Source organism: Apodemus sylvaticus, chromosome 6, assembly GCF_947179515.1.
Source record: "Apodemus sylvaticus chromosome 6, mApoSyl1.1, whole genome shotgun sequence".
NCBI classification, from domain to species: Eukaryota; Metazoa; Chordata; class Mammalia; order Rodentia; family Muridae; genus Apodemus; species Apodemus sylvaticus.
The window spans coordinates 20,162,429-20,694,267 of NC_067477.1; the positions used below are offsets into that span (position 1 = coordinate 20,162,429).

A 531,839-nucleotide genomic window follows, 5' to 3' on the forward strand; every position below is an offset into this window, starting at 1 on the left:
CAAAGAGACTGCCAGGACTTGGGTGACAAAGCAAAGTGTGAATCTAGAGAGGAAGACAGAGAGGAAGGACAACTCCAAGGCCATGCTGGTCACACAGAAAACTGTACTTACTCACTGTATGTAGGACCCTGGCTTCAGTATTGGTCAACAGACATCTCCCACAAGCTACAAGCAGCAGCTTGACGCATCCCATGAGATACACACTGGGGAAAGCAAGACAACTTGGGTAGAGGGAAGAGCAGTGGGAACCACTACAGCCCCCTAGTGACCGCGGCTGCGCACTCACTCATCGCCATTGGAAAGGTTGTCTTTAAAGGGGATTAAAGTCATTATTTAAAAAAGAAAAGAAAAAAAAAAGAAAAATGCACAGTGAATTTTATTTATGTATTTAAAAAGAATTATACCAAGAATCTAACATGTAAAAATTAAATATTTGCAGTTAAATATATGAAAATATAAAGCACTCTAAGTTATTAAAAAAGAAATCTTTTTATTTTTATCCCTAAATACAATTAGTTTTCCTGATTATAACCCATAATCAGTGTCACCTAAAATATAGAAAGGTCTGTACAGAGGTTAACAACCCCCGAATCTCTTTTTCTCTCTTTCTCTATACATATCTAGGGCAATTGAACTCAGAAAAGGTCGAGCTTAATTTACCAAGTTACTGTCTGCATTTAGAGATTTATGGAAATAGGGGAGAGTCAGACATCAGAGAAATAAATTAAAAGATGAAAATCTTTCCATGAGGAAACCATCTTGTGCACTGTTCCCAGCAGTCTTAGTGTTGTTCTTTCTGCAGAGCCCAGCTCTGGACAATGGCAGGCACTCACGGGAACAGGGGCTCAGTTCACTTGCCATACGGTTGGTCATGGTGCATTTCTGGTGAGTAAGTCAGCAGCACAATCATGACCCAGAGGTGAAGCAAAGCCTAGAGGGAGAACAAAACAATCATGCGTCGGCCAATAAATAAGTCTTTATGTGCGGACTGTACAGGAGGACAGGGACCATGCCTTGTCTTCATACCCATCTGGGGCAGACTCGGGAACACGGCGGGGGCTCAGTATGTGTTTACTGGCTGAATAATGGAGAAACGTGTGGCTCAGTGAGCTCAGAAACTGAGCTGCACACTGCAGACCTCTCAGCTGAGAGGAGAGACTGAACACCAAATGTTCATGACTCGCATGTATCTGCAGAAATGACCTAGCGGGTGACTATGCAAAGAGGGCTTGGCTAGCACTGCTAGACAGACACACATCAGCTGGCAAGACCTTGTAGAACAGTTAATGGCTAGTGTTGTGAGGGACAGTTTAGCCAGCTTTGTCAATGGAGAGATGGGAAAGTACACTTGACAGGAACAACATGTCAGTGATAGATGTGAATTGGTGACACATTTATGGCTTCCTCAGGGCAGTATGAATGCCATGAAGCCCTATTGGTTGGGGTGTGTAAACTCTGCAGGACCAACACACAGCATTCAACTGGCACCACTGCCTGTGGTGGTTTGAATATGCCTGGCCCAGGGAGTGGCACTATTAGGAATTGTGGCTCTATTGGAGTGGGTGTGGCCTTGTTGAACGACTCGTGTCTGAGGGCACGGGCTTTAAGATCTTCGTCTTAGCTGCCTGGAAGCCAGCCTTCCCCTAGCAGCCTTCAGATGAAGATGTAGAACTCTCAGCTCCTCCTGCCCCATGCCTGCCTGGATGCTGCCATTCCTTGATGATAATGGACTGACCCTCTTAGCCTGTAAGCCAGCCCCAGTTAAATGTTGTCCTCCTAAGAGCTGCCTTGGTCATGGTGTTTGTTCACAGCAAACAGTCCCTATGGGGTACACCCTAAATCCTTTCTGATATCCTCTTTTTCTTCCTTCCCACTCATCCTCCTTTCTTAAATCTTTTTATTTAGAGGAATAATTCTTCCCTCTAGTGGAACACATAGAAATTTCTATTAAAAGTAGGTTTCTATTTCCTAAGAAAATAGCCGTAACTCAGCTAACCTCTTAAAGACATCCCCACTCAGCAGAATGGACTTTCAGGCACAGCACACATAAACCAACATCACAAACTACTGCAACTGATTCTGCAACTAAAAACACAGAAGAAAATGCACTGGCCTTAAGATCCTTCTAGAAAAATAAAGTAAAACACATGAAAATAATCAAAGCAACTTTATAGCATTAAGATAAAAATTAAACCAGCTGTTCTAACTGTATTTTTGTCATTAGACAGGTTTAAAAATGGAAGTGACTGTTAACCTACATTACAGCTAATTTTATTGGCAGGAAAACTCTGAGCACTTATTTTCTCAACATAATAAATGCTAACTTGTAAAGTATTTTAAGAAAAGCTTAATGGTCAAAAATGAGCTGTATTCTCTTTCAAAGTTGATTGATAAAATACGAGTAAGATTAGCAGCTAAAACAACAGACGGAAATCAAGTGTGGTATTACTTCTTCATTACTCACCATATAGATAATTACAAACACTCGTGCTATGGGATATCTTCGGAGAAAAATTCCCAGGCGAATACTGTGCAAATGATGAGAGAAAGGGTATTATACTTAAGGCAAATCTTTTTGAGCTAATAGCCAATGTTTTTAAAACCTCACTCACACTATTTGTGTGACTACCACCAAAAAAATGACTCACCTGATCACTTAAAATGTGATGACACAGGAAGGCCACAGCGAACAAAATACTTCTATCATTATTTGGAGTCAGCAATTAAGACTTCAGCACAAGCATTTACTTGGAAATGGTTAATCTAGAAGTTTCTGCACAGACACACTTTTCCAGAGGACTAAGCCATAGGAACTGAAGCAAGGCCAGGTGTGGTACACATCTTTAATCCCCACACGGGCAGGTGGTATGAGGCTAGCCTGGACTATACAGTGGATTCTAGGCCAGAGTTACAAAGCTGTCTCAAAAGAAGACAAAACAAACAAACAAGACAGAAGAGGAAGGAAGGAAGGATGGACGGACAGAAGGATGGAAGGACAGATGGAAGGAAGGGGATAAGGAGCTCAGGCAGACATGAGTGACTGTGACAGAGCAGTGTGATGTACGTCCTCACATCCTCACTGCTCACAGCTCTTTGCAGGCTTTTCCTTATCAAGGTATGTGTGTGTGCGCATGCGTGCGTGCGTGTGTACGTGCTTGCGTGCTCAAGTGTGTGCGTGTGTGTACAAACACATCTTTTCCTTCTTACTACTGCTAACATTTACACTGCAGTTCCTACAGGTGCTAGATGGAATACATGCACTTCAGACAGTGACTTAAGTCCTGTGGCTTCAGGAACTTTTTCTCTCTTTTTTTTAGTTTTTTGGTTTGTTTGTTTGTTTTTTGGGTTTGGTTTTTTCGAGACAGGGTTTCTCTGTATGGCCCTGGCTGTCCTGGAACTCACTCTGTAGACCAGGCTGGCCTCGAACTCAGAAATCCACCTGCCTCTGCCTCCCAGAGTTCTGGGATTACAGGCGTGCGCCACCACAGCCCGGCAAGTAACAACTTTAACAGTGCTTAGCCACTGGCAGACTGCCTAAAGTAACTTCACAGAGTCTGGGAGTATGGAAAAGGAATAAGGGAACTGCCACTTTACTACCTCTGCCCAATGGGCTCAGGGTGACTATTCCAACTGGAAGACATTAGTTAGGGCCCATCACTCCCGCTGAGTGGCACTGCTTACCTAAACTGGTCAATGGAGCTGGCAGCTTTGCGAACCTTCCCATACATTCCTGCCAGATTAGTTTCTGTGTCATTAAAAAGAACAGGAACATTTCGCAGGCGTGTCCCTATTTAAATAAGAGAGCAGATTAATATAGTAACACTAAAATTGACTTTCTAAGAAAACTAGAGTTGAAAATGTATCAGATTATATGAAGAAGAATTTAAGACTGTTTCTAAGCACTACCCCCAATGTCAAAGAAACCATAACACAGATCAACCAAACAAAATGCTTCAATGTCCACAAGATCCTAGTAGACAATAGGAACTTTACACCCTTTGGTGCTGAGAGTCAACATCCCTGGGCTTTGGCTCTGAGAGGGGTGTGGCTTCTGCACCGCTGAGGATGTGGCTGCTAGGTGGGACTGCTTGCTCACTCTCCTTTCCCCTGCTCCATTAGGACAGCGGCTCATGTACCTGAACTATGTCTCTTTCTCTTCCTGGAAAACTCCCTCTCAGTGTTTTCCCATCCTAGTACATAACAACTCCACCCTTGCACCCACTCAGACCAAATCTTTCACTCTTCTTTTAAGCTTTATATGCAATCTGTCAGTAAGTTCTGCCAGCTCACTTTTTAAGTAAATTCTCACATCCCTCCATGCCCCACTAATCCCATTCTGAGCAAAACTACCATCCCTTACATGGATTAACGCAAAGGCACCCTGGCCGCTCTGCCTCTACTCTTAGCCCCTCTGAGATTTCTGGGTTTTTGTTTGTTTGTGGTACTTGGGGGAAAACCCAGGTAGGTCACTTATATGTTAGCAAATGCTGCACCACTGAACCACATTACCGGACCAAGTCTAAGTCACCCAGAGACACCCCACCACAGTGCAACCAGATCCCTACCTACCTAGTCAACATCCTCATGCAGGCCCTCAGCTACCCCGAGCTCTCTGAACCCATGGCGCACTCCTCTCAGCCTCGCATCCAGGGACACAGTTCCCTCATGGCTTGCCAGCTGCGTTTTAGACTAGCTAAACACTGTTCTTCCAGACCTCCTCAAGGGCACTTTCTTATCATACTCTCTGGAACTTTGATAATCTGTCTCTTTTCAACTGGATTTTCCATTGGCCACCCTATTCAAATTACAACTAATTCTCAAATCTGGCCTTCTCTCTTTAAATTTTTTATTTTTAAATTAATGTTAAAGTCAAAGACCTGAGAGATTTGCTCCATGGCTTTATATAGGCTTTATGAGGTTCTAAAGTTAAAAACTCTGACATATTGATATGGTACTGACATACTCTTTGAATATGCATCTTAATAATCTATAGACTTTGCTATCATAATTAAAGCACATGGACAAGCATGCCAATTAAGAAAGACTTCAATACTGAAAGTCATTTACTAAGGGATCATGAAAACACATTAACTGACCTGAAATTTCTATGCTCCCGAATTCCTGCTTTGTCTGTTTTGTCAAGTATCTTATTATTCCAACGTGCTCCCCAATCTCAGGCCCTCTTTGTCCAAGTCTAACCTCATGAGATATTACTCCAGTACACATATTTCTGATGATTTTACTAATGGCACAGGACTCAGGTCTTACATTGGGAGAAGAATCACTAAAGAAAGTTTCTTTTCAATAAAAACAGTCTTTCTGTAAAATTTCAAGATCATAATTTTTGGCACCATGTCCTTTCTAGTGTTACCTTCACCATTGTCAACTCCAGACATGTTAATGGAAGACCCGCTGCTGGGCCCCGTGGAGGCAGAGTGCATCTGCTGCTCGAGGCGCTCCAGCTGGAAGACCAGCGAGTTCTTTTCTGTGCTGAGGCTCTCCAGCATGGTCTGCTTCTGGATGAGTGTTTCCGTTAGCTGATGGAGTCGGCTTTCGAGCTCCGACTGGCTGCTGTTGCTTAAGGTTTTGTTGGTAAGCTGAAGGGTAAGTAGTCACTAAATCAGTACATAGGCTCTAAGCTGGAGGGTACAGAACGGAAGTGAAATGGGGCCTCGAGTCTCTATAATGATTTTCTCACTGGCTAGACGTGATTCTTAAACCAAATCAGCAAGTGGAGAATGTAATAGAAGGGGATATCTCCTGAAAGTCATATAATACACTTTATATACAACTATTACTATTATTGTGTATTAACTTCTTTGCTGTTGCTGTTATGAAATGGTCTTCTTTTGTAGCTTTAAACTCACTACATAGCTCAGACTAGCCAATTTATGACTCTCCTGCCTCAGCTTCCTGAGTGCAGATGTTACAGGTAAGTCCCCATCAAATTTTGCTTCTGTTCTGGTTTTGTATCATGACTACATGTGACTATGAAGGTACACTGTAAACTGTATTTTTTTTTTTTAATTTAATTTATGTAAGTACACTGTTGCTGTCATCAGACACACCAGAAGAGGGCATCTGATCCTATTACAGATGGTTGTGAGCCACCATATGGTTGCTGGGAATTGAACTTAAGACCTCTGGAAGAACAGTCAATGCTCTTAACCAGAGTCATCTCTCCAGCCCCTGTACACTATATTCTTACTACAGTGACATGGTCAAGTTTACAGGCCACAGTTCAAATTTCTTTCTTTCTTTCTTTTTTTTTTTTTTTTTTTTTTGTTTTGTTTTTCGAGACAGGGTTTCTCTGTGTAGCCCTGGCTGGCCTCAAACTTGGAAATTTACCTGCCTCTGCCTCCCAAGTGCTGGGATTAAAGGCATGTGCCACCACCACCTGGCCCACAGTTGAACAGTATGGCACTGTGGAGTGCAGCCCCATGAGAGGCCGTGCAGCCCCATGAGAGGCCGTGCTCTACGATCCCCTAGCCATGTGACTCAGACAGAACAGAACAGAACATGCCCGTCGTCACACACAACCCGATTTCCATTCTAGCACCAGAGTTGGCTTTTCTGTTCCTGAGTTTCCTGTGAGAATGAACTTTCCTAGAAGAATAATACATTACTCTATAGATGTTTTTTTTTATTTTATTTTATAGTTTCATGTTTATGAGTGTTCTGTCTGCATGTATATCTGTACAACCATTCATGTCTAATGCTCATGGAGGCCAGAAGAGCGTTCTCTGGAACTGGAGTTACAAATAACTGTGAGCCACCATGTGGGTACTGGGAATCAAGCATCCTAGGTCTTCTGGATGAACATCCAGTGCTCTTAATTACTGAACTATCTCTCCAGCTCCTGTATATATCAGTTCACAACTGGTTTATTCATTCACCTCTAGGGACACCTGTTTTATTTCCAGTTTAGACTGTTCATGAATAAATGCAAAACTCAAAGTGTTTTTGTGGGATACACCTAGAGTCACAGGGAAAATGGACAATAACCTCACCAGAAACAACCTGCTGCCTGCAAGAAGCAGTGGTGCAGGACTGTAAGCCTAGAACTTGGAGGCCAAGGCAGAAGGATTACAGTACATTCAAGGTCACTCAGGACTAAATAGCAAGACCTTGTTTCAAAAACAAACAAACAAACAAACAAAATACAATTTAAAAAAAATGGAGAGCCAGTTTCCCCAGTGCTGTGCAGTAGCCCACAGCACAGGTTTCTTCTCAGCCCAAAGCCGAGCCACTGTCTTGGGAGTGGAGTGGGACTAGTCCTGATGACCCTGTGACCCCGGGCACCTACTCACACGTTCAGCCCACTAACAACAATGGTGTAGCAGCTTCCTGTCAACAGGAATTCTAACACTGGTTGTTTGCTTTCCAGAGCTGGCCATGTCTAACATGTCTGAGGCAGCACAGGAGGGCAGAGGAGGGGTTGGGAGCCTCCTCTTCAGTCTGCGGCTGTCCTCCTTTCACGTCTGCCTGCCTTTTGGTAAGCAGAAATTTAAATTTTGATGAATTCAGTTCATAGTTTTTTCTATGACTAGGCTTTTTGTGTCTCCTCTAAGAAATTTTTCTTCTAAACTGCATAAAGGGGATCTGATACTTTCTTTCTAGTCCTTATAAGTTTAAGCCTAGCCTCATCAAGAACAATCTTTAAGGCTGGTCATGGTAATACATACATTTAATCCCAGTATGCAAGAGGCAGAGGTAGGTAGATCTTTGTGAGTTTGAGGCCAACCTGGTCTACACTATGAGTTCCATACCAGCTAGGACTGGAAAATGAGACACTGTCTCAAATAAAATAAAAATAAAATAAAATAAAATAAAATAGACTTTACAAAAAAGACAATGATTTTTTTACTGTCCCATACGATAGTCTTGAAAGAATGAAAACCATATATAGGCGCCATTAATTTATATTTTAAGAAACAGAAGTGTAGTGACTTTATAGCTGTCCTATTAATTGATATTGTGAAGATCAATCAGTATATTTTTGAGAGGAAAAAGAAATCATGAATGTGATAATCAGCATGAACACACTAGGGTGAGAAGCTGTGACGTTTTGGAGATAAATCTAACCTCCCATGAAATGGTTACAAGACACTTCTACAAAAGGAAGCCATAGTGTATACAGATGAAGATTCAGGAGGTGCGAGATGAGACATCTAGAGCAGTCCCAAACCTCACAATGAATTGTGAAGGATACCGAAAGCGAAGGCCCTACTGAAGCAACTCAGGTCGCCCACTTTGCCCATCCCTACCTGATTCCTCAGTTTTTGAATTTCTTCCTCTCGATCTTTAATCCTGCTTTGTAGTGTGTTCTTTGTTCTATGCAGATCTTCCTCCATGTAATGGAATTCCTAGAGAGGAGTGAACAAATCAATCTGAGTGTGCTCCATGACATCTCCACTGCCCAAACCCACAAGACTCAGTTCATGTCACAATCACACTGTATGGATGTGCATGGGTCTGACGGAAAGTCAGTACTTCAGCATGATGCTGTAAGCATTGCTACTAGGATAAATCACTAGAAAATACAAAGTATTCTTACCTTACAGCAATGAGGAAGAATGGGACATCATTTGTAAATGTAAGATTTATTATAGAATAGTATTATTACTTATAACAACAAACTGAAGAAATTTGGTATTTATAATAAAGATTGTGCTGTTAGTAATATAATGTTCATAAATGATTTTTTAAAATATAAAGGGCTCAGTGGGTACAAGGCTGATAGTCAGGTAAAGAGTTACCAGAAGGGTTTCTTCCATGTTCTAGGTCTGTACAAATTCAAGGCTGAAATTGCTCAAAATGGTACATATTAATCCTAAAATTAAATACTGCATCTGGAGTCTCTGATAAGTAAGTAACCTACAGCAACAGTCAGCTCATGTTCCTCTACTTCATAATTTTAAAAATGGCATTTGAGAGAGGTTACAGGAAAACATCTCCCATAATAAATGAATATTATCCTCTATCAATCACATTAAACTGCTGCCCTTTGATATATAGCAGCTCCCTGAATTAACTGCAATGCAATTCTGAAAGGACAGCTAATCTTATAATTACATTAACTAAAGCAACCTGAGATACACATGCCTTGAAGCTCTCTGCTTGGTTTTTCTCTTAACACTTACAAAATAAATGTTAAAAACAATTTCCACAATAAATCCAAATGAAAAACTTATTTAAAGAATTTAAATACACTTGAAAAGATAAAGAGAATTTAAAAATACATAAAATTAGAAATGTTATGAGTGATATAGTAAGAATCACAAGAATAATTTTTTATAAATTGAATGGTACCGACTTTTTACCTTTATGAAATAAGATAGCAAGTGCTAACAACAGCAGTTTGTTATTACTATGCCACTTTACATGATTACAGTCAGGAGATATCATTATTAGGTGTAGAATCTTACTCTGAGAATGTGGCTACAATGTGTTCAATATAAACTGCTTCAATATAAAAATGAATGGATATACTACAATATACTGATGTAATAAACTAATTTGGCTTGGGGAACTAATAGAAAGCAGCTAATATGGCGCCAACAGAGTTCCTAGCAGGGAAAGTAGATGTAGTGAGCACAGTTTTGTGTTTTTTACACACCCTGACAGACAGATGGAGACAATTCTGGGCTCTGGGTTGATGACACTGGTCTTTATTCTTTACTCATGTTATAGTATTGGGCAGTTATAACACCATTCTGTGCCCAATTTTCCATCTGTTAATACAACAACACAAATCACAAGCTAGAGGGATGGGTTACAGTTAACAACATTTTATGCAAAATTATGAGGACTAGAGTTCAGCTCCCAGCATCCATTTAATAAGGCAGATGTCCTGTAGCCCCAACCCTGAGTGGATGAGGGCAGAGACAGGAGAATCACAGGGGTTTGCTGGTTCTAGCTAAGCTGAGACCAGAGCTACACCTCTAGGAAAAGATGCTGTTTCAAAGGAATAAGTAGAAAGTGACAGAGGGCCAGGAAGTGGTGGCACAAACCTTTAATCCCAGCACTCAGGAGGCAGAGGCAAGTGGATCTCTGAATTCCAGGCCAGCCTGATCTACAGAGTGAGTTCCAGGACAGCCGGGGCTACACAGAGAAACCCTGTTTCAAAATGGCCTAAAAAAAAAGGAAAAGAAAAGAAAACTGGAGGCTGGTGAGACGGCTCAGCAGTTAAAAGCATTGGCTGTTCTTCCAGAGGTCCTGAGTTCAATTTCTAGCAACCACATGGTGGCCCACGGCCACTCTAGGGGGATCTGATGCTCTCTTCTGGCATGTAGGTAGGTGTACATGTAGCAGAGCACTCATATATGAAAATAAATATATATTTTTTAAAAAGTGATAGAGATGAACACCTGATCTCTAGCATGTGAACATGCACAGGCAGCTGCAGCTATAGACGTATACTCGTACACAAGCCTCACAAATAAATAAACCTTAGAAAGCAAACTAACAAACAAATTCTAGCACTTGGGAAACAGGCCACAGCTGCCAGGTGTGAGTTTGAAGCCACCCTGTACCACAGAGTTCCAAGAAAGCCAGTACTACACAGAGAGATCCTATCTTAAAAAACAAACAAGAGGGTGCATGCCTTTAATCCACACCCCCTCCCAAAAAAGTGAGAGAGAGAAAAGGCTCAGGTGGTAAAGGCACTTTCATCAAGCCTGACAACCTGAGTTCAAAACCCAGAACCCATGTAAATACCGAAGGAGAGAACCAATAGCACAAAGTTGTCCTTTGACTTCTACAAGCAAGCAGTGGCATATGTGTGGTAGCATGCATGTGCCTATACTCAAATATCATGCACACAAAGAATAATGATAAACAATAAAAAACAAGCAAATAAACAAAACCTCAAACCAGAGAGGGTGGGATAGAAAGGCAGGAGGAACCCGCAAGCTCCCAGCTAACACTAATTCTCTGAGCCCAAGTTACAGGTTTTCTTGTGAGGTGCCCTCTCCTTACCTGTTTCATCCGGTCTAGTTCTGTCTCCAGCTCTTGCTTGGATGCCCTCTGCTTAGCTACCTGGTCTTGCAGATCTTGTAATTGTTCTCTTGCTGATTCAGCTTCACTGACCTGCTGAGCCTCCATGTCCTAAGAGCCACACATGTGAAAACAAAAAACAAAGGGTTCTGTTCAACAGGTACTGAACCACCATCACATCCTGTGGACTGGGCTCAGCAGTTCCCAGAGGGTAAGGGATCACAGGAATTAAATCAGGTACTTTTACTATGTAATTTGGTTAGCAGTGAGTGAATGACAAGGATGCCCCTGCTGCCTAGCCCACAAATGGCCTAGCCTTATGATTGAGCAGTAGTTGGCTAGGCAATTCATGCTTCTATTGAAAAGTTAACACTTTCAAAGAACAATACCAAAAGTGACTTCACTATAGTAGTTTTGTTGCTATAGGCTGTAAATAGTGTGCGTACCACCCATTAGCACACAGAGAGAATATCTATGCTGACATTACCAAGGTTAGCATGTGAGCTGGGTTTTTTTGTTGTTTTGTTTTGTTTTTTGACACGGGGTTTCTCTGTGTGGTCCTGGCTGTCTTGGAACTCACTCTGTAGACCAGGCTGGCCTCGAACTCAGAAATCCACCTGCCTCTGTCTCCCAAGTGCTGAAATCACAGGCATGCACCACCATGCCTGGCCTCTTACCATATTTCTTAATCACACTTTTTCAAACTCACAAGCAAGCTAGAAGTAGTAGTGCATGCCTTTAATCCCAGCACTTGGTAAGGCAGAAGCAGATGGATCTGTGAGTTCAAGGCCAGCCTGGTCTAAAGATCAAGTTCCAGGACAGTTAAGACTACACAAGAGAAACCCTGTCTTGAGAAAGGAAAATAAACAAACAAATCTTCCAAGTACAAAGACTAGAGCTCCAGGTTCCTGCATTTCTCCACACAGGTTAACCACCAGCTCATGCAGCAGCGGGAGAGATGAGAGCCGACGTTTTCTGCATCTCATCCTTTGAAGCACTGGCTTTATTCATTTTGCATCTCTTCAAACACTTGAACTGAGACCACAACACAATCCTCCAAACTCACACACTTTTGTAGACTCAAAGGGAAAAAACACAATTATTTCTCCCAGCTTTGGAGTTCACAGGGTAGCAAATTAATCTTTGCCACCAGCTCAGCGTCAGACGGAACCCACAGTGGCTAAGAGCTGAGCTCTAGTCCTTGCTCTAGCACTTCATCAGCTTTTTTTCTTCTCTGTGCCTAAATTTCTTTAAAGATTAGAAGAGAATTAACACCTCCCTCTCAGGGCTACAATGGAGGAAATGTGAGGACAGGTGTCTTGTGTGTGGCATTAAGTGCACAGGAAATTTAACATAATGATTACTAGCAACTTTCTAACATTTGCTATGTAAACCTATTTTTAGTTAAAAGATTACTATGATGCTGTCTCTGGATGAGGAAGGGCATGCCTGCCACCGTGTGTGAGTGAGAGGACAATGCGAAGCCAGCGCTTTCCTTCCACCCTCACTTAGGCTCTGGGGATTGAGCTCTGCGCGTCAAGCTTGCACAGCCAGTGCCTTTATCTGCGGAGCCGGCTCCCAGGTCTGCTAATAGCTTCTTTACTTAACTAGATGTAATGCTTTTCACAGATCTAATACAGATTTTCTAAACTTCTTCAGCAGGGGCAAGAAAAATAGGTCAATGTTATTCATGATGCTGGGATGAAATATTACAAGTTCTTCTTATGTTGTTTACCCAAAAAGGGTTGAACAGATAATGAGTAAATTTAGCATCTATACAATTTCTAATTTGACATGACTAAATTCTTTGGAATTCATATATATTTACAAAATTTAAATGATTCTACTTAGAAGGAAAAAGACTAGAAGGTTCATTACCCTGCATTTATCTATCACCAGAGACTCTACCTTATGACATCTGTGTCAAAGATCCCCTATATTTATGTGGAATAAATGGCCCAACTTATTGTTTTGTGCTAGGGGAACTGGACTAAAGGCTCCCAAATGCTAGGCAAGCAAGCTATTACTGAGTCACATCCCCAGATTGTTACTTTTAGATTAAACACAGCACTTATACACAAACTACAATTATACGACTATGCATAAAACTGTAATTAGTATCTGGACCCATGCTAATACAAGGAAACATTTCAGTTTTATAGAGAACCCCAACTAATTTACTTTTAAGTAGCAGAATTCAAGATCTAAACATTTAAAGATCTATGTCAGTTTCCTGGTGCAACTTGAGGCTTAAGTACACAGCAGCACACGGTTCACACCTCACATATATTTGTGACCCCTTGGAATTAGAGTCAGTCAACAGACAAGAAACCTACTCCTGTAGATATATTTCTACATGATAATTAACATTACAGTAGAATGAAACACACTGTTAGAATAATGCCATCTCCTCCTAAGATACAGAATCATAACCTGATTACAAACTGATGATATAGCTGGAGGAAGTGATTGTCTGGGATGCTAAACAATGGATGTTACCTGTAACTCAGATCTCAGCTGATGTATCTGGCCCATCAGCTTCTGGATCTCCTCCTTCTGCATCTCCTTCTCATGCCGAAGTTCTTCAAGTTCCATGCTGCTAGCAGTACTGCTGTCTAGGCCTTCAAAACTCGAGCCTTCCTTTAAGCTGTTGATCAGTTTTTCTTTAGACTGTTGTGAAACAGTATAATTAAGCAAAGATAATATCAGCTCATTTTTTTAAATTTATTTATTATACCTGTTTAAGTATTTTGCCTATAAGCATGTCTGTGTACCATATGAAGGCCTGGTTACCACAGAGGTCAGAAGAGGGCATCAAATCCTCTAGAAGTAGTACAGATGGTTGTAAGCTACCAGGTGGGTGGGCACTGGGAACTAAAGCCTCTCTAAGAGCGACCTGTGCTCTTAGCTTCTGAACCATCCATCTATTCAGAGCCTTGCTTATACTTTATTTATTTACTTGTACATTTTATTTATTTATTTATTTATTTATTTATTTATTTATTTATTATGCCAGAGACTGGGCCCAGGGCCACACACATGCTAAGCACACTTCTCCACTGAGCATTATTCCCAGCTAGCTTACATAGTGTCATCTCACCATATGGAAACAAAGCCCTAGACATTTACCCACAGAGGGAATACATTGCTTATTGAAACTGTAGGGATAAAAATGCAAGAGATCCCTGGATCTTAGTTCCCATGAACATGTTATAGTTGCAAATGTTTCATAAGATTTCCCTCTAATTTTTGCTTCTTATTCTTTTTCCAATAATACTCCAAGTTGGCACTTGGCACTTCACTAAGAGCTCTGTGAGATAAACATAACATTCCTCGCTAGAAAGCACCCTTTGCTTCACAAACTAAACAGGAAATTAGTAGCGCCAGCAGAAGAAAGCAATAAACTCATGCAAGGGGGGAATTGGTCAGATTATTCAGAGTTCTAAGCTGGATAGGAGGCCTCACCTGAAAGCATGTCCAGTGACACTGAAATAGAGCATATGTAAACATACTGAGAAAACACAGGAGCATGATGGTGTATGGGAAAGCACTATGGGAGGCAGCACAGGGAGTTCCTGTGGGTGATGCCAGGCTAAATTTTATTTATTTTTGTTTTGCTTGAGATGGAGTCTTGCACTGTAGTCCTAGTTGGCCTTGAACTGGTTGAAATCCTTCTGCTTCAGCGTCCTAAGTGCTAAAATAACAGGCAGGTGCCAACTTATCTGGATGCCAAATTATTTCATTTGACTTGGTAGGGTAAATCAAATTACCAGACAGTGAGCAGGGAAGTGCTGTGACAAAGAGCATTTCAGGAGGGTTGATCAGGCAGTGTGGCGTAGCAAGAGTACAAATTATGATCCATGAGCCTATCTGGCCAGTTTCTGTACAGCTCAAAAGCTAAACATGTTTTTTCACATTTTAAATGGATTATAATACGTAAAACCAAAAAAATATACCATGGCCACCATTTAGCCCATAGATTAATATATAATACTTACTATGATGGTCCTTTACAGATATCTGTGAGTCCCTGACATGAAGGATGAGCACAAAGAAGAGATCACTAGATCCCTTATGAAGATGTTAGATGATCTTATCAAGATCAACGTATAAAGTTCCCATTCTCAACTAGTAAGAATTAAATCTTTCATCTATAGAATTTTAGCTATTTCTCTTTCAAAAATATTTTTCCTTTCCTTTTTTTTTTTGTTAAGATTTATTGTTATATCTAAGAACACTGTAGCTGTCTTCAGACACACCAGAAGAGGGCGTGAGATTTCATTACAGATTGTTGTGAGCTACCATGTGGTTGCTGAAATTTGAATTCAGAACCTCTGGAAGAGCAGTCAGTGTTCTTAACCGCTGAGCCATCTCTCCAGCCCTTCCCCCCCCCCACCCCCCCTTTTAAGTTTTTCCGAGACAGGGTTCCTCTGTAGCCCTGGCTGTCTTGGAACTCACTCTTTAGACCAGGCTGGCCTGGAGTTCAGAAATCCACTTGCCTCTGCCTCCCAAGTGCTGGGATTACAGGCGTGCGCCACCACCGCCCAGCTTTTCCTTTTCTTTTTAAAGATGTATTTATTTTTATGTATATGAGTACACTGTAGCTGCCTTCAGACACACAGAAGAGGGCATCAGATCACATTAGAGATGGTTGTGAACCACCATGTTGTTGCTGGGAATTGAACTGGAAACCTCTAGAACAGCAGTCAGTGCTCTTAACAGCTAAGTCATCTCTCCAGCCCATGAATTTTTCCTTTTTTAAGAGGCAGAATAGGCATTTCCATTTCTTCAGACTTTAAGTTTTTCAAATTTGCTACACTGAACATCACTGTTTATAACTGCCTCCCACTTCAATCATAAGACCCTCAAATCTGCATCTAGCTATGGCCTGGTTACATTGCCAGTTAAGCTGTTACTACCATTAGGTCTTCACCTCCCCCTTTTGAGAATCGCAGGGATTCCATATAACAAATCCAAGAATTCTATTCAGGCCTCATGAAGTCACAGAAGCTGTTTAACTCTGTCCCCTAGCACAGCTTATTCCTGGTTCTCCAAATACTGGCCATTCTTTTTGGGGAATTTTCTTTGCCCAGTTTGTAAATGCTGATGTTTAAAATTAGGTAATTAGCCATAGGCTTTCTCCTCTCAAGCTACATACTATTCATGATTAATTTCACTTACACTCTTGACACCATCTCCCATGGCTAATGCCATACCTCTCTGCTGAGCTTCAGGCTTGAATTTCTAATTACCTTCCTGACATTCACTTCAATGTCACACCAATTTCTCAACCTTATCATAATTTGTCATAACCCTTCAGCCCTAACATGTTGTCATTCCTATTTGTCCCTTTCAGAGAACAAGAAATAACATCCTTACATACAAGCAGAAATCCAGAGTCATCCCAGATTCCTTTCTCTCTGATTACGTCTTCAATGTAAATTTCTCAAATAGTCTATCTTTTACCTATTAGCTACTCCCACTAGCCATCTTCACTTCACGAACCTCCAAACACCTGTTAGCATGCACCTGCCTCTGATCTCACCATCTCACCTGTCCTGCATTACGTTTCTTGAGTACCAGATACTGTTTTGGGATGCAACAATGAGGAAGATAATGTCCAGCTCTAGCCTAACTTCTTCACTGCTGCTACACATCTTAACTTCAAATCTCATACTGCTACTCAATTTCTTTAAAACCTCTCTCCCCAGCCTACAGGATAAAACCTGCATGGACCTCCATAATCTGATTGCAGCCCATCACTTCGTTTTTTTCTCTATCATCTAATCTCTAATACATTGTGCCCCAGCAATGAGCACTAGTTCCCCAGGCATACCATGTTCTCTCAGGACCCCTGCCTCTGGCACAGCTTCTTATCTGAAATCTCTACCCTTGTGTGAGTCTTTGTACCTATCCTTCAAGCTGTTCTTTATAGTGTCAGCTAGTGCAGTGAACCCTGGCATCTCTGAGCACTTAAAGGTTTTTTTGTCTTCCCCAAGTCCCATTGTATTGCATCAATGACTTTACCCTGGCAATTATTTTGATTTTTAAAATTCTGATAAACTAAATGTGCCCTTAAATCAAAAGAAAAGAAGACAACTAAAGTTTTGTAAATGCCTACATAGGTTCATACTTTACTATTATTTGACAGTAATATTTACCAGGGCAAAACCATGAGGAAGCTGGCTTTGGAGCTGAAACTCCCAATACCTAAGCAGCAAGAACCAGGGCTTGGGAGGCGAGTAGGCACACGCTTGAAGTCTCCTGAGGTGACAGACTGAGCAGATGTCAGTATGAGGTAGGAAAGAGGATTTAGGACAGGATCTAAACACGTTTAGTCTTTGGAGCCTGGGAAGAGAACCCAGAGAGCTGGTGACAATGACAGGAGGATAAAATAGGAGCCAAGGTGTGTGTGGCACTGAAGACAGGTTCTCCAAGATGGAGGGAGAATAACAGAGCCAGCTGTGTTTTCAAAGTCAAAATGTATGCAGACAACATTAACACATGACACCAAATATAAATGCAGGCCATTCCAGACCTTTTTGACAAGATAATTTTAGAAAAGTGATAGATGGAAATTATATGATAGAACAAGGGAACGAGTACTTAATAAATGAAGACAGCATAGCTCCAAGCCTTCTGATACATCTGTGACTGAGACAAACGGGACAGTTCAATGAAGGGGGGCTACAACAAAGCAAAACAAAACAAAAGCAAAAGAACAACTTATTTTTTTCTCCTCTGGGAGGGGTCCAATCTAGTCCTCATTCTTCCACTAGTGACCACCACATGCTTTTGTGAGCTAAGACACAGTAGCAGTAGACACAAACACAAGAACAAAGAAACAACTCAAACTGAAGCAAGCAGACAGACTCCATGCAGACAGACAGACTAACCTAACTACAAATGGAAGCACATGTTTTCTCTCTGATGAAATGTTGAGTACTACATTGGTGACTACAGTTTTTATAAGAACCACCAAAGGAGCATAATATAGCTGCCTAGCAACAGCAGCAGCATCAGAGATGAAGTCTTTACCAAGCAAGCAGTGTAAGATTGAGAATTCCTACCCTTTTCATCAGAGTTCAGTGTGTGGCAGGGCAGTGCAGCCAACACATGCCCCAGTGTATAGAGGGCTGGCATCGCCCAGTGAGGCATCATCTGAGTGTGCACTGGTGCTTACCTGGAGTATCCGTGTAGCTTTTTGCTTGTAGTCAACTAACTCTTGCTTAGCAGATTCCACGCTTGATCTGTGTAGCTTGACTTGCTGCTGGAGTTCATCAACCTTCTTCTTCTCCTCAGAGTACTTTCTTTCTGCCAGAGTAACTGCTTCTGCCAAATTCTGACGTTCCACTTCCATTTTGTTAAGGCGTGCAGCAAACTCACTCTGTGGTAAATTTTATATTATACAAATTCTATCATTTAGCTTGGAATATACTTGTAAACATGAATTCAGAAATCTTAAGGGAATTTACTAGCTCTGACTAAAAATGAGAAGGAAAAAATAGAAAAATATAAAGTTGTGGCTCCCGAGCACAGCAATACATTAAAGTCAACTTGGAGTATGTTCAAGGTACTAAATGGTCTTTTCTAGGCTTAGTGAACTGTAATTTCCAGTTCTATTTTCTAAAAAAAGACAGGTGAGCCAGGTACAGAGCTGCACACCTAACTTTAGTACTTCGGAGGTTGAGGTAGAATGGTTGCCACAATGTGAAGCAGCCCTCAGCAGGTTAGTGAGGACTACATTTTATTTTATTTTAATTTATTTTTGAGGCAGTATCTCTTGCTGAACCTGGAGCTCACCATGGCCAGAGAGCTCCAGGAATCTGCCTGTCTCCCTGCTGACCCAGAGTTGAGGTCACACATCTGTGCTACCATGTCGACCTTTTCACATGAAGCCCAACTCAAGTCCTCACATGAGCATAGCATAGGGCTTGCTAAAGGATCTCCCAGACTCCACATCATTATCTTTTTATGGCCTTAATAGGATTTCCTTGTATGGACATACCACAATCTGTTTATCCCAGCAGCAAATGCCATTTGTATTTCTAGCTTTCCCAGAATATGAATATTGTTCTATACATAATCAACAAAATTTTATGTGAACATACATTTTTAAATCTCTGGGACAGATACCTAAAGTAGAACTGTTAGACTATATGAGAATTCTATGTCTCTGTGTAGCTTCTTGAAGAACTGCTTCTTGAAAAACTAAGTTTTTTCTTAGAAAACTAAGTTTTTTTAGAACAACGTAGGTAATATGACTCTTGTTCATTTGTAAATTTTAAGGGATCTAAGTACAGACCAAATATCCCTGAAGAAAGTTTCGATATCTGAGTGTCTAGGTTGCAATGTGCCATAAATGTACAGCACACAATGTTTTAAAGACTCAGAAGACAGAAGAGAATGTAAAATATCTTATTTGTATTTTTAAATATGAATTACATGTTGAAACATAGGTTGTTTGCTCCTTATCAAAAATTCCCCAGGACCAGAAAAAAGTACCTCAGATTTTTTTTTTAGAATGTTTATAGAAAATAAAATAAGAATTTGCAACCTTGGCTATTCATTGGTTTTACCCTTGAGTCTTTTTTTTTTAATTGTTTTTTTCGAGGGTTTTTCTGTATACCCCTGGCTGTCCCGGAACTCACTCTGTAGACCAGGCTGGACTCGAAATCAGAAATCCATCTGCCTCTGCCTCCCAAGTACTGGGATTAAAGGCGTGCACCACCACAGCCCGGCTGCTCTTGGGTCTTATAAAAAATAAATGTATTAAACTGGGCATGCCCTAGACCCAGCACTAGGAGGCAGAGCAAGTAGATCTCCAAGTCTAAGGCCAGCCTGGTCTACAGAGTGAGTTCCAGGACTGCAAAGGCTATATGGTGAGACCCTGTCTCAGAAACAATATAAAAACAAAACCAAAGCAGCCTGCAAAAACTAACACCGTCTTTGGATTCAGACAGGTAACTCTCAAGACTAAACTACACATAAAGACAGCTTTAAAAGTAGAGCTGTAAACCAGGTGTGGTGGCACACACCTTTAGTTTCAGCAAAGACAGGCCGATCTCTAAGTTTGAGGCCAGCCTGGTCCACAGAGCAAGTTCCAGAATAGCCGGGGCTACACAAAGAATCCCTGTGTCTCTAAAGACAAAAAAACAAGAAAAAAAGAAACCCCCCAAAACCAATTTTCTATTGAAATAAATGAATCAGGTTAAACTAGAACTAGATAAGATTAAATAAGTAAAAATAAATAAGATGCCACAAACTACCACTTAGTGAAATAGCAATGATTGTTACATCTAAATTGACAGATGCATAGTTCTGATAAATATTAACCATTTTAATTTTCTTTCAAATAAAAATAATTTAGCAAGGATTAAGATATTTTTTTCAAATATCCAGGTGTCTGTTTGACAAAATAAATAGTAAAATTCTGCTGATGGTTTTTGAGGTGCTATGAAGTGCAGAGGCCTCCCTCCCTCCCTCCCTCCCTCCCTCCCTCCCTCCCTCCCTCCCTCCCTCCCTCCCTCCCTCTGTACTGAGAGAACACACACAGTATCCCCCCTCTAACCTGCATTTGTTTGTAGCTCTCTTGCTCTCTCTTTAGAGTGGCATCCGCTTCATGCAACCTCTCTTGAAGAGTCTGCAGAGCTTGATTCTGTAGGCTACTACCTTCATTGTGATCCTGCATTATTCTAAAAACACAAAATAAAATTGCATCACATGAAAGAATGTATTTCCACAGGGAGCAAGCAATCAAGCCCCACAATTCTTAGAGCATCTATTAATCAGTCAAAGATGGTCTAAGACATTCTTTTTTTTTTAAAAAAGATTTATTTATTATATGTAAGTACACTGTAGCTGTCTTCAGACACACCAGAAGAGGAAGTCAGATCTCATTACAGATGGTTGTGAGCTACTATGTGGTTGCTGGGATTTGAACTCAGGACCTTCGGAAGAGCAATCGGTGCTCTTAACCGCTGAGCCATCTCACCAGCCCTGGTCTAAGACATTCTTAACAGAATATTTTTAGGCCACATACCATATATAAAATAATAGATGGCACTATGCTTTTCAAATACTCTTTTAAGTTTAGAATTTGCTAATCATGTATCTCAAGGGTCAAAAAAAAGTGAATCCATTTTAATCATTCATATTTCCAACTTTATAAGACTCTTTCCTCTTGTAAATTTCTAAAAAGATGATTCTTCATAAATTGGAAAACACTACAATTTACCATGCTCACCCATTCCAGTTTGCCTTTTCAATATTAGCAGAATTACCTACCGTGACTTTTCACTCTGTAAGGCTTCCAGTGCTTCTGTGCGGGAACTCAGGACCTGGTCAGCCTCCTGCAGTCGCACTTTGAGGACAGCTAGCTGGGAATCCTTTGCAGCCACTGCTTCAGTGAGGTCATCTACTTGAGCTCGTAGTTCCCGAGTTATTCGATCACTCTTTGAATTGTCAACATTCCATTTTTCAACTCTTACTCTTGCCTTATTTAATTCTATAAAAAATAAAATTTCTTAAGTCAAGCAAAACAAGACATCTTTTCATGGTATACATAGTGATATATTTAGTCTGCCACCAAAAAGTTTTTTAAGATTTGAAACAAATTTCACAGGGTTTCAGGAAATATTCTATTTCATATCTACATTCTCTAGCCAGTTTTTAATCACCCTATTATCCTCTCTGGCCATGTTTCATGCCTAAATAAAACTTTCTATCGTTCAATTGCACTGTTCCCACTGGCCCCACTGGAACCAGGATAAACATTTCCTATCCCTTTCCTCTCTCCTCAGACACACAAACTCATACCTTCTCTGTCAATACCACACCAAGACCCAAAGTTATTTTTTAAAAGATTTATTTATTTAACTGTGTATGGTAGTTTGTCTGCATGCATGTTTATTTACCACACACATGTGACATGGCCCTGGAGGTCAGAAAAGGGCATCAGATCCCCTAGAACTAGAGTCATAGATTGTTTCTGACCCACCATGTGGGTGTTGAGAACAGAACTGATCTTCTCTTACCTACTGAGCCATGTCTCTAGTCCCAACTTTTTTTTTTAAATTAATCATTTCTGAAGAATTAGAGGATTTTCTACTTACAGATTATGTCACTACACATTTCTGGAAGGCATTATTCACACTAGTTTTCATGTTCATTTATGGTCCCTGGAGTGGCGACACTGTGATCATGCCTACTAGTGTCTAATACTTTACACAGCTTAACTTTGGTTCATAGTTCTCCTTTAAAGTTCAGAATAGGGCTGGAGAGATGGCTCAGTGGTTAAGAGCACTGACTGCTCTTCCAGAGGTCCTCAGTTCAATTCTCAGTAACAACATGGTAACTTACAATCAACTGTAATGAGATCCGATGCCCTCTTCTGCTGTGTCTAAAGATAGCTACAGTGTACTCATATATAATATAAATAAATAAATAAATCTTTAAAGTTCAGAATAAATAAATCAAATAATCAGAGGATTATTAATATACGGTTTCTACTGATTCTTAAATATGCGAATCCAGTACCTGTCAGGTTGAAACAGAAAGACAAGAGTGCATTGAGTTTGAGGTCAGCATAGGCTACAGGGTTATACTCTATTCTCCATTATTTTATTTTGTTTTGTTTTATTTTATTTTTTTAATTTAGTGGTTTCTTAAGAATCTAAACTAGTCAGGATTCTATTTTATGCTCGTAGAAGAACTGGTTCTCTTTCTAAATTTAGACCCTATATTTCCATGGAAATAACATTTCACAAGCCCCATTAAGGTCCTACCTTCTTGAGTTTCTTTGGATCTCTGAAGTAATGAGGCCATTTCCTGATTTAAAGACTGGACTTCATTCCTGAGCAACTGATTCTCCAGGCGGAGATTAGACAGCTCATGCGACCTGCTACCATCACTAGGTGCTGAGCTGTGCTCCATGCTGGTAGCATTTGATGCTGTGCTTTCCTCTGAGGAGTCCTTGTGAACTTCAGGCACAGAATCAGAACTGTTTCCTTCTATAAAACAAGAACAGACTTGCATACAATAACATAGTCACTATGCAAGCAATAGTCATGTGCTTCTGGAAGGCTGCTATAGTTTGGAATCCAGAAAAATTCTACTAATTCTCAACAAATTTGAGAATTATATGAAATATATTCTCTAATGAAAATATATTCTCACAAGTGGAGTCTACAGACCTACAAAAATCCTCAAATCTAGACACACTAGAAGAAAGAGGTCAGAATATAAAACACTTTTGGGAAGAAGACAGAGTATTTTTTCCCCCGAGATAGGGTTTTTCTGTGTAACAGCCCTGGATACTTGGAACTCACTTTGTAGACCAGGCTAACCTCGAACTCACAGAGATTCACCTGTCTCTGGATGCCAGAGATTTAAACTCTTGAGTTTTCTTATTTCCAGAAAGAAAGTTGGGTTGAAGTATCAGCAATGAAAACATTAAGAATGGCCGGGCAGTGGTGGCGCACACCTGTAATCCAGCACTTGGGAGGCAGAGGCAGGCGGATTTCTGAGTTCGAGGCCAGCCTGGTCTACAGAGTGAGTTTCAGGACAGCCAGGGCTACACAGAGAAACCCTGTCTCGAAAAACCAAAAAAAGAAAAAGAAAAAAAAAGAAAACACAAAGAAGGCACAACAGAACAGGTGTGGGTTCAAGCCAAGAAGACAGGGAACAGCAGTTTGTTACACCCAAGCTGAATCTAAAATGCCTTGCGAAAAGATGCTACAGGAGTTCCATTCTATCTTGTTTTTAACTAAGTGTGGTGCAAATTCACATTTACCTTATTTTATTTTTATTTTAATGTATATACATATTTTGTCTATATGTATGTCTGTGCATTTCATAAGTAACCTGTGCCAATGGAAGCCAGAAGAGACTTGATCCCTGCAAACAGTTGTGAGCTGCCTTGTGGGTATTGTGAACAAAACCTAGGTTCTCTGTAAGGGAAGCCAGTGCTCTTAACCACTGAGCTATTTCTTTAGCTCCACAATTAACTTATTTTTTAAATTATATGGGCAGAAGAGGACTTTCCACAAGGTTGGATAAGCAAGTAATAACATGGTGCCTGAGGGTCTTTGGTAATCAAGTAAATGCAAACTAAAAACACAAGAAGCCAGGTGTGGTGTTACACTATAATCCCACCTCTTAGGAGGCTGAAGCAGAAGCATCACCATGAGACTGATGTTAACCTGGTCTACCTTGTGAGTTCAAGGCCAGCCTGGGATAAAATATTTCTCAAAACTAGTATCACAATGAGATCCAGGCCAATACTAGTAATCCTAGCACTACAATTACAAGTGCTACAATTACAAGAACTAGAACAATTACAAGTTCTAGATCTTGTCTCTAAATACCAATAAATAAATAAAGACTTTCCCCCCAAAAAAGTCAAGGTCCTCAAGATAAGAGGTTCAGCCTCAAGATAGAGGCTCTTGTTGCCAAGCCTTACAACCTGAGTTAAAGTTCCAGAACCCACATGGCAGAAGGAGAGAACTCCCTCAAACTGTCCTTTGATTTCCCTACATGCCTCTGTGACACATGTGTACCCACACACCTCCAGAAAATATACATATATATTTTAAAATACTGACATCTTCATTAGATCAAATAAACAAAAGAGGTTTATCTAATCACAATGTTATAAAGTTAAAAAAATCATAAAAGTAGGAAAATCTTTTATTTGTAATTAAGAGAAAAATTTAAAAGTCAAAGAAAAATCATAAATTTAGAATGTATTTACGATTTATCACATAATTTTTAGAAATCTATATGTTATCTAATAAATATGCTTCTAAAAGAAAGACTATAGGGTAGCATATAAATAAAAATTATATTAAGATTTCAATTCTTCTTTGAGGTCAAAGAGACTAATTTTTTTTTCTTTTTTGTTTTGTTTTGTTTGGTTTCCAAGACAGAGTTTCTCTGTGTAGCCCTGGTTATCCTGGAACTCATTCTATAGACCAGGCTAGCCTTGAAACAATACTCTAAGACAGTATTGACTAGTGGTAGACAGTGTGTTGTCCTTGTTTACACCACACACTGGCAAAGATCCTTCTCTTATACCCACAGGGGGAGATCCTGTAACAGGGGATGAAGAACACTATTCAAACATTTTAACTAAGCACATTCAAACATGGCACATCCAATCTACTTAATTATGAAAGAAACAGGCTGATTAACTACCAGGACTTTGGCTCCCAGAATTTTCTTCCACAGCGTTGGTTACACTGGTGTTGACAGAACTGACACCTGATGACTGAGAACTTGGAAAGACAGGAGCTCTGCCCTTCTCTTTCTTGATTTCCACTCTCCCAGTGGGTTGTTTTTGGGAACTGTTAAGAAAATCAAATAGCAGCTCATCATCAGGCTCTGATTTTTTCCTTCGAACAAACTGGGATGAAGGCCTAGGGACAGATGCATGCTCAGTGGGATGGGAGACATCCCCGGCTGTCCTGGATCCGACCTTCACGTTTGCAGTGCCAGCTATGATCGTGGCTTTCTGATGTCGGATGTTATCAGCAGCTGAGGAAATATAGTTAGCTTTCTGTCCAGTCTGGTAAGTTGACTCTGTGTTTTGTTGCTGAAGTTCAGGATAGTCAATATTTTTGCTATAAAAGATGTTGCTGGTATTCTCCTTTCTGAGAGCTGTTGCAGCCCCCTGATCCACTCGGTTTAAAAGATCTTCGGCCCTTCCAGCAAGATCAGCAAACCAAGACATGATGGTAGCAAAGTAATCTTACTGATGGACCTGTAATAAATAAATAAATAAATAAATAAATATGGACATGATCTGATCACTGTCTTCTGGAGAGAGTCCTGGGTTAAAATCCTAACCTGAGTCATACTAGCCAGACAATCTTGAACAAATTACTACTAGAAGCGGAGAAGCCTTATCCTGGAATGGAAAACAGTAAGCATGCTCCCTTACAAAATGTTTTTGTAAGTATTTCTGTGATGGGTCTGTGCTGTGTAGCCCAAACTCCTGTGAACAAATCAACTTCCTATCTGAACTTTCCAAGTGCTTGTGGCTACAGGGACTCTTCACCACATGTAACTCAGAACAGTTTTCAGATCAAATAACGGGGGAAACACTTTTTTTGAGAAGCTTGGCATACAGAAAACCCCTCTACGATAGCTTCCACTATCATTACAACTACTACTATTTTCCTTATTATTTCAACAAAGGGCAAATCTTAACATAGCAAAAACATGTTACAAACTATGCTGTATTCCCCAAAATTCACATACTGAACTCCAAACCCAAAGACCTAAGAATGTTACTTAATAGAAACAGGGTCTTTAAAGATAAAACGTAAATTAAACTGGTATCTATTATTAGAAGAGGTTTAAATTAAACTGAGGTCTAGTATTATAAAGAGAGACCATGTAAAAACAAGAGAAAAGACAGCTATCTGTAAAGCAAAAGAAAATTTCAGAAAGCAGTCTTCAGACAGTTGAAGTGGTAAAAGTCCTAGCTCTGAAGCTCGACAATCTGAATTCACACTACAGAACCTATTGAGGACTGAGGCAGAAGCCTGAAGGAAGCTGTCCTCTGGTCACACATATGCCTACATTCACAAGTGCACACACAACTAGTAAGTAAAATAAAAATACAAACAAGTCAACCTAACCAGTACCTTCATCGTGGACTTAGAACTGTGAGAAAAATCAGTTTCTACTGTTAACCCCTCTGGTCTATGATATTTTTTCATGGGTGGCACAACAAACTCAGACAGGATTCAAATAGAAAAAAAAAAAAAGCTTGGCAAAATTCCAGCACAACCAAATAAAAATCCTCTGAAATTAGTTTCAAAGGGCTGAACTTGGAAAAAAATAAAACAGAAAAACAAAACAAAAAACCTCCCACATGATTATCACAAAAGTTATTCCTGTTAAAGTGAAGCACTCCGGCTAGGTGGTAGTAGGTAGTACACACCTTTATTCCCAGCACTTGGGAGGCAAAGCCGGGGCTACACAGTAAGTTTTCAGGACAGCCAGAGATAACAGAGGAAAACAGTAACAAACAAAACTAAAAGTGAAGCACTCCCGTGATTTATGTATGCAGCATATATAGCTCTAAAGTAAATTTTCAGTAATTTAAATACTTAGTACCTACCATGTGCATGGTGAGCTGAGTTCAATTTATTCTGTAAGAAAATGACTGCATAAATTATCTATTCAATCAACATATGCGAACACCTTCCAGGTGCCACATAAGTCAAGACAATGAAATAAAATTAGCCTTCAAGGTGTAGAATAAATTACAAAGTCAACAATGTTGGTTGAATGTGGTCAGCATTCCTTTGGCTTGGAACTGTTTTGTAGCTAACTCTTGGGTTTCTTCACTAAATTGGTATTAGAGTTGTCTTTCCTTCCCATCTATGCTAGGACTTTTTATTCTGTGTGCATGCCCTTCTTTTGCCTTACACTGCTTCAGGTTGTTGTAACTGTTATTTTAAAACATCTGTCTCTCCCTGCTGGGGAAAGAGGAGTGGGTGAATAAACACAATGTCCAGTTTGCTCACTAATGAATTCCGAATCTAGCCCACACAGGCACTCCTAGAAACACTACTGAAGCAATTCATCCTTATGTGTCAAGTGTTGTGCAAACAGTATCACTAAAACCATTCTCGGCTACATTATATGGCAAATTGCATGTCTTTTAGAAACAAACATGGATATGGTTTAGAAAGACCCCAGAACTTAGATGGCACTACAGACACTGGAATCTCAGTCGACCTAGCTGTAAACCCACCCTTTAACCTCTTCCTCCCCGCTTCTAACCTCGTCGGGAGTTAACTGTTTAAACACTCTTTAGGAAACCCATTAGGTGTATATTCAGTTTATGAGAAATCAAATGAAAACGGAATGTAACATGCATTCTGACTTGTAAAACTCCACACAAGCGCAATGTAAAAATTGGTGATGAGCGAGAGAAAATTAGCTCTCCGAATAAAAAACCTAGAGACAATGTCTTGCCTCTCATCGGAAAGTTAACGGGGCTTTAAAATACATCCTTCACATGGATTGTAGACACTGAGCTGGGGTCTGAGCTCTTGTCGAAGTGACTGACACATCCAAGAGGGGACTTCCCGTGGTGCAAGCCACCGGGAAGGTCAGATGTCACACGCAGGCGGGGTCAGGGGTCAGCGGCCAGGCCCGGCGGTGTGACCACGGGTCCCCGGCAGGCGGGAACACACCGCACTGCGCCCCCAGAGCAGAGTCGGAGAGGAGAGCTCGCCAGCCTCGGTGTCCGGAGCCTACGGGGCTGTGGCGTCCCCTTCCTCGGCCCTGAGCGAAGACGAGCACGACAGCGCTCGGGGAAGGCGGAGACCCGGTCCCGCAGGCCAAGCCGTCCCGCCCGCGGCCTGATCGCGCCTCACCTGAGGAAGCCGAGCGGCAACGCCCGCCACGGCCTCGTCGCCCGCCCGGGCCGCCACAGCAGCCGGCTGCTCCCGGACCTGCCGGCTAGCTCTTCCGGGAGACGTGGAAGGGCGACGAGGACCTCAAAACAGAGTGGCCGCCCAGCTGCCTGAGTGGCGGGGAGCTGAGCGCCGCCGGCCGCCTAGCAGGTCACTCAGGCGGCGGCGCCGGCGGCCGGCCGCGGGGCCCTAGCGCCTGGCCACGCCCCGCTTCCGTCGGCCGTCGAACCGGGTGCCGCGCCAGCGTGCGTATGACGTAACACCACCGGCACGCGGCCTCCACAACATCGCGGGGCACGCCCACAACGGGGGCGTGACCCCGTGAACGACAGGGGCGGGTCCAACCTAAACTGGGCGGGGCATGAGCCGGTTTAGGCCTCTGAACTCCTCCTCCCTTTCAAAAGTTTAACACGTAAGGATTTCGAGGCAGAAAATGGAACTAAAAAATCCCTGGGCCTGTGGGATGGTTCAGTAAACAGAGTAAACAGAATAAATAGCCAAGGCTCTTCCTTCTTGTAGAGCCAGAGTCGGCTGTCTGCAGAGCAGCCTGCTGACTTTGTAATGGTTACCCTGCCTCAGCGCGCCACAGAACCTCCGCTTGTCTGGACAAGATGGCAACCCTTAAGGAAAAGTTCATTGCTCCTGTCTCAGAAGAGGGGGCTGCCATCCCGAACAACAAGATCACAGTGGTAGGCGTTGGACAAGTGGGTGTGTCATGTGCTATCAGCATTCCGGGAAAGTCTCTAGCTGATGAACTTGCCCTGGTGATGCCTTAAAGACACGCTCAAAGGAGAAATGATGGATCTGCAGCTTGGGAGCTTATTTCTCCAGACTCCGAAAATTGTGGCCGATTAAGATTACTCCGCGACAGTCAGTTCTAAGATTGTGGTGGTGACGGCTGGAGTCCGCCCGCAGGAGGGGGAGAGGGGGGAGTCAACCTGGTGCAGAGAAACGTCCATGTCTTCAAGTTCATTATTCCTCAGATCGTCAAGTACAGCCCTGACTGCACCATCATCGTGGTTTCCAGCCCAGTGGTTATTCTTATTTTGTCACCTGGAAACTGAGCGGGTTACCTAAGCACCGCGGGATTGGAAGCGGATGCAAGCTGGATTCTGCTCCACTTCGCTACCTCGTGGCTGAGAAGCTTGGAATTCATCGCAGCAGCTGCCACGAATGGATCCAGGGCGAGCATGGCGACTCCAGTGTGGTTATGTTGAGCAGGGTGAATGTGGCAAGAGTCTCCCACCAGGAACTGAATCCAGAAGTGGGAACAGACCGTGACAGAACTGGAAGGAGGTGCATAAGATGGTGGTGGACAGTGCCTATGACTTAAGTCATCAAGCTACGCCAGCTGGGCCATCCGCTAAAGCGTGGCTGACCTCATCGAGTCCATGCTGAAAACCCTCTCTCGGTTTCAACCCATGTCTCCAATGGTGAAGGGAATGTACGGCACTGAGTACATTTTTTTTTTTACCTCAGTCTCCCATCATCCTTAATGCTCGGGGGCTGACCAGCGTCATCGACTAGAAGCTGAAGGACAATGAGGTCACTCAGCTCAGGAAAAGTGCGGACACCCTGTAGGACATCCAGAAAGACCTCAAAGAACTGTGACTGCTGGGCTCTAGGCTGTTGAAATACAAACCTCCAACGTGACTGTGAACCTTTAGTCTTCAGCCTTGCATGTAGGTCACAGTTTGCTTCTTCCCTGACATGTGATATGAGCTCACAGATCAAGGCCTGGGCTTGTTTGATGTTTGCACGAGGAGCTCCTGAACAAATAAAGTTAGCATTTGCAGCATTAAAATAAATAAATAAATAAACAAATAAATAAATAAATAAAAATAAATATATAGCCAGAACCAACGCCCTGAGTTCTGAGTTCATTCACAAAGCACACGCACAAAACTCTCTCTCTCTCTCTCTCTCTCTCTCTCTCTCTCTCTTTCTCTCTCTCTCTAATTAAGAATACAATTTAAAGGGATGGGGTGAAGAACTCAGGAGGGAGAACCAGTAAGGAGGGCAACATTTGGAATGTAAATACATAAAATAATATAAGAAAAATAAACAATACAATTTTAAAAAGAAAACCTGCCCCCTGATTTTATGGAGCTTGCTTTCACGTGACAGAGTAGATTTTGCCGAAACTAATGAACAAACAATAGTTCAGAGTCTTTTTGTTTTGTTTTTTTTGAGACAGAGTTTCTCTGTGTAGCCCTGGCTGTCCTGGAACTCTCTCTGTAGACCAGGCTGGCCTCCAACTTAGAAATCTGCCTGCCTCTGCCTCCCAGAGTGCTGGGATTAAAGGCGTGTGCCACCACCACCTGGCTTTTCAGAGCCTTTTGTAAACCAAGAAAAACAGGGAGAAGTATCCAGAGGCAGGAAAATAAATCTGGCTGTGAGGGTTCCTTGTAGAAAAGATAACTTGAACTGAGTCTACTATTCAATAGTACTATAGCTATATTTTGCATACAGTTCACAGACTCTTTGAAATGGGTTTTTAAAAATAAAATCTAGCCGAGAAACCCTGTCTCGAAAAACCAAAAGATAAAATAAAATAAATAAAAAATAAAAATAAAATTTGTGTTTGATAATTCACTGAATGCTATATCTACTGGGTGGACAGGACCATTGCTAATTTTTCTCTAATGAAAAGCTTATGATACATTATCAAGTAAGTACAGTTGTGCATTGAGGAAACTAAAACTCAGAAATTTTAAATAATTTTTCCAATATTATCTGCCCTTAAAAGGAAGGTCAAAGTCGGGCAGTGGTGGCGCACGCCTGTAATCCTAGCACTTAGGAAGCAGAGGCAGGCAGATTTCTGAGTTCAAGGCCAGCCTGGTCTACAGAGTGAGTTCCAGAACAGCCAGGACTACACAGAAAAACCCTGTCTTGAATAAAAACCAAAAAACCAAAAAAAAAAAAAAAAAAAAAAAAAGGTCTATCTCACCCCAAAGTTTATGCCCCTAGACTCAATGTTTTATTGTCTCCACATTAAATATTGGGAATAATTACAAACCATTTTCTTCCTGTTAAGTCAGATTTAATCCAGTCCAGTAATGAGAATAACTCACCGCAGAAGCAGAAAATCACCATTGCTGTCATCTTAGAGGCCTTGTTAAGTGGGGAATGGTTTCTGGGTTCTGAGTGGCTCCATTCTCAACCGCCTTAAGGAGTGGTTTGCCCTCTTTGTGTGGTAACTGGTACTGCAGTTCTCAACTAATAAATAAGTTGTTCTTCCTGTTAAGTGGTTGCTAGGTGACTGCCACATATCCCAAGATGGAGATATCCTTCCCGGCTCCACTGATGACAATTCGATCATATGACCCACCCTTTGATGATGGAATGTAGACAGGCCCAAACGTAAAAGCCTAAACTTTCAGAGTCAGGCAATGCTGTGTTTCCTCCGGCTCTTTCTCTTCATGAGAGAGCAGCTCCCAGCTAGGGTTGTTCTGCTAGACTGAGTTCTGGAAGGAAAAACAAAGCATTTACTAGTCCACAGCTAACATGTGGTCAATTAGAAATGGATCTTTACAGTGATGGGCTAGTGAGATTTAAGATTGGCTTTACCACAGCCTTACTAATGAAACCTAACACATTGCCCCATTTTACAGATAAAGCACAAAACTCAGTAAGGTGCAGTTACTCAGCCATGTTTCTTTTCTCTTGGTGTGAAGAGATACTATGATTGTCTTAGTTATGGTTTTACTGCTGTGAACAGACACCATGACAAAGGCAATTCTTATAAGGATAACATTTAATTGGGGATGATGTACAGGTTCAGAGGTTCAGTCTATCATCACCAAGGTGGGGCATGTGAACATCTAGGCAGGCATGGTGCAGGAGGAGCTGAGAGGTCTACATCTTCACCTAAAGGTGGCTAGCAGAGTACTGGCTTCCAGGTAGCTACAACAAGGGTCTTATAGTCCACACCCACAGTGACACACCTACTCCAACAAGGCCACACCTACTCCAACAGGGCCATACCTTCTAATAGTGTCAGTCCCTGGGCCGAGCATATACGAACCATAACAATGACTAAGGCAAGTTATAAATTAAAACATTTACTTTGGGGATTCACCGTTCCAGAGGGTAGGAGTCTATGACCATCATAGACATGCATGGCAGACAGCATGGAGACAGGCAGGCAGGCAAAACATCAACAAGGCCACGCCCCATAATCTTTCTCAAACAATTCCACCTAACAAGGACCAAGCATTCAAAAAATATAAGCCTATGGGGACCACTCTTATTCAAACCACCACACCATGTCACACTGAAATGTAAGCCTAAGTTAGCATGACCAATGTAAGAAGTTGAGACAGAAATCTTCCTCACCAAAAGTATTGGCAGTGGACAGGCTGCCAAAAAATATGTCGAGGACTGGGGCTGTCGCTCAGTTGATAGTGTGCTGGAATAATAGGTATGAAACTCTGAGTTTGATCGACAACACTGCATAAATTGGGCCTGATGGCGCATGCTTATAATCCTAACACTTGGGAGATTGAGGAAGGAGGATCAGAAATTCAGTCATGCTCAGCTACCAGGTAAATTCAAGGCCAGCCTGGGATACATGAGACTGTGACCTGTCAGCTGACACAAACCCTTTCCTCCCAAGTTGCCCTTTGGTCATGGTGTTTTCCACAGCAACAGAACCCCCCAAATAGATACAGTTCAAGAAGCATTGAGCTAAAATAACATGTGTAATGGAAACCTTAAAAGGAGAGAGTGATGGAGAGGAAAATATTCTCAAAAAATAATAGTTCTAAGCTCCCCAAATTTGATGAAAACAATCTATATATTCAAGGAACTCAGTCATCTCCAAAGAAAATAAACACAGAATCCCACCTGTGTACATAAAAGATGGAGAAAAAAATCATAAAGGCGAGGCTGGAGAAATTGCTGAGTGATTAAGAGCATTGGTTGTTCTTCCAAAAGACCCAGGTTCAATTCCCAGCACCCATGTGACAGCTTATAACCTTAACTCCGGGGCTCGGGGCATCTGATGCTTTCTTCTGGGCACCAGAAACACCCAGCTTGTGTTGTAGGGACGTACATGCTGGCAAACTTAATTGTAAAAAAGAAAATATTAAAGGTAAGAGAGGAAAGTGACTTGTCGCCTAGGGGAGAGGAAAGGCAGTGCTGACTTCTGGTCAGACACGGTGGAGGACAGCAGTGGAATGATGTATGTGATCACTGGAGGGCAGGAAGATATAGTGCAATAATTTGATTTCTAGAGGTGATGGTGGCTCATGCCACTAATTCCAGCACTTGGGAGGCAGAGGCAGGCAGATTTCTAAGTTAGAGGCCAGCCTGGTCTACAGAGTGAGTTCCAGGACAGCCAGGCCTACACAGAGAAACCCTGTCCCGGAAAAAAAGAAAAAAGAAAACAACAACAACCACAACAAATTTTTTAAAAAAAAGTTGTCCTCTGACCTCTCCCTGGATGCAAGAATATGCATGTGATCTCTCTCTCTCTCTCTCTCTCTCTCTCTCTCTCTCTCTCTCTCTCTCTCTCTCTCTCATACACACACACACACACGTTGTCTAACAATCCTGTCTCTTAAGAAATGTTGGATCCCACTGAGCAATGGTGGCATGTGCCTTTAATCCTAGCTCTTGAAAGGCAAATGCAGATGAATATGAATTCGAGGCCAGTCTTGAACTAGTCTTGAACTACTACTAGAGTGAGTTTCAGGACAGCCAAGGCTACACAGAGAAACTCGGTGTCAGTTGTGCCCCCCTTTTGGTCCACTTTCTCTTCTCTTTGTCTTCCCCTCTCTGTCTCCCTCCTCCTACCCCACTCTTTATTCTTCTTTGACATAAAAATATGCTGAGATGGGCTGGCACTGTGACTTGGTGGGTAAAGATGTTTGTTGTCAAGCCAGGACATTCATACTAGGCAGAGAAGCAGCTTTTGAAAGGTGTCCTCACACCTCCACACACACACTGCCCAGCACACTCATACATCCACACACATCAACACACAATGAAGCAAAATATGTAAATCAAAAAATTCTGAGCTGGGCAGTGGTGGCGCATGCCTTTAATTCCAGCACTTGGGAGGCAGAGGCAGGCAGATTTCTGAGTTTGAGGCCAGCCTGGTCTACGGAGTGAGTTCCAGGGCAGCCAGGGCTACACAAAGAAACCCTGTCTCAACACCTCCCCCCCCCAAAATTCTGAAGATATTGATAAGAGTGTAGGGAAGCAGACCTTTGTACATTCTATTGACAGAAATGTAAACATCTCTACATAGGGGAATGGATAAATGTGAATCAACATTAAAATGCACAAATCCTTGTTGAATTTCATACCCAGCAAGAAAAAGAAACTATTTATTTATTTATTTATTTATTTATTTATTTATTTATTTAAAACCATATGGCTTCTACAAAAACAAACAAATAAACAGACAAAACCAAAGGGACCATCTCTATGTGGTCTTTAGGCTAACAAAATACCTTTATCAAGGTTAAGGCAAAATCAGAAATAATTAAAAAAAACAAACTCCAAAAGAATTATAACTCTGACTTTTAAAAACATAGATTTTTTATTTATTTAATGCGCATATGTGTGTAACTGAAAGTATACGTCTGTGTACCATATGTGTGTAGGTGCCCACAGAGGCCAGAAGAGGGTTCTGGGTCCACTGGAACTAACTAGAGTTAAGGATGCTTGTGAGCCTTTTGATGTGGTTTTGATGTTGGTCCTCTGGGTTAGGTCTTAGGTAGTCTACATATCTAGAAGTGAGCTCAGAATAGACTATATAGAGATTTCTGGGCGTTAGATAGAACCAGCATGTCTCAGGAACTTGTGAAACCGGTTCCCATCTGCCAGAAAGGAATCTTTTCCCTTATCTCTAGCTACCTGTGGTGCCTATCAGCCCACACTGGTCCCCAGGCTCCCTCGGTGTCACTAGTACCGTGGTGTCACTAGATACAGCTCCAAGTCCTTGGGAGCATCCTGCCCTTCCTCCCCACCCCAACACCTCATCCTCCCTGTAATCCCTGTGATTGATTTGTTCACGGTTCTCTATTTCTGTTCCCACTCTTGCTATTCTCATTCTCTCTCTCTCTCTCTCTCTCTCTCTCTCTCTCTCTCTCTCTCTCCCTTCCCTCCCCACGTTATGCACTCCCACTCTCTCTGACCCCATCTTTCGCTAACTCACTTTGGTCACTCTTCCCTCCTGCTCTCTCACCTGCTTTCTTAGCTCTGCCCATGTCCAATCTGCTTTCTTTTCTCTCTGCTCTAGACTCTTTCAGATGCCTCTGGATATTTTCTCTCTTAATCACCATAAGACCCACCAACAAGGGAGCAGTCGTGTGTTCAGTTTCTTTACTGCACCGCCTCACATACACTGCAGGAACAGCAAGTGCTCCTTGCCCACTGAACCATCTCTCCTACCCCAAAGTTGAACTTTTAAAAATTAAGGGTTAAATAATTGATCTTGGGTCATGGTCTCACTGTATGTTCCTGCTATGCAGACCAAGTCGGCTTTGAATTCACAAAGGATGGATGACCTGCCTTAACAAGAGCTCTTACTAAAGGCAAAAATAGGATAAATGAAAGAAAAGTCAACTCTCAGGAGAAACTCTTGATGGTGTGTGCATCTGAGGTGCCACGTGTGCCAGTCAGTTATTGAAAACAGGAACCGCCTGAGAGTCTAGGAGTTCCACACACTCCCTGGTAGGCAGACAAATGGAGAAAGGGGACATGACCAGAAAATAAAGGTGGAAATCTCCAAGATGACCAGTTTCTTCCTCAACATCAAGACTTGAGGCAAAGCCTGGCAACTGTTGTCTCCACTTGCAGGCCCCCCACTGATGGACAGTCTCAATGAGTTCAAGGCTAGACCAGGACATATCACACCACAGTTCTGGGCCAATCAACGAACTTTTTTTCAAACTGACCGACCCTAAATTGAGGGGGAAACTCTATAAAGGCTTAGTTAAGAGCACTGACTGCTCTTCCAGAGGTCCTGAGTTCAATTCCCAGCAACCATACGGTGTAATGGGGATCCAATGTCCTTTTCTGGTATGTCTAAAGACAACGACAGTGGACCCACATACATGAAATAAATAAATAAATCTAAAAAAGAAAAAAGCCCCTAGAATAGGGTGGACTTTTCAGCTCCGAAGCTCCTCTGCTTTGCCAAGGGTCTTTTTCTCTGTGTTTCTTTTGCGTGTGTCTGTTTCCTTACCGCCAATAAACATCATTTATTTAAATATTCATTTATTCTGTATAATATTTTTGGGTTCAGGATAGAAGCTGAGAAAACTCACCAGAAGCTTAACAATTAAAATCTTATTTTCTGCACGGGCAATGAAGCAGCCAGTTGAGGATCTGAACCAAATCCCCAAAGGGGGGTTGTGCCACGTTTTTAATGGGATGGGAAAGCAAAGCCAGGGTGATGGGATGGGCAGTTGCTTGATCAATCATATTTCAACACAAGGGGTTAACGAAGGACGTAATCCTTGATTACGTGACTGGGCCTTATCGGGGACACTTGATTTCAGGGTCCTCGAGTCTGCTTTTGGAGTCACATCCCCTCTGGGACTCTGACCCAGAATCTAGAGTGATAACGGAACAAGGCGTGGCCAAGCACCTCGTAATCAACTGACCCAGGAGACCCGGAATTCAGAAGGCTAAGGGAACAAACGAATGGGCGAACTGACCTAATCAATTAAGATGTGCGTGTGTATTGGTTTAGGTAACAGAATAACAGCGTCTTCCTTCCCTCTTTACATCCTTTACTGGTTAACAGACAAACAGGAAACTTTTGAGGAAGCGGGGGAGGAGTTGGTTTGTGGGGCCTGAGAACATGAACTCAGCTTTGGTCCTGCCAGCAAGATGGAACTTGTTCCTGAGATGGCTGAACTCAGGAAACTGACTCCTAACAAAACGAATGTTCTGTCTTTACACACCAGAAGAGGGCATCAGATCCCATTACAGATGGTTGTGAGCCACCACGTGGTTGCTGGGAATTGAACTCAGGGCCTCTGGAAGAGCAATCAGTGCTTATAATAGCTGAGCCTTTTCTCAAGCCCCATAAATACCTTTCTTAACCTCTGATTCTGTCTGTAGTGTGTGAGATTTCTCTCCTGCAACCTGTTGTGTTTTCTCTGTTTTTTAATGTTTTAACTGATCAAGACCCCTAGAGTATATCAAGTCCTTCCAACAAGAATCGACTAATGTCCTAAATAAGCACTTAAAAGAGAAAACACCCAATCTGTCAAAAGCATGTAAGAAAGTATGTAAAATTATTAGTCATCAGTGATGTGAAAATCAAAAATTCCAGGAAAAACAAATTCCAGGTAGCACCCTCCAGGTCACTAGAGTAACAACAAAAAGCAGGAATACCAAGTCCTGCGGAAGTAGAACTACCACAGGTCTGCTCTGTGACTCCACAGCAGTCAAAGGGAGAGCTTGTCCTCAGCCCATCTCTCTGAATCCCCACAGCCCTCATTACATCCTCCTCCTCCACTCTGCCCCTGGGGCTCTCCGGTTATTCTATTACTCTCACTATTAGAGTCCTGTGCGTTTACAGTTTGGTTCTATAATTCCACTTCCTTGTTCCATCTGATGTCAAAAATTTAAAATTGAGAGAGCTGGGGAGGTGGAACAGTTAAATGCACTTTCTGCTCTTCCAGAAGACCAGAGTTCAGTCCCCAGCACCCTCATTGGGCAACTCACAGCTACCTATCATTCCAGCTCCAGGGGATCTGATATATTCTTCTAGCCTCTGTGGTAACACACACACACACACACACACACACACACGCGCGCGCGCGCACGCACACGCACACACGTACACATGCACATTTATACACACAAAAATAAAAATGTTTTTTTAAAAATGAAATTGATTTCTTTGTGCATTTTTAGCTTCTAGCAGCAGAGGGCGCTTGGTACTTAAAAAAAAATCTGTGCCTTCTTCCATCTGGATTGCCAGGTAAAATAAGCATTGCTCTAGTCTCTTGTTCACAGACCACAGAGTGTATGACTACAAAAGACATTTTTGTTTTCTGTCCGGTATGGACCTATTTCCAGATGTTACAGGTAAATCTGCTGTTTCTCTGGAAGCTAAACCACCCTGAGAGATGATGAGTGCTTCTGCCACCGAGTCCTTGAGGAAAACTCTTAGACCTGCTCTGGTATTGTTTGTAGCTCTGATTTGTATGCTGGAAATATAATATCCAGTGCAACAATGTTGAGAGTTGGGTGGAACCTTTAAGAAATCATTAGGTATAGAGGTCTGTAATCATCGCGCCTGGAAAACTGAAGCAGGGGGGTCAGGAATTCAAGAACAGCCTGGGCTAGGAGAGACCCTATCTCAAAACAAAAATAAGTAATTAGGTCATCAGGGCAGAAGTTGTGTGTGTGTGTGTGTCTGTGTGTGTGTGTGTATGTGTGTGTGTGTTTATGGTAGGAACAGGCTAGCTATTGCTGGAGTTGATTTCTTAGAAAAATATGTTTGGCCCTTGTGATGGCCATTCTTGGTTGTCAACTTGACTATATCTGGAATGAATTACAATCCAGAAACGTAGAGCGCACCTGTGACCTGGATCTTGAAGCAGGAAGACACAAGCTTTTGGTCCAGGTCTTAAGGTGAGATGACTTGTGGTCTTAATCCAGATCAATGCAGACCTTTAATCCAGATCTTGAGGTTCACCTTTAATCTGACCATACCTTCTGCTGGAGGCCTACATAAGGACAATGGAAGAAGCCGGGCAGTGGTGGCGCATGCCTTTAAGCCCAGCACTTGGGAGACAGAAGCAGGCTGATTTCTGAGTTTAAGGCCAGCCTGGTCTACAGAGTGAGTTCCAGGACAGCTGGAGTTACACAGATAAACCCTGTCTCGAAAAACCTAAAAAAAGAAAAAGAAAGAAGGACAGTGGACGAAGGAAGGGTTCCATCATCCTTCGCCTGCTTGCACACACTTTGCCAGCACATCTGTTGGAACCTATGTCTTCAGGATTCCAGCTTATACAGAAGACCGGCCGAGGCACCCGGCCTCGTGGGACTGAGCAGCTACTAGATTCTTAGACTTTCCATTCACAGTTGCCCTTCGTTGAGTTAGTTGGACTGCAGACTGTAAGCGATTCCTATAATTTCATTTTATGTGTACAGATTCATTCTATACGTTCTGTGACTCTAGAGAACCCTAATATAGCTCTCTCCTCTTGAACAAATTTTTAGACTTCTGCCTGATCTCCTCATTCACATTCCTCAAGCCTCTTTTGTGACACTTACTTCTTGATCAAAGCTGTCACCTTGCTTGTCTCTCCCAACCACTTAGACTTTGAACTCTGGCAGCCAGGGAGCATGCCTTCAATCCCAGCACTTGGAAGGCAGAGGCTGGCAGAGATCTACAGAGCGAGTCCCAGGATGCCCAGGGCACAAAAAAAAAAAGAAAGAAAGAAAGAAAAAGAAAAGAAAAGAAAAGAAAGAAAGAAAGAAAGAGAAAAAGAGAAAAAGAAAAAAGAAAAATGGGGGGAGAAAAGAAAGGAAGAAAATTAAAATACCTCTGTTAGTCAGTTTTTCAATTCTATAATATATATCTGAGATTGTCTACTTATAAAGACAAAAACTTTGGGCTGGAGAGATGACTCAGTGGTGAAGAGCTCTGCCAGAGGTCCTGAGTTCAATTCCCAGCAACCACATGGTGGCTCACAACCATCTGTAATGGGATCTGACTCCCTCTTCTGGTGTGTCTGAGGAAAGCGACAGTGTACTCATATACATTTTTTTTAATTTATTGATATATTTATTTACATTTCAAATGATTTCCCCTTTTCTGAACCCCCACTCCCCGAAAGTCCCATCAGTCCCCTTCCCTCCCCCTGTCCTCCCACGCACCCCTTCCCACTTCCCTGTTCTGATTTTGCTCTATACTGCTTCACTGAGTCTTTCCAGAACAAGGGGCCACTCCTCCTTTCTTCTTGTACCTCATTTGATGTGTGGATTATGTTTTGGGTATTCCAGTTTTCTAGGTTAATATCCACTTATTAGTGAGTGCATACTCTTGTTGAGGCTACTTCAGGTTTAGGTGGAATTTGATCTCCTTAATGGAGAATCCCATGGAAAATTACCAAACTCTGTTCTAGGAAGCCAGGGTCAACATGGCTCAACTAACTTCCCTTAGCTCCTGTTAAGCTGCCTGCTTATGCAGAAGCTCCTCCAGCATCTCTTAGCTTCCTTTAAACTGCTTTCACTGAGAAGCGTCCTGCAGCTGCCAGAAGAGATGCCTGGGCATGTTGTTGCCTTCAAAACCACGGGTTCTGACACTCAGGGTTATAATAAGGCCCGGAATGCCTGAGTGCGGTCCTAGCTGGAATAAAGACTTTCAGTTGGCTATAGATTGTATCTGGCAGGTCATTCTGTAACACTAACATCATTTCAAAGGGCAGAAGCTCACAATACACATTATATTTAGGTTCCTCAAGAACAGTTCCTGGGCTGGAGAGATGGTTCGGTGGTTAAGAGCACTGTCTGCTCTTCCAGGGGTCCTGAGTTCAAATCCCAGCAACCACATCTCACACCCATCTGCAATGGGATTCAATGCTCTCTTTGTTGTATATGAAGACATATACATATGTTGTATCCATATACATAAATACATCAAAAGAAAAAGAAAAAAGAACAGTTCCTCAGTATGAAAATCTGAGAACTGAAAAGATCAGTTCGGTCCAAGGGGAGATGGCTTGGTGGGTAAAGTGTCTGATGTACAAGCGGGAGGCTCAAAAATCAATACCTCAGAAGCCACATAAAAAGCTGTGTGTGGTGATATATTCCTGTACTCAGAGTGGGGAGACAGAGACAGAAGGAGCCCTAGAGCTCAACGGCCAGCCAGTCTAGACAAATCAGCAAGTTCCAGACTCGGGGAGAGACCTAAAAATAAATAAGGTGGAAAGATGGATTGACGAAGACAATGTCTGTCTCTGGCCTCCAACAAGTACACACTCATATGCACACCCACATGTAAGAAAAGGCGGGCTGTCTTCCCTGCCCCTCCGGAGTGGTGGAGCATCTGCTCTTTGGTCTAGATCTTCCTGGTTTACCACAGGATGTGGGAGGTGTATGTGGGGGGAACAACTACACGTGGAAAGGAAGCTTCGTTCCAAAGCAGTGAGTTCTGAGTCCGACAAGACTCTCATTGTTGGTGTTTGTCTCCACTCTGGGACAAGGAACTGACCTGGCCTCCAGGGTCTCCCAGCATCCTTCAGTCTCTAGCTGGCATACCCTGCTTCCAATCCTGAACTTTCCAGCCCAGGGACTGGTCCGCCCTTCCCTCAGAGGCTCTTCCCTATATAATCCAGATATTTTGGTCTCCCCCTCTCTCCTTCTCTCTTCCCTCTCAGAATGCACATCCTTTCTCTCTGAGTTATTACTCTCTGTCAGAAACAGCCTGGCTTTACTAATGAAGGTTTTCTTAGATTTGTTTGTTTGTTTGCCTAGGGAACTGTGGAAATTCAAAGAGTTATGTATTTTTTAAATCATGAATGCATCTGAAAGTCTGTATGTGGGGGTACCCACAGCAGCGTTGCTGAATTCAATCTCCTTGGAACTGGAGTCAAAGACAGTTGTGAGCCACCTGATGTGGGTGCTAGGACTTGAACATGATATTAAGCGCTGGCCATCTCTCCAACCCCTGCCCATCTCTCCAACCCCTGCCCTCCCCAAAGGTTTCATTTCACGGCATCCTACTCCTTCTGAGGTATGAAGAAGACAGGAAAAATGAAGAGAAAATGTGAGAAGGGAAAAGCACCCTCAAAGAATCTAGCAGAGAGAAACTTTAGCAGGACTGATAAAAATCAAAGCAGCCTACAGAGACAGCGTTTAACTTCCCTGCCGAAGACGTCTCAGGCACGGATGTTGAAAACATCAAGCTGTGTTTGTGCAGGGCCTAGTGTGAGGTGAATATGCGTTAGCTTAGAATTCAGCTTTTCAGCTCTCACCAGCCCATCCTTAGGTGCTGAAGGATATACAAAGGAAATCTGTTGAGATAAGAGTCCTAGCTTGTACTTTTGTAATTAATTTCTACACTTTAATTAATCCTTGAACATTGTTGCAAATTACTTTAGGGACAATGCAACTTTTCAAAACACAGACGTGTGTGTGTGTGTGTGTGTGTGTGTGTGTGTGCGCGCAGATGTGAAGACACCCAAAGGTTTCCTCTCTCCCCTGCCAGAGCAGAAGTGGATTCTTATCTCAACTTAATCGACTCTGTTCTCTTTTTTTAGTTGTTGTTTTGTTTTGTATTTTTCAAGACAGGGTTTCTCTGTGTAACCCAGACTGTCCTGGAACTTGATCCGTAGACCAGGCTGACCTCAAACTCAGAGATCCACTTGCTTCTGCCTCCTAGTGCTGGTATAAAAAGTGTGTGCCACTACCACCCAGCTAACTCTGTACTCTTTCACTCTGACTTGCGTTGAAATTCTCTTTTTCTACTGAGGCAAGACTTCAGGCATCCCAGGGCAGTCTTCAGTTGATTCTGTAACCAAAGATGGCTTTGAACTCCTCCACTTCTCAAGCTGAGATAACTGGTCTACCTCACCACCCCTGACTCTATGTGCTGCAGAGTATTGGATCCTGGGTCTCACGTATGCCAGGGGAATGCTCAACTAAGTTCTAGTCCCTAAAAGTCTTTCCTGTGTCCTTAGTCAAGGATACTGCTATACCTGGCCATCCCGGAGTGGGAATTCCTTGGGCTACTACAGGCATTGCTGAGGTGTGTCCTCGACTGCTGCAGATTCAATCAGCTCGCGTCTTCAGCTAGAGCCAGGACACTGCCAATGAGAGTGCCAAATGAACAGTGACTCCTTAAGGACAAACAGGTCCCTAAAACTGGTCTTCTAGGAGCTGCACTTGGCCTATTATCCCACAGAAAGCTGTCCCTGTGACCAACAAGGAAGTCATACTGTCTTTTACGGCCACTGTGGGAATCAGAAACCAATGCTACTTTCTTCTGCTGATTTCACAGACTGCCTCCCGCTCTGCAAGGCAGGAGAACACACTGGAGCATGAACATCAGGAGGTAAAGATCATCAGGGACCGTTCTGAGGGCACAGTACCACATATAAAGAGAAAATAATGTTAGTAGCTTGCTAGAACACTCTGCACGGAGGAGAGTCGGTGGAGACACAGAGCCACCCTGCCAGTTCTGTGTGACAAGGGTCTGGCTCAATGGGGCTCTGCCACACTCGCCAGTGTGACAGATGGGTATGTAGTGGGAGAAGTCAGAGAATGGAGATTTAATCAGCATAACCACTTTGGGGAGAGGAAAAGAGGTCCCCTGACCACCCACTTCCACAGCCAGAGGTACTGATAGATACTTTACGTTTAGAGGGAAAATAGTCCCTGTGGCGGGACTTGTGTAATTAAGCATTAAGTCCTTATCTCAGTTCTGGAGTACTTTGTATAGTCATTGCTTGAAGGGAGTAATCCAGTTACTTTAAAGTAGCTACTTTTCAGGCCTTCCCCCACCCCCAGCGCAGGGAGGGTCCTCAGAGGCATAGATAATAATTGCTCCTTCCCTGTTAGGTTTGCAGATGCTTAGGGTGCATTTTCACTCAATCCTCACTCCAGTGTAACTGGAGGAGAGAGTGACTCAGCAGGAAGGGCGTAGGGAGTCAGAAGAGCCCAAGAAAGGCAAAGTGGAATCAGTTAAACCAGGGACTAGAGCACTGGTTCTCAACCTGTGGGTCGCGCATGACCCCCATGGGGAGGGTCACATATGGGATATCCTGCATACCAGATATTCACATTGCAATTCATGATGGCAGCAAAATTACAGTTATAAAGTAGCAGGGGGGTGGGGTGGGGGAGGAGTCACCACAGCATGGGGAACTGTATTAAAGGGTCAGAAAGGCTGAGAACCATTGGACTACATCTTCCATCACTTCCAATACTCCACACTGCTTGCGTTACGTGCTAGATGTTAAGTCTCAAACCCTGAGTCACACGGCTGAGGTGCCCAGTTAACATATCAGATCGAGCCATGTTCCAATGTAGAAGCAGTTTCATATATATATGAACAGAACAGAACAAAGAAAGTCATGAATCAAGATAAGTTCAAAATAGGTTGGTGGGTATATCACAGAGGCCAGTATGAGATGGAAGTAGCTGTCCTATATACTAGAGAGACAGGTACAAGATGGGGTAGCTGTTCTATAGGCTTAAGATGCTATCTAATGACATTCTTAGCTCTTGGGTCAGTGGAAGCTAGTGTTCTTCTAAATTAATAGCTTCTAAGAGCAATTCTTACCATTATTATCATCATTGTCATGAAGTATTAGTTCAGATACAGAGCAACGCTTGGCCTGGCTGTTCCGGAAGCTAAAACTAGCTGCAGATAAAGTAATTAGCCTCTGAATTTACAAAATTCATATCTCTCCATAGTGCTGAAATTTCAATTTGCAGACATAAAAACTCCTACCAGGAGTTTTTGTTCACAGCCAGACACAGCTTCTTTTCAGGAATTTTTATTCCCAAACATCTGGCCTCCGCCCACACATAACACGAATGTCATACACATAATAATTTAGCAGACAAAAAGTAGCAGGAGGATATACATGGCCTAAATACATATAAACCAGGCAGTGATGTCCCATGCCTTTAATCTCAGCACTTGGGAGGCAGAGGCAGGCAGATCTAGATTGAAGCCAGGCTGGTCTACAGAGTGAGTTCCAGGACAGTCAGGGCTACAACCCTGTCTTGATATACAATAAGACATATATTAAAAGAATTGACAGTGGCTAGAGAGCTGGCTCAGAGGTTATGAGCATTAACCTTCTTCCAAAGGTCCTGAGTTCAATTCCCAGCAACCACATGGTGCCTCATAGTCATCTGTAATGAGATTTGGTGCCCTCTTCTGATATGTCTAAAGACAGCTACAGTGCACCTATATAAATACAATAAATACATCTTTGAAAAAAGAATTAACAAATAGTATTTAAATTGTATAGCTATACAAATGCACATTAGGAGCATAAAATTTATAGAAAAATAAATAGTAAGTTATGATAGTAATTATTTTCAGGTGCAGAAAGCAGGGATAAAGGGTTGTAGATATGATAAGTATATCCTTTTATCTTGAGACGGGGTCTTATTATGTAGCTCTGGCTGGTCTGGAATTCGCTAAGTAGACCTGTAGACCAGGCTATCCTTGAGCTCACAGAGATCTCTCTGTCTCCAGAGTGCTGGTATTAAAGATATGTGCCACCACATCTGCCAACTATATAACAACTTTTCTCTCTGATGTGTTCAACTGATTTTATCTTGTGCTATTCCCATTAAAGTGGTGTAAAAACCAAGGTCAAAATATCACACTGGTTATTGTGAACTGCTAGGAATTTCTCTAATATTTGGATTAAAAAAGGAATTGAAAGCATTATTTCTAAGTTGTCCCACATAAATTTGGTCACATGAGTTCAATGAGTCACAACAAACTCCTCTCGGGGACTCTGTACTTGTTCTGTGTTTGTTCCAACAGAGCACATATGCCAGGATGTAACGGGAAACCCGGAAACAGCAGCTGTAACCTTGTGATTAGTGTGTGTGTGTGAAACCATAAAGAGGCGGGTGACCAGCAGACATAGCAGTGAATTAGAGTGACCTGTAGCACCATTACAAAATAGGGGGAAATTGTCAGATTATTCTTAAGGGTTGGAAACAAACAGGATACAGTCTTATGACTCAATAAAACTGATGGTGGCTATATGGATGTGTGTTGTTATATAGCCTTTTTAATTCTCTCTCTCTCTCTCTCTCTCTCTCTCTCTCTCTGTGTGTGTGTGTGTGTGTGTGTGACATACATGCACACTCTCCTGAGTACAAGACAGTTTTATCTCACTAGATACAATGTAAAGTCATCCAAGAGGAGGGAACCTCAATTAAGGATGTATCTCCATAAGATAAGCTGTAGGTAAGCATGCAAGATGTTTTCTTAATTAGTAATTGACTCAGGAGGACCCAGACCCTTGTGGATGGTGCCATCCCTGTCTGGTGGTCCTGAGCTCTATAGAAAAGCAAGCTGAGCAAGCCATGGGGAGCAAGCCAGTAAGCAGTACTCCTCCATGGCCTCTGCATCAGCTCCTAGCTCCAGGTTCTTGCCCTGTGTGAGTTCCTGTCCTGACTTCCTATAATGATGAACAGATACAAAAGTGTAAGCCAAAGAAACCCTATCTTCCCAACTTGATTTTTGGTCATGGTGTTTCATCTTAGCAATAGAACCCTGAGACTCGTGTGTGTGTGTGTGTGTGTGTGTGTGTGTGTATCTCTGTGTGTGTGTGTGTCTGTATCTGTGTGTGTCTGTATCTGTGTGTGTCTGTGTATGTCTGTGTGTCTGTGTATGTATGTGTATGTCTGTGTGTGTATGTGTATGTCTGTGTGTCTGTGTGTGTATGTGTATGTCTGTGTGTGTATGTGTATATCTGTGTGTGTGTGTCTGTGTGTGTGTATGTGTATGTCTGTGTGTGTCTGTGTGTCTGTATCTGTGTGTGTCTGTGTGTCTGTGTGTGTATGTGTATGTCTGTGTGTGTGTGTCTGTATATATGTACACATGGAGGCTGGAGGGCAGTCTCAGTGTCCACCTCAGGAATGCCATCCTGCCAGCCTCCTCCTTTGAGGTAAGGCTTCTCATTTGTCTGGAGGAGATCACCAACACAGCTAGACAGACTGGCCAGGGCCCCAGGATTCCATCAGTGTCCCTCCTTAGAGCTGGTCATGTCAACCCCAGACATGTCCAGAGTTTTCATGAGAGTTCTAGATATCAAACTTAGGTCTCTATGCTTGCAAAGTCTACATGCGTTCATGTGTGGACAGAGGCCAGAAATGGAGAAAGAAATATTTACTTTGGCTCATGATGTCAGAGGGTTTTAGTCCACAGTCACTTGGTTCTGTGTTTTTAGGGCAAAAGACCACTCATGGGCGCCAAGAAGTGGTGGGCAGAGACGAGAAAAGAGAAGAGATATAAGGACTAGAGGAGAAGAGATTCTGTGGTCTTATTTTGAAACATTTCACAATAACAAAATGATTTCTTAAAAACAAAAACACAAAAAAACACAAAAAACCAAAACAAAACAAAAAAACAAAACCCTACTCACACTGTTGTACCTGAAGTCTCAGGCAATGTAATGAAAGAAGAAAATGTTTTAAATTGAAGCAAACGATCTTGGTATTGTCATATTATCTGAAAGAAGATCTTTTAGAGACTTTAAGTAAGGGCCTTTTTTTTTTTTTTAAAGCAACAGGAGCAGTTGCTCTGAAGCTGGATTACATTAAAGATAAAGGGGCTCCAGGCTTGACTGACAGAAGGGAAGGAGGGGGGGACCCCGTGGATGTTTGTTACCGTAAAGTATCCTTTCAGGGCACATTGAATCTGCCTACACAGGCTGTTTAATTTTCTTGTTGATTCAGGTCTCACTCACACAAACCCAGGGCTGCTTCTGAGTCTTTTGCTGAGCACAGTACCCTGCAGGATAACTTCTGCTTCCTGTTTTGAGTTTTTATTTCCTCAGTAGTGATCTGCCTCTTAAACAAATGCTTGTGTTTGAGAACGAAGAAGAAAGAGGAACTCAGCGCCCCCGTTAACTATTTTTATTTTTGAGCTAACGCTATCATTTGTGTGTTTGACTGACTACCACAAGCCGGGCTTACTGCTTGTCCGTGGCAGCTGGCTGGGTAAGTCAGGGTTCCAGTGTACCAACAGAAAGCAATCAGGGACTTCACCAGCCCTCTTCCTGCTCATTGAGGGGCTGCAAATAGATGTATAGTAAGAGATCATATTGGCAGTAGCTCTTTGGTTTACTAAAAATCTAAATTTAATAAAAGAAGTTCGATTTTGGAGAAGGAAGCCTAAGAAAAGGGAGCCTGCTGATAACAGGAACTCTTTCAACAAGTCAGGGTGTGTCAGCTCAGATTCAGGCCAGCCTCTCAGCCTGTCTCTCTATCTCCTATCCTGAGATATCTTGGCTGTGAACCAGCTGTTCTCTCGGCCTTTGCTGCTTGAGCCCGGGTAACCTTCAAGGCCTCAATTCATGTGTTGGGGGAAAAAATCAAGGTCCTGGGCTATTTATGGACGAAGGTATCCCAGCTGTAAAATTATACAACTAAAAGTCAGAAAGGGAGTTTTGGACTGGGAATGAGGCTCTGCCGATAGACCTTTTCTTGCCTGCACTCTTAACTAAGTGTGGAGGCACATGCCTGTCATCCCAGGACCTGAGAGGAAGAACAGGAGGGCCAGAAGCTCAAGGCCATTTCTTTTTTGGCTATATAGTAAATCTGAGTCCAGTTTAGGCTACAACAAAACAGTCCAGGGCCAGGGGGTTAGTTGTTCTAGAAAAGTTGCCAGTCATTGAATCAAGAGGGCTCTTGAGGTCAGCTCCTCATTTGACGTTCAGCCAGCACTTGCTAAGGGCTCGTGGTGCTTTGCAGAACTGAATGAAAGCGCATCTCGGGAACCTCACTGCGGTCTAAGCAGTGATTCTGAGCCAGACATAGTTTCGGGAAGCAGAAAAATCTGTCCAGGAAGACAGCAGAGCAATCCTATGTGGGTCTGGTCTTCAAACGGTTCAGCTCAAGCTTCAGAGGGTACAGTGGAAGAACCCACACATTTGAATCTGCTGATGGAAGGGAGGTGACTTGTAAAACCTGAAGTGGATCGAACCACGTGAGATAGGACTGGAATGAATGCTGGCACACCCCACCCCCACACGCCCCAACACTGTTCTAGGCTTCGTTCAATAGGCATGAAAACATTTAATCCTCGCAACAGAGGGAGAGGGAGGTGTTATCATTAGCCCCATTTCTCAGCCAGGAAAGCTGAGGCACAGGAAGATAATCAACACTTTCGTGATTGGCAACAATAAGCTGAAGACCTGGACTTAATCCTATTCCTGAAGGATTGCGTAGCCTAACTAACTTCCCTATGTGGGTCTGGTATGAGATCCAGAGTTAGTTTTCTGTGGCTGTTGGGATATAGATTTGGGTGCCAAACACAAAGAAAGATGAAAGCAAGGAGAACTGAGTTCAATCCCCAGCACCCATGTAAAAGGCTAGGTTTGATGAGGTGTGTTCAGAGTCTCAGCTTTGGGGAGGTGAAGGGGGTGACTATCTGTTGGCCAGCCAAGGTAGTTCCAGATTCAGTGAAAGACTCTGTCTTAAAAAATAAAATGGTAGCCAGGCGGTGGTGGCACACGCCTATAATCCCAGCACTCTGGGAGGCAGAGGCAGGCAGATTTCTGAGTTCGAGGCTAGCCTGGTCTACAGAGTGAGTTCCAGGACAGCCACAGCTATACTGAGAAACCCTGTCTTGAAAAAACCAAATCCAAAAAAACCAAATAAAATAAAATAAAATAAAATAAAGTAAAGTAAAATAAAATAAAATAAAATAAAATAAAATAAAATAAAATAAAATAAAATGGTGAAACCTGACAGAGGTGGTGCACGCCTTTGATCCCAGGATTTGGGAGGCAGAGACAGGTAGATCTCTGTGAGTTCAAGGTCAGTTTGGTCTACAGAGCGAATTTCAGGCTAGCCAGGGCAACACAAAGAAACCCTGTCTTGGAAACAAAACAAAACAAAGCAATAAATAAGATGGAAAACAATTAATGAAGACACCCATGGCCAGCTTCTGGTCTCCTCCACATGCAAGAGCACATTGGTGCACACATACTAGAGTACAAGATGCATATACATGAACATGTATACAGACTCATGCTCACATAAAAGAAGACACAAGCAAAGAAAGCATCTGTCTCTGTGGTGTGGGGAAAGGACTGTGATTGAGTTTGAACCCACAGGGGTTTCCGAGGAGCTGATGCTATTTTACTTTTGAGCCACGTTGTGAATAGGTGGGGTGACCATGCATGCTGCTGGACATATGTAGTTTACATGGGTTTAGACAGAGGATCTCCAGTACTGGCTGAACTTGAACTCAGAATCCTTCATCCTCAGCTGACAATAGAGGCATACATCACCACGCTCCAGCGACTTGCTGATGTTTAAATCACAGCTCTCATCTTAAAGAGCGTAGGAGATAGCTCTTCCTGGAGCCATTTTGAATGACCATGGTCTGGGAACATAGATTTTAGATTTCCCTAAATTCACCTTCCAAGTAGAAGCAGTTTCACAGGGTTTTTACAGTTTAACAGAAAAAGAAAACCACAAATCAAGGCAAGTTTTAATACATTGGTGTGTACATCGGAGAGATAGCTAGGAGGAAATGGAGAGAGATATTCTGTAGGCCTAAGATGGAGTCTGATGTCAGGTTTAGGTCTTGGATCAGCAGAAGCTGGTATTCTGCTAAGTTAATAGCTTCTGAGAGCTATTACTACTACTACTACTACTACTACTACTACTACTACAAGGCATGACTATTCCAGAAGCTAAAACTGACCCAAGATAAAGTAATTAGCCTCTGAACCTGCAGAATCCCAATCTCTCTACTGTGCTGAAATTCCAGTTGGTCCATCAGTCTCTGCAGACACAGACTCCTTCCCAAAATTCCAGTTGGTCCATCAATCTCTGCAGACACAGACTCCTTCCAGGAGTTTTCGTTCACAGCCAGACACTGCTTCTTTTCAGGAATTTTCATTCCCATAACAATCATACCTTATACTTTCTTCTGTGTTTTTTTTTATATTCCACAACACATATTAACACACAAACAAACCTTGGGAATTTGGTGTCATGGGTCTGGTTTCGGCTCTCACAGTCATGGCAGTACCCTGAGCTCCACAGAGACAGCACCTGGGCAAGCGAGAGCCGGATGGACACTGGGCGACTCTGTGCCTTGCCAGGGAAATCAACTAAACACCGGCAAAGGAGATCCTAAGAAGCTGAGAGGCAAAATGTCCTCATATGAATTCTTTGTGCAAACCTGCTGGGAGGAGCACAAGAAGATGCTTCTGTCAACTTCTCAGAGTTCTCCAAGAAGTGCTCAGAGAGGTGGAAGACCATGTCTGCTAAAGAAAAGGGGAAATTTGAAGATATGGCAAAGGCTGACAAAACTCGTTATGAAAGAGAAGTGAAAACCTACATCCCCCTCAAAGGGGAGACCAAACAGAAGTTCAAGGACCCCTGTGCACCCAAGGGGCCTCCTTCGCCTGCTTCTCCTTCTGTTCTGAGCACTGCCCCAAAATCAAAGGCAAGCTACCTGGTTTATCCATTGGTGATGTTGCAAAGAAACTGGGAGAGACATGGAACAACGCTGCAGCGGCTGACAAGAGCCCTATGAGAGGAAGGCTGCCGAGCTGAAGGGGAAGGGTGAGAAGGACACTGCTGCCTGCAGAGCTAAAGGAAAACCTGGTGCAGCGAAAGATGGGGTGGTCATGGCTGAGAAGAGCAAGAAAAAGAAGGAAGAGGAAGAGGAGGAAGAGGAGGAAGAGAGGATGAAGAAGAAGATGATGATGAATAAGTTGGTTCTAGCGCAGTTTTTTCTTGTTTATAAAGCATTTAACCCCCCTATACACAACTCACTCCTTTTTTTTTTCCCCCAAGACAGGGTTTCTCTGTGTAGCCCTGGCTGTCCTGGAACTCACTCTGTAGACCAGGCTGGCCTCGAACTCAGAAATCCACCTGCCTTTGCCTCCCAAGTGCTGGGATTAAAGGTGTGCGCCACCACCACCCGGCAACTCACTCCTTTTAAAGAAAAAAATTGAAATGTAAGGCTGCGTAAGATTTGTTTTTAAACTGGACAGTGTCTTTTTTTTTTGTATAGTTAATACACTATTGAATGTGTCTTTAGATAGCACTGTCACGGTGGTATTTTCAATAGCCACTAACCTTGCCTGGTACAGTCTGGGGGTTGTAAATTGGCATGGAAATTTAAAGTAGATTCTTGTTGGTGCACAACACAAATTAGTTATAGATGGGGACAGTAGTTTGTTTTTTTTTTTCTTTTGGTTTTCTTTTGGGGTTTTATTTTTTTCATCTTCAGTTGTCTCTGATGCAGCTTATATGAAGATAATTGTTCTGTTAACTGAATACCACTCTGTAATTGCAAAATAAAAATTGTGGCTGCCTTGCTGACATTCAGAATTCTTCTAAGTAAACACAATTTTTTTTATTTAAAAAAAAATGCCTCTCAAGAAGAAGAAAACATTCAAGGATGAGGCCCAGGCAGGGTGAACTTGGTGCATTTGGATTTCAGTTAAGAAGCCAACTTGGCTGGGATAGGTGGAAGCCGACAGACAGAAAGTGGTGAGAGAAAGCCAGGAAGGTAGGTCACAGGGGCCACAGGAAGCCCGTGGCCTGGGCAGGTAAATGATTTGTAAAATTTGGATACTGCAAAATGTGGATGGCTCCTCAGATAAAGATGCCTGCAATCTAGGCTGGTGACCTGATTTAGGTCCCGAGGACCCACAGGGTAAAGGAGAGAACTAATCCCTTAGAGTTGTCCCCTGATGGTCACATACTTGGCGTAGCACCTACACACATAGAAATAAGTAAACGTAACTAAGACTTTTTAAAAGTGTGACTCTGAGGTAGAATGTCTGTCTAGCACGCACAAGGCCTTAGTGACACAAATGTTAACAAATAAACAAACACTGTGGCCGCTGCGTTGGATTTGAAGATGGCAGTGAGGTTTGCTTATGAAAGGCTATCAGGGACGAATGAAAGAAAAACAGGACAATTATTAAGCAGCTCAGATGAGTCTCCACCTCCCACTAATGTTAAAAAGTTAGTTTCTGTTTCCAGCTGGTAGATAAGCAAGTCTTGTAGGCAAATATTGGGACCAGGATTCAAACACAGATGATTCTAGGATGGGGACCCAATGCCGGGTGGTGGTGGCGCATGCCTGTAATCCCAGCACTTGGGAGGCAGAGGCAGGCGGGTTTCTGAGTTCGAGGCCAGCCTGGTCTACAGAGTGAGTTCCAGGACAGCCACGGCTACACAGAGAAACCCTGTCTCGGAAAAACCAAAAAAAAAAAAAAAAAAAAAAAAAAAAAAAAAAAATGGGGACCCAATTTTGGTTGCTCAGGTGACAAGATTTCCTCATTCTCTTTCTTACTGACTTCCTCCTCCTCCTCTTTATAATTTTTGAGACAAGGTCTCTCTATAGCCCTGTCCTAGAACTCACAGTGTAGACCATGCTAACCTAAGAGAGATCTGCCAGCCTCTGCCTCCTGAGTGCTGGGATTAAAGGTGTGTTCTACTACATCTGGCTTTGACTTTAACATTTAAAGTAAGTTGTTTTGCTAACCTGCAAAATGGAGTTAGAATCCACAATAGCTACTGGATCACATTCATGGAAAGCACTCTTTGGTCACAGTTTGGGATCTTCCTCGGAAGCTTTGGAAAGAGCCACCTCTAAATTCCCTTCGGGTGTTGACTGAATGGGTTGTAGGGCTGATGTGCCCGTTTCCACGTCAGTGGTGTTAGGGGATTCTCCTAGCTCCTTCACCAGCAAGGCGACAACAGCAAACCTCTCTGCCACCAGCCACTAAAATCTCTCCTCCTTTCAGGTGGTCACTGTCCTGCTGACCCCCCCTTGGCCACGGAACACAATCGCAGCAGCCTGGCTCATTATTGTTCCGTGGTTCTCACCCAAGTAAGAGCTATTGGAGGGCCCCAGAATACAGCCTAGCACTGAGGTAAGGAAATGCTTAATCACTGACAGAGAGCTCAGCAAACCACCCACCTTTCTGGTGTTACCACTGACACCTAACACCTGGATTATAGGCATAGGAAGCTATGCCTGTCTGTTTAATTCAATTAATATATTTTTTACTAAGCATCTATTATGTGATAATGGTTACTATTTCAGGTCTGAGGGTTTAGAAAATAAATATTGGGCCTTAGCTATCAAGCAATTTAAAGTTTGGCTATTAGCCAGAAAACTAACAAATTTATTCTCCCTGTCTATTTTCCCTCCCTCTCTCCCTCCCTCTTTCCTTTCTTCTGTCTTTCCTTCCTTCCTGTGCTGGGGATCAAAGTCAGAGCTTCACTCAAGGCAAGGACTTTTCCAGCTTTCTATATCTCCAGTCCCTCCCTCCCTTCTTTTTATATTTTTTTTAAAGTTATTTTTAAAGACAGGACCTTGTTCTAGGTTGTTCTATAACTCAACCCAGGTTGTTTCTCAAACATGTAATACTTTGCCTCATTCCTAGAGCTGGCATTACAGATATTTGCCACCAATTTAGATGCTCAGATCGTAGAACCGGGTAGGAGTCTTGATCAAGAAGAAGGGCTTCTAGGTTGTTTTAAGTCAACTGGCTCAAAACAGGTGCTCTGAGGAGGGTTCCCCTCATGACCATAGAAAACAGCTGCATGACTGGAAGGGGAAGGACATTTTGGGAACTAACTGCTGCAGACACAAAAGCTGGAGCTGAGCCAGCTGTGAAAGGCAGGAAGTGAGGTCACAAGAAGAGCCTGGGGTCAGAGGTAGTAGGGCGTTTCCCGGGAGGGATGTGACTGGGTTTGTATTGGGAATTACGACATGAAGTTTTTTTTGTTTTTTGTTTTTTGTTTTTTTGTTTTTTGGGTTTTTTGTTTTGTTTTGTTTTGTTTTTTTGTTTTTTTTGTTTTTCTTGGGTTTTTTTTTTTTTGTTGTTTTTTGTTTTTTGTTTTTTGTTTTTTTTTGGGGGGGGGGTTGAGACAGGGTTTCTCTGTATAGCCCTGGCTGGCCTGGAACTCACTCTGTACACCTGGCTGGCCTGGAACTCAGAAATTGGCCTGCCTCTGCCTCCCAAGTGCTGGGATTATAGGCGTGTGTCACCACCGCCTGGCCTTGACATGAAGTTTTGACGGTAGCAGAAGTGTGTGGTGTTACCAGCGTCAGTAGCACACATTTAAAATTGGTATAACAGGGAGGGCGTCTGGAGAGACGGCATAGCAGTTAAGAGAGCTTGCTGCTCTTCCAATAGGAGCTGAGTTCAGTTCCCAGCACCCAGGTAGGGCAGCTCACAACTCTTTCTATGAGGTTCAATGCCCTCCTCTGGCTTCCTTGGACACCTTCACACACATACATACACATATTTTTAAATCTAAGTGGAAAAAAATGGGGGGGGCGGGTAAATGGAAATTTTTTATGTTATATATAGTCAGCACAGTTTTAAAAAATAACAAGGAAGGGTAAGTAGTACGTGATCATAATAGTGATAATGGGAATTGGGAGCAAGAGGAGAAAATACAGGGGCTGGAGAGATAGCACAGTGGTTAGGAGCACTGACTTTTCTTCCAAAGGACCCAGGTTCGATTCCCAGTACCCATATGACAGCTCACAACTGTCTCTGACTCCAGTTCCAGTGGATCCAGCACCCTTATACCCACATACATGCAGACAAAACACCAGTGCACATTAAACAAAAATAAATAAAATTAGACCCATGCCCCTAATCTGCATAGTGAGTTTCTAGGACAGCCAGAGCTGCACGGTGAGACCCTGTCACAAAAAATAAAAATAAATAAAAACAGGAGAAGACACTACTGAGTTTCCAGAGTCCCCTTGGGTGTTGGCCAGGCTTAGTTTCCAGATGGCTCTCTCGATGGTTCAAAATGTGTTCACTTTGAGAGTGTTTTTTGAGTTTCACATTTACAATTATGTGCGTTTTCTCTTTCTTTTTTCTTCTTTCCTTTTTTGAGACGGGGTTTCTCTGTGTAGCCCTGGCTGTCCTGGAACTCACTCTGTAGATCAGACTGGACTCGAACTCTGAGATCTATCTGCCTCTGCCTCCCAAGAGCTGGGCTTAAAGGTGTCACAGCCAGCATGATTTATTATTATTATTATTATTAAAATGTGTGTGTGTGAGAGACACACACACACACACAGAGAGAGAGAGAGAGAGAGAGAGAGAAAGAGAGAGAGAGAGAGAGAGTAGATTCTAGCTAAGTTCAGTTAGCATCTGTATGCACATGGGTGTAGTGTTGCTTGGGCAACCTATCAAGGGCTCTAACCCTGAGGGAAACTGACTTAGAGACTAGCAGACTAGTCAAGAAAACAGGTTTATCTTGGCCTGTGGTTTGGCTTCTGACGAAAGCCTTGTGCTATCTTGGGGCACAGGGGAAGGGCAGAAGAGCTCATGTGGTAGAGATGAAGCAAGAGAGAGCTGAGGAATTCTTGTGCTGGCTCTGCTCTCAGGATCACTAACCTCCTCCCACAAGACTCAGCTCATTCCTACAGTAAGAGCATATATTCCCGTATGGCAGGTGCTATGGCCTACACAACTCTCAAAGGCCCCATAGCTCTCACAGTATTGAATTGAGAATTACGGTGCAGCACAGGAGATGCAAGGGACATATTCCAACTACAGCAGTCACCTTGTGTGTGGTGGGGAGAATTGACTTCTGGGGTCTTGAGGGCTCAGGCTAGTGCTTAATTCTATCATGCACTTGATAATTAGTTCACACAGTGCTGGAATGTGCCCTAAGGTTTTTCCATTACACATTGTCAGTCTCTGTTTGTGCTTCTAAAGCAGAAGGCCACTGTTCTTTATAAACTACAGAATATTTTTTTGAAAAATTCAAAGTTATATTTATTCAGTGTATGCATCTGTGCACTATAGCAAGCTGTCAGTTGTGGCGGTCAGGGGACAACTTGTGGGAATTTGTATTCTATTTTACCTTGTGGGTCCTGGGTTTTAACTCAGATCATCATGAGCATCATCGTTAGCAGCAGGTATCTTTACTGCAGAACTGGCCTTAAACATATATTTTTTTTTGTTATTATAAAAAAATTGAAGTTTCTCTGGTTGACAGTGGTTGAAACTAGAAAGTCCAAAAGCCCTGAGCCGAAATCTGATGAGGGCTTTGTACTGTGCCACAATGGGACTAAAAATGCCACAGAGTGGGGTGTGGGGTGGAGGGGTGTGGGGTGGAGGGGGGTGGGGATGGGGAGCTGAGTATAAACTCATGCTTTCTTCAGAAGCCCACTCCCCTGCTAACCAACCCACGGCTGTACTGATGAGAGTTCTGAACTCTTCTTAAAGATGCTATGTCTCAATGCTGTCCCAAAGAAGTTAAAGAGCAGTACTGCAGCTGGCTTCGCTATGCCACAAATGCAGAACTGGAGTTCAGTGATTGTCTGAGGTTGCACAGCAGGAAGTACTAAAGCTAAAATTGAGACCCATGCAGTCTGGAACCTGAGTCCACAACTTCCAGTGCTAGGTCAGACAGAATGCGTGGCTAATTGCACGCACAAAAGCATATAGTCAGTCCTCTCTTTGAATTGGTGGGTCTAAACAGGGTGGTGGTGGTGGTGGTGGTAGTGGTGGGGTGTTCCTCTCCCAGACAGTTTTTGGTAGCATATGTAGACATTTTTTTCATTGGTTTGTCATAACTTTCGGGAGGGGCGCTAGCTACACCAGGTGGTTAGAGCCCAGGCAAAGCATCCTCTAGAGCACAGGACAGCTTTCCCTAAAACAAAGAATCGCATGCCCCAAACGTCTATGGTGCCGAGGAAGAGAAACTGATCTCAGTCTAACCCATAGCTTTCATACTTTGCCCAACTCCTGCTGCTGTATCTTTTTGTTGTTTTTTAAATATTCTTTTTTTTAAAAAATTGTCTTTATTTATTTATTTATGTGAGTAAACTGTAGCTGTCTTCAGACACTCCAGAAGAGGGCAGCAGATCTTATTACAGATGGTTGTGAGCCACCATGTGGTTGCTGGGAACTCAGGACCTCTGGAAGAACACAGTGCTCTTAACCACTGAACCATCTCTCCAGCCCCCTTGTTGTTTGTTTTTTGAGACAGGGTCTTTTTATGTACTCTGGACTGTTGTGGAATTCGCTGTGTAGTAGTAGGCTGGCCTTGAACTCTTTAGAGATCTGCTCGCTTCTGGTTCTGTATAATCTCAATCTCTTACTCAATAAAAAAACTTATTCTGAACGGCCCTCTGTGCTGGTTCTTCTGGTGAGTCACGAGGCTGCCACACTCTGACATCACATCTTCACATTTGACCTCACTAACCTCTAACCCTGAGAAGGTAGCTGGAGCCATAGCAGGACTTTTCTGGCAGGAGTTCTACTGGGATGGACCCTATGTTCTGCAGGGAGCCTGGTGCCAGCCTGCTTCTGGGGACTGTGTTGGTACGTGCTTGAGCCAGTCGTGTTTTCCATTGGCTCAACACGTATCATGGCTGCCATATCATGAGCAGACACTAGAGTGAAGACAGTTGCCAAGGTCTCCCATTCCTCTTCCCTCTCTCCCTCCTTCCTTCCATCCCTCCCTCCTTTTCCTTTTTTCCTTTCCTTCCCTTATTTCTTTATTTTTTGAGACAGGGTTTCATTATGTAGCCCAGGCTGGCCTTGAACTCAAGGCAATCCCCCTGCCTCAGTCTCACAGGCATTGGGATTTACAGGTGTATTGTTTTTCTCATTAGAATTTTTAAGTTATGGGGTGGGCAGAGGTGATGCACTCCTTTAATTCCACCCAGCACTCTGGAGGTAGAGGATGCGGAATCTCTGAGTTCAAGGCCAGTCTAGTCTACAGAGAAAGTTCCAGAACATCCAGGTCTACACAGGGAGACGCTGTCTCAGAAAAGAAGAAACGGAAAAAAAAAAAAAGAGTGTTACACCCACTGCCCAAGGGATCACTGAACCTTATATTTATGGGACACTTAGCTGCTGTCAAGTGTGAGGAAACCTGAGAAGAAGAGCTAGTTCAGGACTTGAAGCTTGTAGAGGGTGTGGGGTTGAAATCTGAATCCAGATAACTTGAAAGCCAAACTCCTCTGTGTTCCCAGGCCTGGGGTCAGATCTCTCTGATATCACCTTGCAGGTCTCCTGGGCTCCTTGGTCATCACCCTGGCAACCCCCAGCTGCTTCTCCTATTGGGTATCCACTTATAGTGTGTTCTCTTCTGGTCTACTCAACTCAACTATTGCTGAGGGAGGGCCAAGGGGCTGTCCCAGACCCTTCGTCTGAACATATCAAGCCACAGGCCACAATTTCCCTTTCATTATTAAGGCCTAACTGTCAAAGCTCACCATTTATTCTGGGTGAAATAGGGAGTGGTTAAGGATACACTTCTTTATCTTCGACTGGACAGTGAACGCCCAAGGGGAAGAAGTAAAATAGTATTTATCTCAATACCTGGCTACATGTGCCACTTAAAGGGGCCTGGTAAATACGTTCAGTAAGTCGATGAATGTGCTTCAAATACTCATGGTGGAAGACCTAAAGGCATGTTTCGTCATAGGGTCTTGACTTGAAGCCCAAGGTCACCTCAAGCTGTGACCTTAGGTCATGAGGCTGTATGTTTAGGTAAACATATGGCAAATGTTTCCTTCCAAGTATCCGTTGTTATCTTCATTTTGCTGCCCTTACAGTCTCTCACAACTAATCAACTCTCCTTGTCTGCAAAAATGGCCAGAGATAATACTAAGCTGGCAGATGTGGCTGTGATCTTATTAACCGAGATAGGGAGCGGGCCTGCTGTGGGTTGCCAGGCCTAAGACTTGGTTCGGGGGAGGGGGAATGATTCAGGGATGGGGGAAAATAGCTCAAAGTGTGACAAACTAGTGTGACCATTAGGGAGAAAGACACAGCTGGTCTCCTGGATTCACTGGCCAGCAGTCTGGCTTGATTAGTAAGCCCCAGGCCAAATGAAATACCCTGTTTTACAAAACATGGTGGATCTGGGCGCATTGAAGCTTGTCTTTAATCCCAGTACTACAGAGGGAGAGGCACGAGAATCTCTCTGAGTTTAAGGGCTGGCTGGTCTATATATTGTGTTTCAGGATAGCCAGGGCTACATAGAGACCCTGTTAAAAAACAAACAAACAAACAAACCAAAGCACACAGAGACAAGACCAAGGGGGATGGCTCCTGAGGTTACTGTACAGATGGCTGTGGTTGCTGGGAATTGAACTCAGGACCCCAGCTTGCTCCAGCCCCTCTCGCTCAGGCCCGAAGATTTATTTATTATTATATGTAAGTACACTGTAGCTGTCTTCAGACACACCAGAAGAGGGCGTCAGATGAGTTACAGATGAGTTACAGATGAGTTGTGAACCACCATGTGATTGCTGAGGTTTGAACTCAGGACCTTTGAAAGAACAATCAGTGTTCTTAACTGCTGAGCCATCTCTCCAGCCCTGGGCCTCTACATTCATATGCATACATATATATGTATAAGCACTCACAGGTACATGAGTATACACACACGCACACACACACACACACACACACACACAGAGAGAGAGAGAGAGAGAGAGAGAGAGAGAGAGAGAGAGAGAGAGAGAGAGAGAGAGAGACCAAAGTAAAAGCCCCAGAAGCCGGGCAGTAGTGGCACACGCCTGTAATCCCAGCACTCTGGGAGGTAGAGGCAGGCGGATTTCTGAGTTCGAGGCCAGCCTGGTCTACAGAGTGAGTTCCAGAACAACCAGGGCTATACAGAGAAACCCTGTCTCGAAAAAAACCAAATCCAAAAAACAAAAAACAAAAAAACAAAAAGCCCCGGAAGTTGGCCCTGTTTTGGGTGCTGGTATAGTCATGAACTCTGTCACGACATCTCCATCCAGTTCAATTCACTGAGCACCAGCTTAGGGCTCTTGCATATAGAGTATTTTATTTCCAATCCAGCTCACTGTGACACCCAACACTTAACTTAGGGCATGACAGGACATTAGGATGTTAGGATTCAGGAACCCGACTGCTAAATTTCTCTTCCGCCACTGAAAGTGTTTTTGGAGCCTGAAAAAAATTAAGCTCCTTGATTTTTGTCAGATGTCCTGTCTGCAAAGTTGGGGTGGCCATCTGTCTCTGGAGGTTGGGGGTGGGGTGGGTGTTGTGATCATAGGCCAAGGCAGACCAACAAAATACAAACAGTCCTTTGTTGTGGACTACGGGGCAGTATCAGTCAGTCCAGTGTGCTGACAAGTCTGGAGACCAGTTAGTTTGCACGACTTCTCACTCACTGTCCCTAGAGTCCCCAGGCATCTACGTGCTCAAGCACAGCTCATTGAGAAGTCGTAGCCCCAACCTCTGAACCACAGACCTTAGAGCTCCGCCCACAGGACCCTGAAGCCCCGCCCACACACGCTCGGATTCGTTGTCTTTCTGGCTCGCCGGCCTCAGTCTCAGCTTTTATTGGTGTCCTTATACGCCACACTCCGAGGCCGCACCAATTAGGCTGCGCAGGTAGCCCGGGCTCCGGGCTCCCGGATCCGTGTAGCCGCAGCTCAATCACAGCCGGGCAGACTCTAGAGGTGGCTGCTTTGAGGCTGCGCGACGCCCGGAATTCCCACGGTTCCGCAGTCACCGCGGCGATCACCCGCGCAGGTAATCGGGGACCCCGGGAGGACTCGCGCCCCACGAGAGGTGATTTACCGGTTTTTGGCTAGACTTTCCATCCCTCGACCTTTTCTGGGTAATATTTCCCTTCTGAAAGCTCCCATCCGGAGACTTGTTTGTGTCGCGAGTGTGCTTTGCTGGAACGGCGGGTTGCCCTGGAGGGCGAAACTGAGGCAGGAGGAGTCGGTTCACTGAGGTTTCACAGCCAGGCAGCTCCTGGCAGAGTCCCAGGCTTGGTTGTTGATGTTTTTAACTTGGAACATTAAACCCGTAGCGAGGGGCGATTCCCGATCTGAACAAAAATACCCCGACAGGAATACCCTAAATATTCCTGAGACGAGCTAGTGGGTGTCAGGGAGGCTCACATCCTTCTTGAAAGTGAGAGCTGGCCTTTGTGGTCCCTGGCCCCTTAGGGTTAGGATTATTTTGTGCTAAGTACTGTAGACACCTAAGGGCTGGAAGAAGGAATGCGTGTGTCAACGTGCTCCATTTTATAGATGAAAATGAGTGGTCAGGATTTGAGACTTGCCCTGTGGTCTGTAGCTGTATGCCCTGTGGAATATTCTTTACTCTGGATCAGCAAACCAAATATTTATTGGGCTGTAGTAAGGTAAGCTTTTGTTTGCTTTGAGACAGCCTCCTCAAACTTACCATGTAGCCCAGGTTGGTTTTGAATTCAGTGACCCTCCTGCCTCAGCTTTCTTAAGGCTGGGATTACAGGATTGGGCCACCATCCTGTGTTCTTTGCTAAGATCTTTGAGACGGATTTATTTTGTTGGGGGTAGAGATAGTCCTTTGTGTCCAGAGACAACGCCCAATCCTCACTGGGGAGGAACTAGGATTTGGTGTGGAGGGGAGAGGGGTGAAGTTGGAGCGATGGAGATGGGGCAGTGGCTGTCGGGGGTCGGAGGAGGGGTGTGCATTACCAGGAGAACAGCAAGGAGGACTTGTGGACAGTGCTTTGACCCTGGAGTTGTGGAGCCCGTTTGGAGTAAAGGAGTACACGTGTGGAGTGAATTGATGCAGGAGGATCGTCACGTGTATCTCAAATGCCCTTTCGTGGTGTGGGGAATTTAGATGTTGTCCTGAATTCCCAGTGAGCTGTCTTTAGTGTAGATTTCTCTTTACCTTACAGGGTTTGTAGGGTGGAAAGTGTCAGAGGAGGCCACTCTGAAGACCAGAAGGGACCACAGTAATCCCCAGGGGAGTTACAGCAGTGGTAGGAAAAAGGAGAAGATGCCAGACCAGTTAAGGAAGTAGACTGCACCGTGCCCAGGATGTTGTTTATTGATGGGGATGCATTCTTGGACATGTGTGTCAGTAGGTGCTGTTGCCGTGTCTATGCTGTGTGTGTGTGTGTGTGTGTGTGTGTGTGGGTGGGTGCTTTCACAGGAGCCTGGATGGGGTAGGGCACTCACTGTGGAGCTGCTAGGTGTGATCAGAGATGGTACAGTGTGCAGGAGAAGAGTGAGGCTGCGGCCTGCAGAGCGTTTTCTATTTATAGTAACTGGGAGGACTCTCTGGAGCCACGGACAGACCAGTGCCGGGTCGTGTCCTCTGCATAATTATGAGGCTGGCAGCACGGTGGCTTGTTGTCCCCAGCATTGCCAGGGACACGTGAGTAAAGCATGAGGTGACAGCATTGTGGCAGTCCCAGTGGTGATGGGACATTCTGGCTCTTGCTTTTCTGGGCCCACCATTGTGTATGTGACGTGGATGCTGTTAACCCAGAAAACCCAAACAAAACAAAACGGAACACGTATGTCACATCTCATAGGGTTGAAGTGAAAACCCTGCTTCTGGAATTTTCCTGTGACTCTTGGAGAAATGCTCATTGTTGTTCCTGTTATTGTTATTGTTATACTTATTTTTTTGAGACAGGGTCTCTACATAATCCTGGTTTCCCTGGAACTCACTATATAGACCAGGCTTGACTCAATTCTCAGATAGGCTTGTCTCTGCTTCCCGAGTACTGGGATTAAAGGTGTGCACCACATCAGGCCCTGTCGCTATTTTCTATGAGGTAGGTTTTTGCTCTGTAGCCCAGACTGACCTTGAATTTGCAGTGATTCTCCTTCCACCTCTAGAATGCTGGGAGTTTAGATTGTGCCAGAAACGCTTGGCTCCAGCGTTATGATTTTTTTCTGAATTGTTTTATTATTTGTGTGTGTGCCCCTGTGTAAGCGTGTGTGCATACACACCCTATTGCACGAGTTCCATGGCCCATGTGTGGAGATGAGAGGACAGACAGCTGGCTCCAGGGTAGCCAGTTCTCAAGAAGTTGAATGCTTTCCCGTTTCCTTCTGTCATTGGGTGGATGTGCTGAGATCGCAGATGCTGATTCAGTTTTTTCACTTGGCTTCTGGGAATCAGCTCATCAGACTTTTCTAGGCTAGTTCCTTTAACCTTTCCTGGATCATCTCCGTGGCTCTCCAGTGTTATTTTTTAAACCGCAGGAAGTTGCTTAATGGACCAAAGTTCGAATCTCAGTTTATGATGAAGTTGTCACGAGCTCTGAGGGTGTTGAAAACAGAGTGGTTTAATGAACATGTGATGCGGGTCACTGATTTTTTTTAACCCCCTCCAAAAAAAAAAAAAAAAAACTCAGAAATTTAAGTATCCTTCAGATTTGGGAATGTAAAGTTTAATGCTGTCAGATGAAAAGATAGAAGAAAATGGCATTACTACTTGCCTTAGACCAGTGGTTCTCAACCTGTGGGTGTCAGTCCCTTTGGGGGTTGCATATCAGATATCCTACATATTAGATATTTACATTACAACTCATAACAATAGCAAGATTCCAGTTATGAAGTAGTGAGGAAGTAATTTTATGGTCTGGGATCATCACGACATGGGGGACTGTATCAAAGTGCCGTCGCATTAGGAAAGCTGAAAGCCACCGCCTTAGAACAAAGTAGCCATTTGCAAAAGAGTGAATTAAAAGACCCAGTGTCCTAGCACTGGAGAGACTGAGAGTCTGTGAGTTCGAGGCCAGCTTGGTCTACATAGATTTTTCAGGACACTTGGGGCTAAGTAGAGAGAGCCTGTGTCAAAAAGCCAAACACCCTCTCCCACCATGCCGGTCTTGGGACTACTGTAGATATTTGTGTATAAAGAGGTTTGTTGTAGTGTTACTGACATTGCTTATAGAGGTTACTTATACTAGTACAGCCTGGCAGTGGTGGTGCACGCCTTTAATCACAGCACTTGGGAGGCAGAGGCAGGTGGATTTCTGAGTTCGAGGCCAGCCTGGTCTACAGAGTGAGTTCCAGGACAGCCAGGGCTACACAGAGAAACCCTGTTTCGAAAAAAACCAAAAAACCCACAAAAACCAACCAACCAACCAACCAAAAAAACCCTTAGAAACAGCCTACCACTCTTAGAGGAAGACAGTGTCTATTGGATGTCTATAGATCCATTTAAGAGTATAATAAATTATTTGGAAATAAATGCTAATTTGGAATAATGTATCGTGGGTGGCTAAGACTGGGACTGCCAGGCGGAGATTCCATCTGTAATGTTTTGTGGGTGTTATGGAGGATGAAGATCTAATAATGTTACAAGATATTAACAGCTGATAGTTTAGGTAATCGTGAAGGTGAACGGGACAGAGTAGTTATGTTTACATCTTCTTGTTTTTTAAGACAGGGTTTCCCTGTGTAAACCCTGCCTGTCCTGGAACACACTCTGTAGATCAGGCTGGCCTCAAACTTACAGAGATCCCCCTGCCTCTGCCTTTCAGGTGCTGGGACTAAAGGCGTGAACCACTATCACCTGGCTCTTTTTTTTTTTTTTTTTAAAAGATAGAGTCTCACTATGACCTGGAACTCCCTATATAGACTGGGCTGGTCTTTATAACTCATAGATTGGCCTGCCTGCCTCCAGAATGCTAGGACTAAAGGTGTCCACCACCACACAGGCCTTAAATTTCTTGAAGATTAAAAAAAAAAAAAATACAGTAACTTCAGTACCAACCTGGTGACTCATCCCTTTAATCCCAGCACTCTGGAGGCAGGCAGGCTAATCTCTGATTTTGAGGCCAGCCTGGTCTACATTGTGAGTTCCAGGATAGCTGCAGCTATGGCTATGTTGACAGGTGTAAAATCAAACAAAATCAAAATCCAACAAGAGCCTATCGTCAAGGCTGGGTGTGGTGGCACACACCTTTAGTTTCAGAAAGAGGCAGGTGGGTATTTTTGAGTTCAGGCCAGTGAGGGTTTTATTTTAAATAAAAGAAAGTCTAGCTTCAGAATTAACATAGTCATTTTTAGAAAAAGACAACAGGCTGTAATGGAATCAAGTTTCAAAAAATAATAACCTTGGTTTAAAATAAATCACATTTGAAATAGGCATCAAAAATACAAGTATTGAGAAGCCGTCAACCTTCTACTAGACATTGTGTCCTTAGACACCCGAGGCCTCCTACCAACAGCTTTGATTCTGTTTGTTTAGGAATATGTTAGATGCGTGTAGTTTCTGTGATGGTAGAAGGTTCTGTTTTTTTAAAGGTGAAGTTATCACTGTATACATCTTTTTGTTTTGTTTTTTGTTTTTTGTTTTTTTTTTTGGATTTGGTTTTTTCGAGACAGAGTTTCTCTATATAGCTCTGGGTGTCCTGGAACTCATTCTGTAGACCAGGCTGGCCTCGAATTCAGAAATCTGCCTGCCTCTGCCTCCCAGAGTGCTGGGATTTCAGGCATGCGCCACTACCGCCCGGCTGGTTTTTTTTTTTTTTTTTTTTTTTTTTTTTTTTTTGAGACAGGGTTTCCCTGTAGCCCTGGTTGTCCTGGAACTCACTCTGTAGACCAGGCTGGCCTGGAACTCAGAAATCCGCCTGCCTCTGCTTCCCAAATGCTGGGATTACAGGCGTGTGCCACCACTGCCCCATCACTGTATACATCTTAAAAAGAAGCATGTGCTAAGAGTTTTGCTTAACTTACTGATAAAACTTGTTGGTATTACAGCTAGTTCAAAGAGTACTCCAAAGTACTGTATGTTCATGTCTGTAGACTGGAAATATTGGAGTGTGAAATGTGGGTCGGGGTGGATTGGGGGCCAAGGAAAGTCTGTGTGGTTTGTATATGCTTGGTCCAGGGAGTGGCCTTAGGAAGTGTAGCCTTTTGGAGCAGGTGTGTCACTGTGGGCGTGTCTGGAAGCCAGTGTTCTAGCAGCCTTCAGATGAAGATGTAGAACTATCATCTCCTCTTGCACCATGCCAGCCTGGTCGATACCATGCTCCCACCTTGCTGCTAATGGACTGAACCTGTAAGCCAGCTGCAAGTAAAGGTTATCCTAATAAGCTGCTGTCTGTTCACAGCAGGAAAACCCTAAGACACCACCACCCTTTGTTAGAATCATTTGCATGTCTACACGAGTTATTTGCATATCTCTTATCCACAGGAAATAGGTAGACAGTCATTTTGATGGAATCTTAATGAGGTGGCCCTAGAAAGGTTATGCAGTCTGTACTCTAGATCTGGCTCGTGGCCAGTCTCCTAGTTTCCTGGTTGAGGAAATTGATAAGCTCTTCCGGTGTAAGCGGGTATCATTTGAGATAGGATCTAGTTACCTTAGTCTTCAGTAGGGAAGCCAAAAGACATGAGACTGAGAACATCATACTATAGTCCTGCTAGAAAGGGAGCGGTGGCCACTGTATCGCAGAGGGGCCTGTTTTAGAGACAGATGAAGGCTCTGGATGAAGCTCAGACAATGGAGCCTAGCACTTGTGAGACCCTTGGTTTAATCCCTAGCACCCCAAATCATGTGGCACACTGTAACTCCAGTACTTGGGAGGTGGAGGCAGGAGGTTCTGGAATTTCTTTTGCTTGCACTCAGGGAGGGGGACAGTGGGGAGGGGGATTCAAGATAGGGCTTCTCTGTGTAGCCTTGATTGTCCTTGGTCACTCTGTAGACCAAGCAGACCTGGAACTCAGAGGTACATGTGCGTCTTGCCTCTGCCTCTGGATTGCTGGCTAAGCTACATAGTTTGAGGCCAGTGTTAGTATTCTGTCTAAGCTCCACCCCATAATTGCCTGGCAACAGCCAGGTATGCCCCGCCCCATAGACCTGGCTCACTATAAAAGGGGCTGCTGGCCCCTCCTCTCTCTCTCATCACTCTCGCCTCTTGGCACTCTCACCTCTCTGCCCCTCTTGGGCTCTCTCCCCTCCCCCCTCTCTCCATGTGGTCATGGCCGGCCTCCACTCCTCTCTCTCTCTCTCTCTCTGCCTTTCTCTGTCTCCACTACCCCATTAACTCCCATCCTCTGCCCTGAATAAACTTTACTCAATACCATGCCTGTGTGTGTGTGTGTGTGTGTGTGGTCCCTCAGGAGGAAGGGATGCGTAGGCATGGGCTGTGCCACACTCTCTAAACCCCTTTCTCTCTTTTTATGACCCTCATCAGCCAGCCTGGGCTACCTGAGACTGTCTCAAAAATACAACAGAATACAATAAAACAAAACAGAAAGCTAACACAGCAAAAGAAACTTGGATTAAGGAAAGAGCTCTAGCGGGCCAGAAGTAGTTATGCACACCTAGAATCCTGGTAGGTTTGGAGCATGTGTATTGTGAGTTCCTGGTCAGTTTTTGCTATATCATGAGACCCTGTGTCAACAGAGCAGCAAGACATGGGGACAGTCCATGCCACCTCTTTGTCCCTCTGACACGTTGTCAGCCCTTTATAGGATGCCTTGACTTTAACCTCCAGAGCACAGAGTATGATGAAGTCTTGCCTGTTTGGAAAGTTCTTCAATGATGTTGTCATCTCACTAACTAGCTTTTTTTTTTTTTTTTTTTTGGTTTTTTTGGATTTGGTTTTTTTTCCGAGAGAGGATTTCTCTGTGTAGCCCTGGCTGTCCTGGAACTCACTTTGTAGACCAGGCTGGCCTCAAACTCAGAAATCTGCCTGCCTCTGCCTCCCAGAGTGTTGGGACTAAAGGCGTGCGCACTGACTAGCTTCTTGGTCTGGTTTTGGCTTGCTGCACCTGAGCCAGCCGTAGCGGACATGAGAGGTCACACCTGTGGTGATGGCGGTGCCATACCTGGCTTTGATGGCTGAATGACTTAGATGGCCCCATGACCTTGCCTCTTTTACTTATATGTTCGTGATAGTTTAGAATGATCCCTTTGTCCCAGTGTCCCTGGTTGAATTAAGCCCATTTGATGATCATTTTTTTCTTGATGTGGAGTGAAGTTCTTACCTTGACTTTCTGGCCTAGCCCTGTAGATGAACAGTGTCAAGGGGGCAATGGCAAAGGTTAGGACGAACTTTTGGCAATTGGGAAGTTCATGAGGTTTGTCATGTGATTTACAGGGAGTGTGGTTAAAGGTCTCCATGATGGGGCCACAGAAGAGCCCCCACTCGTACAAGGTCATAGGTGTCCTGGGGGAAACGGCTGAAGATCTACTCTGTGTTTGGACCCCAAGCTGGAATTGTTGTCAGTGTCTGGTCATGGTCCAGGATTCCCCAGGAGTGATATAGGTGGTGTAGTGTGACAGGCAAAGCCCTCTCAGCCAGATTCGTGTCACTGATGTTTCTCCCCTTCTCCCAGTCTTGGTTTCCTTCCTGTCTGAAAGGAGCCATGTGTGTTCACATGGGTTGTCTGTAAACTCATCCGCCGTGAGGAAGAGTGAGTAGAGGGATCATGGCGGATCTGTCTTCTACTCCTGCCTAGCAGTACTGTGACATGTATGTGAGAGGAAGGGACGGTAAACCAGATGTTGTGAGCACAGCCAAGGGCCGGGTTTGTGTGGCTGCTGCAGTGCTGGCTAATCGAGGCAGTGGATAACTGAGGTGGCTGGACTGGCTGTGTCTGTTTTGCTCCTCATAGTCAGGTTAGACATTGTTTCCACCATAGTCATCTGGGTATCCTTGGGACTGCTTCCAAGGTTTCCCTTGGATACCAGATAGGATGCTCAAGTCCTTTAAGGGAAATGGCCTCATTTGCATAGATCCTAGGCTGACCCTCCTGTAACTTTTAACTCCCAGTTGGATGACTTGAATGCCTAGAACTTACAGGTGCTAAGTTCCTTGTCATCTTGTTGTGTTCCGGAGGTAGTGCCAAGAGAAAAAAAAAAGGCTATGACACATTCAGCATAGATGCAACCCCCATGTGCATGCATGTGTGCACACATGTTCATGTGAATGCAGGTGCCTGTGTGGAGGTCACGAGGCAACTTCTGGTTGTCCATCCTTCCAATTTGATTAAGACAGAGTCTTTATGGCTCACTGCTGAATAGGCCTAGCTATCTACCCATGAGCTTCTGCAGGTTTTCCTGTTTCTCCCCTCACTGTAGGAGTGCAGGGATTATGGGGGAGCACTACCACACCCCACTTTGACATGGGTTCTGCTGATTCAAACTCTGGTCTTTATGCATGTGTGGCAAGAGATTGACCAGGAGCTGCCTCCCCAACCCCTGAAGTGTTTTTTGATCCAGGCTTGGTAAAATCTGTGGATCTGGAAACTTTGCACATTGAAAGTCACGTGTTTTTATTTTCTTTCTTTCTCTCCTAAATATGAGGAGACAGATGACATATCAATGCCACCTAAGGGATGAGTCACTCAAAATGTCACTCTATCCAAACTCTGCAGAGACTGATGTGTAAACCAGGAACCAGTTTGTTGTTAATGGGAGATTATTACAGCTATTCAGGCTGCCCTTGGGACCAGGAGCTCATTCTATTTCCTAAGGGCAAGGGCAGTAATCTGACCCACAGGTCAAACTTGCTACCTGTTGTTGTTTGATTGTTTTTAATAGATAAAGTTTTATGCTAACAGCCATATTCATTTATTTCCATATTGTCTATGGCTGCTTTCATGAATCATTGGTGGGGTCGAATGTTGGAGATGGCCTGGCCTGCTAAGTCAATAATATTTTCTGTTTGGCCTTTATAGAAAAACATTGCTGGCCGGATCTTGGGGAATTCTTTCAGGCAGCTGAATGAGTACGGGGTGAACTCTGCTGGTGGGCATGTGCACCTCCTGGTAGGGCCTGTGGAGAGCTCTGGGAACATTTGTTTCTGCTCTTGCTTGCCCTCTGTCTGAATATATCTCATGGGTCCCTAATCAGGCCTTCGGGACTGTGGAGGAGGCTCCTGGGTGCATATTAACAGATCAGCAGGTGCTGGCATTGAAACCACCTCAGCAGCTCACGAACCTCATCTGTTACATATTATACTGACCCACACCGTGGTGACTGACAGCAGTTCTGGGAGCATTTACTCCTGTATGACCATTGCAGTAAAACAAAAGAAATAGCAATTCATGTGGGGTATGGTGATCAGTAGTGTAATCTCAGCACTCCGGATATTAAAGTATGAGGCAGGGTCGGGGTGGGGAGAGGAAGAAGAGGAGGAGGGGGGGAGGAGGAGGACGCGGAGGAGGAGGAGGAGGAGGAGGAGGAAGAAGCAGAAGAAAAAGAAGAAGAGGAAGAGGAAGAAGAAGAAGAAGAAGAAGAAGAAGAAGAAGAAGAAGAAGAAGAAGAAGAAGAAGAAGGAGGAACTTTAATTTGTGCTGACTGAGGATTTGGTTCTTGAGTTTGAGACATTTGCAGTGGCCAAACATCTCGTCCCAAGTGCCAGGATGCTGGGCTTAGGGCCAAGGAGGATGGGAGCCCATGGGGCTTATGCTGACATCTCTGCATCCAAGTGCGGTCTGAGGCTGGCAGCCTCTGTGTACCCAGGACTGCTTTAGAGATGCAGTCTCTACCTAAAGACATGCCCTTGTGAGCGGATGCATGATGTGTCCTCACTAGAGACACCAGCTTAGGTGGCCTGGCTTCTTTCCCTTCTCTCTCTCATTGGACGGTTAGGCCAGAGGATGGGGTTCTTCATCTTAGAGACAGACCATGCCCTAGCTGCTGCTTGTTTTCATGAGAGCAGAAGCCAGGCAGAACCAGCCCTACAGGCTCCTTCCTGCTGAGTCCTCTGCACTTCTTATCACAGGGTCACAGGCCTGGGTGCGTCATTTCAGAACACCAGAGTCAGGACACAGGGAGAGGCTAATGTCACAACATATGGTTGCTAGCATATGGCCTTATTACTACCTTGTGTGGTAAAAAGGGTTTTCAAGTTTGGCATTAGCAGGTTTGTTGGCACATGCCTGTAGTCTCAGGTACTCTGGAAGCTGAGGTGGGAAGATTGCTTGCCAGTTGTTGGAGACAAACCTGGAAAACACATCAAGACATTTGTCACAAAGCAATACAAAACAAGTTTTGACATTAAAGTACAATATAGGTTGGATACTTCCTTAAGCATAAGGTCTTGAGATGTGGAACTATGGAACAGAAACTAATAGGCCGGGAGTCCAGAAAACACAGGGACAAGGATAAGTCTCCAGAAACAGTGCATCTGTCACTTCATACTTTCCTCTACCCTTCCTCCCTTCCTTATTTTCTTTCTTTTTCTTTCTTTTCTTTTTTTTTTTTAAAGATTTATTTATTTTATGTATATGAGTACACTGTTGCTCTCCTCAGATATACCAGAAGAGGGTGTCAGATCCCATTACAGATGGTTGTGAACCACCATGTGGTTGCTGAGAATTGAACTCAGGACCTCTACTACCTCAGTGGTAGTGGGGACCATAGAAGAACAGTCAGTGCTCTTAACCACTGAGCCATCTCTCCAGCCCCCCCCCTTTTTTTTTTTTGTTAAATTTTTAATTTTTTGGTTTTTTGCGACAGGGTTTCTCTGTATAGCCCTGACTGTCCTGGAACTCACTCTGTAGACCAGGCTGGCCTCAAACTCAGAAATCCGCCTGCCTCTGCCTCCCAAGTGCTGGGGTTAAAGGTGTATGCCACCACTGCCTGGCCAAGCCTCTCTTTTTAAAAGATGAAACATTTATTTATTTATTTATTTATTTATTTATTTATTTATTTATTTAGGGTTCTTGAGACAGGGTTTCTCTGTGTAGCCTTGGCTGACCTGGAACTTGATACATAGACTGGGCTGGCCTTGAACTCATAGAGATCAGCCTGCCTCTGCTTCCCGGATGCTGGGATTAAGGGTGTGCACCACTGCTGCTCTGCAAGATATTTACTTTTATTATTAGGTGTGTGTGTGTGTGTGTGTGTGTGTGTGTAGGTGTCTGTGGAGCTGGGACATCCTCCCCGCCTCAGCTGGATGGAATTAAGGGCAGTTGTGAGCTACCCAACGTGGATGCTGGGAACTGGGTGCAGGTCCTCTGTAATAAGCAGTACCTACTCTTAACCTTACCCATTTGTGAAAGTGTTTGCTCCACCTGGTACACGGACACATGTGCTTGTTAAGTGCCAGACAAGGAATTAAAAGTTTGATTAGAGCTTATCCAGGTGGCTCACACTGAGGCATAAATTGTCATCTCTACCGGTGACCCAGAAACACGGCTCTCACTTCAGGGGGAATATGAGTTTATTCTGGAGCCAAATGTGAATGACCATGGCCTAGGGAACACAAACACCTATGCTGAAGTGGTTGCATGTGGTTTTCATTAGGAACAAAACCAGAAAAACGTCATAAATCAAAGGATTTTTCCTTTGTAGTGGAAGAGGGGACCACAGACTGCACAGAGGGCATCGCATCGCAGCTATAGGGTTCAGATGCTGACTGATGACTCCCTTGGCTTTTGGATTGGTGGACTCTAGTAGTCTGCTAAGGGCTACGTTGTAAGGTTTGGATAGTCCCAAGGATGTCCAATTAGACATGGCAAAGAACAATGAGTGACTTTCAAAGGGGTAAAAATATCTTAAGGTATTTGGCTCTAGTCTGCAACATTTTAACTCCATAATCTTGAAGCCCAATCTTTCCGCTGTGTAGAATCTTTAACTCATGTCTCCCTCCCCCAAACCCCTTTCTCTCTCCTTCCTTCCCCCTTTCCCTCTCCTTCCCTCCCCCCTTATCTCTCCTTCCCTCCCCCCCTTCCCTCTCCTTCCCTCCCCCCTTTCCCTCTCCTTCCTTCCCCCTTTCTCTCTCCTTCCCTCCCTCCTCTCCCTGTGCTCCTTCTTGGGAACTTGAGTTCACACTCTTGTTCGTGTACTGAATATTTATACTTTAAAAGTAATCTGCATTGGAGCTGTTGAGATAGCTCCGTGAGCAGAGATGCTACTGCTAAGCCAGTCGTCTTGAGTTTAAAGTGGCAGGGAAGAGCCAAGTCCCTAAAGCTGCCCTCTGCATGGCAGTATATACCTTACTGCCCATGAATAACTTTAAAAAAATGGAAATACAGGCTAGGGAGATGGTTCAGTGGCTAAGAGCACTGGCTGCTCTTTTAGAGATTCTGAGTTCAATTCCCAGCACCCACATGGCAGCTCACAACCATCTGTAATAGGACCAGATGCCCATCTGCATGCAGGCATACTTGTAGGCAGAGAACACATACAAAATAAATAAGTTTAAAAAAATAAAAGAAATGTAAATATATTTTATAGTAATAAGTATTTATTGTAATAAAAAGGGACAGTTTAGGAGATTGACCTGTTCCATCTACTACCCAACAGAAAGCTCCTGTTATATTTATATGTCTGCTTTGTACATTTTTCCACAAACAACTAGGAATGTGTGTTTTTGCACCAACAGTTCAGGGAGTGGTGGGATGCCATCTGCATTCTGAGTTGTGGTAGGAACTTGGAAAGTTCTAAGTGCTTTCTGGGTATTGGTTGGTAGTGAACACATCTGGCTCTTGTAGGTACGTTTAGGAATAGGAACAGAACTGCCCGTCCCCAGCAGTGACCAAAGGTCCTAGAGGATTTTTTTTTAAATTTATCTTAGTTGTTACCCTCAGCACATTCCTCTGGGCCAAGCGGCCAGTCCTCCTGACACCAGGTGATGCGATGTTATCTCCGGAAGTTCTTGACCCTTTTTAAACTGCCTGTGCTTTTCTCTTCAGTCTTCTGTAGTGGACACTGGGGTGCAGAATGATCTGGAAGGTGTCTGTGCTTCTCAGCCTGGTGCTGGGTGCTGGTGTTGTTGCCGTCGGCGTGGACGATCCTGAGGATGGTGGCAAGCACTGGGTGGTGATTGTGGCGGGCTCCAATGGCTGGTATAACTACCGACACCAGGTAAGAAACCCACCTACAGAATGGCGTGGCCGTTTTGGAAGATGGTTTTGCTTTAGTCTAATGTGGGATTTCCGTACCTTACTGCAATGGTGGTCTTTAGAACCAGGCACTAATCCCTTTTTGGGGTCTGCACCGTATCCAAAGTGGTTGCAGCGTCACTTGCCTGCCGGTCACAACTCAAGACTCAAAATGCATTTTGATATCATCGCACATCTTGGGGGCTCAAGATTACTAGCTGAGAGCCCTTGGACTAGCACCTTCATGTTATAGACAGGACACCGAGGGCTGGAGAGAGGAGGTGACTTAACAGAGGTCATATGGTGAGAGGCAAGCAGGGCTGAAGCTCTGGGGAAGGCACTCCTGACCCCTCTGCCCTCCACACCTCTGTCCTCCACATTACCTCATCCCTCCAGGTGTTTCCTGCAAATCAGCTTGTGGAAGTGAGAGAGAATGGTGGTTGACAAGACAGCCTCCTGCTGGGAGGAAGGGGTCGCCTTGGGGAAGCAGCAGTTCTGGGGAAGGTGAAATAGCAAGTCTTGCAACCCAAAGATCCTACCCCAAGGTGTGGACCCCAAAAAGAATGAAAACATGCCTGTGTAAGATCTCTGTGCTGTGAGTAAGATCAGCCTTACTCACATTATCCAGCATGTAGAAGGAAACATGATTTGGCCACTGAAAGGATGGAGTAATTACACTTGCTTCAATATGAACAAACCGTAAGCACGTGCTAAGAAACAAGCCACAAAGACCAAACAGTTAATAATAAATCCACTAAATGGCACTTCAGATTAGGAAAATCTACAGGGAAGCAGGACCTGGGCAGAGGAGAGTCTGGGGAGTTAACTGCTCATGGAATTAGATCCGCAGGTAGTGCGAATGTTCTAGAATTAGAAATTGGTCATGGTTGCACAGCACACTGTATTTAAAAGGCTAACATCCATGAGAGTGATAAGACTGTCATTTAAAAAGTTGATTTAGTGGGACATGGTGGCACACACTTTGAGTCCCAGCACTTGGAGGCAGAGGCAGACAGATTGCTTGAGTTTGAAGCCAGCCTGGTCTATAGAACAGAGCTAGTTAAAAGGTTAATTTTTCATGCTAGGTATATAGATTGTTACAGGATCATATTGCAGACTCTCCCCCAGAGCCTTCAGAGCCTTTAATCCTCACCGTTGGGCTGTGTGGAGCTGGACCTGTTCTTAATCCTTCTTTATCCCCAGTATTTGGATGGAGGTCTGAGGAAGCCAGCGGTTTGCCCAGTGTGGCGGAGTTGTGTAGGCAGCACGAGGAGGGCGTGGGATAGGATCCAGACCTAGCCAGCTGGCTTGAGAGCCACCCAGTCCAGTAAGAGCTGTATGAGTCATGGAAAAATTTCTAGCGGACACATTTGAAAAAGCTCAGACTATGTGGGAGGGGCCTCGGAGATAGTCTGTTCAGTTAAAGGCCTGCTGTGCGCGAGGACCTGAGTTCAACACCTAGAAAGACACCAAGGAATAATGTCATAAGCTTGAATCCCAGTTCTTTGTAAGGAACATGGAAATAGCTGGATTCCTGGACACACTGGGCAGCTAGCCTGGTCTGTCTGATAACCTCCTGGCTAGTGAGAACATGTCTTTGGGCCAGACGGGAGAGGTGGGTCAGTGGTTAACAGTACTTGCTGTTCTTCTGGAGGACCTGGGTTTGGGTCTCTGCTTCCACATCAAGCAGCTCATAGCTTCCTGTCACTCCAGCTCCAGGGGATCCCATGTTCATCCTGGACTTGGGAAATGTGCATATACACACGCAGGCATGCATATACACAAATCGGAATAAAGTGAATAGCACCTGTCTTAGCCACTGCTCAGTTGCTGGGAAGAGACAGGATCAAAGCAACTCTTTAAAAAGAAAGCATTTCATTGGGATTAGTTCATTATTGTGTCAGGTAGCTTGGTCGAGAGATGTTGGGCCCAGTGTGGGCTTTTGAAACCTGAGAGCTCACCCCTAGTGACATACCTCCAAGAAGGCCATAGCTCCTAATCTGTGTCCAAGTAGGTCACCGACTGGGGACCAGACTTGCAAATACATGAGACAGGGTTTCTCTGTGTAGCTCTGGCTGGCTGTCCTAGAACTCACTTTGTAGACCAGGCTGGCCTCTAACTCAGAAGTCTGCCTGCCTCTGCCTCCCAAGTGCTGGGATTAAAGGCATGTGCCACCACTGCAGGCTAATGGGGGCCATTCTTATTCAAACCTTCATAGCACCCAAGGAACAACACCCCAGACTATTCTTTTGCCTCCACATTCACACACACACACACACACACACACACACACACACTCCCCTATACACAATATAAATATACACACACTTATACACAATAGAAATACATCCCCATACACAATGTAAACACACACATACACTATCAACAATATAAATATATACCTATTTGCAAATATATAAACAGAAAAATATATAGGAAATTAATTTTGACATCTTATTTAAACCGGATGTACAAATGAATATCAATTCATCATGTAATTAATGTTAAAATTATCATTGAGACAGCCTGTATCCTTTAATAAAAAGTTTCATTACATTTATTTATGTATGCATGAATGTGTGTATATGTGTGGGCACAAGCCTCTTGTGGCACGTGTGTGGAGGTCAGAGGATAAACTTGCAGGTATTGATTCCCACAATCGACCATGTGGGTCCCAGGGATCAAACTCAGGTTGTCAGACTGGGTAGCAAGTGTCTTTATCAGTAGAGCCATCTTGCTGGCCTCTATATCCTTTTTTTTGATACTAAGTCATTGAAATCCAGTACGTGAGTCCCAGGGTGTGTCAGTTTAGATTATCCATGGTACCTGTGTTTGGCTGCTGAACAACCAGTGGCCAGCTGTTGGGAGGTTGGCACAGATGGAGCTCTGTCCAACCCTAACCCCAACCCCCAACCCTAACCCCAACCCCAACCCTAACCCCAACCCCAAACCCAACCTGAGTGTCGGTGTGCTTGGTTTCCGTGTCATCAAGGGTTGGCTTAGGTAAAGTTCTGACTCATCTCAAATGGCCTCTGTGTGCTGGCCAGAAAGGAAATTTGGCCTGATTAAGAGCTGTTATCATGGCTGATTGCTTTTCCTTTGAGTGAAAAGATAAGTTAAGCATAAACCACAGGCAGCAAGGATGCAGGCTCAGCAGCCACTTGGTTTGTATTCAACCAACTTAAGAAAATAAGTCGGCTAAACATTACCTGGAGGCTAAATCATTCAAGAATTCTCCTCTGATCCTGTGCAGGTTTTAACTGGATCTTCTTATAGAGGCACGAGGTTCCTCAGGATTGATACATCAGGCTGGCCTCAAACTCACAGAGATCCTCCTGCCTCTGCTAGGACTAAAGGTGTGCAGACCACCATGTCTGGCATCTCCTCAGTGTTTTGTTTTGTTTTTTTAAGATGTATTTATTATTATATGTAAGTACACTGTAGCTGTTTTCAGACACCCCAGAAGAGGGTTGCAGATGGTTACTGGGATTTGAACTCAGGAGCTTTGGAAGAGCAGTCAGTGCTCTTCACTGCTGAGCCATCTCTCCAGCGCCTTCCTCAGTGTTTTAAATAGCAAGTGTGGAGAGTCCTAGGTTGGCCAGTTAAACTCAGGCCATTTGTCTCAAACCTGTGTTTTCAATTTTGAGGTCCTATTTCCTGATAAGTACTGGCTGTCACGAAATGGTTACCGTAGCTCCAGGCTTTTAGGGTCAGGGGCATGCAAACAATGAGGAAAGGACCACCAAAGTCAGAAATATACCAAAAGCAATTTTATTCATGGTTTTCTTCTATTCTAAAAATCTCTGGTTGACACAGCTAGCTTTCTGCTTGACACAGCTTTCTCTCTTCTAGTAAAAATTCTAAAAGCTCGCTGGATAGCTGATAGGTCTTCTGACCAAGTCAAAAATCCTGTTAGAAAAATTCTGAAAGTAATTCTTGGGTTTTCCAATCAAAATCAGAAAGCCAGAAAAATAAAAATTCATAAAGATCTGTGGTCGCTCTTCAGAAAGCTTTCTTTGGATAGGTGCTAGACAACATTCTGAAACAGCTGCTCAGCTCTCTAATTCTTGGGATTTCAGAAATCCTGTCAGAAAAAAATTCTAAAAGAGCTGAGTTGGTTCTTTGTGGATTTTCTTGAAGAGCTGTGTTTGTTCTCCAGAGATCTCCAGACAGCTCAGCTGTTGCTGGGGAAAAGAGAGAGAGAGAGAGAGAGAGAGAGAGAGAGAGAGAACCGCCACCACTTTCTGTTAGCTCATCTTGTGCAGAACAAAGCCCAGTTTTTAATTTACATATCAATTCAGTTATTCCAGGTTCCCTCTGGACCATCGTGGTTAAACATTCCATGGCTCTAGTCTCTTGACTCTTAGGAAGACACAGCAAACGATAAGATAGCTGGTTGGGCCCCACTGTCTTTCTGCATGCCCTTGTATCTGCCTGTCTTTGTATCTTCCTGACAAGCTGGTTCATAGTGCAGTTGCCTCTGCCCCTTTAGATCTTTGAAGCTCCTTATACAATTCATATTGCATCCTTATATTTTTGCATAGTTGAGAAGTTATATATTTTGGAACTCATGTTTTCAGAGTTCTTTTCCACAGCCTTGAGCGCCGTCCTGAAGGCCCCAGCATTCACCGTTTTGCTGAGACACTAGCCACCCCTTTGCCTCCTGGACTCCTGCTGTGTCTGATTATCATGGAGTCATTAATGTTAACAGGGAGGACATTTCTCCGTGGACCGAGAAAATATGTACATTATTGTACAAACAAGCCATCTCTCCTGGAGGCCTGAGCTGTCCCAAGGCAGGAGCCACGTTATTCTGTCCCTACCAAGGCCATGCTGGACTCAGTCCTATCTCAACCTTTATGGGGCTCATGCAGGCCAGAAGTTTTAGGGCGAGTGAAGAGAATGTAAGGCTTGAGGACATGCAGTTAGGTGGGGGCAGCAGACCGATGCCAGGAATTACTCTGGGCCCTTCACAGGTGTCACATCCAGACAAAAATTCTGTAGAGGAAAGAGAGGCTATTTGCCTGTCTTTTTCTCTCTCTTTCTCGAGTGTGAGCCTTTTCCTGGGAGTCAGTGGGGGGCCTTCGCATCACATGCTTAGGTTAACAGCAGTTCCTGGAGAGGGAAGGAATTTCTAGGTCTGACTCAGAGAAGCTCCCAGCAGATTATGCAAGTGTGTCTGTCACATGATTCAGAGAGACTGGGATGGGCGTGGTGGGGAGAGTGTGAGTGAGCACACTGTGAGCTGTGATAGGGGCAAAGCCTCCGTTTCTTCATGTTGACTGAACCAGGCAACTGAAATTTGACGGAGGCCATTGTGGTAATGCACGCCTTTAATCCCAGTGCTTGAGAGGCAGAGGCAGAGGCAGGTGGATTATGAGTTTGAGGTTAGCCCAGTCTACATAGTGATTTCCAGGTTAGCTGGAGTTACATAGTGAGACTGTAATAAACAGATTGTGTGTGTGTGTGTGTGTATGCATGCATGCATGCATGCATGCGCACACGCACAGCTCACTTGGATAGATACAGAGTCTCTTTATATAGCCCTGACTGTCTTGGAACTCACTGTGGACCAGGCTGGTCTCAAAGTCATAGAGATCCACCTGCCTCTGCTTCCCGGTGCTGGGATTAAAGGTGTGTGCCACCATACTGGACTACGAGTTTTCTGATAGAAGAGTTGAGTTGGCTCCTATCTACTAATGGGAGTGGGACATCCCAACCCTGGGAACTCCTGTTTACCCTCTCCCTATTCTCACACACTGGGCTCCACCACTGCAGTCTGCCTCAAGGCAAGTCAGCAAAGTTTTCCAGGAAGGGCTAGGAGTCCTTGCACATTTGGAGTCCAGGAAGGCAAAATGGAAGCCGGTTGGGACAGCAGCCAGGCTGCAGGGAGTTGCGGAGGTGGAGGCGGCAGGATGCGGGTGCAGCAGACAGTGTGGGCTGGACAGTCTGCCCTTTAGACATTTAGGCCAGTGTCTTTGAAGTTAGTCATTTTCAAAGGTGCAAAGGTTGACTGCTTGGGCTTGAAACAAAATATCCTTTGAAGAGAACATGCCAGAGAGGGAGGACTGGGGAGTGCTGGGTGGGACTGGGATGCTGGCCCAACAGTGATGAAGGTGGGCGTGTTTGGGGGTAGCTGGACGGTCCGTAGGGTCCTAGGTCTTGCTCAGAACCTCTGGTGTGGTTGCCGTTCCCTACTTAATCTGCAGTGTAGGGGGAACAAATGACACCAGCTCCCTTTAAACCTCAGCCTCTCCCTTTGGATTTGAGCCAGACACTGCAGAACCCTAGCTCAGCGTCTCCCCAATACTGTGCTTGGGTGGAGAGAGGTTGGGGGTGCAGGATGCGGGTCAGGAGGGGAGTGGCTCATGCACCTGTGAGGGATGCATTCCCGGCTGGAAAGCCTTTCCCTGTTACTAAACACAGCGCAGCAGCTGTCTTTGGCCTTCTGTATAAGCTCCCTGTCGCTGATGCTTACAGCTGGTGGTGGTGGGGGATGTCCACTGTACGTGAGACATTGTCGGGGAGAGGTGCCAGTATCCGGTCACAGGATTCCCCAGTGAGCCTGGCCCACTCCCAGCGCCAGCTTTGAGATCAGCTGAGTCACAGCAGTCTCTGCTCTCTGCAGAGGCTGTGGCCTGCGTGGAGGTGGTCATGCCTAACCCAGCATCACCTCCTGTGGCCTTGCTGAGGGGAAGACATCTGTTGTGCTGTTTCTACGTCCTCTGAGCTCCTTGAATGCCACTGTACTTCATATTAACTCAGTGCAGAGCCCTCTGAAGTGACGAATGTATGTGGAGGCATCTGAGTACTTCTGAGGACCCCACACAGAGCTCCCCGATTCACTTGGCAATGACAGAGTATAGGGGTGGGGGCATGGGGCACGGGGCAGGAGGCCTGGGTTTAAACCCTTGTGGAGTGAGCACCTCTGCAGGGTGGTCCTGAGGACCTGAGGCAGCTCTGCTGTGCACCAACACAGAATATATCATCTCTGTGTCTCTCTCTCTTTTTTTTTAAATTTAATTGTATTTTAAAAATTTATTTATTTATTTATTTATTTATTTATTTATTTATTATTTGTAAGCACACTGTAAGTATTGTAAGTACACAGACACCTTTTCTTCTCTCTGTGACCCTACATGCTCGGCCCCACCCGCTCTAGCCCCCAAGATTTATTTACTTATATGTTAAGTACCCTGTAGCTGTCTTCAGACAACCCAGAAGAGGGCATCAGATCTCAGTAAGGATGGTTGTGAGCCACCATGTGGTTACTGGGATTTGAACTCAGAACCTTTGGAAGAGCAGTCAGGGCTCTTAACTATCTATCTATCCAGCCCCCATCTCTGTGCCTCTTAAAGCCTCTACCTTGACCAACACATTATTTCTGTGCTATCCTATCCCATTTCAGACTCACAACTCTGGGTGTTTTAGTAATTTATGAAGTGTGCAAGCCTTCCCAGGAGCCAGCACCAGAACACCATCACCCCGTGTGTCCCGAGTGGTCCCCCTAATGTAGCTCTGAGCAACCGCCAGTCTCCATCCTGTCTCTTGCATAACTTACCCTTTCTGATCCTTCATAAAAGACAGCCCAGGCTGGCCTGGACTCACCAGCTGAAGAGAACCTTCAACTTCTGATCTTCTCGCCTCTACCTCCCTATTGCTGGGGTTACGGGTGTGCACCGCACAGTCCGGTTTTACACAATGCTAGGAATTGGTATAGGGGGTGGCGTTCTCATAGGGTCTAGGCATTAGAAACTTGGGGAGGTATTATTCACGTACCACAGTTGACCTTGGATGGTTCTCATTGTTTTACAGAGATGAGGATTTAAGCACTGTCACAGTTCACACGCATATGGCTGTGTTCCACACCAGCATGAGTTGGTTAAGGGCAGACTTTATAATGTGACTCTGGTTCCCTAAGATTGATTGCTTAGGCATGATAGCTGCCTTAGTTTATGGAAATACTGGACAGAATTTCTGAACAGTGCGATTCTCAGATCCTGCATGACTGTCTAGGTGCTGACTGATGACAGTTCTGTTTAGTTTCTGTTTAGGTTTTTAGCCCTTCGTGATCTCTTCAGGTCTCAGCAGACTTGGTGGTCTCTCTCTGCCCTTGCATGAGGACTATGGAGATCTGTAGTCAGAGGGCTTGTCTCTCTGTCCCTGAGCTGTTCTCTCCCCAACTGGGAGATGAGTGAGGGTCGTGACCTTTGACACTTGAGGACAGAAGACTGATGAGATCAGGTGCCCAGCGAGCAGAGCAGGGCAAACTGAAGGTGGCCGCGCTTGGTTTCACACTTAGCTGTTCTTTTATCTGGCAGCTCCTGTGTGCTGGGCCCACACTTTGCATACAGTCGCAGTAGATGGATGCTGAACAAGTATTTGTCAGTCACACAGATCCATCAGAACACAGACCCATCAGAACACAGACCCATCAGAACACAGGTCCATCAGAACACAGGTTCATCAGAACACAGGTTCATCAGAACACAGGTCCATCAGAACAAAGGTCCATCAGAACACAGGCCCATCAGAACACAGGCCCATCAGAACACAGGCCCATCAGAACACAGGTCCATCAGAACACAGGTCCATCAGAACACAGGTCCATCAGAACACAGGTCCATCAGAACACAGGTCCATCAGAACACAGACCCATCAGAACACAGACCCATCAGAATACAGGTCCATCAGAACACAGGTCCATCAGAACACAGGCCCATCAGAACACAGGCCCATCAGAACACAGGTCCATCAGAACACAGGCCCATCAGAACACAGGCCCATCAGAACACAGGTCCATCAGAACACAGGTCCATCAGAACACAGACCCATCAGAACACAGACCCATCAGAACACAGACCCATCAGAACACAGGTCCATCTGAACACAGGTCCATCAGAACACAGGTCCATCAGAACACAGACCTATCAGAACACAGGTCCATCAGAACACAGGTCTATCAGAACACAGGCCCATCAGAACACAGGCCCATCAGAACACAGGTCCATCAGAACACAGGCCCATCAGAACACAGGTCCATCAGAACACAGGTCCATCAGAACACAGACCCATCAGAACACAGGCCCATCAGAACACAGACCCATCAGAACACAGGTCCATCAGAACACAGACCCATCAGAACACAGACCCATCAGAACACGGGTCCATCAGAACACAGACCCATCAGAACGAGCATCTGCAGGCAAAAGCCTGGCATGCTGGGCACTTTATTATTTTCTTAGTCACCTCATGTGCTGTCTGGGGTGCCCTGTGCAGTGGCTGCATATAGACATGATGTCAGTGCTGGCCACACACGTCTCTCTGTATTCTTGGAATGACACTGTTAGCAGAAATTTAGGCAGCGTGTTCCCCCCTGACCTAAACGGATGCTCTGCAGAGTGTGGTGTGCGTCATCCGAAACAAGGAATATGTGGTCCAAGAATTGCAGCAGGGATACTTTCTGGTCCCCTTGATTGCCTTCTTTTGTTTCAGATTATTACAATGGTCTTTTTTTGTAATTTTTTTTTTATATATAGATAGGATCACATGTTGCCTAGCCTGGTTTCAAACTCAGTATGTGGCTAAGGATGACTCTGAGCTCCTTCCCTGCCTTTACCTCCCCAAATCTGGAGACAAATGCAAGGAAGCCCCGCCACACCCAGTGGTGCAGTGGTATGCTTGAACGCCACTGTTAGCATGCCAGACAAGCACTCTACCAAAGTACATTTGAAATACATTTCTAGTAATAACAATAATTTTAGTATTATTAACAAATAACATCATAATATATGAAATATAAAAATTATTCCTAACTATTATCATCATCAAAACAGCATGTGTCTCATTCTTTTTTTTTTTAAAAGATTTATTAATTTATTATAAATAAGTACACTGTCACTCTCTTCAGACACACCAGAAGAGGGCATCAGATCTCATTACGGATGGTTGTGAACCACCATGTGGCTGCTGGGAATTGAACTCAGGACCTCTGGAAGAGCAGTTAGTGCTCTTAACTGCTGAGCCATCTCTCCAGCCCCCACATTTCTTATTCTAATTCCTGAATTATGTTTTATTTTAATTTTTTGAGATAGTTTTAGGAACCCAGGCTGACTTTAAACTTGCTGTGTAGTGCAGCTTGGTCTCGAACACCTTCCTCCTGCGTATACATAGGTCCAGAAAGCTGAGGTTCACAGGAATGTATCACAAAACTTGCTCCTGGGTTGGACTTCACTTCCGTGTCTGCACAGTGACTGTCAGTGAGAAATCAGAAGCTGTGAATCCGCAGCTTCATCCTTTTGGGGCAGTTCTGTTTGAGACCTGACTTGGTGCTTTTATACTTTTGTGTGCTCTGAAATAGGAAAACAAATTGTTTAGGACTTTGAAGGGCTCTTGTTAAACTTACAGGTGTAAGTGTGTGTGTATGTGTGTGTGTGTGTGTGTGTATACACATGAGCCTATGTGTATGCACACCTGTGCCTGAGTGTTTACACACATGTGCTTCATAGCACTACCTTATTATCAGGTAAGTAATAAAAACTAATATTTTAAAAGGGGGAATGATTGAATCCCAGCGAGTCTTCTGTAAGATAGATTGTGCCCCCAAATGGGCCTCCTCCTGGTGAGATCTAAAAGCTGATGAAACCCTTTCTTCTAGGCAGACGCATGCCACGCCTACCAGATCATCCATCGGAACGGAATTCCTGATGAGCAGATCATAGTGATGATGTATGACGACATCGCCAACTCTGAGGAGTAAGTGGGGAGCGCTTTGAACATGGCCGGGAGTCCGAATTTAAAACACTGCCATACTGAGGTTTACCATGCTGCCCTAGGGCAGTGGGCCACTTTGGGAACAGGAGTGGCCCCTGGTGAAAAGCCACAGGGTTGTCATGTGTTGAGCGTGTCTTAGGGTACCCTGGGTGGAATGGCAGGAAGGGAGATGAGCCGGGTGGGGTACTCTGAGAGCCTGGAAGCAGGGCCTTCCTGCTGTGCAGTGCTGCACCCTGGAGTTGGGAGCCTGTCGGAACCCCTGAGCAGAGGTGCCTGCCTGTAGAAGGTTCTAGACTGCCAGGACCACCTGCTGTGTTCCTTTCTGGCTTGTGTTTAATGTTACATATGATTCTCTGGCACACTCTCCCAAGTTCTCCGGAACCCAGAGTGATGGGTGTGGCTCTAAACCAAGAAATTCCTGGCTTCCCAGCTCTTCCAAGAGGAACCCGCCCTGTAGTGAGATCGCACCTGGGCGCTCACAGAGCAGAGTCCCTCCTAGATACAGGTGATGCCTGAGCCTTGGCTTCAGTTTTGCTTCATGTCCTGCTCTCTCTCTCTCTCTCTTTTAGTTTTTTCGAGACAGGATTTCTCTGTGTAGCCCTGGCTGTCCTGGAACTCACTCTGTAGACCAGGCTGGCCTCAACTCCACCTGCCTCCACCTCCCAAGTGCTGGGATCAAAGGCGTGCTGGGATTAAACCGCCACCACCGCCCAGTGTCCTCCAGTGTCCTGCTGTTTCTTGAGAACAGCGTTTACATTCCTGGTCTTGCCCCAAGATTCTCTGGTTCCTTAGGAGGTGGCAGGACACCTCCCCTTTGGTTCCTCTCCTGGATTTTAAGATCTCCATTCCTCTCAGATCCCACCTGGGACACTTGGGGTCCAGTTGGTTCCTGAGATCCCCAGCTGCCCAGACCATGTGCATTGGTGCCTAGCTAAGCGACAGGATGTGTCTTTAAAGAGCAGAGCTGCAATTTGTTCATATGATGTTGAGATTGGAAGGGAGACACATTTTTTGTGTTACTTTGTCTTTTTAACTTTCAGAAATCCTACTCCAGGTGTTGTGATCAACCGACCTAATGGCACAGATGTGTACGAGGGAGTCCTGAAGGATTACACCGGAGAGGTGAGGGTGTTCCCACCTGAAGCCAGCAGCTTTTGTTGATATAGCCCCACCCCTTATTTATGCTTGAGAAACAGATGGGGAGAGATTTTCTCAGGGACATGGGGCTGGGGCTGCAACCAGGGCTTTGCATGGTCTAGTCATGTATTCTACCACAGAGCCGTATCCTCAGCCTTAGTTTTTAGTTTTGATTTTTGAGATATAAAGTCTTTTTTCTTTTTTTGGGGGGTGGGGTAACAAACTAGCCTTAAATTACTGGACTCATGCAATCTTGCCTCTTCACCAGCAAGGGGATCGTGCTACTGTTTCTTTTGTTTGTTTCTTTGTTTTGTTTTGTTTTTTTCCGAAACAGGGTTTCTCTGCGTAGCCCTGGCTGTCCTGAAATTCACTCTCTAGACTAGTCTGGCCTTGAACTTAGAAATCTGCCTGCCTCTACCTCCCAAGTGCTGGGATTAAAGGTGTTACTGTTTCTAATTCCGTTAGAGCTTCAGAAGCAAACAGAAAAAAACAGGGAAAGTGTTCAAAACCTGTGAAGTGTTATAGTTTACTTATGCGGAGACTCTAGTCTTCACCTTATGTATGAAGCATGAAAATATATTTCCTTCAGTGACAACCTGTGCTTTTTCAGCCCACACCTAGCACAAAGTATATCAGGATTTTCCTGAAGATAAGTTTTGAAAAACTGATTAATATTCTAATACATTCCTCCCAAAATGGTTAATTTCCTCACAGTTTATGGATACTGTGCAAATGGACATTTATGGTCTTTTTAATATCTTTTTCTTAACTTCCTAAGGATATCTCAGGAGGCAAAGAAACACTGACCCAAAGCTCAACATTTCTTTGAGTTTTGTTTCACTTTATGTCTCTTAAATTCAAGTGGGAATTTAATATATATACAATGAAACATAATTTTTTTTCTGTATAGAGCTATAGCAGGTGTTCTCAACCAGTGGGTCACCAGCCCACAGGAGTCTCATATCAGATATCCTACATATCAGATACTTTTACTACCATTCATAATAGTAGCAAAATTACAACTGTGAAGTAATTTTATGGTTGGGGGGTCATCACAGCATGAGGAACTCTTAAGTGTCGCAGCATTAGGAAGGCTGAGAACCACTAGTCTATGGGGACATGTTTAAAGCCTAGGTGGTAAATTGGGGTGATTTTTCCTCTTCCTATTTATTTGCATTGCTTTTGACGATTGAGTGTCCTTGGAACTCAGGCTTTGAGGTAGCAGGCTGGAGGCAAACCGAGGCCCTAACCCTTTGCTCTCTCCCTGAGGAAGTCTTTTCTTCCCATGCTGGTAGAATCTTTGGGGGGGGTGTCCCCTCATTCCATAGCGAGGGAGACAGAATGGAAGGCTTGCTGAGTTGCCGCCCACCCCAGACAAGAGGGGACTTTCACAGTTCACAGGCTCGGTGTCCTGTGAACTGTGAACATCAGCTCAGCCTTGGATGGGAGAGTTTGCTTTTGAGGTGGAAACTGCCCTGGGCCTGTCGCCTTCTTTGTAAGGTCAGCTCCAAGGTAACAACTGCCTCTGGCTTTGACTCCCGATTTCTCATAGGATGTGACTCCGGAGAATTTCCTCGCCGTGCTGAGAGGCGATGCAGAGGCTGTGAAGGGCAAGGGGTCCGGAAAAGTCTTGAAGAGGTACCCTGTGCTTCGTGGGTCTGTGGCCTCACACAGAGAATTTAAACAGACGTTGCTCTTTGCTCCTGACATTAGAGTGGGCAGCTTTGTCCTGACCTGGGACAGGTCTCACAGGGCCGGTGCTGTGGCTTGTCTGTTTCTGTGCCACATATGCCTGTGAGCCAGGGTCCCTCGTGAGTTCCTGGGTGTCCCACTAAGCTACCTTCCTAGGCCTCTTTCCCCACTGTCTGCCTGCCTCTTCCTAGTACACCCCCCAGTATTTATTTATAATCAAATGTTACCACGCCCAACCTCCTCACCGAGCTCAGTATTTCTTTAGGTAACACTTTTATGAGGTGTTAGAGCCCCCAGTACGTGCGTGTTCCCGTTTCTGTGGTTTTGGGTCTCACAATAGTCCTGGTTGGCTTGGAACTTCCCATATAGATCAGGCTGGCCTCAGACTCAAGAGATCCACCTGCCTCTGCTTCCCAAATATTGGGATTAAAGATGTGAGCTACCACGCCTTGCTCAAATTTTTTAACTTTTTGATGAAGGCCTTTCTTCAGTGATGTGGACTGGGAATCAGGAGTGGGACGCTGTGACGTCTCTGGCTCACCCGCTTCTGTCCTCTCTTGACAGCGGTCCCCGCGATCATGTGTTTGTTTACTTCACCGACCATGGAGCTACTGGACTCCTGGCATTTCCTAATGATGATGTGAGTTCTGCTTACCGTCTCGTTTGTAGGTTTGTGTTGTCACCATTGCTGTTTGATGCTGGAGGCTGAGTGCAGCAGGGCCTGTGTATGTTAGCCAAGTGCTGTGCCACTTGCTGTGGACACAGCAAGTTTTCCTAACATTAAAAATTGATTTTACATTCATATTTTGTGCTCGTGTGTACATTTCACATGTGCTGCGTCCCATGTGTGGAGGTCTGGGGGCAATTTTCGGGAGTTGGTTTTCCTCCTCCATCCTGCTGGTCCCGGGGATTGAACTCAAGTCCGCAGGCTTTGGCAACAAGCTCTTTTACCTGCTGAGCCATCTCATTGCCCCTTTCTTAATCTTTTAAAGATAAACAAAAAGGACAGTTTTATTTATCTTTAAAATTTAAAGGAAAATAGAAAACAAGGCCTGTGTGTTGAGATTAAACCTATCCTGTGTTTCCTGATGCTTCTGTAGGGTTGGTATCAGCGCTGTGGTAAAGTGGGGGACAGGGTTGCAGCTGTTTCTCCCTATGCCACAGTGTCAGCCAGAGTACACAGGATGCACAGACAGTCCACCAAAGTCTCTGGATGCCCAGGACACAGCTGTGCATGGAAGCGTCTTCTCTTGTTTTTCAATGGGTGGATGGAGTGGCCAAGATGGCATCTAGATTTTACTGCTCACTGGGAAAAGGACTCTATAAGGTGTTGGCAGTTTCTCTTGGATGCTGGTCTGTCTGAATGTCCACATTCTTACCTTTCAGCTTCATGTCAAGGACCTGAATAAGACTATTCGCTACATGTATGAACACAAAATGTACCAGAAGGTAACATCAGTTCCTGAGCCTCTGGGGGGAGGGAGGAGCCTAGGCTGCAGGGGTGAAGACCACACCCACATTGCTGGCCCTTGCACAGGCTGCTGGGCTTTCTGGATAGCGTTCCCCCTGGTCAGCATTGACCAGTGGTGTCCCAGGATTCACTGTTTACCTCTTAAGAGAGCTTGTCACAGCAGTGTGGGCCTCACCCCCAGCTTGGATCCTGAAGGTGTTGGGAGGGGCTGTGAATCAGCTGCTACGGGTACAGGGAGCACTTGCGAGGACTGCTGTCCCAGAATCTTCCCGAGTTTGGGATAATTGGGAAAGAACATCCACTACCTTATTCTGTGCGCTTTGGCATTCTCCTCTCTTTACCCTCGGAGGCAACTGTATAGGGCAGGTGGGGTATATGTGATGTCAGTGCAGAGAGATGGCTGCCTTGGGGCGTGGCTCTCTGGAGCGGCTCTCTATCAGACACCAGAACCAGTCTCTGCAGCACTGTACTACTTGAGTCTTCTGTGGGTTCTGCTAACTTAGATCCTTTTATTCCATAAGTGAAGGAACAGGATTACTTCTTGTCAAATGACTTCTACGGCCTTTGGCCATAGCCTCTGAACAGCAACAGCGACTCCCCAAATCCAGTGCAGGATAGTGGGCAGGGATGGAAGGCATGACAGCCCAGGGGCAGGCAGGGGCAGAGGGCTGAAAGCTCCCCTGTCCTGGATGCTTTGCAGATGGTGTTCTACATTGAAGCCTGCGAGTCCGGCTCCATGATGAACCATCTGCCCGATGACATCAATGGTAGGTATTGAACCGTCTGAGGTTGGTTGTCACGGGATACTGCCCTTTTGAGACCAAGTGCTACACCTGCGCAGGGCCACTGAGGGCTGCTTGATAGGCGGGTGGAGTCTGTGACCAGGTCTGGCTTCTATTCCACAAGTATTTATGAGGAATAAAGACCCTGTGGGGGCCTGGAGACCTGGCTTAGTGGAGCCAAGCCGCTCTTGTAGAAGACCTGGGTTTGGTTCCCGAGTGCTACATGGAGGCACATAACCTCCTGTAACTCCAGTTTCAGGGCAACCGATGTCCTCTTCCAGGGTTCAAGGGACACAGAAAGGCAAACACTCATACACAATAAAAATAAAAATAAAAAAGCAACGATAATCCCCTACTCTCCCCCCTCAAAAAACCCCAACCAACCCAACAGTGTATCAAGGAGAGCCTATATGAAAGTTTTACAATGGCTGCCCAAACTGAACCAGCTCTGTTCAGGTGTCAGCACCCACTCTCTCTGATCTCAGGCAGGTAGGTGGCCTGGGTCTTGAACCTGAGCATAATGACAGAGCCTGCACAATATGCAGATACTGTAAAGGTCCCTGGGTGGTTCTCAGCAGACAGACTCTCATGCTGTTCAGGCTGATTTCCACCTTGCTATGTAACTGAGGATGCGTCTGAGCTCTGATTTCCCCTCTGCCTCCTGAGTGCAGGGATTACAGGCATGCACAACCACCACCACCACCACCACCACCACCACCACCACCACCACCACGCTCGAGTTTACCTGTTCTGCAGGCCTCGCTCCCAGCTGCTTGTCAGTCGGTCTGCTGTACTCCTGGCCTCCATCTCAAGTGTTTTGCAAATAAATGTTAACGTCTCCCTAGAAACCAACTTGGGCCAATGTTCTTCACGTTTCCACATTTGCCAGGGGTTGTCTGTGTTCTAAGCAAGCACACAGGCACGTGAGTGTTTGCTCACAGCGGCAACAGGAGCTCCTTACGTGTCAGTTTCCTTCCATGTTTGAGAGAGTTACTGGTCTTTTTTTTTTTAAAGAATTATTTATTCATTTTATGTATATGAGTACACTGCAGCTGTCTTCAGACACACCAGAAGAGGGCATCGGATCCCATTACAGATGGTTGTGAGCCAACGTGTGGTTGCTGGGATTTGAACTCAGGACCTCTGGAAGAGCAGTCAGTGCCCTTAACCCCTGAGCCATCTCTCTAGCCTGGAGTTATTGTTCCTTTTTTCACTTACTCATTTACATCCCACTCACTGCTTCCAGGTTGGTCACCCCCTCCCACAATCCTTCCCCCTGAGTTATTGTTCGTGTTGTTTTGTTTGAGACAGGGTTTCTCTGTATAGCCCTGGCTATCCTGGAACTCACTCTGTTCTTAATGGACAAGGCCATACTCTCTCTGTACTGAGTGCAGTAGCAGTTTTGATGTCACCAGGGGAAAAGGAGGGACCCCAGTCTCAAGAGTAGTCCAAAGCCAGGAGCAAAACATGACTGACTCAAAGAGACCTTTAATCCTCTGTAGTTTATGCAACTACTGCGGCCAACCCCAAGGAGTCATCTTATGCCTGCTACTATGACGAGGAGAGGAGCACTTACCTGGGTGACTGGTACAGCGTCAACTGGATGGAAGACTCTGATGTGGTAAGGCCCTTGTCAGGGCCAGCCAACCCTCAGGCTCTGACCCTCCAAAGAAAGACCTTTGCCAGGGTTAGCCTGCTACGGTGTAGCTCTCAGGCTCTGGTCCTCTAAGGGCATCCCTGTTTCTTTTCTTGCAGGAGGATCTGACCAAAGAGACACTTCACAAGCAGTACCACCTGGTCAAGTCCCACACCAACACCAGCCACGTCATGCAGTATGGGAATAAAGTGAGTGGAGCCTCTCTCTCTTACTCCTCAGGCCTGAAACCCCAGGCAGACTCATTCAAAACTTTGTTTCTTGATGAAGAGAAATGGGATTCCAGTGGGGGATGGTCTCCGATCGGCTCTGCCTCATAATGGACAGCCACTCTGTCCCAGGGTCTCAGGCTTAAGAACTAGACCTACTAGGCTTGCACTTTCAGATCTGGATATTAGGGTGAGCTCTCTGAACCCCTGTTTTTCCTCACTTGTCAGAACCCACACATGCAAAGTAGACAGGTGCACCAGAGAAGGGTGTGTGGGGGAAGCACTGAGCAAGGGCTGGTCGCACAGCAAGAGGCTGTGGAGGCCGAAAGCATACATTCTGTTTTAAAGACTGTCCACTGAACCCTGCCCCGTGCCTTCTCCAGGGATCTGTCTCGTGCCAAATTGCAGGTCATTAGTTTTCCTCATTGGCTAGAAGTTGTTCCAGCATGGTCAGATAGTGGTTCTGAGGCCTTGCTCCCTGGCTTTGTAAACTTGAGCTTTTGGTGGGAAGGTGCTGGGATACGCAACTCAGCTGAAAACCCTGCAAAGGGAACTAACAATCTGCCATTTCCCAGGCCTAAGAACTTGCCAGCTGAGATCTGTTCTTCCGTGCAAGCTCAGGCATTCTAGGAGAAAACCGAGATCAGAAAGCCCGGCTCTCTTTAACACATCCTGCAGATCATGGCCTGAGTGCCTCTGAGCCCGTCAACCCTGTCAGCAGTGCGATAGCCACAGCATGTCCGTAGGTTGTTTTGACATGGGCGTAGGAGAGAACAGGGCATGGTGAAAACCAGACAGGTGACTTAGGGATGTCCCGCTCTACCGTGTGGCTGTCTTTAGCTTCCTGTTCTTAGTACAGGTGCTGATCTATTTCTAGTCTGTCTGCCTGTCTCTGTCTCTCTGTTTCTTTGTCTCTCTGTGTGTGAGTTACGGTTCTTTTTGGAACTTGCTATTTTTATATTTGATTTTTGGTCTTAATTTCAGAGTTTTGCACTGATGTTGCTTGCTCTGAGAACAAGAACTCATAACTCATTTCTTTCCCTGTGGGTTGGGTCTGTCTTGACCTGTGCAAGCAGACACAGCCTGGCACCTGCATGCATCTTGTTAGAGCCAGAGGTTGTGTGTCAGCCTGGTCTGTGGCCCTAGCTCTGCCAATCTCATGGGACCCAGATTTCACAGGCAGCCTGGACAGATGCTTGAAACCTGCTTCCTGCTGGTCCTTGGGGACGGACAGGGGAGCAGGGCTGTGCACATCCAGGGTTGTCAAAGTTAAAACAAACTGCCTGTGGATCTGCAAGTGGGTTTTGCTTGTGAAGGAGCTCTTTGCTGCAAAGCACGCTGGGTAATTTTGAAGTTCTTCAATGGTGGATTTCAGTCACACGTGTGTCATCTTGCCTACTGCCTCAGTTGATCACATGTTTTCAGGTGACTGGGGCCCTTCAGAGTGTTGAAAGCTAGGCGGGGAACCATGACTCTCCCACGGAGGGCCTGACACACTCGGTTTTCTCAGCAAACCTGTTGAATCTGTATTCTCTCTCCCCTCTTCAGTCCATCTCTACCATGAAGGTGATGCAGTTTCAGGGAATGAAGCACAGAGCCAGTTCCCCCATCTCTCTGCCTCCAGTCACACGCCTGGACCTCACCCCCAGCCCTGAGGTGCCCCTGACCATCCTGAAAAGGAAGCTGCTGAGAACCAACGACCTGAAGGAGTCCCAGAGTCTCGTTGGGCAGATCCAGCAGCTTCTGGATGTAAGTAGTGGCCAAAGGGACTCTTACCAGAGGCCAGGCCATTCTAGATTAAATGCGCGCGCGTGTGCGTGTGTGTGTGTGTGTGTGTGTGTGTGTGTGTGTGTGTGTGTGTGTCCGTCCGTCTGTCCGTCCGTCCTGGTATAAAAACACATACAGAAAGGAGTATAGCCTCTGTGCTCTTGGAAATGAGAGCAAAGAACAGTCTTTGCTCTTCCTCCTAACGTTGACCTCTTTAACTTTGACCTCTTTAACTTTGACCTCTTTAACTTTGACCTCTTTAACTTTGACCTCGTTAGCAGCAGGAAGGAAAGGCTTAGAGGCCTGGCTTCCTGGAATCCTGCTGAGAAGCTCTGGCCTGCGGGTGGTCCCTTTAAGGCACCCTATCTCTCTGCTTCTTGACTTACTAGTCACCTGTCAATCTTTTTTTTTTTTTCCTTCAGTGTACAAAAAGTCATTCCCTTGTCTCAAGCCAGGTTGTGGTGGCGCACGCCTTTAATCTCAGGAACTGGGAGACAGGCAGGTAGATCTCTTGAGTTTGAGGCCAGCCTGGTTTACAGAGTTCCATGACTGCCAAAGCTATACAAAAAAACAAACAAACAAAAAACCCCAGCAAAGCAAAACAACAAAAAACCATTCTGTTGATTGAGCGTCCCAGCCTGAAGCTCTTCCTGAAGGTGCTGTCTCGGTGCCTCACAGTCGGTGAGCTTGGCAGGAGGGCCCTCCTGGACATAGCCATATGCTCATTCATCTGTGCCAACAAAGCCAGTCTGTGGTCATGCTTGTCCCCAGTCAACACGGGATGCTGAGGGATACCTGGAGATTAAGAGAGAGAGAGAGAGAGAGAGAGAGAGAGAGAGAGAGAGAGAGAGAGAACTCGTTTGATTAATTTTACTTTTCCAAGTAGAATCCCGTGTGCCTCAGGCTGCCCTCTCCAGCTTGCTGCTTAGCTGAGGATGACCTTGAACTTCTGATCCTCCTTCCTCCGCTTTCTGAGTGCTGGTGCTCCATGGTCCCCAGAGTATGTGGTTCTTAGGATTAGGAATTGAACCCAGGGTTTCATGTGCTCCAACTGTGCCTTGTCCCTAGCCCCTGTGAATGTGTTTTAAATGCTTATCTATTATTATTATTACTATTATTATTACTACTACTACTACTATTATTATTATTATTACTATTATTATTTTGAAACTTGTCACCCCAGAATGTTGACAGCTTGAGTGGCCAGGATGTTTTTAACTGGTATCAAACACAGTTAAAAACTGCCCTTTTTCTTTATAACCTTTGACCTCTTGAGTCCCGTTATTTATTGTTCCGAGGGAGGTTTTGTCTGTGACGGGTTTTTGTGTCTGTTGATAGTGTCTTAAGAGTTAAAATGATGATTCAGGCACTCTGTTCAATGCCTTCAATCCCAGCACTTGGGAGGTGGCGGGGGGATCAGGAGTTCTTAGCCACCATATTGAATTAGAGGTCAACCTGGGTTACGTGAGACCTTATCTCAAAACAAATAACAGTGCTATGAAAGGGCCTTCTGTCTTTATCCTTTATTTTTGCGTAGTCACAGAAACCAAACCAGAGTTTCCTTGTATTGGCCTCTAAGTCATTGTGTATATTGTAGAATTTCTCTGGTTTCTGCTGGAACTCTGAAAACTATCTCTAAGCCTACACGCTTCCTGGATTCAACAATTTCCCATTAACTGTTGTATTGTTACATTTTTATGTAAAATAATTACTAAAAAAAAATCAAGATTTAAAAAAATTTGAACTCATTTAGAAATAACCATAAGAAACTCATTTCGTGCCCCTGTATATTTTTTGAAAAAAATAACCATTTTCAAAAACAAGAGTAGTTTTTTGTGCAGAATAGCATTGCTTCACATTCATAAACTTCTGTGCCCAGTGTGAGAGGGGACAGCCAGACACTGTGCTGCTGTCTACTCTGTGGCTCTGGGGTTTTCGCTGAAACGTCGGGAAACCCCGGGAAGCCCTGACGAGGCCCTCAGGGCTCTAGGAACCCTGTGATTTGGGGACCACGTGGCTCTATCAGGCAGTTGGTGGCACTCTAGGAACCCTGTGTTTTTGGGACCACGTGACTCTATCAGGCAGTTGGTGGCAGTGTGAGCAGTTCAGCCATGCAGGAGATGAACACGGTTGGTCAGAGACTTCGTGGAGAAGTGACGTCTGGGTTCATCAGTGTCTTCTTTATGTTGGTGTTTTATCATCTGGGAGGAACACAAGGCCCCTGTGTTCTCTGTGCAACTCTGGTTTTGTGAGCAGGCAGAGGTGGCCGGTTGCACACAGGGACAGACAGGATAGCGGTGTCCTGAGGCAGGTTTCAGTCAGGCACAGGCTATCCTCCAGGTGTCATGTGTCAGTTTTTGGTGGTGGTCAGGGATCTAGAAGGTCGGACCTTTCCAGTGTCACAGAAACCAAACACATACTCTCCATTTTCTTGAATGCATTTACTAAGCTGTTTTAATTCACTGTGGGTTGAAGGTTATATCAAGATGGTTCTTTGAATATGCATCTTTCTGTAGAGCCCAGAGAGAGTACACTAAGCCAGAATCATTTTGAAATGTTGTCTTTTATTCCTAGGCCAGGCACGTCATTGAGAAGTCTGTGCACAAGATTGTTGCCCTGCTGGCCGGATTTGGGGAAACTGCTGAGAGACATCTGTCAGAGAGAGCTATGCTCACAGCACATGACTGCTACCAGGAGGCTGTGACCCACTTCCGCACACACTGCTTTAACTGGCACTCTGTCACGGTGAGCCCAACCAGGGTCCTCAGTTCTCCCACCTCCGAGATTGTAGTGCTAAAGTCAGGTGCACTGGCTCGTACCGAAACATTCTATCTGGACCAAGGGAAGCTGGATGCTGACTTCGTGGTCATGTGTCTGGCCAACCAGAGTCATAGGTGACAACTCCCATTACTGTTGGCTTTGAAGGGTGCTTGCTTCTCTTGAGGATGTGGCCCCCACACCCTCGCCTCATCCTCACATCTCCAAACATTGACTTTTCTCTACCTCCTCATGTCTTCTGACCATTCCCCAAGATTTATTGTTGGAGCACACCCTAGTCCGTTGAGAAGGAGGAAGAATGATGTTTCGGCCAGTCGTAGAGTCAGTCAGCTAGCTGGTCCCTAAAACGTCCTGTGGTTACAACGGGATGCTTGAGTCCTCCTGGAGGAAGGTGGGCAGACTGTGGCCCGTAGACCGAACCCTGGCAGAGCCTGCCTTCGCACCATTGTCGTCGATTGGCATTTGTATGTCGTTCTTCCCTCCTCAGCTGGGTTCCCAGGACCAGCTGAGGCGGGACAGTGTTCAGCAGCCCCGTCAGCCCTGAGGCTGTGTGCAACTGTTTGTCTCTCCCGGGGAGAGCGTGTAAATACCCACAGGTTGCCAAAAGAAGATGGCAGACCCGTGACCTAAGCAGACCTAGAACTCCTGGCTGAAATGGCTTTATTTCTCTGACTGCAGAAGCCAGGCAAGCTGACTGCATGGTGAGATGCTCACGTGCGGTTCTTCTGTTTTCTTGCAGTACGAGTATGCCTTGCGACACTTGTATGTGCTGGTCAACCTCTGTGAGAAGCCATATCCGATTGACAGGTAATGTCGCCCCTTGGCACTGGGAAGACAACGTCATGAAAGCGCAGGGCTGGGGGAGGGACGGGAGGGACGGGAGGGGTGGGAGGGGCAGGAGGGCCGGGAGGGGCGCATACCACTGGCCTGAGTGGACTATAGTTCCACCACCCATTTTTTCCCCTGAGGCCACTCATCAGTGCAATCGGAGGGCCTGGGTTCCCAGTGGTGATGGGTAGGGACTTTGTCCTCCATGACTTCTACCCAGCTTTGGGACGATGTCCTGCTTTCTTCAGGCTTGGCTTAACTCATCTGTTCAACTTCCTGTTTCCTACAGGATAAAGATGGCCATGGACAAAGTGTGCCTTAGTCACTACTGAACACTCTTCCCAATGCTTCTCAAAGAGTGAGCACAGTCCACTGGAATGTGAACCAACCTGAGACTGAAAGGGTGGAGCCAGAGGCGGCGCCTAAGCCCCGCCCCCAGGAATAGCACCTAAGCCCCGCCTCCAGGAATGCCGCCGGCCCACCAAGGCTTGCTTTCTGAAGACACCTGCTTACTAAGAAGCGGGCTTGGGTGGGTAAAGCTCTCTGGAGGAAGGAACTTTTGCTTCTTAGGAGTCTTTTGTTTTTTGGTTTGTTTTGTTGTCCATTAGCTTTCAAGAGCAAATTCATTGGCTTCTATAGCCAGGGAAGGAATCGTGTGAGAAATTTGAAGCTGAAACCTCTTGCCATCTTCACAGTGATTTTACCGAAGAGGGCGGAAAGCAAGCCCCTACGGGAGAATTATTTTTACAATATATAATTTTTGATTGCTTTTATATTTTATTCTGTAATAATGGATGTCTTAAAAAAAATTAAGTGAAGTGAGACATTTGTTTCTGGACTCTGGCTTTGTGGTTTGTGTTTTACCCTCGTGGTGGGCTGGCCCCTGTCACCTCCCTGTTCTCCACTGCTCCACGCTCTGTGAGCTCGAAGCACACACACACCCCCATCCCCCCATCCCCGTTCCTCTTGCCCTGGAATGCCTGATTGATTAGTTCTTCACCCCATCAGTTTCAGGGGCCTTTTCTTCCGCCCCCTCATCGTCCTACCTGTTCCGGTTGGAATGTGAAATGCCCCCTACAGGCTTGGATGCCAGTGTTTGGTCCCTAGCTTCCCGAACCTAAGCACTGGTTTGGGAAGTTGTGGAAACTCTAGGACGTGGGCCCGAGCGAGAGGAAGTGGGTCCCCACGGATGTACTTTGGAGGTCACGCTTGATCCCTAGACCCCTCCCACTGCTCCGATTTCTTGCCACTGAGAGGGGTAGAACCTTCTCTGCCCTGTCCTACATTCAGTTCTGCCCAAGCAACTATGCACTGAATTCTCAGGCTGTGAAGCAGGGTATTAGTAAGTCCTCCCTCACTAAGCTTTTTCACCGTGTTGAGACAGCCCGTCTAACCCAGAAACGCCGTCAGGAGCAGCTGTCCCCGACCCTCTGTGGCCATGCTTCTCATGGTCAGGTGCAAGGCAGGGAGGGGACGCCCCTCTGTTTCTCTGATACAGTATACACTCAAGGTGTGGTGATGGCGTTTAGAGACGTGAAATCAGTGCTCTATATCCATGCAGGGGACACTGTACACAGCAGGAAAAAGGAGTGGAGTGTCTGCATAGGGCATCAAACCGTGTATTGCATAGCTTTATGTGACATGTGCAGAATAGGCAGATCCACACAGGGAGACACTGGTGACTAAGGACACGAGTGGGAGTGGGAGCGGCAGGGGGTAAGCCTGCTTCCTCAGCCCCCATCTCTTACAGGATCTCACTGTGCTGCAAGGCTGTTTCTGCAGGCAGGTCGCAGCAGCTAGGATGCAACATTCTCACTAGAACTCCGGAATCCTCCTGTCTCAGCTTCCCAGATAGCCAGGACACAGATGAGCCCCTTCAGGCCCGGTTCGCTTTGCTTCCGGGATGCTGGAGAGTTCGGAAGCTGAGGATTGTGACTGCTCAGTATGCCAGGCAGCATGCCAGGGAGCCCCGGACCGAGTGGGTTTGACTTGTGTGGAGCAGGTTTGCTTTTGGAGATTTGTTTGGAAAACAAAGATGATTTATAGCCGGGCAGTGGTGGTGCACGCCTTTAATCCCAGCACTTGGGAGGCAGAGGCAGGCGGATTTCTGAGTTCAAGGCCAGCCTGGTCTACAGAGTGAGTTCCAGGATAGCCGGGGCTACACAGAGAAACCCTGTCTCGAAAAACAAAACAAAACAAAACCAAAACAAAAAAAACCCCAACCAAACAAAAGATGATCCATATAACCTAGAAATATTTTTAAAAGTGAAAGATAAGCCATAGATATATAAAATATGGAGATACATCTGTTTTACCACGACTATTTTTTCCCTAGGTAAGATTCTTTTTTTTTTTTTTTTTTTAAGATTTTTTTTTATTGTACACTGTCGCTGTCTTCAGACACTCCAGGAGAGGGCATCAGATCTCATTATGGATGGTTGTGAGCCACCATGTGGTTGCTGGGATTTGAACTCAGGACCTGGGGAACAGCATTCAGTGCTCTTAACTGCTGAGCCATCTCTCCAGCCCATGACTATGTTATATACAGACCTATAATGGAAAGGTAAAGTTTACACACACACACACACACACACACACACACACACACACAAACCTGGAACCATCAACAATAAAGAGACAGGTAAACAAAGTAAGACTGTTTCATCCCAGCTGCCGAGACCTGCCTGCAGAAACAGCCGTCCTTTGCTATCAGTCTCCAGTTGACTTCATGGCCTATTGAGGAGTCATTTCTTATACATTTCACCCCTTTCACCAAATATAACACATAGAACCTAGGCTCGCTCAGTGGTTGAGAGCGCTGGGTGTTCTAGAGGACCCAGGGTCAATTCCCAAGCACCTACATGGTGGCTCACAACTGTGTTTAACTCCAGTTCCAGGGGAGAACCGATGCTCTTGTCTGGCCTCCATAGGCCCCAGGCACACATTTGGTGGAGAGACATACATCCAGGCAAAACAGTCATACACATAAAACATTAAAAAAAACAAACCCAAATTCCTAAGCCTATGTTATACCATTAGTGACAAGGCCAACAGCGGGCTATTACTAGTTATATATTTTGAGGGTGTCACATGCTATATTCTGTGGAGGTAGGGCAATGGCGCAGTGGTTAGGAACTCAAACTGCCCTTGCAGAGAGGACCCAAGTTGGGATCCTCACTCTTGAACCCTGTAGCTTCAGCTCCAGAGGCTTCTCACGCCCTCTTCTGGTATCCGAAGGTACTGCATGTACCTATTCCGACCCCAATGCACAGGAACATAATTAAAAGTAAAATAAGTTATGGAATTCCATGCAGATTTTCAACCATGCCCAGGAGGTTAGGTTATATGTTTTAACCAGGAGAATTAAGTGGCATGTGAGTGGTGTAGTTCTGACCACTGATGTGGCTGAGGCAGGAGGATTGCTGAGTCTAGGAGTTCAGAGGTAGCTGGGGCAGCATAGCAAAGCCGTGTCTTAAAGCTGTGGAGGGAGAGTTATAGCTAGATGGTGTTGGCATGGGCAGGGAGAAAGGCAGCATTAGGGCTGACACTCCAGCCCGCTTAGTCACGCAGCCCCGGGCTCCATCACCCTATAAACCAGCCCTGATGGTGCACACCTGTAATCCCAGCAGCCCTAGAAGGTTCTAGATCAGCGGTTTTCAATGAGGTGGTGAGTGACCCTTCTCCAGGGGTTGCCTAAGACCATTGCAAAACAGCTTGTGAACATTATGATCATAACAGCAGCAAAATTACAGTTCTGAAGTAGCAATGAAAATAATTTTATGGTTGGGGGGTCACCACAACATGAATGAAAGGGTCGTGGCATTGGGAAGGTTAGAATCACCGTTCTGTATACTCAAGGCTGTCCTTGGCCACATAATGAGCGTGAGAGCTTACTCGTGGGAACCTGTCTCAAAAAAAAAAAAAGGCATTAATTAAACCTGATAGGTCGGACCCGCCGTCTTGTACATGACTAACACTGGGAGTCAAGGAAGACTTGCTGCAGGTGGGCTTTGAAGGATGCATATAAGGGCTAACCAGGAGAAGGTTAAGAGGATTGGAATTCCCAAGAACAAAGGGTAGGAGGGATGGTTCTAGAAATCATCTAGAGCCTGGAGTGCTGGGGTCCAAGGATGGTGGAGAATCAACAGGTCCCGGAGTGGTGAGCAGTCCCCTTCAGAGGAGTTAGCTTTTGCAAAAGGGCTTTTATTACGCACCCCCCCCCCCATCCCCATAGTGCATCTTGTCAACACTGATGACCTGTGGTGTTTCCATCCCACAACAGGTCTTTCAATGACCCTCCCACCCTCCCAATCTCAAGGCATTGGTTGAACTTGTCCGTGTTTCCCTGGAGCTGGCTTGACCGCTTCCAGTGGGGCTCGGGAGCCCTGGCCGACTAGGCACACTGGTAGCTGAAGGCAGGTTCTGAGGCAGGGGTGTGGTGCAGGGCTGTCTCTTCAAAACAATACTCTTAGATCTTGGGTTGTGGTGGAACATCTCAGCTCCATCCCGAGGCTCAAGGAGCAGTTGCGGCCAGGAATCCCTTCATTAGCCAGTCCTGGGGAACGTGAGCTCTTCTCAGGAAGACTAAAGATGGGGGGTAGGAGGTGGGACAGGACCAGGGGAAGGCAGAAGGAATAGCCAGCTGCCGCAAACAAAGCCTCTTCCACCTGAGCCTGGGTTTCCCTTACTGTCCAATGAGGAGCATGGTGCCGCAGGCTATGACTCTGCCTGATTGGCTTAGGCATGCCCGGTGGGCGTGACACCAGTGTGACTGACACAGGCACCTTTGTAGCGGGAATCTGTGGTCAAGGGGAGCGGCTAATGAGAGCCCAGTCCCAGTCCCTCTATCCTGCTCTCAGGAGATCCTGACACCACATCTCCGCGGTGGGTCATCTTATAGGAAGTTGGGCTCCCGCACCACTATATAGGGCTGATCTGAGGCATCCTTGCCACTGTCCTGGGGCCGGTACACAAAGTGGAAGTCTCGCTTGGGCTCGCTCCGGAGCAGATAGCCCTTGATGCGGTGCGGCAGAGCCTCGTCGGCCAGCTGGAAGCAGCGCCCATCCACCAGCACGAAGAGCCGGTAGTCTTGGGGCTGTGCCACCTCAAACTTCTCAGCGCACTGTGCACACAGTGCCTGGGCTGCTGTGTCTGCCCGTGACGCCAGTGTCCGTGACTGCTGCTCGGGCTCCAGGTAGGACACACAGATGAAGTCCTGCAGGCAAGATGGAGGCGGTTTGAGGTTACCAGGCTTGACCAATAGCATTCTGGTCACCCTCACCCCAACATTGGGAGTGGACAGGAGCCTGGGATATGTAGAATGTCTTATTCCTCCCATACCATTGGGTTCTAGCACCTGCCTGGTGGCACTTCTATGCCCACCCAAGACCTGCAGAGCTAGGCGGATTGACAGGTATACCTTGGATTCCTCTGTGGGAGACCCACTGCTCACCCCGAGGATAGTATGGCTGGTGGGCTAAAGCAGCCAAACATAGAACACGGGTGGTACCTGTACAGTTTGTAGCCCCAGACACTATAGCCCCCAGCATCACCTGCACAGAGGAACGGGAGGCCCGGGCCTTGTTGAGCGTGCGCCTGCGTTCCCAGCGGTGGATGGAGTCCTGCACCTCCACGCTCAGCTGTCTGGTCACTGTGATCTTGTCATAGTTTTTAATGTGCTCCAGGGCTCCATAGGTGGTGGTCAGATAGTAGGAACCTGTGGGGTCAAGGACAAAGGGTGAAAGATACGCTCTGGATCCACCACACCTGGAGGGAGCTGGTCTCTAAGTGTGTGGCCCCGCCCATTGCTTCCAACATGCCCCTCCCTCCATAGCCACCAGGGGGCGCGCACGCTCTACAACCTGCTTCAACTTCACTCAACTGCAATGGACTAGGGCTTCAGCAGTTGGCACTTTATAGAACAGCAGAGCTCACATCTTTCCTTAGGCCCCTTCAAGAAGAAATCATGTGGAATATTCCATACATAATATATGACTATATATGACTATTTTTAATATAATTATAAAGTAGAAATGTTTTTATTTTTAGATAGGGTCTCAATACTTAGCCTTGGCCTGAAATTCATAATAAAGATCAGGCCAGCCTTGAACTCATAAGAGATCCACCAGCCTCTGTCTTCTGAATGCTGGGTATGGTTGGTTTTACCACACCCGGGTAAGGATATTTATTCAATGTGGCTGAATTGGGAAGAGGAAACGAAACCCAGCAATTCCTACAAGTCTGTCATCCAAACTAGGTATTCTTTTTTGTTGTTGTTGTTTTTTTTGAGACAGGGTTTCTTTGTGTAGCTCCAGCTGTCCTGGAACTCACTCTGTAGACCAGGCTGGCCTTGAACTCAGAAATTTGCCTGCCTCTGCCTCCCAAGTGCTGGGATTAAAGGCATGTGCCACCACCACCCGGCTAAATTCGGTATTCTTAAAATGATGTCTGAAACTAAGTTTGAAATTTAAAATGAGATTTTTAAGTGTTTTAAAATATATAGGATAGGTAAGAAGCCGAGATCTGGGGATGCCTGGGGGCGTGTGGAGAAGGCGCTGGGAGCCCCTCCCTTTCACTTTGGTATACACGTGCTTTAACACGTAGAGCTCCAGGATTGTATTACCTATTATAAAAACAAATGTCAAAGATGCTCAGGAAATTTTAGTTATCGCATGAAGTTTTAAGGATTTGAAACAGCAAAAATATTTGGCACTTCTCAGCCACGACAGCAGCAGCCTTGGGAGGCTGAGGCAAGCAGACCTCTGGGAGTGAGGGCGATGACAGCTTGTCCTACAAAGCAGATTCAAGGGCAGCCTGAGCCACGGAGCGAAAGCCTGTCCATTTAAAAATAATGTAGTACACTTAACATTTTATTTTGTGTGCACACGTGTATGTGTATTTCTGGATACACTCAATTGCAGCAGTCAGTTTCCCCTTCCACCACAAGAGTCCCAGGAATTGAACTGAGGTCCCCAGACTTGGTGGCAACTGCCTGCCTTTACCCGAAAAAATATTGGCTCACTTAATTTTTTTTTTTTTTTTTTTTTTTTTGAGACAGGGTTTCTCTGTGTAGCCCTGGCTGTCCTGGAACTCACTCTGTAGACCAGGCTGTCCTCGAACTCAGAAATCTGCCTGCCTCTGCCTCCCAAGTGCTGAGATTAATGGCATGCGCCACCACTGCCCGGCTTAAAAATAATCTTAACTTGTAATGTTTCCTTGAGTAATTGAGGTTTTACGGTACTTTGAGCTACACAAGCCATGGGATTTTAAGTCCACTTGCCATGATGTTTATCTGGCTGTTGACTTGTTAGGAGTTTAGAACCTTGCTGAGATCTTTCTCTTTATTTAATTTTTTTGGGGTAGCTTTTTATTTTAAATTAATTTGTTTTATGCGTGTGAGTATGCTGTCGCTGACACACCAGAAGAGAACATCAGATCTCGTTACAGATGGTTGGGAGCCACCCCGTGGTTGCTGGGAATTGAACTCAGGACTTGTGGACGAGCAGCCAGCGCTTTAACCGCTGAGCCATCTCTGCAGCCAGAGTTCCTTCACGTTAAAGCAGTGGTTCTCAACCTCCTAACGCTGCGATTCTTTACCACAGTGCCTCGTGTTGTGCCGGATCCCCACTTCTTCATAACTGTAATTTTATGCTATGAATCATAATATAAATATGTAGGATATCTTAACCTACCCCAAATCACGACCCACAGGCTGCTTTAAAGGGAAGAAACTGAATCCCAGAAGAGGGTGACATGTCCAGGATTACACAGTGCTGCCCCCTGATTTAGCATCCCGCTTTCTTCTGGTCCCTAGCTTTCCTGACAGCCCCCTAGACGGCTTTTCCTGGCTATTAAGGCCAGACTAATAGTTTTGGACATGAGGCTGATTCTGCCAGTGACCCACCCGACACATCTTCCCACCCTAACTATGGGAGATCCACTGGTATCTGAAGTGGCCCTGGCTGAAAGCGCTGGCTCCCAGCCTTAAGCGTGCCTGAGCAGGCACAGCCCTGAGTCCTGCCTCTGTGGCTGGGAGAGCCGGGCAAGGTGAGGGATGCTCTGAGGCCTGGACATGAATGAGCATGGAGAAAAGTCACTTGCTTTTCCATGTCATGTGTGTAAGGGGTGGGGCTTAGTCATGCTTGGGTCATGCAACTATATGAGCTCAGACAATAAATATGTCTGGGGGATTCTGGTCCCCTCTGGGGCAGTAGGGAGGAACTCCAAGCCCTGTTGGGGCTCTCCTAGCCCTTCAAGTCCTATATATCCCATATGGCCTGCCTTGCCCTCTTTGATGGAGACCATGTAGTACCCGCTATGAGCACTAGGTGGCGGGTGATACCGCTGAGCTTTGCAGACACTTCCCAGCCAGTATGTGGTGGATTGCTTGGCAAATCCATTGTGAGATTAGCTGGGCACAGGCTAGGGAGGGCACAGGACTTTCATGGACACTGTCTCAGGGTGGATGTCACCCTTTCAGCAGCGCTGGCTAGAGATCCTTTGGTCTCTGGGTGCTCCCATGGGCATGGTGAAACCCAAGAGGAAGCCTTGAGGAGACAGAGGTCGTAAATGTGAGAGTGAGGTGTTTGTCGATTCTCACGAGACTCCCAGGCTTTCCCGTGTGGCATGGATGGCTCAATGAGTGCACGGGTTGGTGGATGGAGACGAGACGTGGGGGATGGACAGACAGACGGCAGAGTATGTATGGATGAGCTGATGAGTTGGTAGTTAATGGCTGGACAGACTGGTGAGCAGACGGATAGGCTGGCGAATGGAGGTCGAATGGACAGATGGGCAGGTACGTAATGAACTGGTGGATAGCTGGGTAGACAGGTAGATGGACTGACGTAGGTGTGGATGGGTGGATGGATGGATAGATGGAAAGGTGGGGCGATGGGGGAGTAGGTAGGTAGATGAATGGATAGGTGGATGATGGGTAGATGGACAGACAGATGCATGGGTAGACATGTGGATGGACAGGTGATGTACAAGTAGATGGATGGTGGGTGGAAGGGTGGATGGATGTGCTGATGGAATGAAAAAGCTTGCTTCTTCTGAATCCCAGGACTTCTCCGGGGAACAGGCTGCTCTGACTTCAGGTAACATGTAACCAAAGAGGAAAAAGACGCAGCTCCAGGTGCCACCGCCACAGCTCAGAGCTATGGACAACAGCAAAGTTCTCTGCTTTCCCTGCTCCCCTGAGCTGAGCAGACCTCGATGAAGCACTCACGTCAGGTGTGCCACCCCCAGAGGTGGCAGATGCAAACTCATGCAAAGGGGGGCAGCCATTCTCGAGTACCACAAATCCCAAAGGGGACGCTTGTGCCTGGGAGGCTGGGTCCATTCTTCGATGGTGGAAGCCCACAGGACACGTCATGGTCCCTTAGAGCCCAGGGCTTCTGTATCTCAAGCGATTCTTCGTGGAGGGGTGGCTGAGGCCCTAGCCCGAGGAAGTGGTGGGTGGAGGGACAGGGAAGGGAAACTGAGGTAGGCCGCAGCCAATCACACCCTTCCTTCATTCAACCGGGGAGCACAGAGTCCTCAACGCCTCAGTGACTTCTTTCTGTGGACACAAGTCCTGCCAGGGCTGAGTCCCAGGGGCCACCTTATCTAAGAACAGATCTCTACTTACCACACTCCATGGAGACAACATCTGCCATTTTTACATCACTTGCTAAACCACTAACTTCTGCTGTGCCTCTAGGAAGAACGCCATTCCCCACCCTGCAACCCCCCTGCCTTTGTTTTTTAAGTTTAATTAATCTATTTAGTTTTACTGGTTTGTTTTTGAGTCAGGGCCTCACTATCAGCCTCGGCTGGCCTAGGACTTAACTGTGTGGAACAGGTTGGTCTCGAACTCACAGAGATCTGTTGGCTCCTGCTCACCCTTCAGTGCTCAGCCGAGACATCACCTCCTCCAGAAGCCCTCCCTGACTGCACTGTCAGGATAGCATGCTCCCAGTCTCTTTGAATTCCCTACCATCCCAGTTTAGTCACTTTTCTTTGCAACCTGACTGTCTTCCTGGTCAATGAGCTATTTGGGCAGGGCCTGTGTGCATGTCCCTAGGCTTCAACCTTAGTCTGGCCTACCTAAGAAGCCCTTGCCAGGCCACCTGGCCGGGGTTGCTGGGAGACGGTGGTGGGTGTGGGGCGGTGGCACACTCACCCTCTCCTAACTGCAGGGCGGGGTCCATGAGCTCCATCATGTACTCCACATCGAGGAGCATCTCCGTGAGGTTGCTGCGGGCCAGGACGTACATGAGCACGGGCAGGAAGTCGTCGGCCCCGTAGGGCTTCCCTGCAAGGAGAAGAGGATGAGGGCTGTGAGTGCTAGGCGCCCACGAGCCTCTCAGGGGTGACCCGAGGTTACGCTGGAGAGTGAGGTTCTGCAGGATTCAACAGTGAGGACCCTAGACTCCTAGGGTGGCTCAGTATGGGGAGACAAGAAGGAACTGAGAAAGAGCAATGGGCTGGGGTGACAAAATTCTGGTTCCTCACCCTTTCCTGGTTCTTCCCCTGAGGGTACCCTGGGCTGTTTGCTGGGTCATCTAATTCTGATCACACTTAGTTCACGGGCCAACAGCTGCTTCAAGGGCATCTGCAGGGAAAACTGAGATCCAACTCTGTGTCCAGGATTCACCTCTGCCCCTGAGATCCACCTTTGCCCCTGGGATCTACTTCTGCCCCTGAGATCCATCACTGCCTCTGAGATCCACTCCTGCCCAAGATCTACTACTGTGCCTGAGATCTACCACTGCTTGAGAAGAATACCACTGTCCTTGCAATCCATTCCTGCCTGCAAGATCTTTCACTGCCCAAGATCAATCTTGGCCCAGAGTCTACCATTGTGCCTGAGATCCACCACTGTCAGTGGTCTAACCTGAGCCCCCATGTGTATATGCCGTTGACTGTTAGGAGAGGTGCTTCACAACAGATTTTCCAAGTGAAAGTCAGAAACAGAAACTGACCTGCAGTGCTGGCCAGTTTCCATGATGTAACCATTTCCACAGTGACCAAGTTCTAACTGCACACCTGAACATGGACTTGGGAGGAGATGTGTAACCAGCTCCCCTGAAGTGGCATGAGCTACCTCCTCTAGCACACTGACAGCCTTACATATAACAAGCTCAACCTCAACATGGTCTGGTCAAGGCTCAGAGCTGCAAGGCCTGTGCTCAGAGTTCTGGGCTGATCACTGGTGGGGCCAGATCTATGTCTTTCCCCCATACTGGCTTATGAACCAGTGCCAGCTTTGAGCACAGTTGGAACACATCCTCGCTGACTCTTCCAGATGTACAACAGGCAGCACTGCCTGGGGAGAGGAGTACAGCTTTGAAAAGCTTCTCCTGTGACCTGAACACCTGGCTCGCCCTGCCAGGGTCAGCTTGTGTTTCCTCGTTTTTGGCTTCTGTTTCTCCCAGTTCCGTCTGTTCACCAACTGCAGGCACACAGTGCCAAGAACTGGCAGAGATCTTCTGTGCATTTTATGGGCTGGGGAACTTTGGAAAGAGTGAACTCTTTTTCTTCCCCAGAGTCAGGGTTTCTCTGTATAGTCCTGGCTGTCCTGGAACTCATTATGTAGACTAGGCTGGCCTCAAAACTTAGAGAGATCCACCTGTCTCTCTCTCCTGAGTTCTGGGATTAAAGATACATGCCACCACTGCCCAGCTGTGAGGGAATTCTTATTCAGAGAGAAATGGGCCCAAGAGTGCTCCTCTGGGGCCTGGACACTGGAATAGGAAATCAGGAAGGCCCTAGCTAGATTATTCTGGCTCTGCATGATCAGGCTATGATAAGACTCAGTTTCCTCAACTTACCACTGGGAGAAAATTATCAACTCAAGTCTGTTATCAGGACTGATGTGTGTCAAATGAGTGGCAAACTTAAAAGCAGAGTCGATTGGGAGGCATTATCTCAGCAGGTAGCTTAACGCAGCAGGTAGAGAATGTTCAGGGTCGGAAGACACACCTCGGAGGTAGACGCATCGGTTCATGGATCAGGCCCTAAACTGTCTACGTGAACGGAGCAGAGGATCTGTGTGTTCAGTCCCCTCTCTGCTCTCGGCCCTGGGTGCGAGGCTTCAGGCTGCTGTCTGACCTGATGTTATTGCCCTGAAACAATGGATGGTAACTTGGAGTTGTAAGCTGAAGTAAACCTTCCCTCCTCTCCTGGTCTAGACCAGCAAATGCCCGGACACTGAGGTCTCGCCCCACTCTAAATGTCTTCCTAGCCCATGGCGGCATCAGATGGTAGGTCCGTGTTTCTGCTCTACATGGCAATGCCCAGGACATTTGGAAGCTGCGTAAGCATGAAAATTCTCAGTAATAAACACGGGCTATAAGAAAGCAAGCTGAGCAAGCCAGGGGAAACAAGCCAGTGAGAAACATCCTTCCATGGCCTCTGCATCAGCTCCTGCTTCCTGACCTGCTTGAGTTCCAGTCCTGACTTCCTTTGGTGATGAACAGCAATGTGGAAGTGTAAGCTGAATAAACCCTTTCCTCCCCAACTTGCTTCCTGGTCATGTTTGTACAGGAGTAGAAACCCTGACTAAGACAACAGTTGACTTTAGTCATCAGAATTCAGTTTAGCATAGATCTTTTAAAAACCCTCTCTCTGGGGGCTGGAGTGATAGCTCAGTGGTTAAGAGCACTGACTGCTCTTCTAAAGGTCCTGAGTTCAAATCCCAGCAACCACATGGTGGCTCACAACCATCCGTAATGAGATCTGATGCCCTCTTCTGATGCATCTGAAGACAGATACAGTGTACTTATATATAATAAGTAAATCTTTTTTTTTTTTTAAAGGAACCCTCGCTCTGTCTCCTCCACAGGCAGGCAATGCCATAGGTCACCATCAGGGCCCTCCTCCCATCCAATTCTCCAGCCACTGTCCCTGCCTGAACCACCACTGGCTTCTCAGGTCACACGGCCTCTGTGAGAAATAGATGATGAGGGAAGTTGGTCTTTATTACCAAGCTGTTGGCTCTACAGCCAGCCTTCTAGGTTTATGAATCGAGCCCTCAGTGCAAGCAGGCTGCACATTCTGGCACAGTTACAGGCATGGAGGGCAGTCCCAAGGCCTTTCTGTGTCTTCTGCATTTATATTGGTTGGTTGGTTATTTATTTATGTATTTATGTATTTATGTATGTATGTATGTATGTATGTATGTAGGTTTTTTTCTGAGACAGGGTTTCTCTGTGTAGCTCTGGCTGTCCTGGAACTCACTCTGTAGACCAGGCTGGCCTCGAACTTAGAAATCCGTCTGCCTCTGCCTCCCAAGTGCTGGGATTATAGGCGTGTGCCACCACCGCCCGGCTTATTGATGTGTTATTATATTGGTCATTACCTAGGTTCCGCCTCGTCTTTTCTTCCTCTCTGAGGGGGCTTAGATCCATTTTTCCCAGTAAAGGAATCCTTCAGGCATCCCTTGCCTAGCTCTGGATGTTCCAAAGGTGGGAATGACTTCTCGGCCAGATATATGGAAATATGAATGGAGGAGCCTAACCACTCTTGCCAAGTTCTCTTTAACTTCCCAGCCTCCCTGACCCAGGACCCTCAAATCTGCGCTCAATTGCTCTCCCCAGACCTGGTGCCTGCTCTGCATGGTGGACTGGCGCAGTGAGTGTGGCACAGGTTTGGCACAATGTGGCTTTAGGGTTGTATTTTGGCTGGTGTGACCTCTTAGGAAAGGATGGTGTGATCAGTTACGTTTGCTCCTGTGACTTCAAGTGTAGCCCCTTTCCTACCATCTCAGCGGGTCCCACCGACACCCAGGCTGTTGTATTCTCCTTCACATGAGCCACATAGTCTGTGTGTGAGCTTCTCTCTCCTGTGCAGTGAGGACCGGAGAGGAGGTATGGTGGTCTTCTTGTTCAGAGGGGAGGCTTGGAGGCCTAGAATGGGTAGAGGTCTAGGTGCGCTAAGGCCTAATTTGCCTAAAGTCTAAGGTTCTTCAAGCCTAGGAAGCCAGAGGTCTATGGAGCCCGAGGTCTAGGAGCAGTGTTGGGCAGGTGTGGCTTGGTTCAGCTGAACGCGCTCAAGGTTGTTGGCTCAACACTGGCTGCAGCTGTGCCTTGCTGAAGGGTTCCCAATGGCTCCCGTGCCTTCAGTGCAGGGATGCTGGTGTGTGCTTCAGGCCCGAGGCTGCAGCCAGATAGCATGAGATGCCGGGAACATGGAATGGAGTGGTGGTAGGTTAGAGAATGGGGAAGCTTTCTTTTCAAGACACTAGTCTTGAAACCACTAGTGTCAAGTCTGAAGCAAAGCTGAGTCGCTTGAGATGCAGCAGAGAATGTATCATCCAGGGGCTAAGGAGATGCTCGGCAGTTAACTGCTCTTCCAAATGAGCTGGGTTCAATTCCCAGCACCCGCACACCAGGTCACAACTGTCTGCAATTCAAGGGATCCAACAGCCTCATACAGACATACATGCAGGCAAAACACCAATGTACATAAAATAAAAGTAAATTAAAAAACACAGAATGTATCACCCCCATGTAACGGTAATAGTTGTTATCTGTCAACTCGATAAGACAATCACCTGGGAAATGGACCTCTGGGCATGCCGATCGCAGGAATTGATTACATTAACTGAGGAAATTCATCTTAACTTGAGTGAGTCCTGGGCTGTAAACCTGGCAGAAAGTGAGCTGAACACTAGGTAGCATTTATTGCTCTTTTTTGACCTTGGAATGCAATATGACCAGCTGCTTTAAGCGCCTGCTACTTGGATGTCCCAGCCGAGATGGGCTGGACCTTGAACTCTAAGCCTAAACGACTCCATTTTCTCTTACATTGCTTTAGTAAGAATATTTGATCAAAGCAATGAGAAAGTAACTAAGTCAGCAACTAAGAGGAAAGCGTGCTGAACTCGAGATAAGAAACTGTAGCCTAGGTGGCAAAGATGGGGGCAGGAAGGAAACCTGCTTCTCCCAGGTGTCAGCCTCAGGGCTGGAGAGACGGCTCAGCAGTTACGAGTGCACACTGCTTTTGCAGGGGAACCTAGTTTGATTCTCAGCGTTCACATCAGGCAGCTCATGACTGTCTGTAACTGTAGCTCCAGGAGGCCCAATGTCACTGGTCTCTGAGGGCACCTGCCCTTACAGGCACATACTCGGCACACAGATACAGGCACACACATAATTAAAAGAATAAAAGTAGATATTAAAAAAAATCAGCGTAGTCAAAGAAAAGAAAGGCCCTTGAAACATAACATATGAACAGAAGCTAAACACAGTGATGACTGTTAGATGTGGAATTCCTAAGCCTTTCAGCATCCTCAAGGACCTTTATAGATCAGTGATGACCAGTGATTCAGTCAGAGATGCTTACACAGGGACACATCCACAGCCATCATGAGAGAGCTCTGCAGCCTGGCACTCCCAGGGTCTACAGTATAGACTCAGGACAGCACTGCCTGGAAAAGACCCAGATATAGATCCTGTGTGATTTAGGGGGAAGTGTGTGTGTTCTGGGGGGTAGGGGAAGGCACTTGACAATTGCTGAGATAAGTTAACTCACAGGGTACCCAGGAGTCCTTGTTTCAATGAACCATTTACACTTAAAGGTTTCAAGTTTGGAATCAGTTTTAAACAACAGGTTAAAAAAAAAAAAGGTGCTGGGCTGGGGAGATGGCTCAGTCGGCCAAGTGACTGCTGTACAAGTTTGAAAATCTGAGTTCTGATTCCCAGAGAGAGAGAGAGAGAGAGAGAGAGAGAGTCGTTTTAAATACAATCCCATGTAGAACCCTATCCTTGAAACTGGCCTGGTGGGGCGGTTGGAGGTGAGGCCGGCCTGAGGTACAGATGCCCCATAGAGCCCCGCTTGGAATCTACACTGTGGTTCTGAGACAGGAGAATGGAGTGAGGAAGGAGGGCTCAGAGGCATCAAGATTGACATATCAAGAAGCCAATGGCTGAGGAAGGATGGAAGCCCCTCTCACGTGGGCTACAAGTAATAAATGGAATCCTAAAGGAGAAAACCCCAGTGACCTTCAAGTGCTGCGGAAGGTGGTGCTAGGTAAGTGACCCACCAAAGCCCGGGACGCTCAGAGCCCAAGGCCTGCAGCCTCAGACCTGTCCTAGCTCTCTGGTCTAGTCCCAATCTTGGGATCTCGTCGGTGTCCTTTCCTTAATAAACTGTCTCTATTTCCATTACCACCTGCATGTCCTGGTTCAATGCTTTGTTCCAGTGCATAAGGCCCTGAAGTCTCAGTGGCTGTTCTCTGGACTCCGATCCACGCCCATGATAGTACAACTTCCTCATTCTCAGGAACATGGTGGGTAGACAGTGACCTCTGTACCCCACCATCAGAACACAATGACTTGAGAACTCACAAAGCATGAGAATGGGGAAAGGGATGCTGGCCGTTAGGAAGCCTCACAGTTCCTGGCTAAACCATAGCTTTTAAGGGTCTATCTAGGGATGGGCAGTGGTGGCGCACGCCTTTAATCCCAGCACTTGCGAGGCAGAGGCAGGTGAAGTTCTGAGCTTGAGGCCAGCCTGGTCTACAGAGTGAGTTCCAGGACAGCCAGGGCTACACAGAGAAACCCTGTCTCCAAAAACAAAAAAACAAAACAAAACAAACAAACAAACAAACAAACAAACAAAAGGTCTGTCTAACCCAGGTACAGCACCCACAGGGTGCCCACATGGAAGCCCATAGGTTTATCATCTAAATTAGGGCCTAGAAGTGGGAGTTCAAACACAGCATGGCGTGTGTGGGTGATCACACACTTCCTCCCAAACGCTCTGGGTGGGGTAACGGAAGATGGAGTTACAGCCACTGGGCTTCCACTCCAGGGCTCAGCCTTGGTCAAAGGGAACTCACTGCCTCCCAAGAAGATGCCCCCTGGCTTCTGGTCCCATCCCAGGCCTTGGCCTGAGACTCTGGCCTGGGCTGCCTGGTGTGTCAGGTCTTCTTGGCTCTGTTCTTCCATTCCTACTGGAGAACTGGCTCCCTGTTCCCCGCCTCCACCAGACCTCATAATACTGTTTTCTTCATTCAGACCTTCTTGGAGATGGCCAGTCTCCCCCAGTCCCTGCTGTCCCGGCAAGCTTTCAGTAGCTGAATTCATGGTTAAGAATGTTCACAGTGTCTGGATGTCCCTTCCTGTGCCTGGCTTATATTTCATGGTCTTAAGAAAACGAGGACTTGGAGAATGACATAGCCCTGTTTCTATCTCAGTCAGCAGAGTCCTTGGCCTTGACTTTCCCCTGAGCCCCGCAAGGCCTGTGAGATTTCATCTTACAGTTAGAAACAGCCAGGGGTCAGGCACACAGTTAGCCAATATGGGCATCTGGTGATACGCTAATCACAGTTCACCAGAGCCCTATAGAGTGCACCTATTTACCCAGGGGGAAACTGAGTCAGGTGCCTCCATTACCTAGACAGCCAGGCAACTGGGCACATCCAAGCTCAGATAGACATTTGGGTCTGGTTTTTCATGTCCTCCCCTTTCTGACTTGACCAAATTGCACTGCTTCCCCCACACACCCATGCGGGACGCCCCAGGCCTGCCACCCTTGCTTCCGTTCTAGAAGAGACAGCGTGCCACGTTCCTGGCTTGTTTCCATCAGCAGTGAGGGGGCTCTGGCCTTCAGGGTCTCACTGGGGTTGTCAGGCATTCTGGGTGCCCTCCCTGGGCCCTAGGCCTCTGGAGCTGGCTGTGCTGCCAGACATATGTGAGAATAAGGCTTTGAGTTCTGGGGGCTGCCCACAGTGGCCGCCTTCCTCCACTGGGCACTTTTAGGTAGGAATCGCTTGCACTTATAGCCTGGCCCTGTGTCCTGGCCTTCAGACTGCACAAGATTCCTGGCCCCCAAAAGACAAGTTCTTCCTGACATGGCACTTCTCTGTGACACCATAGCCACCACACAGCCTTATCCCCATGTGGTTTCTGCCCCTCAAGAACTCAATTCATTTTCTCAGTTGCAAGACATGTATTGGTCCTACACAAAAGAAGGGCCTCCGCCCTGGAGCTGCAGCCTCCAGGCCCACGTGGAATGCCAGCTAGGATGTAGGAACCTTGTTCCATGCCCCAGTGCCATGCCAAACAACTCTTTTCTGTTACCAGAGGGCCAGCAGGGCTGCTCATCCGTAAGCAACTTTGAGAGGATGAGGACCCTCTCCTCAGCCATCCCCAGGTTTTGAACCTGCTGGTGCCGGGCACTGGGGTCAAATGCCACAGCTTGTTCCTAATATCTGCAAGTCCCTAAGTGTGACTCTGACTTACTAGAATCTTGGCTTCTCTCCCATAAAGAAGCTGGGCCCTGAGAGATAAGTGACTTGCTCCAGGTCTTACAAGTGGTAAGGAACAGACTAGACATCACAAGGTCACAGCAGTGGCACTCTTTCATGTGCCATGGCTGCCACATACAATTACACACGTGGCCGCCTGCACCAGGGCATCCTGCTGAACAGCTGGGCGCAGGATGAACTCCGGTTAGCGTTTATTCCCTGTAGAGCATGGGCTCCTCTGCTCTGTGGAGCGCTGTGGTAAAGTGGCTACAAATGGGCCCTGTGATTCCACTACCTCCCTTCTTTCCTTCCTCCCTGCATCCTCTGCAATGTGACTTTTTCCATCCAAAGGGGACATGTGCTTTATCCCTTGAATTTGGGTTTATCTTGTGACAAGACAGGCCAATGCAGGGTGGCAGTCTGTCACGATGTCAGGCCTCAGCAGGCTTTGCTCACTACCCTGGACTGCAGCGGGTTACAGACTTAAGCCAGGGACAACATATTGGAGGATGTTATGGCCCGAGGTCCACTGGATAGCCTACATCTAGATACCCACCAACAATGGGCCTGGTCATCTTCCCTCAGCCGCTTCTGTTAACTTTGGTGAGTACACACTGGTTTCTCCTCTGTGGTCCAGTGAGCTACTATCAACACTGTCGGAGTCGGACCTGTCCCTTCCAAGTTTACACATGCTAAAGCCAAGATTATTGGCTAAAAAGGTGACTCTTTTGGAAGTGGGGGTCATCGCAGATGTGGTTGGCTGAGATGAAATCCCCCTGGAGTAGGCTAACACTGATTCACTGTGGCCTGTGGCCTCATAAGAGGGAAATGTAGACACAGAGAGCACACAGGTGATTGCTGAGTGGAGACTGCTGGGTTTTCAGACTCAGGGGTGAGGCTGGATCAGATCCTACCCAGTGCCTGGAAAGAGCACAGCCCTGCCCTGCTTTGATTATGGATTCCCACCGTCCACCATCGAGGCTCTGTGGTTCTGTGTTTGAGTCACCAGGCTTCAGCACTCCCTGCAAACTCACCTTTTAGGGTACCTTTTCCTAATGCGCATGGGCACAGGCATGGCTAGTTCCTGCCTGTCTTGAAGGCACTGGAGGCACCTCGCCCAGGTCACTCTGTGGTGTGCCCAGCAATGCCTCCACTCTCACTCTGCCTTAGTTCTGTGGGGAAGCCAAGCCTGCTTACCTGGGTTGCCAAGAGCCATGGAGTCGTAGATGAGCTTGCAGGTCTTTAGCAAGATGGAGATTTTCTTCCCCGGGGAGTAGGCCTTGTGCATGCTGGACAGCTTCTGCAGGATCTTCTCCATGACAGCCACCTCAGGCACACTGGTGGTCACGCCCAGGTCGGTGGTGGTGGTGGCCAGGATCACCAGCTGGTTCTCCTTGAGCTGCTGCAGTGAGCCATCCCGGCTGTGGATCTCCAGCAGGCTGGAGTTGATGGCCTCCTTCAGGGGCTTTAGTACGCACTTGTACAAGGCTGACTCCACAATGGCCTCTGTGGGGTCGAGAGCGTACAAGTGAGAGGAGAGCTACAGGAGCCCTCCCACCCCGCCCTGCTGCCTGGCACGTCCCTGGTTTCTACTTAGCTCTGACATGCAAACCACTCTGCAGACGCACTGGCACCAGAACCTCTGATATTTACTATCTCTCCAATGCAGTGTTCATCCCAGGGCTGGGAACAGAGCCTGCCTGTGAGCGCACATTTCAGAAGGCACAAGACATACTGAGATTATGCAGTGTGCAGTCTGGGCAGCTGTGTCCTAAGGGTAGAATTAATCTTAATGTCTGTTGCACTTCTCAAATCCACGCGGTTTGCTTGCGTCATCACCGATACATACATTCCTTGCCTGCACTGCTCCTTCAGCCCTCCAGGTCTGCCTTTGCCCCTGGAATTTTGCATTTCCTGCTCCCCTTGCTGCACAGCTATCTACACAGCTTGCCCTTGGCTATCCAGCTATTACCGGAGTCAAATCACAGTCCTGCTCAAATTGTGGGATGGGAGTTAAGGAGCGTGGCTATCATGATAGCTCTATAACAGGGATGCTAGGATGCCCCTCTAACAATAGACAAGTTAGGCTCTGGTGGGGCCTGTGGAGACTGAGCAAGGCTTTGACTCATGGCTGCTGCTCTGGGTGACAGGTGGGAACATTCTCTGGAATGGCCCCATCCCTTGACTATTGGCCCTTCCAAGAGGAAGCCTGAAGTCCTGTCTCTCCAGGAGGGAGGCTGGACAGCTTGTCTTGTGCCTCCTTCTGCCCCTTCACCAGGAGAGCACAAACTGCCTGTTTACCCAACTTTGTGGAGGATCTGTCCTGGCAGCTGGCCACCCAGGGACAGCTGTCATCCCACTGTTTCTGACAAGTCTAATTCAGACTTCCTTTGCTTTGCCCAGGATCGCCTATACTGGTGATAGTTCCTATCCAGTGTCAGCCTCATCGGATCTAGAAACCCTTTGGAGCCGATCTGTGGGTGTGTCTTGAAAGGGAATTTCAAGATTAGGTCAATGCAGGTGGAAGACCCACCCCAAATGAGGGCAGCGCGATTCCATCCTGGCCTTGGGTCCTAGAATGAACAAGGAGAGAGGAGCTGAGCACCAGGTTTATCTCTGCTTCCTGACTGAATGCAGTTGCCTCCCGCTCCTGCAGCCCTGCCTCCCGCTCCTGCAGCTCTACCTTCCCCCCTCACAGCCACTGTATCCTCAAACTTGAAACAAAATAACCCCTTTTTGTTTCCTTCAAGCTGCTTTTGTTAGATATTTTTTTACAGCAGCAGACTGGTAACTAATACATCAACTGACCCTGCCCAGAGCCGTTACTGGATAGCTTTGGATCACCATCCTTCTTCATAACTCTCCTCATGCCCTCTGGGATCCATCCTCCTCAGCCTGAGGTTCACAGCCTGGCCCAAGAGACCACATCCTCCTCCTGCCTCAGCTCCCACCTCTCTGCCTGTCTCTGTGGCATCACCTCTGCCTGGAAGACCCCTCCTCTCTCCCAACTTGTGCTTAGGCTGTGGGTCTTCCCCTCCTCTGTTCCGGCACACATGGCTGACCGTAGCCTCTTCTGGGCTGCGGTGAGAGGTCCATGCCCTTCCAGGTTCTTCTACGCCCGCTCACAACCTCCTCTTCTGCATACTGCCTGAGATCTTCCCTGGGCACTATCTACTTCAGTCCCATGGCTGCTTGTGTGTTGTTGGGTTCCACATATCTATCTTCAGCCCTTGTTCTCCCCAGACTGTAGCCTCAGCAGCTTCTACCCATCCCCTCCCGGATGTCCAGTTAGGTAGGAGGCCATCTTTCTGACATAGAACTCCTGGGCTTCTCCTCATTTGGGCCTTCGGGATTGTAATTATAGCCTCCCAGGAAGAAGGCTTTATATGGCTCTTAGCCATTCAGAGCCATCTGAGGCCAGCTACGTCTTCGCTCACTTCCATACGCTAGATCTGTGCCCAGTGTTTCGTTGTGCTGCCTCCAGCCTAACCTGCCTGTCTCCAGTGCATCTTGTCATGACTGTAGCTCCGTTTGCCTCTAATCTCTCTGCTCGTACTCAGCTCAAGGACCAGAGCAGTGCTGGGTACACGTGAGGCCCTGGCATTCCTGCCTTGAGCCTGCCACAGTCTGGTCCCTTGCAGAAATGCTAAATCTCAGAGGTTGTGATGCTGTGACCTACCTCTCCCCAGGTCTCCAAACCCCACTTCCTGCCTACTTTACACTTATGTCATCTTTCCTTTATGGCTTCCTGGCTTTCTCACAGATTACCTGTCATTTGTCCGAATAAGAGCTTCCTGAGGGCAGGAGGGGCACGTGATTAGCTAGCTTGCTGCCATGTTTTTTCCCCAGTACAACAGGTGGGGGTATAGTGCTCTACCGACTACTTATATAACTCATTTCCTCCCCAGAGAAGCTCTGTAGGGCAAAGCTTGGGTCTCTGGGACATAGTAACTGTTAGTGGAAAAAGTCAGAGGTTTGTGTGGGTGGCCTTCGCATGCACCACCCGGAGTATCCTGCCCAGGTGAGCCCTCTGGCCCTGGTGGGATGCAAACATAGCTATAGCCTTCTGAAGAGGCAACTGCCAACCTTAAACCTCAACACACCACCCACCACCTTACTACTGGACCATAATGCAGTGGGTGGCCTGGCAACTGTCTCGGTTCTCAGGTGCCATCCATCCATCCAAGCTCATTTCTCCCAGGGAATGCAATACTTGACACTTTTTCCCTAGGACCTCCCACTATGAGCCATCAGCCTGTAGTGTCTCAAAGCATCCTTTTTGAGTCCAGAACTGATGCTCTTGATTACTGGGAGGAGGAGGGGGAGGGGGTGGGGGTGGGGAAGGGGAGAAGGAGGTGGGGGGAGGGAAGGAGGGGAGAGGGGAAGGGGAGAGGGGAAGGGATAGGAGAGGAGGGGAGGGGGGAGGGGAGGGGTGAGGGTGAGGGTGAGATAGGGAGTAGGGGAGTGGGAGAGAGGGAAGAAAGGGAGAAGGGGAGGGGGAGGAGGAGGAAGAGGAGGAGGAGGAGGAGGAGGAAGAGGAGGAGGAGGAGGAGGAGGAGGAGGAAGAGGAGGAGGAGGAGGAGGAAGAGGAGGAGGAGGAGGAAGAGGAGGAGGAGGAGGAGGAGGAGGAGGAGGAGGAGGAGGAGGAGGAGGAGGAGGAGGAGGAGGAGGAGGAGGAGAGGCTCAGGACCACAAGGAGGCAGTCCCTGGAAGGATAGTAATGTTTATAAGGTAATTCCTAAACCTCTTAATATGTTTTGTTTTGCTAGACAGGGTAGCCCAGGCTGACCTCCAACTTACTATGTAGCTGAGAATGGCCTTGATCCTCCTGCCTCCACTTTTCAAGTGCTGGGACTACAGGCAGATGCTATGAAGCCCAGCTATAGTGCTGTGGTCTGCCTGAGTCTTTTCATTGTTTAGACAGACTTGTAGGCGTTTGCAGGGAAAAATAACACCTGTCATCAAGGAGGTCTGAGGCTGGTAGGGGAGAGGAGGGCTGGTGGGCTGTTTGCCAGGAGTCAGGAGAGTTGGCTCCCAAGAAGTGGTGCCTGAGAGAGGGATTTGGGCCCAGAAGATTTGCTGGGATAGTCGGGGAGGAAGAAGAAAGAGGACCTGAGGTAAAGGGGCTCAGAGGCTGTTCTGTGTCCAGGGGCGCCTGACTGTATTTATGCACCGCTCTCCCTCCCGCCCTCCCGGCTGGGCTGCCACTGACCGAGTTCCTCCTCCGTGTGCAGGGCAGGTTCCACCAGGGCTTTGAGTTCGGTGCTCTGTAGCAGGTAGCTCTTGAGCTGGGTCATCATGGTGCGGATCTCCTGAAGCATCTCGGTGCTGGATGTCTGGCGGGCCATCATCTCCAGGCTGTACACCTTGTAGTCCTGCACTAGGCTGCCAAAGTAGGAGCCCTTGTCCTGCGCCAGCTCCACCACCTTCTTATACAGCTTGCGGTCGCTGGAGAGGAAGGCGTGGAAGACGCTGGCGAAGCTGACGAAGCTGAGGCGGTGGCGGGCCTTGTCCAGGATCATGGAGGGCTTCTTCTTCACGTTGGGGCTGCTGAACTCCAGCTCCTCCTCTGCACTGCTGGTTGAGTAGGAGTCCTGGTCAGCGGCTGAGGCAGGCACCCCGAGGCTGTCTGAGAGTGAGGCCTGGGAACCCTTGAACTCTGAAGAGCTCTGGGGACAGGCGCTGGTCTGGACCTGGAGGTGCTGCATTCCAGCTTGCCGGGTAGGACTCAAGCCTTCCCAAGGTGCACCAGGCGCAGGTTTCTCAGAGGATGCCTCCGGTATGGGGCTCTCCAAGGGACTGAGAAGGGCTGAGGCCAGTTGCCGGGAGACCCGCTTCTTCCTTGGGGGTGGTACTGGGGGTTGTTTGACCTTCCCAGGAGACACTGGTATGCTGTCAGCATGGCTGGCTTTGGTCTCTGTGTCCTGGCCTTGCTCCGTGATCCTTGGAGGTCTGTCCCCAAGGCTACTTACGGTACTCTGGGGACGAAGGTTGAGTGAGACTGTCCTAGAAATGCCTGAGTGGTCCTTGTCTGTTGAAGTCCCCACATTCTGGCTTTCCAGAGATACCCTCTCAGAAATGCGCCTCCTGGGAGGAGCTGCTGGAAGAGCCTTCTTCAGGGGTACCGGAGGGGGAGGGGCTTGGTGCAAGGGGCTGGGAGTTGTCCCAGGCTTCATCTCTTCCTCTCCTAAGGGGCCCAGGCTTACAGCTGGACGTGGGAGACTCTCGCAGGCTGTCATGGGTGGTTGGTTTGAGTGGCCAGGGGGTCCCGGTGCATGGGGTGCAAGGTGAGAGGTGGGCGTTAGGGGGGAGTTGGGCAAAGGACCAGCAGGCGGTACAGGAGGCGCAGGAGGCCGGGCAGGGCCAGTAGGAGGAACAGTGGGTACCGGGGGTGGAGGTGGGGGACGACGTGGGGACCCCTTGGAGGTGGGTGAGGTAGCATCCGGGGTGGCAGGTGCTGGGCGTGGAGGGTAGCTGCCAGTAGTAGGCAGTGGAGGTGGATCAGCCGGTAGGATGCAGTCCTCGATGAAAATAGGATTCACAAACCACAGGCGATCATTTCCCACCGAGAGCTCGATTTCACAGGAACAATTTGTATGATGGGTTGTTGGCCGGAGACTGGAGGCTGCAGGGGTGCCAGGGGCTGGGCTTCTGAGTTGCTCTGCAGGGCCTCTTGAAGAGTTCAGCGAGGAGTCCCAGAAACCTGAGGAAAACAGCGCAGAGACAGTTAGCCCTGCTTCTCCTTCTAGCAGTGGGGGAGGGGGCCTTGCCTTTGCGTAAGGTTGTTTTCCCATCTTGGGCTCTTAAACTTCTCCCACCACTTCCTGCTGGGAGGGGAAGTCCCCTGTGCACCCGCCAGATGAGGGTGGAGTAGACCTGGGGGCTGGGGGGGAGAACGTGAGAGGCCCGGCCTCAGTTCTGTGCCCATGCCTTGGAGAATACCTGTGATAGAGATTATAACGCTGGGGTTTCTGCAGCTATTCAGCTGGCTACCCCAGGAAGACTGGTCTTGGTTTAGCTGTCTCCCCAATGGGTGTCTCAACGGTAACATCACAGGGTGCTGGGAGGGAACCCTACAATAAAAGGGGGAGGGACTAGAATTTACTATGGCCACTGCAGCTGGCACACACAGGAAAAGGGAACCAGAGAGTTCAGGGTGGTGGAACTGAACCTGTATCTGCCCACCGCAGGCTGCTGTGACTTGGGAGGGTCTTGACACTGAGGGGCTAGGTCAGTGGACAGGTTAAGGAGACAGCTCCTACCTTCAAGCAAGCCCTGCCCTGCTGGGTATTTATCAACTAGTTCTCATAGCCTTATCTGTGATGGACACCATCAGGCAAGGCCTGACTTGAGAGATCTTGGCCTCTGGGTACCATATCCCAGCAAACTCAGGGACGCTCATGGCCTCTCAGAAGATACAGGGCTATGTGACTTCTAGAGAAAAGGCCGCTCTGAGCTCATGAGAATGGCTCCACATGGAGAGAAACACTGGGCTCAGGTCCTGCTGGGTGTGACCATTTAAGGGAAGGATGGACAAGAGCCAGGCTGGGGTGGACTCCTGGAAGAATGGTGGGCACACCTTTTTTCCCATGGCTCCTCAGGAAGACCCGTATGCAAAGTAGCAAGCGCCAAGTGTAACACCAGGAGCGAACAGTCAGAGTTTATGCGGTAGAGCAGCCATGGGCTGCAGCTGTACTGGAACTGTCTAGATGACCTCTGCTCACGGGTCTTGTCCCCACTTTACAGATGAAAGCAAGTGACTCAGGGAAAAACGTATTCATCTGAGGTCACAGGGCTCTGGGGGTTGAACAGGTCAGAGTAGCCCCTCACTGCACCACAGGCTCCTTCGGAGGAACTTGCCTCACTTCCTGCTTTGGTTGCTTTGCCTGCCTGCCTCCAATGAGCTGGTGGCTCTTACCCCATGTTGTAAGAACACAGCAAGCCCCTCTGTTTTTTTCTTTGTGGTACTGGGGATTGAACCCAGGGCCTCCCACATGCTAGGCAAATGCTCTACCATGGAGATATCACTCCCTTTTAAAAGAAGTTTTCAAAATTTGAGGCAGGGTCTCACTAAGTTGCCCAGACTGTCCTTAATACATTTCATCTTCCTCAGCTTCCAGAGCTGCTGGGATTACAGACCTGTACCATCAGGCATGGCTACCACAGGCTCTTGATGAACTTAAAGATGTCGCAGGATGGCAGGGACATGCAGAGCCAAGTGTGAGCCAGTTCTAATGATGGCATGCTCAATGACATGGGTCTTGGCCACCTTGGTGGCCTGAGGTTATATGCCCATTAATGTGAGCAGGGTACAAACCCAGGCTAGAAAGCAAACTGTGCCCTATTCAACTGTGAGTGCCTCTTATAGAAGGGAGCATGGTAGTCTCCATGGAGACCTTCTCTAGACAGACTCTGCTGCACCTGACAGCCAGTCCAGGAGACCCAGTCATCACAATTTCAAGATGGTGACCTTTCATGTGTCTTTTTAACAATATGCAAACATAGCTATAGGGTAAGACGGATCAGAATAGGTTTTCCCACAGCCTGAGGGCCGCTCTTCATGAGGCTGTGACTTTGCCCTCCAAGATATCATCTGACTCCTGAGTACCAACTCTTTGTGTCCCTACACACAGATGGGTTTACTGTGTAGAATAAACATCGGGAACACTGTACTCAAGTCTATGCAAGTCCAGTATGATCCAGTACCCTTGAAGTCTTCCCAGTCAGGAGCTTTGGGCAGCTGGGATTACGGTCCTGATGGTGAACCATTCGGTGTCCCCAGTGGGCTGAGCTCAGCTCCTTCTGTGCTCACTTCACGTCCCTTATGTCATGTGGTTGATGGACAAGGTCACGGGGTAGCAGACATCCAGAATTTCCCATCAGTGCCTGAGCATGATCTCCCATCATTGCTTGCCCAGACCACTCAAGGCCTATGAGATCTGCTCCCACATATCTTTTCTGGAATTATCTACTGAGCCTTCATCTGCCATTCACTTCTTGGGCACGGCATATGCTGTCCTATCCTTGGGTCTTGGCTGATGCTGTTCTCTCTTAGAATTCTTTTCCTCCCTACCCGCTAGGTTCTTACTCATCTTCAAAGACTAGAAGGTCATGTCTGCAGTAAATTTCCCGATATGTGCAGGATACCTGTGTCTCATAGTCCTACCATGTATTCCAACTGCAAGGACCACCACGGCGGGTGGGGGTGGGGCGCTGCCATTCTGTGCTTCTGTCTGAGTGCTCCACCACACTCTGGGCTTTACAAGGCAGCACTGATGCTTCTTCCATTTGAGCATCTCTGGGATGAAGGGTCAGGTGCATGAGTACCCAACTCTAGTGAGTGAACCAGCTTAGTCAGAGTGGTCCCCTCTAGGAGAAGGAACACACACAAGGCTAGCAGGCTAGGTGGGGGCATCTGAAGGACGGGTGTATGAGGAGATGAGACACTGAGAGGAGGAGGGGAAACGAAGGTAGAAATCTCCCGATGGGGAAGGACTGGCAGCCAGCTCACCACAGATCTGGACCTGGTCCCTAGCCAGCAGAGAATAGAACACAGCTCCACATTTGATAGCATCTCACAAGTACAGAACAGGCAGTGGGGCTCAGGATATTACCTGCCTGCCCCCAGGACAGGAATGGTGGATTCACAGGGCACAGGCTTCTAAGGCAATGCTACCTCCAGGGGAGGGCGATGCTGGGCACTGGAGAGGCCACATCTCAGGGCCAGGGGCTGTGTAAGGGAAGCACTGAGGCAGTTCAGAGCTTTACGCTCAACAAACAAAAAATAAGGAAGTTAGAAAGTTTCTTTGCAGCTTGCAGAGAGCCAAGGCTGGAGAGGCAGAACATTTGTGCCGTGCAGTCCCAGCAGTTGGCAGAGCTGTGGCCACCACGGCCTGGTGGCACCATGCCAAACCTTGGCTCAGCTGCCCAAGTTCCAGTAAAGAAGGGCCTGTCCCTTTGCCTGAGGGAGCTATTTTGCTGGTGCCAAGGCTTTCTGAACCTGGACAGTGGGTACCTCTTGCCAGCTTCTATCCCTGCAATGCCTGGAGAAGCCGGAATGTGCCAGGCGCTGGACTGTGGTGCCTGAGGACAAAGGAACAATTCAGGAACCATGGAAATGGTTGGAAAACTGAGGAATACAGAGTTTTGTAGCATCCGAAGGTGGGTTGTTGGACTTTCATTCAAAGTCAAGTGTTTTGTTTGGTGTGTATGTGGGCACACACAGGTACATGTGTGTGCCCGTGGATCTGGAGGACAGCCTTGAGTTTTGTCCCCTGGGCACCATCTACGTTGCAGTTTGAGACTGTTTCTCATTGGTTTGAAACTCACCGAATGGCTAGTTTGGCTGGCCGGGAGCCTACCTGTTTCTATCTCCTCAGTGGTGGGATTACAAGCACAGGCCACCATGCCTGACTTTTTAATGAGGATTTTCTGGGTCCAATCAGATCCTCACGCTTGCACGGCAAGCACATTATCAACTGAACTATCTCCCCAGTCCCCCCAATCTCAAGAGGCAACAAATCTCAAGAATTAACTAACTGGGAAATATTCTCATTGTGTGTAATAAAGGAAAAAAAAAAACCAAAGTACATGCAAACCTGGGAGAACTACACAGACGCACGGCTTCCCTATCTCTAAGTATCTACATGCCTCAGGCATGTTTGAGAGGCCCTGCACAGACATCATCTTCCCTTTATGCACTTAGAATCAGATGCACATATCTCAGTGCTGGATTCAACTCTATATTAGCTTTGTGGACCCTGCTAGCTAAGGCTCCCGGGCTCAGGACAACAGCCTTTATACCCTGCACTGCTGAATGGTGGCGTTTCCAAATCCAAGCTTGGCTATTCTTGTGTAGACTCATGAACAAACACTCAAGAGCCATCCCACAGTGCAAGAGAATAGCTCTGCTCTGGTGACATCATCCCTGTCCAAACAGCAGGGTTCAGTGTACTCATTAAAGCCAAACCAAAACCAAGTATGATAGAATACAATCACTGACACAGAACAAGGAAATATATCTCAAAAAACTAAGAATAATTGTGAGGCCACTGGGTGCACTGAAAAACCTATCTACCATCGATGACATGCTTCTCGACTCTAGGGATGAGAAAAACAACCGAAAGTCACACATATGTTCACACGACAGCAGCGAAAGGCAAAATGCAGAACTGTATTTTTACGGCAGTGGCGGGATTGTGCATGGTTTTCCAGCCCTGGCTTTTTCTGGTCTTGTCAGTTAAAAAGAAACCCACACCATGCTGGGACTTCATAAAAAGAGAAAGATGCCATGAAAAGAAGTCTTCGGAAGGTACAGTGCAGAAGGTGGGCTTGCTGCTCTCCCTCCTCAACATCAAATCCAGCCCCCACTCCCTTGACAACAGGACGCCATGTTATTTTCCACTGGACCTGGAGCAAGGGGAGGAGGGAGCTAAAGAGCAGGAAGCAGCGAACAAGGCTGAAAGGACCAGAGGGCACAGAAGTCCCACTTAGAGAGCCCAGGTGTGAATCCAGCTCCGATCACATCCACTTATGGGAAACCAGATAGTCTATCCCCCTCTACCATCTTAACCAGAACATCATTCACATAATTCACCATTTAAAAAATTCCCTGGTGGCTTAAATATATCCATAGCTGCACAGCTGTCATTGTCATAGATTTTAGGGCATTTTAAAGTTACCTCCTTACCTACCCCCAAGGCAATTCATGCCTGTTCTCCACCCAGTGTCAATGGTTTGAATGTGACCTATCCTTTACAGGTTCATGGGTTTGAACACTTGGGGCCAGCTGGTGACCGCAGTCTGGTTGTTGAGGTGCTTTTAGGAGCTGGACCCTTGGAGGAAGTGGGCCATGGTGGGTGAACCTAGAGTTTTATAGCTTGGTCCTGTTTCTGGCCCTTTCTTATCTCCTAGTGGAGATGTGGAAGATGTCCTAATTACACATTCTCCTTGCCATAAACTCTTGCCATGATAGATTGTGTGCTCTTAAACCGTGAGCACAAGCAGGCTTCCCCCTTAAGCTGCTTCTGTTCAGTATTTTATCACAGGAATAAGAGGAATAAAAGTGATTGGTGCAACTGCTAACCCGCTTTCTGTGTCTGTGGATTTACCTCCTCTGAGTGCATCTACAATGGAGTCTCACATGTGCTGCTGCGAGGCTGGCTTTTTTCACTAAACATGTCTCCATACATGTGGTACCATGAGACCCAGTGTTTCATTTCTGCTTATAGTTGACTTCCACGGCTTCATTTATCAAATGGATTTCTTCTTCTCTTCCTCTTCCTCCTCCTCCTCTTGGTATCAAAAATGGAATGATGAACTTGTATCCTATCATGCTTTTAAGTCTCCTGGAAACATTGACTGGAGCAAGGGAACACTTGGCCTCAAGACCTCCCCAGAGCTGGCTAGTAATTATTGCAATTCTCCTTTTGAGAAACAATGGCAGGGTGGGGGTGGGGCTAGAGGCCTAGCTTGGTGGCTCTGAGCAGCTTGCAGAACACAGAAGACTTCAGGGCAGGGCAGGGCAGGGCAGAGCAGAGCAGAGCAGGCAGTTTGTTGTGTGAAGCCGGATGGCCCTCCCCTTCACTTCTCAGAATTCTCCATGCAAGTTTGAGTAGGTTTCAACACTCTGCTGTAACAGGTGTATCCAGTCCTTGACTGCGTGAATCTGGGGACAACTCGGAATGCAGCCCAACACAAAATCATCAAGTTACTTAAAACTTTTTGAGATTTGTTTTTTTCTTTTTGTAATTTGATCGAATGGTCCTTATGGGTTAACTTCGTCCCAGACATCCTCTTGTTGCAATGTCAGAATGTTGGACATGCCTGGGAGAAGAGTCACTCAATGTGCTTAGCACAGTGCCTTAGGTGCCCGGGCCCTTGGCAGATGTCCTCTGCAGTTATCATCAAAGCACAGAAAGGCTGGCAAGGATGTGGCTTGCATGTGCCAGGGCCAGATGTCTGGTGGTTTCAGGTCTTCATCTGCTCAGGAGATGGACTGGAAAGCCAACCTTGCCTTGGCTCTGGGGAAAAGACAATCTGTTGAGCTGGCTCTGTCTTCAGAACCCTGGGGGGTGGGGGGAGATACCTCATCAGATCAGAACCTTCCATGTGGTTCCTCGGATGAAGCATACTTGGTTTTTAAACGTCCCATTATCAAAGAAGTCATTGCCAACAGGCCAGTCTGGGCCATCCTTGGCTTCCCGTGTGGTGGCTTTCATCTCCAGCTCACTCCATGCTTGAGGTCACACTCTCTTGAGAGCGGGGCCATTCCGTTCCAGCCAGGAATTCAGTTCTAGCAGAATGGTTTGTTTCCATTCATCAAGGCTGTTCCTGCAGGAGGAATCTACAAGGAGCTTTGGATATGTGCCCCAGGGACTCTTGCCTGAGTCCCAGAACAGGGCCAGTGAGAATAGTGATGTTCAGTGCTTGCTGCCAGTTACTTGGTAGACCAGTATTGCAGGGTCTGTTAAATTAAGGGGCCGTGTGGACTAGATATGGATTCTCCTCTCACACTGCTGTCCCCAGACTCCTCTGGGAGGAGGACAGTAGCCTGGCCTGAGAGCTGGTACATGTGTGTCTTCTCTGGTCTGAGGTCTGTTCCTTGGCTTCCTCTGTGATCTGGCTTTTCAGTCTTGGCTAATTTTCCTCTGTTTAGGCAACATTGGTGTCTATTATGCCCAGCATTTCTGGTGCTGTGATCAGTTGCAGACAGTGCCTTGTGAGCAGCTGTACCTTAATAAAGATGCTTTGTCTACAGACATGTCCTGGCTCTGGATGCTGAAGTCCTGGGCCTCTGCCCTGCCACTGGCCAGAGGCTGTTGAAGCATCTTCGGTAAACAAACTACTCAGTATACCATGGAGAAGTAGGAAAATTCCTGTCCCCGACACATACTGGCTTAGAGTCTCAGCAGCTATCAGCTTTGAGATCTTGCCTTCCTCAGAGCCAGCAATGATGAGGGTCAGCATTGGCCAAGCCTCAGTAGGAAGAACCCAGAAAGTCTGGGTTTCTAATACTGTTATATAAAAGAATGGAAGTTGGGGATGCTCCCCCCCACCAGCCCCACTCTTAGAGATGGTTGGTTGGGCAAAGAGATAGCCAAAGGCATGAAGGCACACTCCAGTTTCCCATCACATCTGTCCTGGATAGTTTTATATCAAAATGAAACAGGCTAGAGAGGGAGGAGGAGAGGAACCTTAATTGAGAAAATGCCTCTATAAGATGGGGCTGTAAGGCAAGCCTGTAGGGCATTTTCTTAATTAGTGATTCATGTGGGAGGATCCATACCATTGTGGGCGGAGCCCACCTTTTGGCTGGCTGGCTGAGCAAACCAGGGGGAGCAAGCCAGTAAGCAGCACTCCTCCATGGCCTCTGCAGCAACTCTGCCTCCAGGTTCCCACCCTGTTTGAGTTCCTGTCCTGACTTCCTTTGATGTAGTGAGGATGACGGGTAATCTACATAAACCCCCTCCTCCCAAGTTGCTTTTGGTCATGGTATCTCATCACAGCAACAATAACCCTGATTAAGACAGCATCCACAATGTTTTTCCTTTTGATGAGAACTGTGACCGGGCCAGGACTGGAACAAAAGAAGCAGGGATAACATTGGCCAGCCCTCGGAAATGCCTTGGTGTTGGCCATGTTTTTCCCAAGGTTGCCTCTAAAATGATCATTTTGGTGATGGTCCCTGGCTCCTCCATCTAGAAGCCTGAGGATCTTCCTACTCAGTGGCTCAGCGTGTCTGGGCCAGAGGGGTGTTAGGTTCCCAAACTAGGGTTCAGGATCCAGTTTGGTATCACCCAAAGGTGTCTCTGCAAAGACTATTGGTACGATGGTTGGTTTTGATGTCAACTTGCCACAAGTTATGATCACCTGAGTAGGGAGCCTCACCTCAGGGATGTCCTTATTGTCTTAATTGGCATGGAAAGATCCACCCCCAATTGTGGGTGGTGCCTTCTGTTAGCAGCCCAGATGAAACTGGGCATGGTGGGAGGAAGATGACTCAGCTTCTGCCTGCCTGGCCTTCCCTTGAGCACTGTTGTGGTTACAGATTCCTGTGCAGCTAAGATAACCAGGGTTTCCAGGATTCCATTGTTGAGAGGATCGGGGACTCTCAGCAGGACCCCGGGAGGTCTTTGGTGCCAGACAGGGATTGATGAAGCAGCCAGTCATGTGGGTGAGCAACTATTGGGCTCTTGGCCTCTCCAATGTGAGACGGCCACTGTAGGACCACGCAGACTGCCCCAAGGCACTGGGCCTCCAAACCCAAGAAACACGCAGGGTCTTAGCCTCTCATGTGTGAGATCATTGTTACTATTTCAGTGTAAGTGATGGACAGTTCATTCTATTGGTTCCTGTGGTGGTGTGAACAGGAATGACCCCCATCTGCTCATGGATTAGGGGGCGTGGTCTTGTTGGAGGAGAATTGTGTCACTGGAGGTGGGCTTTGAGGTTTCAGATGCTCAAGACAGGCCCAGTGTCTCTCTACCTGCTGCCTGTGGATTTGGATGTAGAACTCCCAGCTCCGCTCCAGCACCATATCTTGCCTGCATGGTGTCATGCTTCTTTCTATGGATAACAGACTAAAAACCTCTAAAAACTATAAGCCAGACCCAATCAAGTGGTAAATGCTTTCCTTTATAAGAGTTGCCATTGTCATGATGTCTCTTCACAGCAATAGGACACTAAGACGGTTCTTTTCTTCTAGAGAACACTGATTAATACAACGGGGACATCCCAGTACCCCTTTGCCTCAATACCCACCTACTCTCTGGTTCTATAGAGAGGACTTACCCAGGCCCAGGTTGGAGATGGTCTCAAGTTCGAGGAAGCTGCTAGCTTCGAGGATGGCCTGGGGCAGCCGAAGAGTGAAGGGCAGTAAGTCTCTGTGAAGACAGGATGGTCACAGGTCAGGCACTAGAGAGGCCAGAGTCCTCCTCCCCAAGCATGTCCAGACCTGTGGCTCACATCCTGTGACTGCTAGGGTTTCCATGTAACCTGGACATTTCCCTGGGGCCAAAGGATAGGGTTGCAGTTGAGGGAGCTGCCGGTTCCAGATCTCATGCCGGCTTCAGGGGCCTGGGAAGAACCCCGGGCACAGAGAAGACCCCTTGCTTCCTTGCCAGGCCCATACATACTTCCTTTAAGCATATTTAGTGACCTCTGACCCTTGCACTCCACATGGAGGCAGCAAGCATGGAGGGGTGTCCTGGTGAGCATTTAGCTGGCTATCGCCATCTGCTAGCTGCAGGGAAACTGTTGAGGGCACCTTCCAGAGATCTCTAGCCACCATGCAGATAGAGGGAAACAGACTAAGAGGGGAAAAGAGTTTTTCTCAGGCTATGGGTAGGTGGTGACGGGTCCTGGTCCTCCAGCCTCTAGCCAAGAGCCGCCTCCCCAGTCAGGAGAGCTGGTCTTGATTTTATGTTTATTCTGGCATTCAGGGCCTACCCACCATCTTCCAGCCATTCCTCTCTCCTCTTTTCTCATCTCTCTCCTGTAAGCCTGTCTCCCCTCCATAAAGGCAGAAATTGACCAGAGGACCAAGAGGGCACAGCACAGCAGAGCTCAAGAACAGGTGGTTACCAAGATTATCAACCTGCTCCACTACTGGCCCCCCAGCGCCCTGCCCACTTCCCTCCTAAGCCAATCATAAGCAAAGAAAACGTATCCATCCACCTGTTATCCACTAGGAGCCTCCTCTGTTGGCCTGGAGAGCTATCTCCCTCCACCCAGGGCTATCTCAGCCTCCCTGTCTCTCTCTCCTTTCCTTGTAACTCTAGGTTAAGGGTGTCCAGATCCCGGGAGGGGTAATGTCTCAAGTCTTGGAAACCCTGTGGTGTGCAGTCAATACCGCGGTGACCTGCTAATGCCTAGCCCTGCCCCCTGCCCTCTAGGAATATCTTTCATGGGGGAAGAAAGCACTTTGAGGGGTGGCTGTGGCACATTTGGGGGTCTTCTGTAAGGTCTGGGATGGCCTCTGGCTTTCTCTGTTAGACAGGGTGGCACTACACCATCTTCAGTCATTATCATGTGACTGACCTGTGAACCTGGGACCTTCTGACGTCACCTGCCCATCCAGCTACATGAGTCTGACTCTGCCCCATTCAGGATAGCTCCTTGGGTTCCTTCTCCCATCTTAGGACCTTTCATCTCACCGCCTTTACCCAAATGTACAGTTTCAAAGGTTGGCAACATTCATCTCCTATTACCTCAGTTTACCTGCTGACTCTGTTGGCGTGGCTTTGGATGGTTCCTGTTCCCTGAAAAGTACCTATCACAGTGACCAGCTGAGGCCACTCAGTTCTCTCACCCTGTGAGTAATCTAACGCTGTCACCTCACCGACTTCCTTACGATGCTGAGGTGGGCCTAGCCGCAAACCCCAACACACAGGAGGTAGCCTGGGCCCTGCTCCACCTCTCTAGCAAGCTTTGCAAAGGTTTTCACCACTCGCCCTGCCTCAATACACTCACCGCTCTGTATGGAATGCTCCCTGGTCCTAGACATCTGTCCCCTCTGATTGTATCTGCTTAGATCACACCTTCCCTTCAAAGCCATACCACAAGCCTCCCTTCCTTCCCAGTTCCCCACCATTTCTCGGGAGAGGGGAGGACACTCCTTCCATCCAGGAAGGTGTGCAGGATTGTGGAGCTGATTGAGCAATGTCATATAACATCATTATTACAGCGCAGCAACCACCAGAGAGAGAGGCAAGCATTCCAGCTTTACAGCCAATAACGGCGGTTCAGAGAGGCAGAGAGAAATACCCAAGGCCACTCAGCTAAGAAAATATCTTTACCTGGGTTCACACATCCTTTGCTATTTAATTTGCTTCTGGTTTCCTACCTGGTCCTCATAACTCGCCTGAGATAAGGACACTGATGTTTTCACTTTTTAAATGTTAGACTTTAGATGACTGGTGAGATAGCTCCGCAGGTAAAATGCTTGCAGCCAAGGATGATGAATTAGATCCCTGGTACCGCAGGGCAGTGGTGGCACATGCCTTTAATCCCAGCACTTGGGAGGCAGAGGCAGGTGGATTTCTGAGTTCGAGGCCAGCCTGGTCTACAGAGTGAGTTCCAGGACAGCCAGGGCTACACAGAGAAACCGTGTATGTGTGTGTGTGTTGGGGGGGGGGGAACAAATAGATCCCTGGGACCCATATGGTAGAAGGAGAGGGTTGAATCCTACAAACTGTCCTCCGAGCTCCATACTTGCATCATGGTATGTGCACCCAGGTAAACAGGCAAATAAATGTAATAAAGATGTTAGACTTTGAGGTTAGGGGTAGAGCCTGAGCTAAGGGTGGGAATGAAACTTAGAATTGTGCATGTGGTAGGTACATGATCTGCCACTGAGTTACATTTTAGCCCTAGGGTCTGTTGTTGTTGTTGTTTTATTGCAAGAGATTTGGGGGGTGGGGGTAGCAACAGGCTGCCTTAGAACAAGGACTAGAGAGGACCTGTGATGGTGGGGAACTTTAAAGGGTATGCGTGTCATATTTGGCAGTTGGTGATGACATGCTGCCCCTGCTGAGTGGATGGGGGTGAGCTGGGGGGTGGGGCACTTGGCTCCTAACATTCTTCCTTTGTTTTGGAGGTGGTGGTGGCTGGGATTGGGATGTAAAGTTAAGTAATTAATTAATCAATTAATGGACAAAAGAAACAAAAACATATTTGTTGTGGCAGATAAAGCAAGAGTTTTAAAATAAAATTTCCTGTCCTTCCAGGAAAAATGACTTCTTCCCTCTTCTGTGCCTCCAAGAACTGCCTGGGGAGATCACGTGTTCTCGTCTTTGGATGGACATCTTCCCTGGTTGCTTTTTTCTTTCATTCTACCATACAGCTTGTGTTTTCCTGGGTTCTGGCTTAGCATTCTCCACAGACTCACCTTCAAATGCGCTCAAGGAAGTAGGTCCTTTCCTTAGACCCGTTTCTGAATTAAGCAACTGAGGCTTAGACACCAACTTATAAATGCCAGTGTATAAACCTAAATGCAGATTGGGTCTAAGGTCAGTGTCTTAGTCAGGGTTTCTATTCCTGCACAAACATTATGACCAAGAAGCAAGTTGGGGAGGAAAGGGTTTATTCAGCTTACACTTCCACGTTGCAGTTCATCATTAAAGGAAGTCAGGACTGGAACTCAAGCAGGTCAGGAAGCAGGAGCTGATGCAGAGGCCATGGAGGGATGTTTCTTACTGTCTTGCTTCCCCTGGCTTGCTCAGCCTGCTCTCTTATAGAACCCAAGAACACCAGCCCAAAGGTGGAACCACCCACAAGGGGCCCTCATCACTTGATCACTAATTGAGAAAATGCTCCTCAGCTGGATCTCATGGAGGCACTTCCCCAACTGAAACTCCTTTCTCTGTGATAACTCCAGCCTGTGTCAAGTTGACACACGAAACTAGCCAGTACAGTCAGATTCTTTTAGTAAAAAACAAAGATAAAAACTATTTGTGTACTGCCATTGGCTCCATCAACACTTTTAGTTCCTGGTGAGTCTGCCCTTGCCTGGTTTTTCTTTTGGGTAGATTCCTAGTAAGCACGTCAGGGCACAGGATAGAAGACAGGATAAATATGACAGTGTTTGCTACACTGTCTCCTTGCCCCAAGCTTGCTTATACCCATTCACACACCCACAGAGATGGGCCCAGCTTATATCACTTTTTGTCCTTCCAATCTTAGTACAACAGCTAAGCATCCCACTTTAGTGAACTTAGTGGTAGCCTCTGTCAGTGACAATGACATGCAAATTGTCCAGTTTGTGGTTTAGTAACTAAAGAGCCTTAGCACACTGTGAAGGTGGGGGAATGCAGACAGTCAAAAACAGGCTTAGTCACACCCCACCCAAGCTCAAAGACCCTGGGCCTTGGGGTAACACCGGGAAAGCCCACAGATGGGGTGCTAGGGCAGTGGGCATCTGTCTGTGCACCTCCAACAACCAAAACCCAAAGGGGCACTGGACACTTTTGAGGGACTCTACCATGTTTTCAGTGTCTGTCTGTATTCTTTGAACTTCCACCATCAGAACTTCTGGGAAGAGGCTAAAAAGGCAGGATCCAGGCCCAAGGGTTAACAGCATTGGGCCCAGGAGAACCCACAGTAGTGTGTGAGCATGTGTTGTGTAAGGAATTGACTCACAGCCTTAAGAAATTATGCAAGTGCCCTACTAAAGAACAACATCCCACAGCTACAGAATATGCATTTCTAAACAGCTTTCAAGTAGATCTTAATGAACACAGATTTGGGGGGAGTGTCTTGTGGGTGGGATTCCTAGCTCCCCCTAAAAAACAAAGGCTGTCAAACAAAGGGGTGCCAAGGGCTGTAAATCCCAGACAGAGAATTTTAAGGTGGGATCTTCAGAGTGGATGCTCTAACAACTGTCCCTCACTTTGAAGGGCCAGCTTACATACCTCTGCGTACTTATACAGCTCTCCGGAGGAGGCCTTATTTATAACAGCCAGAAGCTGGAAAGAACCCAGATGTCCTTTAACAGGGGAATGGATACAGAAAATATGGTATAGTTACATAATTGAGTACTATTCAGCTATTAAGAACGATGAATTCGTGAAATTCTTAGGCAAATGGATGGAACTAGAAAATACCATCCTGAGTGAGGTAACCTAATCACAAAAGAACATACTTGGTGTGCACTCACTGATAAGTAGATATTAGCCAGAAACTCAGAATACCCAAGATACAATTCATAGGCCAGATAAAGCTCAAGAAGAGGGAAGACCAAAGTATGGTCTTTGGTCCTTCTTAGAAGGGGGAACAAGATACCCACAGGAGGAGATGCAGAGACTGAAGGAAAGAGCATACAGAGACTGCCCCACCTGGGGATCCTTCCCATATACAGTCACCAAATTCAGACACTATTGTGCTTGCTGATAGAAGCCTTATATAGCTGTCTCCTGAGAGGCTTTGCCAGTGTCTGACAAATACAGAGGTGGATGCTCACAGCCAACCATTGGACTGAGCACAAAGTCTCCAGTTGGAGGAGCTAGAGAAAGGACTGAAGGAGCTGAAGGGGTTTGCAACCCATAGGAAGAACAACAATATGAACCAACCAAACCCCCCAGAGCTCCCAAGGACTAAACCACCAACCAAAGAGCACATGGAGAGATCCATGGCTCCAGCTGCATATGCAGCAGAGGATGGCCTTGCGGGACATCGAAGGGAGGAGAGGCCCTTGGTCCTCACAAGGCTCGATGCTCCTGTGTAGGGGAATGCCAGGACAGGGAAGCAGGAGTGGGTAGGTTGGTGAGCAGGGGAGGGAGGATGGGATGGGGGTTTTCTGAGGGGAAACCAGGAAAGGATATAACATTTGAAATGTAAATAAAGAAAATAACTAAAAAAGAAAACACAAAGCAACACACACACAACAGCAACAGAAGACTTACTCCACCTGCATGGGACACATTCTGGGAGGATTTGCCGCAGCTTACTTTCTTGCATATGAAGTCACTAATTGATTTTCTATTCCCCTATGAGGGGTTTTCTAATGCCACCATCTGGTTCTCTAATTCTCAGGACACCAAGCATTTAACTGTTCAGTTTGGTCGCAATGCTAGTTACCTGGAATTGGAGTCAGCCTCTGTAGACGTCGGGGCTCAGTGACTCCCATGGGCTTCCCTACTTCCAATGCCAGTCACAAGAGCCAGGCCAGCAGCACTTGGAGCCACTGACTTAGAGCAGAGCTTGCCTCACTGTGGTGATAACAATCTTCAGAGGTGGGAGTGACCGGTGAGCCACTCCCTGAGGAGGCGGGTAGCTTAGCCCCCGTGTGGGGCCACATGTGAGGGAGGACAGGCCCACACAGCCCTTTGCTTCCTCATTTGGGTAATGGCTTTCACTTGAGGGCACCAACCCCACAAAAACACCAGGTTGGGGGCTGGAGAGATGGCTCAGCTTGTAAGAGCACCGACTGCTCTTCCAAAGGTCATGAGTTCAAGTCCCAGCATCCACATGGTGGCTCACAACCATCCGTAAAGAGATCTGACACCTTCTTCTGGCGTCTGAAGACAGCTACAGTGTACTTACATATAATAAATAAAAAATATTAAAAAAAAAACAAAAAAACACCAGGTTGTGTTGAGGATCAGACCCCATGAAGCTAGTAGGAGTCTTAGCGAAGCCCCACATCATGGATATGTTCAAGAAGCAATGCGACTTAGTATCCTTCCACCCAGGAGGGCAGCCCCAGCGTCTCCCATCTCTGCAGCCATATCTCCTTCCTTCAGTGGCTGCCCCTCCCTTTTGGGTGGCCTCTCTTTATGACTCCAGATAACTTCAGTAGCTCTTGGCTATTCTTTGCTCTTCTCTCCCTTCAACCCCACTTCCTGCTGCCACCATGTTACTTTGTCTGGGGCTGTCTAACCATGGGTGGCAGCATGGCCCATAGCAGCTGTGAGAGGAAGTCCCCGCATCTCCAGCCATAGCTTTGCCTTGTCCTCTCCACAGAGCCACTCCTGAAGCTAGCTGGGGCTTTCTAATGATTGGGCCTTTGCCTACCCTGCTTCCTCTGCCTGGAACTTTCTCCCTACCCTCCCTGGCAGGCCTCCCACATCTTCATAAGGAGGGCCTCCAAGCTATATAAACATAGGGGACAGACTGAAGGGAAGAAACGTGAGCCATTTCCACGACAGGCCTGAGACAATGCCAGGGTTCGAATCTGGCTTCAGGACTTGACTGTGCCACTTGATGTCAGTCACACCCTGGTCTCAGTTTTCTCATTGCTAACATCACTAAGAACACATACAAGGGTTATGAGTACTCTGTACTGACTACTCTGTGAAGGCCCAATAATAAATCTTCAGGACAGCCCTGGGTACAGGCACTATCAGCTTCGTGCCGTGTGGCCATGACAGAGGTTAGAAAGAAGTGAGTCCGGAGCATACAGACACCCAGGCAGCTGGAGCTCCCCCAGCTCTGCACATTCGTTACTGGGCCTGTGGGCACTGTCAGAACTAGAAAGCTTTTACAGGAACTGGGGGCCTCTGAAGAGGTGGCTGTTTCTGAAGGCTGGCACCTGTGATCTCCACACACTGGACCCTCACAAGTATCTGAGAGGGACCTCCTGATTTATCAGGCATTAGTGGTGAGAAGGTTGAGATCCTGCTCTGGTCAGGTCTTAATTCTGAGAATGTCTCCATGAGCAGCCACCAGCTCACAGGGACCTGCTCAGCTGCCCAATGGGAAGCACTCTTCATGGTGGAGAAGAACAGTGGGTGTGGGTTTAGTGTGGTGATGGGTACACAGGTCTAACAAAAAGTCTAGAATGGACAAGCACTCATCAGCATATTCCCTGGAGCATCTGAGAATTTAAAAGTGGCAGACTCTCATACCTAAGTATTATTGATTAATGTTTCTGACAGGAGGCTAGGGTGCCAGGAGAGGTCATGTGATTGACTGGGAGTCACATAGCTGCAAGGTGATTGGCCTCAGGCCTTGTTGCCTGATACACCCTCCTCAGAACACAGGCCTGTCTCTGTCTTATGATCTCCTTCGGAGAGCCCTGGAGTTTGAAGACAAGAAAACAGCTACCAGCTTTGCTAGGGTGTGGAGAAACAGCAGCCAGGGGAGGAAGGGCTGGGAAGTGATGGGGGTAAGCTTAGTGACTGTGGTTCCCGATCTCTCTGGACACCAATGCCCAGAAAACTCTCCTACAGTCCAAGTGGCAGCGATGGAATGAGAGAGCCCATGGGGTCCCAGGCATGGTATGCTCTTCCTTCATGGGCATTAACTCACCCTTCCTCCAGCACCAAGGCATTTGATATGAGGACTCCCTTTTGAGGCTCTGAGACTGAGGCTCTGAGGTGTTAAATATTTAGCTTAATATCTAGACTCACCATCCATCCATCTATCCATCCATCCATCCATCCATCCATCTATCCATCCATCCATCCATCCATCCATTCATCCTTCTATCCATCCATCCATCCTTCTATCCATCCATCCACCCTTCTATTCATCCATGCATCTATGCATCCATCTATCCATGCATGCATCCATCCTTCTACCCATGCATACATGCATGCATCATCCATGTATGCCTCCACCTACCCATCCATCCACCCATCCATCCATCCATCCATCCATCCATCATGCATGCATCCATCCTTCTCTTGATTCATTCATTGTAGCCCACATTTGCCAAATACAGGACAGAGCTCCTCCAACTAAGATGAACTCGAAAGGGCCCATCTTCCCACAGTCTGGTGTGTTGTAAAGCACGAAGGTCTCTGGGGCCTCTGCAGTTCTTTCCTATGACTCTAGCTGGCCAAGCTGATGCACAGAATTACTGTAGGGTGCACTGGTGGTGCAGCTTTTTCTAATTTGAACATCACTCTTCAGATTACCAGTCTCCACTTCCTCATCTGTGTAATGGAGGAGAACAGGAATAATCCTTTTGTGGGGATGCTGGCAAGGTTTTAAAAGATAATTTGGAGGGAGCAGGAGAGATGGCTCCATGGTACAAACACTTGCTGCCCTTATGCAGGACTTACAGAGTTTGGTTCCCAGTACTTACATGGTGGCTCACATCTGTCTACTCTAGTTGCAGGGGCTCTGATGCTGTTTTCTGACCTTTTGGGGCACTGCATGTACAAGGTGCACATACATACATACATGCAGGCAAACATTAAGACACATACAAAAAAATCTTTAAAAGGTCACAGTGAGTGGGTAGTGGTGATGCACGCCTTTAATCCCAGCACTTAGAACACAGAGGTTTATGTGAATTCAAGGTCAGCCTGGTCTATAGAGCAAGTTCCAGGACAGCCAGGGCTACACAGAGAAACCCTGTCTCAAACAAATGAACAAAAATGTAATGGGTATAAAATCACTCACTGAATGCTGGAGAGAGCCTTCCCCAGGCAGTGGCAGATTTGAGAATCAGCTGTAACTAATAGTGTTGCTCTGCTGGTCTGGAGGGCGGGGAGGGGTATTATGAGTGGAACATGTGTTTCAGTGGGGGTAGCCTGGGCTCAAGAACTGCAACACATGTTACCAAATATCCAATCAGCCCTCATTCAGGCCCTGCAGTTTCAGCTGTTGGTTTATGGCACCAAATGTATTTTTAAATTCTTGCTGATCGGAAACCAGTTCTAAGCGAGTGGAGCAGAACTTTTGGTGGTCTTCCCGTCTGAAGAGTCCCAGGGCCCACCGAGGGGCATCAGGCCTTCTTGCTGTCCCTAGAGGAAGCTACTTCTGTAGTCCCTGGCACAAGTTGGTCTGTAGGGTTCCAAGCTGACCCTGGTGCTGGTAATGGAAAGATTGGCGGGGAGCCCGAGGGACAGATGCCCGGCAGAGACGTCCTTACCAGAAGAGAAGAGGAAACATCAGAGCTGATCTGTCTTCTTGTGGTTACCAGAGCAAAGACAAGGGACTGTCCCCTCTCACTGCATCTCCCCCCCCCCTTTACTCTCTCCTCTCCCATGCCACAAAGTTGCATAGATGTCTGTCCGAACCAGATGGGTGCACTGTAACCAACAGGCTTCTATTAAGACAAGAGGGGAATCCTCTCCCACAGCCTCCTCTAGGGCCAGGCTACTCACCTACTGACACAGTAGAATGCAATCAGTCTGAAGATGTCCTCAAACACAAGAACTGAGCCTTCCAGGTACAATACTGGGGAGAGACAAGAAAGGCCCTAGTAAGTATCCTCTGATGACAAAGGGGAGGGCTGGCTGCTCTCCTACATGTGGAAGGTGGTACATGCTGGCGGCCATGTTCTCTGTTGGTCCAGGCACCTCCCCCAGGACCCCGCTCTGTATCAGCTGACAACCGTAGTGAGAAATGGAGCTCACGGTGTCGATGTGCCCAGAGATCAGGGGTTACCATTGCTGTGGCTGAGATCAACTAACACACATTTGCATATTCATCATTTTTAGTGAACAAGATTCTGAAAGGAGAATGACAGATTTATAGCCAGTTGCTAATGACAGGCTCAGTAGGCACAGGCTCCCATGATGCCTAAATCAGGCCCACAACCACATGTCTACCATTTTTTGCTCCCTGAACTCAGGAGTCTACACTGGGCTTCCCTGGGCCTCAGTGTGCTGAAGAAACATGCGGACTGAGTTGTTCTTGTATCTTTTCCATGAAATGGGAGCAAAAGATGGTCCAACTCAGCTTCCAAGCCTAGTGTTGACCCCAGAACTGATAACCTGGCTCCACACCCACCCCTTTGCCACTCAGTTCCTTAGTTTCTCCCACTCTCCAAGGGAACAGCCCTTTCAACCTAAAGATAGAGTCGTCTTGGTGATACCAGCCCGCTACCTAGTTTGCAAAACCTAGGCCAGTTTTGCACAGGTCTGGAGGTTGGGGAAGAAGGGCAGAGAGAGACACAAATCAATGTACATACATATACCAACTGCTTCCTCTTCCCCTGTAACCTAAGCACTGTTCTCAACAGTTCAGGACACCTTAAGACATTGATATTTATCTATTTATGACAAGTAGGTTATGGCTTCTGGTTTGGTTAGATATAAATATTTATAAAGAGATTTTCAAAAAAAAAAATCCTGCTCCTGATATTTCCACCCTTTGGGAATGTCTCTGTGGCTCCTTCTGGTAGTCTTGAGGCTTTCTTGTCTATCTTCTTCTTATTTCTAAAATAATGCTCATGGGCCTTCTCCCTAGAGATCAAAAAGGGTGACCTGAACCTGACAGAGCCTGTCTGGGGCACCCTGAGCCACAACCTTCTAGAGTTGTAGAACATGGAAGTCAGGATGAGAGAAGCCATTTGTGTCAGGCCTGTATCTGGTACTGCACCTGCCTGGGGGACTGTATGTGTGTCTGGGCATTAAATCACTGTGGGGAGAGCATGTCTCCATGAGCTGGTTGCATATAGCCTGTCTGGGCCTCAGTTTCTATAACTGTGAACCAGGGTTACAAGTGTACCTGTTTTTCCGGACTGAACTGTGGCCCCCACAAAGATGCATTAAAGTCCTGATGCTTAGGACATGGCAAACATTTGGAAATCTTTGCCCTGTTTGGTGTCCTTTCTCTAAGAGGGCTTTGTGAGTTGACAGAACACCAAAGCACAGAGAAGGAGGGACCACGTGAAGACAGAGGTGGAGCCTGGAGCTGGGAGACCAGGGACACACGTGGGTCTGAGGCCTCAGAAATAACCGACCCCACCCGCACTTTCGTTTAAGGTGTCTGGCCTGGGGCCATAAGAGAGCAAGTTTCTGTTACTGAAAGTCATCCAGTTTGAATCCTTTGTTGCCACAGGAAGGAAAGAACATATTACCTTTTAAGCATGAAATAAAGCAATTCCTGAGAGCTGCTTCTAATAGCACAGGGCACTTTAAGATAACGGCAATTGCTCCTAATGGCAGTTTTAGCAGGTAAGACAACCAGAGAGGCCATTGGTAGTGGGAGGATTCCATGGCTCCACATGGTTGCACGGAAGCCATATGCTGAGGGGTGGGGGGAACCCTTCTCCCTCAGTTCTATCATGCACTCATTCCTGCTCCTGTCTCTGCCCTTCCAGCCTGCAGGGCTCTCAGCCCCCTATCCACCCTCGACTCCTAGCTTTGTTTCCTCATTCTCATCCCTGCCTCTGCAGGGCCACACAGAGCTATGAAAGGCTTGGCCAGTACCAGAGGCTGGGGACCAGCAGGGATCAGGAGCATCTTGCTTTCCTGCCCATGTGTCCAGCACACAAGTGGGTCAGGCACATAGCCAGGGTCCACAGAGAACAGGGTAGAATGGGCCTTCTGGTGTGGTAACGGTGAGCATACCCTGTCTGAGAGAGGATGAGTGGTTGCTTCAGATGGTGTGTGTGAGCTGGGATGGGGGGAGGTGGTAGAGTTCGTGAGGTTGGAATGAGGGGTTCTGTGCTAAACCATAAATGGCCCATTTAGCAGAGTTCAGCGGCACTGTGCATGTTTACACTGTTGAGTAACATGAGGTTTCCTCTAGATGTGGTGAAACAGTCTCAAATGGTAGTGACAATTGCCCAACTCTGAACACAGTAACGCCACTGAATTATATGTTTTAAATGGGCCAACCATACGAGACCCAAACACAGTGAATAAACATGTCCGAATAAAGTTTAAATAAGGCTGTTACTTAAAACAGATGAGGAAGGTTCACTAGAGTGGACTTGGCCTTCCTGTATTGTTTTGCTGAGATTTTTATAGTAAGAATGACTTTTTTTTTAGTTAAACATATTTTATTTTTATATGTATGGGTTCTTTGCTTGCAAGTATGTCTGTGCACCACATGCATGCCTGGTGTCCATGGAAACCAGGAGGGGGCATTAGATCCCTGAAACTAGATGTATAGACAGTTGTGAGCTGCCAGGTGGGTGCTGAGATCTGAACCTGGGTCCTCTGGAAGAGCAGCCAGTGCTCTTCACCAGTGAGCCATCTCTCCAGCCCTAAGTATGGCTTCCAGAAGCAGGAGTTGGCAGAGATTTTTCCTAAAGTAGTTTATCTGGTATCTCCTCAGAGTCTGCCCAAAGCTGACAATTGTCCAGACCCCAGCACTGCCAAGAAGCCATGACACCTTTAACCTCACATGGCCTTTACATGGCCTTGGGGACACCCAGCACCCACTTCTGCACTTGGCAATATTCTGTGGCACAGAGCCTGCCAGCCTGTCCCTCCTTAGCAAGACCCTAGAGCAGCCGGTCATGCTGGATGTCACAGCTGGATGTCACAGCTGGATGTCACAGCTGGATGTCACAGCTGGATGCTCCTCAGGGAGAGCCTTAGTACAGAATATCCCAGAGGTCCCACCTCACGGGGTGATATCCTAGAGCCAGCCAGCAGGAGCCAGTCTGTACTGAGGTGGTCTCAGGTGACAGCAATCAGACTCTGCTTCTTAGAAGGAGGGTGTTTACCTTTTCACTCTCCACCAAGGCTGGATGACGGGGGTTGGGGGTAGAGATGCACCAGTCCAGATCCTGGTTTTTACAGTAACAACATTAGAATGGAACACCATTATTGGTTCCATTCCAGGGCAACTTAATAGTTATTATGCCTTCCGAGTGCATGCCCAGCTAAAAATAGAGGGAAAAAAATTTAAATTAATAACCCACTTAAAAATAGGCAAAAGAGCCGGGCGGTGGTGGTTCATGCCTGTAATCCCAGCACCTGGGAGGCAGAGGCAGGCAGATTTCTGAGTTCAAGGCTAGCATGCTCTACAGAGTGAGTTCCAGGACAGCCAGGACTATACAGAGAAACCCTGTCTCAAAAAACCAAAAACCAAAAACCAAAAAAAAAAAAAAAAAAAAGCAAAAGAGCCAGGTGGTAATGGCTTATGTCTTTAATTCCAGCACTCAGGAGGCAGAGGCAGGTGGATCTCTGAATTCAAGGACATCCCGGTGTATAGACTATAGAGTGAGTTCCAGGACAGCTAGGACTACTCAGAGAAACCCTGTCTTTAAAAAATAAAAAATAAGCAAAGTATCTGAGTAGACATTTTTGTAAATATATATATTTAATATTTTTAAATTATTAATAATATATTAAATAATTATTTAACTATATATATGTACATATATATATATATGTACATATATATTACATTCACAGTCTATAAGCACACAGAAGAATGCTTGGCCTCACTGGTCTTTAGGGAAATGCAAATCAAAACTACAGGATACAGTTTGTGCTCTCTGGGAAGGCTGTTGTCAAAAAGTCAGACAGCAAGCGTTAACAAGGACAGGCAGAAACTGGAAATCGTTTGGCAGTTTCTTTTTCTTTCTTTCTTTCTTTTTAGATTTTATTTATTTTATGTATATGAGTACACTGTAGCTCTCTTCAGACACACTAGAAGAGGGCATCAGATCCCATTACAGATGGTTGTTAGCCCCCATGTGGTTGCTGAGAATTGAACTCAGGACCTCTGGAAGATCAGTCAGTGTTCTTAACTGCTGAGCCATCTCTCCATCCTGGGTAGTTTCTTAAGACTCTAGAATTACCAAAAGTGCATGAACATGTCCATGCATGCAAGCCTGTATACAAAGGTGTTCACAGTAATCTCTTTAAGCCATGGTTGGAGGTACTATAGACAAGAAAACAGGCATATGCAGTCTCTGCCTTTTGTAGGACATGTGTTTACAGAGTGACAAAGTGGAATTGTCCTTTTAAAAAATATGTAATAGGGCCAGGCGGTGGTGGCGCATGCCTGTAATCCCAGCACTCTGGGAGGCAGAGGCAGGCAGATTTCTGAGTTCGAGGCCAGCTTGGTCTACAGAGTTGAGTTCCAGGACAGCCAGGGCTATACAGAGAAACCCTGTCTCGAAAAAACCAAATTCAAAAATCCAATATATATATATATGTATGTAATAGCTATAGCTATTTATTTAAATACCTATATATACATATGTATATGTAATAGCTATAGATATTTATTTAAATATCTATAGGCACAGTTATTGATATATAGAGGCAGGCAGATCTGAGTCTGAGGCTAGCCTAGTCTATATAGTGAATTCCAAGACAGCCAGAGACACACAGAGAAACCACGTATCCAAAAAATATTTTCCCTTTATTTTTAATGTGTATGGGTTTTTCTGCTCACACGTATGTCTATGGACCATGAGCATGTAATACCTGTGGAGGTCAGATGAGGGCATCAGATCTCCCGGGACTGTAGTTACAGAGTTGTGTGCTGCTATGAGGATACCAGATTCGAACTTGGGTCCTTGGAAGAGCAGGCAGTACTTAACTACTGAGCTATCTCTCTACCCCAATGAATGGGTTATTCATTGTTGATGTTGAGTTTTAAGAGTAAAGTCTAGACACAAGCCTTTTGTCAGACTCATGCCTTGTAGACATGCACTCCAAATCTAACTTACCTTCCCAAAGATTTAAGAAGGGACAGAGGAAGAATGCTGTCTGCCCACAAACTTAGAGACACACAACAGCATTGCACAGGCATACCCCAGTCCAGTGTGTCTAAAGGACTTCCACTAACAGTCAGTTCCTCTGCCCCTGAAACAGTTTATGTGGAGGATCCCTTCACTGTCAACCTGACAGGATTTAGAGTCACCTAGGAGAAACACCTCTGAGTATTTTTGTGGGAGGATTTCCAGACAGGCTTATCTGAGCTACGCAGACCAATCTCAGCCGTGAGCGGAACCATCCCATCGGCTGGGGACCCAATTTGGACACAAAGAGAGTTGGGCTGTGCTTTGGGGTTCTCATTGCTTCCCCAGTGCAGATACTCTGGGGGACCAGTCAACTCCTGCTCCTGACATGCCTTCCCAACATGCCCTACGCATACACTACGAGCCAGAATAAACCCTTCCTTTCTTTCCTGAGCAGCGCTTTTGTCAGAATCTTGTCATAGTGATGAGAAAAGTAACTGAGGCAGTTAATCCGCTGTGGGACTTGAACGGGCCCCATTCTCACCTATGCCACAGTCTTCTCTGCTGTCTTATTCACTTCCATAGATGGTGGAGACCTTAGCTGCAATCATGCCTGGACTCAATCACTACAAATTCCCAGTGGTGGGCAAGTGTACTCAACACAGGAAATATGTCCTTAATGCTGTGCTCTTTGAGGAAACACAGAATGGCTACTGATAAGGGCCTGATTTGAGTTCAGTAGTGAGTGAAGGGGGGGGGCGGCAGCTGGGAGCCTGACCCCAGGCTTTGGTGACTTTATATAAAAACATCAAGTAGGGATACAGCTTGCCAAGGATTACTGGGTGTGGTGGACATTTACTTAGGAAGTGGAAACTCAACCTTCCACATTTAGATAGCTCTGCTAATCCTAGAGATATTACTTTTTTTGGCGCGTGCGCATGCTTGTGCACACGCACACGCACACGCAGACACAGACACACACACACACACACACACACTCACACACACACACACACACACACACACACACACACACACACACACACACACGTATATGGTTTCAAGACAGGGTTTCTCTGTATAGCCCTGGTTGGAGATCTCATGCTCAATGTGCTGTTAACAATAGCTCTTACTAAAACGTTCAGTGATACCCACATAAGGGGTTTGGTCAGAGTCACTCCCTAGTCTGGACTGTAGAAACAAAGGGTATAGGTGAGGAAATTGACAGGAAACCTCACAGGAGGGCCACAGGGACCTTTCCTTCTCATGGCAAGGGGATCTATCTGGAACTTCCTGTAGGTAAACACTGATGTAGCTGTCTGCTTGTTCTCTATGGATGATTGAAAGTCTAGTTGGGTTAATTTGGTTTAATGAATCTGCCTTAACTCGTATGTATCCAGGGCTCTCGGTGCACACTGTGAACAATCGATGGCTCAGATCTGACTGACCCGGGAGGAAAGTGTTGGGAAGGGGGTCAGGAAATCTGGATGCCATGCCCCGAGGAGAGGCCACGGGCCGACTTCTTAGGCACGGAGAAGAAAAAGACCCCATGACACCTGGCTGGGGACACCTGGCCGGGGAGAACTTTGGCCCAGGATATCTCCTTACCAATGTTCTTAATGCGACACCATAGAGCTAATCTCTGAGTTCCCTTGTCACCCAGAGAGGGTTGGGACATCTACTCCTGGTAGATTATGACACCCCTATCCCAAAAGGACACTGCTTCACTGGCACAGTCCTTGTCAGGAAATGGCAAACCCCACGGACAGCAAGTGAAGGTGACAAGAGGCTGGAGACTAGGGAGAGAGTAAAGTCTGCAGGGCTCTCCACAGTGAAGGGAAACACCCCATATTTCAGGGACCATCCCAGCCACAGTGTCCCCCATGGACATCAAGGAGTGGGCTCAGGCTGGAGAGATGGCTCAGCGGTTAAGAGCACTGACTGCTCTTCTAAAGGTCCTGAGTTCAAATCTTAGCAACCACATCGTGGCTCACAACCATCTGTAATGAGATCTGATGCCCTCTTCTGGTGTGTCTGAAGACAGCTACAGCGTACTTATACATAATAAATAAATAAATAAATAAATAAATAAATAAATAAATAAATAAAACTTAAAAAAAAAGAAAAGAAAAAGAAAAAAAGGAGTGGTCTCCTTCCCTATTTTGAGGAGCACAGTTGTCCTTTGTATGTGTGTGTGTGTGTGTGTGTGAGAGGTGTGTTTGTGTGTCTGTGTGTGTGGCTGCCACAGAGGAGGGACTACCTGTTTCTCTCTGCACACCCAGCTGAAGCACAATTTTGTAAAACTCACAAAAGCTGCTTCCAATTCTCAGAGATGGCAGGGTGTGTGCATGTGTGTGTGTGTGTGTGTGTGTGTGAGTGGGTAAGGGAGGAGAATAACAATAACTCTGAGTCCTGGGGCCCCAGAGTATGAGACCTCCCTTGCCACTGAGCCTGCTGTGATACAGTTTTATCTCACTTGAGAGCCTGTGTCCTGCTGAAAGGAGTTCTTCCTGACCAGAGCTGCCAGCCTCACAGAAGCAGGATAAGGGAGGGACTAACCACCCCCAGCTCCACCCAGAGAAGCTCCTACATCCTCTAGGGAAGGTCTGCACCTAGGCTGGGAAAGCTAGTTCCTACCATAGGTGAAGGCTACATAGCACCAGCCAGTCGGGGCCTCTAGGCAGACTGAGGCTCACTTTCAGAGTGCAGGGGAGGTGTTGTGAGAGCCCGAGGCATGCTGCTGAGGCCGAAAGGTGGTGAAAGAGCACCCAGAGAACCTGGGTGTGGAGAGGTGACAGGGAGCGAGGCTCCAGCACCTGGGAAAGGGGGCTGTTCAAAATGTACCAGAGAGACTGCCCTCTCTGCCTCGCTCGTAAGGATAATCTGGGGCTGCCTCTCCCTCTAGAGTCTGGCTGATCCTGGAGCCTCCTTCACCGTGCTCCTGCCAATCAGTCCAAGCCTCACCTCACAGCCCATCTCTGCAGCTCCTTGGCTTGGATTGGATCATCTTCCTCAGCCCCAAATTCTCCACCGAGCAGCACCCCAACAGGATGCTGAGTGCTGTTGGGACAGAATGAGCCTTGCCTGCCCTGGGGCACTGTAGCTGGAACCAAAGAGGAGAGGTACATGGAGACCCAGACAGAGCTCTAAACAAGGCCCCTTCCCAATGCCTCAGTCATTGCTAAAGCCTGGAAACCAGGAAGGCTCCGTAGCTGGCCCGGGGGTGTGGTCAGGTCATGACAGTGCCACTAGCAAGCTCATTAGGCCCTTTCTCAGGAGCAGTGGCCTGGAGCAGAGGGGACAGGAAGGATGTACCAGAGCTCCCACTGGAAATCAGTCACTGATTCCTGCCTGGTGCCAGCACAGAGCCTCTCTCCTTCAGCCTAGCCTCCTCCCTTGTGGTGAGGCGGCACCTGGGGAAGGTCTTCCTGGGAAGAGTGCTATCCCCTCCCTGGGTCAGGCACTGCTCACATCTAGTTCTCTAGGATAGGATGTCATCACATAGGTGCCAAAGGCCCAACTAGCATGGGCACGAGCCTCATTTCTTTCTGTGGTCCCCACTGTAGGATCCTTTGGGGGTTCTTATTACATGCTCCTCCCAGGCCCGCATTTGTGAGAGCGCATTTCTGAACCCCACAGGGGCAGTTGCGCTGATCTCATACCGTTCTAGTTTAAATAAAAGGCTCCTGTTTTTGGAAGCTGTTCCTTCCTATTGAGCAAGTTCAAACAAGAAGCTTCAAGAATCTGAAAAGGAACAGGGGAGAAACTGTCACGACGTAGACGGGACTTCATCTGGGAACTATTTATAGGCTCGGATGCTAAAACAGAAGGGGGCACTGGACAGATTTTGCAAATTGCCACCTATCAGGGAAGACTAAATAAAGAGTAAGACATGGAAGGTCTTCTGGGAGAAGGCAGGTGGGAGTGTGGAGGTGCTGAGGGAACTGTGGACATGGGGAAACCACCCCTCTCCCTGCTATGCTGAACCAGTCAGCCAAAGGAGGCTTGTGGCTGCCCACAACATGAAAAGAAGGGAGAGTGGGGAGGCAGGCAACCCAGGCACCACCCCGATAGGGAGGTGAGTGTTACGGAGGGCATGACGGGCTCACCACGAAGAGTCAGAGAACACCGCTTCAACTTCAGGACTTTACAAGTACGTGCAAGAACTGCATCTTAACATACTGAGACATCACCCAGTAGACATGTTGTTCTTTCCCATGCTAAGTATGAAAGACTTTGCACTTGTACATCATCTCGGTGCAACTCAGACACTGGATAAAGTCATGCCTTTCATCTGGGAGCAAACTGGTTCTCCCATATATGGTTGGCCATATATGTAGATACTTCTTGTTGTCACGCCTTAGGAGATGGCGCTACTGGCACCTACTGGTCAGAGGTCAGGAATGCTAACAACATCGTGCCCTGCCTGGATGGTCTTACAAAGCAAGGCGAGGACCTGCTAAGGCCTGTGTGCACCTTGAAGCACTTAGCAGGAGTCTAGGGATGCTTTGGATGGCAGCTCCTAGTCTGCTGGTGGCACAGAGTGGGCTCCCAATACCAAGGCGTGGAACTGAGCTCCCCCCGGAGGGTTTGGATTCCTATGTTCTAAACTAGCAGTGCAGAAACAGTGAGCCGTGGCATGAGTTATGAATTAAGTACCTGGGGCCAGTCTTAGGCAACAGGTACTTGGCTTTCTGTGAGACTACGGAGCCAGGTTCATAAACATCAACTTTCCTCTTAGCTGCCTTTGTCATCCTGGGGAGACTGAGCCTTGGCCCAGTCAGGAGTTTGCAGCTTTGGAGAACAACAAGGCTACTGGGGGTCTGGGCAGGGGGTGGGGTTTTCCCTTGTCCAATTATGGATCAGTTTACATGCATCTCTTCCATGTCTACTTAGGCACAGGTTTTGAGTCAGGGATATCAATGCTAGAGCAGAGCCCTGCCCTCCCCATAACACTGCAGGCATGGGCTGGAGCTCCTAACTCACCCCTATTGTTTGCTAAGCACCTCCTACATATCAGGTAGCATGGTTAGCCATGCCCCTTGCTGTGTTCTTTCCCATAGTTCCTTTCCTTTCTGCAGGCCAGCTCTCTTAAATATCTCCGGGACATGTTCCTTCTCCTTAGACCCCCCCCCCCCAATGCTGTCCCCAACATTTGTTGTAGACTACCCACTGGTCTTCAACCTCCGGGCCTCTCTTGTATTCCAGCCTTCACCCTCTCCATCCCCACTCTTAAAGACATGCAACTTGTCTATTAAAGATATATCAGATGATGTCCCAACCTACATGTCCTTCATTGGGTTCTGGAGGCCTTTGGACAAAGGCCGAGTCTCACTCAAAGGCTGGTGTGTAAGCTCTGGGGTCTCTGCTTAGCCCTCCCTTCCACACTCCCACACTGCGCCTGGCCAGAGCTTCCCTGCACACACTCCACACCTGGCACTCTGCATGAGCTGTCCTGCCACTTAACAGACACCTCCTCTCTCACCACATAGGACATTTCTCTCTGTCCGGCAGGACACCCCACATTCCATACCCACCCATCCATCACGAGTGTTGGGGGCAGTTCTTCTGAGGGCAAATCCTGACACTGTCTAGTTGTCTATGCATACCTTGAGAGAGCCCAGTGTACTTAAACTGAATAAACAAATAAGCCAAGGTATGTAAATCTCTAAACTCGGCAAGTGAGTCGCTCTTCTTGGAATGAAGTTTTCTGAGAGCAGAAGGGATCTGTTCTTCTTCCTCCTCCTTTTGAGACAGGGTCTCATTTTGTAGCCCAGGCTGTCCTCAAACTCACGATCTTCCTATCTTTGATCCCTCCACCAGTCCCCACAAATGCTGGGATAATAGGTATGCAACATTATATGGAGCTCAGAAGCATTTTTGTTGCTTTATAAATTATTTTTATATCCAGGTGGAGGTGGAGGTGCACACCTTGAGTCCCAGCACTCAGGAGGCAGCAGCAGGTGGATCTGTGAGTTTTAGACCAGCTTGGTCTACAGACTGAGTTTCAGGACAGCTAGAGCCACATAGTGCAATCCTTTCTTGAACCTCTTCATCTCAAAAATTATGTGTATTTATATGCAGGGGAGGGGGCAAGGGGCGGGACATGTGACAACAGTGTCCACTAGGAGTGGAGGACAGCGCATGGAAGTTGTTTTTCTTCTCTACCACGTGAGTGGGTCCTAGAGATAAACTCAGTTGTCAGATTTGGTAATGGGTATTTTTGCCTGCTGAACCATCTCACTGGCCCAAGAATAGACCCATGGAGTAGTAAGAGCAGGCACGGAGAGCCAGACTACTGTGGTTTAAATCTTGGCTTTGCCTTTCACTAATGTGTGACTCTGACTAGCCTTGGTCTCTGAAAAACAGGGGCTATGATTCTTGTCATCTCCTTCTGTGTAACAAAAGACAGGACTGAGTGACTTGAAAATAACAACTGTAGCTCATGGTTTATGGGTCAAAACCAGGCAGTGCTCAGCTGGGTGGCTCTTCTGTTCCTAGGGGAAATGGCCTTTCACTTGGGCCCTGGTCTGGTCTGCAGGATCTAGGATGCTTCCCCGCAAATCTTTGTTAGGGAGAATTAAGAGGCCACATTCAGCCAGGCCCTTCTCCCTTCTATCATCTTCAGGCTTTTCTTTCCAGGATGGAGGCAAGCTCTTAAAGATTAAAAAGAAGCTGCCAGTTCTCTGAAAACCTAGGAGGAACTGGCTAGACTCATTTCTGCTTATTCTGTTGACCACAGAAGTCACAGGCTGAGGTAAATTCAAGAGAAGGGCAATAGACTCCACCCCAGGAAGGAAGAAGTGTCGGAAAAATGTACCTAAATCTGCCACACTGTGGTGCTATATCCCAAAGCTGATATGCAGATTAAATTAGCAAAGCAAATGTAATCCTAGCACCTGGGAGGCTAAGGCAGGAGGATGATGTGTTTGAGGTCAGGCTGAACCTGTGGAGAGATCTTGTATCAAAACTAGAAAAGGAATATTTCATACCAAATGCTTAATAAATGGCTGCTATCATATGGCATTCTGTCATTTCTCCCATCGCACTTAGCCTCAGCACCCAGCCACATCTCACTAAGGTACTTTTTGTGCCATAATTCAGAGGAACAAGAGACATATGGACGATTTAGGCTAGAAGTGGGAGATTCTCACAGCAACCCATGAGCCACATTCTGAAAACCCGGGATCCTGTTGGAGCCCCGAGACTCTGGTAGGAGGCCTAGAGTCCTCAGAGGTCGCAACACAAACCTAATGCACCCTTCTCTAAGGGTCTCCCCTAAATCCTGCTATAGGAGGTCCCATAGGTCAATGAAAAGGAATTCCTGTGCATCTATATAGTATGTGACCTTTGAACTTCAAAGCTAAGTCTGTCTGTTGGCTTTTTCTTTCATGGCCCTGCCATTAATATTTCTCAAAGAAAAGCAAGTGAGATCTCCATGGCACACCTCCAGGGGATGACAGGCTGTGGTCCTCAGGATGCTGAAGCCGGGGAGGAGCACCTCAGATGTCTATGTGGAAGTTCCTCAAGACTCCAAATGCTAGCCATGGGTAGCTGAGTCACATCATCTGTCTGATTTCTCCAAGAAATTATGATCTTATCATAGTGTGCTCATTCCAACTCAACCCCCTCCTCAGACACACACACACACACACAGACACACACACACATACACACACACACACACACACACACAAAATCATGCTTTAGTTTGCAAGATGCTCACATACATGTGAAGGCCCAAGGCTCACATCCTGAGTTTTCAGATGGGAAATGGGTGCAGCAGGGGGATGGCCATAATCGGCTCGCTAGGGACAACCATCCTGTATATAACACTTTCTGGTTTTATGGTATACTTAATCCCTAGCTGGGAAGAGGCACAGGCAAGTAACTCTCTCTAGTGGTTCTGACTGGTTCTAGCACTACCAGGGCCTTAGCCTAAAGGCAAGACTGCCTGTGCTCAGCCTTCAGAGGCAGGGCCATCTGGAACTCCCATCTCCATTGCCCTCCTCACTGAGGCCACGTAGCCCTGACCTGCTTCCTTTCTGCCTGCCTCTGGTTCTTTGTCTGGAACAGAAGGAGGAAACAATGACCCGACTGTGCAGGTATTAATGACTGGACTATCGACTTCTCTATTTCCCTCTCTGCCATCTTGCTCTGCCCCTTGCAGAGTCTGTTGAATGAGGGATACAGAGATATGACTAGAAACAACTGGGTTCAGGGGAAAGAGGCATACAACTCCGACGTGGCTGAATCCCAGGTAGCATCCTTGGGCACCATTACTTCAGTTGCAAAGAGAAGATCCTAACACCTACATCAGAGGTGTGAAGACAGAAGGCTGGAGGTCCAAAAGGCATGTAGTAAGTCCCAAATAATTGTGGCTAAAGGCTTACTATTTCAGGGTGCAGTGATGGGGGTTCAGTTTCATCTGGAGGCTTCAACCTTTGTTGGCACTTAGTATCGTCTAAGACAGGGAACTACCTAAAAGGAACATTCCAGAAGGGGAAATTCCTTTAGGGCAAATCCCCTAAATGTTGACAATGTGAAAACCAAGACAGAAGCAATAAATGTAATAAAGGCTGGGTCAGCTGTGCTACAAAGAGCAAGGAAAACCAGTCATGGATCCTGACAAATTAGGGGAGACAGGGACAAAGAGTCACAGAAGCCCATTTTTTTTTTTTTTTTTTTTTTTTTTTTTTTGTGGAACATCCCTGAATTTCTTGCCTCTGAAGTGGTGAGACAGGAATACCAATATGACTTCCCCCAAAGGCAGCTAGGCTGTCTGGACACAGCGGCATCTGTTTTCTAGGTTGTGGTGAGGATTTCTGGTCTAGGTATGTAGGACATGTTCAGTTGGGGAAAGGCATGGGGCCTTATCTTTCCAGAGCACTTTGAGCTATCCCTTGCCAGGGGAAGGCAAGAGTCCCCTCTCCCAGGAGGCCCAGTAGCACTCAGTGCCTTACATAAGGATACACAGCAAGTTCCTGAGGACGCTATGCGGACCCACTTCACCGATACCACTGAGTCCAGTGGGTACTCAGGGCTTTGTCCAAGCTCACAATGGCTCCACTGCTGCTCTTTCTTCTTAGGCCTGAGAACTCCCAGAGCAGAAGCACACCTGGGAAGTGAGCTAGAGGTATGCAGAGTGGTAATCAACTTCCCCAGAGCTAAGGTTACTGAGAATCTCTCCCTAGATGTCCTGGGTATCAGGTGTTCCGCTCCGCGTGAGCCGAGCCTCCACACGGTTGTACCGAGAACTACGATATACAACTACGTTGTCTACTTTTGTCTAATCTTGTCCTCATCCACTCAAGTACCCTAGTGTCTCTTAGAAGCAGACTCTGATCTAGCTTTACACCTGTTCCCGCTCTGGGGCCTTTGACTATAACAGTGGCTCTCAACCTTCCTAATACTGCGACCCTTTAATATGATTCCTCATATGGTGACCCCCCCAACCATAAAATTATTTTTGTTGCTATTTCATATCTGTAATTTTGCTACTGTTATGAATTGTAATGCAAAATATCTGTGTTTTCTTTTACTTTCTTTTTTTTAAAAAAGATTTGTTTATTTTATGTATAGGAGTATACTGTTGCTGTCTTTAGACATATCAGAAGAAGGCATTGGATCCCATTACAGATGGTTGTAAGCCACCATGTGGTTGCTGGGAATTGAACTCAGGACCTCTGGAAGAGCAGTCAGGGCTCTTAACCACTGAGCCATCTCTCCAAGCCCAGTATCTGTGTTTTCTAATGGTCTCAGGTGACGCCTGTGAAATGACCCCTAGGTTGAGAATCCCCGGTCTAGAGTATACTAGCATCCCTGCAAAGGCCCTTCTTACCCTTTCACTAGATCAACCAGGCGGTGGTGGCACACACCTTTAATCCCAGCACTTGGGAAGCAAAGGCAGGTGGATTTCTGAGTTTTAGGTCAGCCTGGTCTACAGAGTGAGTTCCAGGACAGCCAGGGCTATACAGAGAAACCCTGTCTCAAAACAAAACAAAACAAAACAAAAAACAAAAACCCTTTGACTAGATCACAAGAGCCCCAATCACACTATTCTGTAATTGCCTGTTCTGCCTTCTCCGTCAGATTGGAAGACAAGCCCATGTAACTATCATGCAAGAACTAATAAATGCTAAGTCCTTATATTCTACGGGAACACGCACAGTGGTGTTTAGGCCACTGTTACCTGCAGGTCTTAGATAAGTTCACACACATTTCTTGTCTGTTTTTCCTACAGCTCCTTTGGAGGTATAACAGGCCCCTGCCCGGTTGATGGGAATGAGGGTTGCAGGTCACACGATCTCTTTTAGTTCCCAGAGCTAGTTAAGTAGGAGCACCAAATAGGAAATCTGATAATCTAATCTATGCATTCGATGCTATATATTTCTCCTAGGCACTGCCTGCTATAGTCTACAGATTTTGATAAGTTTGGATTTTCATTTAAAGTATTTAAAATTTTTCCATGAGGTTTTTTTGCTTTGACTTGGCACTATGGGAGATATGTTGTTTAATCTACCACTGTCTTTTTCTGTTCGTTGATTCCCACTTTGATTCCATGTGCTCTGGGTTCTATTTTCCATACTCTGTTAATGTACATCTTATGACCTGGAGTGGTGAATGCCTCCCATGAATGGTAGAGGTGTGTGCATATTGCTTCTGCGATGAAGTGGTCCATGGATCAAGTTGGTCTGTTACATCCAGTTGATAGGCTCTGTTGAGCTTAACTGTGTCCTTACTGACTTTCTGCCTGCAGCATTCATGCAGGTCTGATAAAGGGGGGGGGGGAGTTTCTAACCCTGAAGTGTGCATGAACTGAGCCCCAGAGACAGGCCTGTCTCTGCCTCCCCAGTATACAGGCACATGGACTCCACATGGCTCTATGTCGTGCCTGAGGACTGGGGGGATTGGACCCAAGGCTTTATGCATCCTAAGCACTTGGTCAACGTAGCCACATTCCCATCCCTTAATTATCTTATCCGATTTAATGTGTGGTGTTGGGATGAAATGCAGGCCTTATAGATGTTATGCAAGTGATCTACCACTAAACTTAGTCCTCAGATCCTTACTGAAGGGATACTCACCTGCTAGAGCATGTGACTATGGCCCTTCCCCCCATTCCCTCTGCCATGCTAACTAACAAACAAAAACAAAAGAACAACAAGAACAGACAAACCAAAAAAAAAAAAAAAAATACATTTCTAAGGCCACCAAGGTCTATTTCCCTATTTCCTTATTTGGCCACTTCTTTCTCCTGAGGCAGGCTACTAAGGTCCAGCCATCAAAGTATTAAAATCCAGCAATCAAAAGCCCCCTTTGGCGCACCTAATTAACATGCCCAATTAAAGTTAAACATCTCATCCTAATACAGGTTTTCCCTTTTTCCCTTTATAAACTGCCATTTGCCTATGGACCACAAATGTCTCCTCTCTATCCAAAAATCAGTCCTTTGTGACCCGGGACAAATAACCCTGCCCCCTCTCCCTTGTTCCCTTCCTCTTCCTCATCCTCTGTCTCCTGTCTTTGTCTCTTATTCCCTGCCCTTTAGTCTCTGGGGCAAATCAATCTCCTTTGTGTTGAGAACTTGGTCTTGGGACCTCCAAGGTTCCCTTACAGTTACAAGGATTCAGGCAGAGTTCAGCTCACTGGTCCTTCCACCTCCTGTCACGGAGAGCACAGCCCTCGGCTCCTCCACACCCCCAGGATGGAACAAAGCAGTCCTCAGCCGATGATGTAGCCTGCCCGTGACTTAATATTGGCCTTCCTAGCTCCTAAAACTGTGAGAAATGAATGTCTCTTTTTAAGGCTATATCCAGTTCCAGTTAATTGTTATTTTGTCATGGCAGCACAGATAGAATGAGACTCATGCGGAACCAAGATTGTCCATGCCTGAGATGGGAAGCCAAGAGACCCTAGGCTAGGGCTTGGCCCCAACATCCCCTGGAACTGTCTTCACAAGAAGGGTTAGTGAGCAGACACCTCTGACCTAGAAACAGCTGAGTCAAGTTGCTGTCCCTTAGATGGGTTTTCTGAAGCTGCAAAGTCCCTGAAGGCAGGCACTCAGGCACATGCAGAACAGGAACACTCACAGGCAGAAAGGAGTACTCCCTCTAGGCAGATCAGGAGCACCCCCAGGCAGACCAGGACCACTCCCCACATGCAGACCAGGAGCACCCCAGGCAGACAGGAGTACTACCCCTAGGTAGATCAGTAGCACCCACATACAGACCAGGACCACTCCCCACATGCAGACCAGGAGCACCTCCCAGGCAGATCAGAACCACACTCCCCACATGTAGACCAAGAGCACTCCCCCTAGGCAGACCAGGAGCACCCACATGCAGACCACAAGCACTCCCCGCTCCCCACAGGCCAGGAGCCCTCTCCATATGCAGACCAGGAGCACTCCCCACACACAGACCCACTGTGACACTAACCCATTTTCCCCATCATTTTCCTCTCACCACCAAGAACCTGTGTTCTCTGTCTTTCTATGTCTCTGTCAAGATCTCTCAAGTCCAGTTCTTTCAGAACCAGACAAACTCCTCCAGATCCCATGTTCGTGCTCACTGGAGAGGCATTGCTGCCCCAGACATCTCATGAGGCACTCCTGACTCCTGTCAAGAGGACATCTGACTCCTCTTGAGTGCTCTTCTTCTCAGGTCTCAGGAGTCTGCCTTCTAGGGTGCTCCCATGTCAACTCAGAGTGCTCTCCTTCTCATGGCCATCTTGTCTTCCAGTTCCAACTCCTAGGGAGTCATCAAGCTTCTGTTTTTGAGGGTTTTCTACAATCCCTCTCTCCTCTCCTCTTGTGGCTGGTCACTGTCCCTGCTGGCTGCCGTGCAGCCCAGGGGTCCTAAAGCATCAATCTCATCAGGCTACTTCCTGTTCAAAGCCTCTAAAACCAAATCCTTAACGGTGTGGTGTGCTCGCACAGCTGCTGCTGACCCAGCCGAATCCCACCCTCGCAGTCTTGATGTTGCCGCCTCTTCGGTTACCACCAGAGCATGGCTCAGCCTTGGCCCCATGTGCTTCCTTGTTTCTGAGCTTTGACATAGAAGACTGTGGCTTCAGCTTCTCGAACCTGTTCCCCAAATGTTCTTCCTCATAACTGTTTCTCAACTTCCCAGGCTTACACTGTAGGGCTCAGGACAGTGGCCACAGTGCCCTTGCTCAGCACTGGGGTCCCGTCTTAACCCTCTTATGGTTTCCCTCAGAACCCACTTAGCAGATACTTAGTTGGGGATACAGTTTTTCACATGCTTAGCAGAACAGAGCTAAGAAAGCTCATAATAAAATAAGATGGTGGGAAAGGAAGGGTAAGGCAGTAGCATGCAAGACTGTGATGAGAGAGAAAGAGAGAGAGAGAGAGACAGACAGACAGATAGACAGACAGACACAGAGATACAGACAAAGGGGGGGGGGTTAGGCATGTAATCACAGCACCCAGGAGGCAGAAGTTCAAGAATTTGAGGCTAGCCTTGGCTTCAAAAATGCAAAGGAAAGACAGGAACATTAAAGGGTAGAAAGTGATGGAGACGTAGATCATGTTTGTAATTCCAACACTTGGGAAGCTTGTGTGAGATCTCAAAAACAAGTGGAGAAGGTGGAAGAAGAGGAAGAAGAGAGAGGAAAAAGAGAAAGAGGAGGAGAAAGAAGAGGAGGAGGAAAAGAAAAAGGAGGAGGAAGAGAAAGAAGAGGAGGAAGAGAAAGAGGAGGAGGAGGTGGTGGTGGAGGCAAAATTAGCTTCCCAAGGTTCTTAGAGCTAAGTTGACCTCCCTGCCTCATCCTGACCCAACCCCAGGTCTGGAAGCTCAAAGCTGGAATGATGCAGGCAGAAAGACGTGACTGGTGGCCAGTTTAGCCCAAGATCCTATGGCCACTAAGCAGCCTGGGACACATCTGTTTTTAGACCAGTCCTCAGGACAGACCGTACAGGAAATGAGGGGTTGTGAGGTGTGAGCTACATGTTGCTAATTATAACTGCCACTGTGCAATGAGTACTTGCTACAAGCGGGGCTGTGACTTCTTCCCAGAAGTGTCTACATTTAGATACAAAGATGCAGAGTCCTTCCCTGCTGATATCTTCTTTCACGGATCTGCCAGCAGCTGTGCTGGGGAGACAACCTCAATTCACAGATGAGGAAACCATAGTACAAGCACTTCAGATGTCTTACCTGACCTCACAAGAATAAAAACCTAGAACCCACAGTCATTCTTTGCAAAACTCATGTTCTAGGACAAAAAATTAAAATGAAGGGGTTTGCACTGACAAGCCTGCAGGACCTCCCCCAAAGCAATCACCCTGCCTATAAAGGAGTCTCTATATCAGCTCCTCCTTTATAGATAACACCTGTTCACGGACTTGAACCATCTCTATTCAAAAACAGATCAGATTTCATTCTAGGTTTTTGGTTGGTGTCAAGAGTTTCGAGAGAAGTCACACTCAAGTATAAGAGAAGTCAAAGGCCTTCTGGCCACTCGGCCATGTCCATATGCATCTCTACTGCCCAGGAGGACTCACCCAAGATCCCTTCCCTTTGCATACAGAGGTGATGATCCCCCACACCAATCAGCATGAGAATTTGCCACAGTTGCCTAGGAGATGGACTGTTCTCCAGATGCTGATGTGTTCAACTTGACCTAAACCCACCCACACCCCTGAGAGTAAAGATTTACTCAGAATTGGTGGGCAGACCCTTCTAAAGCCAGGGTTAGCGGGCCAGAGGCTATGGGGGGCAGTAGTTGGACTGTGGCTTAGGCCTTGAGTACTGCATTAGCCCACTTCCTCAGGGCTGTTCTGCTAGAGACAGCCCCACAGAGTTTTTCTTCTTCCTTTATTCAGCAAGCACTAGGAAACTGCCACCCCACGGATATATTTATTATCTCTGACACCACCTCTGTGCCTATTACTAAAAACAGGTTCAGGTGAACGTTACCTGGAAATTTGAAATCTGAAATGCTCCAAATTCCAAGACTTTTTTGGCCCACCAATATTATGCCACGAGTGAAAACTTCTACACCTGATGTCAACTGACAAGTTAAAAGGCGGGTGCCTTGACAAGATTATATATGTATATGTATGTGTATGTGTATGTGTATGTATATGTATCTGTTTATGTAGTATATGATGCATAGGATGTATATGCATATATGTATATATGTATGTATAAAATCTCTTCCAGGCTATGTGCATACAGTATGCATGAAACATAACCAAGTTTCCTTGTTAGGCTTAAGTCTCATCCCCAAGACAAGGCTACACATGTGCAAAAATATTTCAAAATCCAGGGAGAGTCTGCAACACTCCTGGTCTCCAGCATTCAGGATAAGGGATGCTCCTGTTATAGTGTCCTCTCGGGTAGGATGTTCATATCAGCCACCAAGGGGCAGCATTGCCGCCCAGAAATTGGCACGGCTCCACTTACCCTTTCATTTTGTGCCTTCAACAGGCACATTCCAGCTATAAATCCTCTTGTAATCTCTGGAGTCACTTTCCCTTCCTGCTGGCCACAGGTATGAGGGGAGATGATTCTTCCCATCCCACGGGGCTCCAGCCTGGCCCTGTGGCCTGTTTTGGTCAGTGAATTGTGGAGAAAGCAGTAATTGCCATTTCTGAGTGGGACCTTCTAGAGTCATTATGGAACTCTGCTCTTTCTCATGTTTCAGTTGGGTAGAGCGCTGCAGCAACAATGAAGAGATTCAGTGAGAACACGTTCATGTTGCTATGTATTTGAGTGTTTTAATCAGATGTATCCTATAGGACATCCATGCTACTTTGTGTGTGTGTACACAACTAAAGGTACAGGGCAGGCTGTTACTACTACAAGTATGGCTTAGCTGACAGAATCAAGATTTTTCAAAGAGAAATCTTTGTAAGAAATCAGGGAAAGAAGCTGGATAGTGGTGGTGCACACCTTTAATCCCAGCATTCAGGAAGCGGACGCAGGCAGATGTCTGGTCTCAAGGACAGCCTGGTCTACAGAATGAATTCCAGGATGGTCAGGGGAACACAGAAAAATGCTGTCTGGAAAAAAAATAAAAGGAAAGAAAAAAAAAAAGAAACCAGGGAGGGGATTTTAAGTGCTCCAGAGTATAGCTGTGGTCAAAGCAAGACTCACTTTTGGGACACCCCCTGGTTTCCTCCCTCAACTCTACGTGGGGAAACCCAGAAAGCTTCAGTTCTAGGCCTGGGCCCTTCCATTACCCACTTCTCCTTCAGGGCACCACACTGAAGTTAGCCTGACCACAGAGTCTCGCATCACACCCTACACGATCTGGACAACTAATTCCTTCCAGGACTCTCTAAGGAAAGGTACCATCATTATCCCCACCTCACAGGCAGGGAGACAGGGAGTGTGTCACCCAGTCACACACATGGCAAGAGGCAGAGGTGAGAGAAACCAAGCTTTGACATCAAAGGCCCAGGATTAAAAGAGAGGGAGGAGCATGGAACCTAGAGTTGCTGAGGCAGAGGAACAGCCCAGCTAATGGCCTTGCTCTGGCAGCAGACCTCGAGAGAAAGAGCTTTGGGAACAGCAGAGTAATATAAAAAGAGAACAAAGTGAAATACACAAATGGTGGCCACCTCTGTGTGTGTGGCAAACGTGTAGGCATAAGGATCAAAGATCCCGATTGTACAAATGACGTTGGTTGGCATTTTGATTATCTTCAGAGCAAAGCTGAATACTGGACTTGAAGCCTGAAAATGCAGGGAATGGCTGTGGGTAGAACCAAGACCCTGAGATATTAGTGCTCCCATTTCTGAATAGTCTGCTGTAACCACCTTGGCAGAAATGAAGATTTTCTCAGGAGACACTTGTGTCCCTTCTTTGGGCTATCGCACAATTGAAGTAGTGAATTGTCAGCTAGGAGAGGGCTGGGACCCTGGGGCCATGTAGAGGAGGATTTATTTCCTGGAAAGAGAGTTCACAGATTTCTGATAACTTGTCAAACAATCTTGCAGGACACACTGGGATCCAGACAATAATATGTCAGCGTTGGGCAGGGCCCTGCCTCTGCCAGGACTGCTTAGCTAAGCATGCCTCTCACCTTCCACTTAAACCTAAACCTCAGGTCAGCATCCTGAAGATGGACTTGTGGAGGATGGTCGCTGGATCCCTTGATTTGTTCGTCTTCCCACACTCCTTTCTCATCTTTTCATCCCTACACATCTGCTCCATTTGCCTATTGAGGACAGGTGGCCACGCCCAGCTTGTAGGGGCTGCCAGGGCCCAGGCTCTGACATTCACAGCTCTGGTAACATCCATCCGTCTTAACAAAACCTCACTCAGCTAAACTTTCACAGTTCCTGGACCTTCTCAGAAGCCCTGCACACACCGCCTGTTTTAGCAACGACCCCTCTAAGTGTGGCAGGAACCTCCTGCCCACCTGTCTGATCAACATGTAGACCCTATCAGGCTTTTCTTGTTTCCCATCCCCTGGAAGAAGGGCCAATCTGCCCACCTTCAGCCGGCACCGCGTTAGATCATTCATCCACTGGCCCCACCTTGCTCTAAATTCCCATCTTTGCAAGTTGAGTTGGGGTTGGGCCAGTTCTGTACTTGAGAGCCCATTGGCTGTAATGTTTCTGAACTGAATCTGGTTTAACCCAGCTAACCACCATCCCACTCTTACTTGCCTTCATAAGGCTCTGAATAGGAAATGGGACAGGAAATCAAATTCCCGCCCTGCTTTCCAAGGGCTGGGCTGTATTTAAGGTGCAGAGGCCTAGATGTGATGCCCCAAAGACAGCAGCAAGCCAGCAGAAAAGGCACACAGGACAAAAGAGCAGAACAGAATTCCAGACAGCTGCAGGGCCAACTCCAGTCTTGCCTCTCACCTCTAAAAACCCTCAGGCATCCTGCCTTGATCCTGTACTTTCTCCACAGGGCCCTGGCATGCCCCCATCTGAACACTTTTCCAATCCTAGAGCTAAAACTTGCTTGCTCAAGGCACGTGAGTCCCTAAATGTACAGAGGGAACTAACGTGTGGCAGCCTAGGCCTGAAGTCATGACATTCAGAGGCAGGGAGATCCTGAAATCCCAACCCAGCAGTTTGTAGCCTACTGGTCAACCTTCTCTTGGGGTCACAAACACATCCAGGATCATGTGGCCCCAGAGACACTGTGAAGGTCACATTCCCCTGGCCATATGAAAAATGACCCAGGTTCTTGAGGAACAGGAGACAACCCAAACAACCCCACCCCTTCTGAGTCATCAAAGGACACAATGTACTTCAGTGGTGTGGAAAAACCACAACACTCCCATCCTCTTTGAGAACCCCACCCCACCCCCACTCCACAGCCTTTTCCCAGCTCCATGTCTCTACTCTCATACTGGGGCAACTCCCAGATTTCCTCAAAATCCTTCTGCTTGGGGCTGTAGAGATGACTCAGTGGTGGAGAGCACTGGCTGCTCTTCCAGAGAACTAGGGCTCAATTCCCAGCACCCCCCATGGCAGCTCAGACCTGTATGTAAGTCCAGTTCCAGGGCTTCTGATGCCCTCACACAGACACATGTAGGCAAGACACCCAATGCACATAAAAACAACTTATATATTAAAAAAATCCAACGGCTCTGCTTCCCTGAGAACATAGTTAACTATATTTCAGCATCCCCTACAGTTAGGTTTGGTCATGTGACAGAGTTCTAGCTAATGAAATATGGGTACAGGAGACACCTAGACTCTTTTCCCAGTACACACAGTTACCTCGGAACCAACCCTAAAATACGGAGGTCACGTGCTGAAGCTAGCAGAGCAGTAGGGGGCCGAAGGGAGGCATATCTTGCCTGTGTTTGGAAATTAGCTTCCTGCTGCTTTAAGTCATGTCTTGGTAGTGTGGCAGTTAGCTGACTTCCATGTAGCACATCCCCTGTGACATAAAAACCTCTCCACTCTGTCTACGTCTCTTACTTGATACCCTAAGAGGCAGGTGCTGTGTGTTCCTGCCACAGAGTGCAGCACCTGTATTGCATTCTCTGTGTAGCCCTGGCACTCAGTCTGTAGACCAGGCTGGCCTTGAACTCAGAGATCTGCCTGCCTCCTGAGCACTGGTATCACAGGCATTCGCCACCACTGCCTGGCTTGGGGCACACTCGTTTTGTTCATGTGGTTTGAGTTGCTAGAAAGACCCTCTACCAGCAGGATGGGGCCCTGCCCAACTTTGCTTTTGGAAAATATCAGCCTTTTACTGGGCTAACCCAAGCACCTTCACACATTCAGAACGTAGCCCCAAAGCTTCCTCCTCTCAGACACCCTCACAGGAGATAGTCTTAGATATTCTTCCTGGTTTAAGGAGGATTGGGACCTGCCACAGCTGACAGGCATCTCCTGACAATAGCAGCTGTCATACCACAGAGCAAGTGATGCCTATTGGCTCTAGCATAGGCCCCAACTGAGACACCCCCGAGGCCAGGACCTCCTCCTTATTCATCTATGTAGGTTCCCGGTATCTTGAAAAGCAGGCACCCATTACTGTCGTTCTGCTGTTGACCGAAGATGATGAGTTTCAGGGAACACCCTGGAATTGTTTCTACAGGCCTCAGCTCCTGCCTGGAATAGCCTATGGATTCTTGTCACAGGCTTCTTAGATTACAAAACCTAACACATGAACACATGGCCTTTGAAGGAAGGCAGAAGCTGGTTCAAAACAAGGAAGCCTAGATCAGAAGAGGTCTGAACTCCACAATGTCTTTAATAGTACAAAGCCACCATGGAATCCAGGCATGGTGGTTTGTACCTGTCATAGGGGCAGTGGAAAAGCTGAGGTAGGAAGACCATGAGTTCGAGGCCAGCCTGGATTAAAGGCCCCCAAACAGGTTCCCCACAAGCCCAGGTCTGTTCTGGTAGCCCCGTGGACACCCAGGAGTTTTGCCTTTGGAAGTGCTTGCCCATGTGACCCTAACAAAGGCTCTGGGATAGAGAGAGGACAGTGACTGTTAGTTTCATTTGATGGAAGAGAAAGTTGAATTTCAGAGAGACTACTCAACACATTGCAAATTGTGGCTTGAGAATGTAGCAATACTGGAACCCAGGACCAAACATCGCATCCCCCCCCCCTTTCTCTGTCGTCCTTTGTGCTCAGCAAGTGAGAGAGCTTGATGGTGGCTACCAGAGAGCAAAGCCCACAAGCTGAGCAGAGAAAGTTCTGAAACAGGCCCTTTCTAATTAGACACTTTGTGACCTGACACTGTGTAGCTGGCTGGGCAGACCTTCAAGTTGCATGAAATCTTCCTGCTGCTGTCTCCTAGGGGACAGAGCTGCCAGTATGTCTGCCAATTTTTATTTTTGAATGATCAGCTAAGTTTTTGTTTTTTTTTTTTAAAAACTTGGTCAAGTTCTAGTCCATGTAATGTGGTCACAGGAGTCACACCAACATTAGTATCCTCCCAAACTCTTGCCTAACCCAAACTGTTACCTTAGAGCCAACCCTGAAAATGACTTTCCCTACTCTAGTTTTACACACGGAGACAGAATGTAGGGTCTGTGGCTCACAGGTTCTGCTGCTGTGTCTTGGAGGGGGGAGGTGATGTGAGAACTTACTAGACTTTTCTTCTTTGATGGGGTACTCCAGCACCTCAGCTGAGCTGTCCTTCAGGGAAGGGAAGTGGACACACAGCACCAGTTGCTTCAGGCTGCTGTCCCGGCACACCAGGAACATCTGAAATGGCAGAAGCAGGGGCTTTGTGAATCGGAGGCTTTGGTGGAGGCCAGAGGGCGGCAGCAGGGTGGAAATCATCAGAGGGTATCTGAAGCAAACATGCAGGGGAGGCGGTCATCTATCCCTGAGAAAAGTGAACCTGACCCATAACCAAACTGGAGATCCTCAAGTCTCCATTTCTCATTTGCACTAAGCCCACACACGGCTGATGCGTGGTGACTCGGTGGGATTCTATGAGGGTGGTCTGGGATCCAGGCTCAGAAAGACCCAAGAGTTGGGAGTTGGTTGAGTGTCAATTCATGCTCTAACACCCATCTCCTTTGGGGGAGGGTTCAGAAGAAGGTGGGGAGTGTCTGTTGAAAACAATTATAGACATCGGGAAATTGATAACTTTTTTTTTCCATTTGCCAAAATAAAAGTAGCTAACATTGTTTGGCCCTTGTGGTACTGTGGTACGGCCTCGTGTGTGCTAAGCAAGGTGCTTCCACTATGCGCCAGCCCTCCTTCCACTTTCTTTATTCTGAAACAAGGTCTTGTTGAGTTGCCTAGGCTGTACCACTTCTGATGATGGAGTGGCTCTACTCCACGTGGTCCCCAGAGGCGTGGACCCCTGGGGTGCAACTGCATGGAGAGGCCTCTCCTTGTTTATTTGTTTGTTTTTAAAGATTTATTTATTTATTATATGTAAGTACACTGTAGCTGTCTTCAGACACCAGAAGAAGGCATCAGATTTCTTTATGGATGACTGTGAGCTACCATGTGGGTGCTGGGATTTGAACTCATGACCTTCGGAAGAGCAGTCCATGCTCTTACCAGCTGAGCCATCTTCCAGCCCCCAGGCCTCTCCTTTGTTCAACTGCTGTTTTATAATGAATGTCCTTTTCAGGCTCAGCGGCCGTCCCAGGCTCTCCCTTCCTTCCCAGATGACACTTTCTGAAATGTTCCTGACTTTCTTGAACATTCTGTCAAGGGAATGAAAGTGCTTGGTCAGTGTCCCCGTTCCCTCCCTCCTGACACTGTCCCTGGACTCTGTCTGCTGGGCTCAGGTCCCAAACAGCTCAGCTAGAAATCCCCAAACTAGGAGTGTGGCCAAGCTGTTGAGGGCTGGCTGGGGCAAAGGGATACCAGGACATCCCCAGTGAGTACATGAGTGTGGGAGGCTCTGGAGAAGACCTCTTCTTGGTTCCAAATTCTGCTGCCACAACTACTGGTTATTAATCCCACTATGACATTGCCAGGTCATCTCAGGCACGAATGTAGTGTCATTAATAAAACACACAGTGAGATCACTATTCCTGGCCCACAGTAGCTATGAATGCAGTGTTACAATAAACACACAGTGAGCTCACTGCTCCTGGTTGATGGCGGCTGGTATAGACTGTCTCCAGACCGTCTCCCCAGTTGGCCTCAAGCCTGAACTTGCAATTTCTCATACTAAATCTACAAGGGGTGTGGTAATGAGGAAACCCAGGAGAGCCAGGTACTGCTTAAGACAGAACAGGAGGTGCTAGGGATGGGTTTGAACTTAGGCCCTTGGACTCTAGATCCCGGGCATGATCTTCCCTGTCTCACCAAGCTCTTGAAGGTTGCTTTGCTGTGAACATGCATGGCCCGTGTGAGAGTTAGCTGAGGTGGGAAATGGGAGATCAGTCTCTCTCTTCCCCTGGGCAGGGTGGAGAGAACGTGAGAACAAGAAGCAGAAGTGGGGAGAAGAGGAGTCGCTGGTCTATCTCCTTGCTTCTAGATACTTCCATTAGACCTGACTCCCTGCCTAGAAACAATGGCTGAACTTGAACTGTTCCAAGGATGTCTCTCAAATACGTAGCGACATTGTTTCCTCGACAAGTTCAAGGTCGGCTTGCTTCTTTGCGCACAGATCCGTGGGAACCAGCGGGACTGGAGGAAATGTGTGTAAATGAATGTAGGAGTGGGTGTGCTGTAATGTGAAATACAGCTGGTCTTTGTTTCCAATTCTTAGGACAGAGCTTCAAAACCCTGGGAATTTCCTGAGGCAGGGGCATCTGTCATTTGTAAAAATGTTTCCAGACCAGGCATGGTGTTATGCTAACAGGAGTCTCTTAGGGCCTTAGTTTCAGAGGAGGGCTGAAAAGGGATTTCAGGCCAGCAGTGCCCTGACCTAGGGGAGGTGAGCAGGGTTGGGATGGGCACCCTTACACAGCCTGATAGTTCATTCGTGCCTAGGCAACAAGACCTCAGTAAAATGACACTGGCTAGATATGGTAGCACATGTCGGAATTCTAGCGTTTCTGTCCTCCTACGTGTCTGCGAACTAGAAAAGTGGCAGGATTTGCAGGGGGTTCCTGGGCAGGAAAACCAGACAGCCTCGATTCCAAGCTGCAGACCTCAGGCCTTGACTCTGAGTGGAGAGAGGCTGGGGAAAGCAACCTGGAAAGCAGATGACAGAAGCAGGCGCTGGGGCCTCTGATCCCTCCTGGACGGTCAGCAGGACCACTGACCCCGGAGCCAGTCACCCTCCTGGCCACACTACCAAGGTGCCATGTCCCTGAGGGGTTGCTCTGATTAAAGAGGCCACTAGCAGACCTCCATGGTCCGAGTCCTCACTAACCTGACCTGACATCTGGGTCAGCAATCTTGGCTTCTCTGTCTCTTTTGTCCTCTCTCCCAATACAATCCACTAGGAAGCCCACCCCTCCACCCCGCCCCAAAGCAGAATGGCCTTCCCCCAACAGTGTTAGCCACTGAGCTGTGTGCCACACTGGGGTCTAACTTCTGTGAACAGCTAGGATTCCTCCATCTGAACTCTGACCTAGACAGCAGGGACAGCCCCTGGGTCAAGTCAGGATGGCGGTATCCTCGTAAATTCCAATGCAGAGCTCCTCTGGGTTGTCAGGGAGGCCACTTGCCCTCTCTGAGTGGCTTTGTAGGGAGGGAGACAAGATGAAGGATCCCAGCTGTCTTTTTAGAAAATGCTCTTCTATCTGCAGCATCTTGGGGGCCTTCACAGCTCCCCACTGCAAGAAGGTTACATGAGAGTTCATTTGTGATAATTAAGGCAATCGCTAAGGCTGGTATGGAGGGAGGACTCAGGACCCTTGCCTGTATGCGGTATTTTTGTTGTTTTGTGTTTTGATGCAGTGTCTTCCTAGGTAGTCCAAGCTGGACTGAAACATGCTACGGTGCCAAGCATCACACTGAACAGGAGTGATTTCTCCTGTTTCGGCTTCCTGAGTATTGTGATTGCAGGCATGCACAGCCACGGATCATACCCTTTCCATGGTGTCTGTTTTGGTTGTCTGAGAGAGGGTATCATTGCATATAGCCCTGATGGTCTTGAACTCACAGAGATTCACCCTCCTCATATCTGCTTCCCAAGTGCTGTGATAGGACAGGATGGGTTTTGAACAGGCCAACATTTTCATCAATAGGTGAGATGGAAAAAAAAAGACTCAGGTAGAGTTACACAGCCACAGCAATCCCTCAAACTAATAAATAAAACCCAGAATCTACATGCACTCTAAATGACTGTGCCTTTACCCTTCATCTTGGACCTATATAAGTAGAACTGTTTGTAGTTGAAAGAATTTCCCATGAGGACTACAGGGATGCATCTAGTTTGGCAAAGGCCAGATCTACAGGACTAGGTAGACAACCTAGTGGCCATCCTGGGCTCACATAGTCGTGGTAATTCATTTGTAGCTCAAACTCCTCTCACCTGGGGCTCCCTCCCCACCAGAGCTGGGAGTGTACACAGACCAGCAGAGACCTGGAAATGGGCTGAAGGACACATTGCCCAAGATTCATGTATGAGCTGTGGGGGAACTGCAGCTCACAACTTCTCTGACTTACAACCTGGCCATGGTGAGGTCTAGGCAGCATTTCTCAAGGCTTGCCAATCTCACACAGAATGTCCACACTCGTGGCCCAGCAGGTCTGGGGATGTGGTTAGATGGAAGAATCCTAACTTCTTAAGACAAGCCAAAGGAATAAGTGTTTGGACTGGGGGCTGAGATACACTTAGTTTTTAGGCCTCTGAAGGCAGCCAGTGGTGGAACTGAGCAAGGCGCCATACCTGGAAGCTAAACTCAGGCCAAGTGTTAGTTCCCCTTGCAAGGCTGTTTCCAAAATGGACACAGGGTGTGTCCCTGTTCTACAGGGCTGGCACATGGATGAGAGAGGGGAAATAGGGCTTCCCTGTGTTACCAAAGAACAATTTACTTGAATGAAATTAGCATCCTTGTGATCTACTGAACCATTGTCTGCCAGTCCATCTGACAACATGCACACCCCAGCATTCTCTTAAGCTAAATTCTCACTACCAAAGATAAATGCACAAGAGGCTTCTCTCATTGAAGACTGTCTTTTAAGGGCTAGTGAGATAGCTGAGCAGGGAAAAGCACTTGCCACCAAACCTGACAACCTGAATTCCCGATGACCAAAACCCACACTGTGGAAGGAAAGAACCAATTCCTACAAGTTGTCCTCTGATCTCTACACTCCCACCATGGCCAAGTGTGCCCTCTCCCATTAATAGATAATTAAAAAAAAAAACCAACAACTGTCTTTCAAGCTGGAAGTGATGACAGTTCAACAGCAACAGATCCAGGTCACACATGGACCTTGGCTTCTAGGAGAGTTCCTTAATCAAAGGAAGCAGAAGTCTCTGGAGACACAGGATGTCACCGGTCCTGGGCTGAGGGCAGAGAGTATACAAGATAACAGTATCTTCTATGGCCAGAAAACAAGAAAGTGATTTAAACAGAAAGCGGACAATGACACCTATATTCACAACTGTGGGATGCTGGGGTCAAAGAGATGCAAGAGTCACGTCCTTGTTTGTTTTCCATTGATGCGACAAACATCAATGAGCAAAAGTAGCCTGGGGCAGTAAGAGTTAACTTCATCTTAACTCACAGTCTGTTATTGAGGAAAGTCATGACAGGAAGTTGAGGCAGGTCCTGGACACAGGAACGGAAGCAGGGATCAAAGAGTAACACTGTTTACAAGTTTGCTCTACTTACTTCCTTAACCAACCCAGGATCACCTGTCTAGAGGTGACATCACCCCCACTGAGCTAGGCCCTTCCATTGTAATCCATAATTAAGAAAATGCACCATTGAGTTGCCTGCAGGCCAATCTGATGTAGCCACTCTTTCGATTGAGGTTCCCTCTTCCCAGACGACCCTTGATTGTGTCAAATTGACAAAACCTAACCATCACAAGCCACTTGAGAGACTTCTGTGGACAACTTTGCACAAATGTTGCAAATTAGGAGCTAGGGAGATATCTTGCTGGATAAAGTACTTGCCCTACAAGCATTAGGACCTGAGTTTGATTCCCAGAACCCATGCAAAAGGCCCAGTGTGGTGGCACATACTGTGGTCCCAGTACGGAGGAGGCTGAGACAGGTGGAGGATCCCTGAGGGCTCACTGGACAGCAAGCCTAACTGCCTTACTGAACCTTAGGTTCTATAAGACCTTGTCTCAATAATGAAGGAAAGAAGGAAGGAGGGAGGTTGACCTTTGGCCTCCACAGCTGGGATACAAACACAAGCTTGCAAGTTAGTTTGCGCCCAAGGTATATAAGTAATCTCATGATTACATATTGTTGTGGTTAAGTAAACAGACAAGAGACCAAATCTTAGGCAGAATCCCAATGCTATCTAGAGTCCTATCATCTAGGAGGCAGGGTATAACGCTCCTGCTTACAGCAAAGTGACTTTCTTCCCAAAGAGTCGTAGGAGAAGAGAAAGGGGGCAAGAATGAGGCCGAGGAGAGAAATACCACAAACTGGCAGCACCAAGCAAAGCCAGCACCACCTGGACAAGGTACATGGCTATTTGGTACCTATTTGTGGGACCAATAGGAAATGTCCCCTACAGATTCACGTGTTGAAGACTGAAGCCAAATTCCCTGACTTAGAGCTAATTCAGAAGCTCTGGAAACATCAGGAAGTGTGGCTTGGCTAAAGGAAGTAGATCAGTTGGGGGCAGGTCCTTATACATCCCTTGCCTCTTCCTGTCTGGCTTTGCTCCATCACTTCCTGTCTACCAGGAGGTGATGGACCTTGCTTTGTCACTTCCTGTCCACCATGACATGCTAGACTTTGCTTATCATTGGCTCTCTGCCACAGTTCAGCTGCACTTCAGGTCCATAGCAACGTTGTCAACCAAAGACGAACTGAGATCTCTCAAACCATGAGCCCACATAAATCCATCATGGTTTGAATTGTTTCTCTCAGGAATTCATTACAGCAGCAAAAACAGTGTGACAAAGGACCTTTGAATGATGGTCAGTTACTGGCTTTGCCTCTGTTCTGGAGAGGTCTTGGTGCAGACAGAGGACATCAGGTATAACCAAGTGCAGGCTTTAGTTGACACGAATGGACCAGGACTGGTTGTTGGTTAGCTGCTGTCAGCAGGGAAGCTTGCATGCGGGTGCACACAGGGCATGCTCTGTTCTCAGGGCACAGGGTACTCCTTGTTCTATGCCTGCAACTTTTCCATAACTCTAAAGCCATTCTAACTAAAGTAACAAATCAGCCTGAGTGCAGAGAAATAAAGGCAAATTTCTGATTGCCCTGTTGCTGAATACATATGTTTTTTTTTTCCTTTTAAAAAGGGGACCACAGTGTTCCCAACTCATTATCAGAGAAGAGGCTGCTAGGAAGAAGGCAGGTTCTGGGGAAGGAAGTGGATGTGGCCAAGGTCACACAGACACTGGGGACAAGTGAGCTGGCTCCAGGCAAGACAAAGGCTGCCTCTCACACTGCTGCAGGAGGTGAATCCAGATCTCTAGGCTGTGTCTTACAACACAGGGACCACCCATGATGTTTGTTTCTTTCAAAATAATGACATCACTGCACTGGTTCTATGGGAACCATTCTGTGTGGCAAAGGGCTTTCCTAGCATCTTTGAAGATCACCACAATGGGCATTTTTTCCCCCTTTTCAATGGAATGGAGTCTCACACTGCGGTCCAAGCTGGCCTAAATCCACTGAGCTATATCACCAGCTCCATTCTTCCTAGCTGTGTGATTTGAGGCAAAAGAGTCAACATCTCTGTACCTCAACTTCCTCATCTGGAAAGTGGGGTGCTGACTCTGCCTACAAGGATCAAATAATATCAGCAAGGAGCCATCTTAGCCTGTGTAAGTATGTCATGGGATGTTGTTGACTCAACAATGGTAAACTAGCCTAGTGATCACATCTTAGGACATATCCCTGTCCTTAGCTAAGACACCCGAATCTTGATACGATCTGCTCATATCCTCCTCTCTTTGCTAAACCACCCCAGGATCATTTGTTCTAAGCCAGCCTGGTGTTGTGTAAATGGGATTATGCTGCACCATTTAGGGTCTGCACTGTTCAGTGCAGATGCAACTGCCCCGCCCCCCACATTTTCCATCCATGGTTAATGTGCAGGTGCAATATGGGGATATGAGGGTGACGGTATTTGTTTCTTTCTTGTTCCTCCTTTGTTGGTGTCTCTACTCTGCCCAGTAGGCCTGGACATGGGTCTGCCACTCACTAGGCTCACAACCGGAGGCAGGTGACACCCCTACCACCATCCCTCCTACCCCCAACCCCATCTCTGCTCAGCACCTGGCCTTCCCTAGACTCCTAGACTCCAGCCTGGCTTCTTGCAGCCATCACTGTATCCCTTTACCCCAGGGCTGTTCTGGCAGGTGACTGTTCTCACAGAACAGGCAGAGAGAAAAGGTTGTAACATGAACCATGTAACCTTCATAATTGTAACAGGCTGATGAACAGCACAAAATCCCCAGACCTTCAGATGACAGAGCCCCGGGGGTGCCCCGCACACTGCCGTCCAGGGGATTCAGTTAGTGTGTATAACCTCTGCCAATCTCTTTCTCTTGCTGCTGCTTGTGAGGACTCTCCATAGGTCACTAGAGACCCTAAAAGACCGGCCCTGACAAAATCTGGACTCAGGCTTCTTCATGGCTTGTGAGATGGGACAATGATGCCTTTGACATCTGGACAGCACAGGGTTGGTGCTCACAAACATCAAACAGAACCCCAGGAGCCAGGAGATGTCAAGGATTTGTGTTTTTTGAAGAAAGGATGATAGAGGGACCAGTGTGCTTTCTAAGCACAGCACATACACTACCACAGAGCCCCACTCTAGCCACAGAAACACTTCTAACAAGGCCACACAACTTCTACTGCCCCAGTTTGCAGTGTGACCCCCATCAGTATTCTACCAAGGGCAAAAAGGATGGATCAACTCAGTCTAGACCACCCATCCTCACACACTCAGGACACAGGCTTCCTGATGGCCAGCTGTGGTGGTTTGACTGACAAATGCCTACCCTCCCAAACACACACACACACACACACACACACACACACACACACACACACACCAGGCATTCGAATACTTGGTCTCCAGTTGATGGCACTGTTTGGGGAGGTTTAGGAGGTGTGGCCTTGCTGGAGGAAGTATGTCACTGGGTGGGCTCTTACCTACTTCTAGTTTGCTCTTTCTGCAGCTGTGTTTGTGGGTCAAGATATAACTCTCAGTTTCCTACTCCAGTAGCCATGCTGGCCACTTCTCCATGATGGACTCTTATTCCTCTGGAATCATAAACCCAGAGAAACTCTTTCTTTGTAAGATGCCTTACTCAAAGTGTTTGTCACAGCAATAGAAAAGCAACTAGTAAATCAATCATCGGCCACCAGCTTGCTCCAGGATTTGCTTTGCTTTGAGCTGCCTGCCTCTAAAATGGAGGAGGGAAGGTACAGGGTACTCAGGGTGGAAACCTTTAGTGAAAGGAAGACATCGCAAGTTTTATGTGGGTCACAGCATCTGTGGTCTCCCCGCTTCCTGCTGTGCACTCCTGTGGGAAAGAGGCATGTATGGACACACAGACTGACCCAGGTATAGACTAGGATGGGCTGGGTGGGCTCAGGGATTTATCACCGTCCCAGCCCTGCATGCTCTATGGCAGAGTGGCCGGGACATTGACCCCCTGCCTTCCAGTCACCCCAGTTTTCAGGTGCGAATGACAGCTCCGTGGATCTTATTTATTTTGTGGTCAGAGTCTGTGCCCCAAGTCCTATATTGAAGATGATTCCCAGGAGATACATAAGTGCCACAAGTCACACCCAGATGAGGACATCTAGGAAGCAAGAGTTCCCAATGTTAGACAGACACTGAGAGAGAGCGTCTCAGAGCATTTAGACTGCCCAGGTTCAAATCCCAGCTCTGCCGCTTGCTCTCTGACTCCTGGGAAGTAGCAACAACTGGTGTAGGTAGTTAGGAGATCATGGCTCATTCCTGAGCAGACAGTGGGAGAGAGCCTCGGACACACTGTACCCTTGGGGATTATGGCGGCTAGCATGTGGGAGGCTGTGTGAACACGAGAAGGATACAACATTGGCCTCTGTCAAGATGATTGTGGAAGCACAGTGGGTGCTGGGGTGGAGGGGAAACGTGGAGAGAAGCTGCTAATGGGGACAGGGCTGTCTTTTGGGGGTGACAAGAATGCCTTAGAACCAGATGGAGGCAGTAGCAGCATAGAACCCGGAGAACACTAAATGCCTGTGGTACACTTTAAATGTCTCTTTTTATGTGATGTGATGCATATTTTGCTTTAACTTTTTTTTTTAAAATGCCTTCTGGGAAGTGAGTTGGCCTGGAGTAGGTGGAAAAAGCCTTTAGAAGACATTTTGCTTCTGACAATTTTGTTCATTTCTGTCCAGTTTGTTTTTTAAAAGATAATGAATGCATAGATGGATCGCTTTTATAATTAAAACAAATTACATGCTGTTTTCAAAAGGGAGTAGCATTTGAGAAAATATGTATGGGGGTGACAGGAGCATAGGAGATGCTGTGACTCATTCCTCCAACTGTCATCTGGCACCTCTGTCTGTCTGTCTATCCAGCCACCACCTTATCTGTTCATACTCAACCTCCCATCTTCTATCTATCCATCCTCTATCTATCCTCTAGTTATTACCATCCATCATCTATCCATCTATCATCTGTCTGTCTGTCCATCTATATCATCCATTCATCATCCATCCATCCATTCATCATCCATCTGCCAACCATCTATCATCCATTGGTCCATCTAGTATCCATTCATCATCTGTCCATCCATCTGCTTTTTTATCATCCATCCATCCATCCATCCACCCACCCACTACTGCTCATTCTCTCCTCCCATGTACTAGGACCAGCACTTGGAGAGATTTTTAAAGTTCCTCTTTCAAAGAGGCAAAAATGAGCCCCAGAAACAGTGTCATTTGCCCACCTCAAAGCTTCCAGGACGTCTGTGGATGAACCACATGGCCTCTTATCTTTGTCCATAAACAAGGGGCAGGTAGATCATGTGTCCTGACACTTTTGTCCTTGATCAGTGGCCTAGCTCCCAAAGTCAGAGAAAGCCAATACAATCCTATATCTCTGGTACCGAAATGCCTCAGGAGACCCTGCCAGCACACCCTGCCCCCCACTGCTCATTGTGTCACAGGAACAGATCAAAGCAAAGAGAAGAAAGAAAGCAGCTGTTTGCATGAACGCACTTCTGTGGGGAGCATCCCGAGCCCCTCACAGCTGTACCTGCCTCCCTGGGGTGCACAGAACTGACTTACCCCAGCCATTTCCAGCTGCAGGATCTTGGCAGCCTCTGCCTGACCTAACCCTAGCTGCAGCCACACAGGGCAGGTCTTCACCAGCTTCTCCAGGACACTGATGCCCCGGCGTGGGATGCAGTTCCTCAGGGTGGTTGGCAAACCAAGCCTCATGCCGTCTTTCTCCTCATCTTCCTCTCCCTCTCCTTTGCCAGCATCTGGAATAGGACTGAGAATAGGACATAGAATCAAATGGTCAGCCCATCCTGAGTGTGATGGTTTGTATATGCTCGGCCGAGGGAGTGGCACTATTAGAAGGTGTGGCCCTGTTAGAGTGGGTGTGTCACTGTAGGTGTGGGCTTTAAGACCCTCATCCTAGCTTCCTGGAAGCCAGTCTTCTGCTAGCAGCCTTCAGATGAAGATGTAGAACTCTCAGCTCCTTCTGCCCCATGCCTGCCTGGATGCTGCCATGGTCCTGCCTTGATGATAATGGACTGAACCTCTGAACCTGTAAGCCAGCCCCAATTAAATGTTGCTCTTATAAGAGTTGCACTGGTCATGGTGTCTGAACACAGCAGTAAACCTCTAAGACACTGCAGCTGGCTTTGGGAGGACGGACAATAAGTGTAGAGTGAAGGGACCCTGTTTGCTCATTTAGCATCTGTGTGGCCAGGGCCGTCTTGGGGAATGATATCATTCCCGAGAGGAGTCTCCACATAAGACATTTATCGTTATAACAAGTAAGACATACCTAGAATGGCCAGCTACGGGACAAGAAGAGACTAAGTATAACAGGAGTAGAGTGGACAGAGTGGCTAAATTTCAGTCCCAGTGGACTGAAGGAAGCATGGCAGCATCTGAGAGGATACCCATGTAATTACCTCCATGAGTGACAGAGAAAGACCTGCACCATCTAATGTGATGTGCCTCAGGTTGGTCACTGGGTTCTTAAAATTAGCCGGTCCTGGGCTGGAGAGCTGGCTCAGCTATTAAAGGTTAGGCTCCTGACCAAGAATATAAGAATAACTGGGCCTTATTGAAAATATGGCCTGGAGAGCATTTTTAGGCTCAGGTGACAGCAGTATGTAAAATGGTCAAGAAAGAAACAGAAGGGAACCCCACAAACCATTCAGGAATTTTCATTTCAAAGAGAGAAGACAGGAGGGCAGAGTAGGTCGGACAATGGAGCTGCCAGGGGGGCCTGAAAGACCCAGGAGGAACCCATTACACTGCGACTTCGGACTGAAAACTTGCAGGTATCTGGGAGAGAGATGTGTTCAGGCAGGACGGCCCTGGGCTTACAGGTTGAGTGTAGAAGGAGGTGACGTTACAGGCAGGCAGGGGATTCCCGTGTCAGGAGTCACTGGGGGCATTGGCTAAGGCCCAGCACCTAGTGAAGGAGCCTCTGACATCCTGTTCTCTGAACCAGACCTTGGGCTTCCTGTGGGATCTTTGCCAATCTCCAGAGGCTGAGCCTCTCCCTCTCCCTCACAATCCTCCCTGCACCATGAGTTGCAGGCTGCTGCTCTCGGCTGACCAAGTGGAAACTGTTTCAGACTCTAGCTTGAGTCATGGGACCTAACAGTGTGCATGCCTACTCTAAAGCCATCATGGCTCCCACTTCCTAAGAGTTCAGGCTAGAGCCCTCATGTTCAAGACATTTTCATCCTGAGAGGAACCCCCCACTGCCAAAGTCCATCACCCCCACAGAACCCACATCTGTCTGTAGTCTCTCTTGAGTTCCTTGTCTGCCTATAGTTCCCATGGGGCTCTTTCTTACCCAAAGCTCACTTCAGCTAACAGGCCAAGGGATGAAAGAGAGGAGATGGAGAAGTCAAAACAGCTGCCCAAACCTGGGGTGACAACTCCGTAGGTATAGTATTTGCTGTGCAAGCGTGAGGATCTGAGTTTGATACCCAGAATTTACGTAAGAAAGCTGGGCGTGGCAGCACATACTTGCAGGCCCAGCACTGAGGAGGTAGAGACAGATGGATGTCTGGGGCTTGCCGGCCAGGCAGCCTCCTTGGGGAGTTTTAGACCTTGTGTTTTAGCTAGAGTTACTAATGTTGTGAACAGACGCCACGGCCATGGCAACTCTTATAAAGGAAGGCATTTAACTGGGGCGGGCTTACAGGTTCAGAGGTTCAGTTCATTGTCTTCATGGCGGGGAGCATGGCAGCGTGCAGGCAGACATGGGGCTGGAGAAGGAGCTGAGAGTTCTCCATCCGAACATGCAGGCAGGAGGCAGAGAAAAAGACACTGGGCCTGGCTCTAGCTTTTGAAACCTCAAAGCTTACCCACAATGCTCGGTTCCTCCAACAAGGCCGTACTTCCTAATTCTTAGTGGTGCCTCTCCCTTATGACTAAGCACTCAAATCTACGAGACTATTGGGGGGGGGAAGGGGGCATTCCTATTCAAACCACCACACCCAGTCTCAAAAAACAAGGTGGAAGGTGCCTGAAGAATAGCACAAGACTTCATCTTCTGCCCTCCACACACATGCACCTATTCAAGAGCACACGGTCACACACATACCTCTGCCTGTCAATCTGGGGAGAAATACCGGCAAAATGCATACTTCATGAGTGACAGGCAAGTCCCTTAAAAAAGGTAAGTCAAAAGATCTGAAAAGATTCTCCAAAGGCAACACACACAGGCCAAGAAGCAGGTGAAAGGCTCTGAAAAACCCTTTGGTCATTAGGGACATGCAAATTAAAACCACAAAGTGCCACCAGGGTGTCATCACCACTGGAATTGACTGAAATTAGGACTGCCCCTGGCTCTCAGATTTGCTAGTATAAATGTAAACTGGCACAACCACTTTGGAACATGACAGGGCAGGTTGTCGTAACCTAAGCACACGGGTTCCGTGGCAGGTGCCGCTACTTGGTAAGTTTCCTAAAGGAACGAAAGCCTGTCCAACAAAAGATAGGCCAGAAGACGGTCACAGCAGCTTAACTTATGATAACTCAGAGCTGGTCCAGGTACCCAAGGATAGGAGGAAGATGAAGAGGAGGCTGGGCTCTCTATCCAAGGCAAGCGCTAGCAATAAGGAGATCTACTGACAAATGACCACATGGATGAATCACAAAATCCCACGCTGACTCAAAGCCAGGGGCAAAGGAAACAGTTCCCAGAATCAGTGTGAAGTTTGAATGGTGTCTACTTACATATGCATGTCTGCTTACTTTGCTTATGTATCCATTTTATACTAAAGCAGTAATGAACAGTAATCTAATACTGCACTCTGTAGTTAGCAACCCTCATGCTAACATATTCAGGGAGGTCTAGAATTTTCTCTGGAAGGCACAAAGCTAAAGTGAACTTAGGATGGATTAAGGCATGTAGTCATGCGAACGAAGAAGACTAAGGGTAAATGGTGGCTATGACTGTCCACTGCAAAGGCCTCTCTCTACTTCCTCTGCGTGCTTAACAGTTCATTTCATTTTTTAGGAAACCGTGTAAGATAAAGATCCTCGCATCCCACGTGGCCTGTTCAGATAAAGCCTACTTGCCTGGATCTGAATACAGGCTGTGTGACTTCAGGCTACGTCACCTCTCTGGGCTTCAGTTTAATTACCTTTAAAAAAAAAAAGTCTTTCTTTCATAGGAATACTGTGCCAATCTGACACAGTGACTGTTGAGGATTTAGTACCCTGCCTATCTGTAACTCAGCAGAGCTACCTATTGTGTAAGAACGTACCCCTCAGCTCTCTTCCTGCTACAATCCCCACCCCACTATATAGACTTAATATGAGGACTCTGCACAGCTGATTGCAGTGGATGGCACTCACATCTGTGATTCTATCTTGCATCCGAGACACCTGGTCTCAGTGGCAACCTGTGAGAGCAAGAACAAAGGAGATGTGTAGCTGGACGTGAACAGAGTTGCCAGGGGAATCCAATTTTCTTGACCATGTAACAAACCACAAGGAGGAGGATTTTCATCCCCAAGCTCAGCTGGTGGATGAATAGGCAAGACCAGCATGGTGCACATGCCTGGCGATGACACCACTGTGGACCAACCCAACACAGGCTCTGAAAATGCTTTCCAACTCAACATGAGCTCTAAAGATGCTTTCCAGGAAAGTCAGCTCAGTGAGGTCCCTCAAGGTCCATTTGGAGAGTAAACTGGACAGAGGCTGGCTCTGAGCCCTTAGGGTTGGGCGTTTTTGGCCTAGAGAACTGTGTATGAGGTCACAGCCCTTGTCTCCAGGCAAGATATAGAAGGCAGAGGAGCCAAGGCCTCAGGGAGATGTGGATTTTGTACTATGTGAGAAGAGGACAGAGATTGAGGGACAAAGCTTCCTGGCATCTGCCTGCCAAGACCAAGCTAAAGAGAGAGGCAGGCAACTCAGAGTAACTGAGCTCTCAACGTCCACAGGAAATAGGCAGGAGGTGTGATCTCCGAGTTGCCGCACGCTGAGCTGGCCCGCTCTGAGCCTTGCCTGTGGCCGTAAGGCCTGCTGTCAGTGATGGTCCCTGAACCCTCTTGGCTCTGTGCCTGTCATCTGTTGGCAGAGCAAAGACTCTGACGCCCACGCCCTCCCTCCTGACAGCAGATGCTGAGAGTGCTGTACCCTGAAATCTTCGATCATAGATAAAGAAGCAAGCAGGCGTGACACGTGACGGAGACAGGCCGTCGCGAACGGAGTTGATTGACAGCATAAAAGATCTAGGCCAGGGGTTATGGAGGAGCTCTGCCACAAAGAGAAGTCCTCCAAGACAGATATCCTTCAGTGCATGGCGCAAGCGTCAGCTCTGGTGGCCCCCAGTCTTCCCCTCTCACAGCTGTCTAGGGACACTGTTGCCTCCATGTGTCTGTGGTCAGCTGCCCAAGACGTCCACAGTGTCCCTCAGCACCAGCTTCCCTGGGATGTTCTGAGCAGCTCTGCAAGGAAGGAGGGAGTTGCCTCCATGGACAGTGAGGAAGGTCTGGGAGCTGTCTCAGGCCTGATGAACCTCGGTGGGAAGAAGACAGAAATGCTGTTGGGGGTCAGAGCAGTCAGGTGGCAGAATGGGGCGCTGGCTGCTGGCTGCCACCCACCAGGGAGAGTGCAGAAGTTTCCTGGCCCAGAGCCAGAGGCTTTGGCTGCTTGGTGAGCTCCTAGGAGCTTTACTGGGAGAACCGAGACCGCTTGTGTAGATCTGGACACAACCTGGAGGGTTCGAGAGATGGGAAAGCCACGCCCCCTCAGCCCGTCCTCATGACCCTGGCATGGCCCAGACCCTCTGCACAAGGCTCCAAGGGAGCAGAGAAGGCAGGAAGAGCTTCACAGGGTGATGGGAGGCCTGCCACTCTCACATCTGCTGCACCAGGCTGAACTGTGTCTCACAAAAGAGTCTAACTCTCAACCCCAATAGCCATGTATGAGACATGAAGAAAGAGACTTTGGGGGCCTTGCAAGTTAAGGGTCCCAAGATGAGACACCCTGGGGTCAGGCTCTGGAGTCTGTATTTCTAACTACTGTACTAAAAGGTTTCCCAAAACTGGGTCAATGAAATGGCTCAGTGGGTCAAAGGACTTGCTGCTAAGCTTGAGAATTGTCTTTGACCCTTGGGACCCATATGATGGAAGGAAAGAACTGGCTCTTACAACTTGTCCTCTGACTTCCACAGATGCATCCTGTTACATAAACCCCCACACACAATAAACAATTAAATGATTAATGCAATAAAAAGGGTCTTTTTTTTAAAAGTTAAAACCTTTAACTTTAGAAAAAGGTGCTTTTTTAAAGTTCCACATTTGCATCCTTGTAGTAGCTGGCAAAGAAAATTCAATAATCTTTTTTCTCCCTAGTCTTATTTGGGAACACACACACACACACACACACACACGGAATAATTTCTAGTTGGCCATGTAAGTCATCATTATAGACAGTTCTGAGATGTTCACGGAGTGGGGTGGAAGGGTTTGGCTCAAATCATTAAACTGATTACACATTGCTTTTATGATGAAAACTATCTTAAACCAACAGTAGTCCCGTCTGTCCCACTGAGCTGGTAAAGCCTGGCCTGTGAGAACAGTTCAGCTAGGTCTCACTAGGTCTCACGATGGTGGTCATGTGTGCTTCTCCCAGGGATACCCAGACTTTGTCACTTGCTAGCATATCCCACCAGATCCACCTCATTCCTCATGCCACCATGTCTCACTTACTGTGGAGCCAAACAGGCAACAGCAGAAGCTAAGAAGTCTGTTTCTCAGGCCCCCAAGGCTAGGCAAGCCCTTGGGAGATGGGCCCTGAGAATGGCGGTGGAGTCCACTCACATGACAATCTGCCAGATCTGAGAGGCGAGACGATATCACTCCTGCTCCACAGCATCTCCTCAGCTGGAGACAGTGACAAAGGCCACTGCTGCTGCAGCATGCATCGTGGAGGTGGGGGGTGGGGTAGGGGAGAGAGAGAGCTGCTGTCTTAGGGTTTGCCTTGCTGTGAACAAACACCACCGCTAAGGGAACTCTTCTAAGGACAGCATTTAACTGGGGCTGGCTTACAGGTTCAGAGGTTCAGTCCATTATCATCAAGGTGGGAGTATGGCAGCGTCCAGACAGGCATGGTGCAGGAGCTGAGAGTTCTACATCTTCATCTGAAGGCCTCTAGGAGTAGACTGCCTTCCGGGCAGTTAGGAGGCGGTTCTTAAAGTCCATGCCCACAATGACACACTTCCTCCAGCAAGGCCACACCTCCTAATAGTGTCCCTCCCTTGGGCCAAGCATATTCAAACCACCAACCACAGCAGCTTCCAGGGCAGGACGCTGACTGTAGGTAACATGCTTTTTGTGTGAGCAGGACGACCCGAGTTCAGATCCCCTGCACACATGCGTGAGAGCCCGTGCCTGTTCCCTGGGGTTGGAGCAAGAGGAATAGGTGCAGTCCTTGGAGCCAGCTGGTCAGGCCATCTACCCACAACGACAAGCTCCAGGTCCAGTGAGAGATCTCATCTCAAAAAATAAGGAATGATGGGGGAAGACATCCAGCATCAAGCTCTGGCCTCCGTATGAGCATACATGGATGCACACATGAACACACACACATCACCCACACACATGTACCATGTGAACACACACAGACACACACCCCTCTCCCTGCCGAGTGCTCATAATAAAAAAAAAAAAAAAGACAGATAAGCTTTTGGGCAGACAGCTCTCAGCTGTCACGGCTGTTACAAGGCGCTGACATCAGCCATTGTAGAAAATCTCAAAATCCTAACACTGACTTGGTATTCACTACTTATTCATCCCAGGGCCGAGGTGAAAGGGACAGAAGTCCTCAGCTCTGAGAATCAGTCACTGAGGACCAGAAGGGAAACAAAGCAAAACAAAACCCAACCAACCAATCAAACAAACCAAACCACAAGGCCTGAAACTTTCTGTTCTACTGAGTCAGGGAGAAAGAAGAAGGGAGGAGGAGGGAGACACGGAGACATAGTGTTCACGTTGATGAGAGAGGAGCGGCCACAAGGATTCTTTGTTCTGTTCTCACAGCTACCCCGGGAGTCTGGAATGGAGCCCAAAGAGAAAGTCCTAAAATCAAACAAACAAAACCACCAGAATATGGCGAGCAATACACACACGGCATCTATGCTGGCTCCTGAGGCACTCAGGACAGCTGTGCATCTGTTCTGTGGACACAGCTCGCCAGTGTGGACGCGGGTGCTCCCTGGGTGCACCCTGGCAGAGGTAAGAGAACCTTCGACCAGACTTCCAAGACTTAATGAAAAAGAAAGACCCGAGGCCAATGTGCAGCATAACGGGATGTCACAAGCTGGATTGTAGCTACACAAGGCATTGCTGAGTTTCCTGGAGGTTTCTCTGGCCTTGGAATAGTTTTCATTTTTAAATGACGTTTATTTATTTATTGTGTCCGGGTGTGGAGGGGGACCCCATGTGCCACAACAGTGTGGAGGTCAGAGGACAACCTGTGGGAGTCCAACTGGTTCTCTCCATTTACCACGTGGGTCCTAGGCTGTCAGGCTTGGCAGCAAGCGCTTTACCTGCTGAGCTATCTCACCAGCCCGGCGCTCAGAACATTTGAAAAAAACAGAGAGCTCAATATGCTTTCACCCTCAATCTGAGGAGTTGGGGAAGGTAGTCTGAGGAGACCAAGCTGGTTCCTTCTGCCAATGCAACCTCTTCACCCCATCTGGGGCCGGGAGCTCACTACCTCCCCGGGCAGCTCAATCTCAGCAGCAATTCGCCGACACGTGACATCTGTGCTTTGCATTCTCAGAGCTTTGAAGTTAGGTCAGAAGCCTGCACATCCATATTAAGAAGGAGTCCGAGTCCATCCTTCAGGCAGACTTGGGGCCCAGGGTACTTTTAGGGAGCAGCTATCTCAAGGACATCATGGCAGAAGCCCTAAGAAGGCCATTAGGAAATGTTCCTCTCTCCTGTTCCTCTCCTGTGCCGCTATAGAACTTGGGGCAAAGCACAGGAGCTGATAGTGAAGGCCATCATACCCGAAAGCCTGGACTTAGGGTGCCCGCAGCAGCAAAGGCAGGCTGCAGTCCCAGGAAGGGATAGAGACTCATCCCGGGGCCACCCTACCCTGTGAGCCTCATGTCCTTGGTAAAACAGGGAGACCATACCATCTACCTTAGTGGTGAGGCAATAGCTATAGCAGGCAACACAGTCGAGTGCTCAGGCCAGAGCAAATGGAAACTTAAAAGTGATGGCGGCCTCAGACCAGTCTCGGGACAGAGGCAAGGCTGAAGTGACAATAGACAGAGCTGGGAAGTAAGTTCTGCTAGAACAGAGAGGGTGGGGCTAGGACTGCAGAGATGGCTCAGTTGATAAAGTGCTCGCTGAGCTGAGGACTGAGCTGGGGATGCCAATGTGCAGAGATAATCCCAGTGCCGAGGAGGAGGCGGAGATGGGATCAGAGTTTGCTGGCCAGCCACTTTTTACCAGTTGGTGAGGTCTAGGACTCATCAAGAGACTCTTGCTTTTTCTGTCCTTTGCAATGGCTGTGGTTGACAAACCCTTTCCCCTAAAAGCCCTCCTCAACTCTGTAATGACAGGATGTCGACCTCCCTCCCAGAGAGCGCGTGCCACCCAGACAGAGCAGTCCCTACAGCCTGCAGCACTCACAGGAACATCTGCCGGGCTATTTCTTCCAGACAGACACTGAGCGGAATGCTGGCACACACCACCTCTAGAAATATGCTGAGCAAGCAGTCGCTTTATAAATAGTTCTTAAAGAGTCTAACACAATGGTTTCTAAGACTTTCATAGGCGCACAGCCATCACCACGAGTCTTGGAACAGTTTGGCCACCAGTCAGTCCCCATCCCCCAGTCCCCCAGTCCTACTCATCTGCTTTCTTTCTTCACTGACTCGCCTCTTCCCTGCATTTCCTGTAAGCGGACCTGGGCACTGTTTAGTTTCTTTCACCCAGCATAACATTCTCCAGGTTCACCTGCATTACTTTGCTGACTAGTAGAGTCTCTCAGGGCTTCTCTATCAACCTCTTGTTTCTTATTGACAGATGGCATTGCTTTAAATAGACAGACTGTATTCTACCTATCCAGTCAGTAGATGGGGGTGGGGTGGGGAGGGGAGACACCTGCCTCTACAGAGTGAGTTCCAGGACAGCCAGGGTTACACAAACAAAACAAAACAAAACAAAACAAGTTCTACAGTAGTAAGCATCAGTTTTCTATAGAGCATCAAGAGTTGGAGACATCGTAGCAAATTAGCTTGTCTGAGGGCAGAGTTACATTGTAGAAATGATAGGAGTCAAGGACTCATGAGCCGAGTGGTTCATTACAGATGCTGTTATTGGCACAACGGGCGTGGCACGGAGTCTGACTGTGGACCAGGCACCTTACCTCTCCTCTCTTCAGAAAAAGCTTCTTCAGGAAAAGGAGAGGGTTGGGCTCAACCCCACATGGCTGGTAGGTTAAATTTCCCCACATGAAACCCAGCTGTTGACAGTACTCAGACTAATATTAAGTTGAGGGCACTGGAGCAAGAATGTGGAGATCAGCTAGTGGGGTGCTCCACATGGGAGAACAGCTGTGCTTACTGCTCCATACAACTGGGCCTCTCTCAGGCCAAGGACTCAGGGTCCTCCCAGCCCTTCAAATTCCATGTCTCTGCGACTTAGCTGAGCCTTGGCTGTGGACTTCTGAAGGCTTCTCTTTCTAGAGGAGCTGGCCTTGCCTCAGAAGACAGCCCAGAAGAGGCAGGAGGCCAGGCCAACTTCATCTCTTCTGCTAGACCCTTCCCAGTGAGCGTGCACAACGCAGCCCCAGCTGCTGTCTCTTTCCTGGTCTGGCCCAGGCTGCAGGGCAGCAGGAGCTAAATCAGAGCTCCGGGGCCTGTGGGATGGAGAACTGGCTGGATTTAAACCCTCACCAATGTTCCACAGACACCTGCAGCCCATACCTAGGGTAGAATGACTGACTGTTCACGGTCCAGGCCAGTACCCACAGGCACTTGTGGCTTCTAGGATAGGATCAGAGCCCTTGTTTCATGGTTTTCTCTCCGCCCCCCAACACTGAAAGCCTTGCATGGTAAGGTAGGCCCTGCACAGTTTTGCCCAGCACTGGCCAGTTCTGCAGGCTGCCCACAGCCTCTTAGAGGGGAAGTCAGCTCAAGCAGGTCTTCCGGTCCCCGGAAATAATGAGAGCAGACCAGGTCACCTCAGGTCATACGTCACAGCCCACATCAAGGGGTCTGGCAAGTCAGAAGCTGTCCCGCTTTCCGTGTCTGCCTGCAGAGGCCTTTGTCTCTCCTAAGTGAGCCACAGCCCAATTCCCAGCCCTACTTTACTGAGTGTACCAAGGGTTCCAGCGTTCCCTCTGGACCCACACTCATGTCCACACAGGCCCCACAAGGCCATGGGGGCACTGGCTTCAGTGTTAAAGCTCTTCTGATGGCAGCCCCCACTATAGTAGGCCAGCCCCAAGCTTGGTTTGTCAGATGCTCTAACCTGTCCACAGCGGCACACCCTCGGTCGGACACCATTCTAGGTTGCTACCTCCTTCTGTCCTAGACACCTCACCAGACACCCACTCACCAGACACCCATCTCATGACTTGAGTCTTTGTATCTTCCTCTAGAATAACTTCTGGATCACAGGTTCTAGCCCTTCCTGCTCATGTCTGACCTGACCAAGCCCACCCTACTGTCTCGCCTATTCCCTGAGTCTTGGATGGGACTGTCTACTCCCTTGGGATCTCAGTGATTATGCCAATTCTTGACCATTAGTATGAAGTATGTTTGCTTTCTACTGCAGTGAGAAAACACTGACCAAAACTAACTTGGGGGAGGAAATGATTTATCTGATTTACAGGTCTGGATCATAGCCCATCATTGAGTGAAGTCAAGGCAGGAACTAAAACCAAGAGGAGAGGCAGGAACCATGGAGGAAGGCTGCTTACTGGCTCCCTTTCTCTGGCTTGCTTAACCTGCTTTCTTATACACCCCAGAACCACCTGCCTAGGGTTGGCACCGCCCACAGTAGGCTAGAGCTAGAGCCTCCCCCATTAATCGCTGATCAACGAAATGCTACATGGACTTGTCTTCAGGCCAATCTGATGGAGGTTGTGCTGGTTTGAATGAGAATGGCCTCCACAGGCTCATATAGTTGAATGCTTGGTCTCCGGCTGGTGGCACCATTTGGGAAGGATTAGGAGGTGTAGCCTTGTTGGAGGAGGTGCATCTCTGGTAGGCTGTGAGGTTTCAAAAGCCCATGCGATTGCCAATTAGCTCTTTTTCTCTGCCTACAATTTGGGAATAAGACATAAGCTCTCAGCTGCTGCTCCAGTGTCACTCGCCTGCCTGCCTGCCTGCCTGCCTGCTGCTATGCTCCATGCCATAATGGTCGCTGACTTCACCCCTGGAACTGAAAGCTCCAATAAACTCTGTCTTCTATAAGTTGCTTTGGTCATGATGTTTTGTCATGGCAGTAGAAAAGCAACTAAGAAGTATTCTCTCAATTGAGGTTCCTAGATGACCATAGCTTGTATCAAATTGACAAAACAAAGCAAAACAACAACAACAACAACAACAAAACCCTAACTAGCACAGGGTGTGAACTTGAAAACCAGGCAGCCTGCAGAAGGAGTCCCAGCTGGGTGGTCTTTACAAGTGACTGCTCCTGACTTTGAGGTAGGAGCCTGAGTTCTTTATTTACTGGTTTTAAGAGCTTAAGACGGCGCTTCACTGGAAGCACTGCTCAATAATGGGTATTACCCATCCACCCGTCCATCCATGAATTGATCTGTGCATCCATCCATCCATCCATCCATCCATCCATCCATCCATCCGTCCATCCATGAATTGATCTGTGCATCCATCCATCCATCCATCCATCCGTCCATCCATGAATTGATCTGTGCATCCATCCATTCAATTTATCTATCCATCCATCCATCTGTGCATCCATCCATCCATTCATCAATTCATCCATCCATCTGTCCATCCATGCATTGATCTGTGCACCATCCGTCCACCCACCCACCCACCCACCCATCTGTCCATCCATGCATTGATCTGTGCATCCATCCATCCATCCATTCATCAATTCATCCATCCATCCATCCGTCCGTCCGTCCGTCCATCCATCCCTCCCTCCCTCCATCCATCTGTCTATCCATCATTCAGTTTGTCCATCCATCTATACTGACTCAGCTCTGCTGTGGACATGCCCATTCTAGGCTGATCACAACACTACAGAAATAAATGTTACAACTGACAGGCTGTAGAGATGGCTCAGTTACTAAAGTACACACTGCTCTTGCAAAGAATCTGAGTTGTGTTCCAAGCATCCACACTGAGTGGCTCACAACCAGTTGTCACTCCAGTTTCAGGGAACCTGACACCTCTTTTAGACTTTATGCACCAGCACTCACATGTGTCACACACACACACACACACACACACAACTAAAACTAAAATATAAATCTTTAAAACAAAGAGCAGCAGCTGGCATCCTGTGCCCACCCAAAGAGTCACCCAGAAACATCACCCGGTGTGGAGACGGGATGAGGAAGGCAGGATTCTGGGATGCATGTGCTGGTCAGGACTGAAGGTAAAACCTCAAAGGCCCCATGGCAGAGACAAGTTTGTGCACATGTGCCACACGCCCATGTCAGGATGATCTCACCTGTGCAGGGACAAGGAGGAGGGTGGTGGGGAGAAGGAGGATCTCCCATGGCACCCTGCTGTCCTTTCTGATTGTGAATCACGTGACTACACTGTCCGCTGAGGAGGTAACTGGAAAGGTGGCTGGAAATTCCTGGAAAGCCAAGTTCTCCTTAAGAGGATTCCCGTGTGCAGCTGAGCACACGTCCCCGCAGTCCCGTTCACAGAGCCTGGCCCTCTCTGGGCTAAGTGTATCTATGGTGGGCCATCCAGAATGCAAATCTGACTCCTGTGGCAGGACTCACAGGTGCAGAAAATGGGACAAAGGGAATGGTGCGGGTGTCCCAGCCCCACCTGCGTGGCTCCCCCATCTAGGTCCAGCACGGAACAGAGGTAGAGAAGAAAAACCAGAATGAGGTGCAAAAGACACATCGGCGTCAGAGGCAACTGGCAATATTCATCCATACTTGACCTACAGAGCAACTTTAGATGCTGAACCTAATATAAACACTGAAATAATATACAGCCATTAAAAAGGTCTGCGTTTAGCAGGCAGGAACATGAGGCGGTACAGCTTCCATGAAGGGTAACCGGTTAACGTAGGACACAGTTGCATGGGCAAAGTAACTCATGGGACAACCGGTACTCTCTAGGGTCACCGGGACATTGTCTGTACAGGAGAAATGCCTGGGAACAACCCACATGCCCACTGATAAGAGGGAAGATGGAGGGCAAAGGATGTAACTGAAGAACAAGCACAAAGAGGCGGCCGTGTGCTGCTGAGGGAGGGACGACTGGAGTGGCTGAGGACTAAAAGACAGAACGGTGTGTGTCCTGGGTCCCTTGGCTGGACAGAGTGGTGGTGGTGTTGAATATGGAGGGGAGGAGGGAGAGGAGGGAGGAGGAAGGGAGGAAGGAGAGGAGGAGGTAGAGGAGGTAGAGAAGGAGGGGAGGAGGGAGAGGAGGAGAGGGGAAGAGGAGGAGGGGAGGAGGGAGAGGAGGGAGAGGAGGAGGAGAGGAGGATGGGGAGGGAAAGACTGAAAATCTGACTAGTATATGTAGAACTAGCGGTGAAGACAGGACCCCCTCCCCCCAAGATACGAGAGGAAAGTCCAACCCTGGCTCTGCACAGGGAAGGCACTAGGCACCACGGGCTTCTTCAGATCAAGATCCAGAGATTTCTGTCTCCTTCATACTTTTCCTGTACAGACTGTACTCTTTGGGGGGCAGGGGAGGTGCAAGACAGGGTTTCTCTGTGTATCCTTGTATGTCCTGGAACTTGCTCTGTGGGCCAGGCTGGCCTTGAACTCACAGAGATCCTACTGCCTCTGCCTCCCAAGTGCTGGGGTTAAAGGCATGTACCACCACTGCTCTGCCCCAGAGTGCATTACTTTTTTTTTTTTTAAAGGTTGTTTAAAATTTTGTTCTAGTTTTAAAAAATGATTTATTTTTATTTTATACACATCGGTGTTTTTCCTGCTCATATGTGTGTGTGAGGCTGTCAGATCCCCTGGAACTGGAATTACAGATAGTTGTGAGCTGCCATGAGGGGGCTAGGAACTGAACCTGGGTTCTGTGGGAGAAAAGTCAGTGCTCTTAACTGCTGAGTCATCTCTGGCTTCCTGCACTAGAGTTCATATAAGGAACTGGGTACAGTGCTGCATGCTTACGATACAGAGATGGTGAGATGAGAGACGGAGACGGGCTCTCTGGAGCGCACTAGGCTTACTTAGCATATGTGGTGAAATTTCAGGACAACAAGAGGCCCTGTTTCAAACCCAAAGCAGGAGGCTCCTGAGCCCAAAGCTGTTCTCAGATCTCCACATACAGGGCACACATATGTGATATCTGTATGTACACACACACACACATACACACACACACCATACCCCACCACATACATACACACAAACACACGGGAACACACATACCATGCACACATAAGCACAGACACAAAAGTGAAGGAACACACCTTTCAGACTTTCTTGCTGTTTGCCTGTCTGGGTCTTGTGTGAAAAGGGACAGAGTTGAGGGTAGGGCCCACTCAAAAACCTAGCTTAGTGCCTGGGGTCACTTTGGACACCCCGAGAGAGCCAGGAGGCAGACTGGACCAGTGTTCCCCACTCTTGAGGCCCCTTGCCTTCTCTGTGCTTCAGTATCACAGAGTGGCTCTGAAGGGTCTCCCTAAAACCCACAAATGAAAGGCCCAGTGTAATGGAGTTCAGAGGCGAGGTCTTCGAGAGGTGAGGTCTTCGAGAGGTGATGGACTGGTCATGAGGGCTCCGCCCTTATCAGTTCAGTCATTCACTGAACTGATGGGTCATGGTCCTATGAGCTTGGGTGGCAGTGGGGTGGGGAGGGGTAGGTGCTTTATTTCACAAGTGAGTTCTATCCCTGCTATCCAGACACCATGAGGCAAGCAACTCTCGTCCCTGCCACAGTGCTCAGCCCTGACACACAGACCCCAAAGCATCAGAGCCCGGTGACCCGTGATGGGGAACCTGAAACCATGAGCCAAAACAAACCCTTTTTCCTTTGAGCTGCTTCTCTTAGTTATTTTATCTGAGCAACAGAAAACCTCAGATAAAGTAACAGTCAGATCTCTTCTCTGGAGTTAAAAAAGTAGAATAAATCCATATATCCGTCGGGTCAGAAGCCTATCAGACAGGACTGTGGAATTGTATAAATGCAGAAATGCTTTCTCCTGGATATTATGAAGGTGACTGTTGAGGTTTGGTCTGTTGCTATATCCTGCAATGCTAATCTGACCCCCAAGGTCTGGGTGCCCCCAGGGAGGAGGAGGTCATCACATACACCAAGTGATGCTATGTAACCTTGTTCCTCAACTTAAAACTATTGGTTGAATAGTGCTGCCTACGGCCTGTGGCTGGGCAGAAGAGAGGCAGGCGAGTTTCGGTTCCCTGGGCTTGGGGTGTAAGGCAGGACCACAGAGAGGAAGAGAGAAGGTGGAGGAAGAAGACCCCATGGGGTGTGCAAGTCATGTAAACATGGCCATGAAGGCTGGCCAGTTGGAGCAAGGGTGGCCCAGGCAGAACATGGCAAATGACAACCTGGGGTTATTGACAGGGAAGTGACCAAAGAGCAACAGAAGGTTGACAGCTGCCCAGCTCCAGTGCTGTCAAGGCTTCTTATAAATGTGTGTCTTTTATCTGGGAACGGAATCAAAGGCCGGGTAGAGACTCCCAATCCACATTAAATAGTTATTTGCCAGAACGTGAGATTGGTCGATTCATTCCAAACTTTAGTGAGTGGCTGCTGGTTGGTTTTCCTAGTTTGTAGTCTATCCTGGAATCCCATGTGACATCGGCAAGCTGGAAGACTACAGCACCCAGTGCAGTTCCGCCACCCGTGTGTGCCAACTGAGTGCTTAGATTGTGGCCAGTGCGGCCACAGGGTCATCTTCGTTAACTGCATCGAACATGTAGAATAGCTATATGAGGCCAGGGGCTGTGCCATGGGGTGGAGCAGACCTAGACTTCTCTATCATTTGCCTTTTTGTGGTATTCATTCACTTGTGTTTCTTGTGTTTTGTTTGTAACCAAAAGGGGACTGACAGGGAGAATCACATTCTTACTGTACATCACTTGCCTAAGCACAGGGAAAGCCCATCAGCCCATCAGAGAAATGTCACCTCCACAGCCTGCTGTCGCAACCAATGGTTTTTCTCCCAGGGACTGCAGCATGGGGCAGGCTGAAGGCCAGGCCTCAGCTTTAGCAGGTTGCCCCTAGCTGCCCCAGGGTTCCTCCACCCCCAGCTAGGTGCCCTCACCCCCAGTTAGGTGCCCTCCCTCCCCCACCCCCCAGCTAAGTGCCCTCCCCCATCCCCCAGCTAAGTGCCCTCCCCCACCCCCAGCTAGGTGCCCTCCCTCCCCCAACCCCCAGCTAGGTGCCCTCCCTTCCCCACCCCCCAGCTAGGTGCCCTCCCTCCCCCAACCCCCAGCTAGGTGCCCTCCCTTCCCCACCCCCCAGCTAGGTGCCCTCCCTCCCCCACCCCCCAGCTAAGTGCCCTCCCCCACCCCCAGCTAGGTGCCCTCCCTCCCCCACCCCCCAAGCTAGGTGGCCTCCCTCACCCCCAGTTAGGTGCCCTCCCCCACCACCAGCTAGGTGCCCTCCCTCCCCCAACCCCCAGCTAGGTGGCCTCCCTCACCCCCAGTTAGGTGCCCTCCCCCACCACCAGCAAGGTGCCCTCCCTCCCCCAACCCCTAGCTAGGTGCCCTCCCTCCCCCAACCCCCAGCTAGGTGCCCTCCCTTCCCCACCCCCCAGCTAGGTGCCCTCCCACACCCCCCAGCTAGGTGCCCTCCCACACCCCCAGCTAGGTGCTCCCTTTTGTTTCTGCCTCTTTCTTTTCCCAGGGATAGAGAGAGCTCTTAAGAAAACAGGAACAAGGGCAGGGTTTCCACCCAGGCAGGCCATTCTGCTTCTGATCCTGTAAGACGCTCACTTGGGGTTCTCATCATCTGGAATTGAGGTGGAAATTAAGGCGGTATAATACACAATGCCTCCCTTCCCCCTTACACCCACAAGAGTTCAGGGACACAACTCAGCACAGAAGGGGACAGAGATCGGGCACCTGCCTGCAGTGTACCGAGGAACACCAGGACCAGAGCAAAGGAAAGGGAACAATCTTCTTGTCTAGCCTCTGCTACTGACTTGCTCTGTTCCTCCCCATCCCTCTACGAGTTTCCTCAGCAGTAAAACAAGAAAAAGGCACCACGCCCCCACCTACTTCAGCGGGCTATGGGGGACGCACGGGCGTCTGTGGCTGGGAAGGAAGTGTGCTTTGACAAAGGAGCTCCCAGCTCTGAGCGGAAAGGTGACTCAGAACCCAGCGCTGGCTTCCAGCAGCTGCTCCTCTTTGGGTCACTGCCGGGCTTGAGAGAGTGCAGACAGAATACACAGGCCTGACCCCCATTTTGTACAAACCACCAGAGCATCACCTCTCCCCAGTGTCTGTGATATCGAGTCACCTGGTACTCTCCCAAGCAGCAGCTGTGGCCACATTTCCTCTGTTGAGTGTGGAGTATGTCATGTGTGTGCCTCAGGCTGAGTATTCTCCTGCTGGTTCTAAGGGAGCCACTTCCCCCAGCTGCTACACAGTGCTGCTTGCCCAAAACCCACCACTCAGTGACTCCCTGTCAATATCTGCCCAGTTGCCCCATCACATGTGACAGGTGGACAGATGTGACTGTCAAGTGGGAGGCTGGAAGATGCTGAAAACGCAGTCACAGACCCATGTCTGTGTGCTCCCAAATGCCCACGAGTCTTACCCGATGGGATGGAGTTAGGAGATGGGGCCCCTAGGAAGGATTATACCATGAAGGAGGAGGAAGTCTCATTGGTGGATTGTTTTCTCCTCATAAGAGAGGCCCAGAACATGCCACGGCTCTTTTCCATGTAAGGACAGAGGCAGGAGAGCCTTCTGACAAACAGAAAATGGCTTCACTGACACTGAACCTCTTGGCACTTCCATTTGGGATTTCTCAGCTTCCAAGACTGTGAGAGGCAAACCACTGTTGTTTATAAGCTGCTCTCTCTGGCGGTTTGTCATAGCAGCAGGAGCTGGCAAGATCCTGGCTGGTGAACTTGAGGCTGGGTGAGGTACTGAGGTGGGGGAGAGTGAGAACCGTAGGAAGAGACTTGGGGCGTCTGCTCCAGACACCCATTTTATGTGCCTCTGTAATTCCAAGGACAGTGTAGCCTGAGGGTATCAAAGGAGTGACTGGCAAATAGAGGCCTGACATCCTTTGTGTGCCTTCCAGAGAGTCACCCTGCAGTGGGGCTAGGACAACAGGAAGGCCCAGATGGTAGTCCAGCTGGGACCCAAGGCATTCCTGGATCTAGGGAAGCATCAGGGGTGGGCCCAGTGTTGGCACAAGGATACTGAATTCAGGAGACTTGTGGATAAGCAGAGGCTCTGGCTGGGATGGAACTCAATTCTGGTCCCCAGCTCTATGGTATTGGTCTCCTCACCTGCGAATAGGCACCGGACCTCCAGCCTTTGAGGGTGGACTTGGAGGTGGACAGGGAGAACTCTTGACCTTCACCAGAAGTAGATCCTGGGGTTATCAGGACGCAAGCGGGGGTTATCAGGGCATGCTTCTGTCTTACTAACACACAAATATCCACACCCCCAAGAATTCTATCAGAGCCACAGAACCAAAGCCGCTGACTACAGATGTCCTCAGAAACTGGCCTTCCTAAGCCCCAGAATTCAGTGGAGGAGAGGGAAGCCCCAGGCCCCAGGCAGGGCCTAAGGGACAGTGTGTGCTTTTCCATGCAGACCATAGATAAAGCAGGCACTCCTCAGCCTGGAGGCCTAAGAGGGAGGGAGCTGACAGGCATATGCCCAGGGCTAGATCCTCCTAGCTCCAGTGAATACTGAGAGCTAATAGTGAACCCCGTTCTCAGGGACTTAGCATTGACTATCTGCTTTGAGTGAATACACACCCTTCATTCATTATTACTGAAGCTTGCAGCACCCACAGACCTTTCCAGGATACATCATGGTTACCTAGTACTTAGGAACACGTCACTTTAGTGCTATTGGGGTCATTTGGTGGTGGACCACCATCACCACCACCAACAACAACAAAAGCACAAAGGTGCAGAACACACCTGATATGAAGAATGCTCTGACAAGGCTATGTCTGCAGTATAGGGTAGAGAGGCCAACTGCCCTCCTGTCAGAGGACTGATAGCTCTTGACAGGCACTTGGGGACTTGACAGGATGTAGGGAGCTGCGAGCATGGATTTAGGGGTTACATATGAATTTAAGCCAGGAGACAGATTTTCAAACAGAAGCCATGAAGTGTAAGGAAATTTCCCTGTGACCCGATACCAATTATTGGCCATTGTGAGCCTGCACAGAACCCTGAGGAGACCAAGGCCTCTCGTCTCCACACAGAGCCTGGACTGGCAACCTGCTCACTCAGCTCCCTGAGGAGAGAGAGGGAACACTGGGGAGGCAGCTGTAGGAACCTCTCCCAGCCTCCAAACTTGGGGTACCCCCAAGAAGCACATACCCAGGCTTCCTCCCCATTCTAATCACAAATGGCGGAGGCCATGAGCCTTGTGAAATGCTACTGTTTGAGGGCTGTGAGGCTACCCACCACTTGCTTCATTTGGTGCTTACTTAGAACAAGTAGCCTCCGCATCCCCACTCTGCATTTACAGAGGAAGCAGAAACCAAAGAGAAGCAGCAGCCACCCCGAGGATTCAAAGCAAGCCAAAGTGGACTGTAGGCAGAAACTACACACCAGTTTGTATAAGACACAGCAACGCTAATAACCGGGTTACGCCCGAAGGCTGAGTGACAGGGTCAGGAGAGTGAGCTTCAGGAAAACCGTGTCATAGAATGAATACCTACTTTCAACTGTTTTTCAGCACCGTTCAAACACACATTAGCTCACAAAATCTAACAACTCCCCAGGTTAGGAACAGTTATGGGTTTACTTGTACAATGAGGAAACTGAGGCAGAGCTGGCAAAGCGGGTCCTACCATGCCCTGCTTCTCTGATTACCGTGCACTGGCCTCACTGAGAACATGCGGAGCGAGCCATATGCTGTTCCTGGGCAGGAGGCAGAAGGGTGCAGCATCCTGCCCACCGGAAGGTGTGCACAGACGGTTCCTGTCAGAACCCATGCACTTCCCTCCTGGAGACACCCGCAGCAACCCCACGGTACCACATCTCCTCTACCAAGATCTGGTTCAGATCCTGAGCCTTGTCTGGCCCAGACTCCTATAGTTAGCTCCCACAGCCAGGTACAGCCGTGTTGGTTTCACTATGGAAATCTGGACACAGACATCTGAGGTGCCTGCACTTGTGATCACCCAAACTGGAAGCAACCGGTTGTGCTATGAGGGCCTAGATTCGTGAACCAGCATACCAGCACAATGGGGTCCGGAGTGAAAACAGGAAATGCCCACTGAGCCCCGCAGCAGCCCAGAGGGCCTCAAATTCATCAAGCAGCAGCCTGGCTTACAGAGGGCACACTGGGTCCATTCATAGGACCCTAGACCAAGGAAAACTGGAGGGCATAGGAGTGCGAGGTTACAGGCCTGGGTAGGACCAGCAGAGCTGGTTCTCTCACTCCTGGGGTCCAGTGCCCTCCAAGGCCTGGGATGCAAGCTCCTCCCCAGCCCTGGCTACCGTCCCTCAGTGCAAGTTTCCTCTGGGCCGAGTAGTTTGTGCCCCACACATCCTGATTAGTGTCTTCTTTGGTTGGGTCCCTAACACTGGCAGAGTGCCTCTGTGAAAAGTAAAGCAAGGTGTTCTTTGCCTCTCCCCAGAAGCAGGCCAAGCCCACCCTGCCTCCCACACAGCGGTCCCTTTGCTTTGAACAAAATGAAATTTCCTCCCCCTCCCCCACTGCTGCTCCCTCAGCCTTGCGAGGCTGAGCAGTGAACCTGCACAGTGCTAAGTAACAAGTCTTGAGAAGGCTTGACACGTCCCAGAGCACAAGGCTTTGCAGTCAGATGGCAAGCCAGAATAAATAGCCAGAAGCTTTCAGTGAAATCTAAAACTCACTCCCCTGTAATCTAGTCCTGGAGGGAGAGGTCTCTCCTCTCCTCTCACCCTTTCTACCTTCTGCCTCCTCTGAGAACAAGGACTTGAACATAAAACTGTTTTGTGGGATAGAATTTGTAGTAGAAAAGAAGGAATCGCAATGATTTAAACAAAATAAATATGTGTTCCTCTCTCATATGAGGAGACTCACAGAACTCTGGGTAACTAATCTAGACCGAGAATGGTGCTTTATGTTTTGAGACTCTAACCATATTGTTATCCCATCCTTTATGGCTTCAACATTTCTGTTTACCTCAGAATCCAAGATGGCTGCCCTAGCTCCAGCCAATGCATTTCAGTCACAGGAAACCCAGATCCTTTCCTTGCAAGGACATCTTTGAGCAAATGTCACTCTCTACTTACACCCTTAATCAAATGACTATATCTACTAGCAAGAAAATTAGGAACCAGTTGGCCTAAAAGTTATACACACCGAAAAAGCAGAGCTCTGCTGCAGTCTCACCTCAAATTCAGATCCTTGGAGAGAGATGAAGAACTACTCTCAAGGAAGTTCGTCTACACCTTGGACCTGCACACATGTTCAGAGGTTTCAATCAACACATAAAAGACTTGGGATAAGATCTAGCAGTCAACACAGAAAATGGCCATAACACAAGCTAGCAAGCCGGCTCAGTGGGTGTGGGCACCTGGCAGCGGGCTTGATGACCTGCCTCCCATTTCCAGGACCCACGTGGAGGGAAGAATGGACTCCAGAAGTTATCCTGGTCCCCACCCGTGCACCACGGCACATACACAAAAATGTGATCTTAAAAGAACGTTACATCATATGGTGCCATGAAGGTGAGCAGGCAACACATGTCCCTAGCACATGTAGAAACACAGAAGCAGGAAGTAACCCTTCATGCAAAAAAGAGGAACACAAGTCACCACATACATACAGAGTAAAATTATACAAGAACATACTTGGTCTGGGTGTGGACTCAGAGAGACAAATATTTGAGGCTTTCAATTTCATTATTCTTGTCTGTGCTTGAATTTTTAAAGTATATAATAAAAAACTGTTGAAAACCAATAGTACCCACATGTGTAATAGTATGTATATCTGTGCACGAGAATACACACATGTGCACATGCACACAGAGTTCCCGATGGTTTCACAGCTCAAGGGCTGAGAACTTGGTCTCTGGTTGCCGTGACAACACTGTGGGAGCTGGGGTTGCCACCCTATTAGCTGTGTGGGAGGAAGAAGGAAATATGGCAGACAGGTTCAGCTGCACCATCTTGCCCAGCACTGCTGAGCCACTGAGTGGAGGAACAAACCTGAGGTATGTATCATCATGGGAAATATAAGCCAAAGTCTTCTACAGAAAGCCATGTGGAATCCCTTCCATGCTTTCACATATAACACCTTCTCCTGCCCTCACACCAGACTGCAGGGTTCCACACGTGTGACCTGTTTGTACCAAGTCTTCTACTTCCCATTCAAGCCAACTCCTAATTGAATTCCTTTCTCTGAATTCCTAATGCCAGCAGTTAATACACAATTGCCCCTCAAGCCTCAACTTCAGTGCTGTTGCTGCCAGACTGTCCCTGCTCATCGGTCAATGTTAGTACCACCTCAGCGCCTTGTCTACAGTGCCTTGTATGTACTTCAGCTGTGTACATGCCTCTTGTGTTCCTTAGTGGGTAAATTGGAAATGTCTAGATGTCTAATTGTTCAGTGACTAGCTAGATGGATAGAGATAAGCTGAAGGATGAATGGAAAGATAAACAGATGAACACATGGATGGACAGATGGATGGAGGGATGGATGAATGGATGGATGGACAGATGAACTGATGAGTGGATGGTGGGTGAAGAGGTGAATGGATGGATGAATGGACAGACAGATGAATGAATGTAGAGATGGATGGATGAACAGACAGACAGATGAACTGATGAGTGGATGATGGGTGAAGAGGTGAATGGATGGATGAATGGACAGACAGATGAATGAATGTAGAGAGGGTGTATAGATGGACTGACTTCTGGATCGATGCTGTCTGAATGAACAAGTGGAGGGCAGACAGCTGGCAGGTCGCTGGTTGGTGGTAGGAGGAGGATGGGTGGATGATGGATAGATTGACAGATGGTAGACAGATGAACAGCTGGCTGGATGGCTGCATGGGTTTGCAGATGGATGAGTGGACAGGTAGCAGGTAGCTGGCTGGCTGTGGGAGAATGGGTTGATGTGTGAACAGAAAGGTATGTGCTGACTGAAGAATGCCAGAATATGTTTTAGAAGGAGACTGTGCCCAACATGTAGAGCAGGAAGATGATGTATAACCGACAGTGTCATCAGAAGCCATCCTTAGCCACCCTTCTTTAAACTTAGCATCCTAGACACATCCACATGGCCAGCTTCTGACCCTGGCTGAGAGGGAGGAAACCAGACATTAGTGTGGGAAAAGAACTGGGTAAAGCCTGTCTTGACAACTGACCCATTAGCCTGAGACCATCAAACTGAATACAGCCAGGCTTACTCTTTTGTCAGTCTCCGAGCCCCGGGGAGCCTATGGAGGAGGACTTCCCAATACCTGTGGTCTCACCCCTTCTGGGCCATCCCACTCCACTTCCTCAGTAGGCCTTTCAGAAACTAGGCTCCTTCTATAGGCTCTAACTAGCACTCCCACTCGGCCCCCCTCACTAGTGTACACAACTGAAGTTTCATCTCTTACTAGGACATAACAAGGCCTTTGTTTGAAGATCTCAGAGTTATCAATAACAAGAAGCCAGCTTCCCTGTGGGGAATTGTCCAATAGGAGAGCCCCTCTAAGGCCCCCACATCTCTCCACCCCTCCCTCTGTCTCATAGACTCTTTCCTTTCCAGACCAGAACTAGAGGTCTTTCAGTCTTCCTGGTCTTGACTAGGAAGATGCAGCCTTGCCCCGGAGCCTGGGGCCAATGCTTTATAGGATGTAGCCTGAGCTCACTGTAGCTACCTCAGGTAAAGACAAGCCCTGACCACAACCACTCCAGAGAAAGGCCACTTTGTCTGAAAGGAACTAAGATTCTGTCTTAGGCTGGCACATTCTTTTAAATGTACTGACAGTGAGGACATGCCAGAAGTTGGAGAGATAGCACGAGGGGCTCTATGACCACTGGCATTGTCCCCCCTCTGGTGCAAGCCCTTGACAGCCTTGATCCAGGGGAGAGGAGGAGAGAGGAATTGCACCTGAAGTGGTATTTCCAGATTCTTCTGTGAAAAGCTAAGGCTGACAGTCTGACAGAGTCTAGAAAGGCCTTCTTTATGCATTGTTGCTATCTGAAGAAAGATTCTTCTGGCCTCTCCTTCAAGGGCACTATCACGCTGAATAGAGATGGAGGACACAGAGTCACTTCCTGGCTTCCTATCCAGGGGCTAATTGACACTCAGAACGCCTGGGCATGTGGTGAAGAGGCCTCACCCTGACAGGGAACCAGAGAACCCTTCCCAGGCAGGGCCTCCTCAGACTTCCATCTTTCCATCCTGGCAAAGGTTGATGTCAGAGGACACATGTAGACAACTGAAGGTTGTTGGGACCTCCTTACTATCTTTATTCACTTGGAAGTCACTCAGACTTGTTTGATGCTATCCCCATCAAAGAAGCCCTCCCACTCTCCATCAGTCACCAAGTCCCACTAGGAAACTTGTGGCTTTATCCACAGGGGCTCTCAAACTCAGCTCTTTTGCAAGGCCAGTTTTATCAAATAAACCCACAGGATGAGAAAGCATTGCCTCCCAGCTGTTTGGACAAAGAGGTGACCCAGAAGCCTCCTTTCTGTGTCTGTCTTTGTTTCCTAGGAAAGTAAATAGTATATCCTAGACTATTCTTTGAACTACCTTTCTAGCCATTGGCAGGGAGAAGCACTCACTGCTCGCTATGTGGTGTACCCTAGTTTTATTGCAGGATCCATTCCTACTGCCTATGGCCCAGCACTGGAGGAAATTACTGGCTGTCCCTGGAACAGCAGCTAAGAGATGAGAGTTTATTTGGGGACCAGTGCCACAGAGAATTGCTTCCTAGGAAACCAGTCCCCAAACTTAAGAGGGATAGGATGGCCCTTAGCTCTCCAGTGATCTATTACATGCCCATCCCTAAACAGCCTCTAGAGCTAAGAAAAACAGCTACCCCCCAACCGGAAACCATCCTCCAACAATAGCACCTTGAAATTCTGAGTTTCTCTGAGTTCAGAGAACTATCCTTGGAACCTTGTGAAGCATCCAGGGACCCCAGCACTTGTAACCCCAGGCTACACCATTCTTCAGGCTCAGGAGATAGTCTACTCTGCCCCATCCCTGAGAAGGGCCCATGACATCCACGGGAGAAAGGGGCTCATCTGGGTTCCATTCAGTGTCCTGGGAATCCAGGCATCTCTGCCTTCCACACTGGGGAGGGTGTGTAGAAACTGGGGTCACCATCTGCTACAGAGGGAAGTCACTCCACGCCGTAGTCTAAACTCCCTTGAGGGGCCTTTTAAACAGGTAAGCACGTTCCTGAGGGGAGGAGAGGCTGGAAGGACATGCTGCTCTCCCTGACTAGCCTGAGAGTCCTCCAAGGAGTTGAAAGGGCCTCCCTCTTTCTTTTTTGGCAACATTGTATCAGAGAAGCCACTAAAGTTGTGGTGCTGATCCTTAGGTTTATGGAGGGGGGTGGGGTAGGGTGGGGGGGGGGGGGAGACTTCCATGGTCCAGACCTCCCTCCGAGACAAAACAGTGTAACTTTCTAATTCTAAAAATAAAAGGCAGGTTCTGGGCAGTCCGTGCCTTGACAGAGAAAACTCTAGAACTGGCTAAAGTCTGACTCCTTTTTCCAAAATCAGTGGAGAAGCTATGCTACAGGCTCTTCCACTCCCTGGGGACTGCAGCACTATGCCTTCCCTTCCAGACCTGCTGAAGAGACCAAGTCCGAGCCTTTCCTGGCTCCTCTCTTCTCCAAACCTGCTCTTTCTCCCTTCTGTGTGGCTGCCTGCCAGTTTAGCTAATTTGTCATTGTCTAGTGACATGAACCAAGGGATGATTCACCAGCCATGACAGGTGGAACCTGGGGGAAGAAACAGCAGTCACCCTGGGACACTGAGGCCCAGCTCCCACACCTTCTGCGGACCAGTGGGGGAGGTGGAGAGGGTGGTAAGGGGCTGCTTTTCACACCATGCCAGCTTCTGCTTCCAGCAGAGACACTGAGAGACGGAGGACACCTCTGTAGAACCTGTACCATGTCATATCAGAGGCTCAGGAGACCCAAGCCCACCTTCCTCTTTCAGGATCTCTGTTGCCTCACGGTCACATGGAGCATAGATTGGGTCAGACACATTTGTTCCAAGAGTGGAATCCTTTTACAAATACAATCGTAAATAAACCCTCGATGGAACAAACCTAGGAAAATGCACTGGGTGTGCTTACCAGAGCGGAGGCGTCCGGTGCCTGCCAGGTCTCCCCTGAGGCTTGGAAGCTTCCAGCTCTCACAGGCCCTGAGGGATACCATTACCCACTCTTCCAGGACTCCCCACAGTTGGGTGTCTGAGCCTGGGTGGCAGCCTTCAATCATCTCAGCATTTCCTGCAATGTCCCTTCCCCTCAACTCTATTTGTCTAACATCAATCCATCAACAAATTCTGCCACCCTAATTTCTCTTGCCTCAAGTGTCCATTCTGGCTATGCCTGGCTTCTAGACTACTGTGGCCCCTCCTCCCAACTGCTATCTGTCCACCTACAGTCCATCACCCTCTATAAAAATCTCTGCCGGGCCCTGAGCACTCACCATAGACCTCCCAACCCCCGTAAGCCCTTGCTTTCTACAGTACCAGCTCCTGCTAACCACATTGCCCCACCCCTTAGAATGGTCTAGATTTTCTTAACCTCTCCTCAATGTCCTCCCTTCCTAGTGACCTCTTCTGAGCACATACCTAGCATGCTCTGAGGGTTCCTCATGCTTCCTGCCCAATTTATGTCCCCCAAGCCAGTGGGCAGAGAATACTTTAGGAGTTAGTAACAGTTCTTGAATGAATGGTGGAGCTTAGCACAGTGGGTGGAAAATGTGGCTGCAGCCAAAGTAGCCAGCAACCCGGGTACATCTCTTTTCCTAGCCAGCTATTTAAACAAGAAGCAGAATTTGCATCCTAGGATTCGAACTCAAGGGACACTCTCCCTGGCTGCTTGGAGGTGGCAGTCCCCGGCTATTTGAATGTCTCTCACCCCGGAAAGAAGGGGCCTCTGGGCCAGTTGTGTGCAAGGATAGACTCAAAAACTCTCAGGACTAGTCCTGATGGTAGCTGGGACTAGGGGTAAAAGTTCCCTGAGAATTTCGATGTGAGACTCAGGTGCAGGGTGTTGTAAAGTACTTGAAAGGGACCAGCCCCTGAGCAGGGACCAAGGCCATTAGAAGAAGCAGACCCATCAGTTAGAGGGACACTTCGGTCTCTGTATGCAGAGGGTGGCCACTGATGGTAGGCATGAGGACTGGTGGCTGACTCTCCAGAACTCATGTAAAAGCCAGGCCTTGGGGTAGGCAGGGCAGAGACAGGGGGACCCCTGCAGCTAACTGGCTAGGCAGTCTAGCTGGGTCAGAGAGGTCCAGATTCAGTGAGGCTCTGTCTCAAAAAAACAAAAACAAAAAAACAAGGCCAAGGGTGACTGAAACACACACACACACACACACATTTACACATATCATCTCTCTCTCTCTCTCTCTCTCTCTCTCTTTCTCTCTCTCTCTTTCACACACACACACACCACACACACACACACACACACACACACACACACCCCACAATTCATCCAATTCAATCCCAGGGAGGGAGGGGCTATAGGACTCTGAAGATTCAGATGAGGCAGATCACCCAGTGGGCAAAAGCAAGGTCCCACCCAACAGAGGACAGAGAAGTCAATCAAAATAGCTGCTGAGGATGTTTCCTCCCAGACAACCTGCGAAATGCTTTCTACTAATTTAACCCTCAAGAACAGCCTGTGAAGAGTACTGACTGCTGACTATCCTTGTAAGTAAACTGAGGCACAATGAAATCACTGGTGCAGACGTGAAGAAAGGCAGGAGGAAATGGGTCAGGCCGGGCCATCCTTAGGGAAATGGGGAAGCAGATGAGATCACAACGGATTCCTCACCCTCCTTTTCTAGCCAGCTTTACCTTTGCATCCAAGGTATAGCAGATGCTTGCTCTCAGGACACCCCTTCCGCAACGGAATTCCCAGTTTCCCAGCAGATGACATTTGTTTCCGCAGAGATCACTTCCAAGGGAAGCATCAACACAGAATTTCTGGGCTGTTGCTATAGCTGGGATTGGAGGTAGGAGGAAGGAGGCCCCCACATCTTCAGGACTTAAGCCCCAGCCCCTCAGGCCAAATCCCAACCCCTCCTATCTGAATGGGGGCTAGTTACATCCTACTGTCCCCAAATCCCAGAGGAGGGCAAGAGATGTGGACAGATAGCATTCCTATTCTAAAGAATAGAGGCTCGAGAGATGAAGTCACAGAATTAAAACAGGCAGCCACCGGAATTCACCCGGGACCAGACCCGGGACTTTTAAATGGAAATACACAGTACAGCACCCCACCATTTACACAAAGTATGGTATGTCCATCATCCAAGGCACCCCAGAAACTCCTGGAAGGCTTTCGCAGAAATCGCTTTCTACTTGGTGCCGCTCAGAGCGACTCTCAGGACTGGGCGGGATGACAGGACATTCCCAGCCTGTGTGCAGCTCTGGGCAGTGTCCCAGATCTCGAGGTGGGGGGGGGGGGGCTAGGGAAGAGCACAAAAGTAGGAATCCCTTCCATTTAGTTTCACACACTTCATAAGCGGCATTTGCGTCTGGGGATCCCGCCAATCATTTGCACCTGAACACCCTAGACCTTCCTCACACACCAGGCTCTGCAAAGGCCAGTCCAAAGGTCACTGTCCCAGCCGATCCAGCGGGGTGGCAGAAGGGATCCTGGTGGCCTCAATCCAGGCAGAGAGTTAGCTGCTGGATGGACCTGCCAAGGTTGTTGGTGCTTCTTATATACCACCCTACTCCCCACCCCCGCCCCCGCCCCCGCCCCCACACACCGGGTCTCAAGACCTGAGGGTGCAAATTGGGACTCAGGCAGCAGAGCAGCGATGCATCGTGGTGGTGCATGGGGCTGGCTGGGCCAGGGCAGCGAGTGCTTGCATCCAAAGTTCAGCCCAGGCTGGAGCCATGTCTACACAGACACCGGGCTCGAACATACTCTTACCAAACCCGCCCAGCCGCTCAGTGTGCGCTGCTTTTCCAGCTAACAAAGTCTGGGTTTGAAAGTTTGGCCAAGTGCGGCAGACACCAAGGCCGCCCCCTTTCCTTGCAGAACCCAAGTCCACCCTTGGTCCCTGCTGGGGGGATCGCGCACGCTCGCGGAGGGTGGAGTGTCCATTTCAGCATGACATCCACAATGTCCCCTAACCCAGAGCCCTCGGGTACCAAGTTGAGCAAAAGGAGCAGGACGCGGGCCACCTTGGGAGCGGTGGGCGCGGGTTGCCACTTACCCGGCAGGGTGGGCGCTCGCGGGCGCCTCGGCGCGTCGCATCGTGGGGCAGGCGACTGGGGACACGGCGACCTCCGCGTGGCGCTGGCGCTGTCCCTCGCAGAGGGCCGAGCCGGGCGCCGCCGCCAGCCGCGCGCCCAGTGGGGAAGCGCGGGGCCGCTGCCTTCCACTTCCTGGATCGCAGCGAGCGGGGCTCGCAGGAAGAGGCCGGCCCTGGTGGTCAAGGGTTTTTTGTCAGAAGCCATTCGGCCGCGGCTGCTCGCAGCAGGGAGCCCCCTGGGGCGCGCGGAAGCCCGGCCGCGCCCCTGGGGCCGGGCCTGGCGGGCGGGCGGTGCCGGGGTCGAGGACAGCACGGACTGTGGCCGTCCGGAGCCTGCGAGGGAAACTCACAGGAAAGTCTCCAAGTTGGCACCGGGCAGCGAGGCTTTCAGGGCTGGCAGGTGACGAGGCCAAGGGACCGAATGGGACGCCTTCATCCTGGGGGAGCCACGATCCACCCCCACCCCACCCTCAAGGCGGGGCACCTCCTCCACATCCTTGACAGGTGGCCTTACTGTCTCTCCTTGATGCCTCCTCTGTTGATAAGCTCACTATTTAACAAAGCAGACATTGTCCATCAAGCCTGACATCTAAGGCACCTGAGCTAGGCCCAGCACCCAGACAGTGGCTGATGGAGAAAACCTGCTGCTAGCTTACACAACAACCGCGAGGTGTGAGGCCTCTTCTTTAAGTGCCCAGACACTCAAAAATGTCTCCTGAGCCAGCTAAGCCGGTGAGACTAGGTAATAGCGGACCTCAAGATAGCACCTTGACTAATTCATTCTCAGCCTGAGCATCATTTAGACAACTGGGGACAGATAAAATGTTTTGTGCTTGGGACTGTCTGTCTTGTGCATTATAGGAGTAACTCAACTTCCATCCACATCCTTGGCCTCTCTACCCACCATTACACACTAGTGCCAGAGTGTCCACACACCCCTCACAACCACTTCTCTCTTAGCATTTCCTCCAAATCAGCCTGTGGAAGTGAGAGGAGAGGCAGCGTTCACAGTCTCCTGCTGGGGACGGTAAAGGGGACAGCTGCTTTGGGAAGCAGCCTTGGCAGTTCCTCAGAAGGGGAAACTACATACCCAGAGGGAGTTATCTCAGCTTTCAATTCCAGGTTACAGTTCATCATTGTGGCAAGGGAGTCAAACAGCTGGTCACATGACATCCAGTCAAGAGCAAAGAGATACAAATGTAGCCATGTTTGCCTGGCTTGTGATCAGCACAGACACCCTGTACAGGGAATGGTGCTGCCCACAGTGGGCTGAGTGTTTCCCACATCAGTAACTTAATTAAGACAGTCCTTCACCAGCCTGCTCAGAGGCCTAACTAATGCAGACAATCCCTTACTGAGAATTTCTTCTCAGGGTTGTGTCAAGGTGACACATTAAAGCTATCTATCATAGTGTGTCCATGTAAAACCTTGTATATAACTGTTCATATCAGTCTTGTTTGTGTTATCCAGAGCTGGAGCTGGAGCTCAGAGGTAGGATGCTTGCCTGGCATGTGTATGAGAAGCCCTTCAGTCAAGGGAGAGAGAGAGAGAGAGAGAGAGAGAGAGAGAGAGAGAGAGAGAGAGAGATACAATTTACAGTAGCCAGTATGTGGAAGCAGCCAAGCATTCATCAATTGACGAATACATAAATATGATAAGAGATATTCAACCAGGGACTATTATTGAGCCACAGGATGAATGGGGCCCCAATAACATGGTGCTTCTCTACAGATGAATCTCGAAAACATGCTAAGTGACAGAAGCCAGTCGTTAAACAAACATTCCATTTGCATGAAGTGTTCAGACTAGGCAATTTCACGGAGACAGAAAGTAAACTGGTGTTCGCTAGAAGTGTGTGTGTGTGTGTGTGTGTGTGTGTGTGTGTGTGGAGTGGAGAGCAACTGGCAACGGCTATGGGGTTTCTTTGGGGGAGATGAAAATGTTTTAAAATTGACTGTGGTATTCATTGCACAACTTTGTGGCTATACTGAAAACCATCAAATTATGCACTTTAAGTTGGTGAATTGCATCCCAATCAAACTAGTTTTTCTTTTTGGGAGGCACAAAAAGTGTGGTCTCCAGGGAGCCACCGTAGCCACTCCCACCTATACAGCTTCCCCACCATGCGCTCAGATTGCTGCCAGCCACCCTCTCAAGGCACCACAGGCCCTATAGGCGTTCCTTCTCTGAGGCTAGCTCTTCCCTGAGCCACAGTCGCCTTTCTATCATGTCTATCAAGGGTCCTGTCGTTTCCTGCTTGAAAGCTGGGCACAGAAGGCAGCCACGTGTTCAAATCCAGCCCCTGGACTCTTTGGGCACCCAGAGCTTTCTCAGAGATTCCGTTGGTCATCTGTAATAGAGTGAACACAGATGAGAGAAGGGAGAGAGCCGGTGGTTCCTCCAATGAGCCCGAAAGCTACTCCTAGGCGTCCTTGGCTCTAGGTCAGGGGCCATCCTATTACCTGCCAGTTCTTCAGGCTGAAATGACTAACCCTATACTCTCAGACCCCATAGGTTCCCTTCCAGGACACGACTTTGACACCGGACAAAGCCCTAATGCCCCGAGTTCCACAGAACAATCCCAGGCCTTTCTCCTGTCCCAATAGAGGCCTCCTGGAGGCTGGCCATTCCCATGCTCTGTAAAGTCACAGTTCCTTAGGTATGTGCACCGTGGAGATACTCTTGATGATAACTGACTAGGGGTGGGGCAGTCAAGATTCCAGAAGACTGAGTGTACACTGCTAGTGATGATGTGCAGTCCACTTGTCTAGACCCTCTTCCTTGTCCACTCCCCAACCACCCCTCCCCCACTCTCTCTAGTGGTGCGTCTCAGCACCCTCAAGGGCCGTGTGAGGACCTGACATGATTCGCACTTGTATCCACCTCTAACCCTCCCTTTGGTGAGAGAACCCTGGTTTCCTTTAAGGAGCCACCTCTCTTCTTCCCTCAGCCTCCATTTTACAGGAAACACATGATACATGTTTAGCTAATCAGAGAACTCCAAATATCTGTTACTGTGATTTGGTTCATAGATAAGCTGGACCAATAAGATCCCTCCCCCTGGGACTTTGGCTGGCTAGTCCGCTAATGCCAAGCTCCTGTAACCAGGACAAGCGCGAACTTGGTATAGCCAAAACCAGCCTGCACCACCATGTTCTTTAAGTCTAGTAGTAAGGAAAGAGGCAGTGGAAAAAAGCCGTGTCCACACTCTCCTAGAGATATTACCATGGAGGCCCAGAGTCACGTGCTTCAAGCCAGGGGCTCAGTCAGAAAAACCAGTGCAGACTAACTTCTATGTTCTTCTTTGTTTCTGAAAACCTTTTCCACCTATACAGGCTTCTATAGAGTGTGGCCACAGAGACTCCAGGTTCTGCATGGAGGCAGCACTGCCTGGTACCTTCCATCCTCCCCTTAATTGGGGAGGAACACTGAGGTCATCTAGCGATGAGGTCATTTGAGCTCGATCTGCATCTCTGGGTCCTCCTCGGGTAGTGCTCACCTTTGTGGGCTCTGGGTCCTCCTCAGGTAGTGCTCATCTCTGTGGGCTCTTCAGCCTTCTCCTCCCTCTATATACGGTTCCAAATGGCTGGGTCCCTAGCAGGAAACTGGGGGCTTTTGAAGGACAACTCCTAAGTATCCTGGAGTTTGGGGTTTTTAGTAAAGTCAAAGTTTTCATAGCCCAGTTTTGCATTTCAACACCCTCCCAAACTCTGCTCTGACAGGTCTGGGATAAGATCTTTTGGCAAGCAGTTTATTTTCTTATGATATAGTAGATAAGAAGAACAAGGGCTTCAGGGTTCAAAGCCAGGCTTTGCCACTTTGTGGCTGTGTGATCTTAGGTTAGTTTCTTTGCCTCTCTGTACCTCACTTTCCCTACCTGTAAGGTGTGTTAACAATCCTGCTTTCATCCTAGAATGTCATGAGGACTAGAAGAATTGACAGTGCTTTTGTCAGAAGCTGGGATGCAGCCCATTTGAAGTGGCTGTTTGAGCCCACACTGGTGTCAACACCTTTGATCCCAGGAGGCAGAGGCAGAAGTAGATAGATCTGTGGGTTCAAGGCTAGCCTTGTCTACACAGCAAGTTCCAGGACAGCCAGGGATACACACAGAGAAACCCAGTCTCAGTAAAACCAAAACTTCTGTTTGAAAAGGCTACTTGTACTATGACTAGGCCCTTGAGGTGTCAGTCCTGTCACTGAGGGAACAAATGGCTCTTCTGAGTTGACTAAATGAATCAGAAGGATTTGGAGATGCACAGGAGCTAAGGGTGGCAGCACACACTCGTGATTCCCAGCACTCCAGAGGCCCAGCAGGAAGATAGCAAGTTCAGGCCAGCCTGGGCTATGTGGGGGAGACCTTATATCAAAGAACAGGGAGAAAAGAACAGCAAGAGTGCCATACCCCCAGACCCATTACCATCCTAAGCCCCAAAGAGGAGGAACGGGTGTTACTAGACCCAGAAACAGATAATCGTGCTCTGCAGAGATCATCAGCAGAGGCTTCTGGTAAGCCTAGGGGAACTAGCCTTCCTGGCTGGCCTGTGTGACTGTGGTGGCTGGATTGCCAGCCAGGCTGAAAGCTGGAGGACTGGGCTGGGCAGCCCACTGGTCAGGCCCTGTCGGTCCTTTGGGGCGTGTCCAGGGAGGCCAACCCACCATCTCTCCTGTGCCTGCACCACTACGGCCAACTCTCCCACTTTTTGCCTAGTCAAGGGGCAGGGCCAGCTCTTCTTCCTGTGGCAACCAGGAAGGGGCAGGACCAGCTCTCCTGTGCTCATATTACCAGGGTGAGCTGTGAGCCTTAGAGTAACCGAGGCACTGGATATACATGCCATTACAGCTGATGTCAGATAGCTGCCACTCAGGTGCGCCTGTTGATGTAGTAAGGGTAGGAGTGTCATCAGATGAGCCCTGTCCAAACACCTGACTGCCGAAACCATGGAACAATGGTTCTTCAGGATCTTTCACTTGGCAAAAAGAGATCAGCAGGAAGTAGTTTTGTAGGTTTCCATCTTCTACCCACACCTCCATTTTCCCAGGCATTGGAGTATATATTGAAGTGGAAATTTCAGGTTCCTTGGAGACTCAGTTGTGTTGTGTGATGCTTTTCTGGAAGCTGTCTTATGAGAGGATGTTTTGCTGAAGCAGACAAGTGAGAGGATATTTTGCTAAATCAGATTTGAGGGAGGACCATGGTGTTTGGAAAGAATATAAGTAGAACGCAACAGACAGTAAATGATGTTCTTGCATTGGTTCACCTTGCAACTCTTTGCTGATTAATGCTTGTTGTAACTTTGTAGAGAGAAATGCACCAAAGTCGCTTCTTGCTGCTTCTGTGGTCTGGCACTGATGAGGCAGAGCCTTATGGTTTCTTCTGGATCCAGCCACTGCTATTGATTTGTGCCTGGTGTTTGCTGATTTGACTGAACTGCCACTGCTGATTCGTGTTTAATGTTTTGAACTGGACTGCTGATATCCTGACAATGAAGATTGGAATCACCCCCAAAGAACTACTTCTAAACAGGTCTGTATACCCCTTGTCCTATTAACTATCTTTCTCCTCTACCTTTGGTCAGTGGCCTAGAAGGGAAGCTGAAGTGTTTAAGAACCCTTATTAAAATAGGTTTTGAAAAAAAATCTAACCCTACAATAGATATGCTGTTATTGCAAAATCAATCATCCTATGCTATGTCCATACAGAATCACAGTCATCTGCCCTGGTTAAGCAAGGTTTGAGGTGACATGCCACCAGGCTCTGTCAGTAAGCACGAGAGTCTGACACACACACACACACACACACACACACACACACACACACGCACACATCCCTGTCTGTGCAGTTGAGACTGCACACACTGAGGGCTGCTTCTTCAGCCACTTTCTTGTCTCCTAGACAGTAGCTGAATGCTGCCAGGTTGGAGTGTCCTCTGTGTGCACAGCCAGGGAGGAATCTGCTCCCAGGCATGCGCATTGGCAGGACCGAGTCCCTCAAGGGCTTTGGGCTGAGAGCCTCAGTCACCTACCTCAGTTCCTTATGCCCCTCAATGTGTTTAGACTGAGATGGCCACCAAGGGAGGGCTCTTGCATCAAAGCTGGGAAGTCCAGTCTCACACAACCTAATTACAGAGATGATGTTTTACCTTGTGTCATCAGAAGCAAATCAGGTCACTGAAGAGACAGGGCATAGCAGGCAGGGGACAGTGCCGTCTTTGGAAGTTGCCTGCTGTGGCTGAATCCATATGTGAAGGAATCAGGGGTTGGATGTTGCCATCAGCTACTGATATTGGTCCCTCTCTCTGGTCTGTCCTCCTTAGTGTTGGCCTCTCTAAGGGTAGCTCTACTGTGGCTCCAAGGAGACTCCTGAGACCATCCAGGATCATGTGGTCTGTCTGTCCTGCAGGAAAGGAAAAGCCTTCCTCCTATTATGGACTGAAATTCCATGTGCAATTAGGTAGAGGCCAATGACTGCCCTGTGACTAGGAGAAGGGCAGCCCCTGATGGACTCAGAGTAATAAGAACCCACACTTGTCCCAAGGTGTGTGTGTGTGTGTGTGTGTCTTTTTCCTCAACCAAATTGGCAGGGGATGAAACCTAATCAAGAAGACACTGACATAAGCCTGGAACTATGCACACACATCATCATCATCTTTCCTACATCTGAGTCACAGCCTGCAGTCACACATGAGGTCGCTCAGATAACTGTTCAATATCTTGCTTATGGTGATGTTTAAGATGGTTTATTTTGTACTTCTTTATCTATTTACTTACTTATTTTGTGTGTTTGATGTGTGTAGGTGTGAGTGCAAGCATGCTTGAGCCAGGGTGTGAGCCAGGGTCAGAGGGCAATTGTGGGAGCTGGTTCTCTCTCTCTCCCATGTGGGTCCCAGAGATCAGACACAGGTTGTCAAACTTGGTGACAGGCACCTTCACACGCTGAGTCTTCTCACCAGCTCCATGGCGGTGGTCATACATCTAGGACTCACCAAACTATATGCTTAAACTCAGGATTATTGTGGGCAGATTAGATTTCAAAGAGGCTGATTTTAAGTGTCATATCTGGCTATTATGTTGTAAAAAACAAACAAACAGTTTTATTTTCATTCTCCAAAAACCATTATCTGATAATAGAACAGAGTCACTTGTGTGACCAGGGGATTTATGTCTCTATGATATGTCCATATATATAGTATTTGTGTCATTTATCAGTTGCAAAGGGGTTGTTATAGTCACAAGAGTCTGACAAAAAAATAAGCAAAAACATCTTGTGGAAATGCTGTACAGAGTTTATAAGGAAGGGTGGTGTATATTTTATCATTAAAAGGCAAAACCCAGAGTCACCATTGTCAAGCAAATTGTTGACAATGTAGTTTTAAAACATTAAGATTATTTTCTTGTCCCTCCTGTCAGTGCAGGATAGTTAGAGAAGAAGGAACCTGGACTAACTCAGCCCTGAACACTAACTGCAGTTTCCAGCCTCAGGCAGGCCCTTTCTTGCCTGCTGGGCCAGCTGGGCCTTCTCCTTGGCAGTCTTGAAAATGAGGGGATGGAAAGAGAATTTGCAACAGTGACCTCTGGGAAGCAGAGTTACATTTTTGACAAAAGGCCAGTGGTTACACATTAAGCGGCTGGCTCAGCAGCTCCAAGCTGCCTCATTTGCAAGCTGTCTCTGGAGAGCCGAGTTCCCACTGTGAGCCAGGCACTGCAGTCCTACTGTGTGCCCAGTGTTGAGGAAAGGGAGTCAGGAGAGAAAAATGGAAAATTCCAGTAACATGGGAAGGGAAAGTAATTTGGCTGAAGTCTGACTGAAGCCTCCTGCCAGCTGAGGATCAGAATTTCAACACGATTAACTTTCCTTAAGGCTATTTTCCCTTCCCATCTGTAAACCTGCAATTTTCTAGGAACATCCCCAGCTTATAGTAAAAGTCTAAGCTCCTTTGCAACCCTAATAGCTCCTGGTTTTACCTTATCAGATTCTAGTCTCATCTGTAGAGCCTCAAGAGCCATCCTATAACTTTGCCTAAAGAAAGAAAAAAGAAAGAAAGAAAGAAAGAAAGAAAGAAAGAAAGAAAGAAAGAAAGAAAGAAAGGAAGGAAGGAAGAAAGAAAGAAAAAAAGAAAGGAGGGTCTCTTAAAAACTGTTTAGATAATGACATTCCAAGTCTCTAAAATCCTGTTTACAGTCACCACTAGGACTTCTAAAGGCCCCTCTTATTCAAGAATTCACACCGTGCTCTTGGGTGTGCCCTGATCTTTCTTTGGGGTTTTTTCTTTCTGTTTTTAATACACTTCAGCTTTACTTAATACTGGCTCATTCTAACATTCTTTTCTGTGGGAAAGTCAAGGAACACTATTTACCTGAGTGCCAGTCCCTAAACGAGAACTCTGAGACCTAGGTAGTGTCAACACAGTTCTGGGCTGTGTCATTACCGCTGGCAAAGGACAGGACACATGACACAAGGTTCCTTTCTCCTCCCTCAGACTTTGTGTAGGCAATCCTTTAGCTCTTTCTCATTTATCCATATATTCCTGGGTTAGGGGCTCAGGAATAAATATATGGTGGAAGCATAATATATAAAATATAAAATACATAATATGTGATACGTGATACACGATGTGTAATATATAATATATAATTAATGTATGATTAATATATAATATATCGTATATTGTATGTCATATATATATATATATATATATTTGTTGCTATGGAGCCCAGTTTGGCCTTGAGCTTGAGGTCTTGTTCCCCCAGCTATCTAAGTGCTATAAGATATGAGGCATCAGCAGTCCTTGCTGGGCTAAAAACTTGGGAGCAGCTCAACTGGTTGGTTCTGACTCAAGGTTGCTGCTGAGGTTGCAGTCAAGATGAAGTCAGGCAGTCATTTTGGACTGTGAGGGAGCCAAGTAGTTTAGAAGGATGTCATGAACTTCCTTATCTACATGATCAAGAAGCAAGCTCTCACCCTGGTTCAGTCACTGTGGGGGGTTCCCAGAGTAGGCTTTTTTGTCTGTTGTTAAGGCAGGGTCTCCCTATATTCCCCAGGCTGACCTGGAACTCACAATCCCCCTGCCTCAACTGCCCTACAATCCCTGAGATTATAGGCAGCAGGTGCCATCAGTAAGCCTTGGAGTAAGATTTCAGAAGGAGGAAATAATGAAAGGGTATTTTCAGGGGATGAGCTAGTGTATGGAAAGACCTAGAACCAGGACCTTATCTCCATCTTTAGCTAATGATGGGAGAAAACCAAGTTACAGCTTGCAAAAGCTTGAGTGCCCAGGGTGGAAACTTCTGGAATTACAAGTCTTTTCCCCCAGAGGCCAGGACAAGGGGATGGGGAACCTAGTGTATTAGCAGAATTGGCTGCCCCCTAACTGCTTGGGGGAGGTAGTGACTGTTTCTTTCTCCCTCTTTGGAATTGATTGGTGGCCATCTTACTCCTCCCTTGGGAGAGAACACATAGCTTTTCTCTATGAATCACTGTGGTGTCCTGGGACTCTCCTGTGAGATTGTGACTGATAGCAGGCTGGACAGGATGAAGGCTCACCCAGTCCCAGCCCAAGCTTCTGCTTTTATCTCAGTCGAGGCCCCCAGGATCTCAGGAAAGGGCACCCTCAAATGGGGACTCATCTAGGGTGCTGTTAAGGGTGTCTGGGTGCTGGGGAGGGGCAGCCCTTTCTGCTTCCCATGACAGGGTTCCAGGCTCAGCTCTCTTCTTCCCCACAGTGTAGCCTTGGCCAAATTCCTTAAATTCCTTGGGCCAGTGTCTTCTGAGAGGTGGGTTTGGGGGTGTCCACCCCCACAGCTTGTAGGAGTCTGGAGGAGTTGGTTAACTGCCTGCCAAGTAGCAACATCAGAAAAGCCAGTTCCTCTTCGTTCACTTTCTTATTTTTTTTTTTTTGTTAACATTTTTAAAGGTTATTTTTATTATGTGAGTGTTTTTGCATATATGTCTGTGTACGACATGCTTGCCTGGGGACCTCAGAGGTCACATCTGGGGGCATCAGAGCCCATGGACTGGAGTCACAGATGATTGTTAACGTCCACGCCCATGCTGGGAACCGAGCCCAGGTCTTCCTCCCAGCAGCCACTGCTGAGTCTTCTCAGTTGGTGCTTAGTTAGTTAGCACACAGAGTAACAGGTTCCGTTTTGGAATTTGACATTTTCATGCATACTTTGTTTAGGTTAACCCTTCCTCCTCCTCTCCCCTCCCCCACCGTACCTTTCACTCCCGGTATTCCCTTTTCCACAGGTGCTGTATTACCCTCCCCCACCTCTGCAACCCCCCTTTCCCTTCTCAGGGGCCCCATTCTAGTTTCTAAGCCCCTACATATACTCATTCCACATAAATGCAATATACAGAAAAATCAGAAGCTGAGGTGGTCTATGCCTTTAATCCAGCACTTGGGAGGCAGAGGTAGGCGGATTTCTGAGTTTGAGGCCAGCCTGGTTTACAGAGTGAGTTCCAGGACAGCCAGGGCTACACAGAGAAACCCTGTCTCAAAAAACCAAAAAAGAAGAAGAAGAAGAAGAAGAAGAAGAAGAAGAAGAAGAAGAAGAAGAAGAAGAAGAAGAAGAAGAGGAGGAGGAGGAGGAGGAGGAGGAGGAGGAGGAGGAGGAGGAGGAGGAGGAGGAGGAGGAGGCAGGCATATCTATTTGAGTTTAAGGCCAGTCTGATCTACATAGGGAGTTCCAGGACAACCAGAATCACATAGAGACCCTGTCTTAAAAAAATAAAATAAAATAAAAAATAAAAATAAAAATGAGAAGCTAAGATATGTGAGAGATGGCATATAGTGTTTCTCTTTTTAAATCTTTGTACTTTCATTAATATTATACAGTTCTATCTGTCTTCCTGAAAAATTTATAACAGTATTTTTTTGTGCCTGAAACTCTAAGTTATAGGTGCCATTTTCTTCATTCACTCTTTGATGAACATGTAGGCTAATTCCATTTTGTTGCTATTGTGAATAATATCAACCACAAACATGTCTGTGTGAGTACCTCTGTGGGACTAGTGTGGTGGTTCAGCATGTCAAAGTACTTGCTGTCAAGACTGGCAACTTGAGTTCCATCCTTGGAATCTGTCTTAGACAGGGTTTCTATTCCTGCACAAACATCATGACCAAGAAACAAGTTGGGGAGGAAAGGGTTTATTCAGCTTACACTTCCATGTTGCTGTTCATCACCAAAGGAAGTCAGGACTGGAACTCAAGCAGGTCAGGAAGCAGGAGCTGATTCAGAGGCCATGGAGGGATGTTCCTTATTGGCTTGCTTCCCCTGGCTTGCTCAGCTTGCTTTCTTATAGAACCCAAGATTACCAGCCCAGAGATGGTACCACCCACAGGGGATCCTCCCCCCTTGATCACTAATTGAGAAAATGCCCCACAGCTGGACCTCATGGAGACATTTCCTCGCCTGAAGCTCCTTTCTCTGTAACAACTCCAGCTTGTGTCAAGTAGCTTGTGTCAAGTTGACACACCAAACCAGCCAGGACAGGATCCTCATGGTGGAAGGAAAGAACTGACTTTCACAAGTTGTCTTCTCACCAACACATGGGCATTGCAGAGTGTGGTGTGTCACCTCCCCAGAATTATTTTTCTTCTTCTTCTTCTTCTTCTTCTTCTTCTTCTTCTTCTTCTTCTTCTTCTTCTTCTTCTTCTTCTTCTTCTTCTTTTTTGGATTTGGTTTTTTTGAGACAGGGTTTCTCTGTGTAGCCCTGGCTGTCCTGGAACTCACTCTGTAGACCAGGCTGGCCTCAAACTCAGAAATCCGCCTGCTTCTGCCTCCCAGAGTGCTGGGATTACAGGTGTGAGCCACCACCACCTAGCTCCCAGAATTTTAAAAAAGTATCTCTGTGTTATGGCATATAGCTCAGTCACAGAACAGTGCTATTTGCAGGGAGAGATACTGCCTCAAAAGACAAGATGTGTGTGTGTGTGTGGGGGGGGGTAATAGGAGATGGTACCTGATGTCAATCTCACCTCCAACTGCACATATGCACACCCAAATGTGTCCATGCACATGTGCAACACATACACACACAAATCTCAAGATCACAAGGACTAAGTTGGAACCCTTTAAAGTGTGTCTGGGACACGGTGAGACAGGAAAGAAGAGGGTGGGGCCATCAGGACTTCCAGTGAGGCTTGATGAATCTCAAATCCAACTTTATTAACTCATCTCCAGCCTTTGTAATTAAAAGCTCCAACTTCTTGTCCTGTTTCTGAAGTTTATTTGTGTCTCAATAGGCAGATAGAAATGGTTTCCAATGGCTATTATCCCAGCATAATTCTTTCAAAAAGATTCACATCTGTATCTATGAAAATGTGGGTGGAAGGTTTATCAGGAGGGTAACTTGTGCTTGTTTTCTGTATCGATGGTGCACACGGTTTTGATATATTACATCACAGCACTGACTGCTAGATTTCTTATAAAGATCTAGTTTCATATATTACTCTAGAGTGCTTTTCTGCAAAATAGAAGTTAAATCATGCTAGTGTTTAGGAACCAATAATATCAATTCATTCAAATTTAATGACAGTTTTATTAAACTAAGAATCTCATATCACAGAGCATTCACAGTGCAGGAGGTCACAGTTATTGAAAAAATAAATAGCGGCATAAATATATTTATTATTTACAGCTGTCCAACCCCTTGCTCGTGCTCTGCCTGTTAGAATGAACAAAGATGGCCGTGCTCAGCCCACTGTGCTACAGATGTCTTGTGGGCACTGGGTAGTGTCTGGATGGCCTCAGAAGTTCTTGGTTTGGAGTGTTTTTAAGGAGGCTCTTTCAAGATTCAAGACTCTTCTGTTTCCATCTGCCTGCGACTTGATATATCAAGGCTGTGTTGAGAAAAGGTTCAAACTCCCTGAGGAAACTGCCCAGCCTGGCCCTTGGCATCTTGGATGCCCCTGGTCTCCTCAGGCCCAGCATGCCTTGGCAGCCCTACCTTGTCCCTGGATCTGGTGCAGCTGGCTGGCCTTTTGTCGCCTCTGCCTCTGTGTAATCAAAGCTGCCTTTGTGTCAGAAATCAAGAAGGACTTTGGAGACACGGGGGAGGATACCGCCAGGGACTGAGTGTTCTGAATGACATACCCAGCCTCACAGACTCCCAGCCAACCCTCCACAGACAGGAGATCCCCAAGTCAGCCACAGTGCCTCAGCCATAGTTCTGTCTGCCGGAGGCCCCAGGTAAACCTGGTGTAGGTCAGGTGGAAAAAGGCAGAGCACAGTCCTGGAGTCCACAACTCACAGCTCAGGTGGGGCTGGACAGTCGCCAGAACCCACCCACAGAACACTTCACTCAAGGAACAGGGTGAACTCGTCTCAGTCACGTTCAGGAGGAAGAAAGGCCTCCTGTTGGAAAAGGTCTGTGTTTCCTCTGGAGTGAACCCCAAATCTTCCCTGTTGGAAATTCTAGAGTGATGAGGGGGTAAATGTTGTCTTGGACCCTTCCTTAGTAGACAAAAGCTGATCATGCCAACCAAACCAAAAGTCACATGGTCACTTCTATTAATAGCTAGCAGCAGCAACAACAAACAAACTCATTTTCTAAGGGTGGAGCAGGAAGGCCCACATTCTCTCCAGGATTAGGGATTTTCTTGAATTCATGGATGGAAAAGCTGAGACCAGAGTGGTGCCTAAGCAGCCACTGCTTGAATTCTGGCAGTACTGTGGGAAGAGACGTGGGTCATGCTGGCATCCATCCCGGAGCCTTTAACAAGGAGCGGGCAAGCCCTAGCCCTGTAAGTGTAACAAATAGGGAAGCACACAGCCACAGCCTTGACCTTCTCAGAAACAGACTGTTTTAACTCTTAGATGCTTCCCAGAGCCCCCAGGACTACACCAGGGCAGACTAGACCAGACTTGACTTCAGCCATTGCTCAGGGGGGAGGGAGAGAGGGAGGAAGTTAGACAACTTAGTCACCTGGACAGGAAACCATAAGGTAGACACAGGATAACACAGGGTTAGAGCAGAGCCCCGACTCCCTAGCAGTGCATGTGTGGGTATATGGATGTGTGTGAAGGTATTTGAGGATTCAGACTCAATGCATGGAGACAGGAAGGCAAAGATAGTTGAAAAGCTATGATACTTGACCCCTTCATAGGGCAACCAAAGCTCCTAGACCACTCAGCTGGCTTCCTTAAAATGATAACCCCTCCTGAGTGGCAGAGGTGGAGGAAAGTGTCCCAGTCCCCAACTGCAGGAAGGCATGCATTTGATGAATGGACATCTTCCCAAATCAGACATGAAGCAAATCACAAAGGCAGCACCCACCAGGTTTAGGCTGCTTTTATCAAAAAGTAACCGTCAGGAGTGTCCGATATGTGGCTCCATACCCAATTGTAAACTTACTTGAAACATGAGATTTGGGGGGAGGGAATATGTTATATATATATATATATATATATATATATATATATATATATATATACTATATATACATACATATATGTAACATGATTACATGGCTCATGTGTATGAACTTTATAGATGATATGTTTCAGAGAAGCCAAACATTGGGACACCCCTGCCCTGTGAGTAGAGCCCATGAAAGTCTCTCTCCTGGGCCCACGGTGCCCAGTTTTCTAAGGGTGGTGTTACTGACAGTGGTGTAACTGACAGTGGGGAGAGTTTCCCGGAAAACAGGAGGAGCCCCTTCTCTAGACTTTGAGAAAGCCCAGTGGGTGTATGACCCTTGACAGGCTCATGGGATGTGCCAAGCTGCGGAGACCAGAGAGCCAAAGTGGAGTGCTTATACCTGAAGAAAGCCGGGGGCACTGTGAGCGAGTCTATATCAGGGGGCAGGGGGGGTGCTGGGAGGGTGGGGGTGGGGTGGGGATGGGAGGGTGGGGGTGGGGTGGGGATGGGAGGGAAAGCTGGGCTCAGGGAGGCAGTGTCTTAGGTAGTCAGCCGGTAGGAATCAGGTCTGATTGTTACTCCAGTTAACCAAAGAGCAGTTTTGAAACTTTCTAGAAGTTTCTACGGACACACCATGGCATCCAAGCCATCCCCCAGGTGCCCTGGATCCATCTGCTCACTGCCCCTAGAGGATGACTCCTCTGGAGACTATGTTAGGAGACATCAGGGCTCCTCTGGCATGTATTTAAAACCTGTCTGAGGGAAGCAATCTCCTGGCGACTGTAACTCTAAGCAGCAAATTCTTTGTCCCTTAAACATCTACCAAGAGCACAGGCATCTTTTCCATGCAACTTACAAAGGTAATCTACAAGAGGGGGTAAGACAGGTAGAAGAGAGAGAGAAGACCAAGCCTTCCCCCAGGGGCAGGGCTGGGACAGTGTGTAGGTGGGCATCAGAGGCTTGGTGGATTGAAACATGTCCACTACTCGCTGCCGAGGTAGGCTAGGGGGTTACTGATATAGTATGGGACAAGAGCAGTCCAATTTCACACCCACGGAGCAGGGAGGCCACAGATAGCAGCCTCCAGTGCTGGGCTGGATCTCTGCTTTCCCCAGGAGGAATGATCTTACTCTGACTTTCTCTGTCCACTGGCTGCCGCCTCCACCTCAGTTCTATAAAAGAACCAGAGAGGAGAGGCAGACATCTTCCATCTGAACACAACATTTGCTCTTATTTTCTGTCTCTGAATAGAAAAGCTAAGTGTATTTTTTTAACTGTTTTTTTTTTTTCTTTTTGTAGCAGAAGTGATTACACCATACTAATTTAGCTTTAGGAATAAAACAACGAAAGCAATCCTGTATACTAATGGAAGCATGTTTTTCCAAAATGAAGGCCTATATTATCAAATGACTCTTTAAATGCATGAGGAGAAATATTTACTTAAAAACAGAGAAACTTTCACTTTCAACCTGTAGCTTCTTAGATATGAGAGATTCCCAGAGCCTCTGAGGCTCATTGACACATTTAAGTCAAAAGAAAACTAGCAAGAGGTGTGCCCTTCATGCCGAAAACGTAATTTTCAATTTCTAACTGCAGTTGTGAGACACTATATAACTTCTAGAAGATTCTGAGGGGTAGAGGGAGGCTACAGGGATGTTCTCTACAAGCTACGCAAAGACGCAGAGACTCAAAACATAGTGCAGGCCCTTAGATGCTGTAGACTGGGCCTTAACATCTAAAAAAAAAAATCATGTTTGGTCTTCTCAGGATAAAACAGGGGCATTTGACGGGGCAGACATTAGAATATGATTTGAAATTTTTTTGGGTAAATTAAATATTCCATGGGGTTTTGACCCAAGAAGTTAAAGATTCACACCCCCAACTCAGAGCAAATCATGCCACTGTGCCAGGCTGGCCAATCTGGTACCAGCCGGAGCAGGAGGGGTGATGGACGCCTTTGGCCTCAGCTCTGCTACATTCTGAAGCTAAGCTAGAGTCACTTGATGCTAATTGTTGATGAAATGAGCCTAACCCATGCATATACTACAGAGAAGTTAGGAGGCTCTAAGGGGAGACAGAAGCACTCAGAGCTTGCATGCGCCTATGAAAGGGAAAAGGGAGCTGTGTGTGTGTGTGTGTGTGTGTGTGTGTAGTGTAAGTGTATAAGCTACTAGGGAGAAGATCAGCTCTGGAGCCTCTTGAACTGAATTTACACCAGGACACCTTCAGGCTCCTCCCCTCAGCCTATTAGCTTTTCTTTTGAAGGGAAATTACATTGCCTCACTCTGAAGATCACCAACCTTATCCAGCTGGACAAGAAGCAAAGCCTTGACTTAGTCGAGCTACTAATACTGATGTGAACCCCAAAATAGAAGGCTGGTAATGGGAGCGAGGTCTCAACACAGTTCTGCTAAGGGAACTTAAGGAACACAAGTTTGAACGCTTTGTCCCTTGAAATTCAGAGAACATTGCTACCGTTTCCACTGTGGGCCCAGAAGGACTGGGCTGCTGGATTTACAATAGCCATCAAGATTAAAAATCACTAAAAGCTCTTCTCTCATTACCCTGGGTCATCCCCATGCCTTCTGCTGTGCAAAATATCTCAGTATTCAAAGTGCATCAGATCTGATAGACTTTGCAATAGAAACATTAAAAAAATAAAAACCTCACTATATAAAATTAATTTGTGCTTTCTCATTAGAACCCAGGGATGGTTTAGAGTTGTGAATCCGTTACACAGAGATTTCAGAGCTACAAAGCAGTCAAACATTGTTTCATGTTTTCCTATGTTTGGGTCCATCTGCCATCCCTGGCCTTGCTTTTAGCAAACTCTGAAGTTGAAAAGACTTAGCTCTAAAAATTCTAAGGTACAGTTTTTCATACTTGGCTTTAGCTAACCAGAGAGAGCAATTTGTTGCCTCTCTCTTCTTATCCTCAACCATCACTTAGCAATTGCTTGGGCATATAAACAATATAAACATTGTGTCTTTCAATGGGGTAGTTTTGTAGCAGATCATTAACAGAGAAGTTACAAACCTGACAGGACCCAGCATGGCATCCTAAGGTCTGAAATGTGTAGCTGAGGCTACATTCCCCACTGTGTCTCTGAGTTAGCACCTGTTTCTGGGTGGTCTTCCACCTTTTCTATATTCCAAACCCAATCGTCTCTGAGACACACAGAAGATTGATTTTTCTATGAGGGCCGCCTATTTGCTCTGTTAATGATCCTTTTGTGTGGAATGATATTCTTCAAGTGTGATGATCTACACGTGATGTTTTATTTTTAATATTTCATTGCGCAGTTTCTGAATGTGTCAATAAAAAGGTTAACAGTATTCGCTTGCTTTTCTCTCTTCTATTGGGAAATTATGTTTCCACGTTTCCTATTTTTCCTAAAACTGCAGTGGCTGAAAGCCCCTGCAGATTGATGCCTCGTCTCTTCCATGTTTCCAGTGTTCCCAGCAGAGTCATGGTAACAACAGAGTCTGCTTTCCAGGCCCAGAGGTGACACTTGCCTCTGGCCCACTTTGCACTCACCTAGGACACCTCGTGTTCACGGACTGACTCATTTCTGAGGCTGCCCATGTAACAGAAAGACAAACAGCACACAGGAGTCCTTTTGACTAATGTGTGCAAGAGAGAAGAGACACGAAGCATCCCTGCAGCTGGTAGCCAAGAGTCTGTGGAGCTGACCAAATAATGGCTGGACCCTGTCATGTGGGAACAGACTCCCAGCAGCCTGGTCCATGACCAGACAAAGACCATGGTGGCCCTTCCTTCCAGCTCATGAAAGAGTTGACAGTGGCTGCCAAGGCAGTAGAGACCTGTGTGGAGAGAGAGAGAGGACGGCAGCATCTTGGTGGCCACAGCAGTTTCCTGGGCAATGGTTCAGCTTTAGTCGTCTTCTCTGCACATGGGCAAGTTGACGAAGGTAAAGACATTAAACTCTATCATTATGGAGAAGCACAGGAAGACAGCATAGAGGACCAGCACGTAGATGCCCAGCTTCCGGTCCAGGCGCCATTTGTTGAGGTGGATGCCAAGGACCTGGTGGGAGAAAGGGAGAGCTAGGCTTGGTGGGGCTGAGAGACCCAAAGAACATTTTACCAAACAGTAACAGTGTGGAACTCTGGAACTCTTTCTACAAAATGTAGACAAGATTCTGGTGCAATTAAGACTAGACTCCGAGACTTGTCCCATGATGGCTGAATGGCAGCAGCCACTCTTACGTACTGGCCCTTCCTTAGGAGACAGGTCACTTCCTCAGGTTGCAGCATGGTCTTACCATAACCCTTCTCTAAGGAAACCAGAGCTTCCCCTTTCCCTCAGAACTTGGCATCATAATCTTTTCTCTTCAGCAGATTTCCCAGGCTCATTTGAACTGTTCTGGGTCAACTTCTGCTTGGGGCCCCACTTTGGTTTATATAAGTTGGGAGAACAGGCTCTTCCACCCCCACCTCCACCCCCTACTGTCCTAACCTTACCCCTGAATCAAAGCTTCCCTGGGCTAGACCACAGCTGCCTCCACAGAGCAGAGAGCTTTGAAAAGGCAGAACAACCTGACCTCTAACCCCAATGTCTGAGTCTTAAGTTCTTCTGCAAAATGAGACTAATAGTACCTTTCTCATGAGGGGTGGTGAGGGTTAAATAAAATACCATAGTTATAAAATGTACAATGTGCATGACAGCAGGGAGGACCTCATTGTCATTACACATTGTCCTGAGGACCGTCATGTCTCCCATTTGTCAATTCAGTAGGCAGGTGTGGAGAATTTCTCTCTCCCTGGACTAGTCAGAATGAAATGTAATCATGTGACATGAAAACCCTAGTGATATCTTTGTGTGTATGTGTGTGCACATGTGTGGGTGCACGCATGTATGTATGTGGATATGTGTAGAGGTCAGAGGACAGTCATGTCTGTTATTCCTGCAATGTTATTCACCTTCTTCTTGAGACAGTCTCTCACCGAACCTGGAATATTCTAGTTTGGCTAGGATGGATGTCCAGCCCCTAAAGGCTTGCCTGTCTCTGCTTTCCCTAAGATGAAATTTCCTTATGAAATTAAGATGAACTGTGCATCACTATAACCCCATATTTTGATCACATGGGTTCTGGGACTCAAATTTATGTCCTTGGTAAGGTCTTAACTGACTAGGGTCATTTCCCAGGTCCTCTGGTGACACCTTACTTGCTCAGGATGAAGTACCATGGGGGTTGTAGTTGCTCTTGGCAAGTTATAATAATAAGAATAAATTTTAATATAATAATATTATTATATTAATATTATATAATATAATAATTACTATATAATATAATAACTTATTATTATTATTATTATTATTATTATTATTATTATTATTATTATAAACTTGGGGGTATACTTATCTTTAAGTATATACATGCCCTTGGCTTGCCCCTCACCATGGAGGGCAAGTAACAGGGAGATGTGCCCAGCCAGGCTGAGCTGGAGGAAATGAAGTGTGCATGGCACTCCCGTTTGGAAATGGCAAGAACTCACAGTGAGAGCGACAGAGCCCAGCAGCAGCACCACGGAGTAGACCAGACCCCGGCTGTTGATCTTCACCTGGGAAGTGAAGCACACGGGCCACAGATCTCTGAGTCGGCCGGCAGGTCTATCCTGAACCCCCACCTTCAGAGTATTCCTTCTTTCCTTTGGGAAACAGGGCTCCTGCTGATGCATGCAGGATGGCCAGAGCCTCGGGACAGATGGGGCGTGGGGGAGGCGTGGGGGCAAGTCTGCACTTGGTTCATTGGGAAGTGGCCCAGGATGGGCACAGGTGCTGGTGGGCTTATGCAAGCGGGAGAGACCCCGAGGAGCATGTAGGAAGCCGGGGTTTCCTCCTGCAGACTAGGCTGTGGTAGAAGCCATCAAAGAAAGTAGGGGCAAGGGATCAAGGTAGCACATCTCTCCAGAACTCCAGGCTGGAACTGCGAGAGCCTCGTCCCTCCCCCTGAGACACACCCATGCCCCTCTTCAGGAAGCGGCAGGACTTACTGTAGATCCATAATTGATAACCATGGTCTGCAGGCCCCATGGGATGCCGAGCCCCACCAGGATGTCAAACACGTTGCTTCCGATGGTGTTAGAGACCGCCATGTCTCCAAGCCCTGGGGGACAAGCAACACATTGCTTCCATCAGGAGTGGGTCTCAGGGAACCCTCATTCCCTCTCTGAACCCCTCTATCAGGGATGTTCAAAAGAAGGGGAGCCCTTCTCTGGCTCTATGCTCGTAAAATTTCTGTGTGGTCTAAGACTCCCTCTTTCCATGAGACCTAAAGGCTCCTTTTGTGGATGGGATCTGTATGTGGATCTGACCCCATGCCAGCACTTCAGATGTGGCCTTATTTAGAGGTAATGAGTTATGATGAAGGCATTAGGCTGAGCCCTGGTCCTAGAATCCTAGGAAAAGGAGAAATCCAGATATCAACAGTACATGGGAGAAAACCATGCAAGCACAAAGGTGGCCAAGTAGAGTTGGGAGAGAAAAAGGATTCTCCCTCACAGCTGCCGGAAGGTACCAGCCCTGCCCATACCTTGACCTTCATTTTCCAGCCTTCAGGAATCTGGGATATAAATACTGTTGAAGTCCCCCTGCCAACACTGGCTTTAGCAAAAGAACACAGGCTCCTCCGTTATTCTCTGGTCAGATTTGACAGCTGCCAGTCTCAAGGGCCTACCACTGGCTCTGCTTCCTTTAGTTCTCTCAGCTTTTATGGGTTTGGGTGGGGCCACCACTGTCATGCGTCAGGTGACCAAGGCTCAGCCTCAGGATGCGGGGTTCTTATCCTTTCTATCAAGCCATGATGCATATTCATGCCCAGACAAGACAGTGGCATCCATGACCTTATCAGGGTCCACAGAGCATCAAATCTTATGTTCTGGTAGTTTCAGAAAGGTGATCTTTCTTTTTACAGTCAGAGGCTATTGTTTATTTTCCTTCTTGCTCCACTGGCCAAGAGCTTGCTGATCACACAGCCAAGGCACTTCCTCTCTTGAAGAATTAGAACAACTTTTAAGAAAAGACTCATGTTGGTGGAACTCCGACATTTTAACCTGGCACCCTCAAATGTGGCCAGAAGGCCCAGCCTTGAAACACGAGTGTCTACAATAGCATCAGTTAGGTAGCTATGACATCCACCCAGCCTCCAGTCCTGCATCTTCACTATCCTCCAGTGAGCCAGACCTCCCCTCCTGTGTTCTCACTGCTGTTCTCTGGTGACCCCCAGTGCATGCCTCTTCCTCCCTGTTCTCTGTGCTGTTCTCTGGTGACCCCCAGTGCATGCCTCTTCCTCCCTGTTCTCTGTGCTGTTCTCTGGTGACTCCCAGTGCATGCCTCTTCCTCCCTGGGTGTAAAAAGTTTTAGAATCTTGGTAGCTTAGGGCTCTGAGGTCTGGGCTCTGGTCTACCAGGCTCCCAGCCTCAAGTACCAGGAAGGAATGTGAGGTGATTGCTCGGGACCAGCTACTTGTACCTGGTGAGGATAGGCTAAAGATGTTGGAATTTGGAGAGGAGGGTAGTGCTTTTGTTGAGTGCTTTTCAAGGCAAATGTCTGAGCTGCACAGGAGCCTGGGAAGATGGGTAACTCTTTGAGGAGCCTTAGGAGAGTGTGAGTCACACCTTACCGAGTGCGCACGTCACCTGGGGTTTCTGTAACAAGCAGGTCCTGGTTGAGCCTGGCTGTGTAGGGTCTGAGGGTCTGGATATATCATTGGGGGTACCCCAGTCAATACCTGCCAGGCCATGCCTGCAGGGAACCCATGAGGAGGCCTGGTATAGAAGCTCCTGTCAGAGCATCTTTGTGATTCCCTGCTTCACACAGTTGACTCTGAATGGGGCTCTGAACCCTTTGTCATAGAGAAGCTTCTACCCTGACCACGTGGACTGGGCTCTGTCAACCACAGCACTATCAACTTAGGATGGCTTTGCACCCCAGGACTCAGCCACACACACAGTTCCTCCACTGTAGCCACTGCGAGACAGTGTCCTGCTCTAGAACCCTGCTTGTCCCTGTTCCAAAATAAGACCTTCATTGAACCCACTGGGACCACCCAAATCCTGAGGCATCTAGAACTACATTACTTCCTGCCTGTGTCTAAGCCAAACATCCTTTGGCCTTGTCTCTCCTTAGCCTCACCCAGGGGAGACTTTGTTACCTGTGTGCTGTGGACTATGTGAGACCGACTTCCCCTAGGCTCATGTGACTGAATGTCCCCAAGTCCCTCCGCTCTCTTCTCATTCACTGTTTTGTGCAAGGAGCTGTCCCCACGCTGCCTCCAATTCATGTCTAGCCTCTGACTGTGAATGAGTTTAGAATTCTTACAGATGCTAATAAATAAAGCTATACTGAAGTACGTGGGCTCTAATCTAGCTGTTCTTGTAAGAAGGAAGTACGGCTGTAGAAGCACAGAAGGACACACAGCCGGTAACAGCAGAAACAGAGCCCCGGTGGGCACAGCTACAGGCCAGGCAAGCCGGAGAGCTTCCGTTCACATGCTGAATTAATGAGCAGGCCCCACAGGTACTGGGCCCTGGTTTCAAACTTCCTGTAAGTTCAATTGTGTGGAGCTGCCCTAGAAAGGTCAAAGGTCACCCAAGTAAGTAAATTCCAGTCCCCTCAGCTGCTGCTTCCAGTGACCTCGAATTCTGTCAGGCACCTGCCTACCTACCCCACAACACTCTCTCACACTGCCTTCTCTTCACATCTTTCCAGCCAATGAATCTCTTGGAGGAATGTACCTTAATTCACAGAGCCAACCCTCCCCGCTTGCCACCCCACCCCTGCCCCCGGCGCCCCCTCCCCTGCATTGCCCTTTCCTCTTGCGGGTAGTCTTGCTCTTTGACCTTCCCTTCCCATGGGTTTTCAAATTCTTGCCTACCAGGAAAACCTGCTCTAGCCCACTCTGGGCTGCTGTCTCCTTGGCAGAGAGAAGCAGAGAGAGAAAGGCCAGGCTTAGCAGTCTTTGTCATCCTCCATCTTGTGCTACCTGGATCACTTCCTAAACCCCAAGGAAAACCCATACTTACAAGCCAAAACACTTCGAGCCTTCTAGAATTCGGGAGGACAGACAGAGCCAGTATCTGGGAGTCCCATGATGCCTGCCTGTGTCAGGCGTGGCTCTCATTGCTGTGGCCTGAACCTAAAATGTTTCCAACAGGTTCACGGTCTGAACCCTTGTTCCTCAGATGGTGGCACGATTTAGACACATCGTGAGCCATTGGGAAATGGAGCCTGAGTTTTGAACACTCGTTATCCCCCACGCCCAGTGCCACGTTGTGTGCCCTGCAGTTTCTGCTGCGATGGGGCTGAGCTCTCTGGTATTCCCTTGTGTTTTGTGGAGTAATTTGGTCGCAGCAGAACAAAAGTAACTAATCCCTATGATCAGCTCATTTGCTATATGACTTCTAGGTGGGGGCTCTGTCCCGTCCCATTCTGTAATCTCAGGACCTGTCTCCTTTAAAACAACCACATAGGAGAGCACTTTGAAAGATCTAAGGGAGCCCATCTCAGTATTTGTTGTAGTATGGCTTTTTCTTCTGGGCATAGCAAGACCATCCCATATCGGTCAAGGAGCAGAGATATCCTCAGTCCTGTTGTCATGGCGATGAAATGAGGGCAGTACATTGACAGATGGGCTCGTAGTGAAGGGAAGAGGACTCTTGACTTCCCAAGCAGGAGAGGGATGAGCATCATCAGACCTTTACCTGGGAGTCCACCCACTACTCCCTCCCTCCTGCCTCCAAGGAGCACAAAGCCTATTGGCTCTGGCATCCCCCTCCCCACCAGAACCTGTGCAGCTAGGATGCAAGAGGGAGTGGTGGGTGGGTTCCAGGATGCAGCTTCCACAAGGTCATCATCCATGATGGAATGAGGCTCATAGCTATGCAGAGAGGTTTGGGGGGGTCCCCCATGTTCCTGTAAGTGGCCCCTCCCCCACCCACACTGTATGTAATGCCAATAAACTCTCTGGTTCCCCAGGCTAGATTCAGATGGACTAATTTCTTCCATCTGTCATCAGCACCCTATGGGGTGGATAGATATCTGTCTACATCTCTCCAGGAACAATGGCGCACCAAGAATGAGTGGTCTCTCTACAAGGGATCTAACAGATGACAAATTCTGGATGTCTCAGTCTCCTGAGCAGGACTTGACAACTGTCAGTCACAAGAGCCATCACCCGGCCGGCGGAGACAGGGGGCTTGCCAGAGGGTGCTGGGGGCTTAATCCATACCTTGTCTTGCCACAATTAAGCTGGCCATGCAGTCTGGAACACTTGTGCCTGCTGCCAGGAAGGTGATGCCCATGATGACGTCAGGGATTCCAAGTGTGTATCCAATAATAGTCACCTGCAGAAGAGGCCAGAGCCAGGGGTCAGGGTCAACTTAGAATGTAACAGCCCTGGAAACTCCCTGCCCTGTGTGTGTTCACAGTTTATTTGTGAAGACTATTATTATTATTATTATTATTATTATTATTATTTTTATTTTTTGGAGGTGGGCCAGGCTATATAGCCCAGGCTGGCCTTGAACGTGCTATGGCGCCAAGGGTGACCTTGAACTCTGAGTCTTCCGGCTTCCAACCACCTCCTACATGATGGCATTACGGGCATGCAGCGCTACACCTGGTTTATGTGGTGCTGAGGACTGAAGCCAGGTCTTATGCATGCCAGCTGAGCTCTCTACCAGCTGAGCTCAGCCCCTTAGAGTACGTCAGCCTCGAACTCATAGAGACACTCCTGTCTCTTCCTCTCCAGTGCTGGGATTAAAGGTGTGTGCAACTACCCTCAACAAGGAAATCTGTTCTGTATGGCCCTGGCTCCACCATCACATAGTATCTGCTTATTGCTTTAACACTTCCTTTAAAATTGTTGTTCATTCTATTTATTTATTTATGTATTTATTTAATGTATATGAGAGTTTTGCATGCATGTATGTCTGTGAACCACATTCATGGAGTACTCAAGAAGGTCAGAAGCATCAGATATTCCAGAACTGGAGTTACAGATGCTTGTGAGCTGTCCTGTGGGTGATGGGAATTGAACCTGGTCCTCGGGAAGAACAGCCAGTGTTCTCATCCACTGAGCTCTCTCTCCAGTCCCGCATTAAACTTTAAAAAAAATAAAATTAAATGAAAAGAACAGTTGACTACCGACTTTTAAGAGCCACCGACAACTGCTATTAACACATTACATCTGCAGGTAGGTCTTAACCTTGAGAAAACAGACAACCTTGGAGGGCTTATTAGAACCACATCACCAGGCTTTACCCCAGAGTCCCAACATGAGGCCTGATAACTTGCACTCAGGTTTAGTGCTCTGAAGCTGCTGGGCTGGAAACCACATTTGTAAATGTCTATGCATCCTTGACCTTGTTTTGGGGGTGTGCATTAGGAAAAAGGGGGTGGTGTCCAGATCATAGTATCACTATCCGTTTTGTAACTGTTTGTTTCACGTAATACCATGAATACCTCTCCACTCAACTCTCATCTAAGCACTATGCTTAGCTTTCACTGTACTGCCTGTGCCTTCTAACTAATCCCTCACTAAAAGATATTTTGATGACTTCTTGTTGGACCTCTATAAAAGGCTTCATGTATACCAGGAACTCTACAAAGGCATCTCACTTTCAAAATCTTAGCCACTCTATTATTTACTGTCCACTGGTGAGGGGGACACCATTATTAGATCATGTGAGAAGCATAGAAGTTAAGTACAGATCCCCATGGACTCCAGCTCCTCAGCACTGGGGCAAATCCCAGGCAAATGCTCCTCTCCATCAATGTGTCTGTCTGTCAGACTCTGAGCTGACATCTCTTTACTTCCTTAGGAGGAACTCCAAGACCCAAACCTGCTGCATCAGGGCTTCTCAAAATCTTGAATGCAGTCGCAGGGTTGACAGTGTTTGAGATGATGATACTTCGGAGCTGGCTGGAGCCCTTGGCTAGAGTTTGGGCAGACAGATAGAAAGCTCTGGAGGCATCTGGACCACCCTGGTTTACCCTTTAGCTGCAGCTTGACTCTTTTTAGAAATCATCAGAAGTGGAGGCCCTTAGAACTGATTATATCTCAGCTGTGATGGCTAGCTTTGTCAGCTTGACACAAGTTAGAGTCATCAGAAAGGAAGAACCCTCAATTGAGAAAATGCCTCCCTAAGATCCAGCTATAGGGCATTTTCTTAGTGATTGATAGGGAAGGGCCCAGGCCATCGTGGGTGGTGCCATCCATGGACCGGTGGTCCTGGGTTCTAGAAGAAAGCAGGCTGATCAAGTTGTAAGGAACAAGCCAATAAGTAACACTCCTATATGGCCTCTGCATCCGCTCCTGCCTCCAGGTTCCTGCCCAGTTTGAGTTCCTGTCCTGAGATCCTTCAATGATAAACAGTGATGTGAAAGTGTAAGCCAAATAAACTCTTTCCTTCCCAAGTTTCTTTGGTCATAGTTTCTCATTATAGCAAAAAAGAAAGAAAAAAACCTAAGGCAACCTTATAATTACCCAGAAAGATAGTCTCAATGAGCAATTGTCTAGATGAGGTTGGCTTTGGGTATGTCTGTAGGGGATTGCTTAACTGTGTTAAATGCCCACTATGGGCAGCACCATTCCCTAGTTTGGGGTCCTGAATCATAGAAAAGTAAAGAAGTGAGTTGAGTTCTAAGCATTTAGGGATTTACTTCTCTCTCTATTCTTGAATGTAGATGTGATGTTGGTCTTAAGTTCCTTTAGGTTGCTTTCTAGTCCAGGTTTTCTTTTTCACAGTAACAGAAATGAAACTTGGACCAGTTAATGGTTCCAGTCCCAGCCGCTGATGTATGACTCTGGATAATCGGGCCTGCTTCCCTAAGCCTTGGCTCTCTCATGGGTTCAGTGGCAAGGATGAAACAAGAAAGTGTAATGTAAGTACCTGGCGAGGGTCACATGCTCTTGTTCCAATCATTTGTTTTCATTCTATGAAAAACACAGGAAATCGAGAGCACACAGATCTCAGGGTTCTGAGAGCTCCAGACAAAAGGGGCTTCCCAAGTGCCAGGCTCAGCCAGAATGTGTGCATTATAGAAAGAACCTGAGGGAAGAACTTCCGAGGAGTTTGAACATACTGCCCACACCGAGGGTGGGTCCTACACACTGCCAGGTACTCCTGCTCTTGAGTGGAGACAAACACACCTCATTTTATCAGACAATGCACACTGCTAACATGCCCTGGCCTTGGAAGGGAGAGAGACACACAGGGACGGGAACAACTGATCCATCATCACCAAGTCCACTGAAAAACACTAGCTGTGATAATGAGTTTAGATGAATCTGGGTGTTGCTAGACATCTTAAGCGTAGTAACTGAGTTACCACGGAGTTCCTGTAACTGTCTCTCCTTTTAAAACTACTGAACCATATCATTAAGAAGTAGCAGGGTGGAGGAACAGATTGTGTGGATACAATATGTGGGTATGCCCACACACTCCAGGGTCAGGGGTCAGGGGTCAGGGATATCACATGGTCCCTTTTCTACCCTGGACTCAAACCCCCTGTACTCTAAGCCTCCTGATGCGCAGACTTTGAACAGGAAGCAGAGCCGTGCTCTGAGCTTCTCTTTATTCTCCAGCATACCTCACTGTGCTTCACTCCTCCCTAGAGCCTCATTAGGACATCGTGGAAATAAGCGTGGACCACCAGAGCGGGCACACCTTAGATCACAGTGAGCTCTGAGACACCCTCTTCTTACCCACTCCTACCCCCAGGATAGTTCTATTTCCTTAAACCAAGGCCATCGACATTCAAAGACCTGCCCAAGTCAGACTGGCCTAGCAGGGTGTTTCTCATCCCCCCTCCCCCACCCAGCCTGGGCTAGGACTCTGGTCTTTTAAACAAAAGCCGGATTTGTAAATAAAGACACTGGAGGTGGGACACTCCCACCTCATTGCCACCATGAGCTCACTGGACTGTACTGACTTCATTTTCCGTAATGAGAGAAGAACCTCACAAAATCCCCCATACCGACTCAAATGACAGCACATACTCTTATTTCTTTCTTTCTTTTTTTAACTTGTCATGTCTTGGGAATATGGTTTAGTAAGAAATCACCGGTCCCCTTTAAAACATAAAGATGGCTGCTCTCACTCTACTCAGGGAAGTAAGATATGAGATTCAATTCTTTCAAGGCACAGCTGCTATCATCGTTGAGAGGTGTCTTTTGCTAGAGATGTGGGTAGAAACTATTTCAAGCTCTTTTCCCATACCAACACAGAAAAACAAGTCCCACCAAAACCAAACAAAAAACAACCAACCAACCAAACCCAAATAACGTTCCTTGTGCTATTCAGCATCCTAACAGCTAACTACATTCTACACACACAGGGTTGGGGAGAAGGGAAATGAGGTGGTGGTTTCATGGGGAACAGGAGGCCTAACAATGGGCCAACAGCCTTGAAAGGCAGTGGTGGTCACCCCAACTTCACAGAGGGGCTCACCTTGGCTCCAGGAGTTGGGTCAGTGACTTACCCACTCAATTTTAATGGTCTTAAGAGGTGGGGCTAGGCTTCGAATCTATTCTCTTGGGCAGGGTATGTGTCTCAGTGATCGGGCATAGCCTAGCATACGACAGGCCCTGGGTGACTCCCCATAGCCCATCCTTCCTGCTAACCTGCATCCTTCCTCTGCAGTGGTTCTCAACCTGGGGGTCGAGACCCTTTGGGGGGGTCAAATGGCCCATCCACAGGGCTGCAGATCAGATATTCTGCATATCAGATATTTATATTGTGATTCACAACAATAGCAGAATTATTGTTATGGAGTAGTAACAAAAATAATGTTATGGTTGGGGGTCACCACAACATGAGGGACTGTATTAAAGGGTTGTACATTAGAAAGGTTGAGAACCACTGCTCTAGGGTGAAGGGTAAGGAGCCCTTGTGCCCACAGGGACCTTCTCCTGGTCCTACTGCCTCACCAGCCCTCCTGCTGGCCTCTATGAGGAGGAGAAGGAAATGACTTAATGAAGTGCCTGCCTCTGACAGATGCCCTTCCCTATGAATGGAAATCCAGCCATCTCCTCTCTTGTTGCTCCCAGTCTCCGTGCTGGAAACCTGCACTAGTTTTCAACTCTTCCCAGTTATGCATACGACTGTGAGTTCTCCATGCCTCAGTTTCTCTATCGATAAAATGGGGATGCTAAAAGCACTTGTTCCACGGGTTTATTAGAAGGCTAAAATTGTTCTGTGTGCTTGGCACACAGAAAGGGGCAGTTTTTTGACAAGAGAGCTCTGGCTACCTCTCATGGATATTATTCCTTCCTTCACATTCTCCTGGGGACCCCAGAAACGAGGAGCCCACTGCTTTGACCATCCCCACCTGCAGAGCAGTCTCTTGCATGTCTCCAGTGCCCACTCCCACTTCAGAGGGAACCAAGCATGGCATCTGTCTACTCTCAGGCACACAGTAGGGAATGTTAGCACTCTGCTAATACCACGCTCTACTGAGAAAGAGGCTGAGGTCATCGAGGCCAGCGGCCTGCCCTGGTGGGGCCTCAGCTCGGAAGACACTGGGCAGGGGCTCCCGTCACTCACCAGCCACACCATGAGGTAGGAGAACACGGCGATCCACAGAGTGGCCGTGATGAAGGTGACCATGAAGAACTTCTCCCAGCGGGGCTTGCTGCAGTTGGGGATGGTGACACACAGGAGGAAGATGAGGGGCCAGGTGAACACCCACTTAGCCTTGTCGCCTTTAGCCTCTGCAGGGGGATGTGGGGCAGAGCGAGGGGTGGGAGAGAAGGAAAGACGTTGGGTTACACGGCTGCCAGTCCACTCTTGCTCTACTGTTTCAAGTTAACCGTGGTGTGGCTTCAAGCAGCTGAGGCCAAAGAGCTGTCCTCATCCAGGCACTTGGAAGTAACTGGAGGACTCAATGTTGGCTGCCTAACTTTAGTCCACTGTGATCCTTAAAATGACCAGATAAGGAAGGTAAACCAACAGCAGGGATGGTGCCCTGGGAGGGAGAGGGGGAGGGATAGGGGAGGGGGAGGAGAGGTGAAGGGGAGGAGGAGGGGAGGTGAAGGGGAGGGAGAAGGGAAGGGGAGGGGGAGGGAGAGAGGAGGGGAGGGGGGTGAAGGGGGAGAGGGGAAGGGGAGAGGAGGTGAGGAGGAAGGAAGGGGAGGGAGAGAGGAAGAGAAGGGAGGGGAGGAAGGGGGAGGGGGAGGGGAAGGGAGGGGAGGAAGGGGGAGGAGGAGGGGAAGGGAAAGAAGGAGAGGGGAGGGGGAGAGGGAGGGGAAGGGAGGGGTCTGGGTAACTGAACTCCTGTTATGAGGCTCGGCAGCAAGAGCCATTGTCTTACGAGCCATCTTATTGGCCCTCAGATATTTCAGAAAGGAAACACAGGTTCCCCTGAAGAGCACACACCAGCCAGCCATTCTCCAGAACAGACTGATTGTGAGGCTGTAGAACAAGGCCTGCTGGGTTTAGAAGGACTGACTGACTTCAGTCAGAGTGCACACATCAACCTCAAAGGAAAGGGAATCAGAACTCAACATTGGGAGGGAAGCTGGGAGGTTTGCAAATATGTCAAGGTCACACAGCATAGTCCTAAGTAACTGACAGGCCAGAGAAGAAATCACAAGGGAAATTAGGAAATACCTGAGCACACAGAAAACAAAATATAAAACGTGGCGGCACGTGGTGGAGACAGACTCTGAAGGGAATTCCTGATTGTGAATGCCCAACAGTGGGAACCATTTAAAACCCAGGACCTCATGCTCCTCCCAAGACAAGAAAAAAAGAAGAAGTGAGGATTAAGTTCAAGAAGGAAGGGGTGGATGTGGAGGATCCCAGGAGCATGAGCTGGACAGACGAGCGGAACTGGAGAGCCTATCTCAAAAACAAACTACATGGCCCCTGAGAAATGAGGCCCCAAATTTACCCCTGGCCTTCATACATGCACATACACACATGAACCTGTGTGAACATACAGGAGAAAAGAGTATAAACCATTCTTCACAGACACATCATATAAACGGCTAAAGCCCATTTTATTTATTTATTTATTTTGGTTTTTTGGATTTGGTTTTTTGAGACAGGGTTTCTCTGTGTAGCCCTGGCTATCCTGGAACTCACTCTGTAGACCAGGCTGGCCTTGAACTCAGAAATCCACCTGCCTCTGCCTCCCAGAGTGCTGGGATTACAGGTGTGCGCCACCACTGCCCGGTTATAAAGCCCATTTTAAAACGCCCAACACACATGCATACACACACACACACAAGTAATATTCTTCAGTCATTAAGAAAATACAATTAAAAATTATTTCATACTTGTAACTATGACTCTAGCAAAAAGATATAATAAACTCGGCAAAGATGTGAAAATGTACAAACCCTCACATGCTGGTGGTGTGAATGCAAAATGTCGAGGCTCCCTAGAAAGCCATCCGACAAGTCCCACAAAGAGTTTGGCAGAGTTGCCTTGTGACTCAGGACTGGATTCCTCCAGACACACCCAAGGGAGATGAAGATAAATGCTGTCACAAGGCCTTGGATGCTCACACGGTTGCCCCAGATGGAGACAACTCAAGCTCCAGGGAGGAGAGCCGTTGTGCTATATAAGTCCAGGAGAAGGATGGAGACCCTGAGGCATGCCTCAGCAGGGAGGAGTGCTGGAATGATTCTGACAAGGAGGGAAGCCAGACACCAAAGCCACACAGTGTTAGGCTCCATCCAGAGGACATGTCTGGAACAGGATAGTTCAGATACAGAAAGCAGACCAGTGGTTGCCAGGACGGGAGGAGATGGGGCCAGAGAGTCTTTACTTGTGGGTATTTTTTTGGTGATTTTTTTAATAATAAAAATATTTAGGAATTATATGTTGATGATGGTCACACTTTCTGTGAACAGAGAAGGAAAATAAATCATAAAGGGTCCATTTTCTGGCCTAGGAATTATATCTCAATTAAAAAAATTGCAGAGCAGATTGGAGTGTGTCAGTTTCAGAGTTATGCATGTACACTTTTTATTTCCTAAATAATTATAATTGAAGTGTGTTAACTTATAAAAATAAAACAAAATAACAACATTAAAGCAACCCAAGCTGCTTACAAGGGGCAAAGAGAATGTGGTTGAGACCAGCAAGTCAGTTGGTTATCCCTCCAAATGCTGCTATTAGAGAAACATCTGCCTCCTATCTCTTTCTAAAGACACCTCTCCAGACTGTGCATATACAGCAAGACAAGAGAATGGTTTCTGTCCCATGGTTTGTCCCAAATTCCAGGCTCCCCTCTTGCCAACTACATCACAACCCATCCTGACCCCATGAACAGAAGAATTCACTTTAGGGAATTGTGAGCCTAGCCCCCTAAATGCCCAGAAACATCTCAGTAGATGGGGCACAAACTGCAGTAGGACACATTTCTTGGTTCACAGACAGTGGCAAGTTCTGAGCATTTGTCCTTTTGCTGATATGGGCTTTGCATATTGTTTTGACATCTGTCTTCATCTTGGTCCCGCCCAGGCAGTTAGCATCACCACCCACCACTGGTTTCCTAGGAAACAATCCTCTAGTGGACCCTGTCTCTACTGCTGTGGTTTTTAGCATTTGGGTGTCATATACTAGTGGATCTGACAGTCACTTTAGTGGATGGAAGCTAGTATTTCCTTTAAAAGAAATGAAAACAGTGGGTGATATACTGTGAAAGCTAAATGTTATTTCACAACCCCCCTCTCTCTCTGTGTGTATGTGTGTGTGTGTGTGTGTGTACATACATGCACATGAGTGTGGAGGCCAGGGGTTAATCTTAAGTGTCATCCCTCAGGATTCACCTACCTGGCTTTTTTTCTGACAGGGTTTCTCACTGGAAACTGGGTACCATTTCCTTTGGGCTAGTTAGCCGTTGAACAGGTCTCCACTGGCTTCTCAGCGAGGGCTATAGGCACACAGCGGCAAGCATTAATTTTAAACGACCGTGAGGCCATCTCAAGGAACATCCAACACTGATGGTCCAGTGGCAGAATTCTTGCCTCCCAGTGACAGCCATCTCCATTCTCCTGGAGGGCCCTCCTGGTGCCCAGCCCTCCCTTTCCCAGGCACTGTCAGGGCAAAACAGCATCAACTCCCAGGAGAAGAAGATGGGGCCTGATATTATTTCATCCCACAAGTCTCTGATTTCTCTCTTAAAGTAGAGCATTACAGTTTAATTATGTGTTTGAAAAATGTATTTAAAACGAACTCTAACAGAACAGATGGCCCATCATGCCAGAGAGAAAAGAACAGATGTAGTAGCTGATGAAAACCTCACACTAATTTGGATGGTTAACTAATTAGACCCTTCAATTAAGGGAGTGGCTGACTAGTGGTCCTGGGGGTGGACTGAACCCCTGGCTGGTGAAGAGAATTTCTTGTGGCCTGGAGCTAAATGTCCCCATGGCTGACACTGTCACTATTTCTCAAACTCAGAACCCCTTGGAAGGATCTGACCACCCCTACAGGACTGATGCTTTGGAAGGTCTGGATGAAGGGTCTGAGAATCTGCATTTCAAAAAAACAAAAGGTTAGGTCTCCACTAAGTTGTCCAGGTTGGCCTCCAACTCCTGGCTCCTCTCACCTCAGCCTGCAGTAGCTGGAGCCACAGACAGATGGAGAGATGGTTCAGGGGTTAAGAGCACTGGCTGCTCTTCCAGGGGACCCTGGTTTGTTTCTTAGCATCTTCATGGTGGTTCACAATTGCCTGTAACTCCATCGTCTGCCTCTGTGTATGAGGCATGCAAGTGGTACAGACACACACACACACACACACAGGCAAAACATTCATAAACATGAAGAGCAGAAGGAGGAGAAAGAAGAGGAAGAGGAGGAGGAAGGGCAGGGAGAGCTGGAGGGGGAGGAGGAGGAAGGGGAAGGGGAATGAAGGGGGAGGGGATTGGGAGGGGGAAGAGGAACAGGAGGGTGGGGGGAGTGGGAGGGGGAGGGGGAGGAAGAGGAGGTGGAGGAGACGGAGGGGAGGAAGAGGGTGTCGCACTTCTAAGTAGTTCCTGGTGGTTGCTTATTTCTAGGTAGTTCGTATTGGCTGCTTAGATTGGACTATAGATTGAGAGCCATACTGTAGGTTAAATCCATTTGCACACATCTGAGATGTAATTACCACCTCAAAAAGTATCCCACTTAAAGTGTTTGGTTAGGTGAGTTTTAGTATTTATATAGCCTTATCTCCAGTACAATAACATTCTAGATGATTTTCATCATCCTCAAAAGAAACCCACATCTATTAATTGCTTTCCTCACCTCCTCTAAACTCTGGGAACCGTGGACTTGCTTTCAATCTCCAGACTTGATTATTCTGCACATCTCATCTAAGAGAATCAGAGATGGGTTTTTGTGTGCCAAGCTTCCTTCACTTAGCACAATGTCCATGCAGCACACACTAACACCTTATTCCTTTTTCACAGATGAATAGTATTCAACAATAGGATTCTGTTTTTTTTCAGGGTTGGGGTTGCATCCTCCATCCTGCATCCCCATCCTGAATGGACCGTATTTACCTATCCATCCTTCACTTCACGGATGTTCAGGTTATTCCTACTTCAGGGCTACTATGAATAGTGTGGTTTGAATTCAAGTGTTTGTATGCTTCCGTTACACACACACACACACACACACACACACACACACACACACACACGAGTTGAAGGGCTCATAGTAACCCTACTTAACATTTTGAGAAAATGCTGGGATGCTGTCTAAAGCAGCAGCAACATTTACTTCCCTTCCAGCAATTGCAAAGTACTTTTCCTCCACCCCTTGGATAATATTGTTATTATATCTTCTTCTTTGACTTTGGTCACTTGAGGGTGTAAAGTGGCATATCACTGCCCTTTGTTTTTAACACATGGTCTTGCCAAGTAGTCCAGGCTAGCTTTGAATTTGCAATCCTCCTACCTTAGTTTCCCGAGTGCTTGGGATTACAGGCACGAGCCACCACACCTGGCCTCACTGAACTTTGAATTCGAATTTTCCTAATGACTAAGGGTGCTGAGCATCTTTTAGGGTGTATTAGTCATTTGTACATCTTAGGAGAAATGTCTATCCAAGTGCTTGTCTGCTTTCAGTCTTCCACTCACATGCAATGCCAGTGGTAGGTTCTCCTGGCTGCTTATCAGCTTGAAGAGGTGCTGCTAAAAAAAAATTAGTTAAGAAAGGATGTTGACCTTTGATTATATTACATTGTCTAATATTGCCCTGCCCCATGTGTGTATGATATGATGTATGTATATGTGTGTATGTGGTATCTGTGTGTGTATGTGTGTGGCATGTGTTGTGATGTGTGTATTGGTGTGTATATGTCCGTGGTATGTCTGCATGTATTTTATGTGTTGTATTGTGGGTGTGTTGTGGTGTGTCTGTGTATATTTGTGTTATGGATCTGTTGTGTTTTGTGAGTGTGTGTGTGTGTGTGTGAGTACTAGGGATGAAACCTAAGGCCTCATGTACACCAGGCAAACACTCTACCACTATACTATATTACTTCTATTTTTAATTTTTATTTTGAGATAGGGTTTCTTGAGTTGCCCGGGCTGGTCTTGAACTCTTGCTGTACCCAGGCAGATCTTGAATTTGAGATCTTCCTGCCTCAGACTTCCAGCTAGTTGGGATTATAGACCCATAGCAATTTTATGTATTGATCTAAACTAGAATCCCTGGGATAAATTCTAGTTGGTAAGATCTATTTTATGAAGTTAAACCATACCTCACAGAGGCTCATGAATTGCTAATGAAGTAGTAAAGTCACAATCAGAGCCTCCTCTTATTGGTGGCCTGAGCTGTGGGGAGGGAAGGAGATGGAGGAAAGGAGGTAGTCCTGTCCATGAGAGATTAATGGATGCTGTCTTGTCATTGTCCGATATTTATGCCGTGTCCCACATTTTATAGGCAGTGTTTGCAAATACCCTGCTTTCCATATCCCTTTTTGGAGATGGCTAATCTCCCTATTTCACAGGTCGGCAAACTGAGGTTTGGTGAAATTCAATGGCTTATTTAAGCCTTAAGACAGGAGGAGATGGTACCATTTCTGCAGATCTCCACCCTGCTCCCCTGTGCTGTCTGTCTGCTTATCCCGAGTCTCACGATTCTAGAGCCTGTGGGAGTTCTGCTACCCACTGGCTGGCAGGCACCAACAGTCACCATCAGCACACCAGCAGTTTAGCTCATCGCTTGGGATGCTACAGAAAAATCTCTGAGCTAGAGAGATGGCTCAGAGGCTCGGAGGGTGTGCTGCTCTTTCCAGAGGACCCAGATTTGGTTCCTGCCACCCACATCAGGGTGTAACTCCAGTTCCAGGGAGTCTGACCTGTACTCAGACATGTACACACATACATAATTAAAAACAATAATCTTTTAAAAGTTTTCCATTCCCTAATCTCAGGGATAGACTTTACAATTAATAATTTTTTGTTATCTTTTGACATTTTATGACATGGATGTATTTAGACTTCTCAATAAATTGGCTGTTTTCTGACAGTATTGTAGCTTTGTGACCAACTGTAGTGCGAGGTGTGAATCACAGCTCTGATGTGCGTTTGCACAGTCATGTGACCTTGGAAGTGTAATTACCCTCTCTTCATCTTGGTTTCTTTTTGACTTTCTTTCTTTCCTTCCTACCTTCCTTCTTTCCGCCTTTCTTTCTTTCTTTCTTTCTTTCTTTCTTTCTTTCTTTCTTTCTTTCTTTCTTTCGCTGAAAATTGGGAGAGCAAGAAGATTTTCCCATGATGCATATGGACGCACTGAACAGGGCCTGGCACAGAACAAGCACTGCTTTGAGCTGTCACTCATCCCATTATGTTCTACCTACAGGGTATACCTTCTTTTCAAGCACTGCTTGGGCTTGTAAATGGATGGGGTTTTATACTAAGGGCTCTAGAGGGTCAAAGAGGAGCCCAGTAGGTAGAGATCTGTAGCTGAGATTTGCAGGTATGTGGGAGGGGGATGGGAGAGATGGTGTGTGAGGAAACATTAAGCATCGGTAAGGTCAGGGGCAGGCCCTGCTCAGGGTCGACACACAGGTAGACTGGACCAAGGGCCCAGGAAGAGTGGCTCTGTGGCAGCAGATCCTGGGCACCTTCCTGGGAGCCCTCCTGGGAGCCCGATGTCCCTCTTATGCTGAGGAGCAAGGATAGCGCTTCCTGAGAGCTAGCTGTCTTGCCTTTCAGAAACCAGTGTCCTCACCTGGAAGGTCAGCCCTGACCTGCACCTCTCTGTTAATGAAGAGGCCAGGGTCCCCTTATTTGGGTTTGGTCTCAGAGAGCCCTGGGCTAGGATCTCTGAGGAGCCTCTTCCTCACTAGGACAGTCCTGCCCACGCTCCCCCCACCCCCTCAAGGGTCCCTCAGGCTGGGCATTCACACGCAGGCCCTGCCCCTGAGGACCCAGGATGGGTTAAGTGGTGGACGTCCTTTCAGCAGAGAGCCTGGAGCTGACCGGGCTCAGACCTAGCACCTGCTCTCCCTTCCCATTGCTGCAGTCACAGAGGGGGAGCGCAGCCATAAGCAATTGCTTCCAGGCAGGCAGACCTGGGTGTCAGTCCCACCTGTGGCGGGCCTCCCCCAATCGCAGACTCCTCAGTGGGAAACAGGAATCTGCCAGACCTTCCAGCAGGGCCACCACAGAGTCAAACCTGAGATGCTCAGTGGATACTAGAGCCCGCTGGGGCTGAGGAGAGCCCCTGCTGTACAGCTAGAGCCCCCTCCCCCACCTCTGTGGGCTCCCAGGCTCCTCCTGCCTCAGGTCTAGGTTAAGAGTGAAGGTGTTTCATTTCTTCTTCAAATTCACTGTGTCAGAACCCTCAGACACGGGGATACTGAAGTGGCCCTTAGCATCTCCCATGGCAACCTCCCCATCCCCCATCCCATGTCTGCAGAGGCTGCAAAGAAAGCAAAAGGCATCATCATCATCATCATCATCATCATCATCATCATCATCATCATCATCATCATCCTTGGTCTGGCTTCCCAGCAGGTTCCTCAATCTGAAAAGCAGAATCGAGAAGAGGTAGACCCTCCTCCTTTCTGTGGCTTTGGGTTTGTAAGCAAGGAGTAGGCCTCAGGGGTGCTGAATTAGCCATAGCACGAGCACAGCCTGGCAAGCTTGTTGTTGTTTTTAACAACATGGCTTGGGCAAAGGGAACTGTGTGGCTTCTGTTGCCAGCCCCAGGCATCACGGAAGAGCTCAGAGCGCTGGGACGCATTGTCCTGGGTCAGAGTTCTGAGCGTCTGTCCCAGCCAGTGCTACTCTGATTTGGCAGTTGGGATGGATCTTGGGATTTCCTAGAAATTCAACATGATGTCTGGGTGGGTCTAGTGGCGATTTCCCCTTGAGTATGCTTCAGTTTCAGCTTCCTGTTTTGAATATAAGGGATCTAGTCTAAAACTTCCCAGTAATACTTACTATTCAGAGACTATTTGTGGCCCATTACACAGAACCAGAGAATGACTGTTTTCAATGCAGGAAATCTACTGAGCCTTCCCTAAGAGCATGAGGCTCTACTGGTTCTTTGAACAACCACTTACAGGGCTGGGGATACGCCTCAGTGGTAGACCATTTGCCTAGCATGCATAAGGGTCTGACTTTGATTCCCAGCACCGCAAGCTAATAATAATAAATAGCTGATAAGTTAATGGTATTACAACTACTTATAGCCTAGAAGTAGCAACAACCCAAATATCTATACAAGTGTGGTATATTCACCAAAAGGAAAGAGTACAGTTCCTGTTACAGTAAAAATAAACCTTGAGAATTCTATGCTAACTAGAAGCAGCTTGGAACAAGAGATGGTGCATCCCATGGTTTCATATGTAAAAACATGCTAAAGGGACAGGAGGCAGACTACTTGTTGCCAGTCCTTGGGAGGGGGTGGGGCGTTTCTTTGAGAGAATGCTAATAATGACTGTGTGGCCAGTTGTACCACTTGGCTAGCCCATGAAAAGGTGCGAATTATATCCCAATAAAGCCGTTCTATTCAAGAATAAAAGTGCTCGGCCAGGATCTGTTCTTGTTGGCCTGTGAGCTGAGCCTCAGGGGTGAGTGACAGGGGAGTGACTGCACCTACCCTGACCTCAGGCTGCACACTGAGTGTGACGGGTCTCTGGTGGGCTCCTGTGACCAAGGCAAGAGCGAGGTCATTTGCAACTGAAAGTTCTGTGAGTCTCTGGGGTCTGGGCAGAGTGAGCAAGAGGGTGGAGCTGTGAGCACCACGCCAGGAACTGCAGGTGAGTTATCCCACCCAAGAGGAGGCCGTCCCAGGAGATCTGCAGAGGTGATTCCTCAGTACCAGATTACTGGGGATAGAAGGACCCAAAGGCATCCCTTTCCAAGCAGCACACGATCAGAAGCCCCACTGAACTGAGGAAGACGGGGTGTAAGGGGTAAAACCCTGAGAGCTCCTGCCATGGACTGAACTGCATCCTTTGCTGCTTCAACTGAGTGTTGAAGCCCTAACCCCAAATGAGTGCATTTGGAGACAGCATTTAGGAGGCCATTCCGGTTCAATGGGCTCACGAGAGGGCAGGGCCAGGAGCCTGATTCAGTTGGTAAAGTGCTTGCCTTGTAAGTATGAGGGCTTGAGTTCAATCCCCAGATTCCACATTAAAATAAACAAACGATCGAACAAACGAATGAATGAATAACCAGGAGCTGTTTTTAATTGTAGCATCAAAGATGTAGAATCCAGGGGCTCATTGGCAAGCCAGCCCATCTGATAAGCCCCAGATCAGTAACACACACACACACACACACACACACACACACACACACAATTTTCACACACACAATTTTTTCTTTCCTGGTGCACACACCCAATGGAGGCAGCTGCGCCTACCATGGGTAGCCAGGAGGACATCCCCCAGCAGAGCCCAGGCAGGCTACCGTTCTGATGACAGACTCTAGGCCTCCAGAACTGTGGGAGGAGTGATCCCTGTTGCTTACACGGCCCAGTCTTGGGGTATCTGGTTCTAGCACTCTAACACGGAGAGCTAGAGGAGCCTGTTTCATGTGGCACCTGGCACGTGTCCCAGCACATGCTGGCTGACCTGATGGTGGGTACAAGATGTAGTGGGAGAGAGAAAGGTTTTATTTACAGGGTTGGGGAGGCTCGCATAGACAAGCAGGGCATCCCAGATCAGAACTGAGGTACAAAAACTCAGATGGCGTGGGGGTGGGGTGTCTTCCTCTGCCTAGGGCTCAGGGTCACTGGTCCACTGTTTAGTGTAGAGCCAAGACTATAAACTCTGGTTTCCATGAGACAACTATTCTCTTCCTCCCTGGGAGGCCACACCCTAGCCTTTGGGTATCAGGGTGGGGAGAGAAAATCTGCATCAGGCAAGGCAGGCCCAGGCTTATGGGGAGGCTTGGGCATTGCTGTCTTAGCTTTTGGATGGTAGGATAGGGCCTCTGCCTCATTCTGGACAGATAGAGTGAGGGATGGGGGCAGCACTTATAACAGGGATGGCTCGCCCATTGGCTCCCTTAAGCCATAGTGGACAAAGTAGAATTCTATTGGGCTATACATTAAATTTCAGGTGTGTCTAACCTTGAGCCCATGAGTTATGAGAACACACACACACACACACACACACACACACATCATTTCACTTTTTGGTTATACTGCAACACAATGCTATTATGTATCGAATTCATGACTAAGAACTGCTCAGTGGTATCAACGTTTTAGGGAGGTAGATTTTGTGATGGCTACAGTCACAGGTAGCCTGGGCTACGTACAGATTGAACATGCATAATAGAAAACACATCATGTGGTCACTGACCCGTATTTGCCTTGCAAGCCTGGAAGCTCTTAGGGTACAGTGATCATTGCCTGCCTTGTCCCTCAACTGCAGCCCTAAGGCCAGAATAGAGCCTGGTGCCCAGATGTTGAGTGACTGGGAGAACAACTGTCTACAACTGCCTGTAGCCCAGGGCCTGGCACATAATGGGAACTTGGCTGTTTCCTGCCTTTGGCTTTCAAAATGGTAGCAGAACCAGGCCCATGGGAATTCCAAGGCCTGTGAACACGGCATGTGGCCCAATCAGGGTGGATGGGTACAGCACAGGCTATGTGGATGAAACACGTTACAGGACACATGAGTTCTTCTGAGTGCCTACCGCGCATTAGATGGTACAAGGCCTGATGATATTACCATAGCACCGTACGTAAGTGCCAGTATCTTACAGTGTGGACACTGATCCAGAAGGAAAGTGGATTAGAAAAGTGAGGTGCTGTGGTGGGTCATGGTGCTGGGTCAAGGTGGGGCTGAACTTCAAATCTACAGTCAAGGCCTCCATAGTTCACCCCCAGCCTGCCTGAAACAACACAGAAGCAGCGGCACGGATATGACTGACAGTGATCTCTTGAGTTCTTGATATGGCCACAGCTTGCCAGCTGACCCCAGGGGCAGGATTTTCCCTTTCCTAAGGTGCCCATCCCTGGTATTCCTAAGGGGCGCTGGTGGAGAAAGCACCAGCCTCACGCACCCGTAGGGGCAGCTGAGAGCTACCACAGGCCTAGGCCAGTGAAATCATGAAATCAGCAAAGCTGAGATGAAAGGAGATCAGGAAACCCAGAACTGAGGTCACGGGTGTGGAATTTACTGACTTCCTGTAACTGGCTGTGAACCTCAACCTCCACCTCTCCTGGCCCAGGTCACTGTCCACGCCTAGAGGGACAGCCACCACCCTGTACTGTTTCCATGGCTACTCTGCTCCCAGTGAGGAGGAAGAGACTATGGTTTCCACGGGCAACCCTGTAAACACCTCTGGTACACAGAGGAAGATTTCCCTGGCTATAGGAAGCAGGCTCCTGAGCATGGAACTGAGGGGAACCTCAGGAAACTGCTGTCCTTGGCTAGGTCAAGGCCACACACCCAAGGACATCCTGGAGCCAAGAAAGAAAGTAGGCCAACTACAGAGGAAGGTCACAAGCTCCCCAAAGGGCTCATGGAGAGCTCACAAAGCAGTCACCCAGCAGGCAATTGGGTCCTCCTGGAACTAGCGTCATCCTATGAAGTGACCCTACCCACAGCTACATGGCTGAGGTGCTCCAGATCTGGATGTAGGGAAGAAGGGCAGGTCCCAGGGGCTGTTCCACTTCTGCCACATTCGAGGCTTGGAGGAAACGGAAATAAGTCATCTTCCACGCACTGGACTGCCTCACTTTACAGAGCGAGAACTGACCTTCATGTGTCTCTCCCAAGGCTCCTGGATGTTTCAGGACCAGGGCGCCAATGAGAGGCTAGAGGGGAGTGGTAGGTGGATGCACAGAGCTGCCTACACCCATCTGTCAGAGGATGACTGTCACAAGGGACAGTCATCACAGGTTCCAGACTGCCTTTCTTGCTGTCCTGCTCTAACGCCCTCTGCCCCCACATTGATTCTTTGATTACCATAGCCCTGTGTCCCCTGCCTTAACCCCATAGGTACAGTAGAGGAATGGGGCTAGCAGCGGGATGACCTAGGGCTGTAAAGATGGCACCCATGACGAAATCCAAGGCCCATGTCCCGGTCTCTTATAAACCTAGGGCTGATCCCGGTCTACCTACCCCAGAGGTGTGTGCTGCTTTCTTAGGACTCTGCTCTCTGGAAGTCCTCCTCCTCAGCATGTCCTAAGGAGAACCTTGGATCTGGAGAAGGCCACACAGCTCTTGGCTTTCATGGTCCCAGATAATTCAGGAACAACCGCTACCAAATTAGTGTGGCTTTCATCCTGACCAGCCAATGACCACACTGACACAGTGTGGGTCCCATGGACATGCAGGGAAGCTCACTGGTGGTACAGACACCACTTCCCTTGGGCCATCTGGAGGGCAGAGGGGGCCTGGAAAGGGTGAACCTCCGGGATAATATCCCAGTAAGTGAGCAGATATCATTTTGGGGGTCTATCTTTGGTATAAAAAGAAAAGGTATTTGATCTAGGCTAGTAATTCCTAATCCAGACAAAGCCCTATGCTGTTGGTACCACAGATGTTTTCAGCTGCTTGGGCTGACCTACTCTGTAAGCAGCCTGGGAGTCACAGAGGCTGGGCTCCAGAGAAGCATGAACACATGCGCCCTCCAGGCCCTGCTTGGGGGCTTGGAGCTTGTCCCCGAATTTGAGGACAATCCCTGGTGCTTGCAGTAAGGCACAGACTGTGGAGGTTTCCTCATCCAGAACCTCCAGGGAAGTCTGTGGTCCCAGGAGAGTCTGCATCTCCAGACACAGCTTCCCAGGGGCCCAGGCTGGCAGGCCCAGGCCAGCTACTCAGATGGGGACAAAGCAGGGTGGGTGTTTAGTGTGATGCTAAGCACAGACTTTCTAATTGGAAAAATATGAAGCTCTGAACTGGAAAGTTTTAGCATTCTGCTACCTCCTAGGAAGGTGGGCAGTAGGATAGAGTGCCCAGGAATGGAGCCCAGAGCGTAAGACTCCAGGTCACACGGAGGACATCAGAGGGTCCATGGATGGCTAAGGACGGAGAATGCACACAGTAGGTTCTGGAGCCTCTCACAGACAAGCCCTTGAGTTCATTCACTCTGCAGCTCTCCAAGTAGGCAAATACAGTGCTGAGATACAGACGGAAGTCAACAGACAAAGACTGCACCCCCAAGGAACTGATAACTTAGTTGGGGGAGACACTCAAGATATATATCTATCTATATCTATCTATATCTCTATATCTCCATATCTTTATATCTATATCTATCTAGCATTTATAACAAGGCTATGTGGAAGCCCACATTGATATGGTGACACTGGAACAGAGGTGACATGGGGAGTCATATAGATAACTGAGGCAAGTACATTCCAGTGAAGGGCAGTGTGAAGGTACCAAGGTGTGTGTGGGGTGTTTGACGGACAGCACTGAGGAGGCCAGCCAGCGTGGCTGGAGCAGAGGTGATGGGAGAGAGAAAAGTGGATATGTTCAGTATGGACCCAGCAGTTAGGTGACCTTTAGAACAGACACCAAGTGAGACAGGAGGATGCCTGAGGACCAGGGGCAGCCTGTGGTCTGATCTGGCTTATTTACAGGAGAGAGCACACCCAGTTGTGTCAGGTGACCTGTGGAAGGAGCAGTTTACCACCTTAGAATATCCTGTCTGAAAGTAAGGTCATGCGCGTGCAAAAATGTCCAGCACACAAGACTGAGAGTATGTAAGAGTGTCCATGGAGGATGGCAGAGATGGCTCAGCAGGTAAACATGCTTGCTATGCAAGCAGGAAGACCTAAGTTCGAATCTCCAGTACCTACATGAAAAGCCAGATGTAGTCGTATGAGGTTGTAGGGACAGGAAGATCACTGGGGCTTGCTGGCCACCAGCTTAGCCCCTGGTTCAGTGACAGACCCTGTCTCAAAGGAATAAGATAGAGAATGACATCGCAGGACACCTGATGCTGTCGACCTTTGACCTCTGCATCAATGCAATGGAATACCTCCCTGCTCACGGGTTTATACCCCTGCCACTAGTGTTCATAAAAACCATATTAGTGATTGTTGTTTTTTATTGTAAGACTAACTGAGACTCATAGCATTCATGTGTGGCCACAAGTTACTGGTACTTCCTGAAGGCCAAATTGCCCCCTCTCTTCCTCAGGCTCCACATTCAGTGGTGTCTGCATCTACCCAACTCTTACCTGTAACACTGATAGTGTGTTTATTCAGTGCCTCAGGGCACCTTGGTGACCCAATGGTAACGCTCTGTACCAGTCCTCCACCACTCCGGGGTCAGGATCTCCATCTTGATGACCTAGGCATGGTCCCAATGTCACCTCCAGACTCACCAGGCATTGAGAAGGGCGACAAGAAGACGGTCTCGACTGACTCTGGCTCCGGGGGTGGCGGCTGTGGTGGCGGCTGTTGCTCCTGGCCCTGCTGCGGATCTTCGGGGTTCTCCACGGGAACATTTCCGTTTTCCATGTTCTCGTGTCTCCCATTTTGCAGCGGCTTGCTGTTCACACCATTGGCCGAGTTGATCAACCTCTGTCGCTGTGGGGACAGGAGGCCAGACAGACACCGAGCTGAGTGGCGCAGAACCATGTGATGCCTTCTTTCTTGCCATCTCCTGCCTCCTAAGGACATATACCAGCTGCCTCCCGCCCTAGCCATCGCTTGCTGTAGCCAGTCCTTTCCACTTTAACCACCCTGGGTGTGTGCTAGTATGGATTCCAGTTTCAGTAAGCATTTCTCCAACAAACACTGCTGCCAAACATCTTCCTACTAGGCCAATGGAATGTCTCTCTGTGTCTCATTCCATGCCCTATGAATGCATTCTCCAAAAGCAGCATCTTCTACCAAAGCCACACCCTTCCCGCCATCCCTTTGTCACAGCTAATGACAAAACACAGCTTTGGTGCCACCCCAGCCTGGAGGGTGGGGTTCTCACTCGCTCCCTCTGTGGGCTTCCTTGAACACAGGCCCAGTCAGAAGGCATTCTGCATGGGATCAACGGGGATGGGGATGTAGCAGAGCTGGTTGGGTACCGGTGAACACGCATGAAGTCCTGGGTGGATCCCTACTTTGAAGAAACCAGGTTTGGTGGCAATGCCTATAGCGCCAGCACTTGCAGGGGGACAGGGAGGGAAGTAGGATCATAAATTCAAAGATTATGTTTGGCTACATGGTAACTTTTGAGGCCAGTACAAGAAACACCATCTCAAAAGTTAAAGAGGGAAAGGGAGAAGGAAAGGGAGAGGGAAAGGGAGAGGAATAATCCAGCTTCACGTTCTCTACAACCAGCTCAGCTCTCTTTGTCCTGCTCCTACATGTGGTTCACACATCATCCCGTTTCATGGGCATTCCACAGTACCATTCAAACTTTCCTATCACTTCAAGAAACTCAGGAAAGGAGCCGTGGCCCTCGGTAAGCTTCCGTAATGTGGGGTCCAGCACCTATCCTGGTAGTCTCAGAGGGGAGCCATTACCATTTATAAGACAAAGACTCCTAAACCAGGAAAAGCATCGTGTGTGTGTGTGTGTGTGTGTGTGTGTGTGTGTGTGTGTGTGTGAGTGTGTGTGAGTGTGTGTGTCTATGTCTGTCTGTCTGTCTGACTCTGTGTGTTAGGGTGAGAGGTACCTCTCAACTTTTGCCCCACAGTCTTCAATATTTACTTAGTCCACCAGAAAGAGCAAAGGGGACTTTGCTTGATATTTGGGCCTAGTCATGCAGAATTTGGTTAGTTAGCAGGGATTAAACAGAAAAGCCATCCAGAAAGCCTAAAACAAACAAACAAACAAACAAAAAAAAACCCCCAAAATCTGTGCAGGGACAGAATTATGAAGGCAAGGGCCATCACTCCACAGCAGGTTAATGTGATGACTGGGGAGGGTTGCAGCTCCGGCTTTACAGAATCAACAGAGGATCACACTGTGTTCCACATACATGTGAATAAGTAAAAATAAAAATAAATCATCAAAATGACTAAAGAAATGAGACCACAGTGTTGCATATTGTGCATACAGGGTGAGTGAGTGTATGTGTTTATATGTGCATGTTCCTGTGTACATGTAGATGAAGGTGTGTGCATGCAGTACAAATGTGTAGGTATGCAAGTAGTGGGTGGCCATTCATGTGTAGGTAAGCATGCAATGGGTGACCATCCCTGTAAAAGACACTGGGTTAACACCAGGTGCTGTCTGCCATTTGTTTGAAATGGAACCTCAGTGCCAGGATTGCAAGTACATGCCACCAGGCCTGGCTTTTTTAAATGTGGGGTCTGAGGATTGAACTCAGGTCCTTGTGTTTGCAAGACAGACACTTTACCAACCAAACTATTTCCTTGGAGTGTCTCAACAAACAAGGTAGAAACTGAGTATTTTGTGTTTGGTTTTCCATTGTTTCCAGTCTATGACGACTGTCCCTAAAATTACCACTTAGGCTGGGCACCACCCTCCAATGCAGGTGGATAGAGCATCTTGTCCAGGAACATCAGAGGAGGAACTGAAGCCAAGGAGATTGAGAGATTCAGTGGTGGGTGTGACATTTGAACCCAGATCTTTTCTCCTGAGCCTCTGTGGCTCCGAGGCTACCCTATAGGACAACCCCAACAGCCTGTATTCACCAGTTATCAAAACCCAGCACTCAGACCTGGTGTGCTGCACAGAACTGTAAGCCCAGCCCCAAGTGGAGGCAGGAGGATCCAAGGTAGCCTGGAGCATACTGTGAAGACAAGACCAGCCAAAATTTCTCCAACAAATAAACAACCTCAAATCCTTGTGTGCTAAAAGTCACTATAAAGCTATTGCTCCCAATCTTTCAGAGTTAGTTACCACCCCCAGTACCCTGTGGGCATTATTCTCACGCTTACGAAAAATGGGCAGGATTCCATAAAAATGTCTTGAAATAAATGTCACTAATATGGACCAGGATGATTTCAAACCTAGAAGGCATTTCTCTGCTTAATGTTTTCCATACAGATGACACACTTCGCAGTAAATCAAAGTTTAAAGTGTTTCAGAGAGACGACCTTTAATCACTGGGAAATGATGCTTTTGCAGACATCCATGCACTGGCTACTAATTCATAGGGTCCCAGTCCTCTGGCCACTGCTTGTTTCTGAGAATGAGGCCAGCAAGTCCTAGAATGCACTTAGAAAGCCAGGCCAGGGGACGGGCTAAGCAGCTGAGCTGAGTATCTTTGCAGTCTGGTTGAGTGATAGCCAGCTTATGCCTACTTTGTCCAATGAGACACCCAGAACAGCAACTGTGATGAGGAAATTCCTCAGGAGCTATCTCCACTCACCAGCGTGGTGGTTTGAAGGTGAAGGGCCCCATAGGCTAGCCTGTTTGAATGCCTGGTCCTGTTAGCAGAACTGTTTGGGAAGAGTTAAGAGGTGTGGCCTTGCTGCAGGAGACATGTCACTGTGGGTGAGCTGTGACCCCAAGAATGTAGAAGTCTTAAAGGAACGTGCTGGGTGTGGGAACCTTGAGTTGTGTGTCTCCTAAGCTATCCAGTCCCCCGCTGTTTTAGGAGGGAGTCTTCCTCCAGGAACTTCTGCAGGCCAGCTGCTCCCCCCCCCCCCCCCCCGTGCTATGACTTGGGCCATAGCAAAAAATATAAAAACTGTTTAAAAAGGTTAATAACTGTTCTAAGAGCCCACACCAGGCCCACACTCTCTGTCTCTGTCTCTCTGTCTCTCTCCCTCCCTCCCTCCCTCTCTCTCCCTGCAACTTGTGGATCAGATGTAAGCTCACAGCTACTTATCCAGCACCCTGCCTGCTTGCCTGCTGCCATGCTCCCTGCCAGGATGACGGACTGACCCCACCCCGACACTGGAAACAAGCCCCCAATTAAATGTTTCCTTTTATAAATTGCCTTGGTCATGGAGGACGACAATAGAACACTAAGACAACTGGCAAGTCTTCAAGGGTCACAGTCTACAGAGAACAGGAGTGTGTTCATGCTTGGTTCTCACTCTAACACTGTGAAGAAAACACCAATACTGCAGGTTCCCTTTCTTTAATTAGCTCAACTCTAGTGACTGATAAATACTGAAATACTTCAGGAGTGGGGTTCCTCTATTTTCTGCTTACCGGCCCCTCCCCTTCCTTCCTCCCATAACTGCAATTCCAGAAAGAGTCCTAAGAGGATAGGGCTCATGGGACAGACAGACCCACCCAAGGCCACTCGCTCTCTGTTTAGCCAATCTTAGGGTGTTTTTTGTTTTGTTTTGTTTTGTTTTTTTGAGACAGGGTTTCTCTTTGTAGCCCAGGCTGTCCTGGAACTCACTCTGTAGATCAGACTGGCCTTGAACTCAGAAATCCACCTGCCTCTGCCTCCCAAGTGGGATTAAAGGCATGTACCACCACCGCCCGGCTTAGTCAGGGTTTCTATTCTTGCACAAAACATCATGACCAAGAAGCAAGTTGGGGAGGAAAGGGTTTATTCAGCTTACACTTCCACATTGCTGTTCATCACCACAGGAAGTCAGGACTGGAACTCACACAGGGTAGGAACTTGAAGGCAGGAGCTGATGCAGAAGCCATAGAGGAAAGCTTCCTCCTGGCTTGCTCAGCTTGCTTCCTTAGAGAACCCAGAACTACCAGGCCAGGGACAGCACCACCCACAATGGGCGCCCCCACCCTTGATTAGGAACTGAGAAAAAGCCTTACAGCTGGATCTCATGGAGACATTTCCTCAAGGGAGGCTCCTTTCTCTTTGATAACTCCAACTTGTGTCAGGCTGACACAAAACCAGCCAGGACTGCCAGTGTGCCTAACCTTTTAACACTGCAACAAGGTGGGTGTTATCATCTATAAAGTTCAATTTGCAAAAAACAAAACAAAACAAAACAAAACAAAAATTCCATCTAAAAAACAAAATTGCAAAACAACAACAAACAAATAAACAAAGGAACAAAATTTATTTTAAGCAAGGATAAAATTTTATGTTGGGTTGCATCCTACTCTCTATCCACATGCTATCTGTAGGTTGCAGGTTGTTCCCATTTGCTGGGTTAACTTACTTCATTAATTATGATCCTGCTGGCCATCCGTAGCCGAGTCCTGGGCCCAAATTTGTTGGTGATCATGATGCGCAGGCCAGCCTCAGGGAAGGTGAACTTGGGAGGGCTGGAGCTGAGAATCTCGTCCACCATAACCACGGGGGTTTTGCCATAGGGGGGCTTCTCCTTCACTGTAGAGCATACCCCATGATCAGTGTTGGCCCCTTGGAGGACACTGCTCTAGTGATGATGACTAGCTCCCTGTCATGGCCAACATCTTAGGGCTATGTGCTTGGCGGGTGGCAGCTTCCTCTGGAATACCTATGACTCCATAAGTCAGGCAGAGCTAGCAGACAAACTGCTGCTGACGCGTACACTTGGTCTCTCCATGGTTGCTGCCTGGTTCTCTCAGGTCTCTCTCTTCAGGGTTCAGCCTTAGCTGGCTGCAAGGATCTTTCAAGGCCTTGTCTAGGACTATGGGACAGCCTACCTATGCCATAGACAGGTGCTTACATCTGCCACTCGTGACTGGACAGGTCCACCTGACAGGTAGAGACAGGACCACCACCACCCTGATCTTTAGAGACTCATATAATACTTTCCAAGTCAATAAGGCTCTTTATTGGGAAATGCTGGGAAACAGAGGCCAGTATCATTGGAACTTTTCCCAGAACCCTTTGCTCTGCCTTCAAGTAAGCCATCCTCATTGCTGTGGGATGGCTGCTTCTGGCAAGTGGGGTGGTCAAAGATTTGGTGCCAGGCCCTAGACACCAAGATCCAGCCTGTTCATCTGAGGACATGCTGCTGTTGGGGCTCAGTGTTTCTGATGAACCCTCCAGGGTGCTTGGGTGCTATTTCTTTTCCCTTGGGAAACAGATCATAAGGACCAGTCCTGGGCCAGTGTCTGCAGGAGCTCAGCACTGCCCTCCAGGTGCTAGGGGAAGTCTAGTAGCCAAATCACTCATGAACACAGCACCCTGAAACAGGCAGCATGTCCCCTCAAAGAAGCTAAGAAAACAGATATGGCCGTTCCCCAGCGCCCAACACCAGATCCTATGGCGTCCTGCATGAAGAACTGAGTAAGCAAAGAGCAGATCCAAAGGGCAAACTCATGCAAAAGTTAGTGGTTAAAAAAAAAAAAAGAACTTGCAAAATGCACAGCAAACAGCCCTCCCTGCCCCTGCAAACACACTCACATACACAACACCCCACACAGGGAGCAAGGCTCAGCAGACAGGAGGCGGGTGGGTTAGAATCAGCTGGGGGCCCGTGCGCCTGTCCGAGGTGGACACTAACCTCCGCAGAGGTGGACAGTGTGGGGCTTGGGCTCATGGACTGTGTGTTATGGCTAGGATGAGAGCAGATTACTTACAATTTAGAAGAAGAGTTAAGGACACAGAGGCCGGCACAGGTGGCCACAGGTGGGTTAGCGTGCGGCGGCGGCAGAGTCTGGGGGCAGAGCTCTTGCTGGTGCCAGGGATGCCGGGGAGGGGAGGGGTTACATGAAGGAGGGTGTTAGTAGCAGGCTCCTTCCACAGGGAGCCTCGATGCTCTGGGCTGCCAAAGGGAGGGGCACCCACAAACCCTTGCGGCAGGTGTGCCAAACTCCATTCTGTAGAACCAGACTCGTGACAGGTACTGCATGGCGAAAGCCTGCGTGGGCAGGGGGCTGGGGGCTGTGAGGCGGAAGCCATAACACCTGGCTTCCTTGCCCCTATCATGCCCAAGCTGAGAGTCGTAGGCCAGAGGGTACTCAACTGTAAGATGTTTTCCTGGCAATTCCATCTAAGGCCAGTATTACCCCTCCCTTCTCTTTCCAAACTTAGCTGAGTCCAATACCAAGGCCCCTCGGAAGCCCCTTGAGGGCTCTCTGAGTTTAATCAGCTTCATTCAATATGGCGGCTGGCGGCCTGTCAGGCTGTGAACAAGGCCACTGGAGAACCAATCAGGAGACTAAAGCAGTGGGCTGAGCTACCTGGTTAAGTACGAAACGGCTTACCCCTGCTTCCTCGACTAAGAATCTGAAATTTCAGCCTTAGATTTTATACAAGAAAGCAGGTCATTTCCTATTCATTCTTTCTAGAGGTTTGTGGGTGCCAGGCAAGCACCCTACCACTGAGCTACACCCCCAGCCCAAGGGACTCCTTGAAGCATCAGCAGGCAATTCGGACATCTTTTTCTGTGGTATGGCTGGAGAGCCACCTGCCAGGGGGCTGAGAAAGGGGAAAGAAAGGGACGTTATCTCCTGCCACGGCAACGGTGGAAGAAAGTTCTGGCCATTTCAGTCCTGGGGTGTTATTGTGAATTTTTCCTCCCATGTAACCCGCCTCCCATTTAGGGGATGTTATGTTGTAGCAAATGACCTCAGGGAGTATCTTCTGGGGATGGTAAGGACCAGATGGAGTCACTGAGACCACATGTCTAGGCAGAGACTTCTCTAAACCCAGAAACCAAGAACTGTGCCTCGTTTATCCAACCCTCTGTGATCCTCTCCTCCCATGCCCTCTAATATAAATGTTTAAGAAGCAGTGTAGGAGACTCACTTCTCCCTCAGACCCGGTACCTGGGCCAGCTCTATGACCAGTTTTCCAACTTCCTAGAAGTTACTCTGGACTTGGTGATGGTGGGGAAGGTGGTGTTAACTCATGGAGAACCCTTCCGTCACTGTGTATAAAAGTGGTAAGAATACCTTCATCCTGGGATCTCAGCTTCATTGGCCATCGATCACTGGTGTGTCTGCGGGGGCTAGCATGGGCTCCTCTGAACTGGGACCCTCTCCTGCTCTGTGAAACTCCTCCTTTCATGTAGAAAGGTGTAGCACTCACTGGAGCATCTGTGACAAATACCTTCTTCTTGGGAATACCAAGACAGAACAGAAGTCATTTGTGCAAAATGCACTCGAGAGGAAACTTCTGTTCTGCTCCGCCCAGGACAGATTGTAGAGTGCTGAGGAACCACCATTGCTGAGCTGCCACCACAGGCAAGGAGAACCTGAGTCTACCCAGTCCTGATACCACAAGCAGGTTAAAGATCCCTTCAAAACATTGCCACTTGCCGGGGGTGGGGGGCACTGAGGAATAAGGGTGGAAGATGCCATGTGGCCCTGGATTTCCCTTTCCTATCACAAGAACCTACCACAAAGGCTTTAATGCTTCTCTGGGTGGGGCAACTGTCCCATGTCAGGAGTGTTACCTGACAACTGGCTGGATTATTAAGAACTGAGGATATTTCCAAAGAAGTAGTTCTCAGATCAAGGCTGAGACCAAGAAGACAGGGCCTGGCTCTAGAGGCCCCGGTTCTCAGAGGAGCTAGGAAATAAAAGTGGTTCATTGGAGTGGGCCTCTAAACAGGCCTCTGGGTTGGGCTGGGCTGCCTGTGAAGCTCTGAGGATAGTCTTCCCAGGTCTTGATGTCCCTCTAGGCAAGGGTTCACAGCCTAGGAGGGGACAGTTTCCAGGATAGATTTCTCAAGGACAGAGCCTGGTACTGGAGATGTACAGAGAGGCTTAGGTTCTGTCACTTCAGCTTCCTGTTTGGGCAGAGACAACACTGTATCTCTAAAGTCCACCAAGCTTCCCACCTGCCCCTGAAAGCATGATTTTTTTTCTATGATGAAATTCATGTTCTTTGTTTTGTTTTTAGGGGACTTTCTCTTTTATCCTTTCTCATCCAAGTGAATGGCAATCCGATCGGCATCTTACATGTGGGTCTTTCTTCTCATCTGGGGTGTGTATGACGTCAGTGTGTGTGTGTGTGTGTGTGTGTGTGTGTGTGGGTGGGTGTATGTTCCACAAGGGTCCACAGCTCCTGTCTGCTCAGCCTTACCTTTCCCCAGCAATGGCACAGAAGGGTCGTCATAGCTACCATCATAGAGGTCATTACCATCTTCCAGCTCGCTGCTGACTGGGTTACCATTTGCAATGCTCTTTTGTTTGGTTGTGAAAAACGTCTGCATCTTCATATTGTACCTGCGAGTCAGGTAAGGCAGGAGGTCAGAGCAGGGGAGCGGGGAGTCCCATTCTACCAGGTGGGTGGAGCATCAGGTATATAGTCAACATGGCACTGGACATGGAGGGCAGCCAGGGAGGCTCTCCAATGGAGCCTAAGGGATTCTTGGCAAGAGTATTGGGACCCTGTACAGTCTGGGGCACTTGCTTCTGTTGAGCTGTGAATGTTCTCCCGGGGATGTCAGAAGCCTTACAGCCAATGCACCTGATGCTGCTTAGAAACTTAGCCTAATGACGGCACTTCAGCTCAACACTCAGGACAGGCTCAAAGGAGGCACCACCACCATGCTTTTCCCTTCCTAGGAAGCAACTGTTTCTCAAGTGGGCTGCTTGGTGACCTACTTCCCATGTCACTCCTGACAGCACAGCCATCCCCTGAGAGAAGAGAGTGACTCTCCATCTCTAAGTTTCTCTGTTGGCTGTTCACTAAGAAGAAAGGGAGTCACTGGTGAACTCTCCTGCTGGATGTTTGTGAAATATTTATATAGTATGTTTTATATAAAGGTGAGGACCCTCCTAACACCCATGGAGATGTCTCTTATTTTAACTATGTAGGAGAAGAGGAGCGTTGGTGAAGTTGATGGTACTTATTCCACAACCACCATTAGTATTTCCCCACGTTTCCATCATCCCAACAGCAAAGCTGTATCCACTCATGCCTCACCACTGCAGCCTCTCTGACCTCTAATCTATGTGCCTCCATGAACTTGACTCTTCTAGATACCATGTGAACACTGACTCCTATATTATTTGGTCTTTTGGGAATGGCTGCTTCTATTTGGTGAACTTTTTAAGGTTCATTTATGTTGAAGCACATGTTAGAACTTCATCTTACAGCTGTCTAGTCTTCCTCATGGGTAGCTTTAAGGTGATTTAGACCCAGGCAGCTTCCCAAGCAGCTCAAGGTTTCCCAACCCAGAACAGTGTTTATACCCCAAGAGGTGGGGCCCTGCTGCTGGGATTGGCAGTGGTCCTGACAAGAGGCATCCAATAAAGCCTGGAGCGGGGCTTAAGTTGCTGAACCTTTTGAGAATGGTACTGAGTTACTAGACTTATTGAAACAATAGAAGAGTGGTTACCCTGGGGCAGGGGAGTTGCCCAGAACAGGGAGGGATATAGGTCCTTGCTGGAGAATCATTTTTGGGAGAGCAGTAACTAACGACCCTACACCAGTCACCCAGCATTGCCCCCAAACCTGAGGATGGGCAACACCAGTGCCTGAGCCAGGGCCCCACTCTGGATGCCCCTGGATGGTGTTCACAGACAATGAAGGCCGCCTCAAGGGAACCAGAAGACCAGATGGAGGATAGTCCCTATTCTGACCAACCACATGAGGAGGGTACAGAGGGAAGGGGACCTCAAGGTGTTAAAGAATGGGAGAGGCCACTTACTTCATGATAAGAATATAAAACACATACAAGATGATGAGCACCAGGCCTTCCCACCTTGGAAAGAGAGAGAAAGAGAGAGAGAGAATGTGGTTAGAGCGCTGCAGGCCAAGGCACCCACAAGCTGGGGATGCGTGGTCAAGGTTAGAGGTAAGGTGGGATATCCTCACTTTCCCGTCCCTGGGATTCAGGTGGGACACCATATGGCTGATCAACCACTGAGAGTCCTCTTGGTAACCGAGAACAGGCTGAGTCTGTATCTTCTCAATTACAGGGGTTGACAGGAATCAGGGGCACCCCAACCACAGCTCTTACCCCCAGATGAAAAATCCCATGGCCTTTGCCCTAAGAGAACCTGGGCCCACTCAAGAGTCTGGTCAGGGACTAGAGAGGCTATGGGAGCAGGCAGGAAGAGGCCCAATCCCTGGGCAAGGGGCATGGTGATGGCACAGAAGCCCCCAGGACCATGAACTAGGCATAGCCCAAGCCCACAACTATGTGTGTGGAGAGTGGTGTTGTACCTGTGATGGCAGACTTGAGAAGCCACAAGGTTTTTGTTGCTTCTTTGACAATGTGCTAAAGCCTCTGTGTGCTGGGCTTGGCCAATCGTTTTGGGAACCCTTCCTTTGCTAACATGTAGTTCACCAGCCAGAAGCCTACCTACAGATCATCTCAGGTCCACCATCCCAACCTATCCACAGCTGAGGAAAATGAGGCCAGGAGTGGACTTTAGCCAGGATTGTCTGGGTACCGGGCATGAAGCTACTCTTGTCAAGCAGTTGCTGTTCTCAGCTGTCATTTGGCATATTCTCAGAAGCTGTCTCCTTCAGGATGCAGATTCCGGACCATGCCAATCACCAGGTAACCGTACAGCATATGAACAGAGATGCTAACACATCCACAGAGTAGAATGGAAGAACCAAAAACTTGTTCCTCAGAAGTTCATACTTCCTGAATCTCAATTAGGAAACTTGGTTCCTGTTTAGTGTCACAGAGAGAGAGTCCTTGTATTTTCTTATAAAATCATTTAATTTTTTTCTGGTTTTGATGTGCGTGTATGTGGTCTATGTATATGTACATGTGCATAGGAATGCACGCCCATATGTATGTGATGTGAGACCAGAGGTTGGTACTGGGTGTTTTCCTTAATCGTTCATCTTATTTTTTAAAGACAGGTCTTCTACTGAAACTGGAGTTCATTCATGTCAGAGAGCCCCTAGGGATCCTTCTGTCTTTGCCACCCCAGTGCTGGGATCAAGAGGTGTACCACCATTCCTGGCTTTTTATATGGGTGCTGGGGATTTGAACTCAGGTCCTCATTCATTGCTTGTGAGACAGGCATTTACCAGCTCCTTGATTTTTATAGTCAGATCTTTAAGTTCCCTGAGCTGAATTCCTCTACAAGTCATGAGGGAGAGTTCTGACGTGTTCTGCATGACGTATCTTTGTCTCAGTGGCATCTGAGACCCCATCCCACACTCACTGCCTCACCAGGACACCTCTGTTACCTCTTGCTTTTAGACCCCATGACTACGCCCATTCTCAGTCTTGTTTATCTTCCTGTAAAGTCTGATTGCCCTCATGGGTTTGTGTACCTTGGATGCGTATCTTGATAGCAGGCGGGGCAGAAACCTTGGAGGATACAACTGTTACTCTAATAGGTCAAAGGCAAGTTGCTTAGAATGATAGATAGCCTTGTCCATCACTTCCATAAGCTAGCAAATCTACGTTCCCAAAAATAAATCTGAAAATGATTCAGCAACCCAGCATACACAGATACTGGCAATTAGCAACAAAAAAGGAAAACATTAAAGACTCACCACACAATTTCCTCGTCATATATGAACTGGAAAGCAAAGGAAACAGAGGGATACACTCATTACAAGAGGAGAAAAGTGCAGACCCCGGGGCACCTGGGTCTGACATGCACTAGCCCCGTGGACGGCTTTGAGCTCTGCATTTCCCAGTTTCTCACGTGTGGAAGCTCACCTTTCCTGAGTGGAAACCTAGGGCAGTTGGGCTGTAGCACGTGCTTCCTGCCTGTTGGCTCAGTGTGGCCATCCCAAAAGAGGTGGCCTGTGTTTTAATATAGTTCAGGTTGCTCCTGGGGCAGACCTGGTAGGAGCTTCCCCTGTTACTACAACAGAGTTGCTAAAGTTCAAGAGAATTCAGACAGCAAAGATGCAGCTATACACTTGTCTCTATACACCTGTCCCTATACACCTGTCCCTATATGTATGTCACACGTGTTTGTGTGTGTGTGTGTGTGTGTGTGTGTGTGTGATGGGGCTAGGTTTCTTAAAAACAAAGAGTAACTGCCTTTGGGATTCCAAGGTGGAGGGTCCAGCTGTATAAATGAAGACAGGGAGTGTGTATGGGTGGGGTAAGGGATCAACAGGCAGTGATAGAATTCAACACATAGGTTATCTTAAGTGTCAACTTGCCTGGATTAAGGGGCACCCAGATAGTTTGCAGAATAGTGTGTCTGTGAGGGTGTTCATGGAAGGACTGGCATTTGAACTCGTGGACTGAGAAAGGAAGATCCACGCTTACTCAAGATGGACGAGGCAGCACTGAATTATCAGAAGACTCAACAAAAAGGCCACCAAATGGTAAATGTGACCCCATTCCTTTTCCTTACAGGTTCTTCTGCCTTTTAACTCTACGGCTTATGCAAGTGGTGCCATGGTTCCTCAAGGCTTCTGCCTATCAGTGGGTGGATGTATGTTACTGAGTTCTCTGGGTCTCCAGCATGCAGGTGGCATGATCAAAAATCACTGAGCCATTCCCCAATTCATCTCCAACTACCCATTCATCTACTTTCTTCCTTTGTCAATCCATCTAGCAATCTCCATCCACCCACCCATCCACCCATCCATCCATACGTCCATCTATATGTTCATCCGCCCATCCATCCATCCTCCCACCCACCCACTCATCCATTCATTTACCCATCCATCTACCCATTTATCCATCCATCCATCCATCTACCCACCCATCCATCTACCTATTTATCCATCCATCCATCCTCCCACCCACCCACTCATCCATTCATTCACCCATCCATCTACCCATTTATCCATCCATCCATCCATCCATCCATCCATCCATCCATTCATCCATCTACCCACCCATCCATCTACCCATTTAGCCATCCATCCATCTACCCACCCATCAGTCCATCCGTCCGTCTGTCTGTCCATCCACCCACCTACCCATTCTTCCATCTTTCCATCTACCTATCACTTCATCTGTCTCTTATTGGTTCTTTTTTTTCTACACAACTCTAATTAACATGCCTCACATCCAGCATCTTTGGGACCAGACAAATCTTTTGGACCCAAGGCTCTGAGGAAGGACACTCAATAGAGGGAGAGGGAAAATCTGAGAGGCTTTGCAAGGAACATTTTTAGCTTATAAAGCCCAAAGGAGGGCTACCAGCATTTACAGGTGACAGCAGGGATGTGGGGAGAAGACATGAAGACAGTTCTACACTGTGAAGTTTTCTCACACTTGGGATGAACAGTATATAATATATCATGAAAATATGAAATATGTAATAAGTATGGAATAACAAATATGTAGGCAACAGAAAAGCAGTGACCTTGACTTTAACTCTATCATACAAATCCAACTGTCTGATGTGAATATTTAATTCACAACCAGGAAAATTCACTCTTTTGAAAACTGAAGAATGTTCCTTGATCATTTAGAGGTCTATAAAGAATCATTCCCTCTCTGGCAAATGATATCACAGTTGGGGGAGGAGCACTGCCCCTGTGGTTAAGCCCCAAATATTGGCACTAGTCTGCATTTGCAGCGGAGGGCTGAGAGAGTTTCTGAGCAGGCAACAGATGATATCATTAGATATTCCAGTGACTTTCTGCCAAAATGATTACCGAGAGAACGTCAGTCTCTTAAGAGTTGTTTTCATTGCCCATGTATGGTATATTTAGGGGACTGTGGATTTATCTTTTGAAATTTCACATAGGTATCTAGTTTCTCCTATTGATGTCATTTGCTGAGTGTGGTGGGAAGTTTCTGAGCTGCCCTCAGAAATCCCACTGGTAACTGTGCCCTGTATGCTCCTTCTGAACACCGTGGGGATCTGCTGATTTGCTGTTTCCAAGTTGGAGGTCACAGCCTTTGATAACCTGACCTTTTTACCTCCTCACCTTTGTTGTGAGGACCCAAGCATTGCAAGCTACAACTGTGGCTTGGTGGCCTGCTAGGCCTGGAGGTCAGCTGACAGTCACAGGAGTGTTCCTGGAGAGGACGCTCACCTGACTGTGTGTGTCCTGAGACCTTTCTCTTCCTAGCTCAGACAGTTCAGATGTGTCACTCCAGGGTTCGGTGCTTGCTGTTTTAAGCTGTTAGGTTTGGGGAATTTTTTTTTCCCAAGATAGCATCTCATTATAATAGCCAAGACTGGCCTGGGACTAATGTTCCTTTTGTGATGCCTCTTGCCCCTTGACTGTGGGTGTGCCCTACCATGCCCAGTTTTGGGGGAACTTTATTACAAAGCAATAGATAATTAATATAAGGGTAGTCATACCCCTGCAGCTGGAAAGAAAACTGTCACACATTTTCTTGAAATCCAGGATGCCACAGGCCCGTATGCACCAGTGTAAGGATCAAAACTGTTCCCCTGACAGTGCTTTACTGTGTGGGCCATGATGCCACCCCAGACCTTGGGCCTGATAGCTTTGAGCTGGCCCTCGCCTGCTGTGCAGGACAGAGAACCCAGAACCTTGCTGCTTGTACTTTGTGGTATTGAATACAGGCCCTATCTTGCTCCTGCTAGGCCAGCACCTGACCACTGAGCTGCACTTGCTAGGCTAGTACCTGACCACTATGCTGCACCTGCTAGGCTAGCACCTGACCACTATGCTGCACTTGCTAGGCTAGCACCTGACCACTGAATTGCACCTGCTAGGCTAGCACCTGACCACTGAGCTGCACTTGCTAGGCTAGCACCTAAACTCTGAACTGCACCTACTAGGCTAGCACCTAACCTCTGAGCTGCACCTGCTAGGCTAACACCTGACATCTGAGCTGCACCTGCTAGGCTAGCACCTGACCACTATGCTGCACCTGCTAGGCTAGCACCTGACCACTATCCTGCACCTGCTAGGCTAGCACCTGACCTCTGAGCTGCACCTGCTAGGCTAGCACCTGACCTCTGAGCTGCACCTGCTAGGCTAGCACCTGACCTCTGAGCTGCACCTGCTAGGCTAGCGCCTGACCACTATGCTGCACCTGCTAGGCTAGCACCTGACCACTGAGCTGCACCTGCTAGGCTAGCACCTGACCTCTATGCTGCACCTGCTAGGCTAGCACCTGACCACTGAGCTGCACCTGCTAGGCTAGCACCTGACCACTGAGCTGCACCTGCTAGGCTAGCACCTAACCTCTGAGCTGCACCTGCTAGGCTAACACCTGACCACTATGCTGCACCTGCTAGGCTAGCACCTGACTACTATGCTGCACTTCCTAGGCTAGCACCTGACCTCTGAGCTGCACCTGCTAGGCTAGCACCTGACCTCTGAGCTGTACCTGCTAGGCTAGCACCTGACCACTATGCTGCACCTGCTAGGCTAGCACCTAACCTTTGAGCTGCACCTGCTAGGCTAGCACCTGACCTCTGAGCTGCACTTGCTAGGCTAGCACCTGACCTCTGAGCTGCACCTGCTAGGCTAGCACCTGACCTCTGAGCTGTACCTGCTAGGCTAGCACCTGACCTCTGAGCTGCACCTGCTAGGCTAGCACCTGACCACTATGCTGCACCTGCTAGGCTAGCACCTGACCACTATGCTGCACCTGCTAGGCTAGCCCCTGACCTCTGAGCTGCACCTGCTAGGCTAGCACCTGACTCTGAGCTGAACCTGCTAGGCTAGCACCTGACCTCTGAGCTGCACCTGCTAGGCTAGCACCTGACCTCTGAGCTGCACCTGCTAGGCTAGCACCTGACCACTGAGCTGCACCTGCTAGGCTAACACCTGACCACTGAGCCGCACCTGCACATTTTTAGATATTTCATTTTGAGACACAGTCGCCCCAAGTTGCCCAGGTTGGTCATGAGCACAATCCTCTAGCCACAGTCTCCTCAGCATCTAGGTTTATCTTCCAGCTTCAAACGTGCTTCCTCGGAGTGAGTCTGTCTCAGTGAGTGGGTGGGTCTCGCTGAAGACTTGGAAGGGTCTCATGTGAGTATATATTTGAACTTCCCCCACATATTTTGTTTTTTCTGAAGCTTTTAATCATTAAAATGGTCCTGGATTTAGTCCCATTGTGAAGGACCAAGGATGAGGTCTTTAGAAAGGGTATAGTGTGGGTAGAGGTGTGGGGGACCAGTGTGAACACAGACAGATGGATAAACATATCCAAGGTACTGTGACTTCTCTGGTCATAGGGTCAAGGACAGACAGGCAGGTACCCATGCCCTCACAGGGCCCCGACCACCCAACGTTCGGGTGTGAGGGGTGACTCACCGCGATGAGTACGACGACAGACAACGTGTAGTACACGGAGTCACGGCACACAGCCCACCACGTCAACCGCACCACCTGCCGGGTCAGAGAGAAGCCATCAGCTGCTCTTGCCTGGAGGCTGGGAATGGGGCCAGCTCCCCAGAGAGCAGAAGGACGGGCCTCAGGGTGCCTCCCTCAATACCTCTAGCTCTTGGCTATAGTTGGTGAAGACAACAGAACCCAGTAATGTTCTTAGGGGTGGGGAAACCAGAAACTGGCCTACTCCTCTGTGATAGTGGCCGGACATATTTCATGGCAAGAGCTGGCCATTAAGGTAGAGACCAGAGCGTCACCATGTCCCATCAGCTGCCCACCTCTGTCATCCTGAGCGAGAGTAGGTCCTGGCCATCTTCCTCTGTGAGGCCAGACTAAGACTCTGCTCTTGTGTCAAATACTGAGTCTGACCACAGCTGCCCTTGTGCCTGCAGAGGAGGTGAGCAGCCCAGGGAGCTGCAAGCCCTCAGTCCAGCCAGGGTCCAGGGAGGCCCTTCTTAAATAGCTGTTGCTGTTCAATGAATGCCCGCATAAACTGGCCAAGCCACCAATGTGACTCCAGCCTCTCAGTCTGTCACACTGATGGACAGGAAGGAGTGTCACAGCTACTTCATAGGGGAGGCCACGGGCCCAGAGTAGACATTCTCTAAGCCACAGACACTGACATGACCAGCCTCATTAGGGTGTTGTCATTGTCACCCCAACCATTTCTAGAGATGCTCACTCCCATCCTACAGGATACTGATCAGGCAGGCAGAGAAAAAAAAATCCACTGACCTGTCCAGCAAAGAGTCCACACACTCCAATGATACACAGGATGTTGAACACGGCAGAGCCCACAATCGTCCCTACACCGACATCGCCATGGGTGATGAACACACCTGCAATAAGAAAGAGATGATGGCAGAGCCAGACAGCGTGGTCCCCTGGGAACCAGTTCCTTCCATGCTTGAATCAAATTAAATGTTTCACTACTACCACCTTTATCATCATCATCATCATCATTATCATCATCATCACCACCACCACCACCACCACCATCATCATCACCACCACCACAATCTACGCCCTGCCCCTCTGACCCTTTGGGTTTACGAGTGAGGAAATTGAGGCTCAGAGCCGGTAAATGCCCCATGGCACTGGGCAGTCAGCCCTGACTCTCTCTGCACGGTGTCCCAGCGGCCTGATGTCCTTACCAATGACAGAAGCAAACAGCTCTGGCGTCGAGCTTCCTGCAGCCATGAAGGTGGCACCGGCCACATCTTCACTCAGGTGAAGTTTCTGAAACAAAGAGAGCCCAGGCAGCTGGGCTGTGACAAGGGTGGGGAGCGCACAGCCGCTGGGCAGGTGGACAGCGGGACGCTCTTGGTGGCACAGCGCTGTGCTGAGCTCCATAGCCAGAACTTCTCTACCCAAAGCACGCGCCCCATACCCTCTTCCCGGCTTCAACGCCCCCTTTCCCTCCCGACCCAGCTGCCTTCTCTTCATTTACTCTGTGCTCCTAGAGTCCTGGCCACGACCCTTGAGGACACCTTCCCTGCACCCCCGGGGGCACCCATACCCTCTCAGAAGCCACCTGAGGAGAAGTTCTTCTTCCTAGAACCCTTTGCCCTCTGCTTGATGAACGTGCTCTTCCCACTTCTCCGGCCTGTGCAAACGTCATCCCCTCCAGGAAGTCTTCCTATACCTCGTGACATTCCATCCCTTTAGCTTTCTTGACATCTAAGGCCCTTAAAGAAAGACTAAGGGCAGCACCCATCCTTACTTCCCTTACCTTTGTCCTCACGGCCACAGGCAACCCTGACCTCACCTGCATCCTCAGTGCTTGCCCTCCTCCCCAGCCCACTTTCCATGGGTATCTTTCAACCTCGAGGGCAAAGAGGCTCCAACCCTATTTTTATGGTTTTCCCAAACTATCAGCCTAGGAGGGTCCTGGATGTGTGCTTAGTCTACCTTAGTCTGATACAAGGTATCTCCCAAATGGCTCCTGGTTAAAGGCTTGATTTCTAGTGCCACAGTGTTCAGAGATGGAGCTCAGGAAGTGCCTGGATGAGTGGACTCTGACCTCATCAGTGAATTAAGTCACTGATGGAGTCATAGTTTTGATGCTGTTATCTAAAGGCATTGGAAACTTTTGGGGGCGGGGCCTAGAGAAAAAAGTGGGTCACAGGGGAATGTGTCCTTGGGGTAATAATTTACGGTCAATATCTGTCTCTCTCAGTCTCAGCTTCTGGCCACCATAAAGGGGTAGCTTTGTTCCACCATGTCCTGCCACAATGTTGTCTGCCCCACACAACCTAGAAGCAATGGAGCTAGCTGATCATGGACTTAGACTTCTGAAATCATGAACCTAAGTGTCTTCTTCCTTAAATTTGTATGTCAGGTATCTTGTCAGGGAGGCAAAGATCCGACTCACACAAGCTGGGACCCATGGCTGTGTTCTTCCTGGGTGGAGGCAGCTTCCGGGAAGCAGAAGCAGTCAGCCTCCTCTCTAGGGGTCCTGAGATAGACCCCTCTGTACTAAGCTCCCATACTCCATCTTAAGGAATGCAAGTGTAAACAGAGGGAGAGTCGGGGGATAGGAAGGCTGGAATCTTTCTGCCAGTTCATGGATTGAGGGACCCAAGTTCTAAAACAGCCCCTCCTTACTAAGTTGTGTCCAGAAACAAGCTGGACGGAAGGTGGGCACCTGTCCCTAAGAGCCACTTGTCCTCAACATGGCAACATGGCCTCAAAGAGCTGGGTGACTTCATGGGGCGAGGGGTGGCGAATCCCCTAGGGGCTGCATGTGGTAAGAGCTGCAAACAAGCTCCCCCCCCCCCCTTGATTGGAAACTATGAGTGAGGCGGAGCACAGACAGAGCCTGGGGTCTTGCATATGGAAAAGGGAAATGAATTAACAAACTGGCAAAAGGGAGAACACGGTGCAGGTGTGAGAGAGAGAGGACTCCTGTCGCCATGGCCAGTGTCGGTCAGAGGAGCACTTAGGGAACACAGGTCTCCCTCCTGCGGTTTTGGGGAATGTGCCTGTGCTGTCACAGGCTTGCCTGCTCCCTTGCTGATTTGGCTCACACCGCATGGCTTCTAGAGGATGATGGCCTGGAGGGTGACTTCACACGGGCCACGGCTTCTGCCAAGCTTGGGGACAGGACGTCACTGACGTTGATTTGGTGTTGTCAGGATGAGGTGTGGCTATGCTGGAGGTGGCTGTGTGATGGTCTTCTCCACCAGAATGCTCTCAGTCCCATCCAGCCTTCTTGTCCCTGTCATTTACATAACACACTCCCCTGGGCACCCTGGGCTTTGTGGAGGGCTCCAGATCCTTGCCACGTACCTCACAGATCTTCTCCAGGGATGGGACAAAGAAGTCATCGCACACGATGGCCAGGGCATAGAACATATAGAGAGCCTGTGGACGGAAGGCAGGTTTCAGTGAGAGTCCCTTACACCCACACCAGGCTGCGGGCAGATGCACAAGCGGATCAGCACCTTGGAAAGCTTCAGCATCAGAGACTTGTTCTCTCCGGATCCTCCCTGACAGATAAGGAAACTGAGGCCTGGAAGCGGGAAATCAAATGTTGAACTGGGCCTGTGCTTTCTCTCAGCACTGTCACAGAGTGAGAAATACAGATTCCGAGCTGGGCAGGGTGGCACATGCCTGCAATCTTGGCCCCCCGGGAAGCTAATGCAAGAAGGTTGCAAGTTCCAGGCCAGCCTGGGCTGTATAGTGAGACTGTATTTCAAATGCCAAGAGAGAGGAAATGGCTCAGTTGACAAAGCACTCTCTGTACAAACATGAGGATCTGGGTTCAAATCCCCATCACCTGTGTAAAATGTGGGTTCAGGGACATATTCCTGTAACCCCAGCTCTGGAGAGGTGGAGACAGGGGGACCCTAGGAGTTTACTGAACCAGTCTGGCTGAATTGGTAAGTCAAGGTTCAAAAAATAAGGGACGTTATCTCAAAAAATAAGGGAAAACACAGTTGAGGAAAGCACTGGATATAGAACTCTGGCCTCCCTAAATATGCATGTACACACAAGTACATGTACACATAAGCACATACATGTGGAGAAAGGAAAAGATAGAATATACACATGCATGAAAGGAGAGAGGGAGGGGCACAGGAGAGAGATGTGGTTTCTGTTCCTGGCCCCTGGCACACACCTCCTAGAGCCTGCGGGATCTCTATAGTGCTACAGTGTCTCAGGCATGCTAATGAGATGCCTGGGAGTTGGTAGCCCTAGACAGGGTGGCACTGGTCACTGGAAAGTCCCAGGCAGGATTAGAAGGGTGAGGCAAGTGTCTCTGGAGTCTGAGGCGTCTGGTCTGCCGAGCAGTGCCTATGTGGGGGAGCCTCCATGAGCCCCGAAAAGCAAACTCGGAAGACCTGCGGTTGGCTGAACATGAGCAGGTTTCTGGGGTACAGTGCCCAGGGAGTATGGGGAACCCCACTCCTCCCTGATTCCTTATCTCCTCCACCCACTCAGTTATCTCTGTCTGGGTCACACTCCTTACAACACAAAGCTACACGTGTTTCCTGTGCTCTGTGCACTTTCTGCGGGTAATCCAAAGCACGGAGATGCTGCCTGGGGCTGCTCCACAGAAAGCAGGGACAGTCTGGGAACTGAGCCCAGAGCCTCAGGATCTGGCACTGTGTCCATGGAGGCAGCGAGGGAGTATCTCTCCTAAATGAGCTGAATCAGGACATCTGCTGGAGAACTCTCTGGATGTGTGGCCTGCCCCTTCCTGCTCTGTTGGCCAGAGGTGCTGTGGTGTCGCAAATGTGACCTCAGCCACTTTTTCTTTTTTCTTTTTTCTTTTTTTTTTTTTTTTGTGTTTTTTAAATTTTGAGACAGGAGCTTATGTAACACGGGGTATCCTCGAATTCACAGTGAGGTCAAGGCTGACCTTGCCCTCCTGATCCTCTTGTTTCTACCTCCAAGGTACTGAGACTACTGACATGCCAGACTGGCAGCTCTTATTTAAAAGGACTCTGCTTCCTAAAGCCAGTCATAACTAACCAACCAACCCAACCAACCAACCAACCAACCAACCAACTAACCAACCAACCATGCTGGTTCTAGCATAAAGGCCATGAGAGAAGTCTCTTGGAGCAATAATTTACAATTTTAAAACAATAACCTCCTATTTCCCATCTTTAACTTAAGAGAAAGCATCATTCCGTGTTATCAATAGTTTGCTTGCTGCCAAACCTCTGCTCATTTTTAAGAGTTCACTGAGCATCTGTACATGTATACAGGGAAGTTTGTAGTACACGTTGCAGACTCTTGGCCTCATCTGGCCCCGTGACTCCATGTCTCCAAGCCTCCATTTCTATTTCCACTTAATGATGAAGCAAGGACATGCAGTTGTTTCTAGGCAGTTTTCTACTAGGAACCTTTCCCTGTCCCATCTGTCTACACAACCACCCACCACAGTTTTGCTTGTGTTCCAGGTGCGACTGTGGACAGCAGGGATGTGATGTGGAAGATGGCAGGCATGGAGTGTGGCAAAGAGTCTGCCTCTTGAGACTTAATCCCAGTGCAGGACAAAGAAAACAGGTGAACGAAGCCTTTACAGGAATCAGGAAACAGAAAATGCAAAGGCTCTGAGGTAACTGTGAGCTCAGCAGGGAGAGGTGTGGAGGAGCGGGAAGGGCAGAATGTGGAGCTGGAGGGAGAGACAGGGACCAGAACCCTGAGAGGAGATGAGAACATTCTAAGGCATGACGTGAAGCCCTGGATGCAAACGAAAAAGGAGGCCGGGCTGTGTCAGTGCAAACACATGGCGCCACATGAACCGAGTTGAAGTGAAGTGAGGCTGTGCTGTGACTGCCCTGGTGTGACTCGTTGTCTTTGGCTGAAACTGTGGGCACTTGGCTAAAGGAGAGGCCAACTGGGGGCCTCTCATGATGCACCCTAGGATTCTAAATATACTTCACACTACCACCAGTTCCTTCCAACATCATGACTCAGGCAAAGTGACCCATGAAGTCAAAGGACCTCTCTCTCATGGCACCTCAGAACACTGGAGAGAAAAATGGAGGCGGAATGGCATTACGGTTTCTATCCTTTGGGTCAGGGAAGACTGAAAAGACTTCACTGGCTCCTGTGTGTGAGTTTTTCCTGCTCTAAGGAAGGCATCAGTAAACGTCCTCTACAGAAGTCATAGCTTAGACTCTGTAGGTCAAATGGTCTCTGCCACATACCAACTCTGCCCTTATAAAACCTAAGTAGCCCTGGAATATGGGTGTGTGCATGTATATATGTGTGTGTGTGTGTTCTAATAAAACTTTATTTGCAAAACTGAGTTATGGGCTGGGTTCAGCCCTCTACTTTTAGCTTAGTAATTACCACTCTGAGGGGTCTTGTGAAATTCCTAAAGTTCTGACTCTCGGGTTCAACCATAAGGTTTTGCTTATGGGGCTAGGCCACAAAACCATGGGGAAAATCTGCCAAACTTACATCTCTTATTAAAAGGGGATGGGATGCATGTGCTGGGATGTCTGAAAGATAATAACTCCATTCTAGAAAAAAAAATATGCAGACACACCATTCAAAATTTGCCTGCAATCCCCACTCTAACCTCCACTTCCAGCCAAAACACTCCTCCTTTGTTATCTTCTGGTCCTTGTTCTCCACCAGAGAATTAATTCTAGATTCCTCTTCCATGAAGTTACCTCTAGAAAAAGGCTCATGGTTGGCTGAATTTAAATTTATAAGCAGACGGTGTCGGGTAGCCAGATTGCTGAGCAGGAGGAAATTTTCTGGGGCTGATCTGAAACAGAAGTCAACCCAGACCAGCCTTGCTTCCTGGCAACCATTCAATAGCCTTGTACTGGTTCCCGCAAGGGCCAGAAAGAATTCTGGGCTCTGTAGACCATGGAGTCTGCTGATGCAACGTTCCTGTCCTGCCACTGAAGCTCAGAAGCAGCCAGAGAGGGCACAGCTATGAATGGGGTGGCTGTGCTCTAATACAGCACTTTACTCATGGAGGGGTGGGGCTATAGCTCATTGAGCAGGACTGCTTGCCTGGCACACACGAGGCCAGGGTTTTAGTTCTCAGTAGCACATAAACGGGACAAGGTAGCATACACCTCTAATTGCAGCACTTGAGAGTGGCATGTGTGTGTGTAGACAGAGGGGGCGGGGAGAGTGAGTTAGCTCTTGGTCACCCTGAGCTGCACAGCAGGTTTGAGGCCAATCTGGATACAGAAGATGCTGCCTCAAACAAATGAGCAAACCTTTGCAAAAAAATGAGCAGGGAGGTAAAATCTGGCTGGGGCTAGGGTTTGTCTTTCCAAGAACAGCAATCTATACTTCGATCTTGAATTCCTCATTCCCATCTAAATTGCTATTGAACCGTCTGCCATCAGGGTCTGTCTGAACACTGAGAGAGCTGTCTATGGCCAACCACCCTGAACATGCTGTGTCTCTTCTGAACGTAGATGGGGGTGAGGAGTGTGGCAGAGAGAGTCGGAGAGCAGTCACAGGGACCATGACAGCAGGCATTACCAAGGACCTGTGTACTGCATCATGTCTGCTGCTGCTGCTGCCGTCTAGTCCTGAAGTGTACACAGGGGTCATGGCCCTGATTTTATGAGAGTAGAAAACGAGGCACAAGAAAAAGCCATGTCCCTGTGCTAGGACTGGGGACACTAGGCAAGTAGGGCAAGCTACTTGACATTTAAGAAAAGCCTCTTGTTGGACAAAATAGCCTAAGGTCTCTTCTCTTCCCAGGACGTTACAAGCTTGGACACTGTATGGCAGTGGCTCTCAGCCTGTGGGTAGCAACTCCTTTCAGAGTCCAGTGATCCCGTCGCAGGGTTCTCATATTAGATATCCTGCACATCAGATATTTGCATCACAATTCAGAACAGTAGCAAAATTGCAGCTATGAAGTAGCAATGGGATAAATTTATGATTAGCGGTCACCACCACAAGAGGACCTGTAAGAGAGTCTCAGATTTAGGAAGCTTGAGATCTACTGCTCTGTGGTCATTATATACTACACAGATGGGTTCCCATGCCAGAAGATTAGTGGCTTCTGGCCCTTGAGGACACTTACACCAAGGATGTGTAGCAGGACAGCGCCGTGTTGTCGTTCTTTGTTGGAGAACAGGTCTGTGGGGAACTCATGGATCGCTGGAAGAAAAGAGGAGACAGAGGGTGTTAGGTGACAGCACAACTTCAGCAAACCTGCCTGAGACCCACAGTCCGCCAAGGAGCTCAGGGGCCACTAGTTTCAGACTGACTGACCAACCAGAGGGAAAGCCAGCTGGATCTCAGTGCTGGGCAGACGGGTACTAATAGGGGAGGATGTGGGATTAGCCATAGATATCTCAGTATTTGACAGCTACTTGGGATTTAGATTTGTCTTGTGTCTTGAACAATGGTATAACACACTTCACACATTGGGACAGTTGTAATCCAAAAAGACAGACACTGTTGGTGGGATGGGAAATAGGACGGCTTTAGGAGCTCTTCAGCCAGTGACACAATATGCCTAGTGAGTCTGAAAACAACATATCCCCCTCAGAAACATGCATACATAACCTCATAGCTGTGTTATTTAATGATCCAGAAATGAGAATGAGATAAATCAAAGCTTAGATTCGAGGATCTGTCTGCAGTTCCAGTCAACTCTAAGCAACTCCTCTGACTCAGAATGCCACAGGCAATGGAGGAATGGTCCTTCTTACCTTCTTGCCTCCTAGGATGGCCAATAGATATGTGCTTTCATGGATGAATGCTAGCAAGATACTTGCAGATCCCTACCTAATGCACCCCCGCCCCCCATCACACCAACTAAACTAGAAGCTTCCAAAAGGTTCACATGACCCAGGTCCCTACTGCATCTTCAAGAGTGCAAGCTGGGCTGGGTGTGATAGACTCTCAATAGACTTGAACAATTCAATGAATAAATGATGGTACAGTATTATTGGGGGGCAATCTGTATCATCTCTTGGTACTGGGATGCTGGCACAATTGCTAGCCCTCAGGTATCTGGGAAGATGTGTGGTCCACAGTGGGCACTCAATAGATGACCCAGACAGAAATCCCTAAGCTCTGAAAATGAATGGATTAAAATCTCATTTTTCAACATCAGATTCACCTAACAAAACAATGGAACTGGCAGTTGTCCAAGAACCAGGCAGCATTCATACTTTTGAAGCAAGAAGTACTTAATGAAGAATACCTTCATTCTCTTCTTTATATTTTTATTTTCTAAACAAACTTCTCTAATAGAATTGCAGCTACCGTTTCAAGGGCCTGGATCTGCTACTTGGAAGATGGGAGATTGCGGAGGAAGAGCTTCCACATTCCTGTGGCCAGGATTCTGTTTTCAGAAGTAGAAATGTCTGGAACTTTTCAGCACAGATCCCTAGACTGTGGTTCTGCTGAGAGATCTCCAGACACTTCCTGATTCTCAAGCCAGGGTGAGGAAAACTGGTGATCTACCCAATCCTGGAGGCATCTCTGGGAATGAGAGTGAATCTCTGCTTTCCTGAGGTGGAGGACATGACATCTGTCCCTCCATCCAGGATGGGGCTTAGGGCTGTATAAATGGCCTTGTCCCTGGTCAGACCAGATTTTTCATACATTCCTGCTGCCCTCCTAGCACCCTTAAGCACATGCTGGAAGGCTGCAGGGTACAGACAATGTCATCCACAGTCTTAATTTTGGCAACAAATCAGTAGGTGACCTATAGAACTCCCAGGAGCTTTATGTCCGCCTCCTCTCAGTGCCCACACGAAGCATTTCACATGCTGGGATACAGATGCTGAGAGATTCGTGAATAAGCCTGAGAGAGGAGTGACTGGGTAAGAGAATCCAAGACTCTGGATATCACATGCTGGACCTCAGGTTTCATCTACTTTGGTGTGTTGAATAAGAAATGTTTTGTCTGAATAAGAAATGTTTTGTCGGTCTGTTTGGGAAGATTTGGGAGATGCAGCCTTGCTAGAGGAAGTATATCACGGTGGGTGGACTTTGAGCATTTAAGGCTCTGTCTCAACCCCAGCTCACAATCCCTGCCTCACGCTTGCTGGTGGGATGTGATCGCTCAGCTTCCTGCTCCTGCCACCATATTTGCCACTACCATGCTGAGTCTTAGAGCCCTCTTATCCTTCTGTAAGTTGCTTTTAGTCACGATGCTTTATCACAGCAACAGAAAAGAATGGGCTGTGTGGCTGTTATCTAACCTGTATGGCCCTCTGCCTCTTCCGTGACAACTGACTGTGAAACACAGTCTTGCTGAATGTGTATGGCTTCAGTGGGCTATGTCCCAGTTAGCTACCGGCTGAGTCTAGTCTACTTCCTGCTGCAGGACTGAACCTTCCAGAAGCTGCCACAGTGCTAATGACAATCCCTGTCCTCCTCACACTGTCACCAAGAAGAACTCTGACCTGCAGATAGGCCATGTGTTCTAGTATCCGTTGTCTTTAAAGCAGATGAGCAGAGGTTTTGGGACACACACACTTCTGTCTCTTAGGTCCTATGTGACCTTAGCTGATGACATGTCAGGGGCTTGTGTGAACCTTGCCTGTACGTATGATCCCAACAGACTCTGTACAAGAGATACGGCAACCCCAACGACTGTTCACATACCAGCACATTCTGTCCCGATGGATGCAGGTGATGTGCATCTTTACAAACCAGTTTTGTGGGGGAAAGAAAGCAAGAACATAGATGGGGACAGCAAGCCCATGGACTGCACAGGCCACAGAGAACCTGCTTGCAAGAGCAGTGTCATCCTAGGTTCCTGAGAAAACCTTCTCTTTCTATGGTTTACCAGAATGAGAAGCACCCAGACCATGGTCAAGTATGTGAGGCTTGTACCTCTGAAAGAGCTCATTACACCCCCAACTGGTCAGCTCTACATCAGGAAGGAGGAATCAGCAGGGCACACACATGGCTTTCGAGGTCACACCTAAGCCTTTAAGCTGTAGAAATCCCTGAAGGCAGGTGTGGGTTGAGGAGAGATTTGTCTGCAGGCCTCGTGGAGCTCAGGGAAGTAGGATGATACCAGTACCCTCCAGAGCTCAGGAGGAAGGAGTCAGGGTAGCAACAGGATGGAAGGCAACCTTTGAACCTTGAACCTTGGCTCCCTTTGACCCTTGGCTCCAGAAGGACTCATCTCTCACCCCTGATCCTGGACATACTCAGCATCCTCACAGGGCAGTATCTACCTGTTTCTCAGTCTGCTTTGGAGTGTATGCAAAGCCTAGAACATCTGGGGTGTATGCAAAGCCTAGATCTCTCTCACGAGCCAACTTCCTGAGCATTGGAGGGGAGACCTTATGGGCCCTGGGTCTGTAAGTACCCACAATTCCTTCAGCACCAACAAACTGCCATTTGAAGTCTTCAAGATACAGCTGAGCACTGTGTACACAGAAAGCTATGCTATGATTTTCCGCCAGTCTCATTCCTTTTAAGCTATATGCATTGCTCAATAAAATGTACAAATTTATTCAGTGGATATTTTCAGAGCACTCGCTCCGTGAACCCAGACTCTGGCAACTGCCAAATACTATTCAGTGTATCTTGAACCTCCTCGAATGCAATGGCTGCACCCTGACGGGTAACCCGACTTTCAGAGACCACCAAATCTACTGAGAAAATATAAGCCTTGCTGTAGGGGTTGGCCTGGTGCTGCTATGCATTCACATGCTAAATACTGCCCCCCCCCCCCAAGATCTGGTTGTTCCCTTCCATGAGAAGATCATCACACACTCCAAATGATGCTCTATAAACCTTGCTCCACAAGTTAGCCCTGATTGGTTAATAAAGATGCCTACAGCTGGGACAGGGCAGAAGAGGGGGACAGAGCGAAGGTTACTGGGCTTGGGGTCTGAGGTAAGGACCATGAGGACTGAGAGAGAAGAAGGAAGAGGTCACCGAGGGGCAGAGTGGATTGTGTGGAATAGGAGTAGTCCAAGAGAAACATGGCAAGTTTCTCGGGGAAACAGACAAAATAGCACAAAGGGTTGGCATCTGCCCAGCTCCAGTGCTCTAAAGTTTATTATAAATCTAAAGGTCTCTATGTCTTTTATTTGGGAACTAAATGATTTGAAGTGGGGTAGAAACCCCTAATAGATATTTAAAGGGAACAAGGGGGTGCATCAAACCGTCAGAACAATATTAACCACAACACCTATCACTGTGGGAATACCCCTCCCCTTGAAAGAATAGGAGTTAATGCCTGTACCCTGAGTGTTCACCAAACACCAGGTGTCAAGCAGGGTGCTGAGGCCCAGGCAGCTGCCCCTGAGGCACAGCTGTGCAGTGGGACAAGCAAACAACTGACTGAGCATGAAAAGGCCTCTGGGATGGTGACTGAGCCAGCCGCTGCTGACTTGGCGGAAATGGAGGACTGATGTGGTTCCTTAGAAGGAAGGGTGCTCATGACAAGGCTCGAAGCTTGCATTGCCCTGATCTCCCAGACAACCCCAAGGAGCTCATTCCCACTTACAGACGAGCAAGCTGGCCTTCAAGGTGAAAGGAGTCACCTACAGTCACACAACCACCATAGGGAACAGACGAAGAACTGAGATGGAGCTCAACCAATACCTGGCTTTCCTCAGTTGGGTATCTTCTCTACAGCAGACGTATGTCTCAGGGCCAAGGTCTCTTTTATCTGAGAAGAAGGCTCTGTTTTCCTGGCATATCAAAAGGCCATAGCTTTTTCCAAGATTGTGTTCTTGGAAAGAGGAGTGTGTCTGGCATCTCACTGGTCAAGTTCATCTATAGGCCATAATCTACTACAAATTCCATGGATCCAGGGGTAACCCAGCATGCGAATTCCTTAACCTCCTTAGAACATTTGGTAGTGCAGATCACGTCTCAGGCTGGGGAGATAACTCAGTGAGTGGGTAAGTGCTTACTGTACAAGTGTGAGGATCTGATTTCAAATTCCCAGCACTCCATGTAAAAGGCGAGGTATGATAGTGCATGACTGAGATCCCCGTGTGGAGACAGGTGGATGCCTACGGCTGGCGGGCCAGCTATAATGAAGATCTTCAGGTTCAGTAAAAACACCATATCGTAGAAAAGTAATGTGAATGGCTATAGAGATAGCTTAGTGGTTAAGAGCATGAACTGCTTTTCCAGAGGACATGGGTTTGATTCTAACCCCCACATTGCAGCTAACCATCAGTAAGTAAAGTTTCAGCTGGATCTGAAACCCTCTTCTGGCCTCCAGGAATGCCAGACGTACTCATGGTGACAGACATACATGCAGGTAAAACACCAATCTACCCATGTAAAAAAATAAATAAATCTCAAAAAATAAAATAAAGTAAGTCAGAAAACAATAGCAGAAGATACCCGTGTGTGCCATCCACCCACCCATCCATACCTGTTATCCACCCACCCATCCATCCACCCACCCATTCATTCACCTGTCATCCAACCACCTGTCTAACCACCTGTCATCCATCCACCTATTATCCATATCTTCATCCATTTATCCATCAATCTACCCATCTACCCACTCACTATCCATCTACCTGCTCATCCATCCATCCATCCATCCACCCACCCATCTACTTACCATCCATCCATCCACCCACCCACTTACCATCCATCCATCCATCCATCCATCCATCCATCCATCCATCCATCCATTTACTCATTTTCTATATGATAAAGTCTATTTTGTGGTAAGGTCATGCATCCACCATTGTACTCTAAGAGAAAATAGCTTCATGAGCCCCTAAATTTCTTGGCCACTAGGGATTGACTCCAGGTCTTACCAATGGAGTTCTATTACAGGAAGCTTTTTCAGTCAGTGTCTTTTCAGTCAGCATCTTTCACTTAACAACATGGAGAGACATCCACCTTTTATGTTCCCACCTCTTCAGCCGTAACTGTTTACCTTCTTTTTCATCTCACTGTGCTGTAGAGGGTCCCCATCCGTGACAGGACCCCTGAACTCTGTGTTCTCAGAGCTTCCTTCCTAGCTGCCTTCTCTCTCTCCTCATTACCCGTGGTTTTGTTTGTCTCATCTCTAAAGACACTTTCCAAGTTTTAACCTTTCCAAGCATCAGTTGTAACACAGTTCTTCCTGTAGGTACCTTAAATGCGTCCTCAGTGAATGGGCCACCATCTACATGGGCTATAGGAAGGTGATTCTGGTAGTCTTGATATCTCTTGATCCCTCAGAGCTTATGATGCAGGAGAGGCCATGACACAGCCAGCTTCCATTTTGTGCCTTTCCATAAGCCTTCCCACTTAGGACTAGTCACACATACCAGCAGATGCTGTGTTGTGATGAGCTTTGGCTAACTTTCAGTTATGGCTGTGGCTGTAAAATAGGTCCTGTTGACCATGGGGACTTCCAGAGCCAAAACGAGGTCAGATTGTCTTCTCATTGCTGTTTCCATGGGCAACCATGGCTACAGACACTGACAGGCTCTGCTGGCAACAGCCCTACAACCTGAATTCTGAGCAGGGTGTTTGATTTAGTCTATTCCGTCTGTACTGATGTAACAAACCATGCTAACCCAGGGTGCTTACTTAATGCAGAAAGCTTACTCCTCTCAGTTTTAGAAGGTGTGAAGTCTAAAATCAAGGCAGCTTCTCAACATCCATAGAAGACAAATAATGAAGCTGGTCCAGACCTTCCAAGTTCAGCACTGTCTGGCCTTCTCTATCTGTTTGCCCTGGATCATCCCAAGGTGCGCACCCTACTCCAGCCATGCTGGCCAGGCAGATGCTGCCTGGTCCTGGTACAACCTGCTACCAGGCCAGCATTCAGGATGCCTTTGGGAGGTCAAGCATTTGGCTTTCTACCTAACTGAAGGGCAATTGAAGAGCCCTGCCTAGAATGCTTGGAGGCCTGGCCTGCCTGGTCCTGCAACCTTAGCAGTGGGATCTCAGTCTCTGGGCAAGGCTCTTCCACAGACAGAAAGTCCACAGCGCTGGGCTTTCTGGTAGCTGCAAATTTTCCCCAACCCTTTCAATTAGTTGAGTCTCTTTAGGGAATGTAAACTGTGAAGTGAATTCTTTTTTTATTTTTTTTTTAAAGATATTGCCTCTAAACATGCCATTTTCTTTGCTTGCTGGGTAAAAATAACCCCATGTTCTAAGCTATGACGTTTATTATGAAACTATGAAAAGGAGACTGGGAGTCTGGGAAGTCATTTAAATAGCTTCAAATTTCCATTATTTCAACTTACATAAGGTATGTGTTTTAGAAACCACTCAGGCACTGGGAGCCAAAACCCCAAAAAAACAAGATCCCCCTCCCTCAACGCATTGGTTTAAAATAACTTTGCTGAAAATCTCATGCCTTTCATGGGCAACTGTTCCCATGTCAAGGTCTTATACCACTGCCTCTTGTTCCAAACAGGAGTAAACATAATTTTATGACATTGTTGCTTTAGCTAGCATGAAAAGGAGTTTGAAATCCTATCTCCAGGACATTCTAAAAATAGATTATGCACTAGAAAAATAAAATATTAAAAACCTCAGCTATGGTATTATTCCTTCTTAGAAGTGTGGGCTTTTATAACTGATCCTGCCCAGGTACTACATTTTTGTTTATTTCCATCCAGCAAGAGACAAAGGTTCACAGATATCACAAGGGCTGTACTCTCTAAGTCACCCTGCCAAGCCCCGAGTCCACTGAATGCCCTTTCTGGCCTCATCTCATCAGCCCCAAGTCTAGAAGGTGATAGGAGTGTCTGGAGAGGTCATCTGCTTTATTCAGTATCCCAGTCAGCTTAGTGACAGAACTCCAAGACCCAGAATATATAAGCAGACCATGGTGAGCCCAGACAGCACAACAGATCTGACCTCAGGTCTCTAAAACATGGGCTTTGGAGTCGTCAGCCCCAGTGCCCAGGGTTCAGCCTCAGTGACCACCAACTCAAGGCCAGCTGCAGAAGCTTGGGTCTTGAGTGTCCTCTGAGGGTTCATGTGTCAAAGGCTAAGCCCCCAGGTGTGACTATCAGGAGCTTTTAAAGGTGGGTTATAAGTCCTTTGGTCATCAAGGACACACCCTCAAAGAGGACTGCCAGATCCACCCCATCCCACCTCTCTTTTGATGGCCAGATGATATAATTTCATTCTTCTGAATTCCACTGTGCACTTACTGAATGGATTATTTACTCTTTTGTTGTTTAATTCTTTGACTTCTTCCTATGTTGTAGATATAAATTCCTCACCAGATGAATATTGGCAACGCTTTTCTTCCCTTCTGTGGGTTGGTTTTTAACTCTGCATGTGATGCAGCCCAATGAACCAAAGTCACCTCTTATAGACACAGCTTCCTATAGAGATACTTGCATGGAGTTTGCTGTGCACAGTTCATCACAACAACCAGGTTATGGAAACCTAAGTTCACAACTGATGAACGGATAAAGTTAACGGGTTGTACACGCACACAGCGGAGTTCTACTCAGTGCTAAAGAAGCAAGTGCTTGCAGAAAAGCAGATGGGAACCAGCGCTTATAATGTTAAGTGAAATAAGCTAGACTCAAAAATACAAAATACACAAAAAAACAAATGCCACATTTTCTCTAATATTTGGAAGTTAAGGGAGAAAGATGACTCAAGAGGGAAATATTTGGATTGTAGAAGAGAGAGTAAATGAGGATGGGAGGTGAGGGTGTGTGTGTGTGTGTGTGTGTGTGTGTGTGTGTGTGCTGAGAAAGAGAAACAAAGTAACAAGAGGTGGGACTCTGTTTAAAGTACATTGTATCCATGCATGGTGCTACCCAGAGCCGCACAGCCTTGAAAAGGTAGAGCATCCTGGGAGGGTTTCAGTTAATGAAAGTGTGCTCTTGAAGGGGGCTATAGAACATGTCTCTTTATCTTTTTATTCTCTGTTGATGAGGTGAACAGGGTTCCTCAATCTGGCTCTCATTCCTACTGTGTACTTCCTCTTCACAGGCCCCAAAGCAATACACGGGCATGGACAAAATAAACCTTTCCTCTCTATAAGTGGATTTCCTCAGGTATTCTGCTATAGCAGTGGAAAGCTAACAAATGGGATTTTTTTATGCACAATATCACAGTCAATCCTTAAGAAGCCTCTGAAATACCAGCTCCATTCACTGAACAGCAAACTCTCCACAGCACTGGACTGTACAGCAAGGGCTGTGAAACATTGTTTCTCTTGGTCCAAGATTCTTCATCTGGTGTTTGTTCTAAAAATAACATTTTAAATGGGGCGAAGGGAAACCATACATGAGGACTCTTGTTACTGCTAACCACAAGACAGTGGGAGCCACCAGCTGTCCAGGCAGACAATCATGGTCAAATTATTGAGATACCTCACTCTAGTCTTTCCTTGGACATTACACTGTTGCTGATTTGGGAGGTCTACATCCTTATAGCTCTGTCCTTCCGATGCTTTTGGAAAGATTGTTGCTATGGGTTTTAAAGAGCAACACGTAAGTCACATGTGGTTTATTTACAGCTGTGAATAAAGAATTCCATGCAGAAATCCAGAAGTGACCCAGAGTGTCAGGTAGGCACAGCAAGGAAAGAGGTTTCATGGCTTCCCTCTGGAATGCTTATATCGCAAACATATTAAATCAACTTACTATGATTCATAAAAATGACTTGAGGGCAAAGGCGATACATGAGGCCTTGAAAAGAGAGCCCAGGGCTTTAAGAGAACAGATAGGGAACGTATTAGGACATATATGATAGCAAAGCCAAAAGAGAAATGGTGCGGTGGAAGGATATAGCTATCAGGGAGCAAAGGCAAGGGGGTAGGGGGTCAGGGGATAAAAAAATAATCAAACCTAAGGACATATGGAAGTGCCATAAGGAGACCTGATACCTTGTATGGTCATTAAAAGAACTATAATGTATAAGCAAATCCAGTATTAGACAGCACAGGGTGACCCTTCCCATACTATGATGCCCAAGAACTGTCAAAACAGGGAAATCAGAATGCTTGGGCAGGGGAGGAACTTGGGCGGGTGTTCCAGAAGGAACTTTCTGGAATAATAGAGATTCCCCTCCCCCCAGGTCGCAATTGGTGTGGTAGTTACACCATTAATTACATTTGTCAAGACACACACAGTGTGCTTAAAAATCTGCATTTTATTGTATAAAAGTTACACCTCATAAGGGACTGTGCACATGGCTCAGGGGTAGAGTGCTTGCCTAGTGTGTACAAGGCCTTGGATTTGAGTCCCAGCTATATGAAGACATAGACACACACACACACACACACACCACAAACAAAACCTTAAAAAGTCAGAGCTGAATGCATCATAGCCCAGTAAGTGGAAGCATCTCACCCGTGATGGCCTTAAGGGCCCCCAGGTGTGCTACTGCTCGTGGCAAGGACAAACAGGTAACTCGTGCTCAGCTCGCACATGCATACAGGGCACACATTATCCATGGATAGATGTGAGATGAGGGATACGGTCACCACTTTATGATGGACATACCTCCATCAGCCAGAAGTGGTACTGCAGAAGCCTCGGAAGCTACTCAGGAGGCTCTTACGCTAGCACCAGTCTCAGGTAAGTTCTCGTCGATGTGTGCTGTGCCTTCCAGGGAACAGGATTGCAGATGCCATCTGAGCTGTCACTGTCACCAACGGTAACAATGGAACTCAATGTGCTGGGGCCAGGCCCCACGTGCCCCCTACGCATTCTCGGCTGGCAGAGGTGGCTGCCTGAGTGAATCTAGGCCATGTGTTAACTGGAGCCGTCTCTCCACCAGCAGAAACAATTATTCATTGTCTGGCGAGGGCCAGATGACAGCAGGCTGTGGAAAGTCCCCTGGCTGGACTCTCCTGAGAGTGAGCTGTTTTGGCTGTGGGTCGTGATGTGTTCTTGGCATTTATAGCCAAACTGGGCATGATCTGGACACTCGGGTAGGGTGTCACCAGCAGAATTTCCTAGGACCACGAAAGGAAGCAAAGTGCCGCGTGCCCAAATCCCTGGGATCCATCCCGCCGCACTTCTGGGCACCCAGAATCCAGGTGTTGGCAAGACTGCGTGATGGATGCCACCTGTCAGGCTCTACAATCACTTCAGAGACAAGCCTGGGTGTGTGTGTGATGGGCTGGCTAGCCTGGGTTAACAGAGGTGGGAAGACTCACCCAAAATGTGGGTGGTACCATTCCACAAGCTGGGGTCCCAGGCTGAATACAAAAGAGAGAGTGCGCCAAGCACCCACGTCTGTCTTTCTGCTTCCTAACTGAGGAAGTACCCAGGCAGCTCACATCCTGACCGCTGTGGCCCCCCATCTCCATGACTTCTATCTTCAAGCTGGGAGCAAAACCAACCTGTATCCCTTTAAGTTGCTTTTTACAAGTATTTTGTCACAGAAACAGGCAAAACAGCCAATAAAGACTGGCATAGACTAGTTCCCCTGTAGTCTCAGGGAACACATGTTCCAGGTCTCTCTCAGCACCGAGTCGTGGTATTTCCCAGCTGGTGAATACATCACTCTTCTGTCAGCCTCCGCTATCATTCCACATTCTCCTCCTGCTGGGTCTCCATGTGGCTTTCTCCAAAGGACACCAGACACTGGCTTTGGATCCCACCTTTACCCAGCATGACCTCATTTTGACTAATTAAAAAGTTCCTGTTTCCAAGCAACTGCACAGTCATAGGTTCCAGGGGTTAGGACTATGATGTTTGAAAAACAGCTCACTCTGCATCATAGTGCAACACGTTGACTCCTTTAATTCTGTCCACAGAACACAGGTACCTGGAGCACCAGTGTAAGCAAATGCTAGCCTATGGTAGCAGCCATTGGTCGTTGTTTTGGTTCTATAGTGTAGGTCTTGGGATTTGCCTTGGGTTATATAACTGAGGGCAGCTTCAAACTCAAGGCAATCCTTCTGCTGGGATTACAGGCATGAGTCAGGAAAGATCTCTGTGGTTCCCAGGGACACTGGATCCTTCCTTGTCCTCTCCAGCCTCACACTTAGCCTGTGGGATATGAGTTGAAAGGTGACTTCTGGCATCCAAAGGCTCCCCAACCTGTGTCTGAGGGGTGGTGGTTCAGGCTTGCTGGGACAGGGAGAAACATTGAGGAAGGCTGGGTCTCCTGTCCTCTTACAGGCTCTGATCCTCAGAGTAAGAAGCGGAGAGCTGCTTGCCATGTGAATTGTATGTGCCAACCTGGCCGGGCTGTCACAACCAGCTCCTTAATCGTATGCAAATCTAGGCTTTGCTGTGAGCCTGTTGTATAAATGCGGCTAACAGTTACCATCTGCTGAGTTTAAGTAAATGAGATTACTCCCAACACTGCGGCTGTGAATTCAGCTCTACTCACATTAGCTGAAGACTTCACAGCAAAGATAAGGCTTCTAGAATGGACTCTGCCTGCAGGCAGCACCCCAGCTCCTGCCTGCGAATTCCCTACTGCCAGCCACTCCTGGTGAATGTGTAAACCAATGCTTTAAACATATCAGTGCACATGCATGTGCACACACATACACATAACTATTGTTTGAATGAGAGTCCCCCACAGATTCATGTTTTAAAGGATTGGTCTCCTGGGTTGTATAATCGGGAGGTGATGTGGACCTTTAAAAGGAAATACCCAGAAGCCAGTGGGTAACTGGAGCCTGCCTTCAAAGTGGGATTGTTGGAGCCAAGTCTCTTTCTCTCCCTGTTCTGTTTCCTGTATTATGTGTAGAGCCACTCGCTCTAACAAAGGCTCTTGCTACCCTGTGTCACCTTCAACAGAGGTTCAAAGCAATGGGGATCAATAGATTTGGATCCTGACCTCCAAAGCCATATGCTGACAAGAACTAACCTTTCCTCTATTAACCAGTTTCCTCAGGTAGCTTGTTATAGTGATAGGAAACTGACAGATACACTATATACAAATACCATCTTTACAAGGATCGATGGCTTTATAATTGCATGGGGAGATGCTGTGTGTGTGTGTGTGTGTGTATTTACTGGACCATGTCATGTTGGGCTGGGATGTGAGGAATGAGGAGCCACCCTGACCCAGATAAGACAGAGCCAGCCAGGCAGGCTAGTAAAGGACAAACATTTGAGAGTTCCCAGAGGAATCTGTATTACACTGCTCTGGGCCAAGGCTGACCTGCCTTCACACTCTCAGCCGCTACAGTTTATCTGATTGCATAGCATCACCATCCTTGATATAAGCCTGTCTCCTACACCAAATCCCTACCTTCCTGCTCCTCTCACAAGCAGACTCAAAGCAAGAAGTCTCTTGGCATATTTGGGAGGTCTGCTGAAACCTTTCTGGAAAGGACCCTGCCCTTGTTTAGAGCTGTTCACCTTGAGCGGGTAGTTTCTGCATGAGCACTGGCAGGCAGACATATGATCTCTGTGAATATTTACAAGGAGGCCATTTACCCACTGGGGTACACCAAGTAGCATGGAGCAGGGTCCCAGATAGAAGGGAAGACAGGTTATGTGGTTTCCAGGTGGGTCACGTACTGTATGTCACTTAACATTCAAATGATGTCAGGATTTGGGCATGTATCCTCTACCATCTCAGAAGAATAAAAAATGTCTGTGTAATTCCTTCTCTAGACTTGAGGCTGATTTTCATCTTTGAATCTAAGCATAAAGAGCATTTTCAAGAGAGTCACTAGGGCCTAAGTTTTATTCCTGGCTTTTTCCTTTGTAAGCATAAAGGAAACGGTTGAGTTTGTTGCTTTCCCTGGAGGCATGCGAGGTTGTGGGAGGCTCTCGGCTCATTATGAAAGGAAGGTCTTACGGAACCAGTGAACAGAATACATAATGAGCCACAGGGGTCACCAGCCATTCTGTGGCCTTCTAGTCCTCCAGATGTTGTCTTCTGGGATTATCACCTCCCTTCAAACACAGACCACGGAAGTTAGGTATCAGGGAACCTGATGGCACCCCCAGAATGTCTGGAAGGCTTGGCTAATGCTGTTACCCAGAGCTGGCCCAAGGAGCACACAGGGATCTGTGCACTGCTTTGGTACATGTCTGCGCAGTTCAAGTTCAATCTTTTCCCTCCCGTGGGGCTGCAGCGGGAAGCTGCGGTGGACTGGAAGTCTCCACATTGTTTCCCTGGAGTCCCTCTCCTATTCTTTCCAGCCGGATACTGTGAATTCTTCACTGAGCCGACGGCATGTCAGACCTACTCTAACAGCCAGGGAAGGTGACAATGTCAAAGTCACTGGCTATGCATTTCCTTCAGCTTGTCATGCACACAGGCACAGGATGCTTTCCTGACCCAGTGAGGATTATGGGTATTTCTACCTTGACAGAGTTTTAGGCCTTGAATTTAGAGCCTACGCATTTTTCATGCTGTCTTTCTCCCCCTGGCCGTAGAACAAAAGGCAAGGATATCCAAATTCCAAGAACAACCATTCAACAAAGACAGGAGCTAACCTGTACTCAGGGGCAGAACACAGAATATAATCCACCTGTCGCCACAGGGGGCTGGCAGAGGATCTGCCACCGAGATCCTCCAGTTCCAAAGCTACCAACTTGGGGAAATGACCAGGAGGTGAAAACGTGGATGATAGATAGCTACTGCTCCAGTCCCTCCTTGCATAAGGTGATCATGGGAGGATACCACCGCAGCCACGCTCCACCCAAGAAGGTTACAGACAATCTGGGACCCTCAGAGCTGCTCATCATGAAGGTGTCTGTGCTCTGCCTTCCTTCTAGAGGTCAGCCAGCCCTATTCAGGTCCTTCCTCCCACCTGAATGGACATGCTGGAAGGAAAACTCGGTGTACAAAGATGATGAGAAGGAACAGGGAGTCAAAAGCATCCGTGCGGTGGAGATGGGTCTGCGGGTGAAGGTGCTTGCTGCAGAAGTATGAGACCTGAGTTAGGATCTGCAGCACCCATGGGAGAGCTGGCTGTGAGGGTGTGTAGTGTAACCCCAGCGCTGGGGAGGCAGACATGGGGGAGCCCTGGAGCCTGGCAGCCTGCCAGCCTAGCCAACGGCAAACTCAAGCGTAGCGAGAGACCCTGCCTCAAAAGCAACGTGGAGGAGCTAAGGAGATGGCTCAGTGGGAGTGGCTCTTCCAGAGGTCCTGAGTTCAATTCCCAGCAACAACATGGTGACTCACAACCATCTATAATGAGTTCTGCTACCCTCTTCTGGCACACAGCTATACAGGCAGATAGATCACTCATATACAGAAAATTAAAAAAAAACCATAAATCTTTTAAAATAAAAAGCAAAGAAGAGAGCATTTGAGGAAGATATCCGATGATAACCTCTAGCTTGCTTGCACACACACAGACAAACACAAACACACATATCAACAAACAGACATACACAAACAGAAAGGTAGAACCAAGGACACTGCTAAAATCCTATAAAAATTCATGAGGAAGAGTTAGCTAGCTCCAGATGCCAGTAACGTCTGGCTGTGAAACCCTGATTCCAAACAAGCTGGAATAGTGACTGCTTTCTCTCACACTGAACGCGGATGCTGGACTCGCTCCACCTTCCTATTAATACCCTCCCTCTCCCTGTCTCCATCATGACTTATTGACCAGTCTATATACTGTCTGAACACATGCTATCCTTCCTAGAAGGAGCCCACCCAAACTGGGAGGCAGGGAATATGTAAGGATGTTTTGTGACTTCTCTGTTCCATTTCCTGGCATCTAGTTAAGTCAACTTAAATCCACATCCTTCAAGATCGGCGCATGTTTTGCCTGAGTAAATCAGCTCTCCTTGAATGGTGCAGAATGACTCCTGCTCATCCTTGCCTGGCCCTTTAATTGTGCCACTGATGGTTCTCTGACCACATATAGCCAACACACTGGTCCTGGGAGCAGAAAACACTCACAAGCCACATCCTGACTGTTCTCCCCAGACACACGATCACAGCAAGTTCTCCTCTCAGGAAGATCCGTACTGAGGGCTGTTATAAAGCAAGGTTGTTTTGATTTGCATTCCGCTAATGACTAATGATGTTGAACATTTCTTAAGATGCTTCTCAGCCATCCGAAGTTCTTCATGTGAAAATTCTTTGTTTAGCTCCGTACCCTACTTTTTAATAGGGTTATTTGGTTCTCTAGGGTCTACCTTCTTGAGTTCTTTGTATATACTGGATATTAGCCCTCTGTCAGATTTAGGGTTGGTGAAGATCCTTTCCCAATCTGTTGGTTGACATTTTGTCCTTTTGACAGTGTCCTTTGCCTTATAATATTATGAGGTCCCGTTTGTCAATTGTTGATCCTAGAGCATAAGCTATTGGTATTCTGTTCAGGAACTTTCCCCCTGTGCCCATGTCCTCAAGGGTCTTCCCCAGTTTCTTTTCTATTAGTTTCAGAGTGTCAGGTTTTATGTGGAGGTCCTTGATCCACTTGGAGTTGAGCTTAGTACAAGGAGATAAGAATGGATCAATTTGCAATCTTCTGCATGCTGACCTCCAATTGAACCAGCACCATTTGTTGAAAAGGCTATGTTTTTTCCACTGGATGTTTTCAGCTCCTTTGTTGAAGATCAAGTGACCATAGGTGTGTGGGTTCATTTCTGGGTCTTCAATCTTATTCCATTGATCCACTTGCCTGACATTGTACCAATACCATGCAGTTTTTATCACTATTGCTCTGTAGTAATGTTTGAGGTCTGGGATTTCACTTCACACCAGTCAGAATGTCTAAGGTTAAAAACTCAGGAGACAGCAGGTGTTGGTGAGGATGTGGAGAAAGAGGAACACTCCTCCTCTGCTGGTGGGATTGCAAGATGGTACAACCACTTTGGAAATCAGTCTAGCAGTTCCTCAGAAAACTGGGCATGACACTTCCTGAGGACCCTGCCATACCACTCCTGGGCATAAACCCAGAGAATTCCCCAGCATGTAATAAGTACACATGTTCCACTATGTTCATAGCAGCCCTGTTTGTAATAGCCAGAAGCTGGAAAGAACCCAGGTGTCCCTCAATGGAGGAATGGATTAAAAAATTGTGGTATATGTACACAATGGACTACTATTCAGCCATCAGAAACAATGAATTTATGAAATTCTTAGTCAAATGGATGGAGCTGGAGAACATCATACTAAGTGAGGCAACCCAGTCTCAAAAGATCAATCATGGTATGCACTCACTGATAAGTAGATATTAGCCTAGAAATGTGGAATACCCAAGACATAATTCACATATTAAATGATGTCCAAGAGGAACAGAGGAGTGGCCCCTGGTTCTGGAAGGATTCAGTGCAGCAGTATAGGGGAATACCAGAACAGGGTAGTGGGAAGGGGTGGATGGGGGAAAGGGGGATGGGAAGAGGGCTTATGGGACTTTCGGGGGAGTGGGGAGCCAGAAAAGGGGAAATCATTAGAAATGTAAGTAAAAAAATATATTGAATTAAAAAAAAAGCAAGGATGTATCAGGCTCCCTTTGCAGTCACTGGAAAGGGGAGATGGATGTGGCTAATGGTGACTTTAACAAGGCAAGGTGCCACTGTGGGAACCTGAGCCAGGCTTTTGTGGGATGTGAAAGATGAACCATGAACTCTAGTTGGGACGGACAGCGCGCTGAGAAAACCTGGGTCCAGGGACATGCTGAGAGACATAACGAGTGGAGGACGCCCTCTACAGGAGTACCTCGGGAGGCCGTGTGAGAGGAGCACCTCGGGAGGCCGTGTGGGGTTCTCAGCAGACATGGACTCAGACAACGCGAGCCTCAGGGACTTAAGGCTGACTCATGGCACAAGGGTAAGATCAGCTGGGAGAAGGCAGCTAGTGGGACTAGTGCCAGCTACGAGGACTTTACGGCAAATGCCTAACCCAAGGATGGGCAGAGATGGGCAGGACAAGGGGCATCGCACGTGCCTATAGCAGGGTGGGCAATGTAGAAGAGCAGACAAGGAGAGAAAGCTCCTGTCTCCCCTCCTGACCTATTCTAGGGGGGGGGTGCTAGGCTGGTGGGGAGTATGGGAGACGCTGGAGAGGCAGAGTGGAGTCTTAGGCCAGCGTTCGCCCTAGTACTCAATCATGAGCTACTAGGGATGGGAGCAGAGAGAGGCTGGTCAGTTAGACAGCCTGCAGGAGGCAGAGCAGTGGGCAGGGCTACTGAGGCTGGACACACAGTCACACAATGCTCTGTCTGCTCCTGCAGAGAGCCCAAGCTAGACCCACAATCACACAATGCTCCATCTGCTCCTGCAGAGAGCCCAGGCTGGACCCACAATCACACAATGCTCCGACTGCTCCTGCAGAGAGCCCAGGCTGGACCCATAATCACACAATGCTCCAGCTGCTCCTGCAGAGAGCCCAGGCTGGACCCATAATCACACAATGCTCCGACTGCTCCTGCAGAGAGCCCAGGCTGGACCCACAATCACACAATGCTCCATCTGCTCCTGCAGAGAGCCCAGGCTGGACCCATCATCACACAATGCTCCGTCTGCTCCTGCAGAGAGCTCAGGCTGGACCCACAATTACACAATGCTCCGTCTGCTCCTGCAGAGAGCCCAGGCTGGACCCATAATCACACAATGCTCTGACTGCTCCTGCAGAGAGCCCAGGCTAGACCCACAATCACACAATGCTCCATCTGCTCCTGCAGAGAGCCCAGGCTGGACCCATCATCACACAATGCTCCGTCTGCTCCTGCAGAGAGCTCAGGCTGGACCCACAATTACACAATGCTCCGTCTGCTCCTGCAGAGAGCCCAGGCTGGACCCATAATCACACAATGCTCTGACTGCTCCTGCAGAGAGCCCAGGCTAGACCCACAATCACACAATGCTCCATCTGCTCCTGCAGAGAGCCCAGGCTGGACCCATCATCACACAATGCTCCGTCTGCTCCTGCAGAGAGCTCAGGCTGGACCCACAATTACACAATGCTCCGTCTGCTCCTGCAGAGAGCTCAGGCTGGACCCACAATCACACAATGCTCTGACTGCTCCTGCAGAGAGCCCAGGCTGGACCCACAATCACACAATGCTCTGTCTGCTCCTGCAGAGAGCCCAGGCTGGACCCACAATCACACAATGCTCTGCCTGCTCCTGCAGAGAGCCCGATCCTTCCTCTGCTCAGGAGGAGCAGGCTGCTTCTAAGAAGGGAGTGCAGGTGTTCACACCCTCCATTGGGAATCCAGCTGTGGAGCTGGCAGTGATAGGGCCAGTCAAGCATTCTGACGCCTCTGAATGGCCCTGGTCTCTTGTAGTGTTGTGCCAGCATCTTGGTACAAGAGAGGTGATATAAGCGCCCTCCTTTTAGACTGAGAGATGAGAGGCCTAAGGCACCTGGGGGTGAAGAAGGGCCCTGGTACTGGGTAAGGCGCCCCACTTTTGTGACTGTGAACAAGAGCAGTGGAGGCCGTGACAGTCTCTTGTGCCAGGAAAGTATTTACGGTCAAGTGCTGTCCTTAGAAAAGTAACCTCCTCTATTTCCAGTAGCCAGAGAGGGGTCCTATGGAAGAGGGTACAGCGACAGTGGGGAGAAGTTGTCCTGTGAATGGCAGTATTTTGTTACTTGACCTGGGTGTGTGACACTGGTATGCTGAGGTGACAAAATGCTGACTGCACTTTTCTGTGTCATCCTTCAATAGGCCTTTCTCTTTTGCCCCTCCCCCAGCTGTTCATGGCCCAGTCTTGAGCAGGCCCTGTCTGAGCAGCCACAGCTGCTGTGAGTTTGTAAGTGGCACAGCTAGGTAGTAGTAAGCACAAGCACAATCCAGCACTTCACAGCCTTCTGTTCCTCAATGTCCCTGTGCCATGGGCGTGTGATACAAGAGCCATTGAACGCTGAGCACTCGACTGTCTCTTGCTCTCAGCACCCTGACCAGAGATGACTCTCCGCATGCTCCCTGTACGCATCGATGTTAGCTTGGAAGGGAAACGTCTCTGATCGAGTTGGGAAATCTTATATTTATGATTGTGGTGCAGGGACTCGGACCCAAGGCCTGGTACATGCCAGTCCTCCACCACTGAGCCATAGGGAGTCCTATAGAAAGTTCTCTGAAGGCATAGAGCTGAGGCTCCCTTTGCTCTGCCAGGCAGCCTGGCCCACAGCTGCCCACAGAGCACCTCAAGAGCCACTCAACATGGTGGACAAGCCCCCTTTCCAATCTCTCGGGAGAGACCCTCCAGTCTTGGATGTATGTTGACAATAGCAGCTTAAAGCTCCCTGTATTCTCTGGGGGTAAAGGGTGGAAGGCACAGAAATAAACCTTGACTCAGTTTCCCCAGGGAAATACAGTGACTGACCCACTTTGGGACAAGAGATGAGGTAACACATATTCAACACTAGGAAAGAAAGGAAGGAAGCAACCTTTAACTTTGGCCTCTTTTTATCCTAGGCCCTCAAGGGAAGAGCCTACGAGCTCTAGTTTGCAGTCGAGACGAGAGGCTGAGAAGGTTGTCATTGGCCTGCACCATCCTATGTGTAGGGACAGCTCCTAGCCAGTGGCTTCTCTATCTTGGCCGCCTTCCTGTGGCCACCGTCCTAAAACAGTAACTTCCATCCCCTGTGAGCTCTGGGGAATCTGCTCCCTTGCTCTATAGTTTCCAGCCCAGGGGTGCAGGCCACTTGCTATTCTGGGATGGCCAAGTCCACATGGGGAAGCCACTTCCTTAAGCCTGGGCCCAGAAGACTGCATTAACCCATAGCTCAATACCACAACAGTCTAAGTCCCAGGTCAATTTAGTCACCTTCTTGGCCTTTTATTTCCATCCTGACTTATCCCCCCTGTGGGTATACACACACACATGCGTGCACACATAAACACACACACACACACATACACACACACACACACACACACACACACACTCTGATGTTGTCATCCATCGGATGCCAGACCCTAGATTCCCACTGCTACTGGGTCCCACCACAGTGGCAATGCCAGAGACTCCTCCTTGTCCCTCCAACCACAGGCCTAAGAAAGGTTCTGCCCTCTGCCCAGCTTTAGCACCCCGTTACAAATGCCAACCGCACTTGGTTGTGCTTTGGGTCATGCCTGATCTCTTTCAGGAGGGACTGTGGCCTCTGGGTCGAGGAGGCCACAATCATTTTAGTCTGCCTGGCTCTGCATACACCATCCTGGGAGGTGATTTCTGAGAGAGCAGGATTTTTCCTCCTGATGGTCACTAAGTGTGCAGACCCAGAAAAGGTAGAGGGAGGATATGGGACCTCAGTTTTAAACACTTTGGGGCCTAGAGATATAGTTCAGTAGGCAGAGTACTTGCCTTGTATACAGGAAGCCCTGGGTTCAATTCCCAGCGTGATGTGAATCAGGCTGGTGGTGTAGACTGTCATCATCCCAGCACTGAGGAAGGGGAGGCAGGAGGATCGGAATTCAGGGGCATCCTTAGCTACAGGAAATTTAAGGCCGGTATAGCTATGCGAAACCATGTCTCAAAAAGGAAAATAAGGTTACCACATATGGGTCCAGGGTCCCATAGCTCCCAGGACTCACAGGCCACAGGGTGTGTGACACGTACAGCTCACTTTTTCCTGTAATTACGAACCCTGTTCACCTTCACCCTTGTGAGTTGATAAAAGTCATCCAGGGACTGTAGTCAGCACATGATAGAATTCTGGAAGGTTCTAGAACAGCAGTTCTCAACCTGTGGGTCTCCTTTTTGGGTCAAGCGACAGTTTCACAGGAGTCACATATCAGATATTTACGCTGTAATTCATAATAGTAGCAAAGTCATACAGTTACAAAGTAGAAGCAAGATAATTTTATGATTGGGGGTCACCACAGCATAAGGAACTGCATTAAAGGGTCGCAACATCAGGAAGGTTGAGGTCCTACGCCTTCCCTTGATGTCCACCAACCAGGAAACTGGGCTTCAGTGAGTGCGTGTGCCCTGTGTTTCTCTTCCTTCACAGGCATTGGGGTTCAGAGAGAAGGACGATGAAGTGTGCTGAATGCACTTGGCCTGGTCTGGACCTCAGGGAGAGACTGGAGCATCATGGGAAGGACAGGAGAGTACTAATCTATGGCACTGGGACTCTCCCTGTTCTATAGGCTTCCTTCCTACATGACATACCCACCAGAGTATTGCAGAGAGAGTAGAACTCAGGTAGTGGACAGAGAGGTTAAATAACTCATCCGAAGGCACTCAGTAAGCAACACAGTTGGGATTTGAACTCAGACAGTCTGGATTTGCTATCACAAGGAGCTGACCCTCTGTGTGGGAGAATGCTCTTCCCAGTGAGAGTGGCCCTTTGTCCTCAATCACTTTCTGAGGAACATAGATGGTGCTTCTAAGTTCCTCTGACCTTTCAATGTATACCTACCTAAGTGGCTGTCCTATTGTACTACAATTATTTCTGTCTCCACATGTCAGCCGTACTAGCTCCAAGGGGACCCATAGTTAGATAGGATCATGGTTGACTAGGCCTTCCCATTTATTTCCCAGATTCTTTTGTGTTAAGACTATTAGTAACCCTTCAAACACGTTTGTCCCAGGCATGCAGACTGTAGGCTAAAACCTGAACTTGTGTTTGCTGGGCCTGGCTCTCCCAGTAAATACCAATGCCCACATGGAGGAAAGGCAAACCGTACAGGAAACTTCCCACTCAGGTCAGTGGGATGAAGCCAAATGAGTGGCTGCTTCTCACTGTGGCCCATCGCCATGGGGTCTCCTCATAAGCAACTGTGCATTCAATTAGACAGTACTGAGTATGTCCTGAATGTGAGTGCAGGGTTCAACGTCAAGTGTAAAACTGACAGACTATGTGTCCCAAATGTAGCAGATGCATCCACGGTGTCCTGGACACGGCCTAAATCTTTTCTGCCCCAGCTGGTTCCCTCGCTCCCTCTCATCCCTTCCCTTTTCCCTTGCTCCCTAGAATGCTCAGGGGTCATGACAGGCCACAGTGGTATTCCACTGCAGCTTGAGCACTGCCTGCCATCTTCTCCTCTCCAGGTGCATCTCCCTTTCCCCAACCAGGCAGGTTCTCCTCCCTGCACACCTGCAGGTTCTCCTCCCTGAGTACCCACAGGTTCTCCTCCCTGAGTACCCACAGGTTCTCCTCCCTGTGCACCTGCAGGTTCTCTTCCCTGTGCACCTGCAGGTTCTCCTCCCTGTGCACCTGCATGTTCTCCTCCCTGCGCACCTGCATGTTCTCCTCCCTGCACACCCGCAGGTTCTCCTCCCTGAGTACCCACAGGTTCTCCTCCCTGAGTACCCACAGGTTCTCCTCCCTGTGCACCTGCAGGCTCTCCTCCCTGTGCACTTGCATGTTCTCCTCCCTGTGCACCCACAGTTTCTCCTCCCTGCACACCTGCAGGTTCTCCTCCCTGCACACCCGCAGGTTCTCCTCCCTGAGTACCCACAGGTTCTCTTCCCTGAGTACCCACAGGTTCTCCTCCCTGAGTTCCCACAGGTTCTCCTCCCTGAGTACCCACAGGTTCTCCTCCCTGCGCACCTGCAGGCTCTCCTCCCTGTGCGCCTGCATGTTCTCCTCCCTGTGCACCCGCAGTTTCTCCTCCCTGCACACCTGCAGGTTCTCCTCCCTGCACACCAGCAGGTTCTCCTCCCTGCACACCTGCAGGTTCTCCTCCTTGCACACCTGCAGGTTCTCCTCTCTGCACACCAGCAGGTTCTCCTCCCTGCACACCTGCAGGTTCTCCTTTCTGCACACCTGCAGGTTCTCCTCTCTGCACACCTGTAGGTTCTCCTCCCTGCACACATGTAGGTTCTCCTTCCCACACACCTGCAGGTTCTCCTCCCCACACACCTGCAGGTTCTCCTCCCCACACACCTGCAGGTTCTCCTCTCTGCACACCTGCAGGTTCTCCTCCCCACACACCTGCAGGTTTTCCTCCCCACACACCTGCAGGTTCTCCTCCCCACACACCTGCAGGTTCTCCTCCTTGCACAACTGCAGTCGATTCCACTACTCTCCTCTGTCCATCTTCAGGGTGACCAAATTTTACTCCCTCTGTTGCAATTCTCCAGATCCACAAGAACCCTTCCTTCCAGAACCTCTAGCCACTGAAGGAGTGAAGGGTCCTCTCAAGGTTCACAGCCTTGGCGACCAGCTGAATTCCTGCTCCAGAGGCTGGCATAAGGAACTGAGGAAGAGTCCAGATTGCATGAGCAACAGAGCAGCTGCCGCTGAAACATATCTCCCAGTAGCCTTCTCTCCAAAACTGTTCTTAGGTGACCACATCTCTGGCACTCCCAGTGATGCCCACTCCAGCTGTGAGCTGGTGCCAGCTTCACGTCCTTTTGGGTTGAGCCAGGCTGGACTTCAGAGGCCCTCCGTGACTTCTACTGACCCAAAGATGAGAGCACTTAGTTCAGCACTAGAACAGCCTGTGACCGTTGGCTTCTAATTCATTTGGCAACTGCGATGCCCAATTTTGGGTGTTGATCTGAGCGGATGAACAGAGGTGTGGACAACTGGAGCTGCCAAGATGATGGGTGTCTAGAACCCATCCATCACTAGGTTTGATTTTATGGCTTGTTCACAGTGGGGTGCTGAGGGGTCAGGGCCTATTGGGAGACAAATCCCATACATTCTATATGTTCAAAATACCAGTGTGTTAGTGCACCAATGTTTTGAGTGAGAAAAGTATTGGTAGGAAAGGCCTTTCTATGGGTGAACTCATAGGTTACCTTTATTGAACCCCAGCATGTTGATTCCAAATCACACCAAACAGAACTCTTAGTAACCATCTTCACTGCTCCAAACTTTGGCCTTTCCCATTGTAGCCTAGCCAGGAGCTCTCTAAGTACCCCTCCCCCAGCCTCATCACCCTCTCCCACACTCTGCCTTCTCTTCTCCGACCTTCATATTTGCTCACTTACTCTTTCTGAGTTTGCTAATCTAACCCTCCTTGGGCTCAGCACCACCTATAATCATGGCCACTCTGGAGGCAGTGGCAGGAGAATCACCTGAGCCCAGGGCTTAAGCCCAACTGTTCAAGGTGAGCTTAGACCACATAGCAAAGGTTGGTCTCAAAAGCAAGCAATCAAGTAAAGAAACACACACACACACACACACACACACACACACACACACACACTCCCCTTCCCTGGGAGCATTGAGAGAGCCCTCAAAGACAGAGCATTGCCTTAACGCTTATAAGGCCTTGGGTTTGAGCTGTCACACTCCAAAATGTAAAGAAAACTGAATTGATGCTAGCGTGGAGGGGCCCAGGCTCCACAGCTCGGCCCACCTTCTCACACGTGCAAAGCTCTTCCCGCATCGCCACTTAGCAAGAGAGTGAAGGAAGCTACTCCTGACTCATTACAGATCCATTGCCAAGCCAACGACACAAACCCAAATAACTCCAGGCCGTGATCGTTCACTTAAGTCACAGATGGCCACAAGCAAAAGTGACTCAGGCTGGAGCCAGGCGGGAACAGCAGGTGCCGGGCACAGAAGGCGGCTCCTGTGCTGTGGGAGTCTCAGAATAGACACCTCTGCATTCGCAAATACACCCTCAGCCAGCCACTCTGGTGGATTTCACAGTAGGCTCAACGACAAGCAGCTGAGAACCAACTGTGAAGTACTGCAGCAAAAGGGCCATTAAAGCAACGAAGCTGAGGGCACGTGAGTGCATGTTTGCGTGCGGACGTGTGTGCATGTGTGCAGGGGTGTGTGCCTGCGTGCATGTGTGCGTGCGGACGTGTGTGCATGTGTGCAGGGGTGCAGGGGTACGTGCCTGCGTGCATGTGTGCATAGGTGCGTACGTGTGTGCGTGCATGCGTGCGTTGGGGTATATGTGCACATGGGTGCGCAGCTGCTCACAAAGGTCACAGGATGGTGTCAGGCGTCCTGTTCTATCCACCTCCCTCCTTATTCCTTTGAGGCCGTCTCTCACTGAAGCTAGAGCTAGGCTGGCACACAGGAAGCTCCAGCAATCTTACTGTCTCTGCCCTCAGAGCACTAGGGTTAGCTCGAGCATGGATATGCCCAACTTTTTATGTGGGTGATGGAGATTTGAACTCAGGTCCTTGTGCTAGCACTCTACTTATTGAGCCATCTTGGCCCCTCAGTCTAATTCTTGGCAAATGATAGCCAAGATAGCATATGCTGTGATGCGCACGGACTGTCACCAATGAGAGCCAGAGATGGAACTAAGGAGGCGTCACTTAAAAGTAGAGAGCAGGAAGGGCAGCCATGAAGGAGGAGAGCCTTCTCATGACAACCGATGGCCAGACTCTCACAGAGCAAAGCACACTGCCCCCAGGCCAGGGAGTCCAACCGGGCATGTCCACACAGACAGACTGGCCTCAGAGGTGTCAACAGCAAGGGGATCCAGACTTCCTATGGAACCTTGCGCTATGTATGGCCTTGCTGCTCTAGAAATGCATCAATTCTATTTTATAAGAAATATGTCTTGGGGTCAGGGAGATGGCTCAGTGGGTAAAGACCATAGCTGATGATCTGAGTTCAATCCCCAGGACCCACACAGCTAAAGGAGAGTAGTAAGTCCTCAAAGATTTGTCCTCTGACTCCCATAGATGCTCTCTCTCCCTCCTTCCTTCTCTTCATCCCTCCCTCCCTCAACCTTTCCCTCCCTACCCTATCCTGTCTCACACACACACATTTTTTAAAAAACATTCAAGATGGATGTGATTTGTTTCCTAAGCCAAGCAAAACCTTCCTATTTATAAAGAATGTGGGATACACGGACTGAGAAGAAAAGTCCAGGGTCACAGCAGCATGAGCTCTGTGCGTAGCTTGGCTTACTGGATGGACCTGGATAGCATGGTAGTGTCTTTCCATGTGGGACAGCAGTACCCTGTGCAGTCCATGCTGACCGTTGGTTACTGGCTGGACAATGACGGAACCTTCCAGAACCTTCCGTTAGCAACTCTCTTTTAGAAACCCCCAGAAGAGGTGCTGCTGCGCTACTTTGGATCCCACAAATGATGGGGAAAGAAAGCAAGCCCAGGCCACTGGCTTTATCCCCTCTGCGCTTCGACACCTCCTCTGCACACCTCGGAAGGCTCGGCTGAGATGGCTGAGATGGAGCCTCAGAGTCTTACACCACACAGCTCATAAGCAACAGAAATTCTGGAAGCTCAGAGGCTCAAGCTCAAGGTGCCAGCATCCATGTCAGTGACAGTCCTTTCATGTGTCCTTACATGACAGACAACCAGGATCCCCTCGGGTCTGGACACTGGTGCCTCACTTCCCCAAAGGCCCTCCACCTTAATTCTACCACACGGAGATTAAGTTTCAACACTGGGTGGGACTTTTGGTGAGGAGAACACCAGGATTCAGACTAAACCAAGGCATCATCTACATGACTGCCTAAGTCTATGGAGTGATCTGGAAGGAAATACAGGCTATTTTGTATGTATCATAATACATCCTATGAGCAGGATGAGTCCTAATGATGGACAAGGTTGTTGCTAAGAGCCAAATCTGTCCACACAACCCAGACATGAGCAGCCCTAGTATAGCAGCAACCAGAACTCTCATCTATGAGCCTTGTGAGGCTACACCAGGCTGAGTGATGCCAGGCTGACAGCTCAGGACTCTCATCTTTCAACCATTCTAAGTGACTCAGGAGCCATCAGCTACCAGGTATGCTCACCAGTTCAACACATTCCTTTCTTTCATGTGGACTTTTGAGTCTGGAAATCCTGCCTTATCACTGAAAGACTTCCTGCTTGAGTTTCTGATTCCATTAAAAGAAAGAACAAGATGAAGGATAGGGGACAGAGATGGGAGGGAGGAGCTGATGGAAAAAGGAGCCACAATGTCTTCCTGTGGCCAGAGCAGGTGGATGAGAACACAGAGCTGGGTCAATTCCATCTGCACCTGGGGGCCATCTGCACCTGGGGGCCATCTGCACCTGGGGGCCATCTGCACCTGGGGGCCATCTGCACCTGGGAGTCATCTGAACCTGGGGGCCATCTGCACCTGGGGGCCATCTGCACCTGGGGGTCAACTGCACCTGGGGGCCATCTGTACCTGGGAGTCATCTGCACTTGGGGGCCATCTGCACCTGGGGGCCATCTGCACCTGGGGGTCATCTGCACCTGGGGGTCATCTGTACCTGGGGGCCAACTGCATCTGAGGGCCATCTGCACCTGGGGGTCATCTGTACCTGGGGGCCATCTGCACCTGGGGGTCATCTGTACCTGGGGGCCATCTGCACCTGGGGGCCATCTGCACCTGGGGGCCATCTGAACCTGGGGGCCAACTGCACCTGAGGGCCATCTGCACCTGGGGGTCATCTGTACCTGGGGGCCATCTGCACCTGGGGGTCATCTGAACCTGGGGGCCAACTGCACCTGAGGGCCATCTGCACCTGGGGGTCATCTGTACCTGGGGGCCATCTGCACCTGGGGGTCATCTGAACCTGGGGGTCAACTGCACCTGAGGGCCATCTGCACCTGGGGGTCATCTGTACCTGGGGGCCATCTGCACCTGGGGGTCATCTGTACCTGGGGGCCATCTGCACCTGGGGGCCATCTGTACCTGGGAGTCATCTGAACCTGGGGGCCATCTGCACCTGGGGGCCATCTGCACCTGGGGGTCATCTGAACCTGGGGGCCAACTGCACCTGGGGGCCATCTGCACCTGGGGGTCATCTGCACCTGGGGGCCATCTGCACCTGGGGGTCATCTGCACCTGGGGGCCATCTGCGCCTGGGGGTCATCTGTACCTGGGGGTCATCTGCACCTGGGGGTCATCTGCACCTGGGGGCCATCTGCACCTGGGGGCCATCTGCACCTGGGGGCCAACTGCACCTGAGGGCCATCTGCACCTGGGGGTCATCTGCACCTGGGGGCCATCTGCACCTGGGGGTCATCTGCACCTGGGGGTCATCTGCACCTGGGGGCCATCTGCACCTGGGGGCCATCTGTAGCTGGGGGCCATCTGCACCTGGGGGCCATCTGCACCTGGGGATCATCTGCACCTGGGGGCCATCTGCACCTGGGGGTCAACTGCACCTGGGGGCCATCTGCACCTGGGGGCCATCTGCACCTGGGGGTCATCTGAACCTGGGGGCCAACTGCACCTGAGGGCCATCTGCACCTGGGGGTTATCTGTACCTGGGGGCCATCTGCACCTGGGGGCCATCTGCACCTGGGGGCCATCTGCACCTGGGGGTCAACTGCACCTGGGGGCCATCTGCACCTGGGGGCCATCTGAACCTGGGGGCCATCTGCACCTGGGGGCCATCTGCACCTGGGGGTCAACTGTACCTGGGAGTCAACTGCACCTGGGAGTCATCTGAGCCTGGGGTCATCTGCACCTGGGGGTCTCAGGTGTGGCAGTAGATGGTGCTGACATTTCTGTCAACCGAAGGCCTTACTCAGTGTGGGGCACACATGAGTAACACTAGCTGGGAACCTGTCTTTGTCACCTGCACTGCTGTGAGTCCTAGGATACAGATGGAAGCTGCTAAAGGAGTCTCCAATGAGCATGTGGTCATTTCTGTCACATGCTACTAATCCAGAAAATCCTATGCCCAGACTCAGAGGGAGGGACCATGACAACACAGTGGCAGAGCCACACTACAGCAGAGAGGACATGATGTTGTTGCCAGGGATGGCCATGGCAAACCCCTGCCACACCAATTCCCATGTGGGTCAGATACAGTCAGCTGCGCCCCAGTGCTGTCTGTGGTCTTCTCTTCACGTGGTGATGCTGCCAATTTTCATCCACCCAGGCACATTTCTCAGGCCCTTTGCTGGTGCACAGGGCCGGATACCCTACTCTCTCTCACCAGTGCAGGGACATATAGCATCCAGATCTACCAGCCAGGAAGCATGTGTGTTCATTCCACCAAAGGAGGCTGAGCCACAACAGGGAAGGAGCCTGGGCCCCCAAGTAACCTATGGAAGGTGTTCCAACAGCCAGGAACCCGATCTGGAATACTACTAAGATGATGTAATATCAGGGCTTGCCACACGGAGTAGCATCACCTGACCCAATACCACACCACTTCCCTGGCCCCATGGGACCTGTGGTTCCTAAAGTTAGAACCGGAATGTTCCCAGACCACTTACGTTAAAAACTGTTGGCTGTGAATGAGGTGAAGAGTAAAGAGGCAGAAGGAGACAACACCTGGAAGGGGTGGGGGCCTACAGAGGAATCCCCTGTCCTGCCTGCAACAAGGGACAGAGCAGAGCCACAGAGAGTAACTCCCTGTTCGCATCTCAAATCAAAGGCTGTGAAGACACAAAGTTCCGGGAACCATTTTAATCAAACCCATGTTAGGTTTTAAAGTTGGGGGACTAAGTGGTCAGGGGCAGATCCCCCATCAGGAGGGGCTGAAAGTGGGGCAAAGGTAGTAAGAAGCGTTTGTGAGTCTCTTCCCACGTGACACGGAAGAGGCATGGGTGCTGGGTCCTGTCTGTTTGCAGCCGATCCCTCCGTGTTTGGGATATACACCAGAGTGGTCAGGCTCAGTATGTGAGAGGAAACTGTCAGGCTGAGCTGTGAGGAAGAAGACAGAATTGGGGACAATGCAGGAGAGAAGATATTGGCCTGGGCACTGCAAGGTCACTGTAGGTTGGGAAGACAGACCCAGAGGGGCCTGGGCCAGGGGAAGAATTGTGGGGAGGGATCCTATATGATGGGGTTCCTAGAATCATATGGGGGAGGAAGATCCCCTGCTCTGCCAAAGGGACTTCCTAGCATCAGACCAAAGGAGCAGAGAGGCACCAGCTATGAGACCAAGCAACCGGAAGAAAACAAGTAGAAGGGTTGCCTGGGAATTTGACTCTCAGGGAATGAGGGAGCCTGAGGGCCAGCAAAGATTTGAGCAGCAAAGTTCAGGAGCCCAGGGAAGGCACGGGAAGTGACATCTGCTAATGAGCAGTGGCGCCCTGGGACTTGAGGGAGGGCGGAGGTTATGCTTTGGAGGATGCAGCAGGGATGGAGACTGTGGGAAGGAGGCAGAGAGGATGCAGCTTTGCCCCCGAGGAGTTTGGTGTTCCAGGCCATGTCATCATCCCACTTAACTTTCTGTGTGATGGTCTCTGCCTTAGTACCAAGGCAGGAGTTATGGGGAGGGCTAGGAGATGGGCCAAGCCACAAGGAAGGCCAGAGAAGTTGGGTGGGGCTGGATTCTAGGGGCTGTGTTAGCTTGGGCTGTACAACCCTCAGGGCCTAGCACAATTTATCCAGAGAGCAATTTTGCAGAGGATGAACGGTCTGGGTTCAGATTCCGGTTCTGCCACCAGCTGAGGTGTCAGGAAGCCTCAGTTAATCATGCAGCAGTACCCACTGCCTGTGTGCTGTGAGTATACAGTGGTGGACAGAATGGTCACACAGGAGAGATGGGAAAAAGGCAATGGTACCCTTCCAAGGGCAGAGCTAGAAGAAGGTTGCATGCTTCTCCGGCCCTTGGCTGGTACATGGAGCCAGATGTCCTGTTCTCACTGGTTCAGGAACTCGTACCCTCCAGACCCACCAGTCATGCAGCATACACATCTATTCTACCAAAGGAGGCTGAGCCACAGCAGGAAGGAGCCTGGGTCCTTGAGTGACCATAGGGAAGGAGCCCAGCCCAGCCTGCAGTATTATATAAGGTATGTAAACCTTCACTGCTGAGATGCTGGATGAAGTACTGTGGCTGCTGTGCTGGGTGGCATCTCCGTATCTAGAAAGTATCAAAAGTGGCAGAAGTTTACAGAATATAGTGTGGACACCTGTGTGTGAGACAATGGTCAGTGTGTGGCTGATGTGATCTCTCTCTCTCTCCCTCCCTCTCTTTCTCTCTCTCTCTCCCTCCCTCTCCTTCTCTCTCTCTCTCTCTCTCTCTCTCTCTCTCTCTCTCTCTCTCTCTCTCTCTCTCTCTCTCTCCTCCCCCTCCTCCTCCTCTGCTGCAGTCTCCTGTTTCTCACCCTACATTTATTTTGAAGAAAACCCCAGTTGCATTGCATATAAACCATTTAATACCCTGATAAAATTTCTACAAACAACGAAGCATAGAATCACCACATGGTCCAGCAGCGATTCCACTTCCAGGTATTGATCCTGAAGAACTGAAAGCAGGCATTTGAGCAAAAATCCATACACAAATATATTCAGTAGAATATTCGTAGCAACAAAGGTAGAGGGAGCTCAAATATCCATGAACAGACACCGCGATAAAATGTGCCATGTGCAGAGAACAGAATACTATTGTGTCCTGAGAAAGGGAGGGGGGTGTGATGTGGGTTCAGTATGGATGGACTCTGAGGTCATTATGCTACGTGAAGTAAGCTAGTTACAACAGGGTGGGGACTTCTTGCTTCCATCTTCACAAGGTGCTTAGGGTATTCAAAATCACAGGCCCAGCAAATGGAAATGGTGGTTGCCAGGGACAGGGGACAGGGGACAGGGGACAGGGGACAGGGGACTGAAAGAAGCTGCTGACAAGGGTTCTGTTTGGGAAGATGTGAGAGTTCTGGGGGGGGGGCATGGCTACCCCATGCTGAGATGGTAAAAGAAGTTGTACGTTACATTATCTCACTACATCAAAACAAGAGTCAACTCTGCACGGCTTCTCACCACATCTGGCTGGTCGCTTTAAATTATGTCAGCAATAAAAGCAACAAATGCCTCTCTGGGGACACATCACTGCACATCCTGCTGTTTAAACGCCCCCCTTCCTTCTCTCATGGGAAGGGTGGAGGCTTGTTGAAGGGGGGTCTATGGGAGTCAAGGGGTGACAGTGGGCTCTCCACGTGGACCTCAGGAGTGCCAGGGTTGACAGCCACCCTTGAGGACATGTTTTCACAGCTGTAGGCGTCTCCTTCCTAACCCAGAGTGACACTGCTGTTAATCCCCTGGAATCTCCACCCAGGGAGTAAACATGTTAGCCCACCGTTCAGGCCACAGTCTGGCCTGTCTCCCCTCATGGGGCCCAGTTCTGCTCAGACAATCTACTGACTTCAGAAACACACATCACTGGCCACATCACACAGAACCATTAGAAGGACAGGCTCATGTGTGTCCTGTGGCCTGCTCTGCCCTGCACTGGCTTAACTGCCCTTTGGGTCCATAGGAGAGGGGCTTGTCTTATTTGGTTAGAGCACTGCTTACTCGCTCCTCCTTTAGGATTGATCCTACAAGGCACAGGGCTAAACATTGACCCCTCCTCCAGGAAAAAGGCTTGAGCTGTGGTCCTAGCTGGGCCTCGGAACAGCATGGCTGCTGGGGGCCGGCTGGCCGTGTCCCACGGGAGCTTCTGAAGGAATGTCAAGAGTCTGCTGCAGTTGTCAGGCCCTGCACAGCAGCCCCAGGAGGTAAGTATGCCTGAAGTTTATGCGCACTGTCAGCTTGCCTGAATTGAGAACAACCTAGAAGGTTGTGGCGCACCCTGGGTGTGCCTGTGAGTACATTCCTGCCGAGGACCATTGCAGAGCTAGAGCCGCCCTGGATGTGGCATCTTCCCAGCTGGGGGTCTGGATGGACTGCAGGATGGCAAGGGAGAGAGTCAGCTGAGTGAGCACAAGTGTGCTTCCTGGTTGGCCATGTGTGAACCATCTGTGCTCTGGCCTCTTGCAACTCAAGCCAAGATCTCCCGCCCCGCCCCGCCCACGCCGCCCGCCCCGCCCACACCGCCCGCCCCGCCCACACCGCCCGCCCTGCCATGGTGTACTGAAACACTCTGATACCATGATCTTCTCTCTGAAGCTGGTTCCGTCAGGTCTCTCAGTCACTAGAATTGGTCCGTCCGCATCCATTTTACAGGTGAGCGACAGTGGAGGCTTTACAGGACTCAGACTTGACCTACTGACACCACTCTAGGCTTCTTTGCCACATCCCATGCTACCCTTTCTCCCAGAAGGCCACGCTGCCCTCCCAAATATCCTCCACCGAGATAGAAACATCTGTGCAAGAGAAAGTGTTAAAACCACACTGGTAAACGGCCACAAAGTCTAAGATAGGGTATCCTATCTTAGGATACCCTAGGAAAATCAGGGTTCTAGGCGATCTCACTTCGGATGCTCCCGTAAACGGGGTAGGTCCCAGCACCCTGAGGAGGACAGCAAGGAGGCTGAAAACCACTCGGGTCAAGAGAGCTGCCATCGGGAGGATTTCTCCATCCGATGGCCCAGCCCTTAAAGAAGTGCACAGCATATGGCCTCTTTGCTTTTCTCCTTGTGTTCCAGGCATTGGAACATCAGGCTGAAAAGTTTATCAAAGTCCAAGGTAGAAACGCTATGGTCCTGCTGGATCCTAGCTCGTCCTCACCAGCCAGGGCCCACTGCTTTCCCTGAGCACCCAAGGCAGAGGTTGGTTGTGGACGCCCAGGGCTTGTGGCTGAGTGAACTGTCTGTTGGGCAGGGCTCTAAATCTCACAAGCTGCTCTCTGACCACTCAGAACTCCCTCACTTCCTGGATACAATCCGTACCCCAATGCACTCCAGGCAGAGGAAAGGGAGCCCCAAAGTTTAAAACCACACAGCAGGCGAGAGCGAGAAGCCATGCTTTGAATGTAAGCAGGGTGTCCTGTGGAACTCAGCTTCCTCAGTGTCATGGTCCTCTGTGAGTGGCCAGCCCGAGCCAGGCCTTGCAGACAGAGGTGTAGGGAGTGGATGAAGCACAGTTCTGATTTCATGTCCAGTCGACGGGGTCACTCAGTAAAAAGCCTGTCTACCTAGCCCTGGGATGGTGCTGGTTGAAGGGGGTTGATCCTGTCTAAGCCACGACTTGCCAAGAATACCACACCCATGAAGTTACCTGGGACCACCCGCTAGGCTCTGAACTTACTGCCCTTATGTGAACCTCAAGTCCTGTCTACCTCAGTCCATAGCCCGGTGCTCCATGGCTCTTGTCCAACTCATCGTTCTGTCCCCACACTGTAAGCACAGAGGAGCCTCCAGTGCATGCGGAGAGGGCTTTAGGGCATTAGAACGAGTCTTACAACTCCCCTCTCCATTAACCTCCCTTCAAAACCACAGGCTCACAAATGTGGTCGACGCTGTACTGTCTCTTATCCCCCAGCCTTGACCAATGCAGCCGTGAAATCGAAAGCAAATTATAATTACAGGCTAGAGCCAAGAGCACTGCCCGATCAAGCCTGTCCTGTCCCTTCTCCCTTGGATTATTCTCAGCTCTGCCGCCAGCACCCCCCTCCCCTGTCCAGCGCTTCTGAGGAGCTGTCCAGCGTATCTCATGCTTCAGTTAAGGGGGGAAAACACCGGGAAAGACAGAAATATTCACAGCGCCTGAGTGAGCAGTAATCAGAAATTCATTTTGCTCCTGTTGATTGGCTGAAGTCTCTTTTGAGTCAAGCCAGAAGTCATTATGATGTTTGCTACAAAGTAATTCTGGCTTTTGTACTGGAGACACTCATCATAATGAGGGGTCTGGGGCCGGCAAGGGGGCACGTGGATCCAGAGGCCTCAGGAGCATGGGGGTGTGAAGAGGAGGCCGGTGATGTTGAAGGGCGAGCAGCGTCTCTCCTAATTTGCACATTCATTCATTCATTCATTCATTCTCAAACACTGGTCCCTTCCTGTGCTGGCACCTTGTCAGGATAGGGCCAGCGGCTAAGGGAAGGGCCTGACACGGTCACTGCGCCTTTGGCAAACTCACAGTCCAAGCGGGAAGATCGCCCTTAGCCTGAGCCTGCAGCTGTCAATCTCATGTTAGGACCTCACACCTCTCAGGGCCTTCAGGAGCCTTGGAGAACATGCGCAGGACAGGGGATTCCTGTGTGAGGGAGAGGCGAGGGCCAAACACAGCAGGAGCTGAGGAACAAGTCACTCACTCTGTGCCAGGGGAGTGTGGGCCAGTGTGTTTCAGAGGAGAGACATGTTTGTATCTTATAGGCTGTGTAGGCATGTGCACGGGGATGGGGATGGGGATGAGGGTGGGGCACAGTGCCAGTAATACCCAAGGATGTTGGTCTTCCATCTGATGTGATCTGTGTCGCTCCCCTACCCAGCTTCAAGCACACATGGAAACTCATTTGTCTAAGCAACCTCTGGGTCCATGGATAAATGTGTCCAGGAGACGAGGTCCCCAGATTAGACTGGGGACAGGGTTTGGGAGCCAATATATGGCATATTTCATTCTTGGAGTTCTGCCTTCCATCAACAGGACTGACTGCCCCTGGTCCCTTTACCTACGGAAGTGACAGGAACCAGGCTGCTCCTGTAATGAGAGTCTGGGCCCTATGAGACAGACAGCTAGCCTATGACTGCTATGGCCACCCTGGCCAGCAGGGATAGACAGAAGGCAAGGTGGGCCTGGAGCCAGAACCGAGAGGCAGCAGCAAAAGCCTCACTGCCCCCTGCCCCCTGGAGATGGACAGAGATGTGGGGGTTTGACCTGCAACAGAACTCTGGAGCCCATGGGGAGGCTGCACGCCATAGAAAAGTTGTACTTCCAGAATCTGCCACCAGAGGGCAGAATGTCCAAGGCAGGCCTGGGTCAGAGTCTCTCAGCCTGGAGGAATGTCCTGGCCACTTGGTCCATTGCTTCCTCAGCAGCTTCTCCAGTTTGGAGTCACAGGGCTGCGTCCTGGAGGTAATAATCAAATGGCCTATGGAGTAGGTGGCTTGAATCCATGTCCAGTTTCTACTCTATGAACGGACTGCCCCTCACAGAGAAACTCAGTGGGGAGGGGGATCAAACAGTCATAATACTGTCCTTAGCAGAGCCTAACATAGTCCTTTGGCATATCCCAAAGGCCAGCTCACACAAATGTCAGGTTGGTTACATGCTAGCCACAGTTACATATGTGAAATGTGTAACCCTCACAATATCTATGGGTACTGATTACTGCCTCCACTGAGCAGAGGGGCGATCGAGGCTGAAAGAGCTCAGCTAATTTGCCTGAATACAGCCTTGGGTTGCAAAGTGAGGCGCATGGATCTCTTCCGTTTCTCAGTGTGTGTGTATGCATGCATGTGTGTCTATGAATGCACTTGTGTGTATGCATGTGCGTGTGTGTGCTCCTATTCTTGTGTGTATTTGTGCCTGTGTGTGCAAGCACATCTGTATTTTGCAGTTATGTGTATGCATGTGCTTATGTGTGTACGTGCACTTTTGTGTGTGTGCATGTGCGCAAGCACATCTGTATATTCATACACTTGTGTGTTCACGCATTTGTGTGTATGTGTACTGTTTTCTTTTTCACGTTTTCCCTTTTTATCGAAGGCAGATTTTTTTCCTTCAAGCTATTTTTTTTTCTTTCAAGCTCAAATCTTGAAAAAAACATGAAATTTTAATCTTCCTGGTGGTTGAAAAATCTGTGCTTTTTATAGAAAAAAAATCTCAAAATATCAAAGAAGAAACTGACGCTTACTCAAAGACCAACCCTCAGCATGCACCGGACTCTCAGATCATCTTTTAACTATATATAATCACCCCCCCCCACACACACACACGAACACCAAACTGCGTAGAGAGTCCAGTCCTTTATCAAAAGAGCGGCAGTGTATGCATGTCAGCATGCACGGCTCTCATGTGCTTTAAATCCTACAATACCTGACACAACCTAAATGCTGTCTAAGCAGTTTCTGCACCGTATTGTGGAGGAATGAAAAACAAGGTCAGTGCACGTTCTGTATCCGTGCAGTGTTTTTTAAAAAATATTTTCAACGCAGTGTTGGTTGGCTCTGCAGGTGTGAGCCCGCAGATACAGAGGGCTGGCTGCATTTGTGATTCCAACCTGAACTTGTGCACAATGATGTTGGCACCAACCTCATGGCCACCCTCGCTGCACCCTAAAGCCGCACAGACCGATCTTTCCACGCAGACGCTGTCTGTATACGGAGCTGGTGAATATACCATGCACCAGCCCCCATCAGCAATGCCACCCCAGGGCCAGGAACTGCTGTGGACTCAACCCATTAAGGATCAGCAAACACTTAGACTGCACAGTCAACAGGAAACATTCCGCCCTGCTCACAGTAAAACAGCACTTGTCAGCGGCTTCCGGTGTGCCAGGCAACAGGGACCAGCGAGAGTGCCTGGCAGGATTGGCTCTCAGCACTTCTGGTTTAACACAAATCGATGGGTCAAATCAAAGTGACCCCAGTGCTGTGGAGGGCAGCGTGGCCCGGCATGACTGCACTGTCTGTGTGCTGAAGGTGTTCTCAAGACTGGGAAGGCTGGGAAGGCTTCTCTGCAGAGCTAACTATTGAGTTAGGCACCGAATGACCATCAAAATCCAGGACGAATGTTCCAGCAAGAAGTGACAGCAGGTGCTAAGGTCCTGAGGCAGAAAGGGATGGGAGGAAACCAATGCCAAGGTTCAGGTGAACAGCTGGTGAACCCATCACAAACAACAAGCAGGATGGTAGGTAGAAATTGCTGAAGAGGAAGAGCACTGATAGAACACCCGGGCCAAGATATCTAACTGTCAGTAAGTATAAAAAGGCACTACGAGGCTCAGTCGGAAGACAGCTCTCCTTACAAGCATGAGGTACTGAGTTTGAGCCCCAGAACCTATTAAATACTGAGCGTGGTAGTGCTGTATGCTTGTAACCCCAGCACTGCGGCAGGGACTGGCAGATCCCAGGAGCCCATTGGCCAGCCAGACTAGCCTAGTGCCAGGTTAGAGAGACAACGTGTATTTAAAATGCAAGGTGCCCAGTGTCCTGAGGAATGATAGCTAAGGTTACCCTCTGTCCTACACACACACACACACACACACACACACACACACACACACACACACTTTTCTTAAAGTCACTTAGTGGCTAGAGAGATGGCTCAGCAGTTAATAACTCTTGCTGAGACCCAAGTTTGGTTCCCAGCACCCACATCAGGCTGCTCATAACCACCTGTTACTCTAGCTCGGGGGTCTCTGACCTTGTGGCACCTGAACCCACACACACATACCACTCTCCACATAGACATAATTAAAAACACAAAGTGAATCTTTTTATAAAAAAGTCACCCAGAACCTTGATTCTTCAGGGACCGCACCTTAAATGTATTGGATCTGAGAACAAGGGTGTTTGATGGTGACAGGAAGCAACCAGACAGCTGGCACATCCAGGTGTGACATAAAATGGTGGACTTTGGAAACCATCTGGCTCTATGAATGATGCAGACACATGGCCACAACCCGATAAACCCTACCGTTACCCAACAGAAATTATGCACATTGCCCCCAAACTGCAGGTGCAAGGATGCTCACGACTGCATTACCCATAATACCGCCAAATGCCGGCCGTCAAGGGCATAGAGTGATTTACTCACGCTCCAGCCGTGACCATGCAGAGCTGGGGAAGAGGGCGCTTTGCTCTGCACAGCCCTGCAGGAGGACCTCACCCACGACGAGACGCCCAGGCAGCCAGGCTCCAGCCCACCTGCTCCCAAGGCCAGGCTCAACTGTCCACTGGAAAAACCGTTTCCCACAGCGGTGGGGATTCCCACAAGGCTCGCACTCAAAGCCTTGCCGTTAGGTACAGCCATTCTGCTCTACCACATGTGCAGGCTGAAACGGCCCCATGGTTCCTCCTCTGTGCCACAGGGAAAGATGACTAATAAGTAGAACGTGGCCTCTCTCCCCCACAGATCCCATTCCTTAGGCAGAGCAGTAGGCTCTGTGGGAAAGTCCCCCTCACCTCTAGAACCACGCTTCTGTCCTGGGACCCCAGGATGTCCAGTCAGCCACCCCTTCGCTGATGCTGTTCCATGTCCTTCCCTCCTTCCTTCTCTGTGATGATGGCTTCAAATTCAGAACAGAGTTAGCATCTTCTCTGCAGTGTGAGGCCGCAGGTCTCCCTTGCCTTGGGTTCTTCATACTTAGCAAGATGTGTTTAATTTGTCAGTTTGAAAGCCTGCCTGCCCCACCCCCACGATGCTCCAAAGGTGTATCACAAACTAGAACTGTATGCACGACACAGCTTTCCGGCAAGACAAGGCAGTTATGGCGCAAGGCTTATCTAAGTAAAAGTATTTTTTCCCTGTTTGGTGTGGTGTGGCCAAAGGTCTGAGTCCTTCCCTCATTTTACTGATGGGTGACTAAATCGACAGGGCCTGGACAGATCTAAGTCTGAACCCTAGCTCTACCATGGTAGCTATGGGCCTTATGTCATCCATCCCTGTGGATCTCTCCTGTCCTCATCCATGGAGTAGATTAACACCTTCCCAGCTGCTGGGATATGGAGGCAGTGCTCAGGGTAAGAGCCTCACAGGGAGGTTCCTGGGCAACAGATTCACCAAGATCAGAGGCCTCAGCCTTAGCACTATGGATACCCTAAGCCATACAGCTTTGTCTGAGCTATCCTGTGCCTTGCTTGTCTGAAGCCTCCCTACCCACATCCAGGCACGGAAACCTCAAGTGTCTGTCTCCAAACATTGTGGGAAGAACACTTGGAGTCCCTGACTTAAGAGTCTGATTCCGGGAACCTGAAATCTCTGGGCACCCGTATTAAAGCGGCTTTCACAGTTGGCCCCGGGGCTGGGATATAATCCCCAGTGGAAAAAATCTGCGGCCCAGCTGGGGCCAGGTGACCTGTGTTGCCTCCCAGACGGCGCTAGACAGGTAGGAACTGGCTCAGCACCAGCAGAGGGTTCAGGGGGTCTTGGTCAGCTTGCACAGGCTCGTGTGGGCAGTGTAGAGCAGGCAAGTCCCAGAAGAGAGGCAGGCAAGGCAGCCACATTCTGAATTTTTGTCTGCACGGAGTTAGGAAGTTGCTTTACTGAGTAAAGTACCTGGTGCACAAGGCTGGGGACCTGAGTTTTGATGCCCTGCATCCATTTCAAAAGCCAGGCATGGCGATGAGGGCCTGAAATCCCAGAGCTGAGACAGCAAGGGGGGAAACAAGGTGGTCCTGGGGGCTCACTGGCCCCCTAGTTTAGCCAAAATAGCAAGCTGCAGGTTCAGTGAGAAACCCTGTCTCAAAAAATAGGAGGAAGAGTGATAGCCTTCACACACACAACATGAGCACATGAGCTTGTGTAAGAGCACACAGGTATACTTATACACGCCTACCTCACACACCGAACACATTCCTCTTAGATACCTGCCCTCCACACTGATCTGGGGCCTGAGAGCCACTGGCTGGGGTGCCACAGAGTGCACTTTCACTCATGGGATCCTTCATACAGGAGTCAGGGCCTACTGGAGTGGTTCCCGCTCATATAGAAGGCAGAACTGGAATGTGAGGCACAAAGCCACTCTTCACAGACAGCGTTATGTCCCCAGCAACCCCGTGAGGTGGGTCCTGTGGGCCACTCCATGCTTCACCTGAGGAGAATTGGTAACGCATCTAACAACCCACCACATAGAGGAGCCAGGACTGAACCACGTACGTGTCACTCACCCGAGTGTCCCTTCTGCCACTCTGTTGTGCCCTGCAAGCTACTGGCTTGCCGGAGACCTGATTCTTTTGTTTGCAGTAACAGAAAGGATCATAGATGCGTATTGAGTATGAGAGCCCATATTGCCGCTCTTTCTCTGCCTGCCTGCAGGCGTGGGTGCCTGCACAGTGGGTATCCAGCATGTGTATGTGTATGTTGAGTTCATGTGTGGGCTGGGGACTGAACCTAGGGTCTTGTTCATGCTACGCACATGCTGTGGCACTGAGCTACATGCCCCAGCCCCTTTGTATTTTCTGATGAATGTTTTGGGACTCTCATATATGCACACATGTTTTGGGACATCTCACACAAGCATAGCCCTTGTCAACCACTAGCCTATGAATCTGGCTATTCAAATCATTTCCTATAAATAAAATCATTCCCTCTGATTTTTTCTTAATATCTGGCTTTTTCTCCAAGCACAATGTTTTCCACCTCAATTGCTATTATTGAAATAATCAGTACCCTGTTCCTTGTCAATCAAGGTTCCATTGATTAACCTCTGTTGTTCCCCAGATCCGATGTCCAAGCATTGTACTCTTACGCCTCTATGAGGTGAAGGTTATTTTGGAATCCACATATGAGTGACATTGTATGGTGCTTATCTTTCTGTATCTGGTTTATGTCATTCAATGTGATTCCCGGTAATAGTAATACTTCATTTTTATGGATATACCACATTTTATTCATTCACTTCTTAGCTGATGAACATCTATATTTATTTCTACTTTTTTGTCTATTTTGAGTGCTACAGCTATAAATATTTGTCAGTCATTTTCAGTTTGGGTATCTGCATGTGGTTATTCCAGGTGGAATGCTAGGAGAGGAATTCTGGACCATGTGGTCATTCTGTTTAACCACTCAGGGACCACCATGTTTCTCTCCATGATGGCAGCACTATATTACATTCCCACAAGCAACACACAGGGCTGACCGTTTCTCCAAGTCCCTCCCGAAGCTTTTGTTTTAAACTGGGAACATTCTAGTGGGTCTAAATTGGCATTTCCTCCAAACTCTCTCCGGATCCAGCACCCAGTGAGCATAATTCTAGATGTTACAGCTCACTCGGAGGAATATAGGGTTAAAATCACCTCATTCTGTTAAGCCCAATCCCTAGAGAAGAATTTGGTAAACGCTGGAACTGTTGGAGGGGAGCTTAATCTTTGGTTTAATTTCTTGGGTTTTCCCAGTCTTATAATCAGAAGTTCTGGGGTAGGACCTGTGGGGGGGGCAAGCCTCCTTTCTAATGGGATTTAGGTTGGTGTTCTCCTGAAGGCTGCAGGCAATGGGAAAAAAATGTACTCTTTAATCTGTTGACGTTTTGTTACCCCGGAGGACTCAACAATACATGTGTACTCTGGAATTTAATAAAACCCAGGGATGGGGCAAATTTAAAGAGAATTAAAGACCTATTAAGAAAAATAGGTCAAGCAAGAAAATCTCAAAGCATTACTCCCACCGTTTAAAGGTCCCCTCACTCCAATTGTGTAACAGCGTGCTAAAACACCCTGTGTTTTGAGGTTCAATATACTAAGAACACGATTTTAAATTCAGGCCCAGATCATAACGGCTAACCCTAGTAAGACAATGTCAAAAATGGATGGGGAATCTGAGAAAAGGGAAGACACGCAGGGGAAGTCCTGGGGAAGACACGTTGCTCCCTCCAAAGAACCTCGTTTACTTTCCCCAGAACGTCTACAGTGAGTGAGTAAGGTGGTCAGCCCATCCTACTGACACCCAGGCACAGAGGGAAGCTTCCATAGTCACAGGTTACCTGCCCTGTTTCTGCCAACTTTCTAGGCACTGGCTGCTCACAGAAGGATGGCCAGACAGAGGTGGGTACTGCAAGGTGATCTTGAATTCCATCTTGGCCTGGTCACTCAAAGCCCCAGGACAAGCTAGGACTTTATCCATTTGGTGAGGTGGCAGCTCACCACCTCTGAGGTCTTCACACAGGAGAGGCAGGCTCCTTCCCCTGCAGAACTTCATTTGAGCTGGTGGCAGTGCAGGGCCCTGGCAAGCTCACACACTCTTACTGATCCACCAAACAGCCTCGCTCTCTAGGACCAGGCCTTAGAATAAGCAAAGTGTAGGACTCTGGGGGTGTTCTCTCTGCTCTAGAGCTTAGGGGCTCCCCCTCCAAGGCAGCATTTGGTTTGACTAAGCGCAGGTTCAGTTTGAATAAAGAGATATTCCATGTCTGAGAAGAGTGTGCAGGCACCGTGGTTACAGCATTCAATAGTCTGTATTGAAGCTGACAGGGGAACTGCCTTGTGGGGTGGAGCCATCAGAGACCCGCCACAAGCTGACTGTTGAGTCTAACAGGTGGCGGGTAAGATAGTGGTCTCACACAGGTGCAGCTGTGTGGTCCCCAATTGTGGGCCCTTGTTTGGGAGGATATGGAACCTTTAGGAAGTATGCACTTGTTGAAGGAAGGATAACACCAGGGGCGGGCTTTGAACATCTATAGCCACTCTACTTCCTGTTTGCAACCGATATGCTCTCTCAGCTTCCTGCTCCAGCTGACCCCTGCCACGTGCTTCCCCTGATGTTATGGACTTCCCCTCTGGAACTGTAAACCGAAACAAACGCTATCTTCTATAAGCTGATCTTGGTCAGCGTTTTATTACGCCATTGGAAATTGACTGATCCAGAGGGGGTGATCTAATTGTGTTGGAACCTCCACTTTGGAAGCTGGTACATTCATCTGCAGAATCCTCACCCGGAAACACTTGGAATGTAGGGTGCTGCCATGCCTACCTCTGCACCCCTCAACAGGGTCACCACACACATATACATGCACAGTGCAGTTGATGATAGCTCCCCATCACCTCTCAGACACTTCAGGGATCAAGCCCAGGGATCTCTGTGTCCAGTAGGGAATGCCCATGCACTATCCTCGCTGGAGGGTCAAACTAAATTCCAGCTTCAGAGACCCATGGGAGCATGGAGAAGTTAGAGAAAGGACCCAAGGAGCTGAAGGGGTTTGCAGCGCCATAGGAGGAACAACATGAACCACCCAGTACCCCCAGAGCTCCCAGGGTCTAGACCACCAACCAAAGAGTACACATGGAGGGACCCATGGCTCCAGATGCATATGCAGCAGAGGATGGCCTTGTTGTTGGATATCAGAGGAGAGGCCCTTGGTCCTGAGAAGGCTAGATGCCCCAGTATAGGGGAATGCCAGGACAGGGAAGTGGGAGTGCGTGGATTGGTGAGTAGGGGGAGGGGGATGGGATAGGGTGACTTTTGGGTGTTGGGGGAACTAGGAAAGGGGACAACATTTGAAATGTAAATAAAGAATATATCTAATTAAAAAGAGAGAGAGAAAGAGAGACGTAGGAGATTGGTGAAGCACACCTCTTGGTGTCTGTGGGGGTGTTCCCAAAAACAGCCCAGGGAGAGCCCCACCTTGATCCTGGGTGGCAGCATCCAACAGACTGAGTCTGAATGCTGGGACCCCAGATGGGCTGAGAGAGAAAAGAAAGAGACAGCCAACTAGCACAGAGGTGCTCTCTCTTCCTGACTACAGTGAGGTAAGCCTCCCTGTCCTATCATGCACTTCCTGCATGATGTCAGCCACACTTTGGGCCCTTGGCCAAGTCAAGACCAAGCTGATGCCTCTGCAACTGTGAGCCAAACACATATATTCTCCTTAAAGTGGTTTCTCTTGGGTATTTGTCACAGTGACAAAAATCTCTGACTGATGCACCAGCCCTCTGCTGCTCTGTGGTGGGTGCCCCACCACACTCCTGACACACGGACACACCCCAGACTCTTCCTGCCTCCCCCTGACATCCCCCGCCCACCCCTGCCCACCTCCCCACCCACTCACAGCCTTCTCTAGACAACTGACTTCATTCCCAGACTTCTGCTTTCCAGCTTCCCAAACCCTTGATCTTTTTGCTTTCCTTACTTCCTGGACTTAAATTTTTCATTGATTTCTTGTTTCTGTGATGGGCCTCTGAGGAGCAATGGAGGTCAGGATACATTTTAGCTTGCGGTGTTTAACAGCAAGTCGGTGGCCTTTAATACTGAAATAGCAACTGAAATCCAAACTCATTTACTGGAGGAATTCAGAGGCACCCATCCCAGACTTGTCATTTATAGGAAATAAATTATACAAAAAGGCAGTACGATGTACATGGGTGTGTCCACTGTCCCCTGAAGTCCCACTGGGTTTCATCTGACAGGCCCAGTAGCCACAGGCAGCCGTGCTCCCTTCTTTGCTCCACTTGGCCCCAAGGCTGCAGCATTACCTCCCGTGGGTATCAATTTCCTGAAAGTCTCCAACCTCAAATACTCTCCACGTAGTAGAGAGTAGAGGCGCTGGTGTGTGCCTTAACCCCCCCTCTGCAGATACATCAGCCACCTGGCCAATCTGACCCCAGCAGCAGGATGGGCCGTCTCTCTCCAGGAGGTGCTTGCCAGCGACGCTACCCACTTGCTGCTGCTCGATACAGCTGGCCTCTTTCCTTGCTACCCCTGGATTCTCAGCCACTCTCCAGGGGGAACATTCCAGCTCGGAGGGATGTCTCCTCTTCTCGTCCAGGCTGAGAGTCATCCTCTGGGGAACACAATTCTATCCCATCCGTGCTGCAGCCCAATGGGGTCGAGGGCAAGTCTGAGAATGTGCTGGGTATCCCAGACCTAACCAATGCTATCCCTGCCACGCATACCATGAGGGAGGGCAAGTTCAGTTTTCTCACCTTCTGCCTCAGTTTCCCTAAGTCTTGTAAGAAATACTTATTATACATGAAACTCCAAGAATGGTGTTCAACTCATAGTAAGTAACTGCTGACCAGGAACTGACATTCTAGCCATCTTTGGTTTGCTTGGGAACCATGTGATTTTTTTTGGGGGGGGGGATTTGGTTTTTTCGAGACAGGGTTTCTCTGTATAGCCCTGGCTGTCCTGGAACTCACTCTGTATACCAGGCTGGCCTCGAACTCAGAAATCCGCCTGCCTCTGCCTCCCAGAGTGCTGGGATTACAGGTGTGCGCCACCACCGCCCGGCTGGGAACCATGTGATTTTAATGAGCTGGGAAGGAAGCCTGGTCCGTTGTCCCCAACATGCCACCACATAAGGCAAGCCACAGTGGGTACCCAACCCAGGGGAGGGTTTAGGAAGTGACAGGATCAGGAATGAATGGCCAGAGCTCAACTGTCTTCAGAGCTGAAGAGGAGAACTCCTGATACCTGGAGACCATCAGAGACTGTAGGGAGTCAGGATAAACCTGCGCAGGCTGGCTGCGCAGACAAAAAGGCCCTGACCACAAGCTGAGAGTTCTACAGAGGGCCCTGCTCTGAGTGAGGATCCCAGGGGTGACAGGAAGGCATGGAGTGCCCAAAGGTCTCTTAAGAGCCCAGGAGGCTGCCTGGCAGACTCCCCAACAATGAGGATAGCCCCGTCCATACTGAGGTACCCCAAAGGCCATGTGGTACCACAGGAGCTCAGGAAGAGAGATGGCCCAGGAGGAGGTCAGGGGAGAGAGGAGAACGCAGGGACAGAGTGATCCCAGGGCACACGTGATATGTGAACAGGTCACTAGGAGGACGGAACAGGTCAACAGAGGAGCTTCCTTTAGTCCACACTAAGCCTGAACCGGTGCGTGATACTGTGCTTGGTGACATTAAGATTGCATTTTGGGAACAATTAGCTTACATGGGAACGGCCTGTCCTGGTCACTGCTGCAGTTTACCATCCAGCAGGGACAATGGGTGGCTCTGAGTTCTTACAGGGATCTCAGGAAGGAAACCTGAAGAAAGGCAGGGAGCTGACTGTGTAAAGACAGAAGAAAATCTTGGGCAGAGGGGACTCCCTCCCCCTCTTTCTTCCCTTCCTTCCTCCCTCATTTCCTCCTTTCCTTTCTTTTCCCCTCCCTTCTTTTCTCTTTCCCTCTCTTCATCCTTCTCCAACCTTCTCCCTCCTGTGATCACACTGGGGAATGGATTGTTTTCTTGGGTGTCCAAAGTCACTTTTCTTGCCTGAGGCCACTGTCCCCAACTCCGACATCTGCTGCTTGCAGCTGTCGCTGTGTGTATACCGTCTTTGACCTGTGTGTTTATCGATAACTCTTGGGGCCTCTTAGTCCCTTCCTGTCCATTGTCCTCGAGAGCAGTCTTCCCGCCTCCTCCTTCCCACACAGAGCCTCCCTACTTGGCTACTTCTTGGCTTTCCCACTTCCCTGGGGACCCTGGGTGGAGGCTAGCAGGATACCCTGTTCACTCCACAGAGGTTAGGGACCATCATGTACCCACCACCAGCTGGTGTGAGCCCCAGCACTCACAGCCTGCCTAGAAAGACAGCTAATTATGATAAGCTAATTATGTGACACACTAATAATTATAATCTAATTATGTCATGAAAGCGGCGGTGGAAAAAACAGAATAACACTGCCTGAGCAAACTGGGGAATTCTTCTGTGAGGAGGGGCTGTGTAGGCTGGGGAGGAGGGGAGGAGCCGGAAGTGACTGGGAGGAGGTGCACAGAGGTGAGGGAGTTCTTGTGGTGCAGCCAACAATCCTGTGCAAATGAAATGATAGTGGACAGACAGACCACAGGCTGGGAAGTTTTACTGCATCCCAAGGGTGATGCAGGAGTCTGGAGATTTCAACCAAAGGTCAGAGGTGCTAGGAAGTGCTTTCATAAGTCAGCCTTGCAGGCAGATGCAATGTTTGACTCCTGCCAGGCTGTTTCTTTATATTGTTAGCACCTGGTAAGAACAAGGCCTCAGATGTCTAAGGAGAGCAAAATGAGTAGCCAGCATCAGCAACCAACCAGGTGCAGCACATAGCCTGGGCTGGAACAGCCCTCACAAGAGCAAAGTTTAATGGCCCCACACAGAGCCAGGAGCAGAACGCTCAGTAGACCCAGCAGGAGACGCTATGTAGACATGAGGCCTCATGGCAAGAGAACCAGCAAAGCCAGAGGCATTTGCCACAGTGGGGCTCTGGGCTTCCGAGAATGCTTCCCGCACTTTTCATCCAAGTTTCCATTTTCCCAGAAGCTCCTGGGACATCAGCAGCCCTGCCATGACCTCGGATCCTTCCTGAAGGTATGCATTTGAGCCAGGGCCAGGTGATGTAAATGAGTGGGTTTGGCCTGCCTGGCTCATCTGCGCATCTTCCAGTCCACCCCAGAGTGGCAGTAGGTGGGTAGCAGCGAAGCCCCCATAGAGAGGGGAGCATGTATGGGTAGAAGATGCACAGACCAGAAGGAGGTGCACACATGGAGATGCTGCGACTGAGGTTTGACCTAAGCCAGGCACCCTGGAAATGGAGCACTGGGGTTCCTCCAAGCCCTGGAAAGCCTGGCACAGAGCTGAGCCACCAGAGACCTGTGGGCACGCACCAGGACCAACCACACTGGAGTTTATAAGGAGTCCACGCCCTGAGATTTACATTCTGATCCAAGCAAGGAGGACAGACAACTCCAAGCCTTATGCTCCAAACATGAGGCCCAGGAGCCAGGCCTGCTACACCTCCATGGCTCAGGCTATCTGCCCTACACATCACTTCAACAATCTCTGAAGCACACAGGAGCACAGGCATTGTTCTGAAATCTTCCTGGGCAAAAGGGGAATAGGGTGGCTCAAGACTGGGTATTTCCCAAGGAATAGCCTTCACTTCACCTCAAGAGCCCACATCCAGCCTCTGACCTGATGCCCGAGCTCCATTTCTAACCTTTGACAGGACTCTCCTTCCTGCCTGGAAGCGCCACGGAGACCTCATCATCAAAGCCACCAGAGCACAGCTGCTCTTGCCCATTCCACAAACCCACCTTGCCTACCCAGATGCCCTCATTCAAGATGCAATGGTAATCTGTCCTGTTCAGTCTCCCAATCACAGTCCACTTCTTGACCACCCTCACGCTCTGTCCCGGAGTGTGTCACCACGTGGCAAGCACTTCATTCTGTCTTAACTCTGCCCCACACCTGAGCTTCTCGAGGAATGAATGCATTCCTGCAGCTTGGCTTGGGAAGGTTTTCCCTTTACACCTTTCCTTTTGATCCTGACCTCCAGGGCCTTTAGTTATCACAAATACAGGCAACAAGCAAAAATTTGTGTAGCAGAGATCTTACAATTTAAAAAAAAATGACTTCACCTGCCCCCACTACTTGTAAGTTGTCCAAACTCTCCAGCCTGCCTTCTCTTCCCCCAAGTGGCACATTCTAAGGAGAATACACAGAGCTGAAGATTGTTTTTAAAACACTCTTTTTTTATAGCTAGCGCAGGGAACATTTTTGCACTTCCAGACGATATCTTCAGAACTAAAAAGCATTCTATTACATAATTGGTCAACATCCTTTGGCAGAGACATGTGTGGGGAGACAGTTACAGCCATGGGAGCACACTTGGCTGTGGACACCTATAACTGCACATGCTGTCACCTCTGACATGGAAGCCAAGTTCCAATGCATGCTGGGACCTGACATTACCACGACCTTTGTAGAAAATATTCCCCATGTTTCAAATGTGTCCCCAGAAGCTTCAAATGCTAAAGCATTCTATTTTGTCAGCACACAAACTGTCTTATCCTACGAAAAGTGCAGATGAGATGGATTTTTTGTGGTAGAAATTCCAAAAGGAGGCTCTATGGTCACGCGTGTGTGTGTGTGTGTGTGTGTGTTAGATAAAACAAGAGGTGGCAGATCCAGGTGTCAAGAGGGAAGCTTATTAGCTGGGTCACCTGATATTTGACTCAAGCTGGACAGGTGACATGAAATGTGTTTGTTAGCTACCACAGCACAGATGAGAGGAGAGTTGCCTTGGGGAGACAGGCTTCCACACTTCGTGGGGGAGATGGACAGCTCAGTGATTTCTGGGCTTCTCAGTGTAGAAGCCCCCTCACCCATCAATGGTTGCTTATGGACTGAGACAGATTCTCTTCCTGCCTCACCCGCTCCTGCAAGGATCCCATGGGGAGAGGCAGCATATCCGCATGTTACAAACTGTATGCAGTACAGGAATATATCACTGTGTGTGGAGTAGGCACCCAGCCAACACATCCTCTCCAGCAGTCATTGAGAATGCCCCAAATCCTTTCCCATAAGGATCTCCCCTCTGGCCTTCAAACATTCAGATTCTTTAGGATGCTACTAAAATACAGGGGACAGAGATTGGTGGAGACATCAACTCCTGCTCCAGCTGTGCACGGGGGAAACTGAGCCCAGATCCACAGCAGGTTTCATATGTGTCTCGGCTCAGGCTGGAAGGGGATGGGTACCACAGCCGGGACCCAGTCCTGACATGTTCTTGCTCTGAGCTAAACCTTCATCCCCCAACAGCCACGATGAAGCTCCTCTCTGACCAGCCCTTTCTTACTCAGACCAGTGACTCTCCTGCTCTGATGATTACACAGTTCCAAGTGGACAAAACCCACCAATAGCAGCTGTTCATGGCTTCTGAGAATCAAATTCAGGCCATCAGGTTACCCCAGAATTTTCTACTTAAAAATGGACTTGGTCAGAGAGAGAGAGAGAGAGAGAGAGAGAGAGAGAGAATTTTCTATCTCACAGACAGTGAACCCATATGATTTCCTTAGAAGGTGATTTGACAAGGCCTTCAAACCATGCATGCTCTGCCCAAATAATTGCACTTCCAGGAAAGAGCCGTGAGCTAGGAAAACTCTGTATGTTGAAACTGATTTATGAACCAAGTTGAAAAGTAGAAGAAAAATTAGGTTGGAAGGCTAATCAATACACTCGTCTCTATGTAAAACAAAGCAAAACAAACAAAAATAAAAAACAAACAAACAAAAAGCCAAACCAAATCCAATTTCACTTATTAAAGAAGAGTTGGAAAGAAATGTGCTCAAACTCTTAGTATTTCTCATGTTTACCTGTATTTCCCTTTTATTTGCTAAATACAAATGTATTTCAAGCTATAACAAACTTATTCTAAAAATCTGTCCCGTGCAAGGTCAATGAATACATGCTTACTAGTAATGCCAAAAGTGGATTGTGCTGCTGAGGTGCTAAAGTGCACAGCGGTCTGCACGGTGTCATCCCTCTTCAAGTTATACAGGCATGCATTCCCCAGACACCACAGGTCCAGTTAACAGAGCTCCTGGAAGATGCCACAGTAGACCCCAGTGCATGCTGGGGATTTGAGGCTTGAAAATCCCAGAAAGACAATGGCTCCCCTCCTTCTTCTTTGCGCCACATTCTAGATGTACCGCTTCCCTGTCTGAACACGAAGCCCAGCCTTGCCATGCCCTGGCTAGGTGAACTTGAGTATTTAATGTCATTCTTTACTTTTCTTATCTGAAAAATGGGCACGATGAAACTAAGTTTGACTCCAAACAGTTTCGGTTATCGAGTTCCTGTTTTGGAAAGGAATTAATGTAACAGCAATGCCTGGTCTGTATAAGCACCATATAAATGCTGCTAAAGAAAATTCTCAATATAATCAATGGTGCTTTCAATTTCCACAAAAACCGTGAGTGTGTGTGTGTGTGTGTGTGTGTGTGTGTGTGTGTGTAGGCCTTATGTCTATCTTGAATGTTATTTCTAAGGAGCTGTTGACCATGTTGGTTGGTTGGTTGGTTGGCTGTTTTGAGGCAGGGTCCCTCCCTGGGGCCTGGGGCTGTCTGATTCAGCTAATTTGGCCACTAGTGAACCCCAAGGATCCTCTGTCTTTGCTGTCCCAGCACTAGGATTTAGCGTGTATCCTCCCACGCTTGGCTTTTTACGTGGGTGCTAGGGACTGAACTCAGGTACCCAGGCCTACTTAGCACTTTACCAGCTGAGCCACCTCCCTGGCCCTACAAAAAAGCCTTTAAAAAAACAATATGTCATTTTCCAACAGAATTTCTTGTCCACAAAACCCTGCCTTACATACTCGATCAACAGTGAGTCAGAGCCCACTAGGAGCTCAGTTCTACTGGAGTATAACAACACTGAGCTACTATTTCAGGACTCTATCACTGAAAGGCCACCATAACTAACTTTTGATGAAATTCTAGCATTACTGAAACTTACAAACACCACTAGAGGGAACACAGGTTGGTACAGATGCTTGGGGGAAGCAGTTGGTCTCTCTATTTCTATGTCTTACTCAACAGAAATGTAAGAAGGTGTGTCAGGTGACAGGAGCACCTGGTGTACACAGGAAACAAGAGCCCACACATCCACAGTGCACAGGGATGGGCTGGGCATGGTTTCACTCACTAAACAGGCACCTCCAGAGTGACCCTATTCACTAGGAAAGGTTTTTTTGGGGATTTTTTTGTTATATATATATATATATATATATATATATATATATATATATGTGTGTGTGTGTGTGTGTGTGTGTGTGTGTGTGTGTGTATTTACATTTCAAATATTATCCCCTATCCTGGTTTCCACTCCAGAAACCTCCTATCCTGACCTCCCTCCCCCTGCTTCCATGAGGGTGTTCTTCCTCCTACCCACCCTCTCCCACCTCACCGTCCTGGCATTCCCCTACACTGGGGCATGAAGCCTTCACAGGACCAAGGGCCTCTCCTCCTATTGATGCCAGACAATCCCATCCTCTGCTACCTATGCAGCTGAAGCCATGGGTCCCTCCATGTGTAAACCACCATCTTTGGCTGGTGGTTTAGTCCCTGGGAGCGCTGGGGGGGGGGTTCTGTTTGGTTGACATTGTTGTTCTTCCTATGGTGTTTCAAACCCCTTCAGCTTCCTCATTCCTTTCTAACTCCTCCATTGTGGTCCCCGTGCTCAGACCAATGGTTGGCCGTGAGCATCCTCCTCTGTATTTGTCAGACTCTGGCAGAGCCTCTCAGGAGACAGCTATAATAGGCTCCTGTCAGCAAGCACTTCTTGGCATCAGCAATAGTGTCTGGGTTTGGAGTCTGTGTATGGGACAGATCCCCAGGTGGGGCAGTCTCTGGATGGCCTTTCTTCAGTCTCTGCTCTATTCTTTGTTTCCATATTTCCTTTAGACAGGAGCCATTCCGGGTTAAAAATTTGGAGATGAGTGGGTGGCCCCATCCCCAACTGGGGACCTTGCCTAACCTCTGGATAGGGTCTCGACAGGCTCTCCCTCCCCTTTGCTGGGTATTTCAGCTAATCTCATTTCTACTGGGTCCTGGGAGCCTCTTTCTTTCCTGGCATCTGGGACGTGCTGGTGGCTACCCCCAGTTCCCCATCCCTCCATTGCTACACACCTCTGTTCAATTTCCTGACCACCCGAGCAAGCTGAACTCAGTTTAGGAAACACAAGGCAGGGGCTGGTATATCTAGGTTATCCCATGTTTCTGGAGAAGGTAGACTGTATGCTGAGCAGCAGACAGGAAGGAGATGGCTTTTTGAGTGCTGGAAAAGCTGCCTCTGGAACTGGTGTGTCAGCCACGGGCTCACGCCATATGACTTGTTCTGCCTACAATTCTGCTTTACACACATTTACACACTTGTCTGTGTGTGGTGATGTTTAATGGCACCCCACCTTCCATCTTTATGAATCTGACTCCTCCAGGTGCCTCAGAGACCCAGACACATGGAGGCTTGGGGCAGGACCATTGCTCTTAGTGTGATGTTCTCAGATCCATCTGTGCTGTCGCCTGTGTCAGAATTCCCTTCCTGTTAAAAGCTGAATGACAACCCACTGTTTGTACAAACTATGTTTGCTAATCCATTCGACTGTTAATAGGCCTTCTCATTGTTTACCCTTTGACTGTTATGAACATGGCTGCTTTTAGCACAGATGTACAGATATCTCTTCTAAGACTGGCTATGGTGCTGCATGACTATTCCCAAGGCTAGGGTAGTGGAGACAGGAAGGTTATATGTTCAAGGCCAGCCTCCACTACATAGCAAGACCCTGCCTAAAAACCACAACTCAAAAAAAAAAAAAAAAAAAACAAAAATCAAACCAGAGACTGGGGAGGTGGCTCAGTTATCAGTCAGCAGAGTATTTGCCTCGCAAGCATTAGGCCCTGAATTCAGATCCCTGTTACCCATGTATAAAGCCACAATGCTGTGCACCTCTAACCTCTTTGGTGGTGAGATGGGAGAAGGAGGCAGGCAGACCCCTGCAAACTCACTATCTGCTGGCCTAGCCTGCTTGGTAAAGTTCCAGGTCGGCGAGAGACTCTGTCTCGGACAAAAAGATGGAAGGAAGGGGTCTGAGAGATGACATGCCAGGCTGTTCTCTGACCTCCATACTCCCACACACAAACTTTGTATGCATACCCACACAAACATGATTGCATACCCAACCATGTACATGATCAAAATCAACCCAAAAAATGAAACAAAACAAAAACAATTAACCTTACCTCTGTATCAGCCTGACCCCTTCTTGGAAGTTCATCTTTCTTAATAAATTCTCTTACTTTGCTTGCTACTAAACAAACAAATCCCACCCCAAATGAAAACCACTCCACAAATCTCTCTTCTTTGCAGTTTGGGTAACTTCAAGACACTCAATAAAGGTGACCAGTTTCTGTTTTGGCACCAGGATATCTGACTCTTCAGGCAACCAGCCTTTCCGATGTTTACTGATAAGTAAGGAAGTTGTTCTCTCTGGGTCTTAGCTGTGCCAAGTCCTGCCACAGATGACCCCAAACCTATCCCTCTAAGAAAGCTTGTGAAATCTAGGCAGCCTTCACTGACAAAATGCCTCATGTCTCAAGAAACTAAGGAACATGGCTCCAATCCTGGGGAAAAATGGAATGATCTAGCACCGTGGTCCTCAACCCTCCTGATGCTGTGACCCTTTAATACAGTTCTTTATGTTGTGGTGACCCCCAACCATAAAATTATTTTTGTTGCTACTTTAAAACTATAATTTCACTACTGCAATGACTTGTAAATATCTGATATGTAGCATATCTGATATGTGACCCCACCACACCCCAGGGTTTCTCTCAAACTAGAGGCTACTGGTTTGCTGTATTTTGCTTTTACGTTGTTTAGGTATGGGTCTTGAATTCCTGATCTTTCCAAGACTTTTAACATGAAGGCATGTTAAATTTTGTCAAATACTTTTTCAGCATCTAATGAAATGATCGTGTATTTTTTTCCTTTGAGTTTGTTTATGTGGTGTATTACATTGATGGGTTTCTGTATGTTGAACCAAGAAAGGCATGCTGACAGGAGCCTGATATAGCTGTCTCCTGAGAGGCCCTGCCAGAGCCTTACAAATACAGAAGTGGCTGCTCACAGCCAACCATTGCACTGAGTACAGCGTCCCCAATGGAGGAGCTAGAGAAAGGACTGAAGGAGCTGAAGGTGTTTGCAACCCATAGAAGAACAACAATATTAACCAACCAGACCCCCCAGAGCTCCCAGGGACTAAGCCACCAACCAAGGGGTACACGTGGCTCTGGCTGCATATGTAGCAGAGGATAGCCTTGTCTGGCATCAATGGGAGGAATCGAGGGTGGGGAGGCAGGAGTGGGTGGGTGGGTGGAGGAACACCCTCATAGAAGCAGAGGGAGAGGGGATGGGATAGGGGGTTTCTGGGAGGGGGGGAAACTGGGGTAAGGGGATAACACTTGAAATGTAAATAAATTTAAAAAATAAATTAATTAAAAAATAGAACTAGACATGCCCATGGCTTTCTCAGCTTTGTCCTCCCTCCACAGAGATAGGTCAATACTATGTCAAGTAGGAGTGGCCCACGCTGCTGGGAACTCCCGGGCATGAAGGATGCTCTGGGCACTGCACCCTTGGATTTCTACGTCCCGACGGCTCATGGAAACCCCATCTGAGCTTCACTCTCTGGTCTGCCCTGCCCCAGGATGATTCTGGCTTATTGTATTTGAGCACCATTAATCCAAAATCCCAAAGCTAAAGTGATCATAGTCTGAAATATTTTTTATTCGATATATTTTTTATTTACATTTCAAATGATTTCCCCTTTTCTAGCCCCCCACTCCCTGAAAGTCCTGTAAGCCCCCTTCTCTCCCCCTGTCCTCCCACCCACCCCCTCCCACCCACCCCCTCCCACTTCCCCGTTCTGGTTTTGCTGAATACTGCTTCACTGAGTCTTTCTAGAACAAGGGGCCACTCCTCCTTTCTTCTTGTACCTCGTTTGATGTGTGGATTATGTTTTGGGTATTCCAGTTTTCTAGGTTAATATCCACTTATTAGTGAGTGCATACCATGATTCATCTTTTGAGTCTGGGTTACCTCACTTAGTATGATGTTCTCTAGCTCCATCCATTTGCCTAAGAATTTCATGAATTCATTGTTTCTAATGGCTGAATAGTACTCCATTGTGTAGATATACCACATTTTTTGTATCCACTCTTCTGTTGAGAGATACCTGGGTTCTTTCCAGCATCTGGCAATTATAAATAGGGCTGCTATGAACATTGTAGAACATGTATCCTTATTACATGGTGGGGAATCCTCTGGGTATATGCCCAGGAGTGGTATAGCAGGATCTTCTGGAAGTGAGGTGCCCAGTTTTTGGAGGAACTGCCAGACTGATTTCCAGAGTAGTTGTACCAATTTGCAACCCCACCAGCAGTGGAGGAGTGTTCCTCTTTCTCCACACCCTCTCCAACACCTGCTGTCTCCTGAATTTTCTGAAACATTTTTAACAACATGATGGAATTCCACACCCAATCTCATGTGATAAACCAAAGTAAAAATACACTAAACACAATACAATGCAATGCAATGCAATGCAATACAATAAAAAATACACTAAAATACTAAATAAAATTACCCCCAGGCTACGAGTGTAAAGTATATAAAATATAAGCAAATTTCTTGTTTAGACTTGGGTCCCATACCCAAGACATCTCATTATGCATATGCAAATATCCAAAACTGCAAAGCAATTCAAAACCTCTCCTGGTCCCAGAGTTGCTCAGTCTGTGTTGAAACAACAGGTCAGTATCCGTGTGAACGGCAAATGTCCCCCACTCCTTCATCTTCGAGCACAAATGCTAGGGATTGAAGGCTGAGCTGCAGGCAAAGATCCTCTGGTAAGTCACCTAGGTGTGCCGTCCAGCTTCTATGGTGAGAGCTGGACCCTCGGGGGCCACTGCTGTCACCAGCACGTGCCTGCAGCCTCAGTTCCTATTGCTGTGAATGACTGACACCCGACATTCAGTCTTCTTCCCATCTCTGCAGCTCACCCTTTGATCCTCTCTCTCTCCCTCCCCCACCGCTCTCCCTCTCTCCCTCTCTCTCCCTCTCTCAGTTGACCCTAGCTCCCCTCACCCTCTAGTACCCAGATACACACCTTCAGGCCTGCACAGAGTGGCTGTCCCCTTTTCATTTCCTCTTTAGCACAGATGTCACGTCTCAGTGAGGTCTTTGCTGAGGATCCTAGTGAGGTGCTCTCATCTCCCATGAGGAATAGCATTCAGGGCCTTGCTAGTCAACATGTACAATCTCAGGGAAAACACACACAGAGACACACAGAGACACACAGAGACACACAGACACACAGACACACACACACACACACACACATGGTGTGTCACCCGTCAGGAGCTGCACCTCACCAGAGTCCCCAGATCCCACAGGTACATGATGACCACCCTCTGAGAAATGGGAAGTGAACTTTCACACACTCTGTCCCCAGCTTGGGCAATGTGTCTGTTTCCTCCCCCCCAGTCTGTAAGCATCGTGGGCTGGCATTCACCTGTCTGAATACCACTGTGTCTCCAGATAGAAAAGAACGCCATGCATCACTGCATGCGTGTCTCTGATAACAAACAAATGAATGAGTCAAAAGTAATCCAGGGTCAGCAATGTGGGAGCTAGCGCAGGGTTTGTACAAACCTCTCCAGGGGGCAGTTTGGCACCCTGAGGCCCCGGGCCGCGGCTTTGGGCTTCCCATAGGTAAATCGATATGACTAAGCTCATGAGAGGACACAAAACCCAGGGAGTTCTCTTAGTGGATAGCTGTGGGGGAGCTCCAGGCCTAGAGGGCTACAGCAGGTGTGGGTGGGACAATTAATTGTGGTAGAGACTTGCCCCCTTTCCCAGCTGCACTAGGCTGACTGCAGAGGAGTCTGTCCGTCAGTCTGACCAACCTAACATCCTTTCTAACACCACCAAGGCCAAGCAAGGAGAGACTGATAAAATGTCTGCAAAGAAGAGGGTCAGAACAACAAACAGCTGGCAGAGTGGGAGGCCCCACCCACGACTCAGACAGGAAAAGATGCTCAGCCCCCATCCCCCATCACGAGTAACCGGAAGCTCCACCATGTCCGATTCACCTCCCACCAACACCACCATGGGTGCTGGACAACCTGGCTCTCCCTTCCAAGGAGGTAGGATGAGGTTGTCAACCAATGGGAACTTAACCATGTGACACTATGTGTTAAAACAACACATCCTGGTCCCCTATGGGCCAGGGTTGGCCGTCTCTGTGTTACTTGTTGCACATTGGTTTACCCTCTTCTGGGCAGCAGCATCAGTGTGAGTGTAAGCAGATCATTAGGGAAGCAGGAACGACGCAGCCCATGGCACAGCAGAATCTGGGTGGGACGCGGGGAAGGGAAGGCCCACTATGTTTTATTTATGATCAGGGTTTGCCTTCTGAGGTTGGAGAAGGAACGTGCAAAACAGGGCCAGGGTCAGGCTTCTCACCACAGCAGGAAACTCTTGGGTTATGATACACGTCCTACTCCTACATAGTATCCTCCTATGATACACAGTGTCTACTCTGTATACACTGAGTCCGCCTTCTCCAGTGTGCCTGGGGACAAAGGAATCTAGATCTGGATGTTTCTGGACCTTGGAATGTCTATGTCTATCTATCAGGTGAGCATTCCCAGATGGGGCAAATCCTAAATCCAACATATTCCAAGTTCCAGTCTTTTTTTCTCTTCTATTAATTAAAACAATTTTAAATGTAAGTATAGTTTGATATTTTCTTTTCCCCCAAGTCTTTCCAGATCCTCTCCCCTCCACCTACCCAACTTTAAGTTCTTTCTCAAAAAAAAAACAAAAACCTAATGCAACAGTCACCCCCACGCACCAAGAAAACAAGATCGAACGACCCCCTACCCACATTTCATGTATGGACTGCACCCTCACGATCTACTTTTCAGACTCACAGTTCCAAATACCACCACACTGAGGGTGGGGGCACAAACATTTGGTTCTTTCTGTGTAAGCCAATATGACTGGCCAAACTCCACAGACACCTACCTACTTCTTTTCTCACAAGCATTAGCTACTCTGCTAATTTGAAGAACCAGGTGGTTTTGCTGGTAACTTAGGACTGATATTAGCATCGTGGGGGCCAGAAATGGACACACCTGGATGCCATCAGTGTCACTTGAGATGGATGGATGGATAAGCTGAGGGAATTTAGAGATCATCATCACTTGATAGACACCTACATCCTGGGTTCTTAGCAGGGGTACCCAAAACCTGACCTCCAAATGGTCCCAAGTCCAGCCAAGGTTCAGTGAACCTGACTGTGAGTGAGCTGTCTGCTTGTGCACCGTATGGTTGCTGCTCAGGATTGACGAATATGACCAACTGCTCTTGAGTCTCTTGCAGGTTTTAGTCAGAATACCTGAAAGTAAGATTCCATCTGACTTACTGAAGATCAGACATCTGTGTGAGGCATGTTTCCCTCCCCTCGCTCTGTGTGTGTGTGTGTGTGTGTGTGTGTGTGTGTGTGAGGTAAGAGGTCAGATTCCAGTGTTTTTTGACACAGGTCTCTTATCAGCTCAAGACTCACCGATTAAGCTAGGTAGCTCCATCTCCCCAGTGCTGGGATTACAGCTGTGCACCACTATCTCCAGTTGTTTTTACATGGGTTCTGGAGGTGGTGCTTAGGTTCTCCTGTTTTCTCAGCAAGTGATTGACTCACTGAGTCGTCTCGCCAGCCCTTGCAACACACTTTCTCTATAACCCAGTAGTCAGGGTTCTGGGAAGCAGCTGGTCCTGACTCCTCCACTTAGGAGCTTCCCGTCCCCAAAATCTACCTGTGTGATTGATGGCATAGGATAGTTGGTGGTAGCCATTGTTCTGTACGGACTGTATAGGAGAAACGTTAGCAGGTTCCATCTGTCTGCAGCCAGCATGAACAAATTCATTCTGCTCGCCGTGGCAAGTTTCCATAACGATCTTTGCTTTGCGGGGAAGGTAATGTCTGTGGTCAGCCCCTAGGTTCCTTTTGCCTAGTGTCTTCCAGGTTAAGAGGCAAAGATCTTCCCTGTGGGACCCACTGGGTGGTTCATCCTCAAACCCGCAAGAGTTTCCATTTAGCAAGATGCTCATTTGCAAAGCTCTCGGATGTTAGTGCTGGCAACAAGGCTCTTAGCTACAGGCAACATTTGAAAACGGGAGTCGTTAACATGCTCTAGTGGCCCTTCTGGCCATTAGGTCCTCCAAATTTCAACAAAACGTCACATTCACACAAGATATGGTAGCACATGCCTTTACTCCTAGACATAGGCGGGCAGAACTTTGTAGGTTCTAGGCTATCCTGGTCTACAGAGCAAGTTGCAGGCCAGCCAGGGAATACATAGTGAGAGCTTGACAAAGTAAATCATCCTTGGGATAACAGGTGAGCTCTACGTCTCGGCTGTGCAGTGTCAGCACCCTGCCTGGGATCGTGCCTTGGAGTTTTCAAAAATTCTGCCATTGGGGAATGGAAGGAAGAAAGACAAGAAAATGGAAGTATTTTTTCCCAGTTGTGTGCGAATCTGCAATTAACGCAATTTGAAAAGTTCAGCCTAAAGAGACTGAAAAAGAAAATGCCCTCTGTTCTCAGGAAATGCCTGCCAGCTGTCTTCCTTTGATAATGGGAACCTGGGGGAACGCAGCAAGCCAGCCTCACGCCAGCCTTTTTACCTGGAAGCAAGGCTCTGGGATGGTCCATTTGATGGGCTTCCCTGAGCTGTCACCATGGACGGGCCTTTTCCCTCGTAACTGGGTCATAACCGACCCTTGGCATAGTCTGCTTTCTATCCTGAGTTCTCTCTCCACGCCCACAAATCACTCACTGCAAGCAATGCCTGGCATTTAAAAGCATCAGATTCCACATCTCAGTGGTCCCAGGCTCCAGAAAGCCTTCACCCAAACAATTCTTAAATAAAACTTGGAGAAACCCAAGGGCATGTTAGAAGCCTTTACTTAATCTAGCTCTCAGAAAGAAAAGTGGATCCATAGAAGGAAGCCACGGTCAAAGCGGAAGCAGGCAGTGGCTGGTTCTGTTTCTGAAGATGGGTAGCATGGAGCCAGAGAAGGAGCCCCAGGCTGTAGAAACTGAGAACTGCCAAGTAGCTTTGGGACCTTGACCTGGTGTTAATAAAGTCTTATTGTAACACATTCATTTACAGATTCATTCCAGAATAGCCACGTTGAACGGCTGCTGCAAACTACACACAGTCTGGGCTCTCTTTACAGAGACAGTTGATTGACCCCTGATGGAGAGAAAAACTCAGTATAAAAATATCACCAAGTCAGCATTTCAGAACAAGGCCACTTGCTCGAGCTTGACCCACTTTAATGAATCCAAATGTGACTCTGCACTGACGCTCTCATGAATAAGGAGACGGGCTCCTCCTGAAGAATCAGTTCTTACCTTTGCATGCTCACCTGGGGACAGCAGGGATATACAAGCAGCTCTGGGGCTTCATCTGTCCTTTTTAAAACAAGAAGAACCAATCTGCCAATGAGATACCCAGGCATAATTCTTCAAAAGTGTGTGTGCCTGTGTGTGCGCTTCACAGGCACGTGTGTCTGAAAGCCCCCGGGCACTGTGTACTTGTGCTTTGAGACAGGCTCTCCCACTGATCTGGAATTCACAAGCAGGCTAGACTGGCAGGCCAGCAAGCTTCGGGGATCTGCCAGCTTTTTCTACTCAGGTTCTAGAGCCCAGTTTCAGGTCCTCCTGCTTGCTCTCTAAGTGTGTTATTGATCAAGCCGTCTCTCCAGCCCTAAAAGTATTTTTTTGTAATCCAAGTAGCTCCAAATGGTTTGACGGCAGAGTAAAAAGTCAAAGCCAAGTCACAGTGTGGAGAAGTCATGCTCAGACAGGCCTGATCAAGAAGCTCTAAGTTCCAATAAGAGATTTTGTCTCAATATTATAAGGTTGGGGCCAAAGATATGGCTCAGTGGATAAGACTTCTTGCTATCTAAACATGTAAACCAGACTTCAAACTCCTAGAATTCACATCAAATGCCAGGCATGATCATGAGGTCATGCCATCAACTCCAGTGCTGTGGTGGGTGACAGGGCAGAGACAAGAGGATCACTAGGACCTGCTGCCTACTAACATCACTCCAGGTTGAGTGAGAGACCCTGTCCCTTAGGACTGAGGTAGGTATGGAGTGATGGAACACGTCATCTACTGCCTTCCTCTGTTCTTGTTCATGCATATACAGGCATGCACACTGTGCACATACACATGCACATACGTATATACACTCACATACAACCCCCCCCCCCCACGCACACAATGTATTGCATCAGTACCCTGACTGACTGAGAGTTACCATTAACTCCCTGGGACCAATAAACTAAGGCTGACAACGGTTCCTGGGATTGATTAGTGTGCCCTTGCCTTTTTACTATGTGTGGATCTCTTCATAAAGCATTGACATTGTTTATGGCATGTGTCTCGGAGGTTTCAAAAATAAAAAGGTCTGCACAGCTGCATGAATGAAGTACAAGAGAAGCAGGATCCAGGGGGGCTAGCCTAGGCAACCTTGACTTGGAAGCCATTCTTACCACAGTCTCAGTGGAGGCGATCCTGAACCTGCCTATACAGAACCTTCTAGAACAAGAGTGGTTACTCTCCAACCCAGCCCAGATCAGTGGTTCCTAGCCATGGCTACATGTCCAGGCCAAGGGGGAAGTTTACCGCCCACGCAGACTGCTCCTTGCCCAGGATTACGGTGGGTCTGAGAACCAGGGGCTTTCCAAAGCTCCCAGGTAACTGTGGATCAGGCCCCACAGAAAACCACAGCCCATGATACCAGCTCATGACCTCCGGGACTATTTTCTCCTTTCTCTGGAGACATCATCACCACAAGCAGCCATTGTGGTTTCAAATCGCAGCTGGAAGACAGACCCTTTCCATTTTTAAAAGGTCGGTTTCAGCAGTGAGCCACCCCTCTCTCCTCAGCTCAGCTTTGACCCCGATGTGTCATGTGGGAGATGCTCCCATCCTGACCTCAGTCACTCTTTCCCAGGGCTACCACTGATTCATGGGCTGTGTTTTGCATTGTTTTGGATACAGAGTCTTAATGGTAACCCAAGCTGGCTTCAAACTCATGATTGTCCTCCTGTGTCCCAGGCTCCCAGGTGCTAGGGTCACAGGTGGGAACCTTCACACCCTGCTGGAGTACTTTCTAGAACACTGCTGACACTATGAAACTATGTCATAGATGTAGAGACCTATGATGTTATCAGAGGGCAGAGAAACTATCAAAATGAGTTCCCTCTATGCTGGCCACACCTGGAACAGACCAGTAGAGGCTCCTTCAAGGCCATCACAATTCCTGTCCCTTGGCCAGATAGGAAGTGCAAAGTCCACATGGTCCCCTTGGGTCTCAATAGCCTCCAAGAGACATTTGCAAACATCTCACCATAGCTCTGCAAACTCATCTTGGTAACTACCTCCTTATCCACTGTTTTTCTCATAGTATTTATCACTGATACAAGATACACATTTACTGGTTTGCACATTTATTTTATTCTCTGTTTTCTTGCACTAAATCTAACTCCCAAAAGCAAAGGCTTTGTTCACTATTTTCACTTTCTAGTGACTGGAGCATATAAGGGGTGTTCCAGAATAATACACACACACACACACAAACACGCACACACACATGCATACGCACACGCGCACGCGTGCACACTCCTCACTAAAATCATCACCCTCCAGTTCTCATCTCCATTGTACACAGAAGGAAACTAAGACACAGGGGGTTTGCAACTGGCTTGCTGGAGTCCAGTGTGGGAGATGGAAAAGCCATGCTTTAGCAAGCCCAGGAAGCACACTCCACACTTCTTCATGTGTTTGGGAGGCGAGGTAGCATTGTGCCTGGCTCAGTTGCTCTCCTAATCATGCTTCTAGATGAAGAGCGACTAATGAATGATTGATGGTTGGGGGTGTTCTGCTGACAGATGTGAAGGGCTGCCACTGAGAGTCCCTATGTCTGGATACCTGCATTTTGCTATGGGGCACAGTACACTTGAAGGGCTCATCCTCACCGCCGTCATTCCGTCTGTCCATCTCAGACAGCCCCCTCACACCTTCGTCCCCTCAACAAGAATAGTGGCGGGACCTTGAGAGGTTTCAAAGCAGAGAGAGAACTTGAAGTCCACCCAACTCCTGGCATGGCTCCCTAGACGTCTTGCTTTGCTTGTACAAACAAAGGCTGCAGTTCGGTTAGAGGCAGTGCTAGGACACTTGGTAGGGCAGCCAGAGTGCACACTGGGCCAGCGTATCCTCCCTGCCAGTCTGAGGAGGGTCTGTCTCCTGCGAGAAACCAGCCTCACCCCCATCTACCCCCAGGCAGCTGCCACATCTGTGTCACTCGGACTAAGATTCAGTCTTTGAATTGGACCCTCCCTACCTGTATAAGTAGAGCTAGCAGTCCGTCAGTGCAAATGACGGCACAAGCCACCAGGGCAGTGGGGCCTAGCTCCACGCCACTTCTCTTCATGGTATCAAAATCACCCCTGCCTTCAAGGCCAATCCCTCCTGGAGACCACAAGGAAAGTTTTCTTGCTCCCCCGGGTTGAGGAATGGTTTCTTTTGCTCCCCAGGACACAGATATACACAACTGGCCATACATGTCTCAGTTATGGCTTAACTTTCCTAGCAGGTGATGAGTTGGGATCCCTAAATAGGAAGCCCGTCTCCTTACCTAAGCCATCTGCACACAGATTTAAAGCAATACTCATGTAGCGAGTGGATGACTTTACGGAGCCAGTCTTCCGTTTGATTTAGGGATTATGTGTGTTGGGGGAGGGGTTGTTGAGCCAGTACATCGGGAACGCTGTTCAGCTGTTCACGATGTCAGATCCGCCTCTCCTCCCCATCTCGCTGAGCAATTCTCAGGATGAGCGTTCTTCTAGTCATCTGCACTTGCTGAGCTGCTACTTACATCAGAGGTGCTGGGATTTCTTGGCTAAATAAGCAAATAAATAAGCAGATGCCTGAGCAGACTTCAGCCCCAGAGGTGGGAGAGGAGAGAGGAAGCCGAGGAGGGGGAGAGAGAAGCGAGCGGTTTAGGAAAATCCAGCCTCCGGGATTAAGCCTCACTCAAAGCCTATGGAGAGTGACAGTAAATGTCTGATAAGTCTGCAGGCGCTCCTTACTGTCTGCCAACTCCTCCTGAAAAAGAGACACCAGGCACTCCAGTTCCCTGACAGCCAGCAGGCAGAAGGCGGAGCTCAAGATCTGTCAGTAAGGGAAAGTGGGATGGGGTTCCCGGGGCAGTGGGAAGAGGACACTTGGGGTGCTCTTTTAAAAGGATGTGAGATGTAAACGAGCATCTGTAAAAGATGTTAAATCGTAGATAAAAATGATATTGTATTTAAAAAGAATGATCTGGAGGACTGGAGACGGCTTGGCAGTTATGAGCACTGGCTACTCTTCCAGAGGACCTGGATACTGTTTGCAGAACCCAGATGGTGACTAACAGCCTCTGTAGAGCTACTTCTAGGGATCAACGCCCTCTTCTGGCCTCTGTGGGCACTGCATACACATGGAGCATAGACATGGCTGCTGGCAAAAACACCCATTTACACAAAGATAGCTTTTCCAACTGCAGAAGAGGGTGCATAGAGGTATGGAGGAGAGGCCATCACCAAATCCCAGCGAGCAGACGTGAAGAAGGGTTTCTTCCTGGCCTCTCGGGGGGCCACAGCTGCTCCTTATGCCATCCTGACCTCATCTATCTGAAGGTAAGAAGGAAGAAGAATGGAAAACGCTGGACAAGTCTTCCACAGCAGAATGGTGGGCTGAGCAGGGCCAGGAGCAGTGGCTCAGGGCTTCCGAGCCAAGCGCTAGGTGACAAGGGCCCCACAGCCCAGGATCCCAAACTCACACACTCATCAAGAATGCAATGTCCCTGATCCATGGAACTTTATGGCTGGTACAGGGGATGTTTGTAAGAAGGCATGTATTCCCTGATACATAAGGAAGGAATAGCCAGATCTGTCACCACGGCCACCAGAGGCTGAGGTCATTACAAAGCCACAAAGCTGGTCCTCCTCTTTAAAATGTTGTTGTTGGAGATACTAAGCAAATCCAGTATACCATTGAGCTATATCTTTAAATTTAGGATTTAAATTTAAATTAAACAACAATTTTAAAATTGTAAATGGAGACAGGCTTTTATGACTTTTTCAAAATGTTGGTTCTGGGGGTGGAGCCCAGGTCTTCCTGCTTGCATAGCAAGTACAGTATTGGCTGATTTTTCTCCCCATCAAAACTTTTTGAAGGGGGCTATTGTTAAGAGCCAGTCATTACCTTTGCTATTGTTCTTTAGTTGTTCCTTCTGATGTCACACATCACAGTGGAGGAAACAAGCTCTGGGGATCTTTGCCAGTTTGTCCAAACTACATTGGTCACTCACTCCAAATGGAAACAAAGACTGGTAACCATAGCCCATTGCCCTGTGACACTATGTGACCATACATAGAATCAGGCACACTCTCCTGGAAGGAGGTTATCTCTTCCCCGGGCTCAGCAGCCTGCCTGAGGACCGGTTACTAAGTCTGATGGGAGCATGTGGGCCCTGTTACCATGGGTTCACCAGCTCTGCTCCTGCACACTGTGCTCAGGGAGCCAGGAAACAGATGTCCCCAGAGTGCCCAGAGGATATGGCAAAACATTGCTAGGATCTAGCACTTGCTGTGTAATGGCGGGTGGGTTTTTTGTTTTGTTTTGTTTTGTTTGTTTGTTTTGTTTGTTTGTTTTTTTTAACAGAAGACCCAGCATCAGACACCTTTAAAGGGCAATCAAGTCAGAAGACTTCATTTAGAATAAAAACAGACTTTTAGGTGTGTTTTTATCAAGGCCCATGTTATGCATTAAAGGCGATAACTGAAGTTACTCTCTACACTCTCAAACATCTAACCAAAGTGAGCCCAGACATCGTGATGCCAGACAGGCTGGCAGACCACTAAATAGGGGTTCTGGAGATAAATCCCTGTCTCTTGGGAGGGGGTGCCATTCATGAGCATGGGCTGTGTGGTCAGGAACGCTTGGCCAGAGATTCCAATCTCCTGAATTCTAAGTGACAGCGGACACCACCATTCTGGTTGAGGAGTGTGAACTCTGGTGCCTTCAGAGCCTTACAAACAAAAACTCATCATCCATATCAAAACAAATAAACAAAACAAAGCAAACAACCCTTTGAAGCTGCAGCCAGCCCTACACACAGTACAGAGTCTGGTCCCAGTACGGAGCACAGAGACGTGGATCCCAGTGTGGATGCTGGCTTGCATCCTGTCGCGTGCATCTGCTTGGTGATTTCATGTGGAGACAGAGCCATCCCTGGCTGGGTTTCCGCTATCAGACAGGACCCCGCCAGACTCCTTAGCAGAGGAGGGCTTTGGGAAGCCAGAGGCAAGCCTGTTGTTGACATCCATCCATCCCTTAATCCTGCTGGTTCCATCTTTGCCTCCCTAGACCCCCGGGAGACTGTGGCAGGAACTCCAAGACAGGCGGAGGCTCTGAATGAGGGGACCCACATAGGAGACGAGTCACAGGGCATCCTAGGATTCAATTATTCCCAGTTCTTGATCTGAACTTGATTGCTGATGGATATGAGTCTTAGCAATTGTGCCAGACAGCATCTCCCAACCTGGGGCCCTCGGAACATCACCCAGGACACTGAAATACCTGTGTCCTGGTTCTGACCATAGAGGGTCTGATTGGGTTGGCCCATGGGAGGACTTAGCATAGGTATTTTTGTCTAGCTCGCAGATAGCTCTACGGTACAGTCAGGGCCAAGAATCTCAGCTAAGGACCTGTGTTCCCCTCTTCCCCACCCCCAAAAAAGCCTGTTTAATATTAAGTTTATAAAAGTTTACACTGCAAACCTATTTTATTCACATTCACAGTGGTATCATTAAAAACAAAAAATACAAACAAAAAATATAATCATGCACTGGTAGATGAATAAACAAAACATAGTTTGTGCCTACAGTGAAATACCATTTAACCACAGAAAGGCAGATATCTCAGACCAGAAAGTGGTTGTTTTACAAACATGAGGACCTGAGTTTAGTTTCCAGAACCCATGTCAAAAGCTGGATACTGTGGCAAGTACTTGTAATCCCAGTTCTGGAAAGGCAAAGGTGAGTAGACCCCTGGGGCTCTCTTCAGCCAGCCTCATTCACTTGGGGAGTTACAGGCCAGTAAGAAACCCTGTCTAAAAAAAAAACCTCAGGCCGATGTGGGGTTGACACTTGAGGAACAACTTCAGAGTTGACCTCTGGCCTACACACACACACACACACACACACGGAGGGATTTTTGACGCCTGTTAAAGCATAAATGGTCTTTGAGGACTTTATGCCCCATAGGTGAAGCCAGACACCAAAGGGTAAATATTCCATGACCTTGCTGATAAGAGCAGTCACATTAATAGGCCCAGAGGGTTTGAAGGCAGCTGTCATGGGCTAGGGAGGGAAATGGGGATCATGGTTAATGGTCACGGAATTTCAGGTTACAAAGCTGAAAAGGTGACGTGGATGGCGGAGCCGGTTACACCACAATGTGAATGTACCGCACTTCCTAAACTCTACCCTTCGACATAGTTAAAATGGCAAATGTTTATTATATGTGTGTCTGTAATTAGAATGTCTACTTTGACTGTCTAAAGGTTCTCGACTGCAAAACACCTCAGAACCTTGAATATATTTATTGCAGTTCTGTCACTAAGAAAGGCTGAATCTATGGTTTCGTCCCAAACTATTTGCTTATGGAAAGTACCTCAAGGAGGGGACAGAGACAGGGGGATGTCACCTTGTAGACCAAGAGAGCTCCTCAGAGAAGCTTGGAGATATCACAGTAAGCTCCACATGACCAGCTTCTAGCATTGAGCCCCAGCAAAGTGCGGGTCACAGAGCTCAGCAGCCAGTGGGCATAAGTTGCCAGGACTCATGCCAGGCAAACCCTGCGAGCCACTAAGGGAGAGACAGACGCTCAAGGAGGCCAAGCAACTTGCTCAAGGCCACACAGATCACTGACAGACCAGGAGCACAAACCCAGAGCAGATACACTACACTGCCACGATCCAAAGTGAGGCTGACCTCCAGACAGGCAGCCTTGGGTACCTGGGAGCTGGGCAGAGGTACAGTCATCCTGCATCTGCATTTCAGCAAGGTGGCCGTGTCCAATAATGGGACATGGTGCCTCCCTCTGCACTCCCTCTCCCCCTCCCCCACTCCGGCCATCTGGCCATCTTCTCCCCTGACCCTGTAGTTGTTGAAGACGCATGGAGAGCCAGGTGGAGGCCACAGCAATCTCTGTCCCAGTGTGAGGCCTGCGAATGATGAGCCTGTTGAGCACCACCCCACTTGCTTCTTCCTAATGATGTAGGTCAGCCAAAGCCTACAAGTAATTTAGCATCTTGTCGCAATATACCAGACTGGAGCATTTGCCCGCTGAGGAGCACATACACAAGGTTTAAATGATCAAAGAGATTTCAAAGCAATTCTTTGCAGAGTCCACAGAAGAATTACCTGGAATTACGGAGTGGAAAGATACAGAGCTGTGGCTAGCCTACCCTGCTGGTTCCCTCCCCCCATAAAGCCCCATGCCCTTCCCTAGTCAACCAAAGCCTCCCAGGTAATGGGGTCCCACTGTGTTTTCCTGGGGAGACTACTAAGAAGCCAGTGGTTTGTTCCAGGAACATTTTTTAGCAGAGAAAGCTGACCCTTGGTTTTGCTTCTCCTAGGCCTAAAGATTCCCTAGGTGCTGGCCCTGAAGGCAGGTGAATTGTTGTAAGGCAGGGCTAGGAGCCCATTCTCACAGTCTTCCTCCACGGGGCCTCAGCCAGAGCCGATTAGCCTGTCTAATCTCGCTCATAAATCATTCCATCTTCTCCACTAATCGTCTTTATCAATGCGCCTGTGAACCTCTGGGGAACCTCTATTCCTTTCTAGAATGAGACTTCCCTTAGATGAAGGCATTTTGAGGTGGTGATGCCCACGAGACATTTCAGTAAGGAGTCAGGGAAGCCTGTCCCCAGGAGTCCATCTCCAGATAGCTTCTGACACATGGCTACCAGGCCCCACAAATGAGGCTGGATTGTAGCCACCTTTCCCAAAACACAAGCGTGCGATGGATCGTCCTACAGGAGGCTTACCAGCTCCTCCCTAAAAGATTTAGCAGTGCAGTGGAAGGAGGCAGAAGATGCAGACATGAGAACCCTCATAGGCAAGGTCCTCACAGCAAGGGCTACAGGTCTTTCATTGTTGTGCTTAGATTTCATAATTTCCCTTGTGGTTTTAAGGGCTTCTAACATTGCTTCTAAAAAGCATCTCTGCACAGGGGTGCAGGGATACAACTTTGGAAGTAAAGCTTGCTGGCATCAAAAGTATAGTAAGAGGATACGGAGAGATGGCGCCATAGTTAGGAGCACATACTATTCCTGTAGGGACCCAAGTTCAGTTCCCAGCACACACCTGTAACTCTAGCTCCAGGAGACCTAATGCCTCGGGAATCCAAGGGTACGTGTGCTCATGTGCACAAACCCACACTTAAAAATAAATGTTTTTTAAAAAGTATAATAAGCTGGATATCCATCCACACCTGGGAAATGCCATGTGGTGGGAGCATACTGTTGTTGGAACAACCCGTGCTCCCCCTCCATGGTGAGACTGGCATTTCAATCATCCCTGAATCTCCCACCTACCTGCCCAGTGTAGGAGGCAACAGTGATCTTTTCTACCCTTCAAACCTCCCATGATGGAAGACAAGCAGAGTCCCAACCTCGGAGGCAGCACAGAGGACGAGTCACCACCGGGCCTCAGGGGCCAGATGCAGTATGACCAGCTGCTTCAGGTTCCTCTCACTACACATTTCCCACTATGATGGGCAGTGTGCTCAGACCGTGGGCCACAACACACCCTTCATTCTTTAGGTTGTTTGTCACAGTGAAGAGGAAAGCAGGGAAGAGAGGCAGGGAGGCACAGCTAAGTCAGCTGAAATTTCCCTTATCCTTGGGTCTCTCTGTCCTTCCTGTTTCTGTAGCCACTGGACCCACCTGCAAGAATGCCCCACCACCCCTTCTGTCCAGACACCAGCCATCTGCAGCAAGGAGTAGCTAACCACTGTATCCTTTGGGAAACCTCCCAGTCACACCAGACTCTTTCATGTGCCATTCCAGGTTGAGGGGAATGAAGATGTGCTGACCTTATCTGTCCAACCTGAGGATAAGCCTTTCCTTAGTTCCAGCATCTCCCAGTGTCCTAACATGGATACCCAGGAGATGTCTGTTAGAGGCACACTTTGTAATATAAGGTAATGTGTGTGGGGAAAAAGACCTTCACTGTTTTCCTCTTCACTGTAACAAATACCTGATGAAAACAACTTAAAGAATGAAGCATGTATATGAGGACAGGGAAGAAGGGAGGGAGGGAGGGAAAGGAAGGGAGGGAATAGGGGAGGAGGGAGGAACTTTCTGTGCTCCCATCTCATCCCAAAGGTGGTGGTGTTATGAAGCACAGCTGTCACCATTGGTACAGCTGACAAGTCTGCCTCCCATCTTACACGCCCAACAGACTCTGCACACCTTGCTCTATTTAATGGCGCCCCACACAAGACTATTCTCTTTGCCTAAATTTCCTTACAATAGCACAGAGTAGTTGCAACTTCCCTTTCTTTTGTCAAACCCAAGGCAAAGAAAGCACATTAATGTTAAGGGGCTATGATCAGGATGCTAGATTCAACTCTGAGCTAGAGACCTTGGAGACATTATTTAGCTTCCCTGTATCTAACTTACATCTTTGGAAAATGGAAGTGAGGATGCCACCCCACTGCCCTACAGGAGGAGCGACCAGGACTGACAAAGACATGTGTGTCAAGTGCTTAGAACAGCACCTGCCCTCTTACCTTCAAAATCTGCCTCCCCCACCTTCAGTTCCTCCTGTTATGTGATGCTCTCTATGGCCCTGACACTGAGGACTACACCAAAAGTATAGCCCTGTGCACATTACAGGTTAGTTCCATAGGTTTCTGCCCTCTTAACTATGGATGTTCCCTGGAGACAGGGTCTGTACTTAGGAAGTTGTCCCAGCAGCAAGACTCCTACAGCTATGTTGCACCATACTGATGGCTTCTCACTCCAAAGAAATGACCCAGGGGACGACCTCCTCGGGGCAATTCTACATACGTGCAGACACCTCTACATACGTGTAGATACCAATTCTACATACGTGTAGCTACCTCAGTAAACAGATGTTACTGAATGAAATCAACTGGTGTGGGATCTGCCAAGCTCTCACTGGACTGGAGCCCATAACTGAAAGTCAGATATTTATGGTTTGGATGAGATTAACCCATGGTGAACACCCTGGGGCTAGCACGCAAACAGATGGTTGAGCAGGTGGATCTAACTTGCCGACATTGGGAAAGATGTTATCATCTATAAAGTTCACACTCAAGAACCATGTACGTGCGTGCACGCACACACATACACCCACCCACCACCACCACCCTTCAAAATGTTTGAAGTAAATTTAGGATTGTACAGCTATCGGTGGCTGCACGGGCCTCATACAGCACCCCTACAGGTTGCAAGTGTGGCTCAACGATCTGTATCTTTCTACTCTAGCTGTACATGAGATCAGTGGGGTCTTTGCTTTACACAAGGCAGCACATTTTCACCAAATACTAGTTATAAAGGGGTCGATTCTGGAAGGCCCCAAATAGTTGGTTCTCTCTGTTGCAGGGAAGAGGATGGTCTTGGGAGAGATGCATGATTCCCCCGAGCAAGTGAGCACGATCACATTTACACAATGCTTCGCACTGAGGCCACAGAGGCCTGAGGTTCCCTGTGCCCACACTCTGCCCGTTTCACAGCCAGGAAGTCAAGGCTCAGATAACCAGTGTCCTCTACAAAATCTAGGCAGTCTGTGCCAAAGCTTAACAAATGGTCTCTGAGCTCCGGTGTCATTCCTCAGGGATCACGTGACCCACAGAAGTTCCCAGATTTAGAACAGACCTACTATGGACCATTGCACTGCACAGTCTGTATTGTGTTGTGGTCATCCCTGCAAGATAAAACTGTCTTGGCTCTGCAAAGAAACTGTAGCAAAGACTAGGGCAGTTGTTCCTTAGGATAGGGGTGTAGGGCTCAAAATAAAGCCTAAACTCAAACACATCTCTCACATGAACACATGTGGTGCTCACAGCCTTGTAAGGAAGGGACACACACACACACACACACACACACACAGTATACCTCTTTCTGCACACCAGTCATGGTTCCAGACTTGAGGCTATATGGATACATCCACACATGGGATCAATCTTGCCTCTTCCCTCAGGCTAGAGATAACTAGAGTTCAAGGTCTCAGAACCAGGAGCTTAGAGACCCAAGGTCTGTCTCTAGAGTTATAGTCCTAAGCCCCAACTTCCCCTTTATGAGTGATGCTGCCCTACCCCATGGTATCCACCGAGACAGATGAGACAGCTGAAGAAAGGCCACATCTGTGGGGCACAGCTCCCCAGTGCACAGAACAAAGGGGCCTCTGCAACCCTACGCTGAGTTTATACCTCAGTCTCAGAGGCAAGGGCAAAGTGCATCTGGTCCCAGCCTCACAGAGTTGAAAGGCTGAAGAACAAAGACTGGCAAATGCCTGTATTGTTTTGTTTGCAGCCTTCCATGAGCTAGCGTGCACAGGTCCAGCACAGACTATGAACTGGGATGCATCTCTCTCCTAACTTACCACGTCTGCGGGGACCCAGCAGGTAACTTCATCCTGGCCCCACGGCATATACATCCCCAACCCCTACCCCTTTTTGCTACAAAATATTAAAATCAAAGTCATCTGCTTTGGCCTCACCTTAACTAAGCGCCAACGGCTTGATAACTCCCCGAAGCCTAATTACTCGAGACTGTGCCAGCACTCCTGCCCACTGTTTGTTTTCTCTCTCCCCTGGGTCAGCCGTGGGGTGAGCTTGGCTTGCTGGTGAGCATTCCTCCACGTACAGACATGATGCTGTGACTTTCAAATGCCAGCACCATCTGCTTAGGTGTTCTTCCACGCTGCCGTGTCCCTTTGAGGACAAGTTCCATCATTCAAGTCTCTACCCCTCTGCAGCAAGACTCAGAGCTTTGTACAAAGCCAAGCAGGCATCTAGAAATGAGTGCTGTGTTGCAGTTGCTTTGAGTACAGGGTTGGTGGATGTGCTTTTACTGAAGTATCAAAGGAAGCTATGGGACCGTAACCCAACAGGACACTGTCCCACCTGACAAGGGAGGACTCCCGGTCTTTCCTTCCCAGACACCTAGAGGACTCCCATTTCTTTCCTAACTTTCCTCAGAGAAACACTGAAGGAATCCAGCATGGTTATTTGCCTTTTTTCTTTTTCTTTTTTTTAAAAGTGAAATGCTATATTCCAGTACTTCCTTAATAATGGGCCACATCAAACACAAAATTCCCGTCTTAAGTCTGCGGCTCCCGTGTGGAATGGCACAGCGAGATTGCTCCTACCCGAGCAGCACATGGCAGTGCTTAATCGTTTCCATTTTTAACCCAGGCAGGAACACTTCTCAGAGTTGAGCTGGAAGCCGAGTGGGCGCGCTCTGGATTGCGGGAGGCCTGAAAGTGGGGTCAGGAACGAAGGATCTGCGTGTCAGGGGGCAGCAGATGGCCCAACAGGGGGAAAGGTTTGCTCACAGATGGCCCCAGTAGTTTGGATAACAGAGAAAACTGCTTTTTGATTGCAAACAAATCAGTATTAGAAACATACCAAGAAGCAATCTGATGTTTGCTGCTGCCAGGGATCCACACGTCCCATCCCTCAGAGGGGCAGGCATGAGCTCACTGCCCCATTTTGTCTTTTTTTTTTTTTTTTTTTTTTTTTTTTTTTTACCACATTTACTATAACTATGGATCAGGATATAGGCTCAACGCCCTCCTCCCCTACTCCTTTTTTTTTTTAAAAAGATTTATTTATTTATCTTATTTATATGAGTACACTGTAGCTCTCTCTTCAGACACACCAGAAGAGGACATTGGATCCTTGGACATTACAGATGGTTGTGAGCTGGGAATTGAACTCAGGACCTCTGGAAGAACAACTCAGTGCTCTTAACAGCTGAGACATCTCTCCAGCCCCATCTCCACCCCCCACTCCTTTTAAAGTCAGGGTTCCCTATAGCCCAGGCTAGCTTTGAATGGGATTTAGAGCCAAGCATGACCTTGATCTGCTGCTCCTCCTGCCCCATGAGCCACCACACTCAGTTTTGTGCAGAACTGGGGAGGGAGCCCAGAGCCTGCTAGGAAAGAACTCTACCAACTTCGCCACATTCCCAGTCCACATTTTATAAGCTGGTTCCAGGAGGGGCTTCTAGAGCAGCCCAATCATTTAGCATGAATCAGTAATGTCAAGCACACATCCATCAGAACCCAGGAAGGGAGGACGGAGTGAATGCTGACGTCCACTGCAGATTTGATAACAATGCACGGGGCTGGAGAGATGGCTGTTGGGTTCTATTGTTTGTGCAAGTTCTTTTCTATAAACCTAACACTTCTCTAGAAAAAGAATTATTGAGTATATTTCCCCCTTCTCTCTGCTTTTTTTTTTTTTTTGTTGTTGTTGTTGTTGTTGTTCTCTGGGTGGCTCTGGTCTTCTCATCTGCAGAACAAGTGCACCAAGAGCCCGCCCCTTTGTAAAGAAGAGACACAGAGTGTACTCAGAACCGGGCAGCACTACAGTGTGCTAGGTACCACTTCAAAATTCCACCTGTCGAGTGACTTAAGTCTCACAGCAGCCTAGTAAGGTGGGCAGGGGCTTCTATTATCCTCATGGCAAAAGGGAAAACTTGAAACTTAAAGTTTATATAACTTGTTCAAGGTCACATCACCAGTAGGAAGTAGATTGGGACTCCACCCCTAGGTCTGCCTTCACCATATAAACCATCATCTCCAAGATGTACAGACACAAGCCTTTTCCACCTTCTGGAAATCTTCCTAAGTAGCCACCAAAACCTCTTTTTGTTCACAGGTAAGAGAGGTAGAAAAAGCCCAAATGCCAGCAGGCAGAGCCTTGGGTACTGCTGACATTAGAATCGAGGCTTCTGCCTCCCAAAGACTTGGACCCATTTGACTCCATCCCACCTGCTAGCAGCAAAAGGTGGGTGATTATATGACAAACGACTTGTCTTCCCAACCTCCTCTTGTGATCAGGCTGCTGGCTCTACCACAGCCCTGTTCCCGTAGCCTGTACCTGGCACCTCCCCACACAGTCCTCATGTACCCTTGGCAGTTCTGGTTTCTTCCTCTTCTTTATTTCTCATGCTTTTTGCACCTCTGATTCCTGCACAGGGCATCTATGAGACCTGTGGCAGGGGTACTGTGCAAAGGCTTCATCTCTGCCTGATCCAGCTGTGTACCAGCTCCCGCTGGCACGCCGTTGGCACGCCCCTCCCATCCTTACCCAGTCCGCCATGTGCTTTCCTTCACACCTGCTTCCACCTCTACCCAATACAGAAAAATAAATCAAGGGCAGAGTCACAAAAGCAAGTGGCTCACAAAGTGTCCTCCATCCGAAGCCTGCATCAATCGCTCTGCTCCCTGAAATGTTACAAGACCCTTCATCTTGCTCCTCCCAGCCTTCCTCGCAAGGCACCCCAGAATGCACTCTTCACAGGGAAACTCAACACAGCAAACTCTACAGGAGGGCTGAAATCCCCCAGCAGTAACAGCAAACCCACCTCCTCTCTCCTTTACCTACCTTTTAAAGATGCTGGATGCCAGAAAACCACCACAGGGGGACAGAGCTGGAAAAGAGGCACTCACTCAAACCCAAATGTGGGGTTGGGTGGGAATTATGACAGGAGAAGCCTTGCTCAGCACAGCTTAAAACACAAACAAACAAATACCCAAACCAAAGCAGGAAGTAAACATTTTTCTATGTAAAAATCTTCCAAGATAAAACTGTCTTCGGACTTCTAAATCCTCAAAGATAAGAAACAGCAAACTAAGAAATGTTTGCTTCCAGGAGACAAGAGTAAATGCTTGGTAAGGGGCGTGACCAGCTCATATTTATCAAGGTCCATCCACAAATGGCTGCCCACTGCTTGTGATGCCCCAGCTCTGCCTGATGACCAGAGACAGTTGGTGAAAACCCAAACCATTCTATAACATAGGGCAGAGGATGTCTTATGTGCCAAACACCAGGTTAAGGGCTGATGTATGGTAATGCATATAATCCTAGTATGCCTGTGAACCAGATGTAGTTATCACACCTGTGTCCCATGTTGCAGATGGGAAAGCTGATACGCACATGGTGGCTTCAGAAAGACAAACTAGGCTTTCATTGTATATGCCCTAGAGCAGTGAGCAATATGACAGTGGGCAGAAGAACAGACACTTGTGAGGGGCTGGAATAAGACTTTATGACAGCCACTGGTTTGGGCAGACAGGGACAATCTTTAGGATGCTACAGTGATGAGCAGAAACCCATGAAAAATAGCACAGAGAGGTCATGATGGTCAGAAGCCTTAAAAATGGCCCATACAATGCAACTGTCACTGGTCCTGATTTCCAGTCCAGGCCTTGGCATCTGCATTCCCCAGGAAGCGTCTCTTCCTGCAGACCAGGCTTGAGAAGAGCCACCCTTAAACCCTCGAGGTGCTTCCACCAAGAGAAACCTGGAAACGTGTTACTTCCCTCTGTGAACTGAATGGGCTACGTGGTCCCAATCCTTATGTTGAAGCCACAACCCTCTATATGAGAGTTCTCGGAGGCCTTTGGGTATATGAGACAGAGCTTAGGGCTTAAGGAGACTATGATGGTGGGGTTCCTAGAATAGATTAGTGCCAATAATAATAATAATGATAATAATAATAATAATAATAATAATAAGAAGAAGAAGAAGAAGAAGAAGGGGAAGAGGAGAAAGAAGAGGAGAAAGGGGAGGAGGAGGAAGAGGAAGAGGAGGGAAAGGGAAGGAAGCTTAATTATGTTTTCTCACTATCATAGGAACATGCCACACAAAGGCAGACAATCCTCACCAGACACCAGAAAATTCAGCAACTTCATCTTTAACTTTCCAGTGTCCAGGTCTGAGAGAATGCATCTTTTTAGCCACTTAGCCTGAGGTATTTTGTTATAGCAGCCAGTGACAGACTCAAAGTTCCTGCCATTCATTACTGTTGCATGGGTTTTGGCCACACCAAACCTCCTGCCTTCTGTATTGCTTGCTCTATATAGACCAGGATATCTCAGTCTATGAATCACAACCCCTTTGGTGGAGGTCAAATGACCCATGCACAGGATCACCTAAAGCCATAGGAAACAAAGATATTTACATCACAATTCATAATTGTAATAACATAAATAAATTGATAACAGTAAAATTATAGTTTTGAAGTAGCAACAAACACAATCTTATGGTTAGGGGTCACCACAACATGAGGAACAGCATTAAAGGGTCACAGGAAGACTGAGAACCACTGGTCTGGACTGTGAAAAGAAGTATCTAAGGCCTGGAGTCCAGATAGTGCCTTCAAGTCTCTGAGGGACAATTATGAATTTTCTAGAGACATCATTGTCCAAAAATAAGTAATTATTTTTCCCTATGTGTAAAACAAATAACCAAATACTTTGGGAAATTACTATGTTAAACCAAGTCTTAACTTTTATTGAACACTCACAAGTGATTTTTCAGTGCTGAGATGATTAAAGGCAGAGCCTTATTCATGATTGGCAAATACTCTACACTCCAGCCTAACATTCCAGCACTGACCAACGGCCTACCTGCAAGTGTCCAGCAACACTCCAGGGCAGGGCTCACTGGCATTTGGTGTACACACAACTCACTGGGGACCTTGTTAGGATGTAGATTCTGTTCTAGTAGGAGAGAGAACGAGACTATTTTCCTAGTGGGCTTGTGGTGATGGCCCACTGTGAACCTCTGGGCCCAGCCTTGGTAGCAGCAACTCTGACTTCCTCTTGCAAACACCTCTTATGCACGGATTCTGCCACACTCCTGAACCTGGAGCCACAGTCCATCTTTATCATAGTGGCAGCCCAGGATGAAAGCTTTGGGTGAGTGTCTACCGGCTCCCCAGGTGTCCAGTTACACTGACCAATAGATGCCTGCCACACTTACACCCAGGTATTGTGACAGATTCTCACATTCCCAGCAATACTAACCCTCAGGTGCCCAGTCACACTGACCACCAGGTGCACACTGACCCCCAGGTGCACACTGACCCCCAGGTGCACACTGACTCCCAGGTACACACTCACTCCCAGATGCACACTCACTCCCAGGTACACACTCACTCCCAGGTACACACTCACTCCCAGGTGCACACTGACCCCCAGGTGCACACTGACCCCCAAGTACACACTGACTCCCAGATACACACTCACTCCCAGGTGCACACTGACCCCCAGGTGCACACTGACTCCCAGGTACACACTGACTCCCAGGTACACACTGACTCCCAAGTGCACACTGACCCCCAGGTGCATACTGACTCCAGGTACACACTGACCCCCAGGTGTACACTCACTCCCGGGTGCACACTGACCCCCAGGTGCACACTCACTCCCAGGTGCACACTGACTCCCAGGTACACACTGACCCCCAGGTGCACACTGACCCCCAGGTGCACACTGACCCCCAAGTGCACACTGACCCCCAGGTGCACACTCACTCCCAGGTGCACACTGACCCCCAGGTGCACACTGACCCCCAGGTGCACACTGACTCCCAGGTACACACTGACTCCCAAGTGCACACTGACCCCCAGGTGCATACTGACTCCAGGTACACACTGACCCCCAGGTGTACACTCACTCCCAGGTGCACACTGACCCCCAGGTGCATACTGACTCCAGGTGCACAATGACCACCAGCTATTGACTCCCAGGTGGAGGTTGGGGAAGCAGCTTTGTTTGCTTGCTCCAGATGCCTAAGAATCCAACACTCATCTGGCCCACCTAGTTAATTTAGGGTCATCATATGGCCAAGACAACCCAAGCCAACAGAACATGTCTCAGGGTTCAGATACATTCTTTGCAACAATCAGAGCCTACAGGACATAAGAGTAGTTTTTGGGCTGCAGAGATGGCTCAATGGTTAAGAGCTCTGACTCTCTTCTAAAGAACGTGGGTTCAATTCCCAGCACCCATATGGCAGTTTACGACCATCTGTAACTCCAATTGCAGGGTATCCAATATCTTCACAATGACACGCTTGTAGGCAAAACACCAATTCACATAAGAAAGAGTGGCCTTTTGGTGGCCATCTTCCCATAAGACACAACTGAGTCTTAGAGACTGGGCAAAGCTGAGCTATAGACACCTTTTAACCCCTGAGTCCGCTCTTCCATTTACCAAGATAGTCATTTTCCTTGTTTGCTAAACTCAGTTGGGAAGGTTTCTGTCATTGAAACACAGGCCAACCTTATCTAGACCCATGACTACACAGAACTCTAGCAAGTCAACTCCTCCTCCTATATACACCAAAAAGGCAGTGTCTCCTACAGGACTGACTGCAAGTCTCTGTGATCCTTCATGGTTTTATGGCTTTTTGGGGTCAAGATCTTGCCCACTCTACTTGACTGTAAGCTACTTAATGGCAGAGGCTGCCACTTGTAGCCTACTTGGGTTCCATAGTCTGTGTGCAATAGTAACTGCTTGCTAAGATTAAAAAAAGGAAGGGAGAAAGAAAGAAAAGAAGGAAGGGAGGGAGGGAAGGAGGGAGGAAGGAAGGAGGGAGGGAGGGAGGGAAGGAAGGAAGGAAGGAAGCAGGAAGGGAGGCCCTGCTGGGCCCTGGAAGATATGGGGGTGGGAATGGGAAGGGCATGGGGTGGTTTGAATGAGAATAGCTCATTCATTCAGAGTATTTAAATACTTGGTCCCTAGATTGGTAGAACTATTTGGGAAGGACTAGGAGGTGTAGCCTTTTGAAGAAGTTATGTCATGGGCTGGACTTGAGATTTCAAAAGATTTATGCCATTACCCACCCCCACTCTGTGTGGGGGGATGGGTGTGTTTGGGTGTGGGGTAGTGGTGGGTGTGTCTGACTCCTTGGCACCACCGTCACAGACTCTCTGAAACTGTAAGCCCAATTACACACTTTCTTTTAGAAGCTGCCCTGGTCATGATGCTTTACCATAGCAATAAGAGAGCAGCTAAGACAGCGCCAGAACTCAGTTGACTCAGAGATGAGACTTCCAGGAGCCACTTGAAGTGGACTTTATGTCCCCATCTTTGCAAAGACACCTCAAGGACTACTGTGTACCAAGACGTGCTTTCTATTACACCATCCCGTTCACTGAGACCCTCCTATTGCTATGCCCAGTACAGATAGAGTCAGCACAAAGTGTAATTTGAGTGTTAATCGCTGCTAAAGACATGGATGGTTTCTCTCATTCCCCTCTCCACAAGCAGACAAAGCCAGTCCAAGTCCCTCCTGTGGGAGTGAACACATTGCTTTAAAGTCTGTGACTTAACATGTGCTCATGATTGAGTAAATGCCCCCTTTCTGGAGTCAGGAAGCACCTGAACGAAAGAGATGTGTTGGGAATGTTAATGACAGCATGGTACCATGGCCTGTGGGATCACCAAGATGAAGGGATGATTCAGGAATAGATGACCAGGCTCAGTGGGAATTACAAAGGCTGCTTTGAAAGTCCTCCCCATTCCCTCATACTCCAAAGTCCTTCTAGAAGGCCTCTGGGGAAGGACAAGTTCATGGTGTCAAAAACAGAAAGATAGCTTAGAGCAGTGGATCTCAACCCTGCTAATGCTCTGACCCTGTAATCCAGTCCTCGAGTTGTGGTGACTCCCAACCACAGTCATTTTCATTGCTACTCTATAGCTGTGATTTTGATACTGTTATGAACTGTAATGTAAATATGTGAGTTTTCTGATGGTCTTAGGTGACCCTTGTGAAAGGATCATTCAATCCCCAAAGGGGTAGCGACCCACAGGTTGAGAAGCACTGTCTCGGTGAGCAGCGCACATGGAGCCCAGCACACAGTCTAGGTGCACAGACCTGGGTTCTGGAGCCGGAGTCGGTACTGATGAGCTGTGTGACTCTGAGCATCTTGGGTCTCCACCACAGACCTTTCCTAACCTACAAAGACACTGCCTCTCGGAGGCTGACATCAGAAGCATGGAGCTCTGCACCCAGGCCTCTCCTCTGCCTGGTTGCTCCATCTCCTACACACAGCCCTTCACAGAGCCTCGACAGATTCTTCAACAACCCAGAGTAAGCAAGCACCATTCTGCCCCACCCCCACCCCGTCACAGGTTAGCAATCCCAAAAGCTGCATGATTTACCTAGCAACTCAGTAGAAAAGACATCTATAACAACGTCTCCTACCTCCCTCGAGGCTTCTGAACCCTTCACCCTGCTCTTCACAAAGACCTGTCCTGCAAGAGGCCTGAGCAGCAGTTGCACGTCTCCACCACCAGGTACACCCTCTCCTCCTGAGAACTGCTTTCCTGGTTTAAGTGAAGCCTGCTCACAGCAGAATAGATCAGATGATACCCCTGGGACCCTGCGACCCCAGATACCCACCCCATCTAGGAACATTAAAAGAGCTTCCCAGGGCAAGCACAACCCAACTACCCAAGAGCTTCCATTAGAAAGGAAGGACCCAGCATTAGAGAGTAAAGGCAACTAACTCAGAATCCTCCCTTCAGGGGCCTGGAGTGCTCCCATCCTGCTAGGTCATCTCACAAGGAAACCCACCACAAGCTATGGATTCATTGTCCCCAGGGGACCATCACATTCACATGGCGAGCAAAGGGAGAAATGACAGACACCAGGACAAAGCCAAAAGAGCAGGGGAAATATAATGCCTTTAGAACAAAAGATAACATTTTTAGACTCTTGAATGTGACCTTCGTAGTTGCCGGATAAAGAAAGCTCTTGTGTTGCTTAGCAGCGTAGCTGACGAATGTCTATAGGTTTCATTTCAACACCATGCAGTTCCCCTTTCTCACTCAGGTTCCTGACACCGTCTTTCCCAGCATTGGCTGGATCTGTCCACATAAGCATCAGACCTAACCTGGGGTTAAACGGCTGCAGGGAAGGAGAGAGCATGCCTTACCTGGATCTGTGCAGTTCTTAGCCAGCGGAGTCCCATTTATTGGTGCCATCAACTTCCTATTTCGCCACGTGTCTGGCAGAACATGTTTGCCAGCAGAAACTGATTTATGGCCTGGATTGGAAAAGAAAACAAGCCACAGATACCATCAGGTCAATGTAATTCTTGATTCTCAAAAATGACCTTACCCCCGTGCATCTAGCTAGGTCGGGCACAGACACTGGGTACTTCTTTTTATTATTTTTCTTTAAATGTATCTGTGTGTGCGTGCACATGAGTACAGGTGTCCACAGAGTCCAAAGGAATCAGATCTGCCAGGAGTGGAGTTACAGGTGGTTGTGGGGACCCTGAAGAGGGTGCTGGGAATTGGCTTCAGGTCTTCTGGAAGAGCAGTGCATGCTCTTAACCTCGAGACATCTCTCTAGTCTCAGGTTTGGCTATTTAGAGCCCCCTATAGTGACTGCTACAGTCACTGGGAGAATGCTCTCACCTGCTTGCAAACACTATCCTGCTTCCTGAATCTAATCCGTTGTTTCTAGTCTCACATGGGTCACTTTGTGATCCGACTTTGGACAAGATTGAGCTGGTCTCAGCTTCCTCCACCTCTCCACCTCCACACACCAGAAGATTACATTAGGAGCATTAAATACTTTCTCAGTGAACTTGCTCAGGCGGACCCCACACCTGGATGCTTAAATCTGTGAGCTCAGCCAGCTGGTGGTACATGGCTAGGTGCACAAACACATCACCCAGGGATCTGCTCGAAATGAAACTCTGATTCAGTAGGACCAGGGCAGAGATTGAGAATCTATAGTACCAAGCTCCCACGTCATCATGCTGTGGTCCAGGGAGGTCACACAGACTCGTATCGGAGAAGGCATGAAGGCCCCTGAGTAGAGATAATAGCACAGGAAGCTAACTCCTGATCTAGCAAATAAAGACAGCTCTGGCCTTCAGACTACACCTTAACTCTTTACCTGTCCAGATGTCTGATGCTTCAGCTGGGTAGCAATACACCCTCCAGAGTGCCTACACCTCACGGGCCCTCTAGACATTTTGTTATTTCTCGTGTTTAATTATCCAGTTGCAAAGCATTGGGTATAAAGGTGTCAAAAATAAACTTTCTGAATGTCTTTAGAAACGGGCCACTCTCTAGCCTTCTACCCCCGAATCACAGCCTAGGTATTGAAAGAGAATGGTGTCTCTTTTTCTTTTTAAAAATTTAACCAGGTTTCACTTGCTTTTAAAGGCACTGTACAGATCTCTTAATGATCCCAAGATACTATGTTAATGGCCTTACTAACCACTCAAAAAAGGTGCCCTCCCTCTTGTGCCTCTGGCTAAGTTGACAACATTTATTTCACGGAAGGGGGCACCCCAAATGTTCACAGCACCCAGTTCTGAAATAACTAGGCAGTAAATGATCGTTAAAGGCTATAAACAGGAGCCCAAATCACCCTGAAATAAATATTTCATAAGTTTCTTCTCTTTCCCCACTCCGTCTGAATTTTGCATGTCTTGACAGACTCCCGGGTCTCTTTCTGCTTGGAGGAGTGTGGATCGCCGCTAGCATGCCAGCCCTCCCTTTCCGTAGGGATTAAGCAGAGTTGAGTGAAGGGATGCTGGAACAAGGCAGCAATCTCCCGCGGGGACAGACTTGCCTAGCTCGCTCCGTTAAGGGTTTGGGGAGGACCAGGCATTTGGATCAGAGCAGGTGTAAGGAGGAGAGCAGAGATCCAGCCTGAAAATCTGGGTCTCTGAGGGATGAAGCACAACCTTTGCAGCTATGCAGAATAGGAAAGCGGACAGCTCGGTTTCACACATCCTAAAGCGGGAGACTCTACCTCTGGGCTGCCAGGAGCTACCCATTGCTCGCACACTCCGGGGACAGAGGTGGTGCAGGCTTTGGTCCCAGTAGCACACTTACAGCCGCGTCCGGATCCCCAGGGAGCTCGAGCAGTCACAGTCCAGCGCGTGGCTCAGCACTCCTGGGTGAGCACTACCCGCCGGACTGAGAGGGAAAACCCTGGGGACCAATCTGACAGAGAAGAAGCTGGAGCTGTCCTAGCTCAAGCCCCTCTCGAGTGGAGACCATCCTTCCCCACACCTACCCAAGCTTCCAAAGAGGCCGGAGGCACAGCACACCAGAGCCAGCACAGCGCACACGAAGCCAACTTGCTGCGGCAGCATCTCTCGCCTCCGGCGAACTTTGCACTGCCGGATGAGTCCACGGAGCGCCATCGCCGTAAACCCGGCGCTCCCTGGAAGAAGATCCCGAGCTTCAAGGGTTGGAGCACTGTCGGTGGCCCAGCCGCGTTGGGGCTGCAGCGGGGCGATGCGTAGCTCAGAGACAAGGAGCTCCGGGAGATAGCTTCATGGTTCTCGAGCAAGGCAGTCACGGGGAGACCGGATGGGAATACCAGAGGAGGGGGAGCACTGCACGACCGGAGCTCAGAGTTCCGCGCGGGGCGTGCGCGCAGCTCGCACCATGACTCCGTGGCGAGGAGACGACGCCTGCACGGTGGCGCTGGCGGCCCTGCTGGTCGGCTTGGCTCAGTCCGGGCGCTTGGAGCCGCTACCTGCCCACTGCTCCTCGGCGCGCTCAGAGTCCGCCGGGAGCGATCAGTGCTTGGCGAGCGCCCCCGCGCCCCGCGCCACCGCGCCCACTCGCAGCATCCTTCTCGTCCAAGTTTAGCCCCGGCCGCCCCGGCTGCCCGCCCGCGAGGCTCCTCTGCTTCTCGGAAAGCAGGGCCCGGGCAGCCAAGTGCGTGCTGGAGGACCACGCGCAGCACTCGCAGGACTCGAGACCCTCTCGGCCAGTGGCCGCAGTTTGAGCCCTCCCACGGGCGAAGTGTCCCCGGGAACTTTCTCTCTGGCTCCTCGGCGGCCAGAGCCTGCGTCTGCGAGGCCGTGGCGCCTCCCGCAAGCAGCTCTCGCCTCCCTACTCCTCCCCTCCCTCCTGCCCGCCTCTCATCCCCCCTCCCCTGCACGTGTACACCTCCCCTAGGGCGCTCTCCCAGTGCGCTTCTCTCTTCGCCCAAGGGAGGCCCAACTACTGACCAATATAATCCCCTTTCTTTGCCTCCACCCCACCCCCACTTTCTCTCCCTCTAACCCTATGGAGCCGAAAGGAGTCCTCAGCTTCTGTGGTTGCTGTAAGGTGGAACAGGTTATGGCATCACCGGGGACTCTCAGATTCAGAGTTTCTATAGGGCTCTCACACGGATCACGGGTCCCAGCGACCCCCACTCCCCCGCTCCCCAGCGACCCAAGGCGGTCACCACGACCACCCTGAGGTCGCCAATGCAGCTTAACTGCTCGCTCAGTGCTAAGAAACAGGCTTGCACCAAGCCAACCAAAGCCCGTCGGGACCAGTTCCTGCCAGGCTCTCTGGGCAACCTAGGGACCTGTGTAGTGGGGGGCGCTACACCGACCTCCGAAACGCTGGTAATCTGACAGAGGGAGAAACCCCGCAGTTCTGCGGCTCTGCTGCCAACAGTTGGGAGCTTTTGATGTTTTGCAACCTTACAGCTTCGCAAGGCTTTCTGGTTGGGTTTGCTTTTACACGTCCCTTTCGGCTCTCTAGTGTAAACGGCTTTTAAAGTGTGGACGCAGTGAAATTTCCGAAGAGCAATGGGGGTGTCATCCAGGTGGATCTCTAACTCAGACTTGCCTGTCGGTTTTCTATCCTGTGCTGATTTAGGGGTTAAACTCTTAAAACCATTTTTGGATCAAAGCCAACTCTGTTTAATTAAATAAATACATACCCACCATTTGTGGGCTCTGTGCCAAGGGCCATCCAGCCAAGAAACAAAACAAAACAACAACAACGTCATGTATTAAGACTCAGTGTTTGCTTTCAAGGAACCCTGAATTAAAGGGGGCCTGTCCCTCAGACGCGTGCTGCTAAGTGGGATTCTGAAAGTGTTTTGCATAAAGTGCCGAGGATTCCCTCGCTACTCATTAGCCTACAGCGTGGTCCACAGCAGCCAAGTCACTGCCCGGGAGCACAGGAGACAGTCAGGCTGGCCGCACTACTCTACCCTTAGACCTACTGAGCTAAAATGGGCATTTTTAACCAGATTCCCTAGAGCCCTTGAGCACAGTCAACTGTGAGGACTTCCCTTCTGGGGACTGTCCCAAATGCTTCCTCTAGCCAACCACTACCTGCCAGGTCCCTTTGTACTTCACCAGCAAGGGTATTTTACATTTGTTAGCCAAGCAGAGGGACACAGGTAAGAGAGGGACCTGGAAGGCTGGGGTGGGGGAGGGGTGGGGGTGGGGCGGGGTGGGAGTGGGGCGGGGTGTCACTGCTTGCAGCTTCTTCATTTCTGTACTGTTAGGTACAATCAGGAGAATAGGTGAGTTTATTAAGTATAGAAGAAAAAAAAACAAAGTAAAAGAACAAAGAGCAGGCAGGCAGAGTGGGCAGGTAAATAAACAGCAAAATGTGGTCAAATCTGAGATTTGTAAACTGGAGACAGTTACAACACTGGGTGAGTTGAGGCGCTGGTCAGCTGCAGTTCCCAGCCGAGCTTTCTCTTCCTGGATGGGCTGTGTGGCCTTGGTGCCCGCTGCAGGCATTTTTATGCTACAGGAGAAACAATAAGAACAGCTGTTGGAAAGGGGCTGTTGTTGAGCTGCTCTCCAGGACACTGTGATTTTTATTCTTGGGCATTTTGTGGTTGTTCTCCCCCCCTGCCCCCACCCACCCACCCATCACAGAGTTGGAGACAATACTCCTTCCCCAGATAAGGGATCTTGAGATGGGAATGTGGCTGGTTCTGAAGCAGGGAATCACAGCCGCATCTCCAACTTCTCGGAGAACTCAAACAGCACAGGATAACTTACTAATATAATGGACATCACAAAGATGCTGTGGGCATGGACAAAAACCCAACCACATGGAATGCCCCAGAGGGTATGAACCAGAAAGCCCTAGAAGGGCCTTGTGTAGAACAATCTGGGATTCTGTCCGGTCTGTAGTGGTGTCTCTCCGACTTATTGTCCTCCAGTTTGGTACTAGCTACCAAACATGCACACTGCCGATTGAAAAATTACATGCATGCATGCAATTCCTTTTATTGACTAGACTAGACAAAGATGAGTTTATCAACAATGAAGGGAAGGAAAGAAACTATTAAATATGCTACTTGGAAAAGCTGCTTAGCAAGGGCCCTTGACACCCAATTTAAGATAGAGGAAAAAGATTTGACAAATAATATACCTATGCCTGGTATAGAAACAAGTAAATAAATAATTAAGACTAGCAGCTTGTTTCTAAGATTTAATGCCAAAAATGGGCACCTGTGAGTTCACATAGGACTAATGAAAACAGAAAGTTTTGAGTCCGGCTCAGGTCAAAGGAGTCATTAGTTTCCACCTGGAAACAGACAGCCCATAATAGAACACTTCTTTCTCTCTGACATTTTTCAACTGCTTTCAGTTAATAGTTAGAATCCTTGGAATGATCTCACACGCACAAATGGATTCCTTTTATTTGACAGTTTAAAAAGCAATTCGTTTGAAATTGTACTTTTTTTGGCTTCATTTAAATAGTGCCCATTACCAAATAGCCTCAGCAACAGCACAGTAATGACTCAGCCTGCAGAAGAGAGAATTGGATATTATGTACCTTTCAAATTAGAAGCATTCAGGAGCACTTCCTAAACAAGCTAGGCTGTGGGCACAAATGGAAAGTGCTTCCCTGGGTTTATCTTCAGCCCTGGCATCAGTGCCACTGAACTCTGAGTGTCTCTTCCTTGCAATAGTGCATTTTCTTTTTATTTGGCATGGGAGAAGACATTCGCACAGTCAGATAGTTTTTAAAGTTTGCCAGAATGACCTTCTCTGTGACTTCTCTAAATTTATTTTTTGGGGAGTGGGGGGAACTTATGCATGTATGTACGTATGTGCAAACTGGGGTATATATGTAGGCCAGAAATCCATATTGGGTGTCTTCTGTTACTTCCCACCTTCCCCCCACCACACACTTTTAGACAGAGTTGAGATCTCACTGAGCCTAGAGCTTACCCCTTTGAGGCATTCTGACTGGCCAATGAGTGGCAGCGGTCCAGTTGTCTACTGTTCCCTGCCACTTCCAGTACTGGGTCTGGATGCCAACACACCTGACTTATATGTGGGTCGTGTGTGTGCTGGGGGATTTGAACTCTGGCCTACACACTTGTACACAAGCACTTTATCCACCAAGCTATCCTGTTCCTACAGAGAACACTCACTGTTCTCTGCTGACTTCCAATTCCTCCTGCCTTGGCCAGGTTCTCCAACTCTCTTGTGCCTCAGAATTCCCTGGAATGCTTGTTCAAAGCGACCCTGCGGAACCCTGCCCAAGTTTCTGCTTCAATCATCCTGGATAAGGACTGGGTGTTTGTATGTCTAGCTCCTTCCTAAGTAAAACAAATGCTGCCTGTCCTGGACCCACGCTGAATGGAGGGGCTGGATTACACTGTGGGAGTAAGTTCATCCTGTCAAGGGGTGAGGCCACCTGGCTGCCTGTGATCAACACAGCAGCAAACATTGTTCCTCATCATGCCAAGAGGGACAAGAGACCTTCAGGCTCCTGTGCTGGCTACAAGTACTATAACCTGGAAGTGATCTGTTGACCAAGGCACACCAAGAGTGAGTTACCAAGCCCCCAGGAACTTCAGGAGTGCTCTTAGAACAGCTGTACTCTAGGTCCATAATAGGCCATCTGGGGGTACCCGTATCAGTGTAGAACCCCCCCTTGCCTTCTGAGACTCTTCCTGCCTCCCCCTCCCTCCTCCTGCTGAGGTTGGTCCCACTCTGTTCACTCATATACATCTGTACTGTAGCGTGTCTGCCACAGTTCAGTCTCTCCCAGTGAGTGAGGACTTGCTTTCTTATCAGCAGTTTTCGGTGCCCAGACCACGAGGTGCTTCCCACAGTTCACACAGAACAGGGAAACACATTTTTGGATGACGCACAGAGGAGATAAAGAATATTTCCCTGCCAGTCACTCTCTCCATCGCTTCAGCACCAGCACACATTCCTACCCATCTTCACGGTCAAGGTCATCAGGGACTTATGGCTACATCTTGGTACTTGGGCATTCCTGCAAGCCCACTTCTCACAACAGGCATGTCCATAACTTATGCAACAAAGCTGCTTCCCTTAAAGAAAGATACGTAGTTGTTAAGTACTTCATAAACTTGCCCTTAAGAGTCTTGTGATTTAAATGTAGAGACAACAGCCTGGTCTACAAAGTGAGTTCTGGCACAGCCAGGGCTACAAAGAGAAACCCTGTCTCGATAAATAAATAAATAAATAAATAAATAAATAAATAAATAAATAAATAAAATAAATGTAGAGACCATCAATGCCTGTGTTCACTCTTTGTTCAGAAGACACTGATGAGACACCTAATAACCGAACCCTTACATGTCTTTCCACACCATAACCTACCCATAATATATCACCAAAAGCACTGGCAGACCGTAGCAGTGAGACTCAGCACCAGAGCACCAAAGAGAACATGCCATCAGACCAGGAGATGCTCAGTGGGTAAAGAGCTTGCTGCTCAGGCATGAGGACCCGAGTTTGGATCACAAAGAAGATGGTTGGGGCTGGAGAGATGGCTCAGTGGTTAAGAGCACTGGCTGCTCTTCCAGAGGTCCTGAGTTCAAATCCCAGTACTCACATCAGACAGCTTGAAACTTCTTGTGGCTTCTGCTCCAGGGGATCTAATGCTATCTTCTGGGCCATGCATGCATGCTCTCTGTCTGCCTGTCTGCTTGTCTGCCTGCCTGTCTGTCTGTCTTTCTCTCTCTCTCTCTCTCTCTCTCTCTCTCTCTCTCTCTCTCTCTCACACACACACACACACGCACACACAGAGAGAGAGAGAGAGAGAGAGAGAGAGAGAGAGAGAGAGAGAGGAGAGGGAGAGAGAGAGAATCATTATTTGTTAAAAAAATTGGCAAGAACCAGCACCCAAGGCTGTCCTCTGGGCCTTTGCATTCACACACATCACTCCCAATATGAAAATGACAACACAATAGTCGTCAAGAGCAGTACAGGTTTAGAAGTCCAGGCCCTTCATTGTCACTCAGGGCCCCAAGTTCCTCCTCGCTTGTGGCTTTGCCATCCCCTTGGATATTTCATCTATAGGATCGCAGCTGTCTCACCAACACACCTGGGTTATGTTCATAGAGATGTGGAAGAGAGCAGGACAGAGGAGCATCCCATGTCATAAGTCGCAGATTCAGAAGTACCCCATGACACTTCTTATATTCCACCGATGGAAACTTGGTCACATGACTATACTTACCAAAGGGAGATCAGAAAATGTCTAGCTGAGCAGCTTGGCACAGGGAGACTTCTGTCACTTCAGCGGACCATTACCCACCTCCACTAAGATACCTGATTATGATCAAGTGGAGTGCCCAGACCTCAGGTTCCAACCCTGGTGTACCTGCTACAGGTCCTCTGCTCACCGACTCCTGTCACCCAAGGCAGGGAGACGATCTATCTCAGGTCCAGTGGCAAAAGCTATTTGGCAAGGGGTTTGGCTCCAATTTAGACCCTGATAATGCTGTTAGATTTGCCTCTCCTTGCTCAGTACAAGCTGTGACATGGCACAAAAGCCAGCCTTTCCTTTATCATCAGTGAGTGCCCTGTTTGGCCAAAAGCAAGGGAGGCTTGGGGGTTTGATCTTTAGCCAGGACACTCCATTATGTTTTTATATTTCTTTATTTCGTTGTTACAGCTCAGGAATCAAAAGCTCTGCCTCTCTGTTTGTCTGGAAGAGCCTTGATACGTGGGTGAGAATGAGGATGGTATGAAGAAGAGAGAAGGCACCAGGAGAGAGGGGCAGATAGGATGCTGGAAGCACTCTACCAAAGGCAGAGTCTGCATACAGGAATTTCTCAACAAGGCTAGACTACAGGAGGGATGCCTTCCACCGCATATCAGGCGTAGGTTGGCCAGCTGCTCCCCTCAGGAGCTAGAAGCATGAGCTGAGCCTCTCCCTGTCCCCATGATTTTCAGGGACATGTGTCTGTTCTGAGTTTTAAGGAAGAAATGTTTCACTTTCCCCATTTTGGGGCCTCTGTGGTGGGCATCCGCATACTGAAATGCTGTATTTTGGACGTGGCTACTGCCTGGGTAACCCTAGCAGTTGCCTGTGGCATCTGGGCAGAAATGCTGTTCCATTGTCCAGAAAGTGGGGCCAGTCAGCCCAGGCAGCCAGCTCGGGCAACCATCTGCAGAGAGCTCGCCAGGTACCAGGCCAGCACTTGCCAGACACAGAAGCTGGTGTCCCCTTCTAGAGAACTGGGAGTACTTTGGATGTTACCCAGTTTACACCAGAAACAAGGAACTGACCAGGTTTGGTCCCTTGGAGAAGGTGTTTCGATTCTATTAGACTTGGTTCTTAGCCCAGGGCATTGTTATAGCAATTCCAGCCACCCTCAAATCTCACCAACTCAAACTTCAGGAGTTTATGTCAAACTGGGAGTATAGCGGGTGGCTATTCTCCAACTGGTTGTGGGAGCACCCATGTTCTGCAGCGGTGGAGGAAGGACTGTGAAGAATCTCATGGGAAGGTTTTGATGGGTCAGATCCAGACATGGTGACTCCTGCCCTCAGGGACTGGACCTCAGCCACCTGGCTATGGCTGCCTGTTGGGAAGGGAAACGAAGCCTAAGATGAGAGGAGGGTTTTCTGCTGTGCACACGCATCTTGCTGGGGCCTCCACAAGATCCATTATGACCACAGATCACACTTATCTGTCCTCGCTCTGGGACAGAGCCTCACCACAGCCCTTGATTGATATCCATCTACCCGTTGAACCCTCCTGACTCTATGGACTGAGTCCCATCAGAAGTATCCTTTGCAGATGTTGGAGGTCAAGGCTCTGAATACTTATGCAACTTGCCCAAAGTTACACAGCTCTAAGTGACAAAGCTTGAGTTTAAGATTCCTGTTCCCAATCACCTTGCGAACAATGAGTTTCCTCCTTCAAACCCTCTTCTTATATGTGGGAAAACTGAGGCTAAGAAGTACAGGGCAAGGAGCTGCACCTCACCATCAGTGTTCGGATATGTGCATCCAACGAACAAACAGCCATCGATGCTGCTGCAGACGTAGAAGAGTATTAAAGATAGCATGCACCTCTTGGATTCCAACTTTGGTGCACTCTGCCATCCTTGCATGGAGGCCAAAAAAAATGAATTGAAGGCTAGGATCAACACAGATGCAGCCCATTTAAAAATAAATTAGCAAACAACAACCCTTTGGGGGAATTTTTTTAAAGGCCCAGAGGAGATTTAGCAGTAGCTTGCATAACAGAGTACCCCCAAAGTAATGCTAATACTTTAATGGCTGTTATGCAATGGGATGGGTCTGAATGATTCAGCGTTTTAATTTAATTTAAAGGATTTCTGATGGATGCTCTTGGTTAGCTTTGGGGACTGCTCTTTGCTCCCTCCTTCCTTTTAAACCAGGTTTAAAAGACAAAATCTGGAACATCTTACTTGCCACTAGATGGACAGGTTCCAGGTGGGAAAATGCAAATACTTTGAAGATCTCCAAGCTCCTTGGTTCTAAGAGCAGAATAGCTTTCCGTCCTTCCCATCAGCAGCTGCCAAAACCATCCTCCTGTAGGTCACCCGTGTGAGTAGTCATGAGGCCATTCAAGCCCAGAGAATGCTAATCCCTCAGGCTGCTGGTAAATATAGTATTATAAACTTATTATAACCATTTTGTTTCAAAGGCCAGCACTCAAAAAGCAGCAGATGGCGGAAAAGTGAACGTCAAAAACTCTGCCACGGAAGTCCTTCCTGGTGCTTCTCACTGAGTGTGCCTTAGTTCTTAGGCACCTTCTCTCAGTCACCTTGGGCTGTGTGTGTGTGTGTGTGTGTGTGTGTGTGTGTGTGTGTGTGTGTGGTGTGTTCTCTGTAATGGAAGGAAGCAGAAGCCCTTGCCTCCATTCCTCAGCCTCTCACCCTGGCTCCTGAAGTTGCATGGAGGCAGGCCCTGGCGAGCAGCCTGTGTCATTGTGCAAGAGAGCATCATGTGCCCTTGAATGATGATTTAATAAATGGTGCCCTGGTGACCTGTCAGAGACAGACTTTTGGATACGGCAGTAATTTTGTCTCTACTACGGAGCCTCGCTATTCAGGACATGAGCTTCATACTGGAGAGCCGCATGGTGACCTTTAGAGCATTCACACCAGGCCTGGGAGAGAAGTTAAGGACGCCATGGTCCTCCTGAGATAGTCACTGTCCCCTGCCCTGCCACCCTTGTTTTCCTTTGCTTCTTCCTTTTCGGTCACTTATACCCTCTGATTCCCATCCAGACCTTATAGTCTCATCTGGGATGTCCTCATCTCCAAATTCTACAGAACCAAATTTCATTTTCACAGTTTTGGGCACACTATGTTCTGTCCCCTTGGGGGATGCGGACAGCATGCTAATGGTGCTGAGAAGATGCATAGGAGAAGCATCTTATACTATGCTGCATTTGGCATTTTCAAACCTATATCACCTGGGGTCCTTTTTGCTCCTCCTACTGCCCAGTATCCCCATAGAACTGGTATTTAAAGAATATGAATACCAGCTAGTCCATGAACCGTACAGACAGGCAAACTGAGGTTCAGGAAAGGAGCATGACTTTCTCAGGGTCACAGTGACACAATTGTAAAGTTGGACATCTGAGCTTGATCTCCTATCTCAGAACTCTCTTTATCTCTACCACACATACCCCCCACCTCCCACCTCCCCACTTCCCCACCCCCCCCCACAAGAGTTTTGGTTTGGTTTGTATGTGTTTTTCTGAGAGGAAAGCCTCAGAGCAGAAGACACAGCACTGTGTCTGAGAGGCTAAGGGTGGGTCATCACCTACTATCTGGGTTTAATGTTCCTTGCAGTCTTGGTTCTTCATGACTTCGAACCCTGACAGACTTGCAAATTTCATCTTGTGTGAAACATTCTGAGGGACTGAGAGATCTGATGGATACTTCAGTCAGACCTGTTCAGAACAAGCAGCAAGGGCAGGTCTATCTTTTGAGGACCCTCTTGGAGTTCCTAGTGACTCTAGCTGGTGTCTGTGGGGAAACCTGATGGGCTATCCCTTAGGAGGAGAGACAGCAGACAAGCCCCACCCCATGGCAGCAATGTTCTGGTGGCAGTGAGTGGAGCAGGCCATGGATCCCCCAGGACCCTGCAAGGGTAGCATTCTGTACTAGTAACCCTAAGTGACTGTCACTTGTTTAAAATCTCCCAATGATAAACTTCTCCATACCTCCTCCTGCTCCAAAGTCTAGCTAGCAGCTAGATGGGTAACCTCTCCATCACCTTCCAACAGTTCCCATCCCCCAGCCAGGTGTTAGCATTTTCTCCAACACACTCTCTTCTTGAACTTCCTGAGGCCATGAGTGTCCTTTGGCTCATTGCTAAAGAAACAGAAATCATGTGATCATTTGCTCAAAAGTCCAAGAATGCTAAGGGTTGCTAAGAAGTTGAAAGAAAATGGTTTGATGCCCCCCCCCCAACTTGAGTTAAAAAAAGAAAAAAGAACAGTCTTGCCTTGCTTCTGAAGATGTCGAAGTTGTGGACACTACTATGTGTGGCTGAGACTGGAAACAAAAATAGCTTCTTTGATAAAAAGGAAAATAGCAATGTCTTGAGCAGTATCCTAAGCTGTTTTGGGGATAGGCTGAGTTCCTACTTTGCTCATCAGAGAAATACAGCTCCTGAAGCCCTAAGACCCTATGGATGCAGGCCCAGCAAATACACTGTCCAACTGGTCAAAAGACACAGTGCTGACCTTAGGAAGACTTGCTCAGTGTGAAGGCTTTGCAGGAGAATGCCCAGTTGCACCACAGTGATCGCCATGGGCTCAGGACAGGGGCTTCTGGGACACACGTGAAGGGGTGAAGGGAAGGCATTTGTATTTCCCAGACCAGCCCTAATTCTTACTATGCTCCATCACAAGCTGTGTGACAATAGGAGCACCTTATGTCACTTCTGGGATCCGGAGGCTCCTTGTCCCTAACTGATGATATCGGAGTCCTATGAACTCTTCCTGTACTAAATGTCCCTTCACTGAAAGAATGGAGTGATCTGTGACTGTCTGATAACCCTGTAAGCTGTTATGGGCACCCCTTCTGAGTGGATACCAGAACCCCACTTCTCGGCAGCTCACCTTCCTCTCTAATCGCAGGCCTCTCAGCTTTGGCTCCAATCCCCTAAATTGGGAAATGTTCAACAGCAGATTGTTTACATTGTGTATTCAGAGTAGGAAGTGGTGTTTGAGGAGTGTTGCTATGGAAACAGTGAAGTGAGGAGGCAGCTAACTACGAAGAGAAATAATCCAATATTAACACGTATGAGCTACGCTCTTGGGCTGTTGTAAATGAAATATCACATTACTGGGCAGGTGGCCACTGACTGTGTGCCTGGCCTTTTCTTAAAAAAAAAAAATAGGAAGAAATTACTTTGCATGTCTATCTAGCTGGTTAGACAAAGCATCATAGGGCTCCTGATTCTGCAGGCAAGGCTTCCTCCAGCGCTGAGAGTTGAATCTCTAGATGCATGGTTCTCATGTAATTATTGCCAGGGGACTCATTTGAAAAGAACCAGAGCTCCCAATGTCAGTGTCCGCTCCAATCCCAGTTTCCAGTGCAAAGAGACTGCGGGACAATATGCCATGTCACTTATAAGGAAATCTGGACGAAGCCAGAGGTCTGTTTTTACACAGTATTATGGATGGCTTAAATGGGAGTCCCAGTGTCAGTAATGCCAGAGTCTGGTTACCAGGAAATCAAAGCTCTTCCACTGTTGATGTATTATCCACACTGCCAGGTTAGTCTAAAGTCTGCACAGATATGCTGCTGCTGAATTCACTGCACCGTAAGCCATGGAAGAGCAGAGCCTAGAAACTCATCCTTACCGGATACCACACAACTGAGAGCCAGTGATGTGGTGTCTTCCCCAAGTGCAGGAGTCCCAGCTGCCCCTACTGCCCAGAGCCGGGTGGCAGCTGAAGTTCACAGGGATATTGAGTGGCAGCCTGCCATAGTCTCTTTAGGTAAAGTGTATCTGACTTTACACACGCCACACACAGGAAACCTCCAATACTCAGCCTTTGGGAATAGTGTGCTGCCTCTCTAGAGAAAGCTTGGTGTCTTTTTGTCAGGAGGGTGCCAGAGTGCCCCCCCCCCACTCTACCAGAGGACTGCAGATCACCCATGACCTGAGCAGCAGAGCCAGATGCAATGTCGGATAAGTAGATGCGCCTGAATCTCTGCTCTTCTCTCCAGGTAGCCCAATAAATACAGCAGATGCTGGGACAGCCCCATCCCCAGTTGTCTAGAGAATTTGGGGTAAGGGCTTTCATTTCTGTCCTGTAAATTCTTACTCACAAGGTCAGGGAGGCAGCTTTGGAACCTACATTTTCAAAACTGTACAACTGTACCCAGGGCACGAAAGGAGCAGCCTCCTATGGGAACTGTGAACTGAGACGGCCAATCAGAACAGGCATGAGGCCCCAGGCCACATCCTGCTGCCAGGGACACTTGTGAGACTGGAAACTCAATACCTGTGTTTCCATTGATTGGTGTGCTGAAGATGAAATATCTGCTTAGGGTGTCATGGGTCTAGTGGATACAGACATTTGCTTATCCTCTGGAAGGTTCCTAGTATTATTCATTTGGAAGCATTGTGAGCCTGTGGGTGCCAGACTCACAGGGATAGCATTTATTGTTACATATTATAACTACACATGCACTACATATATTCCTTTATATGTACCAAATGCATAGCCTCAGCTAATTTTCTTTTTGAGTTCCTTCTTTTTATTAACTCATACACAACTATTTGTCTTCTAGTTTGTTGAAGCAGTAAGTCAGACAACACTTGCCACAGCACTGCCTGTCAATGTGCCCACCCATGAGAACTCCAGCACCACACTCATCAGGAGGACACTCACTATGAAATCGGCTAATTTTGCTATTTTCACCCACCTTTTAGTATTTCATCACGAACAACTTAACCTTCTTCCTCTTAAGCTTATTCTTCTTGGAAGTGGTGTAACACCCCTTCTTCCGTTTTCTTAGCACCACCACGAAGTCTCCACACAAGATAAAGGGTAGACTCCTTTGAATGTTGTAGCCAAAGTGCAGCCACCTTCCAGCTGCTTACCAGCAGAGATCAGCCTCTGCTGATCAGGAGGAATTCCTTCCTCATGCTGGACCTTGGCCTTTCCATTTTCTAGTGTCCGAGGGTCCAACCTCAAGCGTGATGGTCTTCCCCATAAGGGTCTTCACAAAAATCTGCATCGTGGTGGCGGCTCTACCCACATGGCAGATCCCAGTTATGCCACAAGCCTTGGTCCTCATGGGTCCTTCCAGCAAAACTTGATCATGGTTCATCCTCAGAAGGACATCAGCACCAAAAGAATGGGGGCTACCAGCTGAGATTCATCTAGTAATAAGAGAAATAGCATTTCTTCTTTTCAAGCGAGGGGCAGATGGCTCCCCAGACTAAGGGGAGTTTCCAGGGAATGAATAGAGTCCATCTTCAGAGGCCTAGATCTGGAGTCGTGGGCCTATGGCTTCTCAGGCTCGAGAATGCAGATAGTGGCACTGCTGGTGATGGGGGCCAGAGCACAGCTCACCTTCTCTATGTCAACTGTAGGCTCAGGCTAAGGAATCCCTTAGAGGTGCTTCTGTGTGCCAGCACTGAGTTCCAGTCCTGACTTCTTTCACCTCCTGCCTAGGAACTTGGAGAACCCTTCAACTGGGCAGAGCCTGGGGCTGAAGCTACAGGTGGCTATGGTTCTGCTGCCCAGCAGTGGGATCTCACCCAGCCCACTGTGGCTCTTCAAGGGATAAGGTAGGATACCCAGCAAACTACTTTTCCAACCACTTCCCTGCAACATAAACTTTCTACAGTTGGTTGGGACCTGTGTCTTCTAGAATTTAAACACCTATTTGCTTTTGACTTCTGGCCCTCAGTGACTCATTCTGCCTCCATCCAGCCTCCCAGGGAATCTAGTACAAGGGCTGCATTGCAACTTCTGCTACAGAAGAACAGAGTCACTTCAGAGGATGGGCTGGAGTCTTGGTCATTTTCCTCAGAGAAGCTCCTTTGTTTGACATATCCTCCCAACAACCTCAAGCTCATTGAGCCAATGTTGTGTCTGGGGGTGATCCACCTCATGTTCTTTTATGGCCTAGATACAAACCTGGTCTGTTAACTGACCCAAGAAGGCTGGAGTCCCCAGCATGTCAGCAAGAGGCTGGACTCACAACAGCACCTGTTAATGTCATATTCATATCTATGTACTAGTGACGGCTGTCATCTGTTTTCTGCTGCTATAACTGCATACCAAAGTCTGGCTGATTTATAAACAATAGCTGTTTATTTGACTCTGGATGTCAGGAAGTCCAAGTATATAGTGCTGGCACCTGTGGGGGACCTCCTGGTGGCTTGGGGGATATGGTACAATATATCATACAGTGAGACAATGCAAATGTACCAACTTGGTCTATCTTCTGTTTCTTCTGAAGCTGCTAATATCATCACTGGATCCCAGTCTCATGACATCATCTAAACCTATTTATCTCCACCATTAGTTTAGTTTCTTTACTAAGGCAAACACTTGAGGTAGAGAGAAACTTGAGGTGGAAAGGAAGGAAGGGTTGATTTTAGCTTACCTGTTTATTTATAGTCCATCATTAGGGGAGATCAAGGCAGTAACTCAAGGAAGGAGCTGGAAGTAGAAACCAATGAAAGAGTGATATTTAGTGGCTCGCTCCCTGTGGCTTGCTTAGCTGCCTATTTTGTGTAGCCTGGGCCCATCTGCCTAGGGATTGTACCGCCCACAGAGGGCTGGGTCCTTCTACATCAATCAGAAGATAAGAAAATGCCTCACAGAACAATCTGATACAGTCAGTTTTTCAGTTGAGCTTTTCTCTTCCCAGGTGACTCCAGATTTGTGTCAAGCTGAAGTTGAAAGCTAAAGCTAACTAGGACTTCTCTCTCCAGTCTCAGCTCCAGCCAGTAACATGTGAATTACAGATTAGGTTTCTAACACATAAAACTTGTTTGGATCTTGTGCTGGCCCCTGAGAAGACTGAATTTAAAAAAGAGAAAACTTCTGCCTCCAAGGTATTCAGGGTCTAAGAGGTGGGAGGAACCAGAGATGATAATCTTTTAAAATATTTATTTAGCTGTGTAGGTGTGTAGGGGGTCATGTTCATGCCACAGTGGGTCTAAGTAGACATATAGAAGTCAGAGGCTAACATGTGATTGTTGGTTATTTCTACCACATGAGTTCCGAGATTGAACGGAAGTTGTCAGGCTCAGTGGTAAGTGCCTTCATCTACTGAGCCACATCACTGGCCAAAATTATGGCTAATCTTGAGTGTTGACTTGATTTTAATAGAAAAGCACCTCATTTATTGAGACACAGTTCTTATTTATCTGTTAGGGCATTTCCGGAGATGATTGACATTTGGGTCAATAACTAAGAGGTAAAGACCTGCCCCAACTGTGTATGGCACCAATGGCTCAGGGCCCAGATGGACTGAAGGGGGAAATGAAAAAATAGTAGCACAGCTTTTATTATCCCTCCCTCCCTCCTTTCCTCCCTCCCTTTTCTCTCCCCTCCTCCCTTCCTCCCTTCCTCTCTTCCTCCTGCTCATCATGACATGACGTCCATATTCTATTCCACCATGCCCTCTTTACTATGATACATTGAAATGATGAGCAAATAGAATTTTCTTCCATTCAGATGCCTTCCTTGGTGTTTGGGCACAGTATCGAAAAGCTGACTAACACAGGCCTAGCATAAATGATGACACAGAAGGAGCCGTGGCTGGGGAACAGTCATGACTTCAGTTCTGTCACAGATGGGCTTTCAAGCAGTTGCCAGAGCGAGATTTGGAATAGAGAAAAGCACAAGCCCCGTTAAGAGATCTGGATCAGGAAGACAAGAAGGTTCTGTGGTTACCATGGACCCCAAAGCAGGCAAAATGTTGAGGACCCTGCCTGAGACTTAGGACACAGCCCTTATTTCTGCCAAGTCCTGGGATGAATTCTGTATTTGAGACAAGGAGGGTCAGTCTCCTGCAATCAGGACACCCTAAAATATGCTGGCCCAAAGATCATCAGGTTGCTAGACAAAATGCAACATGGCAAGTCACATGGAGAGTCTGAAAACTAGTCTCTTGACATAAGTGTGTTCTATCTATTGACCAATGGTCCCTAACGGGTAGGTTTTGATCCCTTTGGGGGTCAAAACAATCTTTCACAGAAGTCATCTAATACTATTAGAAAACACAGATATTAACATTATGATTGATAAGAGTAGCAAAAGTACAGTTATAAAGTAGCAGCAAAAATAATTTTATGGCTGGGGGGTGACCACAGCATGAGAAACTGTATTAAAAGGTCACAGACATTAGGAAAGTTGAGATTCACTGATTTAACCAATTCATTCATTTTACCAGAACACTCTTCATATTTGTTAAATCTAGCAAGCCAAAGAGGTTCATTTTTCTCTCACTTTAGAGTTCTATTGGTCTAGAATGCTAGTCATTCAGAGACCCACCTTCATTCTTCCTGCTTCACCATTCCCTGGAGAAGGAGCTCTCAAGATAATGGTTCAGAAGCAAGTAGCAACAGCAGCATCTTTGGGAGACAAAACAAGGATGTAATTCTTGGGCCCCAGAAATCCTGAAGGGGGGTCCAGAAATGGGTATATTAACAAGCTCTCTAGATGATTCTGATTAGCTTGATTTTGAGAACTGATGACCTTAGGTGTTGTCTTCTTTAGTTTGATTGAAGTTGGGCTTCTTTGGTACCCTCTGTTCTAGGAGGTAGAGGAAATCAGGGAGGGGGAAGAACCCCCCATGATGGAAGAACCTATCTAGGCCAACAAGAGACTCACACTCCATTGATAGCTGTTAACATGGCCATAGCTACCCTCAAGGATGGCTTACCTCCAGTAAGATGTTTTAGTCACAGCTATTTTTACAAAATGGAAGAAATGTGGCTCAGTTGATAATGTGTTTTCCTAGCATCCATGAAGCCCTTGGTTTTATCCCTACCACTGTGTAAAACTAGACATGGTAGTACATTCCTTTAATCCCAGCACTCAGGAGGTGGGGGCAGGAGAATCAAAAGTTAGGGTCATCTTTGACTGTATGGTGAGTTCAAAGCCAGGCTGAAATACATGAGACCCTGTCTCTGGAGAAAGTAGAGGAGGAAGAGAAAGAGGAGTAATGGATGCTGTTCCTTACTATGACTAAAGCATCAAAGGATTTATTTTAGGCTCAGTTTTAGAATTCTCGGTTCATGATCAGATGGTTGCATGGCTTTGTGCCTGGGTGGGGCAAAACATTGTGTGGCAGGAGGCACGCCTCAGAAAGGCGAAAGTGCCACGCAAACAGCTGGGAGGGGCCATGACCAGGGTCCCCTTCAAGGACACAGCAAGCTGCATTCCACAGCTAGGGCAATCTTCTATGGCTGGGCCATAGCCTGTTCAGCTGTGAGTCTGCCTGTAAATTGATCTGTCATCAGTAAGGTCAGAGGCAGCATGACAGGACAGTTTAGATCCAATCATAACAGGAGAGGACAGACTTGGGTGGACCACTAGCAGCTTCCACAGGACCTGCCCTCTAGTCACCCTGGCAACGACAGTATGGAGGCTTGAATTAGCTCAGCCAGAAAATAAGGTGGGTAAAGTTGGATGTGCATGCAAGAATTCAAGGAAGGCAGAGAAAGGGGGCATATGGCTGGGCCAGCTGACCAAGGCCTTTCTGTCTTGGGCTCTATTCTGCTCTTATTTTTTTTAGCAGCCCTAGCAATGCCCGGGTCTCACTGTGGAGTTCCCACAATAACCCCTCCATTCCAGCATTTCTTATTTTCTCCATTTCCTGTTCTGAAATCTTACCTTCTCTGTATGCTATTATTCCAAGTAGAAGTTAAGCCAAACACACTTTTGCAGACCCCAGGGGCGTCCATGGAAGCCCAGATCCCAACCCTAACAGGTAACAGAGGCAATTCCATGCTGATTCTCAGGCCAAACAAGCATTGCATGTCATGTTATATTCTGGTGGCCTCGATCTAAACTGAATTAACAATTTTAAACAGCAATTAAACAGTTAATAGCAACATTGATCATTGGGAAATTGCTTGGACTGAGGAATTGTTTGGATTGAAGAGGAAGCCCTCGGGAGTGAGGGAACATTAAAAAAGATAGTCATAGAAGAGAGCTTGACCTATTCAACGTAGTCAAAGTGGGAACAGACCATTGGGCACAAGATACAGGGTAACTTGGGTTACATAATGCTGATGAGTGGAGTTTGACTAGCAGTGCAGTATGGTGATTGTCTGTGAGGACTAGGTCCTCAGTGTTTGGATTTCTAGCAGACAGGAAGTGACTTTCCAAGGTATTATAGAAAAGATGACTCAGGATGGCAAATTGAAGTTAGTCCCCACCCCATAGTTAGCTCTAAAATATATTTGCTGGTGACTTTAAGCCAGCCATTCAATCTCTCTGGGTTTTTTTTTTTTTTTTTTTTTTTTTTTTTTTTTTTTTGCTTCTTGTTTTTTGTTTTTGTCTGTAAACGTGAGAGTCTTGCTTTGTGTGTTTCAATCGGGTCAAATGGCAAAATAGACAAAGCCCTCTGTAACTGTAAGAGCTGGTCAAAAGCATAGCTCATGATGATAATGACATAGTCATTGCTAAGCATGGAACAAAGTCCAATGCCTCACACATGAAAGAGTGCCAGGGAGAGGAGAATGGAACTTTCCTAAACAGGACATTTGAACCATCTCAGGCTTCCCCACCTCTTCTGCCCCACACGTGTGACCACAGCTGTTGGAAGACATCTTACCTGGACCTCTGCCAGGCAAGCAGGATGTGTCCCTTGCTCTCCGCTCTTCACCATAGACCCACTTGACATTTTTTTTTTTACATTTATCTATTTATTTCATGTATGTGAGTTCACTGTAGCTGTCTTCAGATGCACCAGAAGAAGGCATCAGATGCTCATTACAGATGGTTGTGAGCCACCACGTGGTTGTTGGGAATTGAACTCAGGACCTCTGGAAGAGCAATCAGTGCTCTTAACCACTGAGCTGTCTCTCCAGTCCCCCCTCCCCCACTTGACGTTTTTATTTACAAGGGAAGCTTTTCAGGCTTCTCAGGAGAGCCTCTTGGCCGTTACATTCTGGCTTGGCTCAGCTCTGCTGGGACCTCTTTTACAGTTCCCTCAAGGGCGGGGTGTGGGGAAGCAGGTTTTGGATAGTGCCACCCTGCAGAATTGAGCCATTGTCAACCAACAAATGTGGGGCTGACGTCCATGCACCTATTATCTGAGCTGGGACAACTGCATGGGAAAGGCCGCTGGCTGGCTATTGTTGGGGTTCAGTTGACCACAAAGCAAAGGGCATCCAGTAGGGCCGCCACTGAGCTCTCTGTTGATCATTTTGCTGATTGTGTGACCAGTGGGGACAGAGAAAGTTCCATCAACTGGCTCCACACAACTGTGACAGAGGGAGAATTGGCAAGGCTCTGTGCCTGCTCTTCTTGATAGCCATGAAAAAAAACCAGGCATAGTGGGGGTGCTACTGAAGAAGACGTTACTCATGCCCCAGCTTACTATCTATGCTGTTGGATTCTTAATCAATCCTGTTTATGGTTACGAGGCCCATAGAGGACATGTTGACATTTTGGAGATTGTGATGCTGATACCATTTGCTTAGATGAATCTCTCCCACTCAGGACAAAGAAGTATGATGCTGTGATGTGTGACTACATGTGTGTGACATTTTAGGAGCAGAACTTCATTAACTCTTACTAGAATAAACAAGTCATTTTTACAGGTGAGCACACTGGCTTGCTCATTATTAGAGGCTAAGATTAAAACAGCATATCTTTCTTACAGGTACCCACTCACTTAGTAGACAGTGATGAAACACCTGTTGTATGCTGAATCTTGACCTAGAGATGGGCCTGAAATATTCACCAGACAGGCAAAGCCCTGCTCTCCTGGGCTCCAAGCTGTATAGAAGATTCTATTTTTACACACATGTGTACTACCTAGATCTTACTGGTGTTGGGCCCTTAATCAATTGTTAATAGATATCCAATAAGTGAAAGAACAGTAGTTGGGGACATAACTCAGTTGGCAAAGAACGTGTCTTAGAGGTGTGAAGACCTGAATTTAGATCTCCAGAACCCTTATAATACAACCGGGTTTGTGGTGGCATTAGCTAGAGATGGCAAGATAACCCAGTAGACAGGCAGATCTTGGCAGCCTACTGGCCAGGTGAATTAGCCTGCTTAATTTGTCAAGCTCCAGACCAATAAGAGACCCTTCCTTAAACGAAAAGAGTGGAAGGTGCCTAAAGAACAGCACAGGAGACTTTGCTCTGGCTTTCACACAGATGTGCACACATGTACACTTAGGCGCCCTCTCAACACACACATACACACACACACACACACACACACACACACACACACCCCAAGAAAAGAACAAATGCCTAAGAGTGATCTTCATCTGAGACTCCTTTCCCTTTCTCAAGGTTATGGAGTATTCTAGATAACACTGAGCCAAGATGAAGGTAAGGACATTTGTGGATGGATTCATTAGTGCCATCTCAGGGAACAACTGTGACTTTCACATGAAGTGTGATCTTGGAATAATTTCCAAATGGAAGATGCACAAATTATTTCCCTAAGGAGAAGACAATTCTATCTTCCCCCTTTCATCATGCAAATCTTCTAAAGGCAGTTTATAAGAAGTTGAGATGGATATTGAACTGTTTAGAAAAAAAATATTGTAGTTGAAAAAGAGATTGAATGAAACCAAGGGCCGTCGGGGGAGAAGCAGTACCTGTTCTGAGTCATAAAGAGGCTGAGGTAGGGGCTGGGGAAAGGAAGCAGGGTGGAAAAGCTTGACACAGATACTTTTAAACTTGTTTTAATATCAATATTTAATAGTCAAGGTGATGGGCTTATGTTGTAGTATATATTTAATCTCAATCTCGATTGGGTGTTTTTACCCCACATTTGATCTTTCAGTTCTCCGATAAAAGACACAAAATTTTATAATAATCATCACTAGAGCTGGAAGGATATCTACCCCTTATGCAATTATGTTTAATTCTCTGCAAATAGCTGTGAGGTATGACTAGCCCTGTTCCCCCTGGGCCACTCTAATTGCAACTGGTTACCCCTCATGGGCATGCTTTTGTGATTCTCCTACCCCATGTCATCTTCTCCCCCCTCCATCTTCTCTCCCTCCCTTGTGGTCCTGCTTCAGACCCCAAGGCCAGAAATCAAAACCTTGCTTACCTCTCTTCTGCCCAACCACAGGCTGTAGGCATCTTCATTCAGCCAATAGTTTTAAATTAAGGAGCAGGTTACATAGCATTACTTGGTGCATATGATGATCTCCTTGTCCCTGAGGACAACCAGGTCTTAGGGCCTTGTATTTAGCATTACAATATATACAACAGACCAAACCTCAACAGGCTTAACTGTTGCTTGACCCTCTGACGATGCTTTTGTGCCCACAAAGTCAGCCTGAATTGACCTGCCAGGAGGTTAAAAGCCATTCATGGTCAGATCTCCACCTCCCTTCCTAATATAGTTCCTGAAGTGGGATCATGAAACAGCCTTTCGGAAATATCTTAAAGATATTCACTAGTTTGAGATGCATATAGATTGGAGACAGTACTGTCACTTGGTACTGGAGTTATGAAGTCTCCCAGGCAGTCCCTCTCTCTAGTCCCCATCTCATACCCAGGCTCCATTGACTGCATTCACTCTCTTGACCCTTCACACCTACAGACTGGGATGTCTTCTTGCTTCAACGAGTGCCCAGAGGTCTCATCCTCCACCTCTTGTTTTATTGTATTCTCACCTCTATTTACAAGTCTTTGCTTTCCAGCTTTTAGCTGTATTTGATCAATTCCTCATCTCTGGCAAGCACAGAATTCTGATTAAGAAAATTCTGGGTATCGTTCCACACAGGGTACCATCCAACATGTTTATTTTATAAATAAAGTTTTATTAAAACCCAGCCATGACTATTTACTTACAAAGTGCCTGGCTGCTTTCGAGCTACTCTACCAACAGATACATAGATCTGACAGAGACAGAAAGGCCTACAAAACCTAAAACATTTGCTATCTGGTTCTTTACAGACAAAGTATGCCCACCTCTGCTAATTATTAACTTGTGTTAGTAGACTGTTGCATTTTTAAATATATATTTTTAAATGTTTTGGAATTATAATACAATTACATCATTTCTGTCTTCCATTTCCTCCCTCCAAACCCTCAATGAACCCCATCTAGCTCTCTCTCAAATCCATGGCTTCTTTATATTTTATTGCTTTATAGAATACACACTCACACACACACACACACACACACACACACACACTTAAATGTATAAATATAACCTTCTCTGGCTGTATAATGTTAATTGTTTGTCAGTGGTTTCAGGGCTGACCACTTGGTATTGGCCATCCAATTAGGGAACCCTTCTCTGAGGAAGACTGTTACTGCCGCTCTTGACATCCCTTGGTTGCCTGCAGTTCTTCATCCAGGATCCCCATGACATTCTCCCCTTCTGGGTTAGTATGTCTACTGGTGTTGTCTTTACTCAGGTCTTGTTTAGGCAGCATGTTGATGAGATTTCATCTCGTGTCTCCTAGGGATCATTGCTTCTAAGGTCCAGTTCTCCAGTCTGTTCTCTATCCTCGCTGTTTCCCCATCCATTCTTCATGGGACTTCAAGGCATATCCTGCCCAAACTGCTTCAACCCTGTCCATTCTTCTTTTCCACTCCACAAGGAAAGCTTGAATCCAAGATCCCATCTCTCTCTCCATTTCCCACCTCTCTCACTTGTCACACTGGCATCTCAGTTCAATTATGTCCACTTCCCTGCAACTCATCGGGAGCAGAAACCAGAGAACCACGTGTCTATTTTAGATAGATGTATCTCTGGAATTACAGAACTGTTACAGCACAGAAGAAATGGACACCCTGAGCCTACCAGTGGTGAGGCAGGAAAGACTGACAAGGTTAGGAATGAAGATGCTCCTGGAACACCCAGCCAAGGTCAGGCACTTAGGGCTTGTGTACCAAGCAAGGGAAGTGGGGAGCAAGAGAGCCCAAGAGTTCTTCCCGAGTGAATGATAAGGTCAGATCTGGCTTTGAAAAAACTGTTCTTATGGGTGGGATGGCTAGAGAGAAGGCTTGGCAGTTAAGGCATTTGCTGCTAGTCCAGAGGACATGAGTTTAACTCATAGTGGTCATACTTTCAATTAAAATACATTTTAAAAGCATTCTAAGGAACTGGGGTTATGGCTCAGTTTCTAAAGCTTGCCTTACTAACATGAAGAGCTGCGCTCCAACCCCAGGACCCATGTGAAAGTGTTAGGCATGGCTGATCTAGTTTGTATTGCCAATACTGGCGAGGTGGAGACAGTATCCTTGGGACTGGCTCCAGTCTAGTCTAGCCAGCAAATTGCAGGCCAGAGAGACTCTGACTCAGTGGAGGTGGATGGCACTTCTAAGGGTGATGCTTGAGGCTCTTCTCCCATCTCCAAAGCTCCCACCCCATATGCACACTTACTCCACCTCCATACACACTGAATCAATTCCAAGGCCAGGTATATTGATTGAGTGGTGCACACAATAATCCCAGCACTTAGAAGGTAGAAACAGGGGAACCAGGATGACCTTGAAGTCCTCCTAGAACATCAACTACCTAGTGAGTTCTTGAGATTCTCTCTCGAAACACACAAAATCCCCAAATTCACAAATCAAAAGCATTCTGCAACTATCGTGGAAGAAAGGTTGAAGAGAGCCAATTACAGAGAGGCAACAAGCTAAAAGATACCAGGTATCGAGGGCTGACAGTGAGCTAGACATCAGGGCACTGACTCAAGGGACTCAGCGTGGAATGAATTGGCTGGTGATTAGAAGCAGCCCTGGGGTAGCAGAAGGAGGAGGAGCTGGGATGACTCCCAAGCTTCTGTCTTGAGAATCTGGAAGAACCAGATGTATGTGGGGCTGAGGGAGCTCACATGAAACCTTATATTCCCTTCATCCTTAAACCCAGATACAGTTCTTGTCCCTTGAATAAGCTCCAAGTGACATGCCTCTTCTGGTGTTGCAAATGTCCTTCGGAAACCCACCGTGTAGAACTGCAAGGCCTCAGCTGGCTTCCATGCACCCTGAAAGTCTTGTCAGATCTGGCAGACATTTCATACTCAAGTGGACAGGTGTGGAAGCGCTTTCCTCATAAAGGGCTGCCCGCAGAATCATCCCCAAGTGTTCCCATGACAACATGTCCCCTGGCCTCTCCCATTATCAGCTTTACAGAACTGTGTGCCCATGAATGGAGGTAAAAGCCCTACAGCCCAGGTTAGGTGTTCACTCAACTCCTGAAGGGACACTTGCACCACTGTTCCAGGGCAGGGTCCTTCCTGCTGACCCAGGTGCTCTGGTGACTAATGTCCTCTCCAAAAGGTCTAGCTATGATCTCCCTTCCTCCTCTCCCCCCCCACCCCACTTCCTCAGCTCCTAGAAATAAGTAAGGTCTGTGTCCTGAAAATAGGTACCATGACCTTTCTTGCCAAAGGCAGTAATGAAAGAGAGTTTCCCCTACAGCAGTCCCAAGAAATTGCTGTACAAGAGATACTGCTTGGCGACAGGTCTGGCGAGGTCCCCTGCTAGGTATGTTGTCTTGTGGTGGACAGAATTGTGACAGACGTGGTGGGTGTGAGGAAAGAATTGGTAGCAAAACAGAAAGCCAGTCCTTGGGAAGAATCCAATTATAGCCTCTCACAGCTCCACCTCTTAAAGGTCCCACTACCTATTAATGTCTCCAACAGGACCACGTTTTCTATATATGATTCAATGTATAGCAGATGTGCATGTCCAGTCTGGATCCTGAAGGGAAGAGTTAGGGTTCATGTAGAGTTGAAGCTAAAGAAAGTCATAGCATCCCCAGTCCCATTCAGATGTCTCTGGGGTCACAAGCTGCACAGAGGCCAGCACTCCTTGTTTATATACGTGTGTGTGACTTGCTTCCAAGACCATTCTGACTCATTTTCTCTAGTGAGTAAAGCGGGTGAGGAAGGGCATCATTATGTTCTTTTGTCCTGCTGAGAATCCAGTAACCTCACACTCTTCTGGACTCACATGGCTAGCAAGAGGGAGAAGGGCTTGTCGCCTGGGATGCTGGTTACTATAAAGAGTGGATGTTTCTAATCCATCACTCTCTCTCCTGTTGGAAACAGGACCGAGGATGGGGCAGGGTATATGTGTGAGACTCGATGGAGTCATGTGATGAAGCCCAGGACTCAGACTCCAGGGACCCAGATTGGGGTGCAGATCTGAGTTTATTGTGCAGCCTTAAGCTTATATTCAGTGTTTGAACCAATTGCAAGCCTCTAAATCCTCGGCCAATCACATTTTGCCACACCATCACTGTGTCCAATGAAAACGCTGCCTGTTGAGGTTACTCAGAAGGAGGGGGAGCACCATTACCTGCTGGGGCTTCCATGAAGACAGGGGAAGCAGCCACCTCCCTGGCCTTGGCTCCTTTTTGCTGTCTCGCCAGTGTTCTGGGAGCCATCTTACATCTTAATGCTGGGTTCAGCAGATCAGGGCTCTTCAAGGAGTCACAGGAGCCTGTGGCACCTCAATCTTCACCTCACTTTTTCCTTCACAAGGCTGACCTACACATCCCCTGCAGGTCCCCCCTTCTATTTTTATTTCAAGGCTAAGGACTCCTAAGAGGAGTGACTTGGTACACAACCGTTGAGCCTTGACATTCTGAGGGACAGGGAATAACCCATTTATCCCATTGATAAGCATCTGTTGGGGTTCCCCATTGGGGGGCAGTGGAGGCAAAGCATATTGTCCACTGCCTGCTCAATAGGCTTCAACCCAACTGGAGAAGTCCCCAAGAACTATCTGAGCCAGTAGGATGAAAACCTCTGGACATATATTTCCTGTTAGACAAAACCCCACCATTCCTGGGGCCAGGTTGAATGACCCATTAAATTGAAGTGCTAGAGTAAAGTTGACAGAGAATTGGCTCTCTCCCATTGCTGGATTGTTACTGTATGTGATAGGCAGCCAGGAATCCTAAATAACAGGGAGAAAAATGGGCGGATTCCAAACAGCAGCCCACAAGAGTGGCTGGACTTGAGAATAAGTCATTATAATAGCACACATCAGTAGAAAAGGGGTATCTGGTCCTGTCTCTAGTCCTTCTGAATACATTCTCTGCACCTGGTTTACAAGAACCTTGAGATTCCCCCAGGTCACTGGGGTAGTTGGCTGGGGATGTCCTCTGCAAGGCTATCCTCAGGGACTCCATCAACTTCATCTGGACCATCAGCAGTGCAGGCCTTGATTAATCTGTCAGGAACCCAAATGAGCGCTTCTTCTTCTTCTTCTTCTTCTTCTTCTTCTTCTTCTTCTTCTTCTTCTTCTTCTTCTTCTTCTTCTTCTTCTTCTTCTTCTTCTTCTTCTTCTTCTTCTTGTGTTATTTATAGGGCCTCTCCAATAGACCAGGGTCAAAGGAGTTATTCTTGGCAGCATAGCCCCCCAATGTTTACATGCTGGGGAGAGACCCTGTTGTCAAAATTTTTAAAATTTATAGTAAATAATGCCTCTACTAATTTATCCTGGGGTCAAATCCCCCTAATCCCTCTCTTGTTTTTAGAGGGAGGAGTGGGCCCACTCAATGAGAGCTTGGCCATGAGGGTTATGGGGAAGTCCAGTCAAGTGGGAGATAGGGCAGGCAAAGGATGTGTTAATGTATGCTGGTCCGTTAGGTGTTCCTTATACCCTAAAGACATTATACCGTCTTTAGGGTATAAGGAACACCCATGACCAGCATAGCCATTCTCATAGTGGTAATCGCCATCTTGACATTCTCTTTGGGTTGTACTACAGCAAAAACTCTCCTAGGCCCACAATCAGACCTTCAAATGTATCAGGAGAGACCCCAGAAGAGAAAGAAAGATGCTTACACTGATGTGACCAAATCTGCCACGAAGCTCTTGGCACAGGTGTTAACCCAGCCAAGATATATTTGCTTTTAAGTCACATGTTAGGGATGATAACTACCCTGCACAATGTTGAGTATATTATCTGAAATATTTGTTAGGTCCTAATCACCAAATACTATTTAAAAAAAAACCACCCACCCAATTAATTACGCTTCCAATTATGAGAGAATTGCAAGATTTTCTGAATGCTACTTAATAAGGCTTTTAGTTTGAAGAGTATTGTGTCATTTTGTTCTATTTACCACAAAGACCTGCCTTGGAGGAGATTAAAGTGGGGACTCTTCAAAGGGGATAAATTCTGCTGAAGTGCATAGTGAGCTCTTTATGCCGAGCCTCTGAGAACAGTGGTTTCATTCTACTTGAAACTTTTCAAAGGGAAGATGAGGTTTGAGACAGGGAGAGAAGATGAGAGGAAGGGGAGGGCAGAGGGGGGATGGGATTTGAGAGGGACTGGGGCCATAAGTTTCCCAGTTGTAAAAGTATTATAGGAGGCAAGAAGATGGCTCAGTAGGGAAAGTACTGCTATGCGAACATAAGGACCTGAGTTCTGATCCCAGTGTGAAAGTTGAACATAGGCATGGCTGTCTATACAGTGTGGGGTGGCTGAGATTCCAAGGGCTTGCTGGTCAGACAGTCTGGCAAATATGGCAAAAGACCCTGTCTCAAAAAATAGGGTATAGAATGATAGGCAAAGATGCCTAATGTTCATTACTGGCCTCTACACACCACACACACACACACACACACACACACACACACACACAAACACACATACACTTATTCACACTTAGACATAAGCATACACATGCTCACATACATACATATATATACACAGGTATACACATGTACAAGACATATAGTCAAGAATAAAATCAGTGGAGTGGATTGGGAGTGGGGTATAGTCAGAGTTTAGCTTTGGAGATAGCCTCTGCTGGAGGTCTTCTCTGCTGTGGATGGTTCACCTGCCCAGAACCCTGAGTTAGAAGCAGACAATAGACATTAAATCTGTTGCTTCATTCTCACTCACTTCTTTCTTCCCCCAAGAAACTGGATTTTGTGGTCACCCTGGGGGAAATCAACGCCTGCATAGGCGATTCCCATTGCCAAATAGTTGGCTCCATTCTCTTATTTGACAGGGAAACCAGACTAAGGAAATGCCTGGGTAGGATTTGTAGACCCATTTTATGAGTGAACAGACTGAGGTTCATAGAGCTGAAATGTCTCACCCAAGGTCCCCAGAAAGTAGGGTTATAAATCTCTCGTCTAAGTCCTTGTCCCAGAGCACAACATTTCCTTGGGTTCAGGAGTAAATTCATGTTCAGAAATCCAGATCCTACGTTGTATCTCTATCTGAATCTCCATTTCCAGGCTAACTGTGCTTTCCAGTCGGGGAGAGTATGCTCAGAAGGCTGCAGCTCACTGAGGTGGGAGCCAGCAAAAGGACACAGAGACTGACTGTAGCGGGAGGCCTTCCAAGACAGTGAGGTGTGTGTGCGGTAGTGAGGCCAGTTGGCAGGCTAAAGATGTGTTTCTCTGGAGGACCAAGGAGGAAAGGTTTCTATGTCTGGCTATATTCAAAAGACCTTAGAGGAGCAGGGAAGGTGGTTAGGTGTGGAAGCACTTGCTGGCCTGAGTTCATAGCTTTAGCACACATGCAAAAAAGAAAAGGAAAGAAGGGAAGAGGAGGGGGAGGAAGAAGAAGCAAAAGAAGAAGAAACAGAAGAAACAAGCAGATGAAGCAGAAGAAGCAGCAGAAAGAAGAAGGAGATGGAGGAGGAAGAGGAGAAGAAAAGAGGAGGAGGAGGAAGAAGAAGAGGAGGAAGAGGAGGAAGAGGAAGAAGAGGAAGAAGAGGAAGAAGAGGAAGAGGAAGAAGAAGAAGAAAAGAAGAAGAAGAAGAAAAAGAAGAAGAGAAGAAGAAGAAGAAGAAGAAGAAGAAGAAGAAGAAGAAGAAGAAGAAGAAGAAGAAGAAGAAGAAGAAGAAGAGGAAGAAGAAGAAGAAGAAAAAGAAGAAAAGCAGGAGGTATGGCCAGTCCTAATACCAGGGCTGGGAGGAGATGAGAGCCAAAGACAGGACGATTATTGGAGCTTGCTGGCATCAGCCTTGCTAAAAAATGTGGATATTAACCTAGAAAATTGGAATACCCAAAACATAATCCACACATCAAATGAGGTACAAGAAGAAAGGAGGAGTGGCCCCTTGTTCTAGAAAGACTCAGTGAAGCAGTATTTGGCAAAACCAGAACGGGGAAGTGGGAAGGGGTGGGTGGGAGGACAGGTGGAGAGAAGGGGGCTTATGGGACTTTCGGGGAGTGGGGGGCTAGAAAAGGGGAAATCATTTGAAATGTAAATAAAAAATATTTCGAATAAAAAAATGTCAACTCCAGATTTCAGTGAGAGACCCTGTCTAAGTGGAATAAAACAGAGAATAACAGGTGTTTGTCTCTGGTCTCTACACTCAAGGCTACACACACTGCACATGTGTATACACAGATGCGTAAATCACACACACACACACACACACACACACACACACGCACGCACGCACGCACACACGCATGCACGCACACACACTGTCTGAAGGATCTTGGGAGGAATTCTACATAGAAACCTAGGGTCCCCTTGGTGTCCCTCAGCTAGCATTTGCACAACTCTAGTCTATTAGTCTAGTCTACTCCAGTCCAGTCCAGTCCAGTCCAGTCCAGTCCAGTCTAGTCTAGTTTGTCCCAGGCATTTGCCAGCTGCTTTCCTCTTTGAGTTTGGATCTTGAAATCCTAATGACTTCATCTTATTTTGGTTTTTCTAGACAGAATTTCTTTGTGTAGCCTTGGCTGTCCTGGAACTTACTACATAGACCAGTCTGGCCTTGAACTCACAGAGATCTGCTTGCCTCGGCCTCTTGAGTAGTGACTTGTGCTTGAGTGGTGGCTGAGTGTGATTACCACTCAGTGGTAATGAGTGATAGATACTCCAAGTGGTCTCATCCTGTGAAGATACCTGTCATTGGGTTCGGACTCACCTCCCTCACCTTCTCTTAACTTGATGACATCCGCCAAGATCCTCTTTCCAAATAAGACCATGTTCATTGGTATGGTAACTTACTTTTAATGTGTCTTTTTAAGGGACAGCATTTTACTCATTGTATAGCTGTCTTTTCCATTTCACCAACTCTTGGGGTTTCATAAATAATTGTCAGAAAGGCTTCCTACCATGGTCACATTTCAAATGTTCTGACTTTGGAAAAAAAATAACCTTAAGCAACTTCAAAGAAAAATTATTTTTCTGTATTTGTACAAGAAAGGAATTACAATTCCTCAAGCCAAATTACCCAGTGCTATTTATTACTTATAAGAAACCTGAAGCCCCTCTATTGGAGCCCCTCCAGGTGTGACAACCTACTTGACGCTAAATGGGATTCATAAAGCTCTCTGAACAAAGTGGCTATGGTGGTGGCGTTTGCAAGCCACTCTCGCCCCGTGAACACGGCACTTAGGAAGTCCGTTCCGTGAGGCCGATCCATTTGAATGCTTATCTTAATTCATAGTTTCAAAAGAGGTGACTTTACCAGCCTAGGCTCTGGAAATGGAAGAGGGCTTTTGCCAGAACATTAGGGGTTATGGTGCTTTTGTTAGAGGTGATGGGGATTCGTGGCAAACAAATAAAAGAAAGCAGAGGTAAGGATTACAGAAAAGATGTCTGTTCCCATTCTGATACAGACAGCTTCGGCTGTCATAGGACTGGGCTTTGTTTTGCTTTGTTTTTTTCTTGGTGTCAACTGGAGATGTTTTCCACTCTGTCTTCTCATGTTACCTATGCATGTGTGCCATGCATTGATATGGAGGTCAACGGTCAGCTTTGACCCTTGTGGCCCTTGGAATGAAACTCAGGTAGTCAGATTTGGTGGTAAACACCATTTCTGGCTGAGACATCTCACCACCTCCATCACTCTTCCAACTCTTCCCCTGAATCTGTATGCATTTCCTCGTTTAGAGGGAAAATTATAGAAACTGGCTAATATGCATGTTCTCCACTCACTGTATTTTTAAAATTATTCCTTTTACTTTTTAAAATTGTAATTGCATGTATAATATAAATATTTCCCTTTTCTTCCTCCAAAGCCTCCTTTGTCTCTTTCATATTTATGGCTTCTTTTTTTTCAATCATTGGATTTTTAAATATATGTTTGTGTGTGTGTGTGTGTGTGTGTGTGTGTACACCTATGTGATGCTGTGAGAAGAACTTAGGTCCTCTGGAAGAGCAATGAGTCTTCTTAACTATCAAGTCATCTTTCCAGCCTATGCATTTTGAAATTTGAAATAAATGCCCATTTTCTGGTCCTAAGGACCCCTTGGGAACCCTTGACTCTGCTGCTGAGTAAGGAATGTTCTTCTTAGGACACTTACACGGTGGAAGGAACCAGTCGGCACACAGGATCAACTGGGGTTATAGCGAATGGTTCTACCACAGCTGCAGACTGCCTCTGTTCCAGCTAATCCACAGAGCCAAGTCCTCACCAAATTCTGAAAAGACAGGACCTGCAGACCAGCCCCACTTCCCATGCGCTTTCAGACCCTCCTCCTCCTCTCCGCTGAGCATCTGTGGATCTCCTTGGCATCCATGTTCTTTCTCTCACTCTCCAATGGCCTTTAATTTCTGCCTGAGAGTCTCTTGAGTCATAAGTAGCTTCTGCAATGTGTTTCCCGAGACTAAAATGGAACCCAGGACTGAGCCAAGCTGTGCTTGCCTTGGCCCTGGCCCGGCCACAGTGGCTGGCTCAAGTGTGTGAGGCATTTGCAGAAAGACCATTGTCCTTGTCCTTATCAAGACCAAAATGAAGAATGCCTGCACTCTAGGAACTACTGGCAGCCACTCTGTGCCCAAGGTGATGCTTGCTTTTGGATAGTCTACACGGGGTGTGTGTGTGTGTGTGTGTGTGTGTGTCTGTGTGTGTGTGTGTGTGTGTGAGAGAGAGAGAGAGAGAGAGAGAGAGAGAGAGAGAGAGAGAGAGAGAGAGAGAGAAACCCATGCTTCATGCACAATAAACCCTCCATTTGTAGTGGGCTGTATGCTACTTCAAACTGGATATCAATCCTTTATTCCACTCTCCTATTCCTCTTGGTTACCTCGTGTCCACACAATCCAATATTCTATGAATAATATACTTAAGACATGATGGTGAGGTGCCTGCAGAATGTCCAAGGGCAATAACTTGAACAGTGCGGTCCGACACGGTTGCTGTATGTCACTAACCCTTAAATGCAGCTTATAGGACAGAGGAACTGGGTGTTTAAATCAAACTCATTTTCATTAATTTTAATTTTAAATATTACATTTATCTATTCATTGTGCATGCACACCCATGTATATTGGGTATGGGTGTGGGTACACACGTACGTGTCAGAGGTATGGAGGACAGAGAACATTTTGCTGGAGTTGGTTCTCTCCTTCCATCATGTGGGTCCCAGGAATTGAATTCAGGTCATCAGGCTTGGTGGCAAGTGACTTTTATAATGAACCATCTTGCTGGGACTCGATTTTATTCTAAGACTTGGTATTTGAGGGGCTGGTGAGATGGTTCAGTGGTTAAAGCACTTGTTTTTCTTGTAGAGGATCCAGATTTGATTCCCTGCACTTACATGTGGGGCTTGGTAACTTCAGTTCCAAGAGATGAACTGTCTTTTTCTGACCTCTAAGGGCACCAGGCACTCTTGTGGGACACAAACATAAATGCAGGCAAGACACATTTAAAAATGTATACAAGTATTTTTTTAAAAAAAAACCATAAATATAAAAAAAATTAAAGACTTCTTTTTAAGAATTGGAATTTGAACACCCACACGGGGGTGGCAGTAGCTGTACTGCGTAGCACAGCTCTGGAAGGAGTTAAGACATATATTGGGTGAGGGCCGTCTCAAAGGCGCTTAGAGGGTGTGGAGCAAGAAGACAGCAAAAGTGCAGGAGAGGAAGAAAGGGAATCAGCAAAGCCTACTGAGAACATTGGACAAGGCCTGAGAACTGCATAGGGTGTGTTGAAGCCTTAGCAGGGAAGAGTATAAAGAAAATCTTAACGTCTGTATGGATGAAGCACCTGCCAATAATACATTTGATAGCCTATGGCTTAGGCAGGAAGTAGGAGGTTGGACATCTGGCAGAAAGGATTCTGGGATACTGTCAGGCAAGGGGAATTCTCCTGGGAAGTGACAAGACAGACACATGGTACTGGACCACAGGTAACCAGCCATGTGGCAGGACGTAGATTAGAATAAATGGGATTTTTAAGTTACGATCTAGTCAGAAAAGAGCCTAGATATATGGCCAAGGTATTTGTAGACCAACTGAGATCATTTGAACGAGTCTGAGTCTTATTCCTGGGAACAGGGGCCTGGGAGGTAGAGCCAGACCTAACTCGCACATAAGGGTCCACAGCAGAGCTACATGAAGTGAAGAGAAAGCCAAGGCAAATGTTCACTTACCTCACCAACAGGAAGGTCACCACTGATCTTTGAATGGGAGGATGGGGAAGACAGAGGGGTTGTGTGATCAGAGCAAAGACGTCCCCAGCCATGGCTATTGCCAGTCTTACTCGGACCGTAGGATATCCACGTGGCAGCAGCCAAGCAAGTGAAGACATCTAGATGACACCGATCACCTGCTAGTTGCCAGGATTGACTCAGTCTGGCCACCAGTTGACTGACTGGCTAAGCAGGTATGATGGTTAATAGTGATGGCTAACTTGACAGGCTAGAGCCAATGGCTAGAATCACCTGGAAGGCAAGCCTCTGAACATGCCTGTGAGGGATTGCCTGGATTGTGTCCTTGAGTTGAGAAGATCCACATTAGCTGTGAGTGGTCCATCCCACAGGCTGGGATCTAGGACCAAGTCGAGCTGCTTCCTGTGTGTGCAATGTGGCCAGCTTTCCAGCTGCCATGACTTCCTCACCATGGTGAACTACATCTTGGAACTGTGAAACAAAACGTGCCCTCTCCCTGGGTTACGTCAGGACATTTTATGACTGTAAAATAATACTTACTAATCCTATCCCCGTCTAGCTTCAAATGAATGAGACTCAAACTATGGCTTTTATTTATTAGGTTCTGCGCAATCACTGGGGGATTAACCCTAATCTAAATCTCTAGCGCTAGTCTGGCTACTGCCCCAACTGTGCTCCCCATATACTTGCTGTTGGGAATTCTCTGGATTATTTATGCTCCAGCAATCGGGTGTCCTTGGGAGGCATTTCACTTGGGCACGTCCAATCATGGGTCCATCATGACTAGTGGAAACCTCCTGTTCTCTCTCTCTTTTCCTTCTTCATGTTCTCTCTCCCACTTTCCCTCTCCCTCTCCCTTTCCCTCCCTTCTCCCCCCCTCCTTCTCCTCCCCTACCCCCCTCCTCTCTCTTCTCTCCTCCTCAAGGACCCTACCTGTGCCCCACCTCAGCCTGGTCAAACTCTATCTCTCTCTATTCCCTCCAGGAATTGGCTGTCACCTGTTTCATTTACCTCATAGCTTTAAATTGGGGAGCAAGGCTCACACAAGGAAGGCTGGTACGCAAGGATCCACTTGTCTTGGGGCAACCAGATCTTTAGGTACAGAATTTAGCATTTGAAAACAAGCAGCACCAGACCAACCCCCTACCTATGACAGCAACAGGAGAGGTAACCCATACAGAGGATCTTCGCAGTGTTTCTACCAGAGCTGTTGACTGACCTTCTTCTGTCAGGGGCAAAGTAGCTGTACTCCCCTGTTAGAGCTTCCACATCCGTTCTCAAAGAGACAGCAGACGAGTGGCCGCCAGCTCATAGTCCCCTGGCTTTTCACCTTGCTCTTTTTGATTTGTGTCTAGAGGACACGGGAATATTTCTTCCCCAACTGTCTCTTTGGCAAGCACTGTAGTATCTCATGCTTGTAATCTTGACTTTAATTTCCACCCTATTGGCTTAGACTGTCCACCAACAATTTCTTCTAAATCATCCTTTTCTTTTTTCTACCTCTGATATATATTTATTGGAGGCTTCTATTTTTAGTTTGTCTGAAGGGGGGGTAGGTAATGGGAATTCACAGGATTTATTGCTCAAATTACTTCTCTTGCTCGCACCAACCCCCATTGAAGCTTCTGACAATAGCATTGTATGTCTTATTTATTAGATTTTTAAGTGCTCTATTAGGTAGTTTACAAACATCCCCTAATGTCTCTGCAACCCACATGCACAACAGCTTTAGGAAGTTGGTCACAGGTCAGATGTGCTCCATCTTTGGATTGAAATCACAGAGAGCCTCAGTTCCACACAGAGATTGTTGGAGGCCTTGGGGGGAAAATGGAAGAAAAAAAAGGAGGGGAAGAAAGGGGAGATGGATTGATTGGTAAAGTGCTTGCCATGCGAACACGAGGAACTGAGTTCAGATACCCAGCATCCACATAAAAACCTGGCACGGCAGCCAGTAGCTGGAATGCTAACACTGGAGAGGCAGGGACTGGAGGACCCCAGGGCGTGTGTGTGTGTGTGTGTGTGTGTGTGTGTGTGTGTGTGTGTGTGTGTCTGACTAGTCTAACTGAGTCGCTGTGCTAGAGGCTCAGCTGCAAAACCTGTCTCAAAAAATAAAATAAGATGGCAAACAATGGGGAAAAATTCAAGACATCAACTTTGGGCCTCTATACCCACACACAAACAGTGCACAAGCACAAACACACATGGACATATGTATACAAATACACACATGTACATGAACACACGCACACAATTTTAAAAGATCAAAGAGAGACTAGTGTCAGCTCATTTGTAAGACACACAAGTGGAGAATTGTTTAACCTCCATACTGAGGCCCAAAGTGAAAGTCAAAAATACATTTCCAAATACTTGCACACCGTCGTATCTCTCCCACCGCAGCCACAGGGCTTGCAGCTCACTCCACAGCTACTAAGTCATAAGCAGGCTTTTCAGAGACTTCTCCCTGAACTATGTTCATTTTCTCATCAAGACACAAGAACAACCAGTCACAGCATAGTGGAGTCAATCCTATACTTTTCCCTGGTTGAAGGCGCCAGACCCTGTGACCCTGGCTCTTGTGTAGAGTCACAGCCTGCATTGTTCCTGACCTTGAGCGGTAAGCTCATTTTTTTTTTCCAAGCTTGTTGCCTAAGCAATGCATTTTTCTGCCCCTATGTAAACCTTAGCAAACTCCTATTGGTCCTTCAAGGCTTTTTCCTAGTGTGCCTACATCCTCCAAAATGTGCCTTAGGATTCTTGGTCTAATAGTGTTGAGAGTTGGCACTTGTATAAGGGAAACAGATTAATGTCTGCTGTTTGGTTTGTCAGCTTGACACAGACTAGAGTCATCTGGCAAGAGGAAACTGTAGTTACCACGTTGCCTCCATCAACCTGTCTAGGAAGCATCTTCTTGATTAATCACTGATAGGGAAGGCTGGAGAGATGGCTCCGCAGTTAAGAGCACTGACTGCTCTTCCAGAGGTCCTGAGTTCAATTCCCAGCAACCACATGGTGGCTCACAACCATCTGTAATGGGATCCGATGCCCTCTTCTGGTGTGTCTGAAGACTGTGTGAGTACAGTATACTCACATAAATCAAAATAAATATATCTTTAAAAAACAAAAAAATAATTGATAGGGAGGGCTCAGTCCACTGTGGGTAGTGCCGCACCTGGGCAGATTGTCCTGGGTGTATGAGGAAGAAGGCTATGCACCCAGTGAGGAACAAGCCAGCAGCAGCATCCTTTCATGGCCTGACTTCAGTTTGTACCTCCAGGTTCCTGCCCTGTTTGAGTTCCTGCTTTGGCATTCCTCAGGGAAGGACTGTGATTAGACTTCGTAAGCCAAATACACCCTTCCTCTCAAGTTGCTTTTGGTCGTGCTGTTCACCTCAGTAATAAAAGAGAGCCTGAGGTGGCCCGTTATGGAGTAAATGGAGTCCTGGTTTGTTTGTTTGTTTGGCTCATGTTCTCGTCCTCTCCCCCTCCCCCTCCTCCTTCCCCTCCTCCCCTCCGCCTCACACATGTCATGTAACACTTTCTACCTTGTAACCTGCTGCAACCTGAAGCCTTTCCCAGGTGCAGGCCTTTGATCTTGGACTCTCCAGCCTCCAACGTTTTGTTCCTTACAGATTAACCGTCCTGTGACATTGTGTGACAGAAGCACAAAGCAGGTAAGATACCTTATGGCTTCCTCTGGCTTGGAAGACCTCTGAGCACCCAGTTCCATTCCACAGCAGGAACACATTGCCTGCTGGTTCCGTGTGACTCATTCTCTCTGGATAAATGCTTCTATGGAAGGGGTCACATCTCACCATGTATCCCCCAAGCCCTGCTTCTTCGTTGCTAGTCCCCCACGTGTAACTAAATAGAAAGCTGGAGACAGACAAAGGGATGTTTTCTACGGAATCCAAACCTGGGCCTGCAAGGCCCGTGGAAAGCAGAGAAGAAACAGGGAAGAGACTTAGAGAAGACAGAATAACCTCTGAGCAAACAGAGCGTGGTTGAAAATAAGCACTAGACAAGGAGCTGAGACGGGACTGCGGAACTGGCACTAAAAACGTCCCAGGTGCTCTCGGGAGTCACTTCCATCTTTCTCACTGTATAATATGGTACAACCTATTTGCCACCACACCTTCCAGCTGCTCCCTCGCTGTGCCGCTGGTGGCTGGCTATGTGACATGCAGCCAGACTTTGGCTCTTCTGTTGGTTCTTCTTTCTTCCACCCTTCTCCATCCCTCTACTTTAACCCTTCCAACCCCTCTAACACTAGATAGGAGAGGAAAAAGGATAGAGGGGAAAGGGGGAAATGGTATTATTTGACTACTTCCTGGTGATTGGGGGCGTAGAGTTCCTTGGGGCAAGTTTGATCCTCACCAACAGGAGATCTAATTTCTTTTTGTTGTCTGTGCACAACTACTTAACCAACAGCCAACAACCAACCAACCACCAACAACCACCGTGGGATTTTTAGTATTTATATACCCTCTGAAAAGGTGCAAGAATTCTCAAAATCACATAATCGCAGAAACTATCTTCAGCTCTAGCCTCTGCTAGAGCACGGGGCAAATCACAGTCAACTGCTGTGGGCAATCTGAAGCAGCCCCATATCTCACACCTGGGATTAAAACAAAACTATATTCTTATATGATTTCTGTGTTTTTAAAGAAACCAAAATTCTCATGACAGTGGCAGATATTAACAGGCATCTAAGGGGAGAAATCTGGACTCAATTTGCTTCCAACATTCAGGCAGATATCATGTAGCCTCCTCTCTTACCCGCTGTGGGGTTGATATAACTAAGGTCCCCCTACACATCCCCGGGTTGGTGTCCTTTACTGACTAAGTCGTTCATTCCTTCCTTCATCCATTTATCCATCCACTCAACCACTCACACGTTCAACCCTTCCTCCACCTATCCTTGGAGCCAGTCAGCAAATATCAGAGTGTCCCAATGTACCCAACATGGCGCCAAGGTCTCAGGTGATGTCAGCCAAGCACTGTGGTGTGGGTAGTGTGTGCGCCAGTCCTGACATTGGGGAAAAATAAATGAATTCATGAGTGATTCCTTTCCTCAAATCTTTCCTCAAATGCCTTTGTCAAACACCTTCAATGTGTGTGGGAAAGGTGAAGCAGGTTCCTGCCACCCACAGAAGCTGTGTGTGGTGACCCAGGAATGGGGAACCTTCAAATCTGTGAAGGTTTTCTCCACATGCAGCCTGCAGCAAGGCTGTCCTATACAGTTACAGGAAGCAGGTATCCACCTTACCTAGGAGACCGCCGGCTGGAGAGTGGTCTGCAAATGAAATGGGCCGCCAGGGAAGGTAATGAGTTTTCTGGCACTAGACACGATTGTACAAGGGCTGGATAATCATCATTTGCTGAGGCTGTCACAGGGGGAATTCAAGCATGGGATGGAGGAGTCAGGCAAGGTGATCTTCAAAGTTCCCTTTTCACTCGGAAGTTCCAGACGTCTGAGGGAAAGACTATACTGTGTGTCCCCTTCTGCACACAGCCAGGCCAGCCATGTTTGCCTTCTCATACCCCAGGCTTCTAATGCATCAGCAGATCAGAGGCAGAAAATATGCTAGCTGCTCCACCAGGCAAGTTGCTCTGGATCTGTCTATGAAATCAGCTTAACCCCAAAACTCTTAGCCAGGAGATCCAGGCTGGGAACACTGCTGTTGGTAAAGTGCTTGTTTTACAAGCATGAGGAACTGAGCTGTAGCCCAAGACTCCATGTTGTTGCGGGTTTTTATTTGTTTGTGTGTTTGCTTGTTTTGTTTTTGTTTTTTCGTTATTTTGTTTTGTTTTTTGTTTTCCCTCAAGTAGTGGTACATCTCTTTGATCCCAGCACAAGGGAGGCAGGACAGATGTATGTCTGTGACTTTAAGGCCTGCCCAGTCTACACAGTGACACTCAGGCTAGTTGGGCCTATATTGTAAGACCTTGTCTCAAGAATAAATAAGAAATAAAATTTAAAAACAAAGCCAGGGGTAGTGGGATGACTCCGTGGGCAGTGATGGCTGCGATCAAATCTAACAACTTGAATTCGATCCCCAAGGCCTACATGGTAGAAAGAAAGAAGTGACTTCCACAAGTTGACCTCTAACCGCCACACATACCTTATGTCATATCCTCACCCCCCACTCCCCCACTCCCCCCACACAAATGCATAAATAAATAAATGAATAAATAAATAAATCAAACAAATAGAAGTTTTAAAGAAGAGTTCAGGGTCGTCTTCAGCGACATAGAGATTTTGAGGCCCTCCTGGCCTACATTTGACCCTGTCTCAAAACAAACAAATCCAGAAGTGATTGTGTAATTGTGTGATTGTATTTCCAGCACTGAAAACCCAGAAGTGATTGTGTGATTGTGTGAATGTATTTCCAGCACTGAGGCACTGGGGAGGTAGAGACAGTGGGTCCCCGGGGCTTCCTGGCTAGCTAGTGTACCCACTTAACAAGCTGCAGGCCAGTGTGCATGTGTGTGTTTTGTGTGTTTGTGTGTGTGTGTGTGTGTGTGTGTGTCTGTGTGTGTGTGTGTGTGTGTGAGAGAGAGAGAGAGAGAGAGAGAGAGAGAGAGAGAGAGACTGTGTTTCAAAAATATTCAAAAATAACCAATTGGATAACACCCGAGGGACCACGCCCACATTGTTCTCTGGTGATGTACACATATGTACACAGGTGCATGTGGTTTTCAAACCCACTGGCATTTTCAGACTGACCTGTACCGGAGTGTACAATGTCAGGCAGAAACTGTCCCGCATTCTGGGTAGCCAGGAGCCAAGTGTTCTCTGCATGCAGCTCTGTAAATCTGTAGCTTGGAGCCTACAGGACCAACTTGGTCCCTTCTGGAGTTATGAGTTTGCTGACAACCATGCCTGTCACCTGACAGGAGAGTCACTCTCTTAGAACATAAACCATCTTCTCTCGTATTAAAAATTAAAGCTGCCAACAGAACAAAGGAAATAGCCCCATGCCCCCCTCCCCCACCTCCACCAGGAACCTCACTTAGCCCTACAAACATGAAGACACATGCCAGGGGCTCTGCCTTGATCACCAGCTGGCAGTAAGGTTTCAGAAAATTCCCATACTCCTTTTTGTCCTGCACTCAACATCACAGGGGTTCTGGGTACATCCTGGGCCGGCCTTTCATTTCCCCATAGGAGCAGCAGGTGAATGTAGTTGCCTGCAGAGTGGCGTTTATTGGACAGATAAATCTCTTTGGCTAAATATGAACCACACAGAGGAAACAAAGGAACTGCTTTTTTAATGAAGGAGGTTTACCCAAAGCCCAACAGTGAAAGGCAGAACTCTAATTAAGAAGAGATGGGAAACCAGGGTCTAAGAGACCACGTACGGGGCCGTGTACCAGGAATGGGCTTGGCTGCTGGGATTTGAGAGGTAAATACAATGCTCCTCTCGCACTCTGGGAGGGGGGCAGTGCGGTGCTGTGTGGGGTCAAAGGAAGAGGACGGGACAAGATGAGGACGATTGTGATTGACTTATATCACTGCTGACTTAGCAACACAGCTTGTGGGGAGAGAGGGCTTGTGGAAACCGTGCTGTTGACCTTGTTCTAAAAGATGTTTAAAGTCTAGATAGACAAAGGGATGGGTTTGTCCAGACAGGAGACGGAGCATGCACAGAGAGTTCAGGAGAAGGGAGGTGGGGAACAAGGACAAGGTTCACATGAGTCTGGTTACCAGAAGGGAGGCTAGACAGGTAGACTAAATCCCAGCTGTAAAGGGATTTAGGTGCCATGGAGGCTTGGGGATTATGTTCCACAGCCAAGGACTCTCAAACACATAGAACTCTAGGGTCATCTAGGAAGCTTCCATCAAAGTACTGATTGGCAAGACCCTGTCTAAACATGCCAAATGCTCATTCTGAAGCTGTAGCTTCAGCCACTGGGATCCCGCAGATGTGGAGTAGGACCTGGAAACCAACACTGCTTTGGGACAGGGAAGCAGCTGCCTGGAAGAGCTGAGAGATGGAGGAGGCGAGTGTGTCTGGTAGCTCTCACTGGTGTCCTGTGAGACTGCGCTGCAGGAGGAAGGGCAAAGTGTGGGCCTCCATGGTGGTATATACCAAGAGCGGATACCTAACAACAATCCCAGGCTGATGTGGGGGAAGGGCCTGACATGATGCTAAGGAGGTTTTCCTTGGGGGATTGCCCATGACATCTTGAAGTGATGCACCCAGGAAGAAGAATCTGGACCAAGGCAATAGGGAGGGAGGGGCAGGAACCACCTCCTCGGAGGCAGTGCCCAGGGGAGGCAGGCCATCCCAAGGGGCCCAGACCTCATTTATAAGTTGTGTTGCTAATTGATCCCAAAGCACCAAGGTGGGCGGGAACCGGTTCCTGGGCTTGGGTCAAAATGGTAACAACAACAAGCTGGCCTGTCCCTGAGTGCAGCATCTGTGGACAGCTTGTCTCCACCCAGTGACGTTATGATGACGATCCAGTCTCCACAGCTCTGCCCCAGTCTGGGCCTCTAGGTGTACAGTCTTCTCAGGCTGTTACCGATTGCCTGGCACATGTAACTGGGCTCAGAGGACCTGTTCCAGCAGCTGTCTGCCCTCATCCTTGGCTCTGCTACACCAGAAAGCAGGGAGACAGATGTTCAGAGACCTCCACAGAGACCAGTCTATCGTCCAAGTCCTGATTCACAGTCTCGGCAAGCAGACAGCACAACACTGGTTCCAGGAAGGCTCCACTTCAGCCAAGTCACCCAGGTACAGTGACACGAAGAAGGTAAAGAGATGTCAGTCACCTAGAGAGCCACTGCTCAGACAAAGCTAGCATAGCACGGAGCCTTAAAATACCTTGTAATACTGCCTCAAACCCAATTTTAGAATATGTTCGTAATTCCTCCTATACCTTTAAATGAAGTTTTTAGATAATCTAAACACCCAACTCATTTTTTAAAAACATGCAATGTGTTGACGGTAGAAGACTACAAGGAAATTGTAATCACACACATCCCGGTTATATGGGAGGACGGGGTTGGGGGTGGGGTAGACGAGTGCAGGCATGGGTAGGATGACAGACGATGCCTGTCCAGTCCAGCAGCCTTGGCATCAGGCCTCACGATCATGGTTACCATTAGAGACCTGCTCTAGGAACCTGTGTCATAGAAAATAAGCATTCTCTAAACTGACTGTAAGTTTTGGTAAAGTTTTAGAGCATGTAACACACCACCCCCTCTGGGTTTGACTGGTTAGTCATGTCTACAAAGGGTGTGCATTTACAGTTCACGAAGGAAAATATGGTCTTTCCGTAGGGCATTGGCTCCAGAGTTCCCACAAATGCTCAAATCCATAGATGTTCAACACCTGTGACATGAAACAGTATCATGTTTACAAATAACCTGCAAACATCCTCCTGGATACTTTAAGGCACCTTGAAGTCACGGATGATACCTAATACCAAAATAAATGTTATACAGATGTGGTTGCTCTTATACTGTATTGCTTGGGAGATAATGACAAGAAAAGAGAGAATATGTGTTCAGTAGAGACACAATTTTCCTGCTAATGTTTTCTCTATGAGGTTGGCAAATCCATGGATACCAGGAGCCCACTGTGCTCTGTGATTACATATGAAATGGATGGAATTTAATGTTAGGTTATTATGGGCATTCTCCCACCACCACCACACAAATGTACAGAGACATCGATGACTGACAGAGCTTGTTGTACGGGACTATCCCTCATGTATCCATACTTCTCCCTAGCTCCTGTTCACTAAATGTCCAGGGGCTCCCAACCATCTTAACGACTCAACACACACAACACAGATTTCCAAAATTCACCTTAGGGGCTGCTGCTCCTCAGAGGGCCCTTGCTGGAGAGTTCACACCGTCCCTTCTTATACATTCACTGATGTGCTGCTCCCAGTGGAGGAACAGCTATGAAAATCTGGGGTCCCAAGAGGGGATGGCCCACCTGGGGAGTCAGCAGGGCAGAGGGGACGGACCTAGGATCCCAGCATCTTGAGATAGGATTGTCTTGTGATCCTAACTGTATCCTCCTAGGTCCCCCTTCTCAGTCCCTCATCACAGCTGGATTCAGACATGATTTAAAGAGCTGGGAGATAGCTCATTCAGGTAAAGCACTTGCCACACAAGCAGGGGGATCTAAGCTTGATCCCTAGAAACCACATTTTTAAAAAGCCAGGCATAGGCCGTGTGGTGGTGGTGCACACTTGTAATCCCTCTGGGAGGCAGAGGCAGGCGGATTTCTGAGTTTGAGGCCAGCCTGGTCTACAGAGTAAGCTCCAGGACAGCCAGGGCTATACAGAGAAACCATGTCTCGGAAAAACCAAATCCAAAAAAAAAAAAAGCCAGGCATAGCGGCACACACATTTGTAATCAAGAGACAGGAGGTCTTGGGCTCACTGGCTGCCTGAATTAGCACATTACAGGCCAGCACCATCAAGAGACTGTCTAAAAGAAGCAAGATGGACAACAACCTGAAGGATGACACCTGATGTTGACCTCTGACCTTCCCACACACTTACATGGTGCGCACACAGATGAACTGAGACATTCATGAACATACATGTACCTCAAAACAAAACAAACTAGCATAAACCCTGATGATGTGTTTAGGGTTCGGGGAGGCCATATGGATGGGACTTAGCCAGTATGGCTGGTGCTGGTTCAAGAAGAGATTGAGACCCACGCTCATGCAGACCACATGAAAACACACAGAGAGAGAAGCACCATAGGCAAGCCAAGGGAGAGGCTGTAGAGAAACACACCCTGTCAACACTTTGATCTCAGACTTCCAGCCACCCAGATTGTGAGAAACGTGTTTAAGCCCAGGCCTGTGGTTCCTGGTTCTGTCATCCCTAATAAACTCACGGGGGATTTTGCAGATCAGCTAACCCGACTGTCTGCCCTGTATAAATTGCCTTGTGATGACCAGAAGTCAATCTTGCGGCTTCTTGTCCCCTGTTCTCCACACACTGCAGAGCTGAAAATATAGACACTGCATGTTTACTCTATAAATCAGGTGAAGTAATTCACACCACACCAGGTAAACGCACAGAGAGTCTCCCACAAGCTGAGTCAATAAGGAATCATGTAGCAACCTCTAATTGTATCTCAAAACACTTTCCAGACCTGTGTGGCCCAGATGAGAGCAAATCAGACCAATTAATTACCCAAATTACATGAATTACCCAAATCTCTGCGTTGAGACCTGGTCGACTTGACCAAAAGGGATTTTAGTCATTGCCCGGGCTCGCAGGCTCACCTGGCTCGCTGACTCATGTCTAGAATCTAGTATTTTTGTCTTCACATTCTGCTTGTCCTGAAACTGGAGTGGGAATCCAGGTGGCCTGTGGAAGCTAGACTGTGCTGTCTCCTGCCCACTGCACAGGGATCTGGCCCCCCAATCTACAGCCCTCCATCCTGAGGCAGAACTGAATTTCCTTTCTAAGCCAAACCACCTTCAATTTTATGTTTTGTCTCCGAGGCCTCCTGGCAGGCACAGCCTTGTTTCCATATGTTCACTCTCCATTTATCTCCACCGAAACACACCTGCTCGCCCAAAGTCCCAGACAGCTTAGGAGTTGGCCCCAGATGGGCTACTGGACTAGCATCTTTGATGAGCCTATGACCAACTCTCCCACTACCGTTTGAAAATGATGTGCTCTGCAAAGACCGTGTGCCTGAAGCATGGTACCCAGCCTATGGCACTACTGGGAGGTTGTGGACCTTTAGAAGGTGGGGCCTAGTGCGAGGGAGTTAGGTCACTGGAGCCCAAGCCTCGTCTTCTGTCTCTCCCTTTTCTTCCTAGAGCAACTTCTCCATGTGCTCTCCGGCCATCGTGTACTGAGCTGCCACGGGCCCAAGAAGATGAGATCAAGGGACCATGGACCAAAACTTGTGAAATCATGAGCCAAATTCTGTCTTTTCTCCTTTCAAGTTGTTATTTTTGTTTTGTTTTGTTTTTTCAATTCACAGTGACAGAAAGATAGCTAACATATTCCTCTTGGCAGAAGTTTGGAGAGGACCAGGGATCAGTTCTGGGGTCCCTTCTCTGATTTGTCTATGTGCAATCCTTGGGTGAGTCTTCAAATACCATACAGGAACTAATGTCTCTAAATCTCCTCTCCCTCTCCCTCTCCCTCTCCTCTCCCTCTCTCTCCCCCAACCCCCCACGCCCCCATCCCCCCACCCCCACCCCCAGGAAGGTCTTATTTTCACTGAATCTGCAGCTCAGGGATTTGGCTAGACTGGCTGGCTGGTGAGTCTAAGGAAGCCCGTTTCTGCTCCCCGGGGCTGAGATTACAGATGCATGTCACCATGCCTGGCTTCTTGTGTGGATACTGGGGGTCTGTACTTTGGTCTGTGAGCGCCTTCACTAACTGAGTCACCTCCACAGCCCTCAGACTTCACTTTGGATCCATCAGCAGATCTCCTTAGCCACACCCACAAAATAGTACCTGACTACTTCCCGCCGACTCCTCTGTCACCTCCCAGATCCAAACCGATGATTTTTTTTCCTTTGAGTAAATTTATACTTATCCAACCGCTGCCACAATCTAATTTTAGAGCCTGTCTGTCATGTCTCCTCTAGCCTTTGACATATGTAGATCATACCCTATGTGGTATGTGGTATTTCGTGTCTGGCTTCTTCCATTCTCCATAGTGTTTTGAAGTACAATCAGGCAGAGCCTCACGGGTTTCTTGCTATCTATTACATTGATTCCTCTGTTCATCCACTTACTGAAGTCCTAAGCCTGTGTAGTTGTATTCAGAGTCCGGTGTTTGGGAAAACACTAAGGTCTCCCAGATGGTGGAATACCCTGTAAGGTATGGCCCCTTGAACACAGACAGAAGGTCATGGTACATTCTACAGTAGAACAAATCTCATCAGTACCCAGGCAGGCTGACACCCTCAGTTCAGGCCAGCAGCCTCCAGAGCTAGGGAAGCCACTCTAGGTGTCTCGTTATAACAATCTGAGCTGGCTAAGACACCTCTGCTGAGAAGCTGACTTTTTCTCCATGCTGGAAGCCATGAGAGGGTTTGAGTCTAGAACAGCATGTATTAGTTAGATTTTAAATGAGTCTGTCTGGCTGCTATACTCCAAACTCAGGGAGTCAGGGTGGACAGGAAGAAGCAGGAGACCCACAAGGACATGTTTCAGACACGATTCAGCATCAAAATACAACCAGCTTGCTTGAACATGCCACAACATGGATAACCACAGAACATTATGTGGGATGGAAGAAGCCAGACACGAAATACCACACACCACATAGGGTATGATCTACGTATGTCAAAGACTAGAGGAGACATGACAGACAGGCTCTAAAATTAGATTGTGGCAGCGGTTGGATAAGTATAAATTTACTCAAAGGAAAAAAAATCATCGGTTTGGACCTGGGAGGTGACAGAGGAGTCGGCGGGAAGTAGTCAGGTACTATTTTGTGGATGTGGCTAAGGAGATCTGCTGATGGATCCAAAGTGAAGTCTGAGGGCTGTGGAGGTGACTCAGTTAGTGAAGGCGCTCACACACCCAAGTACAGACCTCCCCCCCCAGTATCCACACAAAGTGCATCTGTAATCTCAGCCTTGGGGAGCAGAAACAGGGGCTTGCTTAGGCTCACCGGCCAGCCAGTCTAGCCAAATCCCTGAGCTGCAGCTTCAGTAAGAAAGCCTGCCTCCAAAAAAGAAGATAAAAGAAAGCTAGAAAGGAGGGAGAGAGAAAGGTGGAAACTGATGATTGTGGAAGAGAGCTGGCCTGTGGTCCCCACACCCATGTGCACACGCCCATAGTCACACCCACAGGAAAATGTGCCTCAATATGTCTGTCACCCCATTGCCTCAGGACATTGTCTTTGCTGGCTCCTCTTCCCAGATTCTCGCCTGCTGCCCTAGGCACAGGGGCCTCGAGTCAGCTCTCTGTCACTCCTGAGATCTACCTGTTCATTCTGCTGAAAACCACGACCCCTTAACACTGCTCTGTCCTCGTGCCCACTTCCCTTCCCCGACTCCCCACTCGCATGCCGCCTCCTGCCAACGTGGCCCCTTTGCCCATTCTCGAGTTATGTACGTGTGGCGTAAACTCTGAGGGCAAGCTGTTATGTGGCTTGGTCAGGCTCTGTCGGTCCCTTCATGACACACAGTGGGCCCCTCATACATATTTGTAGGAGGAAACAATGAGATGCTGTTGAGTTCCAGGTCCCACTGTCACAGTGTTCCTCCTGCTGCACAGGGGACGGAGCGAGAATACTGTGCAATGCCAGTTTCCAGTCACGGCTGAGGCTGTGCTCCTGTGCAGGTCAGGAAGGATTTGCACATGGAGCCACCCAAATTCTACCCATCCATTCCACTATGGCTTCCCGTGCTCTGCCCCTGTGCTCAGCTTGCAAAACTGAGAAGCTGGGTGGAGAGACAGACTCATTACAAAGCAGTTAAGGTCCAAGCCAAAGAGGCATAAAGGAACCACGCCACACGCTGAGCTGGGCTTGCTTCCTGCTTATAGAACCATGTCCTGGAAGACAAGCATGTTAATAGAGTGTAGCGAAGCTTGTGTTCCTATTGCATAGGATGAAGTGGGAAGATAGAGTCAAAGAAGAAGGCAGACAGGCTGGATTGGCACAGACTGGCCACGTACAAAGGCTTTAGGAGTTTAGTCTATAGACCAGTTTTGGAACTTTGCTTCAAAGGCTGGCTGCTATGAGTTCTTTGAAAGCACCCAAGGTGAAAGACAAGCAGAACTCTGGACTGCTACAATCAGAACTTTTTCTCCCGTATGTTTACATGGAGGACTACAGTGGTTTGGATGTGGTCTAAGTGTGTTCCCCATGTGTTTGTGAATTCCAAGGTGGGCTTGAGTGTGGTAATGTTAAGAGGTGGTGAGATATTTTTTAAGAGGCAGGGCCTAGTGGTAGACCATTGAGCCATTAGGGCATGCCTAGGAAGGGATTAACACAGGACTCTTGATTGTTGTCTGGCTTCCTGTCTCATCAGATGATCTCACACCAAATCTCATACGAGCCCGCCATGGGGTACTCACAGGAGTCAGGCTGAACCAGCGCCATGCCCTTGTGGATTAAGTAGACGTCTTTTTCTTGCAAATTTTCTAACCTTAGCTATTTTTGTCTTAGTACCAGAAAATGGACTGATACAAGGACTTTATCACATGACATTATTTTATAAAAAATTTGAAAAATCAAGTTGCAAGCTAGGGAGACAGCTCCATTGGTTAAATGCTTGTATGGCAAGCATGAGAAACTGATTTGAATCTCTAGAGCCATGTCAAGCCCACAACACACACACACACACACACACACACACACACACACATCAAAACAAGCATGGTAGCAGAACATTTATAGTCCTAGCATGAGAACCTGATTTGAATCCCTAGAGCCATGTCAAGCCCACAACACACACACACACACACACACACACACACACACATACATCAAAACAAGCATGGTAGCAGAACATTTATAGTCCTAGCATTAAAGAGGCAGGCCCATGTGTATCCCTATAGCTTTCCAGACAGCCTAATTGTCAAGTTATAGACCAGTGAAAGACTTTCAAAAAAATCATGTCTCAGGGAAGTTCATCCTCTGTGGTTAAACTGCTGTCTCCAATGTGGCATTAAGAGACAGAGGCTCAGAGACAGACAGAGATGGTGGACGTGAGCAGAATGAGACTACAATCTCTGAACCTTGGTATTCACTGGGGCATGGGGTGGGATTTGAGGTTCCAAAGGTTCTTCTGTCACAGGCCCTTGTGTTCCAAGGGTTATAGTCTGTAGAGTATCGTTCCTTGTTTGTGGACTCTCTTCTACTATAACATAAGCTACAAGAACTTCTAGTCTTGCATGGCTTTGTGCAGGTCACTGAAAGGACCATTACAGTTTTCACCAAGAGTTCAAAAAATATTCTTTAAATGAGTAGGTAACAATAGAAAGACATTTAAAAGTCTTAGAAGAGAGCACAGGACCACATTAGTTTTTCCAAAGCCTAAAAGATAGATGTGGTGGTTTGAATAAGAATGATCTCAATAGACTCATATATCTAAATACTTGGACTGAAGTTAGTGGAACAGTTTGGGAAGGATTTGGAGGTGTGTCCTTGTTGGAGGAGGTGTGTCACTGGGGTATGGGGTGGGATTTGAAGTTCCAAAAGCCATTCTCAGTTAGCACTCTATTATGTGCTCTCTCTTCCTCTCCCCTTTCTCTTCCCCTTCTTCCTTCCTCCCCTCTCTCTCATCACCCCACCTTCTCTCTGCCTCATGCTTGTAGATCTGAGAGAAGCTCTCAGCTACTACTCTAGTACCCTGCCTGCTTCCCTGTTTCCATGATTTCTGCCACTGTGGTCATAGACTCGCCCTCTGAAACTGTAAGGAAGTTCCCAGTTACATGTTTTCTTTTATAAGTTGACTTGGTCATTATGTTTTTTTAAAGATGTATTTATTTATCACATATAAATACACTGTAGCAGTCTTTGGACACACCAGAAGAAGGCGTCATATCTCATTACAGATGGTTGTGAGCCACCATGTGGTTGTTGGGATTTGAACTCAGGACCTCTGGAAGAGTGGTCAGTGCTCTTCACCACTGAGCTACCTCTCCAGCCTCCCAGTCATTATGTTTTGTCACAGCAACAGAAAAGTAACTAAGTCCAGAGACAGGTAGAAACATTATATGAGTCAAATCTCAAAAGATGGTGTGGGGGCTAGAAAATAGAGCATGTAGGTATCATTCCTAGCCAGTGAGGAGGAGATGAAGGTCCACTGTGGGGAACAAGCTAAGCAAAGTGTGAACTACAGTCATTCGCTCACTTAGCCCTTGGTCACTGAACACCCAGGTCATGCCTAGAATGGCATGATAGTTAATATCATGTGTTAGCTTCTCTAGAATAAGGGATGGACAGAAAGCTGGTAAAACGTTATTTCTAGGTGGGTCTGTCAGGGTGTTTCCTGACACATCAGCATTAGATTCAGCACATAGAGTGAAGATCATCCCTCACCACTGTGAGCAGACATTATGTTCATACATCACATAGAGAAAAGAAAAAGGGATGGAACATTGATCCCCTCCTGCTCTTAAGCATTATTGTTCATGAGTCCTGAATCGTTGGACTCTGGGAACATTCCTTGTGAACTCTGGCAACTATTGGATCCCTGGAGGACGCCAACCAAGTCTTCAGGAAAAAGATAAATATTCAACAACATCAAGGGAGACAAATGTGGTGCTTGAAAAAGATTTAGAAAGACCTGCAGTTAAGCCCCGTCCCCAATCAGTCTATATAAAGACATCTTGGCTTAGTTCTACCGTTTCTAAAGCTTAGGTAAACAGCTCTCCATTGGTAGGTCAGGAGACCTGATCCCAAGGGGAGAGGAGCTTTGAAGCAATGGGGGAAAGATTCCAGCTTTAATAACATGTCAGAAATAATAATCTTGTTAATTAAAGCCAAGTCTCAGGGAGAACCCAAGAGAAGCAGTACTGACATTCTCATTAATGCCAGGAGGGCCCTCAGTGATTGATTGCTCCGATAGGCAGGCAGGGAATCAGAAGTGATCAGTGTGTCTTTTTTAAAAGTATCAGAAAAAGAAAAAACAAAGAAAAACCTACCTCTGGGAGTGTATTTGCATCTCAAGTGGAAACTGCATGTTTAAATAATTTGGGTCACCATCTGTCTAGGGAAATACAAAATGCTCTGCTGGTGCAAAGACCAGGTGTGTTGGAAGGCAGAGAAATCCTGGAGTGTGCTCTATAGATCTACACGTTTCCCCATCATCACCTTCTGTATGGCAGGTAGCTTTGGTGGTAAAAGCTGGGCATACTAGGCAGTGGTCAGCCTTACAACCTCCCTGCATCTAGACTCCACCCAGCTGTGGCCCACTGTTGACAATGACACGCTACCAGCTCCAGGGGGACCCAGATGATAGTGAGGGAAAAGGAGGACCAGGAGCGTTCAGCTGTCTCCTTTCCATCATGGCCAAGGTTCATGGAATTGCCTCATTCCATTCTGCACCTCGTTAGCCTTCATTTAATCTGCAGCCAATGAGCTGCCTGTACCTTGGGCACCAGGCGCAGTTAAGGTGGCCGGTAACCAGGGCTCAGCTACATAGCTTCTGACTGTGGTTCCAATGACCACCCTCCTCTACCTCCTGCTCTGTCCCTGATTCCCATGACATCACATCATGCCAGCTCCAGTGTCTGTGTCTGTCTCTGTTTTATCCTCCACCTGCTGTTCAAGCCTTTAACTTCTTCACTCTAACCGTTGGAAATCGAAGTGCCGTCTCCATGCCAAGTGGACATCTTCAGTTACCTCCAGACGCCGCTATTGATTCCGTGTGATGCATAGGTGAGCCTAACTCTTTGCATGGGCTCAGTGCTGTCACCCAGCTCTGCCCTGGGCAGGAGGGCTTGCCGTCTGCTCTTGCCCAAGTCCCCAGGCTCCATTTCTTACCCAGTGAACTCTTCTTGATTCTGCAGTAGCCCCCAGCCTGAATCATTTGGGAATGACTGGATGCTCCTCCCAAGTGGCTTCAGCCTCCTGTCTCTCTGCTCTCTAACCTCTCTCCTTATAGCACAGTCATGTGTCCAAAATGCAAGCCTAGTCTTGTCCACCCTCCTTCGTCTCTTGTGGCCTCCCACTCAAAGTCCGTGACATTCAAGCCCTCATTATGGCTCATAACATTTTCAGTCCCTGGTTCACACCTGACTTCCTGTCCCAACTTCCCACACTCTCCCCAGGCACCCACACTGTAGCCATTATAAACCCATCAGCGCTCCAGCATCCCATGGCCTCTGCACAATGGAGTCCTTTGACCTATCTGTCCTCTGCTTTCCTGATTGGCAGGTCCTCCCAAAGGACTAGCAAAAGATTTCCGCCCCTAGAGAAGCCTTTGACTTTGGTTTTGAGAAGCAGAGCCTGAGACGGGGTTTCTCACTCAAGCAATTAACTGGCCGATCTTCAGAACACAGATGGATGTGAAGGAACCAGAAATGGACAGGATTTGGCTAAGCAGACTGGGGATCACAGACAGAGCATATGAGGATCCCTGGGTCATGTTCTGCATCCCCAAACTAGCACTCCTCCACAGAGGAGGCAGGGAGGTGACTGCACAACCATGTCAGCCACTGCTCTTTCTGTAGAGGCACCGAGTGAGGCAGCCTGATACCCGGGCCAGTTCTCCAGCAAAGGGGTTGTAGAGAAAAGTCAACAATGATGAGCTACCAGGAGGCTCTCAAACTCCTACAGAGCTTCTCAGAACAGATTGCTGACCCTCATGCCAGAATCTCTGACCTGGGGCTGGTCTGGGCAGGCAGTTGCATTTCCAACCAGTTCCTAACCAAGCTCTGTGTGAGAATCTCTTCACACTACCTCTGCCTGCTGCCCAGCAGGAGATGATCACATGTGGTAGGTTGTGACCCATGACCTCTGCTAGGTGCTGCTGGCATCCTGTCACCCCAATGCGGACAGAACAGACTGAGCGCAGGGGATATGGTCCTCGTCATCTCCGTGTCTACACATCCTTGTTCAGTGTGGGCGTATGCCAGAGCTTGATTGATAAATGTCATTCTCAAGTCAGTGAGTGACAGCCTGCCATGCGTGCATTTATAGCATTCACATCAGGGCATCAGTCACAGTAAGACAAAGCTCAGAAGCAGGATGAACTGCAATTTCAGTGTTGCCAGTAGAAGTCTCCCTCAGAGGGAAGGAAGCTCTAATTGCTTCAAGAAATTCATGTCAATGAATCTTCTCACCATGCAGAGGGAAAACAGAATTGGGAAGGGTGAGAACTGGAAGCTAACCTGCTCAGTATGTGGTACTCAAGGCAGAGAACCCCCCTCAGAGATTTCAGGACAGGGACCAAGAAGGGTAAGGATGCTAACATGCGCTCTAAGAGGCAGGAAGTATATTGAGGAGAGATGGACCATAACCCCCTGTACAAGTCCAACAGCAGCAGGTGGAACCACAGAGAAACAGATAACCCATCGGTCAGGGTCATGAGCAGCCTGCCAGGAGCATGGAGATCTGGTCTCAGAAGCCATGTGCTCCTGCTCTTTCCACAATTCCTGAGTGTTTGAAGATATTGGTGAGGCAACAGTTTTAACTGGGCTTTAGATAGCCATGTCGGGGTATTGGAGGGGGTAGAGGGCTTGACCGGCCACTAGGGTTATGTGAGAGATGAGTGCAGGGAGGGTTTCAATTATCCATGTTTTCTGGGGACCAAGGGTTGCCCAGGACATGGGGTGTCTAGTGCTAATCCTGGCTAACCCTAGCAGACCAGGACAAGATGATCATTCTACTACACAGAGCAATGGAAGACTGAACACATTTGGAGCATGAGTAAGCAGCCTCTGAGATATCCCCAAACATGCGAGGGGTGAGCGCAATGAAATGCTCAATGACTCTGCTCCGAAGGAAGACAAGACTGGTTAGCTATTGAAGGAAAAGACAACCCCAGCATCTGGGGAGCGTCTGTCTCCACAGTCTGAGGGTGTTTTGAAATCCATGCTATGGCTAGTGATTTTATAGCAGTCCTTGCCACAGGAAAAAACCTAGCCAAGGGTGAGAGAGCAGACCTAGATATAGCTAGGGACCCTCAGCCCTCAGATCAAGAGACAGCGTATGGATCAGCCTCTCTGGGCTCTACTTTCTTTATAAAATTTTAAGTTAGAGACTAAGGAGATGGCTCAATCACAAAGTGCTTGCCTCACACCATGAGGACCTGAGTTTGAATCCCAACCTGAGGCACAGAGGCGATATCTATAACTCTAGGGCTCAGGAACGAAGGGATCACAGACGGGTGGTCTCTGCCACTCACTGGCCCCAGGATTACTGGGCAATCCTGTCTCAACAACAAAATGGAGAGATTGAGGAAATCATCTGACATTGTTCTCTTGCCTACACTTACAGCCACACCAACACCTGCATGCGTGTGTGCACATTTGACATATATGCCTTTACATTTAGGTATGAGTACACACACTCACATGTGCATACCACAAAGACACATACACTCAAAGATACATGCACTCACATGCATATGTGCATGTATACTTGAGTACATGTGCACACATGTGCACACCACAAGCACATACAAATATACACGTGTACCTACATGTAAATTTGGGTGCATGTGCAGGCACACACACATGCACATACACGTATACCTGCATGTACACATGCAGAGCCCCCACTTGTACAGGTACACCTGAGCACCTGTGTACACACACACACACTTCCTATGTTAAAGTTTCAAATCTCTGTAGCTAAGGATGTGATTCTGCAGACAGGGACTTCAAATAGTCGAACTGCCGTTCAACAATATCATATGGAGACTTGCTAATCTTATTAGCAGAGTAGAATAGGACACAGATGTGCAAAGTGAGGACACAGGGAGGCGGCCATATGCAGGTCAAAGAGATCAACCTCAGGACAAACCAAGCAGGGTCTTGACCTTGGGCCTCTGAGCTTGTGAACCATGAGAAATACGTTTTTGTTGTTTGAGGAACTCAGCCCACAGTGTTTGTTATAGCAGCACCCACAAATTAATGCAGTCAGTAGGTGCCAGGTTAAGAACTACAGAGTTAGACAATGCCATAGGGTCCTTCAACTTCCTCGTGCTACCAAGGCACCTGTACCAGGCAAGAAGGGCACCAGATACGCATTCCTTTGCTATGACCAAGCGCCCAGTAAGAGGCAACTTAATGGAGGATTCATTTTTTGCCTCTGAGTTTTGAGTGAGCTGCATCCTATGATGGTGGGAAGGCACAGTGGGGACAGCGGCTCTTGCTGCACCAGCAGGAGCAGCTTGAGGCTTCCTCAAATCTTAGCACCAACCAAGAAGCAGAGAAAACAAGCTCAGGGCAGAACTAGCTCTGGGCTTTTGTCATGACAACTCATGAGCCTCCACCCTATATCTGTCAGATAGGCTCCGTGTTCAGAGGATCCTAAAATCTCCCCTATAACTGGCCACCAGTTGGGGACCAACTGCACAGAGGATGAGCCAATGAGCCACACTTCATCCTAGGGCCATAAAAGGTGCTGTGGTTGTCAATAGAAAGGTCAAGGCTTTGATCTACAGCAGCACAAGGGAAGGTGGCAGCCAGACCCAAACCCCGTTGGACCCCATTTGGGCTGTGGCTGCTGCTGTCCTCGGAGGTAGTCTCATATCCCTGCACCTCTGCATGTAGAATCTGGGAGATAATCCTTAAGGGCACACATTCCTGTGGACTTCACAGTATATCTGCAAACAGCCCAGGCCTGTAAGGCCACAAGGTTTGGACCTCGAGGCCCAGTGATGCTGCCTCCAAATGAGAGAACTGACTTGAAGAACTGAGATCCCCTGTCAGGTCCAGTGAGGAGCTGTCTGGATACCCCACACTATCACTACTCTCGAAGCACTGAGATAGCTGCCCCAGGCATGCCATCACCCAGCCAGAGAGCGGTGATGTGTGAGCATGAAGATGGCCTGGGCATCTCAGGGTCCTGGAGAGGAAGAACTACAGAAGAACAGAGGGAATAATGGAAGAGGAAGTGCAAGTTTGGGTGAGGAGAAGGATGTGAGAGCAGTAGGAGAGACAGGAAGAAGAAAGAAGAGGGAAGGGACTGGACAGCAGGCTGCCATCTTATCTCTGGCCAAAGCTGCCAGAGGCTCCTTTGACTCTCAGGGACTGCCAATGACCCAGAAAATAAAAATGAGGGCTTTGACAGGATATCTTCACCCCTCAGCAACTCCCAAAGAATAGATTTTTTCATGGTAAGAACCCTTCTCCCTACCAGCATGTGACTAGGCGGGACCATTCTCTTGCACACCTAAATTCTAATTCTGCAAAGTAGACATGAAGGGGAGGTGCTACCTCTCTGCCTGCCCTATAGGGCTCTTTATAGGAAGTTGCCTCAACACATAGATAAGCTGCCCCACCCATTGGGGATCCCTCTACTCTCCCCAACTAGAGCCCCAACCATCCTCTGTCTCTCTGTCTCTGTCTCTCTCTGCCTCTCTCTCTCTCTCTCTCTCTCTCACACACACACACACACACACACACACACACACCTTTGACATTGCTTATTTTCTTAATGCTGGTTTGTTTTCAGTCCCAGCCACCCTGATATGGTGTTTAATATGTCCCTAAGGAGCAGGTTGAAGCCGCTGCAATCGCTGAGGTAAATACCTAATTAGGATGCTTCTGAAGGGCGTATTATTTACATGGGAGAATGTAGCTTGGATGTCTGTGCAATTAGGAGGTTATTATTTTCTCTGGTTCCGGCAGGTCTTGCACTTTAATATGTCATTAGCTGCTGCTTAAAGTATCTGGGGTACCTGGAAGGCACCTTCATTTATTTTTAAGATACTTGCCTATTGCAGCAACCATACAGTAGAGCCACTAGGATAAGGAGAGACGAGCTTCTATTCTAACTACACCGCCGAAAGACACAGGGCAACACTCTGCAAGCATCCAGCTCAACAAGTATCAATTTGTGAGTCAGAGCCTGAAGGATCCATTGATTCAATCAAGAATGTGGTCTATCCAGGGCACAGCGACCATCATTTTTAATTTAGTATTCCATTTAATCCTCAGCCCAGTACTAAGAGGGGACAACTATTTTCTATTATAGATGAGAAAAGAGGCTCAGTGAAGAAACATGTCCAAAGACACAAAGCTAATGAGAAGCCAGGCCACCACATTAAGGGTCTCACCTAGGAACAGCAGATTACAGCTGAGACATCTGCAGGACAGACTTTTTGTCTGAGCAGGAAAGCTAAGTAGGGACAAAGTCAAATGGAGATGAGACAGGAGCAGCAGAGGGATCTAAAGGGTTTGTAGCACACAGCCACATTACATATCAAACGCACCCCACTGTTAAATGGTGACAGAAACCTCCCACTAACTGCCTGCTTACTTCCATTCCTGTGTCCCAATGTGATACAACTAGCTCCCAGCCAGAAGTTACAAAGTTTGCCCAAAGGTAAGAAAACTCACCCTGAATCCATGAGGCAGTCACCAGCACCAGACCTGCTCTGACAGGGCGGATGTAGAACATCAGATAGGGAATCTGATTAGTGATTAAAATGATTGCGATGTATGCATGTAAGAACATATGACTGATGGAAGAAAAAGGGAATGGAATTTGAAGAAGTCATCAAAAGGGAATGTTAGAAATGAAATACCCTTGGACAGAAATGAAGTCTGACACTCAGGACTGAAGATGTCACTCAGTGGTGGAAGGTTTTCAATCTCCAGCATGGCAAAAAGAAAGAAAGGAAGGAAGGAAGGAAGAAAGGAAGGAAGGAAGGAAGGAAGGAAGGAAGGAAGGAAGGAAGGGAGAGGGAGAGGGAGAGGGAGGGGGAAGGGAGGAGGAGAGGGAGAGGGGGAAGGGAAGAGGGAGAAGGGGAGGAGGGGGAGGGAAGGGGAGAAGGGAAGGGGAGAAGGAGGGGGGAGAGGAAGAGGGGGAAGGGAAGGGGGAGGGGGAGGGGGAGAGAGAGGTAAGGAGAGAAAAGGAGAGCAGAGGAAGGGAAGGAGGGCAGGAAGGAGGAAGGGAGGAGGGAAAGGAGGGAGAAAAAGAGGAAGAAGGGAAGTACTGACTTTCAAGGGTCACCTGGAGACTAACGTAGTCAGCTCAGGCAGCTTGAAGACAGGTCAGTAGAATAATTTCTAACTAAAATGCCAAAAAAGGAGACGGACCAATACAAAGCAGGGCATGAAGACTGGCGGTGGGGCGGGGCTTCAAGATGGCTCAGAGAATAAGAGCTTTCAGTGCGAAGCCCGATGACCTGAGTTTGATCCCTGAAGCCCACATGGTGGAAAGAGAGAAACAACTCCGGCAAGTTGTCCTTTGACCTCCACATGCACACTCTGGGATAAGTGCGCATATACGTGCACACACAAATAAATAACTGTGAAAAAGTTGAAGAACAGCAGCATAATATTAAAGGCAGTAGCAGGTGCATGATTACAGTGCCAGAAAGAGAAAGCAGAGCAGAAGTGTTTGAAGAAATAATGGTCACAACTCCAAGACAATTTACTAGGTAGAATAAACACAAAATAAACAAGGAAACTAAAGACACCCCCACATCTAGCTAGGCACACATGCTCAAAGTGCAGAACAGAAAGGACAGAGAGAAACATCAAAAGAATCCTGAGGTAGTGAGATGTCTCAGCTATGCACAGGCACGGACAGACCTCATCAGTGTCACACACACCAGGCAAGCAGGAAGCAAACCGAGCCGTCGACTTAAAGTGCTAAAGGGAAAACAAGTCGCTAACTGGGAAATCCATATCCAGCAAAACCATCCATCAAAAGTGGAAGAAAATGAAGATTTTCCTAAAGCGAGAAAGAACTCAAAAGAGGATGGGAAGGTGGGGGTGCAGACGTTATGGTGAGCCCTGAACTAAGGAGCCAGTTCCCCAGCCTGCACACCTGAGATACAGCTGACACAGCACGGGGCACAGAAAGGTTTGGTTGCTATTGTCCTTGTGAAGGCTGTGTCTCATCCAGCTCTGCCCTCAAGCCAGATGTACAATTGCTTCTGGCAGGAAACATGCTTCATAGCCTGCCTGGCCACAACCTGCTCCTCCAAAGGTTTACAGGCCCTCCCCTGTCCCGCTCTTCACCCGAAAGGAAACCAGAGACAGACACAGTAATTTAACCTAAGAGCCCAGTGAATGGAGCCAGTTGGTGAAAATGTGCTGAATTTGTAGCTTCCAGGACTCAAAGGACTGGGTCAGCTGATATCTTGGAAAGTCAAAAGTCACCCAGAGTTATGTGGGAACAGGAAGGGTGTGCTTTGTGGTGGAGAGGCTGAAGGAATTGCTTGAGATCTGCTACACTTGATGCACTTGATCCTAACAGATCCCCTTTTCTTTCAGAAGGACCCTTCACCTCTAGAGTGCTGGAGTGATGTTTGCTTCTTATGTGTTGGTAGCTCTATCTGCCGGTTAATGTGTGGCTCTCACCAGGCAGCCCAGTGCACCTTCTGCATTCCTAGATACTCCTGTGGTTTCTGGATAGACAAATGCTTCTTTAAGAGGGCCAGGCATGAAGTTGGCACAACCACTCTGGAAATCAGTCTGGCGATTCCTTAGAAAACTGGGCATGACACTTCTGGAGGACCCTGCTATACCACTCCTGGGCATATACCCAAAGGATTCCCCGGCATGCAATAAGGACACATGCTCCACTATGTTCCTAGCAACCTTATTTATAATAGCCAGAAGCTGGAAAGAACCCAGATGTCCCTCAATGGAGGAATGGATACAGAAATTGTGGTGTATTTACACAATGGAATACTATTCAGCAATTAAAAACAATGAATTCATGAAATTCTTAGGCAAATGGTTGGAACTGGAAAATATCATCCTAAGTAAAGTAATTCATTCACAAAAGAACACACATGAAATGCAGTCACTGATAAGTGGATATTAGCCCAGAAGCTCTGAATACCCAAGACACAACTCACATATCAAATGATTCCCAAGAAGAAGGAAGGAGAGGGCCCTGGTCCTGGAAAGGCTTGATGCAGCATTGTAGGTGATTACCAGGACAGAGAAGTGGGAGGGGGTTGATTGGGGAATGGGCGGAGGGAAGAGGGCTTATGGGACTTATGGGGAGGGGGAAACTGGGAAAGGGAAAATCATGTGGAATGTAAACAAAGAATATAGAAAATTAAAAAAAAATAAATTCTAGGTAAATCTATTACCAGGAAATATCCAGGGTGTACAGCAAAATTTCATATGCAATCTAAGCTCTTAATAAATGTTTGTTGACTGACCTGCAAGCTAATTAATACTCATTAGTCAAGAATTATTTTTAATCATTAGCATAGAAAGCCCTCTGCTATTTAACTTAGCATCTTGAATATTTAATCGAAGCAAGTGATAAGAATAAAGAGAGAGAAAGAGAGAGAGAGACAGAGACAGAGACAGAGACAGAGAGAGACAGAGAGAGAGACAGGCATGGACAGGTGTGGTGATGCATGCTTTTAATTTCAGGACTCTGGCAGAGGCAGCCACATCTCTGTAAAGTCAGCTTGGTCTACATATGGAGATTGAGGACAGTCAGGCTACATAGAGACCCTGTCTCAAAAAAAAAAAGAAAGAAAGAAAGAAAGAAAGAAAGAGAGAGAGAGAGAAAGAGAGAGAAAGAAAAAGAAAAAAGGAAGGAAGGAAGGAAGGAAGGAAGGAAGGAAGGAAGGAAGGAAGTCACCTAGTAGCATCCATCTATAATCTTAAAACTTGAGAGATGGAATCAGGAAACTTCAAGGTCAACTTGCTATACAGCAAGGCTCCTGTCCCCTACCTCCAGAAAAGAATAGAGAGGGGTTGGGAAAGAAAGCAGAGATGCACCTTTAGTCCTTACGTCCCTGATGTTTCTGCATCCAGCCTCATCTGCTTTTTCTGGCCCTGATGGTCCTTTGGTTCGAGGAATCCCTTCTATGCTTCCTCAACTCATAAAATGCCACTAGAGAGGTCCCTTGTGTTACACAGCCTGGAGTTTCACCCACACAGAGATGGAGAGAGCAGTGGATGACTTTTGGAAAGTTGTAATAGAAGACACGACTGACTTAAGAAAGTAGGCTGGGTCTAGAGTCTGGGCTGGTCACAGGGCTGGTGATCCCTGAGTCCAGGCATCTCAGGTCTTGAGTGCCTTCCTTGAGCCTGCCAAGCAGCTTCTGAGTCTCCCTGCTCTGGCTGACAGAAGCCATGTTCATCCAGGAAAGTGGAATGCAGAGACAGAGGCCAGAGATCTCTCCTTCCAGTCTCAGGCAGTCTTGTAACTAGGGCTGTTCACAGTGACAGGGCAAGGAAGGCCCCATGATTGTGTAACCGTAGGCTAGGGTCGCATAACCTCCTCCTGGGACCCTGAGGCCCAGAGCTATTTTCTATTTATCTTTGGCATCTGTTACTTTCCACACTGGTTTTCCAGATCAGCCATCACCTGTGAGCCCAATTTCCTGTTCAGAAAGCTCTGTTTTCAAGTGTCCAAGGCTTCCCATTTCCTGGGAAGGCCTGTGGAGTCCACATTTGCCACATCTATCCCAAGCAAACAGAACCCCATGAGCCCCTTACCACTGGTTGGACAGTTTATGGTTGGTGATGCTGGATTTGAACACAGTGGTGCCTGACCATAAGACGGGTGTTTCAACTATACACTTCCTCCACTATCTTTGAGCATCCTCCAGCCTCCAGGAAGTCTTCTTCACTTCTACCTGATCCATGGCAGCCTTGGAAAGGGTCATAGCCCTGCCTGGACAACAGGTTCTGGGATACTTGGCAGCCATCACTGGGGTCCATGTTAAATTCAAACATGGGACCCTTCCAAAGCTTGATCCCCAATTGTAGAAAGTGCTCATCCTGCTTTCCCCAGAGACTGTGAACATGGATGAATCCTATGAGGCTTCTGAAGTTGCCTGGCTTGACTGGTCTTCAGCATGCCGTCAAAGCATCAAGCCTGAGAATCTATACTCCCTTCCCGAGCAACGGAAGAAGTGAGTCTTATTTTCTCTGTTTTTCAGCCCTGCCTCCACCACCAAGTTACAGTGATACATGAAGCCATCTGGAGCTTTGTTAGAAGTGAAAGTGCAGTCTTTCCAGCCAGCTTTCCTGATTGACAGACCTTGAGTAAGAGTTGCGTCGGATGGTGGATGCTTTCATCCTTATTTCCTGTGCGCAATTTCCTAACAATAATATGTGTGTATATGCATATGTATGTGTATATGTGTATGTATATCAATGCTTGTGGAGGATTAAATAAATTGACACATGAATGAACCATGCTTGGTGGACAGTGAGTGCTGTACCTTTTAGTATAATATTCCTATGTGTGTGTGTGTGTGTGTGTGTGTGTGTGTTTCTGTCTGTGTGCAAGCACACACACATATGTTTGGGAGGCTGTCCTCCTTGGTCACTCTTCTCTTTATCTTTTGAGACAGGGTCTCTCACTGAACCTGGAGTTTACCAATTCAGTTAAATCAGCGAGCCCTGGGGATCTTCCTGTCTTCCGATTCCCCAGGGCTGGGATTACAGGTGAGCCATTGTACTATTTTTTTTTTTTTTTTTGTAAATGCTGGAGTTTAAACCTCAGTCCTTAAGCTTGCTCGGGGAAGTGCTTTACAGACTGAGCTGCCTCCTCCAGGCCATTGCAGTCATGTTTTACAACAATTTTCTAGACCTTAAGTCAAGTACTAGCAGGTTCAAAGATTAATAGATTACTGAGGTCAAGCCAGGCCTGAGGCATGCTTAGAGTGTGGAGAGAAGCAGACATGAAAAGTAACAGACCTTTGTAGTGACAGTTATACGCCAGGACCGACCAGACTGCAGCGTACACGGCTCCATATGAACGTGGTGATTTCTGAGTTCTCTATTCCTCCCAGGAGCAACTCCTACAGCTCCAGGCTCCGTATCCTTGCATGTAGCCACAAGGCCTTCCCCAAAGAGAATGTAGCAGGCCACCACACCTTTGGTAATTTCCACGTGGAAACCTGCAGCTGGAAACCACATCTTAGGTGAATGCCAACCTTCAGATGTGGCTCATGTGCCCCTAAAGATTCCATGGACTGACAGCTCGTTTCCAGCGTAGCAACGTTGAGAGGCCATGCACCTTTGAAAGGTGAGCCCCAGAGAATGTGACCCTTAGAAGGATCCTGCTGATCTCCTGTAGCAGGTCTGGTAGGAGAGAATCTCCTTCTACCAGAAGGGGTCACTATAAACCCTGAGCTTCCCTTCAGTCTCTTCTACCCCTTCCTTATTGCCTTGATGTCCAACATTTTCAGCATGCCCTTCTACCATTGTGGTGGTGTTGAGCTGTGTAGATGCAGCACTATGCTCTTGAGCCTCCAGAATTGCGTGCTAAATCAACCACTTTTCTCTATAAAGAACTTCTCCAGTACTTTGTTACAGCCACAGGAAACAGAGCAAACCTGACATTACAGAATCTTTATTGATTTTATTCCTAGAGGATAGTGGTCAGGTTGGGAGCAAAATTGCTGCTTCTCAAAAGTTATAGACATAGGACTGGAGAGATGGCTCAGTAGTTAAAAATACTGGCTGCTCTTCCAGACAACCTGGGTTTGAGTCCCAGCATCCATATAGTGGCTCATAGCCATCTGTAACTCTAGTTTCATGGACTCTGATGCCATCCTCTGGCCTCCATGGGTACCAGGAATACAAATGGTATAGTCAAAACACCAATACACACAAAATATGGGGCTGGAAATAGCAACTCATAATACCATATACTCTAGCTGAGTCAGGAAACCTGAAGGCCAAGGTCTTCCTGGGCTACAGAGTGAGTTTAAGGCCAGCCTGGGCAACTAGGGAGAGCTGGCAATATAGATCAATGGCAGAGTGATTGCTTAGCATGTGTGAGGCCTTAGCTCGTGGTCAATCCCGAGAGAGAGAGAGAGAGAGAGAGAGAGAGAGAGAGAGAGAGAGAGAGAGAGAACAAGAGAAAAAAAGAAGGAAAATAAGAGGAAGGGAGATGGGAAAGAGGGAGGGAGGTGAGTTGGTCCATTGACCTGGAGAGTGGTCAGATATGGCAGAGGGAACATTTTTGTTTGTTTGTGACAGGTCTCACATATTCCAGCTGGCCTTGAACCCCCCATCCTCCTGACTTCTAGGATGCCAAGATTACAAGTTCATACCACCACACACAGCTCTAGAATTTTTCCTTTAAATCAGCATATATTAAATGTTCACTGTGACATTTGCATACACACATATCATGTACCTGGATTGCGCGTACCCTGTTATCACCCTTTGTCATGGCCCCTCACACCCCTCCTTCCCTGATTCTCTTCTACAACCCTAGCATAGCTCCCATTAGTTTAAATCTTTTTTTCCCCTAGTTTTTACAGGTACAAGGAAACGAGCCTGGCTTAGTTTCCTGAGCATGATGCTCTACAGCTCCAGTCATTAAAAAATGAAACCGAACAAAACAACTCACAATGCCATTATTGCTCTGTAACACCCGCTGTGTATAGACGCCACTCATCCGCTAGCGGACACCTTGAAGTCGTTGCATAACTTGACTATTGTGGATAACGCAGCTATCCCTGAAGCATGCCAGCTCTGGTTCTTTGACCCTGCAGTGGAACAACTGGATCATAAGGAAGTTCTATTCTTAGGGTTTTATTTTTTTCCCCAGAGTTTCCATCCTGATTTGCATAGTGACTGGATTAATTTACATCCTCCTGCAGTGAATAAGGGTACTTACTGTTCGGAATCCTCCCCAGGATTTGTTGTTTTCTTGATGGTGGCCCTTCAGACTGGGGAGATGGAATTTCACTGTAGTTTTGATTTGCGTGCCTTTGTATCATCTTAGTGTTTCCATAGGTTCTATACCTTTGGCTGGCTAAGGAGGATCTGCTCTTGTTTTTTTGGTTTGGTTTTTTTTTTTTTTTTTTTTTTTTTGAGATAGGGTTTTTCTGTGTAGCCCTGGCTGTCCTGGAACTCACTCTGTAGACCAGGCTGGCCTCGAACTCAGAAATCTGCCTGCCTCTGCCTCCCAAATGCTGGGATTAAAGGTGTGCGCCGCCACTTCCTGGCTAGATGCTAGGATTCTTCGTTTTCGTTCTATGACAGCCATTGATGGAGGGTGACCAGGACCCAGATGTTTCTACTCTGCTCTGCGTGGGCCACACAATCCTGAATAACTAGAGAGAGCCCATGAGGCTTGCAACTTGGCACTGTCCTGTTGACAAGCGAGAATGGGTGATGGGTGAATGGATCGTGGACAGCATGACTGATCTCGATGTCTTACCAGAAAGCCTATATATAACAGCTTCTGGAATTATGGCATCAAACATATCATTCTATCACATGCAATCATATCTTGACCAGCTCTGATGATATTATTTAAAACATCCACATTCGTTGTTAGAAGTTTATTAACATTAATATTAGACCGTGTTCCCGGAGAAACAGTGGGCCCGGCAAAGGCACTCTCTTCTCTAGGTGTACTTAATCCTGCTCAAGCCAGATAGATCTACCTGCTATACATATTGCTGAGTCAGCAGCAGGTGAGGGCTATTGTTACAATAGTCAAACTTGGGGGAGTTGGGATTTGGGGTTCCTAACAGCAACTCCTGTTACAGCGCTGGGGCTTGGGGTATTGTAGTTGTGGTGGTTTAGTAACAAATGCCCCCATGGGCTCACGTCTTTGAATACTTGATCTCCATGTGGTAACGAACACTTGGGGAGGTTATGGAACCTTTAGGAAGCAGAGCCAAGCTGGAGGAAGTATGTCATTGGGGGGGGGGGCAGGCCTTGAGAGTTTAGAGCCTCACCCTACTTCCGGCTACCTTCTGTGTGGATGAAAATCTGATCAGCCCGCTTCCCATTCTTGCCCTGCCATGCCTCCCTGCCATGAACAGACTCTATCCCTCTGGAACCGCAAGCCAAAATAAACTTTTTCTTCCTTAAGAACACTGGCTGTTACGCCTTTGGTCATAATGAAGAGCGCAGCAACGGCCTTTAGGGCTTGGCAGTTCCCTGGAACTCTTCCATCCACTATGACCTGTGGCCCTTCATCTTGGGCTGTTCATTGACTCAATCTTCCCTATCCTCTTCATTTGCCCACAGCCCTTGGCCATCTCCAGTAGCTCTGCTTCTTGCAGCCTCTGGCCCTGGTTGCTCTTTGACACGCTCCTGTGCTGTGGCTGCTGCTGCTGCCACTGCAGCAGACAGAGCAGAGCGGCACCTCACACCAAAGGCCGGAAGACTTGGGAGAAAGGCTTTTATCAGGGCCTACAGTTGCAACACCAGAGTGACCCACACAGAAGGGACCTCCTGGGTGACCCCCAAAGTGAATGGGGCTATCTGGTTATAGAGCTGAGAGGAATGTGGCTTGGGTGTGGTATGCAGATGTGGTACTACAAATTGCAGCACTCTTCCAGTTTTGTCAGGCTCAGTCAGAGTCAAGCGCTGGTACCTCTCCTCTCCTCTCCTCTGTCCATCCCTGCTTTACTAGGGGAGTGTGTTTGTTTCTTCAGACCTGATAGAAGAAGATGCCTTGACAAGGTCTGGACTGTGGAGGTTTGATCTGGCCGTGTATACACTGGAGCTGCCAGAGGTCAGGATCTCTGGAACGACTGAAAGTGAGGTCACTTAGAGTCTATCAAGATTTGTCCTGTGTGGAGTGAAGGCTTCCCACACTGCTGCAGATAAGGAGCAAGGCCTCCTGAGGTGGGAGTCACATCTTCAGCAGCTGTGGTAGCCATGTCCCCTGCAGATGAAGTGCAGAGTTATGGCCGGGCCCTGCAGAAGGTGTGCCTAGTAAGTTGAATAGTGTCTCCTGACAGCTTCATTCATTCGCAGAAATACATCAAAAGGTGTTTGTGAGACAAGACTAACAAAGGTTTAGCTGGCGTCTCAATGACATTTGACCATGATTAGTAGCATTTTACAGGGCTTTATTTCTACCCCAGCGCCCCAGGGAAAGCTAGTCTCTGTAATCTCACATAAGGATAACAGCTTGTAGCCATAGAAGCCATGCAGGGAGGAAACCCAGCCGGTGCCCTGACGTCACAGAAGGCAGAGCACAGTAGAAGACAGAGACTGTCTTCCTGACTCCCAGCGTCCTTTTCAACTGTTCTGACTCAACCAGACTCCTGACAGCCTGACAGGGTCAGTCTCCTAGTGAAGGGCCCAGCTGAGGCTCATGTGCATCCCAGTCACCACAAGCTGTCACACACAGACACTAACTGCCCAGGGCTGTCAATGGGAGCATTCTACTGGCCACCCTCCTCAAGCACTCAATCACCCTTTTGTTAAGCACTAAACTAGCTTTTCTCGAGTGTGTAGTGCTCTATACGCATGGCCTTTCACGAGTTTGCTCCAATTGACCACATTCATAGGAGGTCAAATTGTCAGGCTTATCCATGTGAGCACTTTGGGGATGCCCCTGGCAGTTTTGAAAGCATGCTTCCTTCAGACAACAGTAAGTAGTGACCCCAAATTTTCCATCCCCTCTGTCTTTTGACTCAAGGCACGATAATCAGCAGAGTCCTGACATCACTGATAGACAGGGTAGAAAATTGAAATCTTGATCCATCGTGGAGGCACATGCTTGTAATGAGGTCCTCTGTGGTCCTAGTTACTTATCTTCATACTACCAGGTCACCAAGCCTTTGCCCACGTGCTCTGGTCTTCCCCTCCTGGGTACAGACCACCCACCTTGACCTTTAAGTTCCAGCTGAAAGGCTCTGCCTCTGTGTTCTCCTGTATGCAACACATACTAGAGCTGTATCCGAATGTACACATGTCTGTATGTGCCTCATCAAACTCAGAGCTCCGCAAAAGCAGCTTCTGCATCTCATTCATATTCAAATTCACTGTGTTTGGCATAAAGGTGTTCCAGTTGTATACGATGAAGGAAGAAAGAGAAAAGTTGTATGTGATTGTGGTACTTTGAATAGAAATGGCCCCCACAGCCTCATATGTTTGAATGCTTGGCACTATTATTAGGTGGCCTTGTTGGAATAGGTGTGGCCTTGTTGGAGGCAGTGCATCACTGTCAGGGTATCCTTAGAAGTCTCATATGCTCAAGATACCCCCAGTGTGTGTTACAGTCTCCTTGTAGTGACTGCAGACCAAGATGGAGAACTCTCAGCTCCTTCTCCAGCACCATGTCTGCCTGCACGCTGCCATGCGTCCCAGTATGATGATAATGGACTAAACCTCTGAAAGTGTAAGGGAATCCCAATTAAATGCTTGCCATTATAAGAGTTGCCATAATCATGGTGTCTTTTCATAGCAATAAAACCCTAAGATGGTGAAAAAGGAAGAAAGAACGAAGCCTGGAACCCACATGGCTCAAGGAAAGACTTCCAAAACAAGGGACAGCCATTTCCTACTAAGCTAAAGGGGTCTTCACCCCACCTGTTTCTCAGTTGATGTAGAGATTGTAAGGGCAGCTTTTAAACATTGAGCTCACATCTGTCCACTAACGAAGCAACCCAATTGGCTCCTGTCTCCAAGGTTTCTGGTAGTCTGAGAAGTCACTGAGGAAACCTGGAGAGGGGTAAGAAACTAAAGACTAAGTCTAATGTGGAGGACCTAAAGGCCTGTGGCAACCAGTAGCTACTAAAGAAGCCCCAATTCAGCCATTCTCCCCAGAATGAGAAATTCCCTCACATGCCCAGGGCATGCTCAACCATCCTTGGAAATGGCTGCCGTGTGCCTCTTCGGCCCTGGCAGTGAATTCATGTATTCAGCCATCTGCACTGTTACTTATCAGGGCCCATATCACGGAAGGAGCAGCGCCCAGGATTCCTCAGACTTAAAACCTGTGGGCATTTGGGCAGTGCCAGGTTGGTACTGTGGAGCCCTCTTTAATGAATGCATAATTAGCACTCTGCTGTCCTGCCAAGGGCCACTGCTCAAGTCCTTGAAAACAGCCTGTTCTCTGAAACAGGTTAACCTTCCCTTCCAATGGCAACTGCCTCCTCTACACCATTGACTCAGCCACATTGCCTATATGAAGAAAACAAGTCCCCAAAGAAATGATTAGTGTTGGCATAGCAACAATATGTTAATTGCATCTCCCCAGAACATCCCAGCAGGACCTCTTGGCCGAGCTTGGTCCAGTTACAATACACTTGACAATAGAATAAAATTGTGTTCCTAGGACTGAGGCTGTATTTCAGGCTCTCTCCTCCACTTAACCCAAGTTAATAGGGTTTGGGGGTGTTTACTGCTTCCATCCTGAAATAGAAACAAGCTGAGACTCGATCCATACATAGGATTGTCTCGATGTCAGGACCCTGACTATCAAGATCATTATCCTCTCCTCTGCCCCACCCCAGACTCTCTGATGCACCTCTGAAGTCTAATTAGTCAAAGAGTGAGGGTTCCTGAGTCTAACGCAACACCACTCATGACAGCCACCCTGCTTTGGGATACAGCAGATGGAGCCTTCCCAGACTAAGAGAGACAGGCAGCAGCATCAACAGCATTGCAGTTTAGAGAGGGGCTTTCAGACTGGTTGTCTTTGTAGCTCAAGGGTATAACAGAAGGCTGGCCTTGCCTGATCTCTGCTCTTCCATGTGCAGTCCAAGGCTGGACCCCTGGGGCAGTAGCTACTAGCACACCAGGAAAAGAAGGGAAGGAGGGAGGGAGAGAGAGAGAGATTTAGCTGATTTCAGCTGTAGGAGGGGGACACTAAAAATAAAGATAGCTTAAACAAAATTGAAGGTTTGGAATTTTGTTATTGTTTTGAATTTTTTCCGTGTGTGTGTGTGTGTGTGTGTGTGTGTGTGTGTAAAAGAGGTGCAGAACCCACAGTCCAGTGCTGGGGACTGCTCATTGGGTCTTCTTCTAGAAGACTATAAAGCATGCCTGAAGCAGTTCCCACACAATCTCGACCATTACTTGGTATCTTTATAGTCTTGCCCTTTAATCTCCTTCAAGGCCAGCTCCCTTGTGTTTGAAATGGGAAAGATGTAAAATCCCTGCCAGAGCATAGTTGGGAGCTTCTGATAATCCTAGACCTAGAAATTCTTCAGAAAGAGCTTTCACGCTCTTGCACATTTTTACTGTTGTGTTTTAGGACTGGATTCAGCTACAGTAGGAAGTAAATGAACTTCCGGAATGATGCTAGAGCTCACGTGATGATCATGTTGACTGTTCTGTGACTGGAGCGCAGGCATGTGTGCCTAACTGTTGCTGATGTGATGTATGGTTAACAGCTCAAGTGGAACTGTTTGTTAAGGGGTGTTCACTTCCAGCTGCCTGTCCTTGGGAGTAGTCAAAATGAAAGGATTGCAGTTGTTGGATAAAGTCTCAGGAACGCCACCAAAACATTTGACCGTTTTTTGTGGCGGTCTGCCTTTAGCCTGAGATCCCTCTGCAAAGTCCCTGAAGTCAGTTTTTTGGAAGTTGGGACAGAGAGCTTTGCTGTGAGCCTGTTTTTAAAAGATAATCCTTTGTATTTACAAATTTGCAATCTCCAAAGTGCTTTCCATGCAGTGGGTCATCCAGATCCGCAGTGACTCATCTCAAGGACAGATCATTTTTTCCCATTTTACAGATGAGCAGATTATTTTAGGAGAATTAAATCAGGGACCATTTAGGGAATGGTTCCCACGACATCACACAGACCCTGACTTGGAACGGACTCTTCTTCCCTGTGAAGCCCTGTGAAGCAGGGTGGAGTTGGCCACGTGATGATGACAGCCACATCTAAGTGTCAGCGTCTACCAAAGCGACACAGAGAGGAGCTTTCAAAGTCCTGTTTGCTGAAAAGCCACCCAGGAAATCATAGGCTAGGATTGGGCAGGGCCATAGGATTATTTTTCTTAAAGGCTTTTAAATTTTTTATATCTATGCATGTTGCCTATGTGGGCAAGTGGGGACTACTATATGCTTTCCTGGAGTCAATGAAGGCCAGAGAAGAGGGCTGGATACTGCTGGAACTGGATTTACAAATGGTTGTGAGCTGCCACGTGGATGCTGGAAGCTGAACCAGGGTCCTCCCCAAGAGTGGAAAGTACTCTAAACCACTGAAACATCTGCTGAGCCCCATTCTAAAATTCTTGACACTCAAAGTGTGGTCCCCAAACCCCCCCCCCAGGAATTTGTTAGAAATGTAAATATTCAAGTTCTCGTCCCAGCCTTACTGCACTCGAGAGACACCACTTTGAAAATCTAGAATCCCATGGAGGCACATGAAGATCTGAGAGGCCATTTCTATCTAGAAATATCCCTAAATAATTCCCCTAAACGAAACAAAACAAAAAACAAACAATATCAATTCATTCAGATCACGAACTCTATTGTATGCATAGGGTAAATCAAGCAACTAAAATGGCTATGCAATGGGGCTTCTATGGTGCTGGGATCCTAATCCAGGTCTCATTTATTCAATGTTCAGACTCTGCTACACGCCAGCCTCTAAAAGCAGTTTTTGAATTAGTGTGACACTACTGATGCAGGCTGGATAATCAGTGTAGGGACGAGCCTTTGTGGGTCCATGCCAACATTTGTTGCCATCTGTTCAGCAGCTCCACAGAGTGAGTGCATCATCATGGTTCTGAAGTCTGGAAATAGGATCTCAGAAAGTGGGAAGGATTCGCCCAGGATCACAGTGATGATAAAAGACAGAGAGCAGGCGTCATCCTCAGGTTCATGTGAGACTTTCTTATAGAACCGGTGAGGTTCCACGAGGTATGGGGGGTTGTAGATGATCCATTAACAGCACTCCCCCAACAGGCAGCATTAGGATCACCTCGCAAGTTGTTACAACTCTAGAGCTTCTGAATCAGAGAGTCTGGTGGGGGATGGGAGAAGCTGCTGTGTTCTGCCCTCCAAGTGGTTCTAATACACACTGATGCATAAACTGTCTTGCAAATCCAAAGTGCAGGAGCAGAAGGAGGCCAGGGCGTCTCATCTCCTCAGGGTCATGGTCCTGGAGGTCATAGTGCTGAGAAGCCCTCATGCCTTCAAGGCCTCGAAGATCCCAGCTCAGGTGTCACTCCAAAAATACAATACTATGGGGCCTTGGTGCTTAAAGTGCGTGCACTTCTAGCATTTGCTACACTTCTTAGAAGCTTCTAGAAATGGCAGCATCCAGGACCCACCTCTAGACCTGCCTCAGCATAGCCAGTGCATGGGGAAGCTTCAGATTCCTACTAAAGAAAGTGCCGGGGTGGGATGATCCTCAGTCTTTAACATCTTCATTCCTAAGCATGAAGTCCAGCTTCATCCCTTCCTAACCCTTTCATCTAGGACTTCCATCCCACTCAGTCTGGAGTCAATAGAACCCAGTGAGTCTCAGCCAGCCCTGGCCTCCTAGTAGGGTCCTACCTTTGACCCTGAGAAGTCCTGGGTTGTGACATTATGCTGAATCTTCAGCAAGCAAAGACAAGAAGAGACACAAGGTTACCCAGCTTATAGCTGAGAGATGTGTGACCCAGGCAGGGACAGGAAGCATGGTGGGGAGGCCAGGGGCTGCGGCCCAAGAAAATAGAACAAGGAAGGGGGGCAGAAAGGAAGAAGCTGATGACTTACAAACTTTGTCTGTGGACACTGGGAGCTATGCTGTACAGAACAATCTTGGTGGTACCAAAGTCATTCCTAGTACTGGGTTGGGGTTTCACCTTGGTCTCTACAACTCAACCCTTTGCATGCTGCCTCTGCTCTAAGCACATAGTTAAGAGCCTTCTGAGAAGGAGAGATGGCTACACACTTAGGAGTACTTACTATTCTTACAGAGGACCAGGGTACACGTCCCAGTACCTGCGTAGAGGCTAACAACTATCTGCAGCTACATTTCCAGGGGATCTAACACCCTCTTGTGGCCTCCACGGGCACCAGGCACTCGTGTTGCAGACATGCCTACATGCAAATAAAGCACTCATACACATAAAATAAAAATATAATAGTAATAAAGAAGGGGCCAAGAGAAAAGCTAAGGATTGTGAGACGAGAACTGGCTGTGGTAAAAGCATACAAGCTTTGGGGAAACCCAATACACACAGTCCTGGGGCTCGTAAATCATTGCTTTTTGATGAAAGCCATCTGATACCCAGGAAGCCTTGGGAGATAGCTCAGGAGCCTTTGTTCAGCTCTGCTTTCAACAGAAGGAAGTTGTGTTCTGCCAGGAGAGGATTATCTGCTGCCAGATTATGCCTATAAGATTCCAGAAAGCTCTAACATGGCCCCAGGCTAGGATCCTGCTGGTGAATGTGACCATCATCCTGCCCTGAGAGATCTCTCTGGAATCCAAGTGTTCTCTCCAGCAGGATCTACCATAGCAGAATATCACAGGCTGGGTGATATCCTGTCACCAACTCCATCCTGGAGCCTGGAGGTCCACAGTAAGGGAACAGCGGGGTGTGACTGTGGTGGTGGCTCTTTCTGGCTAACAGATGGTACCTTCCTCCTGTGTTCTCCTGTGGCCCATGGTATACACATATCTGGTTACTCTCCTCTTGTCATGGACACACCAATCCTATTGGGTTAGAGTCTTCAGCAAGCACAATGAGAGACAATGGGCTACCCAGGATGCAGTGAGACACCTGGATGGACACACCATGTAGGTCCTGTAAAATGAAACCAGTTCACCTGTAGGACATAAATTAGCCTTAATTAGCTCATTAAAAACCCTCTCTCCACATACTGATACTACTTTTCCATCTGGAAGGGAAAGGAGTGAAAACATAAGCCAAGGTTGAAAAGTAGGCTGTGATCACTGCTCAAGAGAAAGGAAGACAAGCTTGTGTGTGGTGAACCTCCTGGACCTCTGTACAGACTGAAGTCAAACAACTGAGAGCCCATTTTAGATGTTAGGACACCCTGATTTATATTCCACCTGAATGTCACAGCTCTCTCTCTCTCTCTCTCTCTCTCTCTCTCTCTCTCTCTCTCTCTGTGTGTGTGTGTGTGTCTGTGTGTGTGTGTCTGTGTGTGTGTGTCTGTGTTGGTGGAGGCCAGTGTTTACAAGACTGGTGCTCTTCTACTGGCTTATATTCCCAGCCTCCTTTTAACTGTTTATTTTGAGACAATGTCTTATTAAATCTTCCCAGGATGACTTTGAACTCACTCTGTAGCCAAGTCAGGCCTTGGCTTTGTAATGGTATAGTCTTAGCCTCTGGAGAGATATAGAACTACAGATAGGAACCACCAGGCCCAAAATATACGGTGTGTGTGTGTGTTTACACTTTTTGTAGTTCTGGAGATGAAACTAAGATCCTACACAAGCTAGGCAAGTACTCTATCACTGAGATACCCCCCAACTCCTGCACAGCACCTCCCCCTATGAAACAAGGTCCCACTCTATAGACCTCACTGGTCTAGAACTCATTAAGTTGATGCAGCTCTCCTTGAACTCATGGAGTTCTGCTGTCTCTGCCTCCAGAGTGCTAAGATTAAAGATGTGTACCACCACACCTGACTTTTTCCCCATGTAGCCTTTTAACGATGTTTTTCTCCTATATAAAAGAGGTATAATTCCAACAATAACTGAAAATGCGCAAAAGACTTCAATAGATGTTTCTTCAGAGGAAATACTCAGATAGCCAACACGCACATGAAAAGGGAAATGGAAATCAAAACTACAGTGAGATGCCATTTTATACCCATGAGATCGTCATTATTACAGAACAAAACCACTGGGATGGGAGGAGGCAGTAAGAAACTGGAACCTTTCCACATTGCTGGTGGAAATATAAAATTTGGAATGGTTTAGCAGGCCCCAAAAATTAAATTCAGAATTACACATGATTCAGAAATCTCACTTTTGTGTGCATGCTCAAAAGAATGGACTCAAGCCAGGCAGTGGTGGCACACACCTTCAATCCCAGCACTTGGGAGGCAGAGGCAGGCAGGTTTTTGAGTTCGAGGCCAACCTGGTCTACAGAGTGAGTTCCAGGACAGCCAGGGCTACACAGAGAAACCCTGTCTTGAAAAACTGAAAAAAAAAAAAAACCCAAAAGAATGGACTCAAGCAGATATGCACACCATGTTTACACAAACACTGCTCACATATACTTGATTTATTTACTTAAACATAGATAAAATTATAAGTTTAGGTTATATGCATTTTACCACAACAGGAGAAAAAATTAAAATGGGGCCCTAGATCAAGTCTAATGAGTCACCCAGCCATGAAATTCAGCACATCCTGGTGCTGACAGAGCAAAAGAGATTTCCTCCTTCCTTTCACCAGATGGCAAGGGGATCCTCTGCTTCTGCCCTCTGGCACTGGCCAGATCCAATTGAGAAACAAATACATATTAGAATCCTGGGTTTGGCTGGCCTGTCACCCAGCCTAGGGGACCCTGAAACTCTGCTAGCATCTAAGCAGCCTGGGTAGGACTTTTGTGATCCTTGGAGGAAGATCCTCCTTAATGTGTGTCAGGGCATTATGTACACATATGTGCAGGTGCCGGTGGAGCTGGAGTTACAGGGGCTGCAAGCCACCCTGGTGTGGTGATGGGAGCCAAACCCTGATCCTTTGCAAAAACAGCAGAATCTTCACTGCTTAGCCATCCCTCCAGCTCCAGGAAACAATTCTCAACGAATTGGTGTCCTTAGACTTTCGGGTGAATCTTGTTTGCGTTTCTGAGCTGGGAGAAGCTTCTAGGTTTTTGGTTCAGGAAAGTGGGGCTCACTTGCTTAGTGTTTAAAAATGATGGGGAGTGCTCAGACTAAAACTTGATCAGAAGCTTTGCGCATATGTTTGTGTGGATATGTGCACATGTGTGCTCAAGTGCAAGAGTGGGCAGAGGCCTGAGATCAGCATGGGTATCTTCTTCAACCGCTCTCCACCTTAGTTTTTGGTTTTGGTTTTGGTTTGTGCCCTTTTAGTTTTTGAAGTTATAATATAATTACATCATTTCCTCCTATTTTCTTCCTACAGTCTCTCCCCTATACCTTGTCTTGCTCTCTTTCAAATTTAAGAGCTCATTTTCATTATTATCACATGAATACATGTATGTATGTACATGTATATCCTTTGCAAGAACAGCAAGTAATCAGTAATCGTGTATTTAAATATATATAATATATGTATATATACATAATTTCAATACTCTCTCACAATTGTACTTCCAAAAAAGGGTTGTATTTTGGCTTCAGTATTTTGGGGTTTTCATAAACTAGACTGAAATTGTCTTCAAATTTTCATTGTATTGAAAATAAATTTGGAATTGTCAACACCTTTAAATATACTTCTCTATGGTTCATGACATGTTCAGTGGAGAAAGTGTCCTTCTGAGACAGACTCTTACGGAACAGCTCGGGCTAGCCTACTACCTTTTGCAATTCTGCTTCAGCCTCTTGAGTGCTAGAATTACAGACGTGTACAACCACAGCTAGTTTTGAAAATACAATTTACAGGTACCAAGATGTCTGATGAGTTTCAAGGACAATGATCTCTTCCTTTTCATCCTGTTTCATACTCCAGAGCATAACTATTTCAAGCCAAATATTTTCACAGACACTATCTTTTTATCTGCTTTTAGAGTACTTCTCTTTGATAAAGTTACATGTTTTTTTAAATCATCAATTAAAAGATTCCATTATTCTTTTGAATATCTTGCCGCTCTTAGAGTGTTAGCCTTCTTAATTCCCCTGAAAATATATAAATTTATACAACTACCCAACTCTTCTTCCTCCAAGTTAAGACTGTCTAGAGCAGAGTGTGGGCAGCACTGTGGATGGACTCCCCTTTGCCTGTGTCGAGTCCCTTCTCATCCTTGGGATTCACCTCTGCACTCCAGGATGTGTGGGCATTGTTTCTTTGTCTCTTCTTCCCAATGCTGAGACTTGAACCCAAGGCCTTGCACCAGGCAGACAAGCACTCTGTCCTATGAGGTGACTGCATGGCCTGTACACTTTGACGTCGATCATTGCAAACTTATCAACAGCCTTTTAAAGCTTCGCTAGTGTTCCATGCACTGAGTATTTTGATGAACTATTTCCAAGTGATTATTTTGATCAAAATATAGAGAGACTCTTCTGGGAGAAAATCAAAAGTCTGGTATGATTGTTAGACTTGGGCTGATTCACAAGGCACAGGTAGCCTGCTATGCGCACAGATAGGCCACCGTATGCATAACCCCCTCTCTGCATAGGCAGTCTACCATATGTACAGGTAGACTGCTATATGCATAGGTGGCCCACCATATGCATAGGTTTGACCTCTGAAGACCCCCCCACCAACTGTTAATCAAAAACATTTCAGAGAGCTATGTCTTTACCAAACATATGCTTTTGTTGGTTTTTTCTTTATTTCCTAACTGGTGTATTAGAACAGCTATTGACACAGCATTTATCTTACTTCATCAGGGGTATACATCCTTTAGGCTTCTCTGTGCCACAAAGGATGTAAAATTGCCGTAAGCCATACATTAAGTCTAGGAGTGCCGAAACAAGAGCCCTTGGGATATGAGAGCATATATGTTTGAATGATCATGGCGTGTATCGTCACCTGCAAATTCCATGCTTGAGAATTATGCAGCTGATTATCTTTGTGTGTTTCTCTCTGTCGTTCTCTCTCTCTCTCTCTCTCTCTCTCTCTCTCTCACACACACACACACACACACACACACACAATGGCAAAAAATATATATCAGTGATTTGGTTGTTGTTGTTGGTGGTGGTGGTGGTTTTTTGAGAAAGAGTCTTACTATGCAGCCTTGGGCGACCTGGATCTCATGGTATAGACCAGGCTGGCTTTGAACTCATAGAAACCCACCTGCTTCAGCCTACCAAGTACTAGGATTAAAGACATGTACCACCCCACCCAGCAAATTTTGTGGCATTCCAAGTATGTTTGTGATTTGTGTTGGGCTGCATTCCCAATTATCTTGGGACACAGGAGGTCCACAGACTCTGAGTTGGACACCCATGCTTAAGTGTTAGAAGTGCATTGCGAGGCAAAGAAAAGCACCCCAGAGGGTGTGCGAGGGTCACATGCAATTCTGCCATTTTATACAAGGGATTTGAGTCTCCGTCCTCAAGTTAGGGTGTTCACAGAGGTCCCTGGAACCTACCCAGTTTTAGGTTTCTGCAAAAGCTTAGGCATTTCTAAACTGATTAATGGCTTTTAGCAAAGCAAGCAAACACGCTCTGTGCCAGAGATTTTGTTGTGGTTGTTAAATATGATTTCAGCTTTATCACAGTTACTCTGGGTATGTATAAAAATATTTGTCTCATTTAACAACTGCAGTTTTAATTTCAGTTGGTTAGATTATCACAGCTGTTGTGAATGAATTAGAAATTCAGAGTTCATCACAACCAATTCCAGGGTCATTGCTGCTTGATAGTTAAATTTAGCAAAACCATCATTTGTTTTATTATGAAACTACCTCGAGCCAAAATGGATTATTTGAGACCACAAAGCCAATTTCATCTTGAATGCCAGGCGTTTTAACTAAATCTGTGGTCATGTTTACATTTGTTTTGGAAGTCTCATTTTTGGCAGGCTGAGGTTCTAAAGCCTGATTTCGAATCCGTGAATCAGTTGAGAAAAAGCAAACCCCGGTCAGAGTTAACTGATCCTTCGCTTGACGCAGCAGCGGCTGCTCTTTGCTCTTGGCGTGGCCTCGTGTCTGTCTGTGAGGTTGCTGTGGCAGTGAGGCCTACACATCAGCAGCTATCGCTTCTCATTGCACACGTGCACATGTGCAGGAAAGCCTGGATTTAAAAAAAAATGAGTAAGAGAGTTTTTATTCATTGTAAAATACATCCATACTAGAAAAATTTCTCATTCATTTATTAATTTGTTTTTATCATTTTTTATATTTTCTATTATAGTCAACACAATATATATTTTATACCAATCATAAAAATGATTGTCCTGTTATTAAATTAACATAAAAAGATAAAGTCTTTTTGTTTGTTTGTTTGTTTTGTTTTTAATAGAGCTTAAAATCTTGGCTCTTACTGTGGTACAAATCCAAAATAACAATTTTTACACATTGCAGTTCATTGTGATAAGGCTGTACTTTAATGTCACTCACATCACCAAAGGATTTACCTCCATAGTAGCTAAGCTAAGAGTTGACAGTTCTGCTGCACCAAGGAATGAATTGTAGGCACAATTATTTGCATACAGATTTCCTGCTATGGTCAAAACTATTTGACTTGAGTGATCGTCATCATTCTCAGCCCACAGGGAACATGTTACATTCATTTAAGAAATGATGTGTGTATTAAGATGGTGCATCCATGAAGTCATTCATGAACTGTTTCAATAAATAATGGTTCTGCTTGGAGGATGGCACAGACATCAGGTGAGGATAAGATACTGGTTCACCAGCTGTGATGATTTTGAAAAACATTCATCTCAGAAAAAGAATAACATATAAGGTCATCTTCAAAATTGATACAAAAATTATAACTATCAAGCAAAGCAGTCAGTCTCACTCTTTGTTATTCTCTTACAAGCCACCTCCCAAATTATTTGTCTACATTTCCTGTGGCTGTATAAATAATTTTGAAATATGTAAGCTGTTGTGAAAACCATAGTATAGTGTAAAAACATCAAATAAACAATCCTACTTATAGCGAGACTGAGATAGGAGAAGCATGATTTCAGGACCAATATGTGGTACACAGCAAGACACTGTCATGCACAAACAAGCAGAAAGTGTATATGGATTGTGCAATATTGGACAAATTTCTCCAATTACCAAATTAGAGACACCACTGGGTAACAGCCAACACATTTCTAATTCCTCATATTTTTAAAATTTCAATAGATTAGGATATATTGGTAATATTAATTTTCATATTAAGAGATATTAAGGAAAAGTGATTACTTCCTGTTATTTTTGCTGTTAGAAGTAGAATTATGTTTGTGTGGGTTTGTTGAAAGATTACTTTCTTGCTTTTTCTAGGGTGTAGAAGGTGTTTCCCTCCTTGTGTTGGTGTTTTCCATCTATTATCCTTTGTGGGGCTGGATTTGTGGAAAGATATTGTAATAAACTTGGTTTTGTTGCAGAATATCTTGTTTTCTCTGTCTATGGTAATTGAGAGTTTTGCTGAGTATAGCAGCCTGGTGCATTTGTGTTCTCTTAGGGTCTGTATGGCATCTGTCTAGGATCTTCTAGGTTTCAGAGTCTCTGGTGAGAAGTCAGGTGTAATTCTGATAGGCCTGCTTTTACATGTTATTTGACCTTTTTCCCTTACTGCTTTTAATATTCTTTCTTTGTTTAGTGTATTTGGTGTTTTGATTATTATGTGTCAGGAGGAGTTTCTGTTCTGGTCCTGTCTGTTTGGAGTTCTATAGGCTTCTTATATGTTCATGGCCATCTCTTTCTTTAGGTTAGGGAAGTTTTCTTCTATAATTTTGTTGACAATATTTACTGGCCCTTTAAGTAGAGAGTCTTCACTCTCTTCTATACCTGTTATCCTTAGGTTTGGTCTTCTCATTGTGTCCTGGATTTCCTGGATGCTTTAGGTTAGGAGCTTTTTGCTTTTTGCAGTTTCTTTGACTGTAGAGTTAATGTTTTCTATGGTATCTTCTGCACCTGAGATTCTCTCTTCTATTTCTTGTAATCTGTTGGTGATGCTTACATCTATGACTCCTGATCTCTTTCCTGGGTTTTCTATCTCCAGGGTTGTCTCCCTTCATGATTTCTTTATTGTTTCTATTTCCATTTTTAGATCCTGAATAGTTTTGTTCATTTCCTTTGCCTGTTTGTGGGTTTGTTTGTTTGTTTGTAATTCTTTAAGGGATTTTTGTGTTTCCTCTCTAAAGGATTCTAGCTGTTTACCTGTGTTCTCCTGTATGTCTTTAAGGGAGTTATTTATGTTCTTCTTAAAGTACTCTATCATCATCCTGAGAAGTGATCTTAGATCTGAATCTTGCTTTTCTGATGTGATGGTGTATCCAGGACTTGCTGTGGTAGAAGAATTGGTTTCTGATGATGCCAAGTAATCTTGGTTTCTGTTGCTTATGTTCTTATGCTTGCCTCCCACCATCTGGCTATCTCTAGTATTAGCTGCCCTCGCTGTATCTGACTGGAGCCTGTCCTTCCTGCGATCCTAGTTGTATCAGAACTCCTCAGCGTCAAGCTGTCTCTGTGATTCTGGGATCCTGTAATCCTAAAATCCTGAGTGTGTCCAAACTCCTGGAAGTCAAGCTGCCTCTGGGACCCTGAGATTCTGATGTGTCCAAGATCCTGGGATCCTGGGATCCTAGGATCCTAGGTGTGTTAGAGCACTGGGAGTGGAGCTTCCTCTGGGTGTTGTGGGATTGGCTGAGGAGTTTGCACCCAAGGTCTGCCTGTTTTTATTATTTTTAATCAACACACAATACCTTGCTAGGGATGGGCATATATCTCAGTGGTTCCGTGCTTGCCAGCCATGCTCAAGGCCATGAGTTCCATCTGCAACACTGTAAAATGTACAGTGTGCATCATGCTTTGCAGGGTCCTAAGTTCAATAAACTCACATAGCTGATCTACCTCACCGTTCTCTCCAGAGCTCTTAAAAACAAGTTCTTTACTTTTCATTCATTGGGTCAGCTGTTAATTATATTTAATTACATGTGCACACGTGCACATATTAAAGGTCAGAGGACATCTTGTGGAGTTGGATTTTACCTTCCACCATGTGGGTCCCAGGAATTAAACTTCAGGTGGCAGGTGTGCTGGCAAGTGCCTTTACCTGATGAGTCACCTTGCTGGCCCTGTCTGCAGTGGTTTAAATGTAAAGTGTCTCCCTAGGCTCAAAGCCTGTTTAAGACTTTGAACACTTGGTCTCCAGCTAGTGACTCTGTTTGGGACGGTTGTGGATCCTTAGAAGTGAAGCCTTACTAGAGGAAGTGGGTCATTGGCTACAGGCCTTGAGGCTTGATAGCTCAGCTTCCTGGGTGTGGATGTAATGTGACCAGCCAGCCTCTTGTTCTTGTCACTGTGCCCTCTCTACTGGGATGGGCTGTATCTCCCTGGAACTATAAAACAAAATATATCTTTTCTCCCTTAAGTAGCCTTTGTCAGGGCATTTTATCTTAGCAATAGAAAAGTCATCAAAATGCTATCCCTAACGGAAATAGTAATTCTTTATATTCCCCCCTCCTGCCAGCTTCTGGTAACTACTGTTGGGCTTTCTTTGTGGAGTCCATTATTCTGCATGCTTCATGCAAGTGGATCATATCAGAGTTGCTACTTTACAGTTGGCTTAATGCTTCCAGGGTTCATTAGTCTGTACTGTGTATTGGAATTTCTCCCTTTTTAAGAATGAGTAATACGGCCTCCCACCAGTCAGGAGAGGTGCATCCATCTTGGTTTCAGACTCCAGGGATCGGACAGACTGAGGTACACAAACATAATCCGAGGCCAACACTGCGGTGGTCTGAGCCCGACGGGCGTTGGCCTGCACCCAGGCCCTGGGCTGGTGGGGGGGGGGGCATCGGGGTGCCAACCCAGCCAGGAGGTTTTTTGCCCAGGCCTGCCCGCGCGCCGCCATTTTGCCTGCAGGACGACAGAGAGCTCTGGCGAGCAGACCTGTAACAGGCATAGCCTGTTACAAAGCGGGGGTCTAGGCCCCAAAAGGCACAGGACTGACCCCAAGAACTGGGTGGCTTGGTGGGCCATCTGTGAGTCAACCCGCCCAGGAGGTTGTTAGCACAGCAGACTCTCCCGGCACTTTCAGGGAGCGCGGGCGCGCACACCCACCATCCTAGTCACCTGGTGGACCCAATTAATAGTCATAGCCCTAGGGGAACTTTGCTTGGACCTTGGCCTCCCAGGCTTTTGCCTGGACTCAGGGACTGGGCGGCCAGGCTAACCTTGTGTGCACCAGCCCGGTTGGCAGATCGGCTGCCCAGCGGAGTGAGCGGAACACAGGGGAGGTCACAGCAGCATACACCGTCAGCACTCCCTGGGGGTACACACGGGCTCCATCTGGTCCACAGACACAATCTGGGGCAAGGCCTCAGGCAGAAGCCCTCAGCTCTACTCTCTCCGCTTCCGGATCCAGATCAGCCTGGGCGGCAGCACCACATCTCCAAGTCCTGCAAGAGGCTAGCTGGGCTTCCAGGCGGCCAGCTGGGAGAAGTCAGTGTGCTCCAGTGAATCCAGCGGGCCCCAGCGGGAGCCTTCCGGTGCCTGCTTTGGGATCTGAACAGCCTGGGCAGCAGCACCCTGTCTACAAGCAGTGCAGGAGGTAAGCTGTGCACCAGAGGCCAACTGGGAAGGGGCAGCTTGCACTGGTGAGTCCAGCACTGACAAGACAAACTAACACCAGTGAGAACTAGATGGCAAAAGGCAAACGCAGGAACGTCACTAACAGAAATCAAGGCAATATGGCAACATCTGAACCCAATTCTCCTCTACCAACATGTCCTGGATACCCCATCACACCAGTAAAACAAGATTTGGATTTAAAATCACTGGTCATGATGCTGGTACAGGAACACATGAAGGACATACTTAAAGAAATTCAGGAGAAAATGGATCAAAAGTTAGAAGCCCTTGCAAGGGAAACACAAAAATCATTGAAAGAAATCCAGGAGAATACAAAAGCCAACAAGGAGGAAATGCAAAAAACACTTAAAGAAATACAGGAGAACTTTGGTCAACAGGCTGAGGTCATGAAAGACGAAACACAAAAATCTCTTAAAGAAATACAGGAGAACTTTGGTCAACAGGCTGAGGTCATGTAAGAGGAAACACAAAAATCTCTTAAAGAATTACAGGAAAGAACAAACAAGCAAGTGAAGGAGCTAAGCAAAACCATCCAGGATCTAAAATCAGAAGTAGAAACAACTAAGAAAACTCAAAGGGAGACAACTTTGGAGATAGAAAGCCTTGGGAAGAAATCAGGGGACAGAGATGCAAATATCAACAACAGAATACAAGAGATAGAAGAAAGAATCTCAGATGCTGAAGATTCCATAGAAACCATGGACTCAACAGTTAAAGAAAATGCAAAATGCAAAAAGCTTGTAACCCAAAATATCCAGGAAATCCAGGACACAATGAGAAGACCAAACCTAAGGATTATAGGCATAGATGAGAGTGAAGATTTACAACACAAAGGGCCAGCAAATATCTTCAATAAAATTATGGAAGAAAACTTCCCTAACCTAAAGAGAGAGATGCCCATGAATATACAAGAAGCCTACAGAACTCCAAACAGACTGGACCAGAACAGAAATACTTCCCGTCACATAATAATCAAAACACCAAATGTTCTAAACAAAGAAAGAATACTAAAGGCAGTAAGAGAAAAAGGCCAAGTAACATATAAAGGAAGACCTATCAGAATCACAGCAGACTTTTCACCTGAGACTATGAAGGCTAGAAGGTCCTGGGCAGATCTCATGCAGACTCTAAGAGAACACAAATGCCAACCAAAACTACTATATCCAGCAAAACTCTCAATCACCATCGATGGAGAAACTAAGATATTTCATGACAAAACCAAGTTTACCCAATATCTATCCACAAACCCAGCCCTAAAAAGGATAATAGGAGGACAACACGAATACAAAGAGGGAAACTTCACCCTGGAAAAAGCAAGATAGTAACCTTTCATCAAACCCAAAAGAAGTTAAGCATTCAAATTTAAAAAATAACGTCAAAAATGATAGGAAGTAACAATCACTATTCCTTAATATCTCTTAACATCAATGGACTTAATGCCCCAATAAAAAGACACAGACTAACTGAATGGATACGTAAACAGGACCCTACATTTTGCTGCTTACAGGAAACACACCTCAGGGTCAAAGACAAACACTACCTTAGAGTAAAAGGCTGGAAGACAATTTTACAAGCAAATGGTCTCAGGAAACAAGCTGGAGTAGCCATTTTAATATCAGATAAAATTGACTTTCAACCCAAAGTCATCAAAAGAGACCCTGAGGGACACTTCTTGCTGGTCAAAGGAAAAATACAAAAAGAAGAACTGTCAATCCTGAACATCTATGCCCCAAATGCAAGGGCACCCTCTTTCGTAAAAGAAACTTTATTAAAACTAAAAGCACACATTGCACCTAACACAATAATTGTGGGTGACTTCAACACTGCACTTTCCTCAATGGACCGATCAGGAAAACAGAAACTAAACAGGGACACAATGAAACTAATTGAAGCTTTGGACCAATTAGATTTAACAGATATATATAGAACATTCTATCCTAAAACAAAAGAATATACCTTTTTCTCAGCACCTCATGGTACCTTCTCCAAAATCGACCATATAATTGGTCACAAGACAGACCTCAACAAATATAAGAAGATAGAACTAATCCCATGCCTCCTATCTGATCACTATGGAGTAAAAGTGGTCTTCAATACCAACAGAAACAACAGAAAACCCACATACACGTGGAAACTGAATAATACTCTACTCAATGATACCTTGGTCAAGGAAGAAATAAAGAAAGAAATTAAAGACTTTTTAGAACACAATGAAAATGAAAACACAACATACCCAAATCTATGGGACACAATGAAAGCAGTGCTAAGAGGAAAACTCATAGCCCTGAGTGCCTCCAAAAAGAAAATGGAGAGAGCATACATTACCAGCTTAATGACACACCTGAAAGCCCTAGAACAAAAAGAAGCTATTTCGCCCAGGAGGAGTAGAAGGCAGGAAATCATCAAACTCAGGGCTGAAATCAATCAAGTAGAAACAAAGAGAACCATACAAAAAATCAACAAAACCAGGAGCTGGTTCTTTGAGAAAATCAACAAGATAGATAAACCCTTAGCCAGACTGACCAAAGGGCACAGAGAAAGTATCCAAATTAACAAACTTAGAAATGAAAAGGGAGATATAACAACGGAAACTGAGAAAATCCAAAAAATCATCAGATCCTACTACAAGAGCCTGTACTCAACACAACTGGAGAATCTGGAGGAAATGGACAATTTCCTTGACAGATACCAAATACCAAAATTAAATCAGGACCAACTAGACCATCTAAACAGTCCCATAATGCCTAAAGAAATAGAAGGAGTCATAGAAAGTCTTCCAACCAAAAAAAGCACAGGACCAGATGGCTTCAGTGCAGAATTCTACCAGACCTTCAAAGAAGAGTTAACACCAATACTCTTCAAACTATTCCACAAAATAGAAACAGAAGGAACACTACCCAATTCCTTCTATGAAGCCACAATTACACTGATACCAAAACCACACAAAGATCCAACAAAGAAAGAGAACTTCAGACCAATTTCCCTTATGAACATCGATGCAAAAATACTCAATAAAATTCTTGCCAACCGAATCCAAGAACACATCAAAACGATCATCCACCATGATCAAGTAGGCTTTATCCCGGGAATGCAGGGTTGGTTCAATATACGGAAATCCATCAGTACAATCCACTACATAAACAAACTCAAAGAACAAAACCACATGGTCATTTCATTAGATGCTGAAAAAGCATTTGACAAAATTCAGCATCCCTTCATGCTTAAAGTCTTGGAGAGAACAGGAATTCAAGGCCCATACCTAAACATAGTAAAAGCAATATACAGCAAACCGGTAGCCAGCATCAAACTAAATGGAGAGAAACTTGAAGCAATCCCACTGAAATCAGGGACCAGACAAGGCTGCCCCCTTTCTCCTTATCTTTTCAATATTGTACTTGAGGTACTAGCTCGGGCAATTCGACAACATAAGGAGGTCAAAGGGATACAAATTGGAAAGGAAGAAGTCAAACTATCATTATTTGCAGACGACATGATCGTCTACCTAAGTGACCCAAAGAACTCCACTAGAGAGCTCCTACAGCTGATAAACAACTTCAGCAAAGTGGCAGGTTATAAAATCAACTCAAGCAAATCAGTGGCCTTCCTATACTCAAAGGATAAGCAGGCTGAGAAAGAAATTAGGGAAATGACCCCCTTCACAATAGCCACAAACAGTATAAAGTATCTTGGGGTGACTTACCAAACATGTGAAAGATCTGTATGACAAGAACTTCAAGACTCTGAAGAAGGAAATGGAAGAAGACCTCAAAAAATGGGAAAACCTCCCATGCTCATGGATCGGTAGAATCAATATAGTTAAAATGGCCATTTTGCCTAAAGCACTATACAGATTCAATGCAATACCCATCAAAATCCCAACTCAATTCTTCACAGAGTTAGAAAGAGCAATTATCAAATTCATCTGGAACAACAAAAAAACCCAGGATAGCTAAAACTATTCTCAGCAACAAAAGAAAATCTGGGGGAATCAGTATCCCTGACCTCAAGCAATACTACAGAGCAATAGTGTTAAAAACTGCATGGTATTGGTACAGTGACAGGCAGGAGGATCAATGGAACAGGATTGAAGATCCAGAAATGAACCCACACACCTATGGCGACTTGATCCTCGACAAAGAGGCTGAAAACATCCAATGGAAAAAAGATAGCCTTTTCAACAAATGGTGCTGGTTCAACTGGAGGTCAGCATGCAGAAGAATGCGAATTGATCCATCCTTGTCTCCTTGTACTAAGCTCAAATCCAAATGGATCAAGGACCTCCACATAAAGCCAGACACTCTGAAGCTAATAGAAAAGAAACTGGGGAAGACCCTTGAGGACATCGGTACAGGGAGAAAGTTTCTGAACAGAACACCAATAGCGTATGCTCTAAGAGCAAGAATTGACAAATGGGACCTCATAAAATTACAAAGTTTCTGTAAGGCAAAGGACACCATCAAGAGGACAAATCGGCAACCAACAAATTGGGAAAAGATCTTCACCAATCCTACATCAGATAGAGGACTAATATCCAATATATATAAAGAACTCAAGAAGTTAGACTCCAGAAAACCAAACAACCCTATTAAAAATGGGGTACAGAGTTAAACAAGGAATTCTCACCTGAAGAACTTCGGATGGCAGAGAAGCATCTTAAAAAATGCTCAACTTCATTAGTCATTAGGGAAATGCAAATCAAAACAACCCTAAGATTTCATCTTACACCAGTCAGAATGGCTAAGATTAAAAATTCAGGAGACAGCAGGTGTTGGAGAGGGTGTGGAGAAAGAGGAACACTCCTCCACTGCTGGTGGGGTTGCAAATTGGTACAACCACTCTGGAAAGCAGTCTGGCGGTTCCTCTGAAAACTGGGCACCTCACTTCCAGAAGATCCTGCTATACCACTCCTGGGCATACACCCAGAAGACTCCCCACCATGTAATAAGGATACATGTTCTACTATGTTCATAGCAGCCCTATTTATAATTGCCAGATGCTGGAAAGAACCCAGGTATCCCTCAACAGAAGAGTGGATGCAAAAAAATGTGGTATATCTACACAATGGAGTACTATTCAGCCATTAGAAACAATGAATTCATGAAATTCTTAGGCAAATGGATGGAGCTAGAGAATATCATACTAAGTGAGGTAACCCAGACTCAAAAGGTGAATCTTGGTATGCACTCACTAATAAGTGGATATTAACCTAGAAAACTGGAATACCCAAAACATAATCCACACATCAAATGAGGTACAAGAAGAAAGGAGGAGTGGCCCCTGGTTCTGGAAAGACTCAGTGAAACAGTATTCGGCAAAACCAGAACGGGGAAGTGGGAAGGGGTGGGTGGGAGGACAGGGGAAGAGAAGGGGGCTTCCGGGACTTTCGGGGAGTGGGGGGGGGGCTAGAAAAGGGAAATCATTTAAAATGTAAATAAATCATATCGAATAAAAAAAAAAGAATGAGTAATACTCCATTGCCTATAAAGATTATTTATCCATTCTTGGCATGTGGGCTGCTTCCTCTCTTTGTCCTTTGTGAACAATGCTGCTATCCACACAAGTAAACAACATCTATTTCAGTCCTTGACTCAACTCTTTGGGGCATTTGCTCTTTCTTTGGTCCATGTTTAATTTTCTAAGAAGATTCTGAGGGGGCTGAAGAGATGACTCAGCGGGTAAGAGCACTGACTGCTCTTCCAAAGGTCATGAGTTCAAATCCCAGCATCCACATGGTGGCTCACAACCATCCGTAAAGAGATCTGACTCCCTCTTCTGGCGTCTGAAGACAGCTACAGTGTACTTACATATAATAAATAAATAAATATTAAAAAAAAAAAGAAGATAATGATTCTGAGGAACTAGCATGCTGTTTCCTCCCTTCTTTTTTTTTTAAATGTTGTTTTATTTGTCTTTTTGAGACAGGGTCTCATGTAGCCCACCCCTGGTCCTCCTGCTGCCCCTCCCAAGCACTGGGTCCTCAGCTCTGCACCTATTGCTAATGGTCTGGTCTTTGATGGCAGGCACCGTCTGAAGAGTGACATGTTTGATCCCTTCAGTTATGATTGATGCTTCCTTACCAACCAGTGATGGTCAGCATTTTCTCACGTGCTTCTTTGAAGATGTGTCTGCTCAGTTCATTTTTCCCCAAATGGGTAGGACTGATTTTTAAACACCAGTCATTTCAGGTGAATCAAGTGCCCTGGCTTACAGAGAGCTGCATAAATTCCCTTTGTTGTAGCTGCCGCTGCTAAACCATTCTCTTGGGGCATCATGTTCAAAAGCTACTAACCTCGATCTTTCAGAACAAATTGACAATTCAACTATCAGACTTATGTCTTCCAGTTTCCACGTGGCCTGTGGGTCCAGCCTCCTTGGATGTTTACAGACACCTGTATATTGTGTCAAATATATGGTCATCACCTGCTTTCTTGAGAAACAGAAAGGTACTTAGTGCCCTTTGGATGCTCACAGGTGGTCTTTCTGAATGACATGGAAGCACCACTGAGCAGAGCAGAGGCTAGGAAGAGAGGCGCTCTCAGTGGCTGCGGACACCGTGGCCAAGAGGACACCGTGGCCAAGGACGCCCAGGCTTCTCTCTCTGCTTAGGGCTCAGCCTTTCTTCCCAACTCATTAATAGAACCCCTAGTCCATGGCTTCCCGTGTTTCCTACTGATAATATTCATGGTCAGCCTGGTGCCTTTAGGATCTCATGGATCACAGCAAAGGCTACGGGTACAGGCCAGTGCCACACAAGTGCCCACAGGGCCTAATGCATCAAATCAAATACTTTTTTTATATACTGTTTTTGCTGAAAGGCAAAACTTTCAGCAGTTAGCTTTTCTTGGTCACATGTGCTATAAAGCATTCTGTCTTTGAGCCATCTGCACACTATTCTTTAAAAGGAGGTGCTGGCTAATTTGTAGAATAGGTAATGAAGGCTACTGGTAGCAATCATTGCAATTTGACCACTGATTAAGGTGTTCCCTCGGGCTGGAGAGATGTCTCAGCTGTCAAGAGCACTCCCTGCTCTTCTCGAGGACCACGGTTGGTTCCTAGCACCAACATGGTAGCTCACAATCATTTGTAACTCCAGTCTCAGGGGGATCTGACTCCCTCTTCAGCCCTCCATGGGTACCAGGCATGCACATAGTATATGAACATACATATAAGCAAAACATGCATATACATAGAATAAATTTTTTAATTAAAATGCTTAGTTGGGCAGTGGTGGTGCATAGCTTTAATCCCATCGCTTGGGAGGCAGAGGCAGGCAGATTTCTGAGTTTGAGACCAGCCTGGTCTACAGAGTGAGTTCCAGTACAGCCATGGCTACACAGAGAAACCCTGTCTTGAAAAACCAAGAAAAAAAAAAGAAAGAGAGAAAAGAAAAGTAAAGAAAAGAAAAGAAAAAATAGTGTTTCATATAGCTTTGGTTTGAATATGTATCTCCAAAGTTTATGGACTAAAAATTTAATCCCCAAATTCATATATTAATGGTATTTGAATGCAGGATCTTTGAGAGGTAATTAATATCAGCCAAGGTCGTGAGGATGGGGCTCCCATGATAGCATTAGTGACTTTATAGGAAGAGGGACCCAGACTGACATATTCATTGTGTCACTGTGTGATTATGGTATAGAAAGAGGGGCCTGTACAGATGCCAAGTAGATGCTGGCACCGTGGTCTTAGACTTCACAGCTTCCAAAAGCACGATTCAAATAAACTCCTCTTTATAAATTACCTGGTCTCAAGTACTCTGTTATGACAACAGAAATGGACTAAGATACATGTTACACACAACTGGGTGAGACCATGAAAGTTAGAAGTGCCCAAGGATCATCTGCTAAACCCATCCAATCTGTCTTATCAGAGATAATACTGTATAATACAATGAATGTTGATTCATGCTTGGAGTGGAGGCACACATTTGAAACTCCAGAACTAAAGAAGCGGAGGCACAAAGATTGTTATGCATTCAAATGTAGTCTGGATCCCACATAAATTCAAACCCAGTCTGGGAGACACAGCGAGACCCTATCTCAAGGCCTCTTCTTCTGTAGACATGTATAAGCTAAATCAGATAAGCCTTCACTAGAACTATCCTAGGAAAACTTGGGCAGATGGTGGCTCACCACGACTGTTCCACAAGCACACTTATGTGCCCTTGGCCAGGACAAGCTCTGGTCCCCGCCAGCTCCTCTAACAAAGGCACCTCACTTGTGTTATTTCTCAGGCAAGAATCAAATACCTTTCCCCCTGCTCCCCCCAGCTTCATCTCAAGACATAAGCACCAGGCTACTCCTTTGCAAAGTCTGGGAAGAGATATACTCAACGACTAATAGCACTGTTGCCAAGAATTCCCATGATCCTCTCCGCTGGCCAGCTCAATACTCAGCCTATCTTTCCCACACATTAATATGACTTCTCTGTGCCCACCTCACTGTTGGATGGCAAAGAACCCATCAAGGCTCTACCGAGGAGGAGGTTCTGCATTGAGACTTTCCAGTCCAGCCCTCCACTGAGCAACTGTGTGAAGCTGGATAGACACCTCCATTGGTCTGTTTCCTATGACTTACTGGCCACAGATTTACTGGATAAAGTTAGAAACCAATACATTTGGAATTGAAATTAACAACTATTTTTAGTGTGCGTGTGTGTCCTGAATTTAACTAGGCATCTTGGAATATTTGTTCACTAGATCTGGCTGCTCCACAGATCTACCAGATAGAAGGATGTCTCACAGGTTGTAAATAGCCTGTATAGAGTTACTAACAGAAGGAAGCAGTTGATGGTGCACAGAGAAAGGGATGTTTCTTGGCTGCCTTGTGACTTCTGTTCCTTGGTTCTGTGGACCTCCATAGTTGCTCTCTTGGCTTAGAGTCTCACTCACTATCATTTGACTTAACAAGAATCTCCAGACACACGCCTACACCAACTCATAGAGACAACTGTATCTTAGTTTGGGTTGATGAAGAAATAGACCCTGAGAAAAAGAATTTCAGATAGTAGTCTATTTTCGAGATACCCCCAAAACACCTTTAAGGGAGTGAGGCAGGGAAAGGAAGTTGGTGAATGAGGTATTGTGAAACAATTATTATGGGCAACTAGACTGGGTCCTCCTTGAAAACCCCAGAAAGCAGCTGAGGATCAAGGAAGCTGGGCACATTTATCCACTGACTCTACTGAGCATCCTGACAGCCACTCCAGGATCATCCATTCTTTGGCACTCCTGGCTGGCCTCCGGCATGGGTAGAACACATTCCCAACATTCCTAGCATAATGCAAAAGTCCTCGTGTGCAGAACAGATAGTTTTGCCACAAAGTTGTCTCCCCTCCCCCCTTTCCCTCTCCCTCTTCCTCTCCCTTTTCCCTCTCCCCTCTCCTCTCCTTCTCTCCCTCTCTTCCTCTCTCCCTCCCTCTCTTCCTCCTCTCTCTCTCTCTCTCTCTCTCTCTCTCTCTCTCTCTCTCTCTCTCTCTCTCTTCTCTCTGGCACAGAGGAGCTATATGCGGGACCCCAACAAAATCTGCCAGATTTGGGTGTCAGATGTGGGTAAGGACCTCAGAGGCCTTCTCACTTGGGCCTGGAATCTTGAAGAACTGACAAGGACAGCTGGCAGGCTCGTGGGGCAGAAGGCTGCCCCCCTCCCCCCCCCCCCACCGCTAGAACTACCTTGTCACAAATGTCAATCAACACTGCTGCAGGCTGCTGCCTCTAAGGGGTGAGGGGTGAGGAACTATGCTGTGCTGCCTACAGTAGCTAAGCCAACCGTCTGAGAAACCCTGAACAGTTCCTAGATGGTGGTGGCTTCATTTCAACAAAGGGAAGACAAAGGGTCTGTCTTGGAGTCTATCCCTTTTTCCTTCAAGATGGGCAGGTTTCCTTACTAGAAATCTTCCTTCAAATTTTTGCCAGAGGCATTAACTAGGACCAAGACAAAATACACAACAACAAGATAAACAAATTAGTCACGTCAAAAGGAAGCCAAGCACCAGGCCTGATAAATAGCATGCTCTCACCTGGCTCCTCTCAATTACCTCATGCAATTTCAGGAGAGCCTCACAGTACAGAGCCCAGCCCGAAGCTTGAAGCCACTCAGGGCTAGATTTATCTTGTGTGGCTTCTCTGTCACAAAGGGTTGGCTTTTCCTGTGTGTATGCGATGTGTGTGATGTACGTGTGTATGTGTGTGGATGCACATGGAAGACTGCATGCACAAGTACATGTGTGCATGTGGAGGCTACATGATATCTCAGATGTTGCTCTCTCCCCTCCCCCCATTTTGGATGCAGGGTCTCCCTCCTTTCTTCCCTCCCTCCCTTCCTCCTCCCTCCCTTCCTCCCTATCTCCTCTTTCCTTCCTCTCATCCTCTCAGGGGCTAAGTTATAAGTGCACACCACTATACCTGGCTTTCTGTTTTGCTTCTGTTTGTTGATCTGTAGTGTGAGGCCTGCCTCGGTTGCTGGATGTGGAATTCATTTGCCCCATGCTGTGCACCCCTTTCCTTCTTGCAACTTCTCTCCTCCAGGGAAGCCCTCGGATGTTCTCTCAGTCATCTCCTCTAGAATAGCCGCTTCATATGGGGCAGGAGTCTAATCTACTGCTGATTCACAAATCATCAGTACTTAGAATGCTGGTGTGTTAACCGTCCATTTATCCTTGTATACACTCATTCAATAAGTATTAATTGTATGTCTGTGTCACGCCAAGCACACAGGCATACAATTAATACTTTATACTGATCTTTATCCTCATTCAGTGTCTTCTCATTTCTCTCTCTAGTTTTCCACTGCCCATGCCCTCTATTTTTTTTTTTAACACGATACATGACCAGTCTTTCTGGCTCTAGGCAGAGCCAGGCCTCCATGATTTGCTGTCTTCTATGACTGGAGTGACAGAGAGTATGCCCTTTGTGTGTGACATGATCATAGGCGAGCCCCTTCTAACAGCTCCCGGCTGCCCTTTGAGGCTGAGCTCTTTGAAGCCAGAGCCTCTGGGTTGCTCATTTGTAAGCAAGGATGGGTTTACACACTCAGCACTTCTGCGGGAGCCTCTGACAACTGCTAGCTGATTTCTGCCCTGCTGTCTAAACAGCCTGCTTTTGAGTCAGACTTTCTGTTCAGTACCAGACAGCAGCATCCCACCTTCACATAAGCACCTCCCACTAACTTCCCCGGGCCATGCGGCTGGTACGTCTCACCTACAAAGCTTATCTTATTGGACTGTGGCAAAGCAAGTCTACTGTACAGAGACTTTCCTCTATCAGGGAAAATGATTAGAGAATTGAAGGAAGGCAAGAGGGGTAAGGAACAACAGGAAAAGGAAGGAAGAAAGAAAGGAAGGAAGGAAGGAAAGAAGGAAGGAAGGAGCCTATGTATAGAAAATAACCCTTCTTCAACAGACATGTTGCACCTTCTGTTCTGCAAAAGCCAAGAGACTCCTGTCAAGATTGAGACTTTAGCGGCTGAAACCTTGAAGGCACAGCCATTACCAAGAGGACTGAAAACACTGGGGCCTAGGACTTGGATGCAGCTGCTCTGCAGAGCTGGGAAGCTGGTGGGCAGTGAGTATTCATGACGTTTTCCTGGCCAACAGAGACACCTCTTTACCCTTACCTGGAGACAGACACAGGAATGATAATGCAGACTTTTAGAATGTGTTGATGAAGCGTATCATGTTCTCTGGGGTCACAGTTAAGACAAAATAGGGAATGTGGATGGAGGGAACTGCGAGAAGATTTCACCGGAGGAAGAGTTATTTCACACTAGGTAGAGGGAAGTACCCATTACTTGCCCTCCTCCAAAGCAGGGCATGTGCAGTATGCTGCCCAAAGTCCCTGGGTGCAGAGAATCCCAATATGGAGGTCGCAATGGAGAAGGATCTTGAAGAACAGTACAAACCAGGGCCCTGGGAGGCCTGTGGCATGCTGCAGAGTGGAGAATGCAGTCAGCATCAGACTCAATGTTAATTTCCACACGGAGGGACTGGTTGGTCAAGTGCTTGTCATAGAAGCATAAAGATTTTGAGTTAGATCCCTAGTGCCCAAGTTTTTTGTTTGTTTGTTTTGTTTTTGCTTTTGTTTTCAGACACCGTGAAGCGCCTATAATGCCAGCATGAGGGAATAAGTCACGTCACGGGGGGGTGGGGGGGGGAAGGTGGAGGGGTGGGGGGGGGAGGTGGAGGGGTGGGGGGGAGGTGGAGGGGTGGGGGGGAGGTGGAGGGGTGGGGGGGGGAGGTGGAGGGGTGGGGGGGGGAGGTGGAGGGGTGGGGGGGGGGCTCTTAGGCTTGCTGGCAGCTAGCTAGCTGAGTCAGCAAGCTCTAGATCCGACAAGAGAGCCTGTCTCAACAAATAAGGTGTGACTGAGGGAGATGCCCAGTGTAGGTGTCAGGCTTCCACGTGGACATTCACACACGTCCATGCACACCTGCACGGACACATAAACACACGTGTACCCACAAACATGCACAGCAATAAAGACAGAGAAGAGACGGGGACAGAGAGAAAGGAAAGGAGGAATGAATGAAGGAAGGAAGAAAGGAAGAAAGGAAGGAAGGAAGGAAGGAAGAGAGGGAGGGAGGAAGAGAAGGAAGGAGGGAGGGAGGGAAGGAGGGAGGGAAGGAGGAAAGGAGAAAGGAAGGAAGGAAGAGAGGGAGGGAGGGAAGGAGGTACGCACCACTTTCTATACAGAGTCAAGAAAGAACTGTCAAAAATGTACATTAGCATCCCGGCACTCTGGGAGGCAGAGGCAGGTGGATTTCTGAGTTCGAGGCCAGCCTGGTCTACAGAGTGAGTTTCAGGACAGCCAGGGCTACACAGAGAAACCCTGTGGGGCAGGGGGGGGGGGAATGTACATTGGGGCTGGAGATATAGCACAATGTATGGGACTCAGCATCAAAACAGTTTTAACATTTACAAAGTACATTGTAGCATGCTGCATCTTGCTGAGAATCTTTCAATGGTGAGCGTATGGTGGCATAGCCTACATCCCATATCCGGAGGCTAAGGCAGGAGACTTCAGTTCAAGGCTGGGTTTTGCAGCACAGCTCTGTCCTACAAAACATGACAAAACCTTCAGTGACTTCGCAGTCAGAAGCACATGCAGACCCTCTGCGCAGCCTGCAGGGTCTGGCCCCTCCCTCCCACCCATGCTTCCTCCGTTCTTCCCAGTACTCGCTGCACTTCCATCCCAGCTGTTTCCTGTCACAGGGCATTTGCACTTGCAGCTGTCTCTGCTTCGGAGACACTTTTTGCATCTTCACATTGTGATTCAACTCCTTCTCATGTCATGTCTCATTGCAAGTGTGCCCCATTGACAAATGTTGGTTATTAGCTGTCCTGTCTGAAATGCTCCCTCATCTCAATTCCAGAAACCCCAATTATTTCCCAGCACAACACCCTATTTATTACCTTTATAGGAAGTGTCACTAATCTATCAGAATTTACAGTGTAAGAATGGAGACAGCTAGACCAGAGGGCCAGGAAAGGGGGAATGGGTTCTACTCCCCAGTACACAAGAATGGAAGCACAAGCAGCCTGGCGTGTCTGTCTCCAGTGGATTGTATTGCTGGCACCAGGGAGAGTGTCAAAAGTAGCCTAAGTACTCAGAATCCATCCGTGATTTTTTTTTAAGAGCACAAGTTTTGCAGCTGAGCATAATGGACTTGCATTCTCTGTGAGCACAAAGCCAAAAATAGCACAGCCAAGAGATAAAAGAACGGAGAAAGATCTATTAGCTGCAGTACATAAGGAAGGCAGGGGAGTTATTTCCAAAGAAATGTCCTCACAGGCTATGGTGGCATACACCTGCAATCCCAGTATTCACTGGGGAGATGGGAGGATTGAACCTCAGGCCAGATTTAACCTTGTCAAGCAAAACAAACAAAGAGCAACAAGGGTCCTGAGCACACTCGCTTTAAGGTCATAGTTCAAGCAGGCGAAGATGGTTGGCACCTTTCTGGGCATGCTCAGCTCCTGGCAGGTTGGTGTCAGCAGAACTTGGGGCTAAGAGCTGCTTGAAATCCTTGATTGAGGAAGCTTCCAGTTTGTCTCCAGTTTGACTCCACAAACAAAATACATGGTGTCTGCAAAATATGGTCTAATCACCCAGTGAACCACCCAGAACAATGGACTGTGTTGTGTCAGACACCTCCGGGGACTCCCTAGCCAACAACACATAAGGAGGTATTGTTTTTAAAAAACAAAATCCTGTGGGCAGTGGTGGCACACACCTTTAATCCCAGCACTTGGGAGGCAGAGACAGGTGGATTTCTGAGTTCGAGGCCAGTCTGGTCTACAGAGTGAGTTCCAGGACAGCCAGGGCTACACAGAGAAACCCTGTCTCGAACCCCCCCTCCCGGCAAAATCCCTTTCCTTCAGTCTCTGCCCCACACTTTGTCTCTGTATCTCCTCCCATGGGTATTTCATTTCCCCTTCTAAGAAGGGGGAAGCATCCACACTTTGATTTTCCTTCTTCTTGAGCTTCATGTGGTCTATGGATTGTATCTTGGGTATTCTGAGCTTCTGGGCTAATATCCACTTATCAGTGAATGCATATCATGTATGTTCTTTTGTAATTGGATTACCTCACTCAGGATAATAGTTTCTAGTTCCATCCATTTGCCTAAGAATTTTATGAATTTATTGTTTTTAATAGCTTCATTGTGTAAATATACCACATGTTCTGTATCCATTCCTCTGTTGAGAGACATCTTGGTTCTTTCCAGCTTCTGGCTGTTATAAAGAAGACTATGTGAACACAGTGGAATATATGTCCTTATTACATGTTAAAGCATCTTCTGGGTATATGCGCAGAAATGGTATAGCTGGGTCGTCGGGTAGTCCTACGTCCAATTTTCTGAGGAATCGCCAAACTGATTTCCAAAGTGGTTGTACCAGTACTTGCGATCCCACCAGCAATGGAGAAGTGTTCCTCTTTCTCCACATCCTCTCCAGCATCTGCAGTCACCTGAATTTTTGATCTTAGCCATTCTGACTTGTGTGAGGTAGAATCTCAGGGTTGTTTTGATTTGCATTTCCCTGATGACTAAGGATGTTGAACATTTCTTTAGATGCTTCTTAGCCATTCAGTATTCCTCAGTTGAGAATTCTTTTGAACCCCATTTTTTACTAGGGTTATTTGGTTCTCTGAAGTCTAACTTCTTGAGTTCTTTGTATATATTGGATATTAGCCCTTTATCGGATGCAGGGTTGGTGAATATCTTTTCCCAACCTGTTGGTTGCCATTTTGTCCTTTGCCTTACAGAAGCTTTGCAATTTTATGAGGTGCCATTCAGTTACCAAACCCAGACACTATTGTGGATGGCAACAAGTACATTCTGACAGGAGCCTGATATAGCTGTCTCCTGAGAGGCTCTGCCAGTGCCTGACGAGTGCAGAGGTGGATGCTCGCAGTCAACCATTGCACTGAGCACAGGGTCCCCAGTGGAGGAGCTAGAGAAATGACAGAGCTGAAGGGGTTTGCAGCTCCATAGGAAGAACAATATGAACCAACCAGTACACTCCAGAACTCTCAGAACTAAACCATCAACCAAAGAGTACACATGGAGGAACCCATGGCTCCAGCTGCACATGTAGCTGAGGATGGCCTTGTCAGACATCAATGGGAGATGAGGCCTTTGGTCCTGTGAAGGCTTGATGCCCCAGTGTAGGGGAATGCCAGGGCAGGGAAGCTGGAGTGGGTAGGTTGGTGAACAGCAGGAGGAGGGATGGGATAGAGGGTTTTCGGAGGGGAAACCAGGAAAGGGGAAAACATTTGCAATGTAAATAAAGAAAATATCTAATTAAAAAATCTAAACATTTGATTTACCAATGAAGACTCAGGAGTCTGATGCTGGACTGAAAGTTGCTATCTCAGAGAGGCAGGAAGCACCCGGCTGACTTTCCTACTCCACTGACATCCCAGAAGGAAAAAGCCGATTCTTCTCCACACTGTACTAAAAACACTTCTAACTGAAAGTCCTTCCTTTCTACTTCTTGCGCATCTCTCTAGCCCTCTTCCGACTTCCTCCCACTCTTGGTGGTTTTGCCCTATGTTCACCCCTTGCCAACCAGTTGCTGGCTCTGCCTTTTGACCTATGGTTGACTTTATTTAATCTTGTTTAGAATAAACAGAAAGCTCTTGCTAGGGTTGTGTGTGCTAGGGCTGAGCCACATCACAGCTAGAGACAGGTTTTTCCAGTACAATCTCAGAGTTCACAGTGTGATCAAATACCCTGCAACAAGGTATCCAATACCTAACACTGGAGTGTTCGTCTAATAACCTATGGCTTCTCAGTCTGTTCAGTCTTCAGTGTAATAGTTTGTTTCTCGCTCATCCCTGTGGTCACAGATGGTTGACACGATGCCAACATCACATGTATGCAGAACAACATCTATGAAGAAGAAGATTACTATCTATTCAGTTCTTGATCTTACAGAGGAAAACCTTACCCAGGACACACTAAAATGTCCTTCCTCTTAGTGGTCCCATAGAACTGGATAAGAGTAAATATCACCTAGTTCTGTTACAAATGGGGTCTGGAAATGAAAAAGGAAGAACCTGGTCTTTTCAATCTCCTTGTGAGAGGAGAAGAAAGAGCAGAAAATGGTTGTTGGCTGTTATACCAAGAATCCAAAAACATCTTGGAAGTCCAAAGAGATTTCAGCACCACTAAGGGTGTGAGCCAAGAAAAGCAAATCCAAGCCTTGAGACAAATTCCAACAACCAGCAGCCAGGCCTAGGCAGCAACTGGAAAATGCCCAGGGCACCAGAACAAAACAATAGCAATCAGAAACTTGGGGAAAGAAGACCTTGTGACTCACGGTGGCTGAAGAGAAGAGGGTCTGGGGTGGTACATAAGAAGTCCTCGTTTCTTCTAGACGAGTTGGAGTTAGCAGTCCCAGAAGTTTACGGCGAACCAGGTGATGGCCCTGGCTGTCTGCCTGCAGTGATAGAAAAGTGACGATTTCAGCCTTAGCATCTTCCTGTTGGTTTTTCTTGTAGCTGTTCACTGGTTCACTTCTCTTATCTTTGCTCTTCTCTAGCTTCCGGTTTTTAAAATTATTTACTTATTTATTTTGTGTATGTGGGTGTTTTCCTTGCATGTATGTCTGTGCATCATTTGCGTGTCTGGTGGCCAAGGAGATCAGAAGATGGCACAGGATCTCCTGGAACTGGAGTTATATAGAGTTGCAAACTGCCATATGAGTTGAACCCTGGTCCTCTGGAAGAGTTTCCAGTGGTCTTAACTGCTGAGCCATCTCTCCAACCCACCTTCTGATTTCTATAATTCAATTAGGATACCTCTGATTGTATCAGCTGGATTCCGATATCTGTTTAACTCTACCCCACTTCCCACTCCTTGCCATATTTTTCTGTCTTCCACATTATCTTTCCCAAGCATCCTCCTGATTGGGATGGGTTGGGATCTGTCTGGAGATAGCAGCCTGTGAGTGCCATTTTACTGGTGTGTAGGTGTACAGGTAGATATAAGTAGATGAGGACCAAGATCCTCTGAGCTCTTAGATGTGGCAGGCGCGGGGCAGTGGTGGCGCACGCCTGTAGTCCCAGCACTTGGGAGGTAGAGGCAGGCGGACTTCTGAGTTCGAGGCCAGCCTGGTCTACAGAGTGAGTTCCAGGACAGCCAGGACTACACAGAGAAACCCTGTCTCGGAAAAAAAAACAAAAACAAAAACAAAAAACAAACAAAAAAAAAAAAGAAGAAGAAGAAGATGTGGCAGGCCAGGCAGTGGTGGCGCACGCCTGTAGTCCCAGCACTCTGGAAGGCAGAGACAGGTGGATTTCGGAGCTCGAGGCCAGCCTGGTCTACAGAGTGAGTTCCAGGACAGCCAGGGAAACCCTGTCTCAAAAAAAACAAATCCAAAAAACCAGAAGAAGAAGAAGAAGAAGAAGAAGAAGAAGAAGAAGAAGAAGAAGAAGAAGAAGAAGAAGAAGAAGAAGAAGAAGTAGTGGTGGCAGGGTTGGGTTGGTAACAGTTGGGCAGAGAAATCTGGATGCTTTTGGAGCGAGGAAAGGAGAGTCCTGGGAAGCCATCGGGGTTGATGGATGCAGAGCCTGGAGCAGTGGAGGAGACTGAGATACTCTAAGCTGAGGCTTCTCTGGGAACACAATGGGAAAGGTTTGATTTCCAACCCTCAAACTGGTCTCTCTTCATCCTCTCTGTGCCCTTCCCGGCCTCTATCTCTTCCTTCCTATTACTTCAGGGCACTGATGCTAATGGAAAACTCTAGCCTTTGGGACTGGGGATAGTAGAGAGGCATCCCTCCTGCTCTTCCTCTATTTTGAGGTAGCCTGTCTCAATCCAAGAAAGGACATTCTTAAAGAATTATTTATTTCATGTATATGGGTGCACTGCAGCTGTCTTCAGACACACCAGAAGAGGGCATCAGATTCCATTACAGATGGTTGTGAGCCACCATGTGGTTACTGGGAATTGAACTCCGGAGCTCTGGAAGAGCAGTTGGCGTTCTTAACCACTGAGCCATCTCTCCAGTCAGAAAGTACATTCTTGAAGACATTCATGGACTGCAGGGCTCAGTAGGCTCTCAGGTGGGCAGGCCAAGGCCGGCTAGAGCGTGTGCAGTAATGTGTCCACAGCTTTTAACTGGTTCCAGATCTTGTGAGCCATTGATAGACACCTGCCAAGCTGTAATTAATCTCTTGGCCTTGATTGGAAAGAGAAGAGCTGGGAATGCACCCTTCACATAAACTGGTATGGTGGACTTTGCAATTCCTCGCTGTCTCTAGAATGGGAAACCTTTTCTTTCGTGGTAAATCTCCTACCTGAGAGAATAAAGCCAGCTTCCTTTTACAGATGTGCCAGACAGGAATGCAGAAAACTCCCCAGGTTTTCCAGCATAGGGATTTGATAAAATGACTGCGGATGTGGAGCACAGGGGTTCAGTGCATGCACTTTGTTTTGTTAGACCCAAGGGAGGTAAGACTACATATCTACGTAGAAAAATGCCCAGCTGTTCTCCAACATGGCCAGGTCACTTCATTTCTGTCAGCACCAGCTGCGAGTCCCAGCTGCTCCACATCCCCACCAGCACTGGAGAGCATCAGATTGAGAAAGTTGAGCATCCCATTATCCCATTGTGGTTTGTGTGTGTGGTATGTGTGTGTGTGTGTGGTATACATGTGTGTGTGGGTGTAGTGTGGGGCTGTGATGTGGGGGTTTGGGGGGTGTGTGGAGGTGAGTATGTGTTTGAGTGTGTGATGTGTGTGTATGGTGTGGGGGTGTGATGTGGGGGTTTGAGGGTGTGGGGGTATGTGTTTGTGTGTGTGTGGTGTGTGTGTGTTTGTGATGTATGTATGGTGCATGTGTGTGTATGTGGTGTGTGTGTGTGTGTGTGTGTGTTGAGCCAGGATTTTACTCTGTTCCCTGGCTGTCCTTGAACTTCCGGACTCTTAAGCAACCTTTCTCCCTCAACCTTCAGCACCAGTTTTATTATAGCTTTCACTTGTATTCACGTCACTGCAGACTGCGTGTTTTGTAACTGTCCACTGCAGTTGCTGTTATTTACCACGGTTCCCTTCAAACCTTTTGCTGATTTTGTAAAAAATTTTTGCATTCATTTCTCTTCTGTTGCTGTGATAAAATATGGGTTCCTCTCCTAAGAGTGTGGAGAATTCCACGGAAGAAAGGGAGGAGAGATGATAGGAGTCAGAGGGGTCTCACACACCAGGAAAACATGGCCCACAGACTCAACCAAGCAGGGTTCATGGGCTCTCACAGAGCCTGCATGGATCCGCACTGGGTCCTCTGCATATGTGATACTTATGGTTGTGTAGCTTGGTGTTCTTGTGCGATTCTCAACAGTGGGAATGGGAGCATCTCTGGCTCTTCGCCTGCTCTTGGGACCCTTTTCCTCCTACTGGGTTGTCTCGCCCAGCCGTGATGTGAGGCTTTGTGCCTGGTCTTATTGTAACTTGTTACGCTACCGCTACTGTATTCAGCTGATATCCCTGAGAGGCCTGCTCTTTTCTGAACGGAAATGGAAGAGGGGTGGGTCTGGGAGAGAGGGGAGGAGGTAGGGAGACTGGAAGGCATGGGAGGGAGGGGAATCTGTGGTCCAGATGTAGTTCGGATTACTGGTTCCAAGAGATAGAGTCTATCATGGTGAGAGAGGTGTGGCAACAGGAAAAGAAGGCTCAGAGGGTAGAGTGGGAAACTGGCTGGTCATGTTGCATATGCACCCAGAACACAGTGAGGGAACAGCAAGTGGGTCATGGCTATAAAACCTCAAACCCCGCCCCCAGTGACGTACTTCCCACCTCCTAAAGTTTTCATGACCTTCCCAACCAGTGCCGCTGGCTGGGGACCACACGTTCAGTCACAAGAACCTCTGTGGCACATTTCTGTTTCAGTTCTGTTTTGAAAATGAGTTCTTCCAGTCTGTGGCTTGCCCTTCTGTTAAGGAATATCTTTCAATGTAGAAACTCTATAAATTGTGGGCAATTTCATTTTATCTTTTTTTTTTTTTTTTTTTTTTTGGTGACTCCTGTTTCTCGTATACCTAGAAATATTTATCTAGCCCTAATAAATATTTTCTCCTGCTTTCATGATCTTAGTTTCTTGCATTTAATAGGTCAAGACAGCTTTTGCATGTGGCACGAAGTTCCTTGTGTTTTGCATGGAAAGATCCAATAGTTCCTTCGCCCAACTTTCCTCTGTAGAACCAACTCAGCATCAGGATCACGAATCACTTGTGCATTTTTCCAGGCCGTTCTCTGTCGTATTGACCTCCGTGGTCTGTCCTATTGACCGCATCTTGCTGTGCTGATCACTACACTTCTATCTACAATAAACCTTGAAATCAGGTCATATAAATCTAATAGTTTTGCTTTTTATCAATACCATTTGGGCCAATTTAGGCATTTTGTTCTCTTATATAAATATTAAAATCCTCTCTCCAATTCTCAATAGAAACCTGCTAGTATTCTGATTAGAATTTGCATTGAATTCTGGAGATTAGGAAGTGGGGGTAGGAGTGGGGGCTGAGGAGGTATTGACATGTTGGTAAATCCTGATTTTTTGACCTAAGAGCACAGTATCTCATTTAAGACTCCTGGGATTTCTCTCATCAATATTTTGCAGTTTTCAGCTCCTATACCTTGCGCACTGCTCATCTCCAAGGACCTTATGGTTTTGGTACTGCTGATAAAGGCACCATCTCTTTCAGTGTTCCATTGTTCGTTGCTAGCGTGTAGGAATGCAATGAAGTATATACATTTTAGTATGTTGAACTGTTATCGTGCACTCTCCTAAACTCAAGTGCTAGAATTTCTTCACGCTTTCTCATGTAAACACGATGCTAGATTTCTTCTTTATGTAAGATACATTTTATTTCTGCCTCTTCTCTCTTTCTCTCAACTGTTTATACTGACTACATGTTGACCAGGATGGTGAGACGCAGACATCTTTGCCTTTTCCAATTTGGGGGGAAGCATCTAGTCTCTCACATTAAGTATAATGGTAGCTACAGATTTTCACAGACACTCTTTATTAGGGTGAAGAGATCTCTGCTTGTCCTAATTTGCTGAGAGTTCTTGTCATAAATAGATGTCCACTGACCTTTTAATGCATTTCTTTTATGCTTAAATCAACCAGAGATGGTTTCTGTTTCAAATAAAATTCTGACTGATTTAGCAGCATTGTAGTTTGTGAAGTCCCTCAACTTCATCTGACCCAGGATCTAAAGAAAAGGTTAGGGAAGGGAAATTTAAGTCCTCTTAATTTTACTACCCAAAAGGAATAGACGTGTACTTGCTTGAGCAGTACGTATATTAAGATCAAAATGGTCCAGAGTAGTGGTTCTTAATCTTCCTAATGCTGTGACCCTTTAGTATAACTCCTCATAGTGTGGTTACCCCCAACCATAAAATTATTTCATTACTACTCCATAACTACAAGTTTGCTACTGTTACAAATTGTAATGTAGATGCCTGATATGCAGGAGACCTGATATGTGACCCAAAGAGGTTGCGACGGTGTCTGTACACAGGTTGAGAACCACTGATTCAGAGAGTAGCATGACCTTGGCACAAGGGGGACGCACAGGGGAGTAGCCATGGCCACCTACTTCAAGGCTGGCCACTGCCTCATAGAAAAACTCTGAGTTGATTATTTTTCTTCCTTCTCACCTTTAACAACCTTGATGATTATATTAAATTATATTATAAATAACTTAGACACCTTGTAAGCAGCCTGAATGAATCTTTAAAACTCGAAGACAGCCAAAGGTGCCCTGGATGTCTCCATCTTGAGATTAATCACCATTAACTATTTGGTGGCCATCCTCTGCGTTCATTTTATATGTGCTCACACATACATGATTTCACATGAATGAACACAAAACATGCAAGCCACGTTATCACAGGCATGTGGCTACTTCCTCTCTCTACTGCATACATAAAACTCTCCTCCGTCTCCCATGGCTCTTTGGAGTGACTAGGCCACCCAGGTGGTTCTGACATGAGGTCTCTCATGTGATTGTAAGCAAATATTTGCAGCTATGGTGGTCTGAATTCTCATCTAAATTGGGTATCTACACTGGCCCTGCTGTGGTTAGCGGCTGGCTGCGACAGTCAACTGGGACTTGGTTTTAGCTGCTGACAGTGTCTGTACACAGCCTCTTCTGCCTTGGGATGCTTTGAGGAGGAAGAACAGAATCCAAAAGGGAGCCACACAGAAGTGAGCATTCCAAGAACTCCAGGCAGAAGCCTGAACACTTCTTATAACAGACCCAGGGGGCCCAGAGCATCTCTTCTGCTGGGCTGTGTTGGTCAAATGAGTCACCAAGGGAAGCAAGCCACTGTGGCAAGCGAGTCACTAAAGCAAGCGAGCCACCAAGGCAAACAAGCCACAAGGGCAAGCGGGGCACAAAGTCTCCATGCAAAGTAAGGAGAGACAAAAGGCCTCTGGATGAGAGAATTCACGAAGAATGCATACTCACCTTTAACGTATGACTTCAAACAAATCTGTATCGAGCACCTACGGAATACCAGATGTTACAGTAAGGGCTGCAGATGCTGACACTGCACAGAGCTCCCTTGTTTCTGTCCTGAGACTTGAACCTGGGAGTTCAGTACAGGGAGGGCGCGCTTGGCAGTGAGCTACATTCTCAGACCTCTTTCTACTTTTTATTGTCAGGCAAAGGCTCACTAAGCTACCTAGGTTGGCCTTGAAGTCACTATTCTAGTAAAATCGAACCTTGAATTTGGGATCCACCGAATTCAGTGCTTCAGTCACAGCGGAGCTCACAGCTCAGGCCACCAGGCCTGACTCAACACTCCTATGCTCATAGAACCTACATTTTATTGTCTGTCTCCGGACAATAGGCACAGCAGCAAACAATAATGCTAACAAACATATGATTAATGTCAATTGCATATTAATTAATAATGCCCTGTCTCCAGCTCTGGAATCTGATTCTACTTGGCTTTGAGTATCTCACCTTTTTCTGCTCAGCACTTCAGATGTTGTTATTCCAGGTGCCATTTGGAGTATGTGTGTATGGGAGGTGAGGAGGGGGAGAGTATGTGTGTATGGGAGGGAGGGTCATGTCATTTCTATCTTAGTCCCTTCTAAAGGGCATAAGGGCTGCATGCACTCAACAGTGACTGTACGGTGGGGGTACTTTGGAATATGAGGGCTGTGAACCTGATAATATGGCTTTACATCATTCCTTTATGCTGTGTGACCTCGGTGAATAACCTCATTTCCCTAAGCCTCAGTTTCCCCATCTAGAAACCAAGGAACTGGTACTAAACTAGAAACTTCTCAGAGTTATTAGGAGGCCTAACGTTTTGTGAGACTCTTGGAGCAGCGCTTGGTACACAGCAGGTGTTAGCCTGGAGTCTGTAGAATGAACACAGAGCCCCAAGCCTTGGATGAACTGAGCTAACTGGGGAGGAGGGACCTGGGAGCCGAGTGGAAACCTGAAGAAGCCACCTACCCACACACTGGCCTGCACTAGCATGCGTATGTATGCAGGAGTCATGCAGAAGCCCCCACAGTTCCCAAACAATCCTTTGGTGACGGAGATGAGCGGCCTGGCCTGTGTGTCATTTCAAGGAAGACACCCTGACATTCCCCTCAGGGGCTGCAGCAAAGCCACCGCAGCAAAATCACACCCCCAGAAAGGCAGAAGGGCTCTGAGAGAGGCAGGAGCTCATTAATAATTCACCACCCAGAGGACTTAGTCTTTTCCCTAGTGGAGCTTCACAATGGAATGCCAGAATTCAAGTCCCTGGAGCTGTGTAGCCTGGGACAGTGACAGCCTCGCTGACTCTCAGCTCCCAGCCTGCCATCCAGTTTGTGCCTGTGAAGTGATGTGGGTCTCTGTCTCCCAGAGGTCATTAAGCCACTGGCTTACCTCCTGTGCCTTCTAGCCTTGGAAGTAGGCTAAAGCCGGCCTGGGAGATTATTTAAAGGGAATTAGTGTGGGAGAAGGCAGGATTAGAGCAACCTTCCAGCTAGGGCTCAGCAGCTCCACCTGCCAGGGATAGGTGCCCCCTTCAGTTGAAGAGGGATGCTGGCTGCTCTCTGCGTTTAGGGTGAGGGGTCACCGGCAGGAGGTGACATTGAAGCAACCACACTGGAAGGTCTGAACTCAGTAAGGATGCTAGCTTCCCCAGCCCTGCCCTTCCCCCACTGAAACCTCTAAGCTCCTCCCCTAAGATCACATGCAATTAGGGTAGAACTCCCCAGGGCTGGTTGGAAGGGGTGGCTAGATCCTCAAGTGAGAGTTCTGTGACCTTTCCCACCTGCTTCTTCTGTGCGGGAAGGTAAACAGTCAACAGGGTCAGCTGTGAGGGTCTTATGGAAGCTGCCCAGCAGAACTGAAGACAGCAGCAGCTCCGCTCCGAGGTTAGTCCGGTACACCACCTTGGCTACTTAACTAAAGCAGTCACCATTCGCCTGAGGCCTCACCTCATCGTCCACAGAAATAAGGTCTGGGATTTGCACTCCTCCCCAGAGCCACCTGTTCTGACTGATACCTTTGTATTGAGTGTCAGCTGAAGGGTGGCAGAGTATTCAAGGCTGCAGAGGGCCAGGCGTGTCCTCTCCTGCTCTTCCTTCACTGAAAGCAGGAGGTTGGCAGGTCCCTCTGTTGCAACATCAGTAGAAGCAGCAGCTATGGCCTGCTTTTCTCTGTATCATAGGACACTGATGTTCTATTGCCTAAGACTCAATGTCTGAAGAATTTATGACTCGAGCACTGAAAAAGTCAATCTAAGACCTGTCAGTGCCCAGGAATGTGTTGCTTTCCTATGTTTACAAAACCTTTAGGAATCTAAACTGAACTTGCTCTGCTCTTCACAGAGCCTGCTCTCCCCGCCCCTCTCTCTCCCTCTCTCTTTTCCTATGTATGTATGCTGTCTGCACGTATGTGCCAGGGTACACATCTACACATCCCCCATGTAGAAGACGGTGTTAATGCTCTATCTCTCCACACCTTACTCCTCTGAGACAGGAAAGATCTCTCACTGAGTCTGAAACTAGGCTGTCAGCCACGTCCCTGGGGTGACAGGTGGGTATGACCATATCTGGCTTTTTTTTTTTTAAAGATTTTATTTATTTATTTATTTATTTATTTATTTATTTATTTATTTATTTATATGTAAGTACACTGTAGTTGCCTTCAGACACACCAGAAGAGGGCATCAGATCTCATTATGGATGGCTGTGAGCCACCATGTGGTTGCTGGGATTTGAACTCAGGACCTTGGGAAGAGCAGTCAGTGCTCTTAACCGCTGAGCCATCTCTCCAGCCCCATATCTGGCTTTTTATGTGGAGTCTGAGGATTTGAACTTAGGTCCTTATGTTTGTACAACACTTTATTTTTGCCACACATTTTTTTATAATCCAAAAATGATTTTTAAATTTAAACATATCTTTCAGCATAATATTTTTATTGGTGCATTGAGAAGAAGTTCACATCATGCATCCTGATCAGACTTGTTTCCCAGTCCTTTCAGGTCTGCTCCCTGTCTTTGTGACCTCCCTCCCCCTCAAAAAATAAATATAAATCAAAACAGACAAAAACAAAGCAAGTCCATTTGTGTTATCTATATGCTAATTAGAGCACCACCAAACTCTCAGAGGCCCGCCCCTTAAATAGAACTGAATGGTTCCTTTCTAGCACCCCAGCCAGAGGCCATCAGTTGTGGAGAGCTAACTGAATTCAGCATCCTTATTACACTTTTCCTGAGATGAAGAGAAGCACTAGCCAGAGGACCGGGGTGAGGGCTCAGTGGATAAGAATTGTTGCTTTAAGGCCACCCAGCCTTCCAGGCATGGGCATGGGGCGCCACAATGATGAACAAATGGAGAGTTCTCTTTAACGGTTTCCTGTGTAGGCTGCTACTTTTGGGGTGGGGTTGGGGCCTGGGGTAGCGGTAGGGGTTCTCACAGAAGCCTTTCGTGCCCCTCTTTCTCAACTATGCAGTCAGTGGGATGACGGATCATGGGATTCCACACGGTTTCTGGAGACAGCACAGCACAGACCTCGAACAGCCCACTTCCCCCTCCCCCACCAAGACCTGGCTCTCGAACACTGGCATCACCATGGCCTTAGGTGGCAGCGCAGGAGGACTTACTCCAATATGGCCCCCGGCAGCCGCGTGACCAGGGTGTCACCATGGACTCCGGTGGCAAGGCAGGCCGTTCACATCGGCCTGGTCCTCACTGCTGTCGCGTCACATCTCATCTCCAGTGCCACCTCTTTCCACGCTGCAGGTACTGCTCCGTTTTCTATCTTTCCCATGTCTCCATAGTGTATTTGTTCATCACCGTGGTGCTGGGTGCCTCGAAGGCCAGGCGGCTTTACAGCAAGAATTCTTACCCACTGAGCCTTCACCCCAGTCCTCTGGTTAGTGCTTCTCTTCATTTCAGGAAAAGCAGCAAAGAAAATTTCAAATCAACTTGGTTTCACGGCTTGAAATATTTCCATTTGGAATTGTCGAGAGTTCGGGTTATTTGGATTATTTCAGAGGGCTTATCTGTCTGTCCTACGATCCCTTGATTCTTTGGCAGCCGTGTGGGGTGAACAGGACTAGTATTAGCTCCAGTCTGTAGATGTAAGGAGCCAAGATTTAAATTTTGGGGGTGAACTCTATATGGCTGGTTCCTATGGACTCTCTTCAGACAGAACTCTTGTTCACAAATTCTAGAAAAGCCAGCTGAAAAGAGCTGGAATGAACAAGCCAGTGTGAGGTAGAAACTTAAGGGTTCTTTGGAGAGTCAGCAAAGAGTTCTTTGGAGCAGCCTGCATTGCCATCTGAGTCCATGCATCGTTGGCGGTGTTTTGCCGAGGCAAGCACGTGAAGGAGTGCTTTCCTGAGGTGGACACAAGCGAAAGACTAAGGCAGACTCGTGAAGATTTGTCTTCATGTCACTGAAGCTGACACAAGAGAGGGGATGTCCTGCTAAAGCAAACACATGAAAGGACACGTGATGGAGGATTCTTTGCTAAGGACGCTCACGTATTGGTCCGCCTTACATTGCTTAGTTGAGTTCCATCTGTTGAGACCCCGCAGCCTCGGAATGATTGGATGCACGTGCTGCGGCAAGACCTGTGTTGAGGCACATGGAGGACCCGGGATGTGTGGAAGGTATAAATAGGACAGAGCTTGGCTTGCTGGGACAGCCGGCTGGGCAGCGCTTGTGGGTCTCACTTCTTCGCTGATCTTTGCTTCCCTGAGAGAGGCACTGCTGAGAACTTCTCCTGGCATCGTTCCTGTTGATCCCTCCTGCTGACTCGAGCTGAGGCCTGGCTGTCTCTGCTCTGCTGTTGCTATCCCGACTCTACCAAACTGGACTGCTGCTGTATCCGTGGAGTATTTGCGAGTGGATCCAGCTGCCGCTGCCTGCTAACCTGTAACGAAACTGCCAATTTCCAGACAGATGCAACTGTTGCCCCAAAGCACCTTTCTAAACAGGCCCACTTGCCCCGAACCCTTTCTTTTCCATTACCTCTCCTGGGTGGTGGGCTACAAGAGAGGTTAAACCATTTAAAAACCACTCTGGGAGGCAGAAGCAGGAGGATTTCTGAGTTCGAGGACAGCCTGGTCTACAAAGTGAGTTCCAGGACAGCCAGGGCTATACAGAGAAACCCTGTCTCGAAAAAAAAAAATCCAAAAAACAAAACAACAACAACAAAACATTTAAAAACCATCATTAAAAATTCGGTTTAAAAAACCCTAAAGTTACACAAGTGCCCTGAATCAAGAACCTATCTGTGTCTGTAGTTAACTTCCTGAGGCGCTCAAGTGACAGCTCGGTGGTCTTCTCCTCTAACTTTCAGCTTTCTTCTGTGCTGATTTCTTCCTGGGGTTGACTGTTCCCCAGGAAGAGGGAAAGATGACCACCCTACCCCGGGGCTAAATTCCATTAAATCAGTCGTCTAATGAGAAGTGGAGTGTTCTTTCCCATCTGGTCTAGGTCTGGAGATGTAATTCAGTGTGAGGGTGTTCACCTTGAAAACCATGCACGAAGCCCTGGGGTTGGTACCAGCACACACATACAAAACTCTGGTCGTGGGCTGAAGTCCTATGACCCTGGCTAAGCAAGTTACTGGGAGTCTCCTTACAGTCACAGGCTCAGACCTGGAGCTCCTCCGAGCAGCGAAGAGCTGAGTTTTCAGGGAAAGGGGGGATGGATGTTGGGTGGGCAAAAGCTGTGGGAATCCATTTACATCTCTGATTTCCTTAAGCAAGTGAAGCAGAGAGGTTTCCCCCCTGGGTCGTACAGACAAATCTGTGTCCAGACCTCAGGTCCTCCTTCCGCACTGTTGGAGGGAAACCCACGCTGACTCCCTCACTCCATGCTTCTGCTCCCTGGCTCTAACCCTGCTGTGAGAAATCCCAGCTTGTCTCCATCCCTGCCTGGGCTCCCAGTACCCTCTAAAGAACACTGGTTTATTTAGGTGGTATCCTCAAGAACAAACCAGCCACTGTGCAAACCCTCTCCTGTCCTTTTAGATTTTCCAGGAGGCAAAGAGAAATCCCAGGCCCAGCCTCTGTTCCTTCATCTCCTGTTCTTCCATCCCATGCTACCCCACCCTACCCCAGCTATCTTGCCAGTGGGAGCCGTGTCCTTTCTCCATTGTGTGTCTTTCCCTCCATTGTCAGCTCAGGCATCCCTCTGACTGCCTTCTGATCTATGGAGAGACTGTGCTGCCCGGGTCTCCCTTTCTCTTGTTTTGTTTATCTTCATCGAGGAGGACGGAACCCAGGGCTTGACCCAGGCTAGGCAAAAAAGATGAGCGTTCTACTACAGGGTCATATCTCCAGCCAAGTATCCATGGCTTAGCATGTAATCATCCAAAGCCAGGGCCCCACACCTCATGCTTTCCTCCTCCAGAGTGCCCAGGATGCTCTCCAGAGTCGGTTTCCAATAAATGGTCTTGTCTGGCACCAGTCCTGCTATTTGAGTTATTTGAAGGTTCTACAGGTTAGGAAGCATGATGCGTGACAGGTACTACTCATTTCTATATTTAACCTTTCTAATCATAGATTGTTCCAGAAGCTATGGATTAGGGGGCATAGATGGAAGCGGTTCCTTAAGCATTGCATAGGGCAAAGATCAGGTCTGGGTTATTTTGTTAATCAGCGTTGTTATCTGGTCGCCCTGTAGAATTTTTTTTTCCTGATCTGTGGTCAGATCTGTTACCCACTGCTCCACTGGCTCATCAGAATTTGCTTTTAAAAAGATTTGTCTTCATTTGTATGGATGCTTTCTCTGCATGTCTGTCTACTACTGGCATCTCTGGTAGCTGCAGAGACAGGAGGAAGGCTTCAAATGTTCTGGAACTGGAGTTACAGAAGGTTGGGAGCTGCCATCTGGGTTCTGGGAATCGAACCCATATCCTTCGGAAGAGCAGCCAGTGCTCTCAACCGCTGAGCCATCTCTCCAGCCCAGAATATGTGCTGACAATAACCTCTTCCAAGAGTGTTCTTTCCTAGCCTAACTCCTTGATGTAAAAACCTTCCTCTTCTGCATTTCCACATGTCTTTCTGAAGATGGAGAACTATAGATGAAGTCATGGATTTTATTCTCTTACATTTTTATGTCTTCTTTGGATTCCAGCCCCAGCTTCAGGCTGAGAAAAGGGAGTTAGATAAGTCAGAGCATTAAAGATTTATCACCTCCACTGCTCTTTATAGAACTTCTCTTATTCCAAGGACTATCTCATTTGCTTAGGTTATTTTGTATGAGAGAGAGTTTAAAGGGAAATTAGGGCAGGCAAGATGGCTCAGAGGGTAAAGGCACCAAGCTTGACCACCTGAATCAAGTCGATTGACTCCCAGAGTTTGATCCCAAGGACCTATAAAGGAAAGGAGAAAACATATTTCCAAAGGTTGTCAACTGACTCCCACATGCAAATGTGGTACACACACACACACATACACACACACCTTTAAAAGGGAAAGCTAATGTTTTCCAAAGCCCTGTATGAGTTTTTAAAAATCTGTAGCTGCTGAGTTTTTAATGACTCCAGCTAATTACCCTTTCTAATGATTAGATGTTAAGTTGAAATCATTAGTTTTACCACCATTGAAAAGTACTAATAAAGCCTATTTATTATAAAGAAAATGTGGTTTCAATATGAAATTACCCCCAGGGGATGGCCATTGTACAACAAAGAGTGTCCCTAGTTCAGGTCTGTGGGAGGCAGATAGTAAATTGATCCCACAAAGGAATGCTGTTGGCGAGTGCTAAAATTCTGTGCTCCAGTCCCCCTTAGCTGAAGAGTGAGCTGAATTAGTGCAGTATGTGTTTATACCACTGGGTGCTCTTGGCAATGAGGAGAGGGAGTGCCGAGGGGAGGATGGCAGCGTGGGGACCCAGAAAGGCTTTCATCGGCTAGGTTTTACATTTGTTACCTACTCCCGGGGTGTCGCATTTAAAGCAGGGTAGGTCCTCAGCAACACTGTGTATGTGATGTGGATGGCAGAATCAGAGTGTAGACAGGGGACTTACTGATGGTTTGGTCTAGCCCCAACCCTGTTTCCACCTGGCAGGCAGTAGGGACCAGAGATGACCAGAGACAACCAAGCCTTCCAAATCTGCAGATCTCCCTGCACAGACACTCAGCTGGTGCCCCTCAGCATGCAGCTGTATTTCAGAGGTGGGAAATCTCGAAATGTTCTACCTGCCTAGAGCAGATCTGCCAGCAGCAGAAAAATGTCCCCACAGTGGGACAGGTGAGCAGCATGGTGCTGGTGCTGCAGACACATTCTGTGAATAGTGAAGATGAGGAACAAGGGAAGCCCTAGAAATAATAAACAGATTCCTGGGGCTTCGATCCAACAGAGAGAAACTTGGAGGTTCCTTTTTCTGAAGGCAAAAAAATGGAATTTTTGAACCATTTGAATCCTATCTTCCTGGCTATATAATACTGCCTTCCTCTCCTTCTATCTCAGACCCAGCCTGTTTTCTTTCCTTCTTCCCTTGTTTCTCCCTCCCTCCCTCATTCTCTTCCTCCCTCTCTCCTTCTCTTTCTTCCCTTCCTTCCTTTTCCAGTGCTGGGAATGAAACTTGTGGGCCTCCTTACACATGCCAGGCAAATACTCTACTGCTAAGCTACATCTCCAGGGCTTGACTTCTCCCTTCCTTCCTTTCTTGCTTTTTTTAGATAAGGATTTTGTTATGTTGTGTAGGCTGGCCTTAATCTCTTATGTGCCCCACTCTTACTGTCACATTAGGATGAGGTTAACAAAGGTCTTGGTTACTCTTTTTATGTTTTTGGGTTGATTTTTGTTTGTTCCCTTTTTTGTTTTTTGAGCCCTGGCTGTCCTTGAATTTAGATCCACTTGCCTCTGCCTCCCAAATGCTGGGATTAAAGGCATGCGCCACCACCGCCCAGCTGATGTTTTTGTTGTTAATGTGTTTGCATTTATTCTAAGTCCAATTACTGCAGCCCATATGCACATGGGTATGGGGCAATTCACTAGAGCACTGGTATCTCACCAGTGGCCAAAACCCCCAAGAAAACATCTCTGTCTCTCTGTCTCTGTCTCTGTCTCTGTCTCTCTCTCTCTCTCTCTCCCTCTCTCTCTCTCTCCTAGCAGCTATCAACAGCCAGTTGCCCCTCAGGTTGGGGTGGGGCCTCACAAACCCTTATTTATCCAGACTGGGGTATTGACTGGCTTGATCTTGGGCAGGTGACCACAACTGCTGTGAGTTCAAGAATATAGCAGCTATGCCATGTCCAGAAGACAGCATTTCAAAGCGCTCCTCTCTATAATCTAGCTCTTACACTTCCACCTCTACTTCAAGTGTTCTCCCTGAGCCTTGGGGACTAGGGATGGTTGGGCTGAGTACTCAGAGTCACTTATTAGCAACATCTTTACCAGTTACAAGCCTCTGCACTAACTGCTGTATGCTGCAAAAAGACACTTCTCTGACCAAAGTTGAGGGGGGCCCTGTTGTTGGCACAGACATGTTTAAGAGGTGGTTTGACAACATGACCATTTAGCACAACAGCAGGTTCTCCTCTAGGACCAAGACCTCCCCAGCCATGGAGTTTTAACTAGACTTATAGTAGCAGGTATGAATTCTCTCCTGTGGTGTAAACCTCAAACCCCACCAGAAAGCCATTTGTCACTCGCTTCACTGCTGTGCCATTATAACACCAGTGGACAGATCTTGCCTGGTGGGTCAGTATTGGATCCAGCACTAAATAAGACCATTGATGTCTTTCTCTCCAACAAGGTGAATAGCATCTACCACCATGAAAGTCAGCCAACAAGGAGAGGTTCCTAGTCAATTCAGAACAAATGTCTCTGTCTTGTAAGCAAAATGTGTGGTGTCTCCATCAGTAGGATTGATAGGTCCTGACTATCTAGTTATGCTGAAAACAAGAACAATGACTCTAACCTGTGTTAGTTTGAGTCCTCTGGTGTCTCCCTGCCAATAGCTTCTCAGAAAGTGTCTGACGTCTCACAGAGATTTTTCAATTACTAACCTATCTCTTCTTGGAGAAGCTGTGTGTATCCATAAAGGGTACCTTTGTTCACACTCCCTTTTAAAATTATATGTTTTAAATAAGCTAACAAAGAAGTGGGCTTCCATAGGCCTTTTCCAGGCATCCTGGCTTTACCCCACTCTCTCACCCTTCCGCTCCCTCATGCCCCTTTTAAATCTACTTCTGGGTAAGTGTGCACTTGGGGGTGCTCACAATCTCATTCATACACTGATCGTGGTTTTTATTTCTTAGTGAATGGCACAGAGAAATATGAGCCTGGGTCTTCACTTCCTCATCTGTAGGGTAGGATAACCTGTTAGATCCGGCAAGGGAGGCTGGGGGATTAAATCAAAGTAATGTATGGCAGGTGTGTGGCACATGGTAAACGGTTCAATCCAAGCTCCCCAATGACTGGATGCAAACCCTGGGCCCAGAATATGAGATAGAACATATATGTGCACTGTCACTATAGCTTAGTTTGTTTGCTGTTCATCATTGGTTTTTGTAGGATTTTCAACAGACATTCATCCTTTCAGAGTTCTGGGCTAACTAACATTGATATTGGCTTTGTGTCCCAGAGAACAAAAGTCACAGGATGTTTGCTCAAGGCTAGTGCCTGGGTGGGTTTGCAATTGCTGTAATGCTCCCCCCATGACATTTTTTGTTTTTATTTAAAGTTTTTAAAAACATATTTTGTGTTTATTAATGTGTATGGTGTGATGTGTGTGTAGGCATGTGCATGCCACAGCATGTGTGTGAATGTCCAAATCCGTGAAGACAGCTTCACGGGTTCACGTCTCTCCTTCCACTTGGATGTGGGTCTCAGGGATTGAACGCAGGTCCTCAGGCTTGTGTGGGAAGCACCTCTATCGACTGAGTCGTCTAGCTGGCCAGAAGAGAGCTCTTCACTCCAGCCCTTTAAAATCTATTTGGATTAACATACAGAGTAATGGGTTTCATCGTGGCATTTTGTACACGTGTCCTGATGCTTCGCTTCCATTCATTTCCTTCCCCAGCGCCCTCAACACACACGACGTGCTCCCTTCCTATCCCCAGAGAGTTCCCTTCTTTCTTTTACAAGTGATTTCATTACATTAAATGTTTTTATTTTGTGGGTGTTATGTGCACCCTCACATGCAATGATATGCACATGGAGACCAGAGGAAGAGCTTCAGGAGACACAAAACTCCAGCCACCATTTGGACCCCAGGATTTGAACTCAGGTTGTCTGGCTTGGCAGCAAGTACCTCTGAGTCATCTTACTGACCCATCTTTTGTTTTCTTATTATATCTATTTCATGACCTTTCTCATTTCCTCTTTCTCCTATTTTGTTATCCCCTTTGTAGTCTTCATGACCTCCCCCCACCCCCGTCAACACACACACTACACAGCCCCAGGTTACACATACACAAGAATCTTTCATATGTTTGAATAGTTCATGTGTCCCTCCATTTTTCCTGCAAATGTCCTGATTTCATTTTCCTTTACACCATAAGATTCCATCATGTACATGATCACATAGTCTTTATCTTTTCATCTCCTGGTGGGGGCATCTAAGTTCGACTTATTTTCTGTCTATTGTAAATAGCACAGCAATAAAGATGGATGTGTAAATATCTCTATGATATGCTGACTTAGCGTCTCTTGAGGTATAATCTTGAGAGTAGCAGAGTTTGGTCCTATGGTAGGCTTTTGTCCTTTGGCTCTTCGGTTGGTCGGTCGGTTGGTTGGTTGGTTGGTTGGTTGCTTTTCCTCCACGTTGACTCACATCGAGGCTGTACCTGTGTCTACTCATGACAGCAGTGAATTAGAGAAGAAGAGTTCCTCTTCCTGTGCACCACCACCAGCTTTTGTTGTTCATTTCCTCGAAAACAGCTATTCTGAATAGGTGATGTGAAATCCCAAAGTTGTTTTAATTAGCATTTCCCTAATGAGAAAGTGCAGCCTGTGATCTCAATTGTCTACTTAAAGTTATTTAGAATCACCATAGAAAACGAATCTTTGGCTATGTCTGTAGGAATTATCTAGGTTATAGGAAAACCCACCTATTCTACGCTCCGTGGTTCCAGTTGGAATGAAAAGAAAGTGATCTGAGCTCAAGCAATTTGGCCTTTGGTTTTCTGACTGCAGATGTAATGTGATCAGCAAACCGAGGCATTTGCTGTCATGTCTTCCCTGCTATGATGGACAGTGCCCTCAAGCTCTGAGTCATGATAAACTTCCCTGCTGTGGTGGACTGTGCCCTCGAACCTTGAGAAACCTCTTCCTTGTTTCTGTCAGGTGTTTTGTCACAGAAATAAGACAACTGGTGCTGGGGCGGTGGTAGCGCACGCCTTTAATCCCAGCACTTGGGAGGCAGAGGCAGGCGGATTTCTGAGTTCAAGGCCAGTCTGGTCTACAGAGTGAGTTCCAGGACAGCCAGGGCCACACAGAGAAACGATGTCTCAAAAAAAACAAATCCCACCCCCCAAAAAAACAAAACAAAAGACAACTGGCGTGCTAAGAATATTGGACACTTTTCATGTACTTCTTGGCCTTTTTAACTTTTTTCCATTCATTTATTAATTTATTCACTTTACATCCTGATTACACCCCCTGCTTCTCCTCTAGACCCCCCTCACACAACTCTTACTCCCTACCCCTCTCCTCCGAGAAGGGGGAGTCCCCACTCCCACCCCAGGTACCAACCCACAGCAGCACACTAAGTCTGTGCAGCACTAAGCACACCCTCTCCCACTGAAACCAAACAAGTCAGCCTAGTTAGGAGAACAGGATCCACAGGCAGGAAGCAGAGTCAGGAACAGCCCACCTCCAGTTGTTGGGGAATCCGCATGAAGACCAAGCTACACAACTGCTACACATATGACAGAGTGGGTGGATGGGTGGTAGAGGTCTAGTCTGTGCATTCTCCTTGGTTGGTGGTTCAGTCTCTGGGAGTCCCTACTTTTTAAACTTTTTTGGGGGCCCATTTGTTCAGTCCATTAAGTCATTTAGTGATTGCTTTGTTTCTTTGGTGTGCTAGTTTTGTAGTTCTTTATATACCTCAGCTATCCATTCCCTGTCTGATGTGTAGTTATCAAAGGTCCCCCCTCCCATTTTCTACTCTGCCTTTCCTCTTTGGTGATCATCCGTTGGCATGCAGATCCTTTTGAATGCCATTAATCCTGCTTGTTAAATCTTGAGGTTTGAACCCAGGTCCTCTGGAAAAGTATTGCTCTTAATCACTGAGCCAAGACTCTTCAGCCCCATGAAATCTTAGTCAGATATCAGAAGAGCTACACCAGTTTGTGTCAGATAGTTTTTGTTCTTGATTATCAAAAACACAGGGAGTAACCCCCCCCCCCCACACACACACACACAGGTCCATATAGACAGAGCATTTGTCTTTGTGCATTCAAGACCACTGAGTTTTAATCACTCTGGTGAGGGATGCAGCCATGGCTATTAAGCACGTCCCTGGAAACTCAGCATTCTTGAGCTCTGAAGAGCAGTAAAAGACTCATAGGTGGCTCTAGACTTTGACCCTTCCACAGCCTCGGGCTCAGAGCTGTCAAACTCCAGAGTTTTCTCAGATGCTGAGAGAGACTCCTGGCTCTAAGGATGGAGCTAGCTCTCCCTCCGTACTTCTCAGAAGGGGCCAGGTCTCTGCCCACACCCTGACTTACTTCTCTGGCTCCCCACAACTGCCTTTCTGCTTTCCCTCACTCCAGCGCTGTGGCAGGCCATCCTGGCCTCTTTGACCTGTTTGCTCACTGCTGGCTCCCGTTTCACGGCAGGATCTCCGGGATTACAGATGTCCACGACCACATCCGTATTATGCACGTCCTGGGATCTGTAGTTCAGTTCTCATGCTTGCATAGCAAGTGATTTACCCTCTGATCCAACACCCCAGCCCGGGTTTTAATGGGGTGCTGAGGGTCAAACCGAGGACCTTCACATGCCATATGAGTTCTTTATCACTAATCTACAGGCCTCTCATTTTGCTGATAAATATTGAAGACTTTTATCTTCTCTAGTCTGCTACACAAAAATGAAGGACACTGCTAGGGGGTGAAGGACATTGAAGCTTACCTGACCACCAGCTTCTCCGAGGTCTTCTGATCTTTACCTTGTATCTTTGAAGGATGGTGTCTCTCCCAGATGAGTCCTCCTGCACATCTAACCTGATAATCTTTAGTTCCTACTGGCTATGGTTTCCAGATCCTTCAATTTGCCAGCTTCTTTCTTCTGGACCTACACCAGTGATTAATGTTCTTAAAAAGTTGTATTTGAGCTATTTGGAATTGTTTGCTAGTATTAGATTTTATCATGCTGCCTGACTTGATGCATGTCTGTATTTCCAGTTACAGAGAAAAAATTGAAAACCTTATCCACTGATTAGGGAAAAAAATGAGTAAATAATGCTATAGGCATTTGATAAAGTATTTGTCTATAAATATAGGAAGACTCCCAATTAAGGGCATATATATATATGTGTGTGTGTGTGTGTGTGTGTGTGTGTGTGATTTACCCTCTGATCCAACTCCCCAGCCCAGTTTTTGTTTTTTGTTTTTTTTGTTTGTTTTGGTTTTTGGATTTGTTTTTTTCGAGACAGGGTTTCTCTGTATAGCCCTGGCTATCCTGGAACTCACTCTGTAGACCAGGCTGGCCTCGAACTCAGAAATCTGCCTGCCTCTGCCTCCCAGAGTGCTGGGATTAGAGATGTGCACCACCACCACCACTGCCCAGCTCCAGTTTTGTTTTTTATATATGAGTAGTATTTGTTTATATATATATATGTATATATATATATATTTCATTTTTTTAAAAAAGTTAGGTATTGGCCAAAATGATAAAACATACTCTTTCTAGTATAGACCATTTCTACTCATTTTTTTTGTACCTAAATTTTTCTATAATGAGTCTTTACAACTTATCTGAAGTGAAAGTAAAAGGTTGAGAGGGATTATGTTTACTGAAAGAGCGCTCAACGGAGTCCTACTAGTAAAAGAAAGTAGGATTAGCCTAATCTGACTATAAAATCTACTAGTAATTACAGTCCACTGGTCTGTTAGCAATATAGCTCTACACCCCCCCTTTCTCTTTCTGCCCCTCCCTCCCTCCCTCTCTTCCTTCCTTCACTCCTTTCTTTCTTTTGGCAGCCATGTCAACATTTAGTCTTAGGAAATGCTTCTTTTATAACATCTAGAAGTCTAACCTTTAACTCTAATATTATATACTTGTGCCGCTGGTTTAGAAAGACGGGTGACATTTCATTTTTGTAGATTCAGCCCATTGCCCAAACTTGTCAAGATTCAGGTGTCTTGCACAAGGGCTGTTTCTTCTAGTGGCAGGTCATTTGCCAAGTTCCCTAACTTGTCATCAATCTCTTCAACCAGGATTTATGCAAATGTCAAGAGAGGTAAGATGAAGACAGAGCCTGCAAATTCAGATTAGCACAGATCCACCAATGGAAATAGTGCTGAGAGGATCTGAAGTCCACTGACTCCAAACCAGCTTATCCATAAAGATTTTATGAGAAACCGCCAGGGGGCTTTTTAAAGACCCCATAGAAGCATTCCTGGATAAACATGTTTTAAGACTCTCATGCAGCCCATGGATTTTCTTATTTTTGAACAATGGAAGGCTGTTTTCTCTTACTCTGTGGAAAGAAGCATAAAACCGGCAGTAGAGAGAATATTCAGTAACTTTAAAATGAATGCATTATCTCATTGATCAAACTAGAAACTTGCTACAACAAACGTGTTAGACCTGCATTAGGCCACATGGTAGAAATCCCCCTGTTGTTTAGAAGACATTGTGAGCAATACAGTTGGAAGTTATTTTAAAGGGTTCTTGTCTGGGAATTGAATGGATAAATGTTAAGAGTGCTTTTTTGTAGGCAAAGTGGCGTGTTAAAAGCTCCAGCTCACCAGTAATCAGCCGTGTGACTCTGAAAAGCCATTTAGACCCCTCAGAGCAAGTTCTTTTAAATTTGGAAATGGAGCTGACACCTAGCCTTAGAGTCATAATGCAGAAATGGGAGGAAAGGCCCGTGGGCGTGGCATTTAGCCATGAGCATGCGCTGAGGTATTCCCCCTGCACATACCAAGGGGAACATCAGATGGTTCACACCGCTGATCTTCACTGACTTGAAGAGTTAGGAAGGTCACTGGTCTAGTCCACAATAGATGGCCGTGGCATTTGAGGCCCCTTGAGCCTGGACTCTCAGAGCTTTTGCCTGTGGAGCAGATGTCTGTGTTGCCTCACAGCGTGCCATTTTGCCTTTTGATAACAGCTACTCGAATCCTCATGGAGAACTTGCCATAGCTAAGTTTTAGTAAGAGCATCACATTAGCCATGGAATTGATGAACAGTAAAAGACATGTAGGGAAGGGCTCAAACGGTAGCTGACCCATTCTTTTACTAGTACCATGGAAGACTGTCAGGCCTCCTGCCTTGATCCTTAGAGACAATGAAATGGCTGTCAGTAAGGTTCTTTGGCCCTAATGTGGCTCAAATCCAAAGAGTTCTGATAGCATATGAAAACTATCCACATGGTGGCACACACCTTTAATCTCAGCCCTCCTCTGGGTCTGAGGCCAGCCCGATCTACCCCTATCCAGTACCAGGCCAACACGGACTATATAGTAAGATTCTGCCCTAAACAAAACAAAACCAAATACAATCAAAACCAAACCAAACACCATTACACACTCATGGGGACATTAAGGTGTCTCAGGCTTGAGTCCAGTTCCTGGGAGCCGCATGATAGAAGAAGAGAATCAGCTCTCCTTAGACTGTCCTCTGACCTCCACACACACATTTGTGACACACACACACAAACATAATTTTAAAAACTAGTTTTAAAGACCATCATACTCTGTAATGGCTATCATGTTTAAGAACTAGAGAGCAATCAACAACAGACTGGAACCCTCAGTTTCCTCGTTTGTAAGCAAGGACAGGAAGTTCCCTATACTGCCCACAACTGTGAAGACCGAGGCTCTATGTGTAAAGTGCTTAGCACAGCATATGGCACAAACAAAATACCCAGTGCGAGGTTCTATAGGTTAGGGGCTTGGATTTATTGTCTTTTGCAAAAAAAGACAATTATTCCCATTTAAGCAAGTCAGGTCCGTAAAATGGAAATAATTATGTTCATAAAACCCATTTTCCCCACAGGTAAGAACAAGTTCTAGTACTGATTATACAGGTTGCCTGCATCAGTTACGTAACTGGACTTACAAAGGAAGCATTTGTCCAGGGGCATATTATTCCTCCCACTCCAAACTGCTAAGACTGAAAAATGACTGTTTAATAAAAGAACGTCTCAGCACTCAATATGGTGAACCTGGGCCTGACACTCCTAGAACTTCAGTGTTAAGGGGGTGGATGTCGACCCAGATGAACTGACAGTCAAAGCTGTTTGGCAAGGACAGTTATAAAACCACGCTGGCGTGTCACTTTAAGCTCTGTAACCACTGTTTCTGTATCGTTTCCTAGCTTGGAAAGTAGACCGACATCAGTACGGTTCATTCTTTTCACCCACCCTCCACTCAGAAGGCGACCATCGTGTCATCTCTGCCTGAGCAGTAAATGTAAAGCTTACTGACAGAGCAGAGTTGTGGGGAAAATGTTAAACAAAATAGGCAAAACAGGGGGGCTGAAAACATGACCCAGGTTTAATTCCCAGAACCCACATCGGGGACACACAACCATCTGTAACTCGGGTTCCAGGGGATCTGATGTCCTCTTCTGTCCTAGGTAGGCGCCAGGCACCCACATGATGCACAGATACACATACTGAAAAAAACAACACTCGCATACATAAATCTTTTTTTTTAATCCCATATATTCTTTATTTACATTTCAAATGATTTCCCCTTTCCTGGATCCCCCATCCCTGAAAGTCCCATAAGCCCTCTTCCCTCCTCCTGTTCCCCAATCCACCCCTTCCCACTTCCCTGTCCTGGTATTCCCCTACACTGCTGCACTGAGCCTTTCCAGGACCAGGGGCCTCTCCTTCCTTCTTCTTGGGCATCATTTGATATGTAAATCGTGTCTTGGGTATTCCAAGCTTCTGTGCTAATATCCACTTATCAGTGAGTGCATTCCATGTGTGTTCTTTTGTGATTGGGTCGCCTCACTCAGGATGACATTCTCCAGTTCCACCCATTTGCCTAAGAATTTCATGAATTCATTGTTTTTAATAGCTGAGTAGTATTCCATAGTGTAAATATACCACATTTTCTGTATATATACTTGCATATATATTTATATACTTGAATATATAAATCTTAGTAGAAACTGTCAGAACCAGTGTGTTGGTTATTTTACCGGTCCAAGCACTGGGTGAACTGGACTGAGTTTTGACACTATCATCTGAACTAAAGGTGCCAGTTTGAGGATGTCCCCTGTGCTGCTCATCAGTAGGTGCCACACTGGGTGCTGGAAAAGGCTATAAAACCTGGTCCTTAAGTAGTAATGCACGGGAGTTTGTAGCAAAGAACCAGCCCATATGGAGGATTGTGGGGTGGGGGTGGGGGCGCCTATATTTTGCACGTTAAGGAATCAGAAGAATAGAGTAAGTTCTGTGAAGGAACTTAGAGCTTAGGTACTGATAAAGAAATGTCTACGTATGCATGCATGTATACGTCTTCAAGTTTGTCCACTGAAAGGACGCAGCAGCAGTGACAACACAGAAGGCGAGGAGTCCAGCTCAGCACCTGTCTCAACTCTAAACATCATTCTTCCCTAAGGATACTCTTTGTTGTTAAATGGTTGATCTCATGGCCATGATCTCATGGTTAGTGAGCACTCAGGGTGACACCTTTGGCCCCAGAAATGTAAGGAAGTATTCCAAGGGGGACAGGTCAGGACATTCGAGCCTGCCTGAAAGTCCTCAGGAGCCCTGCAGATACCATGCAGGAATCAGTCAGGGTTGCCTAGTGATGAATGGGATGATGATAGCACCTGGCAGATGGAATGCCAATCAAAAGTAAACACAAAGTAGAATTAGCCAGTTACAATTTGGCAATATGTGACTCAAACAAGAATTATTAATGGATGCTAAAACTAGGGTATAAAATTGAGCAAGAAAAGAATATTACCACAGTTTCACAGTTGGCCCCCTTCCCCCAGTACCTCTTTAATAAGCACCTGTAGGATTCAGTTCACTCTGGATGTCAACACACCATGTGGCTGGGGAGGCAGTCATTAACTTCTTAGGATAAAAACTTTGAAGATAGCAGCCAGATGGTGGTGTCGCACGCCTTTAATCCCAGCACTCCAGAGGCAGGGCAGGTGGATCTCTAATCAAGGCCAGCATGGTCTATCAAGCGAGTTTCAGGACAGCTTGGGCTACACAGAAAAATCCCGTTTCTAAAAAAACCAAAAACCAACCAAGCAAAAACTTTGAAGACAGCATGCCCAATTGTTAAAAATTAGCATGACCCAGTATCGGAGAAAACTGATCCACGTACCTCTTGATCGTGCTGAGAACACAGGATGGCTTTTTTGAATCTAATCACTACAAACCATCCCACAAACCCATAGTGATGCTCATTCTATTAATTGACCTGCACTCTCCAAAAATGTCCAGCCCTTGAGAGAGAAACCAAGGAAGGAACTGCTCCGGTTGGGTGAGACTAAAGGGAAACAGAATTAAGTGTGTATGTAACCACGGTCATAGGAGGAGTTATTAAAAGAGCACTTTAAAAACAAATGGCAGCTTCTCCCTCGGGGCTGCATGTGAAGTGGTTGCCATCAAGGCTGCCTTCTAGCCTCAGGTGAAGTCCAAGACTGTCAGAAGGAGGACCCAGAAGCTCATCTGGCATAAGTTAGGCCGATACATCAAAGTTAGGCTCAACTGGAGGAAACCCAGCGGTACTGACAATGGGGTGCCAGGTGACATCGAAGAGCCAGATGCCCAACACTGGTTATGGGATAGGAAAAGGGGACACGTGCTGCCCAGTGGCTCTCAGGAAATGTCTGGTCCAGGGTCAAGGAGTTGGAAGCGCTCCTGATGTGCGCAGAGTTTACTGTGCTGAGATCACTCAGAAACTAAAAACCAACTCGGAAACAGCAGCACAGCTGGCACTCACCAGTCCCAACACCAGGCTGTGCAGCTAAGAAAGTGAATAGATGGGTCACCCACATGCTTATTTGTGCTTAGAAAAAAAAAAGAGGCTGAAAAAAAAAAAGCTGCAAACAAATAAGTAGCAACAGCTACATGGGGGCGTTGTGGATGAAATAGTAGACATTTATCAGTCTTCATTTTCTGAATATAAGTGATGTGTTGTAAGGAGCATCCTGTTTTATTTTTTCAAAAATATGTACCGAAAGGCCAGTCTGGCAGCATGTGCCCGTAACTCCAGGCTTTGGAAGCTGGAAGCAGGAGAGGTAGTCCAGTGGTCCAGACCTAGGTTCTGTTCCCAGTACCCACACGTCAGGCAGCTAACAGCCACCTGCCCACTCCAGTCATTTTTCATGGTAGAGTCCTATCGGGTGCCATTCTTAGAGCAGATGAATTGGACACATTATCCCTAAGCTGAGCAAACAGACCTAGGAACCTGAGTGGCACGCTGGATTCTTTTAGAGAAAGTCTTGCTATGAAACCAACCCTGACTTCTGATTGGTGGAGCTTCTGCTGTAGCTTCCCACACCTAGGAAACTAAGGGTGGGCCGCCATGTCTGACTCTGGAAACTAGACTCCACAGCTGGGCTCCAATTCCACTCCTGCCTTTAGCCAGTTTTGTGCCTCTCAAACTAATCTTTGCTTTGTTCGTTCAGTTCTAAACTGTGTTGGACTAGATACATTCTACGTAGTCCCTTTTTGGCACTACACTGGAATCCTATTAAGAATGGGCATTGTACAAAATTTGATGGACTGATTCCAAAGTTTGTGCGGGAATGCAAAGGACTCCACACAGAGGAAGAAAGTCTTGAAAGGAAACACGGCAGGGAACTCAAACAACCTGATCTCAAAACTTAACAAACACGAAGTTATCCAGATGTGTAACCCTAGTGTGATGATACAGAGATCAAGAGAGAGAACTGTGTGAGCAAATTTAACCTTGGATTTGGTCAGCAGACTTTCAAAATGGCAAAACAATGAAAGAAAATTCAACAAATGACACCAGGACAACTGGTCATCTACACGCAGAAAAATGAAATTAGATGCTTACCTCAGGAAAAGAATTAATCTAATGTGGGTTAAAAAACAAACAAACAAACAGAAAAAATCCTACTTGGAAGAGCTAAAACCTTTTAGGAAAAAACAAGTCTACCTTTGCAATTTGGATGAAGCATTCTAAAAATGTTTAGGGGCGAGATGGCTTAGCAGGGTAAATGCTCGCCAGCAGGCCCAACAGCCTTAGTTTGACCCCTGGATCCCACGTGGTGAAAGAGAGCCGATTCCTGCAAGCTGCCCCCTGACACGCCCCCTATGCCAACCCTACACCTGCCCCCACTGCCAACCACAACACCCAGACATGTCCCCTATGCCAACCCTACACCTGCCCCCACTGCCAACCACATTACAACACCCAGAAAAAGAAAATGCTCTCTAAGGAAAACACCAATGACACAAGTGACTGAAAAGAGAGAAGAAATGGACTTCTATAAATTTTGTTTCATATCAAGTGACCAACAAAGTGAGGATGGGTCACAGGAATATTCACCACACACATATATAGAAATATCTAGAGATGGATGGAGAGAAGAGGACTTATGGGACATATGGGGGGGGGGGACTGGGAAAGGGGAAAGCTTTTAGAATGTAAACAAAGAATATAGAAAATAAATATTAAAAAAAAGGAAAATGCAAAAAAAAAAAAAAAAGAAAGAAATATCTAGAGAACATACAAAGCTTCTCAACAACAAAAAAGATGAAAGGTTATAAAAGGACAAAGGAGCTGAAGAGAAATTCCTCCAAAGACACATAAAAGCATCCAATAAGCACAAGAAACACGGCGTGCTCGGCATCTTTTATTTATTAGCGAAGTGTAAGTCCAACCCTCCGGGCAGTATCTCCTCATATGCTGGGGATGGTGAGAGCAGAAGACGGACTCAACAATGCATGCAGCAGAACCGGAACCCTTCCTTACATGCATGCCGATCGGATCATGGACAACACAGCTGCCCGTAAGACAGTAGTTCCTTAGACGGCTAAGCAAAGTTACCACATGGCCTAGCAATCCTATCCTTAAGCACACACTCAAGAAAATGCACAAAACAAATGTTTATACTTTTTTTTTTTTAAAAAGGTGTTGTACAAGAATGTTCAAAGCAACATTCTTTATAGCAGCCAGGACCACTTGGAACCACTCAATGTACATCAGTTGACAAACAGACATGACATCCAAACAAAGGAGTGTCATATAACAGCTACAAAATGGATACTGAAGTATACACCTATAGTTCCAGCACATCAGAGGCAGGAGGATTACGAGTTTGAACCAGCTTGAGCTATACAATGCAAGGCCACATCTTGAAGCAAACAAAAATTATGCTAACATATTACTACATTAACGCATCTTGAAAACAACCGTTAGTCAAAATGAAAGAGGACACAAAAGGCCACATGTTGCACGATTCTTTATGAAATGTCTGGAAGAGACAGAAAGATTGACAATTAACTAGGGAGAAAAGAAAGTGGGGTACAAATGGTTACTGGGTTTCTTTTTTGGAATGAAAAAAAAATTCTGAAATTATATCAAAGTGGTTGCAGATTTCACCAAAACCAGTGAGCTGTATATTTAAAAAGAGTAAATATTTTATGGAATGTAAACTGCACACAGACACAGACACACACACATACACACACACAAAGGTGAACAACCCACCTTATAAACTAATTTCTTCTTTATTGTCCCAGGTCACCTACTGAGTCACAAACATAGAAATAACTGCAAAGATGCCTGACATGTACAACAACACTTCAACAAACACAATAAGCAAGCCCCCAACCTCTAGACCTGGGGGTCAAATCCTGGGCCTCACAGGCTAGGTAAGTACTCTTCCACTGAGCTATGTCCCCAACCCCTTTCTCCTTCCTCTGAGCAGAGCCGTATGTGGTCCGGAATGGCCTTAAGACAAGTCTGAGTGAAATTGCTGAAATTACAGGTATGTGCCACTGTGCCCAGATACAACTTCTTTTTAAGAAAACTATCTGCAGTCATCGGCTGGTGTCTCACATGCTGTGTTTATTTTTGCATCTGAGAACCTCTCTGTTCTCGTGACTTATCTCACGGTTGTCTTTAAAAGTCATGTTTTTCTTAAGTAGCTGAGGCTAGAGTGAAGGTCTCCCTTTCAGGATGACGTCATCTAGACACAGGCAGTACTACTGCTCTCCAAGGGCATTATTGTACAACAGCCATCTTCAAGGAATACTTTAAAATCTAATTCCTGTTTATAGGTCAGCAGAAAGGTTAGGCAAGAAATAATTTTTAGATATAATTACCATATAATAGGTATATCCAGAGTTTTATAGCATGTAACAACTGCAGGATTTCTTCCCCCGGAACAGAAATAGAATTATAGGCCTCCTCTATCTACTAAGTGAAAGAGGAATGTCTCATGACTGCTAAAAGGACAATACTCTCTTTACACGCATCTCTGCAACACTATTTTGTGCATCTGGTTTTCAGTATCAAAAGGCTATGCACTTTGCTTCAGTGCTGTCAGTGCATGAAGCTGAATGAAAGACTAATTCTAGACCAACAACGGACCACTGGGTTGAAATATACACAGTTCCAAGGTTAAACACCAGGGAGGCCTCTCTGAATGCTAAGTGTAGAGAAGAGGCTTCCGTGCTTAAGAAGGCCCCGAGGACCACCTTGATCACGCTACCTTCTAAAAATTAAACTGACAAACTACAATAGGACAGCATGGTTCATTGTTCAAGTCAACAGAATTACACATTTTCAGTTTTTACTCTCCAACAGAATTTCTTTGTACTGTATTGAGGGTGGCAATTCCCGGGGTTCAGTACTATTTTTGTAATAATAAGCATAAAATCCAACCACTGTTTACATAAACTTAGAAAACAAGCTCAGAAAGGAAAACATTTACACCCTTTAATTAAATCACACTGTTACCTTATAAAAATGTGAGGCTCCACATTTGCTTTCTTTTTTTAAAAAAAACAGAGCATTGGATGGTTTCAGATACAGTTACTGGACCAATAGTTACGAAGAGTCTAAATAAAAAATATGCAGCACTGGCTGAGCCAGGCTCTCACCGAGCAGCTCAGGCTAGCTTGAACTCACAATCCTCCCACGCCAGCCTCCTGAGTGCTGGGATTAGAAGCACACGTACCACACTCAGCTTAGAGGCTTTCTTTTAGATAATGTTTATTCAAATGATGAGGTTATAAATTCAAATTGAATAACAACAAAATCTTAATAAACAAGAAATGGGAGAAATAAAATTTTGTTTCTAAACTGTGTACTGCCTCACACTGCACTGAAGGTAGAGAGGGCAGAGGCTCCGTGTGGAGCAATTGCATATCAGAGCTCAAAAAGGAGCAGCAGCACATCACCCCTTCTCAAGAAAGTGTTTCACGAGGCTTTTGTTATCTTTCATAGCATACTCTTTCCATACAATTCTCCCTTCTTATTCCAGAAAACACAAGAAACTGCACAAATGCACGCACACCAAGTTCTGTAAGGCCATCAAATGGTTTGCTAAGCTGCACTGTTCTTTTGTTTGTTTTCTCCTTTTTCTTCTTCAAGTACTGAGCCCCTGAAACAAGGGGTCTGCAGAGGAACCCAATCCCCTCAGCTTCGGGCCAGTCTCTTCGTTGGGCCTCTAGCATTCAGAGCTAGGCAAGAGCATTTACAAAATGGGTTCTATTTACATTTTCTTTCTTTCTTTATTCAGTACAGAGAATCAAACCGAGGGCTTGCACATGCTAGGCAAGAGCTCTACCGTGGAGCCACACCCCAGGCCCTGGATTCAGAGTTTTCAAAATCTAATACATGCTCACGTTTTCTGGCACGTTTTTTGTATGTTACAAAACAAGACAGCAAAAGTTTAGCCTCAGATGAGAATCCTTTCTTCCTGAGAAAGGTCAAGCAGACACATCTTGACATCATGTCCTTTACACAATGGCATACTGTTCATATAAAAGGTCTCGTATCCTATAAAAGTCTTGACAAAGGCAGCCTTCTAGCCCGATGCGTCCAGTTTCCGTCTAGAAAAAGTTTTAAAAGTTCTTTAGTATATCCCTCATTCATCAACATGCAGAAACAATAAGCAACACTTATAACATGGACCAGTTTATGACTGGTCAGGAAATGGGGTGCCCTGACTCCGGAATATAGGTAAAACATTGTAGTAATGGGTTCTTACAGATACATAAATGCCAGAGGATTCACATAATAAAAATTCACTATAAAATTATGTACCATTCATTTGAATCACTGCTATAAGCCTTTAGAGCCATCATTGTGGATTTAAATGGCTGGTTTTCAGTTTATGAAATTATAAGACTTCAGAATTACGATAAAGCTTCAGAAGCACATGTTCAGCCCAGCCCTTATTAAAAATAAACTTACTCTGCGAACTGCTACTTGATTGTTGCAGACAAGTACGCCCCCTACAAATTCCGCTTGAATCCCCTCCCGCAAAAGAACTTGCTTGAAGTCAGACAGTCTCGGTTCATTCATAAAAACTGACTGATGTCCAGGAACCTTGAATAAGGTCAAAGGGGAAGAGGAACTTCAATAGAACAGTAGACACAAAGCTGTACTGGATAAAGTGGAACACTGCACGATCTCTAAGAGAGTTTTATTAATCCCTCAAGTCCTTTGACAGATCATTTCAGGACTGTAAATTACATTCTGAGTTTGTTATTCTGGGTTCTACCTTGTCACTTACCATTACAAAGCCCTTCACATCTTCTGATGTTTCACAATTTTATTACTCATGCCTCCTAATAACAGAGATTCAAGGTAATAATATGCTCCTCACTCGCCCACTTGCTGGAGGGGTCAACTAAAGTATCAAGAACGGAAGTGAACCTCGTTTCCAGGTCCCAGTCCCCTGCTTAGTTCAGAGGCTAAGTCCCGAATGCCACTTCCACATCCCTCCTACCTCAGAGTGACTGCAGTGGATGCTATGGGCTGAGCATCAGAAGAGCAAGTGGTTTTGCCTAAAGCTGCTAATGCAGTGTTCTGAAGAGCACTATAGCTTTAGCACAGAGAAAAAACCCCCTCACGTCTCCCCTGCACTTCAAGAGTCGGGCTAGCTCAGAGCCAGCAGAAGGGGCCATCTCTTTATCTCCACTCCATGGCAGGCTGAAGGCTTTACTTGACAAGTCTGTAGGACTCTTACAGTACTACTATTGCTCTAGCTTCATTACCTAGAAGCCTTTCTAATTAACTCAGTCCCTCCTGAGAACATGCAACTCCTAGGCTGTCAGTAAGGCTGCACTCAAAGGAAGATATTGAACTGCATCAACCAAAGTGATTTGAATGGAACTGACAACAGAAAAATGGCATTCTTGGAAACCTCCCAGGGAGACATTCCTCCAATCAGATTTCATATGTCAAGGTCTACACCAAAAAACCAAATCATGAACAAACTGCATTAGCTAGGGGAGGGTAATATGGCGCACACGCCATGAAGACATAGAGGACTGGGGGATGCAGGAGAAGAAAGAAGAGAATTAGCAAAAAAAAAAAAAAAAAAAAAAAAAAAAAAAAAATTCTGTTTAAAAATAAATTATAAAACATAATTCTGTATATGGTACTCAATTTTTTAATAATAATAAAAAAGATTTGATAAGGATTTCCTTTAAATTAACATTCTCTAGCTGCAGAGATTAAGATACACAGACATATGTCATGGGTAAGACTTTTTAAGAACTCCAAAATTGACCTCTACACAATGTATTTAAGTGACTAAAACCACAACAGGACAACTAGAAGAATGACCAGTGGAGAGACAGACCAGGGATGCAGCTCGGCTCGGCAGCAGAGCGCGTGGCGAGCGAGCAAGCAAGGAGCGAGCAGTGGCAAGCACACGTGAGGCCCCATCAATCCCAGCACCACTGGACAGAGACGTGGAGACAGCACAGGCTTCTCACCTCGTGAGGCGGCAAAGGCTCCAGTGTGGGGATGATCTCACTCTCCTCACCCAACTCTTTCTCGTCATCTCCAAACAGACTTTTCATGGCCTTCTGCTGGGCTATGACACTAGAATCTGAAGGAGCATCCACTTGCATTTCAGAGTCTTCTCCATCGTCCTTGAGTTCTCCTTCTTCTAAAATAACTCCTGTGTCCACTTTGGAAACTCTCATGTCTAAGACGCCATCTATCCACGCTAACTCGGCATCCTTAGCTTTACAGAACTGCAGGGAGCTGACAAGTGAGTCTTTCAATCTTACCTGGATATGTAAGGGGAGAGGAAGGGAAAAACCCACAGGGAATAGGTGACCGATTAGACATAATAATCTCTGCCATCATCTAACTCTGGCGATATGAGCAACATCTAAAACCTCTCTCCTCAGATCTTCAATCTTCACAAAGACATACTGATCTGTAAGGTCTTAAGGATCCTTGGCCACTTTCCAAAACAAGGTTCTCAATATGACTGCACAATAGAGTCACGTGGAATCCCCTACCCACAACTGGATACTAACACTGGATGTTGCCTCTAGTATTACTAAAATAAAGACTAGAGCCCAAATGTACGGCTACAGCTGGTGTACCTTAGAGTGCCGGCTCCTGTACTTTCTCTGGAACGTTCCATGGAACGTAATTTCACACCCCCATGTCTCTTCCTCGTATTTATCCAGAAAAATTTTTCTGCTTTGCAAGTTCTAACTTCCTCCAGATAGAGATGTCACCCCTACCTTCAACTGTCATTACCTCCCACGACCAGGTGAGACTCTCTCTCTTCTAAGTAGCCTTGTTGGCTGTACCTGTTTCTATTTCTTCCAATTAGGAGAATAATAGTGGCAAAGGTTATTTTTCTTTCTTTCTTTCTTTCTTTCTTTCTTTCTTTCTTTCTTTCTTTCTTTCTTTCTTTCTTTCTTTCTTTCTTCCTTCCTTCCTTCCTTCCTTCCTTCCTTCCTTCCTTCCTTCCTTCCTTCCTTCCTCCCTCCCTCCCTCCCTCCCTCCCTCCCTCCTTCCCTCCCTCCTTCCTTTCTTTCTTTCTTTTTTTTTTTTAATTTTTTGAGGCATGGTAATACATGCCTATAATTCTAGCACCTCAGAGACTGAGCAGGAGGAGAGAGTTTGAGACTAGCCTGGGCTACACAGCCAGACCCTGTTATTCACAAATGAACATGTCTTTCTGATTTTGTGAACACTTCTCCCCTCATGTCTGCCTAGAGCATCCTCCCCTACTCTTTGCTGCAGCATGTCCTGATATCCAGTAAGAGCCAGCTCAGTTATCACTTTTCCCAGAAAGCCTTTCCTGAACCTGCAAACTTGACCGGATCCCCCACCGCCATCCCCTTTCTTTATGCTTTCCTGGCACCTTGCACACTGTTGCAGGGGTAAGGGTGAGGGGAATGCAGTCTGCTTTAAGCACCCTGAGCCTGGGACGAGTTAGGGCCACACCCACCTCACTCTCCAGAGCCCTAGTTTAGTGGGCTGGTGTGAACAGCAGTGTCTGCTTTCCCACGGCTGCACCACGTATTTACCTGGTAGATGTGCGTCTCACTGGTAGCATCGACTGTCTCGTGCAGCTTTGGCATGTACACTTTAATATCTTTCCCACCAAACGCACGGCAGCACTCGGCCAGATCCTGACTGGCCTCTGGTGGACCGTGGACAATGATCAGCTGCCGTGGTTTCATCTGATTGATGATCTTTTTAATGGAGTCTCCATCGGAGCGTCCTTCATAGTCGATGTAAGTAACTCTGGCTCTGTAATTAGACATCATTATTCAAGCTCACTTTCTTAGTAAGTTAATTCTAAAACTAGGCTTTTACCATTAGGGAAAAAATGCAAATAACTTATGTAAGGGGGAATTGTGAAGCTCTGTCCAAGAATATATAGAAAAGATGTCACTGGACAAATAAACCACGTGTTCTCTGATGATTCAAATTCCAAAATAATGACTTCGTAGCAGTATTGACTGTATTAAGCAAAAGGGGGGCGGGTTCTTAACTCCTTCTGGTCCTGTTACATTCTCTACCCCAGGTATTAACTCTTTCTGGTCCTGTTAAATCCTCTACCCCCAAGTATTAACTCCTTCTGGTCCTGTTAAATCCTCTACCCCCAGGTATCAGAAAGTCTAAGTCAAGGAGGACATGTCACGGAATAAGCAGTAGCTTGGAAGAATCAGCTTCTCTGCTGCTAATTCTTGCACCTGCTACTGGACTTATTAAAAAAGCCGGAAATACTGTCTCTTCATATAAGTGTACATTTTCTGCTCCGCTCCCTCTCCATCCTACCACTAGCCCAATTACTTTGGTATCCAAGTATCATCAATGAAAACACCACTATCCTTCACAGGTCTTCTCAAAGAAAAGGGAATTTTAAAAGCATGAACTTACTAGAGGCTCTGCTGAAATTTCACTTTTGAAACAATCTATGTTACATAACCCAAGTGCTTAAAACTATCTTATAACCTAAATCTCCAAACACTATGAAGGCACTTACTTTATCTCAATAGACTCTGTTGCAGAAACACACTTGGTGGGAACATCAGACAGGTCCTGGTCCATGGGTTCCTCTCCATTTGTCAAACCAGACTCTAATTTGCTTTTTTCTTCTTCAGTAGCCTGAAGTTCTGGTACTAAGAAATCTTCTGGTCTAAACAGTGAGTCTCTAATTAGACATGTGGAAGGCATGCTAACCTTATGTAACATATGCAATTGACTAATAGAATTTTAAGACTCATGTATTTTAAGACTTAAATATTCATTTAAATCAAAGCTAATTAATTCATAATATTAATCATCAGATGACTACATATATACTTCATAACCACTGAAGAGTGCTATTTATTTAGTTAGCTATCAGGACCTTGCACAACCCAAGCAAGCATGCTATTCCTGAGCTACATCTCCAGTCCAAACAAACTCTTTAAGGATGCTGTGGACAAGCGAGAAGACCAGAATGGCTGTAATGAGCACTCCTGGCCCTGTACTCTTTCTATAATTTACTTATGAGCGAGTGTGCAAGTGTACGCGCACGCGTGTGTGTGCGTGTGCGTGTGTGTAGCTCTCCCTGTGAGTACTACTGAAGCGTGAGAGAGCTGGTTTTACAGCCACCCTGTGGTCATCATTTTAACCTTCTAGTCCATTCCCACTCCTGAGAAGCCAGGCCTTATTCCCCAGCACCCAGGTTGCTACAGCTCCTTTCCCCCACAGCCAACATCTCCAGCTGTAAAATCCACAGAATAACAATGGCAGCAATGACCACTTAAAGCACACTGAGAATGAGCTGAGAATGAGGCAGGCTTCACACCTTAAAAACAAACCCTCAGCCGGGGCGGTGGTGGCACACGCCTGTAATCCCAGCACTCTGGGAGGCAGGCGCAGGCGGATTTCTGCGTTCGAGGCCAGCCTGGTCTACGAGTGAGTTCCAGGACAGCCAGGGCTACACAGAGGAACCCTGTCTCGAAAAAATAAATAAAAAAAAAAAAAAAAAAACCCTCAGTGTGACAGAGGGGAACCCAGAATAACTGCTGAGTGTGTATTAGCCATGGGTTCCATCCCTAAGCCTCCTTCCATTTTTCCCGACTCCTCCCTAAAAAAACCAAAGCAACAAAAACTTCCTACAAATAAATACAATCACTAACAGAAGTTATTTTTCTCTTTCTCCACAGCATGTCCCTTACCTCTTAATCAGGGAAAAAGATGTCTAAATCATCTTTTCAGGGGAAAGGCTATCGTCTTTCTTAAAACCTTTTCTGTAACTAGGTAATGAAACTATACTTTTCCTTTACTTCACTACCAATGCTCAGGGTGTTCCTCAACATTTCTATCTTTGTGCTTCAAATCACCAGACCTCTGGTTTGTTTTGTTCAAGCCAAGGCACTTGCAGCGAAGCTCATGCGACCACAGAGATTAAATTCATGGAGCTGAAATAGTTTGCTTTGCTCACATACTTGATGATCTCTCCATACTCGTCCCATTTAATTCTTTCTTCTGGGGCAGGAAACATGGGGTAGGCCTTTTTGGCCTGTTTAAAGAAGCTCCCTTTGCGGCTACCTTCCCCCTTCATCATCAGGTCATGCTTTGTCTTGTGAGCCGACGGCTGGTCGATGTCTTCCTCCACGTCACTCTCGTCACTGGAGTCGATGTCCGCCCTATGAGGGTTTGCCAACAAACAAGTCATCATGTCCCTGAGATACTTTGACTTAATATTTATAAAACTAGGAATGAATTACTCGCCAACATTAACCCCAATCATAATATAACATTCTTCAATATTTTGTAAAAAATGCAACATTAATTTGCTTAATAAATTGGTATTATTAGCAATGAAAGGATTTTATTTTTGTAATTTAAAAAGTTTATAAAAGTCATAGAGTCCTAAGGAAATTTAAGTTATTTCCAGTCGGGTGGTGAGTTCGAGGCCAGCCTGGTCTACAGAGTTCCAGGATAGCCAGGGCTATACAGAGAAACCCTGTCTCGGGAAAAAAAAAAAAAAAAAAAAAACAGAAAACAAAAAACAAAAAAACCAAAAAAAGTTATTTCTACTGAGTGTTAAATTCTACAAATGTATTCTTTTTACATCACATGCACAGACTTAACCTGATGAGTGACTCAGAAGTTACTCTTGATAAGAACGACTCACTCTTTCGACTGCTCCAGTTTCTTAGCCGCTTCTTTCTTTAGTTTTTCTCTTTCCACATATTCCTCAAGTTCTTTCCCTTCAAGCTTCACACGTTTCCTCAGCTAATGAAATACAGATGACAGAAAAGGCAGCGTTAGGAGGGCTGGGCAGCAGCACAAGATACGTCATAAAGTGAATTCTTACCTGAAATTAATCAGGTTTCCAGGACACAACATTATACATCTTGTTTAGACTGTACTAAGAGTGAACTGTGGGAGCTGATGGATTTCCATCAAACTATTTAAGTTACCCAGTCAATTGGGGAGGAAGAGGGAAGCATTTTTATAATCTGAAGTAGAAAAGTCACACGAAGCCCCAAAACCATAAGGAAAAAAAATGAATAGAAAATACATATAGAAAACAAAAGTATTTTACATTTCACAATACTAAAAGAAAAGATGAAAATACTGGCTTTACTATTCCTGTCAAAAGCCACGTGTTCCTAAGAACTCCCCAAATCAAGAAAAAGATGTCACATCAAAAAGGACAAACTACACAGAGGACATTCAAACAGTAAGGAACTCGGATGGCTTATTGCCAGGCAGATGACTTAGTTTACCAGTGGTTGTTGACATAGGCAGCACAAAGAAGTTATCACAATTTGTTTAATCTGCAAGACTGGAAATGCCAATTGCTACCTGGGGAAAGGGTACCTCACAGTGTTTCCAGCAGGTGTTATTAGCAAACTGTCAGAAGAGAATTTGCTAACAACAAAAAATTAAACTGAGCTTGTCTTTTGACACAGATCTTCCTATGTCTAGAATTTAATCTATTAAAAGAGATGTTTTTAAAAAGTATATAGTAGTAATGTTTAAAATAGTAAAAGAACTGGGCAAATTCATCAGTATGCAACAATTGAATTAGCAGTTTTTATTCTCTTATCATCAGAGTACCTTTAAAACTAGAGAGTCCTTGGGGCTCCGTGAGGAAAAGCCCTTGAAGGGCCCAAGATCTAAGCTCCAACCCTAGAGCCCACTGTGGAAAGAGAGAACCGGCTCAAGAATGTTGTCCTTGGACTGCCACAAGTGGAACATGTGTATATACAAGTCACAAATACATAACTATTTAAAAACATAATCAAAGAAACTGAGGGGCTAGAGATAGGGCTCAGAGGTTGAGGACTGACTGCTCTTCCAGATGATCAGGGTTCAGTTCTTGGAACACATGCAGCAGTTCACAACTGTCTGTAAACACAGTTGCAGAGCATTCAACACCTTCCTCTGGCCTCCCAGGCAAAGTACTTACACACAGATAAAATAATGACAAAAATATTTAATGTAAACAGAGCCTAGATTTTAATTTGTGTGTATGTATACATGTTGGGAGATCATGAAACTAGAAAGGGGATCATGAGAAAGGAAGAAGAGATGTGAAAGAAGAAGAGACAGTAATGGAATGGACGTGGTAAGGGCAGAAAGAAGAACTATTTGGGGGAAGGAATGACCGAGTGGGGGCAGGGGAGAGAGCGCCAAGAGCAATGGCTCCTGGGTACGTGACAGCACTGCAATGAAACTCGCCACTTTGTATGCTAATCTAAAAATGATGAATAACTTTTAAATGTCAAGTCGCAAGGACTCAATGCAACATGTACTCCTGGGTGGTACCATGGACAAAACTGGAAGATGTAATTTCAAAGGACACTGCTGTACCGACGGCCTGGAGTGAGCAGTGTTAGCGTTTATCTCCTGTTTTTGGCGGCTCCGGCTTCCACATGAAACACGATAGTACTATCCAAGGCAAGCCTGGTATAACTGCAATTTTTCAAACAGTTTAAAAACAAAATGTGTGTGTAATGCTGTGCCTGTGTAGACACAAGATGTGATACAGCAAATCCAGCTAAAACCTTGACAATTGGGTAGTTGAAGTAATTCATGCTATTTTTTTTTTTTTTGCAACTTTTGGTTAACTTTGAAACTATTTCAAAATAAAAATTAATTCCAAATCAAGTGACAAATGCTCAGAAATGCCTTACACTGGCCAGTAGTTCACTTGAAACATGTTTTAAAATTGTGAAACGTGCCGCCCGGTGGTGGCAGCACACACCTGTAATCCCAGCACTCTGGGAGGCAGAGGCAGGCAGATTTCTGAGTTCGAGGCCAGCCTGGTCCACAGAGTGAGTTTCAGGACAGCCAGGACTATAAACCCTGTCTCTCATTTTTGGAGAAATCCAAAAAAAAAAAAAAAAAAAAAAAAAAAAAAAAAAAGAAGAAGAAGAAGAAGAAAGAAACATTAGCAACTTACATAGATATCCTGCACACAAATTTTAATTAAGTATTTAATTCCTTGATCTAACTTGTACCTCTTGTTAAAAAAAAGAAAGAAAGAAAGAAAGAAAAATGTTTGTCTTGACTTCGTGGTTGGTTCAAGCCTGTAATCTCAGAACTCAGGAGCTTCAGGAGGGAGAATTTAGAGTCTCAGGCCAGGGAGAACTAAGTCACAAGACCCCATCTCAAAAAGTAAAAATAAAAAACCTCCAGTCTGTTAATTGTTCACTGTCTTACAAAATGTATCTGTTTGTGAAAAAGACTCCACAGTGACTGCTGGTGTGTCAGGGAGCTGGCCTGCTACGAGCTCAGCCTTACGTCACTGTGATGGCCACCAGCATGTTCAACAAGCCACCAGCACATTAGGCACATTCTGGCCACTAAGAATATGAAAAAACTTCCTCTTCTTCCGAAACTGTGTTCAATGTGGTGGCAAAAAGACAACAATAAAGACTACATAGTAATAAAAACTAACAAAAAGAATGCATGGTTGTACCTAACTAGACAGTTGTGGATGAGGCCCTTTGAACAGACTGAGGCGATGAGGAGCTGCCAGGGTAAATCACGAGGTTCCCCTACAGGCAGAACCCTAGGGATAAGTAGTGCACTTAACAGTGTGTGTGGAATGAGCTTGGGTCAGAAAAGTGGGTGATGGCTGGGTGTGGTGGCCCTCACACTTCCGTCCCAGTACTTGGGAAGAGGAGGCAGATGGATCTCTTTGAGTTAAGGACAGCCTGGTATACAAAAACAGCTAGGATATACAATGAGACCCTGCTCATTACAACAAAACAAAACAATAGAAACCAGACCCTGTGTGACACTGTGTGACCACAGTGAATATGGTTTACCCTCGAAAAGCATAAGCAAACGACAAAGCACCTTTACAGCAAAGGAAACCATCAGAGCAGAGTCCAGACACAGCATTCAGAGTAAGAGAAAACATCTGAAAAGAGGCTGACACTCAGAACACACAAGGAACCTGGAAAATTCCAACAGTAAGAAATCCACATTATATGGTCTAGAAATGTGCAACAGATTTAAACAGATGTTTCTCAAAAAGACAAATGGCTGGCAGGTGTGTGAGAAACTGTTCCGCGTCACTAGCAGGGACATGCGAATCAGAGCATAAGAAGGGCTTGCCTCGCCCAGCAAGGACATCGATGATCACAATGGAAACAACAGGTAAGTGGTACAGGGAGTCACAGAAGAGCAAGGGAGCAGGGCAGGGGAACGGCGATGGCGACGACCTGGGGGCAGGCCCCACAGCCATGCTGTGTGAGAAGCCAGTTACCACAGCTCCTGGCCAGTGTGCACACATGCGTGCCAGAGTGTAGTCTCACATGAGTCCATGGAAGCGCTGCTTTTCCTATGAAGACGCTGGCAAGCTGGGGCATGCAAGAGTGCACTGCACACTCTCTGGGCGTGACCATGTAGAGCGCAGAACATGGCGGCGGGAGGGGGTGGGGGGAAGGATGTGAGCAAGGACAGAACCAGAGCCTATTAAAGGAGAGCCTCTCACTTTACGTTTCTGCTATTTCTGATATCATGAAGACGCTCTGAAATGCCATTTTCCTTCTTTTTGTTTTCCCAAACCTTTAATGTCCTTTTAATTCCTCAATGGCATATCAACTCTAATTGAGTTTCTAGTAATTAAAATTTTCAAATTCGGCATTTCATCCCTCATGAAACCATTTCAAGTACATCTCAGTTCTTTTAACTTGGTATTTCTAAGCCATTAAATAACCCAAGACGGTGTTTTATTTTGATATGGTTGCTGAAGATCCTTCATCAGCAACGCTATAGTTACAGTGAATGTTTATCAGACTTCGGTTGCTGATATTATGCTTTTCTTAAATGACATAAGAGACGGTACCATGCAGCTTCTCTCGAAGTATCCCTTCAAATGCTGCTACAGACACAATGCAAACTAGCTATCTAAGACGATGCAGAGCCCCACAGCTACAGGCCAACCCTAAGACGATGCAGAACCCCACAGCTACAGACCAACCTAAGACGATGCAGAGCCCCGCAGCTACAGGCCAACCTAAGACGATGCAGAACCCCACAGCTACAGGCCAACCTAAGATGATGCAGAGCCCCGCAGCTACAGGCCAAGCCACATAAAATGATGGCTATGAGCTTCTGAGTCAACAATACTGGTGTGAAAAATGACAGATTTGATGATGGCTTGTTATTAAGCAAAATCTTTTCATATCTTGGTCATTCAGCTAGCTGCCTTGTAGAAGAAGGGGCAGAGGCGGGTTACTATATTTAGTGGTAAGACAGGAATTCCTGACCGACCCTTCTAACTTCTCTGTTAAATGCCAGACCAGTTTGGCTTATTGATGGATGAAAAACTGAACCTGCTACCAAATGCCACTGCCCTTTGAGATGAGGTCTCAACATGAAGGGAAATCCATTTACCATTCCTATTTAACTCAAATGGCATAAAGTTGCTTGAATACAGACACACATTAGGGCAAAGGTGTGACTAGTCAGGAAGAAAGGTAGGCTTGCTAGCAATGCCCACCGTGTTGTAATCATTGGGCACTGTCTCTGTGCTAACAGGACAATGCATAGGTAAACTTAGCGAACTCAAAGTCCTAAATGAGAATGACACTGTAGACAGTGGACAGTGGAGCAGCCAAGACACAGTGGACAAAAGATCATTAGGAAATAAGGTGTTCTTCACGAAATGGAGAGATCTGTGTGAAGGGTGTGAAGGCACACACCTTTAATCCCAGCACTCAGGAGGTAGAGGTAGGTAGGTCTCTGAGTTCCAGTCCAGCCAGAGGGAAGCGGCTCTCATAAACAGGTACGTAAATAACAGAGACCAAGCTTTGCCTGCATAGGGCATATGTATATATGCATGAACACACAAACAAAAACTTAGGATGCGTGTGTGCGCGTGTGCGTGCGTGCGTGCGTGCGTGCATGCGTGCGTGTGTGTGTGTGTGTGTGTGTGTGTGTGTGTGTGTGTGTGCTTTCTTTATAAAAATAGCTGAAGTGTGTTAAGGTACTTGCTGCCAAGCCTGATGACCTCATTTTAATCCTTAGGACCCATATGGTGGAAGGAGAGACATGACTCCAGAAAGCTGTTCTCTGACCTGAAGAATCAAGGTCAAAAGTCAGCAATGGGGCTGGGGGCCTGGCAGAATACCTGCCTAGCATGGGTAAGGTCCCCCGTCTTAGCATGGGAAATAAGATGAATAAGTGCCTAAAACAGAAAGGGGTTAGGAAATCAAGACTGACAGCATGAACTGCAAAAGAAAGGAAAAGGAGTTGAAAGCTACGATTCCGATCGAGGACACCTGCCTGTACAAAACAGAAGAGAATATCTACTTAGTGAATGCAGCCACTGGTGTAACAGGGGCATGACTGTTACGGCTTTGAGGCCTGCTCTACAGGAGGGAATTCATGCCTGGCAATGTGAAAGCTCGTCAAAGGTCCCTGACCAGGAAGGTCACTGGCCCAAGCAGGAACCTACTGTTGGCTCTGTGTAAATGGTCGCGTTGCCAGACTGCCTTCCAAACACGATGTTTACACCCATGGATAAGCGCTGCTCTCAACCTTGGCTTTTTGTGGTGGGCAGTAATTAATGAAGACTCTTGGTCAACAGAGACTATGAGCCCTAGATAGGAGCTCTATACCAACTGCCGCACACCTCCAAGTCTCAGGAAACACAGCACAAGAGAGGGTAGAAAGAATTTAAGAGCTGGAAGACAAGGAGGAATGTTGGGAAATGCTGACTTCGGGCAGCTGTGGTTACCTGCATGAGACCAAGTGAGGCAAAATTCCAGCTCGGTCAGGAGAGGAGAGGATCCCCACCTTTAGCTGAAGAGCCGCAGGCAGCTGACAGCTGAGGGAGCTGAGGGAAGGGCGGCTTTGTTTTCTTTGGGGATATGGCACGAGAGTGCTGCTCATGCTTCTGTGGATGGCCTCCCTCACGCATGTGCGTAGGCAGCATTAACTGGACCCAGTGCCAAAGAAAGAAAGTTCAAACACAAGTGCTTACCTCGATTTCTGTAACTTTCTCAGAAGGATTATCAATTAAGAAACGTGCTAAAGTCCCAGGAGTTGTCCTATAAGTTAGAATGATTGAGTTCTTAGGGTCCTGACACCACTGGATAAAGAGGTCCCTGGAGAACCCACACTCCAGGTCAGGCTGGCTGGCAAGCACAACCTTGGGGCTTGGAACTCGAGCCAGGTCAGAAAGGCCATGGCACAGCGAGAGGTGGCGGAACTGAAATGGGTTATTTCTTTTGTCTTCAAAACATCTCATCAATTTATCACTCATCCATTCTACCTAATACAAGGGAGAAAAATGACGATAATTAGAAAAACCAGTTTCTTTCCCCAATCAGATCATCTTCCCCCAGTTTGTTGTTTTAATCCTTACAACAACAACAAAACCACTTTTGCAGTTACATTTAAGTCAGCTTAAATCTTTTTAAGAAAATGAAGATGGTCTATATGAATATTATAACCCAGGGATTGTCACTTGGAGGGAAAGAACTCATTTCAAGAATGATGAATTTGGGCTAGAGAGATGGCTCAGTGGTTAAGAGCACTGACTGCTCTTCCATAGGTCCTGAGTTCAATTCCCAGCAACCACATGGTGGCTCATAACCATCTGTAATGGGATCTGATGCCCTCTTCTGGTGTGTCTGAAGACACTTGCAGTCTACTCATATAAATAAAATGAATAAATCTTTTAAAAAAAATGATGAATTCTAGCTGAATTCATCTATCTAGATGATATTTTATTTTGAGCCCCATTTTTATAGATCAGAAAATAAAGAGTAAGGAAACAAGCAACTTGTTCAATCTGCAAAATGGAGACAAAAATAGACTTTGTGTTTAAAAGAAAAATGTATGTGAAGATCACAGAACAGTAAGTAGACAATGTTCAGCTACTATTATTATTAAATAAAATCTGAAGGGCAATCAAGACAGGGCGCTCACCCTTTTTACTCAACGGTAAATGAGAACAAACCTGTGACTTCGAGAACTCCACCACGTTGTAGCTGACGTTATTCAGGAGAGCCAGCGAGTACACGCCCAAGCCTGCGTCTTTAGTTCTCCAGATCTGGTCGAGAAGCTGAGCAAGCTCCAGAACCCGGCCTGCCGTGTCCACGGCTATCAGCACGTTCCCATCGCCCCGGAGAGTTTCCAGGACGTTGGCTAAACAAGAATGGAAGGAAGGACCTTCAAAGCACGCGCTTCGCAACAAAATTAAGCACAACACTCTCTCCTGCTGTCTTTTATAAAGACTGCCTAAGTGATCATTAGGACACAGATAAAGGTATTTGTTCAGATTAACACAATTACTTTTCACTGGGTTGAATATATTTTCCTAGGAATAAAAAACATGACACATGTTTTGTATGCATAAATGTAGAATAAAACACAGAACATGTTTTTTTTCCCAAGGAAAAAAAAGGCATCTCTAGCAATAGATGTTCTTGTTCTCAAAATCACCTTGAAGTGTTGGGTAAAGGTAAACTTCTAGCTGACAAACACATACACCTGCCTGGCAAGCAGCCCCCCCCCCCCCATCAGACACACACACACACACACACACACACACACACACACACACAGACACACACACACACACAGATTGAAGAGTTTCTTAAAGTAGTAGATCAGTAAGTAGTTGAGTATTTGCACATACATTTAAAAGTGGAGCCCAGCTCTCCTGTTGCAATAACAACAATAAAAAATAACAAAGCACAGCAGAATGAGTCAAAGCAGAAGCAAGAAGTGAGGGCTCAGAGGCACCTCTGTAAACACAAGATAACTCTCAGAACAAAGCACCCAGCACCCAGGCAGCAGGCCTTGTGCACCGTCTCTCTCTGGCTCACTGCCCTTCTGATCTGTACATATGAAGCTGTTATACAGACAGAGACCAGTGGATGCCTGGGGGAGCTGTCTAGACAGAGTGGCAGAGGAGGCCAACCTTAGAGAGCATCTTGAACTGGTCACATCATTTCCTTGAAACAACACAAGAGTCATGGGGCCAGCAAAACAGTTTAACGGGTTACGGCTCTTGTTGCCAAGCCTGATGACCCAAGTTTGACCCTGAGGCCCAGATAGCGGGAGGAGAGAACCGACTTCCACAAGATGCCCTCTGAGCTCTGCATGCACTCTGTGGCAAGCTTGTGCCCACACATACAAGAACATACACATAGAAAATGTATAAAATGCAATTAGAAAAATATCAGAGTTAGCCCGCCTTTTGCGACACAACAGCCACGCCGACGGAGCGGCAGACATACGTACTCAGGAGCTGCTCATCTCTCTGCTTCCTTCTCGGCTGCACATAAGTAGCATTAAATGAATCTGTGATAAGTAGAGAGGGCCTGCTTAGCATTTCCAGGGAACATCCATTCAGGTGGCTATAAGAGAGTTTAAAGACAAAGAATATCTGTCATTTCAAATGAACAGTAATAGCTTCACCTATTACAAAAAGAACAAACTGCTTTTTTAAGGCCTCCCTCACACTAACAAGGACCACCTCTACGAGATAGGTGATAGGATATGTTGGATATAATCTTTTTAAAAATACAAGTTTTTCTCTGTATACATATATGCATCTAGCACATAGATAACTCATGTATACTTCTATTTATCCATTCTATAGTTTAGACTTTTCTGTGACATTAATATTTCTCTAAATCTAACTGTAAGAAATTATAAAAATTTTCTGCCTGAAGCTTGTTTTTAGAGAATTGGGCTATATGCAGCCTAGTGTGATCCTCCTCCCTCAGCCTCGAAATGCCAGGATTACAGGCATGTAGCAGGGCGCCCGTCTGTCTCACAAACGTAAGAGCTCCCTGTTACATCTGCACCATAGTGTATTCATCCGACATTCACTCTTATCTGCTGCACTTTTTCACCACTTTATCTTTGAAAGAGATGATTTCTGAAATCCTACCCTTCTGTCTCCAGCTCTCAAGTACTAGGGGGAGGGGGGTTGTGGAGGGTGCCACCACATCTGGCTGTATTTTTTAAAATTTCTTTAGGACATATTCCTTGAAATGTATTCACTAGAATATACAATTATTGTATCGTAACCTTTTCTAGAAAGGCTCAACCAGAAGACTACCAAAGCTATCCGTATTTTAAAATAATACAAACATGTAATAAGTACACATTATTTCAGCATCTGCTTTGTGACTAATACTTGGCCATCTTGTAATTAGTGTAGTTTTGATTTCTTGAGTAATGCTTATCTTATGCAAATATAAGTCGTTGGCTAATTGCTACAGCATTTTCTCTGGTTAATGACTTTACTATTTTAATTTAAATTTATATATAATCAAATTTATTACTTCATTTGGAAGTTACTTGAGCCTTCACCTTTGTTAGTACAATTTCTTCCAAGTCATAGACCGGACACCACAGTACAGCTTCTGTTTCTAGTTAGTTCTAAACTAACTAGATTGACTGTCAGCTTTTTAACTCATTCAACTTCAGTCACCATTTACTTCATTTTCCATCCTCCTCATTCACCCACAATTACAAGTCTGGGTCCTTTAGTCCTTAATGCTTCATAATGTAAAGAGCGCGAGATGACTGGACTCTAACACAAAACACCCATGGACTTAAGGCACAGATGTAACAAAGGAAGCCTGCAGGAGCACACATACAAGGCACGGACACACAATTTATAATATTTTTTCTGATATCAAGCGAATGATATAAAATTATAACTATTATGCACCATTGTAAAGGTAATTTTAAAGGGATACTTTCATTAAGTATCATTAAATTAGATGGTAAGCACCACCTTTACTGCCCTTAAAAAGACAAGTAGTCTGAAAGTCCTATTAAGAAACAAGCCAAGATCATAAAATATATAACTTAATGTACAAAAAATTCACTGCTTTGAACACCTCCAGCGAGACACCTGTTTTACAGAATGGATGTTGATATATAAAAAGTGCTAGCTAGGCGGTGGTGGCGCACACATTTAATCCCAGCACTTGGGAGGCAGAGGCAGGCGGATTTCTGAGTTTGAGGCCAGCCTGGTCTACAGAGTGAGTTCCAGGATAGCCAGGGCTATACAGAGAAACCCTGTCTCAAAAAATCAAAAAAAAAAAAAAAAAAAAAAAAAGAAGAAGAAGAAGAAAGAAAGAAAGAAAGAAAGAAAGAAAGAAAGAAAGAAAGAAAGAAAGAAAGAAAGAAAGAAGTTAAAGGGCTTATGTCTTATAAAGAACTTGTTGCCCTACAATGAAAATACTCAGTACTTGATGGTCTTAAATTGCTGTAGAGTTTTGATTAAAAAACAAAATCAAAAAGTTGCTTCTGAGTTTTCCTTCAGTGAAGTAGACAATAACCTTTAGTACTTGTCTAGATATACCTACATCTCCCTCTTGTGGTTGAAGTCAACGGCATAAACAATTTCTTCTTCTCCATCTTTGACTATTTTCCATATTGTTCCTCCTATCATATGACCAGCTGGCAGGGGTGTGATAGACAAACCATGTCCTTTGCCTACATCAACAAGATAATGACAATTCTGAGATTTATTTTCACAAGCCTAGGGCAGTTGTATTTCTAAGTTAACAGCAACACATTCAACAGTGGCACAAAGTTCAGTGCTTACAGTGAAAAGAAAGCCTTCTCTCCTGTCTGCAGCTACTCTATTCCCTTAATGGAGATAAGCGCTTTTCTCATTTCATTATGTGTTCCCCCAGAGGCACCTATCTCTGCTTATAAATACAGGCCAGCAATGGGACTTAAAAGCCAGTGTACTATTACTTAGCACAAACTGTACATTATAATTGTAGTGCCGTGGACTGAGCCCAGAGTCTCATACATACCAGGCAAATACCACATCCTATACTACATCCTGAGAATTAAGTTTTGATATTTATTATTGCACAAATAATTGCTCAGTTGGTTCCATAGCTGTTAACCTAAACTGATGGAATAACAATTCAAACCCCATTATGGTAAAGAATTTACCCACAGAAAAGCTAAACAAAGTAAAACTGCTCAGACAACACCACTCAGGGTCATTCTGTGGGTGGGTTATCATTAGCAGCAATCGGTACCATGTCACTTTTCTTGGTTGACTCTTTCAATTTTTCATTTTTTAGATTTATTTTTATTTTATGTGCATTGTTGTTCTGACTGTATGTATGTCTGTGTGAGGATGTCAGACTATCTGGAACCAAAGCTACAGACAGCTGTCAGCTGCCATGTGGGTGCTGGGAATTGAACCCAGGTCCTCTGGAAGATCAGCCAGTGCTCTTAACTGCTGAGCCATTTCTCCAGCTCCCACTTTTTTTTTTTTTTTAAATAGGGTTTCACTACATACAGCCCAGGATGTTGCTATATATCCTAGATGAGTCTTGAACTCACAATCCTTCTCTTAGCCTCCCAAGCACTGGGATTACAGGCATGAGCCACCACACCCGCTACTGTGCCATGTATTTAACGCCAGACTTCATGTTTAAGAAAATCTGTCGCAGGCTTCCCTGATGCAGATGTGGAATTTAATATCCTTATTAAGTAATAAGTTTTCTGCTCTGCTAAATATTGAATTTACTTTAGTTATTACACTTAGGGCTCTGAGTAAGTTCTGAGGAGGATCCAGAACACTGGCTTTGGTGACTTTATACAGTTTAAGCACTGTTTCCCACCGATATGAGAACCCCAAGCTGTCAACATTTTGTCAGTATTTAGTCTAAAATATCTTGAAATTCAAATGTACGTCCTAGGTAGAAAATGCTAATTTTTATTTCGATACCGCACTGCCTGTAATTTTTATTATGAATTTCTTTCAGTGCTTTTCAGAAGGCTAAGTCACCTCGGTTAGTCCAAGCTTGGCATTACGCATCTACAGGGAAGATTCCATGCCTAGCAGGAATGAGGCTCTGGGCCGGATCTCCCGGGACTGTAAAAACTAAAACGCTAAACACAAAGACAAGAAAAAGAAACAAGAAGGCTTCCACTCCATTAGTCCATGAGTTTACTACGTTACCTTTCAGGTTCACAATCTGAGAGAATTTTAGCTGCTGTATTTTATCAAAGGCTGCATCCACATCATCCAATGTAAAGAGGGTAAAATCTTCTGTATTGTGTCGAGACTAAAAGAAAAACAAGCCAAGGATTAAAAACGATCAGAGTGGAACTCAAATGCCTCTCTTAGAATTGTTTCAATTACCTGATAAAGATCGTACATGAACATCTGGCCCATTTTATAAACAGGAATTGTGGCATAGATGGCGCAGTTCAGACCCAGCTTCCCCACGGCGAACGGGAGGGCCCCGAGGTGGAGCGGGTCGGGGTGAGACAGGAGCACTGCATCGATCTGGTGAACGTGCCTGTCAACACAGCCAGAGGGCAGCTCTGTCAGTTCTTTGAGAAGAAAGGGCAGAACCGCCGTCATGATTCACCCATTCTGGACTCAAGGCTAAGCTAAGTTTGAAGAAGAAACCCAAGAGCTAACACAATAATGACCCCTGCCCCCAACCCCAGCCCCCCACCGCAATTGAAATTACTACTCTTACAATATCAGGTGCACTTTAAAATTCTTAAGAAGGAAAATGCAGACATCACATGGAAGTTGATTTTAAATGGTTATCACATATGCTACTAAGTGTTAAAGGGTCAACATTTAAATGCTCACATAGTTGTTACTGACTTTGCTTCAGCTTTCTAGCTTGGTGATAAAAATGATATGCCAGTGGCTGGAGAGAGAGAGGGCTCAGCGGTTAAGAGCACTGACTGTTCTTCCAAAAGTCCTAAGTTCAAATCCCAGCAACCACATGGTGGCTCACAACCATCCATAAAAAAGATCTGATTCCCTCTTCTGGTGTGTCTGGAGACAGCCACAGTGTACTTAGATATAACAAGTCTTTTAAAAAAGTCTTTAAAAAAAGTGATATACCAGTTGTAGAACTATCATTAGCTAGGGAAGGGTATCTTCCTAAGGATATATCCCTAGGGACAACAGGAATAAAGGAAATACCTTAGAGATTTTTTAAATTAATTTATTTATTACATGGAAGTAATAAATAAATAAATGTATTTACTAATAAGTACACTGTAGCTGTCTTCAGGCACTTCAGAAGAGGGAGTCAGATATTGTTACGGGTGGTTGTGAGCCACCATGTGGCTACTGAGATTTGAAGTCAGGACCTTCAGAAAAGCAGTCACTGCTCTTAACCGCTGAGCCATCTCTCCAGCCCTTTTTTTTTCCTTTTTGGCTTCAAGTTCTCCTTTTTCATTCACTAATAGTACTATTGTGGCAAATGTAACTGATTTTTTTTCCTGACATATTTGTATCAGGTGGGTACCATTCAAAGAATCAAGTCACAATGTTGAATATGGAGACACAAAAAGCGAGGTGATGTGATTCAAGGACAGAGCTTTCTCAGGGAAGTGTCCCTCTCCTCAGGTTTTGACAGACTCGTGCTCTTTCCCAAAATTAAAGAGCATACTTTCTCTGGTCCACTACCAAAGTAACAACAAGGTTTTGCTGTATTACAAAAACTTAACTTATCATCTAATCTAAACTTTGTAAATTACAATTGCCACAATTTAGTTTTTTGTCATAAATAAAATTTAATAAATTAAAGAAATGATAGCAATGTCTTAACATCAAATGATGTTATGAAAGGGTAGGAAAAAAAAACACTTGAGGATCGAGGCTAGAGAGACGGCTCAGCAGTCAAGAGCACTGACTGCTCTTCCAGAGGTCCTAAGTTTAAATCCCAGTTTATAACCATCTGTAAAGAGATCTGATGTTCTCTTCTAGTGTGCCTGAAGACAGCTGCAGTGTACTTATTAGTAAATAAATTTAAAAAAACAAAAACAAAAAAACAGCTGGTCAGTGGTGGCGCACGCCTTTAATCCCAGCACTTGGGAGGCAGAGGCAGACGGATTTCTGAGTTCAAGGCCAGCCTGGTCTACAGAATGAGTTCCAGGACAGCCAGGGCTATACAGAGAAACCCTGTCTTGAAACCCCCCCCCCAAAAAAAAACAAAACAAAAAAACTAAAAACAAAAACCCAAAAAACAACCAACCAAACAAAAAAACCAAAAAACACCCAAAAAACCAACCAAACAAACAAACAAAACCCTTGAGAATCTGTTTTTTGTTGTTGTTGTTTTCTAGAATACAGTTTCTCTATGTAGCCCTGGATGCCCGGAACTTGCTCTGTTTACCAGGCAGGCCTTGAACTCACAGAGATCTACCTGACTCTGCTTTCCTAGTGCTGGGATTAAAGGCTTACACCACCACCGCCCAGCTGAGGAGTTTTAAAAGCTGATTTAATAAAACCCTAGAAGTCTGAATTGTAACTTACTTCCTCAGGGAATCAATAATGTCCACGGAGAAGTGTTCATCCCAGCCACAGTCCAACAAAAATCTAAACTCATCAACCTGGAGAAGATAGCAAAGAGCAGACTCCTCTTGGACCCCAGAGAGGGTAGTTAATTTGATGATAGATGTCATCTTTCTGGTCCAGTAATGGGTATCTAAAAGGTGCTTACAAATAAAAAAATATATATAATTAAACATAAAAGCACAGTCCACATAATTTGATTTTGATAATTTGAATTTGATTTCATCCTTACTTGTCCTCACCTGGGGACTCCAGTCCATGCATTAGTAGTAATACACACTTACAGATGGTGGCGGGGCCCATATAATGTGGAGATTATCTAAAGCAGAAACTACCCATGTTTCTCAGTACTAGTGAATTAAGAACTCACTCTCCAGACGGGGTGTGGTGGTCCACACCTGTAATCCCAGCACTTGGGAGGCAGAGGCAGGCGGATTTCTGAGTTTGAGACCAGCCTGGTCTACAAAGTGCTGGTCTACAGAGTGAGTTCTAGGACAGCCAGGGCCACACACAGAGACCCTATCTCGAAAAACCAAAACCAAAAAAAAAAAAAAAAAATTACTCTCCATGGCCAATCTGGCATATTTTTTCCTCTATACAAGAGGTTATGCATACACTTTCCAGAAAATCTGATTAGAAACCACAGATCTTCCTTTCTCCAGCAGTCCTTAACACACATGCAAAATGTATACATTCATAGAAACATGGTTTTCAGGAAGCTTAATGTTAACACTTGTGCTACACTGTGACTGAAAACTATCTTAATATTTGTTAATTTTGACAGTATCTTATGTCTGCAATTCTGACACAAAACTGAACAAAAACTGACACAAAGTAGGCATTCAGCATACTCCTAATGAAAAGATGTATGTGGGGATACTTACTATACATTTTCCAATAGTAAACTTGTGGGAAGAAGCTTTCGGAAACAGAAAGTAAGAAGGCTCAGCAGATAATGCAGGGTCTACATTTAACTGATCCAACTCCCTTTTGTTGATTACTTTTTTGAGATGCCAGGCAAATTTCTCTACTCTATAACAATGTGCATAAATATAATTTTGAAGAGGATCTAGGCAATATTCCCCAAAAATGTCTTCTATTTTTTTTTAATACAAATTTGGGATCCCATGTATGTTAACCAAGTGTGTCAGCACTAAACTAAATGCTCAACTGAGTCAGTCCACTTTGGCACTCACTTTAAGGATGAAATCAAATTCAAAGTGCTTGCAAAGAACTGAATGAGTTCACATTAACTTCTACAGAAAGACCCAGACTTTAACAGATGAAAAGTATCGTTTAGGTCCCCAAGGTAAATCTGTATCTTCACCAGACTCATTACTTACTAATATCTCATCTGAAGATATGATAAAACACAAATTTATAAATCTTTTTCTAAAACTCCTGTGAATGTAATTTACTTCCATAGTGAGAATTTTGGTTTCTTAAAAACAAAAACCAGTTATGTCATGCGAATATGTTTTTGTTTTAATCCCGGGTAAGGGATGAGAGGCTGCGTCCTGGCAGGTGACTGTCATTTCTGAGTGTACTAGCAGGGGTGTGATCTTTTGCCAGCTGCAGATAGATTACTTTCTGGGGACTCTGGGCAGGGTATAACCGGGAGAGCCCCTAGAGGGCCTGTGGTGGCTCCTGCTGGTTCCTGTTGTTGCAGTTCAAGTAGTCCTGAGCAAAGAGAGAAGTTGGAGATAGCCTGACCACGATTGATTTGTGCCAAGGAACCCAAGGTTCCTAATAAGCAGGAAATAGTCTTAAGAGGTATATACGCCCTTTCCCCTGTAACCTTCTTTCTCTCCTACCTAGCGTTGGGGGTGAGGCTGGAAGGGATTAGGGTGGAATAAGGACTGGAAGGGAAGAAGAGGTGTAAGATCCCAATCAAATAGCTACACAAACACAGCAATGCACTTCTAGTTATAGTCAGTTCCTGTCTTTCTCTGAGGCATCATGAGCGGCAGCAGAAGTGCATGCTGTTTTAGACCAGTTTTCACTCTGAAGTCCTGTGGGTTCACAGGATCGCACAAATGGCTCAGATTGTTTACCCTCTGCCTCAGTCTCTAAAATGCTAGGATTCCAGGCAGGCACAAGCATGCCCGGCTCTGTATGTTTCATTCAAAGAAAAAAAAAGAAACACTGGGGCTGGAGAGAGGACCTGGGTTCACGCCCCACCTCTACAGAGTGGTCCACAACTTTAGTTCCTGGGGATCCAAAGCCCCAGACTCCACAGGCACCAGGCATGTATATGTTACACACGATACATACAAGCAAAAACTCATACACATAAAATAAATCTAAAAAATAAGAGACACACCCAAATTGTAAGGAGTTAAATTTACAAAAGAGACAAAACGTAAATAAGTAATTATGGGCCAAATTGGTTATAACCTGCTTATATATACCATTCAATGAGTGAATTTTAAAAATTCTCAACTGCTTAAAGGATCTAAGATTACTCATTAAGGACTTATACAGTCAGGGCAGAAAAAGAGAAGACATTAAAAAGACTGGAATAACGTCGGCTAAGATAAACACCGCAAAGCTAGAGGGTCTCAGTGAAAACCTGAGCTTGGCATGTGTCCATGGAAGGACAGACAAGACTGACAGTGAGCAGCACGGGCCCCAAAGGGCCCTGGACGGCTGGGCCTAGCTCTAGAAGCAATGCAGAAGCGCTTAAAAACTCCTTAAGTAGGAAGAAGGCATGACACAGGCGACTCTGCACTGCCGGAAAGCGGGAGGATGTGTGTCTGGACACCAACAGAATGCAGACACAGAAAGGGAAACTGCTTAGTTACACTCAAACACCTCCACCTCACAGATTCTAAGACTCAATTCTTTTGTCTCAACTGTATTTTTTTTAACTCCTTATCAATTATCGGCTAAGTAAGGTTGAAGGTTTTCCCTTTATTTTCATCTCCTATCAGTTCTGGATTGCTTCTTGCAGGAGCAGCCTGCACGGATACTATCTATCATCCCCTTTTGTTCTCAGGGCCGAACCTGAATGGTAGGCCTCATCACCTCACACTTGGGTTTCTCCATTTCCTTCCTGACAGCTTCCCCTGCCCTCATTGATCTCGATGGAAACACTATTGCCAGAGTAATCTAAAACGTCCCCACACACACTACCCGTTGCTCAAAAGTCTTTGAAGAGTTAACTTAAACCCAAGCTCAATCCCTTGCACCCACTTGGTGGAAGGAGAGCACTCACTCCACCAAGCTGTCCCTGACCTTCATTTGTACACTGTGCTAGATGTGTGCCTACACACACACACACACACACACACATACACACACACACCGAACATGCTATGGTGAAATGATAGTTTAAAACTAAAAGTATCTGCTGCCCTAAGAGGGAAAAAATGAAAACCACCGGTTTTTACCGGGTAAGATGAGGGGTAACCAGAAGCTGCCTGACGTCACCTTACTATTCTCTCAAGGTCCAGCTCAAATTTTGCCTAACTCATCCTTCTGCCATTATTAGTCTAGACTAATGTGAGCCACAGGTATAATTTAAAAAATTTTCGTAGCCACATTTAAAGCCAAAAGAGGCAAGGAGGCCTGGCGTCTTAACAGTATCAAATCATCGTCTCAACAGGTCATTGTTTAATGAGTCAGTTTACATTGTTTTTGCACTATGTTCGGCCTGTATGTCCCTGTTCAAGCCTACCTTGTTTCAAGCGCTCAGTGCTGCATGTGGCTAGTGGCCACTGTAATAGCAGAGGTCTAGACTCCAAAATCAGTTCTCTGGGCTAGGGAGTGTGTGTGTGTGTGTGTGTGTATTGCCACTGCTTAAGAGCAAAGTTAGTACCACCCTGTTTTTATGTCCACGTCCCAGACTGATTTCAATGGCACCACCAACCATCAAGTTTTCCAGACTAAAAACCACCCACCCACTTCCAGCCACCAGGCGGTCACAGTGGAAATCCCATGTAGGTGGTGTTTACCTCCTTGCTCCAGGTCTTTCTTCTCCTGCCTCAATGGAGGTGTGTCATCTAGTTTTCTTGTCTCAGGTTGGTCCTGCATACCCTTAATATGCCAGACCATCCTAAGAAATGAACATCTCATGCCCACTCCCTGCTGAGTGTGCACTAGCTGCCTGCTAACTGAATAAGAGCGGAGCTCCCCGGCCACTCACAAGCTGAGCTAATTTGCACCTTCAGTCTTCACCAACCACTCTTCCAGTGTTTGTGTTGCCCAGCCTTCTCAAGTTTTTAATCCCTGTTTTGCACCCAGGAATAACTTTGTTCTTCCAGGCTTAGCAAATTTCTCTTGATCCTGCTCAGGTGCAACCTTTTCGTTGTCCCCAGGTAAAGAAAGCTTGATTACATAGCACAAAGGAGGCAGAAGGAGCGTTTGCGAACCGATGATGGAGGTCCAAAAGCGATCACCTTTGCACCTCCCAAAACAAGCGCAGTGCTCACAGCAATATAAGTGTGCTGAAAGCAATGAACGCACCGTATCGGAGATTCCCCCGGGACAGTGATTTCTGACTACCTCTGCTTCATCCCGACTGTAGATCAGATATTTGCTTTCTCAAGAATGATCCTGCACGTTGAGGCCAACCAATGAGAAACGAGCAAAGAGGGATCTGGACTAGTCTTGAGGCTTACAGAGTGGGAGAAGTCTCTCTTCAATCATTCAAAAAAAGGCTTTGAAACAAGCAAAGGAGTTGTAAAATTAAAGGTTAGAGCGTAGGTATAGATGATGCTTAAGTTTTCTCCGTCACAGGGGCCAGAGTACTGGGGGCTGGACATGGCCTGATTTCCGATTTTTCCGGAAAAGTGTGTAAGCAAGGAAAATAGGAATGGGGTCTTGGGAAACACAGTGACCGCGGAAGCGCAGAGAGCGACGTTAATTATAACAAGGCGTGGCATAAGCTGCTCAAGGGTCTTTGGAGTTAAGGAGCCAGGAGGGCACCTGCTGGCCTCGTGGTCTCTGAACCCGAGGTGGGAAAGGCACGGGTGGGCAGGCTTGGGGAGCGGAGAAGCCCAAGCCGGACTCGGACTAACTTTTAGCTCCAGAGGTGAAAGGACAGAGGAAACAGACAGGAGGGAGGGCAAGGAGTAAAGGAGGAACCAGAGGAGCGCCCCCAACACCCCGAGGTTTCAGCCCGGGGAAAAGTCGCTTCTCTTCCCCTTGCGGAACGCTTGTTCCGGGAACCACGGAGCCGGTCCCAACCGAAACCGCGGGAGCGCGTCCGGGCGACACCGGGCCGACGCGGGAACCCATGCCCTCGAGGGCCTCCTCCCAACCCGAAGGCTGCTCTCTATCTCCGGTCCTCACCTGCCAGGCCAGTCTCCCCCGGCACCGGCCGCCGCCGCCCTTCCCAACCCCTAGCGGAACGCGGGTCTGAGAGCGAGCAGAGCAGGCGCGCGCTCAGCGGCGGAGAGCAGCCGGCAGGAGCCCCTGTGTGGTGGCCGCCATCTTGGGCCTGAGGCGAGCGGCTGAGGCGGGGACGACCCGGGCGACACCATCTGCAGGGGTGGCGAGGAACCGGGTCGGGGAAGATGACGGCGCAAAAGCTCGCAAACCTTGTTATCTTGTCATCCAGGTTTTATTCGGAACGCGTCACGATTATTTCGAGCTCAAGCTCTGGAGGGCTCGCTCGTGAGAAGGGAGAGAGCGTGACGGTTTGCCGTCTCCACCCCTCTCCTCAGGGCTGGCGCGGCGAGTGGCAGCTCCTGGGGTCACGGCTTCCGCCGGCGCCAGTGGCCTAGCTCCCTGCGGCTGTCCTTGGTCGCGCTTGGCACCCGGCTGAAGGTGGGTCTGGGGACCCCGGCGCCACCCGGTGTGGTGCGGGCGGGAGGGTTCGGGGGACGCTCGCATGGCGGGGAAAGCAGGGTCGCCTTGGGGTGACCACAGCGCGCTGCCCGCTCCACTGCTTTTACAAAGAGTGCTCTGATGCTGGCTTAGGCAAAGCGCCGTGGGGACGACCCGGTGGGCTCGCTCTCGAGGGCCGAGGAAGGGGCGATCGACCCCGGAGCCCACCGCAGGGAATGCAGCTCCTGTCCAGAAATCTGTCCCCTCGTCCAACTCCCCTAAACCTGGAACCCGCACTTACCCATTTGCCCTTTAAAGACATGGTTTCCAGCGTGTTGTGTGTCGTGAGCTCAACGGTTTTGGTTTTGCTCCATGCATTCATTCCCTTATGATTTCCATGGCTTAGGTGACACTTGGTGATAATTATAAAGAACTGCGGTGGGGTCCAGTCCGACACAAGGTATTATCTCTTAAAAAGTCTACCTGTTTCCAGCGTGAATCCAGAGTGACTCACGAAATAGACTCACCGCAGTTTCTGTTTTCTTCTTGAAAAGGGAAAGAAAATTGTGTTAGAGAAAAATATTAGGAAATACGTGGGGTTTGTTGATTTTTTTTTTTAAAGCAAAAGCTGGGTGTGGTAGTGCATACCTTTAATCCCTGTGCCCAGGAGGCAGAGGCATCTCTGTGAGTTCGAGACTGGTGTACACTGAGAATTCTAGATCACTCATTCATATGTGTGTGTGTGTGTGTGTGTGTATATATATACACACACACACACACACATATATATATATGTGTGTGTGTGTGTATATACACGTGTGTGTATGTGTGTGTGTGTGTGTATTCATGCTTCTTGGAAAGAAGAGGAGGAGTTATTTAACTTTTTACCTCTGTACACAGGAGAGACAGTAGAACATGAGAGCTTAAGCCGTATCAGGATACAGATTGTCTGGGTACTACGCTAATCCTGACTCCTTACCCTATAATTTAAAGCAACTTACTTTATCATAACTAAATTTGGATTATTCATCTGAAAAAGAAATGCCCCCCAGTCTTGAGACATCCTTACTTAACAGATCTGCCGCCTGTGGTGAGGAGTCTCTGAATTAGTGATGACACAGAAACGCCCCTTCCATGTGGCCCACATCTGTAATTCCAACTACATGTGAGGATGAGGCAGAGGGATAGTAAGTTTGAAGCCTGCCAGAGCTTCACAGTAAGACTATCTCAAAAAACAAAAACAAAACAAACAGAAACAATTCAGTTCTTGTTAAAAGCTTGCCAAAAATAATTGGATCACTTTAATATTAAAAAGTTACTGACCAAGGCAGAGTGTGTGCCTCTGTAATACAGTTCGTGCTTTTCAAAGCCAAGTGCTTCCTCCCTCTCACCCCCTTCTGTCTGTCTGTCTGTCTATTTCTGTCTCTCTTTCCAGACACAGTTTCTCTGTGTAGCCCAGACTGGCCTTGAACTCACAGAGATCCTCCTGCTTCTGCCTCCTTAGTGCACCACCACTGTCTAGCCTCCCAGTTTTTTTGTTTTTTGTTTTTCTCCAATACTATAGCACCAGGCAGTGGTGCACAGGGGAGACAGAGGCAAACAGATTCCTGTGACCTCCAGGACAGCCAGGACTACAAAGAAACACTCTTGAAAAACAAAGCAAGGAGCCAGGCAGTGGTGGCTCAGGCCTGTAATCCTAGCACTCTGGGAGGCAGAGGCAGGCAGATTTCTGAGTTCGAGGTCAGCCTGGTCTACAGAGTGAGTTCCAGGACAGCCAGGGCTACACAGAGAAACCCTGTCTCAGAAAAAAAAAAAAAAAAAAAAAATCCAAAAAACAGAAAGAAAAGAAAAAAAAAAAAAAAACCAAGCAAAAATGCTATAGCTGCTCCAAATTCTGAAATTAAAAACAAAATTCTTATGGCCCCACATACAAAAAGACACCTGGAGCTAGAAGAGAGCTGGCTGGGCTCAGCTGTTCACAGTGCTTGCTGCTTTTCCAGAGGACCTGAGTTTGGCTCCCAGCTCTCGACTCACAGCTCACAACACCAGCTCCTAAGGGCTCTGATGCCTTTGGCCATCTTAGGTACCTGTACTCATATGCACAGGCGTGCACACGCGTACAAAAAGTTAATAATAATAAAAATAAATCTGAAGCGCTAAAGAGACTATTAGTGTGTGCTCTCATAAGCTCCAGCCAGGAATATATTGTTTAAAGCAGTTAATTGTCCCTGTCCTCTTGGTAACATTCTTCACTTACCCAAAACCTGAAGCAAAGCTTGTCCTGGTCCTCACCACTTGTACCTGTACTAGATGAAGCTCTATGGAGTCAGGCCCATGGCCAAGATCCTCACTCTACTTCCCCTCTAACCCATTTTATGGAAAATCATTCTGACTCACAGATGTCCCTTTTTGCCCTCCCTGTTCTTGCAGAAAGGCTGCTCTGTAGATAATGTTCACTGCATTGCTCCCCAGGCCAGTTGAGTATATACTGTAATATGAGATCCTCTATAGGACGAAGATTTGCCATTTTCTCTTATAGATATTCCTTCATGATGGCTGAGGCCAACCATGGATTCTGTGAGGACTCTGTTTCTTAGTACCATTCTCATTGTGCCTCTAGTCTGTAGAAGCCCATAGGGGGCAAGAAGCCAATAAGGCTTACTTCTTTTTTTTTTTTTAAGATATATTTATTTAATGTGAGTACACTGTCGCTGTCTTCAGACACACCAGAAGACAGCATCAGATCTCATTACAGATGGTTGTGGGCCACCATGTGGTTGCTGGGAATTGAACTCAGGACCTTCGGGAGAGCAGTCAGTGCTCTTAACTACAGAGCTATCTCTTCAGCCCACTTCTCTTCTAAGTAGAGCCAGACCAAACCCATCTTGTAGAATGCCAACAGTAATGGAGTAGCCTACAGGTAGCTGGGAACCAGCAGGTACTTGTTAATGCGAAAGTGCCATCTTAACTGTAAAAGCAATGATGCTAAGGGCTTTTTTTTTTTTTTAAACATCTGTGTTTGTTGTATACATTTTCATGCCACAGCACACTTGCTGGTGCAGAGATTAGCAGACAATTCTCCAGTGTCAGCTCTCCTTCCATCATGTGAGTCCTAGAAATTAAGCTTGGGTCCTTAGGTTTGATGGCCAGGACCCTTACTTGCTGAGTCATCTTTCTGGCTCTTCAGTTTGCAATAAGGACAGAAAATGTAGGTGGCCACTGTAGGTGGTCATGAGTTCAAGTCCCAGCAACCAGATGGTGACTCACAACCATCTGTAATGAGAAACAAACAATAAAGAACTTACGGGCTGGAATGAACGGGCTGGAGCAAGTGGGCCCGGAGCAAGAGAGAGAAAGGGAAGTGGGGGAAAAGATTTAAAAAAAAAAGTAATTTCACAATGGGTTTTCTCATCTCCATAGTTAACTGGCTCAAGTTTATAAAGGTAGTCAGTTCACTTGGTGAGCTCTTGGTTAACGTTTCAAGAAATACTTTAAATATAAGTGACCCTACTTAATAGACTGTCTTATAGGAAAGGAGGGTTGGCTTTACTTACATTTAAATGTCCAAGAAGCATTTGTAGTCAGGTCAGTGGGTGAGTTGTGTGTCTGTAAGAGCCGGTGTGTGGCGAGAGCTCCATAGCCTCCTTGCTGAATAGAGCCAGAGCAGTTCTCTCAGCATTCTAGTAGCAATGGCTCTGTTACTCCAGCCTCATCTTGGAGTTGGTTTAAAAAGGACTCCCCAAGTGGTGCTGATGTGTAGTTAAGGTTGAGAATTCCAGCTGTAACTAGGCAACAGACTGCAATATAACTAACAGGGCTAAGTTGTAAGTATGTATTTATCTCATCATGTGCTACGTAATAATTTTAGAGGTCAGTGATGTTCAAGCTGGAATTTGCTATGTGGAATATTACATATTGTGAACTTTATAGTAACTGCAACTTTTAACCTAATGGTTATAGTCTAGCACTGTGACTTTAGGAACTAGATTCTTAAAAATCTGAGAAATAGTTAGAACTGTATTAGTATATAGATCACTTCAGGTAAAGCAAGAATGTAATCTATGAGCGCAGATTAAGCTAAGCACCCTTGCTGGCAGTAATGTGTTGCTTCTCCTAGGGCGGACACATCCTCACAACCATTGTATGTGATATATTCGTTCACATCTATTTGTTTCTCATCTGTGTATACAAATCTTAACAGAAAATTGGTGATGTTTTTATTGAATTCAGTACACATTTGCTATTTTTTTACTTCCTTGTCAGTTCTGTTCTTTATTTGCCTTTTGGAAAGTGTTAAAAGATAAAAGCACTTAAATAGCCAGACATATCACCTCAAAAGGAGGGGAAGTGTGCTATGATACAGGAGGCATTGTTTGGAAAGACTTGGATTTGAACAGCAACTTGCGGATCAATAGCTATTGCTTTTTAAATGTATTTTATATGTCTGCATGGATGTGTGTGTGTACACCATATATGAGCCTTGGAAGTGAGAAGTCGTGGGTCCTCTGGACCTGAAGTTACAGATGGCTGTGAGCTGTGTGTAGGTACTGGGAGCAGACCCTGCATCCCTTGAAAGAACAAGCCATCTCTTCAGCCCCAAGTTTGTATCCATATAAAATGAGGATAATAAAAGTTACTCCGCATTCTATATAGAAATACGATAACTAGTACCCATCTAAATTCTCTCTTCTTTTTCTTTTAATTTCTTTTTCTTTTTTTTTTTTTTTTTTTTTTTTTTTTTTTTTTTTTTGGTTTTTTCGAGACAGGGTTTCCCTGTGTAGCCCTGGCTGTCCTGGAACTCTGTAGACCAGGCTGGCCTTGAACTCAGAGATCCCCCTGCCTCTGCCTCCCAGAGTGCTGGGATTACAGGCGTGCACCACCACCACCCGGCTCAGAAAACAATTTTCAATAAATTTATCTTTACTCAAAAAAGTCCGCCAGGCGGTGGTGGCGCATGCCTACAATCCCAACACTCTGGGAGGCAGAGGCAGGGGGATCTCTGAGTTTGAGGCCAGCCTGGTCTACAAGAGTGAGTTCCAGGACAGCCAGGGCTATACAGAGACACCCTGTCTTGGAAAAAAAAAAAAAACCAAATCTAAAAAAAGCAAAAACAACAACAACAAAAAAAGTCCACTACTAATATTAAATTTGCATTGCATGAGAACATCTGCAAATAGCTTATACATATGAAAGTTTTGAAACAATACAAAGTACAAATACTGTTTTTTTTTTTTTTTAGGTAAATTTAAAATTTTCTATTTCTTGGTTCTACAGCATATCAAGTCATTGGTAAAGTAAGAAATAAATTTTCATTAATAGTATAATGTGGTATAATTTTTTATTATGTTTGTGTGTGTGCATGTGCATGCAAATATGAGGTCAGAGAACAACCTGTGGGAGTGGTTCTTTCCCTCAATTATGTGTGTGGGTTCTGGAAGGCAAACTCAGTCAGAATTGGCAATAAGCGCCTTCATCCAAAAAGCCATCACCCTGCCCCAGTACAGTGAATCTTATAGTAACCATTATCATCTAATCTTCAATGAAATTTTGTTTGTTTTGTTTTTTTGACATAGTGTTTCTCTGTGTAGCTCCAGCTGTCCTGGAATTCACTCTGTAGACCAGGCTGGCCTCAAACATAGAGATCCGCCTGCCTCTGCCTCCCAAGTACTGGGATTAAAGGTGTGCGCCACCACTGCCCAGTTTTTAGTTAGGTTTTAATTATTTTCTGATGCCAAGAAAACCTAAAGAGGGTGTGCTTTTAACAAGCCTCATGTCCACAGCTATCTTCCTATTTTAGAATCAGTTTCAAAGCTGTCTTACACCTGTATTTAATGTTTGTTTTCTGTTTTAGCAGTCAGGATGGCCTTGTTTCAGCTTGTGCGTGAGCACTGGGTTCACATACTCGTCCCCGTGGGATTCCTCTTTGGATGTTACCTAGACAGAAAGGACGATGAAAAGCTAACTGCCTTCCGGAATAAGAGCATGCTGTTTCAAAGGTTAGGTCATGGCAGCTTTGGGGAGTTGTCTCTTGTTCCAAACAGAGAAGTGGTTTTTTTTTCCTACTCTAAATGTTTAACAGTCAAATGATACTTCAGGCTTGTTGTTTAATCATTGGATGAAAGTACGATTACCTCTGAGTGCGAACAGTTTTTAGTTTATGATCTAGCCGTTTCAGATCTTTGAAAGTTCCATTTTTTTCTTTTATTAATTTTTTTCACCTAATATATAAACTGACTTAAAAAAAAAAACCCTGTTATGTGTGTGTCACATGTTGTGTGGGGGTGCCCTGTGGGGTGCCAGAGGGGATCTGGCCCCCTGGAGCTGGAGCTGGAAGTGGCTGCGGAGCCTCCCCAGTGTGGATGCCCTGAGCTCTCAGCTGCCCAGCCGTTCCCAGCACCCTCAGGGTGGCATCTTCATGCACGCATGTATTTGTACTTTTTATTCCGTCACTGGCTCCCTTCCTCTCCAAATAGAGTCTCTTCTGTTTCATGTCGCATGCATTTAAATCTGGATTTTGCATATAACAGAAAACATGCAATATTTTGTCTTTTTTAAAATTACCCTTTTATTTTATTATTGCTGCCCTTTTCCTTGAGGCCTCCCCTTGCCATGCTCCCTTCTAGAAAGTCAGATGTTTTAAAACTTAGAGTGTATTTTAGTGTAGAATCAAAATTCAAGCCAGCTGCCCCAAATCTATCTTACATGCTTTCATATATGTTACTGTATACTGATTTGAAAAAGCTGAAAGAAACAGTATGCCTCACATATGGTGACTGAGTGGTAATGCCCACCAGCCTGCCTGAGCCTAACATGGCTAACAAGAGCGGGGACTATAGCCATCTGCCAGTGGGTATAGCTATCCACACTCAGGACGGAGGAGCATCCAGTGCCACTACGCAGGAGTGTAGTTCACACGTCCAGTATGATGAAAGAAGCTGTAAAGGATCTGGAAACCATTAAGTGCAGGCAGAAGAACAAAGCTGTCATGTAAACCAAGAAATTACAGTTCTTTACACTGGGAAAGACAGAGTAAAAGTTTGAGGGTAGAATGAGTGAATGGATATGATGAATCTAATGTAAGACTTAGTCAGTTTGATAGACTATAAACTTCATGCCCTTTAATAATTTTTTTTGACTTGGGGGCTTAGAGGTGGCTTAGTGATTAAAAGCGTTTGCTGCTCTCTCCGAGGTCCTGGGTTTGGTTCCCAGCACCCGCATATGGCTCACAATTGCCGTACGTCCAGGTCCTGGAGACCCAGTGCCCTCTCTGCCTTGCTGGAGCACCTGCACACACGATGCCTGACTATGCTGGAAGGCACACACGTACACATAAAATACAATTGTAATATCTTTTTAAAGCTTATTTACTGTTTTTCCTTATTTCTTTTCACACAGGGAACTGAGACCCAATGAAGAAGTTACTTGGAAGTAAAACCTAGATAAATCACAGAATGTTCACATTTTAAAAGTTATTAGAGAAATAAAAACATTTATTATTTAATTGGAAGAATTTAAAGTGTCATTCTTTTTATATCTTTTACTTATTTTTAAAGATTTATTTTATTTATTTCATGTATATGAACACACTTGCAGCTATCTTCAGACATGCCAGAAAAGGGAATCAGATCCCATTACAGATGTTTGTGAGCCACCATGTAGTTGCTGGGAATTGACTCAGGACCTCTGAAAAAGCAGCTGGTCCTCTTAACCACTGAGACACCTCTCCAGCCCCCCATATACCTTTTACTGAGGTAACCATTTAAATCCTTTTTATGTTCTGTTGACTTTTGATATTTAGGCACAGTTGACTTAAAAAGTGACTACTGAGATGGGCGGTGGTGGCACATGCCTTTAATCCCCAGCACTTGGGAGGCAGAGGCAGGCGGATTTCTGAGTTCCAGGCCAGCCTGGTTTACAGAGTGAGTTCCAGGACAGAGAGGACAGCACAGAGAAACCCTGTCTTGAAAAAACAAAAAAACAAAAAAACAAAACAAAACAAAAAAAAGACTACTGAGGCCAGGCAAGGCAGTCAAGCCTGTAACCTGAACATTGGAGGAAGACGTAGAGAGTTGGTTGCAAATGCAGCAGCAGCCTGATTTACAGTGAGTTTAGGCCAGCCGAGAATATCGAGACCCTGTCTCAAAAAATCAAAAATGTGGGGCTGGGGAGATGGCTCAGCAGTTAAGAGCACTGACTGCTCTTCTGAAGGTCCTGATTTCAAATCCCAGCAACCACATGGTGGCTCACAACCATCCATAAGGAGATCTGATGTCCTTGTCTGGGGTGTCTGAAGACAGCTACAGTGTATTTACATATAATAAATAACTCTTCAGGCTGGAGCAAGCTGGGCAGGAGCGAGCAGAGGTCATAAGTTCAATTCCCAGCAATCACATGATGGCTCACAACTACCTGTACATCTATAGTATACTCATATACATAAATAAATCTTTAAATAAAAAATTGAGTACATCATTGTATACATATCTCCATTGTGAAGCAGTAAAAGAACAGAAACTTCTTAGATTACCATGTATAGAAGTAGGGCTTCTGAAAGGACATTAGGATTAGACATTAGGTTACCACATCAATTATTGAATTCTTGGTGGCCTTAGAAGAGATGTATCCTTGCTGTGTGGTACCTTATACCAGGTAGGTATCAGGACTGGCAACAAGGCCAACTTGGGATGGCCCTGGAATTTCAGAATTGTGAGCAAATTAACCTCTTCATTATTGTCTGTCCTCTAATTCCTTGTTATGGTCTATGGAGACTAAGAAAGTATGCTTCCAGGGAACTCAGAAGAATGATGCTAGGATTAAAGTCATACCTAATAATTAGATTTGGCAATGATTTCTCAAATACAAAACATCTTTTGAAAGAACAGCGAATTATATCTAGTCAAAATTTAAAACTTATGCTTTTGGGGTTGGAGGTATATCCAGCTCAGGCAAGTGGTAGAGGCTGTTCTGGATAGTTCATGTAATTCTTCATCTAACATAGCCTTTGAGTGTGGATTCCCTCAGCATACCTTTTTTTTTTTTTTTTCTTTTTGTTTTAGGCGTTGTGTTACAATATGTATCAAGGCTTCATTTGTCTAAAGGCTAAATCCTTGCCTGGTGTGTGGCTTTCTGGGGAGATGTGAGTCAATACTTATTCACTCTAGACAATGGTACTAACAACAGACCAAAGAAATTATTCCATCCAAGTCAGTCTTGAACCAGTAAGTTTCCTGGGGTTACTTACAGGAACATAGATGACTCAAAAGCAGCTCTAACACTAGAAAGCACATCCCAACACAAGCAACAACTCCAAAGCTGCCCTCTGCAGGCAGCCCCCCTGAAAAGTCTCCCCATCCCCCACCCCTGCACCCCGTGATTTTATTGCTTATAGAACCTTGGGTGTATTAGGGTTTTCTAGTGACACAGAATTTATGTGTAGTCTCTGTATAGTAAAGGAATTTGTTGATGACTTACACTCTGTAGTCCAACTCCCAACAATGGTCAGCAGCAGCTGTGAATGGAAGTTCAAGGATCTAGCAGTTGCTTGGTCCCACAAGGCAAGTAGGTGAGGAAGAATGAGTCTTCCTTCTTCCAATGTCCTTATGTAGGTTTCCAGCAGAAGGTATGGCCCAGATTAAAGGTGTGTGTCACCATACCAGGATCTGGGACTTGCTGTGTCCCAGTTGATCTTGAACTCAGAGATCTCCCTATATTAATCTCCTGGGATTCATAGCCACTATGCCTCAAGATTTCCAAGCCAAGATCCTGATCAAAACTTGTATCTCCTAGCCTCTAGGTTAGGATGACAGGTGAGCCTTCCAATTCTGGATTGCAGTTCATTCCAGATATGGTAAAGTTGACAAGCCACTACATTGGAGAAAGGCTTGTGAGTCTTGAAAACTTTGGTGTCTCTGGAGTTTCATGGGCTTCCTTAGAGCTGGAGCCTTGCACACTTCTTTTGAGAAAGTTACTAAAATATGGATGGACCACATCATATATCCATATCCATTTACCAGATGTTGGATAC

General features: G+C 47.1%; 7 protein-coding genes, 1 long non-coding RNA gene and 3 pseudogenes across 18 annotated transcripts; 6 read left to right on the forward strand and 5 right to left on the reverse strand.

Moving 5' to 3' along the window:
• Nucleotides 1-470: 470 nt before the first annotated feature.
• On the reverse strand, nucleotides 471-28,486 carry Golga5 (golgin A5). 2 transcript variants are annotated; one of them, XM_052185207.1, is made up of 14 exons: nucleotides 28,395-28,479; nucleotides 27,128-27,158; nucleotides 25,195-25,759; nucleotides 22,785-23,009; nucleotides 21,286-21,505; nucleotides 20,570-20,693; nucleotides 18,182-18,385; nucleotides 13,498-13,668; nucleotides 10,981-11,109; nucleotides 8,268-8,366; nucleotides 5,372-5,597; nucleotides 3,682-3,787; nucleotides 2,465-2,528; nucleotides 471-931 (listed from the first exon to the last, which is right to left on the reverse strand). In XM_052185207.1, the coding sequence occupies exons 3-14, from the start codon at nucleotides 25,727-25,729 to the stop codon at nucleotides 851-853; spliced, it is 2,184 nt and encodes a 727-aa protein (XP_052041167.1). In that variant the 5' UTR covers nucleotides 25,730-25,759; nucleotides 27,128-27,158; nucleotides 28,395-28,479; the 3' UTR covers nucleotides 471-850. The 2 variants fall into 2 exon arrangements, with proteins under 2 accessions (XP_052041167.1, XP_052041166.1); XM_052185206.1 differs by lacking the exon at nucleotides 27,128-27,158 and having other exon boundaries at nucleotides 28,395-28,486.
• Nucleotides 28,487-28,610: 124 nt separating this feature from the next.
• LOC127687013 (L-lactate dehydrogenase B chain-like) lies at nucleotides 28,611-30,265 on the forward strand (annotated as a pseudogene).
• A 20,421-nt stretch (nucleotides 30,266-50,686) lies between these two features.
• Nucleotides 50,687-51,852, forward strand: LOC127687875 (high mobility group protein B1-like; annotated as a pseudogene).
• A 9,618-nt stretch (nucleotides 51,853-61,470) lies between these two features.
• On the forward strand, nucleotides 61,471-98,650 carry Lgmn (legumain). The gene is made up of 14 exons (XM_052185214.1): nucleotides 61,471-61,660; nucleotides 74,533-74,704; nucleotides 85,379-85,476; nucleotides 86,535-86,616; nucleotides 88,184-88,269; nucleotides 88,888-88,963; nucleotides 89,710-89,772; nucleotides 90,495-90,561; nucleotides 92,079-92,197; nucleotides 92,332-92,421; nucleotides 93,988-94,188; nucleotides 96,781-96,951; nucleotides 97,724-97,791; nucleotides 98,102-98,650. Exons 2-14 carry the CDS (start codon nucleotides 74,561-74,563, stop codon nucleotides 98,142-98,144), a joined length of 1,308 nt encoding a protein of 435 aa, XP_052041174.1. The 5' UTR covers nucleotides 61,471-61,660; nucleotides 74,533-74,560; the 3' UTR covers nucleotides 98,145-98,650.
• Nucleotides 81,828-85,380, forward strand: LOC127687016 (uncharacterized protein C2orf16-like). Of its 2 annotated transcripts, XM_052185212.1 has the most exons (4): nucleotides 81,834-83,342; nucleotides 83,391-83,518; nucleotides 83,663-83,838; nucleotides 83,903-85,380. In XM_052185212.1, the coding sequence occupies exons 1-4, from the start codon at nucleotides 83,085-83,087 to the stop codon at nucleotides 84,262-84,264; spliced, it is 924 nt and encodes a 307-aa protein (XP_052041172.1). In that variant the 5' UTR covers nucleotides 81,834-83,084; the 3' UTR covers nucleotides 84,265-85,380. The 2 variants fall into 2 exon arrangements, 1 of the variants encoding a protein (XP_052041172.1); XR_007978312.1 differs by lacking the exon at nucleotides 83,903-85,380 and having other exon boundaries at nucleotides 81,828-83,342; nucleotides 83,407-83,534; nucleotides 83,695-83,844.
• Nucleotides 98,651-101,572: 2,922 nt separating the features above from the next.
• On the reverse strand, nucleotides 101,573-208,414 carry Rin3 (Ras and Rab interactor 3). Of its 4 annotated transcripts, none has more exons than XM_052185208.1 (10): nucleotides 208,300-208,414; nucleotides 178,143-178,350; nucleotides 167,428-167,545; nucleotides 141,607-141,679; nucleotides 131,843-131,934; nucleotides 121,263-122,753; nucleotides 117,248-117,556; nucleotides 107,978-108,109; nucleotides 103,365-103,528; nucleotides 101,573-103,027 (listed from the first exon to the last, which is right to left on the reverse strand). In XM_052185208.1, the coding sequence occupies exons 1-10, from the start codon at nucleotides 208,338-208,340 to the stop codon at nucleotides 102,707-102,709; spliced, it is 2,949 nt and encodes a 982-aa protein (XP_052041168.1). In that variant the 5' UTR covers nucleotides 208,341-208,414; the 3' UTR covers nucleotides 101,573-102,706. The 4 variants fall into 4 exon arrangements, with proteins under 4 accessions (XP_052041168.1, XP_052041169.1, XP_052041170.1 ...); XM_052185209.1 differs by lacking the exon at nucleotides 208,300-208,414 and adding an exon at nucleotides 184,619-184,721; XM_052185210.1 differs by lacking the exon at nucleotides 178,143-178,350 and having other exon boundaries at nucleotides 208,300-208,391.
• Nucleotides 208,415-208,524: 110 nt separating this feature from the next.
• On the forward strand, nucleotides 208,525-223,136 carry LOC127687018 (uncharacterized). Its single transcript, XR_007978313.1, has 3 exons — nucleotides 208,525-208,842; nucleotides 213,639-213,862; nucleotides 220,979-223,136. It is a non-coding gene; the product is annotated as an uncharacterized LOC127687018 (long non-coding RNA).
• Nucleotides 223,137-225,956: 2,820 nt separating this feature from the next.
• On the reverse strand, nucleotides 225,957-363,622 carry Slc24a4 (solute carrier family 24 member 4). 2 transcript variants are annotated; one of them, XM_052185216.1, is made up of 17 exons: nucleotides 363,493-363,622; nucleotides 361,385-361,495; nucleotides 278,127-278,203; nucleotides 273,392-273,466; nucleotides 271,255-271,339; nucleotides 270,836-270,939; nucleotides 270,026-270,100; nucleotides 265,355-265,380; nucleotides 263,538-263,591; nucleotides 262,022-262,107; nucleotides 258,162-258,331; nucleotides 253,482-253,686; nucleotides 238,273-238,439; nucleotides 232,953-233,067; nucleotides 228,718-228,830; nucleotides 228,220-228,285; nucleotides 225,957-226,747 (listed from the first exon to the last, which is right to left on the reverse strand). In XM_052185216.1, the coding sequence occupies exons 1-17, from the start codon at nucleotides 363,620-363,622 to the stop codon at nucleotides 226,595-226,597; spliced, it is 1,812 nt and encodes a 603-aa protein (XP_052041176.1). In that variant the 3' UTR covers nucleotides 225,957-226,594. The 2 variants fall into 2 exon arrangements, with proteins under 2 accessions (XP_052041176.1, XP_052041175.1); XM_052185215.1 differs by having other exon boundaries at nucleotides 261,965-262,107.
• Nucleotides 363,623-376,233: 12,611 nt separating this feature from the next.
• On the reverse strand, nucleotides 376,234-376,698 carry LOC127686785 (ubiquitin-40S ribosomal protein S27a-like; annotated as a pseudogene).
• Nucleotides 376,699-492,192: 115,494 nt separating this feature from the next.
• Nucleotides 492,193-521,511, reverse strand: Cpsf2 (cleavage and polyadenylation specific factor 2). 2 transcript variants are annotated; one of them, XM_052185218.1, is made up of 15 exons: nucleotides 521,339-521,511; nucleotides 516,005-516,176; nucleotides 513,860-514,019; nucleotides 513,677-513,782; nucleotides 512,052-512,181; nucleotides 509,965-510,080; nucleotides 508,676-508,863; nucleotides 507,695-507,985; nucleotides 501,377-501,477; nucleotides 500,685-500,885; nucleotides 499,232-499,384; nucleotides 498,267-498,492; nucleotides 496,704-497,003; nucleotides 495,172-495,306; nucleotides 492,193-494,807 (listed from the first exon to the last, which is right to left on the reverse strand). In XM_052185218.1, exons 2-15 carry the CDS (start codon nucleotides 516,151-516,153, stop codon nucleotides 494,715-494,717), a joined length of 2,349 nt encoding a protein of 782 aa, XP_052041178.1. In that variant the 5' UTR covers nucleotides 516,154-516,176; nucleotides 521,339-521,511; the 3' UTR covers nucleotides 492,193-494,714. The 2 variants fall into 2 exon arrangements, with proteins under 2 accessions (XP_052041178.1, XP_052041177.1); XM_052185217.1 differs by having other exon boundaries at nucleotides 516,005-516,186.
• A 100-nt stretch (nucleotides 521,512-521,611) lies between these two features.
• Ndufb1 (NADH:ubiquinone oxidoreductase subunit B1) lies at nucleotides 521,612-529,316 on the forward strand. Of its 4 annotated transcripts, none has more exons than XM_052185223.1 (4): nucleotides 521,612-521,815; nucleotides 527,055-527,109; nucleotides 527,670-527,811; nucleotides 529,211-529,316. In XM_052185223.1, exons 3-4 carry the CDS (start codon nucleotides 527,675-527,677, stop codon nucleotides 529,245-529,247), a joined length of 174 nt encoding a protein of 57 aa, XP_052041183.1. In that variant the 5' UTR covers nucleotides 521,612-521,815; nucleotides 527,055-527,109; nucleotides 527,670-527,674; the 3' UTR covers nucleotides 529,248-529,316. The 4 variants fall into 4 exon arrangements, with proteins under 4 accessions (XP_052041183.1, XP_052041182.1, XP_052041180.1 ...); XM_052185222.1 differs by having other exon boundaries at nucleotides 521,613-521,815; nucleotides 527,667-527,811; XM_052185220.1 differs by lacking the exon at nucleotides 527,055-527,109 and having other exon boundaries at nucleotides 521,617-521,815.
• The last annotated feature ends 2,523 nt before the right edge of the window (nucleotides 529,317-531,839 follow it).

What these genes read in the sequence shown, in the direction of transcription:
- Golga5 (XM_052185206.1), bottom strand. Translation starts at nt 25,729, where the DNA reads ATGTCTTGGTTTGCTGATCTTGCTGGAAGGGCCGAAGATCTTTTAAAC. An exon ending in AAGCTACACGGATACTCCAG is followed by an intron (nt 13,669 to 18,181) that starts GTAAGCACCAGT and finishes GTTTCACAACAG; the next exon opens with TCTAAAGAAAAACTGATCAA. An exon ending in TGGAGTTGACAATGGTGAAG is followed by an intron (nt 3,788 to 5,371) that starts GTAACACTAGAA and finishes TTATTTAAATAG; the next exon opens with GGACACGCCTGCGAAATGTT.
- Lgmn (XM_052185214.1), top strand. Translation starts at nt 74,561, where the DNA reads ATGATCTGGAAGGTGTCTGTGCTTCTCAGCCTGGTGCTGGGTGCTGGT. An exon ending in TCCGGAAAAGTCTTGAAGAG is followed by an intron (nt 88,270 to 88,887) that starts GTACCCTGTGCT and finishes CTCTCTTGACAG; the next exon opens with CGGTCCCCGCGATCATGTGT. An exon ending in TCTGCCCGATGACATCAATG is followed by an intron (nt 90,562 to 92,078) that starts GTAGGTATTGAA and finishes AATCCTCTGTAG; the next exon opens with TTTATGCAACTACTGCGGCC.
- LOC127687016 (XM_052185212.1), top strand. Translation starts at nt 83,085, where the DNA reads ATGGATGCTGAACAAGTATTTGTCAGTCACACAGATCCATCAGAACAC. An exon ending in ACAGGTCCATCAGAACACAG is followed by an intron (nt 83,343 to 83,390) that starts GTCCATCAGAAC and finishes ATCAGAACACAG; the next exon opens with ACCCATCAGAATACAGGTCC. An exon ending in ACAGACCCATCAGAACACAG is followed by an intron (nt 83,839 to 83,902) that starts GTCCATCAGAAC and finishes ATCAGAACACAG; the next exon opens with ACCCATCAGAACGAGCATCT.
- Rin3 (XM_052185208.1), bottom strand. Translation starts at nt 208,340, where the DNA reads ATGCGACGCGCCGAGGCGCCCGCGAGCGCCCACCCTGCCGG. An exon ending in GCATTCTACTGTGTCAGTAG is followed by an intron (nt 131,935 to 141,606) that starts GTGAGTAGCCTG and finishes CTGTCTTCACAG; the next exon opens with AGACTTACTGCCCTTCACTC. An exon ending in CATGGCTCTTGGCAACCCAG is followed by an intron (nt 108,110 to 117,247) that starts GTAAGCAGGCTT and finishes TTCTCCTTGCAG; the next exon opens with GGAAGCCCTACGGGGCCGAC.
- Slc24a4 (XM_052185215.1), bottom strand. Translation starts at nt 363,622, where the DNA reads ATGGCGCTCCGTGGACTCATCCGGCAGTGCAAAGTTCGCCGGAGGCGA. An exon ending in CGGCCTCTTTGGAAGCTTGG is followed by an intron (nt 361,496 to 363,492) that starts GTAGGTGTGGGG and finishes TTTCCAATCCAG; the next exon opens with GCCATAAATCAGTTTCTGCT. An exon ending in CTGTCGTCGTACTCATCGCG is followed by an intron (nt 265,381 to 270,025) that starts GTGAGTCACCCC and finishes TTTGCTTTCCAG; the next exon opens with TTCATATATGACGAGGAAAT.
- Cpsf2 (XM_052185218.1), bottom strand. Translation starts at nt 516,153, where the DNA reads ATGACATCTATCATCAAATTAACTACCCTCTCTGGGGTCCAAGAGGAG. An exon ending in AGAAAGTTACAGAAATCGAG is followed by an intron (nt 501,478 to 507,694) that starts GTAAGCACTTGT and finishes GTATTTCATTAG; the next exon opens with CTGAGGAAACGTGTGAAGCT. An exon ending in AAACTGGAGCAGTCGAAAGA is followed by an intron (nt 500,886 to 501,376) that starts GTGAGTCGTTCT and finishes AAACCCTCATAG; the next exon opens with GGCGGACATCGACTCCAGTG.
- Ndufb1 (XM_052185223.1), top strand. Translation starts at nt 527,675, where the DNA reads ATGGCCTTGTTTCAGCTTGTGCGTGAGCACTGGGTTCACATACTCGTC. An exon ending in AAGAGCATGCTGTTTCAAAG is followed by an intron (nt 527,812 to 529,210) that starts GTTAGGTCATGG and finishes CTTTTCACACAG; the next exon opens with GGAACTGAGACCCAATGAAG.